Below are 576,716 nucleotides of genomic sequence, written 5' to 3' on the forward strand. Positions count from 1 at the left end.
TTTGGCTATTTGGGGTCTTTTCTGGTTCCACACAAATTTTAGAATTATTTGTTCTAGCTGTGAAGAATGCAGGTATTATTTTCATACGCATTGCACTGAATATGTAGATCGCTTTGTGTAGTATTAACGTTTTAACAGTATTTGTTCTTCCAATCCATGAGCATGGGATATTTTTCCATTTTTTGGGTGTCTTTTTCAATTTCTTTCATAAGGTTTCTATAGTTTTCACTGTATAGAGTTTTTATTTCTTTGGTTAGGTATTTATCCAAAGGATACAAAAATGCTGATTCAAAGGGGCACCTGCACCTCAATGTTTATAGGAGGACTATTGACAATAGCCAAAATATGGAAAGAGTCCAAATGTCTATCAACTGATGAATGGATAAAAAAGATGTGGTATATATATATATGTATGTGTGTGTATATATACATACATATAGACTGGTTGTTGTATTTAATTTTTGTTGTTGTAATTTATATTGCTTTGATTAGTTATGGGCTGATCACATTTAGCTTTAGTTTTTTCCAAAATCAAGAAGGGATATTCTCTCACATTTTCTTTTATTATAATATATATATGTATATGTATGTATGTGTGTACGTGTGTATATATATGTATATATGTGTATATATATGTATATATATACATATATATATAATGGAATATTACTTGGTTATCACAAAAAGAACAAACTGAGGGTTGCTGGTGGGGTATTGGGTTAGGGGATGGCCTAAATGGGCAAGAGGCATTAAGGACAGTGCTTGTTGGGATGAGCACTGGGTGTTACCCATAAGTCATGAATCACTAAATTCTATTCCTGAAATTATTACACTATATACTAACTTGGATTTACATTAAAAAAAACCCCAGAAATATAAATAAAAAAACTTAATCAGTTTGATATATACTAGATGTTGTATTTAATTTGTTATTGTAATTTACATTACTTTGATTAGTTATGGGGCTGATCACATTTAGCTTTAATATTTTCCAAAATCAACAGGGGATCATATTCCCTCACATTTGTTCTAGCATTTTTCTTCTATTTACTGTTATACTTCACTAGAATACATTTTGAAACATAAAATAGTCCATCAGTTAACATGCTCTATTGAATAGTCATTCCATCCTCTCCTTTCTGATATGCAATTACTTTCTCTCTTTTCTAAGTGTTTATTTATTTAGAGATAGAGAGCATGCATGCAAGTGGGGGAGACACAGAAAGAGAAGGAGACAGAGAATCCCAAGCAAGCTCCGTGCTGTTAGCACAGAGCCCAACACAGGGTTCTATCTCTTGAAACATGAGATCGTGACCTGAGCTGAAATCAAGAGTCTGATGCTTAATCGACTAAGCCACCAAGGTGCCCCTCTCTTTTTCTTTCTCTCTCCATATTTATGTATGAGATATAGAAGATGACATCTATATATATGACTATATACATATAATTTATATATATGGTTGAATTTGCACCTTTGTTTTATAAACCATAGGTTCTATACTTAGGACAGTGTCACTCTATTTTTCTTCTATATTTCTATATCAAGTACAGTATATTCTCCTTGATAATATTTTGTAATTTGAGTTTTTTCCAACCCTTATTCTCTAAGATACACTGGAAAAATCACACATACAAATTAAAAACAATAACAAAAAAAACCTCCTATTAGAATTTTTATTAGAATTATACTAGTTTCTAATTTTATTGCATTATAATTTGTCTTGTTGGCATTGAATGACTTCTATTTTTTTAATTAGCGAGGTTTTTCCTGTAAGTACTTCATGAACCATAAAAGAATATAGAGGTTTTTTGGGGGGGATTACTATTGTTAATTCTGTTTTCCAATTTTCTGTATTTTATCTCTGCTTTCCCCTACCACTTCATAGTTTATTAACAATTACTTTTAGTCTTGCTCTTTTGATTCCTATTTATTTTTTTATGAGTTGGAATACATTGCCTAATAACTTTTCTAGTTTTTTAAAAAGCCAGAGAAATGTAACAAAGACATATTAGATTTTCCCATAATTGTGTTTTGTGAGTTTCTTTTATTTCTGACAGCCTAACTGTAGTTACGTTGGTATTTTATTACGTGACATGTAGAGTTTAGTGATTATTGTAAATTTATTGAGAATTGTACTTATTAGCAGAAAAATAATCAATTTCTATCTCATTTAATATTTTCTTTGGATTTTTCTTGTATCCTATTGACTGTCACTGCTTCCTTTTTGTTTGTATTTCCTTGGTAAGTCTTTACTCATTCTTTTATATCTTTAACCTCAATTTTATTTTGGATACTTCTTATGTAAATAGCATTTTTATAGTAATTTAATTTAAAATAGTTTAATTTATAATAGTTTAATTTAAAATCCAAATAGCCTAAAACAGCATCTGTCTTGAGGAATTGAGGGAGGGTATGGTATAAATTAGGATGGCCTAATTTATATTTAAGAAAGTAAAATCTCTAGCTCCCTTGCATTTACATAGGATCATACAAGAGGGAAAATGAATAGTGAAATTTCAAAGCCCATTCTTCTGGGCTGTTAAAAGGTGAGACTCAGAGGAGAAGGGCTGTTTGGGTCGTGATATTAGTAAGACTTCGGAAAAGCAAAGGCAAGACAGAAGACTATTTGTGGTTCAAAAGCTAGATAAACTGCTCAGCTTAATAAAGGGGGAGGGGTTGCTGAGTAACCTGTAAGCAGAGTGGTGAGGGGTTCTTGGCAATATGAGAGGGCTGGAGATACACAAGGAGTCTTAAGGAGGAAAGGACACACCATAGGGTGAAAGCACATTTCCATGGTCCCAGAGCTTCAGTGTTATCTGCAACGCCCAGCATTTCCTGTCTAGGGAGTCGGACATGGGGAAACACAGGAGAGGGGCAGGAGGAAGAGCTGGAGACATAGAAGGTCAGATACAAGCAAGGTTTAGAGTTCAGATACTAAAAGAACTTGGGTCCAGCAAGAACTTTAAGTATACACCACCACAGCACATTGAGCTCGTAAAATTTGAGATACTACAATGCGTGGTTTTTTTAAATGTAATAGAAGAATATAATCTCCTTTGACATCTGAATTACCTGTTTAGAATTTTACTGTTGAACCTAACCTGACAAACTGCTTTTCAACAAGAAGCATAATCTACTTACAGTTATTATCGTATCTGATGTATTTGGGGTTATTAGCATCACATCATTTTGTGTGTAATTTTGTTATTTCTTATTCCTACCTTTCCATTCATACGTTTTTGGGCCTATTTTTTTCTTTAATCTGAAGTGTTCTCTTGCTTCCATGATTTCCAAGTTATATGCACTTTATTTTATTTTATTTATTTGTTTTTTTAACTAGTGGTTATAGTTGAGGAATTTCAATTATTTCAACTTACTACCTTTCTTTAATCCTCATTGTGAGGAGTGAAGTGGTAGTTACAAGTATGTTAAATGAACATTTAGCCTTTACTTTCAATCTCCTCTCCCCTATTGTTTCTCAACTTGTATAATTAACAGTTACTATCCTTTCTTCCTCAGTTTGAATTCTGTTGATCCTTTTTGATTTAGAGTACAATGCCAAGTAGTTTTCAGAAAGAATACACAAGTAGGTGTCTATTTTTTACCACTTGAATGCCTGATAATGTCTTTTTATAGCTTTGTCACAAGAACAAAATCGAGGATGGATAAATAAATTTGGGGTTACATTTTTAGCTGTGGTTCACTTTTTACAACTGTAAATATTGCCTGATTATTTTTTGGTGTTGAGGTTGAGAAGGAGATATCCAGATGCAATGTGAATTTTGTTCCTTTATAAGTTATCTGCTTTCCTATATAGTAGTTGAATTTCTCCTACATCTGTTGTAAAATTTAACAGTCATAACTAGGATATGTTATAATATTATCTCTTTTCATTATTTACATCTTATATATGCCAAATTCCTTTGATAAAAATTCAGGTCTTTCTTCAGGTTAACATTAATTTTTTTTTCACTTATTATTGATTTTGTGATTTCTTATAAATGATTTTCCTTTTCCCTGTGATGTCTATGATAGGTTGGATTTTCTCTTTCCTCTGTATCGAATATATTTCCTTACATTATTTTCACCTTTTTGTATTTCTTTTCTGAATTCTGGGTTGATTATTTCAATTTATCTTTTATTATATTAAAATATGCAGAATTCAGTCTACTGTTCACTCTCAATATCAGGGCTCAGAGTACAGATAAGTAGGAGATACATTATCTATACAGACTTTAAAAACAATAATAAAGCCCCCATAGCCAGTAAAGAAATCAAATTAGTAATCAAAAACCTCCCAAAAAATGAGTCCAGGGTCAGATGGCTTTCCATGGGAATTCTACCAAACATTTAAAGAATTAACACCTATTCTCTCTTGAAGCTGTTCCAAAAAAAAAAAAAAAAAAAAAAAAAAAAAAAAAAAGAAATGGAAGGAAAACCTTCCAACTCTTTCTATGAAACATTACCTTGATTCCAAAACCAACAAAGTCCCACTAAAAAGGAGAACGATAGACCAATTCCCCTGATGTACATGGGTGCAAAAATCCTCACAAGCTATTAGCCAACCAGATCCAAAATATATTAAAAAAATTATTCACCACTACCAAGCGGGCTCTATATCTGGGATGCAGGGCTGGTTCAATATCCCCAAAACAATCAGTGCAATTCATCACATCAATAAAAGAAAGGATAAGAACCACATGATCCTCTCAATAGATGCAGAGAAAGCATTTGACAAAATACAGCATCCTTTCTTGATAAAAAACCCTCAAGAAAGTTGGGATAGAAGGATCACACCTCTAGATCATAAAAGCCACATATCAAAGACCCACTGCTAATATTATCCTCAATGGGGAAAAACTGAGAGCTTTCCCCCTAAGGTCAAGAACAAGACAGGGATGTCCACTCTCACCACTGTTATTCAGCATAGTATTGGAAGTCTTAGCCTCAGCAATCAGACAATAGAAAGCAATAAAATGCATCCAAATCATTCAGGAGGAGGTCAAACTTTCACTCTTCAAAGAGGACATCATACTCTATATGGAAAACCCAAGAGATTCCACGAAAAAACTGTGAGAACTGATCCTTGAATTCAGCAAAGTCACAGAATACAAAATCAATGCACAGAAATGGGTTGCATTCCTATACCAATAATGAAGCAACAGAAAGAGAAATCGAGTCGATCCCATTCACAATTGCACCCAAAACTATGAATCACCTAGGAATATATCTAACCAAAGAGGTGAAAACCTATAGACTGAAAACTATAGAAAGCTTATGAAAGAAATTGAAGAAGACACACACAAAAAAGGAAAAATATTCCATGCTCCTGGATTGGAAGAACAGATATTGTTAAAATGTCAATACTACCCAAAGCAATCTATGTATTCAATGCAATCCCTATAAAATAGCACCAGCATTCTTCACAGAGCTAGAACAAACAATCCTAAAATTTGTATGGAACCAGACAAGACCCCAAATAGCCAAAGCAATCCTGAAAAAGAAAACCAAAGCTGGAGGCATCACAATCCCAGACTTCAAGCTGTATTACAAAGCTGTAATCATCAAGACAGTATGGTACTGGCACAAAAACAGGCACTTAGATCAATGGAACAGAATAGAGAATCCAAAAATGGACCCACAAACGTATGGCCAACTAATCTTTGACAAAGCAGGAAAGAACATCCAATGGAATAAAGACAGTCTCTTCAGCAAGTGGTGCTGGGCAAACTGTACAGCGACATGCAGAAAAATAAACCTGGACCACATTCTTACACCATACACAAAAATAAACTCAAAATGGATGAAAGACTTAAATGAAAGACGTGAATCCATCAAAATTCTCGAGAAGAAAGCAAAGAAAAACCTTATTGACCTTGGCTGCAGCAACTACTTACGCAACATATCACTGGAAGCAAGGGAAACAAAAGCAAAATGAACTACTGGGACCTCATCAAAAAAAAAAAAATCAAAAAACAAAACTAACAAACAAACAAAAAACCTTCTGCACAGCAAACAATCACCAAAACTAAAAGGCAACCGACAGAATAGGAGAAGATATTTGCAAATAATGTATCAGAAAAAGGGTTAGTATTCACAATCTATAAAGAACTTATCAAACTGAACACCCAAAAAACAAATAATCCAGTGAAGAAATGGGCAAAAGACATGAATAGACCCTTCTCCAAAGAAGACATCCAGATGGCCAACTGACACATGAAAAAATGCTCAATATGACTCATCATCAGGGAAATATAAATTGAAACCACAATGCGGTACCACCTCACACCTGTCAGAATGGCTAACATTAACAACTCAGGCAACAACAGATGTTGGCAAGGATGTGGAGAAAGAGGTTCTCTTTTGCACTGTTGGTGGCAATGCAAGCTGGTGCAGCCAGTCTGGAAAACAGTATGGAGGTTCCTCAAAAAATTAAAAATAGAACTACCCTACGACCCAGCAATTGCACTACTAGGCATTTATCCAAGGGATACAGGTGTGCTGTTTCGAAGGGACACATGCACCCAATGTTTACAGCAGTGCTATCAACAATAGCCAAAGTATGGAAAGAACCCAAATATCCATCGATAGATGAATGGATAAAGAAGGTGTGGTGTGTGTACACACACACACACACACACACACACACACACACACAAAATGGAGTATTACTCGACAATCAAAAAGAATGAAATCTTGCCATTTGCAACTATGTGGATGGAATTGGAGGATACTATGCTAAGCAAAATTACTCAGGGAAAGACAAATATCATATGACTTCATTCATATGAGGACTTTAAGAGACAAAACAGATGAACATAAAGGAAGGGAAGCAAAAATAATATAAAAATAAGGAGGGGGACAAAAAAGAAGAGACTCTTAAATACAGAGCATAAACAGAAGGTTGCTGGAGGGGTTGTGGGAGGGTGGATGGTCTAAATGGGTAAGGGGCATTAAGCAATGTATTCCTGAAATCATTGTTGCACTGTATGCTAACTTGGATGTAAATTTAAAAAAATAACCATGGTTAAAATAGGAAAAAAAATAAAAAATTCAAAATATTTAAAAAATAAGGTGTAAAAAACAAAACAATCAAAAACAAAACAAAAGAAAAACAATAATAAAACCAACTAAAAGTCAGCTTGCTTTTTGTTATCACTGTTTGCTAACAAATACAATAATGCTCTTTTAGGGTACAGATTGTGTCTCTAGTCCAGGTAGTTCTACATAGTTTTGCATTAAAACAGGGAATATAAAGATTAACAAAGAGACCTGTATTTATTTCAAGTGTGTCTTTCTACACTGCAGTTTTATTTGTGCTTAAAATTTAAGGCAGTGAACAAAATGTGAATCACAAGTGCATTGTTTTGGATTGGTAAATGCAAATTTTCATTTATACATAAAATATTTTATTGTATTTAAATATATATATGTGTGTATATATATGTGTATATATATGTGTGTATACATATATATATATATATATGTATACACATACATATATATATATATATATAGAGAGAGAGAGAGAGAGAACACAAGTGGATGAGAGGAGCAGATAGAGAGAGAGAGAGAGATAATCTCAAACAGTCTCCATGCTACTCACAGAGTTCAAATACGGGGCTCCATCCCAGGACCCTGTGATCACAACCTGAAATGAAAGGAAGAGTTGGATGCTCAACTGACTGAGCCACCCAGGCGCCACTAAACAATATTTTTAAAATAGAATCTATTCTTTCAAGTGATAATGGCTTTAGAACTAAAAAAGTAAGTAAAATTATGATTAGTACCTGATTACTACCTGTTATTTTTTTCATATAGGGGAAAGAGATTAAAAAGCAACCTCTGATTATCAAATATGCTAGTCACATCACCGCCAACCATGATGATAGCTTTTTGTAGCAGCTCACTCGATAGGAAAGTCTGATGACTTAGGTTTTCTCTTTGGGACAGAATCTATTCTTCAAGGAATTATCTATGTATTGATATTTCTTCCTTCTGGCTATCTACTCTGCGATATAAACCTTATGAACTTTGACATTCTGCTTGGTGTCGCCATCTGATTTACGCTGATCTCCTTTTTCTTCCTGCACCCCAATCCTGCATAAATGGAACTATGTGAGTTATTTTTTAAATTCTCCCATCCTTATTTCCTAGACATGATTTTTGCAGGTCTCTGTGCTTCTTACAGTCTTCTCTACACTCCATCTTGAAGAAATTCATCAAAGCTTCTGATTTTTAATGGCACCCTTTATAGTTTCAGGTTGGTAGATGTTTTTTTCCATTTTATTATTATTTGTTTTATTTCCATAGACATCCATGAGGGTGGTGGGGAAACATCTCTGCTCCTTATCTTTTTGCAAATTCTCTGCTTCTTATGGATTTCAATTTCCCAAACTTTGTCATTTCTACATTTCTGAAACAGGTGTTAATAAGCAAGGAGTGTGTGTGTGTGTGTGTATGCAAGCAAGCATGTGAAGTCGTGTGCAAATATGTGTGTGGATTAATCTTAAAGACTTGCAGCTGTTAGAAGGAAGCTCTGGAGTAATCCTATAATTACAGTGTGCTGAATAGTTTTAATGAATCTATGTAATTTTATTTTTCTTTCTTTGAATTCACACACGAGTCTGAGTAAGAGTACTGTTTTGACAAACTCTTGACCTAAAATTTTAACATTTATACATGTTTGCATTCATAAAAGAGGAGATCCAGAAAAATGCTTTGGTCACTTCAGGAAATGTAACCTTTATGGTCCCAAAGAGAACACCCACAGTAGCTTGCAGAGGTAGGAGAATAGGTTAAGAATGACTGTTTTGAAGCTGAAAGCTCAGGATCAGTTTAGGGAGTTGTACCCAGGACTGTAAAATTCTTTATTTTATCCTATATACTTCAGAACTGATGTTTTTCTAGTCTTAGATTTATCCAGTGTAATGTACCTTTGATAAAACTGGTTCTACAGAATGTGGCCGAATCTCTGGCTTCTGAGGGAGTACTAGCAGGTCCATAATACTGGCTGCAGGTACAGCAAGAATGTAAAACTCCTGGAAAACACCAGAGGGATTTAAACAATTCAGTACTGAGCTGGGAGCCTGGGATAAATAGAATGCTATTACTGAGACAGTAATATTTGCCAAGATTAATAGTTGAATTACTTGAAAGTTAATATTTATGATGTTTAAGAGGTAAGTCCATAAGGAAAGTAGAAGGAAGGCTATTTAATAATGGCATTTTTTTTTAACATGAGAAAGGCAGCCTAGGGGACAAAATCAAATCGTTTGTGTGGGTGGGGGGAAAGAAGACAATTCAAATCCTGGCACCCTGTGAGTTCTCTCAGGTTCACCCCTTGAGAGTAAGTCTTTCATTCCCACCCCACCCCGTCATATGAACATCCTATGAGGTATCTCCAGTGAACTGTGGATCATTTGCTGAACACACGTTTCTTTTCATAGCACTGTTCCTTATACTAAGCCCTGTGCTTAGAATGCCTTTCCTCTTCTTGTCTGCGTGAGAAACCCCTCCTCACAGATCAAGGCACAGTTCACATGTTGCCTCTACTGTGAAATAAACAGAAGTTGTTACAATCCCTGTGCCCATAACACCCCATCACCTTCCCCAAGCCCAGCATCTTGTTTTCACCAGCAACTACCACATTGTTTGTAATGCATGTCCTTCTCCGGTCTCTCCCCACTGGCCTGCAAGCTCCTTGAGGACTGAACTCTGCCCTATTCCTCTTTGCATTTCTTCTATCTTAAACATGTCTGCTCTTCAGCAGAAGCCAAGTATGTTAAATATATGAGGGGGGGAAGGAAACAACCCCATGTTAAATTTACCTCTATAACCTAGACTCAAGAGTGCTCTATTTCCTTTGGGTGATGGGCTTTCTAGAACATTGGAAAATTAGAGATACAGATGTTGTTCACGGGTACCTAGACATTTGACAGTACTTTTGCCTCATGGGTGATAAAGTCCCTGTTTATGCTAAATTTTTATCAGGAGTAAGGATATCTGTAAATAGGCCCTTCAAAAGAAGTACATAAATCATTGGTGTAGGTTTTTCTGAATTGATGTTGAAAGACTGAGTAACAAGTACAGTGTCCTAACACATACTTTGCTTTTTTCTTTAAGTTTTCTTAAATATTTATTTTTGAGAGAGAGACAGCATGTGAGTGGGAGAAGGGCAGAGAGAGAGAGAGGGAGATACAGAATCCAAAGCAGGCTCCAGGCTGTGAGCTGTTAGCAGAGATGCCGAAGTGGGGCTCAAACTCATGGGCCACAAGAGCATGACCTAAGCCCAGTTGGTTGCTTAACTGACTGACCCACCCAGGTGCCTATTTTTTTCTTTAGGCTTACAGCAACCTCAAAGACTAATCTGGAAGCTCAGTAGGGGAGGCAGAAAAGCCACACTACATTATATTGCTCTGGCAACATATTCTATAATGGCACTTTTGAGGGCTTCATAAATTAAGAATTCCTAACAGTGTACATGTATGATTTTTCCCTGCCATCTGTGAACCACCTGCGATGCTGCAAATTATTTATACTGGACTGCACGGATCACTCTCATCAGCACTGTACTTATCAGAGCTGGTCTATACGATGTGCAAGGTCTTGGATTTCACAGAGCAATTTTTCAAGTCCCCAGTTATGGTGAAATGAACAGAAATGAATGTAATATGCACTTCATGTGTACATGTAAAGAAGTTCCCACTTTCAGGGTCTTCACAAACACATCTGTGAGTTGCTTAAGATGATATTCTGAATCAAAGTAACAAAGTTAACCCGTAACTTACTTTTTAATCGTTATCTATGCATGAACTCCTGTTCATGCTTCTACCCCCTCCTTCATATGCTAGCTCGTAATTCTAAAATTGGTAACAATTTAAAGGGAGTATTTCAGAATCTGCTTCTGCCTTGGAAAGATCTATCTACAGTAGCTGGTTACAGGGAATTACATGAGAGCTTCTTGACCGTTGGGCTAAGGCGCATTTGATCGCTAAAATGCCATACAACTGTGCTGAGATACTGATTCCTTCAATCCCCAGAGCAGCCAGAACAAAGAGACCTCTGGCCGCAAACAGCCTCATACTTTCCTTCAAGTCTGCAGGCCAAATGCTATAATTTGTTGTGTGTGCCATGATATGTGAATACATTTTAAAAGCACTGAATTGTAGCATGTTGATATAAAAACTCATGAGGTATATCGGCAAGAGTACCACAATGACATTGAGAGGGCCATAGTACAGTGGCCAGGAGCCTGGACTTGCTAACGTGCTCTGTGAGTTTGTTTCCCGAGTCTGTTCCTTACGAGTCATACAACATCTGACGAATTACTTAGCTTTTCTACGTGTCACTTTTCTCATCTGCAAAATAGAGGTAATAAAACCTTGCTTTTAGGATTGAGAAGATAAAGTAACATAGAGTGCTTAGAACATGCCTGATACACCGTAAAGGTAATGAAAGTGTTTACTATTATGATTAATTTTTTGGTGAGGATCTGTCTCCAGCATCTACAATGCTATCATTAAGACGCATTCATCTCCCATACACAATGAACGAGTACAATATGTTTATATTTATTCATGTCAAATCTATAGCACTAAGGACTTGCCTTAAAATTCTTATGGTCTCATTGACATCCCTTCACCAACAGGTACTTTTTATTCTAGAGGAGTTTTATAAAAATTCAGAAAAGTTTTCTTGGACTAGATTTAATGACTTAATGATTAGATAAATAGTACAAAGAAAAAATAATCCCCCAAACTGGTAAATTGCAGTAGTTTGTGAACCAGATAATTTGCTCAACAGCATGTTTTATTAGGAAAAATCTGAAGAGGGAACATAGGAACGGATTCCCAAGCTTTGATAGCTCTAACATGTAGACCTGAGAAGGTCTACTTCACAATACAGGACCCGCCCCTGACATGCAATTTTTCCCTCTCATCTAGCCATTTTCCTATACCAACCAACCTTTTTTTTTTTTTTTTTTTTTTTTTAAGGAACTATTGTTGATAGGTTAGTACAAAGTAGAGGTCCCAGTGGACTGGAATTTGTTCCTCAATTGATCCAAACTATACAGTGTCATACTTAAAAATGGCTAAAATGTGATCATTCCAAGATTTTTTTTCTTAACTACAGGTGGCCCATGTGTCATCTTTTTGATTTGCGGTTCAAGCTGCCAAGAATTTAGTATTTCACTAGCACCTTTATTAGTGGTACCCAAAGAATTGCTGCACACATTGATATAGTGCAGGGATCTGCTATTATGTTTGAGGAATACTGAAAAGATTTTTTTCATTCCCTACTATCAACTCAGTGCTTCAGTTCATTTCAACTCCACACATCTGATAACTACTCCCTTTCTGAAAATCAAGTCTATCCCTTAACTAACATTGTCATCAAGCCATAAATTAATCATGCAGTTTATTCACCCCACTGCTGCAGTCATTCCCCAATAGCAACGTGGATGCCTCAGAGAAGAAGTTGACTATGGAAGTGCACAAAATGGCATCTTAATGACCTGAAGAGCTCATACACTTCTGTAAGTGCCTAGCTAAATATCACAGAGTGACTTGGACACTGGGGAAAGGTTGGCTCATTATTCCACTGTGCTGGGTTCAATCACTTGGGTTCTCTTTATTTGCTGTTGGCCTTTCCCTTTTCGTTTATCTGCTCATGCATAAAGGATATTGATTTAAATAAAAGATACTGTAAACATGCACTTTGTTAGGGAAATCTGACTATGCAAGTATAATTTCAAAGGTCAGAGTTCTAGCAATGCTTGATTTACATTAATTTGTGCTTGAGGAAATGCCTACTTGACTAAATTAAAAAAATTTGATTCACATATTGCTCTGTGCTCTTCTATCATCTTCTGCCAGAACTGATCAAAGTGGAAAATCATATTCACTAGAAAAGGTCCTACTTGGAATCACCCAATGTAGTACAAAAGATTAAACCTCTGGGGAAAATATAGCCTTTATTCAAGTTTCAAAGATTTTGTACCTCCATCCTAAAGTGTCTTGCCATAGTGGAATAAATAATCTTTAAAAATAAAAACTATTTAACAGCTGTTTCTAGGTCAACACACCTTTTCAATTACATGAAGAAATTTAAATGGTGTGTTTTACAGACATGGAAAAACTGACAAAGTTTGTTTTTAATTTTTTTAATGTTGATTTTTAAGAGAAAGATCTAGAGTGTAAGCAAGGGAGGGACAGAGAGGGAGACACAGAATGGAAGCAGGCTCCAGGCCCTGAGCTGTCAGCACAGAACCCGACTTGGGGCTGGAACTCACAAACTGGGAGATCATGACAGGAGCCAAAGTCCATGCGTAATCAACTGAGCCACCCAGGCACTTCAAAAAACTGACATTTTTTTGAAAAAAGATGATATGCTTCATGTATTGCAAAAATTGCAAATCATTTAACTCGTTTGATTATTCCAGTAAAAATGTGTGCCTTTAAATGCCCTAAGTTTTGCATATAAATTTACTTTTCAGTGTTGATTTGCTTGTATTAAAATGTACTTCTATTAATAAGATTAATTAACATTTTCTTAGAGTGCTTTCCCTCCAGTGTACTTTCAAAATTGTTTATTTGCCATTTTGTTACTTCAATTTTTCTGTAGAGTAAAAAGATAAAGATGAATTGGGGTGCCTGGGTGGCTCAGTCAGTTAAGTGTCTGACTTCAGCTCAAGTCATGATCTCACAGTTCGTGGGTTCGAGCCCCATGTAGGGCTCTGTGCTGACAGCTTAGAGCCTGGAGCCTGCTTTGGATTCGGTGTCTTCCTCTCTCTCTGCCCCTCCCCTGCTTGTACTCTGTCTCTCTCTCTGAAAAATAAACATAAAAAAATTAAAAATATAAAGATGAATTAAAACTTTGTTAATAAGCAAATGCAATTGACATTAGGGTCATAGGCAGAAAAATCCTTGAATTATGTAGTATCATGTATGTTTTTTTAAACTTGTTATTTGTGGGTTTATTTGTCAAACAAATTTAGTTCTAATTTTCAGATATATCTCTTACTAGCTAAATTGTGAACAGGAGATAATAATTACTACCTTATAAATTGTTGAACAAAGTGACCACTTAGGAATCCTTTCATTTTTATGGTTTTTATTTTTTAAAGTTTATTTATTATTTGAAAGAGGGAGAGAGAGAGAGAGTGGGGGGAGAGGGGCAGAGAGAGAGGGAGAGAGAGAATCCCAAGCAGGCTCTGCAGAGCCTGAAGTGGGGGCTACAACTCATGAAGCACAAGATCAGGACCTGAGCTGAATCAAGTCAGATGAGCCACCCAGGCACCCCTAGAAATCCTTTTATTAGGTTTATTCTCCTTGCAATGTGTTAAGGACCCTACTGTTCCATTTCCTCCTTATGAGATACCTTTAAGGTAGGTAGCAATATTGTAATCAACATCACATACCTATGAAACTGCACAAACAGGGTTGGATTTTGGTCGTCTGACTCACCAAAACAAACCAAACCAAATCAAAACACCCAAACAAACACACACAACGAAAACTTACCCACTGAATTACTGTTGCTAACTAGAGATATTTTTAAAGGACATTAAAGATTGCCTGGAATCTGCCAGTAGCTCAGTTAAATATCTTAATTGTTTTAATATTCCATAAAGGACACCTAAGTGATCAGAATTCAAAATTAATACTGGAGTCAATGAGCACTTACTTGTCTTGGTAGCTGAAATTCTAGACCTACCTTTGGCTTAGTTTATTGTTACATTAAGTATCTCTGGTGGTATGTATTTTCCTGTGCTTGAATTCTGACTTTAAGCCCAATACTTCTCTGTCAAATCTTCTAGAAGTGTAAATACTTTTGCCAGATTTATATTCTTTCAATAGTTAGACAAATACAGCAAATGCAATCTTTTCTATTTCTCTTTTAGTTATGTGCCTGTGCCTAGTTCACGAAACCTTTCATTCACTTGAATTATTCCCCTAGCCCCAATTTACATGTACACTTTTGCTGCTGCCTTTTTCATTGAAAATCCTCAAATCCTCAAAATTTCCCAAGACGAGAATCGTAGAGCCCGAATAGTGCATATATAAGTATTCTGCATATTCTTAATCATTAGCTACTTGTAGCCATTTTGTTCCAAAGTGAGCATAGCCCTTTGTTGTCTCATTTGTGGGTCATTTTTTCCTTACAAATGCCCAGAGTATTGTACACAGATAAGGAATCATGATGAAGTTTTGTGAGCTTGAGGTGTACTTGGGATTTACAAGTGAATTAAAGTGATGCTATCCTAGGAATAGTCTTGGTCATCCTTTTAAGAGTGAAATCAACACTTATTGCTAGTTCTAGTGTTTTTTAAGCTATTATATACTGAATGTGGAGGAGTAATACAAAGCTAGGAACAAAGATCAAAAGACTTTGTTTAATCTCTGCAATGGCATTATACGCTCATTAACCACTGTGCACCACAATTTCATTCATTAAAACACACACATGCCTAAGAAACCTAACATGTACAGTGTATGCATATGTATATGCACCAAATATAGCTCATGTGCACATGTGCATGTATATATACACACACACCCACAATCCCAATTCTAGACGAGTTATTTTATCTATATTACATGTGATAGAATACATATAACGTCTAATTCAGTTAGTTTCTTTTATTTAAAAAAACTAGATAATTAACTAGATTTTTGTTTGACATTAATTATGTAGCTAATAGCTCTAGGTTTTTTCCATTTCCCTCTGTGCTTTTGCCTATGTATACATCTATGGAATCAATTTGTTTAATACAATGGAACCTTATCATAAACCATTTTGCTATAGCATCTTTTCAGTGATATCAGTGCAACAGAATGTATTCTGAAAGCTCATTATGATGCCAAGTAGTTCTGCCTCATTTTTTTAATGTTTATTTATTTATTTTGAGATAGAGACAGCATAAGTGGGGGAGGGGCAGATAACGGCAAAGAGAGAACCCTAAGCAGGCTCCGTGCTGCCAGCACAGAGGCCAAGACAGGGCCTGAACTCACGAGACCACAAGATCATGACCTGAGCCGAAACCAAGAGTCCGATGCTTAACCGACTGAGCTGCCCAGGTGCCCCCTCTTTCATGAGGTCATGACCTCACATTCTGTGATATGGAGCCCTGTGTTGGGCTCTGTGATGACATGAAGCCTGTTTGGGATTCTCTCTCTCTCTCTCTCTCTCTCAGAATAAATAAACAAGAAAAGTTAAAAAAAAAAAGTGAGAACCTGAAAAATGGATCCAGTTTCTTTATTATCACATACACTTATTAATTACTTATATTGAACATTTGGGTTTCTCATTATAACAAAGGCCCAGTCAGAATCACCAAGATCAAGAGTTGCAGTGAATCCTATGGGTCGTAAACCCAGAATCTTCATGTTCTGTAGTATTTTCAAATGAGGTTTGTATTTTTTCATAAGTAAAACCATTAAAACACATGTTTGACACCCAAGTGTTGGTTTTCTTAACCTTCAAGATTTTCTGTGACATTTTAATGCGAAAGGCAAAAATATCCATTACTTGGTTTTCAAATTCCTCTTTAAAATTTTTTGACAGCATCACTTCCCACAAAAATATCTCCTAAAAATGGCCTGAGGTAACCTCAGTGGGATAATGGTTTATAAATACATTTTAGTTAGTTCAGTGGTAATTAGTGACACATGAGTGAAGAACCATATTTTAAGTTCATGGATACTGAGCTTAGTGAATGATGTTTTGCTTTATAAGAGTCTGTTGGGGGCGATCATGAATAATAATGAGGGAAGAACATGTATTTGCATCTTTAGTGAATGTCCTGAGGCAGCAAGGCCTTGAGAACCCTCATGTCCGGGGTTCCACTGCCTGAACGGCATCCCAGACTACCCTCCCCAGCAGGGCAAAGCTGCAATCAGCATGTTGCTGCAAAGGATCATTACCTTTTTGACACCACTTTCATTGCTTCTTTCATCCTAAATTTCTCTGAGAACAAGTTTTATTCTCTCTGTAACTATAATACATCTCGTTTTGACACTTTTTATCAGTAATTACAAAAGAATCAGTAGACTGGAATTTGGAGTAATTCAGATATTGTCCAACTCGAATGTAGCTCCTGCTTTTGTAGAGCTTCTGATATGAAATGTGACAATGCAAACTTTCCTGCTTTGTGCAGTGAGGACCAGATAAAGAGTATCTGCTCAAAATCCCCTCATTAGAGGTAACCTTTGGACACCCTTCCTAAACCAACACTATTCCTATCTTTCTCTACTTCCTCTCCCCTGAATGATGTTCTTTGTAGCACACATCACTTTCTAACATTGTATTTATTAATTCACTTCCTGTCTCTCCAGTGGAATATAAGCTTTATAAAAATAGCATTTTGTCTATCTTATTCACCTTTATATCTTGAGTACTACAACACTGTCTTGCACGTTTTTACTGGATGAATGAATGATAGGATCATAAAAATGTTGATGCTGCTTATATATATTCACCTTATGGGTTGACAATTCTGGGGCACTAGGTGACAGCATTTATCCCACACCAATTAAATTCTGACTGTGTGCTAGGCATTAGGACATGTGAAGATAAGATAAAACCCTTGCCCCGTAGAACTTAACAGCTCATAAAATATTACATTAGTATCATTTTCTGGGTATGGGTTTTTATGACTGCATAATTAGAAGGGCTTCCTTTTACCTACAGTTTAAGAGGCTGAATTTGAAGGTCATGAAAGATACCCACTGCAAATCCCACAATAGAGTTACTGTTACGATTGAAGTCATTGTTGTATCAGCCACTAAAGAATGCAAGCGTGTTAGTAAGGGCTGGTAATTTATTAATGCAGTAACACTTATGACAACCTGTTTTCATTAAAAATATTCACTGAACATACTATGTGCTAAACATATGTGTATCTATCTATATTCACCAAGCACTAGAAGTGGCACAAGAAAAGATGTTATTTGTGGAAGGCAAAGCAAAGGACTCAGAGAAGTCTAGATGGAGCACAGGAGTCTTCCCAAGGAGGAATAGAGTAAGCTGGGAACACCAGAGGCCACAGTACCTGGCAGACCGGCATTAAAAGGAAAAGTAAATCAGATACACAAGTAGGGGTTTGCCAACAAATAATGCTCATGATTTGGGACTTTCCATAGAACTTTGTGGACTCAGAGATTAGAAATCATCTAGGTCAACACTTCATTTTAGAGATGAAGAAAATCAAGAAATGGTGACTTCAGTTGCTAGAAGAGTGAGTATTTGACTACTCTGGTTTTATGACCATTCCACATCCATTTTCTTCTTTTGTTAGCGAGCCTTGAGTTTTAGTTAGGGCACTGCCTTCCTTTTATACTGGACTCTTGTAGCATAGTGAGCCCCATTCATACACACCCTCAGCCTAATCCAACCACATCAAGCCTTTTCTCTGGACACACTGATGCCATCAACATGACTCGACCCATGTGATTTGGGTGACACATTGCTACTCCCAGTCCCAGTGAACTCTGGATGTAGTTTGACTCAAAATTGGAAGGGTAAGGACTGAATCTGCTTCAACCATCTTGCTTCTGCCAGGTAGGGCCAGGCTGCAACTGGAACCAAGGCAGAGAGGACCTGGAGGCCAGAGGAGGAGAGCAGGTTCAAGGCCTGGGGTCATTGTCAGAATCTCTGCAGCAGTGGTTGCCTGAAAAGCAACACTGCCTCCTGTGCTTCTCAGTTTCCTCAGCCACTGAGCTCCTTTTTTCTTTTTTCTTTCCATAATTTCTTTCTTCTTTTTTGTGTTGTTTTGCTTATATACGTTTGGACAAAAGGCTTACTTCGTCTTTGTCAGGTAAATGTCCTAACTGATACACTGGTGGATTCTCACTCAGTTTTTATTTGTTTGGTGTTTAAATGTGTTTCTTGTGCTTTGACTTAAGAACAGTCACATAGGTGAACATATCTATTTGGTACAATTTGGTACTAGTTTTAGTTCTAATGATAAGGCCATGAAAAAATTAGGGTACTATAGAAGTTAACAGTATCAAGTGTGAGGTAGGACCTTCAGTTGTTTCCTCAAACTCTCTTTCCAGCTCTTTTAGACACAAAAAGGAGTTAATAGTTATACTTGTCTCCTGAGATAATCCTGAGATTATTGTGAGGATTAAGATTATATTCTTATAGCACCTAACAGGGTCCAGCACACGTTCAAGACTTAGAGATGTCTTATGGTGATTAATATTATATTAACAATTGCTTAGTCCAAGTCTGACCTAAGAGTCATTGCTAAGTAAATGGTAGGTGAAAAACAGATGGCTTCTCATTTGGGATAAGAAGAATTGACCTTATTCTCTCCTTTAGAGATTTATGCTTTTTATTTTCTTTTTTAGAGAAAGAGAGCCTGTGCTGGCAAGCGAGGGAAGGACAGAGGGCCCAAACAGTGTCCATGCCCAGCACGGAGCCACATGTCCCGCTGGAGCTCACAGCCATGAGATCGTGACCTGAACCGAAATCTAGAGTTGGACACTTACCTTACTGAGACACCCATGTGCCTCTATAGATTTTATTTTTAAAGTCCTATTCTGGCCTTTTTTTTTTTCCAATTTTGTCACCTTTTTTTAGGCAATGGGTTTCTTATGCTCTCATTTTTTCATATTGTCCTCCAAAGAGCTTTTTGGGATTTCATTTCCACCCCTGGTTTCCTTCTGCATGCCCAAACTAACAGACAACCTGCCTGCTAATAAGACATGCTCCGAGAAACCTTATCTATTTTTATTTCTAATCTGTTCTAATACAACCTCTAAAGCTGCTTCTTACAAGTTTCATTTTCAGAGATCCCAATCATATTTTGGCCTAATAAATGCCATTTTATGCTTCTGAAATATATGTTAAGTAGAAAAATAGATCTTTTTTGTTTTTTTTAATCATATTATCTTCTTCACAAGGGTAAAATTACTTTTTCACTGATAGAACAATTCTCTTTTCTGTACTTCAAGTTTATTCTCATTTTTGGCAATTACACTATTCTGGGGGTTAGAATTCTCTGATTATATGCTAACCCTCTCTCATCACTTTATGTGAGCATGTACCAGAAACTGTTTTAAGTTAGTATGGACCACATGCTGAGAAGAATGGGGTAACACAGGCAGTGAGAATTTATTAAGTATGGTAACCTGGGATTCTCCTTGTTGTCTCCTTACTGGATGATTAATGAGAATATGCATATATAAGGTAATTCCAAGGTAAGATTTCCCAATTGCTTTTTTTTTGTTTTATTATATAATAAATTTTTGTGTAACTAATGCTTTTTTTTATATTCCAATAAAACTCCAATCATGTACAATCAGTTTGAAGAAAATTATATTATTTACAGTTCTTCAAACAGAGTAGCTTCTACTGTATTTTGGGATTTGAGCTCATAGGACCCTAAACAAAAGCCTACAACTAAGAATACAAGAACTTTTTTTAACGTTTATTTTGAGAGAGAGAGAGAGAGAGAGAGACAGAGAGAGAGAACACATATGCGCATGAACTTGAGAGGGGCAGAGAAAGAATCCCAAGCAGGCTCTGCACTGTTAGTGAGGAGCCCAGTGTGGGTTCAGTCTCACAAACCATACATCATAACTTGAGCCGGGATGAAGAGTTGGACACTTCATCAACTGAGCCTCCCAGGCGCCCCTCAGAATATTTGTCAGAGAATGAGAAAACCAATGGACCTGGCTGCACATCTAACAATGAGGGTCGTGACTGGGCCCCTTGGGTCAAAGGTCATTAAGTATTTTTGTAAATGCTACATAAAAATATAATTTGGGGGACCTAAGACTTTGGTGAATAAATGTGACCTGGAGCTTGCAGGATAGATTTTTTACGAACTTAGTGCAATCTAGTTTGGGAATGAAAATGGTGACACCCACAGCTATATAGATTTATCCTTTGGTCAATCTTTCATTAGCATAAATAGAATGTCTGAGAAAGGAGCATACATTTTGTCTGGTTTCTTCCCACAGAATTTTTCTTTTCGCCTTGTTTCTAGGTCCAATGATAAAGTGGAGCAAGTTAACAATCAGGTTCTTAGCTGGTTTAGACCGAAGAGATTATTATGGCCCCCATGTTCATTGGTAGACCCTATGCAACAGTCACTGAGGGTCTTCAGGAATAATTTCCCAAACTGTACATACACAAGAGCTAGACTGCAAAGAGAACAGAGGACTCTTCAAGAACCCACTGAATCAAGAAGCGACCAAAACACCTGACTACTCCAGTCCTATATAACCTCTGCGCTAACTGCACCAGAAAACTCTATGCCATGCACCCTATTCCACTCCTCCTACGAAACACAGCATACATTCAGAGTTTTGGGGGATCTGATTGACAGAATCTAAATTGCCTGGAATTTTATGTGCCTAAAAGTCTGGGAAAACTAGCCTTTAGATGGCAAATGACTGCAGACAGAGAAGTAGGCTACAAGAGAGGTAGAATGATTGCTGAGCAAGCTAGCCTCATTATCTGCCACGTGGGTCTAGAGGCACACATATTTTGATAATTGAAGAATCTCATCTGTGACATCCTTAGGAGCAGACAATTCATATTAAATTCCTGGAATGTTTGGATTGTAAATATCTGATGATTTGCCAGAGATGCATACAGGAAAGGTAGAAAGATGGGAAGGAACAGGAGGGTTATAACAGAAGCCAAGGTCCTAGGATCAGACAGATTCATTTGATGAGACCTTCTTTAGATTCTTTCATTTATTTGCTCTCCTAAGAAACACCGGCTGCTTCAACCATCTTGCTACCCCCAGATACACCGCGTCTGTGACTGGAACCAAGGCAGAGGACTTAAAGCCCAAGAGGATGAAGGTTCCGGGCTCGGGCAGTTGCTTACATAAAACATCTCCTTGCTTTACCTTTCCCCCCACCTGACCTCTTTGATCTCACTCTTTTTACCTCTAAGCAGAGAACAGAAACCACTTCTCTCCCTGGGCAGGACAAAGCGCTTTTGTCTGTCAGCAAGTAGTTTTCTCTGTGGCCCTTTCGTTTCCTAGATGACTACAACCAAGCATACCGTTTAAACACTGACACTCTCTTACCACCAGCACCATGTCAGAAGAAGGTTAAACTTGTTTCTTACCAGAGGTGTGCGCTTCATGCATTTGCAGCTTCCTGTGCGGTACCTGGCGTGACTGCCAGCACTATCTGTTTGGGGAATGCTCCCAGACTGGAGGGAGCTGGCATCCGTACAACAGCAGCGACGGGAACTCGAGGTTTCCGCAAGCAACTTATAGCCTGGCATCAAACTCTCAATTCCCCAGCCCTGCTGAATTAGTTGCTTCTTTCCTCTTTTCAAGTGGCAGCATCTGGACAGAGTCTTCAAGATGAGAAACATCTGTTCCCACCCTTGAATTTGCACTTTCTGCCTAAAACTCCGACCTAAACCCTAGTGCCTAGGCGAGCCAACAAACAGGCTGTGTGTTTGAGGGACCCCCATTCTGAGCAGACTTGCAACCTTCCAGTCAGGATGCACGTAGGGTCTACTGTCTGTGGCTCCCTAAGTTTGGTTCTCTGCATCTTTTTTAAGTTTTTATTTAAATTCCAGTGAGTTAGCAAACTGTGTAATATTAGTTTCACATGTATAATATTGTGACTCGACATTATCATACCACACCTGGTGCTCATCACAACAAGTGCACTCCTTAACTCCATCACCGATTTTACCCATCCTCCCTCCCATCTCCCCTCTGGTAACCATCAGTTTGTTTTCAACAGTTAAGAGTCTGTTGTTTTGGTTTGCCCCCGCCCCGCCTTCTCTCTTTTTTTTCTCTTTGTTCATTTGTTGTGTTTCTTAAATGTCACATCTGAGTGAAGTCATATGGTATTTGTCTTTCTCTGACTGGCTTATCTTGCTTAGCATAATACTCTCTAGCTCCATGCACATTGTTACATGTAGCAAGATTTCATTCTTTCTGATGGCTGAGTGATATTCCATTGTATATATGAAACACCCTATATGTTAGGGACCACCTCTTCCCTATCTATTCATCAGTTGATGGACACTGAGACTTGTTTCCATAATTTGGCTATTGTAAATAATGCTGCTATAAATATCGGGGTACGTGCATCCCTTTGAATTAGTATTTTTGTGTCATTTCAGTAAATACTGAGTGGTGGTACTGGGTAGTTTCATTTTTAACCTTTTGAGGAAACCCCACACTGTTTTCCAGAGTGGCAGTACCAATCTGCATGCCCACCAACAGTGTAAGAGGGTTCCCCTTTCTCCGCATCCTCACTAACATCTATTGTTTCTTGTGTTGCTGATTTTAGCCATTATGACAGGTGTGAAGTGATCTCATTGTGGTTTTGATTTCAGCAGGGATGACTTCATTATTACATTCAGGGGTATTTTCCCCCCACAAACCCAAAGGGAGGGCCACCCTTAGCAATATCACTCCCAGTGACTACAATAGAACCCTCTGGGGAGCTCAGGAAGGGGTGGGATGGGTTATAAGCTGCTGTATATTATGCGGACAGATATGGCTTCTCACTGTCTCCCTTTTCTCCACTAGAAGGGAGCAAAGGAGTAGGCTTAGGTAAGACATCCTGGCCACCCCCAAAATGCACCCTTCCAGACTACTCTGCAGGCACAGGTCCCCACATTAGAAGTAGGATACCCCAATTCCTCGGCCTTTTTCTAAACTGAGAAGCAGTGACAGCAGGGGCACAAGCACGTTGCCCGCACTCTCCCCTCATCTAAGAGATCACATGGGGAAACTGCAATAAAAGCTCGATGCCCCCGCTGCTCCAAAGATTTTAAAGTCCTTTTGTATTCCATGAGAAATTGTTTTTACGGGGAACGGGAGGTCAGAAAGTCTGCATTTCAGAAATGCTTTCGTAATGGTTTTTGATAAATTTTACTCTTCTTACTGGTGCTATTTTGTAGAATAAGGAACAACGTTGATAGGTTTTGTGGGAATTTTTTATGCACTTTTGTTAAATCACAGACTTCTATTTTTATGTTTTAACATTTTCATAATCTTTTTTTTTTTTGTACCTGGAGCCACGTAACAAGTATGGGGGAAAATTGTGCCTTGTTTCAACAGTCTTGCTAATTTTTAGGCTAAAAGATGGCAGATGCTGAGAGTTTACCTTATGCTTAATTAAAATCAGTATTTCTCTAATTGGCTATGGTTTTGATTTGTATTTCCCTGATGATGAGTGATGTTGTGCAACTTTTCATATGTCTGTTGGCCATCTGCATGTCTTCCTTGGAAAAATGTCTGTTCATATCTTTTGCCCATATTTTAATTAGATTATTCATTTTTTTTGGTGTTGAGTTTTAGAAGCTCTTTATATATTTTGGAGACTAACCCATCAGCAGATATGTCATTTGCAAATATCTTCTCCCATTCCATAGGTTGCCTTTTAGTTTTATTGATTGTTTACTGTGCAGGAGTTTTTTCTTTTGATGAAGTCCCAATAGTTTATTTTTGCTTTTGTTTCCCTTGCCTCAGGAGACATATCTAGTAATAAGGTGCTATGATCAATATCAAAGAGGTTACTATCTATGTTCAACAAAACAGGAAAGAATATCCATTGGGGAAAAAGACAGTATCTTCAACAAATGGTGTTGGGAAAACTGGACAGCAACATGCAGAAGAATGAAACTGGACCACTTTCTTACACCACACACAAAAATAAATTCAACATGAATTAAAGACCTAAATGTGAGACTTGAAACTATTAAAATCCTAAAGAAGAACATGGCTGCATGTTGAAAGGATGCTGAGTTCCTTTTGAACTTCCTTTTGATGCTCTTTTGATTCTGATTATCTTTATAAGAAACTGAGATATTATGAGCAAGATTGGAAAAGCCACCCACTTCCTCTTCCAAACACATGCAATTATTGAAAAACAGATTTTTGGGCTTCATTGGAATGTTTGCAAGAAGTATTTTCAAAAAATTACCTAGGAGCCCTCTGTAGAGGATTTCCATCCGTTTTTGTACTCTTAAACACACACACACACACACACACACACACACACACACACGAAACTAATGTCAATTGTTATTTCAAAAATTCTGAATTCATGTGATTTTTTAAATAAGATACCAAACATTATCAAAGGTCTACAAAATAGGCTGTCCCCTTACCAACACAAATGCCCTTGTCCTTTTAAACAATTCAGCACAGTTGACTGGGTGAGTCAATCCTATTAATGTCTGCTATTTGGTAGAAAGTAAATGGTCATTTGAGTCTAGTAAAGAACAATAGTTATCTTCTAATAGGGACTGGCAATATTAAATGTTGGCTTTAATTGCTGGAAGTGTCAATTGTATGTCAATTGGATAAATGTTTTTCCAAGTGAAAGGGAAATTTAGATGGTTAGAAATGTTTTCTTTTTTAGATGCATAGTCCTCACATTAACAAATTTAAATTCAATAAATATATTCCCCCATGAATGTACTGCTGAAACTGTCTAATAGTTTGTCTACTACTATGAACCTTAATGCCATTTGTAACAAAAATACACTAATTAAAATGTTTTACAAAAATAATTCCTTGTCACTAGTGTTAAATGAATTTCCTTTGAAATAGTCTTTGTAGCAGAAGGTTGGAAGTTTTATTTCCTCTAGTAGGATGTCATCAATGTAGCACAAAACCTATAGATTTTGAAATGTGGAATCTTGTTCACTTGTTACTTAGGGTAAATTTGGGCAAACATTCTGCACCTGGTTTCACATCAGTGCTCTGTGGATAATTATACTGGAATTAAAAATGTATTGGGGAATTAAATATAGCCACTGATTTACTCAATAACAATTTACTGGCACCTACTCTGTGCCAGGCACTAAGCTACTATTCTGAAACAAGATTCATCACTGCCATTTAGAAGCTGTAATCAAGTATGAAAAACCATTTGGGATATATAGAAGATCTAAACAAACACTTGTAGTTAAAGATGGGGTAACTATGCTATCTTTCAGATAAAATATTCAATGCTCTAGGTCTTAGTATCTTAGTAGGTCTACATATCTTAAACAGCAACTTTTCAATATTTGATCAATTTGGACAGTGCATTCCCTCAAAGAGAATCTCTACCTTTCAGAGATTCAATCCCAAATAACTCTAATAATTATATCTTTCTAATCCAACTGTGTTGTGTGACACAAGCAAAGCCTTTATTATCTCACCAAGAAGTAACTGCCAACAAGACAATCCACTAGTTTTGCTAGTTATAGCCTGATTCAGCTTTTGTAATGCCTGGGACGTATGCAAATTTTGGGTCTCTTTAAGAAAATTAATCTAATATCAAAAATACAAAATTAAAATCAAGTGAAAGATATAGTTTAGAATACAATAATAAATCAAGTTACAAATATAAAAAATTTAGGCCATCAGATACCACAAACATCACAAATTCCAAAATAATGCTTTATTAATTAATTTCCTCTAAAATTAACTGTTTTCCACCTACAAATTTGACTACCCTTTGATCACCTCTCCATATGACAATAGTTTTTTAATATCACTTTTTCTAGATACAATAGAGTTCAGTCTTTTGTCAAACATGTTTGATTGAAAACTGCTTCTATTAATTTAGACAAGTTTCTTCCAGACCCATAGCTTTCTATCGATGATGTCATATACGTTTTAAGGATTTCTATCAAATTTGGAAAACTTCTATCAAGTGTTTTTGATATGTCAATTACACAATTTGGAAGAATTTCCTCTGGTCAGGTCCATTTCAAACCTCTGTTTTCTTCTACTGTTATTATTTTCCAGACATTAGAATAGAAGTTCACATCCTCTGATTCAATCTCTGGTCCTATACCTACATGTCATGGAGCTGGATGAGTTGGCATAATGAGGGGTAAAGGTGTTCCTGAAATCTGTTCCCACACCAGATGGCCAGGAATAACTTAACTGTACAGGGAAATGACTAGAACTACATAATATATCTCCGTAAAGCCAAGTTAAACATATCTTCAACTCACCCTCTCCTTGACTGTACTCCCCAAAATCCTGATGACCTTTCCTATGTGAAGGAAAGTGAAACAAAGTAGAAGAGTAGAAAGAGATAAACAATTATGTGGAAAACATGTTATGTTTCTAAACATTAAAAAAATAACAAGTAGCTGTGTGAACACAGTGCTGGAACTCCTCCAGGGACTGTAGAAGGGGCCTTTGCAAATGAGAAGGGCCAAAGATTATGCTTCATTATTTCATGATAAAGTTGCCTTTGTGCTTAGCAAGGTTTTTCTTTTTAGAGCAGAATAATTAGTGTAACGGTGTTATGCCTGAAATAGCATTATAAGATGGTGGTAGTTTAATGTGAAAGAGATATATGGTTCCATTTCCTTGAATAAGGCCTTTATCTACTTTGAATATTGTCTTTATTTGTTTTGAACCAGTGGCTCCTAATTTACTCATACAGTTAACCAACAAATATCATGTATGCAAGGTAGTGTGCTAAACCCTGCATGCAATGAGTCAATGATGACTCTGATCAAGTATCACTGTATTTCATTTCTGAGAACTCATTCCTGTAGAGAGACTATTTTGATGCTGTTAAGTGATTTCTGTGGAATGGTACCATTTTATGAGTGGCTTATATTTGCTTGTTCTTAAGGGAGAGAATTTCACGTAAGAGTTACACTATTCATCTGAGAAACTAACAGTGTTAAGAGTGGAAAGGATCCCTCTGCACAAAGAGAATCAGAGGCCTTGGATGAATGTGGGAGGAACTGTGGCATTGCATTGGTTATCCTCTAATTAATCAAGACAGATTAAAAACAGTATTTTGTGTTTAAAGAAAGCATCAGAACAATTTTCCTAGTCACCGCTCCTACTTTTTGACAATTCTCACTCTCAGGCGGTTGTTTTCTTTGTAATAAAATGGCCTAATACTGAGTTTCGGAAAGGAATACAGGTGGCTGAAAATGAGAGCCCTCAAAAAGGTACCATGAATTAAAGTAATGGTATTGAGGCTTGTAATTTTGAAAATCTCCAAAAGCTAACAACGGAAATGGGGTAAAATACTCAGCTTTGCACAGGATTCCTATTAAGACCCTGGAAACTTGCAAATTTGCAAACATTCATTGAGCCCCTCTAAAATCAAGGGCAACTGCACCTCCGTTTCTCAGAAGTATTTTCTTTCTCATTCATATCTCTTGGCTGCCTATTGGTGAAATATTTTATTTTGTAGACACTTCTTTCTTATTCAACATAGTTTTTTTCACTGCCCCTCATAATATTCAAGATAACACACTAAGAATTCAGAGACGAGCAAAAAGCCCCAGTGCCTGACCTTAAGGAACTCAGTCTAGGAAAAGATAAACATGAAAATATGTATGAGGAACTGTAGTGGCGGAATTATGCCCACCCAGAGAGGAGCACATTAATAGGTATCACTAAACAAGGAAAAAATGTAGGCGTTTTACCCACCCTTACCATACTAGCATTTTAAAATAACTTTTTACATTAGGAAATAGAACACTTAACCTCTCAGGGAAGTATGTTCCATTAGATTACATCTCCAAAATCTAGAACAACACAAATCCACTAAATGGATACCATTTTTTTGCCCCTGACCCGGGAATCTATTTTTGTCTCTCACTCTTCTTGTGAACCATTTCTCATTCTATAAAATTCATTGCATAGATCAAATGCCATGGGAAACTTTCCCAGACAGCACTAGTCTCTTTCCCTCTGATTCACAGTATCTTGAACAGAATTCTACTGATTCTTTTATCATATCATATTTAAATCTTATTGTTTACTTATTCAAATCGCCAACTAGATAAAGGGTTTCTTGTGAGTAGAAAAGGCTCTGTCTTTATAGCCAGCATACTGTGCAAATTAGTTGAATTGAGAAGTGCAAGTCATTTTTAAAAAACTTTTTAAAAATTCATCTTATGTTTAATAATATTTCATCTGCAGAGAAAAGGAATAGCAGTATTTTAATTAGTTATCTATTAGGGCATTAAAGTAGTAATATTGCCAATGTTATAAAATGAGCCTTAGGAGGAAAGATTAGGGACAGAAATAATGATAGAGCCAGACCTAAAACATGGGCAGAAGAAGTAGGGAAAACGTATAGCGTGCAGACGAGCATCTTGGTGCAATAAATTGACAAATATTTCTAATACACCTGGAAGCTGGCCCCAAACTCCCCAGATTAAGTTTAAGCTCAGGAAGTCGGGGAATGAATGTCATGACTTTTATCTCAAAGAATGGCAGACTTGACCTACTAGAGCTGGCAAATACTTTAAAAGAAATTTTGAGACATTTTATAATTTAGTTGCTCTAATTAGTAATTATCTACACACAGAATTAGATGAGCACTATTGCTCTAAGTTAAGGCTATCCTTTGTCACTTAAATACTTCTTATTTACTTATTCATCTTGTATCTTTTATTTCAAGAGGTGTTTGGTTTTTCCTTGCAATGTAGAAATTGCTTAAAAAAACCCTTTGGCTTAAAAAATGTCATTCCTGAAACCTCATAGTAAATATAATGCTATATAATTATGGGACAGATACCATTTTGTAGTTAATTGCACCTGTATTTTGACCTTTTAATGTTTCCTTGGAATATTTTTCTTTATGCATTGTTATTTTAAGGATAACAATATACAAGCTTATTAAATTTTTTAAGTACAAACAAGAAAACAGGAGCAGCAGAAGAAAGGTAATCCTGATGTGTTAGTAAAGGGCTTGTTTCTATTTTGTCTTTAATATCAGCCTTGTTACATTTTCTCAGTATTTATGTTCATTATAGTATTTGTTTCAACCACTCTCTAAATATATCGGTAAATATGGAAGTAGAATTGACACTCTCAAAAATTTGAGTTGGATGTACCTGGTGTTTTCATTCTGAAAATAAGTTTAGTAACAACAAACAAATAAGATGTGATTATAGAAAAACCATGAGAGAAAAAAATAAGACTTATGGAGGTTCTACCCACTAGGAGAGCAGGTCTGCCTCTGGAATGAGGCCTCAAAATGAATCACTGAGGTTTTTCACATACATATTTGCTTGGATGATTTGTGTGTGTATGTGTGTGTATAGATGCATGTATATAGGAATATGTATATACGTGTGTACATGTATGTGTTAATACATACATACAATTTTATATATAAATAATGTTGATATATATATTATACATAAATATATTGTGTATATATGACACATGTAAATGATCTATTTTTATAATAAATAATATACATTGATATTATCAGCATATTACATATATGTTTATCTATTATATATGCATATATATAACCAAATAACAATAAAATATACAAATATTTTTATTTTTATTTTATATATATTTCTATAATATACACATATATTTTAGGAAGATAAACTTTATGTGAGTGGAAGCAATTTTTCAAAAATTTAGAGAAATCAAAGCATGCATTCATGTCTTTAAATAATGCACTCAAACTACAGTACTTGATTTATCAGTTTAAGTAAATCTTTATTGATCCCTTGCTATAAAATGTGAGCCAATTTAAAGCTTTCTCCCACCTTCATTCCACTGCTCCATCTTTTGCTTTTTGTTGGTGATTTAAGTTATTTCTACATCTCAAAATTCCTGTTGTTGTGCTTTGACTTGCCCTTGAAAACATGGCCCAAACCAAAAGCTGTTTTACATCATATGAGTGTTTTTCTTATGCTATAGCATATTATTCTCTTCCAGAATGAGAGAAACATCTACTGTTTGTAGCAAAAACAAATAAAATTCATGAAACAAAATAAATGAAAATAATCACTTCATAATAACAGGGCATTCAACATGGCAACAGTTTTGTAAAAAGCCAGGTTCTTAGAGGCCTCCGGAAACATCAGTGTCACTGGCCTATAAAGTATTTATTTACTCCATGAATGGCAGTAGGTCCTTTGTCCTCTAAGGGTGGGTTGTCAACCGATACATCTTTGGATCAATACCATTTTGAAACAGTCACCAAGTTAATTTATCCTTTTGGTGTCTTCTCTATATAGATTGACAGCTATGCAGACAGCAAAAGTGAAAACCTGTGTTTCTTAAGATGAAATAGTTTGTAGGGAATTCTAGGTCACTCTAATTACTATCACTCTAACATAAACATAATGGCAGGTTGCCTTTTGATTCAGAGCCTGATGGTATAAAGGGATTTGAAACATGAAACAAGCTTTCAATCCGCTGTTCACAGAAGGTTGAATTGACAGTCATATGGGCAGAAGCAGGGGCAAGCTGTGAGTAAAACTGATAGAAATAAGACATATTTATTTCCATTTTCCCCTAATTATGACTGTCATACTGATTAATCACAGGCTATGTCATAAGTATCTCAAGATTTAGGGACAGGTGACATTAGAATAATGCCTTTGATCAAAAATTGTGTGCTAATGGTTTTAAATGGAATTGATCCTCTTGGACCATCCGTGGTCACACAGAAAGGTTCCTGCTTGATCCTTTTGAGCCCTGTTTTGTTGCAGCATCTGCTTCCATTGGCTCTGACAGAAGCACTTTCCTCGGGGACTCCCACTCCCCTCTCTTCCTTTCAAATTATTCAGAAATGTTTCCCTCCTTCACTTAGCTACCTGCATCGGAGCAAAGCTGTGTTCAGTGATTTCTCCAGAGATGAAGCTTAGCTGGCAAATCACCACAGACAGCACAGATGTGACAAGACGTCATCTAAGAATCTGAAACTGTAAACAAGAAAAAAAAATATATACCCAAGCAACTTAAGCAAAGAGGTTATCCATGTAAATATCTTGCCTGGTGCTTCAAAGATCACCCAGAAAAGGGGCTTTTATTTTCCTGCACACAGTGGGGTTTAGCCTAAGCTTCTTGATAAATCTAGTGATGACTGCTGTAGCTGTGCCTCTGTAAAAGAAAGTACAATGTAATAATTATAGCTATCTATCTGCTGAATTGGGTGGCCTTGAAAATTTCTTAGCTGGTTATTCAGTGTTCCTTAACATTAGCTGCACATGGCATAACTCGGGGAGGTTTAAAATATTAATGCCTGAATCCCATCCTCAGAGATTCTAATTTACATGGGCTAGTGTGTAGCCTGGGCCTTGGGATTTTTAAAACCTCCCAGGTGACATGTACATGCAGCCAAGGTTACAAATCATTGTCTAAACTGTATTAGCTGGCATGTAGTGAGTGCTTATTTTGTTCAGGCCCTGTGCTAAATGCATTACATTTGGCATCTTGCTTGCTCACCAAAAAAAAAAAAACAAAAAAACAAAAAAAAAAAAAAAAAACCTTTGAAATTGTATTTAGTACCTCCATTTTACAGATGAAGACACTAAAGTCAGGTCGAGTGAATTTCTCAAAGTCACATGGTTGGTGAATAGTAGGTGAATAATAGAATAGTAGAGATTTGCACCAGGTCTGTTCACGATTCTCGTTGGTGGAAGTTCTGAGACCAAGGTAGAACAAAAGGCTGGTTACATGTTCAGTATGTTGTAAGGAAGTTTCCTAACTGGGCAGGGGAATGAGCTGGCCAGGGCATTCCAACTTTTCTTAATGATGAGAATTTTCTGGGGTTTCCAAGCTTCTTTCCCAGAAACTGTTTCAGCAGTCGTGGGTTGAGGGTCTAATAGTTTTGCTGATGTTGTTGTTAGCAAATGTTTTGGCTGATTCTTATATTAGGGAAGCCAGGGAAGCACTGAACTGGATAATTGCTGTAGGATCCTGGGGTTTTGTGATCCATTCTGCAAATCCTTCTAAGGAAAAGCCAGAGGAATGAAAACAGGTGACACAGACGACCTTGTCACTAAATACTTTTGTGCTACAGGCTCTGCACATTATTCTGACCCCAGTGTTTTGGGGCTGCTGTTACTGCTTTGTCATTTGAGCCCCTTTCTCTCCTCTGAAGTGTTAATTGTGCTTATCTCTGCCCAACTCTCCCTTGGGTTCAGTGATATCCCCTTGGTAGCTTGAAATTGGCCATCATGAGTTTTTTAAAATTTTATTTTATTTATAAGTTTATTTATGTATTTAATTTTAAAAGAGAATATGAGCAGGGGAGAAGCAGAGAGAGAGAGAGAGAGAGAGAGAGAGAGAGAGAGACAGATAATGTCAATCAAGCTCCACAGTGTTAGCACAGAGCCTGATGCAAGACTTGATCCCATAAACCATGAGATCATGACCTGAGCTCAAATCAAGAATCTGAGGCTTAACCAACTGAGCCACGCAGGCACCCCTAAAATCTTATTTTAAAACAAACTTTACTTTAGAATAGTTTTAGATGTACAGAAAAGTTGTATAGATAAAAACCAAAACAAAACAAGAGGTTTCTCATATTCCCCTTGGTGGGAGTTTTTACACCAAAGAAATTAGCAAATGCCAAAATCAGGACTTCACTCATGTCCCCACTTCCTATTCTCCAGGTCAATTTTAAACATTTAGCCGCACACCACTGCTTAAGCATCTAAAGCTGCTTCTACAGGGTGTTAACCTTTCTGACTGGAAAGGTAAAAAATGATTCCATTTTTTAAGAGGTGCTTACATAAACAGCACTTCATTGCAACCCACCACAGAAATGTGCTTCATTATAGTTTAATATTTCTAAATTTCCATCTTGGAGACTTTATGACATAATGAATTTTAAAAAAAAATTTTTAACATCTTTTATTTTTGAGCAAGAAAGAGAGACAGAGGATGAGCAGGGAAGTGGGGGAGACAGAATCTGAGGCAGGCTCCAGGCTCTGAGCTGTCAGCACAGAGCCTGATGTGGGGCTCGAACTCACAGACTGCGAGATCATGACCTGAGCTGAAGTCAGACACCTAACCAACTGAGCTACCCAGGCACACCTGACATAATCAAATATTTTAAGGGCTTTTGAAAGGGTTTCTATTTAGAAAACAAAACTACCTGCCAATTACAAAAGCCATATTACATGTGACATCAGAGTGGACTTAGTGAAATCTAACTCCTTTGTCAAAGACGAGGCCATTTCTCACTTACTCCAAAATAACATTTCCTTCCTACACCAGTTCAGAATGATCCTTTCTCTTCGATTTATTGCTACTCCTCCTCTCTCCCAACAAACTATTTATTTGGCATTCACTACCAGGAAACTTATATTTGCAAGGTTGGTTTTTAGGTTTCTCAAGAGAGCTCCTGTTTTGTTATCAATCTCTTGCCTTGATATTTATTTTATTGTGTTATTTTATTTCTCTTACACAGACTTCTTAGAATCTCAAATTCTATAATATCTTATGGTGGAAAGAAATTTTAAAGCTCTTCTTTCCAACACCACCCTCTCAAAAAAGCCGCCTTGTTGTAACTGTCTTCACTGAGGCATGGCTGACTCTGTGGCCTGGGTGGTCATGTAGGACTCCATACTCAGGAGAACCTCATACTTGGTTCAGTGCTCTGCTGTCTTGTCTTGAAATTCTTAATAATTTTTGAACAACGAGCTCTGAACTTTATTTGGCAATGGGCCTATAACTTATGTAGTCAGTCCTTCATGCAGCTTCCGATCACTTGAGGACACTGAGTACATCTTTCCTTTCTTTGTAATTACCCTAACCCTAAAATGTAATTATTATTCATTAAATATTTTCTGATTGTGTGGAACAGACTCCAGGGCGATCCTTGCTGATCCCACCAAGGAAGATAAAGAGTCTAAGGGCATATATAATCTCTCCGAATGTAGAATGTTTTCACAGTGGTAATGGCTTTTATTGTGTAATTAAATGGTTGATGATAGCCACAGAAAAGAACACTTTCAGGATAAATAGACAGATTACATTATTTTACAAGACAACTAACACTGAAGACATTTTTTGTAATTCTAAAAATTAATGTTTTAGGTTTTGTGTTGAATGTTGGTAATAATAATTTACATTAAAACTATAATAACAACATCAAGAAAAATCCAACTGAGATTTCTTGTCTCATTTTCACTTAAGCCTGAAGGTATTAAAAACACCAGTTGGCAAATGTAGGTTTGAATAATCAATTAGCAAAGCCTAAACCATTCCTTAATGTGTCATGAAAGTTAAAAAAAAAAGGAAGGAAAAAAGATTTTTATTAGAGACTCAAACTGAGCTTGCACTGCTCAGTGGGAAACTCAATCAGCTCGTTATTGTGTTATGTTTATTTTCCTTCATTGGGTAAGTTAACAACATTGAAAAATAAAATAACGAGCAAGAGAGTGGTCTTAGGTCTGTACCTTAAGAAAAACCAACAAAAGATCTGCCACCAGCTATTTAAAAGCTAACAGACTCTTTTGAAAAAATCGAGCCTTCAGTTATTGTATTTTAATACGTGTATGTGGAGACGGTGACCCTGCATGACATAGAAGAGAAATGCTCAGTGTTGAGATACTATCTGGAATACTGAGGTATGGTCTAAGCACTTTTATTTGTGCCCTATAAACACATCCCATTTTTGTGAGGGTTGCATAAATGAGTGAAAGAAAATACTTAATCATACAGTAATATTGTCGTAATAGTGTATTGACTTGTTGAATGGGTAATGACACTCTTCTATGTTTAGAGAATGAATACACTAAAATCTTTGATATCTACTGATTTAATTTAGTCTGCTCTGAAATCATATAATTGAAGGAACTAGCACTACATTATATTGTTAAGCCTGAAGCTGTCTATACAGAATAGTAAACTCTGCAGGGGCACATAAGGCATTACACTAGCAATGATTACTATAATATTGAAAACTTGCCCTTTCTGACTGAGCTAGTAGTTTTCTATTCAAACTCCAGGTTACTGAATAGTGGGTCAAATTGTCCCTTTGTCATTTTTATCTATTCAAGTTCCATGCTGAGAAATATTACAGTGTAAGTGTTCAACAGTAAATAATATAATGATTTCTACCTAGATACGTAGCTTGCCTAAAAAGAAACCATTTATTTGGCACTGAGAAATGTGGGATTTTCAGGAGTCAGATTGGATGCGTTCCCGTTAAGTGAATTGAAAGGGGCGGCGTTCTGAATTTTTAAAAGGTAGGGAAAAATTATAAGACAATCTTTTGTTTAAAAATTAGAAATTTATCATGTGGAAACATTTAAAGTGTATATAAAAATAGTAACTTCAGAAAATAAGTTAGTTTAAAACTTCCCAAAGAAATATCACCTTATGTTTTAAATAATGATGAATCATACATCCATCAGTTTCTTTAGTCTGTAGTTCCCAGTATTGTCTGTAGACTTTTTGCACGTATTTCTAGAAGGAATTGTTGAATTATAACAGATGTGATAAAAACTGTGATAACCTGATGAAGTAACTGCTCAAATCAGCAAAGAGGAAGATCAAAACCGTTGGCAATGCGTGAAGAAGATGTGAACAGAAATGGTGAAATGTTCATTTTGCCCTTCTACGGACAGATGATTATATTTCACTGAGAAGTCTTTTTTTGTTTTGTTTTGTTTTTAATCCTCAGACAAATTTCCCCCATGCTAGCGACATGAGAGACTAGAGACTAGCTATCTCAGTGAATGCAATCCCCTGGACTACACCTACTCTATGTATCAAACATGCTTTCCCACTGGCATACATCTGCCAATTTACATCCTCTGAATATTTTTTTTTTGAAAGCACATAGGTTGATTAACTTCAAAGTATGTCTGCAGTATCTCCATTTCATTTCTAGGAGTCACACATAAAGCTAGGCTCAAAAGCAGTCAGCTGGAGGCTTGTGTGCTGTTGTGGGAATCTTGTTGCTTCTTTCTCAGGGAAAGCTGATCCATGCTAAGGTAGAAGCAGAGGCCATGTGGGCATTGGGGCGGGGCCCTCTTTCTGGCAGGCTGAGGGACAGGCTACCTCACCCTGCAGAGCAAGAAAGCATGAAACCTGAAGGCCAGATTTTTGGAAATGTTATATGAAATTTGAAAACAGACTTCCCATGAAATGCAACATTTTCTCATTAAACTAATGACTGGAGAACAGCTGTTGACTTTAGTTCAGTGAGCTTTGGGGCTTTCTCTTATTGCATTTTTCATCATGTACAAGTGTTAGTGTAAAGATAAAGTCTTGGGCTTGTAGTTAGGTGACCTGAATTCAATTCCCTTTCTAGTGCTAATAGGCTACGTGATCTTCATCAAGCCGTTCCTCTGTCATGCTTCATTGCCACTTATGAAATAGGGACAGTAATAAGGTGTCTTTTAGAGATTTTGTAATTTTTGTTGTAGCTATTATCTTGAAAGGGATATAGAGTCACTACTTTTATTAGATGATTGCTTGTCTTTTTCTTCTGATTTGCCATTTCAAGACGTGTGCTACTCATACACACACACACACACACACACACACACACACATTTTTGTGGCCAAATGGAAAATATTTGTGGCTAACCCTCTAGGCAAAGGTACCTCAGTGTTTAAGAACATCTAAAATGTCTCTGTGTAAGTCTTCATGCAGATTTTTTTTCAGACACAGCGAGTTTATTTGATTTTGAAGTTCATATTCCCTACTCTGTATTTATAGGTATATACTGCACACACCCTTTGGTTAAATCTCAGTTTACAGATTATTTTTGCTCACATCAGAGGATCTATTAGTTTGCTTTCGTTCATAAAAGTCTGCATTTAGTTTGTAGGAAATATTTAAAGAATGTAACCTTTAGAATTAAACTTACTCTGAGCTAAAGGTACTGTGTCAATAGATCCTTTTCCTGTGGTTACACAATGGTTTTCTTTTATGAAAAATTTAGACTACTTCATGCAAATGTTTTAATGATATTAAACTGCATACATTCCATTTCTGCTAAGGATAGGACAGCATGTGAAAAAATCATGGATATGCCATGAATTTTATTTATTAAACCCAATTTGCATTCAAAATAGTGTGGGAAGTTGGAGAAAATCCTCAGAATCCGTACTTTTACAGAAGGTAAATATGGAGGGTCATTAAGCTACCAGGCTGTTGGATTTGTAGTCAGTCCTCGTGACTAGATTGTTCTGTTTCTATTTAAAAGAACTCGATAGGCTCTATTATTCCAAATACTTGGTTTCTTCCTATTGTGGTACAACTGACTTTATCCCATTTACTGGGGATTCACAAAGCTTAGCACCATGTTAAGATAGTAAGTGCACTTACCTAAATACATCACTTATTTGCAAGTTGAAATATCAAAAACTAGAACGTGACAATGAGCAGATGCTCATCGAATTCACTGGTCTTACCATGTTCCCTGTCATCCTGGAAGTTTGTTTGGTAGGATGGTAAAACGGCCTTTTGAATATTCGGTTACATTGACAGCGAGGTGGCAATACCTTGCAGAACTGGGCAAACATACACTGCAAGCTGTGTATGCTTGACAGTTGTATATGCCCTGACCCAGCATCCAATATGTTGTCTTTTTCATAGCCAGTATTCACAAGTTTGAGAATCAAGGGGTGGGGATGGGAGTGGCACCATTCTCTATTATCCCTAGTGACCCACTGGCAAAATTTTTGCTTCTTGTTCTTGTAACTTTATGCTCTGCTGGCCTAACAGGTCTTATTCTAAAGGGAGGAATGCCTCCACCAGGAGACATACCAGTGATTCCACTAAGCTAGGATTTAAGACTGCCACCTGGCCACTTTGGGTTCCTTGTTTCTCTGAATCAACAGGGAATGAAAGGATTTACTTGGCTAGCTGGCATGACTGATCCTCACTACCAAACGAAATTGGACTACTATTCCACAATGGAAGGAAACATATATCTGGAATATAAGAGATCCCACAGGGTGTCTCTTACTATTACCATGTCCTACAATTAAACTCAATAGAAAACTACAACAACCCAACTCAAGCAGGGCTACAAATGGCTTAGACCCTCCACTAATAAAAATCTGGGTCACCACACCAGGTAGAGAATCACAGTCAGTTGAAGTCCTTGTTGAAGGCAAAGGGAATGTGTAATGGAAGAAAGCAGTTATAAATATCAGTTATGACCACATCACCAGATACAGAAATGAGGCCGGAAATTGTCATGAGGATTTGTTCCTTATTTTGTTGTGAATGTGTGCACACAGTAAGAATGTCTGCATTTTCTGTCTTTTCTTATCTCCTTATCACATACCATAAGATATATTCACTATATATCATAGTATTTAAGTATTATTAACTTTACATCATAGTAAATTGCAAGAGGGTATCAATGAGAAAAGTAAACATTACCCAAGGACTTTGCATCATCTTCTGATGAAAGATTTAGAGCATTTTCAATTGTATATAGGATGCTTATATCATATGATGTGGAAATATAACCTTGTTATTGTCATTTTCTTTATTTGGAGACTAAGAAAGGTTTAAGAAGATGTTCTTAGGTGCCAAGTTGACAAAGAGTGGCTTTATGATGGTTAATTTTATGTGTCAACCTAATTAGGTCACATTAACCATATATCTGGTCATTTTTCTGAATGCTTTCTGTGAAAGTATTTTTTTAGATAAGATTAACATTCAAATCAGTAGGCTTTGAGTAAAGCAGATTATTCTTCATTATGTGGGTAGGCCTCATCAGTAGCGAAGGTCTTAATTTCTGACATCTCTGGAAGAAGAAGAAATTCTTCCAGAAGACTGAATTTCAACTGTAATACTGGCTCTGTCTTGGGCCTCCAACCTACCTGTCTAATCTGCAGATTTTGAACTTGCCAAGGCCCCACAATGACATGAACCAATTCCTTAAAATAAATTTCTCTTTGTTTACTCCCCCCCCCACACACACACAGAGAGTGGTAGGTAGATCACAGCAAGTTTTTTTTGTTTGTTTGTTTTGTTTTGGGTTTGTTTGTTTGCTTTTTGAGGGGATTCAATACAGAGAGAAAAGAAGTAGAGAAGAAGGGAGATTCACATTTTTGGGGAAGAATGTTTAATAGGAGAGACTTTAAAATCCAGGTTTACTCACTAGCCAGTTGCTTGACTCTGGGCAAGCTCCTTTACCTTGTTGAGCCTCCTTATTCATCCAAGGAGTAGATATAATGATGCCACCTCACAGGGTTATAGTTGGAGTTAAAAATGTAGAAGAATCCTCAGAATGTTTTTCTGTAACTGGTGGGAGTAACAGTTTTAAAACCTTAAATTCTTTGACACTCTCTGAGAGTTTTTATTCACTTGAACCTGGAGAGTTCTGTAACTTCTTCGAGCAACAGAGTTTGCGAAAACTAATGATATGTGACTTTTGACACTGGGTCAAAAAGTGTCATGCTGTCTTGTGCTCTTGGAACACTGAGCCATCATGTGAGAAGTCCAACTACCCTGAAGCTACTCACCACGCTGGAGAGGCTCTGTATAGATAGTCTAGCCAACAGCCCTGTTTATGCCCAGCCTTCCAGCTGTTCCAGCCAAAGCCCCAGCATGTGAGTGAGGAAGGTGTCTGGGAAAGCTATTCTCTAGCCCCAGCTTTTCAAATCCCCCTTCCCCCACCACCTCAGGCTGCCCAACTACAACTTGTGCATCACAAAGCAGAGATAGTCCTCACCGGCTATGTTTTATTCAAAGTACTGATCTACCAAATAGGTGATCATGATGAAATGGTTATTACCTTACAATACCGAGCTTGGGGTGGTATGTTTCACAGCAACAGTAACAGGAAAATAGGAGTATAGGTGGTTGCTAACATGTCCAGTGGGGTAATAAGCATGTCACAGCAGCTATTGCATGTTACACTCATAGCAAACCTATAGCGAATGTATTATCATCATTTTTCTTTACATTTATTTTATAGGTAAATCAAGGTACAGATAGAAGAATGCTTTTTCTGATGTCATAGAATAAATGAAGACTTACTAGGGAAACTAGGGTCTTTCCAATTTGTTATACCATGAAGTTTAAGACCGAGAGAGGAAAAATAGAGACAATGAGCGACAGAGAGACAGGGAGGCACGTGGGCATGGTGTCTGTGGAGTTAGAAGAGAGTGAGAGAGGCTGGTTTTGGCCAAGAGCTGTACTGCTTCAGAGAGCGGAGGGGAGGGAGGCGGTAAGATGGGCTCAGATGGATCTGCGTATGGGTGGTAGGGAGTCATAGTAACCTCAATTTCGTCTTGAGTGAACGGCCCTTGATGGGAGCCTTTTGTGGGGCTGAGGGACTGAGGAAAGCGGACCTAGTTTGGATTTAGCCTGCCACTGTGGGCATAGGAGGAGGATCTGGCCCAGGAGAGGCAAAAGGATTACAAAATAACATTGCATGAGGAGTTATACCGAACTGGAGTTGAAGGATTTGTCATGGCAACGATCTGTGTAGAACTGTGACTTCCCTATGGGCTAACACCAATTCAGATATGGGCCTTGAGGAGGTCAATTTGGGGATTAGTTGAATGTTGGATATTTGTACTATCAGTGTGCTGGAAGCAGGGAGTGAAATGGGGGAAAGGATAATTTGTTCAATCATACAATAAATATTATTTCTATATACTATATGCCAGGGCCTCATAAATGTTTGTTTGGAGAGTCAAGGGGACTGGTGAGGTAGGGTCTAGATCAGTTGGGATGAACCCCCTCAGTAGATGGGATGAAAGTCTGAATGAGAACAAAGATCAATTGCATGAGAGTGAGGAAGCAAGAAACCCTGGAACAGGAGAGACTGTGGTGACAGAGGGAGATATTAATGTTTAAAATATCAAAGAGGTAATATAACGTGGTGACAAGATCCTGAAAATGGAGTAGCTATCTTTAATGGAGTGAAGGAAATGGTAGACATGAGAATTCAAGGAATGCTGAGGATAAACATTATATTTGCCCAATCGTCCTGATCGTCAAGTTGCTGGACATAAAGATAAGGTGACCGCTATGGACTGAATGCTCAGTGGTTAATTCATATGCTGAAATCCTAACCCCTAAAGTGCTAGTATTAGGAGGTGGGGCCTTTGGGAGGTACTTAGGTCATGAGACTGGAGTGCTTGTGAATGGGATTCATGCCCTTGTAAAGTGGAGGTGCCAGGGAGCTTACTGCCCATCTCTGCCCTCTGCCATGTGAGGATACAGCGAGAGACATCCATTGCGATGTCTGCTGATGAAAAGAGTCCTCTGCCAGCAGCTTCATCTTGAACTTCCCAACCTCCAAAACAGTGAGAAATAAATGTTTGTCACTTAAGGCACACAGTCTTTGTTATATTTGTTATATAGGAGCCTGAGCTAAGACAGTGACCTTTAGGGTAGGCTTTTATAGATGAGTAGGATGGTTCCAGATGAAACATATGAGAAAGCATATTATAGTCACAGGGAATAGCTTCAGTGGAGGACCAGAAATACGAAAGCCGTTTGAGCCACACTCACCTAGCTGTTGCCTTAGAGATAGTGGCAACAGGAACTGTTTTCACAAGGGATACGAGAGGTGAAGCTCTAGCCTAGATAGAAGTCCTTTCTGAGTGGCAGCTTTTTCATTTATTTAGTAATATTAGATGTTTGAATGAGATCAGTCTTTGTTTACAATGTCAAAATAATTACTTAATTGTGAATGTAAGCACACTGGTTATAAAAATATACACGGAGAGTCTGAGAAGTTACGTGAAAGTATTTAACACTTAATATAACTATCTTCTAAATTCTTATTTTCATACACACGTGGAGGGAGAAAGAACTCTTGACCTATAGCCAAATAATATTAGCAGTGAAACATGAATGTACATGCTTCATTTAGACCTGGGGAATCATCAGACAGCTGGAAGAAGGTTATGCTTCTCCCTCTCTACACTAAAGAACACGAACAAATGGCTTTATGAGTTCAAAATTCACAGTGTATCATATCAGTCTGAAAACTAAGAATGTTGGTAACAGTTTGGCTAGAATCACTCTACACAGTGAGGTGCCCTAAGGGCAATGGCATATGAACATCCTACTACTAATTGTCACCTCTGTGCATCATGCTCATCAAACAAGCCTGAGCCCTGTGTGCTGACGTGGGCTCAGGAGGGCACTGTGATACTGAGCAAAGGGGGACAGCCACTGGGTTCACAGTGACCAAAAGAAAGCACGAGTGAACAACAGCTCACAAAAGAGGACTGCCCGAAGTGACTGTTTTCAGGCTGCAGTTCAAGGGAGCCATTTAGTAAAGCAGGCAGAAGCCAAGCTTTTGGTGATACTGGACGTTCCAGCGGTAGAGTCTTTCTGATGTGTGGCCTACAACACTGTCTTCCTATTTGCTCTTTCTATAGTGTCTGCTTTAATTCAGTCATCAGCCCACATCCGGGGCTGCTTCATATTCTCCTAATTGATTTCCTCCTCTCCTCCGGACAATTTATTCACTTTTCAAAGTACGTTTCTCAAGCACAGTTACGATAATTTCATTCTTGTGTAAGGTAGAGGTTACTGTTTAGCTGAAGAATACACTTCCCTGCTTCTCTTGTAGCCAGGCATGGCCAAGTGATGAGATTGTGTCCAAAGAGACATGCAAAGAATTGATGGGTGCACATTCTGGTTTACAGACTTGGAAAGGAAAGGACTATGTTCTCCTCTGACCTTTCATACTTGCCCTGCTGACTGGAATGCAGGTATGATGGGGGGTGGGAGGATGGAGCCAGATGAATCAGCCTGTTTAAGATGGCAGAGCAACAAGACAGACGAAGATACAGCCCTGCTGGCCCTGGATTGCTCATTCTCAGATCGTTGTGTGACAGAGGAATACATTTTCGTATTGTTTTGGCCTTTTCTGTGGCCTGTGTTCTAAGGCACTGTGTTTACAATCCTCATTGGCTCCCTAAGTCCTTCCTGAGAAGGGCATTCAAGGTTCTTACAAATCTAGTTTCAGTCCACTATGCAGCTCAATTCCCTGTCACTTGCCCTGGGGACACACTCCTCTAGCCGAATTAGTCCTCCATTTTCACGAAATATACTTTCACATGGTGCCTTTACATACATTGTTCCCTCTTCTCTTGACTCATCCTTTAAGACCTAGCACTCAAGTCACCACTTCTGCTTTCCTGGGCTTTTTGCAACACTTTTCTCTGGCATACTTCATTTCTTCTTCCTCAGGGCTTCAAGAGTGCAGTGTGTGTGTGTGTGTGTGTGTGTGTGTGTGTGTGTGTATCACACTCCCTCATACTTTTTTGCATTATAATTTGTGTTTATCACACTCACTAGGGATTATTCCATTATATCTTATTGGCCAGAAGTAGACTACACTGCACCCTTCATCTTGTTATGGGCAAAGTGAACAGTGGATAATCAGGATGGACACAAACTGAAGCATCTTTCTTGAGGAGCGGAACCCTGTTGGCAAAAAGGAGTGGAAGAAAGGTTGGAGGTGCTTGATGTTCTTTTCAACTACAATGCCTTTGACCACGGCAGGGAAACCAGGAAATCAAACAGCATGGGGCAGATGCCTTTGGTTACTGGACTCAAGCTGGAAAAACAGTCCCTGACAAGCTACAATCATTATTGTGTATTTCTAGTACTTTGAAAGATAAGGAGGAAATCTGCAGAGTAGCCCCATAGGGATAGGAAGGAATTAGGCCAGTGTAGTCCCTGAGAACAGTCAGGTCTTGTCTCACTGGATGTGGAAATGCTCTCCCATGTATCTGACATTCACAGCTGCCCTTTGACATTGCCGTTCCTGACATATAGGACTACAGCAGGCCCACTCTGGGCCAAGTGCAAGAAGTCACTGCCAATGCATTTGGTTTAATCTGCTTAATCGCATGCTTATCCTGGAACAAAGAACCGTTTTCAACATATGCAAATGAACAATCTATATGTCTTAGCATTTTACATTTCCATTGAAAAACACTTCTCTGCTCTGAGTTGTGCCCCAAATATCCAAGTCCTATGAGAAGGGTCTATGGATTAGATTTTTATGAATTCTACTTTAGGAAAGCATGAGATTTCAGGAAAGTAGTGTGCACATCTAAAATTACAAACTAATTCTGAAAATAAAATTTGAAATGAAAACCGGTGATATCGTTTTTGTTCTTTTTTCTTTTTTTCACTGTCTGAATAAGCTTAGTATAGTAGGGAAAGTAGATTCTTTTAAGAATGAATGGAAGATTGTTAGGTAAATATGGTGGTTGAGACCATGGGTTTTGAGGTCAGCGTGTATGGGTTGATGGCCTGGTTCCATTGCATAGCAGGATACTTAAGCCTGCTGTGCTTTAGTTTCCTCATATGTAATGTGGAGATACTGTTACTGTCACCTCATAGGCCGCTTATAAGAATTAAATGAGATAAATAAAGGAGATCTTCTTTTATTGCTGGTACACAGTTAGTACAATAAATACTGGCACTCTCCATTATTATTTGATGTAACGTTCATTTGTCAGTTAATACTCACACAGCCTGAGACAAGACTGTGTTCCAAAAATCCTATCATATTGGTGGGATTGGTGACCTTATAAAAAGAAAATGTCAAGAATCCAATATCTCCTTTTGTGACATGCTAGGATATGAACTAGGAGAATATAAGCTGATGTCTAAGTAATAACTGCACATTGGACTTTGAAAAAGAAAGTGCAATTATGTTGGTTCTTCTGAAAGTGTGAATCAAACTGGCGTATGGTAGGATTTTGTAGGTAGGTTTTTATAGGTGGTAGAGGATAAAATCATAAATGCGTTGGAGGAGAAGGGCTCTTAAAATTAACCCACAGCATATTTGGCACCTATCTTCATGTTGGCCACCCCTGAGACAGTGTGAGGGTTTGAAGTGGATTTATGCCCAAATTCTTCATGGCATAATTTAAAAGAATTTAGGCAAAATATGCTGCCACAATGAACACACACTCTGTTTTATGAATGGTCTGTTTATTGCTGTGGTTCCACACAGCTAGAACAAACTGGCCTAAACCAGTCAAATTCATGCAGAGTCACTAGGCTGCGCTTTAAATCCATTCCTCACTCCTAAATCCACTTTCAACTACATTAATGAGTAGAGATGCCATGAAATATACTGGGCTGTGCACCTTTTGAACAGCTCCTATATGTCACTATTTAATGTGGAGTGTGAAGGAATCGACGTGTTCCTCCAGCCCGTGTGGGTCTGACTGCAGGAAACAGCAGCTCAATCTTTGAAGCAAAGACTTTTCCTCTGCCTCTCAGAGTAAATAGCCCGGGAGAGCTTCCTCACTCCAAGGAAGTCTAGATAAGTGTGTGATAGGAAGGGAGAGGCCTGTCTGTTGTGCTGTCAGAATGGCACCTGAAGGAAAGCAGCTGGCTCCTGCTGAGTGATAAGGCTAAGGTTACTGAGGCAGAGATAAAAAGCTCACTGGACCAAAGTACATTAAAACCAAAAGAGCCCCAGTCGGAGATTTCAGCAGTGCACCCTAAGCCTTTCTCTGAACAAAATGACAGTCTGTTCTGTGGCTTTTTACATTTATTATTTATTTATTTATTCATTCATTTATTTATTTAATTTATTATTTTTTTTGAAGGGAATGCAAGAAGTATACTTTGCTAAGAGGAACAAGTGTAGAACACTCGAACACACACACACACACACACACACACACGCACCCTCCCTTGGAACTGGTTTCACTAGCTGTAGGTGGCTGACTCCTTCCCCAGTGGAACACTTTAAGAGAAGAAAACATTGCAAAGGACCACGATGGACAGGACAGAGAATTTCACTGCTTGAAGCAGGAATTTTTATGCCTACAGACAGAGACATTGATGGTGGTGCTGCTGGTGGTCTTGGTCAAAGTCAGTGAGGGAGCTCTGGGAATGAAAACACCTAGGTATGTAGGGCGTTGGCAAACCTCACTACCTCAATACTGTAGTGGGTGTCTAACCAATATTTTAAAACTCCTGCCGGCTTTTGATAAACATTCACTTCTCAGGCACACCCTTCCCTTCCAAGTTCTCTTCACTGCCCCAATGGTGTCTCCATAGTCAAGATTTGGGGAGACTTATTTTCTCTGGTTTCCCTTCCTCTTGAAACTTAGTTTGCTCTGCCCACAAAATACAAAATTATATTACCACTGTGACCTGGCTCGTTTCATACTGTATATGGAACATTCCATTGTATATGGAACACTCCCTTACTGGTGGGGTTACCATCCTATTACCTTTCCTCACCCAGAGGAACAAGGGGGTCTTCTTAATGGGAGATACTTGTTACTTCCATCTGTTAAAAAACAAACAGATCTTCCCTCTCTTGCTAGTTTCTCTGAGATGCCATTTCAACCTCTATATTTTTTTCATGTCTCCCAGCAACAATTCATAGTGTAGCAAGAATTCCTGAACAAGAATTTGAATTTTGTTTACTACCCATTGCCAATTCAGATCTGTCTTAATGAACAAGACCATCAGGGGGAGCTCTTTGAGACAGCTTCCGTGGGGTTTAGGAGAAAGATAATGCAAGACATGTAGAGAATACCAGATTTCCAGACCAATATACCCTGCATGCTGAGGGCACAAAGGCCACCTTCCCTCCAGACTTTCTGGGTAGGCACAGAAGTAGCTTAATAGAAATAAGGAAATGGTTAAAGTTTTAAAGGAAAACTTTAAAGCATGGGACCAATAGCTTGATGGTTGGATGGACAGGTGATTTTTGAATGCAGCATAGCCGGCACTCCAGTTATCTCCAGACATCGTTTTTAGAAATCTAGACTTGGCAAGATGGATGAAAGGGGACTCAGCACAAGCCTGGAGCCTCTGGTGGTGGTCTACTGACACAATAAGTAAGGGAGGGAGGTGAGCAAGAAACAAGGATATTTCTGTTGGAACCAGCACAGGGTTTTTTAAGGCAGAGTCCAGGAGTAGCTAATATAGAAGACCAGATAATTAGTTTACAGAATGACAGAGCAAATGGCAGATGCCACAAGATGGAAGAAAAAAAAAAAAGCATATATGAACCTTCCCATAGAGGGAATTTTTGAGTCAAAAAGTAGGGATTTGCAGAGCTCAGAGGTTCCAGGGAATTTACTCAAAACGATGAGTCAAATTTACTGTTCTAAAGTTGTATTAAAACCTGGTCATTTAGGATGACTTGGGACAGAGTGTGTTAAATATTATGTCTGCACATATATCAAACAGTATCCTTACATCCTGTCACAAAGACAGGATATTTAGAGCTTCAAAGATAATAACTTTCCATTCCCAATATGTCCAAATCATGATCCCCCCCCCACCCCCACTTTAAGCCATGTTTTTCTTGGTAAAACAACAGTGAGGATGAGCAAGAGAAAAAAGCAAAGTGTAGCTTTTTTCTTTCGGATTGCTGGTAAAGAAGTCTACATAAAGGCCACATTTACCTGTCTACGGTCTTCCATAAAGACAGGGTCGAGAGAATCTCCCGTGAAGGTAAGTGGCAGTCTTCCGCGTGGCGGAGTGACTGGCAGGTGCGAGGGGATGGCTCTGACCTTGGCTTCAGCTTGGCAAACACAGGGCCTGCCAACGTAGACGGAGGCCTCTGCGGCGCGTGCGCAGTCCGTCAATGACGCCTTCGAAATGCGGCAGCTGCAGCTGCTTTGGAACAAGATGGGTTAAAGGGGCTCTGTGCGTAGCCGGTTTTCCCAGATTTGTGGACCCAAGACAACCTGCGTGCAGTCTTTCTTGTTCTTTCCTTTTCTTTTCTTGTTTTCTTCCTTTTCTTTTCTTTCTTTCTCCCTTTTCTTTTTTTAATATATCAATCTTACAAACATTTTGTTTATATTTTGACACCTTTGTTGGCAGCAATTGGAAAATTGGGGAATTTTGATGACTCCTCTTAAAATATGTTTCCTTACTAAAAAAATGGTAGCGAATTTTGGGACTTACAATTTTAGATGAGTTTAGTCTTTACAAGTGTTACTTGGTGTTTCAGCCTGACCAGTTATTTCTGAATTTACAAATGAAAAATTTTAGGATCAGAAAGGAGTCCAGAAAGAAGGAGAGGGTGAGAGAAATGGAGAAAGAGAGAGAGAGAGGAACAGAGAAGAAATAGTACAATAAAAGGAAATTTATAGAAATATTTAAAAATCAAAATGTTTTTTTCTTTTTTTAGTTTATCAATTCCCAGTGCATTCTATTACAACTGTAAAAAGTGGCAATCATTTATTTACCTATATGTGAATAACTTCTCATATTCTTTTCCTGCAGAATATAATTGCTAAGAATCCTCATATATATTTTGAACTATTTAATCTTGTAGATTCTAAGTATAGAAGTACTGCCAATTTCATTACAATCTTCAAATAAAAAAAAACAGAAGTAGATAGTATGTCATAATATACTGTGCTTTAATTTAATAAAATCTCCTGAATGCATAGGCTTTATCTGTTTGCAAGTTCCTCATTCCCTTCATTTTACTGATGAGGAAACTGATGTTCAGAGAGGTCTAACATACTTTTATCTATGCATGTGACTAAATGATGTATGAATTACTGACTGAAGCATCTTTCCCCATAGGCCTTTATGCCTTTAACTGCAGCCTTCTCCCAATTCTTCAATTTCAAGTTAAGGCAGAAAAGCCATAGTCTGGGTGTCTCACAAAAATTATTTGCAGAGAGCCCCTGCTGACTGAGTTACTGCTCCCACACGTGATGTGTTCCAGGACCCTCAGAGTTGGGCAGGAAGGAGTGGTGAAGGGCAGATGGGATCCTCCGAATTGGTGCAGGGTCTACACAGCCCTGTTCTCCCCTGGGTGGTGCAGAGGCCTGTAGTCAAGAGCAGAAGTTACCTGTGACCCGTTGTCAGTGCTCAATTCTGGTCTCTGCAGCCTCACAAAATGCTTATGTTACACTGTCTTGGGGGTGTAGAATGGAGGTGGCTGAGTTGGGGTTGAGAGGTTCTGACAACAGCACGATGTCTTCCTCTCCAAGGAGAATCTCTGTAGAAGCTGTATTTGTTCATTTGTTCGTTCAGTCATTCACCAGATATCTACAGAGAATAGATCTGTGCAGGACTGAGATTAACCAGTGCACAAAAGCCATCATGGAGCATTAATTTAGGGAGTCATCCCAGTCCCCCAAAGACGGGTCTATGTCAACTTGGACTTGAGGGGTCACGATAAAGGGCAGTAGCTTCTGACAGCATGAAGGAGTAGCAAGGGGCCTGATGGAGACAAGGCTATGGCCATGGATGGGAGCAGAGATACCATCAACAGGACAGGCTGATTCTATGTATCCCACCAGATGCCTGATAAAACAGAGATGTGGGCATCCCTTGTCCCACTAACTCACATCCTTCTATATTCTCTAAAGCTTAGGCTCAACCCCAGGCTGAAAGACTGAAAAGGGGAAATTAGTGAATTTGAGAAGAAATTAGTAAAGTGATAGAATAATTTGTAAGTCTCTGAAGTAACTGAGTTTTCTTGGAAATAACTAAATTACCTCTCTCTCTTTTTTTTTTTTTGTGGGGAAACTTAGGTAAAATTTAAAGAATGACATTTTTGTATACCCAGGTTTATAGTGTGTGAAAAGTATGTGTGTCACAGTGACCAAAAAAAAAAAAAATCACAACACCAAAAAACTGAAATTTATTGAACACCTGTAATATATATAATTCCATATTTTCAGAGGAGAAACTTTTCAGAGAAAAAAAACTGGTAAACTGTCCAGAGAAGCTTTGGGATTTGAACCCAGGGCTGTCTAATTCCCAAACTTGAGATTTATTTTTTAGAGGCTGTAGAACCCTAGGCTCATTAACTCATGATAGCGATGATACTAATTATTTGCAAACATGAGTGTCTTGGGTATAACAATCTAAAAAAGGTATGTCCGCTAAATGGAAGAATTTGTCACTTGTCAACAGAGATTGCAGAATCCTGTCGGATGTCTGGTGCACTCCTTAGGGATAGGTGGGGTGATTTAAGTTTGCTAATAGAATTTACAATTTAAAGCACCAAACTGAGAATATGCTAATAATATTAAAGTTTATATATTCCTATACTTTAAATAATGTCAATGTTTGAGCCTGTGAATAACTAACTTTTTCTTTGGAAATCAAAGAGGTAGCAGAGGTAAGAATAATGACTCTCAGATGGATTACTATTTTTATTAAAAGTTAACTCATAATACTGAAACCACTCCATTGAATAAATCTATTCTAATAAATATTCCCTAAAGTAAATTTCAGCTGAGCCACAGTTATTGTTTCAGGGCTTGATTTTGTGATGGGTCCAATTACATTTTTATTTAGGCAGGGTTACATAAATTCTGAAAACACCAAAGGATATGCCAACAGAAAGAAATATGACTTGTATAGGGAAACCAGTGTGTTTATTTTTGTGTGATTGTGGGGAGTAAATTTACTCCAACCAGACGCTAACCTAGGAGACATGTGTTTTTAACATTTTGAGAATCCTTTTACAATATAAATCAATGACTGTCATCTCCCGTTAATTTATGGGAGTGTTCTAATGAAAGTTTCAGTGGAATCACCTATTAATTCAAGTTTGCAGAAACACGCACTCTGCCTTTCAATCCATGTTTATTTAAGTGATATGCAATATAGACCATAAATTGTGACACACGTGTACAAATTTTCAGTTTTATTTGCATTATCGAATAAATTTTTATTAAAGTATTCTAATAAACATTTTTGAAGGAAAAAAATAAGTCAAATATTTTGCAAATAGTATGGAAAGGTAAATAGTGGCAGATTCAATGTTTTACCAGCTATAAACATTTTCTTCAGGAAGAGTCAGGAACAAGGTCCTATGCACTTATTCAAAGTGTCAATATAATAAAAGAGCTTTTTCATATGGTGGGGGGGCAATTTGGATCAGCTCCCTATTCTGACTTTGCTGCCCCAGGTTCCACCATAATTATTAGCAAGCCTTCTGAGTTCAGGTGGAATGGCGACATGGTTTCATGGGTCCCCAAGTCCGACTCACGCTGAGTCACCATTTAATAGTGACTTATTGAATGAATAACAAAGATTCTAGAAGTTTCGATTTTCTTTTTCTGTCCCATATATGACTTTCCTGATGTATCCTTACTGTAACTATTGTGGCCATTAAAAAAAAAAATGTTTGTTTTTGAGAGGGAGAGAGCACAAGTGGAGGAAGGCAGAGAGAGAGGGTTCCAAAGCAGGCTCCGAGCTGACAGCACGGAGCCCAATGCAGGGCTTGAACTCACAAACTGCAAGACCGTGACCTGAGCTGAAGCAGATGTTTAACTGACTGACTCATCCAGGCATCTCTATTGTAGCTATTTTTAAAATCAGGAATGAGGGGTAGAAAAAGAAGACTTCCATACTCATGTTAGGTGCAGCTTTTGATCCAAAGCACAATCAGTGGAGGGAAGATGGAGGCAAAAGCTGGAACTTTCACTTTCGTGCCCAGAGTTTTCAGAATATGCAAAACTGCAAAATATTTATAATCTCCCATCCTGGAAGATTGCCTTTCATAAAAATGGTAGACAGGCATCGGAACAAATCAATCCTTTGTCCCCAGCATATAAGATACTAATTATAATTAGCAAAAGAGGCCTTTTCTGGGAATGTGATATGCACAAAGGCACTCCCTGTCCTCAGATCTTCCTCAAGATTTTCACTTGCCAAATGAAAAGAGGCTGGATTTTGACCTGTACTCAGACCCCTTGGCCTGTCATCTTTGTGTACAGCACAACCTGCTTGCCAGTACACAGATGCCCTGGACATAAATTTTATCATGGGTATGTCCATAGATCCTTTTGTTTTGCTTTTAGTGGACACTAGATAAATTTCTTGAATAAGAGAGTGCCTTCCGCGCAAGTTTCAAATTATTATTTAGTGTGAAAGTGGTTTACCAAAAAAAAAAAAAAAAAAAAAAAGGAAATGGTGGGGAGTGCACCTGGGAGGCTCAGTTGGCTAAGTGTCCGATCTCATGGTGAGTTCGAGCCCAGCGTGGGACTCTGTGCTGACAGCTCAGAGCCTGGAGCCTGCTTCAGATTCTTGTCCCCCTCTCTATGCCCCTCCCCCACTCACACTCTACTCTCTGTCTCTCTCTCAAAAATAAACATCAAAAAAAAAAGAAATAGGAATCCATATATGATATTGTGCTTAAAGAGGAAACGGATATTGACTCAAACCAAGACCCAGAAATAACATGCAGATATACATTAGCGATAATCTGGTACTCACATTAGACTACCGAATGAAAATCCTCAAGTTTACAGGTACTGCTGTAAAATAAGCCTAATGACGGATGAATGAGATTAGGATTGGAAGTGACCTTTTTACTACATTCAATGTATCTTACCCAGTTTGAGGCCTTACATTTTCAGAAGATCACTGAAAAGATTGAGTAAGTTTTAGGAAATGGAAGAGAAGTGAAAGAGCAAGTATATTTTTTTTTCTTAGAAAGAACAAGAACAGACTGATTATTAAAATCCTTAACTACAAGTTTTCTGATTTTAGTGAAAGATATAGATTCAGCTTCAGCAAGAATATAATTCAAATATGAGAAGTTAGATTCACTGACCATTAGAATTATTAGACTTACTTAGGTTTTACTATCCCTTCTTGAACACATTTAGATACTGAATGAATACAACCTAGAGAATTAAACATTTAAACAAATGCATCCCAGACGTAGCAGTCCCTTAATTCCAGTTGTCTAAGACTCTCTCAGCTTATTCTGGTTCACTGATGAATGATGGACAGAGAATTGACTATTTAAATCAAGTTATAGAAATTTAATTTACTGATGATATAAGGTTACACAAGGTTATTTGTCACTGATTAAGCTCCTAATTCTACTAATTGAGAAGTCACCAGGGAATGAAAAGATAATGCCGTCCACTTATTGTTAAGAAGTTGATTCCTTAAGTTGTGTTAGTGCCCATACCTAATTCTCTAAGATATTACTCACTGTTCAGCTTCTCTTCGAATCAAGTGTGTGTTAACTCTTAAATATTGAGAACTAGAACTCTAGAAGAGGTGGTTTTATGTTTCTTTTGCATAACTTGGGATTCTTCTTTAAACAAAAATGGAAATACCTATGGTTTCTCTTATCTATCGAGCACTAGATTTTCAAAATTTTCTTGAATACAAGTATTTTTTATTCTTGCATTAAAGATCTCATGTTCTCCATGTGGGGATAGGCTATGTACTGTGTCTATGGATAGCAGATGCATTGACACTTTGGGCTAATTACTCACCTTGGAAAAAATGAATGCTACCTGATATCTCGTGGTTATCATAAGTTGTTCAGTAATTTGTGGATCTTTCTTCGTATATTCATGCGATGGTCTACATTTCACCCACTGATAAATCATTTCAAATACGTGTTATTAGGTAATACCGATGTATTAAATTATTTAGGACAATATGAGAAATTACAGAAGAAACAATGCATTAGGATTTTTTTAATGTTCATTTATTTTTGAGACAGAGAGATAGAGACAGAGTGGGAGTGGGAGAGGGGCAGAGAGAGAGGGAGAGAAAGAATCTGAAACAGGCTCAAGGCTCCGAGCTGTCAGCACAGAACCTGACGTGGGGCTTGAACTCATGGACCATGTGATCACGACCTGAGATGAAGTTGGATGCTTAACCCACTGAGCCACCCACGTGCCCCAACACTGCATTTTTTAAAAAGTAGGCTTCACTCCCAGTCCAGAGCCCAACATGGGGCTTGAACTCACAATCCTGAGATCAGGACCTGAACAGAGGTCAGGAGTCAGATGCTTAACTGACTGAGCCACCCAGCCCTGATACAATGCATTCTTGGTTGGAGGCAAATCATTCCTGTTGCTAATGTGCGAGTATGTAATAAAATACGTTTTCAGGACCCTTTGACTCCAAGGAAGAAAAAGAGTATTGAACTGAGGGGGAGACATCTAAGATGTAGGTATGTGTGATCCAGACTCCCTGCATCTTGGACAAATATAACGTCCTTCTGCTCCTCTTTCTGCTCTTACAAAGAAGACAGGTTATTGCATTCTTCCTAGAGTTTTCATACTAGTAGATTGGATGTTTCAGTTGTCATGAATATTAATTTGGACAGTTTAGGTGTCATTTCAAATGTCCATTCCCTCAGACAACCTTCCCTGACTGATTTCATTTATTGGTGTAAATTCTGTCTTATGTTCTCTTTAAACTTTGAACATATTTTTTGGTATAGAGCCCAATGTAATAGTTTACTTTCTTGTCCACCTCCTACTGGCCTTCACACTGCGAATTTCTGAAAGTCAGAGTCTTTTCATCTCTGTATTTCCAGAACCTTGCCATAGTACTTAAATTTTACTCAAAAAAAAAAAAAGATTTTGAAAAGAGGTTGGTTAATCTTGATAGTTTAACTTAATAGTTTTAACTACTTAATAACAGTTTCTATGGTGTTAGTTATAAAAGAATTTAGTGTTCAGTTATATATTTAGTGAAAGCAAAAATGATTTAATATTTTACAGGACCCAGATTGCCTGGGTGGCTCAGTTGGTTAAGTGTCCAACTTCGGCTCAGGTCATGATCTTGCGGTTTGTGAGTTGGAACCCTGTGCCAGGCTCTGTGCTGACAGCTCAGAGCCTGCAGCCTGCTTCAGATTCTGTGTCTCCCTCTCTCTGTCTCTCTCCCACTGACACTCTGTCTCTCTCTTTCTCTCTCAAAAATAAACATTATAAAAAATTAAATATAATACTTTATAGGATCCGAATTATAGCCTAATGCTACAATTCAGAGTCATAAGTGTTTGTGATAATAGATTTATGTAGGAAAACTCTCAAGCAAGGAATAAGTAGTATGAATTTCTGAAAACAGGCTGAGAAAGGAAGAAGGAGAGTGTAGGGGAACCAGATTATGGGGTTTTCAGCCACAATTGACTGTAGAAAAATCCATTAAAAGAAACAAGCATCAAAGTCAATTAAACAAACAAATAACCAAAGCAACACATGGATCTGCATTATATTTAACGCCACGAGGCAGGTCCCCCGTAGGCAGCCTCTTCTCACGCAGCAAACCCACCTACAGGCCATACTGAATACTTGGGTGTACCCTCCCTAGCAGAATAAACAATGGAATAGAATAGGGGAAACTTGTTTTATTAGAATGTTTTATGGACAAAGGGTTTTATCCACCATGTAGGAAAAATTCACACAGTTATCTGGGTAGTATCTTGGTTTTCTTAAAAAGCCTACCAGGCCTATAGCACCACAGTCCTTCTCTGTCCTCGCTGAGAGTGGAAAAGCCTTCTGCTGCCAGGATCTATCCAATTCTGGCTCTAAGCTCACACTGACCACCCAGCATACCAGGCAGCTAGCCGACACTATCCATTTAGAAAGCAGTTCATGACCATGTTGCCGTGGTTTTCAAATGTTTATGACAGTGTCTCAGGGTAAGAAAAATAATTTATGCTGTGGTCAAGAACACATACATACACAGGAATGTAATTGAAATAAAAATGTTTTAGGAAAGAATTTTTACAGAGACTCATTCCTCCTCTTCCCTCTGCTTTTTTCCGCTCCTCTCCTATGGTATTTAATTAAAAAAAATGTTAGTGTTAATCCACCAATTTCTCGCCACTAGAAGTTTGACAAGCATTTTAGTACTGTTTAAACATGGCTCTTGGAGTCTCAGTACACATCCCCAGTAGCTTATTCAGGTATTTATACCGCTAAAAATGGGTTCCTTTTAGGGATGTGTCTCAGTTCACTCAGGCTGCTGTAACACAGTTCCACAGACTGGGTAACTTATAAACAACAGAAATGTATTGCTCGTGCCCATTCTTCTGCAGGCTGTGAAGTTCAAGAGTATACAAGCACAAGAAAGTATCCAAGTTCAAGATAACTACCATAGTTGAGTGAGGGCCTACTTCCTGATTCATGGCTAGTGTCTTTCTGCTATGTCACATGGAGGAAGGGGCTAGGAAGCTCTGTGGGGTCTCTTTTATAAGACCACTAATCCCATTCATGAGGTCTCCACCCTCATGACCTAATCACCTCCCCAAATCCCCACCTCCTACACCATTACCTTTGGGGGTTAGGATTTCAACATATGAATTGGGGGGGGGGTCCAAAAACATTAAACAATAGCAGGATACACCTGCTGTTTAAAAAAATAACATTCTTCCATATTATTACCTAAGAAGTTTGAGAACTGAGGAAGCTAAACTGCTTGAGGTTAATTATATAGTGTTTTTTCCTTGTAATATGCCCTCTTTAATCTCTCTGTCCAATTCCTGTTTCTTGGGCCCAGGTGGAAAATGTCACTGGCCTGCCATAGTTCTCCTACTAAAGGCAAGTTATTATTATTATTATTATTATTATTAAATTCTGCTCTATAATCCCTAAGAAGTGGAACAGTGATAAAATATGTGTAAATCTATGCTTAATTTGCCATTTCAGCCATTTATTATCAGGAATATTCCTTCTCTGTCATATGCATGCAGTCTACTCCCAGTTGCCTTGCCCTTAATTCCTTACAATGTCTGGGCCCTGCTGCTTATATAAGTTATTACAAAGCTGTCGCCATATTGGCCATGGGGGATGTATTGTTTGCACCATTAGTCTCGCAGCCTCCACTTCTTTTCCAGGTAGCAGCAGGTTGAGCTTATGTCACAATGCATCATCATTATTAACATATTTACACAAGGGCATGTAAATGGCACTATGGGGATTTTACATAAATATACAAGAGTGTGGTTCATGCCTTTGAGGACATTAAAATAAAATTAAGTCAGAGGCAGTCACCATATGCAATGCCTAATCATGTAATACGGTGACCATTTGGTGATGCTACTATACCATATTTCCACAGCATTAGTGTTTTCAAATGACTCAGTCAACCCCTGCCAAGATATGCAAAAACAACTAAATGAGGAGCTTTTTCCAAAAATGTTTTCCTGTTTCTGCTACCAAATTCATCTAACAGAGTAACACTTTGAGTAAGTGCCACTTGCCTACTGTGGAAAACACTTTATTTGGTAGTAATTTTGAAACATCCAATATGAATTATAGACACTGCAATAGAATCAAGGAATCCTATTTTCCCCTTCAAAGTCAATAGAAAAATTGCTACACACACTAGGTATTCTTTCTTTGTAAAGACACATTTATCAGTACATTCTGCTTCAGAGTAGTTCAGGTATTTCTCAGCTAGCACAACGGTTTAATCCTCCATTTTACCTGCTCAGGTAAAAGGGTCGTTTTGCATCTCAAGGGCTAGAGGCAATATTTTTCACAAATAAATAACACACTAACTCAGTTGTTAATATAGCTTTAAACCAACCTAGGGAAGAGAAAGAGAGCACTGCATTCCTGACAGTAAAAATTAATGTCTCTTTACCAAAATCTTATCTTAAAATCATGTATTCAAAGCTGAAGTGTTAGATGTTTTAAACTTTTAGATTATAGAGAAGAGAATATTTTCTATTCATGATGTTAGTCTTAACAGATTTTTTTTAAAACAAATTACAACATGGTCAGACTTTCCTTCTTGGAATTCTAAATGTTTCTATTGTTTGCATGTCTTAAATCAGTTATTTTAAAAGCTTCACTATTGAAATTTTTCATTTGAATAATTATTCTATCGAAATGAATTTTTGCTCTGTATAGATGTTGTCCTGATTCTTTATTGGCCTTATTATATATATATATATATATATAAATTGGCCTTATTTTATATATATATATTATATATATATATTTTATGTATATATATATTTTATATATATATTATATATATATAGGTCTTATTTTATATATATATATATATAGGCCTTATTATATATATATATGTATATATATATATTTAACTTAGTAAAAGCATATATGTGTATGTCTGTGTATGGGAAAAAAATTAGGCAAACAATGGAACTAAAGCATTCACATTCAAATACAGTTAAATAGGAATATGCACGACTACATAACCACACATTACAAGTTGATACTGAGAACTACCAGAGATTCCTTAAAGCTTAACTAAGGAATCAACATTTAATAGCTTCCACTTTCCTCCAAAACTTCTGAATCTTAAAAATATATATATTTAAAAAGTGGGAGGAACACAGACTTCATATTTTACCTATGACTTGCAGAGGAGCAGAAACAGGGTTTAAAAGAAGCCAAATGTTCTGAAGGTCTTTAAGTGATAGCTGAGGTAACATGGGTAAATATATTATTAATGTTTGTGTTATTGCTTACTATTGACTGGATCTCTTCATTATACTCCTGAGAATCATGTACATAAAAGACAATAGAAATGATAGCAATGGCATCTGATTAACCCTCGGCAGATCAATCCTGGAACACAAGACTTTAAATATGTATGAGGCAAAAAAATGACTTTGGGTTATTAGTATTCCAATAAATTTTCCACAGCTGAAAGGGGCAGGAGAAATGCACACATTTTAATAATTTGGGAAAAGCCAAGTTAGCTGATATCAATGATATTTGGAGGCTATTGTAATCTTTTTTTCTTTTAATGCATTTGCTTAATTGTCCTGTACAAAGAAAAAGTAAGCCAAGCATGTAGTTAAGACTGGTGGGCATCACATTCAGACAATTTGTGTATTCTTACAAATGTGTTTAATTACAACTGCTTCAAAAGTACCCCAGAGTTTCAAAAGTTTTATTTTAAGTTTGAAGACTAGACAAGGTCATACTAATTTTACAACATCCTACATGATTTAAGTATATATACAAAGAAAAAAAAAACAACGTTGGAATATTACACAGCTTTAAGGTTTGCAAAGGTTATCTGTGTCTTAGTTACTTCTGTACTTACTGACACATGAGACGCCAGCAGTGAGTATTATATTTCATAATTTGTTGACTAGCAAAGATACAATCATTAGTACCCTAAGTCTTCAAAGTTCACACCAATCCTTATGAAGCCATTCAGAAAGAGAAAGTCAACCCTGAAATTAGAATTAGTGCCTATGATAAGTGCTTTTGACAGGACATAGATAAAATGGAGATGTTTAAAATGTTACTTCCAGAGATTATAAAATTAGCATATTACAGTTACTCCGTATAGTGAAGAAAAGGTGATTCTTCTGGGCGTTCTGCTTATAAGATTTTCTTTAGTGTGAATTTAAATAGAATAAATCTGTTTCCCACTGATGCCATTGATACAAATGACACAACAGCTACATGCTACTTTATAGTACTTATTAACATGACTACACCTGGGAACCCCTTTGTGATCATAAATTTGGATATCATGGGACCAATAGGTATCCAGTTGACCATGCCATGTTGCTGAAGATACCAGAGAGCATAGAGAAAATGCACAAGCAAGGGAAAGCCATTTCAAGGTGTTTCTAAAAGGTAACAAGTATAATTTTAACAAACTCTCTGAAAATATTTGTTTAAAAAACTATCAATAAAAGAAAATTCAAAACATCACGAGAGGCAATGAATAATTTTGAGAAAGTAATCGTTACAAAGCATTACTCAGAATTTCCATAATATACTCTGCTGAGAATGGAGAATCGATTATGCATAGTCTGCAAAGGAAAACGGTTAGAAATTTGGTGGGACAGTAAAGGCTTAAAGAAACAAAAGGCATTGGCTAGACAGTAAGTATGTGTATATTGTTGGGACTATGTAATGATTTCTAATATGATGGTGAAATATAGGGAATAGAAAAGGTTTAAATTCCTAATTTTAAAATTGCCCGAAAAAGGTAATATTGAGGACCTAACAATTTTGTTTGTGAAAGATGCTGAAAAATGATTGCCATTTAATAAGCTTCAAATCAACAATTTCTTAAGAACCTGAAGTAGAAAGCCCGTGGGCATAGGATAAGTATGTGACCAGCCAGTCCGAATTTTGCTCCTATTAAAAATGCCATTATGATTGACTTTCCCTTTAAATTCTTCACTATGATTGAAGACCACTCCATATATACATCATTAAGAAATGCTTTTAACACATGGACAGACAATACAGTAACAGTCTAGTGGCTTTTGTTATGCAGCACAAATAATAGAGGGGAGAAAAAAAAACTTCTCAGTGTTGCACAGGACTTTAACATTTCGTACACATACCATACTTTCTTTTCCAGGACCCTTAATTTAAAACTCCAATAATTCCATGTCTAAGCCTTATAAAATAAATACTTGTAAAGGTTATAAATTAGATGTTGAGGACTTTTATGGAGGCAGTGTGAGCTTTAATTTGAGAGACATGTCAATGAAACCTCCATTATCAATAACAAATTGTTATGATAATTGCTTATTATTTCAGGACCTCCGAAGCAAAATAAATAGAAATCAATTTTCATCTTAAAATGATGGACTAATTGGTCATTAGTAAATACTTTTCTTTTCACAAATAACTACACAATGTGCTTTCCTGGGAAACCACTACCAGTTTCATTCAAGTCTCAATAAAATGTTAGTTTCACAAGAAATGCAGAGGTGAACAAACAAATGAGGAGTATGCTTGGCCAAGCTATGCAGCACGATGCTAACATTTGTTTGCTAAAAAATTTCTTAAATAGAGAAAAAAAATTCATTATCCTAAAGTGGAGATAAGGGTATGTAAATAAGCTGAAAACAAAGTTTAAAATTCCAGTTTAAAGGGACATCATATAATTCTGTTTTTGTTTATTCTGCAAGATGGTGGTATTCGGCTTTTTGTAAAGGAAGGCATTTGGAAATACATAGTTATAGCTTCCTTCAAAAATAGAATTGCAGATTCAATATACTGATATTAAATATGATCAATCTACTGATACACAATCATGTTCCATATATATGTATACATACACAAACATGATCCTCCTTTTAGGCAAATACTAGGAGTAAACTCAATTAGCAAAAAAAATATGGACTTATTCAGTCATTATATAATATAAAGATATATATGAATAGAACAAAAAGGAAAAAAGATCACATAATATTTGATTAGAAATACTGGAAGCAAAATGAGAAATATAATGTCAATTAGTACTGCCTGTTACAAATTCTTTAAAATTCTGTTCTAAGCACTGACAGTGTTTGGTAGGCACAGGGAAACAATTATGATAATGAAGAGTCATTACAGAAGAAAAAAAAACTTATTGCTAACATTGCGGTATTCCTTTTATAAGAATTAGTTGAGTATTGATTATAAAAGTTCTATCAACTCTTGCTTCTACTTGATAACTATGAGATTTTTTTTACCCTTGCTATCAAAAGAGTGCTACTTTCTTTCCTTAATATATTTCAACCATTGTGAATAATTCAAAAGACAATGACAAAAGTAATTCACAAGTTAATGTGATGTTGCTTAAGAAATTTAAACAATAAAAATCAAATTAAACCATTGAAAAGGTAAGCTTAGACCTCCTTAAAGACAGTGGCCTACCATAATTTAAGCACTTTTTCATGAAAAATACCATTCAGTTTCCTACAGATTTTGCACAGTTCATTCCGTGGAGATACTTTTAGGGAGATAGAGAGGAGAGTTGTGGGGTATGGAGTCTCCTCACTCCTCCTCTGTGCAGCCCAGCAGCTCCGACCGCAGTGTGATCCTTCCATACCAGGACCAAGGAAGGATTCTTATGTGCCGTGCATAGATGGGAGGGTCGATGACATTTTTCCTGTGCGTATCATTGTCAAAATTGCCCTGGAAAACCTAGTAAAGAAGAGCAAAGAATATCAATCATGTAGCCTTCTTTTTCTTGGGAATTATTTTTATTATTTTCTTGTTTCGAGCTTTTTTCCCAAAAGTGAGATTTGAGAAGTAATCATGTTTTTCAAAATAAATTGTTGCAGCTTCTTTCTAATGATAATTTCTAAACCAAACTGTCAAGTAATGTTTAATGTAAAGACTTAAATAAGGGGTGCCTGGGTGGCTCAGTTGGTTAGGCATCTGACTCTTGATCTCAGCTCAGGTCTTGATCTCAGCGTCATGAATTCAAGTCCCATGTTGGGCTCCACAATGGGTGTGAAGCCTACTTAAAAACAATCAAATAAAAATAAATAAATAAATAAAACAAAACTGGGTGTCTAAGGCAGGAATATGTATATCTACCATTTCCCTTTGCCTATCAGGTTTGTAAAAATGCAACAGATATTTATTTTTTGCTTATGTCACAGGCTGATGTTGATTAGGCAGCTTGCTGAGGGTGCTCTCTTCCAAGGAGTGACTCAGAGATCTAGGCTGCTCTGATCTAGGCTAGCCATCATCTGAAACATGGGGTCTCCACATTGACAAATGATATGGTGAGAGAGAGTTGTTAGCCTGTGCAGGATGTTATAAAGAACACAGTAAGGAAGCAGCTTACATCATTTTTGGATACATATCATTGACCTTAACTAATTATATGACCCCAGCCCAGCCGTAAAGGAAGGTGGAAAATGCAGAGGAGAGCATGGATATTTGGTGAGCACAGTACTATCACAATGTCTTTTGCTCACTTTTCACACAGACAACAAATTCCCCAAGAGATAACACAATCAATGCTGTTTTGTACTCCCCCCACCTTTCTTTTTTTGGCTTCTCTGTCTATTAATTTCTGGATCCATACAATACTGTTGTGATCATTGTGACTTATAATGTTCTGACACGTTGGCACTGCATTATTCTCTATCTTCCTTCTTTTGTTGCAAAGCTTTTTTATTTTCTTAATGCATTTTATGTCCATTTTTCTCCCAAGAGACCTTTATAATAACTTTGAAAAGTGCTTGTTTCAGAAAAAACAAAATCAAACTACTGGGATCCTGATAGAAATGGTATTAAATTACACATGACTTCGGGAGAAATTCATGCATTCATAATATTTAGCCTTACTTGAAGATTTCATCATTTTTAACCTAGAGATTCTGAACACTTATTATTGAAGGAATTTCTAATGATTTTATATTCACATTTTTATTTCAGCTCAACTAGGATAGTGAATGTCTCTTCAGAGTTTCCCCTTTTAACTTTATGAGGCATCTTATAATTGGAAGATAATTTTCTTTCTTGCTTGAGATCAAAACATGACTACATGGCTAAAGGGAGACCTGAAAAGAAAATTCCCCAAAGGAAAAAGAAAAGAAAAGAAAAAAAAAAGAAACACCATCACTACATGACAGAATATTTAACCTGTATCTTTGAACATTCTAAAATTAAAGGGAATGTTTTAAAAACCGTCTTCTAGAAAAAGTTGGTTCAGTCTCACATGATCATAAAAGGTCCCCCGGAAATAGGAAAATAAAGATATGCTCTTTAAGGCATTAGACAGCATGGCACTGATTAATAGAAGCAAGAGACAAGATGGGGTAATCTTTCTGTTGGTCCCATGGAAAGATTACGTGTCGTTGAGGGCAAATGCAAAGTGCCATCCCCATCTGGTGGGGAATAATCTTTCAACATGACACAAAATATATCTCAAAGGCTATTTTTGAATAAATACTTGCTGAAGAAGAGAATACCGAACTGTGCCAAATCTAGAATTCATCATCCTGGCATATCTGAATCCATTTTCATTTAATAGGCATTTTATCCTCAGCAATGCTCTGGCTTTGAATTGACCAAGCAGGAACTAACTCTGGATTTAAATGTGTTACTAAGTAACAGTGTCTCTGTTAGCAGAAGCTCACATGGATAGGGCATACCACACAAACACTCACCAGAAATCCATAGAGAGGTTGTCATTGCAAAAGCAGAAAATAAGAGAGTATATTGTACGCATCCCTGACATTCTCTCTGACATATAATGTTGGATTCAAATGCTTCACTGAGATTGTCGTGTTACAATTTAATACAGAATCTCAAATCCAATTTCATAGCCCTGCTGGAGAACTTAATGTATATCTTCAGAATAATAGAACTTAAATTCATTAACTTTCATCACAAGATCTATAACCGTCCAAAACATAGTGTCATACCACTTCTTAAGAAAGATATACAGTAAGAAACAATTTGCTTTTAAGTCACTGGTCCTCAGCACAAGTTTCAATAAGAAACTATCAATCCAGAAAGGAATAGTTGACATATTAGTTAGACTTATCTTTTTATAATGGAAAATATATTTAAAGAAACTACATCAGCTCTGAAACTGCATACAACTGTGACATTTCTGATTCAATGTGTGAAAGTCATAAATATTTGAATGCTCATTAAAAAGATTAAATGAAGTTTCATAAAATAGTATCATTAAAAAACAAAAATTTTCGCAGAAAAACAGCCACAGTCTACATTGGAATCACCCAAACTATGAGCTAAAGGTAGTGAAAATATACTTTTAATATTGGAGGTCTCTCAGTAATGATATAGTAGAGAACACTAAGCACATACTTGCGATTTCTAACATGACATCTTGTACCTGCTGTGCAAACATGTGGCTCATGTACTGTTTCCTTGTCTCCAGCGCTAGGAAGATCTTGCTTAAGAATTGCAGTTTCAAAGTTTTACCCAGCAAAGGAATGCAAACTCAGTATTTTTAGTTAACTTTTAAAAATGTGTAAAAATTCTAGCAATGCACTTTCATATACACACTTTAGACATATAAGCACCTCGATTGAAATCAAAGTCTGAAAAGACTGATGGAAAACATTGAATGAATCTCCATTGAGAAGGGGAATATTGTACACAAGAAAGATAGTTTGAGAAGTTTTTAGGAAAGAGTCTGCACATGCTTCAGTTTCAGGAGGAGGCTCAGCTAATAATTAGCTGATGACAAGTTTGTTGATGCACTAAGACATGATAATGCTTAGGGATCTCAGGATTCTCCCAACACACGGGGCCTCAAGGAAAAGGTACTAAAAGTACTTTGGAGAGGCTTCCACAGTTACAACCTAGAGGATAAGGGAGAAAACTACAACTGCCTCCATGTGGCAGAGATGTTGGATTCTGCTTTCCAATGTCAACTCTCCTGTGATACTAGTTAAAATTCAAATCAGATTCTAATGAAAATTCAAATCTCAACTCAGAGAGACTGTCAGATAAAACAATTAAATGTTGCTTCTAGCAACGTTTTAATAATTTTTTTCTCAGATGAGACTTGTCATTCTTCATTAGGGACAATGGTCTATTCAGGCCAGAGTAGACGTCATCAGTGGAGACTGCCAAGAAGGCAGGATTATCCTTCATGACACAGTCAGAGAGCTGGGTCATATCTCAGCTTTTCTTAGCAGTCATGTACTATATACCTGCCTTTCACAAATGTTGAGGAATTCCTTGGGGATTTCTTGCACATACTACTTACTTAGAATGCCATCTGGTCTGTGAAGATATACTTCTTGTTATTTGTTGTAAACAAATGCATTAAAAGTTTTAAAGAGACTCTCACTGGTCTAACCTTTTGGGATCTAACCAGCAGTTTTAAACAGTTTTAGGTAGCCTCCCTGAGCTCTTCAGGGCTAAAGAGTCTGTATTTTAGCAAGGTCTTGGGTAACCATCAGTTCATCCCTATGGCGTTTTGGTCACCCCTTTCTAGATTGCATTATCTCTCTTTTGATATGGGGAGACTAGAACGATATCTGGAATTCCAAATATTGTGGAAATATAAGGGTTGGATAAGCTTTCTCGAGTTTTCTCTACTGTTTGTATTTGCCTTGGTAATGGTGTCAGACATACCATTGGCTTCATTGGCTATGTCTATACACCAATCTGATATCCTTAAAGGATAAAAGCTCAAGATAAAAATCCATTACCCTAAAGCAGCATTTGTGTGTGTGTGTGTGTGTGTGTGTGTGTGTGTGTGTGTGTGTGTTCGGGGCAGGGAAAGGAATGGAAAGTGAAAAAAAATCTTATTTGGCATATATAATTTCAATTATTTATTCTTTCATCTAGAGTACTTATAACAAAGTTAGAAAACAACAGTCTTTTCAAGCTCTGATCCCTGAGAAACCCTGTTTTTATTTAACTCTACCCATACAATGGAAGAACCCAAGACTTGGAAAAGAAGGCATAGATGTGCCAGCACCAATTTTTTTCTAACATTTCTGACATGGAACTTTCAGCCATGGCAACCTATTCATCAATATAATAGGGTAGGTATGCTTTTAGACACTTTGGAAGTCTGTCTTTTTATGGGTTGACATATGCCTCCTTCAAACTTTGATCTATGATCCTAGTGATTTATGCTCAAAAAGCATAGAAGATATCTAACTACCAAAAGAAAAACACTAATAATAACTAATATAAACCTATCAAAAACTCAAAAATAGTGCTTGAGGCTAAACAGTCATGGTTGCCTAAAAAATTCCTCATTTAAGTTGATCTTCAAACTTATCATCTTGACTGCATTCCATTGGATACCCTCTGGTTTAACTATGACTCAATTAAAGTGTGGATTTATCCAGACATAGTATGTAGTCATGACTTGAATGGCTCAAAATATAGAGGATACTTACCTTTGTTACAGATACAATGCTTCTATCAATGCAATAAAATTATTTAAAACTAGTAGATTCACTTTGGTCATGATTGATGACTGATGGTCAAATAAACTATGAACTTTGTCATAGAATTTCTCTTAAGCCAGGATTTTCCCAATGTTTTACTTGTAAAATAGATTTATAGTGGACATAGAAATTTATATTTATTCCAATTTCATTTCATTTTATTGAATCGTTACATTTTAAAAATAGCAATTCCTTAGTTAAAATAATGATCTATATAAAAATAGTAGAAATTTAATAGGCATTGGAGTTAAGTGTCTATTTCATAAAGTAACCATTTATGTGTAATGTGAGTATAAAATCTGGCATTTTGAGTGACATAAAGGACTTACACTTATTAGTTTATGGTTCAGCATCATAAAATTGTTTTTATATAATTATTATTATATAATATTATATTATTCTATAAAATTACTGAGGGGCGCCTGCATGGCTCAGTCAGTTAACTGTCCATCTTCAGCTCAGGTCACAATCTCGCAGTTTGTGAGTTTGAGCCCTGCATCGGGTTCTGTGCTGACAGCTCAACCTGAGGCCTGCTTCGGATTCCGTGTCTCCCTCTCTCTCCCTCCCCCACTCATACTCTGTCTCTCTTTTCCTCAAAAGTAAATAAAATATTAAAAAAATTGAATAAAAAGAACATTACTTGAATTTCTTTGGACTGTCAAAAATTTCAGGTATAACTTGAATGAATGCTTTAATGGTTTAAAGTCTAATGAAGATTTTCACAGAATTAGTATGCATAAATGAAAGTAAACATATTTATTTATTCAGATAGTGTTTATAAGAAAGACCAGTTGCTTCTCATTCTATATATTATTAATATGTCTTAGTAAAATTCGCAATTTTGTTCTACTTTGCCCTATATTAAAGCATTCTAAAAACCAAAACTTTTCATTAAAAAATAAAATAAAATGTGAGGCTTGTGTTAAAATGTATAGAAAACTATGTCTTAAAAAGTTTCAGTTAGTGGTATGAATGTACATCACATTAAAAAAATCTTATTGGAAGTTTTACATGTATGAAACTTCTGTTAGTGATTGGATATAAAAAGTCTGAAACCAAAGTTTGATTATTTTAGCCTACATACACTCTAGCTATTATTCAGTGAATTCAATTTTCTAGGAAAATTTATCAGCATCCTGAAACCATTTCATGATTGAATGGCTGGTGTATCATTCTTGATGGTTTCTCTCCAATCAATTCCACTAAACCAATGAAACTCTGTAACAAAATTAGTCTAAATATAAGTACATTCTTTCATACGTAAAACTGAAACAAGAAATCAGTTTCCAGGTAAATTCCAACATTCTAGGAAATGTTCTTTGAAAAACAGTGCATACTGAGAATCACATTCTAAGAGGTGCACACACACATAAAGAAAAGGTTTTGTCAGAGAGAGTAGATTGTGTTAATAACCATCTACATTGATCATGAGTCTGCAAAAGAATGAGTTGGGGGATGAGCCCTCACTATAAGACTTCACAACAGTGCTGCAGCAAAAATCCTCACTGGTAGAGAGGAACAGAGAGCTGCCTCAGTGTCTTCCAACCCTAAGCATCCTGCCCTTCAAAAGTGCAGATGAAATAAGGCCATAACCATCCAAAACAATTTATCAGCAGGAGAACATATCTGTACAATTCAGGGTGTGTCCAATCTAGTATAGTCACAATGTTTGCAGACGTAGGTCATTCCAGTGAAGAGAATACAAAACATACAACTTTGTGCAATATGAGTGTGCAGTAAAATATTAATCTTACCCCAAAAAGAGGTCTGACCTTTGCTTTCAGCTCCTGTGAGCTGAAAGCCTTGGAAGATCCTGGGGGAGAAGACTGTCTTTGTTTACATGGGCTGGGCCAGATAATGTATGCTAACAAAGTGATTTATGGTGGGGGCTTTGGACCAGCTTGACCACCTAAGGGGCTGGAAACTAAAGTCAGCCTTGCGGGCAGTAAACCATGTTTACATAACTGAGCTTCAATAAAAACTCTGAACATCAAGGCTGAAGTAAGCTTTCCTGGTTGGTAATACCTAGTGTATATTGTATGTCACATATCATTGCTGAGAGAGGTTTAGCACTGTTAAGACTCTGAGAGAAAACAATGGGAAGCTAATGCCTAGAACTCTTCTGGATTCTGCCCCATATGCCTGTTCTCTTGGCTGATTTTTTTTTTTAAGATTATATATTTATTCTGAGAGAGAGACTGAGACAGCATGAGCAAGGGAAGGGCAGAGAGAGAGAGAGAAGAGAGAGAATCCCCAGCAGGCTTCTGCACTGAGAGCACAGAGTCCTATGTAGGGCTCGAACTCATGAAACCATGAGGTCATGACTTGAGCGAAAACCAAAAATCAGACACTTAACCAACGGAGCCACCCAGCAGCCCCTCTCTTGGCTGATTTTTATCTGAATCTTTTCACTGTTATAAACTGTAACTGTAGGTATAATAATTTTAAATGAGTTCTGTGAGTCGTGAATTGTCATACCTAAGGTGGTCTTGGTGACCTTTGAACACTGTTGATGTGAGAAATGAATGTGGATTTAGGAACTCCCAAACTCAGCAATGAGTAATTGATGTTGTAAGGTTATAGGTTTCACGGAGGACTTTTTGATACTTGTAACGATTAGTCTGAAAAGGGACCCCAAATATCTCAAAGAATTGTGCCCCAAACTTCCTCAACCTTATGTGCCAGGCCTCAGGCTTCAAATTAATTGTGAACATATTCTTTTACGATTCTTTGAATAAATCCTAAATTTCCTACTGAAATTTATTTATCGTGGCCCTTGAGAACACTTTCTAAATCTTTTATTCTTAGGTTCTACTCGCTCTATTTTACTTGCTCCTTTTATTTTTATTTTCTGGATGATATTTATTTTCATGAACAGAACCCTAGCAAATACATCAAACAGCTAGTGTGGCTTGCTTGTTCTGTTTCATATTTCAGTAACAAAACAACTCACCATCTTTATTCTTTCGTATTTCTTTAAAATCATTTCTGCAAAAGCTTACACATTCCATGGGGAATGTTACTTTGGCCATCTACTAGGGATTAATTTGAAATCCCTGGGAAACTGCCAGGTTTTCTGGAAGCTGTAGAATATAGTGACATATATAAATCATTCTGCACTGTATTTCATATTGGATACCAATTTTTATCTGTGTTCCTTTCAGAATGGTATTTTGTTCCACAAGCCCTTTACAAAACCTGGACCCTGGTTCCTTCAGAGATTTCTTTCCTTCCCAAGCTCCCTCAGTGAAATTAGATGAGGCTTTCAAACTGCCTACCCAAAGACTTAACTTCAAAGGTCCAATTATAGGACATTTTTGTTTGATGGGGGAAGTAAAAAGAAAAACACGGGGACAAGTTCCATGTCTTTCTTACACTAGTGCATGGATCATTTTAAACCATTAAAATGAATATATGGATTCTCTGAGAAAATGCATTCCACTCCCATTGCTGCCCTCAGGAGATTTCTTGTGGCTCTGAAGTTTGCTCTCTTTTGTAATTATGTAAAAAAGGAGGTCTTTGGCTTCAGGAAATACTGCATTTCACTGAACTGATCTGGCTTTGCTTCATGTTCCTAGTATATATAAATCTCTGATTATATCTCAAGAAATCTTTACTAACCCACATATCTGATATTCACTTAAGAGTTTTTGCAGTATTATGTGCACTGTATTGTTCTTCCTGTTACACATTTTTCTCCCCAAAATGCACTCGTGGGAGATTCTAATAATAATTGGCCACAACAATGCAAATATGTTACCTGTTTCTACTCTGACAATAAAGGGACTTTTCTTTTATTGCTTTTCAAACTGTCATACACTTTCATTTTCCTGTAATTAATACGAAAGCTGGTTGGCTGATATTTAATTCTTGACTGGGAAAGAGGGTTGTGATATCTTTCTAAAATCCCTTCCTCCTTAGGTATTCTGGTGGCTGGGAGCATTGGGAAAGAAGAGGTAATGGCACATCTTTGGGATTATTTTTGAAAACTTTTAACTTCTGGCCTCTCATGGAAAGGCTCACCTGACCCATAGAGGTCTGAGATGGAGGGATGTAACTCTCCACAGTAACATCACCCTCTCTGTTACTGGCAAGCTGGCATAGGTTATACCTGTGACTCCCTAGTCCACTGCGAGAGTGACAAGTTGAGCTAAGGAATTGCTGAGATTCAACACAGCCAGATTCTCACAGCTGAGATTCAACGCAGGGAAAAGGCCTGGGGACAGGGTAGCCACCTCCATTCTATCTGTGATTTTCTTGCAGATCCTTAACTCCAAGTGTCTGGGGAGCGGGCCGCTTCTTACAAAGCGCCAGAAGGGCCTCACTGAGAAATTCATAATATTTCTGTTAAGTCTTGACCCTGGAAAAAAACTCAGAAAAATCAAAGCTAAAGTTTCTAATTCTGTTGACTGTTACCTTTCTTCTCCCATAGTTGCTGGCATTTAGAATGCTCACTCTAAAAGTCACTCAATAGGTAGGACACACAACCATATTTAACTTCTTTTATGATGAGAGTCTCCTTAGGAAACAAGGATACCCTAGGAAATATATCATATAGGATGATTGCCTATAAAGATTTATGAAACATAAAATATGCCATTCTAAACTGTGGTTATATACTTAAACTATCTGATTTCCACCACTCAGATTTTGACTGTCGTAAGAAATAGTCCTACAGAAGAAACAGAACTGGAAAATCATGTGCTTTTTTAAAGTTTATTTTTATTTATTTTAAGAGATAGAGAGAGAGAGAGTAAGCAGGGGAGGGGCATGGAGAGGGAGGGAGACAGAATCCCAAGCAGACTCCACACTGTCAGTGCAGAGCCCCATGTGAGGCTTGAACTCACAAACCATGAGATGATGACTTGAGCCAAAATCAAGAGTCAGACCCTTAACCGACTGAGCCACCCAGGTGCCCCGATCATCTGCTTTTTAAAGATATCTACAGGAGATATTACCAGGAGTAGTAGGAGAGTAAGACCATCTTATTTTTTTTTCTTTTTTAGTATAACATCAGAAATGTAGAAATGCCTTTTCTTTTTTCTATAAAAGTACAAAACAGTCTGCCTCTCTAATAAAGCTCAATGCTCATCTCAAAATTTCCTAAGTCACACAGGGCATTTTGCATTGTATCAGAACAATCTGTAGTCTGACTCTATCCCTTCATAGTAGAAATTTCCATGATGTGGCAGTAGAGAAATTGGTGTCTGATAATTCCTACCCCACCTTAGGAACCTTTTCCTCACTCCACATCTCCTTGAAGAGTTTCATCCTATTTTGGTCAGAAATGACTTCGTACACAACTATATATATGAACACAGTAGTGATTTCAGCATCCAGCCATGTGTCTTCGAAGCCAGACTGCTAAGGAGGAAAGAGTGTCAGGGAGTTGGAGAAAATAATTCTGGAGATGGACAAAGAGGTGGCAAAGTGAAAGCTCAAAGATGAAGCAGGTTGTGAGGGTGTGTGCATGCATTTGCTGTGCTTGACTAGGTATGGAAGAAAGGCATCCCCGCTTTATTCTGTCTTCCTTATGTGTGTTCTCAGAAGAACATCTGGTCTAGCTGGAAAATCTGGGAGATCTTTAATGGAGACAGGATTGCAGATATAAATTTGGGATATACTTATACTAAAAGAATTATTCATTGCTGATCTGAAATTCAAATTTAACAGGGTATGCTGCATTTGTGTTTGGTAAATCTAGCAACTCTAAATGAAGAACATAGAGTAAATGGCCCTGAGTTGAGCAGCTGCAAACTCTACTTGGGTTTGAGCTGGATCCTGGGTCTTTTTGTTTCAATGTGTTGAGAGCACAATGATTATTAAATTATATTTGACATCAGGAGGAAAAAATCACGTTTGCTAATGCTTATAGATATTACTAAACTACCAAAAAGAAGAAAATAAATCAAAAGTGAAACGTTGCTATGTAAAAGTAATATTTTTTTCACTCCCTTACGAAGAATGCCTTCCTTTAATTATTGTTAACTATTGAACATTTCATTTATCTGTACAAAATTAATTTTATTTCTTGCTTTATTGGAAAGCAGGAAATTAATTCCTGTGTTTGGTCTTCTGGGTTTTTTTTTCTATAGAAAAATTGGAAAAAATACTCCTTTCATGCAGGTATAATTGCTGGGCTCATCTTTAATTTTTAAAATTATCCTTTAATCAGCTTTGTGTCTCAAATTACACCAGAAGCCTTATAATGATGAGAAATGTGTTGCTTCTACAATAAGGGCCCCAAGGGGCTTAGTACCTTAGCGCCTTGAGAGCCCTCCATACATATAAATAAGCTTTCTCTTTGAGATCCAACAAAAAGAAGTATGGACATGAGCGTCGTTGCCTAACGGGTCGTTTTATACGGTGTGGCAGATCCAGAAATCCTTTTATAGATTCTTATAAGCATGAAATTATGACAGGCATCTTTTATCCTTTTTCGGATTTAAACTGTGGAATGAGTAGAAAAGGACTAGAACATGAATTCATTTTGAAAGTCAGAGACTTTCATTGCTTCACACACTACCGCTGAACGTGTGCTGGTGGACAGGAAAAACGGCATGTGTGCCCTGTGGAACTGACATCCTAGAGGGTTTTTTCACCTTCAAAATATGCATATTCAGCAGTCAAAATATTAGTTGTTTGGTAATTACTTAGAAATGAAGTGGGTTCATATTTTTTGCTGTATTCCAGCCAATGGTAAGTGCATAGTTCCAACAACCAAAATAATGACATGTTTTTTTTTCTCTTACTCAGACTAATCAAATGCTCATTTTAATAGTGGGGATGGTAACTATCAGATTCAAGTTAAACAGGATTCTATTTTTTCTAATAAAACTATTAAAAATCTTTCACAGCTAACCTCTGCCATTTCTGTCAGGTTCATCACTGCCTTTTAATGAATAATAACATTTTTGAAGTTTAAACAACTTATTAAAGGTTTATAGCCTTGACTATTCTATTGTGGACCTATCACTAATCAGTATTTTTAGTGTGTCAACATTTTTAATCAGTGGCTAGGGTCATAGTTGGGCTAACACTTGATGGTCCCTCACAGTCGTAATACAAGCACGACTTAATAAGAGAATGTGTAATTATTTTCCATGAGGGATAATGTCATTAAACAATTGTGCTTAATAATATATGTCAAGCAAAAACATGAGATATTCAGAATTTTCACTGTGGATATTTTTATGAATTTCTGATGAGTGATTGTGGATTAGGATGACAAAAATTAAGACACTTAAAGTTTTTTGGCATTTGAGCCTTGGGAAAATTAAGGCCATAAATATAATAATGATATGTAATAATAAAAATTACTTTCAATGAACATTTTACTTTAATAGCATGTGATGTAATGTATTTCATGTGTTTTTCACACATTTTTTCATTCATGCAGAACCATCTGTTACCTAGAAAAAGTATATGGTTTCAAATTTTAAGGTAACTTATCAAATTTTCCAGAAACCAAGAAGTTCTTATGTTTTTAGGATATAAGATAATTAACACAAATAAAAAAAAACATGTATTTAACCCTCACTGCATTTTTCTGCATTGTTTGCTCCTTTCTCCATTGTCAAAAACAAAACCCACAGATCCAAAAAGGCATCAGTTAGGCCAAGTTTGAAAATTAGGGTTTAATACATAATCTGACTGCAGTTAACCTCCCCCGGAAATGCAGTCTTAACTGGTCGGTCAGGAATTTTTTGATGGGCGCCAAGGAGTCTGCCACATGGGCTCTCTCCATCCCCCAGAGGAAGATGAAGTAATCTGCCTGATAAGACTCTTTGCTTTGACCCCTAAGGGAAAGCAGCCTTGCCTGGAACAATCCTCTTGTGCTAGTAACTCTTGTCCTATCCCCCCTCTATAAAAACCTTCCATTTTGTACAACTCTTCTGAGCTCCCTCTACTAGCTAGAAGGGATGCTGCCCATTCATACATCATTTAATAAAGCCAATTAGATCTTCACATTTACTGGGTTGAATTAAAAAAAAATTTAATGTTTATTTATTATTGAGAGACAGAGAGACATAGAGTGTGAGCAGGGGAGGGATAGAGAGAGGGGGAGACACAGAATCTAAAGCAGGCTCCAGGCTCTGAGCTGTCAGCACAGAGCCGGACGTGGGGCTCGAACTCAGGATCTGTGAGATTATGACCTGAGCTGAAGTCCATTCCCTAACCAAATGAGCCACCCAGGTGCCTCTTGAATGTTTGTTTTTTAACATCTTGAACTTCTGTCTCACTGAGAATGAGGTTTCATACCATCTGTGCTGGGATATTATATGTCACTAAATAAGAGTCATAGCGGCAGGGATGTTTTTCTTCCCCTTGTTCCCAGCCCACTCCCAAATCGGTGAGTTTTATGGATTTTGTGCCTGATGTTTGTTTTTTTTTCTGCTACCTTATGGTGTGTCCTCAGACCAGCACTCTTTTTGTTTGTTTGTTTGTTTGTTTGTTTTAAATGAAGAAGATTAAAAAATCCAAATGGCATCTAAGAAGTGTAAAGGCTTCAATGGCCAAAATTATTTTACATTGTTAGTCTTTAATATTATAGAATGTGAAATAACATACAAAGAATTTTCTTTGCAACTTCAAAATTGATCCCTGAAGAAAGGCAATCAGCTTTCTATTGCTGTCTCCAAATAACCTGAACGACTTCTTAATGAGCTCCTTCAGATCAATGGCTTCTGACTGTTCCTGTGGCTAGTCTATCATTCTAGCTTGCCTTTTATTTCCAGCATTTAGCCAGTTACTCGATTCTACAATTATAATTATTGAAGTTACTAACCCTCTCTTGCTCACCTCCATCCCAGTAGCCCCATTTCCTGGTCCTCCCTTCCTTTCCTTCTCATAAACCATTTACCCTGGGTTCAGGAACGAACATCTCTGGGTAGGCAGGACACTTGGAGTTCATGTTAAATATGGAAATGGAAATACAGTCCTCCGTGTAGCTCATCTGCCCTTGTCTATTTGTGTCTGGACTTGCATCCAGTCTTGTGCCTTGTTTCTGACCCCAAGTCCCCATCTCACAACTGATTCTGATAAGTGATTCCATATTGTGTTGTTCTCTGTGCACCTTAATAACTGCTATCATACTTCTCATTGGTGACAATATGCTGCTTTCTGAACTTAAATTTGTTCAGTGTGGATGTCCTTTCCCATTCCAGCAGGCAGATCCAGATCTGCAAATGGCTTTTCACATTAATAGATCAATTTTTCTATAGTGGGTTTTTTTTACTGAGATGTGGCTTTCTTGGTCCGAGGCCTTAGTAAAATTTACAGGGACTCCATCCTCTTTTTGTCAAGAACATGAATTATAAAAGCTACATAAGGAATCATTGGATTTCCTTGAATTTTTTAGTTGGTATACACAGGTTATGTCAATAACTGAACGTCTTTACTTACATGTTTTTACTAAATATTTTGTCTCTGTATGTTATCAACCTTTATTAAAAAGGGTAACTCATCACTGAACTTTACATTCTGCCAAAACAGACACATTCTCAGGTGATGTCTTAAGTTTGAAAATCTAATAACATCCACATTAATGTGAATACGGACAATTGTTTATTCTTCATACCAACACATATCCAAGTAAGGTCCCATAATACTGGATTGCAACAAGGAAGAAAACAGATACAATTTTAAATAAGTTGATACCAGATGGTGTTTATTTAAATTACACTGTCCCTATTTTTAGACAATGCTGAAACTATAGCATTGTTTCTTTAACTTAGCTCCAATTAAGTCACTCACCAAATACCTAAGTAAGTACACTACAGTGACTACATATAAATCTCTGTCATGTAGGGGCACAACTCATTTGCTATTTTTGAATCCGAGTGCTTTGTGTAGAGTCAATTTGTTGTCAGAAAATGCTTTCAGAAAAGCAGCATCTTCTCTTTCTCTCCCTGCTTTATTTGAAAATAGTAGTAAGACTCTGAGTGGATGAGACTAATGGTCTCTAGGCAAGACGAGAGACTTGATGTCCTTGATCCTGCTGCTGAGAAACATGTGACTGTTCCACCTTGAAAGACTGATTCACTCTCTTTCACTTCCCCCAGCTAGAATCCTTCTCACCCAATGCCACTGGGGATTCCATTTATTTTACCTCCCAAGGGATTCTGTAGGTTCCAAATTTCTCATGTAGGTTAAATTTCAAAAGAGCAGCATGGCAATCCACTACTAAATTGACACCCCACCTGACCTCTGCCTCACTGAAGAGTTGGACTTCTGAGGCTTTAAATATTCACATTTAATTTCAGCTACCTGAGAGTGCCAGCTTCAGCAGGAATGAAAGGATGCCCTGTGGCATCTGTCCTTACTGATTAATTTGAATATATACTCCAATACAGATTATGAAGGCTTTGCTAATGGGGATTGGTGGAGTTGCTGCTTATTTTTTTTTTCCACATCGATGTTGAAAAAAGAAAGGAAGTAGAGAAGAACGAGGATCTCTTCCCCGCCCCACCCCCCCCCCGCCATTGGAGAGTCACTGACTTTTATGAAATGAGCATAATTTAATATTGTTCTTATTGTTCTCAGATTGTTCTAAGATCATGTTACTTATTTCCTATACTTGTTTTCTCAAGTTATACACTTGGCAGGTTATATGTGAAGCCTTCAAAATTAGCTAACTGTATCAAAGGTCTTCCACCATTCTCAAGTTCCTCATTAGACTGGGCTTTCTCTGACCCACTGTCATATTCAGGTTTTCCCTCAGTGTATCCAGCAGAATGTAGACGGTAACTGCCTGCTGAATACATGATCGAATGAATATAAATGTCACATTCTTCGAGCTGCTTTCCCACCTAATCTGTGTTCCTAACTACTTAGATCTATTATTTAAATTTAAATTTTGTTTAAAGCTAATACATGTTTACTTTCTGGTGTTCATGAGAGAAGTGGCAAATGTTAAAATCTAAACTTACTTTTGGAGACATTGATTCATACTGACTTCCACTGACAAATTAGTGGCCAGCCAGTCCTAAAGAATTATAATATAATATATTCCATTCTGACTAGAAAAATCCAAAACTACACTTAGTTTCAAAAACTTAAAGTTGGTGCCAATTAGAGTCATCTTTCCCACATGTGCTTATTATTCAAATTAGCTGGAGCCTCTGTAAACATTTAGATTTCCAACTCATCCCCAGAGAACCAGAGGCAGCACCCAGAAATCAGTATTTTTTAACAAGCTCCCCCATGAGTGTTATGATCAGGTAATTTTGGTAACCAGTGAATTAGAGTTCACCAAGATGTTGCAAGATTGTTCTTGATGAATATGTGGCATTCACTGTTCAGGGCCAATAAAATCTTACTGTAAACAGAGTTTTGGATTACGTTCTTTTATAGAATATCCAGAGTATAGTTGCAATTTTTTTTTTTGATTTATGCTTTTTAAAAACCTGGATAATTTGAGGGAGGGAGACAAATAGAATATTACCAGCTTCTTTTTTTCCCCTAAGAAGAAAGCCCCCATGGTGTGAATTCAGGTTTATTTAAACACCATGACATTATGACTAATATATTGGATGAGAAAATCCATTTTCATTTCTAATTTTTCCATATAAGAAGGCTTCCTGAAATTTATTATTGTTTTACTTTGGCTTATAACCTTAAAAATTAAATACTGAAAGTGTCTGTCAAATTTTGCAATTTTCCTGCTAAAGTGCAATAAAAAACAGCTCCAGGCGTATAAAACAAATGTCACTTTCATGAGAGCAAAGGAACATTTGACTTTCAACTAAAAAATATATCTGAATCCATGTTGTAGAGAAATATTAAAGTTGGTTAAATGTTAGAAAATGTAGACTAGAAAGAGAAAAATAAGATTGTAGAGATCGTAATGAGGTAGTGTCATCACGTGCTCAATCATGAAAGATAAAATGTAGAATTTTGTCAAAAAACAAAATGTTAAAATAAATTATAGTTCTTATATAAGTTCTGAGAAGGTAGTGAGAAACTGACAATTCAATGAAGAGAACAGGCATCTATTTCTCTTCAGTTGACTTTTGGCATACACACACAAATACATATACATAATATACGTTGATACGTATATTTAGATACTCTTACATACATATATACTTTTTCCTTGACATCGCTTTCCTGAGGCTTAGTCTGTTATGACTAATAAAAACCAGAAAGGATATTCATACATTTTTTAAAAAAATTGACATTCTTACATTTTTAGTATTTCATTTACACCACCTGTGGTAAACCTAGAAAATTGCTATTATTTTGAGATTGTTTTTCTGAAGTAATCTTATTTCTGGATCTGTATCACAATTCAATATAAACAGCCTAAAATCTATTAGAGCAAAGTGGTCAATAAAAACAGAAGGACACATAAAAGAATTAGAAAAATTTTTGAAAATATTTCCTTGGAAAGGTACATACAGAAAACATTTCACAAGCACATGTTTTGCCCTGCAACATTCAATTTATTTGTCATATTTGTGTGGATGAAAGTTTGTAGTTGAATTTGCACTTGTAAACATTGCAGACTTTCTCCCTTATGGAAAGTAACCATGGGAAAGAAGACACAAATAATATTAGGAATCAATAGGAAATGGCTTATTCAGAAAAATTAATTTCTGAGTATAAGTAATATACCTAGTAAAAATAATAATAATAATAACAAAGCACAATAGTTATTTGGATTATATATAAACATTTATTTTGATTGGTATATGTATATATTGGAATGTGTGTGTATATATATATATATATGGGTATATACATATATATATATACACACCCATATATATATATGGGTATATATATATATATATATATATATATATATATACACACACACACACACATATATATATTTTTTTTTTCCAAGTGTTCAAAGAACTTTTACAGTTCTTTCTTATACATTATTTCTTTATCATAATAGTATTGCTATATTCTTATGTACAGTTTGTTGGTGTTTGTCATTCCCTTCAGGAGTAAATAGTAAACTTACCTAAGGCTTTTCTTCAACATACCAAATTATTTACAATACCATTAACAAACTGGCTAAATATAATTTTAAAACTACCAATTACATGGTATAAGTTTATCCAATTGTTATGTTTCTAAATATTAAAATGGTTTAACTCTTCAGAAATTTTTACATTGAATAGATGATAGTGATTTATTGGCTCCCATAAGAATTCTGGCTTATATCCTGTTCACCAAGTATCAATTTACTTTCATAGGTGACCAACTTGCCAGTGGGAGCCTATTTTTTTTTACAGTAAGACTTATTTGGGGAATGTCAAAATCATATGTTATAATAAATGTGGTTCCTAAGTCCATGGATTGATAGTCATGGTCTATTTTGTGTTTCTAGAGGCAGGTTTCTGGGGCTCTACATTAATTTGAAGGTAGACTAAGTTTGTATGCTACAAAGCCTAAAGAAATCACTGCAATAACATCAAAAAATTATACCAAGTAAGTGAACAACAACAACAACAACAACAAAATCTTAACTGGAATCATTAAAAAAACTTCAATTAATCCAAAAGAAGATAGAAACAAAAAAAAAATGGAAAAGATGCAACAAGTAGAAAATAAGCAGAAAGATGATAGATTTTAAACCCAATCATATTAATTTTCATATCAAATATAAATGGCTTAAATGCTCTAGTCAAAAAGCAGAGATAGTAGGATGGAAAAAGGAGACCCGACTATATGCTGCATACAAGAAGTGCATTTCAAATATAAGGTACAAATAGGTTAAAAGTAAAAGAATGAAAAACACACACCAACATAGCATTAATCAAAAGAAAACTGGAGTGCCTCTATTAACAGCAAAATAGAATCCAGATCAAAAAATATTTCCAGGGATAAAGGTCATTTTCCAATAATAAAGGAGCTAGTTGATGCAGTGGACTCCACAGTCCTAATTGTTCACACATCTTTTAACAGAGCTTCAAAATACATCAAGCAGGGGCGCCTGGGTGGCTAAGCGTCTAACTCCGGCTCAGGTTATTGATCTCACAGTTTGGTTTGTGAGTTCGAGCCCTCTCTCTGCCGGGCTCTCTGCCCTCAACACAGATCCTGTTTCAGATCCTTTATTCCCCCTCTCTCTGTCCCTCCCCCGCTTACATGGTCTCTCTCTGTCTGTATCAAAATAAATAAATAAATAAAAATACATTCAAAATACATCAAGCAAATGCTGATATAACTATAAGAAGCAATAAAGAACATCACAATTATAGTTGGAAATTTCCACATTGCTCTTTCTGTAGTTAATAGTACAAGGATATAGAAAATCAGTAAGGATATAGAATACCTGAATACTATCAAGTAACCTGGTCAACTTGATGAAAATTTTATATACAGTTCAGACAGATAATAAGTGTATTAACATGCAAATGCCAAATCTATTAATTAAAGGAAAAATTAAAAAATTGTTTACATATAATCATGAAATGACAAGCTTAATGTAAATGGAGTCAAAAATATTTAATCAGTACAACAGTTTAGTCACATTTTTCATTATACCTCCTCCCTAAATCAATCTATACAAGGATTTTGCTATTACAGATATGCTTTTTAGTGAACATTACACATGGAAAATGTATGAGAATACTTATCTCTTTTAAAATTAATTTTAAGAGCTATATAATTTATGAAGTTTAAAAAGCTTCATCTTATGGAACATATTTTCATTTTCTATGCATCAGAATGCCTACTGTGAAAAGGTGAAAGGTAGGAACTGAAATAGTTATTTACAATAAATCACGGCAGATATTTGACTACAGTCAAAAATACATTTGAAGACAGTTTCACAAAAAACCCTATATACACTCAATCTAAGATGCTACTGATTAGAAAACATGCCATTATTTTAGGTTCTTCTAGAAAATAATAAATGCCTCCAATTAAAATTATGACATTGTAAGATATACCAATTTCTGAGATGTTAAAATGTAAAATGTGTGTGTGTTCTGAGACGTTAAATGTATCTCTAGATGCTAAATGGATGTGTTCTGAGATATTGAAAGGTAAATAGGTGTGGATTTTATAATCTAAACCTAAAGATATGTCTCCCCTGAAATGAATTTTATGTGAAGTGAATTCAGACTCTGTTGACTCACTGAAATAGCCATCTAGGCTTAGTATTTCTTGGAAAATTAATAAATTCTCTGTCTTGAATTTTTGAAAAAGCAAGATATTCCCAACTCTCTGCTGGTGAATAATATACCAGGGAATAAAAGGGCTACACAAAATGGAAAAAGTCATTGTGAACTCAGAAATACTTAATGTATTATATATTTCCCCCCAAATCCTTGAAGTAAGAAGTTTGTTTCTGTTGATGTCTTTAGAAAGCTAGAGTTCTTAGCACAAACATTCCAAGCAATGAATGAGTTTCAGTGTCATTGGCCCAACTAAGGGTATATTTTAACATCTGGTCCAATTAGTTATAGATATGAACCCTGAGCACTTCCATTTTCTAGGGCCCCACACAAATTCAGACCAGGAGATACTACAGAAAGATATTTAGAATGGTAAGAACATTTAGAAAAACAATTACAAATAGTATAGTGTAGAATTGGATGTTGCAATAATATATATTTATTGCCATAATATTAAAACAGCTTACACAGATTAAAAAAACTAAACAAATCTATGAATTAAAACACAATGAAGGAAACTGAGCAGAGAAACATCCTGTATTTTAATTTTGATGAAACAGTATAATAGGCAAAATTTGTTCATTTCTGAAATTCCTATTGTCAAAATAATCAAGGAAATATATAACTTAAAAATCTTTTAGTTAATTTTTAAAATATTTTTTGCCAAACTACATTTTTTGCCTAATATCAGTAATGTTTTTTAATAGTAAAGTTAATAGTGACAAGTATTCAGACAATAAGTATTTACATGTGCTTTAAGTTAAATTATTCAAGCTCCTATTAGGTTTATAAAATATAAGCAAATTTTACTTAGCTGGATCTTAGATAATTGATACTATGGAAAATGTTAGAATTTTTAATTTAACATACATTTTTCAGTGGATATAGCCATTATTTTTAATACATATGTCTAAGCAGCTCATTCAGTCATATTCAGATAGAGTTTGGTCCTTCACTTTGCATGTTATAAACCACCTGGATCACTTACCTTATCTTTTCTTTGCTTTTCATCTTGGTATACAGTCCAGTGTTCTCCATCATTGCTGTATGCTAGTTTGTAAGAACCTACGAACTGTACATGACCAAAATCTTTAGCTCCTTGTGTAATGATGCCAGTTACTTTGGTAGGGACCAGAAGGTCCACCTAAGAAAAGGAAAAGACATAATTTAAATGCCACAGCAGAGTCCATTATAAATGTGCAAGTTGCTCAAATTCAGGAGATTAAGTAACATACATGTTAAAGCCAAAGATCCACTGATTATTTGTATTTTGAAACTGATGACTGAGTCTGTGATTGGCTAATAATTTTGGCTTTGCCACTGGATAAACTTAGTTGAAAACCTGAATAACTATTTTGACTGTTTTAAAATAAAACGATGGTCATTTTAGTCTACCAATCAATTTTATATTAAACCAAATTCCTCTAGCTGTGCAGTTTTGTGCAACTAAGATTGAACAGGGCAGGCACGGCTGATCTTCTTGGAATGAAGGTCTTCCCCAGCTTGTCTTCCAGAGCTTGTGCTTATAATTCAGTTTTCTGACTTTACTGGTCATTTCAATTTTAATAAAAATCAGACTCTAGTTGTATACACATTAGGAATAGAAATGATATTATATGTATCACAGTTAAACATTAAATAAAAAGTCAACATTATTTCCATGAGTTTTAATCAGCTCAGGAATATATAATTGAATAATAGTAATCATTGTACAATGAAAATCTTGTTTAGAAAACTACAATTCTAAAAATGTTGAGGAGAAAGTTGGACATTCTTCAAAAATGAAGGAGGATTACAGTATGCATCCCTGACTTGTGGGATCTGTGCTCATGAGGTGTTTTTTCCTACAAAACACATACTTATAAAAGCAAAACACGCATGGAGACTCAGTAAGCATTAAATTAATCAAGATGTCATTGAAATGCAAAAGACAGCATTGATTTTCATGAAAAAGAATACATAACATTGAATAATTTAGTAGAATTCTGTTCTCTAATTCATGAAGCTTTTCTTATATCTTATTATGTTAATTAAAAAAAAATATAGGAATCTTTGTTTTCCATGTGGACAATTCTCGTAAGAGCATTACCTTTAGGTTTATTAATGTTCCTTGATCTACAGCTTCCGCTCTCCTTCCACAATAGCGACCTACTTCCTCCTACTTCCTGTGACTAAGTGCCCTGCTTACATCCTTGATCTTATCATCTTTCACTGTCGTGATCCCATATGTGACCTTGGTGGCTTTCAACCACTATGTCCTTTTGTTTCTATTTCAGGTTCTTTATCCTGTGAGATGTATGCAGCCACAAATAGACAGTCATGGGTCAGACACAGTCCATGAATGAAAAGAGAGAGCCAGGGTGAATGTACTGAATAGACCATATTTAGTGACTGTATTTAGATGCTTTTCAATAAAGATATGAAAAAAGTTCCCAAAGTTTCACAGCCTAGGAAAATTTCTTTAAAAATTCACAGGGGATTTGACCACTTTTTGTAACACTGTTTAATTAAAGACATCAGACTCAACTTGGACAATGAATTAAGACAGAAAACTACCTTTAATTCTTTATTAAAATACTTTAGAAAGTTTATCAAAACTAGAAAATATTTTTGTTTCTGCATATTTCCTAACATGTATTATATCATCTAAAATATCTATCCTGCAGCAAAGCAAGGTGGCAAAATGATGATACCTGGGAAGGAAACTTTTGTTGCCTCATACACACTATGCTAAGTGCTTTCTTGTGTGTCCTCAATGAATCCTCTCTACAGCCCTGTACAGTACCTTTGAGATGAGGGAACAGAGGCTAATATATTATGATGTGTGATCCAAAGATAGATAGTGAGTAAAGGGAGGATACTAGATTGAAATTCAACATTCTGATTCAAAGTTCCATCATACATAAAAATTCTCACTCAATGATTTCTTGCTATTCTTTGTGATTATTTCAGAAATTTCTGGAGAATCTCAAAGTTTCCTCACTACACTCATTAAACTTACAGAAACTCTAAGCTCCAAACCAAAACAATCCTGGATTTATAATACGAGAAGAGCCCTGTAATTTTTTTTAATTTTTGTTTGTTTGTTTGTTTGTTTGTTTGTTTGTTTTTGAGAGAGAGAGAGAAAGAGAGAGAGGGAGAGAACATGTGCACATGAGTTAGGGGAGGGGCAGTGAGGGAGGGGGAGAGAGAATCCCAAGAAGGCTCTGTGCTGTCAGCGCAGACATGGGGCTCAAACCCACAAACCATGAGATGATGACCTGAGCCGAAATCAAGAGTTGGACATTTAACCATCCGAGCCACTCAGGTGCCCCAGAAGAGCCCTGTGTTTTAACATGAATTTTGGCTCTGTTACTTCACCTATCCAGGCTTAAAAATACAGATTGGTTTTGTTCTAAGTCCAAATATAATTGTGCAGACACCTAGGCATTGCTACTGGTCTTCAAAATGCTTTTAATGTTGTTGACACTCAATTAAATGGGCAAAAAATCTTCCAACACTCTGAGTCACTGTGTTGCTTGCAAGGCTATAAACACACAGGAACTCAAACTGTCTCCAAGAATATGAACATTTCTATGGCTTGATTCTTCACTCTTTAAACTTCTATGAGTGTTTAGCTACAATGATGCAATGAAGAGTCTTATAGCATATCTCTTTTTCTGTGGTATTTCTTAAAGTCAGCTGGGTTTCCTGCTGGGTGGAGATGTTTTCTCCTTAAGCTGTGTTTCTTGGCTCTTTCTAACAGATACGTTTTTCTCCCACTCTAACTGCTCCCCTTCTCCAGCTTTTTTGTTTGTTTGTTTGTTTGTGATCTAGAAATGTTTTTCTTTTTTGTTCCAGTTAAGTAAATTTCTCTACTTTAATAGTCAGCAATCTGTTTCAAGCTGGATTTGTCCTAAAATTTGCTACTTAATGTAGCAAAAAAACTTACAATACCAGGCCTAAGCAAACCTTCTTTAATGTAAAAATAATCAGCATCCCACACTTAACACGAAGGTGCTGCAACAGGGTATATACAGATCTCACTTTGAAACACACTCACAGACATGTCACCCTCATGTTCAGCATGCAGGATGATCCCAGAAAAGCTCATTTATCTGGATCTATGCTAACCCTTAGCTCATGAGCACTTTGCCCTCTTATGGATCTTCTGAGTTAAACTTGTACTGCAAACATACTAGACAAAATGCCTTCAGCTGTTTTAGATAGACCTTTACCTCCAGAGGTTTGGCTCAAATACAGCAGGTTATTTAGGGCACTGAGCTGGCGTATGGGTAGACATTTGGCTTAGTGCTCTGCTCTTCATGTCTGGATCTGTATTAAATGTGCCTTATATGTAACAATCCCTCAATAAAAGTTTTGCTGGATTGAGTTAAAACTACTTCCTAAGTATGTTCTATGGACAAGAACCAACCATGCCTAAGGAGGCCACAAGGTACCATAGCAGAAAATGCCAAGAGTCTTTCTCTTGTTTCTGTACAGAGGATAACACCATTGGTCAAGGAAATATGGTATCACAGTGGCACCAACCAATTTTTATGGGGAAAGGCAACTAGTTAAAAATCTTCTCCGATCTTCTTAAGAGGCAGTCTATTGTAGAAGAGCTAGATGGTCTGGGTTCCCCAAATGGCTCTGCCCTCACTAGCTATATGCCCTTGGGAAAGCTACTTTATTTCTCTACATCTCAATTTCCTTATCTGAAAAATGAAGATAACAACCCTCATAGGATTTTTATGAGGATTAGGTGAGCTAATATTTACTAAGTGTGTAAAACAACATATAGAATATATTAAGGGCTATAATAGAATCTGCTAAGAGTAAAACAATAAATAAATCTGGGGAAATAATCTATTATCACTCTCAGAATGTTATTAGAAGCATAAATATAGAAACAGAGAAAGAGGGTGGTTAGATTGTCCTACAAGCAACTTCTGGAACATAGTATATTTTGGTCACCTTCTTAAAAAAATAGTAATTTCATCTTCAATTAAAATAGAGAAAATGTGAAGCAACTGAAATTCCCATTTATGGATGAAATGTTTTACTAAAAGTAATATAATTTTATGGATTGTTGTACATCCTCATTTGAATACTAAGATTAATTACTGGAGGGAAATGGTTCCAAAATAATACTAAAAGAGAGAATTAGATTTGAAATTATGGTGAGTGATTTATTTTCCTTTAATTATATGAGTAAAAAATGAGAGATTCATATATAGAGAGGCTTAAATGACATAGAAGTAAAGAAAAAAGTATTGCATGAGGGTTATGTAGGAATGCAACTCTTATGTTGTAAAATATCCTGTAATGTTTTAGTGAAGCATAAATATTTTTAGAGTGTCTAACTTAGGAAAATTATAGAAAAACTAAGAGCATTTGTTTGACAAAGGTCAAGATAAATGGCATTTCAGATATCTGCATAACAGCTTGACAGATGGTTCCCTGGGAGAGCACACTAGGAAAGTCAGTTGATTTTCACAGAGATGTTCTTAAAGGGGTGAGGAAAATGAAAAGTGATACAGATAAACAGGTGTGCAACTGTGGATATTTTACATATAAATAATAGTAATAGTAATAATAGTAATAATAATGTGTAATGGCTGTGCAACAGTCTCTGTTATAGTTACATGATAAATATGAAAATTATTTAACAAGTCTCCTATTGATATTCCTTTAATTTGTTTCTACTTCTTTGCCATCAGTAAAAACTTAGAATGAACTCCCAAGTTCATATCTTCATTCACCGATGCAACTATTTCTTGTAGGCCTAAATGACCTGCCATTTGAAATGTGATATGCATTGTTTCCTTCCTCTCAAGAAAGATTATACACTTGCATCTAGGGTATATGATAAATCTTTCTATGCATAGTCACCAATCTCATGTTTTATAAAATTTTACATTTATGACAATTCTGAAAATGGATTTTTTATATTTAATGTACATAAATGGCAACAAGTGGCATTTAATTTACATTCTCCCAATTGGGTTCAGTCTCACTAATAACATATACAGATGGTCTCTTTAATGTCCTTTATTTATTAGATGTTAGAGATTTTCTAATTGTTTTTAAGAATTATGGACTTACATGGTATCAATATGGGCTTCTGTTATATTTGTTGCTTTATTTTCCTAATTTTCTATGTCATTTAATTTTATATTTTACACACAAATTTTTAATTTTCCTGTACTTAAATCTATCAATCACTCCTTTTGTGATACCATATTTTTTATATGCTTAAAAAGATTGTTCACTTAATTAAATTAATCAAATATGATCTACATATTTACCTATGATTTCCTATTATGTTTTTTTCTTTCTTTTTTCTTTCAACACCTAAACCATCTTGACTTTATGGATATGTATGGTGTGACATTCTTTTTTACAAGAATGTAATTTTTGCAACACTTTTTCCCAAATAATCCATTTCTTTTTTTTTTCTCCCTCTACCTGGCTGATAGTTACAAGGTTTGCTCTTTATTTTGAAATTAACACTATGACTCAGGGTCATCACCATCACATATTAGGATATATTTTGGTGAGAGTCTCTTTTATTGCTTATGGATGGAATCAAGTGGGTCCATTCAAGCTGTAGCCTAGTTTCTGGGGGAAGGAGGTGTGGTCAGAAGGTTTTCTTGTTTTATGGTTTAAAATGTTGCTTCTTCCTTTTTTGGTATCTTCCATTAGGAGGTCAGTTATCCAAAGACAGGCTCTTTACTTCTGATTTTTCTTATTTATGTTCTTTTCTCACTCATAATGTTCCTTTTTTATTACTCTCCATTCTGTCCTCAATATTATGGATTTTATTTTTGATAATGCAATTTCTACTGCTACATTTTAAAATTTCCTTGAAACACATTATTATTATTATTATTATTATTATTATTATTATTAGGATACCTCCCTCATCATCTCAGGATTCATTTTATCCTCTCTGGTATTCATGGAGAAAATTCCTTTGTACTTTATATACATTCTAGTAATCTGCTGTTCTGATAGGAAATTTTCTATTTTCGCAATTTTTCTTCATGCCTTTAGAATAATTTCTATCTTATTGTTGTTCTACAAATTGAAAAATAAGCCCCATATCATCTTGTTTTATTTTCCTTTACTTGAACAGAGAGAGGACAGTCCTGATGCCAGCACACTGGTCACAAGTGTCCCCTTGGCCCCTCACCAGCTATTAGGCACTTGTGAGAATTCTCTTTCTGACCTTCAGATGTCAACACTGCCTCTGGCCTTTTTACCAATGCCCAGCAGAAGTTTAGGCTGAACAGTTTAGCTAGTCTGAAGGACAAGCCTCTCTACTCTTGCTGTTTTTCCTCTGAATATTGTAAGGATAATGTATTTTCTTGATAACATAAAATCCAAAGCATTCTCTTGTCAAATATAAGATCCCAGGGGCAGGCAAGTTTGTCTCAGTTGTTCATCTTGCACATGGCACACAGTAAGTATTCAATAAATACATATTGAATGAACGCTTTTACATTTTAGGATTCAGTGAGCCAACATGTAGCCAACATATATTTTACTCTACCTAGCCAACTTTGTATTAGGAGGCAAATGGGTGTGATGGGACACTGGGAGGGAGAGCAGGGGCCACAGCATACAGTTTCTGCTTGTAGTAAAATGACGGTTGGGCTCTCCAGACACCAAAGCAGGCTCTGGGTCTTGGCCACCACTGTTCTGATTTAGATATTGGAATACACACGCTCTAGGCACAGGGGATTCAGCCCAGGGGCCTGGAAAATCACCAAATGGCATATATTTGTATGCATACTTCATGGATGAGGAAAGCGAATCAAGGGTTGCAGTAGAAGTTGAATGAGTCAATATGACATAAGCAATTTCCTCATAAGCTCAACATAGGAACACTTAAAATCAGGCTTGCTCTCTCAGTTCCAGAGGAAATGTGAGAGAAAATTCAACCAGACTTTACTAAAATTATGTGTAAATGAAAGTCCAATGATTTAAAATTTTCTCATTCAATCTCAAAGAAATTTAAAAGGCAAAAACAACCAAATTATATATTATACATTAGGATTAATATAATATATAGACTGAATCTAATGCCTTTGTATTGATTTACTTAAATCATGACACCAAAAGGGAAAATAAGTTGATTTTCTCTTCTTTTTTTAATGAGTGACCTTTGTAATATTCTATATAAATTTTATTTTTTGAATTGTTTTGAAAAAATATTCTCAAACAATTGTAGTTAGAAGTAACTAAAATCGACATTAGGTTAATAGGTAAGCTCTTACCCAATTTCTCCAAATCCTATGTCAGAAAGAATAAAGTATTTGACAAAAATTATAAAACTTAGAAAATTATTAGGGAAAAGAATCATACTTTTCTCATTGGGTTATGGAAAGTGATTTTCTGCTGAGCTCACCAAAAATAAGATCATCCTGAGAGAGTAGAATTAACATATCTTTATTTACCTTTCAAGCTTGATTTTGATTAGGCTGGGAACTTTGACTTATTCCATGAATAAAAATTCAGGGCAATGGCTAATTGAATTAGTCTGCAATTGATAGGGTCATTATTAATTAGTATGTGGAGACTTAATACAAGACTTTGATCAAAGACCATAATGATATCCGATAAATATTGTTCAGATATCTTAATTAGAGCCGTGCCAGAGCCCAAATGCAGCAGAAAATAAAGAAAATTACTGGTAAATGATTTGCATGTAATTTAAAAAACATAGCACAACTTTTAAATAGGAATTGAGGTAGTTTGTTATTTAGTGCTTTCTGATAGCACAATGAGAGGGGAGCCAAGGTAAAAATTGTGTCAGCACCTTTTATAAAGCCGGAGGTTCACTGAACTGGCAATCAAATTTGCATGCATTTCAGTGGCCAGAATTTGGTTGATTGTTCGCTTGGAAAGCCTGTTTTGAGTATATTTCTTTGGCAACTACTTTACTGAATATAATTTTACCAAAGGCACTTATATTTTGTATAACCATTGTGTATTTTAGAGATTGACATTTACAAATACAAAACATCTATACACAAATATGTGTGTCGATATGTGAATTTACACAAATCTTCTTGTTTTGGGACAAATACATAAAACTCATGAGAATTCTGAAAATAAAACACCCACAGAGTAAAGTATACTGCAACAGCAAATCACAATGCATATCTTAATTATTATGAGGACCTCGAAAGGTAGGAAACTTGACAGAACGCACACCCTATTTTTATGTACCATGCTGGCTGGAGGAGCTATGCATTTGAGGTTGATATAAAACTTTGCCATTCTCACAATTTGTATATCATCCATAGAGTCCTGTGCATGATTTGGTTTCATCAGACCAGGTGAGCCTTCACACTAGATTTTCAGCCTTACCTTCACATATGCACATTACATGGTGACTGATTTTTAGGCTTCAACAACATCCTTGCAAAGAGAACTAGATGTAACTTTCCTCCCTTGTCCTTACAAAAGGAAGTGGAAAGAGGCATGGACTCTCAGGAATCAGGCGTGAAGGCGTAAATTCCTCAAATTGCTTTGGGAAAATGTACCATAAGTGTCAACAGCTAGAAAATAGCCCAGGTCAACGTGTTGCTCTGAAGTGATTGGAGGGGAAAGGGAGGGATGTGGCTCAGCTGTCTGTGGATTACAGGGTTAAGAGCCATTGACACAGAAAGTGAATGGCCCTGAAGGGTGGCTTTGTAAAAACAATCTTTTGTCCAAAGGATAAAATATACATATAGTATGGATAAAAAGGATACAAGGTATTTCCATTCAAATGCATGGTCAGTAACACTGTCAGCATTTTATTTGTGTAAAAAGGACGAGCCTGGCTTTGGTGGATCTGGCAGGGCTCTCTAGTCCCTAGGACACCAGTCACCACACATCATAATTGTAGTTTTAAAGAGCCTCAGTGACAGCCCTGGTTATAGATTTCCTCATGGAATACCCATAAAACCAATGTGTTTTGTTTACTTATATTAATTTATTTATGGTAAAAATATCTCCTCTATATTCTTCCACTGCTAATTTCCATTAGTTTTGTTCCCAAATAGAAATAAGGAGCAGCTATTGTATTCTTGAGACTCCAATTTTATCAAGCTTCTCTTTGAGGTCCTAATATTAATTTTCCATTTATTCTCTTTAATACAGTGTCTAAGGTCTTTTGAGCTTATTAAGTGGTAAAGTATGAAACTGGGTGCTGGATGCTGATAAAATCTAAGTACTACCTGATGAACATATTTTAATTAGGTTCCATAGTGCAATGTGGCCTGGATATATTTATAATAAATTCCAAATAGGTACATGCCTAACAGTTACAGTGGCATGCCTTGAATATAGGGTATATAACTTTCATAAAATATGTCCTTCTTGATTGCATGTGAACAATAAGATGCTAATATTTTCCTTTTTTCAAGAAGTAGCACTATGTTTAAGGGACTATCATATATTTGCTTGTCTTAGAACAAGAGCTCATTTCTTTGTGCAATCAGCTCCAAACAATCTCATATTTTAAAAATCACATTCTTTAACTCTAAAATTATTCATGCACTAGGTTTTCGATTACTGTAAAATAGCTCATAAAGCACAGTCTTAAATTAGGTATAGAATTAATAAATCACTTGGAACAAACTCATTCTATTAAGCTTATTTAATTTTCTTGCATATGTACCCAGGATTTTTAAAACTCTCCAAGTTATAGCTCACTTCACTAAAGGATCACTTATAGATTTAAATGAAGAATTTCATGAGACATCTCCCACCCTTATGGTTGAACATCTTTGCAATAACTGTCTTTGATATCCCATCTGAGACTTTAGTCACAAAGCTGCTGAAGTTTACTAACATAATTTGCAAAGAAAAAAAAAACAGAAGTGAAATAAGCAGAAAGTAGGGATACCAGTCCCTTTCATTTGTTATTATAAACACTTAAGGATCCTAAAATCCAAAAAGATATTTTTGTCAAATTTGAACACTGGTTTAAAGAAAACAGGAATCATATAGAAATTATTAGATAGAATGACACTAAAAACATAATTTTAGAAAGTTATTTATAATGGAATCAATCAGCAAGAGATAAAAACAGAAACAAACAAACAAACAAAAAACTATTCATCTTCATAAATAACTCACAAGATTTGTCACTTGATCTTGTGGCTTATCAAACCTAAAAAGGTATTTTTCTCATTACAGAGAAATCTGGTACATTTCAAGAAACGCTGAAATATCTGTTATTTTAGGAATCAGAATATAACCTTTGACACATCTATATGTTAAACAGAAGCACTGGAGGTCCAATGCAAGTGACTTTTTAAAGTTTCCCCTTTCAAGACACTTGGGACAAAGGTTGCATATATAATTTACTACCTCTTTAATACCCTATGTTCTAAAAAATGACCTTGTAATGCATTGTCTCCAACTCTTTCGCAAAGTAACGTTTTCTTTAAAAAGTAACAGCAAGTGGGAGCATGGAAGATGGTGGCGTAGGAGGACGCTGGGCTCATCTTGTCCCGCTGATCGCTTAGATTCCACCCACATCTGCCTAAATAACCCAGGAAACCGCCAGAAGACTAGCAGAACGGACTCTCTGGAGCCAAGCGTAGAGGAGAGGCCCACAAAAGAGGGTAGGAAGGGCGGGGAGGCGGTACGTGCTACATGGACTGGCAGGAGGGAGACGGGGTGGAGGGGCGGCCTGCCGGCAAAGCAGAGTCCCCGAGTCTGGCTTGCAAAAGCAGAGGGGCTGGACTGCATGAGTTCTGACAGCCAGTGGGACCTAACATCTGGAATGTTATAAGTCAACAGCTCTGCTCAGAGAGTGGGAGGGAGAGAGGACACTGGGAGGAAGAGGTGTTGAGCCCTGGAAGACAGAGTTCAGCTCAGCGGTGGGGAACAAAGGTCATCCCTCTCTCCCATCCCCCAGACGAAATCCCAAAGGGAACCAGTTCCCCTTCACTGAACTTGCTTGCACCTCACAAACACCCAATGCTGTGCTTCTAGGATCCATCCCTCCAACGGGTCTGCCTCCCTCCCAGTGGTGCAGGGCCCCTCCCACAGGGGACCACCAACAGTAAAGTAGCTAAGCCTGCCCCTCCTGCCCCTTGCAGATCTGCCCTGGCTAATACGCCCTTTGCCAGATCCCATCTAAGCAGCACCACAAGCCTGGCAGTTGTGCCACCAACACAAGTTACTCCGGACAGCACAGGGGAAGTGCCCTGCAGTTTGGAGCTACCGCAGGGACTATCCAAAATGATGAAACAGAAGAATTCTCCTCAAAAGAAACTCCAGAAGTAGCAACAGCTAACAAATTGGTCAAAACCGATTTAAGCAATATAACAGAGCAAGAATTTAGAGTAATAGTCATAAAATTAATTGCTGGGCTTGAAAAAGAGCATAGAGGGCGGCAGAGAATCTATTGCTACAGAGATCAAGGGAGTAAGAAGTAGTCATGAGGAACTAAAAAATGCTATAAATGAGGTGCAAAATCAAATGGAGGCGGCCATGAATTGAAGAGGCAGAGGAGAGAATAGGTGAATTAGAAGATAAAATTATGGAAAAAGAGGAAGCTGAAGAAAAGAGAGATTAAAAAAATCCAGGAGTATGAGGGGAGAATTAGAGAACTAAATGATGCAATCAAACGGAACAATATCTGTATCATAGGAATTCCAGAGAAGAACAGAGAGAGAAAGGGGCTGAAGGTGTACTTGAACAAATCATAGCTGAGAACTTCCCTGATCTCGGAGAGGAAAAAGGCATTGAACTCCAAGAGGCACAGAGAACGCCCTACAGACGTAACTTGAATCAATTTTCTGCAGGACGTATCATAGTGAAACTGGCAAATACAAGAATAAAGAGAAAATTCTGAAAGCAGCTAGGGATAAACAGGCTCTAACTTACAAAGGTAGGTACATAAGAGTAGTGGCAGACCTATCTACTGAAACTTGGAGGCCAGAAAGGAATGGCAGGGAATCTTCAATGTGATGAACAGAAAAAAAATACGCAGCCAAGTATCCTTTATCCAACAAGTTTGTCATTCAGAATAGAAGGAGAGATAAAGGTTTTCCCAAACAAGCAAAAACTGAAAGAATTCATCACCACTAAACCAGCCCTACAAGAAATCCTAAGGGGGGTTCTGTGAGTGAAATGTTGCAAGGACCACAAAGTACCAGAGACACCACTACAAGCATGAAGCCTACAGACATCACAATGACTCTAAACCCATATTTTTCTATAATAACACTGAATGTAAATGGACTAAATGCTCCAACCAAAAGATATAGGGTATCAGAATGGATAAAAAAAATAAGACCCATCTATTAGTTGTCTACAAGAGACTCATTTTAGACCTGAGAACACCTTCAGATTGAAAGTGAGGGGATGGAGAGCGATCTATCATGCTACTGGAAGTCAAAAGAAAGCTGGAGTAGCCATACTTATATCAGACAAACTAGACTTTAAATTAAAAGCTGTAACAAGAGATGAAGAGGGCATTATATAATAATTACAGGGTCTATCCATCAGGAAGAGCTAACAATTATAAATGTCTATGTACTGAATACAGGAGCCCCCAAATATATAAAACAATTACTCACAAATATAAGCAACCTTATTGACAAGAATGTGCTAATTGCAGGGGACCTTAATACCCCACTTACAACAATGGATAGATCATCTAGACACAGGATCAATAAAGAAACAAGGGCCCTGAATGATACACTGGATCAGATGGACTTGACAGATATATTTAGAACTCTGTATCTGAAAGCAACAAAATATAATTTCTTCTCAAGCGTACATGGAATGTCCTCCAAGATAGATCACATACTGGGTCACAAAACAGCCCTTCATAAGTATAAAAGAATTGAGATCATACCATGCACACTTTCAGACTACAATGCCATGAAACTTGAAATCAACCACAGGAAAAAGTCTGGAAAACCTCCAGAAGCATGGAGGTTAAAGAACACCCTACTAAAGAATGAATGGGTCAATCAGGCAATTAGAGAAGAAATTTAAAAAAATATATGGAAACAAATGAAAATGAAAATACAACAATCCAAATGCTTTGGGATGCAGCAAAGGCAGTCCTGAGAGGAAAATACATTGCAACCCAGGCCTATCTCAAGAAACAAGAAAAATCTCAAATACAAAATCTAACAGCACACCTAAAGGAAATAGAAGCAGAACAGCAAAGACACCCCAAACCCAGCAGAAGAAGAGAAATAATAAAGACCAGAACAGAAATAAACAGTATAGAATCTAAAAAAAACTGTAGAGCAGATCAATGAAACCAAGAGTTGGTTTCTTGAAAAAATAAACAAAATTGATAAACCTCTAGCCAGGTTTCTCAAAAAGAAAAGGGAAATGACCCAAATAGATACAATCATGAATGAAAATGGAATTATTACAACCAATCCCTCAGAAATACAAGCAATTATCAGGGAATACTATAAAAAATTATATGCCAACAAACTGGACAACCTGGAAGAAAGGGACAAATTCCTAAGCACCCACACACTTCCAAAAATCAAACAGGAAGAAATAGAAAATTTGAACAGACATATAACCAGCGAAGAAATTGAATCAGTTATCAAAAATCTCCCAACAAATAAAAGTCCAGGACCAGATGGCTTTCCTGGGGAATTCTACCAGACATTTAAAGCAGGGAAAATACTTATCCTTCTCAAGCTGTTCCAAAAAATAGAAAGGGAAGGAAAACTTCCAGACTCATTCTATGAAGCCAGCATTAATTTTATTCTCAAACCAGATAGAGACCCAGCAAAAAACGAGAACTACACTCTAATATCCCTGATGAATATGAATGCAAAAATTCTCAAGAAGATAACTAGCAAATCAAGTTCAAAAGCATTTAAAAAGAATTATTCACCATGATCAAGTGGGATTCATTCCTGGGCTGCAGAGCTGGTTCAACATTTGCAAATCGATCAATGCGATACATCACATTAATAAAAGGAAAGATAAGAACGATATGACCCTGTCAATTGCTGCAGAAAAAACATTTGACAAAATTCAGCATCCTTTCTTAATAAAAACCCTCGAGAAAGTCAGGGTAGAAGGAACATACTTCAACATCATAAAAGCCATTTATGAAAAGCCCACAGCTAATATCACCCTCAATGGGGAAAAACTGAGAGCTTTTCCCTGAGATCAGGAACACAAAAGGGATGTCCACTCTCACCGCTGTTGTTTAACATAGTGTTGGAAGTGCTAGCATCAGCAATCAGACAACAAAAGGAAATCAAAGGCATCAAAATTGGCAAAGATGAAGTCAAGCTTTCACTTTTTGCAGATGACATGATACTATACATGGAAAACCAGACAGGCTCCACCAAAAGCTTGCTATAACTGATACATGAATTCAGCAAAGTCGCAGGATACAAAATCAATGTATAGAAATCAGTTGCATTCTTATACACTAATAATGAATTAACAGAAAGGCAAATAAAGAAACTGATCCCTTTTACAATTGCACCAAGAATCATAAAATACCTAGGAATAAACCTAACCAAAGATGTAAAAGATCTGTATGCTGAAAACTATAAAAAGCTTATGAAGGAAATTGAAGAAGATATAAAGAAATGGAAAAACATTCCGTGCTCATGGATTGGAAGAATAAATATTGTTAAAATGTCAATACTACCCAAAGCTATCTACACATTCAATGCAATCCCAATCAAAATTGCACCAGCATTTCTCGAAGCTAGAACAAGCAATCCTAAAATTTGTATGGAATCACAAAAGACCCTGAATAGCTAAAGTAATATTGAAGAAGACCAAAGTGGGAGGCATCACAATCCCAGACTTTAGCCTCTACTACAAAGCTGTAATCATCAAGACAGTATGGTATTGGCACAAAAATAGACACACAAACCAATGGAATAGAATTGAGATTCCAGAACTGGACCCACAAGAGTATGGCCAACTAATCTTTGACAAAGCAGGAAAGAATATCCAATGGAAAAAAGACAGTCTCCGAAACAAATGGTCCTGGGAGAACTGGACAGCAACATGCAGAATAATGAAACTAGACCACTTTCTTACACCATTCACAAAAATAAACTCAAAATGGATAAAGGACCTGAATGTGAGACAGGAAACCATCAAAACCTTAGAGGAGAAAGCAGGAAAAAACTTCTCTGACCTCAGCCGTAGCAATCTCTTACTCGACACATCCCCAAAGGCAAGGGAATTAAAAGCAAAAATGAATTACTGGGACCTCATGAAGATAAAAAGCTTCTGCATTGCAAAGGAAACAATCAACAAAACTAAAAGGCAACCAATGGAATGGGAAAAGATATTTGCAAATGACATATAGGACAAAGGGCTAGTATCCACAATTTATACAGAACTCACCAAACTCCACAACCGAAAAACAAATAATCCAGTGAAGAAATGGGCAGAAGACATGATAAACACTTCTCTAAAGAAGACATCCAGATGGCCAACAGGCACATGAAAAGATGCTCAATGTCACTCCTCATCAGGAAATGCAAATCAAAACCACACTCAGATATCACCTCACGCCACTCAGAGTAGCTAAAATGAACAAATCAGGAGACTATAGATGCTGGCGAGGATGTGGAGAAACGGGAACCCTCCTGCACTATTGGTGGGAATGCAAACTAGTGCAGCTGTTCTGCAAAACAGTGTGGAGGTTCCTCAAAAAATTAAAAATAGATCTACCCTATGACCCAGCAATAGCACTGCTAGGAATTTACCCAAGGGATACAGGAGTGCTGATGCATAGGGGCACTTGTACCCCAATGTTTATAGGAGCACTTTCAACAATAGACAAATTATGGAAAGAGCCTAAATGTCCATCAACTGATGAATGGATAAAGAAATTGTGGTTTTTATACACAATGGAATACTACATGGCAATGAGAAAGAATGAAATATGGCCTTTTGTAGCAACGTGGATGAACTAGAGAGTGTTATGCTAAGTGAAATAAGTCATACAGAGAAAGACAGGTACCATATGTTTTCACTCTTATGTGGATCCTGAGAAACTTAACAGAAGACCATGGGGGAGGGGAAGTGGAAATAAAAGTTAGAGAGGGAGGGAAGCAAACCATAAGAAACTCTTAAAAACTGAGAATAAACTGAGGGTTGATGGGGGATGGGGGGAGGGGAAAGTGGTTGATGGGCATTGAGGAGGGCACCTGTTAGGATGAGCACTGGGTGTTGTATGGAAACCAATTTGAGAACAAATTTCATGTTAAAAAAAAGTAACAGCAAGTGATATAAATGGGCAAGTAGAGATTATACTTTTAGGAGCAAGAAATATCACAGTTTCTGGGGAGATTGAAAGGTTAATTGTGAAGAAATAATGTATTCTTTTGAAACTTTCAGGTCAAAACAACAAATACGGCTATATTTTCAAGGTGGAAACAATAATTTAAAATAATCTAACAGTAAAAACCCAAACATTAAGAATGTATCTAACATTTCTGCACTGAGAATGCTTTTTGATATAGCGTTTTTGTAGATATGCTTTATTAGATTAAGAAATTTCCTGTCTGTATTTATTTGTTTCAGAATTTAAAAGTCATGAACAGATATTTAACTTTATTAAATTTTATGTCTATTTAAATTGAGATGATCATATGAATTTCTCCTTTAATTAATGATATATAACAAATGGCTACAAAACCAACACCTAATCAACACCAGAACTGTAACAGTGACACTATCTATGGGGGTACTTTCCACTGTCTCCCTGCTTCTCTTAACCATGGTTACTTAATCCTACCTTTTTCATTAGTTCCTGGCTTTTTGAAACACAGTTTTATTAGACATGAGTGGACCAATAAATAATATTTACTTTTAAGTTGTTTTTAAAATTTATAAAAAGGGTATCATATAGTAATCTTTTGGGACTTGCTATTATCATTTAATACTATACTGCTAAGATTCATCTATATGTTTATATATGGTTATATATTTATTTTTACTATTGTGTAATACTCCATGAGTACAAACTAGGCAATAAGACCCAGTGAATACCACGAGTATTTGAATATTTACAACTTTAGCTTTTAAAAATCAGTGCTATAAACCCTCTTGTTCTTATCTTGTAACATACATATTTGAATGTCTTTTGTGATTATGTATCTAGGAGTGGAATTTTTTGCTCATAGAGTATATGAATGTACAATTCTATAAGACAAGGCCAAAAAATTTCCAGAATGATTTTACCAATTTACTCACCTACCAGCAAGCTATATATATTCTTTACCTTCAATTTCCTATCTTTGTGATTAACATTAGATTTTCTAAGAAGTTTTTCTAAAGTTTGAACACTTTATGCATTTCTGCCATAAGTTCTTTAAGTAAACCTACTTAAACTTTGATGGATTCTATTCAGTCACATTCTATTTAAGACTCTTGAATCTCTGTTTAGAAGTGAGAGTCTAAATCATTTTCTCTTTTTGTACTTCTGCCCAGTTTAGGTACCAGAAACCTACGATTTCATAGAAGAATTTGGGAAGCCTTTCTCTCTTTGTTTTCTACAAAATAGTTTGTGTAACTCAGAGGGCATATGTAGTTTGAAAGCTGTAAAGTCTGCCTTAAAGTCTTTAATGATGGCAGGTTGATTCAGGGTTTCTTTTTTTCTTTTCTATCTCTCTCTCTTGTGTGTCATCTTTCCTGACCATATAGGTTTCTATTTTTCTTTGAGTAAATACATTTTGTTGAATAAATACATTAATATATCTTTTACTATAAACATGTACATATATGTAAACATATCTATAACATATACACATAGTAAGTATGGCACAATGTTAACTTTTGTTAAATCTGGGTATTGTTGTCTACACATGATTGAAATATTTTATAATTTAAAAAAGCACATTCTATTGTGAAAGTCTGGGGAAGGACTTAAGTAGTCTCTGTACCTGTTTTTGTTTCTACAGAAGTATGTGGAGGTGAGGGAGAGGATGGACCATTTCAAATATAGATCTAACTTTCTCCAGTAATACTGACAATATGTTTTTAGTTTTGCAATATAACCTTAGGACCCATTAAATCTTAGAATGAAAAGTAACATAATTAGGCAACTTCTGAATGTTAAAAAAAAAAAAAAATCTGCTTGCCCAGAATATTGTAACTCTAGACCTAACGAGAGCGAGAATACTTAAGTGCTTAAGTTCAAATTTCACATGTCTTTTTTTCTTTACTTTTTTAATGTTTATTTATTTTTGAGAGAGAGAAAGATACAGAGGTGAGCAGGGGTTGGGGCAGAGAGAGAGGGAGACACAGAACCGCAAGCAGGCTCCAGTCTCCATCTGAGCTGTCAGCATGGAGCCTGACACAGAACTCAGGAACCTGGAGATCATGACCTGCGCTGAAGTCAGAAGCTTAACCAACTGAGCCACCCAGGTGCCCTCACGTGACTTCTTTTTACTGCGGCCACATCACTAGCATTGAGCCATTCATTTTAAAGAACGACTTTGTTCTGTTAGCTGAACTTATTTTGTGTAACTTGTTTTCATATTTCTCAATTTTTGCTGCCTTCTTAATAAAATAACTATGGCCAAATCATGTACATGAAATAACAAAGAAATCTGCCATGTTTCATAAATTATATTAACATATACAATTTTTTATATGGTGACGGAGAGAAGTGAGGACACTAAACATAATTGAGTTATCTTCCATAAATTTTATCATTTTCTTATAAGTTTTACGAAAGATGAAATCTAACCCATGCACCTTAAGGACATTTTTGAAAACCATGCATAACAGTAACAGAATATAATGAGAGTAATTTGTAAAATATTTTTATGCCAGGGCACCTGGGTGGCTCATTCCGTTAAGCACTCGGCTCTTGGTTTCGGCTCAGGTCATGATCTCAACAGTTTGTGAGTTCCAGCCAAATTTTGGGCATGCTGACAGTGTGGAGTCTGCTTGAACTTGTCTCTCCCTCTCTTTCTTCCCCTCTCTTGCTTGCAAGTGCATGCACTTTCTCTCTCTCAAAATATATAAATAGACTTAAAAACATATTTACTGCCTTCCTAACACATCCCCTCCTCCAGGTTTTCTTGTATTTCATGATGCCTAGTACAAAACTGGATTCTCAACAAACGTTTTTATTTTTTCATCCCTGAATAGGGCCAAAATTAATATGTAAATTAATACATCAAAATTAATACACCCATATTTGATATTCATCTGAAACTCAAATGTAAAGGGCTCTAAGCCTTCTTTTCAAACCGTAGGTCTATGCTTTCTGTAGCATACTCCTTCATTATAGTATGTATCACATGTGCTTGCAGTAATGTGTTTATGAATGCCTGTCCTCTACTACATCTTGAGCTCCTGGAGTACTCTAATCATGTTTTAGTCATCTTTGCATCTTCCAGGCTTATTCCAAGGTATGCATATGTTAGGCATCCAGGAACACCTTTACTGGACAGGTGGATAGATAAGATGGGAAGAGACTGGCTCAAGAACACAGGTTGGGGTTAGTTTTCAAAGTATAGCAGGACCACCTTTTTTTCATAGATAAGTAGCAAGGAAAAATGATGTGTAAATATCTAAAGAAATGTCTGAGTGAAGACAATGATTTTCTTGAGAAAGAAGTTTTAAGGTAGAGTATTAAGAATGTCATATTTATACTCCACGGCACTGTGAATCTGGCAGCCTTGATCAGTATAGTATAAACTTTGGGAGAAAAAGATTAAAGTTAATGAGAATGACTTCAACACTTTGTCAGGAATGCAGAATGAGGTCCCTAGATTCAAAGAATGTTAATAAGAACAAAAAACCCAGGGACAATCTGACAGGTGAAGGACAGGACCTTTTTTTTTTTTTTTTTTTTGTACTGTTTACTTAATTTAATCAGAACTTAAATCAAGATAAAGAGTGCCAAACTGACAGCCAATGACAGCCCTCAAGAATAAGAGGGGGTTATCACATCCAGGTCTGAAATGGGTAGATAAGTTGCTGGGAAAAGAGGAAGAAGTTAGTAGAATACCAAGTCACATGTCATTTTGCCAAGTAAGTTTCAGAATCAGGAGGCTGAGGGACCAGTAGGGCTTGGATTCTCCTGCCAGGGCTAGAAAGGTAGACTATGCAAATCTGAACACAACATTGGCTGAAGAGGCCAGCCCCCAGGGAGGGCAGACATGGGGACAAAGAAAAGGGGCTAAGTCAGGCAAGTTGGTCCAGAGTATCTTGGGAGACAGGATGTTACAGTCAGCTGATGGAATTTCAGGAACCCTAGAGTGACAAAAGACAGAAGAGCTGCTACAGAGGTTTGCAGACCTAAGTCCAGCAAGACATACTGTATATGAAGTAGAGTAAATAAAAGAGGGTGTATTAGATGGGGGGCTAAAAGGGCTTTTGGAGATGGCTGGCAGAACACAATAGGTAAAATTCCAAGCACAGATACTCTGTATCTAGGAGCAGAGACACAGGCATAAGACTATGTCCCCTCAGTGGCTGGATGCTCTTTTCAGGAAATACTGGTGACACTAAATTTAGGAAGGGATGGAATATCATGCAGAGTATCAACTGGGAGGCCAAATAGGGTTGTGGTCCGAAGCTGTCTATGACAACAGAGAGGGACAGCAGCAATTCTAATGATGCCTGACTGACACTTCATATGACAGGGCTTTCCATGTGCACGGTCTTGTGAGATTTACTCCAAAGCCTGGGACTCTGTAGGATGAAGCTGCAAGTATGGATGAGGTACTCTCAACTGTGGGGGCTGCAGGTGTGCAGAGGTTATTACACTGTTGAATTCCATCCAGATCACTGAGGGTCCTGAAAAGTGCTGTATTAGAAGTCAGCTCCTCTTCCACTTATCCCTGGCATAAAATGCAACCCATTCATACCCTGACAGCTTCTACCTATGACAGACTAGATATGACACTGAAAGGAGAGGGGGAAGCAGGGCTTTCCTGCATGGGTAATATATCATAGTACTACGCAAAGATTCCTACAATTTTAAAATTCCCTTGATTTGCTCCTCAAACATTCCCTTGATTCTCTCTCCTTCCATCCCAAATTATGTAAAAGGAAGAATGCAGGGTAAGGGAGAAAGCTCTTTGTACTTGGTGTCTCTAGATCCCTCTTTGTGCTAATTGTATAGTATATTCCTTTGCATGCTGATTACTCCAGAAAAAAATAATCAGAAATAAGTATTATTAAAATCTCTCATGATCGATATAGGGCACTGTGCTAGTTCTCTGTTCTGGCATGATGATTTCTATGGTTAAACAAGTCTTGGTATGGCATATTTCCTAGGAGAAATGTAAGGTCTTCTTTTGGTTGGACAAAATATTCTTTAAAGACTCTCATTTTTTCCCTTGTTTTTGGTTGTGAATATGAAATGTGGGGTTTTAGTGACAGAATTTAATTGTGGTCTCTGTATGTTGGTGCTGAGCCCAGAAAGCTTTTGGAAATGGATGATTTTTGTATACCAAAGTAATAAATAAAGGCCGTACACCCTCTGCTTTAAAATTTCTTGCTTATTCTTGTTCTTGAAATCAATTTTTGGTTAAAAAAGAAAAAAAAATCTCTCCCTTTTTAAAATAAGTAAATTGGTCTTGATTATATGTCTGTCTGAACTCCTTGCTGATTATTTTATGTATTATATCTGTCTAGAACTAGGTAAATTATTTTTAAATTCATTACTTTAAAATTCAGTAAATTAATTCATGCAATTTAAAATCTGTTTTCCATAGCTGTAGGAATAGATTTGTATTGTTATGCTAACTACTATGATCTGATTTGTTTTCAGTCACCTTGGTGTTGGAACTGATGCATGTATAATTTTTAGGGTCAACTAAGGTTTACAGTGAAAGATAAAATTTCACATTAAAAAGTGTAGGGTTGCAATAGAGAATATGAAAATAAAACCTGGAAGCAAGATTAATACATACTGAGAAAAATGAAGGAGAGGCTAAGTGCCCTGATTTAAAAATGAGCGTGTAAAATGTGCAGTACCACTTCCTTCGATCTAAAAAATAAAAAAGGATATAGTTAGCAAACCAGTCCAACAATAAAAAAGAAAAAAGTGGCTTGTATAAAAGAGCTTAGTCACCAAGTGCCCCTCAATACTTGAAAAAACTTTTTATATTTTTATATCCTGGTAAAATTCCAAACAACCAAGACATAGATTAGATAACAAAGTTTCCTTCATCAGATGCTTTATGATGTAGAACTAAAACTATATGATAGGGATTTAAATCTTGAATCTGGGAGCACCTGGCTGGCTTAGTTGGTAGAGCATGTGGCTTTTGATTTGGGGTTGTGAGTTCAAGCCCCACGTTGGGTGCAGAGATTACTTAAACATAAAATCTTTAAAAAAAAATCTTGAACTTGTTGTACATTAGTTTGATAACCTAAAAAAGTAAGTTACCTCTCTGAACCTCACTTGTAAAATGAGAAGCATAGTTCAGAATATTTGTGAGGTGCCTTTTCATTTATAAACCTCTGTAGTTCCCTGTGCTACATGCTAATCAATAATAACCACTTCTATTCAATTTCCTTTTATTCTCTATTTACCCAAACATCAATCCAGTATTATTGAGTGCTTACTAAACACTAGGCCCCCAGGTTACTAAAATTCTTTGTGAATCTCTGGTGTCCTGGGAGAAGCAGACTCTTGTATGCACAGATTACAGTACTGAGGTGTGGGCCCCTTGAGGCATAGGAACAAAGAACCTGCAGGGTGTGGAGATCGTTCAGAGCCCAGGTAAGCCTGGATGTTGAAGGATTAGTAGGAGCTGGATGAGAGGGAAGGCCATTCTAGACCAGGAGAAGTGCACTTGCAAACGTATGGTATCTTGAAAGAGCTTTCCATGTTTGGAGAAGGAGAATCTCCTTGTGGCTGGAACATAGGTCAGAAGAATTGTTGAGAAAGGAGGCTGGAATGGAAGGTTGGAACTAACTTGTGAAGATCTTGCCTTAGCCACTAGCCATAGTAAGTAAAGAAGAAATTTACAGCATAAGGAATTTAGATTTTAACTTACACCTGCTATTTTAAAAGTAAAATAATTAGGTTGTCATTATGTATTCCACTTGAACAAATCCTTCAACCTCTCTAGATTTTCAGTCTCAGCCTACCTTTCAACACTATGTTTCTGTTTGTCAGTCTTCTTATGTTTATTTCTAAATGTGGGCAGTCCCTAGCTATCAATTTTTATATAGACCACTCCATTTGCAAATGGCTTAGTTTCTTCTTGTTTTAGTCTCCAGTAACATAAAAGCCTATTAGCGATATATATAATTCATGACTCCAGTGAGCAGATCAGTAGCAATTTGTACCTTTTTGAAAAGTAGCATGTATTCATACAGTATGAGGTAGATTTAAAACTTTTTGACCTAGCCAGACTACCAAACAGTATTCCATCCTTAATTTCTGGTGACATTAGTATGCCGACTTTCTAATGTTTACTATTTGTCAAACTTCATAGCCAAATTTTTGGCTAGGGAGAAATGTCCTACATCACCTTTTAGGTGTGCTAGAAAAAAACAGCTGCTAAAAATCAATTTTCCATTTCTGGAAAGTGCAGATACTTTGTGTATCCACAGCTTTTATTTCAAAGTATTTGCTTCTTACAGCTTAATCTTTTAAATGGCCACTTTGCCTCACTATCCATATATATGTCAAATATATGCAGACTCATCACTTGTGTCCAAACCTCTGCATTTTTGTTATAATCTGAGGAAGAATGATTACATAGACAACTAAAAGTCTGAAAGAGATAATGTCACAAATTATTTTCCATATTTCTTTGGATTAAAAAAATTTGTTTCATACGGGCACCTGTGATGAGGGAGCATAAGGCAAGCTAAGGACTATGCACTAAAGCACAAGTTAGCACCATCCCCACTCCCAGGGTCTGATATGTGTGACATCCCTAGGCACTCCTGGCTGTCCAAGAACAAAGGAAAGGACAGAAAACAAATGGTTAAACTGATAGAGTCTCCATCAGTTTACAAATATCCTAGTAATACTACAAGAACAGGGCAATCTTATCAATAGCCTAGAGTCCAGGAACTCCTACTGTCTTAACATTAATGCTTTGCTAGAGGGAAAAACAACCTTAGCTTGACAATAGCTAGGCCTCCAATAATCTATGAGTCTTCTTTAGCATATGAAAATCCCTTTGAAGAACTTCCCGTTGACTTCACCTTTCCCAACTCCATAAGTATATAGCCAGTCACTCTTCATAACCCCAGTGCCACTCTTTCTGCCCACAGGTCCAGTTCCCATGCTTTAATCAAATCACCTTTTGGCACCAAAGATGTCTTCAAGAATTCTTTCTTGGCCATTGGATCTGAACCCCCCATCACTCCCAAACCTCTTCACCTGGATGGCTTAGTCGGTTAAGTCTGACTCTTGATTTTGGCTCGGTCATGATCTCATGGTTTGTGAGTTTGAGCCCTACAATGGGTTCTGCATTGACAGTACAGAGATTGCTTGGGATTCTCTGTTTCTCCTCTCTCCGCCCTTCCCCTGCTTGCTCTCTCTCTCTCTCTCTCTCTCAAAACTAAATAAATAAACTTGAAAAAATAAAAACAAGGTTTTACAGATAGTATCAGGAAATATATATCCAGACAGCACCATATAGATCACAGCAGTTTATTATATGTAATAATTAACTACATGTATAGTTTATTAAGAAAAATCTCAAATAATATTTGTTATAATATGACTGATGTGTACCAGAAAGCAAAATGGAACCTGGGCTGGGCACCAAGCTGGAAGACAGGGAACATCTCTAGAGCTTTCTTAGATGGGTATGGTCTTCTGATTACACAATATATACTTCTCTGCAACTTGCTTTTTTCCCCACTGAAAATGACCTCCTTGTTTAGATACTAACATTGCAGATCCACACTAAAATTGATTGGAAAGATATCTGTGTAAGTTCTTTCTCATATTTGAGGAGAAAAGTAATGACAGCATTAAGGCAGCCAAAATCAACACATTTGTGTGTTGACAATTCAAGTGATTTATGTGCTTACCAGATGACTCAATAAAATAATGCATAATTTCCAAATCTACTGACACATAACAGAACTAATCATATTTTTCTGACTTAGGCAACTTCTTTTTTAAAAGTGAATAAAATTCAGTGAGTTTTATATTTATTAAACTTACACACCTTTTCCTCTGAAATTAAAAAAAAAATAATCAACTAAAACTATTTCTCATAAGAACAAGAGGAAAGCAGTTCTTTAATGTTTCCATCTAGGTCTGGTGTTTGTCCCATTTTGCACAGAGATCATCTGGCCAGGAGGCACGTGGAAAAGCTCTCTCTGTAGAGCTGCCAGCCTGGACTCAGTAGGACTTGAATCATTTTTTGCCAATGTACCCCTAGAAAATCATATATCTTTTCTGAGACTTCTCCCTCTCCTAAAAAGGGAGGTTCATTGCAACTGTCCTGACCTCCTTATATAATTGTTCTGAGGATCAAATGAAATATGAAAATACTGCTTTAAAGGTAAAATGCTATACCAAAATATATTTAAAAAATAAATTTCCTTTCTATTTAATAAAAAAACAGGTTTGTTCCTAAAGAGCAATATAAGCTGAGCTTCCTAGAAATAAATGACACCAATTTAAAATCCAACATAAAGATTCAATAAAGAGCAATAGCCACTATGTGATGATCACCAAGAACGACATTTGTTAATCTTAGGCCAAAACCAAGTATCCCTGCTTGTAGAAGCAGTCAACCTCTGTGGTTGAGAATCCTCTGAAAGGTAGTATTACAAAGTCATTAGAAGATGATTTTAAGAGAAACAAAATCAATTACTAGAGCTTTTGTTCACAAATTGATTTAGGGTTACAAAGTAAACTTCAGATTGCTTACTTTATCTCGAATGTGATTCAGGATAATTGAATAAGTGCTTGGCAGTGGCTCTTTCTTAGGTACTCAAACTCTAGGAACTAAGCTTGTAAGGAAATAGAATTCCTCTTATATTTTAACAAATGCTAAGTACAGAGAAGCAGCAGCTCCTCCCCATCTGCTCTCCAGATAACTAGAAAAGATTAGTCACGTTAGATAAAGATCTGGAATTTCACTGACTTCCTTTTTGCTTTCCACACCCCACCCCCAACTCCATGTGCCAGGGTTGCCTCTGTTCCCACTATACAAATAAATGGGAGGCTTTGCTAACAGCTCTACAGAAAAGAGATGACTCCTAGATAGAGGAGATATACTAGCCAGAAGAATGTTCCGACGTTTTCCTTGCTGACGCTGTCTGGAAATGTGCATTGCTCCTTATCTTTTGTGAAGTGGAGAAGGGGTACCCCTGCTGGTTCTTTCTGGTCTTATGGAATGTGCTTTAGGATCAGTCCTTTGAATGAAAGGGGAAAAAGGACACTGGAAGATATAAGATGATTGAAGAGATAAATGGTCTTGTAAGAGGTATTTGACTGAAGAGGTATTTGACTTTAAACGTGGCAGGTGGACTCTCGGGTGACCACAATGATTTCAAATTCTTTGCTGTCCATGCTGTCATATATTTCCCCTCCAATGAGTATAAGTGAGACCTGTGGTTTGCTTCTAACCAATATAATATGGCAAGGATAATGGGATTTCAGTTCCCTGATCACATTACATTATATAAGACTCTGTCTTAGCAGACTGAGCTAGAGTTTCTTCTAGTTGGCTTGATGTATTCAGAGACCATGTTGGGAAATCCACATGGCAGGAAACTGCCTCTAGAAGGAGAATGTTACCTTGCCTCTAGAAGGAGAATGTGACCTCCAGCAACTGAAGGTATCATGAAGGACACGGGGGCAGCCTCCAGCTGACAGCCAGACAAACAGCTGGGCCCTCATAAAGCAATAGGGAAAGGAATTCTGAAAATGATCTTAATTGTCTTAGGAGCAGATTTTTCCCCAGTCAAGCTTACAGACGTGAATACAGCTCAACTGACACCTTTACTGCATCCTTGTGAAACCCTGAGCAGAGGACTCAGCCAAGCCATGCATGGGCTTCTGGCCCACAGAAACTGTGGTATAATCAAAATGCATTGTTTTAGTTCCTAGTAATTTGTTACACGGCAATAGAAAACTAATATACCAGATAACAGGAGGAGGTAAAAAAGATGACTTGTTGAAATGATTAAAATGCAAGTAATAGAGAAAAAGGTGAAGGAAATAGATTAAGTGAAGGGCACAGGATAGCATGGGAAATGGATAGCATGAGTGTTCTGTATTATTTACAAAGAGTAAAGACCTATGTTTGTGAATGGAATACGAAACACTGCTGTACAGCGTTCCTGTAGAATGCAGCCATTTCAACTCATCCTGTATTTTTTCAGATCCTAAAGTTTTTCTTTGCATTAAACATTTATGTTGCTTGCTTCTTAAGTGTGATCCCTGTATTGCACATTCCATTTTCACAGCTTTGTTTAGAGTCTCTATAGCAACTGGCCTACTCGCCCTTCCTTGCCTTACCTAGTTGAACTGTAAGAAACTGCATTTTATAACAACAGAAGCAGTGAGATTTGATATTATAAAGGTCTTTTTTATTAAGGGTAGGAGTATACTGAAGTAGTTAAATCTTTTTTTAACTAGAAAAAGCTAGATGTACTTCCTGGTAGCCAATCACTCCTTCTTACTGTATCTGCCTCATCGATTCACCATCTGCTTCCAAACTCCATCCAACAACATGTTTTTCTTCTTTGATCACACCTCTTATTTTCTCACTTTTATTTAAATTCACATGAACCTACAAAAGTTAACACGTTCATGCTCTCAGTACCTCACACACAATTATATTCTCTGGGCCATTCACTGTCAATTAATGATGGCCATGAAGTAAGTCCCTCAAGGAATACAGTATGTGGACAACTTGATGTTGATGACATTGGAGGGTGAGGAAAAATAGGTTTGTATGGAGTCATAGCCACAGCTACAAATAGCATCTCTTATGGCAGGATCCTGACATATTCTTTGACTGTCTGCCTCCCTTCTCAAAGACAGAATGTGGGTTTTCCCCACTGTCCTCTTTCCCTCTGCTATCTTGGTGAGAAATGCTCTTCTCCCCAAAGAGTCAGAATGTGAGTGTCAGAATGTGAGTGTCCTCACACATTCCCTGCTTCAGTGAAACTATCTGTCACCCATATTTGCCAAATTTGTGGACTCAGATAATTTCCATTTTATGCTCTGTAATCTATTAGTTTGCCTTTGAGGTTTCATAAAGCTTAGCAGGTGCAACACATAGGGATTCAATGATGCATGAATGATGGTAGGTAATAAGTGCTATTGTCACAGTGCTACATTTCTAGATGGCAGTTCCCAGAAAGGACCTATAAAAGCACCTACAGGTAGACTCTGTGTGTAATTCCCAGCCAGTTCATGATGGCAATAATTGAAAGAATATGATAACTGTGTTCAGAAGTCTACTTTATGAATTCTTTAGATAAAAACTTGGACATTTATTCCATAGATGCCAGTATAGCAAAATGCTGATTTGGTCTTTATCAAATTGATTTAGACAATACGCTCTGCAAACCTTCAGAATTAAGACTAAACATGTCCTTAATTTTCAAAAGTATCTTTTATAATACATGCTCTTACAAGGATCATTTCAATTAAAGATTCAAAACATTGCCATCTAGACAATGGTTAACAAAGCAGCAAGAAGAAATGGAGGCAAGTAAATAAATAGTTGAAAACAAAAATTTTACAAGCACCTATGACTTAAATATGCTTATATTCAAGTCATTAAGTTCACAGCCATTTCTAGTTTTAAGTTACTTCACCAATAAAGACTGCAATATCTGCATATATTTCTGTTTTGTTCCATTATCAAATTAATTTAAACAAAGTATAGTCTAGAGAAATGAAACATATTTTACATGAATCTATTTTTTTTTTAAATTTTTTTTTCAACGTTTATTTGTTTTTGGGACAGAGAGAGACAGAGCATGAACGGGGGAGGGGCAGAGAGAGAGGGAGACACAGAATCGGAAACAGGCTCCAGGCTCTGAGCCATCAGCCCAGAGCCTGACGCGGGGCTCGAACTCCCGGACCGCGAGATCGTGACCTGGCTGAAGTCGGACGCTTAACCGACTGCGCCACCCAGGCGCCCCTACATGAATCTATTTTTAATGTTAAAGAAATATTACTGTCCCTACTATATTATTATCACACCTTATATTCTAAAAGTTATAAAATTTTAAAAATGAGGTCTTTTAATTAATGATTATTTATTTTAGTTTTCTCTTCTGTATTGGTTATGTGCAAACATAAAATTTTAAAAATTTGGCCCAGATTAAGTGCCTCCCCAAATCAACTACTGTGCAGTATATGTGGAACTAGTTGCTGTTTTGCAAGATTCAATTTACCTAAATAAGAATCTTAAAATAGTCAATAATATAAAACATTAGAAAAAATAATTCCATAGAGGAAGAAATAGAATAACCCAAATGGTAATAGACTTCACTTAAACAAAACTTTAATTATTATAAGACATTTCGACTTTATAAAAGGCATGTCTCCCTTTGTTGAACATAGAGATTTTAGACTCTTCTTAATATTAGTTGAAATTGTAAATAAATTCCATGAATAAAACAAAAAGTAATGTGACATGATATTTTATGTATAAACCACCCATATTCTCTTCTATCCTCCATTAAAATAAGAACCCCAGGCGTGCACTACTCTCTCCTATCTGAATCATTAAACTTTCATTCTGTAAATAACATCCCTTAACCACATTAAGGAAAGATTGGAGGGGCGCCTGGGTGGCTCGGTCCATTAAGTGCCCTACTCTTGATTTCCGCTCAGGTCTTGATTTTGGTTGGTGGGTTCGAGCCCCACGTTGGGCTCTGTGCAGAGAGTGTGGGGCCTACCTCAGAGTCTCTCTCTCTCCCTCTCTCTCTGCTCCTCCCCTGCTCATGCTCTCTCTCTTTCTTAAAAGAAATAAACTGAAAAGCAAATTTTAAAAAAAAGCAAAGATTGGAGAGAATCTTTCAGAAAATAGCTATTGAATCTACTAGTCTACCTGCCACAAGACTTTCTTCTTAAATTCTAAATCGGTGGTATTTAAGTATGCCAAATTTTAAGTAATTCCAATGAGAAGCAAGTTTCCTTGAAAACTAAAATGAGGAATATTGCTTTGAATATAATTTGTGTTACACCCTGCTTTTGCAAACTGAATCTTCCATGCAACATGAGCATGCAAAATTGTGGCATTGGACTACTCTGACTGGCTGGGGAAGGGGCAAGGCTGCCCCAAACTATTGTTGCATCTTCCCCTCTGCCCTCTAGCACCACCTCAAAGGCAATCCTGGGGTCCTGAGGAATATAATTAGAAAACTACCAATTTAAAACATTTTGACATATTCTATTTTTGCTTATATTGTATCTATTCCTCTTCCGATTCAATGCTTGGCCACTCTACTCCCTAAAGCTACCCATAAATATGTACAGTTCCCTTAAGAGGAATGTAGTAATAGGGCATTATCACATGGCTACTTTAAATAAGGACATAGTTGGAAAACTTGCAAATTAAGATCTCCATCATTTTTCAATTAAAATATCCTATGCGTCTTTTATAGTGCAAACCGTTCTTAGATCATCCCACAGAGCTGGAGGTATTAGACTTAATTTATAACATACTTTCAGATAACCATATTTTTTTTCAACTATACACCTGCTATGCTTATATCATCAGTAGACTAAGTTAAATATAAGAGATTTTGATTACTTTATCAACTTTCCTTTTGGAAGAGTATTTGAAACTGAACTTAGAGAAATCCACTGGGAACAATTTCACAAGACTTCTTTTCCATTTCAATTATTGTACCCTTTCAGGCTATTATGTAAAGGTTTTTATATAGCAAAAAAAAAACCTTGTTTTAAAAGTTCCTTTTTTTTCCCTCTATACTTAGGCAATAAATGTAAGTTACATTAATACCGTCCATTTAATATATTTTTATTTCTATACTAGCTAATGGTAAGAAAGATCTGAATAAAGTCTTAAATTTGGAGTTTGGTAATTATTATAGATTCTTTTTTTTGCTGGCATTTTATGAGAAACACTGTTTACCAACACTATATTGCTTAGTTCTTTCCAAATTACTTTTTGCCTGGAGAGAAAACCTGGATCTACTGGAATTATTTCCACTTAAATTATGTGCAGAGAAAATCATTTCTCATTTTGTTTTTCAAGGAAACATGTTTCTCATTGGAATTACTTAAAATTTGGTGAAATTAGAAAACAGAATTTTGTGCAAAACTTTGTATTCCAAAATTCCTGTTTACTCATTTCCCTTTTTTATTTCTTCATATCTTATAGGAATTTCTCTAGACTGTACGTAGGTGAAAGATACTGTCTCTTTCACTGTAAGACCGAGTACGATTAACCTGTACACCCCTCCCCCCCAGCCAAGAGTTTGGGTTGCCTTTTTCCTTTCTGTTTTAAAAATATTTATTTGTTTATTTTGTGTGTGTGTGTGTGTGTGTGTGTGTGTGTGTGTGAGAGAGAGAGAGAGAGAGAGAGAGAGACATAGAGACAGAGACAGAGACATCAATCAGGGGAGGAGCAGAGAGAGAGGGAGACAGAAAATCCCAAGCACACTCCACACCAGCAGCACAGCCCCACCAGGACTCAAACCCATGAACCATGAGTTCATGATCTAAGCTGAAATTAAGAGGGCCACTTAACTGACTGAGTCACCCAGGCACCCAACGTTTTTTCTTTCTTTATATAAGTAGTTTTACTTATGATACTCGTTTATTGATGAAAGACATGGCAAAATAAGTATTTCAAAATTCTGTAACATTTTAAAATTCATTTTAATTTAATTCTTACCAGAAGTACCTACACACATTTTTTTTTAAGTCCTGGAGACAACCCTCAGTATTTTAGGGTTCTAGAGTACCTTAGCAAACCCTCCAGCCCTCCTCCTTGTAGCCCACCTCCCTAATATGGGTAGTGGAGTTAGTGGGCGTGGGTAGGGTTTGCAGGACTCTGGTTGGGAGTCACTACATTTGTGTATAAACACATGTTTCAGAGAAGAAGGATGGGATGCGAAGGGAAGACATTTATTCCATAAATGTTACTTTTTATATATAGTGTCCCCACACCAGTATCTGGCATACAACTGATGAACCATTTGCAAAGTTATTTCTACATTGGTCTAAAGAGTAGAATTATCTGGCAATAATCATTAAAACTGCTGAGCTGTTACATGCTAAAAATGAATGTCAAATCTAGGAAGTTGAAACTTTAATCCATTTTCATATACTCTTAAAATTTTTAATAAAATTCAAACTGTAGACTTATCATATAATCACTTTGGGAATTAAAAATATCACAATCTTGCCTGACGAATCATCTTAATGGTCAGTGAAATTTGTATGCTATCTGTGATCTTACTTAGTGGATATGTCTCAATTTCTGCTTTATTACATTCCATTACCATGTTTTATTCATCTGCCTATTCCTCTCCTGCTCAAAATTTTCAACCAAGAACAGAAAATGCTGTAACTTTTATGAAGGCTAACTCTCCCTCCTACCCAGTAAGCAAGACTACGAGTCTCATTATGTTCTTGACAGACATATTTTTATCCATAATGAGCTAAGACAATATGTACCCTAAATTTACCTCGGCTTCTGTAATTGATCAATTAGGAAGCATAAAGTATAGCCACTATGTTCTTATTTTCCCCTGACCTGTTTATGAGTAATCTTAAGCTTCTTTCATTTCAGTAGTCAAATTTAATGATCCCTGGTAAATCTGAAGATAGTCTGAGATGAATAGATGAAAAGAGAGCAAGGTGTTTCTGATTAAATTTAGTTGTTCCTACAAGCATATCAGCCAGCATATTATGTAAGTACCATTGGACAAGTGCAAACCTTTCTAGTAATATTGGACACAGAATGATTAAATAGTAAAATCTCACACTACAGTGTTGAACAAGAATTTTCATGATGCCTATATTTCTGGATAATTATAGCTATGTTTTCCACTTTGGTATTCAAGCAGAAAGAATCTACTTTAAAAGAAAATTTAAGTATCCCTCCTGTCATTCCAGGGTGTGGAAGAATATACTACAGCAGAGGGAACATGGCTGCCAAGGCAGCAGAAGACACTGATGATACCAGAAAATGCATTGACCATAAAAAAAAAAAATGTGCATATTCTGTAACTGAGAGCCAGGATTGCCCAGGTGATAAAGGCTTAATTGTTCTTCGAGCAAGAAGTAGACACAGAAGCAGTGAAGGCAAAGAGAAATATCAGTATGTGACACACTGCAGAGGATCCAGAGTGTTTTGGGTATACCGTAATGTATGATGATGGCATCAGTCATTAGACTGTGGAAACATAACAATAAACAGGTAATAACATCGCAAGATCATGAGTGCTAAGGTATGGAGAATGTTCCATGGGTTACCAAAAAAAACTTTCTGACCCTGACAGGCCAGGCAAGTCTTTCTAGAATAAATGATATCTGAAGTAAATTCTAGAACTTTCCTAGTCAGAGTGTAATCCACCAGAGCACTGTCACCATTTAGAAATAGTTGTTAGAGATATAGAATCTTGTGTCCCAGCCTGAACCCACTGAAACAAATTTGTATGTTAACCAGATCTCCAGGTGATCTGTATGCACATTAAAGCTTAAAAAGCATTGTTCTGGAAGATAACTTGTAAGTAACTAAATGAATAGGCAGAAAGACAGCCTTCCAGACAGAGGGACCAATGTGGGTGAGGGGCTTGAGGTAGAGACAGCTGCCCTGTTCTGGGAAATGTAGGTACATACTGGTTAGGGTGGGCAAAGGCAGTTTAATGGGAGAGGTTGCTGGGAATGAGGCAGAGGTGTGCAGAGGTTGGAGAATGATAGATATGCTATTTAAAGGAATTGGACTTTCTACAAGATAACAATCAAGAGGATCATTTTTATATTTTAGTAAGATCCCTTTAGCTGATATAAGGAGAAATTTTTGGTGGAGAGCAAGTAGTAAGGAAGCGGAAAGACAAATTAGGAGTCTATTGTGGTAGTTAAAGGGGAAAAGGATGGTGACTTAAACTGGGTAAGGGCAATGGGCTGGAAAGAAGTACACACTTATATAAGGAATTTTAATGAAAAACTTAACAGACTCAGTGATTAATTGAACACTGGAGATAGACAGGCTGTGAGTAAGGGTGAAGGAGAAATCCTAGAAACTCAGATTTCTGGCATGGGCATTTGGGTGGTTGATGAAACCAATCCCTGGAAAGAAAAATTGAATTTTGATGGAAAAGGTAAGCAACTTGTTCAACGCATTGAGTTTGAAATAATCTGTAGGACATACGAGTGATGAGAGCTAGTGGTGGCTGGATATAGAGGCCTAGAGCTATAAATCTGGAGGTTGTCAACAGAGTTGTTAACAAAGGATGAAGAGTGGATTGTATGAACCTAGGGAGAGCATAAAATTTGAAGGGCAAAAAAGAGGGCACAAGAAAGAATGTTGGGCAACAGGAAGAACAGCCTTAAGACACACCAGAAAGGATCAGGGTAGAAGAAAAAATAGCCTATTTTTATTTCCACATCAAGAAAGAACTTACTAACTATGCCAAATGTAAAACCTTATTGCTAATATGAACTTCCTGAAAGCAGTTTCAAAAGAAGTGATGGGACAAAAGAGAGAGTAGAAAGTGAAAGGGATGTGAAGAAATAATATTTGTTCATATTATGCAAACATCGTAACTGGGAAATTATGGAAATGATAATCATTAACCTGAAGACATTTTGCTGTAGGGTCAAGAACAGATGAAACCCATGGGATCTCCCGGCGTTCGTTCCAAACTCAGAAGATCCAGACTGTGCTGTGATGACATGGCATTTTCACTCTCTGGACCTCACTAAGCCTTTGTTTTGAATAATAAATATCTTTAACGTATTGATGTCATTGTCAAGCTGTGATACATTTATCTATAGAAATAATCTGAGCATGTTAACATTATTGTCTGGCAATTAAGCAAAATTCCAGGTAGATTAATGTTTAATTTAATGAGGCTAACATTTGAATTAAGAACTTGTGAGATTAATGACATTGAGAAATGTCTAGAGTAAAGAACACTGTCACAAACAGGCTGCCACACAAACATCAAAGTCAGCCTTAATAATAGTGCAAGCCTCCGTAAAGGGGAATTAGATGGCTGGAGACTGGACGGTGACTAAGGATTGCTGAAAACTGTGCCTGTAAGAATTCAAAGCATTGTAGGTGGTGGGAAGGAAGAACTATCCACTGAGCAGGCAGGATGGTCATCAGATACCACATGCACTTCTTTCCCTTTACTGCATTGTCCCTGCCCCTGGCCCAGATGGCAGACCACCACCACCAATTCAGGCACAGGTCCAAGTTCTTCACCAAGTTCTTTATTTCAGGAGCAATAATTTATTAGGACGGGCGTAATTATTCCTGTTCAACAAGGGCAGAAACTGAGCTTATCGAGGTCCAGCAACTCAGGCAAGTCACGTGAGTAGCAGGTGTCCTTGCTGGGACTCACAGTAGAGACTGGCAGTTGCTGAGGCTCATGTCACAACAGTAAGGCCCCCGCCTTCCAGGAACTCATTAGTACTTTTTAGGACTAGAGTTGGGGCTGTATTTGAAATATAATGTTTAATAATCAAAGGTCCTCTTTTTTTAAAAAAAAAAGAAATTAATTTATTTATTTTGAGAGAGAGAGTAGAGAGAGATAGGGAGAGAGGGAATCCCAAGCAGGCCTCTGTGCTATCAGCACAGAGTCCGACGTGGGACTTGAACCCACCAACCACGAGATCATGACCTGAGCCGAAATCAAGGGACGGATGCTTAACCAACTGAGTCACCTAGGTGCCCCTCTTCCTCTTTCTCAGGACTAGACTATGTCTGTCCGAGTAACATTTGTATCAAGATAACTTCTTAAAATTACCTCATACGCAATTCTAAATCAGCAGTCTGAGCACATTTTGCCAATCATTTTTCTAATCATACAATCTCATTCTTTGTAACATTTTGCTTGTACTTTCTACTCATATTATGCCCATTTGCTCATTTCACCTAGCTTTGTCTTCTTTGCCATACTATATTCTTCTCTCCTTCAAAATTATTCTTAATTTTTCCAGATTACTTCTCTGTACAGGTTTCGTTTTCCCCAAATATTTAATGTTTACTCATACTTGGTTTTACAGACATAAGGTACAGTTTATTTTATATGTGTGTCTAGTTTCACAGGTGTTGTTTAATGTTAATAATTCTGTATACTTACTATTTTGTGCTTCTAAGATTACAAAGTGCGGGCATTATATCAATTAATTCTTCTTTTTTCTATATATATAATATCCCTCATTGTATTATCAATTCTATCATGTTCTTTGTGAACTGAATAAATGTGGGATCTGCTAACACTGGGGGTTTTATAGATGGTTGTCTAATAGGTGGTTCACACTCATGTTCAATCACATTTCCTCTCCTACAAGAGAGTTTCAGACAGGTGTGAAGCCTGAGGAAGCTGAGGGATGCTTTGGGGAACCAGACTGCATCCAGTCAAAAGTAAATCTAACCCTAGTGAGCAGACAGCATATAGCGAGAGTATCTAAAACAGAGTAGGAGGTCATATGTGCGATGGGAAACAGCAAGTCCCCGGAAAAATGGTTCCACATCACATATCTGTATAGGAGGTATCATCTATATCCTGTGAGAATGTTGGGGCCCTGGAAGAGTCAAACCTCAGACGGTAGCATACTGTGTTACCTACATTTCCTGCCGTATGTAACATTTCCTTTAGTTTCCATAACTTTGCTATTAATGACATTCTATTTCATCTGTGTCTTTACACTTCTTTAGCCTGCTGCATTACTTCCCCCCTGAAAACCACAGACTCCTAAACCTTCTCATCTTCCCTCTCTCAGTTATCAGCCAAAAAACAGGAAATCATACTTGATTTCCCTTTACCCTCAAACTCTACATTCATTCTATCAAGTCAGATAAGTTCCCCTTAAAATTTAAATGGACTCTGTCCACTTCCTCTTATCTCCATTGCTATCACCCAAATTGAAAATCCCCTTTTCATTTCTCACCTGAATATTGAATACTTTTCTTAGATGATCCTCACTGGTCTCACTGCTTCTACTCCTGCCCTTCTAAAGTCAGTTCTCTTCAGAGTTGCCAAAAATAATTATTAATTCATGAATTCATTCAGTATCAATGCAGAGCTCAATCTCACGACCCTGATGTAGGGCTTGAAATCATGACCCTGGGATCATGACCTGAGCTGAAATCAAGAGTCTAACATCCAACCGACTGAGCCACCAAAGTAATCTTTTAAAAACACAGACAGTCAGATTACTCCTTCCTTGTGTAAAATCTCCAAAGACTTCTCACGACATTGAAAGCAAAGCACTGGTCTGGTATGTCCCAGGCCACGCCCACCTCTCCAACCTCAATTACAGTGTGTCCCTGACTTGTTCATACTCCATACTCCTCTGGCCAGTGTTCTGTCTTTTTCTGTAATATACTAAGTTTATTCCTGCATTAGGGCCTCAGTTTTGCCTTTCTCCACAGGAACTTACTTTGTGTGATTTATACTCTCCCCTTATTCAAGTATTTACTGTACCCTCAAGTCTTTAGAGAAGTGGGCCCTCTGACTATCCTGGCTAAGATAGTAACCCCACTTCCATTCACATACACACACACACACATTCACACACTTTTATCAGTTTTTCCCTCTTTTGGGTTTACTTCATGGCACTTTTCACTACCTGACATTATTATCCTTTTAAAGTCTTTGTTGATCAGCATCTTTTCCACCAGATAAAAGCTCCCTAAGAGTGGGGATCTGGTCTATCTTAATCTTCCCTCTATCCTCAGTGTTTAGCATGATGGCATGTGCTCAGTAAATTTTGGTTGCAGAAACTGTTATTATTCCTAACCATCTTTTCAGGATTTGAAAAAAGGCCTGATAAAGAATCTGAAAAAGGAAGTTCTGGCAGGGATGACTTTCTAAGAGTCAGCATGACAGGTTGCAGAGGCAGGATGTGATTTGGAGTTAGACTTGGACCTAGACTAGCTGGAATAGCAAGTCTGTCCAGAACTGGCTCATTGTGTGTTCTTGGGCACTTACCTCTCTAAACTTGTGTATGGTTTTTGTTTTCTCTCTCGACTTGTAAATAGCAATAATGATACCTACTTTTCACAGTTTTTGTAAAGATCAAATAGAGCTTCTATGAAAACCCTAGCATTCCGTCTACCACCGCAATTGGTTAATCCTTATAGGGCTGTAACCAGTCAGGGGCAATACTATGGTCAGGACATTGACCTTACTATGAGTTAAAGTGACAAGTATTAATTCAACAAAACAAAATGTTTGGATTTCAGCAAATGTTCATCCTTATGTTAGGAAGACCATACAATAGTATTTGGAATACTATTTGGAATATTTAATATTTACTGTACCAAGGCTTTGTTAAACCTTACATTTTAGAAAATTACACAAATTTTGAGCAGAGTGGACTAGTTTCCCATCGGATCAGAAACATCCACTGGCAACTGTAAATAGTTTCTCAATTTGCTATTCTCCATGGTTTAAGGCACATTTTAAAATTGTAATTATTCTACCCTAAACTATTAAAAGGGCTGATAAACTAATCAAAGAAATTCCAAATCCTTCCAGATAGGATTTAATCTCCCCCCCCCCAACTAAAGAAGCCAAACTTATTACTCTACAAATAGATTTCATTTTATATGACTCTAACTGAATATATAATATCTATTAAGTACATTTCCATTTATATGAAGATTTTACTGTGTTCAGTAAAATGTGCATTTCTAATCTTACTAGAGTCTCCTCCTAATTAAAGAGCATATAGCTCGTAGACTTAAAGAACTAAGAAAATGTTTTAAATTGTTTTAAAATATAATTTTTAAATAATAAAACCTTCCCATGCTTTCAGGGAAGAGTTTGTAACCTACTGTGTTTATCTTATTCCGAGGAACAGAAAGTGAAAGTGTAGACCTTCCATTTCTAAATAATCTCATATAGAAATATCATATCCATTAAGGTAACTTCAAAATTAAATTTCAGACCTTTATTACAAAAACAATAATGGGTATTGTTCATTAAAAAAAGTGCCGTTCTGTTAGGAAATCTCAGTTGAAGTCATAAGCATGGCCTGTGATTTAGAGCAGGAGTGATTAAGAGCTGGAACGGGTGATAGCTTTTTTCAAAAGAACTCTTTAATCATGATGACTGAAACTATTCGAAATTTGTGCAAAGGCCTCAGGAATATTATGCTTCCAACCATAGAGATTATTTGTGAGCAGTGACTATATATAAATATAAATATAAATTATAAATATAAGTATAAACATAAACATAAATATAAATATAAATATAAATATAAATATATTTTTTTTGAGAAAGGGGGGTGGATGAGCAGGGGAAGGGGCAGAAAGAGGGTAAGAGAGAATCTTAAGCAGGTACCAAGCTCAGTGTAGAACCCAATGCGGGGCTCAATCTCATCATGAGATCATGACCTGAGCTGAAATCAAGAGTCGGTCGCTTAACCGACTGAGCCACCCAGGCGCCACAATTGTTAATATGTTAAATGAAGAGACATTGAGGAATATGAAATAAACACCTCCTTCACTTACTCATTCATTCTCTCAGTCACTTAACACATTTGCTGAGTTCCAACTGTGTAGTAATCATGGTTCTGAAGGCTGAGATACAGCAGTAAAGAAAGAAGAATGCAGTACGTGTAAATAGATGTTCCGACTCAAGTGTAAAGTACATGTTTAACCCAAGGTGAATAATGCAAGATACACAAATATATCTCTCAGAACAAAAAATATTTTGCATATTTAACCTGTTTTTGGGGAATAAATCTTTTTTTAATTAAAAAAATTTTAATGTTTTATTTTTGAGAGACAGAGAGAGATAGAGCATGAGTGTGGGAGGAGCAGAGAGAGAGGGAGACACAGAATCTGAAGCAGGCTCCAGGCTCTGAGCTGTCAGCACAGAGCCCGACACGGGGCTTGAACCCACAAACCATGAGATCATGACCTGAGCTAAAGTTGACGATTAACCGACTGAGCCACCCAGGTACCCCTAAATCTTTTTTTTAAATTTTTAATTCTTTTTTTAAAGTTTATTTTGAGAGAGAGTGAATAAATGCAAGCAGGGGAGTGACAGAGGGAGGGAGAGAGAAAGAATCCCAAACAGGCTCTCCACTGTCAGTGCAGAGCCTGAGGCAGGGCTCAAACTCACCAACCATGAGATCATGACTTGAGATGAAACCAAGAGTTGGATGCTTAGCTGACTGAGTGACCCAGGTGCCCCTAAGGGGAATAAATCTTAAGTGGAATTAACAAAAGGCCAAAGTACTCAGCCAACCAATTTGACTGAAAAATTGGCCAATCTGGTTATATTACATCATATAAATTGAATTGTAGATAAACTGAAAGTTACTTTCTTGTTTTGTTTTGTTTTGTTGTTTGTTGTTTCTCTCTTTTGGTTGTAATGGGCGATGCAGCAGCTTAGAATTAACCAGACCAGCTTATATTGTGTTTGACTTTTCAAGCTTCAAATTCTAGAGCCCTAATAATTAGTGCAGCTCTATTAACCTGTGATAAATGATAATATTTTATTTGGTTCCAAAAAAATCTTTACTCCATTACGCTTAACAGGATTTTTCAATGTGCACTTTCACTATTCTTCCAAAAGCATGAAACTGCCATATCAATTGTCTGGAACTGTTAAATCACTTTGAGAAAGTCTTTGATCACATTTGTTGCTAAAAATTACAGACTCTCTAATGAAGCAAAATGTGAAACGAAATGCTACCTTAATCCAGGAGAAAAGAGAATGAAAGGAAAACTAAGGAAATTATTTTTCTGTCTGTGGGTCAGTTGGGGTCCTAGCTAACTCAAGAACAGATAAAGATACCTGTTTTCCAAATAACACTATCCAAATAACACTAGAATCCACATAACGCTAGATATTGAAATCTCCATTTTGTCTATAAATTTGCAGCTAAAAACAGAAGAAGGTTGGATGGAATACACAATGATCTCTGTACCATTGAACAGTTTTGTAGACTTGCTTCTCCTGGAGATTACAAAATAAACTGTTCTTATGTTATAGATGAATGAACCAGACACTTCAATGAGCTGAGTTGTGATTTTGGTATGTGGTACACCTGGGACCTAACAGGGATAGCTAGTGAGCATGGCTGTCTATGAAGTGGAAAACGCTATTTGTGAGTGAAGCAATATGGGCTCTGAAGGGCAATATTGAAGCTGAAGAAGAAAAAAAAACAGCTCTATTATAATACAATGGCACATTAGAGATGGATAAATGGTACAAGTCATCTGGGCCAATAGGGGAATGAGAAGGACTTATTACATACTAGGTGGCACAGTTTGGACAGAAATGCTAGACTCTGGTTCTTAGGCCAATATTTTTGGCACAGACCTGTACCTTCATTCTAGAACTTATTCATAAATTTATTTTCTAGATACAGTTCTAACATATTTTCAAAGATTACACTTAAGCACATAGTATCAATGAAATAAAAAAAAATATTTGATTCCTAAAATATAAAATTAAAAAAAATAATAAGAGAGTTTTTATGCAAACCATGCCTATTCCCCCAACAAAATTCTCAGTATCATAGGAAGAAAACCACTTGGCTGGGATGAAGCAATTAAGAATGTATACTATCGATTTATGGTGAAAAATATCATAAGAATACATGCATAGGAATATGGCTCTTTAGTATTGAAATAGTGTGAGAAAAATAAGATTTTCTTTTTTTTTTTTTACGTTTATTTATTTTTGAGACAGAGAGACACAGAGCATGAACAGGGGAGGGGCAGAGACAGAGGGAGACACAGAATCTGAAACAGGCTCCAGGCTCTGAGCTATCAGCACAGAGCCCGATGTGGGGCTCGAACTCACGGACCGCGAGATCATGACCTGAGCCGAAGTTGGCCGCTTAACCAACTGAGCCACCCAGGCGCCCCGAAAAATAAGATTTTCAACAGCACTAAAAACTCATCGAACTTATATCAAAAAATGAACCAGGCTCAGAAGCCTCTAAGTAACAAGATTCATATGAATAGCAGAAGTGCTCTTGAGAAGTAAATGTTAAAACTGTGGGAATAGCCCTGAGAGTTTTCATTTACAATTACAGCTTTTCTAGAGAAGAGCATTTTTTTCTATACCTTTGTCATCTCATAAATCTGCTTATTACCATGTGTGTTATGGTTTGTAGAGCAAATATGTTCTAAATGGTCTAAATGGTGTATGATGAGATTTCTAGCCAAAGGAGAATGTTTCAGCCAAAGTTCAGCCTCAGCCTGGTTTATTTGTATGCATACCAGAACCCTGGTTATCTCCAATAATTATAGCCCACCCCGCTTCTTTCTCTTCCTCCTCTAAAGCCTTATTCTGATCCCAGTGTTGTGAAATGCGTGGAAGTTTGTGTCCTGAATTTATATTCCCTATCGTATTTCATAGTGATAGGTGCTGTAATTCATGTAGTTCAAAAAACATTAATTGAGCATAAAAGCTTTGTATTAAGAGATATGAGATTCTAGATGATTTAAAAATCAGATGGTTATTAGAGCCGAAAAGGTCTTCCGATTATTTGTTCAGACTTCGTATTTAAAAACATAAAGAAAATGAGAATCTGCCTAAGATTTTTGTGCTTGTTGGTGGAGCTAAGATTGAAAGTGAAGTACCTTAAATTCTCATCTACTTTGCTTTGTATTATATACCTCAGTAGACCAGAATCCCCGAACTTCCCAAGCTTACTATTTTATAAGAAGGATAAATAGAATATTTTGTACTTGGCCCAGAGAAAAGCAGAGATACAAGATGCTATGGGGTTCAAAATATGAATGTTGAGACAAAGAAAAATTAAAACAAACAGACAACAAACAAAGAAGAGCAATGTGGATTTTATTACTATAAAGCTGTGGCCCCTCTAGTCTTTGCTATCTGCACACATGAAGTGCATTTGCTATAAAGTTAGTAGTTTCACTAAGACTGCCACTCTTCTTGCTGAAGGCTGTGCACTTGTTGCTACAGAAGCCAAAGAGTGAGTCAAAGGTGGGTGGTGTTCCCAGAGGGAATCAACCACATGAGGCTTAGATATCATGTTAAACCTTTTCATATATCTGAAGCCAAATTTAATCCTCTCAAGGATCCTGTGAAGTACCTACCAGATATTTTCTTTAAAAACTTATAAACAAACAGGTGAGGAAATGTTACCACAATATGACTAATTTGCCTATCTAGTGACAAAATTTGTGGGGAAGAATGTGAACTTACACTCTGACCTTACTGTTCAAAATTCTATGCCCTTTCTCAATTAAACCGAGGGGGGAAAAAAGTCTATGCCCTTTCCACAATGTCATCTTGTCATTCAAGCCTACTTAAAATTATTCAAAAATTTTCTTTACATGGAAATAAGCTGTGTGTGAGCCCTGCAGAAATTCAGCTTCCACACAGGCTGGTTGCCTGCAGGCACTGTAGGAGGGACACTGAATATGAGTGTTGGAAGATGCAGGCTTGAATCTTTCCTTTGTTTCTAAGTAGCCTGTAACCTTGGACCTGCTCCTTAACCATCATGAGTCTCCGTTCCCTCGTGTACAAAATGATGAGTATGATATCTCCCCAACATCTTCCACAGAGTTTTTAAAAGGATCAATGCAGAAAGCACTCAATAAATCTTTTCTCCATGGATGTTCTTACTCTCACATTTGCCCTCAGACACAAGTTAGTTGTACTGTCAAGATTTATAGTATTCTTTTTATAAATCTAAATTGCTGTACAAATATAAGGGATTCTATTATGTGTAAGGCTGCAATGCAGGGCTTTGCTGCTGGCAAATCTGTCCTTCTATTTGTTCTTCGGTATGATCCATAGAAAGGTTCAGTGAGAGTAATTATTATTTTTATTCACTGTAAAAACAGTTTCACTTTTCAAATGTATTAACAACACTTTGTGACTTGATGAGGTTCACAATATCCTGAGTTAATTTTATGAACTTGGAAGCATCTTTAATAGGGGGCTATATTTATTTACTTTTGTTTTTAAGGAAGCTCTACACCCAGTGTGGGGCTTGAACTCATGACCCTGAGATCAAGCTTCTATACCAGCCAGGTGCGCCTATATTTATTCTTGTGAAACTGTGTAAGGGTCAAAATAATTTTAAAATTCATGCTTTATCTTAAAATTTTAGGAATAGAAACACATTGTGGCACACTAGTGCAAATTTTATTTTTTTTAAAATTATGTTTTTAAAATAAATATGTAACACATGTGGGGACTGCATTCATTGGACAGGAAATACATAATGAAGCAAGACTTGGAAAAAATGACAGCATACACTCATTGAGTAGTAGGACATGAATTACAAATAGAACAAAGTGAATTCATCATGTCGTTTTCTTTTCAATGGTTACTTATTCTGTCATCTGTTAGTACTGATCATAAATTGTGTCACTTCCAAGAAAGGTTCTATATAAATCCAGAGGAACAAACAACACATTCCCAAAGAAGGTCTGTTTTAGTCCACTGAGTCATTATAGATGTCACTTTTCTTTGACCATCGTATGAAAAGTTGTCCATGGGAGAAAAAAAAAATCATTGACTTACTTGTGCATTTATTGGCCCAACTGTGCATATATTGGCCCTATTCTTCTATGTCTAACTAAATTCCTCCCCCTCTCTGGAGTCTGGCCACCCAAGTCCATAGTCATCTCTTTCTTTTGGGAGCTCTTCAGGTCTGGTTGTCTAAAGTAGGCAGTAGGCAATCAGCATAGAGTAACTTGCACTGTTTTGTATCTAAGTATAAATTCTGACTCTACATTTGGATGCGAGACTCTTACATCTGATGTTTCTCTGCAACCTTTGCCTCAACATGGCATCTGCTTTGTTAGATGACCATACAAATCCCTGATAAGATTTGTGAAGAACTGATATTTAAGAAACATTTCCGATATTTTAACTCCTGTTTCCTCAGGCAGACTAATTCCCTTAAAGGCAGGAGAGATGTTTGGTTTCTCTAATGTCTTTGGGTTTAGTACAATGATAGGCCAGAGGGGCATGAAGAAAATGCTCAGTGGATCTCTCCACAGCTGTCGTGACTCTCACATTTACCCTCACACTCAATCTTGTTCTACTCCCAAGAATCATAAAATGCCATCAGCACCTGGCTCCCCTCACTCCTTGTGATGTGCTATGTCTTAGTTGGAATAACCATAGAAGTTCATAAATCACCAATGCAAAGAATTGGTGAGGTCTTCCGAGGCTAGCCTCTCTCTGGTGGTGTTAGAGAGTCATTAACTCTGGAATTACAAAACTTCAAAAGCTCAAAAGGCAAAGGGAAAACTCTGACCCTGGGGCTGATTCTAATATGCACTGCAAAAACTCTCATTTCTCTCTTGAAATGTGAGAGAGGAAAACAACACAGGGTGCCTAACATACTTTTCTTGGGCTTTTAAGTAATTACTTGTGAAGGGCTGGATATGGAAGACCTATTTTCATCCTATTTCCTAGCAACATAAATTTGAACAAGAAGCCCAAAATGGGCTAATCAGGCTGGTTCTAACTGAACCCTTGGTTCCGTTCCTGAGTTGTTGGAAGTTGTGTTCTAATTTAGTTCTAGCTTTCTGGTAAGACTGTCCTGGGAGGTCCTGGGACTGCCCCACAGAGCACTGGTCTTCCAAAAGAGCTCTGCAACCAAAGGGCTCATTGGCCAAGTTAGTATGGGGGAATCCTATAATTAATGGCCCTTCCTGAAGATTCATAATGAATATTAGTACATTAACATGCAGATTTAACTTTGTGCAAAAAAAGAAAATGCTTTCCTTTTATGATCTCATGTATTTCTTCTAGTATTAGCCTTCTAAAGGTAAGATTTTATAAAATGCTGTATTAATACATATAATATACCTTTTTACTGTGATACATAGAGAGAGACATTTCTTAGATTCTAAAAACAGATCTTACCCTCATCTGAGCCTTATATTCAGCTACTAATTGCTTTAATAATTTAGGAGACTTGGACAGATTGGGAATGACTCAAATTTATATTCACCCAAAGGAAATATGGATTAAGAAGATTGCTTTCTTATGGGCCATTTCTCCAGAGATAGTTGCCTGAATTAAGGAATAAAATGTCAGGTCAAACTAATTTCTTATTACAATCTAGCAATCTAAATGGCAGCCATTGAGGTAAGTCCAGAGGGAGTTACATTTACAAGGTAACAGGTTTATTGACTACTTAAAATCAATCCTTCTTCACATCTCTTCAACAGTTAGAGAATAATTTTTACTGGGTTAAAGAGGTCATTCTCTTTTAAAGAAATTTTGACCCTCGATATGGCTAGCTTTGCAGAGGGATGTAAAAGTTGGTTACACAGACACACAGACACACAGATACACACACACACATACTACAATGATATTTGTCCCAATGATCTATCTATGTAACTACCTACTTCTCTTAGCAAGAACAGTAAAATTTGATAAGAAACATCTAAATATATACATATCATTTCCCCTTCCATAACATAGCTGTATTAGACAAATATCTAATTCTCTTTTGCATTTCCTTACTAGAAGTAAAAGCTACATAAGTACGCCACTAAACAATCTTTAATATACAGACACGTACCTGCCAATAATATCTACTTTAGGTAGAATAAAGACAAACATTACTTGATACTAAAAAAAGAAGGAAAAGTAAGTTGAAGAGAAAAAATGTCAAATAGAAAAAATGCATTGAAACTGAACATAAAAATAAAATTGGGAAACAATTCAATTTTTTAAATGAGCTTAAGAAATGACTGGCAAATCCATTCTTTATATTTTAAGATGCAGTAAAGTGTGGAAATTACTTATGCTTTTATGTCATGCAGCAATGTATGAAGTAAAACATTAAGTACCTCCTGCAAATATCTAAGTTTATTTTAATCTTGTATGAATTTAAGAACAATAGATATTGGGGACCATGAATGTAGTCTAGACACCAGTAAAATACCACAAAATCTTGTCCTTCAGAATAGTATAACTATTAAGCAATATTTTGACATAAATATTCTACTGATTCAACAATTTTTAAATTACACAGAAAGTTTAAGTATAGATTATTTGCCTGCACATTGTTCCACATAGCCTGTAATAAGATGCTTAATATAAATGTAAAAAATTTATTTGGCTACTTAGACTGTATTCAAATTTGACTCTGAAGAGAGGCGTTCTTTATGAAAAAAAAAACAAAAACAAAAACAGCTGTGTGTGTCAAGGTTCCTATTAACCTGTCTTATTAGGCCTTTTCTCTTTATATTATACTGTGGACCTAATCACTAACTGACATAAGCAAAATGGCAAATCATCCCATTGTCAACAACAACGAAAAAACCTTGAACAATTATTTCAATATATAAATCACTTGCAAGATTACAGTTCAAATGATACAATAGCACTGCTCAATTTAAATCACATCTTTCTGTAATGCTGAAAAGCAGATTAAATTTGAATAATTAATTTTAATGTTTTCCTTTATATGTGGTTCATTAAAATTTTACTTGTTCTGAGCAATTAATGATGGACTATAACCCAATTTCCAGGATTTAGAGATTATTTCCACACAGATTAGCCTTGGTGTTTATACCAGGCAAACCTTCTTAGAGGCAATGCAAAATTTGTAACTATACTTCACTTCTAATTGGCCTGACTCAGGCATGCTATAACTAAGCAGACCCTTTATGGTATTCTATTCTCAAAGATATTGTACTATTTTGTGGAAAATATCTTTTGTTAATTAATTTTCAATCACTTCTAAAGTACAGTGCAGTCCTTTGACACTACTCCTAATAGCCTACTTAAAATTAAATATTATTTAGCATAGCCAAAAAAATGTTTTAATAAACTTTCCTTACCATCAGTATTTCATTTGCCGTTTCCTTCTGTCCTGTAACACCTCTTGTTTTCAATCATTTATTCATTTATTTAAGGACTATGTGCTAAGATAGGTAGATAAAAAGAAAGAGAGATAGATACAGAGATACAGAGATGGATGGATGGATGGATGATGATGGATAGATAGATAGGTAGATAGAAAGATAGATAAATGATAGATAAATAGATAGATAGATAATAGATAGATACGTAGCCCTGAGCCAGACACTCTTCAGGATATACATGTTTAAGTTCAGAACTTGGTCCCCTAAGAAGTTTACAGTATTGCAATGGTGCCATAATATAAAGCAACATGGTAAAACCTGGAGTAGGAAGAAAGGAGATTGAACAAGGAGTCAAAATCTCTTGGCTTTAATCGTGAATCTGCTACTTGTAGCTGTGAAATGCTCTAAGCTCCAAGTAGCAGAGAAACCCCATCAAGAATGACTTAAATACTCACTGAAATTTATTATTTCACACAACATGAAGACTTAAAATGGATTAGCTCCAGGGTTGGTTAACTAAGGAGCTCATGAGTATCCCCAAAGTCACAAGTCCTTCCCAATTCTTTTCACTCCACCATCTTCAGAATATTGATTTTGTCCTTCCAAATAGCTTCCTTCAGTATCCTAAGATGGCTGCCACAATTACCTGCCACATCATATGCCAACACATCAACATTCAACATTATTCAGCAAAACCACATTTAACTAAAGAAAAGTTGTCTTTTACCTTATAACCAAAGACAAAAGACTGGGCTGTTGCCACCATGAGTTTACTATATGTCCCCTGCACCCTTTGCCACTTCACTAAACTGGATTAATAAGATTTTCTCAAAGAAATTCTAACTGAGCAATGGCTTGTTAACTTAGACTAGTTGCTTGATAAAGATGAAATAAATTTTGTTCTATGAGAAGTCCTAATACCTTGCTACTCAAAGTGTTGTCCCTGGACCAGTAACACTGACATCACCTGAGAGCTGGTTAGAAATGAAGAATGTATGTCCTCACTTCAAGACATACTGACTCAGAATCTGTATTTTAACAAGATGCCTAGGTGACTCAAGTGCACATTAAATTTTGCAAGGCATTATTATTCTAATAAACCCTACAGATATTTTGAATCCAAATATTTCATTAGAATTATGCTACCATTGATATTTTCATAAGAAAGCATTTTCTGAAGCAAATTGCATTGAGCCAACTTAATTTTTAATAAATTTTAAAATGTTTCCTTCTTTTTTATTTTCTTCCCATTATTTTATTTGATCAATTCTTCTCTAAGTAAATTATATAACACAGATTCAATTCACTCACCCTCTTTTCTTTTGTATATAAAATTATATTTAACTTGTGCCTACTATGCCTCTTTTTTTGGAGGGGGAAAAGACATTTCGACTAAGTTCAGTTTTCCTGGCTTAAATTTACCATCTTTAACTTTTGTTAAAAATATTTTATTTCCATTAATATTTAGTCAATACAAATTTTACTATTTTTGGTTTTAGCCACTGACAACTTTATTTTTGATTATTTCTAATTGATAATAATTATATTTTCATTTAATAATGAAAATAAGTTTCATTATTTAAAAAAAAACAACTCCAATACTGATCTTCAAACCAATTAAATAGCTGCAGCTATCTTACAGTAGTGGTGTCTACTAAGGTCTTAAATTTAAAAAAAAGGTCTTAACATTTAGGTTCAAAATGGCTCATGTAAGAACATCTTGCTTATCTCTGATATCCTTTGAATTCAAGCTAGATTACATTAGTTTTTGTTTGTACAATGTGAAGACATTATCAGAGAGAAAAGTAGTGTTTGTTACTATGAGAGTATCTACAAATAAAAATTCTACTAGAATATAATTTCCTAAAGAGTAAGATCTATGCCTCATTCTTGTTTACCCCCCTACAAGAATCACAAGTGGTCAAAACATTTGTTGAAAGGAAACGTAATAAACATAACAATTCTCAAAAACATGCTATAAGAATTCAGGGAAGGGAAACTTGCTCCTACCTGGGTTATGAGAAGTTTTCATGCAATAGTTGGTATTCCTTCCGGAGGGTACAGCATAATCCAAATATGGAGATGGAAATGCCCAGAGCTTTTTCTGGGATACTGTCCATTTTGATTAAGTGTAAAATGCTTATGAGCTAACAATGGAATGTAAATTTGGAAAGGTAATAAGTCAGCATTCTTATCAGTGACATAATTAATCTAGTAGTGCATACTAGACAGGCATAGAAGGTGGAGAGGGGAATGAGGGGAGGGAGGTGGTAAGATACTGACAATAGTGAAATCAGTGCATAGGATATTGCAGAGGGAATAAGAGCCTGCACCTAGAAAATAGGAACTAAGGTGGAATAAAAGAAACAGATCCTGAAGACACTTCATAGTGAGGGTTTCTCCTACCCTTGACCCTCTTCTCTTTTCGTTCTGTTTTTTTCTCCTCAAGGAGCGGAGTTATTTGCTAATGACTTTCAAATTCTAGTTTGCTCTCTCCTGAACTGCAGACATTTTAATCATTTTAGACTAACCCCTGGGCATTTCTTCTACCATGTTTTATATGAACCTCAGTGTCTCAAAAATAATCTTTCATGTTCTTTCCCAAACTAAGATCTCCTTTCTTGATGACTACATTGTGAAATGTAAAAATCAGCCTTATATACTACTGGTCATGCAGGACTACCAATTTTAATTCACCTCTCCATTTTTCTCTTTGCCTAAGCCCATTGCCTCTGCTATAATCAGGGTCTTATCATTTTCCACCTACCTTTAGAGTGTTTTTCTAACTTGTCTTCCTGTCCAGTGTCTTCATCCTTCAAATCCATCCTTCACACAGCTACCAGAATAGTCATCTTGTCTTTGGGAAATGTAATGAGTTATAATGGAAAGGGCAACTCAATTTAGAATCAGATATGTAAATTAAAATTTTTATTCTACTAGGGGTGCCTGGGTGGCTCCGTTGAGTATCTCACCTTGGCTCAGGTCATGATCTCGCAGCTTGTGAGTTCAAGCCCTGCATCGTGCCCTGTGCTGCCGGTTCAGAGCCTGGAGCCTGCTTCAGATTCTGTGTCTCACTCTCTCTCTCTGCCCCTACCCCACTTGCATTCTGTCTCTCTCTCCTCTCTCAAAAATAAACATTAAAAAATTTTTAAAAAAATAAATTTTGATTCTACTAGATATTAGTTATGTGGCCTTCAGCAAGTTATTTATCTGGAACTCAAGTTCAAAAAATTTTCCTATTCTGAAAATTAAATGGAATTGTATATATAATGTGCTAAGCATAGTACTTAATAGGCATTGGATAAATACATATCACATAAGAAAATTTCCATTGAGGGACTCCTGGATGGCTCAGTAGGTTAAGCAGCTGACTCTTGGTTTTGGCTCAGGTCATGATCTCACAGTTTGTGGGCTCTGTGCTGACAGCACGGTGCCTGCTTGGGATTCTCTCTCTCCTTCTCTCTCTGCCCCTGCCCTGCTTGTATTTTCTCTCTCTCTTTCTCTGTCTCTGTTTCTCTCTCTCTCAAAATAAATAAATAAACTTAAAAAAAAAAGAAAACTAACATCAAAAAAGATACAACAATATATTTTTTTAACATTCTGGGTAAAACCAGGATTAGATACTTCCTTAGCTTAATATAGTTAAATAGCATCAATTTCTTAACGATGAGGCAATGAAGTTAATATTAGGATCTGTGTTAATTGTTTAGGAAAATACAATACAACTTCACTGTAGAATTAACTGTTTTCAGTGAATCTTGGCTCATGTCATAATAAAGTAATAGATAAAGAAACCCTCTTTGATATGTGGGTTATTGGTCTCTGAACCAAGTGAACCCAAGTGATGTGTGCTGACTTAAATTTTCATGCCCCATGTAAGCACATTAGGTTGGCTCTACTCTTTTGGATTAGTGTCCAGATAAGTACCTTTTCTATTTGGGCATGCTATATGATAACCGATGAAGAGAGACATTACAAGATGCTATGGCACCATTAGAAGGTAAGATAATTAGGAGTGACAGAAAGGTAAGGAGGTGAATGCAATAATATTTATATTTTGATGGCAGCAGGAAAGAAACGTAGGATTATGATTCGAGCTATTTTTTCCCCTAAAACTAGAAGAGACCTAACCTTTTTTTTGTAGACAATGAGTGGAAAGAAATGAGAGACTCAACCTGTAGTATAGAAGTATATAACCGACACATCAAATGAGGTAGGAGGAGCTGTAATTGAGGATTACGTGATCATGGATCCAGATTAAAAAAAAAATACTTGATAAATGTGCCTTGATAATGTTAAGCCTTGATAAAAAGAAAGAGTCCTCTTCTATGGAACTAGTAAGAAAGGAGGAGAGGATTCTTGTAGCTGAGGTAAATTTGTTCCTATGAATCATTTCCAACCCTGTCTGCACATTAGCCTGACCCAGAGAGCTTCTACAAAATGAGTGATATAAGGGCAGCACCCTGAGACTCTGATGTAATACATCTGGACAGGTTTCAGGCACAGGAATTCTTTAAAGCTCCCCAAGTGATTTTCATGTGCATCTGGGGCTGATTTCCACAGAGTTGGTTTGTTGTAGAGAAAAGAGAAAAATGGTAGATAAATGACTCTAGGAGAGATCATCTCGATCTCAGTGGCTATGAAAAAAGTAAAGTCTTTTATAGGATGAGAGAAGTGTTTATGGGATAGTCAGAGAAACTTTTGAAGTTTGTGTAAAAGGCTTCTATTCCTTATCATGCTGCTTCTGTCTACATCAATATCTGGTGAGCAATACATAGACATCAAGAACACACCCCATAAAGAAGAGGAGCTTCACAGACTCATCCATCGGCTGTCAAGGCCCTAAGATAACGTTCAGGGGAAGTGGGGTGGTAGATTTCAGAAGAGACGGCACAAAGAATATAATGTGGCTTAGTGACATAGTTTTTTCATCCATCTTAGAGGAAAACACAAAAGAATAACATAAAGAAGACATTGTAAAGGGTATATATCTGGGTAGAACATACTTTTGGTATGTATTATGAATTTATACTTTTATTCAAAGACTTGCAATTCTGCTGCATAAAACATCTATAGGAGAGTGCAAATAAGCAAACATGATACATGAAAATACACAAAACCAGTGGACAATTTACTCGAAAAATTGTAAACTAACTGTATATGCATAGCTATATGCACATATAAAATTACACATATATATTCACACAGAGTATTTATGTGTATATATAATATTGTCTATATATAATTTTAAATTTGAGTAAATAATGTCCTGTGTTGAAGTTATAAACATAGATTTATATATTTCATAAAAAGTAATAAAAAGAAAAACAGACATAAAAAGCTACTTTAATGTTTTTACCAAAAGGCGGTATGCAAATTTCTTAAGACTGAGGTAGTCTTTATCACAGGTATTTCTTTGAGAATTGCTTTGGTATTCTGGAGCTAGTTGGAATAGGAAAAAAAAATACTTAAAATTTTTTTTATGCTTATTTATTTCTGAGACAGAGAGAGACAGAGTATGAGGGGAGGGAAGGGCAGAGAGAGAGAGAGAGACACAGAATCCGAAGCAGGCTCCAGGCTCTGAGCTGTCAGCACAGAGCCCAACGTGGGGCTTGATCTCACAAACTGTGAGATCATGACCTGAGCTGAAGTTGGTTGCTCAACCGACCGACTGAGCCACGCAGGTGCCCCTGGAAAAAAATACTTAAAATTTTATGTTCAGGTACACTAAAAACATGCAATAACTTCTTTCATCTCTTTCCTGTATGAAATGGAACATACTCCAACTGCAAGATATTCCTAAAAGAACAATAGTAAGAAAAGCTTCCCTAGTGGTAGGCTTCATTAACTAAAGTCTATGTCTACAAACTCGGAGGCAGAGACAACCTGCACTTTATCCATCCCACCCCATACTGAGTAGAACACTTATGGGGAATTGTGTTCAGTTTTGGGGACCACATTTTAAAAGAGCTATTTCCAAAAATGCACTAGGAGAAAGAGAAATGAGTTTGCTAGAGGTACCATACTCTATTTACAATGTACAGGTTAGAAAGTGGCTAGAAACTAACAGGAGCATTTTTAAGAAAGGGCAATTTAATAATCTGAATAATCCAACCATGTATGGAGTTCCCTGTAACTGGAATTATCTAGGTATAGGCTCAGTGACCATACATCTATCAAAGCTATTGTGGAAAGATTCTAAACATCAGGTGTTTAGAACTCATCACGCTTTAGGTGTTTAGAGCTTTGATCTGGATGACATTAAAGTCATGTAACACAATGTCTAAATATGTAACACAATTATTAGGAAAAAAGACACATGTAGTGGACAGTTAATGGTATAACGGTGCTCGTGTTTTTTGTTTAAGTATTTTTAAATCTTATATGTGACTTTCTTTATAATCACACACGTATTTGCGTATCTAAACGTAAGTAATAACATTCTTTAAAAATTGTGTATCTCAGAAAGCTCAAACCATTTATCTACAATTTTGTTTATTTTTTTACTTTCAATCTTGTAACCCATACATCACAAGCACTAAACATGAGACTAAATGGCTTTCCTTAAGGAGTACATAAATCAAGAGTTGTTCTAAAAATACCTACTAAGCAAAGAAATTTTCCAAGTCATAGCTGGGTTATGATAAATAGCACAAGAGCATATATACTGGATGCCTGTTTATTCTTAGGTGGGTATTTATATATTTGGAATGTAGAAGGAGTTTAAAGGATATTAACTCAAACGTATATCTTGAAGTACCTGAGAGATTACATTACATTGCTATGGATTTTCAGCTGCTGGGATTTTGTTTTACAAGAACTAGGCAGCATTTTCTGTCCTTGTTGGGTTATATCCATAAAAGAACACTAGGAGACCGATTCTGTCCACTGAAGAAGCAGAATTGACAGGGGACCCAACCTCCTGGGAACAGCCTGAGCTATGGGCTGTGGAAGCTTCACCTCCTGACAGTGCCTTCCTTGATCTTCTCACAAAGCTCCAACCATTGCTCTGATTCTCCCGGGTCTTGTCACGTCAATAAACTCCTGTCACAGACTGACTAGATTCAGCAGTTATATTAGTTTGCTAGGCTGCCATAACAAAGTACTACACGCTAGGTGGCTTAAGCAACAGAAATTTATTTTCTCACAGTCCTGGAAGCTAGAAGTCTGAGATCAAAGTGTCAGCAGATGGCTGACTTTTCTTCCTGTCTTCAAGTGATCTTCCCTGTGTGTGTGTGTGTGTGTGTGTGTGTGTGTGTCCTAATCTTCTTATAAGGACACCAGTCATATTTGATTAGGAGTTTCCCATATGACTTCATTTCACATTAACTCCATCTTTAGAGAACCTATCTCCAAATATAGTCTCATCCTAAGGGTTTGAATCTTAGGCCTTCAAAATGTGAATTTGCAGAGGAACATAATCCAGCCCACAACACTAGTTTTAAAAAGTTGGGGTGCCTGGTTGACTCAGTCGGTTTTGTCTGACTTCGGCTCAGGTCATGATATAATGGCTCATGCATTTGAGCCCTGTGTCAGGCTCTGTGCTGACAGCTCAGAGCCTGGAGCCTTCTTCAGATTCAGTCTTCCTCTCTCTCTGATTCTCCCCTGCTCGCACATTGTCTGTCTGTCTGTCTCTCTCCCTCAAATATAAACATTAAAAATTTTTAAAAAAATTAATAGTAGTACACTAAACTGACTTCTTAAGATATGAAATATTTTTGACAATATTTTCCAAGATCTAATTGGATGTTTTTTCATTAAGGAATTTTGCTAAATTAAAGATATTTTGGATAATATATTTTACTTTAACAAACTGTATTCTCAGGCAAAGGTCTAAAAATTATTTTGGAGTTTTGATTTAGTTGGTAATTCTGCCTGTTGACTGCTTATTACCAGCCAAGCTCTAACTAAAGATGGTACAAAAGCCCTTTTAAGAACTTAAAATATTACAGAGGAATTTCAGTTATAATTTTAGATTTGCTGGATATATTAGCATAAAACCTCACTAAAGTTTGTTAACATGCTCCCTGAACCATAATGGAGAGAAGCATAAAGTAGTATTTGAAAAATACACTTGTTCTTTACATATGGAGAAATCTGTGTTTTCTTTTTCTTATGAAAGAGCTTCTCAGAAAAAACTCATGTAAGATTACTGAATGCCTTTCCTACTTAATTAAAAATAAAGTTTTATCTGAAATGGATTAAACACAACTGTTTAATTAAGCCAAAAACCTTTAAGAGGATCTCTCCAATAAGATCAATTAACATTCTGTTCCATATTGAACATCCTTAGAAAGGCAATTTTTGGTCCACTGACATAACCTTTAAAATACACTTGGCCTTTACAACGTACCTTTATGGCATTTCCTTAAGTATCCAAATGGTTAAACAGAAAAATCACGTACTAAGTTTAATGTTAGCTTTCATTTTAAAATTAAAGTTACTCATAAAATGGAACTAATAAATCTTATTTGACAACTGGTATTTCTGATTAATTTGAGAATTCTGCATGAGAAAATACACCCCCATAGGTGAAAAAGGAGAATCAAACCCTAGGTCAGGGAAGCGGAACACTGAACAAATAGAAGAGGAATTTGAGTCCACACATTCTTTTTTAGAAACTAAAAAGTTTCAGTCAGAGTTTCTGAAATATTTGCTTTAAATTTCTGAGTCCCACAGCTTATGTAGACAGCAAAATTTTATTAATGCCAACAATAATCTGAAAAGAAGGCTGGTATTTTCAAGCACTCATACAAAATGGCCAAGAAAATTTCAAGAAACAGAAATAAACATATTGAAACATACTTTGACCACTGCTGCTTTGTGATATAGAGACTATTAATGGCATTTTAAAAGTATGCTCTATACTTTAACAAATATAAATAATACTCCTTGGTGCCCAGTACATGCAATTATGTTTCTCCCATCAGAAGTGAAATATTTTGAGATGCGTTCTAAGACAACTAGGTGAGTGGTTGAGAAGATGTCTGAGTGTAACGTTCAACAAGGTTCAGGCATGCTCCCCGGGGAAAGCCAGACCATAGGACTTGTCAGGATCCTCAGGTTTGAACTGTTCCTGGGTCCAAAGGTCATACTTTCAAGTCTTGTGTGTCCTCAGCCCTAGGAGGTGTAGCTCATCAAGGAGTTGTCAAGAGTTTGTCCTTGGGTTTTTTTTATGTAATTTGCTTTTTTGACCCACACAATTCCAGTATAGGCCGCTTCTCTGGAGACAAGGCTCCTAAGTCCTATACCTTCTTTACTACCTGCATATTGCACTGCTTTCCCCTTACCATTTTGGTGATTAATTTCTTTTTATTTCTTTCTTGTTTACCTTTTTGTGTGATTAATTTCAACTTGATTATTTCCTGATCAAAATACAACTTTACATACGAAAAATCCAATCACTTGACCAATAAGAATTAGTATCTTGTTTCCATCTTTTCCATAATTCCTTAATTTTTTTTCTTCTGTCTTATTTCAAAATTAAACTAAAGCCTTGAAGACATATATAATTAAAAAATATTAACATATTAGCCAATTGGCATGTAACACTTAGGGACATAAAGTTTGGGGGAAAAAAAAGCAAAGAATCCGGTGTGTCCAGAGTTCTGTATACTTTAGGTGATACATCAGTGCCTTATGCCTGACTGCACTCCCTAATGGATATATTTGGTACAGTAAAACCTTGGTTTGCGAGTATAATACATTCCAGAAACATGCTTGTAATCCAAAGCACTTGTATATCAGATGAGATCCGGCGCTTTTAGGGTGGTATGACTATAGACAAAGGCACTTGTATATCAAAGCGAATTTCAAGAACCATTGGCTCAGTTGTGATCATGTGACATTCGGCATCACATACTACTCGTATTGCAAGACATCACTCGTTTATCAAGTTAAAATTTATTAGAAATATTTGCTCATCTAGGGGAATACTCACAGAACAAGTTACTCACAAGCCAAGGTTTTACTGTAATTGGACTCAGAGTTGTACTGGGACTACATTTTAACATGGCAGTCTGACAAAAAGCGTCTATTCTCTTAACCCCCACAACTATCTTTCTGACACAAGAACAAAGACTCGCTTTTTCTCTGCATGGCCCTCTCGAGGTGGGGGAGCTCTTTGGGGAGGGAAGAGGGGGGCACTGGCTGGCTTGCAGTCACTCTTCAACCAGCAGAATGCGGAACAAGACTCTGAACCCACTGGAAAGACTCCAGGTTGTGCTGTTGTACACAAAAGCTGTGTGCAGCTACTGAATGAAATTAGAAGAAATTTGAAAGATAGTTAAAAAGGCTTCAGCATTTAAATTTACTCATTTTTAAAGAGTAATTTGTTATGTATTTTCTAAATAGTTTAATCAATTTTACTAAAATTAGAAGAGCCGCACATCACAGGTGCATAATTACACTTGCCATTAAACACAAACACAGATGCATGCAACAAAATTAGATGCAATCATTTCATTGAGAAAAGAATGGCACTTGTTTCTCATGTTTCATTTTTTATTCAAAAAAAAAACAACTAAGCTTTGGTTTCTCTCAAAGACTAACGGGTACGTTTTGTGCAGTTTGTAAAAACATTTTTACCTTTTAGTTAGCAGTGATCAGGTCATTCTAGAAGTAATCGAGAGAAACTATCAGATGATAGGCTAGGCTTCCTTCACTGCAGTCATGATCATCATCACCATGTCCTAATCAACTCTACATGGGAGACACTGCAGAAAAGCAGATGTGTCTTCAAACCATCTAGGATGGCCCTTGCTGTAATTTTGCCTACTACAGTATGGTATATTCATGTGGAAATAGGGTGAGGGGGTGTCTGTTTATTATTTATGTACTGAGCAGTATGGTAACAATTTTCATAGATACCCTCTCATTTCAGCTCCCCAGTGATCCCTTGAGGTAAAGTTGGCCTCATTTTGAAGATGAGGAGACCTGGGGAGGTGAAGTCATTTGCCCTGCTAATTAAGAATACATATTCTAGCAGCAGACTTAGAATTTGAACGCTGTATTGGGATCTCTTCTGGTATTCCACCTCCTCACTGGTCAATAAACCCACAGAAGACAAAGTCTTCTCTGGTTTCGGCCGGACAGGCTTTATCACTGATATCAAGTCCCACTGTGTTCATCCTATAGGCCTAAATGAGTGATCCCTCCCAGTACCTGAGCTATTGGGATTCAGGTGATACGGTCATTTATTTTTTACTCTTCTGTGATGTTGCTTTTATCATAGACTATAAGACCATACTGATGTTTCTTGAAATGGGCTCATGAAATCAGAATGGATTTCTCAAATCAATATGATCCCACATCAGAATTTTCACTAATATTAACATCAGAATTTTCACTAATATTAGCTGTAGATAAAAATAATTCATTTGAATGTCTATGAAAATAAAGCCTTTTAGGGGCACTTGGATGCCCTCTTGGTTTTGGCTCAGGTCACGATATCACGATTTCATGTGTTTGAGTTTTGTATCAGTCTCTGCACTGGCAGTGCAGAGCCTGCTTGAGATTCTCTCTCTCCCTCTCCCTCTGCCCCTCCCCCACTTGCACTATCTCTGTCTCTTTCCAAATAAACAAATAAATAAATAAATAAATAAGTTAAAGAAATAAAGCTTTTTATTCTACACTTGATGCAATTTTAGGGCAATAGGGAGCAAAGTTCATCTTCATGTTGATATGGCTGAATCTCAGCAAAGATCCTGCTGATTAGTTCTTTTTCATGCTGGGATCATAATCTCATTTCCCGTCTTTCCAACTCTTATTATAGAAACTTTTCAGTTTTAATTTTAAATGACAGCTTTTTAACTTTTCTTAGAGGATTAAGAAGTAAAATCACTTACATTTTAAAAATAATGATGATCCCTTAAAATTAGATTCATTTAATTCATAATAAATATTTATGTGAATACTGCTGAAAATGGGGTCATTCATTGGCACAGCTATTCCACTAAATATCCTAAATTTCATTTTACTATTGTACTGCCACTTTATTTAAAGTTGTATGCAGAGCCCATATTGGGTAATGCACCTAAAGTTTCATTCAGATTGTTAGGAATTGAACTTCTTTCATTTTCTCAGATAAACTACATTTATTTTATTTCTAGGACTACATTTATTGTTGTTCCTGAAATATTCGTTTTACTCTATCTCTTTCCTCCTACTTATAGGCACAACTAACTCTTCTTATATTCTAAGACTCTGCTCGAATATCACTTTCTTGGGATTCTTCCCTGAACCCCAGATCATATCAGACCTCTACCATATGTTCTAATAGATTTTTCTATTTGTCTACAATACTCATATTTCTTTTCTTTTATTTCTTGTTTATAGCTGTGTTTTTATGAGCTACAAACTTCTTAAGAGTAGGAACCTTGTCTTTCTTCTTTACCTCTACATCCCCAGAGTCTGGACTTAGAATTCATCCATAAATATCTGTTGAATGAGTGGGTGGTACTGAGTAATACTGTAAAAATGTGCAATTTTTTTTGTTAAAAAGTATCACAGGATAACATGTTAAAAAATATTGAAATGAGAACCAATAATCACTCTTTGTGCCATTCCCTCCAAAGTTACCTGAATTGAAAGTTCTGGATGATGATGTTAAATACTCAGGAGACCTGTCTCTCCCAGGGATGGCAATTAGAAACACAACATGTGGCTCTTGGGGTCAGTCTGTGTAGATTCAATGCATCAAACCTGCACTTCTCACTAGGGAGGATCATTCTGGTTTCTGTCTGGATCAGTTGGGATTTTGAAGCACTAACCATAGGCATCATACTTTCTCTCTCTCGATACCAGGCACACATCAATTAGATGACAAACCTTTTCACTTCCACTTGTGTGATGATATTCTATCTACTTCAAAAATTAGAAACCCAGTTCCAGGAAAGGCAGGTCATTTGCCTCAGGGCCTACTATAAGTTAGTGGCACAGGCAAACAAAAACTCTACTTCTTTGTATTTTTAAAGGCTAAACTTTCAAATACCTCATTTCAAGACATTTCTTTAAAGGCCAATACATTATTGCCTAGGCCAACAACTCTTAGGTAGGGATTTTAGGGAGTCCTGCATTCAGCCTCAATATGGAGGTGATTCTAAAAGCTACTGAGGACTTGAGGGATTCTAGTTTAATGCAATTGAAAAATCATAAAACTAATTCTGCGAGAGAACATTTCTTATTTTGAGCTGCTTGAGAACTAACCATTTCTCCAATCATATTCACCTTCACCTTTCTGTTTCTGATATTTAGTCTCTGCTTCAGTAAAAGACCACTGTCTTTGCCAGAGAAGGTGACAGGCTTAGCCAAAATTATAAAAGCCTGCTTTCCCAGCTCCCCTCGCTGAACCCCACCTCATTCTCAAGTAGACCAAATCTGAAGCACCAGCTATCTATGCTACTTCTCTTCTCATCCAACAGGTTGCCTCAAGCTTGCCATGTATGGTTGTGCACATTGTGTCCCACATGGGGTACCCAGCTGAGAGAGTGAAATGGGGCTGAACAGCTTCCTGGGTTCAGTTCGCCAAATGCCATGGCATTACTGGTGCATTCAGAGGAAGGGGTACTTTGGTGCACATACATCCTGTGAGGAGACAGTGGCCCAAGTTCACTCTTGTTCTGAGAATGTGATGTTCTCTTGTTTCTTCCCACTCGGCCTTCTCTGTCTCCATGTGTCTGCTCCCAGAATCAGGCCAGCTCTACTAAGCTTTTGCAGTACTGGAGCCTGGAACTAGTTCTGGTTCATGGTTCCTCAGCCGAGGTCCTGCTCGGACACATCTCTGCTGATGAATATTTCTCTTATTAGACTACAAAATTTCCATCAATGGTGTCATAGTCACTGTGCCCATTCTCTGCTAATACCTGGGCTATGTTATGTGTGTGTACGTGTGTATGCATGTATTTATCATCACTCACAATTATTTGCCTTATCTTCAAGCTTTGCTCATCATTCTTTGCTTTCCCACTCATCTGAACTTGCTCAGTCACTTGCTTTGGTGAGCAAGGCTCTGCAACAGCTCTCAGTCTCAAGTCCTCATTCAGGCATTTGGCACCTCTCTCTGTCTTATGTTTTGAAATAGGACAGAATGGCACATACAAATTATAATTTAAAGAGCTTTGTTTTGGCTTATTTGGGTGGCTAAGCCAGTTAAGCATCTGACAATTGGTTTAGGCTCAGGTCATGATCTCATGGTTTGTGGGATCCAGCCCCGTTTCAGGCTCTGTGCTGACAGCATGGACCTGCTTAAGATTCTCTCTCTCCTTCTATCCCTGCCCCTCCCCCGTTTGCACTCGATGTCTCTTTCTCCCTCTCCCTCTCTCTCTCAAAATAAATAAATTAATTAAAAAAAAGAGCTTAGTTTTCTCTAAGTCATATCTTAAGAACGATCAAATGCTGGGGGCTATTTTTTTATCTGAGGTTATTTTAAAATCAACTAAAATAAAACTGCTTTTGGTCTTGATCAAACTAAATGTCTTAATAGGCCTATATGTAACATAACAAATGGCGATTTTGATTCAGAAAGTTAAAAGGGAGTGGTGGATTATGGTGACTGAGAGGGCATATGTCCCACGTAAGCCATTCAAATTAAAAATTTAAAATTCCCCCAGTGCCATCTGATAAAAACTGGGCTGAATTGGAACCCAGACCACTGCTATTGGTCTGCAACCTCTGTTGAAACATTCTTTGCAAACTAGCTAATTTTGTGCAGTCATTATTAATACTATAAAATGTTTGCTTTCTCACCCAGTTCCTATCAATTCCACTTCACTGACAAATATTTCCTTTTGGGTGAGGTCCAGAGTAACAGTGTTATAATTATCACCATGTTCATTCTTCTTATCATTAACTGTTTAATGAGGGTTTACTATGAATAAGGTGTTTTGCGGAATAGTACATCTGTGTTATATAATTTAAAGCTTAGAACAACTCTATAGATAAGTATTCGTGTTCCTATTTTGTATACTCTCCACCCTTTAGTTTCAAGAACAAAAATTTAAAGAACTTGCTGGTTGACTTCCTTTTGGCCGCATGGGACTGCAGTGGTGGTCAGATGAATGTACACGACAGTGACGTCTGTCATGCTCCTATGTTGTTTTATAATACAAATCAGGACTCCTTATCTGTTTTTTCCATTTCCAAAATCTTCCACTCAGATGAAAGAGGCATCACTTCAGTCCCCACTCATTGACCAAGGTAAGTCCCATGGCAAAGCATGAAGTCATCTGGTGAGAAGGTTTATTGTCCTCTTTCAGAGGGGAGAAGCGCAAGGGAGTAGTAGCAGTTGATCTTTTGAACAATAATATAATCTTCCACGTTTGACATCTCCAACAGGTATCATGTGTCACTTGATAATAAGCTAGAATCAGTACCTGGTAGTCTAAAATTTTGTAATTAAATTTCCATGTAAAAAAAGTGATAATTTAACATATTGAGATGTGGATGTTTTACATTCTTGCCTCACTGATATAACATCCTAACAAGTATGGGGTTCCGATGAGTGAAACTTGAAGGTCTTGGATACAGCTGTCTCCTAATTAGCATTAATTGGCCAGTTTAATACTTTTGTTCATTTGCCCATTTTCTTTCTGTTTCTATATGCATTGGGTAAAGTGGTAGAAAAATAATAAGTCTGATTTATTTTACTTTTACTAGGAAATAGCTGTTACTTCTAATTTATTTTGGACATATTGAAAGTAGGTAAATTTTTCAAAACTATAAAGGCAATAGTAAGGACTAAGATAGATTTCTCTAATATGTTTTGCATTTATTTGATCCATTAAAAAACACCTTGGAAATGAATATATTTATGCTCTATATAAACAGATTTTAGTATATTAAAAAAACTCAAAGAATAAAACTTCCTAAAGAGATTCTATACTTTCTATATTTAAATCTGATTAGCATTTTAATTTGTGATATTATTTATAGATAGAATTTTTCAAGTCTTCTATTTTTCTGTTGAGTTTTCCCACCAAGACCTGAATAATAGGCAGAATACTGTCCTTCTGTCATTGTTTCCGTACACTTCTAGAACCAAACAAACAAAACCAATCCCAAAACAATCAGTAAATAGGCTTTTCTAAAACATAAGGACTTTTACACCATGAATTTTTCTTAAATATTTGGCACTCTCCACTTCTTATTGGTTAGTATGGCCTGGCAGATGCCAAAAATAATTATTATCCATTAATATGAATAGCGAGCTCAAGAAAGAGCAAAGTGGGTTGGAATTTTCTTCTTCACTTCATGCTTTTAGAATAGCTTTCTTCATGTGGCAGGAAGGGGCCAGCCTGTTTTCCAATTTCATATCTGAGGGCAGAGTGGTGGCTCCCAGGACTTGCTACTCCAAGGTGATTGTAAATATTTGGTTTTTCCTTCATCTCTCCACAAAACAATCTAAATAATCACTTTGTCATGCTCGATTTGCAAGTGAAGCTTAAGGGAATGTCTTCTATTTCTGCCTCCACCTTTCCTGGACAATTCCAACAAGATGCCTCTTTAAACCCATTTACAAGGAAGTTCTGGACTCTTCTCTGAGGAATTCAACTTGTGGGGTGGAATGGTAGCTTCTACTATAATACCTAGTTAGACTGGAAGCTCCCCAAAGGAAATGACTTCCCGGAAGAAGGAGAGATAGATAGATAAAAGCAATGAACAATCTACTTATTCAGATAGTTAAGTAGAACAATTATGGAAAAATCCAGAAATCTAGGCGACTTTTGGAATATATGAAGTAAGCTGATTAAAAAAGTAGGATACAAAGTAGCCTATTTCCTCATTTACTTTTGTCTTTTGATTACATATAATACAGCCAGAGGATGTGGGGTCAAAATTACCTCCAGTACTGCTAATTTCTAGAGTTTCTGTTTTAAAATGCTGAGGAAGGGGCAGGAAAGACTGCTCAAATGGGGCACTTATCCCATTCCAGGCACCGTGTAGAATGTTTTATATACGTGATGGCATTTGATCTTCCAACAGCTCTGTGGAGTGGGCATTTACTAAATTTCCCAAATGAATAAAACTGAGGCTCAGGGGGAAAATACAATTCCCAGTGTCATACAGCTAGTATGTAAGGGATCAAGAGTTGAGTTTAGGTCATAAAAACTGTGTCTTTTTATAATATGAATTCATGGAGCCAAAAAACTTTGAGGATCTTAAATGCCATCTAGTGGCAATTTCTACACACTATAGACACAATATCCCAAATGTCATTAAGAGTCACTCAGGGACATTCCTGGCAACTTGGATCAATTCTCATGATGGGAAATATTATAGTGAGGTCCTAGGTAGTGAGAGAGACTGACTTCCAGAGTGCATCACCTGGTAGCATGTGTGAAGCCCAAAGGGTTCTTTTTGTCCCCAGAAATCCATGAAGCACAGAAAAACCAGAATATAGCTGTTGTTGTTGTTGTTTTTAATCCCAGAACAAAATAGGGATTTGTAATATTGAAGTGGAGGTCAATTTAAGCACATTTACGTGCTCTATTGCACATAAACTATTGGCTCTGCAATGTCTATTCATCTGGAATAGAAGCACAGAGCAAAACAATTACAGATGAGCAATCTATTAAAACCATTATCTATTGATTAAATCATCACTATATCAGCATCATAACTTAGTTCAAGAAGAGATACCAGGATAAAGAAATCAAATATGATGGAGTAAAAATAGGGTTGCTGGATTCATCAAAAAGTTGCAAGATTTCCAGTTAAATTTGAAGTTCAGATAAACAACATTTTGGTGTGTGTATGTATCAGTATGTCCTATGCAATACTTGCAACCCCCTTATACCAAAAAGCTCTTGATCATGTACCTGGAATTCTTAACTAAGCATTGAGTATTTTGTTTGGTAAATTTAAATAAAAGAAGACAATGTACACAGTTTCACTGGTTACTGGATTATTCTCATTAATAACATAATAATAAATAATATTTTTATCATGATTATGTTAAGCACTTTACCTATATTAACACAATCCTATAAAATAGACACTATTATTCCTGTTTAGAAAATGAGAGTATTGCAATACTAACAGGTAGAGTCAGAGTCACACAACAAATTAGTGGCAGAGAAGGAGTTTGAACCCAGTTTTGCTATATAGAGTCTATCACTCTAACAGTTGTGAAATACTATTTTTTTTTGCCAAATATATCAGTTAGTTTAAAATTACCTATAAACTGCACATACATTGACAATTTTTGAAAATATTATTCAACAGACTTTCAACATGCATCAAACATCTACTTTCAACAAAGCCTCTCCATGAGACAAAAACAGTAAAACTTAATATTCCATCTTCACAGAAATATTTCACTCTCTGCAAGTGGTACTTTAGAAACTGGGAGTATCTCACGGTCATTATTAGGAATATTGAAGGACTAATTATTAAAATCCTTGATAATTCAAGTTCCATAAGTCTATACACTAGAGCCTTAATACTAAACATATATATGGTTTAATACTATATATATATATTTATAATATTTATGTATATTTATATAATTTATATACATTATATATAATATAAAAACACATATATGGTTTAATACTAAATATATATATTTATAATATATATTATATATATATAATATATATATATATATATATATATATATATATATATATATGGCTCATAACAAGAGAACACTGGAGATACAAAACCCAATAGAGGCTCCCCTTTTTCAGATTTTAGGTAAGGTTCTATGTATGCATCTTTATGTACGTTATTTACTATGTAGTTAGGAGAAACTAAAGATTTGTTGTTGGACTCATTCATTTAATAAAAGTCAGATCAATATAAGCCTGAATTTTTTGATTCTGCATACTGGTACCACGACATTTCCTTAATTTGAAGTATCCTATCAGGATACATCTAATCCTAAACTGCAATTAGATTCATATCTGGGGTTCCTGGGTGGCTCAGTCGGTTAAGCATCCTACTTTGGCTCAGGTCATGATCTCACGGTTTGTGAGTTTGAGCCCCTGTACCAGGCTTGTGCTGACAGCTCAGAGCCTGGAGTCTGCTCCGGATTCTGTGTCTCCCTGTCTTTCTATTCCTTCCTCACTCACACTCTGTCTCTTTCTCTCTCAAAAAATAAAGATGTAAAAAAAATTTAAAAAAAGATTCATACTCAAGTCATTTTCAATTCAAAGTAACTAAGCAAGTTCCATTAAAACGGTTGCCCCTAGCTAAAAATGTTTGTCAGTCAAGCCATAAATTGCCATTTCTTTTCCTCTCAGACTTTACTTTGTGAAAGAATCCCAGAATATATATATTCTAAAATACACATTTGCTATGCCTAATCCAGATCTAATAACATCAGAAGCTCTGTGGATGGGATTTGGTAATCTGCATTTTCAGCCAGCCCATGTCAACTGATTTTGATGTAGGTCTTCAAACCACGCTTTGAGAAAATGACTTTGATACCAACCTGCAAGAAGGTACAAGCAGCAGGTGGCATGCTTTTTCCCTTTAAAGGCTTTAAAGCTGTTTATTTTTAGAATTTCCCCTATTTCCCTTTATTTTGTCTATACAGCATCTTCTACATTATCAGGCATATACCTAACAGAAGAGATGGGTAGTGTGGGTACATGAAGGGCCATCAAATCTTATTTCTTTGGGGATTAATACTAAGTGCTTCTCAGGAAAGAAACAAAGCCCTCATATAGGTGGTAGGATTTTGGGAGAGGGGAGAAAGGTGACTCAGAGTTTAACTAGAAAAATAGTTATTTAATTACCCTTGCTTTTACTTTACTTTATTTTCTTTAAGCCCTCTTAACCCTATTTTGTTTTGCTAATTATGTTGCATAGAAAATGGTAATAATAATTTTATACAATTTCACAATGATAATTAATACAATTTTGAATGCAATCTATAAAATTATATTTTTTTATTTTAAAACTATAGAACAAGGTTTCATATAAGTAGATACTAATTAATAATGATTACAGGTAAATGTCTCTTGGTTTCTTTCTCTTTTATTGGCTAACCTAGATGAAATGGTTTTTATCTGTTTTTAGCAGTATAAAGAAAATAGTGCAAATTGGCAAATGAATCTATCTATTGAACATATATGCACACACACACACACACACACCTGTTTCCTTTATATTGTTCTCTATCAAAAGCCACTGAGCATGTAGAAGAGAAGATTCATGGAACAACAGCAATTATATTATTCAAAGAGACTATAATCTGACCTCTTAAATGAGGAAATTCTGCAAGGAACATATTTGTAAAATAATGATGCTTCCATAGTTCCAAGTTCCCATTGTTCAGCCGTGGTGAACGCTACAGAATGTCTATTGCTCATGTTTAGTGTCCCATTTTAACTACAAAACAGGGACTATTCTGATATGAATTCTACATTAAAATTGAATGTACATCAGTTATAAAGCCTCTCTTATTGCAACGAAGAAAGAGAACTTTACTCCGTGAATGTAAATAAGGCAAAGCCAAAATGTATGAACATTTGCCGAAGGATGAATTTCACAGATTATATATTTAAAGATAAGTTTCAAAGATGATCCTCTGTTACTTTAAGTGAGGGGAAAATAGAGTTTTAAAAAATTATCAAAAACACTTTTCAACAAATGAGGGAAAATTTTTTTACCAGTGTTAGATATTTGTGTACTGTTGCAAACTTCTCTATCTAAGCTCTTTAGCTCATGCGAGATATTTCTTAATAATCAAAATGTTCATATGTTACTTTCCTTGCTTTCAGTGGCCAATGTAGAGTCGATTTTACTCATGACATGGGTCAACTATTCTCCAGGTACATCTAGGCTAACTTTAGCTTATGGGAAACATTTTTTTTTCTGAAAAGAAAGTGAAAATAATGCTTTGAATTCATTTAGGCAATTTTAAATGCATGGCTTGTATAGTTATGGACATAGAATTGATGAAATTGTGATATTGAGTAGGCCTATTACAAAAATAGAAGAATGCAGTGAATTGGAAACCCTATTTCCGAATACACATATTTTGCATATATTTGGCTGTAGTGAAAAAAAAATCATGAAAGAAAGGCTGCTAAGGTTAGACTTCATTCTATATGATGTCAAATGCAAATAGCCATGAAGTACAGCACTCAATGAAAAATAGAGAAACTGGATTTTTGGGTCAAGTTCTGACATTTATAAGATTAAGTCATACAACCTCTCATATATTTTTTTCATGTCTTGAGATAAATTCTTTATACAAGTAATCATATGTACCCGGATTATTATAAGGATACAGTGAAAATTGTTAGAAAAGCCCTTTGTAAACAGAAATGCAATTTAATTAGTACAGAATATATTCTATAGTGGTTCCTAGAGATGTTAAGGTAGTTATTTTTGAAAAGCATTCAGTAATCAAATAAGTTTAAAAATCTCCAAATAAAACAAATCTCTTTCTTATTGCATTCTTAAGGATCCTATGTTAATATGCATCTGAATCAGTAAGAACAGAGAAGAGGATATAGGCTTTATTAAATATATTTCGGTTCAGAATCTTTTTTTTAAGAACTTATGGAAGGAGTGTTTTGCAGGGTACGCTTTGGGAAATGTTCATAAAATTTATCATTTGGGGAGAAAAGAAACTTAATTTGTTTTAGAGGACTGCATGTTTAGGATGAAAGAGTGATATATGTTATCCTAATTTTATCAGTTCATAATCTCACTGCGGAAGAAAGAACCTTTTGGAAACTCTGAGTCTGTAGTCAGGAGAACTAAATTCTGGTAGTAGAACTGCCTGAAAACATATCTATTTTTATCAGAAGTACATACTAATTCCAGAAGGTAATTAATTGGAAGCTATGGACAGATGTGTCTGTATGCACATCTTAACAAATTTTAGAGAAGATTCTAACCAAAGGTTAATACAGGAACAGGCATGGTTAGGTGCACCTACACTCTTTAGGAGACATACTCCACCAGTAAACGATAATAGTAGCACAACACAAAGACATTAGAGATGTAAAAGTCACTTCACAGAGGCATGTTTTCCCTATAGAAATGCTAGTTCAATAGTGAAAGAGAAAATGAATGTGGTATTTACTATAAACACATTTATTTTATGTTGACATTAGCTAGCAGATAAATACTTCATAAATGAGAGACCTTAATCATAAATGTAAATGAACATGGAATGACTTAGTCATCATAGTACCACTGGCTGTGAGGAAAAATTACAAAGGTCTTTAGGATAAACCAAAGCAACTGGACCAGGTGAGTTTAATTGTGACCAAGAGTGGTGAATGAACAGCATTTTCTAAACTGTAGGTTGTGTACACAGACATGCCATTGAGTTGTAGGAAAACCTAGAATTTCCATATTATTTCCAATCAGTTTTATCTTAAACCAAACAAATTGAAGAATAACATTTTTAAAATATGTAATGTGTGCCTGTGTTTGTGTGTGTGTGTGAGTGTGTGTGTGTGTGTGTGTGTGTGTGTGTGTGTGTGTATTTAATGATCACTGTTAAGGGGCATAAAATTTTTACAATGTGGAACCACAAATTTAAAAGGCAAGCTAGATCCACAGAAATACCAGCATCTCTCCTTCAAGACAAGATAAGTGGCTACGGCAATGCTGGTGAGCACTGGGCTCTGAAAGGGCATCGTGATGCAACAAATATCCCCTGGTAAAAGGAGTCACCTCACTCACTGAATAGTCTATAAAATATTTAGTAAAAATTAGCACATAAGCTTCCTGGTGTATTTCAAGTTCCTCTTCTATTGCTGACTGGCCCTGCAATCTTCAGCAAGCCTCTCAGACACTCTGTGGCCTCATTAGAAAAGAGACATAACTTAGTCACTGAGAGTGTTCCTTTAAAGGCAAAACAAGAACACCGATTAAAGGAGATTCCCGTCTTATATGTAAGCCCTCACAAATGCTCACCTTACTTGAATCAGTATTCCCGGGTTCTAAGTCTCACTAACTGGCATATCTTCAGCTCATATTTTTAGAGGAGAATGGTTACCATCATTAAAACTATATCTTGTTAATAAAAGATAACGAGTATGTCAAAAATTAAAATTCATTTGCACGCAAAGGAACCAGAAGTCACTTAATCCTTATTATCATAAAAACATGAATGGGCCTGTTATGCACACACAATTCTTCTAAATCCTGCTGTTCACTTTTTCAAAGGTCTCAAATAGTTCTAAGCTGAAGCATCCAATTTCCCCCATTTTTATTTATTGGTTCTGGAATGTTGAATCATAAAAATTAGGGTGTCAGTTGTCATACATGCAGGCAGACCCAGTGCTGAACATATCTTTCAGTTCCTTGCACCTGGCATTGTGTTTTGCTATAGAAGGTGTTTCAAAAATATTTATGTGAATTTTTAAATTATGAAGTCATTTAAAATAACCTCTGAAACCACAAAGCCTTCATCCAATTTCTATGTACCATCGACGCTTGCTTTCCAAAACTGTACATTGCACTTAATCTACTGCTTTGTACATTTTTCATGATTTGCTATATTCGTTGCTAGTGTATTAGTGCTTCATAATGGCTTGATATGTCTCATTGCTTTGTCTTAGGGGATTCTTATCTTTTAACTGTTAATAGAGAGATGTAAACTAACCCATAGAAACGACTCAAATTTAGAACAGGTGGAAAGGTAGGAGAACTATTTTAGGTATCAAGTAAATACACTATGCGTAATATAAAATTTGACTTTTTAGTTTTTTAAGAACTTTATATATTTATTTATTTATTCTGAGAGAGAGAGAGTGTGTGCACACACACATGCACGTGAACAGGGGAGGGACTGAGAGGGAGAGAGGGAGAGAGAATCCCAACCAGGCTCCCCACTGTCAGCGAGGAGTCTCATGTGAGGCTCTAACCCTTGAGAACCCACAAACCATGAGATCATGACCTAAGCCAAAATCAAGAGTCAGATGCTTAACGTACTGAGCCACCCAGGTGCCCCCAAAGTTAACTTTTTAAAAATGTAACTTTAAGTTAGATGGTTATATCTGCAACACTAAGTCAATCATATGATGTCTTTTTGTTAACTTCATCAGAAATTAGCTGGTGGTCCTGATAATTTTCTGATTACTTTGGACTTGGTCAATCATTATTTAAGATACTCAGTCATCCAAGAGTCCCTTTCCTTTTTAGAAGGGAAAGGTTGCCTGGGTGGTATCTTTTTTCTAACATCCACATTTTATTCTATTATTTTTAAAATTAATCTCTACCTCCAATGTGGGGCTCAAATCTACAACCCTGAGATCAAGAGATGGATGCGCTTCTGACCGAGACATCCAGGCATCCCTCTAATATCCACATTTTAGATGAACAAGAGAAAATGAGTTCTAGAACACTGACATGATTTATCAGCCCACAAAACCAGATTTTTGGACTTCACACTATGCACTCAGTGTGCTTCATCAGTTCTGGTTGCATTTCTCTTTGCCTTCCAAGTGTTTGCTATGTCAATATCCTACTCAATTTTGTTTTGCTAATTACAATTTTTGTTTCTAATTGGAGGGTAGAGATTCCTTTTGATATTGTAAAATAAAAAAAAAAAGAAAGATGATTTATGCTCCAAGCACATATGGACATCCTTTGACTCATTTCATATACTCCCAGATATGTTATGTTATGAAGGATGGAAGCTGGTTCACAATAGTACATAAAGTGGGCCATTACTTGATTTCTTTTAGATATGCTTTATAACTGAACCCTTTATGTGGGCTTATTGCTCACTATAAATTAAATTTTGGAATAGTGAAATGGAAATCAGGATATTTCTTCACATTGCCAAATGTTTTCCAGTGGCCTACAGGTCCTTGGAAAATTTTCCTTCAACTTTTCTGTAAATAAATTGTCCAGAGGGCAAGAGAAGTTAATGGCTGTAAAGAAGTGATGCATTTTATGGCTAGAAAACCCCTTTAAAAATCTGAAACAGACTAAATTAAATAAGTTTTATTTAACTTGAAAACTTAAATTCAATTGCTTCCTGACATATTTCCACAAAATTAGTATTGAAATAAAGCTGTGGAGGGTTAGGTGCAATTTTGACAAAGGTCAACACTAAAATGTGCAGGCTAACAACTCTATTAATTCTACTAATTTGGTTGAAATACTATGCAGACTACCTTAAATTAGCAAATGTCTTGTGAAATAGACCAAAAGGTCATTTCCTAGGTGATCTGGTGACATTTTCCTTCCTGATAGTCATTTATATTAGGCTACCCTCTACGAAATCTGAAAAACTTTTTAGCAGATTCAGTTATAGATGGTAACTTATCCAGTTCTATAGTCACCACCAATAAGGCAATGAATTCGTACATGGTATACTCACTGTAAGAGAATTTAGAATGTCTTATTTTAAAAAATGTTTTTAATCAATCCAAGTTAATTTTTAGAGTGTTCCTTGTACAGCTGCATATACTAGATGAAAATATTTCATCACAATTTATAAAATTATCATCAGTAATGCTTCTACCCCTGTTAGAATGTTATTAAATTCTCAATTTCATGCTGAATTTTAATCCGTTTGTATAATCTGAGCATAAATAAGAAGGGAATTTACTCAATCTGTTGAAAAGCCACTGAAAATGGCCACAAAGACACATAAACATTCTAGTAAGAATATGACTTCAGCAGAGAATATTGCCAAATGATATAATGTTCATTTAAAGCTGTTAATATTGTTATCACTACTCCCAGGTAAAGAGCTGGAAAATCTGACTCTACCTGGATAAAAATGTGAATATTTTGTTTGCAAATGCAAATGTATATAATTCATTAACACTGCTCACAGTTTGCAACTTACCTAGTAATCTATTACTTTACATTTCATAGATTTATTGGAAAATCCCTCTAGAAGAGGCAAAGAATATAGATACATATGTTCATTCTTAGTTATGATTGCTGGTATCAGATTACATTCTCCTGAGATTATACAAATCACCAGAAAGAAAAAAGGGAGATATCCATTTTGGGGGACCTACTATGTGCTTCCTCTGTTCTGTCATTTGTCTGATTTAATCCACCTTAAAATATGACAAAATTTCTGGGTCGTTTGTTTAGAAACTAACCATAGAAAGTAATCATCTGATCTTAAATGATCTCAGTGAGTTATATGGCATTTAATTTTTATAAAGGGGATTAAAATCTACTTCAACCACATATGAAGAATGCCCAAAACTTGGGGCAGCTGGGTGGATCAGTTGGTTAAGTGTCTGACTTGATTTTGGCTCAGGTCATGAACTCATGGTTTGTGGGATCAAGCCCTGCATCAGGCTGACAGCTCAGAGCCTCTCCCTTTCTCTCTGCCTCTCCCCTGCATGCATGCATCCTCTATCACTCTAAATAATAAACCTCAAAACAAACAAACAAAAAAAAGAATGTCCAACTATGAGTCAGTGATTGGTTTAAAAGCTTTTAATTCAGGTGTAGGTAAGATTTTCTGAAAGACAGAAACTATAATTTAACCTTCTGAGGCTTTTGGAAAACACACTGTAGGGTTTCTTGCTCAAAGTTTTAGAGAACATCAAACACATCAAAGTGATAGAACATTTCTTTCAGAGGTCTGAGAAATGTCTCTCATTTAAGACTGCCTGTGGACTTAACACATTTTTGCCATGTTTTTATAGGAATAGCATAATGATTTCATGATTAACAGTAGCTCAAAGACAGTAATCAGGTACGATCACTTCTAAAAAAATAACACAAGGATATTTGCTCGAGAAACTGCTAAGATTTTGACCTTCTAGGAGAGACTGGAAGAAACCTTAGAATAATAATCAGAATAAAACGTTAAAGTGATATTTGAATACATAAGAATTGTTTAAAAGAATACATAAAAATCCCTTAAAATGCACAATGACTGGGCAAAAAGATGTTTTTGGGATTTTATTTACAATAATTGTATTTCCCCATATTATCTGAATAGGTTTTACAAAAATCTATTAAACCAAAGTAAAGCTCTCATAATTAGAGGGTTATATGCATAGTTGATGCATAAAAGAAATTTCTTAAAAAGTCAATTAGCAGAAGATGAATAATGAAAGTAGGGAATTTAAATGACAGACATGGTCTTTCTTTTGAAGAGCTATTTCTCAGAACTGATGCATCTTGGTTAAAATCACAGCTAAAACTTATAAATTCAGAAGTCTCAACAAAAACTGAGTATATCAATAATTCAAAAACAAAATCACCTTATACATTATCTATAAAAGTGTTAATCTCATCTTCAACAAACACACTAACAAGCATAACAAGGTACAGTTGAACAGATTATATTCTCTTGAGGAGAAAACACTAAAAATAGACACAATTCTGAAGCATTTCCTTGCGTGATGTCAAAAAAGAAAAAAATAAATATAAGAAAAGATGTCAATTTACCTTGTCTTGGAGATTTTGCATATGTTTTGACACAACAAAAAAAATACACATATACTGGAAGAAGTGGTCCTTGAATTGACAGAAAATCTGTCACCAACAGAATGAATCCATTTCAGCATGCAAGTGACTTTAAAAAGACAGTTGGAAAGCCATCTTAAAAAAGTGATGGATTGAGGTTCAGATTGAAGATTACACCCTGATCCATGTAAAAAAATGTTTTATTTTATCTTTCTAAAGAAATTTGCCATTGGCAATCCTTTCATGTGGATATTTCTAGAATCTACTAGCTTGTCTGAGCTACTTTAGGAGGTATAAAATATTTTATCCTATTCCACATGGCATTATGACTTAAGATAATATTAGCTAAATCCAGTTAAAAATATTATACAGCAACAAAGAACCAGTTTAATTTGCCATTGGAAGAAAGTTTTTCCATGGTTTCTTCAAGAACTTGAAAATGTCTTAAAGTCCATGTATTATGAAAATTTATTTCCTATATTATAAAGACTAGATCTTTAACATAAAATTTTAGTTTTTTTTTTCAAATATTATTTTACAATTTGAGTATCTTACCAGTTGGGGACCAACATTATATGCTGTGTAGGTCCAAATCAATAAATTGAATTATACTTTGAACTATTCACTTATCCATTTATTCATTCATTCAGCAAATATTTACTGAATACCTGTCATGTATCAGGTGTTGTAACAGGTATTCAGTTTGGTACTGGACAACTAGTTGAGAAAGTCAAAGAAGACAAATGTTGTTTCATCCCTCCTAGAGCGAACAATCTAACATGAAAACCCAATTTCCAATGTAGTGTGATAATGAACACTGAGAGAATTACTAAGGACACAGCAGTATTCAGGAGAGAGCCTAAGCCAGATATGGGATGGGATGGAGCTTGTAGTAGCAAAGCCTTGCCAGAGGAAAGTGCATCCAAACTGCAGCTGAAAGATATAAGCCACACAAGGCAGGGAATTCTAAGGATAGAGACGTTCTTTCCATTACTTTCCCCTAGGAAGAAGACACATATAAAGGAATTGGAAGAGAGAACATTTGGTTTGAGAAACTGAAACAAATTTAGAAGAGTGTGGTCAGAGATGAAATGGGACCAAATCATGTGAAGACTTCCAGGCTATACTAAGAAATCCGCACTTTATTCCAAGGCTGATGGGGAGCAACTGAAGGGTTTTAGAAAGAGGGTAAGAGAATCATATTCTCATTTTAGGAAAAAAAATCACACTGGTTACAATTTGAGATTTTTACAGAGTTGATACCAAACTCTGGTGAGGAGGCTTCTGCAAGACCCTTCTGCAAGACCCTTCTGAAGCAGTGATAGCCTAGATCAGGGAGCTTGCAGTGGGGATGGTGAGAAGGGAAATAGTGTGTGTGTGTGTGTGTGTGTGTGTGTGTCTACACATACACCTACCTTCAAAAAGCTCATAAAGCATTAAAAGAAGAAAAACACACATAATTATCCTTAATACATAGTAGCTAATGAAAGAGCTCAACAAAGTTTCAGATCAATAAATATCCAGATAGAATAGTAGAGGGAAATAAAGAGAAAAGTGACTATTTCTACAGAAAAGATTCTACTGGATATTCCGGATGACTTAGAACAGACTCAGGTGTGGCAAATCTGGTTCCACGAGGAGTGACATTTGGTGCTATTATAATTGTTTTTGTGATTTTCAAAAACGCAATGAATTACCACAGTTTTGAAACTCATGGATACAGCATAAAAATCAATAAGAATAGAACTCTTATCTTTGAAATAAAATGACCTCATTATGGAATTAAGCTGTCTTACTTTTCTTTGCCACAGAAGACATTAACAAATTTGTGCCTACTTAAAAGTACTCCACGATAAATGCATTTCAAAAAGATTGTTTTTAAAAAGCACTGACTATAACTGCACTTCATTTGCAAATGATAAACAGACTGCAGCATCTATGCTTCCCTTCTATAAGCAAGCTCTCTTATCAGAATGTAATCAAATTGCTCCATTGCTTAGCAACCACAGGTAAAGAACTAGTAAGTCAGGAGTCATGATTCTGTGGGAACAATCTGCAGGTCAATAGCATGATTTCAAAGTGGTCTGCCATCCTGCTGTGACACTTTCAAACCCATACTGACAGGAAGCATTAGAATAGAGGAGAGTTAAAATGCAAATGCTCTCATAATCGATTGAATTGACCTATCCATATTGTGATCTGGTCCAATCTGCTGCATCTATAAATCAACATCACAGCAAAAAGAGCACCACAATATGGCTTCTAAGGAATTTCTGTTTTACCAATTTTAGGTAAGCCAAAGAGGAAGGCACACGTAAATAAGAATGAAGGCAAGGACTCCAAAATTCATGCCACCAACAGGAAATCTAAGGAAGAGGAGCAGTGGCTGGTTGAAACGGTTTTTGGAAAATATTACTGAGAGGCTAAGAGAAAAATTACCAGGTATACTCACAACTGCAAAGAAAAGATCTTTCCCCTCTCCCCGCCGTTCCCAAATCCAGCCAGGCCACGCCAGGTTGTAGTCTGACATAAAGGCGGGAACCAATCAAGTTCTGCTGAATGGTTTGAAATAAAGGCGGGAACCAATCGAGTTCTGCTGAGTGTTCAAATTTAAATGTCAACCAATAACAGCTCTGTAACCTCAAAAAAATCCCTAACTTGTTTGTGCCTGTCTATAAAAGAAGCTGTAAGATCCTTGCTCGGGGCCTCTTAGTGTCACCGGCAACGAGTGCGCGGAGGACCGGGTTCGAACCTGCAATAAACGACCCTTGCCGCTTGGCTTTGACTCTGGACTCTGGTGGTTTGTTTTCGGGGGGGACTCTCGAATCGGGACATATCATTACCTGTAACCATTGCGACTGGTCATTGTGGCCAGAGGTCCAGGCATTCACTTTGCCCTGTTTGTCCAGCCGAGCTTTCCTTGGTTCCCAGGTGAACATGTCCATGTTGAGAGTCCTGAAGATGCTGGAGGCGGTGATCTGATAGTCTTGTATGTGTCCTGATTTCATCCCCAGAGGCTCTGAACAGCCTGAAAGAAAATGAGAAGGTCTCCATGAGAAAAATAATGGATGACCCTGCAAGTTTTCTACGTTCATTTTGCAGAGGCAAGAGAAGATTGAGCTTAATGTTATTCATTTCCCCAAAGAGAAAGCATCTAAATCCAAAAAAAGGCTATAATCAGAACTAAATCTGGAAAAAAAATCGAAACACAAGATAGCCGATTCAGACTATTTTGTCGGAATATATTTTGGAAAAATTGAAAACAAGACAGATAATTCAAACCGCTTTTCGGTGATAGATGATTTTGCAAAATGAAAACAAGGCTGAAATGCCTTTTCCTGTCTCATTACTGATAGCCTCATGACTATTCCCGTGTTTTCAACAGTTTCATTGTACCTTTAAAAAAGAACATTTTCTCACAAAATATATTTGGTTTTCTTTTATTTGTTTCCATAATGCTGCAAATGAAAATTCCCTCAGTACAAAGTCATTTTCACAAACTGCTCCAAAGGTATATTTCAAACTGGACAGTATTTTGTTTTCTAAGAAATGTCTGTTAATCTTTGTCACTGATTCCTATAGCACCAACATGGCTTCTTCTGGATGTTGAGGAAGCTTATATTTACTCGATGTATACCATGTGTCAGGCACTGTGCAAGTATAGAATTTAAAGTAATAGATAATAGAAGAAAATAAGCTGATTCTAGCAAAAATCATTCCTGAACAAGTCTTATTATAAAAACTGCATTTTGGTCCTACTCAGTAACCTCTAGTTTTGGATATTTTTTTTTTCAACGTTTATTTATTTATTTTTGGGACAGAGAGAGACAGAGCATGAACGGGGGAGGGGCAGAGAGAGAGGGAGACACAGAATCGGAAACAGGCTCCAGGCTCTGAGCCATCAGCCCAGAGCCTGACGCGGGGCTCGAACTCAGGGACCGCGAGATCGTGACCTGGCTGAAGTCGGACGCTTAACCGACTGCGCCACCCAGGCGCCCCTAGTTTTGGATATTTTTGAAAGATTTTCAGATCTGGCACATATATCTTCAGGTATGACATGGTGTAAAATTTGGGTTTGTCTGTTACTAGGAAATTGTGTGTGTGTGCGCACACACACACAATTTCTCAAGGAAATGTACACACCATTTCCCAATCTTGAATTGCAACTGTGACAAAATTCCAGTCACAAAGCTCATAATAGGAAGCACGATTCTCTTATCATATTAGCAAATATTCCATATGTATAATTATAACATTCTGACCGAGAAATGGGTTAACCTATTATTTAACTACTTTATGCCTTAGTTTTTTCATCTGTAAAATGGTAGTAATATAGAAACTACCTCAAAAAGTGTTCTAAGACATTAGTTAATAAATATAAAGTATTTAGAAACAGTAGGCATATAGCTAACATGCAGTAAATGTTAGCTGTTTTTATTATTTCCCTAAAGCTAATTCCAACAGATAACAACGTTAAGTCCCCAAATCAGCACAGCAGTGAGTACTAAATAATGGACCAGGATTGGTTGCATTTCCTGAAACTAGGCTACTTTAAGTCTAAGGCTTTAAGAGAGGGGGCTTAGCACTCCTCATTGATAAATAGTTCTTAATTACAACCCATTGCTTTCTGCTCTACTCAGCCTAGATCACTTCCTTCTTGAGGCTCCTCCATGTTTGCCTTCACCTCCACCTTCTAAGAAATGCCTTTCCCATGCAAACGTGGCAAAAACTCACATGAAGGATTAGCCACTTGTGTGCCTAACACAAGTCTTGTTGGGTTTTAGGTGTAACAGATCTAGACCCTAAGTCTCAGGATAAAAATAGCTCCAAATTCTAAATATTAGTTTTGGAGGAGAAAAATTTCATGACAAATCTCAAAGATTCTAGAAAGTTCCAAAGTCTTAATGACAAGCCATTTGTCTTCAGGCCATTTGAGGGTACCATGCCTTGCCTGCATTACAGATTTCTGACTTTTTTATTATGACCACCAACTCCCCCACAGCCACTCTGCCCTGATACTAGAGTCTTCATAAAACTCTTGGCTTGCAGAAAGATACAAGGGGAAAGGTAGTTGTTTTTCTCATTTTGTGATATAATATTTAAAGTCTCAGATGGAAAAGGGATGCTTTTACTCTGGTCATTTCTGCTTAGTCATAGAATTCATTTTGTATCTACTCTGTTGTCTAGTGTCTAGCCCAGAGTAAGTGCTGAATAATTTGTTCAAAGAATGGATGAATGAATGAATGAGTTCCTCCTCTAATTATAGTCATGATTCATTTCATTCCAACCATCTTAAATCATATCTCTTTCAGAGAATTTAGGGGATTTTCTTTTTCAAGTGTCTGGGAAAAGATTAACTATTGATCTTCTAGGCAAGCTGAGAGATCTCCTAACAGTTTATTGGGTACAAAAAGGAAGCCTTGTGCTTTACAGTGTTGCAGTGGATTGTGGCAAATAGTTTGGCCCATTATATTACTGTTTATTTCCAAGTGTTAGAGATAATCTCCCTGCCAATTTGCCTCACACTACAAAATTTCCTTCTCATCCACATGATTTCACATATATAGATTAATTAACACTTTGACCAGAATGGATGGCACCTGAACAAAATGAAGCATTAACAAAGACATTGATTATCTCTATAGTGAAGTGCCCTAGCTTTTAAAAGTATCCATTGAAAGATAGTATCCTCCGCTTGCAAGTTTGAAGTCAATTTGTGGGGTGGGGAGACGGGGTTTGGCTTCTTTTTAAGAACATAAAGTCTGTAACGTGTCAGGTGTAGACTCCTATAAAAACTGAAAGTCACATATATTTATAAGTTGGGGTTTAACTGTGCCATCTAAGAGACACTGACCCTCATGAATCAAGAGACTGGAAAATTGGGGAAGGTGATTGTTAAACAACTAAAAACCATGGGGCTTGGCTTCTTCTTGATTGCTTTATGATGAATGACTTAGGGATGACATTGGCTTGTGATGATAGAGTGACATGTAATATAAACACTACACAGCAATTATTCTGTTGAGATTTCTGGCAGTCAATAAGCTGGTTTGAATTACCAAAATAAAGAAAACATCACTGTTAGGATAATTAATAGAACTAAAACCGTATGTTGGTTGCTTTATAAGGGACATCCATATATAGTATGAAAATGTAATTCTTAAAATAGATTCACTCATCTGGCCAAATGTCTCTAATTCCTTTAAGTGTAGTGGGTTCAGTTAAAGTTTGGCTGTTTTTAATAATAACTTTTATTTGCTTAAAAAAATCATTCCTTTTCTCCATATCACAAATAAACCTAAGAAGGGAAACAGATATAAAGCATATGTTTTAACGTCCGTGCAACCTTTTGAAATGAATAAAAAGCTCTCAGTTGTCCATTTGGAAAGATGTATCCTCCTATTTTTGACTTAGTGGCATTATTGTAAGTTTGATAAAGTCTTTCATGCTAAAAAGTAGGGCAAATGTGAATTTTTGATTTGGCTTTCTAAAAAACAGTTGTTTGAACAAAATAATCTCAGGCCATAGTGGCAAAGGTCATTTTTAAATGTTGATGCTAGAAATACAAAGAACAACTACCCAAAATACAGCACAGTGATATGCCTAGACAAGGTTTTCTGTTTAGCTCAGAATCTAGCTATATTGAAATGGGACCACTGTGAGATCTACACATTAAGTCTTCATCTTTGTATCTAGTACTGATGCTCCTGGAAGACAAGAATTATTTAACTCTGAGTCCTTTGATAGATTTATCTTTGAGCTGGATAATCACTGTTTGTACAATAAGCAGGTTGCTAGATAAGAATGATAAAGAATGAATTTATAGTAGCTATCTTATTTGTGAAGTATTATCTCCCTGGGAGGAATGATAAATTTACATGTTTCATAAAACCTAAACAAAACAAAATAAAACCAAGTTCTTATGGTGGATGGACAAAGATAAAGCTTACTTTTCTATGCCATAGAGCCTCAGCATAACTGCAATTTGTGAGGTCAGGCAGATTCCAGTTTATACTGAACTTTCATCACAAAACATAAATCATAGTTACTACTAAACACAGGACACATTTAAATTTGACAAAAGTTTCCAGTGAGAATTGTTGTACTTTCTTCCACCAAAGAAATACACTGCTCCTTCTACATTAATTTCATTTTGTAGCAAGTTTTAGAACTTGTTGATGCTACATGCACGCGAGCATGCACACACACACACACACACACACACACACACACACACCCTGTTTGTAAATGACATCTAGACATTTTGTAGCAAAAATGAATGTTCATGAGTGTTGGAAAATAGAAAATTAGTAACAGACTACATACAAATATGTGGTGTTTTTTTCTTTACAGAAAATATAGAAAAAGAAATTTGAGACTCACCGGATAGTTCACATCCAAGAAGTTCCATTCTCAAAGTGCAATGTCTTCGACAAACTTGGGGATAGAGTCTTACATACTGAGCTTTTATGGGAGGTGTGAAAGAGTTAGCATAGGGTGTGTTGTTATCAACATTTCCACGAAACACCTGTGTAAAGAGATAATATAGAGTTTGAAATGATTGACTATAGCAGCTTCTTTTCCTATTTTCAAATACTGACCCTTTATCCTACCCAACATAATCTTTCAAAAACTGGATTAAGTAATTTGGGGATCTGAAGCATTTAGGAATCACCTTGCCCTCAGCAGAGAATATAAAACCTATAGATAAAATCCTAATTAAAGCTATAAACCACTGTGGTCCATGGTATAATCTATACTCTACTATGATGGTCTTGTCGATTTTAAGGCCAGTCCTTTAGAGCCAGGGGAGTGCTTCTTTATTTTTTTGAGAAATGGGCACCTTAAACTTTTCACCTTAATCTGGGTCTATCCGTTCATGCTGCTACTTAGTATTTATAGGTTTGTGGGGTTTGTTTGCTTTTTGTTTGTTTTATTGTGGTTTTTTTTTGTTTGTTTTTTTGTAAGAACCAGTCTTCACTAGTGTTACTGGATCACTCAGTCTCTCTAAAGCTATGATGAGACTTATGATGCTTCATGGTCTGATTCCTCAAGATTACTTTCTTATCAGTCAGTCCCAGACCACTGGATGAGAGAATTGTAAGTTTTTTATATGTATCTCCAGTGAAAAACAGTGTTTCCCTCTAAAAATTAAATGCTAAAATGTGTTATTTTTAATTCTTTTAAATCCCATTCTTGTTTTACTTTTTTATATAGCCTGGTAATCAGAAAACTTTATTTAAATTCATTAAAGAAATTTTAAAAAATCTTTCATAAAATTTATCAGAGTGTAGTTTAGTGATTTGGTTTTAAATGGGATGAGGTGCAGTCCTGATATCTTTAAGATTAAAAATTTTGAGGAAAAACTGATAAAAAATTGGGACTATCATGTGAAAAGGCAAAGTATACACTGAATATTATATTCATTTCCTCTAAAATATTTTATTCTGCTAAATAACAAAATTGCCTTCTAATATAAAAGTATACAAACATACATTTTTTTATTTAAAATAGTATTTTTTTCTTTAAAAATAGTAATTTTGATCTGTACTTATTTGATTAAGGAGAGTGCTAATCTGTGAAAAACCATAAAATGAAATTTTTATTTTAATTAAAGTAAAAATTAACTGTTCTATACAGGACTTTGCGATATTGTGATAAACTGTTTACATAGCCACCAATTAAAATCTGAGAAGATCGTAAATAGTAGCAAGCGTACATATATTACTTGGAAAAATTCCTTACACCCTACACCCTACTAATCCAATTAAAATCATAAATGTATTTGCAACAACATAAGGAGCCCGTTAAAGAATAAGTAAGTATTTGGCAATCAATGATTATTAACGGTATTTACTTTTAAATGAAATATTTAAATCAGTCTTACCATATCTTCATTAGTGCCTTTTACTTTGTACATCGCCCAAGTTTTTCCATCATTACTATAGGCAATTTTGTAGGATTTTATATACTCTGGACTTCCAATCCTCTTGGCTCCTTGGGTAATAACACCAGTAACTCTCATTTTTCTTTGTAAATTTATCTGAGGAGACAAGACATAACAGTAATTTCATTTCTTTTAAGATGACAATATTGACAATATCAATTTTGGGAATGGGACATTTTCATTTATTAGTATAGATTTAAAATAACACAAAAAGCTAATAATTTTCTTATGTTTTTTTCACCTGATTATTAAGTATATGTCAACCTCAGTTTCAAACTCTTTCCTTAACAGAATACATTTTTTTAAGTAAGCAATATTTGTGAATAAAGTTTGAAAAGGGCAATGTGTCTCCAAAATATAAGAAACATTTGCTTGGTTATGATATGGAGCTATGATTTTATAAACTAAAAAATGGAAATATTATCTTGTCAAAATTACCTCAGTGACATTACTCTGAAACAGTAATGTCACCATAATTTTAATGTGTCTCAAATTCTTTCAGCTTCAACAAATCCATGTAAAATAAAACATGAAAACTGTCAGGAGATCTTTGAATACTAGAATAAAAAAGGGTAAAGGTAACAGTAAAGATAAAAAACAAACAAATAAAAAAAGCAAACAGAATTATCTTCATTTTCAGGATCCTTATAGTGTAGTCTCTTCTATGTGTTATGGATGGTTTTTCAACACATAGTTGCTTTCCTCTTCATTTCATCTTATAGAGACTTTCTCTTTTTTTTTTATGATTTTATTTTAGAAAGAGTAAGTATGCAAGAAGGGGAGAGGGATGGGGGGGGGGAGGAGAGAGAGAGAGAGAGAGAGAGAGAATCTGAAGTAGGCTCAGCACAGAGCCCTATGTGGGGGTAGATTCCACAACCCTGGGATCATGACCTGAGCTGAAATCAATAATCTGATCCTCAACCAACTGAGCTATCCAGGCACACCATTATGAAGGCTTTCTAACTGGAATTTTCTCTCCGTATTTTCTCCTGATTCCAAATCACCTTAGAATAGTTTGCTGCAAAAGTAACAGTCATCTAATAAAAATTTTAATTTTGTTTTCAAATTTAAATAGGGAGCTCCTTTTGACATTCAACGTGTAAATAAATGCTAGACAAAGGTAAGAAAAGTTTTTACATACAGGGCAAACATTAAGAATTGTTCCATTCACTTTAAAATGCCCTTATGATGTCTATAAAATCTTACAGTCAGTAGAAAGGTACTGCCTCACTGTTCTTGAGGGAATGCTATAAGCTCTCTTCTCACCAATCACATTATCCTATAATATTGACTTAATAATTCAGATCCCATTTTCCAAAGAAAAACAGAAAATCTTCAGATTCATGTAAGTGACCAGGGTTTGTCACCCTCTGATGAGACTAAGAGTTAACATTTGAAATGGTAGAGGATGTGCACAAGGAAACCAGCTCCTCTTTAAATCACTACACACACACACACACACACACACACACACACACACAAACACACACTATATTCTAAATATAGATTCATGTTACATATTCAAAAAAGTTAAAAATGAGAACTAAGACAATAGCCAAATTATGGAAAGAGTCTAAATGTCCATCAATCGATGAATGGATAGAGAAATTGTGGTTTATATACACAATGGAATACTACATGGCAATGAGAAAGAATGAAATATGGCCTTTTGTAGCAATGTGGATGGAACTGGAGAGTGTTATGCTAAGTGAAATAAGTCAGGCAGAGAAAGACAGATACCATAGGTTTTCACACTCCTGTGGATCCTGAGAAACTTAACAGAAGACCATGGGGGAGGGGAAGGGGGAAAAAGTTACAGAGAGGGAAGGAGGCAAATGATAAGAGACTCTTAAACACTGAGAATAAACTGAGGATTGATGAGGGTGGGAGGGCGGGGAAAGTGGGTGATGGGCATTGAAGAGGGCACCTGTTGGGATGAACACTGGGTGTTGTATGCAAACCAATCTGAAAATAAATTTCATACTAAAAATAAATAAAATAAAATAAAATAAAAAGAATAGGTAACCTCCAAAAGACACTTTGTTTCAGTGTATTAGGTAAATTAGCACATTGCTGTGGAAGAGGAACATTCTTCCAGTATCTTATGTATCATCTTCTTTTTCTTTAATCTGAGACTCTTCATAGTCTACCCCTTCTAATATATACAACGTAAAGAGTGGACACTTTGAATCATATTTTCTCCCATTTTGGAAGCCAAATTCCACCCTTGATATAGCTGAACATTCCTTTTCAATTATCTTTTATCTTGTTTCAATTATCTTGTTTATACCTCTTATAGACAGCCCAATTATCTCTGCTAGAGTTTTGGCTGATGAGCTGTAGACTAATTTTCTAAAGCTTAAATTGTGAAAGTATAACAATCCAAAAATTTGCGTACATGTTTCTCTCTAAGTCATTCAAAATGATGTTTTAAAAGATTCCTATTTGCTTTAATATTTACAAGCTCTGAGTGTAAATCTCAGCGAGTTGGTATTCCAGATAATAAGGCAGCACACAACTTGCACTGTATCTACTTTTAGTAGGTATTTGTAATTAAATATCAGTGCTATTTCCATTCAATAAGAAGTGTATAGAATGCAGATTCTGGGATTATTAACATTTACTAGGTTTTAGACTTTTGTGTTCTCATATACCTAGCACTGTTAAGCTTAGATAATGAGAGACTCGGTATAAAATGGCTAAGATTTCACTCTCATGGTCACACTCCAAATTAATATCTGGAGTCACGTTGCTGTCAGAAATAAAATGAGCCTTGGAAGAAGGCTATCGCATGATGTTTGAAACATCACCACACAATTCACTTCAAGAAATCGCCTTTCATATCATTCCAATATTGTTACAGTCTCTTTGTAAAATAAAATTGGCTAGGAGGTGAACTGCTTCTTATTCTGTTATTCTGCTTGTATGAACCACCCCAGACACCAAAAGTCTGCTGGGGATTCCAAATTTACATTCCAGAATTCCAAAATGACTCCCTGAGCTTGATGGATGTTCAAATATAGAATGAAATATTTTCACTTATTTATCTGGTTTCAGAGACATTGTTGCTCTTCTGGGAGGTAGGTAGATTGCATGACCTTAAACAAAAATGTATTCTAAGGTATTTTGAGTGAATAGTGTCCCCTGCATTAATAAAAATATTGAGAAACATAATCTGGATCTAGAATGCCTAGAACTCATGCAAAGGCCAGCCAGAGGCTAAAAATGGACTGATGATTTCAACCCTGGTTCTTGTCAGTTCCCACCAATACAATCTTGGACAACTTGTCTAAGTTTTTTGAAATTTAATTTCCTCCTGTGTGAAGGGATTTTAATAGAATTATTACACATGAAGATTATATGATGTAATGCATGTAAAATTTAATAACACCTGCCACCTAGAAAACTTTTGGAACATTTGTTTTTAGAGTTAATTTTTAGTTTTTATTGTTGTTATCTAAATGAAAAGCATTCCTTTGTTTGTTTGTTTTCTACCCTTAACTATTTGGTGTTAGGGAATTTGGACTTCAAGAGGTATACTCTATGTATTAAAGCTGATAATCATAATAAGCATATGAAATAATTTGGAAACAACTTCCTAAGCTATGAACTTGATAAGACATTTAGGGCTACTATGTTTAAATTGTGTGTGTGAGCGTGTGTGTGTGTGTGTGTGTGTGTTTGTGTGTGTGTGTATGTGTGTATGAATCTAACCATTAGCTTCAACATGGGGTAAAAAGGAAACTTAATGGGTTCCTGACAAGACAGAAAGAACATGGGATACTGGCTCTCTCTGGCACTGGAGATACTCCAGGGTAGAAAGTTGCTGAGTAGGCACTGAGACTTATCAAACTCTAATACAAAAAACCATGAAAAGCCCTTAGTGTAATAGGAGCTTTTGACGTCCCCATGTGTGTCTTTGTGTCTGGGATGCACGGAAGAGAATTCCAAGGGCTGTGATGGGTAAGAGGCTTGGGAAGAGCTTTCTAAAATATGCCATTTCTCACTCTCATTTTCTTGTTCCTTCTCGATTTACCCAGTTCCAGTCTACTACCAGCAGGAGGAAGTGGTAAAATGTGGGCCAGACTGGAACACGGAGCCTATGGTCACTAATAGGCCTGAGCAGTTCCCCTTCTACACTCCACATCCCTGTCTCTTCACTAAGGAGGTAAAACAGAGTGATGGAGATCCTGATAAAAGCAGTGTCTGGGGCAAATGAGGCAGGGAGAAGAGAGATTAGGCGTAAGTACATATTATAGCTCTGTCATTAGACACCCTGTATGTACCAACTCAGTCCACCTGGAGTAGTTGAAATTAGGGCATGGACTTCACCTTGTCCTCCAGGTACATCACTAGCCAAAATATTAATACAAACTCTCTGAGAAATGCAAGCATTATAATTCAAAGAAGAAGAAGAAGAAAGAACAGAAAATACTAGAACAAAAGTAATCTAATAGAACTGACAGGTTAAGATTTTAAAATAAAAAAAAAATCCCTACAAAGATAAAGACATTTTTGAAACATATTACTGGAGGGGCGCCTGGGTGTCTCAGTCGGGTGAGTGTCCGACTTCGGCTCAGGTCAGTGATCTCATGGTTTGTGAGTTCAAATCCCACATCGATCTTACTCCTGTCAGCCTGTCAGCACAGACCCCTCTTTGAATCCTCTGTGTCCCTCTCTTTCTGTCCTTTCCCCACTCATGTGTACTCTCTGACTCAAAAATAAATAGACATTAAAAAAAATAAGAAATAGAAGACTGGAACAAAAAAGAATCAACTTGAAATACTGATTTTAAAAAATATAATTAAGGGGTGCCTGTGTGGCTCAGTCAGTTAAGCAACCAACTCTTGATCTCAGCTCAAGTCATGATCTCACAGTTCATGAGTTCAAGCCCCCATCGGGCTCTGTGCTGATGGTGTGAAGCCTGCTTGCAATTCTCTCTCCTTCTCTCTGCCTCTCCCCTGCTTGTGCTGTCTCTCTCTCTCTCTCTCTCTCTCTCTCAACAAATAACTAAACATAAAAAAATAAAAATAAGAATAAAAATATAATTAAAGTTAAAAAGAGTTTAAAATGAAGCTAATTAAGGTTCCCAATGGGGTAATTTCAAGCCAAAGACAGAGCTGTAGAATAAACTAGTGAACACAAGACAGGTTATGGAACCCCTCCAGAAGGTAATAGGATGGGATAGAGAGATTGCCCACACTGGCAGATGATGTAACAATTTACTTTGAGAATCTGAAGAAGCAACAAATAATAAAAACTAATTAAAAAGTTCTGTAAATTTGCTTAATATCAGATCAAAATATAATCTGTATCAGCAATGGTTGAAAATGTAATATAAATAATGAAAATAATGTGACAGTGGCACATGTGTAGTAAGACAGATCAATAAAAGAGTAGAAAATCAATAAATAGACCCCACTACATAAGGGAACTTTATATATGAAATAAGTGATTTTCAAATCAGTGGAGAAAAGATAGAATGTTCAACAACTGGACTGGGATAATTTGGTAGATATGTTAAGTAAGTAAATTTAGATCAATATTTTTCCTTTTATCCCAGAGTAAATTCCAGGTAAATTAAACACTTAAATGAAAAACAAACAAACAACAAACCACCAAAGGATCAGAGGAGAATATAAAATTAAAAATAATCTCAGAGATGAAAATGACTTTCTAATCATGGCGCTAATCTTAAAAGTGTTAAAATAAAAATTTCTTTAAGATAAAAAGGAAAATAAAGTAAAATACAAATGACAACTGGAATTACTATCTTCTAATCACATCATAGCAAAGAATAGATTAATCAAAGAAATCAGGAGATCTTACATATTAACAGACAAAACACAAACAATCCAATAGATAAAACATGTATAAAGGATTTTGTTAGTTGACTTCAGAAGAAATATATATAGATCTTACACATATGAAAAGATACCTACTCTTACTCATAATACAAATTAAATTAAATCTATATGATACTATAATTCCCACAATATTACACAGTATTCATTAAAGTGTAAAGAACTTGGCAAGCTTGCACATTCCTGGTGGGAGTATAAATGACAGTCTTTTAGGAAGGACTTTTATGAATTTAGTGACATGAAGTGAAATGACAAATGCACATTTTCTTAAACTCAGAGATTTCATTCTAGGAATGCAGCCTACGAGTATAATCACACATAGGCAAATTGATGTGGGTACAAAGTTGTTCCCTGCAGTGCTGTATATGCAGAGCACAATTTCAAACAATTTAAAATGTCTATCAACAGGGGTCTAAGTCATTTCATTATGGAAAAGTCCAGAAAATGGAATACTCTTCAGTTGTAAAGCAAAAGAACAAGAAGGAGGGAAGAAGAGAGGAGGAGAGGGAGAGGGCGAGAAAGAGAGAAGGAGAGAGACTTTAGCATAGGATTTAAGAAATTACTGCTTGTCCAGTTTTGGTGTGGTATCAAAGAAGAGTATCTGCAATTATCTGGAAATTGTATGGAAGGAGCACTAAGATGTTGGCACCATAACAATGTGTGCTGCATACTTTTGTTTATACTACTGTAAAGGGCAAAGAATACATATACATATTTTCTTGTACAGGATTGTCATGTCTCTGAAAGCCAAAACAAAAACAAAAACAAAAACAAAAACTGGTTAACAATGGTTTCTCTAACAGGAGGTAAACGGCTGGGTCAAAGAAGAGGGAAGAAGAATTTGGACAGTACTGTACATACTCTTTTGTGTCTTCTGAAACTTGAAATACGTGATGTCTTACCCATTCAAAATATAATTACAGTGAAAGAAAGCATATGATTGATAATAAGGTGTTATTTACAATAGGGAAAGTAATTTGAAAATATCTAGAGATTAAGTGATTCTAGAAAATATCTAGAAAGTATTAATAAACAATTAATATGACCTTGTAGAAAATATATTTTAACCAAAAGACACAATGGAAGACCAGTATATATTTTAATGGACAACATAATACATTTGTTCTCTTAATTTTGTTTGTAAATTCTGTGCAGTTTTTATGAAAATCTGAAAGGATACTATTTTGTGTCATGATAAATTTATTCCAAAAATCTATACATTTATTTTAAATTATACAGAGAAAAATTTCCATCATACTTAAAGTAATCTTGGAAATGATGTTAAAAAGGGGGAAATGTGCCATATATTAAGACATTGGAAAACCATTTAATTAAAAAAATAATGTGATACTAACTTAGACACAGAAAAATACCTAACTGGCATTGGAACAGGGGTCCAGGAAGAGGCCTGGATATATATTCACACTTGAGCCAGCATTACAAGTCAGGGGGAAAGGGCATGTTGGGAAAATTGATTCTTTATATAGAGGAAAACAAAGCGGGATTGGTATGTACTGAAGACCAAATGTGAAAAGTAACGCTATTCATCTAATGGAAGAAAAGGTACAAACATATTTTTGTGACTTCAGAGTTGAAGAAGCTGTTCTGAAGAAGACCAGAAAAGCACAAAATGAAATAGGAGAAATGAAATTGCCTCCAAAAAAAAATTTCAAGGTTTCTATTCAACCAAGTACCTTATGGGTAAAGTTAACAGAAAAGTGACAGCTTGGGAGGAGAAATCTGTAATGTCAAAAGCCAACAGGAGATTATTTAGTATACTAGTTCTCAAACTTTTAGGTCTCAAACTCCTTTACTTTATTTTTCTTTAATTTTTTTTTTATTTTGAGAAAGACAGAGAGAGAGCTGGGAAGGGGCAGAGAGAGGAAGAGAGAATCCCAAGCAGCCTCTGCACTGAGAGCTGCCTCAATTGTCACCACCCAGATGTCCCAGGATTCCTTTATTCTTAAAAATTACTGAAGGGCCCAAAGAGCAAATAAACTCACACACAGCATTTTGGAACATGTGTGTGTGTGTGTGTGTGTGTGTTTGAGTGTGTGTGTGTAATAATATAGAAATGTACATACTATATTATATATATGTGCATGTGTATATATAGAGTATATATATATAATAATGTAGAAATATACATAGCATATTATACTTATTCTATTCGAAATTAAAACTGACAAATTTAAAAATACTTATTAATTTCAAAATAACAATAATAAACTAATTACATTTTAACATAAACAATATATTTTTATAAAAAATAATTATATTGTCCCAAACCAAAAATGTATTGAAAGGTTATTTTACGTTTGTATGAATCTCTTGAGTATCTGTCTTAAGAGAAAACAAGTAGGTTCTCATATTTGCATCTCTGTTTACTCTATTACAAAATATTTTTGGCTGAAGTATATGAAGAAAATGCAGGCTCTAATGATATGTAATTGTAAAAGGAAGGAGTATTTTAATAATCTTTCCAGATAATATGTATATTCCTCTTTGCTACCACATCAAAACTTGATAAGCAAAGTTTAAATTCTAGTTGTAGTGTGGAATGTGAAATCTACCAGTGAACTTTTCATATTCATAATGTTAAAATCCATAGGTTTATCTTGCATTTTGAATAGATCTTTTATCTGTGCATGGTTTTGTGCCATCATGTATTGGACATTTGGGAAATATGGGCTCATTGAAATATGAAGAGTTTCTAAATGATGACACATTTATTATATAATATCAAAATGTTACATTCATTAATAACACCACAAATTTTACCAGAAAAGTCTGTATTAGAAGCTATCAAGCTCACATTGGTGGTTATATTTTCTGCAAAATTCTAATTTTCACTTGAAATTTCAAATTTTATCGCTAGCAACAAATATTGTCAGCTATTTCCCTTAATGTTGATGGATTATTGTGTTCATTTTCACAGCAATACTGCCAAATATACAGATGTTAATAGTCAGTGTCTGTCAATTGTTCCTTAAAGTAAACATGATTAAAAAAAAGGGGGAGCTCAGCTTGCAAGTCACACTCTCCCAAGTGCTTTTTCTTGAGATAATCATCATACTTCACTACTCAGCAGAAGTGCTTTCTGTGTAATTTCCATTTCATTGTGCAGAATATTAAAGACATGGCAAAGATTGGCATTTAATAAAATTAATGATCATTAATGATTCATCAAGGACATTCTTAAATGAACTGATTAAAATTTTTTTTTTCCTTTAGCACGATGGAGATGGATACAATGACTACTTGTATAGTTTGGTGCTACTGTCTTGATTTGTGCTAAGGCACCAACAGTTTTACTCACCATTGTTTTGTGGCATCAGTGCAAATATTAACACAGTGAAAATGGCCAAGAAAGTCTTAGAATTATTATGGAACTAGTGTTGACCTGTGAACCTCCTGAATGGGCACTTGGGGACCCCTGACTCCACAAGGAATATGTGACCTTCATGTTCAACCAAGAAGTACTGATCTAAAATAATGGTTTTTACCAACACATACACACACATGATGAAGAAGTCAATAGAAAATGGAGAAAAGGATATTACAAGGCAATTCAGAGAAAATAAAATATCAATAGTTAAACTCTCACTCTTAATTAAACAAATGCAAATTAAAAAAAAGACAGTAAATTATAGCCAACAGAATGACAAAACAAAAATGTTAGATAATATCAAGTATTGGTGAAGTATTCCTCTGCTGATAGTGAAGGTACAAACTGGGATAGTTATTTCAATCTGTTCGTTGTTAGCAAAATTAAGCAATCTATTTCTGAGTATTATTTCCTGAAAAAATTGTTGCCTAAGTGCTCAGTGAGAAATGCACACACCTATTTATTGTAGAAATTTTTTTATCTTAGCAAAGAAGGCAGCTTAAGTGAATATCCCTAGAGGTGTAAGAGATTTAAAATTTAAAACGTATGTGTGTGTGCATGCAAGCGTGTGTGTGTACTCTTGCACACACATACACAGCCATACCTTCTAAGAGTCGGAAGTGAACTGGATTTACCCATGGCTATCAAAAAACATAAGAATGTGTGAAGAACAATGAAGTATACACAATATCATTTATGTAAATTTAAAAACACACATATACACCATAATATCATGCACTGTCCAATAATTCACTTGTCTAAGTCAACGTAGGAAGGGAGAAATGACAGTTACACATCAGCTCTACCAGGCTGGGTTTCTATAAGGGAAGAAGAATGGTAAGGAAAGGGCAGAATGGGTAACAATGCTAACAGATTCATCCTCAAATCAGTGCTGGCAAATGATATCCTAAGTGGGGAAAGGAATCATTGTTTCCTCCCATTTACTCTTTTCTCAAGGAAAATGACTACATATGGGCATCTGATGTAATAGGAGTGCATATATACAAAAGTATTGTCTGAGACTCACTGCCTAGTATAAAATAGAGTACATACGCATTTCAAACATGTTTATTATACAATAACATACTTAAAATTATTTATGGTTGTAATTTAGGCAAAAGCTAGTATTAAGTAAGCAATTGGCTTTTAGGGTAGCTTTATGAATAGCTAATTGTTTTTCTCTACCTCAAGCTTGTTACCAGAAGTTGTGATATACTTACATAGTACATTCAAGTGTGGGTCTGACTAGTGGCTGGAATCACTACAAAACAATAATCCAAACATAAAATGCAAACTAATACAGTTTGCAAAAGGGAATTACTTTCTAATTTTATTTAATTGAAAAAGAAGCATTCGGTTTTTTCAATGTTGTAATGGTTGGGAAGCGTAGGAGAATTTCTTTCTTAAACTTTAGGAAGCATTTGCCAAGGTAAACTGAGGCATATTAAAAATTTTAAGAGTTTATTTGAACAAAAATCAACGCAAATGGGGGAGCACCAATCCAGAAGTGGTTAGGAGTGGTCTGTCAACAAGTGTTAGAGGAAAGACTTTTATGGGGAAGAAGTGGAAACAAAGCAAGGAAATTATTTGATTGTCAAGAGCTCAACAAGCTGCATTATTTGGGAAAGGCTACCTAGCTGTTTATGACTGGTTGTCATTAGGTTTCAATTTCTTAACCTTGAGACATTTCAGGCTTAGGTTCTGGTTTGCTTATGTAGGCTGCTAAGACAAAAAAGCCACCTCAATTTAATGGTGTCCTTATTTAATTAATTTAAGATCAATTAGCAAGAAAAATAAATGTCTGATTCATAGCTTATTCTTAGGAAAATCATGTTAGAGGCACATGCATGGCTCAGTCAGTTAAGCGTCTGATTTCTGCTGGGGTCACGATCTCGTGGTCTGTGGGTTGCAGCCCTGCATTGGGCTTTGGGCTGACAGCTCAGAGCTTGGAGCCTGCTTCAGATTTTGTGTCCCCCCTCACCCCCTGCCCGCTCCCTCCTCATGCTCTGTCTCTCAAAAATAGATAAATGTTAAAAAATTTTTTTTAAAAAGGAAAATCATGTTAAAAATCAAACACTTAGTGGTCATTTACTTCATGATTATTGAGGCACATATACACAAGCAGTAGTTTGTGAGTTGCTACATAAAAATGCAGACTTAAAGATTAAATAGCATATTATAGAAATATATTTGTAATATATGTATACATGTTATATATGTAATATATGTATATGAATATAATATGTATATAATATATTATATATAAAATAGATTATATATTATTACATATTATATTACATATTATAGAAATATAAGACATTGAATAATAATATTTTATAGAAATCATTATATATACACCATTGTTTTCATAAATTGCATAAAATAAGGCACTTTGTTTAAATTAATGACTAAGTGAAGAGAAATTTTGAAATACTTTTCTTTTTTAATGAGGGTTATAGATTACCATATAAATAATAAAAGCATCAGGTAAAAGATTAATTAATAAAAGGATCTGCTAGATAGGATGAGATTTGTATAAATTCCATCATTAGAATTGCTAAAAATATAACGTGAGGAATTTGCTGTTAGTGTATATTAGATGCATACATTCGGCTTAAACTAAAAGAAAAACACATTTCCTTTTTTTTTTTTTGTGGCTTCTTATTTATTTAGTTACCAAAATAAAAATGAAGGGCAATCAACAGATCAAGCTACATAATCCTGAAATTTGCAATGCGGTTTTGGTGAAGACAGAAGAGCCCACCAAACATGCCATCTGGTCCCCAACATAAGGAAAAAGCATCTGAATGCTGAGGCCACTACTGCAAGGATAGTGCCTCATCCCACAGCAGCTTTTGCGTGAGCAACTGTTGTGTTAAACCACTAAGATTCAGGATTTATGCAAAGAAGAACACATTTCTTAAATAAAGAACCATCACCCTATAACCATCTTTCAATTACAAGAAATGAGTATTTCACTTGAACATCAGAGGTCCTTTTATTGAGTTAAAAACATTATTTTTCACATGATTATTATCAAGAAAATGTGTAATTGGAAAAATTAGAGCACCTAAAAATTGTAAATTGTCATATTCATAATACTTTCATCTTAATGGAGATTTTATTTTCTGTACTAGCATTCCTCCCCTGGTGGTAATGCAAAAAAAAAACCAAAAAAAAACCAAAAACAAAAAAACAAACCATATATTCAATTAGCGCTTTTTCCTAACGCTAAGTATCTGGACGTATGTAAGTACAGGTATTTATTTGAAACTTCCAGGGGGCACCTGGGTGGCTCAGTGGGTTCAGAGTCTGACTTTGCCTCAGGTCATCATCTCGCAGTTCATGAGTTCAATTTCCACATCAGGCTTGCTGCTGTCAGCACAGAGCCCATTCTGGATCCTCTGACCCCCTCTCTTCGCCCCTGCCCTGCTTGGGTGTTCTCTCTCTCAAAAATAAATAAATTAAAAAAAAGAAATGTCCAGATAATGACTTTGCACTGATAGTATTTAAACTTTTATACTTCAAAATGAGATTTTTTTTCTAGCCACAATATTGTTCATAATCAACCTCACTGAACCATGTTCTCATAGTTCACAGTAAAGACAACCCTCCTAGAAGAGCTTTTGGATGGGAACTTGGAATATAAGTTAGTCTCAGGCACAAAGAAGATATAACCATATCTGGGTGACAGCAGAAAGGACTTGAGCCTCCCAGGCAGTTTTAAATATTTGGATTGTAAAGACTGTCCCTGCAGGGATCAAAACAAAACAAAACAAAAAAAACCCAAAACACAGGAACATTATCACTAGAAGCTTCTAGTTAAAAATGACAAGGAATTGGAGCTCCCTGTTCTTTCACATTTTCTCATTAATGTATTCTATTGAATGCATCTTTAACATCTTCTGTGGAGACCTCCTGGTAGGAAGTATCATGAATGCACCTCAGGAGGAAGGCTTCTGAGGTATTTCCCCATGAGGGGAGCAACTCGGACCCAACAGGGCAGAGTTTATAGTTTGACATGGCTGGTCCTAGTTCTATAAGAGATTTCTCTGACACAACCTCATTTTTATCACCAACAACCCAATCAACTGACATTCTTCATCCCCACCATTAAACACGCTCACTATTGCACACATCCTGGCACTTTGGGCTGCTCTCCGTCAGGCCCACCGCCTTCATTCTTGCCAGCTGAACTGTCCACCAACCATGAGTCAGTGGTGTTTGTTCTCCAACTTGTTTTTTTCAAGTTGTGCTTGTTATTTTAACTATGTAATTTAATTAAAAATAATTGCCAAAATGGAACTGGGAAAGGAGAGGGTTTTTTTTGCCCATGAAAACATGAAAAAGCTTTGAAAAACCAAGGAAAGGCAAATTACTGAAAACAAGGGATAATACTGAGGAAAATCATTAATAGTACGTTTACCTAAGGTATTAATATCTAGGTTTTTATTCTTGAATAACTGGTTATTCTTATTTAAACAAAGAAATAAAACAAACAAAGAAAATCTGAAGTACCAATGATGCTTTACAGGTGGGGTTCATCCAAGAAACGGAATTTAAATGTTTTTTTTAATCAATTTTTATTAGCTAACCAAATATTTAATTCTGAAGCTCCAAGTAAGTGGTTTTCTCAACTGTCCTTCATTATTCTGAATGCTGGCCAGCCTTTGACATATGTTCAATTAATTTAACCATCTTCTTTGAAAAGACATGGGGGAAAAAACACATGTGAATAGACACAAAACTATAATCTCTTTCTGACTCCTTGCACCTGGTAAAGCTTCCAATCAAACTGAAACACCTAATTCACTAAACAGCATGCAACAGAAGCAATACACCGTCATGGGTGTAATCTGTTGTCTGTTCCAAGAGTCCTGGCCTAGAATCACAGTTTCCTCTGTATTTCCACCGTTTCTAAAGGGCTTTCACTATAGTGTACTCATCTTTCTTGGTACTTGCTGTGACTAGACTTTCTTCATATGCTCTGACATTCATAGCTTCACATTCAAAAGTGAACTGAACTGTGGCTATTTCGTTTAAAGACTTCAGCCGTATATTAAGTTCAACAGAATAGTATATATAAAGGGAGTGTAAAACCCTCAGAAGTAGAGTTTTAAGGTCTGAAGGATTGATTTTAATTCATATGCTCTGAATTTTAGATTTTTGTCTTTTTCTTGGTTACTTTGCATGGCTAAGGCAAAAATTAAAGGAGTCTTTGTTTATAAAAAGCCCATCATTCTGAAGAGTTTCAGTAAAATTATGGAAGGGAGGGAGGGAGGGAGGGAAGGAGGAGAAAAACAGAGAAACCACGAATGATGTTAGAGAAGAAAAAAGAGGAAAAAAAGAGAAAATGATGTCAGTTCATAAGTAGGAATGCTAGCACCAATAAAAGTACAATAGAAATAATGAAAATACAGTCACTTTGCTAATCTATATTTTTCAAAGAATCGTGAGGTGCTACCAAAAAGAAAAAAAAAGTCCTTGATGCATAAGCACAGGGGCACAGTGAGTATGCTATAAAGGGAGAGGGGAGGAAGAGGCTGAGGGCAAGACTGGACCTTCTTAAATTCCTGTAGGTGGCAATAGCTCTTACGTGGGAGGAATTTCCATTGGGTTCACATGAATGCTCTTCTGTACTTCAACCATCTCACTGAGTGGACTTCAAAATGAATGTGACTCAGGACAGTGCTGAGTGAATCAATATGACAACAATATAAATATAAACAAAAATAAAAATGGGATACCCAATTACTTTAAGGATAGTCTTATCTAAAACTGTCAGGTCCCTGATGCCAGCATTCCTATCCAGGTCAGTGAAGGATTAGCAGGCAGACAAGAATGCCTTACCTGCCCCCTCCAAAACCCTACACGTGTCCTCTAAACTCTAATTTTTCCTAATTCATTGTATTGTAGCGTGCAAATAACAACAATGTCAACGGAAGAACTCCAAATTTTGCTATGGGAACACTTTTCCATTTATGAAGATATTATTGGTAGTGACAGCAAGTGTCCTGAAATTTTAAAAGCTGACATGGGATCAATGAAACATCAAGACAAAACCAAATATCACATAATAAAAGCTTAAAAAGTACTTGTGGGAAGCAGAATACCATGATAATCTTCAATTTTATGTACTGAAGAAAAAAGTCTACAAAGCAAACATATGCTGTAGCAAAAAAGATGGCAAGTTTTCCAGGATATTATTTTCTAGCATTGTGCAATATGAATTAATTAACCAAAAAAAAAAAAAAAAAGCAGTAAGAGGGCTAAATGGAGAGACTGGAAAGCTCTGGGACACAGATGCAGTAGCTATTATCAAGTAATGACTTAGCTTTTATATTCTTTGTGTTCTTCTGACTTTTCTTAGTCTAAATAAGCACAATATTAAATCTGTGTTTCAAAATTAAATTAAATAAATATATTTCAGGAGTTAAATTGCATTGTCCTATTGGAATACAACAGCATATGCTTTGAACAGTAACAAAATGGACTTACATTTCATGGCTTTCTTTGAGAACTTAACTTCATGATTCAAAATTTTGTATAAATAGACAAACAGTGGTTGGTTGTTTCTCCATATGATTAAATTGTTACTCTAGACTTGAAGGTAGCTGTTAAAGTGGACTAACCAGATTATCTAATTGCAAACATGCTGAAAGTAAGTTTTTAATGTGAATTCAAAATCAGACACACACTAGCAGTAATCCAGGCTCTCTTAAAATGTCACCGGATAAAAAGATTCATTGAAGTCTATAGTGAAATCACCCTAGAGGAAGCAATCAATATGTTTTCATTCTTCCACTTGTTTATGTATTTATATAGTGAGGATCAAGTTGTAATTTCCATTATATTTCTATGGGAGTTATGGGTAATAAACTTAAATATCTAATTATTTTTGAATAATATATGGAAGGTAGAATGCACTAAACTGTTTTTAGCATTTTGAATACTTTGATGAACAGACAAATTCTGAAATATTTGAGGTCAACCTTTGTAGCCAGAATTTCTTCACCCATGCAATGGTAATGAGGTGTTATCTAACGCACAGGGTTGTCTGAGTATTAAAGATGATGTTATCCCTTATGCATCCAGCATCCTTAAGTATTTGATGATTGTTTGCACTCCTTACTATTTTTTCCAGGGAAGAGGAAAATTGAATTTTCATTTACAAATGTGGAAAAACATTAAAAGAACAAAATGATTCTTTAAGTCACATTGATTAGGCACATTAGACTCTATTTCTTTAATTTTACTTTTTAAGGTCCTTTTATGCACATGATGCACTATTTCATTTGTACTTTATATTCGCCTTAAGAACTAAATTGGACAATTCTAGTCTTCTGGATGGGCCAACAGGGAAAGATGATGGGGGAATTTTGGTCATCTCTGTTCCCTCAGAAGTAAGGAGAAGAATACACAAAGAATAAAAACCATCACAGAAAAAATTCTACTCCCCACACAGCAATAGCAACTTCTTAATAACATGGAAAAATAACATTTTTACATGTTTTCAAAGAAACACAGTTTCGCCACTAGCAAATAATACTGTAGAGCAAAACATTAAATGCATGAGGAAGAAAATAGACTATTCCTCATTATTTTATTTTATTTTATATTTTTATACCTCATTATTTTAAAATGAACGTTTTGCTGAACAAATGTTAGTAATTAGGAAATCTTTTAAAAATATACCGATTGTATCATTTGTAACGAATTAAATTGCAGTTTTTTTGTAGCTTGAACTATAGATTTTTTCCTTTGTTAAATCACTTCACCCTTTTCAAACTTTAAGTGGAATTTCCCTTCTACCAAATTAAAACAGGTACGTTTTTCACTTTGGCAGGAACAAATTTCTATGAGGTCACTGCAGCTTATTTTTCCAGCTGTATTTCTGATAATTATCACATGTGTACTTATACCTCTATATAATCATTAAACAGATTTAATTCATCCATTATTTCTCACATGTCTGTAATGTCCAAACATAATGACATATACAGCGGGAAATGTAAGGACAGAAAAGATTTTTGCACCTGTCACATGTAATTGAAAGAGTAAGACATACAAACAACTAACTGCAAAACAAAGCAGAATAATCATAAATGATGAAGGGACAAATGCCTTGGCATGGACATTAAGAGAATATCAATTAATACTGGAAATAGGAAACCAAGGCTTAGAGATGTCAAGTGGCCTGCCCAACCTCACATACCAGGACTGAAAGGTCATCTCAGACTCAAGAGACAGGAAGAGAGGTAGTGCACACGGTAAAGCATCCACTATGCTTGGGGATAGTGAGAGGTCTTGTGAGGCTGGACAAAAAGGTAATCCTTTTACTATGCCTATCCACCTAAAAGGCCTCTTTCATTTACCGTAGCAATCTGAAAACTTATCTGCTCTGTAACTCTCATTTTAAATGAATTTCTTTGCATTTATACGTAACATTTAAATATTATTATCACACCATTAATATATTCTGCTTGGATCGAATACTGAACATGTTATTTGCAGACTTGTATTAGGTATGATTTGGTTCAGTTGTGAGTGACAAAAGCCCAAACAGTAGCTTAAATAAGAAAGAAGTTGGCTTCTCCCTTGTGTAAACATGTGACTAGGCATAAGGGGCCGATACATCAGGGTCCCAGGAACCTTTTAAATTATTGCCACTGTATGTAACCTTGATCTTATTGTCCAGGATGGCATAATCTGAGTTCTCAGCACCAAAATGGAGAAAGGGATAAAGAGAGCATGTGTGTGCTGTATCTTAAGAAAGTTCCCAGAAACACCATGTGACACTTGCTTATACACATGTGGCCATTTGTGAGTCACGTGGCCATAGCTAGAGGAATGGGAGGTTGGGAAATATAGCCTAAAAGAGCATATTTTTATACAGAATATACAGAATGTTATACAGCATCAAACTATCTGAGGTAAAAATTACTTAGTCACTAATCCTCTTGCTATGGAAACAGATGAAGAAGACATTGGGAGACTGTTTAAAGTCATGGCTACACCTCTCAAATATTTGTTAAATATGTGAGAGTCTACATTTATTAGTCACTTGTGGTAGAGCCACCATGTAGCTAAGCATCCATCATATAATCCTTACAACAATCCTAAGAGGCTGCTTTATTTTCATTGTCACTAAGTATTCAAAGTGACAGTGGCCAGTTGAATCGGCTGATCTTGAAAACCATATTGCTTACCATACCATATAACTGCTTATGCAATCTAAGTGACCATTGAGAGATTAATGGATAAAGGAGGTGTGGTATACAAATATAATGGAATACTACTTGGCCAAAAAAAGAATGAGATCTTGTCATTTGCAACAACATTGATGGACCTAGAGGGTATTATGCCAAGTGATAAGTCAGTCAGAGAAAGACAAACACCATATAATTTCACTCATAGATGATATCTGAAAAACAAAACAAATAAATAAAATCAGATTCATAAATACAGAAAACAAACTGACAGTTACTAGAGGGGAGTGGGTAAGGGAATGGGTAAAATAGATGAAGGAGATTAAGAGGCACAAACTTCCAGTTATAAAATAAATAAGTCATGGAGATAAAAAGTACAGCGAATATAGTCAGTAATATTGTAATAACGTCATATGGTGACAGACGGTGGCTACCCTTATCATGGTGAACACTGTGTAATGCATGGAACTGTTCAAATCACTATGCTGTGCATCTAAACCTACTACTGCATGGTAGGTCAACCATACTTAAATAATCAAAACTTTTAAAAAAGAAAACAGAACTTTTATTCAGGATATTGATTATGACAACAAATCACAAATCTATTTTCATTTATTAAAGATTTAGTCATGAGGACTGGTGAGAATACAACTGAACCAACAGATAGTGAGTGCCCCAGGCTCATGCAGCTTACCTACTAAAAAATTATCTCCTATAAAGTCTTTAGTTATAAGCTGTGACAAGTGCTAGGTAAGAAAAGAACAAAATGTTGTAAGAACATATAGAAGAACCACATTTAGTCTGAGGTGAGGGGTGGAGTTAAAGAAAGCTTCCTGGAGAAGGGAGCATCTAGAATAGCAGTTGGCACATGGAAAATACTCAATGAATATACTAAGTGAATGAATGTATTAATTTACATGGAGTTGGGGGTCACTTTAGAAGATGTCTTTCTCTAAGTCTGTGAAAGCTGAACAGAGTACCCTTCAAAAAAGTCCCATGTGGCTGGTAAATTCTCCGCTCTTCCCAAGCACATAGTTACAGGTTCAGTTGTTCACTGAATTGAAACAACAGCTCTTCCCTTCTCAAATGTCCATCCAATGAAGTAGAAATTTCCACATAATTTTAAAATGTTTTATCTACTTAAGTAATCTCTACATGAGCACACAAAACTTATTGATTGCCCAAATAGCTCTCTGAAAAGAGTAGCTGCCCAATAAATACTAGTTTATCTACAGCAGATCTGAAAGTAAGGAAAACATTCTGAAAAAAATATTAGATAATGTGCTCTTCTTTCAACATTTATATACATCTGTCCAAATCTGGGTTAATGCTCTTAAGAAAAGGAAAGCTAAGATCCACTGGTAATATTAAAATGTCTTATTTGGTTTTTTTTGTTTTTTTGTTTTTTTTGCAAGATAATCACATTTCAGTTTAAGAGCTTCTTGAAAGCTGCTGTTATGTAAAAATACTGGTTTAGGTTGGGCTCCTGCTAGGAAAACTAAGATAGAAAAATTGACATCTGTATCTGAAATTCAGCATTGTATCTCTTAACAGCACTAATGATAGTAATAAACTAAGGAGAACTGGGTTTAACATAGTTTTTTAAATCTGAGAAATGAAAATATAGACTATGTATTATGAACTCAGGACAAATACTTCAAAACTACTGAAGCATTGAATATATAATAGATACAAGAAATTTGAGAGCCCATTTGCGGAAAAAATGAGATCTTTATCGTTTCTTTAAGAAGCAAAAATCACAACAAAATAAAACAATCTATACTAAGTACACCAACGTTAGACTGAAATAGCTACTATTTTAATAAACTATATCAATTCTGGGGAAAACAGCAGCAGCCACAGCAATAACAACATTAAAAAGAAATACATGGAGAAAATGGAACTGACTTATGGTATGAAAATGAATGCCCTGAAAAGGTGTTAATATAGAATGGCTACACTTATTCAGAAGCTCAAAGTTCAGTTCTTTTTTTCCCAAGGGTGCTGCACAATGGTGCTCCTGGGTGAGCTACTGTCTTATAAACTCTTTTGATGGAGATGGAATTAGAAGAAACAGAAGTTTCACCATTTGTGGGAAGTACTTCATTTTAGAGTCCCCATCTGTCCCCTCAAATAGCTATTTCAACTCTAAGTGGATACTACCTTACCTCTGATTCCACTAGGTGTGGTCACGTGACTCACAAATGATCAATAGCAATAAGAAATGTCCCATGTCAGTGATGCCCACTAAATCTACTTCCAATGTCTGTAGAGAGCAGCAAACTAACACGCTTTTAACTTCATGCTGGACACAATTAGTATTTTCTCCAAGTAAATCAAACATTAAAACCCAAAATATAGGTGGCACCTGGGTGGCTCAGTTGGTTGAGCATCTGATTCTTGATTTCAGCTCAGGTCACGATCCCAGGGTCATGGGATTGAGCCCCACATGGGGCTCCCTGCTGAATGTGGAGCTTGCTTGGGATTCTCTCTCTCTCTCTCTCTCTCTCTCTCTCTCTCTCTCTCTCTCTCTGTGTGTGTGTGTGTGTGTGTGTGTGTGTGTGTCTCCCCGCTGCTTTTGCTCTCTCTCTCTTTCCTCTCACTCTCAAAAAACAAAAACAGACCCAAAATATATTCAGCATTTTCCAACAATACCAACTCCTTTCCCTGACCTCTATATTTCTATAAATGGTACCAAAATCTCACTCAAGCTAAAAACTTTGGAATTTAATATTTCTGTTTTTGTTCTTCCTCCTCTCCTCTAACACACAATTCAATCAATTGTCAGTGCTGCGCCCTCAAGCCCTCTTACAATTTAATCTCTTATTTTTATTTCAACATCTGCCAGTGTAATTCAGGTTCTCCTTGGGCAGTTAGCTATAAAAGCCTCCTAAGTGGTGTGCCTGCTTCTAGGCTTGCCTCTGCATTCAGCACAATGTTCACTCGATGAAACTTTACTGTCTCCTAACTACTCGGCATTGTGCTGGGTACTCATAACACATCCCACTGACAGCTCATCTTACTGAACTCTAGTTCTGACAGTGTCAATACCCTGCTGAAAACCTTTCAATAAACATCAAGTGCCACCTCGTTTGACACTAATGTATTTTCACATTCTGGGGTCTCCTTACTTTTGCAGACTTTTACCCTCCTATTCCCCCTACGTAGCCCCATCTCTTCAGTAAAGACTGGTCCCTGCTGGACCTTGTGTTCCCTCCAGTTCCCTTGTGATTTTATTCATTCTGTTCTCTCTGTCTGGAATAACTTCTTAACATCATCCTCAAAAACGGTGAATATGCTAAATTCACTTTTAATAATTAAAATGTAAATGGCTTTTTGATGTTTTCATTATATTCTGGTTGCATGGAAAATAAATATTTCTTCCTTAAAGACTCCTAAGACCCAGCTGAGGATTTAATAATAAATCATTTAAAGCCTCATCTTACAGGATGTGGATATTTTTATAATTCTTTTACTATTTAATTATGACTTAATTATTGAAGGCTTCATGTTACAGACAAAAATCCTTTGAAAACAATTAAGCATTACTATATCTAGTTCATGGAAGAATGGGGATTCTACTCATGACATACACTGATATAGGCAAGTTAATAATAAAATATCACCAAAGCAGTTTAGGTGGTTCGGTCTTGGATTTGTGATGTCTTGATGCCATTCAGTATTTTAAAATGTTTCACATCGATGTCTCGTTTTGAAGAACAATATACTGTTTCCTGATATTTGAATTTATTTCAGTTGTTTCTAAGAGTGAAAGGGCACATATAAGAGAGGGTATGTCTCTCACACTAGATTGTGATTACTCCTTTTTTCTCAGGATCAACAATACCAGAATCCACCTGGGGTGTCTGCTCACTATGTAGTGCCCTAGGTCCCAATTCTGATCTACTGATTTAGAAAGTCTAAGGATGAGGACCATGTTAAACAGCTCTCCAGGTAATTTTTATGTAGTTGGATTTTGACAACTACTGCCCCAGGCTAGAGGTGTTTTCTTGCTTCTGGGCAAATATAAATTTTATAGGATACAACAATTATTTTATAAGGCCTTAAGAAAATGGTAGACTCCCCCATGCCCACTAGCAGTGCCCATCCTTCAAAAAAAAAGGAAAAGAGAACTTCCTAGAGTTGTCAAAGAAAGGATAGTACAGAGGATATGAACGGTTTAGCGCTGGCCTCACACAAGCTGCCCGTGTTTACATCCCAACCATGCAACTAATTTTTCAGTAAATTTGGACAACTTCCCTTTCTGTGCCTAGATTTCCCAATCTGAATAATGAGGATAAGACAATATCAATTACCTGGAAATACATAGTCAATATATGTAAAGCAACTGTAACAGCACACAGTGCTAATTGTGAGATTAACTTGAAGCTAATACAAGATACTATGGCTAATGAGACTCACTTGTAACCTAAGTATAGGTGAATACAGTGACTTTTTTCTGCACTTAGGTCTAACCACATTCAGTTAGTTTTAAACAACAACGTCCCCCAAACCGAAATGGTTGCAAATTAATTACTGTCTCAAGAAAATAAAGCTTTCAGAATCAGGTTAGGTGGCTCGGTACTTGGTCACATTTTCAAAACAAGGGGGTTTTCAGTGAGGCGTTGGGGCAGAACAAATTTGTTCAGTGTCTACAGTTAAAATAAGGGATTCCTTCAGCCCAATCCAAACAGTAATTCCACCGGTTCCCAGAAGATAAACATGAAGAGACAATCACACCTTTAGCTCAAACTCTTACTTTTCCCCCTGCTTCTCTGCATTTCTCACCTCTCAGGACTCAGGACAGGCTTCCTGCAGACCCTCTCTGCCCTTGCCCTCTGAGGAACAATTGTTACATTGAAGCCATGGCTGATTCTAATTCATAAACAGCATTTCCCATAGGCAGGTTTAACACCTTTGGTTAAGATAGATTCACAATCACAGGAATAGTGAGGAGCATGTCAAGCAATAATAAGAGAAAAGCTACAGTAAGAAACTCTGAAAGTTGAGTGGAAGTCAGAGTATTACCCTTCTTCTGTCCCAAGTGTCAGAAATGGGAAGAGACAGCCCAGAGGCAGGCTAGATGGTCATGTGGGGAGGTATGAAGAGGGAACCAGAGTAATTTTGCCATCAACGTGATCAAGTTAAATTGTAAAACCAGAGATTCTAAACTTTGAGTGTTCTATTTTTTCATGACAATAGCAAGTCGTTATTTTCAATTAATTCAGATTATCTCTATTTCACTTTCAACAGTATCAAAAACTATAAAATCACTGTGGTAATAGTCACAAAATAATGGGAACTGAGGGAACTACAAGGCACTTAAAATCATAACCTTTGTAAGTACAAAAGTTAAGCTGGACATGTTTTCTGCATGGCTAAAAATGTGCAGCAAATTCAATGAAACAGTCTTTTATGTAGGGGTGGTTCACTGAATTATCTACTCAGAGTCCAACAGATGCTAAAAAAATGCATTAATATAATTTCCTATAACTCTGTACATTCTATATTTTATGAATAATAGTAAGAAGGCATAAGTTTGTATGTTTTTGACATTTCTTGTGGGTAAATAAAAATTACAAATTACATAAGCTAGAGTGATACTAGTATTTTAAAACCGCTTTTTTTAACTAGGGCAAATTCATCTTAGAAAGGGAAGATATGGTTACTTTAACACAGTTACTCTCTAAAGTTTCAAATTTTTGTGTGAACATAATCACAAATTTATAAAAAATGTGCAAGAAGCTAAAACAAACAGTTAATATTTTGCATTTTTCAGGGAAAACTTAAATAGGGTAGGAGAAGATGAAAATTTTGGTGTTTGGCATTAAAGGCTTAGTTAGCAGCCTTAATTGTTTCCGGAGAACACCTTACAAATATTACCCATATCTGTCTGATGTTGCTTATAAAGTTTGCAGTGATTACAGAGGAAGGTATGGGTCATCGGGCTTTACAGAAATTCTGGTTCCTGTGTCGCCCAGATGGGTGAAGCATTACCTACCCTGTGGATAAATGTATCTCATAGGGCACCAAAGGAAGTGTGCTAAGATGTCATGGTTCAAGTGACCATTTATAACATCTGAACATAGAAGGTGAACTGACTTGTCTGGACACTCCTCGTACCCTCAGAGCAGTATAATTACCATGTGAAAATAAACATTCTCTTCAGTCTATTTTGCTCAACATTCTTTATTCTTCTATCAATCAATTATCTGCATCTATCCAACAGATTTTTTTTTTTTTAATTACTATTCAAGGTGCTATGGAAATAGACCTAATCAGGTATAATTCCTACTCTTTTAAGAAATTTTTTTGTATTTTACTTATTTTCAGACAGAGAGAGACAGAGCATGAGCAGTCGAGGGGGCAGAGAGAAGATGTCACAGAAACTGAAGCTGTCAGCACAGAGCCTGATGTGGGGCTTGAACCTTTGAACCGTGAGACTGTGACATGAGTTCAAGTTGGACGCTGAACCAACTGAGCCACCCAGGTACCAGATGTAATTCTTACTTTTAAGTGACTTACAGTATAGGAGGAGAGAGAAAGGTAAACAGTGACCATAAAGAATGTTAGCTGCTAGTGACAGAAACATATAGTGGGCAGAGTGGAAAAAAAGAACAGTGTGATCACTTCTATCTTTGGAGATAAAAAGTAGAAATTCCAGGAATTACTTTATACAGAATGGAATTAAGGATATGAATCCAAAGAAGACTGGTAGCTGGTCAACAGATGAAACAGGAAATGTATGGGCCTAAGTACGGCAGCAGAAAACAGCCAGATACACATGAGGAACAGCAAGAAATCCGGGTCAGTGAGGCCCTGGGTGCTGCAAAGTCAGAGAGGAAGCAGCTTAGAGAAGAGATTCCAGATGTAGCTCCTTTTAAATTAGAGAACATTTGCTACATGGTTAACCATATATTCCATAACTCATAGAATCTGGACTTTAGATCCAACACACATCCTTTAAAGTTCATCAGCAAGAAGTGTGCATTAGTACTAGTATAAATGTCATAAATGACCAAACAGAGTAAACATTATTTTTCAGTATGGATGTATCAAGTCATTTTTACTTAATGCTAAGTATCTGTTTGTTTTTAAAAATAAAAAAAAAAGTAACTTAAAACACACACAGCTGTGGATGAAGCTTAGCTCTAATAAACAAAGGAAAAAAAAGTAAATTTTCATTTAGGATGACTGTTTATAGAAAGAGATCTCTAGAAGGAGTAGTATATTAATGTTTACATGTAATTAGCCTTAGAGAGGTGTTTAGTAGGAAAGCAGTGTATCTAAGAAGGTAGCTTTTTTAAGGAGAGAAAATAGGCTAAAACATGTTTTACTTGAATTAAGAACTAGTGAAGATGGATTAGAGTCAATGCAATTCAGGTTCTGTAACTAGAAAACAACCTGAAAATAAAAGGAAAATCTACTTCTTAAAATCTATGTTTTTAAAAATGATTTTTATGCCTCAAGGAGCTCCAGCTGTCTATAAGTACCAAAAGAGTTTTCACACACATTATATACAGGCTTTTGAAATGAAATAGATGATTACTCTGCTTTTTTTTGCAGCATTTTAAATCCCACTGTTCACAAAGTTAAAAAAAGACACGGAATGTGTACTCCAGAAATGTAAATCTGTAACACAACTTGTACTCACATAAATCTGACTGGGGTCCATGTATTTTGCATTAACTATTATTTGGTTTGAAATGCAAAACTCAGATGGGCTTGCTTTGGGATATTTTAAATTTTCTAACAACAAAGAATCTATAGCCATTTAGGGACGGTAATTGCTGAAAATTCTTTATGACTAATAAAGACATAAAATCCTTATGACTAATGGATAATGCTTTTTATGAGTTGCTGCTAAAGCTGGGTGCACTTCTGGCTAGGATATCTAACGTGGTTCTGCCTTCATCCAGCTAGGAGACCTTTTGTGGGTCACATATTTCCTGCTATCCCTCCTCATTTTCCTTCACTATTCTTTCCTTTCCTACCCATGCAGTTATCACTACTTGCAGCTCCAAAAAACAAAGTGCCCAGATCATCAAACAAAAGTGTTATTTTAATTTTATTTATTTATTAATGTATCTGGAGCAGGACAAATCCAGGCTTTATGAGCTCATGAGACATGTTTTTTCAGTGTGGTCTGAGAATGACCTGCTGCAGTTGTGAGAGGCAATCAGAAGCTTCTATTTTTACCCAGTGACTCAAACAATTCCTGTGCATATTGAAGTTTGAGAAGTAACTATCTCTCACCCCCACCACACACACAAACTTTGTGGCATATAGAGAGGAAACATATTAAGGTTATATTCACATTTTCTAAGGGAAAATTAGAATTTTCCCTTACTTAAAATTACTTAAAAGGGAAAGATCCAAACCTATTTTTCTCAGTGGTAAAATACTTGTACTGACACAACTACTGATAGATTAACTCTCAAAGGAAAATCATGGCTTTGCTTTGGTATACCCATCACACAGAGCAGTATGTAATAATATAGCTATGTAATACCTAGTGTAATGGCAATTCCTCTTCTCATATTCTGTGAATGCTATGCTAAATTAGTTTTTCCATTTAACAGAAGTTTTATTAGAATAGGCTGAATATAATCAAATATTACTGTTCAAATGAAATGGTTAGCAGATGATGTAAGACCAGGGTATATATAATATCTTGTTATGTCTACGCTGCTCACTTTTCTATATCCTAGATTCAGAACATCTTGAAGGCCACTGCTGTCTTCCTTCTAGTGCCTAATAGAACAGAGACTACAGAGTAGACATTCATTTAGTAAATGTTGCTGCTTGGATGAATAAATGACTAGATGAAAATATAATGTACATGCAATCTAGAAAGAATGTATATACATGAAACAAAATCGCCTCAGAAATTAAAAAAAAAATATTTTACCACATGTATCTATAAAAGAAAAATAATGAATATAAAATAATTATCTTTAAAAATAAATAAAATGGTCATTTTCAGAGGCCTTCATCAGTTAACAAAGTGCCCAGAAGAATTAAATAAACTTATACATTTTTATATGATAACCTATATGATAAGACATATTTCCATAATTGTGCAAAGTTGCTATTTCAAATACATTAGTCAGAAAGAAAAACTGACATTCCAAGATGCTAAAGAAGTAGTCAGTATTTAATGTGGTGGTTATTTATTAGTTGGAAAAAATATATCGGTAAGGAATACAAGATCAGAAAAACAAAAATGGGGAGAAAAAAGTTTTGTTTAACTGTATTTACTGCACTAACCCTTTAAATCCAAAAGCAATTATAAACATTGTGGAGCTCTCAATAATTGCCCACTGAGTGTGTAAATTTAAAATGGCAATTTCAGTTTTTATTTCACCAAGACACGGAAGAAAATGGAATTGAATACTAATTAGTGTATGTGTGTCATACACCTGAAAGATTGGGGGATACGGTGCTCATTATAAGTGAGTTTAAGCAAAGTACTCAAATGTTTCATTTGAAGTACTGAGTATAAACAAAAGAATGAAGTGACAAGGGAAGTTAATAATGTTCAAACAGAAAATCTGGTACACGTACACGAGTAGACTTCCCAGAGTCTCTTAGATATGATTTTCCTTTAAGAAAGGGATACACTTTTTCTTTTAAAAAATAACTTAGGAAATAAGATGTTATTAAAGAATACAATAACATAATAACTCTGAATGTAATCTCGAAACATTTCTTAAATGACAGTTGTGAGTTTTCAGTTTTCCTCCATTATACACAAGACTGTTTCATCTAATATAAAAGCCTTTTTGGGCTTTTTTGGCTTCCTTACTATAAGACTTTTTGGCTAATTTCCTCATCCCTCAAACACAGCTGTATTGAGGTCAGATCAGTTGGAAAACCCGGGAAATTGTTCTGAGGACCGGGAGAAGGGTCTACAAGGTTGGAGGGAGACAGCGTGGCAGTTGTGAGGTGCGTGGAAGTGAATTGGGGGAGAGAAAAAGGCAGTGCCACAGAGGGGAGGGAACCCTTTTTGTGGACAGACAAAAGGGAGAGAAAAAGGGGTTGAGGGTAGCATAGGTTTTGTACAAGAGGAAAACCTCTCTAGACCACAGACAGGGGAGTTAGAAGTATTGAGTGTCTCAGATATTTTTGCAAATAGCATTTGGAGTTCCAATTCTGAGGTTTTGGAAATGTGCAACTTTCTCCACAGTGGAGCTGTAGCACACACTCCTGGGGAGAGGGAAGGTGGTCCCAGAGGGCATAGTGTGGTGTAGAGATCTCTGGGGCACATTGAGAGAGGACATTCCCCTTCCTGGAGTACTTTTGAAAGAGAGTATATTGCCTCCCCAAGGACAAAAACCCTGCAGGCACCAGCAAGAGGCTTTTCAGCAGCAGGGGACAGAGGCATCCAGAGGAAATATAGCCTTGTTGCTGCTTTTATCAGTGCTACACCATAGATTCTGCACACTGCACAGGTGTGGGATTGTTCTGGGACAAAGGACCTAAGACACAGCATGGAGAGGCTCTGTTTCAGAGGAGGGGGTGGGTCCCTGTTGTGCTGGGTCCTTTAAGACTTCAAGTTTTGAATCCAAGCCACATGCCAAAAGAAAAACCACAAAGGGAGAACTGACTGCCCTCAGTATTCTGTGAGGGCTGCATGAACAGGATGGGGTGTGAGATCTCTTGTCTGTGGACGAGAGATTGCGGTGGCACCATTTTCGCCTCAAGACCAACATGGTGGGACTCCAGAAAGCAGCACTGTGGCCGCTGTGGAGGTGGGACCCAGTTACACCAAACAATGACCCCCCTGTGGGTGGCAACCGCTTATTTACTGGGGTGAGACTGACTGTGAGACTGCGCACTGGGCCTCTCCTCAAGACCAGCACAGCCAGCATCCTCCATGCACCAAGCACACTGAAAATCGAGTGCTTGAAAATGACACGCACAGTTCTCATGGAAACAGACCAGGCTTACTTTTCTCTCTTCTTCTTCTTCCTTCTTTATTCTTTCTTCCTTCTCCTTCTCCCCCCACCCCCCGCTCCTCCTCCTCTTCCTCCTCCTCCTTCTTTTCCTCCTCCTCCTCCTCTTCTTCTTCTTCTTCTTCTTCTTCTTCTTCTTCTTCTTTGTTTCTTTAATTTCCTTTCTCTCTCTCTCTCTCTCTCTCTCTCTCTCTCTCTCTCTCTCTCTCAGATAAGGCTTAAATCTTTCTTTCTTTCTTTCTTTCTTTCTTTCTTTCTTTCTTTCTTTCTTTCTCTTTCTTTCTTTCTTTCTTTCTTTCTTTCTTTCTTTCTTTCTTTCTTTCTTTCTCTTCCCTTTTCTTTGGAATTAGCCTTACAGTTTTTGATTCTCTCTTTTGTTTTTTTCATTCCTTTTCCTTTTCTGTTTTTTTTTTGGGGGGGTGGGAATCAGGCTTTTATCCCCTTTTTTTCCAGGGTTATCCTAACAAACAAATCAAAGCACATCTAACAAAGCAAACACCCCCCGCTGCAAGTGAAGAGGGGTGCTGCAGAGGACTGATGATTGGGAAAGAACAATCAAAATGCAACAGCAGAGAATATCAGAAACATTTGCTGAAATACCAAACCTAGTGGCATTAAAGGGGACAGTGTATGACCCCTTTTTAATGTAGCATTACTCTCAGGTACAGGAAACATAAAAACTTTTGAAACACAAAAAAGACAGAATTTTAGCCTAAATGACAATGCAGAGAAATTTTCCCCAAAAGAAAGGTCAAGAAGAAATCATAGCCAGGGACTTGCTCAAAACAGATATAAGCAATATGTCTGAACAAGAATTTAGAACAGCAGTCATAAGACTACTAGCTGGGCTTGAAAAAAAGATACAGAAGACACCAGTGAACCCTTCCTGCAGAGATCAAAAACCTAAGAATAAGTTAGGATGAAATAAAAAATGCTGTAATTGAGAACCAAAACAAACTGGATACAATGACAATGAGGATTGAAGAAAGAGAGGAGAGAATAGGTGAAATAGAAGATAAAATTATGGAAAATAATGAAGCTGAGTAAAAGAGGGAAAGGAAATTACTACATGAGGGGAGACTTAGTGAACTAAGTGATCTATGAAACAAAACAATATCTGTATCAAAGGAGACCCAGAAGAACAAGAGTGGAAAAAAAGGGTGGCAGGTTTATTTGAACAAATTATAGCTGAGAACTTCCTTAATCTGGGGAAATAGAAAGAAATAGACATTCAAGTCCAACAGGCACAGAGAACTCCCCTCAAAATCAACAAAAACAGGTCAATACCACAACATATCATAGTGAAACTTGCAAAATACAAAGATAAAGAGAGAATTCTGAAAGCAGCTAGGGACAAAAGATCCTTAACCCAGAAGGGCAGACACATACAATAGTAGCAGACCTGTCCACTGAAACTTGGCAGGCCAGAAGGGAGTGGCAAGAAATATTCAATGTGCTGAAGGGGAAAATATGCAGGCAAGAATTCTTTATCCAGCAAGGCTGTCATTCAGAACAGAAGGAGAGATAAAGACTTTCCCAGACAAACAAACACTAAAGAAGTGTGTGACCACTAAACCAATCCTGTAAGAAATTTTAAGGGGGATTCTCTGAGTGGAGAATAAAAAAGAAGACCAAAGCAACAAAGATGACAAAGGACCAGAGAACATCACCAGAAACACCAACGCTACAGGTAAAACAATGTCACTAAATTCCTATCTTTCAATAATCACTCTGAATGTAAATGGACTAAATGCTCCAATCAAAAGACATAGGGTATCAGAATTGATTAAAAAGAAAGAAGACCCATCTAAATGGGGCTGACAAGAGAGTCATTTTAGATCTAAAGACACCAGCAGATTGAAAATGAGGATGGAGAATCATTATTCATGCTAACAGAAGTCAAAAAAAGCCAAAAAAAGCCACACTTATATCAGACAAACTAGATTAAAAATTTTTTTTAATGTTTATTTATTTTTGAGAGAGAGAGAGAGAGAGAGAGAGAGAGAGAGATTCTGTGTCTCTTCCTCTCTGCACCTCCTCTGCTCATGCTCTACATCTCTGTCTCTCAATAAATAAACGTTAAAAAAATAAAAATAAATAAACAACACCACAGAAATAAAAGCAATTATAAGAGGATACTAGGGAAAAGTTATATGCCAACAAACTGGGCAATCTGGAAGAAATGGACAAATTCCTAAAAATACATAAACCACCAAAACTGAGAAAGGAAGAAATAGAAAATATGAACAAATCCATAACTAGAAAAGAAATTGGATGTAATCAAAGATCTCGCAAAAGTCCTAGGCCAGATGGCTTCCCAGGGGAATTCTACCAGACATTTAAAGAAGTATTAATACCTATTCTTCTCAAACTGTTCCACAAAATGGAAATGAAAGGAAAGTTTCCAAAATCATTCTAAAGACAGCATTACCTTGATTAAAAAAACATAAAAGACCCCACTAAAAAGGAGAATTATAGGCCAATACCCATGATGAACTGAGATGCAAAAATTCTCAACAAGATACTAGCAAATCAAATTCAACAACACATTAAAAGAATCATGCATCATGAACAAGTGCGGATATTCTTGGGCTGCAGAGCTGGTTCAATATTCACAAATCAATTAGTGTGGTATACCACATTAATAAAAGAAAGGATGAAAACCATATGATCCTCTCAACAGATGCAAAGCATCTGGCAAAACACAGCATCCTTTCTTAACAAAAATTATCAAGAAAGTAGGGATATGAGGAACATACCTCAAGATCATAAGGCCATCTACAAAAGACCCATAGCTAATATCATCCTCAATGGGGAAAAACTGAGAGCTTTCTTCCAAAGGTCAGGAATGTCCACTCTCACCACTGTTGTTCAACATAGTACTCTAAGTCCCAGCCTCAGCAACCAGACAACAAAAAAATTATAAGGCATACAAACTGGCAAGGAGGAAGTCAAACTTTCTCTCTTCACAGATAACACAATACTCTACATGGAAAACTCAAAAAACTCCATCAAAAAACTGCTAGAATTGATAAATGAATTTAGCAAAGTCACAGGATATAAAATCAATGTACAGAAATTGGTTGCATTTCTATACATCAGCAGTGGAGCAGCAGCAGAAATAAAATTGAAGAATTGATCCTATTTGCAATTGCACCAAAAAACAAAAATTATCTATGAATAAACCTAACCAAAGATGTAAATTACCTGTATGCTTAAAACTATAGAAAACTTATGAAAGAAATTGAAGAGGACACAAAGAAATGAAAAACATTCCATGTTCATGAATTGGAAGAACATATATGGTTAAAATGTCTATACTACCTGAAGCAATCTACACATTCAATGCAATCCCTATCAAAATAACACTAGCATTCTTCACAGAGCTAGAACAAACAATTCTACAATGTGTATGCAACCAGAAAAGACCCTGAATAGCCAAAGTTATGTTGAAAAAGAAAACTGTAGCTGGAGGCATCACAATTCCAGACTTCAAGCTGTATTATACAAAGCTATAATCATCAAGACAATATGGTACTGGCACAAAAACAGACACATATATTAATGGGACAGAATAAAGCACCCAGAAATGGACCCACAAATGTATGGCCAACTAATCTTCAACAAAGCAGGAAAGACTATCCAATGGAAAAAACAGTCTATTCAACAAATGGTGCTGGGAAAATTGGTCAGCGACATGCAGAAGAATGAAACTTGGTCACTTTCTTACACAATACACAAAAATAAATTCAAAATGAATAAAGATCTAAGTGTAAGACAGGAAACCATCAAAATCCTAGAAGAGAACACAGGCAGTAACCTCTTTGAACTTGGTTGTACTAACTTCTTACTAGACATGTCTCTCGAGGCAAGGGAATCAAAAGCAAAAAAAAAAAAAAATCAATCTATCTTTAATCAAGATAAAAGGCTTCTGCACAGCGAAGGAAACAATCAACAAACAAAACTATAAAGCAACCGATGGAACGGGAGAAGATATTTGTGAAGGACATATCGGATAAAGGGTTAGTATCCAAAATTTATAAAGAACTTACCCAATTCAACACCCAACACACAAAGAATCCAGTAAAGAAATGGGCAAAAGACATGAACAGACACTTTTCCAAAGAAGACATTCAGATGGCTAACATCACATGAAAAAATGCTCAACATCACTCATCATCAGGGAAACAGAAATCAAACCCACAATGAGATAACACTTCACACCTGTCAGAATGGCTAAAGATATTGGAGAGCATGCAGAGAAAGGGGAACACTTTTGCATCGTTGGTGGGAATGCAGACTGGTGCAGCCACTCTGGAAAACAGTATGGAGGTTCCTCAAAAAATTAAAACTAGAATTACTGATGATATAGCAATTGCACTACTAGGTCTTTACCAAATGGGCACATGAACCCCATGTTTATAGCAGCACCATCAACAATAGCCAAATTATGGAAAGAGCCCAAATGTCCATCAGCTGATTAATGGATAAAGAAGAGATGGCATATATATACACAATGGAATATTACTTAGTGATCATAAACAATGAAATCTTGCCATTTGCAACAACGTGGATGGAACTAGAGTGTAATGTTAAGTGAAATAAGTCAGTCAGAGAAAGACAAATATCATATGATTTTACTCATATGTGGAATTTAAGAAACAACAGATGACCCTAGGGGAAGGGATGGAACAATAAGAAAAGCAGAGAGGGAGGCAAACCTTAAGAAACTCTTAAATACAGAGAACAAACTGAGGGTTGCTGGAGGGGTGCTAGGTGGACGATGGGCTAAATGCGTGACGGGTGTTAAGGAGGGCACTTGTTGGGATGAGCACTGGGTGTTATATGTAAGTTAGGAATCACTAAATCCTACTCTTGAAACAATACTACAGTATATGTTAACTAAAATTTAACTTAAAAAATACTTTTAAAAGACTTTTTATGTGCCTGTATTATTTTTCTGTGAGAGTTCATTATCACCTTCAGACTAAAAGCAAACTAATAATAATAATAATAATAATAATAATAATAATAATAATTTTATCCCCTTAAAAGAGGTATTTAATTATTTTAGTTAAGTTGATAAAGTTATGTTTAATCTAAATTTCTCTAAAAGTCAACCACTGTCCTATTCCATTGAAGTTATTTCCACTTATAACTAGTGGGATAAAGAGAACTTAAAGTTGATTTGTACTTTGGAAGGCAGAATGATGTGTAAGGTTAAGGTAGGCAATAAAGTGGGACAAAATAAAGTGAAAAGTCAGGACTGAAACATTAATAAGGTGTTTCTCAGTAAAAATACCGCAAAAGGATGTTATTGTGGTTTATTAAAACATGGCGATGACTGAAGCTCTCAAACATAATTTGCCAAACCCAGATGCAATCTAGTGACATTGTCTCACAGTGTTGTGCAATTTTTGCTATTAATTTTAATTTCTAAAGCTTTATCATGACTACAATCCCACAAATGCAATAACAGGCAACTAAGCTGATTTTTAAAAAAATGGTCTCTGCAATGATTTTTAACAATAAAATATAGGCATTTTTGTTCTCATCTATTTTAAAGCTTAATTGTATATTCATTAGCTTGGGGTCAAAAGTGTATAAATGTGCCATTTCCACTAACTGGAATTCTCTTTGCACATGTAGCTACAGATTAGAAAAATCATGTGTAATCTAAGAAGCAACTTCTGCAAATGCACGCAAAAATAAATTCATCAAACAAAACAATTCTGGTAAACACATGGAGCCATATAATTAAAGAAATATATATAGGATATGTAAAAATTCACAAGAAACCTGAACAAAGGAAAAATCTGAAGGGGATTCTGGCCCAGTTCCTAAGGTATGGAAATCATGTTACCTGGCCATAGATCAACTTTTCATTCTACTAAATTCCTGTAAATCAATGCCTGTACATTGCACCTAATAATGTCAAATCATGGATTTCCATGTTAAAAATTACCTCTGACTCCAAATACATAGTAAACAAAATCACTCAACTACTTAAATCAAAATTCTGTAATAGCTCCATGGAAAAAAGCCCCAAACTTTTTAGTATGTGTGAATCCTAAGGCACACTTACCTCACTCGCTAAATTTGAACATGTTCCTCTAGCAACTTATACACAAGTCATGATTTTCTGTATGATGTTCCCCAGATTCTCACCTAGCATCTTTGATCATGCTGCTCTGTAGGCTTTTAGTCTCCATTGAAAGGCATTTCTCAAGGCCCATCTAAAAAGCTATTCTCCCATAGGCTTTCTCCTGATAATTATTTCTTCCACTAAACCCACCGTATACTGGGTATTCCTTCTCTTCAGCACACACTCAATGACTTGTTACATGTTATTAATGTGCTCTCCCAAACAGGGGTATAATCTTACACAGAAATCATGCTTTAATCATCTTTTCTGTCTTCCTAATGTGTAGTTTACTTACATATTACTTACTTAAGGTAAGTCCTCAGAAAGCATTTAACTGGATAAAATACAATGCGCTGGTATTATTACCATCCATCCCATTTTAGGGAAATCACTTACGATCTTGGTATATCATGTTTTTTTCTGTTTAAAAAAGTAGCTGGCTGATGATAATAAATAAAAGAGTATGAGTTGAAAAACCCTCAGCTATTGAAAGAGGGTGCTGAAGACATTTTTGGTATTTGCGTTATCTATTCTGTACATTATATGTTCTGTGCATGTGAAACCACTTCTAAGACGGAGAAAGAAAACATGCATTTTTTATTTTCTTGAAGTGTCAAGAGTTGTGGCCAAATGTTAACAGGCGGCCTATGTGGAAACCTTCTAGGGGAGCCTGGGTGGCTCAGCTGTTTAAGCTCTTGATTTCAGCTCATGTCATAATCTCACAGTGGTGAAATAGAGTTCCTTTCGCTCTGAGCCTGGAACTGGCTTAAGATTCTCTCCCTCCCTCTCACTCTGCCCCTCCCTGGCTTTCAGGCACTGCATGTGCTACCTCTCACATAAAAAAAAAGAAATAGCAATATTTATACCCCAAGAATTTCAACATTTTTAACCCTCAACACACTTTACAGTCAACGTACATATATCCCACAGTTTCAGATTTCATAGCCAATTTGGACTCAGCTGAATCATCCTGTCCTCTGTCACCATGAAGAAAAGTCACACTTTGGGCTGTGATTTGTATTCTTTCTGAAATGACTCTGGTCATTCCTTGGCAGTCACCTTGTCCCATCCCATGTGTTACCTGAATCCATGGCCATCTGTCATTTTCTGCAGCTGTCCATGCATTTATAAGCCCCTTCTTATTGAGACGTGCATAGTAGGGATACCATTTCTGGAGTCCAAAAAGAGCTCGGTGGGTAGAGGAAGCTGTGATTTGCTGATTTGATATGATTCCACCTTCGATTCCCAATGGGCCTGAGCATTCTGGGAACAAATCGGGAAAAAAAATTGTGAATGTATTAGAAATAATCCACATTTAAAATGTGGCTGTTAGATTTGATGGGAGATATTTTTTAAATGAATTTATTTTGTACCATCATGCTTTTGGAACTCCTCATGAAGGAAATGATTCTTTCTCCTGATGACACTCTCTTCTTCCTTTGCTTTGAGTGTGGCACCTCAATAGATATTGCCTTCCTGCATTATGACTCTGCATTATGCACTGTCATCCCTGGGCTGTTGATCACATCAACCAAAGTGCAATGCCCTTAAAGGACCTACATCATAGTTTACATTTTCAGAAATTAGTATACCTCATTAATCGCAAGCCTTCAATAAATATCTTTGATTCATTGTTTCTTGACTAGCCTATATCTGAGTTTTGTGTCAAAATCATTTTCATACTGACTTTACATTTCCCACCACTATAAATTTTTTTAACTTTAATTTTTATAAACATCATCAGATATGCTTCCAACAAAAATGGCAACATGTAAATATGTCAACTTTTAATAATAACTTGAAATATGTTACAATAGAAACATGTAGACAAATTATTTTTATGAAGTTAAGTAGGTAAATTCTCTGAATTATACATAACTTACATACACCAATAAGTAAATTAAGATGTTAAAATATTTATATTTATAATATTTTAAATTCAAAATTCATAGCTAAACATATAGGTGTTTTGTACTAACATTTTAATTTTATTTTATTTAAATTTGTTATCTTGGAAACTTAAGAAAAATTTCTTAATAAAAATTTTAAATTCTAACATTAAGCATAATGCAATTCAAATAATACGTTCTTGGATATCAAATGGCAAATCTACCTGAAAAGTATATATATGAATTTCTTATTTCATAAATTTCACTACAAACTAAATTTATTAAGGTTTGAAAATTCAGAATAAGTACTATTATGATACTTCTCTTAATTTAGGTTATACATTATACTCAACATTTTGTCAAGTTAGATTTGTACAATAAACATAATAATTTCATTATAAAATATACTATGCTGATTGATAAGAATTCCTGAAAAGATGAAAGGAGTACACTGACATTACTTATCAGTATATATAAGCCAACTTGATCAGTGATTGTCACCAAGCATACTCTGGATTTTAATAACTATTGAAGCCCAACACTTGTCACTAATTAAATGTTTACACTTAGAATATAAAAGAAATAATTTTGCAGCTGCACTATAAAAGTTAATTTTATTTATCTTAAAAAATTAAAAAAGATGTTTCTCATTGGTAACCATTTTTTCATTAAACATAAACATGTTTCTCCTTTGTATTCCATATTCAGGGAATAGGTAGCTCAAGCACATTACCTACTAACATTTCTCCAATGGCTTTAAAACCTTGGGATGCTTTTTATAAAATGGATGAAAATATGTGGAAAAGTAATGATCTTAATCAGACTTTATCAGTAAAGATGGCATTAATACAACAAAAATTGCACCTTGGTTATTGACAACTGATAAATTATATACTTTTAGGTAGACGTACTGTATCACTTTGAAGTCATTCAATTAAGAAGCCATTCATTTTTAGAATCGCAATATTGGGAGAGGTATAATCTGATTTTCACATTCCAGAGAAACTAACCTCAAAACCTCAGATGTTGAACCTTTGGATTCTTGTTTTGCTTTCCACTTTAAACTTCAAAATCTTTCCAGACTTCATAAAAGCACTAGGAGACTTTCATGATGATACTTTGATTTTAGACAATTGCAGAGGCTGGCTTTTTAAGGATATTGCCATGAAAGGAATCTCAAGCATCCTTGTCTTGAATTTGTGCAACATTTGGATGGGAAAATGCCACAGGCAAGGAGACCATTTACAAGTCAGTAAATAGGAGACTATAGGCCAGTCGGTAGAACAGCAGAGTGAAAGAGCCAGCTTTAATTTAATTTAATTTAATTTAATTTAATTTAATTTAATATATAATTAAACTCCATGATGGCCTTAGAAAAAACTCTACACCATTTAGTTGGGTACTTCTAAAACCCTTATGTTGAATTGGACATTCTCGCCAAATCTGTAACCATTTTAAAAGGGAGAGATTAGACCTCAAACCACACTATTCAGTAAGTCTACTTCACTGATACTCTTAACCTCCCAACTTCCACTTATTAATTAACATGTCAGCAAACACTGTTATATTATCATATAAGTCCAATATCCATGAACAATTAAAAAAATATATATATATATTTGTGTCTATATACCTATATGTATATCATTTTTACTCTAGCATAAGGATCCCGATCTTAGTTATGCCCTCACTACACATACATTCAAACAAAACACAATCAAAATATATAAAGTGACGTGTTATATCTTTATAGGGCTTTACAGCTTATAAAACATTTTTACATGAGCTTTCCCACTGCTGTGATGCCAAATTTATTGGTATTTCTTTTCTCAGTCTTCAACTCCACACTTTTATTTATTTTTTTATTTATTTTTTGTTAAAATTTTTTTAAATGTTTATTTATTTTTAAGACAGAGAGAGACAGAGCATGAATGGGGGAGGGTCAGAGAGAGGGAGACACAGAATCTGAAGCAGGCTCCAGGCTCTGAGCTGTCAGCACAGAGCCCGATGCGGGGCTCGAACGCACAGACCATGAGATCATGACCTGAGCCGAAGTCAGAAGCTCAACTGCCTGAGCCACCCAGGTGCCCCTCAACTCCACACTTTTAAAAAATAAGTTTTTATAATGTTCGCTTGCATACTGTATGTTGCAAATCAATAAAGCACACCAGAGGAAACATGAGTATGTGTGGGGTTCTTGAATGAAGCATGCATCCTTCAAGTGCCAGCTTACTTCCTTACTGTCTAGTGGTCCTCAGTTTTTCTTGTTTTAAAAATTGGGGTTATGGTGACACTGTGATTCACCAGCTGTGAGAAGTGCTTTTCTTCTATAACTAAAAATTGTTTAAAAAGAATGTCACTTGCATGTTTCTCTTTAGAGCATACTACTGAGGTGATCCTGGACTTTTAGCTTCTCTGGGGCAGGCACTGGGTCCCACACAGTGTTGCACCCTTAGGTGCCCGTGGTGGTTTGTACATACACTGAGTTTAGTCAATAGGTGATGCATGTTGGTATTGGGGGCTATGGTTTTCCACAAAGTAAACTCGTAAGCAAATCCATGGCATATACTTTATTTCACACCGAAAGTTGTCACAACAGTAGCTCTTCTTCACTAGCTAATCATTTGGATCACAATCAAATGGATGTCGTCATAATAAAAAAGTTCAAAATCCAATTTCCTTTTGCCTGTGCTATCCACTTCCCCAATGTCCTATTAAATTCAGCAGTTACAAAAACTAATGAAGGAGTTGCAATTCAGAATGCAAATGATTATACACCTAAGATTAAGTGACCATAAGCAGTGAGATGCTCAAAATAAAGTTAATATGGAGATACATATCATCATCACTATCAACAAATAGAGAACAAATATGAAATAATAATTGATGAACAACATAATACTAGATGCGCATTCTGAAGTTCAAAAAGAGCATTCACATGTATTTTCTCACATCAGCAAAATGGTACTTCAAAGAAAAAAGGTTAACACACTTATTTCATAAATGAGAAAACCTTTGTGAAGGGAAGTTAAGCTTCCAGATGAACTTCAATTCCAGATGAGCCTGAAACTGAAGCCGATTCTTTGCCCATAAAATAGCAACTGAAGAGCAAGTGAAGAGTTAAGTAATTCTTCAAAGGTTAATTCTGGATCTTTTTCTTCTGCTGTTATTTTATATGGGGTGTGTGTGTACTTATACCAGGAGACAGGATAGGACAATTAACATCAAGATAACATGTATTGTATCACTAGTGACATTCAGGATAAGACAGAGCTTTCCTAAATTGGGATACATTAAAACAATGGATGACAGTTTATGGCAGAGAGCCACGGAAGTAAATATTGAGGTTTTCATGGTGGTTTATGCCCCATAGGTGTTAAAAAATTCACCTATTACCATTATTGGCCTATGAACTGCTTATCTAATAGGGATAGGCTAATTCACTTCCAACTAATTTATTGACCTCTTACTATGTGCCCAACCATCCATCAATCCTCCATTCATTTAATTTGGTTATCTAATAGGGATAGGCTAATTCACTTCCAGCTAATTTATTGACCTCTTACTATGTGCCCATCCATCCATCAATCCTCCATTTAATTTGGTTTTGAAAACTGCGTATTTATTAAAGGCATCCTATGTATTAGGGACTTTTCTAGGCAGTGGCAATACCAGGATAAACAAAGCAGAGAAGGTCTCAGGTCTCAAAGAGTTCATATGCTAGTGGGGAGAAAAACTGTAAACAAATACCTGAAAAAACAAGAAAATACTATGAAATGATAAGTAAAGAAAAAAAGATGGGTGAGGCAAGTGGAGGTGTGTTGGGTGATCAGAGATGGTCTTTCAAGAGGTGTCACTAAATCTGATCTCCGGGTGAGTGAGAAGCAGGAGCTAGCTACTGTAGTAAGTTTGCTGCACTGGTTTCCTCAAGGAGCTTTTAGTCCAGTGGAAGAGACACACACAAAAATTAAAAACAACAACAAACACATTTGAATATGGTACCTGTGATAGTGGATGCACAGAATTCAATGGGACATAGGAAGAAGTAATCATAAACCACTTGGGGCTCACGGAAGGCTCTCCAGGAAAAGAGTGGGAGCTAGCAGAGTGAAGAAGGAAAGAAGGGAAGACACAGAGACAGGAACCAGCTTGGTATGAATAGAGAAGCAGAGGAATTTCAGTACCACTAGACCAGGATGGATTGGGATGGGGATGGTCAAGAGATGAAGTGTAGACAGACCAGAACTTGCTGAGAGAACTTGCTTGGATTTTTTGAAGGATTCTAACTATGGTCATATTTTCATTTAATACCAATCATTCCTGCTATACTGCAGAAGGTAGGTTTAAGAGGGGAAAAATTATGGCCCAATAGCAGGCTACTACAATTGTAGAAATGCAAAATGATGCAGATCTGAAAGAGGGATGAAGAAGAGGAAGGGTTCAAAGAATATTTAGAAGGCAAAGTTGGGCAGACCTAGTAATAATGAAATGTCCGGTGGAGGAGAGAAATGCAGTATGTTCAAAGATGCCAGACAGCATAGACAGTGTCCTCTTTAGTTGGGATTCCCATATTTCACAAATAACACTGTTGAATCCTATCTTTCCCTGAAAATTTTGTCAAATATTACTCTTGCTGTTGGATTTAACTTGGGAGGACCTTCTTTTGTCCCACCTGCTGCTGTCATGCAGACCCTACTGAGCTGCAGCCACATCAATCAGGCTGCAAGGACAGGATTGAAAAGTGAAAATCTGCCTCAGTGCTCAGGCCATACTCAGAACTACCTACCCCCAACTCATTCACATGTATTGTGTGCGTACATCTGTTGTTCCACAAAACAGTGAGCCCCTCTGCAAATAGGGATTATATCCCTCATGGCATCCAGCAGTAAACTTTGATCTTTTTCTAAAAAAAAATTTAAAGTTTATTTATTTATGAGATAGGGAGGGAGCACGAGTGGGGGAGGGGCAGAGAGAGAGGGTCCGATGATCCACACTGACAGCAGAGAGCCTAAAGCAGGGCTGGAACTTAAGAAACGTGAGATCATGACGTGATCCGAAGTCAGACGCTCAATCAACTGAGCCACCCAGGCACCCCAGTAAGCCTTGATTTTATCAGACAATAAATATTTGCAGAGGGAGCTATTTTTTAAAAAAATAAACATGAAAGATAAACTACAAAAATGACAGGTAATATTGTAACATTTTATTTGTGTAATTCATTTTTAAATTAAAAATTATTTTCACCTATTCTCTCAAGAGTACACAGATACAGAGGCCTCCTTTGGAAATTGTATGCTGAGGAAAGAAGAGCACTTCTTTACTAATGAAAACATGGACTGACAGTCAAGCGAATTACTTCTCTTTCAACCAGTTGCCACACAACAGCTACCAAGTATTTCTAAAAATTGTCCACCGTTATCCCTAAGGTGGGCCTAGTGGCAATTTGATCAGTGGCAATTATGGTAGCAGAATACGGTAGTCTGTATTTGCTGGCTGCTAGATCTGCCTTTACGCATCTTTAGTATCGTGCTTACTTTTGTCAGGTTCAACAACAATCCTAAATTAATGAGTCCAAGCAACATCGATTACCAGAGGCTTTTAGACATCATTTACATGGTCAGTTAAAACAACTGCTTTCCCTGAATTGCCTGAGTGGCCTGCAAATGCCTTCTGACCTGAGCTGGACTGTTCAGACTAACTGCACCAGTGAGTAATGTCACCTGGCAGGTTGAGCAAGAACAGCTGGGCCAGCCAGGGCCAAGCCTCAGGTGCCCTCCCTAGGGCAACTTCCCTGCCTTTGCCAAGTCAGTGTGAATAAAATGGTTTCAAAGTGAAGTCCTTCTCACTTTGCAAACTCATTCTCTGGAGTGTGGCAAAGAATGGTGTCTGCATTTTATTGATCTTGCAGCTGACAAGTAAGCAGTGCCTCAAGATGTCTCACATCTTGTTCCTGAGTGTGCTGATTAAGCCTTTCAAATAAGAGAGATGCACGGCTGAATCTGTAACAGGAATGCACTACTTTCATTTGCTCTATCTCAATATCCAGACATCTTCAGAATGAAAAGGATTTCAAATTAAAGCCACGTTAGAAACAAATCTCCTTTAAACGTCTCTAGTCTTCTCTTTCTCTGAGCATCTCATCTTCTCATAGGAGTGAGTCCTCTGCTGTGCTTAGCATAGCACGATAATTGTGCTGAACACAAGCACTAGCGAATGGATTACTGATGATCTCCAAAACTGCAGAAACTAATGCTGATTCAAGCATTAACCTCCTTCTGTGCCCCCTGGACCATGGCCTTTCCTTTATTCCTAGTGTTTCTTTTATTTTAGAGCTGTCTTAAGGTCAGGCTCTGAATTGGTGAGGGAGAGGTCAAGGCCACTATTCCTCACGCTGTGTGGCCTGGAGGTTAAAAGGAACCCTGAAGATTTTTTTCTTTTTTCTGGTGAGACTTGTCACCTAACCGCCCACACATTTGCTCTAATTTCTCTCAGGCTATCATTTTTCTGGTATTGGGGGTGGCATCCGAAGGCAAGAAAGGGAATGAAGACAGGAAGTATAAGAAAGGTTGCTCTCAGGGATGGGGCTTATATGCACTGGTTTGGATGTAGGAGACAGTGAGAGGTGGCAAAGGAGCTCCCTGGACACAGTGTGGAAATGTGCATATGCACAACATAGACTTCCCTCCACTCGGTCATTCACATATTCCCATGAGCACCCTCTCCCTGACCTCGAGTGTCAGCTTCTGGTCACAGCACTGGAAGTAATCACCTTAAAAGAACTTAGAATGAAGATCCCATTTGGTGATGTTTGTTTCTCTCCACACCTAAATATCGCTTCTTTGTATCAGGGCATAAATTTCACATGTGACCATAGTAACACTGATTAGAAGAACTAGTAATTACAAAGTCATAAAAATAGTTCTCAAGAATTAGTTATGCTTATTTGGATGACACATAAATGTATGTGCACGTTAGAGAAAAGTTCATTTTGTTGCGTTGCAGTCTTGAAGATGATTCTGTGATATGTGGCCACTAAAGAATTTTCCCCATTCTATAGAAACTGTATTCTTTTATTTTCCACGTTGGAAAGCTCAGAGGTTTCCAGGTTAAATGATAAGCAACAACTATTTGTGCACATTTTTTTTCTCTTAGATAATATACTTTGTAAAGGTAGAAACCATGCTTTTTGCATTATTTATGTTTCCAAAGCACTTAGCACAGTGCCATACAAATTGCCAGCTCTCTGTCATCATGGGTTAAAGTAAATTAAAACAAATCATTGCTTTTTGGAATTGCTTCTCTTCTTCCTTGAAATTGAATTAATTTTCTGAATGTAGATATTATCACTCTGAAGATTCAACATACTGGGTGTGTGTTAAAATCAGAAAGGCTTTCTTGGTATGCTGGGATAACTTGAAAATATATAAGAATCAGCTTTTGCAAGTAGGGGAAAGATCATGTTTGAAATAAAAGCCAGCATTCGTAAGGTTACAGATTCAATTATCAACCATCTCGCTATTTTCTTGTAAAATACGGTTATGCTTTTCTTCACGCTGTGTTATCTCAAGTCAATTATGATATATTATCAGCTTAAATTAATTGTTTTGAATTGAGGAAAAATTAAAACCATGAATAAACTAAATTATAATAGGAAAGTCAGTTTTTTCAGAGTATTGATGCAGAATGATGATGTTGTTTAAATAGCAGGGCCTATGGGCTTTAATACTCAAAGGTCAAAATTTGTATTGAGATGGTTCACAAAAGTCAACAAAATCTAGTAAGATTACCATCCTATTACAGTAAACAATGTTGCTACAGCAAGTAGAAGAATGTGTTTTAGTTTGCTTAAGAAGCATTCTTTCAAATGAGAAAAACATATGGGCTTTTGAAGTGCTGAATGCACTTTTGCAGCCAGGCAAGATTTCAGTAACTTGTTCTTAGGCTTCCACTTAAACTGAACAATCCATCTTCTACCAACTACGAAGATAACAACATGGTTTGATGAAACATTTGTCTGTATAGTCAAAAGCCTGCAATTCAAAAACCTGCAGATGTATACCTATTCTTGCCTTCTGATAAAACATACATCTGCACAAGAAAGAGCTAAAAAGGGGTATAAATGCCAAGGTAAAATGTTAAAGGTAGGATTCTGTTGCTTCAAGAAACGTGAGTTGAATACCAATTGTAAATACTCAAACACTGCTATGCAGAGGGCATATTCCCATGCTTTTAAGTTATTTACATCTTTTAAGATTTTGTTGGTGAATGCATATCAGGATAAATACCACAGGGCACTGCCTCAGATGTGTTGTTATAAAGCAATATTCTTGGCATGCCAACCACTGATTTTTATTTGACTGATAAATCATAGTCCCAAATCCAATGATCAGCTATCTAGCCATTTTTTCCTATGCCATGTGGTTGTGTTTTTCTTCACACTGGATGCTATCTCAGGTCAAGTATGAAGCCTTAGTGTTGCAGAGGTCAAAAGAAATCCACGAGTTTAAAAGGGAAGCCACTGCAGATGGCAAGATATGTCATAATGAGCCCCCTCTAATGCTAGAACACTTTGGAAAGTAGGCAGAACAAAGGATAGAGAGCACAGAGAGCTAGAAAGTGTGTAGTAGGTGATTTGTTTATTTGAATCCTAGAGACTTCTACATTATGTATTCACTCCTAAAAGTATGAAGAAATGTTTCTCATATAGAAAATAAATAGATAATACCCATATAGTCAAAGTATGGGAGTTGTAGAAGGGAACTAAAAATTCCAGTATAGAGCTAAGACAGAAGATGAATTCTTGATATATGCATTTCCTAACTAAACATTCCTAGAGGATAAAGAAACACAAAGGCTTTGCATATAGTATTTGCAATTGCTTCCGTGGTTCTGTAAGGGAAAATTCAACATAGAATTTTAAACAGAGCAAATGTAAAGCTATTAAAACAAAGGATGCTTTATGAATCTTATAGAAAGAATATTCTAGGAGAATTTAACAATTTTATGACAAACCTGTAAAAACTAAGCCAGCTTTTCATACATTATCTCTTATTCAATAGAGATTCATACTAGTTCTGTTTTATAATGTAACGAATATGGGCCAGCCTATTAAAATAGAAAATTTAATATTTGCTTCTTTTCAACTTTATTATATGTAACAATAAAGTAGACCCTGATATTATGCATTGTCCAGGTTAAATGCTCACTTTTTGCTGGAAATGTTTGTAGAAAAAATAACTTCTAAACTTTGTATCTGAGCTACCTAATAATGCATATGTACATTTCAAAGAAGCAGAGGTATTTAAAAATCTTAAATCTGGATTTAAAACTTCAGCTACTGAAATGAGCACAGAATATTAGCTGTGTTTAACAAAATACCCATTATTGGATAAATTGCTATTTTCTGATATATACCAATAGGATACATTACTGTTATGTAGTTCAAGCTAATGATTAAGTAAATAAATATGCTCCTATAAACTTATATTAAAATGTATGACAAATATAAAGTTTTAAACTACAAATAATCCTGTGACTGCTCATTAGGAAGTTGTAATTTTGAAAAAAAATTAGTAAAAACTAGAGTTTCATGCTTTTTGTTAAGCTTTTAATTAAAAGACAATTTACTGTTTCTCTCATTTTGAAATTATTTAAAAGACTATGTTTTTTAGAACCTTCCACCTTATTATGTTGGATATCTCACCACCCTAGTATATATATTTATAGGATTAGCTAGGGATCAGGTAAGGGCCATCAAATCACACACATAAAATAATGCAAAGTAATTAACCCAAAAGAGGGATGGAAGATTTACCATCATTTCTAAAAAGCCAGTACAAATAAAGAAAACAGTGACTTGTTTTTCTGAGGAATCCCTCCTATGCTTCAAAAAAAACAGTAAAAGCAGTTATTTTATAATTTAAAGGTCTTCAGGATACAGCAGTATATAACTACCATTTTTAATATACAGAATGATAAACTGTATAAAAATAGAATCAGATATATATATATATATATGATTTTGTTATAAAGCAAATATATATATTACCTTACATTAGTAAGAAAATATTTCATTAACTGAACAGTATTCTTCAATTACCCAAATTCTCTTTAACTACAGAAAAGATAAATGACTATGTGAACTATAAATTGCTCAGGCAGGGGGTTATGGTAATACATATATTTGGTGCCTTCATACTTTCAAAAGTTATCTGCTCAGCTAAACTAAAACTGTAAAGATTGAAAAGGAAATAGAAACACTTGTTTTGTATTAATAGATTTAAAGGTGTATAATTTCATAAGATCATGCATTTCACAAATGTAAGTAATTTGCTTGGGAAATAATCAAGGTAAAAAGTAAGTGTAATATACTGCTGACTTGTGACGTACATGAAGCGACTTATTAAGTCTTGGAAAAATGTTCTATTATAGCAGTTCATCAAGACAGCTCTTCATGGCACTTTTGGTTAAGGGTATGAAAGAAAATGTAGTTCCTGATATCTGTATTTTTAACAAATCTGAGTGATACCAATATACAGCAAAGTATGGAAACTGTGAGTTAATTGTATTACAAGGAGAAAAACACCACCCACCTTAGGTTTGTTCCATAATTTGGAAACAATATAGGGTAAGCACATAGTAAATTATATGGCAATCAATATGCCCTTAGTGAATGGTAGTTCTTACGTTGCTGTTATTGTTATTTTACTGTTATAAAGCAAAAGTGAGAGTTAAAAGTCATGGAAGGGGGGAGTTGACTTTCACTGTGACTATTTGGAGACCCGAGGTTTCAACATCTGTTGCTGGTACAGCCAGGTTTTACATGCATTTACTTCTTATATGAGAAATAAGAGTAGAACATCTACTCCCATTTCCCATGCAAACGTCCTCTAATAAAAATTAAAATACATACAGGAGCACAATTATTAATCATGGGCAGTTACTGAAAATTATTCAAAATGCTATGTCACTTGGCATCTCCTTAATATCATATTCATCATCAGATATTTCTGTCGTCAAGGCATTCAAATTGTCAGATAAATCTCTGCCTGGGGGAAATATAAACTATAGCTTCTTGTAAAGAATGAAAACTAAGTGATTCCCCACAGTATATTGCCAGACTTGCTGGAAATAAATATAACTAATTAAATAATCTCTTTTTAAAATAGGTCTGTGTCTGGCAGGCACTTTTATTCATTGTGGTACAAAATGGGGATCTCCTATGGAAAAATCTCATATTAACAGTTTGATAAACCAGATTACAACTCTGAAAAGCGCCTTTATAATCAAGTTTCTTGCCCAATCTAATATCCAAGTAATCCTATCTTTAAGCTAGATGGAGATGGGGTTTTAGCTGGTGGCAATTTTGTTTCAGTAATCAAAGATATTTCATTTCCTTGAGTCCATAACTGACAGTAAAGTAACAAACCATTTCCCCCCAAATTGAGTACTACCTGGTTCTCATATCTTCAGCATAAGCTCTTCTGTTTCATCATGACTTATTTTTCTAAACAACGTGAAGAGAAAGTTAATATTCATTGCTTCGGATTTCCAAGGACATAAAGGGGATGTATTAAAACAAAACAAGACAAAACAGCTCATTAAATGCCCTTAGCACCCAGCTAACTCTTTTCATGATCTGATTTTGAGATATAAGAAAACCACACATGAATACTGGTTTCTTATGAAGTGTCATATAAAAAAGTAAAATGAAGAGACAGTTTCAGAAAAAAAGAAAAGAAACGTATGATAAATTCAGGAAATGTACATCTTGGCACAGGGGTTGTCAAAAGCACATGATAAAATATTTCAGATGATGCAATAAAACATTCTGGCTTATTTGTTCCATATAAAGAAGTGCAGCTTACATTTTGGTACAGAAGTCGGCAGGGCAGCAAATATACACTTAAAATCCCTGAATGAGTGATTATCTCTTCTTTTGCAGTTTCCTTTTCCTCAAGCCATCAACCTCAGTAATGCCTAATTCTAAGCTCACCACTGGTTGACAGGGAATAGAAAGAAGCTTGATAAAATACTTCTTTAAGTATCTTATCTTTATTATAATGGCTGTTAATGTAACACTGGAGTTCAGGGTTCTGTTTTTTACTCTCTCAGATCACCCAGATGTCATTGCATGGAATCATCTAAGAAACACTATGTTTTTCTTTCTCATTCCTAATTACTTATTCATGACTAGAAATTCCACTTTCAGGGATAAGTAGTATTAAAAATTCTTGACTCTTTTCTCTATTGATTTTTTTTTGGAGGTGGCCAAATGCCCTCTTGAATAGAACAGGGAAATTTTTTTCCTACTGAAGATAAATCAGTAGAATTACAAAACAAAGATAATTTGGCCACATGAAACTAGAGGGTAAGTTATTTACATATGGTCCTTTGTCATAGAGAAATGTCACAAATGTGATCTTTTTGAAGTTTGATTTCATACTCTGAAAGATGTTAAGGGTTAAATCGAGTAAGCACTGTTAAAAATATATAAACATATATTAGGAAAAATTATATTAGAAGAATAATGTTAATAACAAATAACTGTATTCCTAAGGGTTCTGAATTTAATTAATTAATTAATTTTTAAAGTTTATTCATTTATTTATTTATTGAGAGAGAACACAAGACGGGTAAGGGCAGCAAGAGATGTAGAAAGAGAATCCCAAGCAGGCTCCGCACCATCAGCGCAGAGCCTGGCATGAGACTCCATCCCATAACCATGAGATCATGACCTGAGCTGAAATCAAGAGTCAGATGCTTAACTGACTGAGCCACCCAGGCACCCCATTAAAAGGTCTGAATTTTAGCAGAAAGATTGCCAGTCTTCATTCAGCATGTACCAACAAGTGACAGAGAAAGCGGAGATAAGACTAGAGTCTCATGAGTATATCAAACTGCCTTAATAACTGAGAACGACATTGTGCTAGAGTCTAGAGTACACATTGGATTAGAAAGGTGGCATTACCCTAGTCATTACACTCTGTATGTGCACTGAGCAGCGCTTGGGAGTATGAGTCTAATCCTCCAACTTTCTTGCTTCATTATTGCCTGTCTTAATGGTTGCAAAAAGTGAGAACTTAAAACACTGGCAGGTCGTTTCAGAAGTTTCTGTCTGGAAAATGCTTCAAAACAACACAATAAACACACACACACATGTTTATATGTTATTTATTTTGAGAAAGAGAGAGAGAGTGAGCAGGGGAGGGGCGGGGGGGGGCGGGGAAGGAGGATCCCAAGAGAGAGAATCTCTATGCTGACAGCACTGAGCCTGACACGGGGCTCAAACTCATGAACCATGAGGCCATAATGTGAGCTGAAACCAAGAAGCTGGAGGCTTAACTGACTGAGCCACCCAACACCCTCACAAATTGATATTTTAAAATCAAACTGTAAATAGGTGTTTAAATGTCATTTATTATATTAGCTATTAAATCCTGTGGCTAATTTCATTGCTTAAGTAATTCTCATATTTGTCTTTTCTCATTCAGTGTATTGCCATAGCTAAGGATCTCACTGTCTATACACCTGCCTTCTACTTGACTGAGGCTCCCTCTTTGATCCTACACATTGAATTCCAAATAAACTTTCTGAAAATCTGACCATTTCACTCTTCTGATTACATTTTCTTTCAGTGGATCCATGTTGCTCAAAAAAATAAAGGCCATCCTCCTGGCTGCTTAAAATTTATCTTAGATGAAATTTTACTTAGATGGAGCCATATGAAATACTTTTGCAGCTCATGTCCCTGTCATTTTCTTCCCTGTCCTACCTTATCCACAAGTTGAATTAACTGTACCAATTCTGGGTTCCAAAAAGACTGTAAGCACACCCACATCACAGATAGAACTTAGCATTTAATTATACTTCATCATATATTTATGAATTTATTAATATTTCTTCCACATTAGATTGGAAATTCTTCCAAGGTTGGACAAGGGTTATTAGGTCCCGTCTGTTGGACTATATATTCCCTGAACCTTCCATAGTGCCTGCTAGTAAAAGGGGCTCCTAATATATATTTGGTTAATTCATCTGAGGTTCATGAATTGAGTCTCCCTCTGTAGAGTGATTCCCTATCCAGCAATGCAAACTCTTGCTGCATTTTACTCATTACTACTTCAAGCTCATTACCTGTTTTCCACTTCCAATAGTCTTCTAACAACTAAGAGAAGTAATATTTAAACATTGCAATTCCCTCTAGATGAACATTTCATTCTTTTCTGCTCCCCTTCCAAAGGTAGAGATCTTTTTTCTCTCACAGACACTACTGAAGAATAAAAACGAAACACATATATATTATAAAGAAAAATATGTCAGACATCGCAGTCTTGAAAATAACCCAATGAATAGTAACTTCATTCCCAATTTTAACTGAGGCAACTGAGGCTCAGAAAGGATTTGGCCTCACATGTATCTATTGCCAAAGGTTCACAATAAACATTGTGATACGATGTGCTGGGACATTCTGTTTGCTGCACATGCCTTAAGCAGCTTAGAGAAGTGATGAAAAATGGTGAGCGGGTCACTTGGCCATCATGTTTATAGAGATATGTAGTAGTGACCTAACTCACTCTGTGTTCTTCATTGTTGTTTCTGTCATGACTTGTGGACTGAAGGTTCAACACAGACTGTTATTCATTCAACATTTAACAAATGTATGTTGAGTTCTGTGCAAGGCAGAGGCATAATATTTCCTGCCTTAGTCTTTTAAGGTTCAAAGTGATTCTACAACTAAGAACAGCATAGTAGAAACTAATTTAAAGTTAGCATCATTTTATAACTTTATCCACAGGGAAGGACTAGGGCAAAATGCCTACCTCAAGGACTTCTAGAGCTTTATTTTTCCTCTCTCTCTCTCACTATTTGTTTTATTGCCACAATTTAAGAACTGTTTTTATATTTTCACTTATAAGAAAGCCAATTACAGCATAGGACATTCTTCTCCACTTAACAAATGCCTCAGGATAAACTGTGGAAGCAACTGTTTTCAATGCTGACATCTTCAAACATGAAATTAGCATCTGGGTGAGTATCACAACATTAGTCTAACTTAGAATACAAAGGTAAATGTTTATGTATAATTCCCAAAATGCCTATCATTACTTTATCAAGAACTTTGTGTCTTAACCCAGCATTATTTCTGTCGTTGATGTTAACTACTGTTTCCAATAGCTTAGTATTTTTGGTTCACAATAATCCTTAGAATAAATAAGCAAACACCGGATAAACATTCATAGGCACACAAAGTTGGATTTCCCCAGTACATTTCTCCTTTCTATCATATTCACTTTAATGTGGGTCCAAGACTCATTATCTGGGCTAACAAATTAAAAAGTAAACATGAGGAAAATAAATCAATCGCTTATATTTATCCCACATGCCTTGCAACCATTCTAAAATTCGGTTATAACTCCTGTCTCTAGTCAGCATGACTAATTAATAACACTCATTATTAACTGAAACATGATTTTTGCAGGTTTTAACTTTTATCAATACCTTCTGATTAAGATGGCATACTGAAAATAAATTTCATTTCAACCAGTCATAAAAGCAGCCTTGTAGACAATTTACTTGGCCAGTCAGTTCCTGGAATTTCAAAAACTATACATTTGATTATTTTCTTGGGAGCTGAGGAGCTGTGACTATGATTCAAAATAGTCACTTCTTTTTTCTTGCATGCTGTTGAAAAGTGTAAGACCGATCCTAGAAAATATTCTAATATTTTTCTTTTTTAAAATGCAGTTAAAATTTGGATTAAATGTATCTAGTGGTCTGTTCATTATATTTAGATAAGTGATAATCTGCTTCCCATTTTTGTTGTTGTTCCTAATCAAAACAGACGAAGGCATCTACGTCTCTCTTCCTCAAATTCTTTTTTTTTTCCTTTTTTTTTTAATGTGTATTTATTATTGAGAGACAGAGAGACAGAGCATAAGCATGGAAGGGGCAGAGAGAGGAGGAGACACAGAACCCGAAGCAGGCTCCAGGCCCTGAGCTGTCAGCACAGAGTCGGACGCAGGGCTGGAACTCACCAAGTGTGATATTATGACCTGAGCCGAAGTCAGAAGCTTAACTGACTGAGCCACCCAGGCGTCCCTCTCTCCCTCAAATTCTTATTAAAAACTCAAAGAAATCTTCACCACTCAACTGTTCTGGTTTGTCAAATGCCAAATTTATCCATACAGGTATTTCAGGAATAACTCTTCTTGAAAGACTTTAGATTTGAAAAGGGATTTTGCCAACTACACACATGGAAGACACACTCCAGAAAGGATACAGTAACAATAAGTAAATACTGTATGTGCAGCCGTTGGTATTGTGTTGCCTGTAGTGGATTTAAATGGACTCTGTTTCAGAAGGACAAGAAATTAAAATGTTACATTTATTTATATTTTCCAAGTGTTTTTCTATCTATCTATCTCTCTATCTATCTATCTATATTACTTTTCTAATCAGAAATAATGTCTAAGAAACACTGAAGTGTCATTCAAAACAAGTGAAATGTCAACGGTTTTCCAAGTGGACTATAGGGATGGTGGTATCACCTGTTGCTAAGTGGCATAGAGATGCTCACTAAAACAACTTGATAGATACGAGTATTTTCTAATTAAGGTAGAGAGGGGGTGTGTGTGTGTGTGTGTGTGTGTCTGTGTGTGTGTGTGTGTATGTGTGTGTGTGTGTGTGCGAGAGAGAGAGAGAAAGGGAGAAAGGGAGAGAGAAATGCTGTATAATGATTTTATTAATTTTGAATAATTCTAAACACATCTGCACATTTGGGTAGGGTATTGGGGGCAGATACATTGACTTCTTCACATATGGCTTTAACATAAATGATGGTAAAGTTCTACTCACCATGGGAAAAACATTTGGACAACCTAAATCCATGCATCACTTGCTTTAGTATTAATCCATATTTGTATTCTCTGGATGTAAAAATCATTAGTTGGATGTCTTAGCTTAGATATAAATGCCTGCTAACAGTAAATTTTTTGAATGTTCATGCTCCCCAAATTTCTATGGTACTGTTAATATAACAGATTTCAGTGACACAAAAATCCCATTATTGTTTACCATTGTGTACCATTGTCTTAGGTACCACTAACATACCAACAATTTGAGATGTATCCCAATTTCAGAGATGTTAATATGTTTAAACAAAATGGCATGCATGTTAAAATTGAGGAAGTCTACGTGATTTCTGTTTATCTTTTTCTGAAAGGTGATCTTTTCAGTTTTTTTTTTATAAACAACTCCTTATTCCTATATTCCTGATCTTACCAAATGAACTATAATTAGGCAGTCCTACAATTGGTACAGTGAAGCCAGAACCACAAAATTACTTCTTCCGTGTCATATCAAATACAAAAACCTACGGACTTCATATAAGACTGGGAAAATGAAATTTTTTCTTGTTACTGGTTTATCCATTTAATTGGGTATGGATTATTGGGAATTTTATATGTTATATGAATTTTATATGAATTTTATAATTTCACACTAGCAAGGCCATTACCCTTAGTACATGAAAAAAATGTTTTACTTTTTACAATTAGAACAAACACCAGAAGAATGCTGTTAATAGCTCTGTGGGGACTTCTGAAGTGCTCTGTATAATGAATGAACTCACCTAAGCTCCTATGATAAAATCCACCTGACTACTCAAAAGGTTAAATGTGTATAAAAAGCTGGTATTTTGCTATGCAAGGAAGAGTTAAGATATACTAAATGAATTGCTTTTCTTCTCAGGTACAATTATAAGCTGATTACTTTTTGGTGCTATAGGTAACCTTTTCATGTACAATCCATTGCACTCTTTATTATTCATTTTAAAAAAAAGCTACCTCAAGTAAAAATATTGTTATAATTGAGGAATACTAGATAAGGTGAAATTCATCATTTAAGCAAAGAAGAAAACAGTAGAAACATGGGGAAAAGCAAAAATGCAATGAGAGGCTATGTGACCCGGAAACAGAAATAAAGAAAGAATGAAAAAGCAAGCCAGAAGCCCAAGGAATCAACAAACCTTCTTTACAGTTTGGGTTCACACATGATCCTGAATATAGTGCTGTTAATAAGGTAAATTTAATTGGTCTATTTTTTTTCTGTAATCAAAAAGCCAGAGAAAAGTATATCAGAGCAATAATTTAAAATCCTAATATCAATGGTTGTATTATAGATTTTGATGGTATTCTCAGCACCTACCGTAATGCTATTGCCACAGGCATACTGTAAAAAAAATCTAGGTTATTAGATGACCAGACAGTTTCACTGTTTTATTCCAGTCTAGCACTCAGAGACCTGTGCAAACTTATCCTCCTTAAAGAAAGAAGATCAAGTAAACATTAGAATTGTAGGAGACTAGAAAGTGTATACTGCTTAAAACAACTCTAGGTACAAGTATATTCTGACATAACTAAATTCAAAGGTAGTCTTAATTATGTTTAAGACAATACCTTAATGCTTTGAAACTGATTTGACAATAAATTTCATATATTAAAACAAAAAAAAAAAAGAAACTGATGTTTCACACTAGTGAAAATATCACTAAGCTAACGGACTGACATTCTTTTTTTTTTTTTAAGGTAATGAGTATTCCCCATTTACTCTGTATTTGATGCTATGATTCGCATGGCTAGCACTTTTTGGTTAACTTATACACCAGAGTGGCCTTCTTCTAAAGCAACTACATATATGATATTGACAAATAATATTGACGTATATGATATGCAACTAAACTGTTACATACATAATAGCTGATTTTAAGAAAATTGAAAAGTCCTTGGTAAAAGAGAGACTGGTTTTGCTCAACTTCAGACAGTAGCTCCTGGAGGGATGTTCTTTAGTTTCTTTCTGTTTCCTTGTCTTGTAACTACAGTGCAGTGTCCATAGGTAACATATCACAGAGTTACAAACTTTCCAAATCTTCACTGCTGATGAGAAGTGGGAATGGGTTCAATAAAAAGTCAACACTACCGTATACTAACAATGCAGTAGCAGAAAGAGAAACTAAGGAAACAATTCCATTTACAATTGCACCAAAAATAATCAAATACCTAGGAATAAGCTCAACTAAGTTGGTGAAAGATCTGTACACAAAGAAATGAAAAGCTATGTTCATAGATTGAAAGAACCAGTACTGTTAAAATGTCCATACTACTACCCAAAGCAATCTACGGATTAAATGGAATCCCTGTCAAAATACCAACAATTTGCATGGAACCACAAATGACTCTGAACAGCCATTGAAAAGAACAAAGCTGAAGGTATCACAGTCCCAGATTTCAAGTCACACTACAAAGCTATAGTAATGAAAACAATATGGTACAGACACATAGATCAATGGAACAGAATAGAGAGTCCAGAAATAAACCCACTCTCATATGGTCAATTAATCTACTGCAAAGGAGAGAAGAACATACAATGAGGAAAAACACAGTCTTTTCAACAAATGGTGTTGGGAAAACTGGACAGCCAAATGCAAAAGAATGAAACTGGACCACTTTCTTTCACCGTACACAAATATAAACTCAAGAGACTCACTCAAGATCTAAATATAAGACCTGAAGCCACTCCTCTAAGAAATTCCTCTAAGCCATTCCTCTAAATTTCCTCTAAGAAAACACAGGCAGCAATTTCTTTGACATCAGCCAAGGAGACATTTTTCTAGATGTGTCTCCTCTGGTAAGGTAAACAACAGTAAAATTAAACTACTGGAACCACACCAAAGTAAAAAGTTTCTGCAGAGTGAAGGAAACTACCAACAAAATGACAAGGCAACCTACTGAATGGGAAAAGATATTTGCAAATGATATATTCAATAATATATAAAGAATTTACACAACTCAACACCAAACAAACAAAATAATACAATAAAAAATGGTCAGAGGATCTGAATAGACAGCTTTCCAAAGAAGACATACAGATGGCCAAAAACACATGAAAAGATGCTCGACAACATCAGAAAAATACAAATTAAAACCACAATGAGATATCACTTTACACCTGTCAGAATGGCTAAAATAAAAAAGACAAGAAGTAACAAATGTTGGTGAGGATGTGGAGAAAAAGGAACCATCGTGTGATGTTGGGATGCAAACTGGTGTAGCTGCCGTGGAAAACAGTAAGGATGTTTCCCAAAAAATCAAAATTATAACTATATATATAGTCATATATATATATATATATATATATATATATATATATATATATATATATATTCCAGTAACTTCACTACTGGGTGTTTACCCAAAGAAAATGAAAACACTAATCTAAAAAGATATATGCACCTGTTTATTGCATCATTATTTACAATGGCCAAGATATGGAAGCAACCTAAGTGTCCACTGAGAGTTCACTGAGAGATGAATGGAAAAAGTAGGTGTGTGGCACACAGACACACACACACACAGACACACACACACAGGAATATTACTCAGCCACAAAAAGAATGAGATCTTGCCATTTGTAACAACATGGATGGACCTAGAAGGTATAATGATAAGTGAAATAAGTCAGTCAGAGAAAGGCAAATGCCATATGATTTTATTTCTATGGGGAATTTAAGAAACAAAATAAATGGACAAAGTAAAAAAGAGACACAAAGTACAGACAGATACAGAGAACAAACTGGTGGTTGCTAAGGAGGGAGGTGAAATAGGTAAAGAGGATTAAGCATGCACTTATCCTGATGAGCATTGAGCAATGTATAGAATTGTTTAAATATACTCGAATAAAAAAGGACATCTCATTAACATTAGGGAAGAAAATTTACTAGCTGAATTTCGTAAAAACATTTGCATATAACATTGAACACTAAGTATGATAACTCTGGGAGTGCAGCTATAGGCTTATCTTCCACTGGATCTACTTATTTTAGTGATGTTTTGTTCCCAGATTTCACCATTGAAATCTAGTATTGACATGATTTGTAAATTGCTTTTCTCCATGTTAAACTCAGGATTAAAAATAATGAAGCACATCTTATGACACTGCTTTTTCTAAAATACTGTTATTATAACACATTATGAGAGCAAAATAGGATTTTTGTGTCATTTAAAATGGTATATAGTAAGACAAGATGTAAATGTAAAAGTGTTATTTATTCATCTTTGTTTATTCTTTAAAATAGTATTTTTGGGTATATGTTGTAATGCACACATTAACACTTACATTGTATGTGTCTCTGCTTAATAAAAAAGGAAACTTATTTTGAGATGTAAAAAAACCAGTGCTAATAAAACCTCAACAAATGCAATGAAAAATAGGATCATGTTCTGCTATTTTTCTTACACATGGAAGTAGAGATCAAAACTCAGTAGAAAGGTCAGGAATGGGCATTCAGTGAAAATAGCTCCTTAATAGCTTTTATTTCAAAAAGCTTCATCTTTACCATACAAGAGGAAAAAAGTATATCTTTTGAAACCAATAAGCCATTAGCTCAGGGTTCTGAACATTTTTTATATTCCGGACCCTTTTATTAGTCTGTTGAAGACTAGAAGCTCTTTTCAGAGTAATTCTGTTTAGTGTATAAAATGAAATATGCAGAAACATAGTGTTATTATCAAAATATTTTTAAAAATGGGTGATACATTAATATTATGTGCTTATCTATTAACACATTAAATAACAGAGTTAGTGGTAGATCTACTGTAGTTTCATGTTGGTAAAGATACAAATTTTTTTTCGGTTATGTGCAACAAGGACAATGTGGTATATAATTATCTGATTTCTATTAGTCACAAGGACATTGGTGCTGTTAATATTATGATCTGCTGTTTGCCTGCATTTGTAATTTATGGAGATTCTATATTTCAGGTAGCCCTTTTGGTTTTCCTATCAAAGGATACAGACACCCTGAACTCCATCCATCCATCTTTTCATGGTCCTGTACCCTTGGTTAAAAACTCCATGAAGTGCCTCAAAGGGTGGGACTGAGAACATCCTTATATTAATCTCTGTTGGAAAGTGTTCACGTTCTGTTAAACTGAAAACTATTCACAAAAGGAGAATCCACGAATAATTCTAATGGGAAAGGAAATGGCATTATTAAGTTACTGCCGAGGGGATGTGAAGCAATATTTATATACCAAGTAGTCACTTTATGGATGTTTAAAAAATTGTGTGTCTGCCTGACTGTACCAGAGAAAATATAAAGTGAATTTTATATTGAACAAACCACCATGAATATCCTTGGGTTTCTTGGAGCTAAGAGCTGCAGTTCAATTTCTTGGTATTTTGTAGTTAGATAATAGTGCTGAGTATTTATAGGCTTCCTTATATAACTATAGTTCTATCCATTTTTCTTGTCAGAAGAGTTTATTTTCTGTCCCTGCTCCTGTTTTCCTTGAATTTTAGTATCGGATTTACGGACTTTGCTCTGGCTCTACTTCTTTTTATAGAACCATATTCCTCAAGTTCAATTTATTTTTAAGTTGGATACTTTATGTGTCCATTCCCTTTAGAGCTCTAAAAAGAATGTGTATTATTGACCAGATAAAGCTATTAAGGTAACTATTATGAAATTTATTTTTAGGTCCTTGGCCACGTTAATGGCTCTTTGGGGTCTAAGATATGCTCAGAGTAAAGTGCACCATAACCTGGGAGGAGCGTCTGTGGCTCTTATTTCTCATTCAACACCTGCTCAATCTGGAACAGGTGCAATCTGGCATTCTTTTTCTACCACCCACTGTAATTATTTAAGGGCCATTAATGGCTTGAGACTCCAAATTAAAAAGTCTTTTCTTAAGTACCCATTACCCTGACCAGCTCCTATTTTGGAAACATTCTTTTCCTTGCTCTCTCCATGTTTTTCTTTTCTTCCTACTTTTCTGATTATGCTTTTATTTCATTTTTTTGGTACCTTTGCAGATAGAATTTCTTTACCTGACTTAAATTCTATCTTTAGCAATCTTATACTTTTATACACTTTGACTCTCTCCTTCAGCAATCCCCGTTCAGTCTTACGACTTCACCATTTTCATGCGATCCCTGAATCTGAATCTTAATTACCAATGCTTCCCTGAGCTATCATCTACCTGCATTTTAATAACTAGCTTACCACGATGTGTCAATTGTATTTACAATTCAGTATGCCTTCTGAAGGAAAGAGATCTGTTATGCCTCTATCTTTCAGTTTAAGGAGATTTCTTTGAAGATGAAATTGGAAACATATATGTGGCTCTTTGTCTTACATACTGCTGGAAGCCATCGCTTTCGAGTCTATGATTTGGTGGAAAACTGTGGCTGGGGTCGTGCCAGTTGTTGGCATCACTGCTCAACTTAGCTCCATTCTTTCTAGCAAAATCATTTGAAACCCTTGGGATTTCAAGAAATCATGGGAAATTGTACATTTTGGCAAAATATCAAAATTCATATATGTTATTTCCTTTCTCCTACTTAAGAAAAGCACTTCTTTTCTTTTTTTAGAGTTTGAGAAACAGAGAGAGAGAGAGAGAGAGAGAGACAGACAGAGAGACAGAGAGAGACAGAGAGAGTGCGAGCAGGGGTCAGAGGAGAGAGAAAGAGAGAATCCCAAGCAGGTTCTGCACTGTTAGTGCAGAGCCCAATGTGGGGCTTAATCCCATGAGCCGTGAGATCATGACCTTAGCCGAAATCAAGAGTTGGATGCTTAACCAACCAACCCACCCAAGTGCCCCAAAAGCATTTATTTCTGCTGTTTGGTGGATGTGATAGAGACCATTGTGGTTTGTGCCTGAAATTTCTCCACTATGAAATAACCATTTCATCCTCACTTTGAAAATTCAAAACCAAAATTTCACCAAAGCACCCCATAATCCATGTTAACATGTGTAGAAGATAACGAAGAGCTCACAAACTACATTTTAGACATGTTCAAACCATAAATTCATCAGATGACTTCTTTTTTAGAGGTTTCCTTATAGATTTTATTTTTTATTGTATGCACTTTATTTGGGTTCTTCCTTTTTTCTTTTCTTTTTCTTTTTAAATGTTTATATGGGGAGGAATAGTGATGTTTGGAAAGATTGATATTTTCAATCTGAGAAAAATACAATACTTTTCAATCATACCATTTTAAATTTTATGAGGATGAAATCAAGTTGTCCTTTTCCCAAATTCTCCTAATCTCTGCAGGCTTCATCTTTTTTTGTCTTTGAAATAGGAAATATTAAAGTGAGTTTTAGCCTGGAGTATAAATGCAAGACTAAATTTTAATCCCTGGACATGTGCAGGTTAGCACATAATGGGAATGTTAGTATAATTTTAAAATCAAGAAGATGTTACTGGATGTTTCAGTAGTTATTTGCAACTAAGTACAAAACTGTCAGGTAATGAGAATCTGATTTGATTTGTTAGAGGTATTTAGCAAATCCTAGAGGGTCTATTTGAGCATTTTGCAGATATTTTTTCTATATTTCCTTTATTAGATTATCACTTGAAGGTACAGCAGGTAAACTTTCAAAGTGTGAGATGTCTGTACAAACTGTTGGGCAACATTTGGGAAAATATACCCAGAGGCATCTGATTGAAGATGAAACTTCCATGTCAGACACAGAAAATCCAATTTGGTTTTGTCATTGAGTCAATTTTTTGTGTTTATTATTGCAAAGACTTCATCCTGCAGTAATGTTGGAATCGTTTCTTTCCTTGAGGCCTACTGATATACTTGCACAGTATTCTGTTCTGTTTTTTTTTTTTATTTATTCCACATCTTTTTAAAAAGAATGTGAGAAATTAAGTTACAATAATTAGCTATACTCAAGTATTTATAGTCATGGTCATTTCCATTTATATCTCTACATATTTATGGGTAGATTTTAAATGTTATATAACTTGGATTTAACATTATACAATTAATCCTAAATGTAAACGTTTTGTCAATCCATAGTTGATTTATTTTTTATTGTTCACAAAAGGCGACAGCTTGAGGCAAATTGTCCTTTTCCCATTAGATTTCTGGATTAATTCCTAATTTTATGTATTTCAAGGAAAGTAATCTGAAATTTATGTCAGGTAATGCTTTAAGAGACAAAAATCATTGCTAAAACATGGCATTTAAAGTTTCAAAACAGAGCAGTTTTATCTGGAATAAATCTAGGATTTAAGTTAATGATTTTTTTTTTCTTTTTTGATTTCTTGCTATATTTACAAAAATTAAAGTCTGTTTTGGTGTTTTAAAAATCTCTTGTGGTTGCACAAAAAGCTCATGAGATGGATTTTTAATATACATTGTTTATATACATTAAATATTAGGGTCAACTGTTTTTTTTTTTCTAAAAATTTTTTAATGCTTATTTATTTTTGAGGGATAGATCACGGGCAGAGGAGGGGCAGAGAGAGAGAAAGACACAGAATCCAAAGCAGGCTCTGGGCTCTGAGCTGTCAGCACAAAGCCCGACATGGGGCTCCAACTCACAAACTGCGAGATCATGACCTGAGCTGAGGTTGGATGCTTCATGGACTGAGCCACCCAGGCGCCTGTAGGGTCAACTGGTATTGACCCTACATTTTCAGGGCTTAAAAGTTAAGTGATCGTCCTACAAATCTCATCACATGATCACACAGCAATTGAAATAATTCACTAAAAATTAAGGTTCTAATGGACAAAGGGTTTATTTATCCTTGTGCACATTATCTTTCTTATGAATTCACCCTCCATTTGGTACCTACTATACATTCTTCTGGTCTCAGATTAAATGTCATTTCCTTAAACCCCCAAAACAGAACAGGCACCTCTGTCATAGCTTCCTTTACTTTTCAATCATAGCACTCATCATGCTTTATATTTAGATATTATATAATTGTTTTTTTTTTCTGCTACTAATCTGTATACTCCATGAAAGTTGGAACTGAATTTATTTTAATACCATTTTTCCAGCTCTAGAGGGTGGCTACTGTTGGATGTAATTTGGTGGATGAATTAATTCATTCATATATGTTTTCCATACCTTGTACAAAGTTATGTTAAGAGAAAAAAAATCAATAAATATTTGTGGCCAGTTTATTTGATCACATGACTAAATGAATAAATGTACTATATTATAATGCTGGACTCTGCAATTTTCTTATTAAAATTAGTGGTGCATTAATTCTAATTTTCCCTACAGGTACCTCTTATTTTTAAAATTCTTTAGTTTATATCAGAATTTGTTTATATTTTGCTTTTGGATCTATGTCATACCTGGATATAGCAGAATAGGAATTTAGTGTTATATGGTATAACATCTATATGATCATCTATGTAAGGCAAGAAAATACTGGAAGTTTTCATCCCACCACTGGTTTCTTCTAACCATTCACTAAAATACTTGATCAAATAGCAGTGATAGCTTACAATAACTGCAAACAAAAAATATAGGTTAAGAAATGAAATTAGATGTTTGTGGGTCAAAAGTATGTGATGATGTCATTTTTTCAAAAATCAAAGCAACACCTATCTTAGGTTTGGTTGAATTAACAATATTTGTTAAAAATTATATTAATGCCACAGGATTTCCTAAATTTATGTACTACTAATGCATGGCATGCAAGACATTATAGCTGACTTTTACAAAAGCTGTTCTCAAATACATACAGTTAGTAACGAAAAATAGGTTAGTTGTGTGAGTATATAAAAAAATTCCAAATTGCACAAAATTATTAAAAAAAAGAAAAAAGATGGGATCACTGGCATGGGCTTTTCAAATAACTCAAATACCCTTGTGACATTTTATTTATTAATGCAATTATTTGTTTATTTACATTTGCTGACCTACAATTTTACTAGGTACTCTATATATGCTATTGATTTAAATTTTTTTTAATGTTTATTTATTTTTGAGAGAGACAGAGACAGAATGTGAGTGGGTTAGGGGCAGAGAGAGAGGGAGACATAGAATCTGAAGCAGGCTCCAGGCTCTGAGCTGTCAGCAAAGATCCTGACGTGGGACTTGAACTCACAAACTGTGAGATCATGACCGGAGCCAAAGTTGGATGCTCAACCAACTGAACCACCCAGGCTCCCCATATGCTATTAATTTTAATCTATCCATTAATATAAACCAAATGGTATTATTAACTTCATTTAAAGATGCAGAATCTGAGGCCCAGAAAGGGCAACTAACTTATCCAGACATTTAATTATAAAGAGGAAAAGCAGAGTTGATGCCCCAGTTGTATCTGAATGCAAAACCTGTACTCTTTTCTCTTACTCTTCGGATACTCCTCAAGGCCACTCCTCAAGTGCAAATGTTCTTAAAGTGTAAACTGTAACGAACAGTGTTCCTTTCATCCTGTAAGGAGCAGGATCAATCATGCTTAGGAATGCAGGCTCTGTAGCTACCACGCTTGGGGGTAAGGCCAGGCTGTGCAGTTCACTAGCCATGTGAACATGAGAACTTACACAAACTATTCACTCAGTACGCTCTGTTTTCTCTGTAAAATGGAGCCAGTGATAAACAGAACCCACCACAAAGAGTGTTAAGAGGATTAAATAAAATAACATTTAAAGTACTTAAGACAGTCTTAGCACACAGTAAGTTAAAAGTCTCAATTAAAAACATGAGCATATGATCATTAGTTGGTGATAAAATATTAAGATTATAGCAGAGTGTTTAGTTATTTACAAAAGCAATAATGAAGTGTTGAGGATAGAAAAATAAATATCACATAATTTAATTATTTATGAAACGTTTTGGCAATTTTCACCGCGTAAGCCTGGACTTATATAAGTACTTGGAAGCACTGCCAGCAAAAGAAAGATACACATGTACATTTATATAGTACATGGTTGTGTATTTGTACATACTAGCTCATCTGTAATGAAGGCTTAAAAAGAGTTACAAAGAAATGAAGATATAGAAATGTCAGTTCACAGTTTTTTTAAATATATTCACATGTATCATCATCTCTTGCCCTTATTACTTTACAGGTAGAATTCTTAAAGTAAAGCTATAGAATTATCTAGATTATTATATGTAATTAAAAAAAAAACTGGATGACCATGATATTTAGAAACATCCCTTTATCGTCAAAGATTTTAGCTTTCATTTTTAATAAAACTCTCTGAAACCATCCAAGTCCTAATACTTTCTGGCATAATAGTTTGGGGATGTTGCATTATAAGAGATCCCTTGGTAACTATCTTAATTTCCAGAAATAGTATCAGTGATGAAAATGAATTTGAGTGCCATTTCTGAAATTTAATCATGTCACATTTAAACACCCAGCAGGGAACTGTATATGGCTATTGTGGGCCACATAGTCCAATCAATGAAAATAATCCTGGTTATTTTTAGATTAGTTAACTAAAGTGCTATCACTTTCCATTGTGCTCACTTTAGTATAAACATCCCATTGTGTTAAATGTACACAGTAAAGCATATCTGTTCTTATAAGAATACGTTTCTCTTGCCCGTTCATGATCATTTCCTTCCAAGCTGTGTAAGAAAATGGCTGAACATTTGAGCTTGTATCATTAGGAACAATAAGGGGATATAAATTAGGACTTTATAATTAGAAGAATTTCCTGTCATACTGTAATAAATAGTATGAGCATATCTACATGATTTTCACATATCATTCAAATGCAACTTCAATTAAAATTAAAGATAATCAAAATTAAATTCCCTGCAATAAATAAATGAAAAATAAAACTAAAAACAACTGAGATCTGCCAAATTAAGTAATAAATTGAACAGTATCTGGAAATCTAAGCTGAAATATTTAAATCAAAAGTATTATTGCCTTAGCCTACCTATAAATGTAATTTGCAAATAATTATTGGAAAAATTTTAGGCACATTTTTGTCCAGTATTAAAACTTTTGTTATCAGTATTTGAAATACTAAACTAATTGAAAATGTTTAATAGGTGATTGATTTGCATAATAATTATTACTACATATTTGGGCATCATGTCATCATAGATAGGATTAGATATAAACATTACTTTTATGTAAAAACACTTAGTAGCCATATTAATTAAAGACATACATTATAGTAAAAAATTCATATAGATTTTAAATAATGTTTATTAAAGTAGTGTCTTAAACATTTTGGTTTAACTGTTTAACTGAAAATTTAAAAATATATTTTGGTTTTAAAAATGTAGTATATCACTAATATTCAAAATATTTCAGTGAATTCCACTAACAAAGGTAGTCTTAATAAATTTCCTAATATTGAAGGGTGAGTAAAACTGAAGGAAAGGCAGAGTAAGGTTAAGATCTGAGAAAAGCAAATCTTTTTGATGATAAGTACACAGACACTGAGATCAGTCTGTCAACACCATTTAAATAATTATATCCAAAATTACCACTTTTACATTTTCAAGCATTACTACTGGTAGTAGTTAGATCACAGCACTAATAAATGTTTACTGATATTAGAAATGGATAAGAAATAAATAAGTAATCTAAGATAAAATTATCAAGATGTCTGCAAGCAGAATGGTCTACATAGAGGAACAGAGTGCCTGTTTACTTGTCTTATTTAAAAGCCATTTGCATAATCCTACTGCAAAATAGAGTTATAAAAGCTTTTATCAAATCAAAGGAAAACAATTCAACTTGTAGTATCATTTACTGAGTACCAATTAATATACCAAATTATATTTCATTACACTGGCAAAAACAGCTTTAGAATACTGTTCCAAAAATGAGAAGTAGACAAAAAAATAACTTGGTAGTTATGGTAGTTGAGGGCAATGAAAAATCAGATACTATTCCTATACTTAAAGAACTCAGAATGCAAGGTTCATTCATTCATTCAGCAAATGTCTATTGAGCGCTTATTGTTTGCTAGTACTCTTTGGCAACTGTGATTATAACAGAACAATTTCTCCCTCGTGGAGGATATACTCCACTGGAAGAATTTTCAATAAACAATATATAAAAGTACAAATATGATATGTTAATGATCAATGCTAAAGAGAAAAACTGTAAGAGGGAAAGGGGTGGGTGTGTTTTGGTGTGTTGAGATAGGGAGGTAGAGAGACTGAGAAAAGCCTCACTGAGAGGATGTCTTTATGCCAAGACCCAAAGGAAGTATGGGGTATTCATAACATCATAACAGAATATTACAGAAAAGGGGAGACGGGAAAGGAAATGCTGTGGGGCAGGGATGTGCCAGGTGTGTGCCTGGAACAGCTAGGAGGCCAGTGGGGCTGGAAGAGCACATGAAAAAGTGAGAGTCCCACGAGATGTGGTCACAGAGGTGAGCAAATAGGGCAGAGATATAGACAGGGCCTATTGACCTCAGAAAACAGGGAGACTGTAGTTTTTTCTCTGTGTGAGATGAGAAGTTGGTGGAAGATTTTGAGCTGCTAGGTGACGCACGTTGACTTTTGCTTTAACAGGCTACCTCTGGCAGTGGAGTTAAGAACAGACAATGTTAAGAAGCACATGCAGAAGGAAGGAAGGACCTCTCCCTAGCAAAATGGTCTAGTGGGAACCTTTTACATCTTTGAAAAATTATTTTTCTGTCACTTCCCTTGCCTTACAATTCTCTTCCCATAAGTAACAACAAATTCCTCCTGGAAGGAGGGAGAGAGAGAAAGAGACAGAGACAGTGTGTGTGCGGGCGTTTCCTGGGATGCTCAGCATGGATTCAGATTCACCTCTTTCCCTTCTCCTTTTTCTTTTACATACTCTTTCTAAAGTCTGTCAGCTAGCTTCTGCTCCTCTTTACCATTTCATCTGTTTCCATCTCATGTTTCCATTTATTTATATTTCCATTTGTGAAATGAGAGGGGGTAGAGAAATGGGGTGAGAGGAAGAAGCAGCATAATGCATGGTAAGTCCAGGTTTTTGTTCCCTTATGTAGTGCTCTCTCATTAAACAGTCATTTAAACATAATTATTCTTTTCAGATCACAAAGGTATCATAAGCCTTATAAATTCAAAATATACTGAAGAATAAAGATGCAGACACGACTCAACTATAATATGATAGATATCAAGTTACTTATTTCCTTTGTGGGGAAGTTCTGTGCATGGTTTTGATGGATTTTTTTCCTTCTGTTGTGTTTAATTTTAGTGACTTGAAAGACATCACAAACTAAGGATAAGAAATATTTTCCTTTCATGTTTATTGTAAATATATCCCCAGTTTATTATTTGTGTTTATAGTTTACTATTTTTGTACAGATTTTTTTAGTCATTTCTGTTCTTCTACAATATCTTTCATTACTTATTATTTGGGAGGGTATTGAGAATGATTTCATCTTAAAATATAGCAGAACTTAATTAATCCATCAGTAGATATAAGAAAGTAGTGGAAGGAGTGAAGTAATATGAGTGCAGATACCCAAGAGGAGAGTGAAGGGGGGTTGGGTTTGAATATAAGCATGCCAGCATTTCAATACTGTGTCCTCTGTCCCACCCAGCAGTTAGTCTCCATCATTCCCCCTTTCCTCTTCCTCCTGAAATATCTGCAGAAACAAATGGCTTCTCTGCCATAACTGTAGGCATAAGCCGACCCAATGGTACCCCTGAGGTACATGACAGAAGGCTCATAAGAAAGTTTATAAATCTTATTCCAGAGTGGAAGTTGGGAACATTGATTATAATCTCTGTACTGTCAATTCGCAAGATCCTAACCTCGATCATCTTAGGGCTGGCACTGCCTGGAACCTGCAGGTGTTTCTGTGTGCCCTGTAGTGAGTGAATACAGTACGTTCTCAATGTGTAGTACTACATCATCTTTGGGGAAGAATGCACCTTTTTACTCTGGATTTTCTAAAAATTCTAAGAAGCCGCACTAAAAAGCAGAGCCATATTCCTATAAACCTAAACAGTAGGGAGATTAACAATCTTTATTTTTATTCTAAACGCTTGCAAAACAATACAATAAAAACAAATACACCAATAAGAAAATATTTTATTTATTTTTTAAGTTTACTTATTTATTTTGAGAGAGAGAGTGTGTGTGTGTGTGTGTGAGAGGGGGAGGGGCAGAGAGAGAGGGAGAGGAAGAATCCCAAGCAGGCTCTATGCTGTCAGTGAAGAGCTCGATGTGGGGCTCAAATTCATGAGCTGTGAGAGCATGACCTGAACTGAAATCAAGAGCCAGACACTTAACAGACAGCCATCCAGGCACCCCAGTCAGAACATGTTTTAGAGTGTATCCTAAGTGACTCTTTTTTATTTTTTTTGTTAGGGCACAGAGATGAATAGAGGAAATGTAGAATGTCAGAGCATATGATGGGTTAGAAAATTACTACTGCATTTGTGTTCAAAGAGAAGCCTGAGTTTAAATATAAAGATTATATAGGGGCACATGGGTGGCTCATTCATTTGAGCATCTGACTTTGGCTTAGGCCATGATCTCGGAGCTCGTGAGTTCGAGCTCTGCATTGGGCTCTGTGCTGATAGCTTAGAGCCTGAAGTCTTTGGATTCTGTGTTTCTCTCTCTGCCCTCCCCACCATGCCCCACTTGTGCTCTGTCTCTCTGTCTCTCCCTCAAAAATAAACATTAAAAAAATTTAAAAATACTATATAGATATAAAACTAAATCAAAGAAAACAAAGAATTTTATTAAACATAATAGCAAACACTGATTGGAAGACACTAGATAACAAACTGGTGGCAATTAAGTTCAAAGTCTATTTCAAAATGTCTTTCCATCATCAATCAAGTTTCTTTCTTTTCAAGGGTATTTTTAGATGTGTTGACCTCAGTAAAATCTATGATGGAGGGATAAAATAGGCTTTAGTCATCAGTTACAACATCTAGTTCACATCCAGGTCTCCCAGTTTCAATCTATAGGCAACAGACTGTCCAATTGCTCCTTGACTAGCACAGGAGGGCAAGGGCATACACACACACACACACACACACACACACACACACACACACACACACACACCTTCAAGACCTAGGGCTTTTCTCCCAGGGTGCCTGCAAATTCAGTTATCACTTCTTCTTCAGGTCAGTCAGAAAGCTGGTGCATGACTACCTCAGAGAGACACTCATTGCTGGGCATTGTTCCCATGACATGTCCCCTATATGGTTCTCCTTTTAGGAAAATTGAAGGTCCCATCTCCCTATTTGCTCCCCTGGCCAGGCCTTCTATGTGTCAGAGGAGGTCTTATTCTGCCTGGACATGTTCTTAGCCAGGCATTGTTTTAAGCTCTCCCAATGTTCTAGTACTGTATGGAAGGTGCTTCATTACAGCACCAACTCTCTGTTGTTGCTGCATGAAAATCAAATTTTCAAAATCATTAGCTTTTTGTTCTTTGTCAAAGTAGTGAAGTGTTCATTTACAGATACACGGTGGTGGGGGGGTGGCGCTTTTTAGTACAACTTCCAGTGCTGATTTGGCAGCCACCTGTAAGTCTCATGAACCAAAAGAAAAAAGGATACAGGAGCTGAATCTGGCCAGGCCAAGGACCAATTGAATCTGAATTAAGTTAACTTACAGAGTGGTCAGTTAAATGCTTTATAGAAGGTAGCTAGATTAGTTGACTGGGTGGCCACTACTCTATTTAGTTGTATGACCAACCTGCTTGCTCAGGCTGTCCTTTCCTTCCACTCTTTGATGGCTGAAGGTTCCTGTGTTGATTCACAATTGCCATCTTCCCCAATTATTTTTAAGCTTAGAAAAATTTTGCCCAAATGTATTTCTTTTATATTCAGAATTTCATCATTTAATCAACTTTTTCAGGACGAGGATTATGAGTATTCATAGATCATCATTTTGTTTATATACATAACTCAAATAAGTTCTTCAACAATTCTCCCTGTTTTATTTTATAAAGTATCCTTGTCAAAGAGAAGAGAGGAAAAATGACATGTAAAATTGCTACTCTAACTAAAAAGGAAGGAGTGTATGAGTGTGTGTGTGTGTGTGTGTGTGTGGGTGTATGTGTGTGTATGTTCATGTGTAAGAGAGATGGAAGGTGTAGTGTGTTTTCATGTTTATTTCTTTCAACTCTGTCTGAAGAGATATCTTGATTTAGAGGAAAAGACACTGAACTAGGAATCCCAAGCCAAAATTCTACATTCCTTCTAGTCCTGTTTTCGTCACTATCTGTGAGAGCCTGGGCAAACCACATCCCTATGTGTCTCAGTTTCTGCCTCCGAATTCTCATCTCCATCTGCCTTCTGATTTGTATAATGTGATACTCTAATAGTATAATATACATCAAAGCAGTAGCACTATGGAGTTTCTGTAAGGGTCCAACAATGATTAAGTGATATCATTATTGTTCTCATTAGCAGGTATTTGTGTCTGATTCTGGTTTAATCACAATGACTATTATCTTGTTACCACCCTTTCCTAGTTTTTGTTTCTTTGGCGGAAAAAGGGCTACTTTGTGCTTCTTTGTAAACACTTCAAGAAAATCACTGCCCTATCATTTGATCCATCATCACAAGACCCTACTCTCTTAGGCTTCCAAAAAGGCAAATAACCAGTATGTAAAATTCTTACTAATGTGTATGCCAGCTCAACACAAATCCTCCTTTTATTTGTGATAGAGGCTATCAGGTTAGAGCACCCCGAATTTACTGTCTGAAGTAAATTTACTGTCTGAAGTGACCACTCTGGTGGAAATTCAGGTCATACACATACTCAAAAGCCAAAATGGGATTCATAAAAGAGATGCACTTGGATCTCTGCAGAACTGTTGCCTTCCTTTTGGACCACAAAGTGTCAAGTTCTATGCCTAGCATGCACTGAGACCGATCCTGGGGAAGATGCGTGTATTAGCAACATTAACAATAACAAATACAAAATGTGCCATTTCAATAAGTTGGGAACTCTGGAAGCAAATGATACTGATTTTGACCCAGATTCCATAATAAATGGAGGCTATGCAAACAACAAGGAAAATGTATACATATATGCATACTTACTGTATTGACAATTTCTTCCCATGAATTCACCTGGGCACTCACAGGAATAGTTAGCAACAAGGTCTGTACATATTCCACCATTTTTGCATGGCTCTGCTTCACATTCATTTATGTCTGAGGAAAAGAGAAAGAATAGAGAAAATGAGAATTATTGGTGGAAAAAAACGATTAATTATTGGAAGGATTTAGGCCTTTCAGATAAAACAAAATCTAAGTAATGTTATTACTTTTGTGTGTTTGTGAGTGTGTGTCTATGTGTTGAGTCAATAATAGAAACAGTGCTCAAAATCAACAACTGATTAATAATCAAGTTCAAATGAAACTGATAATCCCAACGAAAGGCCAACAGAACCAGACCATTCTCCAATCCTGAAAATAAATATGAATAGTTTGGGGAAATATTCAGTGTATCCTTAGAATTAAATGGAGCAAATTAACCCTGATAGAGAGATGAATTGGTATCACTTACAAGATCTAGAAACCTTCCCTGCAGCAACAACTGCCAATTAACACTGTCTCATTTCATCTTAATTCATTAAAATTCTAACTGACAGAGATGTTTTAGTTTCTAAATAGTTCGCCTTTGATGAATGCGATGAGAAGCAAATTAGAGTTAATAGCTAAAGCTCGTTACATTAAGCAAAGTATAATAAATGTAAATGATGATCTCTTCCTAATCTCATTCAGGGGTTTCTAAAATTAGGATGACTAAAGGGACTTATACCTTTGATATACCATTATTATACCTGATGCAAAATCAAGAAATATAAAACATTCAGCAAATTATACTAATTTCCATGCTAATTTTGGACAATAGATACAACGAATATGATTTTAAATGAAACAAGAAATAATTCAGTCAAATATCTATCAGTGATAACTTACACATCATTCCCTCTAAGCACGGCACCAGGCTAGGTTCTGTGGGAATTGGAAAGTAGTTGGAGAACATGCAACCACTCCCCATTGCTTTCTCTTTCTATCATCTACTCCTGATGAACTCCTTCTCTGCCCTTGTTCCCACAGCTCCTTACAGACCTGAATGGGGTTGCCTAGGAATTGTCTATTTATGTGCCTTTCACCCTCTCACCTAGTCAAACTGCCAGCTCTACAGATGTAGACCCTGTCCTGCACTGTTCGTTGTATCTCTGTGAATGCCACACATTATCTGGGAGACCACTGGTACCCCCAAAATGTTTCTTGATAAAATTTCTAATAAAGGATTAGAAATAGTGGCCCAGACAATTCAAGCAAATTGTTTCAGATGTGTAATGTATCTTTTGATACACTACAATGTACCAAAATGTATTTATTTTTAGGATCTGGGTTTCTACAGTGCTTAAAGCAATATGATCATAAATTACCCTCTCAAGACTCAACAAGAACAACATACCAGAAAACCTCTATTTTGCCTTTTCTTTTTAACTTCTTTTTTCTAAACAATGTCTCCTTTTAGTATCAGTGTTGGTTATGCTCTCATTTTAAGTTTACTGTAAAGTTAGGCCTAAAATTCCTTAGGCAGGTGATGACTTTCTCTGAAAAAGACATCCTTTTTGGTTTCTGGTTAACTGTCAAAGTTTGAGAGTGGAGACAATTCTTAACTGTGTTCAAAGAATCTAGATAATATGAGTAGTTTATGACATCAAATAATAGGATAAAATCAGAATCTGATAATCTTTAAAAATATTTGTGTGCCATAAAATATAACAACCTCCCTAATATTTGAAAATAAACTCTCCAGAGGAGGAAAGGAAGGAAGGAGAGAAGAGGGGGAGGGAGGAGGGGAAGAAAGGAGGAAGGGAGGAAAGACAGGAAGGGAGAAAGCGGGGAGGAGAGGAAGGGGGGAGGTTGCCATTTATTCCTTATCTGATGGAATATTTAGCTTTTTTATAGTCTTACTGAAAATTTCACAGTCTTGATTTATATTGGATTAACATGAAAAACATTTTCATTACATTGTGAAAGAAGCACAGAAATCACTGTGCTATTTATTTTATTGTTAGCTCAATGTAAGGCAATTGCAGCATCTGGCTACTCGGGAACATGCCTACTATGTCTCTCCTTGCATCATATTGACTACATTTTTTTTTAAAGATGAGAATATGTCAATGGCTAATAAGAAATTAAATCTTCATGTTGGAGAATGAATTGGCTTATTTTATAAAGTCAGATATAACAAGTTATTCTTTTATTTACTTACAGGGAAGAAACTGAGTATTGATGTCTGAAGACCACATAAGGGAAATATAATTTGATCTTGAAGGAAAGGTTTAATTAAGATTAAAGACAGAAAGGGGATGGTAATGTATTTCCAAAAAGGAAACCAGAATGAGTCACAACTTTGAAGAGAAACGTTCATGGTATGATGGTGTATTCAGGAACATGAGTAGCCAGCCTGTCTGGAGCATAGAGTGCAAAGGTGGGTGCTGGGGCCCTAAATCTGAAGATGTAGACAGGGGACAGATTATGATGAACTGTGAGTGCCAGTAGAGAGAAATGGCCTTCATCTTTTGGCACTAAAGACTTGGAGCTGGGTGGGAGGGTATCCTCTGTACCCTTGTACTTCAGATAGACCTAGTGAAGCCAAATTTGGGATGGAATTCAGAAATGAATGAGGTCAAGCAGAGTAGAGAGACCCACACAGGATTTCATGCTAATAGGTACAACCTCTATTTTAATTCTCAGGTAAGAGGCACTAAGCATTTTGTCACTTTAATGTTGAACTACCCATCATGAGTAAAATCAAACCCATCTCTTGCTGCTTTAAGATGTTAATAGAAGAAAGTTTTCATAGTCAATGACGTTGAGAACTACGAAGAAGAATCATTTTATATGCCTGTAAGGATATGCAGGCACTATTGTTCTTGGCTTCCTTACTGCTTCCAAGTATTTAAACCATAAAAAATACTTAATACATGTGAAAGGTGAATCGAATGGAGACACATCAACGTTTGAACCTTCTAGCTATTTGATCATCAGGCCAGATTTACAACCGTCAACAAAGAAAATTATAATCAAGAATATCGGACTCTGAAATAAACAATGGTTACACTTTTATCCAGAGGTTAACATTACGCGGAATAAACTGGAAATGCATTTGCTGAAGTGAAAAACCATACACAGTTTTTAAAAAAAAATTTTTTAATGTTTATTTATTTTTGAGAGAGACAGAGTGCAAGCAGGGGAGGAGCAGAGAGAGAGGGAGACACAGAATCTGAAGCAGGCTCCAGGCTCTGAGCCGTCAGCACAGAGCCCGATGTGGGGCTGGAGACCACAAATCATGGGATCATGACCTAAGTGAAGTTGGATGCTTAACTGAGTGAGAAACCTAGGCACCCCTCCCCATACCCAATTTTTGATACAGAGTGACCTTTTATTATTGGTCCATTTAATTTTTTAAGCTAAAAAACTACCTTAAATCTATTATTTGTAAAAATAAAAATGTTACATTAAAGGGGTTACGTATTTTAATACAGTAGGCAAAAAAGTAAGACCTTTCTGTATAGGTACATATCTAATATCATGGAGACTCAGATAACATATGCAAATTGCATGGAAGCATTTATATATTAGTATAATGCAGTTCTTTTAGCGGTGAAGGCTACTTGCTCTGTGATTAACACTGCAAGCAATCTAAACGGAAACAGACCTCAATTTGAATAAATCATGTTTAATTAAAGACTAGATATAAATGTTCACAGAATATAATGTAATGAAATGAAAATTAAACATCTTTGTAATAAATCACATACGTTTCTCTTTGTCATAGATCAAGACATTATCATTTCCAGAAAAAAAAATCCTCATCTATTCCAAATGTAGTGAAATATACTACACTCTTTTATAACTAAGAAAAATTTGACATAGCAGTCCCATACAAAATAGGAATTTCCATATTTGGCCATATTTATAGTTCATTTATAATATTAATAGCTATCATTTTCTGAGGTTTTTATTTCTATGACTGCTTCATGGGAACTGTTTTAAAAAAATAGCCTCATTCAGAACTGGATTTTATAATAAGACACCCAGCTGAGTTCTGATCCCTCATCCTGAAAGCCTAAAACTGCTGCCTACCATCTCCTCTGGCTGAGGACAATAAGAGCTGAACATGGATTTCCAGACCTAAACCATGATGCTATTGTGTGTGCGTGCTGGAATTAAAAAGCAAGGTAAAGGAAGAAAGGAGAAGAAGACATGAGGGAATAGATAATTGGTCACAATAGAAAGCATTTCTTTGAACAAAAAGAAGTACTCTAGAAGGATTCCCAGGTCCTTTGCTCTAATTACACAAATTCATTCCTAAGATACACCTAACTGGCTCTATCATCATTATGTTGCACTGAGCCCGTTTTCATGCAGGCATGTAAAGGTGTGTTGGTAGACAAGCCACTTTGGCTTAGGTTTTTGCTAATAGAAAAAATGCCAACCTATACACACTTTGGAGATTTCACTGTGAGAATCTTCTTCCAGTAATTGACAAATGCATATATTCATAAGATCAGTCTGAGTACTCATGACCTTACACACATCTGCATCCTGAGAAGTGTTCAGTTACTCCTAGCCTTTTTCTCTGGATGTTTTTCAGACCCATCACTGTGCAAACTATAGTCCCAAAACCCATGATATTGACTTTGGAGTGGTAGGTAGGTTGTCAAAGAATTTTTGAGAATCAAGATTTTATTTGTTAGTTCATTTATTTGAGACTTCAAAAAACAATGGCTTCTCTGGGCATAATTTCTTGTCACAGAAACCATGTTGCTTCTTTTCAGGTAATTATATTTAAATATTCAGTAATTCCATTCTTCATAATAGACTCAACCAGCTGGCCAAAAAAGAAATGGAGATTTCTGGAGTCTAGTTCCCTTGAGCTTCCTCTGGAGACTTTTAAAATTACTTGATTAACCAACTAATTAATTAATGAGTTCCAAATGTTCTCACATTTTTAATACATAGATTAAGAGAGATAACAGGTAGCAGTCCAGGGCCATCAGTGTTCCAGTTCATCCTTGAGTTTACCCAGAATCCTCAGGTAGATGCCATCTGGCCCCGGTAGTGCCGCTGCATTTACTTGCCAACATGGCTTAGAAAGTTGTGAATACTGACCACCATTTAGATCAGGACAACCAATCCTTCTCAGGATGAGATCCATCTAACCTCTTGAATGGACACAAAGATAACTTAATTCAATCATGAAATTATCTCCTTTTCATCTCTATGTGTATCCAGACCCATGATCGTCAAAAAGGAACAATTAAATTTCAGGCCGGGCATCCTTGTTTTCATATATTAAAAGGGCACCATGATAAAGTCCTTAATTTTTTCTTTGCAGAGACAGAAAGCCCTTGGGCTGTCTCTTCTCCTGCAATGTTGTTATTGACTGTTAATTAGCCAGCAGAGCCTATTTTCAAGAGCCTGCTATTTTTGATCCTAACAACCCCTCTTCCCTGGGCCCCCCATTAGCTATCAAATAATTTTTGTACCTCTTATGAGTGGCTGACTTTTAAAATGTGAACTTTTATTTGTTTTTCTTATCTAAAGCTTATGGCTTTGCAATTTCTCTTTTAAGCCTAATAAATTACGATGAAAATCTAGAAATTCCGTTCTCCCACTCAGATATTGAATTAAATTATCATGATCAGAATTATCTACAAAATTTCCCACTCCTTTCTGGGACTAGTTCTGTATATTTTTATGTGCTTGAGCTCCCTTTGGATTTTGCCTTCTGCTATTTCAATGTAATTCATTTTAAAGTAGCAAGTTAAAAACTGAATTCTTTAATCAGAACATATCACAAATCTTTTTATAATAACATATTTATAACTTTCACTTACCAAGACAAGAATGTAAAAAAAAACAACAACAAGCGAACCCAAATCATACTCAAATCATACTCAAGACATACTTATCCCTCACCACTTATTAACAAAGATCAGCCTACTTCTTTGGGGTAGAGGGGTTCTATTAAGGAAAATGAAGTTACCAGTGCTTGTTTTAAAAGCTAGAACTTCTATGTTATTTTTTAAACATTTTTTTTTAATTTGAGAGAAAGAGAGGAGGGAGAGAGAGAGAGAGAGAGAACCAGCCAGCAGGGGAGAGCGGCAGTGTGAGAGAGAGAGAATCTCAAGCAGGCTCCATGCTCAGTGCAGAACCCAATAAGGGACTCTGCCCCACCATCCTGGGATCATGATGCGAACTGAAATCAAAAGTTGGATGCTCAACCAACTGAGACAGGCAGGTGTCCCAAAAGCTAGGACTTTTAAAACATAACAATGCAAAGGCCCTACACCAGAGATTCTGATTTAAGTGGACTTGGGTGAAATGAAGTGAATAATACTGTTTGTACAGGAGTCCAGATGAGTCTAAAGGTAGCTACAGTTAACAAACATCAGGTAGAACCTCTGCCCGTTCATCTATACATCCTTAGTTCTTTGCTATGTGCTAAGAATGAAAAGATTAATATATCGTGGTCCATTACTTTCGCAGGGCTCTTACAGTACAGTACTTACTCAAAGAAATAACCAGTTATGCTGCAAAGTGACAAACATTCTAACAAGAGAATGAATGCACAGTTTCTCAAAAAAACTTCAAATATCAATAACTAAACCAGTCTAACAGACTACAGAAGGTTGAGTTTTAGAAGAGGAGTCTAGCTGACTGGAGAGAATGCTTCTGGGTTATCTACTCTGTAAAGTCATTTTTCTAAATTAATACACATCTCATTATTCTAAAGATCTGAGATTGACTGGTCATGGTCTAGTTCTTTGCTCCTAGTATAGAGTCATATATTTCCTAGTTTTTTAACTTTTATTATAGTATGTTATCATATATATACACATATATATTTCATATTTATAATGTTTTATCCAGAATTAACCACTCTGTTTTGTCACCTGCATTTGAAATTTGTTCACTTGCAGCTTTCTCTAGTTTTAGTCATCAACACTGATGATCAGCTATGTTGGATTTTTTCTAGAGTGAGTAATCAAACACTCATTACTAGCTAAGATGAGATTTATGTTGGAAGCATAGCTATGACTCATATGCTTACTTAACCACTCATTCACTCACTCACTCATTAAAATTTTGATGGGCACCTTCCATGAATCAAGCCCTAAAATATGTAATGTTGGATACATCAGTGAATGGGGGTCAGTTCCTACTCTAAGAGATCTCACCTTCTGTAATTCTATTTGGGAGAGAGGTAATAAAATAGTGAAATACGTGTCCTACGCCACTTCACACAAAAGGTACTGCGATCATAGAACAGGCAGTGGCTCTGCCTGGAGGAAATATGGAAAATTACTTACAGAAGGTAAGATTTGGTTAGTGCTTAAAGGATTGGCAGGAATTTTTTAGTAGGAAGGAATATAAAAGAACACAATGTTTTCAGGAAGAACTGAGCACTTTTAAATGTCTAGATATGCACAGGAACGATATGTGTGGGGCTCCTAGGGGGGGAAGTTACTAGGTAGTATGGGCCAGATTTTTATGGCCCTATAAATCAGGTTAAGGAGTCTGAACTTTATAGTCCTTGGATACTGGGGAGTTAATAGAGTATTGAAGAATGTGAAAGGGGGCATGGGATCTTTATTTTAGAAAGCTCATTCACATACTCTAGAATTTCATTACTGGGAACATTTTGGAAAAATAATTCAAAATGTCAGAAGGGAATTTTATGCTGACTCCACATTACTCAGACCACATAACATGCTGGCTACAGCCATGTATGTTTAAACATTTAGTTTGGTTTGAAACTAAACACACAGATTTCCTAATATTTAGGGTTGCCAGACTTGGCTGCAAACATACAAGATGCCTATGTAATATCTGGCTCATGCTTAAAAAAATTTTTATCTGAAATTCAAATGTAGCATCCTGTATTTTATCTGGGAATCCTACTTAAATTGCCAAATAGAATGTGATTTCTCCATATTTTCTTTCTTTCCTTTTATAGAAGCACTTTAATTTTCAGCATATGGTCATGCTTTTCATTTTGTACATTCAGCAGACCTCAAGGAAAACTACCTGCAGTGGAAAATTATTATTGACAAATGAGTCTTCCTCAGGCTTTTGCTATCGCTAAAATTCATTGCTTGCTTTCTGCAAATTGTTTTATAATCTTTAGAGTTTAGAGTTACCTCTATGTAAGCTTCAGTACTACATATACAGACAAATAGCACTTCAGGGTGATAGTAATAAGTATTTCCACTTATTTGTATATTGCTTACTATGTGCCAAATATTTGTTGAAGCATTTTATGTATAACATGACACCCTGTGAGCTAGTAACCATGAACATAATGAGGAAATGGAGACATTAAAAATGTAAATAACTTGCCCAGGGTCACACAGGTGGTAAAACTGAGATTAAAACCCAGAAAGCGTGTCTCAAGAATCCATGTTATTCACCAACATGCTTCAGCTCCACTAGCAAATATTAGTATTCCCTCTTCACCATCCTTCACCATCACTTGCCTTTGGGTTCTACTCTATGTGCTAAGGACAGATATAGAATAAAATATAATTCTCAACCACTAAATGTTTGTAATGTCCTAGTAATATTAGCATCAGTGCTCTAGGTCAAAGATTTGGGTTTAATGGACATTTGTTCTAATTATATTCCTGTTTACTGAGAAATTGATTTCTTTGGATTCTACATTCTTTTATACATGCCTTTTAACTTTACATTCATATGAAGGAAATGTATATGCTTTAGCCTTTTCTTTATAGAGGGCATCGATATATTTTCTACCTGTACAATTATTTTTTTTTCAGGGGTGATAATACACATTCCTTTAAAATCTTTATTTGAAAGAATGCATACATACAGAAAAGCACACAAAACAATAAATAAATAAATAAATAAATAAATAAATAAATAAATAAAGTTAATAAAGTTAAATGAATTATTGTTATGAGACAACCTGTGTAACAAGCACAAAGGCCGAGCACAAAAACACTGCTAGTACTCTAAAAGTGTTCACAGGCCCCTTCCAGATTTCCTCCAGCCTCACAAAGGTAATTGATCTCCTGCTTATTAAGGCAATCATAGACTCACTCTTTGTGTGGTTTATAATTTTACTACTTAACTATGCATTCCTATAAGAGGACCATTTATTCCTGTCTATATTTGAACTTTATAGTAAAAAAAAAATCTTTCAGTGTGTGTTCTTCTGTTTGTGGTTTCATTCACAATGTTGTTGCAGGTGACTGCAGTGAATTTATTTTCATTGCTTTACAATATTTCACAGTGAAATGTATCACAAGGCACTTTCCCTTTCTACTGCCTATGGCATTTATGCTGTAGCTGGGAATAAAAGCATCAGGGAACATGCTTGTACATGTCTCTGGATGCATAAGTATACTGAATTTGGGGGGAAGGGTACACCTAGTAGAGAAACGACAGAGTCATTTGTTTTTTAAATGCCAATCTGGTTTTTAAAATGGTTGCACTCCTATCAGCAATTGAATCCATAACATTTTTGGCGATACAAACTGTGTGAAACTTGCAGGTAACCACTTATTCCACTTCACATACAAGTTATAAGTAGAAAGGCTTAACACCAATATATCCCTGTAAGATATATTTCTAACAAGAGAGGCTTTTAAGGGAACAAATTAGAACTCTCAATTCACTGGGTTGAATTATTTTTCCCTTCAACGACTGCAACTTGTTTAGAAAAGTTAAGACAGTAACTTAGGCTAAAAATAATGAACCACTGAAGGCATGTCAACCACTGAAGGCATGTCAACCACTGAAGGCATGTCAACAATGCCACATTGAAATAACTGGTACTGCTATGCAGTTAAATTTTGTATATACAGAAAAATAATTTCACTTAATTCTAGAATTAATTTCTTAAAAATAACTCTATAAATCAACTCTCACCTACAGATACATGTAGACCAGATAATAAAATAAGAATACTTCCTGCTCCTACATTTTAACATCTTTGAAATTTTATGTTATAGGTGTAATTAAAAATCTGTTAAAAGTGATGAATTCTGTTATACTTCTAAAGCTACTTGAGGATTACATGAGGTAACTTGTGGGGGAAAATTCTTATAAATTTAAGGACTGTAAAAAGAATTATCTACATTTTTATAATATGGACTACTCTGTATATGTATTCTTCTATAGAATGTTTCTTGGTCATGTTGCTGAATGAAAATGTACGAACATCTAAAAAATGTATTTTCAACATTTATTTATTTTTGAGACGAAGAAAGAGACAGGTGTGAGCAGATGAGGGTCAAAGAGAGAGGGAAACACAGAATCCAAAGTAGGTTCCAGGTTCTGAGTGGTCAGCATGGAGCCCGACAGGGGGCTCGAACTCTCAAACTGTGAGATCATGACCTGAGCTGAAGTCGGATGCTTAACTGACTGAGCCACCCAGGCACCCCTAGGTACATTTTTTAAAATGTTGATTTATTTTTGAGAGACAGAGAAACAGAGCATGAGTGGGGAAGGGGCAGAGAGAAAGGGAGACACAGAATGTGAAGTAGGCTCCAGGCTCTGAGCTGTCAGCACAGAGCCCAACACGGGGCTTGAACTCATGAACCATGAGCTCATGACCTGGGCTGAAGTCAGACCCTTAATGGACTGAGCCACCCAGTTGCCCCCATTTTTAATGAGAATTCTGTACACAGATATTTCTACTTCTGGGATTATCATCAGAGTAAATAAAAGGGTAGGATTTTATAAATAAATAAATTTCATAAATATTCTACAGAAGAGCAGCCCTGCCTTGGAGAGGCATGAAAGACAGTATTTATCCACATAATTGCAAAGCCCATGGAAATTTTGATCCACTGAATGGGATAATTCAACAGATACTGTTAATATTAATTCTTTGTAAAATGGAGACATTCACTATTTTTTTTAAATGAGAACATTAGCTCTATACATTTTGACTGACATCACTAAGAACTGGAGCTGATAGACTTAAATTATGGCCGGTAAATATAGCAAACGCTCTTTTTGAAATTTCATTTCAGTTCTCGTCAAGGTGCAAGAATTGAGTGGCTGTATTTCCAAGTCCATAATCTCATCTACATAATTCTACGAGGTTTCCTGGATTCCTGGCAGACCTGGAGGCAAGAGAACATCTGCCACACTCAAGACCACCATTGAAAAATCAGCTTCCAGCCACCAACTCACTACTACATGCCAGAAAAGCAATGCCTATGAGCCATTACTTTTGATATTTTATTTTTGCTCCCATATTCATTGTTAAGTATGCCAATTTGGCATCTTTTTATTTTATTTTTTCCATTAACAGTGATAACTTTGGGATTCAAGAGAACTTGAGTTTCTGGCCAAGACATAGTCTGGATATGCCCTTCTGCCTGAAACAACCAAAAAAAGTAAAACAGACAAAACATATGAGACAACAGTTTTGAAGACACTGGACACTAGGAAAGAAGCGACAATCATAAACCAGGTGGGTCCTACAGTTGTTCAGGTTTACTGGCTTGAGAAAGATTCACACCATGGCATAGAAAGGACAGTCCAGGTACATCCTTGCCAAACCTCTGAGATAAAAAGAAGGAGCTGGGAGGAAGGAAACAGAGAGAACTCACAGGGATCTGCAGAGCACCCGCTCAGGAATTCAGCAGACTGTGGATCACCTCATGCAAGTAAAAAAAAAAAAAAAAAAACCACTAAGGAAAGAACCATCTGGATGCACCAGAGGGTGTAACGCTTGGAGCTCATATCAGGTTAGGAAAAGTGCCTGATCCCTCAGTAAAAAATAAACTAATTCACGGGGTGTTGGGCACAGGACCCAGAAGAAACTTTCCTCGGTGGTGGGAAATAATTAGCCTAGACTAAAAACCTCACGGGTCCTGTCTAACAAACCTTGTGAGCAAGACCCAGAAAGACCAAACTGTTTTCAAGTAACTTGTCTTTATAAGAGAACAAAGCTCAAGAAATTATGAAGGAATACAGAGTATCTAATACCCAACAAGGTAAAATTCATGTTTGATATACATTCCACATTAATAAGCATGCATAAAAGCAGGAAACACAGATTTAGAATTAGCAGAAAATGCCATTAAAACAACTATTATGACTGTATTCCAAATATTGAAAATGTTAGAGACATGGAACAAAAAGAGACCCAAACTGAACTTCTAGAGATGAAAACCACAATGTGTGAGAGGAAAACTACACTAGGAGGAAATAAAGCAGCTTAGACATTGTAGCAGAAAAGATGAGTGAATGTTAAGACAAAAACCACACAGCATAAAACATACAGAGAGAAGAAAAAAACTGGACATCAGTATGTATCTATATATGCAGCCTAAAAGAGATGTGAATGAAGTCTGTGGAGTGGGAGGGAAAGAATATATTTGGATAACAGCCCTACGTTTTCCAAATATGATAAAACTATACCCACAGATCCAGGCAGCTCCACAAATCCCAAGGATCAGGAGCATGAAGAAACATCACAAAGACACATCACTATTACAGATGTAAAAAAATAATTCTGTAGAGAAATTTAGTTTTTTCAATACATGATGCTGGAACAACAACAAACCAGGAATTTAGATCCACTTCTCAGGCCATACACAAACATTAATCAAAAATGGACTATAGACCTTAAAGTAAAATCTGGAACTAAAAAACATATATATACACACACATGTGTGTGTATACACATATACATATACATGAAAATCTTTGGGGATTCAGTTTAGGCAAATATCTCCTAGATATACAACATCAAAAGCATGAGTCATAAAAATTGAGAAATTATACTTTAAAATTATAAACTCTTGCTCTTCAAAGTTAATTTTAAGAGAATAAAAAGTAAGCCAGAGATCAAAAAAATATACTTCCAAATCAAATATCTGATATTTGGAATATCTAAAGATTTCTCAAAAGTCAATAATAAAACAAGTGACTCAAAAAAAAGTAAATAAAACCCTAGTAAAAAGATTTGAACATTCTCTTCACAAAGGGTATATACCTAAGAATGGAGAACAAACATAAGAAAATGTGTTCAACAGCATTTATTATTAGATAATTTTAAATTAAACTAAAAATATATTACCACATAACCATTACAATGGCTTAAATTAAATAGACTCACCATACCAAGTGTTGGGGAGGATGTGGAAGAATTGAACTCAGACCAGTGTAAAATAATACAATTGGTTTGGAAAATAGTTTAAGAGTTTCTCAAATACTTAAACATATATCTGTCATATGATCCAGCCATTTCACTCCTCGGTATTTTTCCAAGAGAAATGACAACTTATGTCCATTCAAAGAGTTGTATGAATGTACATAGCACCTTTATTTTGTACTAGCCCAAAACCAGAAACAACCCAAATGCCCATAAATTAGAGAATGGGTAAATAAATTGTGAGATATTTGTACAAATTTAGTACCACTCAGAAATGAAAGAGAATGATCTATCGGGGTGCCTGGGTAGCTCAGTCAGATAAGCATCTGACTCTTGATTTCGGCTCAGGTCATGATCTCATGGTGGTGAGATGGAAACCCATGTTGGGTTCCATGCTAAGCATGGACTTGTTTGGGATTTTCTTTTCCTCTCTCTACCCCTCCCCGCTTGTTCTCTCTCTCATTCTGTTTCAAAATAAATAAATAATCTTTAAAAAACTAAAGAGAATGAACTATTGATACAAACAATAACATGGAGGGACTTCAAAATAATTATGTGGAGTGAAAGAAACCAGACAAAGACCAAGGATTTTCTGTTTCAATTTATATAAATTTCTATAAATGCAAACTTATTTATAGATAAAAAGCAGATCAGTAGTTGTATAACTAAAAGGGACAGATGGGAGGGACTACAATGGGGTAGAAGGAAACTTCTGAGGGTGATGAAAATGTTCAGTATCTTAATTAACATGATAGTTTCATAGGTGCATATATATGTCACAATGTACCATTTTGTGCATTTAAAAATGTTTTTAACATTTCTTTATTTTCGAGAGAGACAGACAGAGTGCGAGTGGGGGAGGGAGAGAAAGAAAAGGAGACACAGAATCTGAAGCAGGCATCAGGCTCCGTGACCAGGTGGGGCTCAAACTCACGAACTGTGAAATCGTGACCTGAGCCGAAGTCAGACGCTTAACTGACTGAGCCCCCCGGGCACCCCAAAATATGTGTATTTTATTGTATGGTAGTTATATCTCAACAAAGATATTAAATAAAGTCATCATGTCAAGGTTCTTTTCATAATTCACTTATTTATCAACTGTGAACTTAGAACTACACACACACACACACACACACACACACACACACACACACAATCTAACACACATACACTGCATCACAGTAACCAGCCCACAAAATTAATGAGGGACATCAGCCTTCTCATCAAATTCACATCAGAAAGGGTTTTTTTTTATACTTCTACCTCAAAGTGAGAACTATGTAGCCCAAATGAAATGAGGCAGGCCTTATTGAAAAGACGGAGTAGTTTAATAAAACATACTAATAGAAGGAGCTGTATTCATAAAAATGACAAAAATACTAATTTTTTCACAGCAGTTTACCTCCTGCTTTGCAGGTTATTTTCATCACTCAAGGAAGGCTTTGCAGGAAGTCTTAAATGAAGATGAATGAGAAAAAAGTCATATAACTGCAAGATTTTCTACTGCTCATATATTTTTGGTTTGAGATTGCATTTACTTCTGATGTGGTTGACTGTAAGAAATCAGAAGATTATTAAACTATAACTGGGGTTACCCGTGCCTCTCCTAATAGTTCTTATTTCCCAGAAATTTTTCTGAGGTAAGTTCATAAAATATATTGATGTGTATGTTTCCTGCACTTTTATGATCTATTTAAGAGGCTGTAATTTTCATGTAGGAACTATGAAATAATTTTCTCTAGTTCTCTTTGCTCCTATATGAGAGGTAGGACTTTAAAAACAAATATATGCGTGTATGTGTGTGTGTATGTATATATATATATAATAAATATATTTGAGAGATTTATTATTAATTTATCTCAATATGTACTAAGATGGAAATCTCAATTCCATTAATTACTAATCATGCAATTTTACATTGTAAAAGTAAGCCTTCAGGGTAACAATTTCCATCATCTCCAATGAACCTGATTAAAATAACTGGCCATTTCTATAACAAGTGCTCTAACAAACGGTCCTGTTCTGTCAGAGAGGAATGGGTCTGATTAGAAACTGCATTGCTGTGTTATGCTGTTATAAGATTAATGCAGAAAAAAAGTTTAGTTCCTTTTAATAAAATCCAATGACTTGTGAATTGGACTAAATATCAGTAAATAGTAAGCATAACGGTAACTCCACTTAATTTGGTTATTTAATTTGGCCCTGAGTATAATTATTTGAGTTTATGCAGCAACTTACTTCCCTACACTCATTAAATCTCCTTTTCCTGTGTTTCTAAAGGATAAAGGAAGGCTTATGTAGGTTCAATTAAAAGGGTGATAGAGTTATCCTCAAAAGTGATATTAATATTTTCCCAGAGTATAATCCATCCACAAGATACTGCAATATTTAAAACATTTTGTTACATCATGCACAGGTAGAGAACAACTAAGATCTATGATGATCTACTTTAGTGAACATACAAATATATTTTTGAAATATGTAGAGCTTTTTATTGGTACTGCCTCTAAACTATAATAAATTCCTATGTTAAATCGCCTATGTGAAAGCAGTGGAGGGGCAGAGAGACAGGGAGATATAGAATCTGAAGTTATAGTAATTCCACATAGTTAAATACGATTGGCACCTTATTTTTACCTACTTGCTATGTATATATCATATATGCATATATAAACTTATATACATAAATTATGTGGATGTACAATTTTTTAGTCCAGGGCTACTGTATTCTTTATCAATAGACAACTCATTATACAAGTGAGAAAATGATCTCTAAAAGCTACATCCTCTTACTTATTCTCCATGCCCCCCTCAAATGTGTTAGTTATATCATTTATTTTAGTTCTTTTTTTTTTTAAGTTTACTTACTTAGTTTTGAGACAGAGACAACGTGAGCAGAGTAGGAGCAGAGAGAGAGGGAGAGAGAGAATCTCAAGCAGCCTCCGGAGAGCCTGACACAGGCTCAAACTCACAAAACCATGAGATCATGGCCTGAGCTGAAACCAAGAGTTGGATGGTTAACTGACTGAGCCACCCAGGTGCCCCTATTTTAGTTCTTCTATTGGTTACCTATTCAACCTTAACCAATATATTTAAACCTGCCATTTGTTCATAAGCTTTAGACATTAAAACTCCGTATTGCCCTTCAAGCCTCCTGTCTGCCTTTACAGTCCTACAATTTTTTTTCACTATAACATTTTTCTTATGTTTTTTTCAACACATTCTGTTCTATTGTGGTAAATATGTCAGTCAGAGGAAGCTACAATTTTGCTTCTTTAAGGGTAACATGTTACTTCTCTTAGGGGTTTGGGGATTTTCTCTACAATCATATTTCACTAGAATTTGTCTGGATGCATGTTGCTTTTTAATCATTGTGTTGGTACTCATCAATTTATTGCAATATGAGGAGTCATTTGTTATTGCCTCCAATTTCTTCATTTTCTCTAGAACTAAAAAATTAGTCCTATGCTAAATTTCTTAATTGATTCTCCATGTTTGTTAAACATATATCTCATGTTTTCATTTGTTTATATTTTAATCTAAATTTTGAAAGATTTCTCTGATTTTATTCTCCTGCTACAATAAAAACATCTTTCCAATCATATTTCCCATATCCAGGAACTCTTCTTCAAAGTGACATAGTCTTATTTTATGAAAATAAATTTTCTTTGCTTTTAATTAAGATGTTTTAAGTTTTAAAAAGTTTTTTAATGTTTTTTTTTTTCTTGAGAGAGAGAGAGAGAGAGAGAGAGAGAATGAGCAGGGGGGAAGGGGCAGAGAGAGAGGGAGACACAGAATGTGAAGCAGGCTCCAGGCTCTGAGCTGTCAGCACAGAGCCCAACGTGAGGCTTAAACCCATGAACCATGAGATCATGATCTGAGCTGAAGTCAGATGCTTAACCAACTGAGCCATCCACACGCCCATACTTGAAATGTTTTAAAAAGGTCTTTCTGTCTCATGAATCATACTTGTGTCTTCCTGTATCAGTTATTCTATGTATTAATTTTGGGTCTCCTGTTTTGTGTTATTTACTTCAAATGACTACTGGTCTTTGATTATCTACTTACATGAATGAAAAGGCTATAGTGATTAATATACTTAACAGGTATAGTTTCTTCAGTTTATTCATAAGTTTATTTTCACTAATAGTCTTCTCTCCTGCATGTAAGGACTGACTTTAAGCTCCAAGTATGTGGAACGTAGGCAGGGAGCAGGTAGCAAGGATAACTCTATTTGCAAAATGAGAAGGGTTTTATTAAGTGATGCCTACTTCCAAATTAGCCCTCCCCTTAAACAATAACTTCTTAAAACAATAACTCTTCACATTTTTAGACAGCAGTCTATCAGTTGTAGCCTTGGAAATCATGTTTTGTACACTGGGGGTATAAAAAAGTGAAGAGGTGAGTAACTGGAGTCACTGTTGTAAAGAAAGTTCTGAATTAACTAACTTGATTTCTGTCCACTCATTTCTCTGTACCAGGTGACTCCAGCTGACTCCTACCCTGGACCTTTCCACTAGAAGTACAGCCTTTACCTCAATTTCAGACTTTTCCAGGTCAGAGATGTAGGTTCTTTGTCCCCTTCTCTGTCAACACAATTTCTTCCTATATTCCTTCATCTAGAAGTGTCAAAAAATCACTGGGGTGCCAATAGTCTTTTCTCAAGATTTTTAGACTATTAAAAATGATTCCTTTTTATTTAATTTTTGCTGTCACTTCAATAAGATTTGAAAATAAAACTATGGTAAATATGTATATTCAGTTTGCTATCTTGAAAGGCTAAATTTAAATTATATACACACACATGTTAATTAGTTAGTGAGAAACATAGAAACAAAAAGGAGACAATCCATCCATTAGGGTATCCTTTTTCCCAATTTAACTAAAATGTTCATTGTTTACTCCAAGGTTGGTAATGAAGAAGCTTTTTAAGCATTTTGAAACCAACCTTGTACCGTCATCCCTTGACTTAAAGATGGCCCTCTGGGGAGGGTGGCAGCCCCAAACAGAATATAATTTCTTCTGACTGCTCAGTAAAGTTACAGAAGAGCATATTCCCTGAGAGAGCAATAAACTCAGTCCCAGAGATTGTTTAGGAAAGCTTCAGGAGAAGTTACTCTTTTTTAAAATCTAGCATCCACTAGACAAAACCTTTCTTCAACATATATTCATTTGAGACACCAGACCAGAGTACCATCGACACATGTCATACAGACAGAAAGAGAAAGGAAGTTAAACACACTTGGGCTTTCCCCTCCAAGTACCATCATTATCAAACATTTTATGCCAGAAGTTAACCAGATCCATAATTTTTTATGTAATTCTTCTCAGCAGAAAAAAGAAGAACAGGTACTTAATAAAGTACTGAGGATATTTCCTTCGCCAGTCTGATTCTATTAAAAAGCTGAGGAGTATTTGTCAAGAATCTCTATATAACCCTTTGGTTCTTTCTTTAAAACAAAGTGGAGGATTTACTCATGTTACTAATTCTTAAACAGTTTTATATACACCCCGGATGTGAACAATTTGCCTTGCAAATAATACTCAAACTACTAGGAAGAATCAAGTTAAAGAAAGGGGTTGGAGGTAATGGGGGTTGAGATCTCAGAACTTCTTCAATTAAAAGAAAAAGATACACACACCTGTGCACACACAAACACAGGTTCTGGCATCATTACTCACACTCTATTTTCATGAATGTTAAAATTCTCTAAATTCAACATAATTTGTAAAATTACAAAGTCTGGTTCTATGTTTTTTTCCAAGTCAGTTTCTCGAGCCCTTTACATTCCGCCTACATAGTATAACTCAGTGTTCCTGACCAGAGCAGAGGTGCCAATCTGCGTGATCTCTTTAAGGAAAACTGTAAAGAGAATGATATAGAAGACGGTGATGAGTATTTTTTAAGTCTTGTGAATTCTTGTTAGCAAATTTGCTTTTTCCTTGTAATTACTTCCTAAAGAGATGTGTTACGAATGAAAAATAATAGAATACAGAAAGCTAAGTGTACAACTTACAAAATGCATAAATATTCGAAGAGGTAATTGGAATAAAACAATACTTCAGCCTTAAAGCATTGCATATTTTAGTCACAAATAAAAGTAGATGCTTCTGAAATTTTCTAGACCATGAGAGCTAGAATATATTACTGAACAAAGAAGTGTTTCTCTAATGAAACAGCATGCTGCATATAATGAAAGCATTAAAATAGTATACAGACAAAAGCGTTAGGCACAACAAGCTTCATTATGTATGATGCAAAACAAAAGACGAATATATTTGTAAAACCAGATGTCCTACTAAGTAAGAGCAAAAATAAATTGAAATCGGACTGGTTTATAAGTCTATCAATTATATTGGACAGAGTCAAGTAACATTTCAGCATTCTCATTTTCCTACTTTCATCTAAGAATTCACAAAAATAGGTAACCTTAAGGGTTTTACCAATTTACTTCTTAATTCTGAAAGTGAACACTGCTCTGATATTTTAAAGAATATTATCTGCACTGAAGGAAATTAAAGTGAATACTGGGAAAATAATTTATCCAATTCCCCTAGCAAAACATGCAAAAATTCAGCTGCACTCATACATATCTAAATATGTCAGCTTTCTCTCAGAGACATGCCCTGAATTATGCTACAAAACAGAATACCTGAGAGATGAAACAGCATTCAGAACATCAAAACAGAAAAACATCGATTACTAAAACATAATTCTAAAGTGCTTCTAGCATATACAAAATACATTTATATTCCATAGTTATGTAGTGCATAGTACTGCCTTATTATAAAGTAAGCTTTGCATCTATTTGCTATTTATCCCTCAATTACATGGTAAAATTGAATAAAAATAGAAGAATACATAAATATAAAAATATTTGGTTTTATGTCCTGAAACTTTTATCCTCAGATGTGTAGAAAACCATTACTTCGAAAAAAGTGTATTTTTGTGATAAATTCTCCATTTTCTGTAACAAGTTGTTTACCTTAATTTTGAAACCTTCAGGTCAAGTAATTCATCCTGTCATTCTGTGCTTGTGCATTTCAGTTTCATTCTTAGTATAGAAGGTATTGATCTAATAATCATAATCTATTCCCCCAAATATCTACAGTCATTTTATATCCCCTCCAACTCATTTATTACAAAATGCATAAAAACTTCCCCTGTGGTGCCTATAACAAAAGAACAAACAGAACAATAAAAAGAAACAATGTACACTTTTATTATATTTTAATGACATTCCCCTTGCCTGTACATGCCCAACCAAGTGGAAACATTTTAGCCACGGGCATCTCCAGAGATCCACTTTATGCCACTCTGCAATACAAATTAATGGGTAGAAACTTCCATTAACATAAAAAGTTAAAAGGCAACTAGCTATCTGTTATAAATAAACAGTACATTTATGACTTAGCTCATACTAAATCACTATATGAAAGCCAGGGTACAGACATTGACACAAGTGTTTCTCCTAGGGTGCACAAATTTCTCTCATTGAGGTTTCATATTGTCTCAATAATCATAAGTAGACAGCAAATCTATAGGTAGGAAACAGTGTCTTTTGGGTTAGCTAGAAGCAGAAGAAATGAGTGAACATAAATGTAAGACATTCATTTGTTGATTACTCTTACAAGTTCAAGTTTACACGAACTCATATGTTTAAGTACATTTTTTCTTTCAAAAATGTTAAATATTCTCTAGTCCTTTATAACCATGTTTCTATCAGTAAAATTTTAATTGTGGTATATACTCGCAATAAATGTCTGGTTAAGTATTTGTAGGTTATATACAAGTATTACTAAATGAACATATTGTGTACATTTTAAAATGCATATAGAAAATGTAAATTTTAAAAATAATGAGAAAATGTTGCAGTAAACATTTTTAAAGCATCTTGCTTATTGTGATGGCTTCATATTATCATTAATATCCTGAAACATTGTATTCACTCTGGGTGAGTTCATAAACATAATGGTGGAAGTAAAAATATAGTATATATCATGTTGATAATTTCAATTTAGGAGGCTAACCTCCTGTTAGATGTGATCAATTTAACACTGCTTTATCTCATGTTTTGTGCTTAGCTCATATTAGGAGAAGAATTGCTGGCTGCCATTTTCCCTCATTATCAGTATTTTCTCCAATCTGACATTTCTCTGCATATTTTTTTTTTCAGGCCAGTGTGGTTTGGTGAGGGTTAATCAATGTGGATGGAACTAGACGGTATTATGCTAAGTCAGTCAGAGAAAGGCAGGTATCATATAATTTTACTCATATGTGGAATTTGAGAAACACAACAGATGATCGTAAGGGAAGGGAAGGAAAAATAAGATAAAAACAGAGAGGCAAACCATAAGAGACTGTTAAATACAGAGAATAAACTGAGGGTTGCTGGAGGTAGGTGATGGGCATTAAGGAGGGCACTTGTTGGGATGAGGACTGGATGTCATATATAAGAGATGAATCACTGGGTGCTACTCCTGAAGCCAAGACTACACTGTATGTTAACTAACTTGAATTTAAATTTAAAAAATCAAAGAAAAGAGCCAAAGGATTATGTGCTGCTGTTTGTCAACCCACGTGCAGGAGGAGAAAGCTCAATGCTGAGGTCTATCAAGGCCAAAAGCTGAGATTCTTAACTTCCTCAAGATGGCTCAAATAGTTGTCTTACAAATGCCTAGAAAACTTGGCTTAAATTTCCACTAAGGCAGAGGTCTGTGAATTATGGAGGCCAAATCAGGCCTGCCACCTGTGTTTTGTGTGGCCTGTAACCTACGAATGGTTTTTACATTTTTTAATGGTTTAAAAGGAAAATTATATAAAATTCAAATTTCAGCATCCATAAATAAAGTTTTATAGGAACCACTCCAAAAAACATAACACAGCAGTTGCACGCTGCGAGAAGTATGTTGCTTTGTAGAACTCGTACTTTTCCCTATGAACCTCTGTACTAGTGTCCTTCTGACAAATAAATGCAGTGAGGTACCTTGTCAATCTATGTGGCAAATAGTAGTAAAATTAATATGCGTAATTGTTAACAAATAAATATAAAAGTTAATTCTCTTATTTTCTTTGCATGCATCGGAAGATTTTCCCTGCACTCTTATAAGGTGTATGCACCTCAACAGGAAAACAATTACACTACAAGTAAAGTGTCCACGAGGATGGATCTGGGGATTTAACATATGTCCCATTTGTTTTTAAGCATCAAATCATACTCTATTTACAACTCCTAAAGCATGATAACGGATAACAGAATTAGATTTTTTGTTATTTCAATCCTTTTTTTTTAATGTTTATTTTTTGAGAGAGAGAGCATAAGCAGGCGAGGGGCAGAAGAGAGAGAGAGACAGAGAATCCATTGCTGGCTCCAGGATCTGAGCTATCAAAACAGAGCCCAATGCAGGGCTTGAACCCACAAACTGTGAGATCATGACCTAAGCTGAAGTCGGACACTTAACTAACTGAGCCACCCAGGTGCCCCTCAACCTTTCACATATAATGAAGTATTTCTAAGTTAAGGAGAAAAAAAATACCAAACATTTTTCAGGCTAGCTTAAGGACACATGCCTTTTTAAAAACTGGGTTTGGTATTACTAAAGTTATATATTCATTCAAGCCTATATATTTGCCAGACACTCAGATCACAGGGTGACTGAATATAAGGGAATGATTCACCCAAACCAAAAAATGAACACTGGGTTCTTCATTAACCAGAGAGTTTCCCAGTATATAATACGTAAAACAAAAACACCCTTTCCTAATACTAGATATTTATTTCTCCCTATCATTGAATCAAATCTTGAAGCATTGCTTCCACAGTTTTCCTGGTTACCTTTAGGTAAGAAAAATTTCTTAGCTTTCTTTCAGTTAACAAACAAACAGTCATTTACATTTTGCATACAAAACTAAGTTCAGTCTTATAGCATCTAAAAATCCATAATCATATCCACTTTGGAAATTTCTTCCCCAGATTAGGGGAAGGAAAGGAAATAAAAGGAAGGGAAAACGAAAGGAAAGCAAGGAAAGAGCAGGCCCTCTCCTAAGACTAGCAGGGCCTGGGCAAAAGGGCAACTCTTTTACATGTGTAAATATTTAAAAGTTATAAATAAGGTTAATAAATCATGAAATCGTGTGTGTGTGCAGGTGTGTTTGTGTGTGTCTATATGTGTGTGTATTCTCCTACATTTCTAATGATGTGAAGGACTAGGTTTATATTTAGAACTCACAGATACCTCAGAGTTTCCTAAAACAATGTGAGGACCCCGGGGAAAAGGGCTTTCAGTCCACCCTTGTTAATGGGTAACTCAGCCCAAACATCTTCTTCGTCCAGTAGACAGCTATTCTATGGCCTATCACTTAGCTGAAGGGTGTGCACAATAGTAACTCAGTTCATCCACAACAGGGCAGATATGAAGAAGAGGCCCAGATAGGCCCTGGAAGTCAGCTTGGTGTCATTTGGACATGGTATCCTGTGGGCCTGAATACCTTGAGCATGGCCTAGAAGGGGAAACCTAGATCTTGAAGGCGGGTGCGCAAGCTCCTTAGTGCCCATCAATTCCTTGCCCCATCCACGCCTTCGTAGAGTAGACAAGAGGAAAGTCTTCCTTGATGGTCAGGTTGAAAGGTGACACTGGTGATGTGTTGAATGTACCATTGTGGGTTCATTGTCTCCTGGGGCAATTTTGTGGGTTTTCTGAAGATAGCTCATTTCTGAGAAATGCCTTGTCTCAGCCGCCTTCTCTGATAGGTCACTATCCTCTGCCTCTTGGTTCCCTGGGGACCACCACTCTGGTGAGCCAGGGAGATTCTCTGGCCTTTGTCTTTGGGCTCCATCTCTCCTAAGATAATACAGCTGCTTGGTTTTGAGAGGTTCACATCGGGCCCACAGGAAATGCACACACTTTCCCTGCCATATCCTAAAAGTATAGTCTGCTGATCAAACTACTCCTTGCCCTTGCTCCATACTGCAGTTTCAGTCATAGCCTCTTGTTTTTGGACATGTCCAGGCAGGTGTGAAATCACCAGTGTGTATATAATTGCATACAAGAAGTCATTACAAATAATAAAGGAAAAACTTAGTGTTTTATTTCTTTCTGATCTCCCATGGTCCCTTTTTCCTTTAACAGTAATAATACACTTAATATCAATCATGTTTTTTAAAAGGAAATATTTAAGGAAACAAGACAGTCTACTTTTAAATCCACCAAGACTCCCGAGTTCTGTACGTGAGAAAGCTTTCAAATAAAAGTTGGGCAAGAAATTTGAACCTTAAAGTGTGACTGTACTTTTGAATGACAAAACCAAATCATGCCCAAAGTCTCTGAAAAACAGAAAATGGCCAGGATGTTCATTTAAAATATATTCTCTGAACCATTTGAGAATGGCAGGTCATAAACTACAGCAGAAAGATAGCTGGCAATAAATATTTTGCTTCAATTCAAATGCCCTGAAAGAGAAAAAGACTATGTTCTCAGATAAAAATATCATTTACACTCTTAGAAGACTATCCTCAGAAAAATTGAAATAAATTATGTTTCCTATGAGCATGATATATCAATTAAAAATAGAGCCAATTAAGAGTTAAACTACCCCAAAGAAATAAAACAATTTCACATTTTTTTAGTTTTTGATACATGAGGCTATCCAGGAAAAAATATACTAAATGCCTTAAATGAGTTTATAATTTAAAAAGGCAATTGAGGGGCACCTGGGTGGCTCAGTCGTTTGGGCGGCCGACCTCAGCTCAGGTCATGATCTCGCGGTCCGTGAGTTCGAGCCCCGCGTCGGGTCTCTGTGCTGACAGCTCAGAGCCTGGAGCCTGTTTTGGATTCTGTGTCTCCCTCTCTCTGACCCTCCCCCGTTCATGCTCTGTCTCTCTCTGTCTCAAAAAAATAAATAAACGTTAAAAAAAATTTAAAAAAAAAATAAAAAGGCAATTGATAGTCCAGAAACTTTTAAGTCCAGACTTAAAAGATTAACCAGAGTTAATAGTCATCCTGAGTCAACCCAGCTATATAATTATGGTAATGTTGGCAGTAATGCATTAACATGGACATTGTCATCTTTTACAGAGAGAAAAAGGCACATGGCAAATTTCAGCAAAAAACAAAAACAAAAACAAGAAAAAAAACACATGAAACCCAACAGCAACAACAGGAAAAAGAAACCACAACTAAAATTAAAATCCATGTGTACAGATTTGCAAATATACAATGAATTTTATCCTAAGTGAAGACACAAAAAACAATTCTGAAAAATGCTAGCATAGTATTGTCACAAAAATGGTATCTTATCAACTTCTAAGTGGACTCCATGGGCAACTCTATTCAAATATGATGAGTCCTTTATATAGCTCCATAGAAATTTGGAGTAATTTCCCAACCTCCACAAAAGGATGATTTGGACCCTGAAGCTGGCCTTAAGGGATTTATCTTTACCGTTGGACATGTTGTACTGTGTTTGTTGTTCTCATTGTATATGCAGAGGCAATTGAGAAGAATTTGGAATATTATGTATTTTTAACATATACTCTGATTTTCCCCCAAAAGCAGTTGAAACAGCTTGCAGTAAAATCTCTACATATTAAGGAAGTTAAAAATAAAAACAGATATCTGAAAGCATATAGTAGAATGGGAATAACATGATCCTAGGATGGAATACTTACTGGATTTGAACATTAAGTTTGTCTATGTCAGATAAGCAAAATAGCTTCTATAGTTCTCAGTACCTGATAACACCGAGCAAAACTGTACCTCAGAAAAAAGAAATATGTACTTCCCCAAGATTACATAAAATGTATAAATAATACCCTGATATTAGGCATCTTGTCATTCATTCAACAAATATTTATTGTAAACCTACTAGATTTAAGGGATAAATTGGTATGTAAAATAAGCACATAACTCTACCAAATTAGGTCGAATAACCCCAACAGTTCTAGTTCAAGAGACAGAATGATTGCAATTGTCTCTGTTGCAATTCCCCATGATTTTCTCTAGGTTTTTATTTTGGTAGTCAAACAATAAGCAAGTGTTTGCTGAGCTCTTACTAGTCATTCATTTATCAACTGTATTTTGAATATCTGCAATCTGCAAGGCACAATTCTAGGTTATGATCAGGAATCCGCGATGACTCAGGTGGACATTGTCTTTAAGCTACCCAGAGTGATGAGAAATACACCAATAAATACAAAAGAAGGTAAACCAAATGGAGAAATAACTGTCAATCAAGGTAGAAAGTAGCGTGGCTTTCTTGCTTACAGGAGTGGAAATCGTGAAGGGGCTCCTGGAGGATGTGCACCTGCTCTTATAGATGAGCCATAAAGGAAAGTTCTCCCTGTCAGGGAAAGCACATTGGGAAAAGCAGCACAATGGGCAATCAAGGGACACAAAGGAAAAAGAACAAGTGGCTAAGTGGGCGATGTGGTATTAAAAGAATATGGAAAAAAAAAAGGTAGGGAAGTTAGTTCAGGGCCAGGTTTTGGCAAATGATAAGGTTCAACTTATGGAGCTCTTGGCCCTAAATGTGTCTCTGTGTCTCTCATTGTGCAAAGGCTAGCAAAGAAGACATATAGCTAGACCCCTGCCCTCAAGGCCTTTATAATCTAATATGCACGTGGAAAGGCAAATGCAAGATCTTTGCAGTTAACTATTCTCATACCTTTACCTACCAGATGATGTTAAATTCTATAAAGAAAGTAGCTATACAATTGGCACTAGTCCAGAAAGAGCATATTCAGAGTTGTCTGATATGTGGCATAACCACCATCTACTGTGCTTACCTTTTATGTGTGACTACAGGTTCTGAGGACCCATTTCTCCCAGAAGCACTCTCATGAGTGCTGCTGGCTCCTGTCTTACCATATTACTCTTGAAGGATTCACTGCCTAGGCTGTGAGAATGTAGCTCACCAAGGACCTCTCTTCAGTCTGAAGAGAGGCAGCATTAAAGCATACACAACTGGGAGAAGGCAGCAGATAATGGACTGAGCTGGTAAGAATGTATATGAACAAAAGTGACTCGAAGGCAAAGAGTGGGCTGACTGCAAACCACAAATAATGGCACAGAGTCTAGAAACAAAAGTGGCAAATGGCTCTCTCAATAATCTTGATGGGAAGCACTGATCATCCCTCCATCTCTCAGACAAGGGAAGTCACCGGAGCAAGGCAACACTAAACTACTCACTATTTCTGGGGAGAATTTTAGGTGCTGAATCAATGCTTATAGACAAGTATGTGTGGGTCGACTTTCCTCCTTTTGTGTTGATGCATAAAAATGAGCATATGAACAGATGAAAAGGATCCCTGAATTAATTTTCAACCTCACCCCAGCTGCCACTTCCATATTTACCGTTCACTTGAGCCCCACACCTTCTCACATCTCTACCTCACTTTAATTTCATCCATCCTCTCTCTTTTCCCTAAAGTTGAAAGTTTCCGTCTGAGCTTTCAATGCTATTCTTGCTCTCCCACTCCCATGTTTTCCAGGTAATCGAGTTGAGCAAATTTAAACAAGCTTTTAAAATCATGTAACAATTATTAATCTATCATTTTTTATATACTCCAGGGCTCACCAGAGCTTTCAAGAAGTTAATGAACACTGACCATCTCCAAAGGAGGAAAAAAATGTACAGTGTTCCCAAACTTATTTGGTCACAGGACTTTCATTAAGATGAAGGAGTGTGTTTATCCACAGTAACTTCATAAGCTATTGGAGGCATACACTGTTTTGCAGAGCTTGTTTGTTTTTTATCTTCACAAAGCCCAATATTATGGAAGACAGATATTAGTAGACGATACATTAACGGTAGATTGGTTAACAGATTAAAGTTGCAGTTATTCACTTATTTATTTAACAAATATTTATTGAGCACCTACTATGAGCTTTTCAGGCATTGAAAAAGAGGAACAAGTAAACGAATCGAGTCTCCACTCTTAGGAAGCTTACTTTCCAGAGGAGATAAAAATAATAAAAAGTAAATACATAATATGTCAGGTGGTGTGGAGTTCTAAAAAATAAATGATAATATGATGAATGGGGATTAGAGAGAAGGTGAAGGAAGGTTTTACAATACCACATTTTATTCAAGCTGGTTGGAGAAGAACACTCTGAGAATATCACTTGTGCAAAGATCTGATAAGAAAGGGAGCAAGCCTCATGGTTATCTAGGAAGGAGAGGCTTACGTGAACACAAATGAAAAGTCCCCACACTGGAAGCAGCTTTGGCATGTTTGCAGAGAGCAAGGAAAATGGTGTGACCCAAGTGGAATCAGCATGATGGAACATGGTTGGGAAGATCCAAGATGGCAGGAACAGAACACGTTGGTCTCTTGGTTGCTATATGAGGTTGGATTCTACTCCAAGTGAAGTAGGAAACGTGTGTGTGTGTGTGTGTGTGTGTGTGTGTGAGGGTGGTGTTGTACCCAGAAATGCCCTAATATGAGTTGTGTTTTAAGAGGATCACTTTGGCTGTTGTTTTAGAAATACACTAGAGACAAATGTAGAGATAGCACAATCATTTGAGTACGTAATAATGGATCATAGTGCCATAGAGAAAAAAGTGGAAGTGTAGGAAGTGATCAGAATCTGGATATTTTGGTCTTTAAGTAATCACAGAGCATACAGGAGACACTGAGTACAGACAAATCTTCTAAGGAGTTTCACTGAAAACCAAACAATTGGAAAAATAGCACTGACATGTTTTCATTCTCTTTCTCTCCCTGTCTCTCTCTTTCTCTTTCTCTCACCCATTCTCCCTCCTTCCCTCCACCCCCTTCCTTGTTTACCTCTCTCTCACCCCAGCTATTAAGAAGATACACACTCTTGATTACAAGACTTTGCTTTATTTATTTATTTATTTATTTATTTAAATTTTTTGAACGTTTATTTTTCAGAGACAGAGTGTGAGTGGGGGAGGGGCAGAGAGAGAGGGAGACACAGAATCCAAAGCAGGCTCCAGGCTCTGAGCTGTCAGCACAGAGCTTGTCGCGGAGCTCAAACCCACAAACCATGAGACCATGACCTGAGCCAAAGTCAGATGCTTAACCAACGGAGCCATGCAGGCGCCCAAGACTTTACTTTTTATTTTATTTTATTTTTAAATTTTTTAACGTTTTTTATTTATTTTTGAGACAGAGAGAGACAGAGCATGAACGGGGAGGGGCAGAGAGAGAGGGAGACACAGAATCGGAAGCAGGCTCCAGGCTCTGAGCCATCAGCCCAGAGCCCGACGCAGGGCTCGAACTCATGGACCGCAAGATCATGACCTGAGCTGAAGTCGGACGCTTAACCGACTGAGCCACCTAGGCGCCCTAAGACTTTACTTTTTAAATCGAGACATCTATTGTTCCCATCCTCTCTGCTGCAAATTTAGCTCAGATAAAAATCAGTATTTACTTTAGTTTTATTTTAGTCCCAGTTTCTTTTACCATAATTAAGGAAAAAGTATTTTGAAAACCAGTCATGTTTATGAAGGTATAGAACTTCTAATTGTATGTAACATTGTATACTTTAAATTGCCTGGATATCATCAATCTGGACCTAAAAGAAGGCTAAGGGCCCAGTTATTTCCATTTTATGCATGAGGAAGCCAAGGCTCAGCATAATCATTGGTTCAAGTTGATATGACTTGTTAACAACATATAAGAAATCAAAGCCTGGGTCTCCTCTACAGTGAATTCTCAACCTGCTTCATGCCATCCTTCTTTCAATAAACTATACTCAGGGGTACCTGGGTGGATTAGTCAGTTAAGCACCCAAGTCTTGATTTCGGCTCAGATCATGATCTCATAGTTGTGAGATCCCAGGTCATGATCCAGTCATGAGATGGAGCCCCACATCAGGCTCCGTGCAGACAGCACGGAGCCGGCTTGGGATTCTCTCTCTGCCCCTCCCTGCTCACACTTGCTCTCTCTTTTTCTCTCAAAATAAATAAACATTTAAAAATAAATCAATAAATAAACTATACTCATTTTATTTGGAAAGAGTCACAAGCAAATCATTTACTTATCACTAAAAGGACCCTTTTTTATATATGGTTGAGGGGAAGAAGTTACATTTAGAAATGTTCTCGTTTAAGATGTTATCTTATAAAATGATTACAACTTCCTGAATATCCAAGGATAATTTATTTCCAAGGCATATATTGCCTTAAATTTTTCTAAGCTTATAGGCTATGGCATGATTGCAAAATCAACCGGGAACTGTGAGAGCAAAATCAATCAAGATACATTTTCAAGGCTGATGTTAGTAAATATCCACTCAATGCAACTGTGATTTCCAGATTTACCAATGATGTCCTCTTTTTCAGAATCAGTATTATATTTTAGTATGTAATTATATTAGTGATGATTTACATATCACTTCTATTATGCTTTCTTTAAAATATACTGAATCTGACCATTATGACTTAGCTAATGTGAAAGATAAATACATGTAAAGACAACCAATCTTATGAGTCCTTTAAGAATACCAAAATTTGATGGGACGCCTGGGTGGCGCAGTCGGTTAAGCGTCCGACTTCAGCCAGGTCACGATCTCGCGGTCCGTGATTTCGAGCCCCATGTCAGGCTCTGGGCTGATGGCTTGGAGCCTGGAGCCTGTTTCCGATTCTGTGTCTCCCTCTCTCTCTGCCCCTCCCCGTTCATGCTCTGTCTCTCTCTGTCCCAAAAATAAATAAAAAACGTTGAAAAAAAATTAAAAAAAGAATACCAAAATTTGAAAATTTATTATCTTAAGTAACATCATGTATATTAAAGGCATTGATTATATGTGTGTTTGTACTATACATCTTTTTTCATCTTTAAAAGTTTAGATTCTATGCTAATGATGCTGTTAAAAGCTAGAAACAAATGTCAATAATATTGCATACTGGAAAATGTAACAGTGTATTATACAGCCCCAGTCTATGGCAAAATTTAAGTGAAAAAAGTTATAATGTTACTGAAATTCACTAGCAAAAAACAAATATTTATGATCCTAGTGGAATCCACTTCTAGCCAGTTTCCAAATCTGAACACTGTTTAGTTCTTCCCATGTCCTCAATACCACCTCAGTCCAAGCCACCATCATCTCCCAGCTGGTCTCAGCTGTTCCACTCTTGCCTCCAACACAGCCTCTTCATCAACAGCCAGAGGTACTCTCCAAACAGAAGTTAGTTAGCATACTTTTTATTTCTCTTCACCCTCCAAAGATGCCCTTTCACAATTATAAATAAAGTAAAAAGTCCTTCCTCTGGCTTATCAGGCCCTACATAATCTGACCCTTGACTACCTCTCAGGCCTCTTTTCCACCCGTCTCCTCATTATTCACCATACTCCAGGTATATACCCTTCTTAAGACTCTAGCATTTACTATTCTCTGTTAACTTGCCTAACCCCCTAACTTCATTTACAGCCTCCACAGAAAAGTTAGCTGCTGGGAGAAAACTTCCTTGGCCATGCTTTAAAATAGCACTCAAACACCTCTGCTCTTTGTCTTTATCCTTATAATATGCATCAATACTTGATATTATATAGTGCTACATTAATCATTTTAATTGAAATTTTTGTTGACATAATTGTAAATTCACATCCATTTGTAAAAAAAAAAAAACAAAAATAAAAAATACAAAGAAATCCCACGTACATTTTACCTAGTTCCTCTCAATGGTTAACGGTTAACATTTTGCAAAACCATAATATAAAATCACAACTAAAATATTGACATTACTACATCAGTCTTATCCCTATTTCTCCAGTTTTGCTTCTACTCATTTGTTTAAATGTAAGTAATTCTATACAGTTTTATCACATATGTAAGTTTGTGCATCTATCATCCCAGTCAACATACTAAAGAGTTCCAAAAACCACGAAAATACCTCATATCCTTTTATAAGCACATCCATCCCCCTCCCTTCTTCTCTAACACTTGAAAACTACTAGTCTGTCCTTTGTTTCTAAATGCTTGCTATTTCACAAAGGTTATATAATTAGAATCATCTAGTATGTATTCTCTTGGGACTGGCATTTTTTCACTCAGCTTAATTTCCTGGAGATTTATCGAAGTTATTGGATGTGTCCGCAGTTGCTTCCCCTTTATTGCTGAGTAATGTATGTACCACTGTTGGTTTAACCATTCACCTGTTGAAGAACATCTTGGCTGATCCTATTTTTAGCTATTATCCATAAAGCTCCTAAGAACAACCACTTATATATTTTTGTGTGAACTCAAGTTTTCATTTCTCTGGGATAAATGCCCAAGAGGGCAATTGCTGGGCCATATGGTAAATGTATGTACCATAGTTTTTATTACCCATTTCCCCATTAGAATGGAAGTCCTATGATACCAGCGACTTGGTTGTTTTGGATCAGTGCTGTATCCTAGTGTCCATAACAGTGCTCGGCACAGAGCAAGGAGTTAACATATATCTGTTGGATGAGTAGGCTTCAGAGCCTTATGGAGCCAATGTGCACAGATGCTATTGCTTTAAAACTGATTAAAGCCAAATGAGTCTGCAAAAAGTCTCTCTGGGAAAAATGGTAAAGATGAGAATAAGAGAGGTATGGCCATGGTGTCCCCTCAGGTGCCAGTTTGACCCTGAACGAAAGAGCTGTTAGGCTGAGCAGCTGTGTGTATAAAAGGATGTGTGAGTCTCTGAAAAAAAGTCACATGACTTTCCAGCCCCAAGGAACACAGAGTATCCCAATGTCATCAAAATGGCTGATACAGCTTCAGACCATGTACAGTTTCAAGGGCCTGGAGGGCCACCAGCAGAGGACAAAGTAGCCTACTTGTTAACAGTATTTTCAAGATGGGACCAAGCAGCAGAGTCAGGGAGCTTATATACTTTCCTAAGCACATGTTGGCAACCTGGCAAAATAGTAAGTAAGCTCCCCCCAAAATATTTATTAAATGTGTAAATAAATAAATTACTTCTTGACAGGATTGGGTAAAGCTTCAGGGGAGAATGAGGCCTTACATGGGTCACTGGGATGGACAATGATTGTTTACAGGACAGGAATGTGGAAATCAATGTTAAGAGCCCAAGGTGAGAAACCTGTTACATGCAAAAAAAAAAACATATTTTAAACTGTATTTGTGGTACTACCTATATTCCTGGACATCCTTTATATAATCATGAATGAATCAGTTCTAGAAGGTCAGGCCTATTAGTATAAACACAACACTTTCGTGTGTATAATTTTCTAGCAAAATTTGTTTAACATCTTTTTTGTCGAGATTTGTTTTCTTGACAAATTTCTTTTAATAGCAGTGGGAAAAAATCTTTAACTGTTATTAAAAGTGGCAATTTTCAAATATTTTGAGTTTGCGAATATGCAAATATCTCATTGCAAAAATCACAAATTATGTCTATATTTGAATAGTATAAATATCCATTATACGTATCTCAGTGCTCTTTGTAAGGCTCCTGCAAAGGATGAAAACACGAAAATTAAAATGCCTTGGAACTCTGATAGATTAAGGGATAACATATTTAAAAATTTTTTTTTAATGTTTATTTATTTTTGAGACAGAGAGAGACAGAGCATGAATGGGGGGAGGGTCAGAGAGAGAGGGAGACACAGAATGTGAAGCAGGCTCCAGGCTCGGAGCTGTCAGCACAGAACCTGATGCCGGGGCTCGTACTCACGGACTGTGAGATCATGACCTAAGCCGAAGTCGAACGCTTAACTGACTGAGCCACCCAGGAGTCCCTGGGTGGGGGGGTAACATATTTTACAAACAATAAGCCAATATCTTTCTCTGGACTGATTCTTTCAATCACTTCTTGCTGTAAATGGTTGAAAACGACAAAATTCAATAAGGTTGCATGATTATACATTTAGTGTGGGATTATGTTTGTGTACCCTAAGCTTGGCTTCTTTTTAAGTATTTTTCTGCTTAGTTTCTCAAAGGTATAGTAATTCCTCACAATATGGTTCTAGAACACTGATTCCCAACCTTGGCTGTACATTAGAATAATCTGGGGAGATTTTAAAACTCTTAACGCCATATTCCAGACCAATTAAATCATAGTCTCTGGGGTGGGAGCCAGGCATCCGTATTTTTCATAGGTCCCCAAGTGATTCTAATGTGCAGCCACAGTTGAGAATCAGTGTTCCAGAATAATTTGCATCAGTTTCAGGAGGGTGCTTATTAACAGTCAGACCTGGATCCACAATTATGTATATTAAATTGGAATATCTATGGATAAGCAAGAGAAATCTAAATATTTATCTGTAGTCCCAGCTGTACACTAAGTTTGAGAACCTTTGGCTTACACAGTTAAGGCGCCCAACACTGACCTGTAAAGTCACTGGTGAGCAGTAGAGTTAGAAATTTCAACCCACAGTCAGAAAATCTTTTGGAGTTTGAGACAAGTCTATTTTGGAAGTCTCTTTAGAGGTCTTGATTTAGCTAGTGTAGTTACATGGCTTGCAGGTGTCAGTAATAACTCCAGGTAAAGTTTCCGCACAGTTTTCAAGTAAATACTTTATTGGGGCAAACTGATCCTTCAGTGGAAAGTTAAAGAGGCCATTAAGCTAAAAGTAGAAAGAGTAATTTTTAAAAATAATAATTACTTATAAGAATCAGGGATGTTAAGACAAGAATTCTTACAGAAAAGCATAAAGCTGTGAATTGAGCTCCCCGTTGGCCCCCACTCATTTTTTTCCTTAAAAAAATTACAATTAAAATGTTTTTAGAGAAAGGGAAAAATTAAAGATCAATGGGAATCCCCATTATATTTAAAATTATTAGACCATCAGGGATAATTAACCCTTTAAAATATGTAAAGTATGTTTTCAAACCTCTCATCTAACACTAACAAGTATCCTGTTTAGGGAAGCAGGACAAAGGATTATTACTTTTTTTGTATGTAATGTTTTACTTCAAGCTTTAATTTAAATTCTAGTCAGTTAACATAGATGGTAAAGTTGGCTTCAGGTGTAGAATTTAGTGATTCATCACTTACATATTACACCCAGCACTCATCCCAACAAGTGCCCTCCTTAAAAACCATCGCTGACTTAGCCCATCCTCCACCCATCTCCCTCCATCAACCCTCAGGACAAAGGATTATTAATTCCAGTTTTTATAGACATGTTATTTCTAGCACATAACACAGTGTGAAGTTCTGAGTGTTTGTTAAATTGAATTATCGGATAGGAATTTTGAAGCACAGAACCATTAAGTGCTAATTGATCATTCATCAATTGGGCTAGAGACAGCTGCATTAAAAACCCTGGCCTAATCCAGAAGTCTCCCCTAATGGCAGGCTTCCCCCAGTGTAAACTGGAGAGTAAAGGCCACTCTTTGAGTTGTCCTTAGCCTGGTACACCCACAAACCATATGGATGCTTTTAACTATGTTGAGGGTACTGACCAAAGATTTTGATGCAATGGAGAGACGTGGGACCAGAGTCTGTATATTTACTAAGCACCACATAACACAGATAACATGTAATTGCCAAATATGTTATTAAGCCAATTACACATGATCCTCAAAATGGAAAATATCATTGGCTCACTCTGAGAAAAGGGAAATATTTGAGTTACAAAAGTAAAATGATTCATAGGCCCATGCTGCATCAGCTTGGAATCTATATCTTTCTTGCCCAGAATACAACTTCCTTTTTAATCTTGATCACATGGAATTCAAGTGCTTTCATTTTTTAGTCATTGAAGCAATCCTTCCCATAGATCTTAAAAAGCACTTTGATTTCCTTGCTGAATTCAATGCCAAGGTTTGTGACACAAATAAGCGCTTCATTTCAAAGATGGAAATCCTTATTGTATTACTGGTAAGTGTTTTCTAATGTTAGGTTAGAATTAATACTATTCATAAAGTCATAATAAGTATCTGAGTCAGAAAATAAAAATAAATAAATATTTGTTGAATGTATGAATCCATTAGTCAATAGTGCAAAATTAAGAGCAAACCGGTTTCAAATAGTTAGCATAACATATAAGGAGGAAAGTTTTAGATTCTGTGTTTTTCTGGCCAACTTCTTCAGTGGAAAAAGGGACTAGAGAGCATATTGTCTTCAGCTAATCTGATAAAATGGGCTATTTCTTTAAACCAGTCCTTTTTCTTTCAGGGCTTGGTGAACACCTAGATCAGCTCTCCTTCCTCAAAGAATAAGAACCACAAAAGTTTATGCTTAACAGGAATTGAAGGCTGGGAGCTGTGCACACATAGGGAACAATGCACAGAATGCATTCAGTGGTAAGGAGTTCTGGGAATGAAGAAATCATCCTTCCCAAAGGCATTAGATTTGTTACTAGGCAACAAAGAAAATATGATTACTTCTAGTCAGCCCAAAATGAGGCTCCCAGAAGAAAACTGTGTACTTAAAAATTCCTTTCAAAAGTCTAACCTTTAGACAATTTTGGTGCTCAATTCACCCTATAATTTACATTTTATAATGTATACACACATACACAAGCATGTATATACATATGATACATATATGTACATGTGTGTATTTCACATTATTCTATGGAATTTTAAGAGCATGTATAATTTGGTAATTCTATATAAAAATACTAATTATTATTAGTCTTATAAAATTATAACCTCTGCTACTGTCATGATAAAAAAATTCACACATAATGGCTAAAATCCAAAACACTAAAGTAACAAATGCTGGTGGGGTTACAGAACATTGGAACTCTCATCCATCACAGGTAAGTGTGCAAAATGGTACAACCACTGTGGAAGGCGGTTGGAAGTTTCTTACTTTTTTTTAAAGTGTTTATTTATTTATTTTGACACAGAGAGGGAGAGGGTGTGCATGCAAACAGGGGAGGGGCAGAGAGAGTGGGAGCATGCATGCATGCAGGAGAGGGGCAGAAAGCGGGGGGGGGGGGGAATCTTGAACAGGCTCCACACACTCAGCACAAAGCCTGAAACAGGGCTTGATCTAATGAACCATGAGATCATGGCCTAAGTTGAAATCAAGAGTCATGCTTAACTGACTGAGCCACCCAGGTGGCCCTGAGGTTTCTTACTCTTACATGCACTCTTACAAAATGACACAGCAATTGAACTCTTAGGTATTTACTCTGGTAAGTTTAAGACTGTCACACAAGACAAAAGAAAAAGCTGCACATGAATGTTTATAGCAGCACCATTATAACTGCCAGAAAGTTGAAAACAACTAAGGTGTTCTTTAATAGGAGAATGAATAAACAAACAGTGATACATCTATAAAATGCAATACTATTCAGTGGTTTTTTTTAAAGCCATTAAGACATGGAGGAACCTTACATATATATTGCTAAGTGAAAGAAGTTAGCCAGCAAAGGCTGCACACTATATTATTCCAGACACATACACTGCAGGATTCCAACTACATGACATTCTGGAAAAGGCAAAACGATAGAGGCAAAGATTAAAAAAAAAAAAAAATCAGTGCTTGCCAGGGATTTGGCAAAAGAAGAAGGGATGACTGGACAGAGCACAGAAGATTTTTAGGTCAGTGAAACCATTTACGAGGCTATGGTAGACATGATATTATGTATTTTTCAAAATCCATAGGGCTGTGTAATACAAAAAGTGAACCCTAATATAAACTATGGATGTCAGTTCAAAATAATCAATACTGTTTTATCAGTTATGAGAAATATGCCCTATTAATGCGAATGCTAGTAATAGGGGCAACAATACAGGCAGGTAGAGGGATAAATGGGAACTCACTGCTCAATTTCTCTGTAAACCTGAAACTGCTCCAAAATCTAAAATCCATTTATTAAAAAATCATATGTAGATAATATTAATTCTGTCACTGGAAACACTTTTTTCTAATTTGTAACATATTGACAAAATAGTTCTTAAAGTAAGTCTACTAATCATGTATTTATCATTCCTGTATCATGAAACTTAAATTTCTTTAGCTATATTCCAAAAGATATTTAATTCACATTCTGCCATATTGAACTAAATTAATAAGTTCCCCTTTTATGGCTATCTGAAGAAATTTTCAATGCTTTTTCCAAATGAAATGTTCATATTTTATTGGTACATTTCTTATTTTCATTGACTTTCAATATCGTCTTGATTTGCAAAAACAATAATAAGTATTTTTGCCTCTAATGTGGTGTTATATAACTGAATGCCAATTACTTTTAGCTACTGAAAGTCTTGTGCAGAATTTCTCAAACTTCAGTGTGTATGTGGGTGTCTACTGGGGATCATTTTGAAAAAACAGATTTCTGACTTAGTTAAGCGGTCCTGACAATCTACATTTCTAACAAGCTTCCAGGCAATTCTGATGCATGACCCCACACTTTGAGCAGCAAGGCTCTAGAGCACATCTGGGCCATGAAACTATTGCCATTGTGAAGAATAAACCCAGATACCCAGCAGTTCTTACAAGGGATTAAATTGCTGCTTTTTGTTTGTTTGTTTGTTTGTTTGTTTGTTTGTTTCCCCTATCTGAAAAAGCTCCCAGGGAACCCAAAACTTCTAAATCTACTTTTCCAATATATAATCCTTTTCAATTTCATCTATGAAGAGAATGGCTTGATAACCTTTGTACAGTAAGCAACCTACCCATTTAGTCAAAATACTCTCCTAGTTTGCATGAACCGAAGACCATCTGTTTCTAGTTCAATTACTTGATTTATATATCTTCAATTGCAGAAAGATCAGACAACTGGCTCAAGGTCACTTAACCAATAACTGCAAAGGTCAGATCTAAATCCAGGTCTCTGAATCCAAATCTAGTCCTTTTCCCTCCATTCTCTGTTGTTTCTGACAATGATGCACTCCAAAGAATAGTGACTAGTTTGTTGAGACCACAAAATCCCAATTCTGAATTGAAAATCTCAGCCACAGGCTTGCCAGTGCAATTCCTAACATGGATTTAAAATCTTGTTTGGAACCAGGTACAATAAGGGAGAGAATTTCTTTGTGCTTCAAAATAAGCCCTGGAATTCAAAGAAATTATGTGGATTAATGAGCTTATTTGAATACAGTGTAAGGTAGGAGAGAAAAGGCTTCGATGTTCCACCATGGAGAATGGAAGCGAGAATAGTTTGCTTTATTTCTCAAAACCTGGTGGTTCTCTTGAAAGAATTCATAGCCAACCATGTATGGGAGTCAGAAGCAGGTGGACGCTTCTCCAGGACCCTGTCCAGGGCAACCTCCCTTATATTGGGACTATCAAATGATGACCAGATGTCTTCAATGGAACTTCCAAGCTATTAAAGGTAATTGAAACTAAATTTTTCTTCACAATATGAAGAAAACAAGATGACCAAGAGATGTGAAAAAAATTTTATGCCATTGTATAGATATTATTAGTTGGAGCTTATATTTAGGCTCTCTCAACCTCTGGTTTAAGGACCAGCCACAACTTCACACTGATATCAGCAGTAGGTTAGGGTTAGAGACTTCATCAATACAAAATATTTAAGTGACATTAGGGTCCACATATGCCTTCTAAATACAGTAAGAATCCTTGTATACTCTTACCCTCTCCCTCCTCGAGCCCTGCAGCATAGAAAAGAAAAAGGAAGGGTGATCTGACCTTGGGAGAAATTCCTGCCTCTGAACATTTGACAGCATCCCATTATGAAAATTCTGTTCTCATTTCAAGGGAAGATTCCTCTGTAAGTGTGTGTTTGGATGTAAGTGGCTCAACTGAGGTGCTCAAGTGGGTGACCAGACTGTCTTCCTATAGGCCCTGCTGACACCATATCACAAATATTTGTAAACAATGAAGATTAGTAATGTTCTCTTTACGGGATTAAGTGAATGTCAAAGCAGCCAAGACTTTGGGCTCCCATGTCTGTCTATCTGGGGATGTTCTGAGGTGTTCATGTGTGAATGCTGAGCAATAATGCTATAATAAGGGAGAATCAGCCTTGGCAATTCTGGACCCAGTCTGAGAAAAATCAGTAGCCTCTCAGTTCCTTGTGGGTGATCTGAGCCCTGAGAGATAATTATAGGCAGTTTAGGTGCCTGTTGTAAAGAGCACAAATGCTACCGTACTATAACCGTCTTGCACAGAACTTATACTATAAATTCCCAGTCACGGCAAGTTTCCAGAAAAGTACATTCTTCCCCCACAGTCGCAGAGCCAGGAGGCATTCTATGTTGTTTGCTGGTGGTTGGAAATCTGGCTCTAGATGACATATCCAGCTTTGCCTTACTCATTCCTAACACCATGGTCTTAACCATCACTCCAACAATTAGGGCTCATGTATTCATTCCCCACTCTTACTACCAGGTACCATTCCTGCATTCCCCTCCCTCTGATCAAAATCCTCTCCCTCTCCCAAGACTCAGCTCACATGGGACATCCTCCATAAGATCCTGCCCTGACAGCATCCCATCCACTGTGGCTTCCCTGCTTGTTGCACCCCTACCACAGATAAAGACCCCCAACCACTCACTTGGAATTTCTGTTGAGCCACACTTCTAAGAAGACAGCATCACGAGCAGTCCTATTTTGTTTAACTTCCCAGGATAAATAAGAACGGGGATAAAAGAGAGAAGTGCAGATAATACATTTATTGAACTTTCAAAGATTTTTGTGCTAAAAATGCCAACATTGGAAGCAGGAGGAAACTGGATTGCTGAGAGGGCTGGGTGGGCAGTTTTCTTTTATGAGTGTATCTCTGAAGCTAATCAACAGAATAATATCTGGGAAGCATGAAGAATATAGCTTCAGGACAAGTGTGAAAGAAAGAGGCAGATAGTTTAAAATAAAAGGCAACACTTTGCAAGTATGGCTGGACAATATTGAAAAAGGCTGACACCATGAAGCTATTAGCCCCATATACCACTGGGAGGATTGAGACATAGTCCAGGAGTCCTCAGCAGGAGATGTGGTATATTCAGTGGGAGAGAGGTGGCATTATTCAACTCTCAGGGTTCTCTGTTGCTGGAAGCTTCTATCAGTCTACTACCAATAAGAATGATAATGACTTGCATACTTTGCAATCAATAATAATAAAAGCACAATGACTGGGGATGACTTACTGTGCTGACAGTGAATCCCATTAAATCCTCGAGGACATTTACAAACATAACCTATGAACGTGTCCCCTCGGTAAGCCTCACTGATTTCGCAGGTTCCTCCATTATGGCATGGGTTAGGAATGCAGGGACCTGAAAGGCAGAAAAAAAAAAAAACACAATTGCTGCATGATACATATGCTTTAAAGTAGATACTGGGCCAACATTTTGCAATTAACAGTTTTATAGGTATTACATACATATTTATAGATATTTATAAATATTTATAGATATTTATAGATATCTATATCTATAATATAGATATAATCTATATCTATATCTAATACAATCTATATCTATAATATCATATTTATAGATATTTATATTTCTGAATATTCTTGGTATAGGAAATAGAGTTGTTATATGGGCTCTAATAGCCTGGGATTGAATCCTGGTTTCGCCACCTTCTAACCATGTGGCCTTGGAGGATTTAGCTAACCTCTCTGTACCTCATTGTCACCCTGTGTTAAATGTTGGAATTATTAGAATCTATCTCAAAAGGTGATGATACAGATGAAAAAGAATTTGTATGTATCAAACACCCAGAAAAATGTTTGTCACTTACTAAGGAGTCAAAAACAATATTAGCACTAAGCAAAATACCGGTATTAAGGTTTCCAAATTGTAAAATATCTTCTGCGTGTTTAAAAAGTAATACTGAATGGCAATTTCTGGAGTTATTAATACTGAAGAGCTTTTGTAAACCTGCAGGTGAAAATAGCATAAACTTACAAATGACCGTAGCCACATAGTCCAAGGTACTATGGACACCTGGTTGCAATACCTTTACTGACTATTTATGAGTTTGTGGTGAGGCAGGCTTCTACAAATCACAATTTTTACCAGTCTGTAAGAAGTAGCTCATCAAAAGTTACAAATATAGGGGGAAAAGGGCTGATAGTCATTTTTAAGCTTTGAGAAAGTGACTTTACCAAAGTTACTGGTACCTGTTAACAGGCACTAGAAGTGTGGTGTCTGATCTCCCTTGGAGAAAAGCAGCTATTAGCACTATGAAGGTATGGACCTGGGCCAGTCCTGCCTAACTCAGGGCTCCTCTAGTGCACATTCTCTACTCTGGGGTGCCCCTTTGGTATGGCTGAGATTTTCTCAAGTGGCACGGCAGTCCCAGGCTTTTTTAATAGATCTTCCTTCCTTTCTTTTCTCTTTTGGAAGTGACAGGTTTGTGTCACAGTCTGAAGGCTAATCCTACCTACTCTTGCTTCTTTCACCCTTTGTCCATCACAGACATTCTCACCCAATCTTTTGTACCTCTAATTTTGTCTTACGGTTTGCTTCTATGGAAGCGATGCTAATTGACCCAGGGCAGAATACAGCCTAGGAATAGTGAAGAAGGGAAGAGAGACGTTGAAGGAACTATCAACTCTCACTGCGAGATGAAGAAAGGCCAAGGAAAAATATATAGCAGTCTCTAATTTTGTGTTTTTAAATTTTGTTTAACTAAAAAGACTAGAACACGAGTGAAAGAAAAACCACCAAAGAGAAAGTTAAGACGTTCAGATTAGAAAAGAAAGAAGATTAATTAAACAGCGTGACTATGTATGACAAAGTAAATGCCTGAGTCCCGGAGGAAGATTAGTCAAGAAAGGAGCATGTGCTTTCAGCAGAGAGTAGAGAGGAGGCAACAGGGTTGGTCACAAGAATAGTGATAACTTGAAGCAATTGGGAGAGAGCTCCATTAGGCTAGGCTGTTGGAAGAGTCCAACAGTGAATGGCTCCTCAAGCATGGGACAAAGTCATTTAGAGACTTACAGATAGAAAAGGAAATTCACCATCATCACTTTGAGCTTCCAACAGGAAACACTTAGGGGTTGAGAAACATTGTCTTGCATGGAGGCAAGACTAAAGTTTAATTGCTTTCTCCAGCAACTGTCTTTGAAACTCAGTTTCTTTCAGTTTAAAATTTCATGAAATTCAACAGTTGTGGAATCTAACAAGAATATGCATGAAATACAGCACCTTGTGGTAACTCTGGATCATGTTGATAGGGTTAACTTTCAAAAAGTGAAAAGAAATTAGTATATCTGTGATTTTTTTCCAGATACCTTCACATCAATTAAAAACAATGCATTTATTTAAGTAGGTAGTTTTGTGCGGTGTGGTATATTAATTAAACTAACCCACACCTGCCAGTTGGTACACTGCCAATGTTTAAGACAGGAAGAAAGAACTGCACCAATGATCTGTTTTGTAGCAAATGGAATCAGGTTTCTTCCATTGCTAGAATATGCAAATCATGTCACAGAACCTCTTCTTTCTCAGTTTTTCCTTCTTCCCTCTCCCAAAATAATTCACGTCTGATGGTACCTTACAATTTATAAATTCTTTTCACATACATAGTCACTTTGTTTCTCTTAGCTACTCCATGAGGTCACTGTCATTACCATTAGCCTTAAAAAAAAGGTAGGGCACAAATATCAGATAATGTTTCTCAAATGAACCTCTATGAGTGATGCCTATAGGTCTCAAACTAAGAGTCTGTGATCCCGAAACCTACATTTTTTTAGAGACTGAAAAGGTGGGGAAGGGAGAATGAAAAAAAAATTGATTTAGTATTTTGATTCATCAGTTCACTTCAAAATAAGAAAAGCCATGACAGTTTTTTTATTAACTGATAAGTGTTAGCCATGCATATAACTGCTAGAGAAAAAAATATGTAAGTAATTACACTCAATGAATTATATAATTTTAAATAAGGAGTCTTGGAAATAACCTAATCCAATCTTTCAATTTTGCAGATGAGGAAACAAAGTCTAATAAGAATTCAGTCATTTTTCAAACTAAAAACAAAACAAAACAAAACAAACAAACAAACAAAACCAAAAAAACAAAACAAAACAAAACAAAACCCTAATATAAGAAAAGTTGGGTTTAAGGATTTGTATTAGGAGGAAAACAGTTTTAAGTTATTAAAACCAAAAATGATCAAGCTATTCTTGCCTCTTAAAGAGCATGATGTCGTTTATATTTGAGAGAAAGTAAACCTTTTCTATGCTCTCTTCCTCTTAAAAAGTTGGGTGAGGGAGGGATTAACAACAACAAAAAAGGCTGAAATAGTAAGGCTTTCATCAGTTCTTAGGAACCGTTAAAGCCATGATTCCATGGAGGGTGGTCTATGGAAGTCACTTTGAAGAACGAGGGGCAAACAGCAGCTTGCAAGCCTACTGCACCTTAGAAAAGTAGTGGCTCAAAGTTGAGGATGAGTTAATGGCTCTGCATAATAAAGGGAAGAACTAAGGAATGGATGGAGAAAACCCAGAAGAGGAGACCCAAGGCTGAGCTGGAAGTGGACTTGAGGGACAGAGTAGGGTCAAACAGTATGCTGTGAGGCTGTAATATGTTAAGAAAAGTAGCTAGTAAAAAAGCATGGCATCTAAAATTCAGGTTTAAGTTGTTAGCACAGCTCCTGTGTGAACTGTCTCTGCTGGAGCATCCAGATCTACATTTAGTCCGCTAGATGCACAAACCTGTGTGTGGTGTTTGGGGAAATCAAGAGGAAAGGGCTGTGCCATTCATCCACCTTATACTGGTGGAAAGGAAGAAACGTTACAGCACATGAAGCCCAGGGGATTCAAGATGAGATAGGTGGCAGAAGACAGAGCTGACAGGGTACCTAAAGTTTGAGACACTAGATATTTCCTGAGGGCATAGGTGAAGCCTGCTTGGCAATCTTGGTGCAACCTCTGGGATTCCCAAAAGATAGGAGTTAGAGCGTTGGGGCTGATTTCATTTACAACCCAAAGAACATCATGACCTCAGCTGACATCTAAGTTTCAGAAAAAGATTACCTGTTAACTGAGGTTGTGACTGCTGTTATTTTTCCTATTCTAAGAAATTCTATGATTTTCATTCAAAGGGTGAGGATGAGGCAAAGTAAATGGGACAAGGATTTAACCTTTCTAGAGTGCCTTATATGCTAAGCAACATGAAGTATACACAGTATTCTAACTAATGCTCTGTAAGAAGATATCTTCATTTTAGAGGCCAGAAAACAGGCTTGCTCACAGACGTTAAGCGGCATGCCTAACTGGAAGAGGCAAGATTATAACACACTCTGCCTGACTATAAATCTATGCACTTTCTATTGAGCCACACTCCCTGCCATGTTGAAGGTCTGTATATTAATATGTTAATCTTGATAGATGCAAACAGAATCAGCATGAATTCACTAAGCATGTTCCTATAAATAATGCAGGACTCCAAAGCCTTCCTAAACGGAAATATTTCAGAGTGTTTTCAGCAAATGGATCAGGGTGTATTAGATATTATAAATATAGATAGATAAGCTCTGCTATACTAACAGTGCTCCTTTCTCCATTTCAGCTATGTTTGAAATCAACTGAAAAATATGTATATTTCGCCAATAATATTTTGTAATTACATATTTGTATGTATATAGTCTTGCTTGCACTATGAGGATAAGAAAAAAATTGACTCCGTCTAACACAGAGATTTTGTTTGTTTGCTTGTTTGTCCGTCCCTAATAACCATATTGTGAAACTTATGGTGTATGCCTTGTACATACTCTTTTGGAGTACTCATGACAGAGTGTCCCTTTTCCCCATTAGACCATAAGTTCTCTATGGGCAGTGTCATGTACATAGTAGGTGGTGGATAAATTTTGAATAAACAAGGGTATGACAAAATGAGTGATGACCATTACATCTTTTGCATAAATCCCATTCAAATTTATGTTTATAAGATACCAAATTCTTTTGGTTTTTCACTAGATAATTAATTAGGATACCTTCTGTAACTTTTCTACACCTTTCAAGGTTCAAGTTCTTTAAATCTGTAATTAAGTTCCAGTATTTTTCATCTCCAATAGAGTTTAAGCTTCAAAAGTATTACAAGTGTAATACCACTACAATTGTAAATAACAGATCATTAAAATGTAAACTTTTGCATAATAAGTACATGTATCTTAATTCTTTGGCAAATATAGAATCAAGAAAAATGTAACATTGTATCATCTCATCAATAGTGTTTTGTTCTCCTAATATGCCAAATCCTGTGTAAATAAAGACATTCATTTAAAGCATTAGCAAGATGAAATAATCAGAATATATAAATTAGTACATAAAGGCAATAACATAAATGTAGCCGAAAGTCTCAACTCACAGAATTTGCTTGTTAGCCAAAACGTTTTGTAGTTTGATATTAAATAGTGATAATTAAAGTATATATCAACTCTTTCCAGGTTTGTTTCTCCAAGTGGTAAATGCGCTAATCATATGAGAATTAGAGATCCCAGGAAACTCTCTTTCTGTTTTTGTGTTTTCCCTCGTCCAACATATCAACTGTTTTACATGGAAAATAAGTTATTATGTTAAGGTTTTGGCATACTGATAAATAATCATCATCACCTACAGCATATATTATTGCTCGTACTGTGAAGGTGAGAAACACACAGGCCCTGACTTTGATCAACACAGAGTGTTTTGGTTTTGGTTTTTGGTTTTGGTTGTTCTGATTTCAGGTTAAATAACATTTATTCATTAGGCACCTGTTATGTTCTAAGCACTCTACTAGTAATTTGGATAGATATTTTCAATAGAATTAAAATAGTCAGCAGCTGGAAGAGTAGGTTCACAACACAAGAAAATATTTAGTTATCCAGTTTATGCATCTCACTTATTAAAGGTAATTTTAATGGCTATGCTTTATTGCAAATATAATATACTCAGTATATGTGTGTGTGTGTACGTATATATCCATACATAGAGAGAGTTTACATAATGGTTTCTGGAAATTTAATTCTAGGGTTTCCTTAGTGAAATCACATTAACAAATGTTTGCAATATGGCCACATTCTTCACTTTTACTGCCAAAACTTTGGTATATTTAGGGCATCTCATATTTTTTCTGTAACATGTAAGCATACATATATATATATATATTGCTTATATATAGCTTTGAAAACAAATTTATAGCAGAGCAAAATTTTAAAACAAATAAGAATTATTCAACCACTTAGAGCTGATAAAAACAAAATAGGACAAAGATGATCTTAATTCCTTTCCACTTCAAAAGTCTCTTTTAAAAGGTTTGCTTCCTTTTGTATTATAGCTATATAAAAGGAGTATATACAGTGGTGGTTACAAGCTTCATTTCTAATTAGTTTTCATAAAAGTACAAATCATCTGATTAGACAACAACACTTGGTAATATCACTCTTAACTATAAAAGTATAAGTGGACTTTTAAGATACAAAAGGCTTCAGGGACTTTTAAAATCAATAATGCTATAATACTTTTGTAGGTAATCTTTAGGTAGCTCCTAACACAATGGGGACAGTATATGATCAATGTTAATGAACAACTGAATTCCACAGCATGTTTTCCAGGCATTTTTATGCAAGCTCATATAAGAGTGTCAGCAAGATTAATTGTTCACAAAAGTAATGGATCTATATGGTTTGCTACTTTTCTGCATTTAACTCCTCACAATCTCAACAGTAGAGAGGTGAAGTTTTTTCCATATGTGTAACATGGTTAGTTTTTCACACATTCAGAGACTATGCCCCAAATCATGAATGCCTTATAGTATGTAAGCAGATTATTAGGAAGCAAATAGGTGAACCCTCTCTTGCGGTTATGTGTACATAGTCTTGGCCAACTTTACAAATTATTCCCCCCAAACGCTGGCAGTTAGATATTAAAAATAAATGTACATTTTAGATTATATAATAAGGAAATGCCAATCAGACAATCACCAGAGCACAGTTTCACTAGCTGTTCTTGCAGTAGAATAAAAAAGAAACAGTTACTACCCAAAAGTTCACTTCAAAATCTGGTCTTAAAAACACATTAAAGCCCTCTTATTATACTGTTGCTTTTACATTTAATAAGGTTTGAACATGTTGGCAGTTGCCATTTTGAGCCAGTGCCACTCTATTTTAAAACTAGTTTGAAAAAGAAAAAAAATATTCTGGGAACGTTGACATGACTGATGCTTCTCAAACCATTTTTTTTTTTTTGCTTCTTGTTTTTCTTTCCTCCTCCTCCTCTCTCTTTACATTTAAAAATGTAAAGTGCAAATTCAGCCATTTGAAGGGAAAAATTATCTGTGGGTGTTTTGTACATATAAAGGCAGGCAAAGTATAAAAAACCTAAAACATTCCATTTTAGAGGAGGAATGAGAAAATTTAACAAATTGTTCTTTAAATGTAAAAATATTTGAATAGCTTATAAAAATTGAAATCTGGGGCTAAACAGAGTTGTTGTTTTTAAATACCTGCCAATAAACTTTCTCCTCAAGAATTAATACTGGACTCCTTATATAGAATTGCCCACAGGAAAGCACTGAGATAATTAGTGGCTAAAGACATGTTTTTAGAGTCCCTACATAACAAAGTCCTGCAAAGTGGGTGGCTTCAAACAACAGAAACTTATTCTTTCAAAGTTCTGTAGTCTGGAAGTCTGAAACCAAGGTGTCCGGAGGACCAATCTCTCTCTGAAGTCTCAAGGGAAAAATCTGTTCTGGTCTCTTCCAGCCTCTGGTGACTCCTACATTCCTAGGTTTATAGTAGCATAACTGTAAAGTCTGCCTTCAATCTCATGTACCTTTGTCCCTGCATTTCCATGTGTTCACTCCTCTTCTTACAAGGACACCAGTCATTGGATTCAGGGCCCAGTCTAATCCAGGATTATTTCATCTCAAGATCCTTAATTAATTACATCTGCAAAGCCCTTTTGATGATCTGAACTTTGTTCTCCCAAAATTCATGTTGAAGCCATAAACTCCATTGTCTCAGGATGTGACTATATGTGGAGACATGGACTTTAAAGTAATTAAGATTAAACAAGGTCCTATGGGTGGGCCCTAATCCAAACCAACTTCCCTTACCAGAAGAGGAAATTTGGACACACAAAAGAGACATCAGTGATATGCATACACAGAAAAAAAAAAGCCACGTGAGGACAAAGCAAGAAGTTGGCTATGTACAACCCAAGGAGAAAGGCTTCATGAGGAATCAAACCTGCTGACACCTTGACCTTGCACTTGGAGACTTGTGAGGAAATGTATTTCTGTTGTTTAAGTCACCAGGCTGTGGAATTTTGTTACGGCAACCCTAGCAAACTAATACACACCCTATTTCCAAATAAGGTCACAGACTGAGATTCCTGGTAGACATGAATTTTGGAGAGGACTATTCAAACCACCATAGTCCCCAAGTGTTGTTTTCTTGCATCAGTGGAGTTCGTTAAGGAAACTAGAGCCTTCACTTATTATTAAAGTTGGCTGGCAAAGCACTCATATTTATCAATAACTAACACTATTTTTACTTGGCTCTCATTACAAGATCAAGAGAGCATTTTAAACTTGGAGCAGTGCCTAGAAAGAGTGCAGAAATGGCTACTCATTTGGCATTAAGGAGGATCTGGCACTGCAAGATAGAATGAAATACCAAAAAAATAATTAAGATTTCTTGGGGTTGGGGCGCCTGGGTGGCACAGTCGGTTAAGTGTCCGACTTCAGCCAGGTCACGATCTTGTGGTCCGTGAGTTCGAGCCCCGCGTCAGGCTCTGGGCTGATGGCTCAGAGCCTGGAGCCTGTTTCCGATTCTGTGTCTCCCTCTCTCTCTGCTCCTCCCCCATTCATGCTCTGTCTCTCTCTGTCCCAAAAATAAATAAACGTTGAAAAAAAAAAGATTTCTTGGGGTTGATCTTTATCCACTTAAGACATTGTCTAGAGTTGGGCTTGCCAGTGAAAGTACTGTTTTACATAATCTGTCAACAATCTGAGAAAGTCTTTATATGTATTATTTCTATAAATGCATGGCATCATTTGTGTCACAATAGTTGATATGTCTTCTTTTTCCAATAAATAAATATCTTATTAAACATTAATATGATCTTTAAAAAGTTAATTACAAACTATAGCAAAAGGATGAATCATTTTACAAAGTGAAAATTCTTGTTATTGCCACATTTTAACATGGAACATAGTCTCTCATTCTCTCCTCTTTCCATTCATCTGGCACACTACTGTGGAAACAGGATTCCTAAACCACCACCCACGTAATGGAAATTCTCAGCTTGGAATGACTGATTGATTAATTTAGAGAGACAGAGATAGAGAAAAAGAGACAGAGAAAATTGCTGGCTGATTTGTTTGTTTGTTTGTTTATAGGCAGAGAAAAGAGAGAGAGAGAGAGAGAGAGAGAGAGAGAGAGAGAGAGAGAATCCCAAGCAGGCTCTGTGCTCAAATGGACAAACTGAGAATGATGATTTCAGCTGAAATCAAGAGCCAGAAGCTTAACCAGAAGTACCCCTCAGCTGGGAATGTTTTATTACACAAATAGAAATCTGTCTCATACTCTACAGTCATAATGCACATACATTTTTTTTTAATTTTCCAAAACCTGCCATCTATTTTGAAATACCTTTTAGCTAACCAACAATATTTGCTGACTGTGTGATTTTTATCATTAATAGAGCAATATGTAGTGAACACAGACAAAAGACAACGTTGCCCTTCGATTTTCTTTCTAAAACAAGGGACACTAAATCTGACATAATATACCTATAAACAGTAGAGAGAGCAGATAGAAACCGTTTGTGAATTAATGAATCCAAAGAAAATTAAGTTAGTATTGCTGAAGTTAGTCATATAAGACCCAACTGTACTTTGAAATCTTGGGTCAACAGAATAAACACTCTTAAAATCTAAGAGGAAGAGATAGCAAAATTATAAACCATTATGATAAGCAAGTCATACTTTTATTTCTTTCAGACGGCCACTAGAATAAGAGTAATGATTTTCTTGTGAAAATTCCTATGATATTTCAGAAACCACAAATGCAACCCAAGCTAATTGATAAAACTAACATCCAATAAATTTGATCAATCTAAGGAGAAAAAGTCTGTTTCTAGTAATTGTAGAAAACTAGTTTTCGTTATCTCTGTGAAATTATCGCAATTTATCTCCAAATCCTTAAAAAGTCCTCTTTATTTATTTATTTTTTTAACGTTTATTCACTTTTGAGACAGAGATAGACAGAGCATGAATGGGGGAAGGTCAGAGAGAGAGGGAGACACAGAATCCGAAACAGGCTCCAGGGTCCGAGCTGTCATCACAGAGCCCGACGCGGGGCTCGAACTCACAGAGGCGAGATCGTGACCTGAGCCGAAGTCGGACGCCCAACCGACTAAGCCACCCAGGAGCCCCAAAAAGTCCTCTTTAATCAGGGAGGTATTTCCAAATGGAACTCTGCAAATGACTTGTTGCGAAATTCATCTGTCTGAACTCATATACTATGTCTCAAAATATAGTTCAAGCTCAAGAACACACATCAGCAGGTGGTGCAAAGTGGTAAGATATCATTACAGGTTGCCATTAGCTATTCCCCTTCTCCATGTCAATAGGACAGGGTATAGATCAAAGACAAGGCAGAGATCAATGTTTTTCATGTGTATTATTAAAAGCAAATATTTGAGTCCAAGTTCCAGGAGCATCAAAAAATTTCGCTTTTTCACATGGGGGTCTCTAAATAGCTACAAAATTTTTTATGTTCTTCATCAATCTTTCTCTGACAACTCTTCACCTTTTCCAAGCTCTGAATGAACTTGCCACCTGAACTGTGTGACTAATAACTCACTGAACATTGCTTTCTTCTCTAATTATTTCATGGGTCTCTTTTGTCTCTCTGATGAGATTGTAAACTTATAAAATACAAGGATTAGGGGTTCCTATAAACTACTTGTTCATAGGACCACCTTAATTTATTTTTGTACCCCATAGATCCTGATAAAGTGCTAGATACTTTGGTGTTGTTTCATTAATGTTTGATGGTTGAAAATTATTATTATATTATATTATAGATATTATATTATATGTTATTATATTAGGAATGCCAGAATGTAATCCAAACTTCTAATCATAGTCTATAACAAAAACTTAAAGTTTAGAGACCAGATGAATTTTCATCTGTAGCCCTTAGATGGTTTCCACACTTAGCAGGTTTCCACAACTAATTTTAAGCCTGAGGCCAACCCTAATTTTCATTGTTGACTGATGTCGCAATTTATAAAATATAAAAGTGTGGATAATATAATAATCACAAATAGGTGCTAAAAATAGGTGCGTGCATGCGCGCGTGCATGTGTGCACGCACATACACACACACACACACATGCACACACACAAGCACAGCTGCACTATTTCCCCAAAACTACAGCTCTCTCTCTTGAAATCTAGAATAGTGCTTTTGATTTTGAAGGCAGTGATAGGAGGTGGGGAAAAAGATTTCTATTTTTACTTTTGGAATCTGCCCTCTGTGACTGCCATCCTAATCACGAGGCAGCAAGATCCCTATAGGAAGACTTTCCAGCTACATTCAAATGGGAAGGGTGCCAATCCAGACTTCACGGCTGAGAAGGCTGGAAGCACAGCTGGCTAGGTGAGCTACTGTTTGGATTGCCTCCTCAGGTCCCGCATGTGGCTTCTTAGCTGCAGACTTGAGAAGGCATAAAACAAAGCAGGCATGGATTCTGGCCAGCTGGCCATCTGTTCCTTCACCCACTGTGATAATTTGGTCTTGTAGAATTTTGTTAAGTGAGCATTAAGTAATGACCATGTCAAACAGAGTGCATAATGAATGCCTCTTAATCACTGGATAAAAGCTTAGGGGATGCTTGCCCAAACACAGAAAAGGTCACCAACACAAACGAAGAATTAAAACAAGAAGAATGAAGGAGATGCAAAACTAGCGACAATTAACTTCTTTTCCATTTTTACTTCTGATCATCTTGAGTCTATGTCAAATACATGATGGAGGTCTCATAAGGGAGTTAGGTAATACCATCACAGTTCCTACTATATCATTATACATATATACACGTTTATTGTCAAACTAAGGAAGAATTTTAAAACTAAAAAAAAAAAATGTGAGGGACTTTGTCATCCTGACCTGGACTGAAAGCACTCACAGTTAGAGCACCATTAATATCACAATTTTCCAAATAATTCCCCAGAACTACATCAAGTAGTCACTGAATATTTGGCATTATTTTTTAAAGATCAACTGAAATATCCTATTCTAAGAAAGCAGCCTTTCCCTCATAAACAATTAATAACTGCAATATCATGAAATTTTTTAATCCCCCAAAAGACGTGTAATGATGTACATAATGTATTATTGGGACAGTCTCCTACTGCCTGGAAATTGAGTCCATAAATTTGAACTACTCTTGTATAGTCAATTTTACCTCCACTATTCACAATGAACCAAAATGCTTTACCTGATTAAATTACCATCCTGTCACATAAAGATGATAATTTTATCTAGGATTCTACTCATATGATTCCCAGATTGGAATGCACGTCTATACCCTACTGTCTCTTCCAAATTTCCCTTTCCTTCCAAGACTACCCCAAGTTTCATAACCTCCATTAACTTCTCCCTATCATCTCTCCTTGTCCTCTTCAACAAATGTTCTATTACTCTATTACTCTGTATTTTAGTCTTTGTTTCATTCATTCACTTATCCATTCATCCATTTATTCACATAATCACTAGGTTCAAATTCAGAGCTCCTATTGTGTTCCAGATTCAGTGCTAAGTACTAGAGTTATAGTAGTGAGCAAAACAGATACTCTTTCTGCTTTGCATAACCTAAGACGAGTGGTAGAATTGACACCAAACAAATCACCACATAAAGAAGTGTGATCGTTTAGTAAGTCATGAAGAAAAGGGGTAGTGTATCCTGATAATCTATTTATAGGAGGTTCTCTGAGAAAGTGACGTATAAGGTAGGAGCTAAAAAAACAAATAAGGGCTAAGGTTATGAAGGAGATGAGTCTCTAACTCATACCTCTGTGGAGGGCAAGAAGAAAGATCACCAAGAAACCAGTGTAGTTGGAAGAGACAGAACAGAGACAGAGGGATAGACAGGGGCCAAATCATGCTGGCTGACAAAGGCCATGCACACACAAAACATTGGCTTTATGGGATACATTGATACATCTGAGCAAAAAGATAATAGGACCAGAATTTCAATTTCAAAGGAAAATCTGTGTGCTATACGGACAGTATAGCATAGGTGAACACAGGTGAACATAGGACAGAATCAGCACAGGTGAACACAGACCAGTTACAAGTCATCCCTCTAGTCCAGGTGAAGCATGACAGGAAGCCTATATTAGAGTGGTGGGCTAGGAGACAGGGAGACAGGCAGACAGATCTAAGAGCAAAGGGTCAACAGTGGCTACTGTGTTTCTAGATTTCACATCTCTGTGGATGAATGTTGGTAGCATCCCCTAAAAGAGAAACCTTAGAAGAGGGTCTGGATTAGAAGGGAAGATCATGAGTCAGTTTTTTGGATCTGTTCTTCAAGAAGAGGTATCAAGAAGGCAGAAGAGAGTGTGGCCTGGAGATACAAATGTTAGCATCCCTAGGTATAGATGGAAATTCACAGCATGGGTATAATCAGCTATGGGAACACTAGAGCCAATACAGATAATCCAGGCCCAAGATTCAAGAAATACCACCATTTAATGGTGAGATGGGAAATGCAAAACTCCAGAAAAAGCAAGAGACAAAGAGGTAGGAAAAATAATTAGCAGGAAAGGGAAATGATTGTGGCACTTAACATATTGCTTTGCATTATTAATGAACTGCTTAATGTGTATATATTTTATCCCTCTGAATAGATTTTAAGGTCCCAGAAACATAGGATTTCTATTATAACCCACTCTGTGTTTTATATGACTCCTAGCACCCAACAAATACTTGTTGGAGAGTTGAAAAATGTTCACAACTTCATGGACTGAATATATTGGCAATGTACGTTAGGGATATGTTCTCCTTTAGGTGACATTATAGTATACCAAAAGTACATTCTGGTTGACTCTTTTTTCTTACCTAGGGAGTTAGTTTCATACAACTAAAGAAAAAGCCTAGTTGGAGCAACTACCAATACTGTTTGCTTCCAAAAGAAGGTTTATTTGGCCTAAAGAAGTAACATATTTTTCAGCAACCTCAGTTCCTTTAGAAATCACAAGAGGAAAAAATAAAACAGAGGGAACAAAAGGGTTATAGGAAAATGAAGAAAGATGGAAAAATTGTATGTTGAGAAAATATACATGTTTCCTGATCTCCTGAAACTCTTCGAGCTGTTTTTCTGTTTTTCCATGATCTGTCTCTCTGGAACTCTAAAGGTTGTCTTGTCATTTCACTAACCTCACAAGTCCTTTTGTTTGAATGCACATCTCAAACTGATTCGTGTAAGATCATTCTGATGGGAGAACTCATTTTGAATTTCTTTACAATTAGGACAAAAAAAACCTCTACCAAGATTTGCCCACAGGGATAAGCAATGTGTGGGCAGAAAAAAAAAACCCAAAAAACAAAAAGCCATTTAGAAATAATAACATCACATTTTACATAAAGTACTTGTCTGTATGCTTGTAGTAGACATGAAAATGTAGTAGGCAGTTAAATATTTGAGAACTCTGGAAATCCACTTAAAAATGTGTACACCAATTTATTATCATTGCAAACCCAATTAAAAATGTTGAGCTATTAAACACAATTCACTTTCTAACCCATGAGAGAAAGTATTAAATGTATGCAGCACAGATTTGCATTACTATAAAAATCTTTATTTCTACTTTTCCAGCATTATGCATTTAAATTTGTAAATTCCATGTTACATTAATCACATGAATATAGATGGGCAATTTTTAGATGGAACTATGGTAATCACTGTATTCGCTATAAAAGAAACCATTCCTGCTGACAATTTTGTGGTGAGTTTTGTAAAAGATTGACTATAGTTCATAAAATGGGAAGGCTTACTTCACACAAGTTATTAGACATTTTAGCCCTTCTTGGCTTGATCAAAATAATAGAAAAATTTAAATATTATACTTTACTATCTGTCTTTGGACTCTGACACTGTGCATAACACTACCTAGAATATGGTCATATAGTCATTAAAAGAAGTGGCAATAATCCAGGTTTGACTGCACTGTGATTTAATATTTATAATGTTTTTATGATCCAAATAAAGTATGCTGATTAAAATGACCAGGATGTCACCATCTGGATGGACAAAAAAGCTGAGGTTCACGTCTTCAGTACAAAATGCCTGGAGCTATTTTTCCCTGTTACTCTTTATTTCCAACACATTTTCTGTTAGATGAAATATTATAGTACAGAGAGATTATATGTAGTAGAGAAGACCTTAGTCAATAAATGAGTACCTTAAATAATTAATTAGGAGTTATTACCAACATGCTACTTAAATATAGTAGGTCTGAAATTGAACTTTATTAGGTCATTCTTTAAGATCAGTGCATCAAGTATGAAAGATCTTCAAAGTAACGGATAATTTCCTAGAAGCGACAGAATGTGTGGCTCCAGTTGATCAATGCAGTAGAGCTTTTAGTGTGATTTTTCTTGCAAAAAACTTTTAAAATAATTTATAAGTCCAATTGAGGTAGGCCATAAACAATGAGGCAAAGAGATTTACGATTGTTTATTTAGTGCTAAAAAATAAGTTGTAAATATATACACATGGTAATTTTCAAAAAAAACCAGCTAAACAATGTCCTTATATCGTTGTACAAGACACTATGGTTCTTTGATAGGTAAGATATGTTGAATTCTAATAGAAAATTGGCAAGCAGTAAAAATGTCTTCAATTTGTGCATTCAAGGATAACTGTATTGTTGAAGATTAAATATATTCTGGATGTGGACTGAGGCTCACTCCCATAATGTAGTATAAATTCCATTACACTTGCTTTAATATTTTTTGTAGAAGATCATTTTCACCATGCTATAGGTCACAGAACTTAAGGGCTCCAAATTTTCTTTGATCTAGGTGCTAGAGGGGAACCTGAAATCTCTAGGAGAATCTCAGCTCTTCCATAGGAGCTGTCCTAGTCCACCTCGGGGCAGAAAACCACAGTCTTTGGGTCACATGCTTGTGCTCATCAGGCCTCTCAATTTTCCTAACAGGACATCATTCCTACTTCTGCCTATGCTGCCCCTTGAAGCATATGGGTATAAGTGCTTTTACCCTGCATCCACCTCACTGGAAAATGCTGTTGTCTCTACCTATAACCTGAGGGGTTATAAAGCCAGAACATATGGATAAGTACTCACAATAAATGATTTATTGATACTATATTGGAAAACAATAAAATAACTTCGGTCTGCCAGGCTCCCACTCCTGTACTGAATATGCCAGCCAGCCTTCCACTTCAGAAACTTTGCATTGGCTGTTCCCCATACCTAAGTTCTTCTGCTAACTTCTTCGTCTCTATCAAACCTTTGCTCAAAATCATCTTATCAAACCTTCACTTAAAATGATATTACCTTTTCCCTGTCAAAACTGCTAACCATACCCTCAACCCCATATTCCTATTTCTCTCTTCATGAGATCTTATGTCCTCAATAGCTTTACCCTCTTCTAATATCACTTATTTATTTGCTTGTTTACTTATTTATTTACTTATCTATCTCTATTTATTATCTATCGGTTTCATTTATTGTCAGACACCCCATCCTAGAATGTAAACTCCATAAGGACACAGAACTTTGTGTTGTTCACTGATATATCCCAACTGCTGGCAATGAGGTACTCAGTATAACTCTATTGATAGAATATGAATTTGCATTTAAATGGATGTTTTTCAAGTACTCATGAGGCAATAGGACATTAAACTTACTAAATACGGAATCAAAAGCTGGATTTATCCCTGTATTATGTCAGAATAGGAGCTATCCATGTACATAGGATCATTTTGATATATACAGAAGTGCTTTTATAGGATATTTTGCTGTTATACCACTGACCCACATAAAAAGATTTTAGAAAAAAAATACTCTGCTTTATTTGCCATATGGAGTTATATTATCCAGGGCCAAGGAGAAATCTCTGTGAACTTGAGACCAAGAATAGTTGTTTCTTATGAGGAACAAACTACTTTGTTCTTATGGAAAATCTAACTTGAAACAGAATTTAGTCTTCAGAAATGTATTAAACAGCTGCTATGTGCCAGGCACATAGTATAGTGAACAATATCAAAATACAGTCCATAGCCTAAAAAATCTTATATGCCAATGAAGATTACAGACAAGTAAATAGAAAACTTCAATATAATGAAATTAAGTGCTAATGCATGGCAAGTACACAGAGTTCTGGGAGAATACCTAATGCAATAATGGGGACTCAGGTACAACATCCTGGAATAACTAACATCTAAAGTTGAGGTCTATAGGATGAACAGAAGTTTGCTGATAAGGAAGGTCCCTTATACAGCCTTCCAGTTATGGAATGAATAAGTCACAGGAATAAAAAGTACAGCACAGGGAATACAGTCAATGGATTTGTAATAGCATTGCATGGTAACAGATGGTAGCTACACTTGTGGTAAGCATAGCATAGTGTATAAACTTGTGGAATCACTATGCTGTATACCTGAAACTAATGTTATTATATGCCAACTACACTCAAATAAAAAATTAATGGATAATTAGCAGACCTGAAACAAATGCAATAGAATTGCAATGGTATGTGCAAGAGGGGTACTGGTAGCAGAGAAAGTCAGAGATTAGCAGAGCCTGATTATGACAAGCCTCACAAACCAGATTAGGGATTATCCTGAGGGTAATGGAAAGTTATTTAATTGTTCAAGCAAACAATGACTGATCAGATGCACATAAAATTGATGTGTAGGATTAGCTACTTGATGGAATTACTGAGGGAAGGTTTCTATTTCTGCTACAAAGTATATCTCTGTCTCAATAATAGAAAGGGTGGTGGGAGGCAGTATGATACCAAAGGAAGTAGAAGCTTTTTAAATGGCATGTGGTGGGGCATAGGTGACATCTGAGCAGGCAGTCAGAGGATTTGTAGGTAGTGTTGGTGTTCAGCTGGTGTTGAAGACTGGAAAACTACTGGCACCAGTCTCTGTATGGTGTGGCACTTCTTATACTGCGCTTAGTAGAAAAGGACGATGATGCCATTAATCCAAGGTCAGATGCTTTCCACTTGTGTGCAGCTCAGAATGATAAGTCAAGATAATTAAGATGTGTGCAAGAGAGTGGCTTTGGTGATAGATGGCTTTGGCTAGTAAAGGGAGAGAGACCAGGCTTTAAGGAGCTGAAACAGAAGGATGGAGGGACACAGGAATGGGAGGTCTGAATTCAAAGAACCGGAGTCGTGTAAGAAACTAAGTGAGTTATGGATTTGATATGAGTTATGGAGTCACATGCTAAATGCACATATACATTTTGAATATATTTTATAAAATGTTAGAAAACTGTAATCTTTAGATTAACAACATACTGAGCCATTCTTGACGTGACCATAATGAGCGAAGGAGAATTAGCAAGAAAGTAACCTTCTCTGTACCAGTACCTAATTCAAGGTTATTAATGTCTTGTTTGCCCACCACCTAAAATTATCCCATGACAATCAGCACTGAGTATCAGACTTTTGAAAACAGTGTGTTAAGACACAAGAAATGTCTGAGAGATGCTAAGCATGCCATGGAATTTGTGTGCTATGAATGGGGGGGGGGGGCTCTCCAATTTCAAGAAAAAGGTGAGCAGCAGAAATTTAGACCTGACAGAGCAGGCAGACCTATATGAGAACGTGAATTAGTTAAGATCCCTAGGCAGAAAGTGTTTCAGTTTTAGTAGTCACCAAAGATATTAAGATGTCTAAAATGGAATGAGATTACCTGGTATAAGATTTCCAGAATAATTCATTCCCAACAGTGCCCTGCTTGATGGGCAAACTCAGACCTCTGTAAAGAGCAAATTGCAACTTGAATTGATTTTGCTGAGTCTTTGCTTTTGTCGGTAAAGATGAGATGGTTCAATGTGTTAGGATCTTTTATTTTGAAAACAGCGGTAGCTCTTAAGGAAAACATTTAGAAACAAATTCATGGCTTACTTATACCTTGCAGGGCTACGTCACGAATGTACAAACCCTTTACGCACAGACCTCACCTTAAGTTCATGTTAATTTGTCTGCTTTACCTTTCTTCCTCTGTCCTGTTTTCCGTATCCAGCTACACGGAACCAGAAAAACAATCATCCTCACCCTTCTAACCAGTTTAAGGAGGAGGATGCAAAATCCTTACACTGCATATATTGAAAGTTCAAACATGAATGAAGGGAAGACAATTGTCTCCAAATGTGATCCAGCCCAGTGTGAGCACCTCCTAAGTGTGTGTGTGTGCGGAAGTGGGGGGGGGGGTGACGGTGCGTACCTAGCAAGGCCTTCTGATGAACTTGATCTTTCTTCCTAGGTTAGACCTCTGCTATTACGTCCAAGCATGAGATCTGCAATGGGGGATTTGAACCGGGGAGTGGGGCAGATTTCAGAACAAGAAAGAAAAACATGGTGACTGAGATAGAGAAGCAAGTCTTGGAATGGAATGCATCAATGGAGAGAAATAACATAAAAGGCTCAACCTTCTGTTCCCTTCTTCCTTGATTCAAGAAAGAGTCATATCAAACATCAAGGTTATTTCTTATCTATCATGTCATTTTTATTTCTTCCAAGCAGTTTCAAATCTCCAGTACCATCTTTGCAACAAGAAGCTTTTGTGTCAGTGGGCTTGAAGAGACTTTAGTGGTGGGTGGTAAAAGAAAATTCTGGCTTCCTCCTATCACACCTCAGCTCAGTTATGAGCCACATTAGCTGTGGCATTTGGAGGAAAAGCAGAAGCCTGGAAGTTTACTCTGCGGTCTACTCTAAAGTGAACAAGGGCAGACAGACAAACTGAGAGCAAGCAACACAACAGGGTCTATATGACTGAGGAAAACAAGCCCTTTACAAATCTACAGATTTGGGGATTTCTAATACTATACTGGTACACTTTCTCCAGAAGCCTGAAAGATTAGGGAAAATCCAGGTGATTGCATTCAAGATTACAGGGATTAATTTTCTTTAATGAGTTTATTTAGAATATGAGTTATAAATGTTGCATGATTCATATCTGAATTTAAAGATGCCTCTGTAAAATCATTCTGAATAAAGGCAGAGTATTAATTAATCAATCTACCTAATGAGTTCAAATTTTCTTAGGGATTAATCATGGCTATATGTAATGATCTTCAGAACACATAAGAGATGAAGCATATTTGTTTTCAATAAACCAAACTGGACATAAAAATTAATTAATATTTATGAGTAATTGAAGTAAATATAGCAGCTTTCTCTTCAGTTCTAAAAAAAACCCCACACATCTCAAAAAAGGAATCACAACATACATAGAGAAGAATGGCTATATTATCTTAAATTATGCATTTTAATTGATGAGGTTTCAAGGAGTATATTTTTATATGACACATCCAAATTGTTAAACGTATTATATAGTTTTGTGACATATTATATTTGTTTGAGCAAAACTGAAGTGATTAGTCATATAGTTATTCTAATGAAACGAATTATAAAAGAGAAAAATATAAAATCCTTAAGTCTAAATTAGGCCAGTGTTAGTGGCAGATAGGCATTACTATGTAGAGACTGACAGTAAGAAAACAACTTCCTTGGAAAGTATTGGCATAGTGGGAAAAAAACTGGAAAAACTGTCTTATATGGAGAAAGAGTGACAAATCTTCCAGTTCCTATGATTTCCATTATAATTCACTCTCGCGGGAAAGCCTAAGAAAATTATTTATCAAGCATAAGGCACTCAGACACACAGTGGGGGAAAGTTGGGTGTTTTATAATGTTGCAAGATATCATTTGAAGACTGAAAAATGAAATTCTTGTATCTTAATTCTCAAAGAAATAATCTGGGATGTAAACAATAATTCCCAAATACATATCACTTGAATCTTGTGGATAAAACAGTTAACCAACTGACTTTTAATCCATTTCTCTCTCTCTTTTCTTTATCAGGTGTATGATCCAAGGGAAAGAAAGTTAGATGTTTCCGTTCTTTGTAAACATAGTAACACTTACTGGGAGGAGATACCTTACCTGTGAATGTTCTTAGAAAGGTGTCTCTAGTTTAGGATTGTTTATGGTAAACAAATCTATAATCCATGGAATTATAAAACACAGCTCCATGGCAAATGCCATGTAAAGTATACAACTATATGAAGATAGCGTATTACCTAAACAGCTATCATCACACTCATAGATATGGTAACACATGTACCTTTTCTGGGTCAGAAAGCATGTGTCCAAAGGAGGAAAGAAAGATCTGGGAGCTATCATCAATGTCCTAAAACTCCCCTTGATTTGCCTATGCTTCTTGACTGCCTAGATCTTTGAAATCATTAGTAAGCTTTGATATTGGATAAGAGCTCTGATTTGACAAATCTCTGACTTGACTACTCTGATTTGACAATCCAACATTTTGAATTAGCTCAACTCTACTTACAGAACCTTTCTAAAAATGTTGTATAGCATACAAATGAAATTTCTGAAGTCATTTAAATGCCCACAAGTTGGGGCGCTTATGTAGCTCAGTCAGTTAAGCGTCCAACTTTGGCTTAGGTCATGATCTGACAGTTTGTGAGTTTGAGTCCCACATTGGGCTTCTGCTGACAGCTCAGAGCTGAGGACTGCTTTGGGTTCTGTGTCTCCCTTTCTCTCTCTGCCCCTACCCTGCTCTCACTCTCTCTCCCTCTCAAAAATAAATAAACATTTAAAAAATAAATAAATCAATGACTACAAGTTAAGGAACAGTTAAGCAACCTTCACATAAAATAACTATGGAGCATACAGAGTAGAATATTGCCAATTAACTTAAAAATAGGAAAACCACTTAGTTACATGCTAATATCTACATGGAATTCTATTAAACGCAAGATGAAAGAGCACGTTCTATTCTACAATTAAGTAGAAATTATACAATGCGTATACACAATAAAAGGCACTGAGAATAGTAAATTGATTTTTTGAAATAGCAGGGCTAAGATGGAGAATTTTGTTACAAGGCGTTTGAGAAAGAGGAATGTCAACACAGGCAAGGAAACCAGTGTGAAAGTTCTTGTAACTGTCAGATTATAGTCATTAAGACTTCACAAATGTACCAGTTCACCTCACAGATACATGGTAGGATTGCACTTGTCCAACCCTTTTGAAGTTCATAGCAGCCACGTAAATTTTTTGGCCAATATTGTGAGACGTAATGTGTATCATTTCTGAGAGATGTTTTAAGAACTAAGGAATGATTGACCATGTTTGTTTCACACTACTATGGTGACTGTAGGAACAACTCTTGAGATGCAGCCTTTGTTAGCTGGGTCCCTGAGTGTCTACAATAAGCAGAGATCTCCAACCAACCCACACTGGACATGTATGCTAAGCCACTGAAATCTGGATGTGGGTCATTCCTGAGCATAACCAAGCTCATCTGGACTGATTCAGCAAGAAAACGTAACAATTTGCAAACTATAAAGAGCTAAGCAAACTTTGTGGAAACAAAGACTCTTAGTACTATAGGATGTCAATCAGGAGTCCATAAGAGGGGCCGAACTTAATAGTATTGCAGAGTAAGAACCAAATGAATATATGAGGTCATGTTGAAGAAGAGAGGGGAATTAAAGGTGACTTGGATGTTTTATGCCTGACAGAGATATTGGTAATGTCAATGAGAGAGGGAATACATGAAGGAAGAGAAAAGAAAGTAAAGAACATTCATTTTTGCAAATAGGCCATTAGATGTGGCTAGCTGATGTCTGAAAATAGAAATCTGAAATTCAAGAGACAGACCAGGCTATAGCAAAGATGGACAAGAGAAAGCAACCTTCTATATACTATGAGCTGGTTATTCCCCCTAGGTCTTTCACATATAATATCTCCAATAATGATGACATAATTTTACCATTTCACTGAGAGAACTGAGTCACTAAGAGGTTTAGCTACCTGGATTTGGGAATCCTGTCTACGCAGGAAGCCTTGGGGAGATTACAAAAAATTGGGTCAGGGAGACAGTAAAGATAATATTAAAGAAGCAGACAAAGAAAACAGAACACTAAATAGGACCAGACATCTTTAAACCCAACGAAAAATACAATACCAGAGATGGCAAGGCAGGAAATGTCAAGAAGTAATGGACTGCTATTCATGTTTAATGCTGCAGGGAAAACTAAATAGACTCATCTTCAAACTACTGAATTTTGTTTTCAAATGGTTAACTTATGAGAGAAAAAACTGAGAAGTACTCAGCTTTAATGTATTAATAATCTGCAGAACATTAAGCTGAACAAATCTCAAAGATGGGGTGTTTTATGAGGATTCCACCTCATGTTTGCCTAAATTAAAATCCAGGGAATTAAGTAAATACTACCACTAGGAATATTTTTTTATTTCTTCATATAAAAAGTCTGAGGCAAAGATGACCCAACAGATGTTGAATGAACCCCTTATCAGGCCTAAATCATATAGGTAAATTAATTCCACAAATTGCTCTCCAAAGAAATTTGAATCTCAGTGCTGATTTTGGTGTGCCAACAGCACATGTTCCTGGTGGGTCATAATGCTTAATGAGATGCATGGGAACCTCTGAATTGGATGAATATTCAAAGTGATCTTCAGGGAAATCCTGAATTAGAATGCACTCCAATAATTTAATTGAAAGGTCACCTAGGTGAGTGACTTAGAAAATCTGTCACATAATGGAAGCCTTGTACTCTCACAAGTGGCCATTAACAACTTTCAGTCAAGGGCTCATCCCATTTCCAGACTTATAAGAAGATAATACTCCTTACTTATAAAAAAAGTGTCAACATTTCTCTAAAAAAATACTTATTTTACATAACGTGAGAGAAAATACTTGCATTATTGCATATTAACTATCTCAGAAAAGAGGCAAAATTTTATGCAAGGAAAGTGCACATCTGTAGATACATTCTTTTTTTTTTTTTTTTTTTAATTTGGATTGGTGGGGTGCCTGGTTGGCTCAGTTGGTTGAGTGTCTGACTCTAGCTCAGGTCATGATCTCATGGCTCGTGAGTTAGAGCCCTGTGTCGGCCTCTGTGCAGATAGTTCAGAGCCTGGAGCCTGCTTCGGATTCTATGTCTCCCTCTCTCTCTGCCTCTCCCCTGCTCGTGCTCTGTCTCTCCCTTTCTCTCAAAATAAATAAACATAAAAAAAATTTAAAAACAAAAAATAAATAAAATTTGGATTGTTCTATGCTTTTGCCATTCCTTAGATGTGATCAACAATTCTTGCAGATACTGGATTCTATCATTAGAAAATAGCTTTGATTTACCTGTTTGTTCCACAGAGATTTCCACCTTTTTATTCTGTACTATTATTACTTTATTGCTAAAATAGCTAATGAAAGCAAAACATCAAACACAATTTTACGTTAGTAAAGACTGTTTACGGCATTTGTTGGGCACAGTGAATAAACCTAATAGTTGTTATTTATAATGATTAGGATTTATTTAAAATACTTCATTAGAAAGTAATTAGTTGTCCTGGCAAAAGTTCACATTTACATAACCCTGCTATTTCCCTATATATTCCTCTGTATATCCACTGAAACTAACAGTAAAACACACAACCAATTTTAAAATATTTTGAATATTGTCTATCCTAATTGTATTTGTTACAGATTTTTAAAATTTTCATCAAAATGTAGACAAAAATACAACTGAATTTTTGCAATTAATGTATTTTTATAACCAAATTCCATGTTTTTGACATTCAGCCCATTCCTTAATTATAAAATTCCTTTCCTTCAATTATATTTTGAAATTTGCATGTATGACTATTAAATGTCTAGTTTTAGCCATTATCCAATTAGTTTCTATTTCTAAGTCTACATGCAAACTGTCCTTCCCTTGTCTGCTTGAGTTCCAATTAACTTGAGGCTTCAGCAGGCCCCGTATGACTGCAACATTGGTATCCTTCAAAGAGTCTTATGCTCTTCTTTGAAATAACCTATTAGTGATCTCAAAGTCATTCTTAAAATTCTTTTTTTTCTTATGATCATTTATAAGCATAAGTTAATTGGCCCAAGGCCAACTATCAAAAAAATGGCTAAATGCGAAATGATATTTTTGTATGATTTTTAAACGGAATATGCCTTATCAGTAGCCTTGGTAATTAAAGTAATAGCCTTTTACTCAGCCACATATATATGTTAACACATGTCTGTTTTCTACTTTTTTCTAGGAAAGATTTTAGATAGCTCCAAAGTATGTGAAATAGCTAGAAACATTCAAATAACCAACAAAAATAAGGACGGACAGTAATCTGACAAGGAGCAAGAAAAACAATAAAGTCAGATGGGTCACTGTAAAATTGCATCTCTTTCACCGAGGCAATGTGAAATGTGTAACAGCCATAATATTTAAAATCTTATAAAGAAGCTGTGTCCACTTGAACTGGACTCTTTAATGACAGACTGCGAACACTAAAGCTATTCTCAATTTCTATCAATCATGGGGTAGAAAAGTTGGCAGTGCTGTAACAGTCAGCAACAGAACACACACATTTACTGAGTAGCCGGTTTATGGTAAATAAAGTGGAAGAAATTCCATTAAAATGTTTTCCTGACACATTTTCTTTTCACAGCAATCTACTCATATTTTCTTCTCTATCCCTCACGTTACTCAACATGAGATCTCCCAGGAGTAGTTTCCACATCATACTGAGACACTTGGTTCTTGTTACCTGAATCTCGAAACAGCCTAAACTTATGTCTAAGCACATTCTAATTCACCTTTTAGCATCATTCTTTGCAAGGGATATTTTCTAGATGTAAAAAGTGTATTAGCCTACCAACAAGATTTACATATTAGAATTATAATGAAAGTGAAATTTAAAGTAGTAATAGTTTAAAAGTCCCTGTGTTCATTAAAGTAGCATTAAGCTTTAGTTCCCAAATTGCTAAAATGAATGTGGACAACAGACTGTTCTCATTTACCACAGTAAATAATTGTTTTCTATTCAAAACAGATCATGCATACTGAGATGATTTTTTTTCCAGTATGATAAAATTGAAATGGAAATAAGGTAAGGTTTAATTTTATGTTTTCTAATTCTGTATTACTCTAAGCTGACTGGATAAAACAAATGCATTTAGGTTTCTATAATCTGGGGTCCTGCTTTTCTTTTTCTTGGCTTTTATAAGTTAATGAATCCAGCATTAAAGTTGGAGAATCTATAAAACAGCAAGCAATTATAAAATTATGTCAAAATATTTAAGAAGAAATTTGTGAATATCACTTTTCTTCTTTAAAATGAGTTACTTTAGGTAAATTCCTAGCAGTGCTATTGCTGGGTCATAGGGTAGGTCTATTTTTAATTTTTTGAGGAAACTCCACACTGTTTTCCAGAGTGGCTGCACCAATTTGCATTCCCACCAACAATGCAAGAGGGTTCTGTGGATCCTGAGAAACTTAACAGAAACCCATGGGGGAGGGGAAGGAAAAAAAAGGGGGGTTACAGTGGAAGAGAGCCAAAGCATAAGAGACTCTTAAAAACTGAGAACAAACTGAGGATTGATGGGGGGTGGGAGGGAGGGGAGGGTGGGTGATGGATATTGAGGAGGGCACCTTTTGGGATGAGCACTGGGTGTTGTATGGAAACCAATTTGACAATAAACTTCATATATTGAATAAATAAATAAATAAATAAATAAATAAATAAAAAATGTTCTGTTAAAGAAAATAAATAAAATGAGTTACTTTACACTGTGGTTATATAAGGTTGTTTATCTCCATTTTTCTCTCTCCAGATGTTTCATAAACATACATAAGTTTAAAATATTACATATTACAGTTGCTATCTAATTTTTTACATAGAATTCATTTCTTAGAACATTAAGAATTTCCTTCCACTGATATTGAAGTTAGCTCCACCTTTATTGAATTATATTGGCTGAGGTTTTGACAATATCTGCAGGATTTATGAAAGCTATCTGTGTTGTTTTATTGAGTAAACTAGGATCTCATTATTTTATTTTATGACCAATTTTTTAAACCAGGGAATGCAAAATACATGCAGTGAAAGTAAAAACATCCCACCAATTCTTATGGATCTTTCATTATACATCAACATATTAATTTACTTAAAATTTTCAGGTTCAGAAAATGAAAAACTAATTCATTTTACATTTATTTACCACATGAACTTTAGTTGTTATAGTAGGTTGAATCATGTCCTCCCAAAAGATGTGTCTACCACCAAATCCCTGGAACCTCTGAATGTCACCTTACTTGAAAAAAAGGGGTCTTTGCAGTTGTAAGTAGGATCTTGAGGTGAGATCATGCTAGAGTACCCAAGTGGGTCTTAAGTCCTGTGACAAATGTCCTTATAATAGAAATAATAAGAAAAGCCACAGACTGAAAAGGAAAACGTAATGCCAATATGGAGGCAGAGATTGGAGTGATATAGCTACAGCCAAGGAAGCCAAAAAATGCTGACAGCCACCATGAACTGGAAGAGGCAAGGGAGGATTCTCTCTTAGAGCACTCAGAGGGAGCACAACACTTTGATTTCAGATTTATGATCTCCAGAACTGTGAGAGAATAAATTTGGGTTGTTTTAAATCACCAAGGTTATGGTAAATGGTTATGGGAACATTGGAAAACTAATATAGGTATAGATAATCCAAGTGATTAGAAGATGATATAAATCAAGAAATGTAATTTACATAGTTATAATTTGCACAAAGCCATTACCTGCGTATAGGTACTATAATATAGTTTACATGTTTTCTAATATTTGAAAAGCACTGTTCATTTGATATCTCTCTCACTCTCTCTCTCTGCTTTATGATTCCAATAGCTGATAGTTTTTTTCTAATTTTTTTAATGCTTATTTGTTTTTGAGAGAGAGAGAGAGAGAGAGAAAGAGAGATTGGGGATCTGAAGCAGGCTCCATGCTGACATCAGAGAGCCCGATGCGGGGTTCGAACTCAAGAACTATACGACCAGAGGTGAAGTCGAAAGCTTAACCGACTGAGCTACCTAGGTTCCCCAGTGGTAATATTTTTTATGATATTGTCTATTGATCATGGCCCAGGTATTCATCCCTGACTATATTCAGCATTGTTGGCAATGCAATACAGGGACTGAGTCACAGTCAAGAGTGATTCCCCAGCCTAAGTGGAAAAACAACTCTAATGCACATCCAGTACACAATAAAGGAATAAAGGAACTCAAATCCCTTTAAGGACAGAAACTATAGCCTCTGCACACCTCATGAGTGTGAAAGAGAGATAGGTTTTAGAGATATGAAAGGGAAAGAAAAGCATGCTCAACAGACAAATGTGAAATAAAGCTTTGAAGTGAGATGAGCACAGCATGTATGACTTGGAACAGAGGAGGCTGGTATCTCCTAGGGAGAAGAAGCATGGCATGATGGGTCATAAAAACCAGGTACAGGTTTCATGAGTAAAATGAAAGAATGCCTTAAGGGACCAGCTTTTCTTGGCTCACTCATTTCCAGAATAAGAATAAAATTACTGAGAATCAATAGTTTTATCTCTCAAGCTCCTACCACCCACCCAAGTGTCAGGGATCACAGAGTAATTGGATGACAGACAAAAGACACTGAAAATAAAATCATGTCTGAAAACTCAAGTTACTTAAAAATATGCTTATCTCCCACTTCTATAGCTCTATGGATTCTCAGCAATCTCAAAAGGTAGACAAATTCCTTGAGTATTCTGCCTAAAGAATATCAGACTAAAGATTGATGTATCATAGGAACTCAAAATGCATCAGAATTTTCAGTGTTTTCTTGAGAATTGTATAAATAAAACTTAGTGTAAAACAATGTGTTTAGATAGGTGAAGGTGCAGAATGCTATAATTCTGAGGGAAACAGCCCTATCTATTCACTTTCCAATTATTCTTACCTTAGCTTTGCTTGTATTAGTAGCTTAGTACTTGCATATTTCCTCCTAATCATTTCTAGCACGAAGTTATGGGATGTATTCATTTCAGGGACTCTGTCTCAGACAGGCATCACGTGTCCTCTGTAGAATATTTAAAGCTTTGGCACAAACCACTGGCTGATATGTACAATGGGTTTTATTCCTTGTTTTAATGTTTTAAGAACTGGATTGTTCATTCCTTTTTTTTCTTTTTTTTTTAACATGAAATTTATTGTCAAATTGGTTTCCATACAACACCCAGTGCTCATCCCAACAGGTGCCCTCCTCAATACCCATCATCCACCCTCCCCTCCCTCCCACCCCCCATCAACCCTCAGTTTGTTCTCAGTTTTTAAGAGTCTCTTATGGTTTTGTTCGCATCTAGTATGTGTTTGAAACAACCAACAATGTTATTTAAATTGGATAAAAATATTGGATATTGTTTAAATTAGATGAAAAATACTGGATATTTTCTTGTTTAGATTTATGTCTGGAGAAGGAGAAAATCAGACAGGAATATATATGGATATCACGTTAAACATATCCCTTAAATTGAAGACAAAATAGTGAATATTTCTCATTTAGACTCCTGTTTAGAGAAGCTGAATAAATAGGAAATGAATCTCTAAATCTTGGTGAATTCTAGCAGTTGAAGGTTTTCTTTGGGTAAATATCTCTTTTTTAAGTGTATCCCCCAAATATACTATGCCCAGGTACAGTTTATTTTTAAATGTGCTATTCAAAGACTTAAAAAATCTACTGTCCATGCAACTTTAAAAAATATTTCCTGAAGATGCCTGTGAGTTTAAGAAAATAGGAATCAATAACAATGAGATCATGACTAAGTGATTACACTAAACAACGGCAGGTCCCTGCACATTCCTCTTGGAGTCCAATCTCAGGAAGCCAGTGGTCCCACAGGCCTGCCCGGCCCATGTGTGTGCAGGGCCCTGCATTCCGCCTCCTTGCCCTGAGCCACCCAGTCTCCTGCCCATGCCCAGCAGTGGATTGTGGTTGTTGTCAGGTTTGAGACTTCTTAATATCACTGCTGCATTTTCCATATAGTAATTACTAACTATGGCTAAATTACTAACATTGTTAGGACACCACACTGAAAGAATTACCAAGAAAAACACATTTATTCTATTGCAACAAAAGCAGAAAAACAAAGACCAATGTCAAGGGATTTTAGTAATTTTAAAGCATCTTTAAGATTCTTAGCAAATCATTAGTGTCACTTTTATTTATTAATTTCTTAAATGGGGAAATACATCTATTATCAGCCCTCTATTTCATTTGACAGGAAGAATTGTGTATGTTCTTGGGTTGATAGTGCTTTGAAATTAGCACAAAATCAGTATGGCTGACTTTATTAATTAATCCAATCATACTACAGGTATTTATTAAGCATCTACCATATACCAAACATCTGCTATAGTAGCTAGAGATTCAGTAGTGAATAAAATAGACCAAAAAGTTTTAAGCCTCAGAAGTTAATATTCAGCCTGGATAGACAATAAAGAAGCTGTATATGAAGGAGCTACATACTAGGAGATCTGACAAGGTGGAGAAGGAGTAACCTTTTTAGAGACAAAGAGAAGGCCTCCCTGAGAAGATATCTTTGGATCAAGACAGGAAAGATGTGATGAGGCAGTCAGGCAGATACCTGCGGGAGAAGCCATCAGATGGTGGATCTGTGAGTGCACAGCCCTGTCTATTGTAGACTGTGCCCAGGATTTGTGTTGGTTTTACAGAAAAGAAAGGACAGGGTGGTGGTCTTAGAAAATGTATCCCGGGAGGTAATGTAGAAGGGTACAAATTATATGCAATTTCTATCCCCAGCCATTGGGATGAAGAAGACTGTAAGAACTCCTAGATTAAAGCAGAATATCTTTTAAAATGCAAATATTGAATATGGATAGAGGCACTCAGATTTTCATTTCCTATTTTATTCTTTTAAAAAAATGTCCACAAGGTCCATGAATTACTATACTAATCAGACCATCATTTAAAATAATAGGTAATATTTTGCACGCTATTAGGTTCCGTTTTATAATATATGCATAAAATTTGAATAGCTATGTATTACTTTCACAACTGAAAGAAATATATGTTATTTAAAACTATAAGTGAATAAAAAGGCAGAGTTTGCTGAAGTAGAATAAGCACAAGTTGTCTTAGGGAAACTTGAATTTGAATCTTGCTTCTGTTACTTGTTTATTATATAACTTTGGGCATATTTCTTCATGCTTTAAAACTGAGTGTCCTCCTCTTTAAGTAGAAATATAAATGGATCAATCCATTGACAAATAGATATAGAGATATAGATGTATTTTATCTTTAAGCTGTATTGCTTTATTGTGAAAATTAAATAAAATAGTGTACATAGAACACGCCACAGATTGCCTGAAAAATAATCATAATCAAAACAACAACAATAATAATAAGGCAAACAACCCTTATGATAATGAAAGCAAAAACATTTAGATTCCCTCTCATGTTGTAGGATGGGCATCAAGTGGGAAGCGCTTTAATGTATCATTGTTTGATCCTTACAGCAAACTTCTAAGGTGGGCACTATTATTATCCCATTTTACAGATGATGAAAATTAAAGCTATAAAATGAAAATACTTTATAAGCAGGAGATGGCTATGCATCTGAAGATAAAATCACAGGTTTAGGCCTGCAAGTCCATGGAGGGCTTTATCTTACCCATGAACCAGAAAGTTTAATGCCTTCCTTGAACGAACAAAACCCTGGAATTTTAAATTAATATTTCTGAGTGCTTTATTTGTATGAAATTTTGAGGTGAAACTTGAGACGGAAAAAAAAATGGCCCAGAAAATGGAGATGGCCTTAAAGATAAATCCATCCAATGTAGGGAGGATTAAAAATTAAAGAAACTCAAAGTCTAAGTCTATACAGCTAGTAGAGCAACGAGCACATTATTAAACATTAGAAATTATGCTTTATCTGTTTCTCCTGAAATAGATTTATTGAGAATTAAAATATTTTACATTGACATAATTTTCACTTGCTCTCTGTGATGGTTATATTTTATGTGTCAACTTGGTTCAACTATGGAGTCCAGTTGCTTGACCACATAGTAGTCTAGACGTTGCTGGGAAGATATTTTGTATATGTCTACAATCAGTTGATTTTATAGATTACCCTCCATAATGTGGATGGGCTTCATCCAATCAGTTGAAGGTCTTAAGAGCAAAACTTGAAGTTTCCTTGAATAAAACTTTGCCTCAAGAATGTAACATAAAAATTGTGCCTCAGTTTCCAGCTGAATTGGCCTCAATTCCTTAATATAAATCTCTTTAAATCATATATTTTATGTATTTACACACGCGCACGCGCGCGCGCACACACACACACACACACACACACACACACACACACACAGTTCTACTTCTCTGGAGAATCCTGACTGATACACTCTCCATTTCCAACTGAATGCCTCTATTACCATTTTTTAAAATTTGATGCTTTTTCAGTATTTGAGTTTAATATTAACTTGGGTTTCAGTTTTGGTTTTTCTCCCAGAATCCTAAACGTTGATAGCACAAAATCTACCTTATTAATTGAAATAATATGAAATATCTACAGACACTAAACAAAAAATTTATTTATACCACTGGAGTTATTCTGCAACATTATGATGGAAGTGAGTTACAAAAAGTTGAATGTTTGAAGCTGTAGCAACATGCATGCAAAGATTAAGTCACATTTTTTTTTCACCAAGCTTAAAAAGTTGACTAAATTTGAATGGCCATTTTCTAATATTCTAAATATAAAATTATTATGTTTTGACTATAAGTTCATGATAAAAATGTTTATCTATAATAAGATAATATCATCCTGGGTTAAGCTAAGTAATGACAGTATCTAATACTCTTAGAAATTTTCGGGACAATGAAATTTAATATAACTGTCATTTTTTGAAATGTGAGAGAGGAAGATTATGTCAGTAGCATGTAAGAACTAGAGCCAAGTAAACTTAGGTGTTTTTATAGAAACAGGTCATTAAAGCAAAATAGAAAGTTCAATACAGATAATAGATACACACAGTTTTGGTAAGCATACATTTTTAAGCACATGAGAGAAAAATATACAGTGAAGTTGAGATTTTAAAAGTCATGATGTATAACGGTGCAAATATGAACACAGACTTTAGTGTGACTGAGATGTGTACTAAGTGTATTTCTCAACAATTGGGCTTGCAGTTCTCCTGAGAGTTTTTATACAATAGCCTGGAAAACATACCAAAACGTAAAAGAAAAACTACGCAAGTAGTTTAAAATGACAAAGAGGTATTACAATGGTTACTTCTTATTGGCTTCCCTGATCATTAACCTAGTATGTATTTCCACCTTTCTCTTCCAAAACAGTACCATGATTATTATTCATGTATCTGCCCCTTAGCTCCTGATCCTAACAGAAAGCAGAAATCAACCTTATGCTCCAACAGAAGGGTTTGATTGGCTGGTTGTTTTAGGGATGGCAGAAGAGATCTAAGCCTGTCCAATTACAGTGGATCTCAGCAGTCTTTTTTTTTTTTTTTTTAAGTAGGTATCCAGCCCAGCGTAGAGCCCAAGGTGGAGCTTGAACTCATGACCCTAAGATCAAGACCTATGCTAAGATTAAGAGTCAGATGCTTAACCAAGTGGGCCACCCAGGTGCCCCGGGGTGGATCTCAGGACTTTTGTTTTCTTTGTCTTCTCTGGACCATGGATAAAGATACATACAGCCACAGTGGCTTTTGGAAGACCTATCACCACCCCAAGGGAAACTGGTATGAAAATGAAGATAAATTTTATACCACAGAAGACAGAACAAAAAGATGGGGAAAGAAAAACAAAACTCAGATTTTTAGTGACATCATTGGACTACTCATTATTAATTCTGTGGGAGCTAATAAAATCTCATATTATTCAAGTAACATTGAATTGAATGTACCAAAAGCATGTCACACAGTAACTGTTTTTAGAATGCATGCATTGCTAGATATTAACATATACTATTGAAGAAATTACATCTTCAAGTTATACTATGAGGAATTTTTGTTACATATTTCTTGACAATATTTTAACTTTATTTCAAATCAAGATTTGTATTTTTGGGGGAAAGATGATAAATTATGTCACTGTATCTATATTCACAGATTTACAAATATATTATTTTGCCTTTTTGATAACTTACTTCTTAAACTTGTCTAAAGAAAAAGATATGGAATAAAAAATTCCCAAATTCTCTACTGGTATGATGATCTTATACTACAGTGAAGTTTATCTTCGTGAAAAAAAGAAAAAAAATACTATCTACATAAAACAGAGAATTAAATAACAACTAATTTTTCCTCCCAGTTCAATATCACTATCACACATCTATCAATAAGAAAGTTTTGTCTCACTAAAAAAAAAAAAGCAGCTTTATTTGGTCTTTTCATTAATGCCTCAGTAAACTGGATAAAGCTAAATCTTTAGAAGTAATAATTTATTCCTTATTCCACTAAAAATCTGCAAGTAAAGACTTCTGGTTTTTAGAGATCATGGCAATAAACTTTTTGGTTTTTATATATGTTTTTAATATTTAAGCCTGCTTAGCATATCTTTATGAATAAGAATATACTTGATAAAATAATTAGTATAGTTGCTCCAGGCACTAGAGAGAAAATATGTCCATATAAAAAAAGGAGAAAATTTGTAACAAATATAAGGCGAACAAAAAAGAGAATATGAAGCTCTATTTCAGACCCCAAGGAAATAAAGTGCTAAGATCAGAATGCAAAAGCAACTCTTGTTCATTAGAGAATAATATGGTAAGATATTACTCCTTTTCAAAATGTATGAGTTGAAGAATAATTGAGCATAGTCAGCCATGCAGAATTATGTTTCATAAGAAAACAGGAAAGATATCTAAAAGAAATCTATAGCATAGTTAAGAAAAATCACAAAATTCACCATACACAGCAGGAAAGCTTTCATAGGGCCAAAGCTGAATATTTCAAAAGTTAGAGAAAAATGTTACCACTTGTGTATTGTGCTTAGCTACAAAGATATATACATACACATGGCTTATCTATATAAGCATATATATATGGTTTGTGTATCAAATCATAAATACATATTTGTATATATAAAACCATAGTTATAAATCCTTACACTGCTAGGCAGTGTTCTATTATGTATGTAGATAATTAGTGTTCTTGGGTGTACTTCCTCAGTGACCAAACTGATGTTTTGAAAGAGTAAACATACTGGGGCACCTGGGTGGCTCCGTTAGTTAAGCGTCTGACTCTTGGTTCGGCTCAGGTCATGATCTCACAGTTTGTGAGATCGAGGCCCGCATCAGACTCTGCACTGACAGCACAGAGCCTGCTTGGGATCCTCTCTCTCCCTCTCTCTCTGCCCCTCACCCCCACCTTTCAAATAAATAAATAAACTTTAAAAAAGAAAGATTAAACATATTAAAATATTTAGAAGGAACCAGTGGAAATGATGATGCCCTGGCGTGCCTCATCACTACACTCTTCATCTCTGATGGGCATCACAGAGATCACAATAAGTTTATTATAAACTACTGTATCCAGGAAGCAATATTTATCATCACTACCAAGTGGGATCAGATATTAATAGGCCACAAATGGAGTTTTGCATTTAAGTAAATGACGAAATTTTAACTTTACAAATGTGTAAAGAACAGTGTGGCTTTTGTAGTTTGGTGTTTAACACAGCTGACTGATAAAAAGACTTTATCTTTTACATTCATGGAAAATTCCATATTTTCTAATTATAATTTTTTGTCATTATGAGTTAGTTCAGTATTAAGAGCTACTTTTATCTAAGCACAAACCTAGTCCCCTTCTTTAATGTTACAAAAAAGTGACAAAGCAATTAAAAATCTCTCCTTAGGCAAGAGAAGAAAAAGAATTAAGCTCTGTTTCTGAGGTGACAGGAACAAAAACAGTAAGTTGTGGTTTTAATTTTAGCTTCTGATCTACTGTATAGCTACAGGATTTCCACTGTGTCATTTTTTCACTGATTTTGATCCCATTCAATAATGTTTTTTATTTGTGGCCCTGTTATTCTTGTAATTACTTCATCAATTTGAAGAATAAATGGTATTTGTAGAGAGCTAAAATAACAGCTAATAAGACAAGATAAATTAAGAGGAATGAGGAAATTTATGTGAGAATGAGCTTGATTTTTACATACCTTATAGTTAATAAATTAAATTTTATATAGATAAGCTCATTTGTAGCAGTCAATTTTCTAATGTAGATGTCTTAATATTTTAAAGGACACAGGCAAATGTATTGGTATAATCAGTTTATAAAGCCTCTCCTGATTATGAAATTTAAAGAAAAGATAAATGAAAATCGGATTTGTGCAACAGAGTGGGAAACGGCCACTGACTTAACTTTATTAAAGAGTGTTATTTTATGAAATTTAATCTAAATATTATGTATCACCTTTCGAAAGTGGCAAACTGACTTCATTTCAAAGTTATAAACTGATCTGTATTTCACTTGCACAGATACACACACACACACATTCTTAATATTTGTGAATAATTGTTTTTTTTAATTTTTCTTTACATTTATTTATTTTTGAGAGACAGAGAGAGACAGAGCACAAGTGGGGGAGGGGCAGAGATAGAAGGAGACACAGAATCCGAAGCAGGCTCCAGGCTCCGAGCTGTCAGCACAGAGCCCGACGCACTTGGGGCTGGAACTCATGAACTGTGAGATCATGACCTGAGCCGAAGTCATGACCCAACTGACTGAGCCACCCAGGCACCCCAACATTGTTTTTGAATGCACATTTATCAGGCCAAAGTCTGACGAGTATAGTATCACACTTCTGAGACTATAAAGAAATAATTTATGTTACAATGTCATGAGAGGATTCTGAAGGAAATTTCAAAAGAGAGCTTCCAAAAACTATCTGGGCAATAGCAACATAATTGGCTTGCATGTGTCACCTGTAAAGGTGACTCCGTTGAAGGTACAGAATATGTGTGGCCACTCTAAAAATATGTATCTTACTAGTTTGTAATTAGATCTTGGCATACAACCTAGTTTGAAGAAATTTTTATTTGTATAGTTCATAGATTTCTTTATACTCATTGAAATAAGATGTTTAAATATCTGAACATAAGATTCAACGAAGATAAATAAAAACTTTCAATAGTTCCTGAAACAGGTGTCAGTGAGGCTGCCCTAGTAACTCAGATGCTACCATACATGCTCCTCTAGACTAACACACCCCATCAGAACACTCGGAGCTGAACGATTAGCAAGCAGACACTCTACATTCAATAGCAGGACATATCTCCATAAGGAGAAATGCAGATGTGATGGAATATGCACCCCGTCCACAAAATAACACAAAAAAAGTAGTTATTTTAAGCACTTGCTTTTTTGCGTGTGTGGCAGTTTAGAAGTTCCAATAAGAGAAATTAGGGATATTTGAAAAAAATAACTGAAAACAGGATAAAGAATAAAAATATTATAAACAGAATGATATGGGAATATAGGCTCAAATAGGCTCTATTGTAAAGAGAAAAGCCTCTATCATTTTGTAGCATTATAATGTAAGTAAAATACTATCTAATATCTCATTCATTTTCTGAGTTATATTATCTATCTTTCTGATTTTTTTCATACTGTATGTTATTCAAGATAGAAACCTATTATTCTCTTTAGAAACAGTTGTGAACAATGAGAATTTGTCACATTATGGAATTATAATTAATACAATTGTGTGTACCTGTGGGGTAAAAATAACTTAGATTTGTTATACAGTATCCAGACATCACAGGCAGAGAGAGAGAGGGAGACACAGAATCCGAAGCAGGCTCCCTGCAGGCTCTGAGCTGTCAGCACAAAGTCCGATTCAGGGCTTAAACTCACGAACTCAGATCATGTCCTGAGTCAAAGTTGGACACTCAATGGAATGAATCACCCAGGCGCCCCAACAACCATTTAATACATAGTATCATTCAGTAGTAGTATCTTCTAGGGACCTACACTAATAGATCATGTATAGATTTTCTTAAAATAAGAATTATTCTTAATTAATAATTCACACATTCATAACTAATAGGAGCCTGCAACATCCCCACTTACTTTATTATTTCTTCTCCTACTGAATTTTGAGGAGTAGCAGATCTCCTAACAAAAACATTAAAATTATTTAATTTAAAGAAATTAAAGAATGTATTTGAAAGAGTTACTATCCAATTATGCTGTGAATCTGATTTGAAAGAAGAATATGAGTCGGATTAAGATATCAAAAATAGCATGTGGGAACATATAAAAGTTTAATTCAGGTAAAATTTGGGACCAAATAAAAGATAGCATTTCATTGATATGAATGTATGAAGAAATACCAGGAAAGAAATATAAAATAAAGGACCATAAAATGAGTCTGAGGTTAGGAAACATTATTCTAGATAAATTCTGTTAGCAGAAGAAGATAAGAGTAGAGAAAGTTATTAACTATATATGAAATAAATATATTCTGACTAACAGTTTTAAATAAAAGATATATTTTGATAAATACTACTAAAAAAGGCACATAAACAGATAATAAATATTCATTTAAGAAAAATAACTGCTGAAAAAACTTGTAGTAAATGGTACCAAAAAGGACTAAAATAATCATAATCCACTTCCCATTTTCCTTATAAAATCAAGTTTTTAGAAATCTCATAATAAATACTTTGTCAAAAGTTTTAATACAACTATACAATAATACTCTTTTTATTATATACATCGATATAATTAAAAGGAAAACATTTAATTCCCGCTGGCAGTTTTTATATAGGAGTGCCTGCTTTCCTAAATGACAAATTTTTTTCAGAGCTAAACTGTATGTGAAATGATTTGCTTAAAATATTCCTTAAGAGTACATTTGTTCTATTGTAAAAGTCTGTGCTAAAATCACTAGAAAAACATCTGCTCATATCTGAAGACAAAAATATTTTTCAACCATAATTTAAATTCCAAGATGTTCATATCACTCTAAAGTAAAATAAATATTTGGAGAAAAAACATTCAGTTGCAATTACCAAAAGAACTTCTTAGTAGGTAAATTATCAAAATAACTTTAGAATAATGAAATTACACCAAGAAATAGTTATATTATACTTAAATATCATTTACATTAGGCTAAAATTAATCTTCATCATACAAAATTAATAATTCTTCTGCAATGGCACCAAAATTGTTTGGCAGGCAAAAAAGCAAGGTGTGGGAAGTAAGGAAGAGGAATTAGGGTGGGCTAGGAAAGCATAGATGCTAGTGAGGACTGATACAAAGGGAAAACTAACGCTGACAAATGCACTCTCTGGGCAACCCTGTAAACACTAATGCCTCAAGTAGGGCAAAAAGAAGTCAGAAACTAGGAAAAAGACTCATATCAGCAGAGGAGTCATATCAACAGATGAGTTTGCTATTGAGTCATGTGATTAGGTTGCTCCTAAAAAGAGGCTACGCAATACTGACCAGACTGGGAGACAATGATAGGGAGTTCTTATCCAAATCAGACTGCAAATGAATGATAATATGAAAATGGAATAATTGAGAGTTTATCTAATTCTGTGATTCCATTCTTAAGGGAAGTATAATCATAAAGAGTATCATACAATACAGTATCCTCAGGGTTTATCAAAGGTATTTGTTAGATGTCTATTCCATTTCCTTCCATTGAATTTTTGATCTTCTGATTTTACTCTTAAAGGTAAAAATGCCCACCCAGCCACTTTTGGAGGAAGGTAGAAATGAGGAAGTCTCATACTAGTTGAAATAAATTCTGTCTATGAATCAAAATGGCCCTACCTTGTACCTAAGTTCCAATAATTGCGCTAGCTCCCCGCCACCTTCCTATAAAACTAAGTTGCCTTTTGTCCATTGGTTTCAGTGACCATTTTCTGCTCTTGTCTCTCAGGCCCAACTGCTTTCCTCAGTTACTTGCCTAAGAAGGAATCTAGTGCTAGGGTCTGGTTTTCCTCTTCTGACCAGTCTCTAACCCCTGCATCTCAGGACATCGACTCCTTTTTCCTGATACTGCTGATTGGCTAGCCTGGGCCTTTTATTTATTGCTAATCACAAGAGCTGTGCTGCCTACTTTATCCCTACAAATGTGCGGTCTTTAGGCTCCTGGCATTTCTCTTTGATCCATCCCATTGTCCTGGAACCAAGTTGGAAACACAATGCCTTCTCTACCATTAGTATTCTTCACAGTAGTTACTCTGAAGTACTATAGTTACATAGAAGTTACTATGAAGGAGTAACTACTTCAAACCTGAGCCTGTGCTTGATTAATACTGATTAACTGGATGACCAGCAGAGTTATGATGCCAGATTTCAGTATCATTAATTTATAACTGTAAAAATTTGGTTTTAAATACAGTGAGTGTTTGAGGCAACAATGTGGTTTTTACCCTTAAACTTAAATGAATAACATGTTCAGTGCCAGTTATATATTTGATAATGCACTATTCTATCAGGGAAGATCATATTTCTGAAAGTACTTTTTTATCATTTTCCTCTTTTTTTATTCTCATTTTATTATTTTTCTGCATTTTATCATTTTCGTTTTTCTCCTCATATTATTTTTTGACATTTTTCTTAATATTTTTATTTTCTCATTTTCCTTATTCTTTTTTATTTAGTATTTATTTTTGGGAAAGCACAAGTGGGAGAGGGGCAAAGAGAGGGGGACAGGGGATCTTGAGGGTGCTCTATGCTGACAGGCTCACAGCAGTGAGCCCAATATGGGGCTTGGACTCAGGAACCATGAGATCATGACCTGAGCTGAAGTCGAGCACTCAACCAACTGAACCACCCAGGTGCCCTCCATTTTCCTTATTCTTTAATGTTGATGTGATATTTTACATTATGTTTCCCTCTGTGACAGTTCATTTTCAATTCTTTTTCTTTGAATTTAAAGCTTATAACTAACATCATTTAATCTGGGGTGGTATAATGGGTCCAAGAAATTAAAAAAAAGTCAGTAAATAAAACTGTGCTAGTTTCCTGGTTGAAAACTGAGAAAAAATACACTTCAAAGGGTGAAGGGACTATTGTTAACAGCATTAAATTACATAGAAATAATCTTAGCAACAAAAGGAACTTTACCTGCTGACGTTGGCTCTTCTTCATCTGATGCTATGATAAGAGGAAAAAAGACGAGGACAGGGAGAGGGTGGGGTGGGGTGAGGTTGGGGAAAGAGAGAGAGAGAGAGAGAGAGAGAGAGATTGAAATTGAAGATAAATATACTTTGCATTTTCAAACAAAGACTACAAGCTCCTGATTTGTAATTTTGTGAATACATTAGAAATCTGTCATGAGATAACTGGATAATGACAAGTTAATGAGAGTTTACATTAAAGGAACATTTATACACTTTTATCTTCTAAGATACATATTTATTAGAAAAGACCACTCAGTTGTCTGAACTTGCTTTCCCTTCCTTTCTGCAAATAAGACTGACTTTATTTAGTTTGATTGGAAATTATAATTATCATAAATAATATTATTTGAAAATATAAATTGTAAATAACATATGAATATCCCACCATCACCACTTTGTGGGAATTTTCTATTAGCAAAGAGAAATTAAAATGCATTACAATTTTGCTCCATGAAGTAGAAGTTATAAATAAGATAGGGGTTACATACAAACACACTGAACTCACAGGTACCACATGCTTCAAAATTCAGAAGCAGTGATTCACACGCAAGAACCGGCATTGTGAAGGGTGACCCTGTGTGGTTTGACACACGTGTTCTACAGCCCAGACAAGGATAAACATGGATATTATAAAAGGAGAGGCCACAGTATGAAAATACAGTTTTATGCTAAAGCAGTGGCTCACAACTGCGAATCTATATTAGAAAGTCAAACTCTGGGCCCTGCCTCAAACCAATGAAGTCAGAATCTCTTTCAATGGTACCACCTTGTAGCCAGGTTTGAGACATCGCTAAATAACATCAATATAAGGTAACACGAACCATAACTCAAAGTGTGAATCATTCTGATTCCTGTTTTAAAAGGGAGGAATTTTAAAGAGCAGACTCCAAGGGTAAGAACCTACTATTACACGTATGTGGAGGATGGAGCACAGTGGTTGCAAGAGTGAAAACAAGAGTTTATCTGCAACTGTTTCACAAGTTTGCCTAGAATCCACCCCTTCACCGTCACACCAACAGACACACTCTGTTAGAAGGTATTTCTGCTCTGTGCACAAGTTCAGTTCGCTCTGAATATTACCGTTGAATTATATGACACCAGCCAGTGCTATTTCAATTGATTCATGAAGTTTTAACATAAAAATTTACTCAACTGAATTGCTTATAAAGGAGCTTTGTTCCCAGGTGATTGGTTAATCAAGGTATCACTGTGTAACCAGGGAGCAGTTTCCTCTCTTTTCCGTTAAGTTTCCATCTGCACAGAGTACACCTTAGACAAGGTTACTTTGTGTCCTGACAGTATTTTCCTCTCACTGTTTGGCTTGTCTCCTTGGCACATAAAGGAACAGAGAGAGCAAACAGAGTTGGCATGCATGGGGTGGAGAACGTAAATATTTAAAAAGCCGTTTGTTGCTTTATTATGTCCAAAATCGAACATAACATGTTCAAAGAGGAAAACTGTCAGTGGCTTCCAGGAATTGCCTTTTAGGAAAATACCATAAAGTCTTGTAGAAGTGCTGACTTAGATGGTCATTGTTGGTATAAGTCTGGAGATTCAAAGTGGGGAAATAAAAGCACTCAAGGCTGGCCACTTTATGTGTGTGAACTCTATAAAGCTATGATGACATTAAAATGACTCATATTTGATAGATGAAGATCCAGAGGTTCAGAGTGACTGAGCAATTAGTCTCAGGTCAATTTGAATTTGAGCTCGTGTCAGTGTGGCTTTCAAACCAAACTCTGTCCACTATGCCTGTCTCCCAAGGTGTTGATTGAGTATCCACTAAGAGAGAGAGGGAAAAGGGGGAAAAGGGTCATGGAATGAAGACTGGCTAGATATCTGATAATCTTACTCAGAAAGAAGTATAAGGGAGAAAAAAGCTGGATGAAGGGACTGGGAAACTTCTTTGCGTCTCTTACAACCCAGGGATAGATGCAGGAGGTGAGATCCCAAGCATGCAGTTAAAATATCCTAAGCATGTGATGCCTAAGGAAGAGAGATTAGAAATGCTAAGATTTTATCCCTCCATTATAGATGGATAAGCAAGACATTTTAGGAAAGAACTAGCCAGCACTGAAGCAAAGACAATTCCAAATTTATAGAAGACATGGCAATTAGAATGTCTTAAAACCAAAGCCTCTGGGCTAAGCAGTGCACTAAGCTCCACGTCAGCTTGTAATACCTAAAAACATCTTTGTAACAGATTAACCATGTTAGAGTCAGCAGATACACAAGTCTGCCTTGAATTCTATTTCTATGCAATATCTCCATAACAGTGGTTCCTCATAATATAAAGATGTCACTAACCAACACTCCTACTATATTAAAACACACACATACACACACACACAGGTGCATACAAAAGGGTTAGTATTAGTATCAATTCACTGTCATAGTTCTCTCTGGCAAAGGTGTTTTGTGTGTAGGCATCCAGACAAAACATGGTGAACTAGTAATGGGAGGCAGCTAGAGCTCCAAAAGTACAAATAATTCTCAAAGTGGACATTAGTGGCTTAATTAGTGAGATCCAGATGAAATGATTACCACAGAAGATAATGTCATGCTACCCGAGTTATTTTTCACTCGTCCTATTTGCTTCTTAGAATTCATGAAATCAGCAAATCAAAAAAATACATATGTCTTTGTCACATGCAATTCCTTTAACCCTGGAAATTAAAAACACATGCACCAAGCAAAACAAAAGTAAACAAGTAACTCTGTATTGCTCTGCCTGGCACAATGCAGAAGGATGTACGAAAATTATGGTGACAGTGGAAAAAAGAGACACTAAAAATATGTATCTGATGTAGAGAACTTAGCTGTGTGATCTTCTCATTGCCCATAAAAGGATCATCTTGGGTGTTCCTTAAAATGTTCCAGATCTACTGAATTTGAATTTGGGTGTTAGTTCAGGTTTCTGTATTTTTAAAATGTATTTCTTTAATGTTTATTTACTTTTGAGAGAGACAGAGAGAGAGAGAGAGAGAGACAGAGAGACAGAGCGTGAGTGGGGGAGGGGCAGAGAGAGGGAGACAGAATGTGAAGCAGGCTCCAGGCTCTGAGCTGTCAGTATAGAGCATGACGCGAGGCTCAAACTCACTACTAACCACAAGATCATGACCTGAGCCAAAGTCAGACCCTTAACCGACTGAGCCAACCAGGCGCCCCTCAAGTTTCTGCATTTTTAAAAAGTGTAGCAGGTGACTATTATAAACACTAAATGTTGAAATGATGGCTCTACCCATCAAAGTTTGCTGCAGTAGGAAAGAGCCATGGGTTCAGTTGTCGGAACTGAAGCAGTAAATTAGCAGGCTTATAGGAAACCCTTTGCAATGTGTACTAGGGTTGTTTCATCAGCTTTCAATGCTCTTTCTCTTGTATCATCTTCAGATTTATTTGGGTATCTACATCAATTCTTTGGGGGAAGAGGACTTCTCCTGTGGATTTAGAGGGGAAGTTTGTATGTCATAACTAAGTAAACCTTTTCCATTTTCCTGGCCACCATTATTCGTCTAGGTAAGTATATGACCCATTTGGGGATAATGATGTGTAAGGTCAAGTTTGTATGTGTTTGGGTGAGGTGAGGCTCTTGGAAGGGAGGCTTCCTCAATCTTCTAGGAAAGCATCTGGAAATAACCCTCTCTCCCCCTTTCCTTTAGATACAGACAGGAAATCTATGTCCCCAAAAGTAAGCAGGCAGACATTTTGCAACCATAATGGGAGTCAGCCTTATAAAGAAGCCAATCCTGCTCAAAGGCAGAATGGAAAAATAGAATGAAATTTACTGATGATATGGTTCAGGCACTAAATCATATCCTTACCCAAATCTGGACTTTCAGTTCTGAGGAAAAATACTTCTAATTTATTGTTTATCTAGTTTTAGTTGAGCTCTATTTGCAACTAAGTGGCATTCTGCACAACTGTAACCTGTTCTGTTGTTCCCATTTAAAATACATTAGAAGAGATAAGGAATTAACTACCTCTGAGGCAGTGAGAGGGAAAGTACATACAGTCTTGGGCGGTGCTTTCAGAGGACAGCTGGGCTCTCAGCACCAAATGGTTCCACAGAGCTCACCGCCCCATGTTTTGATATGATAAACCTACTCTAATTTTGAAGTTGGTCTCTGTTTTTTCAGGATGGTTTGGCAGTGTACATGCTCATGAACTGGGTTAGTACTTAGGAGAAGAAGGCAACCTGTGTACTTCCTTCTTTCCTCCCTTCTTCCCTCCTTTTCTCCTTTGTTCCACAGGACCCAATGTCAAGGACAATAACTACCCAAACCCGACAGGCTGTGGATTACCCTGATACACATATGATATCAAAACACACATACTTCTTCACTGGATAGGCTTTAGTCTCTCTACATGGTATCAACATTCTTATATCTCCTGTTTTTTGTTGGCCTTATCCTTGAGTCTCATTAATTAATTAATTAATTAATTAATTAATTAATTAATTTAGAGAGACAGAGTGGGAGCAGGGGAGGAGCAGAGAGAGAGGGAGATGAAGAATCTGAAGCAGGCTCCAGGCTCTGAGCTGTCAGCACAGAGCCCGAGGCAGGGCTTGAACTCACAGACCAAGAGATCATGGCTTAAGCCAAAGTAGGACGCTTAACTGACTGAGCCACCCAGGCGTCCCTTATCTTTGGGTGTTTTAAGTAAACTTTTATAGCGTGGAATTTCCATACATTCAAAAATAATTATTTTTTAAATTTAATTAATTAATTAATTTAATTAATTTCTTTTTTTTCTTTTTTTTTTATTTTGAGAGAGGGTGAGCAAGCATGAGAGATGCGCAGCAAGGGAGGGAAGAATTCCAAGCAGTCTCTACACCATCAGCACAGAGCTTAATGTGGGGCTTGATCTCACAAACGACGAGATCATGACCTGAGCCGAAACCAAGAATTAGATACTTAACCAACTGAACCACCCAGGTGCCCCCAGAAACAATTCTATACTCAGTGTGGCTCAACCCTTAAATACAAATAGCCCATTATGAAAGAAATAAAATACAATTCTTAGCATATTATAATCTATTTTGTATATGGATATTACTTAATTCATATTGATTTATGGATCATTTTGTTTGCTATATTATAAATCTCATTAATTATGTACCAAATATGTTCTTCAAGTTTGCAATTATCACTGTAATTCATTATTTCCATAATCAAAGAAATAAGGAATATATATTCTTACACTCTGACAATGTTTTAGATTCTATTCAACTGCACTGATGTAAAAATAACAACTATATTTATGTATGATTATTCATGCTTGCTCAGATGTTTAATGCTGTAAATGTGAATGTGTGTGTGTATGCGTGATTATTAATGCAAAGAAGAGTAAATTATCATTTCAAATCTATGAACTCAATCATTTAAATAGGTTGTAGAGTTGTTTCTGGAAGTATTCAGAGATGTTTTCAGAGATAGGTTTTGGTTTATATGTTTTTTTCTTTTATTCTTTATTTATTAGTATTTATTTATTTATTTATTTATTTATTTATTTATTTATTTATTTATTTTGTTGCCTATGGCCCAATGAGAACATGCCTCAGGACTTACAGGTTGCCATTACCAACTTCTGTGTGAAAATACGAAGAGGAATGTTATTCTCTCCTGGCCAAAAACTTCAGACAGCAAATGATTTGGTTGTTTCTACACTCTCAGAACTGCAGAATATTTCAGTCACAATGAGAAACAACAGACAATGTGTTTGTGTTTGCACTGAAAGTGTCCAGAGAATTACAAAGTCTTCTCTATTCTATCAGTCTTTCACGTGCAATTTGATTTCGATGCTAAATTTGGAGAACGGCATCTATTGAGTATAGTTAATAATATAGAGTACATAGAAGTATGTATACATGCAGTTAGTATGTAAGTATATATTTATATGTTTATTAGTCTCTTCCATTAGACTAGGAGTTTCATGAGGTCAGGGATGTGACTGTTTTGCTTACCATTAAATTGTAGTTTTCAAATAGTGTCTACAATGTTGTAAGTTCAAAAAATATTTGTCAAAAGAAAGAAAACATGGATAAATATTTAATATACTCCTCTATGTTGCTCAATAAAATTCAGATGTTTCATTAAGCTGCATTACTAGACTTACCAAAGAGAAAGCCTTACATCTTCATTTGTGTTTTAGTTATATAGATCTATATATACTAACTTATACAGCTATATATAGTTATATAAATCAGATTTACTTTCTTGGGGCAGGAGAGAAAAAGAATAATAATTAAAAAGACAATGGTTACTGTAATGACCATCTGATCATCTCATGAAAAAACAAATGTGTGATTTTAAACTAACTCAAAAAAGCATCAAACTACACCTTATTAATTAAATAGATTCATTAAAATAGCATCACGAAATGCACTTTCTATGTTTAGTAGTAATATACCTCACATGGGTTTCACAAGCTACTTATACAGTGTATCATGTTAATAGCAATTAGCAGTGCATTTGCAATTTTCTCATTTTAGAAAGAGGTACAAATGGGAAAAATAATAAAAAAATGAATGGAAGCTTTAGTTTCATTTTTTTACCACTGAGTTAAAAAAATACACAATTTATAAAACTAAACCAGAGTATTGGGAAACTGGGAAGTAATATGACTCATCTCCCAATGTGTACTAAAGAGACATTGGGGACATAATTAGGATACATGGTCCTACTTAAAGGAAGTACTAAAGATCTTTAGGTGATTCGACATTACAAAGGAATATAATTCACTATCTCCTGTATCTATTCAATTGTCCTCAAATATCCTTTGTTTATTCCATTTGTCCTCCCTCCCTAACCAAATTCATCTCATCCCTGTAGACTCAATTCACATCTCACCATCCTTAATTCTTTAGTATTTATTTTAGTCTCCATATTTGTGTAGTTGTCCCCTTTCACGCCTCACTGACTTAAACTATAAGCTAAAGCTGGCTTGAAACAAAATGGCAATATTTTACAGTCTTGTTCGCAAGCTGGACATTATCTACTATACTTCTTTTAGGCCAACAGTTATGTTTTAATTTTGTATAGTGCACATAATTGGTACTGAGTAAATATTTTTGGAAAGCTATCTAAGTTTAGAGATGAGAAACTTAAGTCCAGTAAGTGAATATAACAGCTGTTTTTACAGCATTCTGAGTCACGTAAAGTAAGGGTTGGTAATTAAATCTAAGGTATCCTAAGAAAATTCATGGATAAATGGAAAGAAGAAACTTGAAAGGGATCAAGTAGATTAGCAGTTAATATGTATATGATTGCTCATATTTATCAACTTCCAATAAAATTAATTCATAACCTTTTTGAAAGTTTAATATAGGAGAGAGAAAATAATTCTGCAATGAGAATGCTCTGTAATGTGACTAGGAAAGCCATGCAGTGAAGGTTACCTGCACATCATATGTGACATTCAGATGGTCACAGCACCCATACTATTTTGCTTCACAGCAACTGACAGAAAGAAGCTGAAACCATCAGGCTCATGTTCTATGGATTTCTGCTTTATTTATGTGTGGGAAACTGCTCACTTCAACCTCAAGTCATTTCCATAAGTCTGGACAAATGCGCTAATCCAAAAAGCAAATCTGTTAAAACCAAAAGAACAAAAAACTAAAAGGTCCCGGATAGACCAGCAATATTGACACACATCTTAGTGACAGCATCCACTTAAGGAAACCACAGAATCATTGCACATAAAATGTTAATGTCAGAAGAGATTTTCTGTTCTACAACTTGCTTTTTACACTAGTATTTGCACGTAGTTTTCTATGTCAATATACTCAGTGACTATAGACAGTATTTAATAATGTTTTACTTTAAGGATATATCATAATTTATTTAACTCTACTGAATGATATTTCAATGGATTAAGGGGTATCTCTCTCACAAATAATATTGCAATGAATAATCAGACTCCATTTGAATAGTGATAGAAACATGAAACAAAATAAATGACCACATTTCATTAAATAAATAGGAGCTCATAATACTATGCACAATATAAAATACTCACTTTTTATAAATAAGGCTTTTAAATAATCCTTTTTTATGCCATCAGCCTATCTACAGTGACATGCTTCTTAAATATATTGGATAGTATGATATTTGTGCCTTTTTTTTAAAATTGTTAATGTTTATTTTTTGGGAAAGAGAGACAGAGTGTGGGTGGGGGAGGGGCAGGAAGAGGGAGGCACAGAATGTGAAGCAGGCTCCAGGCTCTAAGCTATCAGCACAGAGCCTGATGTGGGGCTAGAACTCAGACCGTGAGGTCATGACCTGAGGCGAAGATGGAGGCTTAACTGACAGAGCCACAGAAGTCCCCAGATATTTCTGCCTTCTTCCTGTGAGAGTTACTCTCACAATAGAGTTACCATTAATGTTGACCACGTAGATCTTTCAGTGTCCCTTGTCAAAGTAGTACAAGGCAGAGAGACAAAGAAATGGCTGAGCTCTGTGCTTGGACAGATTCAGCCTTAGGGTTGAGCGTTGAGTATTATAGTCTTATATTAAGTAATATAAAACCTCAATGTTTTAAGAAAAATAAATGGTGGCCATTTGAAGACAGAAAACTACTTTATTATATTACAAAATCCTGGCATACTAGTTGTCTTTGTGTGTGCACAAGAAAATATTTAATATGTTACATCTATTTCAAAAATGACATTTTACTACTTTAGAAATTTGTGAAACCTTTTAACAAAATATCATTCCCTTTTCACTGCCTATATTACAAAGAGGAATTCAGAAATTTTATGACGGCTTTGAAATGAGTTCTCAAAATATAGTTCCACATACTTGGCTTAATTAAAATATCTTTTGAAAAGATATCAAAAGATGAAGGCGGGGGAACAGTGGGCAGGTCTAATTTGAAGAGAGCTCAGATATCTCTGGCAGATTTATGTTTCTCTTTGGCCTAGGGGAATTATTGTTTTCATGTAGTGCGAACTCATCCTAAGGACACTAACTTTAAGAGATAAAGCGCGGCTTCGGCTTGGCTATATAGAACTAAACTAACCTATGTGCCACTGATATTCTGTAGTCAGTTAATGACTGCTTAAGAGGATTGTGTTTCCTCTTGCCTGTTACAAAAGAAGGTAAAATTAAATGCTTTCTTTTCGGAATCATTAGGACCTTCTTTAAAGAAAAAGGGTCAGCATATCACATTCAGGCATTAATCAAATGACATTGACAATGTGATTTCCCTATCTGCAAAACTGGTCTCCCTAGGCCAAATTTTTCCTTAATTGAAATGTCTTTAAATAACTCAACTGAGAAAAAAAGTCGACAGGTCTAACTTTAAGAAAAGGAAATTGAATAAAGGTACAGGGCTATTTAGGGAGGGCCCAAGCCCCACTCTTCCTATCTTTGAGGTTATTTTCAAGTTGTGAATGCATACTATTAATTTTTACTCTACCAAATGGAAAAAAAAAAAAAAACAGCCAAGGAGATAGGCTATTCAGCAGACAAAATATACACAACTTTGAAAAAACAAAATTTTACATCCAAACCAAACTAAAAAGTCACTTAGTCAAAGCTGCCAACTAAAAATCTAACTATTCCTTCAAAACTTCCAGTGGCAGGGAATTTATAACCTCACAAAGAAATATGTCACATCGCTCTCCCAGAGCTAGCCTCTGGGAAACAATGGAATAATGTGGCACTTTCTCTGACATAACAGCCATTCAAATATCTGAAGACAGCTATCATATCCCCCATAATTCTCTTCTTAACTGAGATAAACATCTCTACTTAATTTCATATATCATGGCCTACACCATGGTCATCATTTTTTTTTAACCTTCTTCTGATAAATTCAGATTTGTCAAGGTATTTTGAAATACAGCAACAAGAATTAGATCTCCAGATGACATCTGACTAGGACAAAATACAATGGCCTTATTACCTGCCTTCTTTAGGCTGCTATGTTACAACTAATAACACAACATTGTATTAGCTACTAAAAGAGTAAAGAATTAATTTCCTGTCCCTTCTTCTTTCAGCCCCACCTTATACCAATTACCAGAATACTAGGGACTACTAATCTTATCTTCTTCCTGTGTGAGAGAAAGACTGGGCAGAAAAAAAAAAAAAAAGGCAGGGGGCAGGAAGACATAAAATAAAGGGAGTCATATTTCAGGAAGGGGTCAAGGGAGAATATGACTGGCTTAGTTAGCATCAATGTTAAATGTATTTTAGCAATAGGAAAAAAATTACAAAATTTTGAATTAGACTTAAAGGTATTCTTTCAATCTCTTATTTCTTTCTAGCAAAGAATCTCATTTGCATGTATTTCATATATAGTTGATTAAGTCCACAGCCAAGAAAACCAAACACTTGTCTTTATTGAAATAGTTTCCTTAGTATCTGGCACTAGGTATCCATCCATATGAATATAAATATATAAATATTTTGTGGTTTCTCACTGTATTTTCCACATATCAGCTGACATTTATAGTCACAGAAGTACTCTTCTGGAAACTGTCTTTAGACCTTTATAGTGTTTCCTCCAGCAATTAATTTCTGGTGATAAATTTTAGGTTAGAAATTAGCACTAATTTCAGTAAATAAGTTACACTCAGCATTTTCCAAATCAACTATATACCAGACCCAGTCTAACTGAAAACAATCACAATAATTAATGAAATGAAAAACAAAAAAAAAAGACCTTGGAGGTAGAATAAAATGTAATAGTAAAAAGTAGTACAATTTAATCCATAAAAGAAAAGCCTGTGGTAGTAGTTAAAAATTACCTTAAATACCGTTCAGTAAAGTGTTTTGTGTTGGGGGGTGTGTGTGTGTGTGTGTGTGTGTGTGTGTGTGTGTGTATTTCTTGTATGTTTCAATAATATATTATCAAAAGAGACCATAGAATCATATTCCTGGCATAATTTTGTTAATAACTTTGAAAACTATATAATGAGAATAGTTTGAGAGGATGTCTAGAGGTCCTACATAATAATATAGGTCCGAACTGCCTTCTTGGTCTGGCTCCCAAACATCCCTAAAATCACCAAATAATCTGGGCAACAACTAATTCTAATTCTTCCAAAATGTTCTCAAGTTTCTCATCTTTGTGTTTATCATCTTGCATTTTGCTTAAAATGTTCTCATCTAATAACATTGCTAATGAACTACACTTCCATACCAGCCCATTTTAAAAGCTATTTTAGCTGTCAAATCTGATCCCTGGGACTCAAAGTAACCTTTCCTTCTCTTGATATCTACTGCACTTCGTCCTCATCTTATGATGATTATTTACTGCATTATGTAATAGCTACTGGTGTGTGTGTTTTATAATCCTTTCCCAAACATAAGTATCTCGAGAGCAAGTTTTTTATTTAGGGGTCACAGACAAAGGGGAGATTAGCCTCAGGAGGTCAGGAAGAGCTTTTAAAAGATGCTCAATTATATTTGTTAAATGAAAGATACTAGTGGTTTTTTCTACTCTGTGATTCAATCTTTATGCAAAGCCACAAAGAGCTTACTGTTGATCTATCACATCTAAGAATCTAATATTAATATGGTACCATAAATTTCATCTTGGTATTTATTATGTCCTTACAGATTCCTATTTTGTACTGTTATAAAGAAAAATCAATTCATAAGTTATTTGCTGTGAGCATAAGGAAAGCTATAGTCCTAAAAGGCTGATTCCTAATTATGCAAGCATTACTTACATTACTCATAATTTTCAAATAATAAAACATCGGGTTCTCTTTTTCCCATTCCAAGTGAGGTGATTTGTCAAATTATATCTTGAAGGAAAGAAATTTTTGAAAAATTAAAAGCTGACAGGCAAATTGCCACCAGTTTGCATATTCAAGCACAAGCAGAAAAAAAATCCTGACATAAAAATAATAGATCAGGATTTATTGGACATTTAAATAATGTTATTAATGACTAAAATGATGGAAGAATATTCAGGAACTTAGAAGTCTGATTTCTGCATATAGCTTCTGAAATGTCTATATATATATTTATTTATTTTATAACTCCTCGTATACCTCTTCTTATAAGCTAGGCACTGTTCCAAGACCCTTCCATATATTAACTCATATAATTTGAACAAAACCCCTTCGAAGTTCATCCTATTATTACCCCAATTTTACAGATAAGAAACTAAGGTATCGAGAGGTTAAGAAACTTGCCCAAGGTAACAGAGATAGTAAATAGAAGAGCCAGGATTGAATTCAGTTTTTAACCACTGTAGCATGATGCAATCCTTTAAAGAATGTGTTCCTACAGCATTCCAAGGAAGCATGCTCAGCATGTGACAAACACTGTAAGTAAAGGTACTATTATTGTTGTTGTTGTTGTTGTTGTTGTTATTATTATTACATCTCCAGTTTCTCTCATTGTTCAAAGCATCCATCCCCATATGTGTAACAGGCACAGTTTAATTTGAATGTAGAGGACTGTGGAGAGTCCATGGGACAAAACTTCAGGTTTAACACCTGTTCTGCCTGCCGTTGAGGAGAAATCTATGACCTTGGTAGAGTCATTACATTTATCACATTATCACTTTCCTATTTAACACTGAGAATGGTATTAGCTCAACTGTTTATTTCAAGGTTATAACAAGAATAATATGTATATTAGCATTTTAATGAATAGAGTATTCTAAAAATAAAAGACATTATTAAAAGGAAGAGGATGAAGAAAAAAATGTCCTTGGCATTATGGTGATTGGTAAACTGCATAAAAAGACTATCTGCCCACCCCCTTCAATGTTCATGATGTGATGGCCTAATAGCTAGCATGCCTGGTTGGGAGGTGAGCCTTAGCACAGAAGTTTGGGGTCAGGACATCATTGTGAAGAATAATGTAGCTTGACTTCCATAATTGAATAATTAATAGATGCTGACCTTAAAGGTCAGAGCATGTTCTATGATGCACCTTGATTTATCCATTTCCTGGGGCAGCCAAAGCCTTTGATTGAAAGAGAGCTTAAATGACACAACTGACGTCTATCTTGTTGAAAATGTTTGTGGCTACTACGTCAGTGAGTAACAGTAACAAGTCCTATACCCAATTGCTCTCTATGATTTGGATAAAGCACTTGGCTTCTGATTTCTCATTTAAAATCTTACCAGATAAAGACATTATGGAGATTTACAACATGCCCTGAAAAGAAGTTGCCAATTCTTATTTGAAATTTGCTGTCTTTTCCAAGGGTTAGTTCTTGAGAAAATATCCTAAGACTTGCTCTATCTTTTGCTGAGATAGAAACAAAATTGTGTCCTCCCTATTTTATTTCCCAAGCCTTGATTAAAATAAAATAAAGAGAACAATAAATATTGATTGTTGTCCATTTTAAATCATAATTTGGTGAGTTTTATACTTTCAAAGGGAAAAATTTAATATATTCTGAAAAGGATTCTGCCCAAATTCTCACTCATTATATGACTCATTTAAAAATTATGTGTTGTCACTGTATTTTAAATAATATGCATTATAGAATCTGCCTCCACATGAATACTTTGATTTAGACCAACTGCCTTAAAGTACAAAGTTACCTTCAAGTGTCACCCAACATTCCTATGGCTTCAGGGACTGTGGCCAAATAAATCTTCACAAACAATGACATCTACTTGAAGCTCCTTAAGAAAAGATTTCATGCCTTCTATTTCTTCTAGTAACCACTATGCTTTACTCTAGTAATCCCTCACAACAAATATCATGATTTTAGCACACAGTAGGCCTCAGTAAGATTTAGGAGTAGTTAGCTTATCTAATTTACCAGTATTAAATACTACAGGATTTCTAGTAGTTCTAAGAAATAAATTTCAACCTATCGAGACACTTCTTTGCAATGAATATTTAATGCTTCATTTCTTACTCTTCCTTCTATCTTCAGCTAATGGTAAGAGGGTAGATGAGAGCAAACAGTCTACCATTCAGCCAATAGACTTTTCGTTTCCATTAGAGTAATATTAATCATTTCCCCTTCCTACCTTTATCTAACCCTGTTAGGCTCTACAAGCTCTAGAGCCATTATTTAAGACTTTTCTGCCTATACCCTCTCTTACTGGTCTGAATTTTAGAGAACAGCTCTTTCCTCATAGCTTTTGTCAACCAAATTGGATATTAAGATGTGTTTATAGTGGTTCCTTTTAAAATAATTGGTAGCCTTACATAATAATTGTTTAAGTGGAAAATGAAAGGGAATGCAGTCTTTATATGTTATTTTAAAACTATATTTGATGAGATAATCTCTTTGTTATCCAAGTATATTTTTCTCCTCTTATATTTTATATATGTAAATATAACTTATATCTTATATTTTCTCCTCTACTTTACTCTACAAATCAAATGATCCCAAATCTTCATTATTATGATTAAGTAGATATAAGCCCACTAAGTTTTCTTTTCATTATAAATCCATCATGATAAAGCATTTAGCCTTTCCTACACAATCTTACAATATTAAAATTTTTCTTAAATAACTCCTCCGAACCAAGTTAGTCTCCTTAACTTACTGACTTAGTTAAGTTAGTCTCCTTAACTAAGAATTTAGTCTAAGGAGACAATGGTGAATGTTCACAAAATTTAAGACTGTTTATCAATAGAGCCAATGTTTATAATAGAGCCAATTTGCATACAGCTTAAACATCAAAAAATACAGGCTGGTTGAATAAATGATGGTAAATGATGGTATGTTAACCAGATATTTTGTACCATGTCAGGGAATAATTTTTAAAGAAATGGGAAGATATTACATCCTAAGTGAAAAAAAAAACACAAAAGTGATCACTAAAGAATATGAACTATCTATGGATAACATAAGTTTTATGCATCTATATGTATACACATAAACATGCATGTGCATAGTTGTATAACAGGAGTCAAGTTAAATTGCTATCATTCTTTACAAGGCTGTATATGGCTATAGAAACATGTAGGTAAATGATAGAAAAAAAGAATAAGAGTGTATATGACTTAAGATTGTAATACTTTTGGTTTCTATTAACTTATATTTCCTAAATTTTCTTCAGTACTTCTTTAATAAAGAAAATTCTATGTAAATTATATGTAAATAATAATTTCTATGTAAATTCTATGTAAATTATAAATTCTATGCAAATTATAAAATTTCTATTCTATGTAAATTCTATGTAAATTATAAATTCTATGTAAATTATACATTCTTAAATATAGATGGCTTTATCCAAGAAAAAAACAGTGTACATGCTGTTTACTTTTCTTCCTGATAATGGCACTCAACAACTCAACCTAGAGATAATTACTTTTTTCATTTTCTTTTCTATTATAATCATAGGAAGAATAATTTTGTTCATTCTCCAGCAACATGTCAACTTCCCTGACATGATAAAATATCAACACCCTGTCATGACTGCTTAAAATCATATTTTTAATGTTATTTTTAAACCAAAAACAGATATATGTAATTAATTCAATTAAAAAGAAACAAACAATAGGTATAACTGTTAGAATCAAGAGGATTCAGGTTAAAAATTAATGAACAAGAGAAAACGAAGTAACTATATGAAAGATCTTAGAGATTATTGGGCTGGGCACATTTTAACTATTTTATGTCATCTATGAGTCTCCTATAAACCTTTTTTCCATGACAGTAGTCAAGCCGGAAGAGAAAATTTTTCAAGAGGTTAATGCCAAATTTGCCACTTAGCCTAACACTTTAAAATAGCAGTTTTCAGGGGCTCCTGGGTGGCTCAGTAGGTTAAGCGTCTGACTCTTGGTTAACCCTCCCACTGCTGGCTTCAACTCAGACTATGATCTCACAACTAGTGAGTTTGAGTCCCACAATGGGCTCTTCGTGGAGCCTGCTTGGGATTCTCTCTCTCGCTCTCTGCCCTTCCCCCACTTGCACATGCATGCATGCAAGCTCTGTCTCTCAAAAAGAAATAAATAATAGCAATTTATCAGTTTCATGAACGTGTAGAATTATACATTTTGGCAATGCCACAACTGACCTCATGCCATTCCATTCGGAATCAGAATAAAAAAACAACTTGATGTCACTTTCCATTTTCACGTTTCTAATTTTTCAATAGATTTCCTAACATGAACAGAACATAACCAATTTTCCCCTTTTGAAGAGAGCTTTTACTTTTTCCTCCTGTATAAAGAAACAGATTACCTTCATTGCTAGTAACATAAAAATAAGTGTCTACTAAGATGTCAACATGTTCATCATATTTTTACATTGCCAATGAAAACGAAATTTTTTTTTAATATTTAAAAAGGAAAAGAAAATCAACGAACTAACATTCTGTGGTAGACTACAAAACCAGCCACAAAATTCTTTCTTGCAACCTCACTTTTTCAATACAAAGTGGCAGGTCTACCCATCAAAACTGTTATTAGCTAAAGTGACACAAACTGAGATTTGAAAAGTGCTTATAATCTGGGCTTGATTTTTCTTCTGCTCTTCAGACCTTCCCTCCACCACATAAAGAAGCCTGATCTAGCAGAGACAAGCTATCCCAGCTGAGCCAATTTCCACTACCCAGCACCAGTCAAGCAGAAACCTACCTGGCTCTCAGAATTGAGAGACAAATGATAGTTTAAACCCACTAAATTTGTATGATTTGTTAAGCAGAAAAAGCATAATGATACACATCCACTATCACTTCATTCATAAAAGTATTTATACCCAAGCCATAGAAAAGGTATACTCTCAGAAAGAAAAAAAAAGAATAGTTAGAATGGTATACATCAATATTTCTTTTAATGTATTACATTTTTTTCTTACAAATAAAGCTTTATCACAAATTGGCTCTTATCTTTCTTCTAGGTGAGAGAGGATTTCTGTACTTGATATTTTCTAAGGTTCTTTGATGTTCTGGATTTCTTTTCTGAATTAATATATGATTGTCAGGGCTTGAAATTGCAAGTTAACAAATTCTAATCATTGTAATTAACAATAAAGTAGAAACATTTTAAGATCAAGAACCTGATTGTTTATAAGCTATGTGATAGAAATATTTACATATGTAAAACAAAGTTAATTTTCTGTAATATATACAGAATATGGCAAAGATTTACCCTTAAATCTACCATCTTCAATGAGAAAAAATGAAATATGGCCCTTTGTAGCAACGTGGATGGAACTGGAGAGTGTGATGCTAAGTGAAATAAGCCATACAGAGAAAGACAGATACCATATGTTTTCACTCTTATGTGGATCCTGAGAAACTTAACAGAAACCCATGGGGGAGGGGAAGGAAAAAAAAAAAGACGTTAGAGTGGGAGAGAGAGCCAAAGTATAAGAGACTCTTGAAAACTGAGAACACTGAGGGTTGATGGGGGGTGGGAGGGAGGGGAGGGTGGGTGATGGGTACTGAGGAAGGCACCTTTTGGGATGAGCACTGGGTGTTGTATGGAAACCAATTTGACAATAAATTTCATATATTAAAAAAAAATCTACCATCTTAACTGTACAATTCTATTTGTTTATATGACACATATTTAATCTTTCTTATTACCAGAAAAGTATATAGATATAACTCTGAAATGAATCCCCTGAGTCTAGTTGACTGGGAAATTTCTTAGCAATCATCCATGGCTAGCAGCTTTTGAGCAACTATTTTAGTCTATGCAGAATAGCTCTCATTATGATAATTTCTAGAAATATGGATTCAATCATGAGCTATCCTTCCTTATTCCAAGAAGTAATCTTAAGGGGAAAAAAAACCTGACAACTACTCATAATTTTACCTAATATATAAATAATTTAACTGAAATTCATCAAGTCTGTCATTTTGCAACCAAAGTTGAGAAATCTAAAAATAGCCTTGCTGTACCCAAGAGATCTACTTAAAGCTTGTTAACATTCTGATATTTCATGATCACTAAAAAGAAGTCTTTTAGACAGTGTCTGTCTCTATTACACTACTTGATATTCTGACAGTGATCACCTTCTTTTTTAAAATTTTTTCAATATTTATTTATTTTTGAGAGAGAGAGAGAGAGAGAGAGAGAGCGAGCAGGGGAGGGGCAGAGAGAGAGGGAGACACAGAATCCAAAGCAGGCTCCAGGCTCTGAGCTGTCAGCAGAGAGCCTGATGCAGAGCTCAAACCCATGAACCATGAGATATTGACCTGAGCTGAAGTTGGACACTTATCCTCTTGAGTCATTCAAGCGTCCCAACAGTGATCACCTTCTTAAAGGTAAACATGAATTTACCTATTCATGGGGGCAAGATGTACAGTGAAAATTGTTGGGCTTTGTTAAAAAAATTATGAGACTTTATTTATCCTGGGTAAATGTAACTGGTTTCTTATAATGAAATGGAAGCAGGACAGATTAGCAGTGTTGAGTACTGAGGGCCACAAATTTAAAAGAACCTGAATTCACGTTAGAAAAGGAATACCAGGGGCGCCTGGGTGGCGCAGTCGGTTAAGCGTCCGACTTCAGCCAGGTCAGGATCTCGCGGTCCGTGAGTTTGAGCCCCGCGTCAGGCTCTGGGCTGATGGCTCAGAGCCTGGAGCCTGCTTCCGATTCTGTGTCTCCCTCTCTCTCTGCCCCTCCCCTGTTCATGCTCTGTCTCTCTCTGTCCCAAAAATAAATAAACGTTAAAAAAAATTAAAAAAAAAAGGAATACCAATTCCCAAAGGAAATGAGTTTGGATGGAATATGATAGAAGAGGACGGGAGAAGACAGAACAGGATGAATAAAGCACCTTCATGTTTATTAATTTTTCTAAATGAGAAAACCTGGTCAGAAGCCAATGTAACTACAGAGAGGATAAAGAGGAAGAGCTATAAGTGAAATGATATGCTGCCTTTGTTATCCCATACTGCACTACTCTCATAACACAGGTACTTGGAATTTTTTTCTAAAAGTGATGATGGATTTTAAATTGCCACCAAATTCCAATGTTTATGTCTTTTGTTTTCAGACTGATAGCTAAATGTATGCCAAATAATACTGAAATATCTATATGAGTCATCTAACACAGTTTATTCTTAGTAAAACACAAGCTTAGTTTTATGTCATATTTCTGAATCATAATGATACTGCAATCCCATCTTAAAGTAAAAACCTCCCTTAGTCCAAACTCCCCTTTCACGTTACTGTCCTCTCTCTCCATCCATACACAGTGAATCTGTCTCAGTTCGACTCTCTGTTCAAACACAAACTTCTAAGTCTTTCCTAATCATCTTTCCTAAAAATATACCTCTTCTTATTCTACTTCACAGTTGTCTTTATTTTTCTTTGTAGAACTTCCCATGGTAAGTATGATGGTTTACTGCCTAATTCCCCATTTGACTAGAAGATTTATAAGGGCAAAGCCCATTTTTAGTGGTTATATCCTTAGTGCCAAGAACAGGGTCTGGCATATAGTATATATTCAATAAATATTTGACGGATGAATAAACAAATAAATGAATAAACTGATAAATGTTATAGCCATTCTTTAAAGACCTTATTTCTGAGAACAGTTTTAAGTTCACAGAAAAATAGAGAAAGGTATAGTGTTTTCCCATATAATCCCTGATCCCACACATGCATAAGCTCTGCAATATCAACATTCCTTACCAGAGTGGTACATTCTTACAATTGATAAACCCACACTTACATTTAAATCATAATTATCCAAAGTCCATAATTTGCAGAAGAGTTCACTCTGGGTAATATACATTATATGCATTTTGGCAAATGTATAATAGCATGTATCCATCATCATAATATTATGCAGAGTGTTTTCACTGCCCTAAAATCTTCTGTGCTCTGGCTATTGTGTTTTTAATTTCAAATTCCACTTGTTCATTACTGGTTTACAGAAAAATGATTGGCTTTTATATATTAACCTTGCATTCTATAATTTTGCTATAATTGCTTATTACTTCCAGGATTTTTTTGTTTATTCTTTAGGATTTCTTTTTGCATAGATGATCATATCATCCATGAAAAGACAGTTTTATTACTTTCTTCCCAGTATGTATGCCTTTTATTTCATTTCCTTGTCTTATTGTATTGACTAGGGCTTCCAATATAAAGTTGAAAAGAATAGTGAGAGGGAGCATCCTTGTCTTGTTTCTAATCTAAGAGGAAAATCTTCAAGGTTCTTACCATTAAATATTTTATCTGTAGGCCTTTAATAGATATATCTTTTTTATTATTATTATTTTATCAAGTTGAGAAAGCTTCCTTGTTTTCTCAGCCACTTTTTAAAAATCTTATCTCTAATTCTTCCATGTGCCACAATCCAGCTCTTTCTCCACAACTCTAGCAAAACTGATCCTGGCACTATGATCTCTCAGTGACAGATAATCAACATAAACATTTATCTTGGTCAACTTCTCCATTGTATTTGACACTGCTGATAATACATTCCTTGACACACGATTTGCCTCTCGTTTTGGGGGTGCAACATTTTTTTCTCTTTTTGACCACTCCTTCTCAGAGTCCTTTATAGATTTAACTTTTGCTACCTACTGCTCAAATATTGATGAACTTTCATCAGTTTCCAACCTTTGGTCTTTTAAAGAAAAATTATTCTCCGTGTGGCTGATTCATATAGTCCCTGACTGTCAATAACTATCTGTATAATTATAACTTATAAAGCTATGCCTGATTTCTTAGCTAGTAGCTAGCAAATTCCTCCAATTCTAAAAGTACAAATCCTCTATATGTCTTAGTATAAAGTCCCAATTCCTTAAAACATGCAGAATCTGCCACGTCTCCAAATTTATTGGGCTACATTGTGTCTTCTTTTTAAGCTCTAGCCACAATGAATTTCTGGCAGCTCATGGAATCATAACTTTTCTTATCTCTGATCTTTTCTAAAAATTATTTCCAATGTTTGAATACTTTTGGCTTTCTGCTTGCTAGATTGGAATTAATCTTTATAATCATGTCAAGATTTTATTTTTTCGAGTAGGCATGCATTCCCTGACATGTAGCTTATGATAAGACACCTGCTTTAAATTCTTATGACTCCACATACTTCTGCTATCACAATACCCATCATATTCATCTATTTATTTATTTAAGTGCTTTCCTGGCTAGATGGCAATTTCTGTAAATTTGTTTACCATTGCATTCCATCAGATATGTAACTATTACTTACCAAGTACTCAATAGGTATTTAAGAATATATGAAAACTAAGATTTTTTTTAAGTCAATCGCTTATTTTGTTCTCTTTGGTTGCAGTAATATACTACGTATTTGAGTTGTAAATGCTTATACTTGTTATTATTTTACTGGGTTAATTTGATGGTGTATAGAAGAGAATTATGCCATAGAACTTGGACAATGTAATAATTTCCCAAAATTTCACATATGAAATCTAAAATATTCACTGGTAATAGAAATTTCTGCATGAAATAAACGTGTCAACATTTGCCTCCAAATTACACAGTGCCATCCAGGAATGTGAGCAGGCCATTGAGAAGTAATTTGGGGCTTAACCACATGGTGGTCTATCTACAAGTTCCCTGGAGAAAAAGACACCATCTAGCTCACATCTGTGCAAACATTGGTTAACCTGGCTGATGTCTTCACATCTGAGGATGTGAAGGAGTTTTGTGTTTTTGTTTTTGTTTGAGTTTTTTGTTTTGTTTTGTTTTTTCTTTCCTTTGATCAGGGAGATGTTTGCCTATTGCCTTTTGCAGCTGTCAGACGTGAGTTGTAATAACTCTAAGAGGCTGAGAAGATTGAATTGTGGAGGTATGTCTGTATAGGGAGATGTGTGTGCGAAAGAGAAACAGAGAGATAGGGAAAGAGAGACAGATAGAGGTAAAAGATGGATACTGGAGTGTATAGACAGACTAAGAATTAAATCTAATAAAAGCAACGCTGTCTAGTGAGTGAAGTTCACAAACCTGAGTGAGTCAATTTCTCGAAGCCTCCACACATAATATAGGAATGTAAGCGATATGAGGATTGATTGCAAATGCCGTATTTTGTGCTTATCCGACTCTAAATGGTTTGGGAAGGAAGAATAAAAGTACAAAATTGGATAAGAATGTTTTTGAAATAAGTAGCATCAAGAACTTAAAATAAAGTTGCTACAAAATAATGAGGTTTGAGGTAATACCAAGTAGTGATTTTTATCTCTAAGAATAGTGAATATTTGAAATTCTCCTTTCCAGATGTACTACAATGAAGACAGTAACTGTTTGATTGTAGAATATACAGAGTAAAAATAATTTTTACAATTGGAATCAAAACAAAACCAATACAGAAAAGATTTTCTTTCCTTTGGAAATTAATAATAAAGAGATTTAAAACGTCATATAATCACAAAATGTATATGGCTTAAAGTTTAGAAGAAAGCTTGGACACATCTCCATCTTTGGGGGACTAATATATAAGCTGATGACACCTCAAATCTCTGTCTTTTAATATATTACATCAAAATATGTACAACTTTCCTGTGTGTAGGGAGGGAGTGGGTTGTATAAAATTCTAGTATACTCTATGCTTTCTGCACTGATGCTGTTTAAAGCTATAGAAACAACAACAGAAATGTCCCACCAAAGTAATCAATTTTTTCAAACTAAAAATGCAGGATGGTCTTTAATGATCTAATGTTTCATACATTTTGTCCCACTAAGTAGTTTCAAAAATATAAAAAAAAAACCCTCAAGGAGGATAGATATTAAAAGCATTACTAATACATGTTTTTACTTAATACATATTCAGTTTCCCCTTATTATATGCAAGAAAACATGGAGCTGAGAAAGAGGTAATAGAAAGGCATGTAAGGAAATACATGTCTGTTGTAAAGAGGCATCTTACCTGACAACTGTTTGATTTCCCCTTATTTTCTCACATTTTAAAAAATTATTTCAGAATATAACAAAGTTGTATCTAAGAAACTATGGATACTTTTAAACTTTTAGGGCACTTGTTTTCTATTATTTCAATGTTAGACATTAAATTAGAATTGGTGTAACTAATATGCTTTGCTAAATGACAAATCAAATATAAAATAAAAAAATATATTTCTTACAATAGTTCCTAAATACATACCATGGAAGAATGAGGTTGCTTAAAACATATAATAAAATCTAGAGCTTAGATAATATATCATAACTACCATATTTCTGAATATCACAAATATTTTAATAATAGAAAGTAATGAATCTGAGCAAAATTTAATTCTATAATCATTTTATTCTCCACAGGCTCACTGAACTACATGGAATATGACAGTGTATCTAGTTTTTAAAGTGTTATTGCCCATAGTCTCATTCTTCTGATAAAATGATAAAAACCGAATTAATTTTAAAATATGGACCAAAGAATTAAAGAATTTACTTAAGAAATCTATGAAGATACTGATTTTTAAATTATTTTAAGACATTTGCCTCCTTAATTCCAGATTTGGTTCTTAGAAATAGCAACAAGGGGCGCCTGGTGGCTCAGTTGGTTAAGCGTCCGACATTGGCTCAGGTCAGGGTCTCACAGTTTGTGAGTTTGAGTCCCCCCTCAGGCTCGGTGCTGACAGCTCGGAGCCTGGAGCCTGCTTCGGATTCTGTGTCTCCCTCTCTCTGCCCCTTTCCTGCTCATGCTCTGTCTCTCTCTGTCTCTCAGAAAATAAATAAACCTTAAAAAAAAATTTTTTTAAAGAAATAGCAACAAAAACATCACACACTACAAATGTAAGGCACCGTCATTTTCAGGTTAGTGAGCTTAAAATACAACACTAAAGTTTTATTTTATTCATTTATTCCTGTTGGGAATATTTATGACTATAATTTTCTTCAGAGATATAGACTTTCCTGAGGATATGGCTCTCATATTAAACCCTGAAATTCACCATACATATTTGGAGACGGGGTCAAAGTGGTTAGTATAGTTTTATTTCTGTGGCACCGTATCAAACCCCTGAAATAGCAGTGAGTTAATAAAAGCCTTAGAAGAGAACTAAATTTGAAATGAATTAAATGAACAAAGTACCTTTTTAAAATAACATAATTAATTTTTTCATATACCACACAGTGATACTAATACATATAAAAGACAAGAAAAACACATTTAACAAATAAAGCATACTAAAATCCAGTAACTAGTAGTCAAAATGGCAAGCTTACAGTTTCATTTAATGAATCTTTCATTCAATCAATAGTTATTGTGCTTTTACTATGCATAAAGGTACTAGGTTAGGTGTATCAGACACAATGATAAGTAACTCAAACTGGTCCCTTACTACAGACACTATTACTTCTCTTCTTCAAAATTATTTTTCAAAGGCCAGCAAAACCTCTGAATTTTCCAAGGTTTATGCAGGTTGACAGAAATTTAACCCAAAACACATTTAGTTTTCCTATGTTAAACAGATACGGTCTACTTTTTATTTTTCTTGGTACTGATGTGAAAAAATATAGAAAATTTTCAACCTTAATCATGATATTGCCTTTAATCAGAGAGAAAATCTCTACACAAATTTACACAGGGCTAAATTATTTAAAGTACGGCCATTTCCTTAATGGGAACAATTTGGCAATTATGGAAGTGATCCTGAATCCGTAAGTATATATGCCAATGAAGTACTTCACAGATGAAAACAAATTTGAAATATGATCAATGACTAATGAATACTTGCAAAGCAAAGTTTTAGAGAAGACTCTAAGGAACAATGCAGCTGAAATATAATCTTTCATTTATTCAGTCTTGGAAAAGTAATGATTAGAAGAGCTACAAAATACTGACAGATATTATCAGTCACTAAAATAAGTTCTATTTTATTTAGAGAGACTAATTTAAATAAATTGACTTAGGAATTATTTTTCAGTGAGAATAAACTTTTAAATGTATATCAATATTAGAGAGATAAGAAATGTATTATATTCAATTACTACTTGTAGTGACTTTGAAATATAGTGTTAAGCATGAAAACGTATTTTTAAATGATTTGCGAACACCATTAATAAAAATATAATTTAATTATAAAACATAAATTATAAAATTGAGAGTACTATAGAGGAATAACAGATTAGCAGCATATAGCAATCTTGTATAGAATACCCATACTACACCACACCAAATTTGGCAGTCACTCATGCAAACAAAGGGGGTAACTACTGAAATGCTTAAATCTTGCACTTACCAACCTCCACAACACTAGAACAGTTGGGATCTGTGAAGCCATCTGGACACTCACAGGAAAAGGAATTGTCAGACAATCCTGGCAAACAAACACCGCCATTTTCACATGGATTGGGATCACAAATATCACCTGAGAAATAAAGAAACAGAGAATGACTTTTCACTTGCAGTCTTAGGCACTGAGATGTACTATTTCATACTCCATTTTCCTTTAGTAGAGTCACCACACTGTTTAGATTTACAGATAAGGTATGCAAGACCCCTTTGAAACCTTGTACTTTTCAAAGACATGGTATGTAACATAAAATGAAATTTTCTATTCAAACACTGCATACCAAATAGCATACAAAAAACTATTAACTCATTTTGGGGTTCCTCCATTACATGTCAATAAAATATTGTCTGATTTGTTAAAGATTAATTGAAATATGTCTAGTAGAAAGATTTATTAATTACTCCAATAAAAAAAGTTTTTAAATTAATACACTTAACTCTGTAACTTTGCAATTTCTCTCTCTAAAGGGGTGAGGTTTATTTCTGGGCTTGTCCAGGTGACTTGCTTTGGCCAATAGGATGTTAGGAGACTTGAAGCCAGCCAAGGTTTGAAAAAGCACTTGAATCTTTCTACTTCTTCAAACCCTGTCAGGACCATGAGAATAAATTCAGGCTAGTTTGCCTGAGGTGAGAGAAACATGTAACAGTAAGAAAGAAACTGGCACAGAGAAGTAAGTTGTGCCATAACCAGAACCTATAATATATGGCATTGGCTTTGGTACTGGGTGGAAAGGCATCAAGAAAATGACTAGAGGAGCCTAGAGAAAATGTGAGGCTATCCATGCTATGTAGAGAAAATCAGTTGGTAACGTTGTTACCTGAGAAAAACTTTAGTGACAGAAATATACCTAATGACTTTTTACCTATGAATAATGAGATTTTCAGGCAGAATATTAAAGTGTCAGTTGGTTTTTAATAGCTGCATTGATACAGTACTACAAGAAGAGACATGCTAAATAAAGAAACGATAAGTGTGAAAGTAAAGAAAAGGAATATAGAGAGGAGGATTTGTGACAATTAACTGACCAACCAACCAACCAATAACAACCAAAACTATCTCAATGCCAGCCTCCCAAACCAGTGAAAGATCAAACCTGGAGCTTTGTCAGAAAGACATGGCCTCAACATAAATATCAAATTAAGGATATGGCTAGAAGGCCCTTGTGAAAATATTTCAAATAATTCAGGTACAGCCTGAAGACTCTCTCAGCTAAATAAAAGGGCTTCCAGAAGTCTTAAGGGTATTATCTCTGAACAGCCCGACACGCCCAGTGTACCACTGATTAAGTCTAGAGTGAAAAGCAGGCTTCAAAGTCATGAGTGTGATTTTATTATACAGACAGGATGTAAATCAGATTCAGAGAAACCCATAGAGTTTTAAAGGGAGCTTGAAAGGGGAAAGTACCATCGCCTGATCAAGAGAAGAAGGTTTTTCAAAGTTTACAAAAGCATCTGTGTCCCAACTTCCTACCACTTTCTGTTTCTTGGGAACTTTATTCCCTTATAGGAGCCTTCCAAAGAATAATTTCCTATATTTTCTAGATGAACCATTCTAAGACTTTAGAAAAATAAAAATGGAGGGTAAGATTTTGGTCACATTTATAAAGCAAGTCATTAGCTATATTAAGATGATAGATAAAAATACTAGCACTGGGATGTCCATAAGAAATGAGAGAGTCATGAAATAAGTGAATAAATAAAAGAATAAATATGTGTTGGAAATATCATAGAATTTAGCATGGCTAGACAATGGATTACTTGGTTAGGAATGGCTGAGGAAGTATAAATATGTCAGATTAGTAAAGATTAAAAAGTTAACATCGTAACTTATAAGGTGAAGAGCCAATGAATGCTTTTAGCATGTATTTTAAAGTTTTGACATGGTCATATGTATATTTTAAGATGACTATCCTGGCAGCATTTTACAGAATGAATTTGATTGGGGGGCTGATTACTGAGATATTTCAATAAACTTCCTATGTCTTTATATAACTAGCTAGCCATTCCGCCATTCCTCCATTCATCCTTCCATTTGTCCCTTTATCCCTCACCCCCCCCCCCCCCATTGCTTGACTACCTATTCTATGCAGGCACCAAGGTCAGTGCTGAACATACAGAAGCATACAGAAGTAAATAAAGATAGTCTCTACCATTAAGAAGTATAGAGCCTAGTATGGGAGATAAAAAAGCAAGAACAACTACCATACATAGTAAGAGCTGTAATTAGTCTACAGAATCCAAAGTGTAGGATCAACAGAAACTTCTAAAAAGATTCAGTGCTGCGAGGTGAAACAACACAGGAGGAGGTACCTGCTCAACATTCTAGGCAAAGAGAATAGCATATACAAAGGAAAAAGATCATGGCTTATTCCAGGAATTTCAAGCAGGCCACAATAATTAGAGCATAGATGTATATGAGAGATAGAATGGAGCTCAGAAAGTAGCATGGTCGTGTAAATAAAGGCCTTATGTGCTGTGACAAAAAATTTGAAGATTCTCTCTAAGCACTGGAAAATCAGAAAAGGACTTTGTACATGGGAAAATATATGATCACATTTGTGTTTTGGAATGATGACTCAAACAGCATTGTATTGGATCAAATGGAAGAGTCACAGTTTAGGGCAAAAGAACTAAGCGTTAAACTCTTGAAGTAGTCCTAGCAAAAACTGATTTTCTCAACTCTCTTCAGAGATAGCTATGAACAGGGAAAGCAATGGAAGCATGATTTAATTCCAATTCAGTTAATAAATACTAGGTAATAAAACAGGAAATTAAAGTCCCCCCAAATCACTACTATTCCTCCCCCCAGATAATTAATCTAGAAACAAAGGTATTATTGTTGAGATTTTCTATAAAAAGGCAATCACCAGTTTAAAAGCGAGATCATCGCTCTCTGCCCTAGACACGAGCAAAGCAACACAGCTTTGTACCGTCAGACTAACAACACTGCCATCAGCTAACCCTGTACATTCCATGAAGTTGAGTAGTAACACCCAAACATTTTTTTGGATGAGACGTCAGTCATAATCCTGTGTATTGTCAGTACTACAAAAAGGGGAATTCTATATTCCCTAGACCAGGATCTGTTGTTGCAGCAATGTCAACAGATCAAGGCACATTGTAGATGTATATAGATTCATCTGTACTCATAGAAGCAATGTCTACAGTAGAAAGGCAAGGCATGAGTGACAACCCAAAGGTTCTCAAGCATACAGACTACACTGATACACTTTTCTAAAATCAAGTACCTTTCATTATCGCTCTCACTCCTACAACCAAATTCCTGCAACATTTATTAACTGATGTGAGCTTAACAGCCCAGATAAACTGAGTGACACATGAGGCTGGAATGTCCAGTCCCTTTGATTATCCCATCATGATGGGAAGTCTTGGTGTCCTAAGAAAATTTTCTTGGCACTTTCGATACCCTTTCTAGGTGATAATAACTTAACCTAATCGGTTTTCTACCATTTGACCAGGTGCGTCTGCCAGCCATATGACGCTTCTGTAATCAAAATCAGACAGGATGATCTGTTCATCTCTCCCTAGATCTTGTAGACACCAGCTGTTGTTTAGCTGACCTGTTTATTCTCTCTTGTCCTTGTACATTTTGTTCTTTTTCACTGATGTCTACTTAATTCTAATAAATTACACTTGTGAAAGTTCATCTTATATTTTCCCCCTTATTGATATTTACTCAGTGTGTTTTTCAAAGGTAGAAAAGAGGTAATAAATTTGACCAAAATGTATCTTGAGGTAGAATCACAATGTATCTTGAGGTAGAATCAAGATAACAATGTGATCAAACTGATGTAAGGGTTGAAAGAGAGCAAGGAATCTGGGTTGATTTCTAGAGCTTTTATCTGTATGACTGAGTGGTCACCTTCATAAGGAAATATAATGGATTTAGTTTTAAAGAAATTACTGTGTTTGAGAAGTTTGCATATTCCCTCTCTCTTTCTCTCTCTCCGCCTCCCTCCCTCAAAATAAATAAATAAATTTTTAAAAGAAAAAGGGAAATTATTGCTAGGCCCTTTCCACTTCAGTATAAATATTCAGCTTATTCGCTTAGGGTCTCATATGTCAAGGTCTGTCTGAGATTTATAAAGGTCCCCACAGGTACCTGTGTTAGATGGACAATGTCAACAGAAAACAAAATTTTGGCCTTGGATAAAGTAGAGGATAGACAGCAGAAGCCCATCACACATGATTAGGATTATTACAGACTGTGTTTTAAATCTGCCTCCCCGCATCTAATTATTAAGTACACCCCTGTGTCAGGTGGGTTCTCCATGAAGTAAATGCTAAGAAAAAGTTAAGAGTGCAACAAGATTAAGAGGTAATGCCTGTGAAAGAAAAATGAGGAGAAAGCAGAAATGGGCAGGAAAAGCCTTCATCCTGTGATGCGGATCTGACACTGTGAAAAGAAATGGGGAAGGGGGGTGTGCAGGGATTGACGAAGAATCAAGCAAGGGAGCCTCAGTCTGTAACGCAAACTTGATGAAGTCTTAGCCAGCCCACTAGGAAGCAAAGATTACCCTTTAGAGGAATCCTCCAAGGGCATAAATGACCAGGCACTGGTGCCCTTGCCATGTCCAATCACCGGCTGGAGGTGGCCTAGGCATAGGGTGGCTCTAAAGCTCCAGTGAGATCCTGGAAGTGCTGCAGAAGATTTGTTGGAGTTTGACACATTCCTGGCAGCTGGACAGCTTCTTTTCTTGAAGGGATGCTGCAGCAGCACACTTCCCTGGGTGCCACACTCCCCTTTCTCTCTCAGGACAGTCCTAGTTAGGATCGGGTACATAGACACCTCAGTCAAGTATCTGATCATATCTGAGCCTGTTGTTTTCTCTACTGACCCATTATCTCAATGGTTTGTACAGATGAAGCATGATCATTTAAGTAGAAACAAATCCTCAAGCTGAAATTTCAAGTCCAATTAAAATGCACTGTAGGGACTTCTGATTCCTTGTCATTTCAATTAACCTGAGAAAGCATCAGCTCAGGTAAGATTCCTGATTAAAATGCAAGAGATCCCTGGCCTTCAAATCAGCACTTTTTGTTTATTTCTCAATGGATGAATTGGTAGAGTTTTTTTAAAACTAAGATGGCAACCAGTACAAGAAGGCAGGCTCACTATAGGAAAATAGGACAATACACAATTTCATGGTTCTTTATTCCACTGTCAGCAGGCTCCTAAAATATACCTCTGCATATTGTAATCTGTGTGCAGCGTTATACCTTGATGCTTCTTGGCTGTCTGGCCTCACCTGCTTTAGATTAGGACAGATGTGTTTAATTTGCGTCTAACTATGTTTTATGATTCCATCTGCAGTTTATGGCAGACTCAGGCAAATTAAGCTGATGCCGATTTGCCTTTTGGCAATAGAATGAAGCAATTATTTTTCCCAGGGGCAAGAAATCATTGCAGGCTAAATTTAACTTCTTGTTTGCCTGGTCTTTCTCCCACTCTCCAGGGTTCTGCTTGGACTGGGATCATCCTGTCTGAGTCCACTGCCTACCTCATTCTTCTCACTGGCCCACCACCTGTTGCCAGTCACCTGTTCAAGGTGATTCGCAGATTGTCTTATTACAGCTCATTATTAATTTGCAATCCATGATCGTTTAGCCTACATAGCAAAGTGTATAGGCATCTATATCATGTAGCACTGAAGATGATGCAAAAAACCCCCCCAAAAACCTAAAAGCCTATTATCTATCTATACCTTTTTGATGGTGATTGTGTTTGTTTGTTTGTTTGTTTGTTTTTTCTTCTGTGAGCTCAGTATATAACTATGCAACTTCTAATGCCAAGTAAAGGAGAAAATTCTATGTTGGCCATACTCAGGGAGTCAGGTGGACCTAAGAGCTAATTTTTCTCATCCATGTTTAATCTCAGATGATTTATGCATCTGGTTTTCTTTACATATTAGTGCCCCTCTCCAGTTCACAGATCAGAGAATCACCAATCCATTCATCATGTATTGATATTCCAGAAAACACCGTAGAGGCTGGGAATATAGCCTAGATGAAGACACATAAGGTGCCAGTACTCTCAAAGTTTATATTATAGTGAAGGGAATGCATAATGAAAAACTAAGAAATAAGAAAGCAAGGTATTGGTCACTGTAATAAAAACCATAGGAGGAGACACAGGAGGAGAATAGGCTGGTGGAAAGGGCAGTAAAAAGAACTGGTTACTTAAGATAAACAATCAAGAAAGGCTTCTCGAAGGAGGTGTCACTCGAGCTGAAAACTGAAACGTGAACACGTGCCAGTCATGTTAAAACCTAAGGAAGAGTCTTTTAGGCAGGGGAGTAGCATATGTCTGACCCTACTGAAAGGTAAGAGAGTAATGAACTCAAGAAAGTGAAAGGAGGCTAATGCATTTGGGACACGGTAACAAAATGTCACTAAAAGTTTTTTGTCAGCAATACAATTTTAGTAGGAACCAATTTATAACTTAAAGCCCTACATTTGACTGTGTGTCTTCATGATAACCAAGGGCATTTCTGCTAAGCTTATTCTTAATATTTATCAAACATCTACTGAAAATATATTATTGTATTTACATGCTAACCTTCTTATGCATTTGCATAGTGATCTTTTTTGCATGTGAATATATCTACATAGTACTACTAATGTATTCATCTATATACATGGCAATGTAAATATAGCAATCATTTATTTGGAGGAACTCATGCCTCCCCATTTTCTCTGTTCCTTTAGCAGTGCTACATGCCACCCTGCCCTCTCTCCATTTCTGCAAAAAAATGTGTACGCTGACGTAAAAATAAAAACCAAATAAAATGGCAACATATCACTCCAACAAGTGACTTCACCAATACAAAATATTATTTAATTTCTTCACTATCTTCCCACACTAAATGTGAACAATATTACCACACTTATTTATGTGTGAGAAAGTAAAACACAGTAACCAGTTAAACCCATGTTTCACAACTATGACAATTCTGGTCTGTGTATTACAACCTCATCTTCAGTTTATTGCTCTCCCACTGAACTGGGTAGCTATACTCCTATCATTTCATTTACAAACTGAAAGAAAATAAAAGCTTTGTCTTCAACTGCACAAATTAGAATTATAAACAGTCTGTAAACAGAGTACTTGGCAAAATGAGCCAAGCATAGTACACAAGTAAGCAATAACTCTAGTTAAAATGAGATAAAGTTCACAGGAATTTCCATACTCAACCTGGTAAAATTCCTCACAGAAAATTTTAGTATCCTTATGACTTACTGCCAGCGAAATTGTACACAACAAAATAAATGTCACTTTTGAATCAACCATAGGCCTCTCAATTTACTTTGGGGCCTCCTGAGTCTCCTGAGAGACCATTTGTGTTGAATATTGAAATTTCATTGCTGTATGTTCTAATAAGTTTGATGCACAGATTTTTATTTTAATGCCTTCATTCATAAACTAAAGCTTATGAGTGTGGCCAGTTTAAATTTCATAAAAACCTGGTTAAAAAGGTTTGATCTGATTGTTAGCTTCATACGTGCTTTAAAAAATAAATTCTAGTTGATATTTCAGACCATTACTGCAATTAGGAGGAAGAGAGAAAGAAATAAGAATGCCAATAAGAATAAGTTTATCTACATTGATAGGATCTGCCATTTTACTAGAAAATCACTGGACATGCTTGCGATAAAAGACCACTAATGCTATACCCTGGGGTCTACAGGTCCCCAAATGACCATACTCAGCTATGGAAGACACCAATATAATGACTGAGCAAAGAAACTTCTTAGACTCAGAGCCACACTAAAGCTAACTTAAAGCAGATTATGTCTCAGCTGTTAGCCAGTGTTTATCGCACTATTTCTAGAGACATTTTTCTTTTTAGATAAGGTTTTAAATGCTAAGGGAGTACTGAAGAGAATTATAAGAAAGTTAGCAAATATTATTGAGTATTGACAATGAGAATTTTGCATCCTTTAACACACAGCTTCAATCAAGGCTAACTGCATGAAAAGACAAAACTATTTCAGGCTCTACATTTTGAAAGAAAATCTTTGGGCATATTTTGTATTTTAAAACACTCTGGAGAGCCTCTTAAAATAACAAAATCTAGAGTTTTTAGAATTGAAAGGGACATCAGAAATGATCTAACCCAGTGGTTCTTAAAATTTGCTGTATATTATAATCACAGGGGAGCTTTTCAAATTCCAGATGCCCAGTCCAATTAAATCAGAATCACGGAGGGTAGGACCCATCCCTCCACATTTATTTACATTCACCCAAAGATGTCAACTTATTAAAAAGAAGGAAAATAAGTCATATAAAGTGAGGAAGGAAAGAAAGAAGGGGAAGAGGAAAGATGGAAGAAAGAAAGTTCATACTTTTCGGCTTTCAATTGAGAGAAAAGCAAATGAAGAAAAATACTTGACTAGCTTTCTTTGTTAGTATACTCTGAGTTATGAAAAATTCATTTGCAGGAAGCCAGAACTGACAACTGGAAAATAAAGGTATACAGTATGTTAGAGAAATTAGAATGGACACCACTTAACACTAACATACATTGAATTCCTCTCAAATAATTAGTTAAAACTTTGTAAATTACCAGAAAATTCAACTATATGGAATTCTCAAGTACTGTTGACTATATTTCTACCTGTTGACTATATTATTTCTACCTATGAAGAATATCCATTTAGTCATTCAGTCAATATTTACTGAAGGCCATCTATGCTCCATTAAAAGTGATAACTGCTGCACATACTATAGGACCTCTGACAGACAATTACTTGTTCTCTAGCATTTAAGAAAAGACACAAATAAGTTGGAAGGTAGTTACTACTGCATGTTAGGTCCAGGAACAAGAAAACTGTGTGTGCCAAGGGAGTATGTTGGGGGGATGGAACACCAAACTCAGAACTGTGATTTAGGAAACCTTCCCCAAATCAAGTGATTCCCAATTCAAGACGAGAGAACTAGTGGAAACCGGATAGGCAATGAGGTGGGACAAGTATGTGAAACCAGGCAGCAGAGCCAGAGCATAGGTTCAAGAAACAGGAAGAAACTCACTTTGGCTAGAGAGAAGAGTGAACAGAAATGGCAAGAGGCAAGGCTGAAGAGTACAAAGTGCCCAGGATACCCAGTGTCTTGAAGACACTCATAAGAAGTCTGGCCATTCCTTAGCAAAAAGGACAGCCATTTAAGGGTAGTAAGCAGAAGGGCTGACATGATTTGGATGTCAAGTAGTAGGGAGAATGGATTACAAGGAGGCAAAATTTAAGGGTGGCAGATCAGTTAGAAAGTGGCAGATGTTATTCTGACACACACATTGCTGGCTTGGATTAGAATACCAAACACAGAAATGGAGAGAAATGGATCCCAAAAGATATACTGAGGGACCAAATTTATGGGTCTGATGGTTGAAAGGAAAGAGAACTAAAAATTAAACCACATATCAAAATTCAACAAAAAGTTCTGCCTTTCATTTTGATGGAAAACATGGTCTAGGGAGCAAGTTTGGGGATGGTGGTCAAAGGGGATGATGGATTCCATTTTGGAAATGAGTGGACCTAAGTGCCTACAGACATGCAGTTGGAGATATTCAGTGAGAACTTGGTTTTAGGACTTTGAACCTGGGAAGAAAGGTTTGGGCTAGAGATAGGTAAATTAACACAGAGTGGATTTTTTAAATCATGGAGATATAAACAAAAATTCTGAGAAGAGTATTGGAAACTTGGTCTAGAAGCCATATAAACTTGAAAACACTCTATATTGCAAGCTCTCTAAAGTCAGAATCATTTCAACTTAGCATATTCTCTCCCCTGTGCCAAAGATCAGTACCTGGCATACAGTCAACAGTTTCCAAATAAAAATCAGGTGGGAGACAGGGGTTGGGAATGTATTTAAAATGTCAGAAACCTAACAGTGTTTTGGTGCTAATGAGAAGCAGCTACTATAAAGAAGAGGTTAAAGATACAGTAGAGAAGGAATACTCAGAAGGTTAGGGAGTGTGAAAAAACATGACTGATGAGCCTCAGAAAAAAGATCGACAGAAAACACTGAGGGCTCAGTTGAGTTTGAAAACAAGAATTGATAGCGGCAATAAGTACCCAATGAGATATCTGCTTCTAGGTCAATGCCTGGATGTGCGCTACAGGTAGAGGACCAATCCAGGTTTGTTGTTTTGTCACATAGGTATAGCGATGGCCAATGGAGCAAAACGAGTGACACCTGGCTGCTTTTGATTTTTTGAAAAATACATAAGATAACTTACTGAATTTTATACGCTAAGATAATATTTTTAATTATGCAAAAATTATAGACCCTGTGAATTGTTCTTTCAGATATTTCTGTTGTTCAGTTGACAGCAAAGGACAAACTAAAAGATAGAATTTTGTTGCTGTATGTAAATAACACAGTACATAATGATGGTAACACTTAGCCCATCAATCCTTGTCAAGAACACAAACTCACACCAACTATAAAAACAATCAGGTGATACAAAGAGGATCACATTTAGTGCCATGTCTAACTATGGAAGTTTCACATTGCCTTCTTATCCAGATCTTAAATTGTCAGTTCTGCCTCTTCTTAATGTAAAGCTGCTCAGCCACCATATAAAAATAACTTCCAATGAAAACCAGTCGAAAACAACCTGGCAAACTTGATCACTTACTAAAAAATGGGGACCAAAAGAAAGAACAGAACATTTGTTAATCACTGGATAACCCATTTCATCATTTTTTTTTCAGGCAGAAAGGATACGTTACAGTAGAAAGGCATAAAAAATTTTTTAAGTCTAATTTGTGTTTTATTTAGAATTTGTTTGAAACAGTCACAATTTAAGACAGCAGAATGACAGTTTCCAACTATAGCAGGGAAAAGCTGAAGGAATATCTTTCACTGTTTTAAGTACAGCCCCAACTATTTATTGCCAGATGTTTAAAGTAGTCAATCCTGTCATTACATAACGTGTTTATAAACTTGCGCACTAAACCTGACTACATATGTTTATACATTTGGAGGCTGGAATAAAAAAAAATCACAAAGATTAAAACTAGTCTTCTTCCAGCTAAAAATAACCAATAGACACTTATCTAATTTATGGAATGGACGTCATATTTTAAAAGTCAGATTTAGATCTTGTTTAATTTTTGTATAAAGTGAATGATTTGTATAAAGTGAATATATATTCACCTTTTATAGCAATATTTTCACAAGAAAGTAACACTTTATAAAATAGTTGCTGAATGCTCTAGTTCCATATAATGTATACATTTTCAGAATTTAAATCTTTGTATTCACCGCCAACGGTCTTAGGAAGCAGAAACATAAATGACTTGGTTAGGCCACTGTCAGTAGACATGCTTACTAATCAACATGAGAACATATTAGCTCTGTAATTATTTTAACAAACATGGAATATCTTATTCAGATTTAATGACTATATGGCCATTGTGCTATTCTAATGCAAGGCAGTTCCTGATAAGAAAAGACAGCTGAGCAATTAACTCAGTGGAAATCAGAAATTATGGGTGTTCTTGCTATCTTCTTGGTTTTCAACAGGTATCAGGCTATTGCTGTTAGCACTCCAATTTGCATCTTTATAGGGAGCAGCCTGATTGTAATGACAGAAGCAAAGTGCCCTTTCTTTAGGTGTTCCAGCTGCCTTAATGGAACTCCATTCAGAATATTAGTGCTTTTATACTGAAAAGACCAGGGAAATACTTAGGAAGCTGGACTACGTTACTCTTCCAGCCTACCAAATAGAAATGTGACTTGCTAAAAGGTAACTATTTGGCACAGAAATGGACAAATGAGCGAACTTGAACACATTAAAAAAAGAAAAAAAAAAGCCTTTGCCTCTATTCTATCAATAGTCTCGATTCTGCATTGGTATCCCTCTTGTCCTTGTTTTTGTGATCATTTGATACACACCAGCTTCTTCCCAATCCCTGATCGAGCCCTGACCTGAAAGTGAGGACTCAGAACCCAGCATCAGTTTATGACTGTTATTAGTGAAGCTCTGACCTTATTTGTCTTTCCCTTTTCTCATCGGTTTAATTACTGTCGATGCAATTTTATTAGTGACTCTCAAACATGGGTCATATAAGTGCAGTTTAGAATAATCTTGGATATGGGTGCCTGGGGGGCTAAGTTGGTTATAGCATCTGAGTTTGGCTCAGGTCATGGTCTCACGGTTCATGAGTTCAAGCCCCATGTGAGGCTCTGTACTGAGAGTTCAGAGTCTGGAGCCTACTTCGGATTCTGTGTCTCCCTCTCTCTCTCTCTGCCCCTTTCCCTCTCATGCTCTGTCTCTCTCTCTCTCGCCCTCTCAAAAATAAATATTTAAAAAATATTCAAAAATAGAATAACCTTGGATAAAAGGCTTCATACTACATAAACTGTTGGGAAACACCCTGCCCCACATTCCCCATGTAGCTCCCTTTTGACATACCTGTCTTGTGGCATCACTATCCATAGGATAGATCTAAAGAAATCACGCAACCTCTTCCTGAAAAAAATTTTCTGATACAAATTATCTCCTTGCTCAAATTTCCAAATTTCATATACTCTTGGAATCTGCTACTCCATCACTTGGCTGATCTGTTAGAACACTTTATTATTTTTTTAGTAATGTTAGTTAATATTTTTGTGGCTTAACTATGTGCCAAACATTATACTAAGTGCTTTATGAGTATTAATCTCATTAAATCCTTATAATACTCCTATCAGAAACTTTGCTGATATTAATAAGAAAACTCATTTTACATATGAAAGAATGGAAATTAACTAAAGTTGCAGAATTTACCAAGAGGTATAGAATAACATTGGCAAAGGGAGATTTACACACAGGCAGCATGGCTTCAGAAACAAGAAACTATGCATGTTTGGATGCTTTCCCTTGCCCTTATTCTCCTTCATCTTCTCTCTTCACCTCTTCAGGCTCTTCACCTTCTTCAAGTTCTTTTCGTTCTATGACTGGGGGTCAATTATTTAGTATCGTTGTGCATTGCCCACCTTTCATCCTTCAGATAACTTCAGTCTTTTGGTAGAATCCACCCATCACCTGCATTTCTGATCCTCCTTTGGTTTAAAACGGAACAATTCTGGATTCCAGTCTGCAGTTAACGTAGCTATGTCCCTTACAATGAACTTTCTCCCCCATGTGGACAATGCTAACCACAGCTGCAAAGCAATGGCAGGCCTCTGATATCAGGCCAGATGCTAGAATAGACCACGATGCAAAAATATGCTATGTTGATATAATGATTCCTTGATGATATATCTATTCCTTAACATATAAATTATTTTTAATTAGATAAGTCTCTAGAGCCTGAGTATTATAAAATAAATTCATCTCTATTCCTCCCAATCTTATTTGGAAAATTATGTAGATGACCAAAGCATTTGCATCATTGTTTGAGTCAAGGATAGCAAATCCTAGAATAAGCTCTGACCCAGAGTAGACTCAGGACATATCCGGGGAAAGAGTTTCATACATATATTAAAATGAACTTATATAATACATGCTCTCTTATAAAAAAAAAATTCAATGGTGACAATCACAGGAGCATAACAAAATACCTGTGACAGAAATACAGCTTTTGGAAGCCTAAGGTAGAACAGCTCAGTAATAATTTGGCTAGAAAGAGTTCACTGTTCCTCCTCTTGAAAGGCAGCTGTAGATTAATAAAGCACTAAACTGGAGATTTAGGAATAACAAACGACTTTTGGACTAAGTGCCTTATTACTGCTTCTTTTCAGTTGTGAAGGATACTTTAAGCAACGGAGTAAGATGTGCATTTTCTGTGTGTAACATCGATCCTCTTTGAAGCCATGTTGTGCTTACAAAGATAAGATTATAACCAACTTCCATAAAAGAATAAAATGAGTCACTGCAAACTTTAGTGTAAAAGCATACAGATTTAAAGTAACATGGTGAGCAATTTAGAAATTGATATCACTATCATCCTAATAATATGGTCTGTATTCCACACAAGGCTACTCGGAACCCAAAGGTTTTGTTTTTTTGTTTCTTTGTTTTTCTCTCTTAGGGTTTATGATAACAATAAATACAAAACTTCTGTTTTACTGAACATGTACTATGATCCAAGCACTTTTATTTCTAGAAAAAAATTAATCACCTATAGTTGAGGAAACTGGATAGCCACATGCAAAAGAATAAAACTGAACTACTTATAACATACACAAAAATCAACTCAAAATGAATTAAGGACTGGAGTGTAAGATCTGAGGCCATAAAACTCCTAGGAGAAAACATGGTGGGGGGGTCAGCTCTTGGCATCAGTCCTGGGATTTTTGGGGGGGAATTTTATACCAAAAGCAAAGGCCAAAAAGCAAAAATAAACAACTGGGACTACATCAAATTAAAAAGCTTCTGCATAGGAAAGGAAACCATAAACAAAATGAAAAGGCAACCTACAGAAGAATATTTGTAAGTCATACATATGATTAAAGATTAGTATCAAAATGTATAAAGAACTAACATAATTCAATAGCAAACACATAATCTGATGAAAAACAGGTGGAGGATCTGGGGCACCTAGCTCAGTCAGTTAGGCATCCAACTCTTGATCTCGGCTCAGGTAATGATCTCATGGTTCATGAGATCAAGACCCCTGTCAGACTCTACACTAAAAGTGGGGAGCCTGCTCGAGATTCTCTCTCCCTCTCTCTCTGCCCCTCTCCGATGCATGCACACAGGCATGTGCTCTTGCTCTTTCTCTCAAAATATATAAACTTAAAAAAATAGGTAGAAGATCTGAATAGACATTTTTCCAAAGAAGACATACAAATGGCCAACAGGAACATAGAAAGATGCTCAATATTCCCAATAGTCAGGGAAATTCAAACAAAACCAAAATGAGATATCACTTCACACCTGTTAGAACGTCTAATGACAAAAGACAAAATATGCCATGTGCTGGTGAGGATGTGGAAAAAAAGGAAAACCTTTTATAATGTTGGTAGGAATAGTGTTCCAGCCACCACAGAACACAGTATGGAGGTTCTTCAAAAAATCAAAAATAGAACTACCATATGATGCATCAATTCTACTTCTGGGTATATATCCAAAGGAAATGAAAACAGGATCTCAAAGATATCTGCTCTCCCATGTTCACTGCAGCATAATTCACAAGATCCAAGACATGGGAACAAACCACATGTCTGTCAATGAATAAATGGATGAAGAATATGTGGTGCATTATATGAAACAGAGGCTTGTTCCACCATGAGAAAGAATATCCTGATTTTTGCAACAACATGAATGTACCTGGAGGGCACTATGCTAAGTGAAATAAGTCAGACAGATAAAGACAAATACTGTACTTCATCACTTAATATGTGGAATCTTAAAGAGCCGAATGCATAGAAACAGCAACTAGAATGGTGGTTACCAAGGGCTGGGGGTGGGGGGTGGTGGAGGATGTGAGGAGACGTTGGTCAAAGGGTACAAGCTTCCGGTGAAGAGACAAATAAATTCTGAGGATCTAATGTATAGCACTGTGATCCTTGTTAATAACAATGTATTATATACTTCAAAGCTGCTAAGAAAACAAATTTTGAATGTTCTCACCACAAAAAAAGAAATGGTAATTATGTGACATGATGGTTAGCTAAAGCTATGGTGGTATCATTTTGCAATATATAATTGTATCAAATCAACATGCCTTACAGCTTAAATTTACTCAATGTTATATGTCAGTTATATCTCCATAGGGCTGGAAAAGAAAAGTAAAAAGTAAAACGTGTTTATTCATTGTAAACAACTCAGATAACATAGTAGTAAAGCCAAAAGCACGTAGTTCTCTCTACTCCCATCCCTAAGCTATAATCATGACTAATTTTAATACATCCCACAAAACTTCTTCTCTGTTTAGCTCTGCTCATTTTAATCTCATATTTTTTAACTATAAAAGAAATGAGGGCATATTTTTTTTTCAGTTAGAAAATCATTACATGGGTTTAAAATACCCACCTTCTTTGATTCTGATTCTTGAACCCTAGAAGTAGCCACTGTTAGCTCTTTTTTATCTTTGCTGAAATTTATAAACACTCTCTCTGATATTTGTTTCACACAAATTGACAGAAATGGCATGTTTTTCCATACCTCATTTGTACTGCTTTACAACACATTTCAGAAACTGTCAGCATAAAGACACTTCATTCTGCTTAGCAAATCCATGGCATCAAATATATGAGTATGGCATAACTTTATATGCAGTTCCATACCATAGGATATTTAGGAGTTTTCAAATTTTTCCTGTTACAATTACGAGTTGATCACTATTGTACCAACACATTTGTGAACTTTTACTTGCACTGGAAATAAAACTTTACAAATGGGCATATGCTTCAAAAATTTATTAATAATGCCTAATAGTCTTCCAAAAATATTATAGCAATTTTGAATACCACTGATTGTATACTGCCTTCATTATGGTTGGGGGCATTTGGCCAGGACTGTTTCCAAATTAACTTACATTATTATAAGCAATATGTAAGCAAATTTCCTTACAGTATTGTAAGCAAAAATACATATGATTTCTGTTCCTCTTTAACAAAAGCAGTTTACAATGTTGGTTCCAACAAGTAAAAAAACCTCTCGGTTCTTGTCACCTGGGAAGGAAGATAAAGGATGATCTGCTTAACTGCATAACTAATCCAAAAGATATACAAATTTGAAGGCTCTTAAAGCTTAAATTCTCTTCTGAGTGTGGGCCACAATGTCAGTGTGATGGTTGGCAATTTTCCCAGATCTGCGGTTGGGAAACTCAAGAGACATGTCAGTAGACACTAAATCGTCTCCAGAGGACCTGCCTGCCATCCTGTCCCCTTCTCCCACGTCATAAACTTGGAAGACTCTTTACTGGAGATCATTAGAATTTGGAAGCATGGAGTCAACACACAGATGCTGCTGGATCGTATCAAAATCCTTTGTTAAATGGAAGAAAAACAGGACATACTCTACGATCTCTGTAGTCAAAGAAAGAGGGAGAAAGATCTAGAAATCAACAGTAGCTATGTCTAGATAGGGAGGTTAAGGGAGTATTTAAACAGTTGTCACTGTGTTTATCTTAATTTGTAATGTTTCCTAGAATTATATACCCTGCTTTTTGGTAATAAGAAAAAACTTAATTAAAAAACTCACAACATTTAAAAATCCAATTAGCAGCGAGGTAGAAACAGAAACGATAACTACCAAGGTTGAATTGAAAGAAACAGAGGTTAGTGAGCATTATGATGGGCCATGAATGTTTAATGTTTACTTAATGCAAGGAATACTAAAAATGCGATTGTAGGAATCCAGCCTGAGCTCATCATATAACACATCACAGCTGTGAACTTTCAAGGTTTATCATAGTTGTTAAACTCATGAGCTTGAGGATATATAGATACTTGTCAGTGTATGCTGATATTGTTTGCTTATTTTATGTGGTGTTCTTTGTCAGTTGGAACATCTCTTTGATAAAATTAATGCATAATTCAAATCTAATTCATTTCTTATTTTGGTTGATATATTTCCTTAAAAATTTATCTATTGTATTTAATTTTTATTTTATTTATAAATTAATAATAACACCAACAGCTATAAAAGCTAATTCTTAAGCCCTAATTATATACCAAGAATTGTTCTAGTCACTTTATAGATACTATTTCATATAAACTTCATAGGAACCATATGACATACTATTTTCATTTTGGTGAAAAAAATAGTTAATAAGAAGTAAAGTTATATAACTTGCTCCAGATTCCTCATTTAATGAGTAATGCTATCTATATTCAACTCCGTACAATCTAATTTCTTATTCTCTGACCTAGAATCTGACAGAATGAATGAAGTCATATCTATGGAGTAGGCAGAAATGAAAACATTATAGAAATATAAGTAATGGTCTGGATCACTAACACAGCCCAATCCTGAAGAAAGATCTTACTCATTCATCCAATTCTTGATTCATTTAAAAACAATTTATTGTGCTTCTACCAGATTCAAGGCACAAGGCTAATTAGTGTGAGTTAAACTACAAACTTATGACACGGTTCTGGGGTACCTAATTTATTTCTCAGATTTCATCTAGACAACTTAAGATTAATCTTTTCTGGGTTTTCCAAAAGAAGAGCAACAGACAAAATTGACTCTATTTGAAGATATCATGTTATTACTGTGAACTTTAATGTGGAGTTAAAATGCCCCCTTAACTGTCCCTTTAAAAAAAAAGGACTTAGTTTATTACAGAAAGAAAACTAATGCTGATGTTCAGAGGATCTCTCATGAATGATTTATGCACCTTTGATTTTCCCTATGAAGCCACTAGTTATTGATATGTTGTAAGTTTGTAAGCTACTGAGATTTAGTTTACCTGTTGAGAGAGAATCTATTTTATTATTTTCATTTCAAATCCCTTATCTAGTTTTTCACTTTGATTAATAAAATTATGTCTCATACTTTTTAAAGTAATTACTTAATTACTAAATCAGCTACATTCTAATACTATGGGGAATGGAATTCCATTTTAGTAACTTTATTGGCATGATAAAATCTAGGAGCATTTCCAGGCTCAGTATAAAAACTCTTCAGGCAGGGTGACATAATTCACAGCAGTCAAAGGAATTATAGACCAAACCCTCAACTGGAGAAAGATCCAGATTTGCTACCACTATATTCTCTGAATATTTTCTTGGAGCTTTTCTTCTTCTTGACTTAAATTTTTCAAAATTTTAGTTTTATTCTTTAACCAAAAAAATAAAAAAGAAAATCGGGAACTACTCACAATTCATCTTCTATAAAGGCATGGAATTAAAACTTCAAGAAGCACCCAAGTTTGTGGCAATAACACTTCATGGGGTGGCTTCAGAGAGGGCAGTGGCTGTGCCTCTGTGTCTCTACAGCTCTCCGGGCTTTGCTTGTCTCGAGTGTCTAATGAGCTCTCAAAAGGGTTTCTCATATACTGCCAAAAAGACGTCACTTAACCTCTATGTGCCTGTTACCACATGTGTAAAATGAAGATAATAATGGTAACTATCTGATCAGGCTGTGCTGAGAATAAAATCAGTTAATATTCATAAAATTCTTAGAAAAATATCTAGCACATAATAAGTACTACATGTTAAATAAATAGGCCCATAAAATCTACTTGAAAGGTGAGACACAGCATTGCCACAGTGCCCTGAAAGTTCTCAACCACACACTCTTTGTTTTACAATTACCTACTAATGCAAGCTCCAAGCCTTGCCTTTCTAGTGGCTTCCCATGGTAGCAGTCCCACGGCACTGCCTTCCTGCATGCTTCTAGATAGATGTGCCCACCCATCTTCTTGTATTTCTGGGTCTTTATCATATGAGAAGAGGTTATGCCACCGTGTTTCATACCTGTACAATTATTCCTTGTTTATAATCTTAATACTACTTAATATTCTTCCCAGTATGCACAAGTATACTTTAGGTTTAAAAGACGTCCAAGAGCTTGACAAGTAGAGATGAACTGACCTATTTGTCCAGTCTTTGTATGTCTGTTGATTTTGATGCACATCTGCTTTTCCTCAGAATGCTATATTTCTGATTTAAACTGTGCTATTTGAATTTGAACATCCTAAAATATTTTAGAATCATTTTTACCATCCAACACGTAACCTCTCTATATTCACCATTTTCCAACAATATGCTGGCCCAATTTTCCAACTATTGAGAGATTACTTTCAGTAACATGTGAAGGAATATCTTACGGATTTATTTTAAAATACACTAGAAAAAATAAAACCAGCATATGAAATCCATGTTATGGATATTATTGCTAACTTCATTTGAGGAAAATGTGAAATGATTTAAAGGAAATATTAAATAATTTTACATAACAATGGGGCAAATAAATATAGTAAACATCCTTGCCATCATAACAAATGACTGATTTTTGGAAACACTATACACCAATGAAAATCAACGTCCACAGGAACAACCACACACACACACACACACACACACATACACACACACACATACACATAAAGAGGAAGATCTTCAAGCACACTAGTCATCAGAGTGGTAATGACAAAGAATTTATTGCATTTTGTAGCAATTTAATTCTCCTAGCACATGCTCACAAATGCATATTTCTTTTCAATCTCACAAAATAATCCTTTGACTTAGTATATAGATCATATCCATAGAATTTCAGACATAAAGAGGACCCCAGAGGCATGTAATCTACCCCCATGTTCTTTAAACAAATTAAGGAAGGTCTAGAGACACACTGACATGCCCAGCTAATGAGTGGCACATTGGGATTGGAATCTTAATCTCCTGAACGCCTAATCAGTGCTTTTTGTTTTCTGTTTTTGTTTTTTAACCACACCACACCACCTACTCCACAGTTATAATTCTTTCAAGGGTGGAAAATTGAGTCTCTAGTGCTAATGAACGACTAGAAAACCCAGTTTCAATAAATCAAGCCCCACGCTGTTTCTACTCTCTACTTAGCCACTAAGATAAGGATGTAAGAAAATCCACTTTGCAGGTTTCATTCAGTAGAGCTTTCTTTTGGTCAAATGTGCAAAATAACTGTCACAAAAGTCTTACACCAGTTTTGATTCCTACCTTAACCACTCATTTAAAATATAGTCTGTTCATTTAGCAGCACAAGAAAGCAATCAGAGGGATCTATAGAGAATGTATTAACATATTCTTAGCAATCACTCTCAATTATGTATAACTTATAATTTGTTGGTTTCATTTACAAATTGAATTCCCACTGAATGTTTTCTCTCTTATCCCCACCTGAATTGATTTCAGTGTGTAATATCTGTTAGATATTAAAAGAATACTCTTAAAGTTCTTTATTTTTATTCCTAAGGCAATTTAAAGAATTGTAGAGGTGATAATCTAGAATACTTGCAGCTCTAATAAGTGATTAAGGAAGCATCATTATTCAAAGACAGTGGATATGAAAGAATTGCAACAACTAGACAAATATGTTAACTGAGTCCCTAGAGGGAGGTAGTGAATGATTTTGACAAATGCATTTTCAAAACCAGAGATCTGATAGGTACAAAAGTAAAAGTAAACCTTAAGCATCAACATTTTTCTTGTCAAATAGGACTATTAATACTAGCTCAGGGCCTCATTACGGCAAGACTGAACTACTTTTTATTCATTGGATTTATATATTTGCTGCAGGGAGTTTTCCTAGTTAACATTTTTCATGCATGAATATTTGGTAAGTTTTCCCCTTATATTAGTGGGATCTCATTTTCTTACTGCTCTGCATCTTTTAAAGCCAGCCACAACTCATCTGCTGTTTTCCTTTTAAGCACATGTCTGGGCCCCTACAGCCTGGTCCTCTGCCACCTCATCCTACTGTACATCATCTCCTTTGTTGGGTGCTTATTCATATGTGTCTCTGTGCAAAACTTGTCATGTGGATAAAATTATCCAGGGAATCCCCAAAGAAGAAATATGGCTTCCTAGTTCTAATCCAGTTTTGGAAGACTACAGTGTAAAAGCGTCACTAAAGTTACAGTCAGACAAATTCTAGAAAATATTTACATCCCCTTGCTTATAGATTTTCGACATGAATTCAAGGTATGTCCTCAGAATTCTCAGCTCTGGTTGTTAATTCTCCCCATTTTCTTAATCTCTCACTGTGCTTCAATTACTCTTCTATCATTTTGTAATCCTTTTCCTCATAATCTGCCAACACTAATTTATTTGCTTTTGATCTCTTTATTTTGTTTACTGCTATCTTCATTTCCTCTGTGGCATTATTCTGCTGATATACCTCTTGCCTTTACATAAAAGTCAAGTAAAATTGGTTTTACATAGCACATTCTAAGAATAAAAAAACTGAATCAGGTACCTTTTTAGCCATTTAAATTTTTTACACACAGTACCTATAAAAATTACAACTTTGTTATTTTCTAACCTTGGTCCATTACCACCACTAGTCTTGATCCTATTCTATAAAGTAAACCATTGTGTAAAGTAAGTTTCAAAATTAAAAAGCTCATGTCACTTTTTGCTTAATTAAAATTTTAATTATTTGCTATTTTATCTTAAAGAATCATATTTCTTTATAAAAATGTTACTATGCATTTACCTTCACCTTCAAATACGTAGTGACTAAATCATTAAGCCTGCAATTTGAAATATCTATATTGTACTTCTTAACATTTCATAAAATATAGTTCAGTATGACTATCACGATTTTTTCATCCATTAATTCATTCAATATGCCTGTTCATAAGCACCTACCTGTGCCTCACACAGTGAAATAGCAATTTACAACATCATAGGTGTTTTTTCTACTATTTATACGGGGGCCTTGTAATATCTTTTACTTCTCAAAACTTTGAACAAAAATGAAATCAAAACAGACTCTTTTAATGTAGAAATGAGTTTCAATGCACAGAATGGAACCCCTAACTTTGAAAGTTAATTCACATTACCATGTAGTTATTAGAAACAATGTATGCCCTTCTATTAGTACTAATGCTTTGAAGTACTGTCCCTGAAGACTCAACCTTTCAATGTCTTCATCAGTGTGACTAGAATCCTAATAATACCTGTTTGTGTGTAGCATATTTCCCCAAATAACTGAAAGCAGTTATACAAATGTGTTTTCCCTTCAATGGCCCATATCAATTACAGTCTAGATGGTTGGCTCTATTATATAGACATAAAAGATATATGCAAACACACCTAAAAGCAAACATCTGTAAATGATCTTAAGGATGAACAGAGTTTGTGAAACAAGAGTGGATGGAAAGAGAAGGATCTGTGCAACAAATGCAAAAGAGTGGAAGCATAATATAACAGGGTGCGTGTCCCTCTTGTGGGTTTCACAGTGCATTTCATTCATTTAAACCGCTGCTTCTGGTACTAAATACAGCATATCCACTTGAGCATATGGATTGAGTCTATTTGTGTTTGTTGCATTAATCTTGGCACAAAATAGGGGCTCAAAACCGATCTGGACTTCTATAGAATCAGATGGGCAAAATTACTTCCTCAATGTCATAAACTTGCACAGAAATGGCTGAAAACTGATGTTGTTTTCATTCTTTTAATGCAAATCAACATACTGGGCATCTACCATGTGTCCCAAAGTATGTCAGGTGTAGGAATCACAGGAAAACTGTCTGATGGCCCCAGTAGTGAGAAAAGGAACCATTAACATATCTGTGGGTCCACCGTTACTTCTTAGATGCCAACCTTACCTTGAAGAGAAGGAAATTCTTCACAGAATGAAAACACAAAGTGTGGGCTGTCAGCGCATAACCCATTTGCCTTGCACAAGTGAGTTTGCTAAGTAAATGCAGATCGCCTGAATCCTCTCCAGAGGAGCAGGGATTCCCTGTCTTTCTCCCTATGTTCTCCTTAGCATTACTGATAGAAAGCGGCTAAAAAGGGTCCCACTCAGGTTCCCTGCTGTTTTGGAGAACATGCAAAGGACAGTGTTGTACAAGTCAAGGGCTATTGGCTACAGGAGCCAGTTCAACCTCTTCCCATCCCAGTTCTACTACTTTTAGCCTTGTCACTTTGGTAAGACCCTCTCTGCCTCAGTTTCTTTTTCACTCTTAAATTGGGAGACTTAATTGGGACATCAGAATAATGTATATAAAGCAACTAGCACAGTTCCTGGTGCATAAAAGTTATTCAATAGTTATAAATTCAATTCTTCCCTTCCCCTTTCGTGAAAGAAAAATTATTCAAATCCTGTGTTAGAATAAAGGTTATTAAGTCCAAGTCCCTTGAGTGAGAGGAAATAATTTAAATATACGTGGAGTAATCACATCAAAACACTGTCTTAACTGTTAGTAAACTCTATCAATAAAAGAAAACCTATACTTCCCCTAGAGAAGTCCCCCAGCATCCCACCAACATGCTAAAAATTGTTTTCTTCTATTTTCTTTAAAACTCCTGCTATGTAGATTAGCATAAAGACTGCAATCTGCATTCTACTTATGCATTCTTTATTTGTATGCAATTGTATTTACAGAGATTACTATCACCGTGTACTGCTAAACCTACAATGGCTGATGCTTTATGAACAGATTATGCTATACTATGCATATCTTAGAACTGTTCCTTTCTTTATTTGTAGTCAGAGCTACTACTAGTAGAACACTTTTGTGTTCGTAACACTGCCTCTCCGGTTTATTTGGGATGGATGCTCGCTCTGGTCTGAAAGGAGCTTTGCCCCTCCCTAGTGCTCTACCTTGTTCTCCTTATTACTCCTGTGACCTGCTGCCCATAGCAAAATCACAGGGCTGAAGCTTCTTTCAGATAGTTCTCCCGTCTGCTCTGCTGACACCTGCTCTTTTCCAGCTCCTATTCCAAAATTGTTTGAATACACTATTGCTGCCCATTATCCCCTGATACTTAGGAATTCCATATTAAGATGAGCATTCTTTCATTGCCAGTGCACTGACACACACCAGTACTTAATCCCTGGGGTTCCTTTCCTGCTATTTAATGTACCACTGCTCAAGAACTGATGCTATCCCGTTTTCAGAGAAGTCTGAAAGCTGCATATTTCTATTGTTTTATGGTGCTTGACGCTTTGGCCACAATGCTTTTGATCCTTCCCACGTGACTTGTATCACTGGAGGACAATAGCTGAGTGAGAGAAAGGCAAAATGTGTTTTTGTATTTTCGCTCTCTATAAAATCCCTAGCAAAGAACTGTTTCCTTGTAATCAGGACTCATGTCCTTCTTGGTTCTTCCCTTTCCTTTACCTTTACTGAGTAGTAAGGGGTGTCATTTTTTTTTTTTTGAAAGAGAGAGAGAGTGTGAGTTGGGAAAGGGGCAGATGAAGTGTGTGTGTGTGAGAGAGAGAGAGAGAGAGAGAGAGAGAGAGAGAGAGAGAAAGAGAGAGAGAATCTCAAGCAGGCTCCACACTCAGCATGGAGCCTGATGCAAGGCTCAATCCCATGACCCTGGAATCATGACTTGAGGCAAAAATCAAGAGTCTTATGGTCAACTGACTGAGCTACCCAGGAGCCCATAAGGGGTGTTATTTAGAAATATAATGAGGGATAACAATAGCAACTCATAGTAATCCTACCAGAAACCATAAGACATGAATGTCCAAGTAGTATATGGGCTGATACAAGGATGGATCTGGAGTCCACACACCTATGTTGAAATGAGAGCTACACGAAGTATGAGATGTATAACATCGCATCAATTCAATAATTTCTCTAGAGTTCAGGTTCATCTCCTTGAAACTGATATCATTAGATTAGACAGTGATCATCTAGCAAGCGCTCATTCAATGGTGGCTGCTATTTTAATAGTACATTCTAATGGTTCAACTTCTCTACAATGTTTTCTGTTATTATTCTACTTGTCTGTATAAGTTTTTCTTGGTAGACCATATTCTTATGACTATCAATGATGATATCTTTTCTTCACTGGTGAGCTACTACCTGAAATTTTTTTTTTCTATCACTTTTTCACACTGTGACTATCAGCACTATATTGTGGTAAGAACGTGAGCCCTGGAATTCTGTCCTCATTACAGACTAGTTTTGTGAACTTGGGAAAATCACTTAAAATCACTCGTTCTTTTCAAGGTCATTATGAAAGTCAGATGAATTAATGTTTGCAAAGCCCTCAACAGTGACCTGCACATAGTTAGTGTTCAATAAATGATAACTATCGTCATCAACTACTAACTTTCCATGATCTGTGGAAGGGATCTGCTTTGCTTTCCAAAGTGTCCTATGTTACTTTTTTCTCATCAGTTTAGTCTCACTAAATTCGATTTCTTACCTTCGCTGTGATCAACAGAATTTAAATGTGACCTTCAAGAGTTCAGATATTTTATGTATAGGCTACCATCTAAATCAGCTTAAAGTGGAAAAAATAATTTGACTACAAATAGAAGAGGATGGGCTATACCTTGTTTGATATCATTTCATTCACAAACATATCATTCATTTGTTTTTGAATGCCTTTTGCAACCCATATTCCCTTTCAGTAATGGGCAGTACACTAACCATTTTAGATCTCACTTTAATATGACTCCTGTATTCATCTTATCCTAATGCCATCATCCACATAAAACCCTCAGCAAAGTATCGAATCAGTGCTTAAAAAAATATTCGCTGTTAATATGATTTGTGGGTGACATCTGTGATCACAGTGTGGAAATGGCAAACGCACACTTGGTGTTTTTCTGCATGGGCAATTGTATGTACACACTTGACTCCGGTTTGTTCTCTGCTGGTTATCACAACCAGACTCCCTAATGCTGGCTCTGCTAATAAATGGTTACCACAGGCAATCCAAGTACTTATTTTCAAATTATGAAATATTTCAAGAAAACAGAGAAGTATGAAGATTAAAATCACGAACCTAACATGTATCTACCACCTAACTTTGCCAAATTTTAGCATTTTGTTTCATCGTTTTAAAGCAAAAACAGTAAAAGCATAATTGTAAGTCTGTCCTCATCCCGCCTGATTCCATTCCTTTCTCTTGCTTATTCTGCAGAGGAAACCACTAAATAATTTTAATATCTATCATTTTAATACATGATTTATGCTTTTACTACAGAAGTATAGATCCATACAAATCTAGAGTTTTATTGTACCCTCTAACCTTTATGGACAGTATTATACTGAATGTATCCTTCCACATTTTTCTTTTTTCTCAGAAGCTGTTTTTGAAGTTTATACATATTTACACACAAAACTCCAATTTGTACATTTTAATTGCCTGATAGCACTCTATTGTATAAATACAGTATACATTATTTACCTGTTCTTCTGTATATGGTTCTATAGGATGTAAGTTTGTCCTGTTTTGCTTTTTGTCTTGCCATTACATTTTAGTATGTTTCTCCTTATAAACTGTGCAAAACTTAGGATATATACCTACCAGTAGAGTTACTGGGTCAAATGATATGCATTTACTAAACTATTTTCAACTCACTCTTCCAAGCAGTGGCACCTACTTATATCCCACCATCAGTGTGCGGGTCTCCACCACTCTGCATTGTGGCAACACTTCGTGCTGTTTAGCTTTTAATTCTCTGCGAATTGATTGGCATAGTATCATATCACTTTATTTTAGTTTGCATTTCCCTGATTACTCTTAAGTTTTCTTCTGTTTATTTGAGGAAATTGACATCTGTAGTTAAGTATCCAATATTGATAATCAATGACTAACTCTCCATTATATTGGTTTCAGTCTGTTTCATATACTTATTGAAAAACTAGTGCATATCAGCTATATCAATGAATTTGTTCTTGAAATTACCTAATCGAGTGTCATGCAGGAAAAATAAATGGATACAAGTAAATGGCTATTGATTATTCTTATTTTTTTAAACCAACATGTCACTGAGAGAGAAGAGAAGATGGTAAAAGTCTGCATTGGGCTGCAATGTTCAGTATTCAATTATAAGAGCAAATATAAAGTATAAGAACCATATTAAAAAGTGACTATAAATGTCTGCTAAGCAAGGTTACAGTTTCTTCCCAATTATGCGATCTCATATGGGTATTTAATAAATGGCAGCTGATGATATAATAATTATAACATCATGGTGATAATCATTATAATAATTATAAGATCAGTTAACTATTCGTGTTTATGTTGTAAGAATTACAACATGGTTGTAATTTTCAACATGAATGACTGCTCTCTTTTTAAATAAACAATTTTCTTCATCTTAACTCCACTTTACTCTATAAGAAAAAACTAAGATAATTTTTTCCTGGGGAATCTTCAAGGTCTCCTACTTTTACTTATTTTTTTAAGTGTTAATTTATTTATTTTGAGAGACAGAGAGAGACACAGAGACAGAGACAGAGACAGAGAGAGTGCGCCAGGGAGGGACAGAGAGGAGAAAATCCAAGCAGGTTCCTCATTCCTCACTGTCAGCGCATACCCTTCGCTCAATCCCACCAACTGTGAGATCATGACCTGAGCCGAAATGAAGAGTTGGACACTTAACTGACTGAGCCACCCCGGTGCTCCATTAAGGTCCCCTACTTTTATTTTTTTATTTTTTCAATATATGAAATTTATTGTCAAATTGGGTTCCATACAACAGCCAGTGCTCATCCCAAAAGGTGCCCTCCTCAATACCCGTCACCCACCCTCCCCTCCCTCCCACCCCCCCATCAACCCTCAGTTTGTTCTCAGTTTTTAAGAGTCTCTCATGCTTTGGCTCTCTCCCACTCTAACCTCTTTTTTTTTTTTCCTTCCCCTCCCCCATGGGTTTCTGTTAAGTTTCTCAGGATCCACATAAGAGTGAAAACATATGGTATCTGTCTTTCTCTGTATGGCTTATATTCTACTCTTAAACCTAAGTATGGCCGCAAGTTTTCCTTCAAAGGCCATGTTAAACTAAATCAGATTACAGCTTAAGACTTCAGGGTGCACCATGTACTTTAAAAGGAAAGTATCAATTATTTAGAATTACACACAAATTCTTGTTCACATTTCTGGACATTCTGAACTACTACTTGTAATTCACTAATCTTTCTCAATGCCTCATCATCATTCAGCAACATGGAGCATTCTCTCTTTGGCAAACACACCTTTTACATATATTCTTAGTTTCCTAGAATATATTTCTAGTTTTCTTCTTACTTCTCTGGCCAGTTTTTCTTTGTCTTCTTTGTCAACTGGTTATCTCAATTTAGATATGTCTATAGCACCACAGGTTGATTATATTCAAAATTGAATGTATGCTCCCTTTAACGACTCCTAAAACTTGATTCTTCAGTGAAGAGCACAACAACTCATTCACTTGCACAAGGCAAGGACAGACGTGTGCTTGTCCCTCATCGCCAGCATCCTCATCAGCAAATCCGTTCTGTATTCTACCTCCTAAGTTACCCTGGAATCTACTCCCTCCCCTCCATCCCCACTCCTAACATCATTGTCAAACTTCTGTACTGTTGATGCTCTCTTTGCCAAGAATCCCCGCCCTCCTCCTTTTCAGTCTTCATTTCTTACCTATGAACTGACCTTCCCAAGTCCCAGCTGCCTTCCCCACACTCATTCCACATCTGTTTCTGGTGAAGTTACTCCTCCCCAAACCCCCATGGCATGTGTCCTATGACACTGCTACCATACCCAAGCACTCATTCTGTTTACTGGTCCTTCCTCACTGGGTCACAAAATCTTCGAGGACAAATGTCTATCCTTCATCACTTTATTGCCAGCACCTAGAATGGCACACAGTACCATAATCACATTCAAAAACTGCTTGCTGTAAGAATTGATTATAATGAATCTCATGAGATGGCCATTATTAAGGAAAGTAGTCTTAGGGCTATTTTGTTGCTTGTCCTCTTTTGTTGCTCTAAGAAATGTTTCTGCCTGAGAGAACAATCATTTTAACTTCTGAAAGTGTTAAATAGTTTTGTCCTAACATCACAATTAAGAGCATTGCAATAAAAACAAAAGTCTTGAAGAATTCAGACCAAAGAGCATAATTGGAAACAGATGCCACAGCTCATTGTTGTAATGCTACCTTTGTTGCCAGTACAACTAAGAAAACACTGTCCTGTTCCTTCCTGAAAGATATATTTTTTGATTTGTAGCTAAGTATCAGTTACCATCCAGAAAACAAAGGGAAAAAATCTATAAAAACTATTATTTTCAGTGACATTCTGTGTACGCGAGAAAGCTCTGTGATGGGTTGAAATTTAGTTTAACAAACAAACCAAACAACTGTCACAAGAAGTCGGTATCTACAAGAATGGTCCTAAAGGTATAGGTAAGGGAATCTGTGTTTAACAGCACTATGATAAAAGTATAGTTAAACTATATACATAAGTCTGTGTAACAGTAAATTAAAACATATCTGAATAAGTGGGCCCCTTTTAAACGTCAAAAAATAATAAATATTCACATAATCTGAGTTTTAAAAGAACACTTTTAATGTTAAGAAAAAGCTTAATGACAAAATACTACCATTAATTTAAACTAAGTTTAAGTGTTCTAACCAGGGTGCCTGGGTGGCTCAGTTATACATCTGGCTCTTGATTTCAGCTCAGGTCTTGATCTCATGGTTGGTGGGATTGAGCCCCACACTGGGCTCCATGCTGAGCAAGGAACCTGGTTAAGATTCTCTCTCCCATTCCTTCTATTGCCTCTCTCTCTCTCTCTCTCACTCTCTCTCTCTCTCTCTCTGTCTCTCTCTCAAATAAATAAATAAATAAATAAATAAATAAATAAATAAATAGGAGCATTGCTGATTACAAAGCAGTGACCATGTCTTGAGGGCTTTGCATCCCTTGTGCCTAGGTCAGCATCTGGCACATAGTAGGTATGCAATAACTAGGCAGGTGAATGAGCCAAAAACACTTTGTCTTTACAATACTGAAAAATTAATGTTGTTCATATTACCTGGGACAATATATAAGGAAACCATAATGAAAAGATAGTCTTAGGTTAGACGGACGCTTCTAGGTTGCTGAAAATAAATTCCATGTTAGCTTCTCAAATGTTTGGACATACTTGGTATGCACGACTGCACTTGCAATGATAGCCACTGCTTTTGCCATAGATTTAATGAAGGGAAGTGATGGACTGTGGAAGGCCTCAGAGAGAAAGCCTTTACAGGAAAAGTGTCAGGGTGGCTGTTCTCTCAGTGGCATGAGGGATCCAGGGGCACTGATTAATTTCAGTGCCATTACTTTATATGGAAATAGGGAGAGCACAAAATTGAAAGTATATTACAGACTAAGTTCTTTTTTACCTGTTTGAACATAATTACTGGCAGCCAGAATCTCTATGATTCCATGGGAATTTTTCCATGGATTTCCCTAAAATGAAACTCTTGTCCTGGATCTTTAAATTCTTGCTTTAGCTTTAGGCTTACTGTGAACTCTATAGTCAGACTGCATAAATATTCTTGAGGTTTGCTTTGTGCACCAAGCTCTCCTGAGAATAGCTAGTCTACTCTAGCTACAGTAGACTGTAGTTGAGGATATTAAAAATGTTTTTAATTCTGTGATATCATGTATTTTCACAAAAACTGATGTGTGTTTTAGCTTGCTGCACTCTCTCCATGTTGTATTTTTAGAAGGAAGGGCTACTAAGGAATAATAGTCTATCCTTAATTTTTTTTTAAAAGACCTAGATATCCACATGAAAGAACAGAAGATTTATTAATGGGAAACAACAAATAAAATACTCCTTAAGGTGTAGAAAAGACTATTCAGCAATAAATCTTGCAGTACAGGCTGATATGAAGTGCTTAAAGTCTTAATCAAGCCTATACTGAAAGAATTCAGAAGACAGCCACACTATGGATCAAGACATTATATTTAGCCTCTACTCTTGGTGCGCTTGTTTTATTCTGATAAACATAAGCCAGTGATCCACAATATTACACATTTAGTTGGATCCTTTTTTTAAGGGGCTCTTTATTGTCCTTTTTGCAAATTTTATAACTTACTAGGTTACAAGGGCAACATAATATACAGAATAATGTAGAACCTATTTGTTCTTTCTGATGATTTCAGATACAATGCTTTCTCTATTCATGTTTTTTCTCCTGCCTTCATAAAACAGGGTCTGCACTTCAGGTTAAAATCAATTAGGCTGAGCCTCAGCTGTTCAGTGTTCAGGGTTCCCAGTGGGGCAGACTATAGCTGGGTGCTCTCTCCACTGGGGTTTTAGCATGAACTTTGGAAACTCTACCCACCCTGGAAGCCATGCACACAGTGTTTCAGACATACTAGTGCAGAGAGCTAGAGAGGATTATAGATAACATTTTATTAGTGCTCTTCTGAAAACAACTCTCTACCTAAGATATCTGTGACCAAGGATTATTCCTGCTAATGAGAAAGAAAGGAAGGCAGCCATATAATAAGAAATACAGATTTTTGGTTGGTGATGATTTACATAATACTGTTGAATGATGTAACATATGCTTATGTTTTATAAAATGTAGAGTTCTACTGATTTAAGCCTGTATTTATTAACTTACCTTATTTCTACAAGGTATATACAATAATATACTTTCTAAAGAAAAATGTGCTATTTTGATCCTTTATACAAGAATGAGAGTTTAGGGGCACCTGGGTGGCTCCATAGGTTGAGCATCCAACTTCTGTTCGGGTCACGGTCTTCCAGTTCATGAGTTCAAGCTCCGTGTCAGGCTCTGTGCTGACAGGTCACAGCCTCGAGCCTGCTTCAGATTCTCTTGTCTCCCTCTCTCTCTGCCCTTTCCTTTCTTGCTGTCTGTCTCTCTCTCTCTCTCAAAAATAAATAAATATTAAAAAGTAAAAAAAAAAAGAATGAGAGCTTAGTTTTGGATATAATTTGGTATGTGAGATTATTTTTAAAAAGAAAACTTATTAACAATGTAAGATGTTGGTGTTTGATTTTTAAAGGTGTTGGTCTTCTCTGTGGCATATCTTTATTTTTTATTTTTTTAATCTTTATTTATTTTGAGAGAGAGAGAGAAAGAGAGAGAGAGAACGAGAACAGGGGAGGAGCAGAGAGATAGGGAGACACAGAATCAGAAGCCGGCTCCAGGCTCTGCACTATCAGCACAGAGCTCAAAGCGGGGCGAACTCACAAACTGTGAGATCATGACCTGAGCTGAAGTTAGACGCTTAACCGACAGAGCCACCCAGGTGCCCCTCTGTGGCATATCTTTAAATCATCATTAGCAGAACTGAACTGAAGAAAAATGAAGAAAACAATAATGCTCTTTAGATTCTGAATAATTGGGATATTAAGTTTGGAGGTCAGATTGCCATGTAAATATTTGTCAAATGATTTCCAATGCTGTTGGAATTCCAGTTAAGTTTTTAAATTAATCAATAAAATTATACAAGCTTAATGAATAGGGATTAAAATGCAAGAATTTCTGTGTCTAGCAGGACCCACACACACACAGGCCTGGTTTTTACATGGTCATGTGGGAGAATGTAGTAAACCCTTTGAAACTGAAAACATTGCTGCAATAATGCAACTGGTCAATTCTTAGTTCTCACCCCACTTGGCGATGAGCAGCATTTGACACAGTTCAGCACTGCCTCCTCTGTAAACTATTTTCTCCACTTAGTTCCAATACCCTTCTTTCCTCTGGTTTTGCTCCTACTTCTCTGGCTGTTCCTTCTTTGCAGGCTCTTCCTCTTCCTCTCCAACTCCTAATTTTAGAATGCTCCAGGGCTCAGCTCTCCGACGTCTAGTTTTTTTCTATCTATAGTCTCTCCCTTTGTGATTTCATCCAGTCTCCTGGCTTTAAACACAACCTAGCGACTAATGACTCGTAACATTTTTACCTCCAACCTGATATAATTCCTCAAACCCCAGACTTATAATTATAAACTCACTTGGATGACTAATGGGCATCTTGAATTTAACATGTCCAGGCTCCTGATCATCTCCCTCAAACCTACTTTTCCTGCTGTCTTTCTGATCTCAGTTAACGTCAACTTCATTCTTCCAGTTGTTCAGGCCAAAAGCCTCAGAGGCATTCGTGACTCATTACTTACTTTCATAAGCACATCCTCTCTGTCAGCAGTTCCTATTGGCTCTCTCTTCAAATTACAGCCAGAATCTGTGTCTCCCCCTTCCACTGCTAACACTCAAAATCAATCCATAATCATCTTTTGCCTGGATTATTGCAATAACCTCCTAACTGGTTTCTTTCCTTTCACCCTGGCCCTTTCCTGTATTTTCTCACATGTCAGCAAGAGTGATTTTGTTAAAACATGTCAGATCATGTTATCCCTCTGTTCATAATTCTCAGTGTCAGGATGATATTTGAAAACTTTAGCAGGGAGTATAATGCAGTCCTGTTGGGTTGCAATGGACGCCAGCATCAACCTTATAAGACTGGAACAGTACCTACTGAAGTGATTCCAACACCCAGTTCTGCTGTGGGTGTGTTCTGGGGGAAAGGGAGTTTTCCCAATACCAATAAGCAATTCCCAGCACCAGCTGGGTGTCCTATAATTCAAGTCACTGTAATTGTGACATGAATTCTGATGTGTAATTCTGGGCACAGCATCAGATCCAGCAGATTAAAGGTTCAATCCTATCAGACTACTCCTCTACACACATGTCAGACCTGTTGTCACCTATGTTTCTGCCTGACTGACTATAGATCAGAGGTTCCACCCCCCCCCCCTTCTTAGGTTTCATTAATTTGCTAGAGCAGCTCAGAGAACTCAAGAGAAACATTTAACTTGCTAAGGATATAATTCAGGACAACCAGTTAGAAGAGAAACATAGGGTAAGGTATGGGGAAAGGACATGGAGCTTCCATACCCTCTCCCAGTGGGACATTCTCCCCAAGTCTCCATGTGTTCACCAAGCCAGAAGCTCTCCAGACTTTTGGGTTTTTTATGAAGGCTTTGTTACACAGGATAGTCAAGAATGACTAAATCATTGGTCACTGACCAGTGATTCAACCTTCAGCGCCTCACCTCTCCCCAGAGACCAGGAGGTTGGGACTAAAAGTTCCAAATCTACAATCACAAGCTTGGTTACCCTGACAACCAGTACCAAACCTTAGGTTACCTAAGGTCTTTCCAGAGGTCACCTCATTAACATAACAAAGACACCTACATTGTTCTTATCACAGGAAATTTCAAGAGTTTTAGGAGCTCTGTCCAGAAATAGGACAAAAACTGAATATATATTTCTTATTATAAATCACAGTATCACACATACGAACTAAATATCAGCCATACTCCAATGGTTTCCCAGCTTCCTGTTATCTGTGATCTCATCTCCATTGCTCAGTCAACTCCAGGCCATAGGCCCCTGTTGATTTCTCAAATATTTCAGCCATGTATTTTACTTCAGGATTTTTGCATCTAAAACACTTTGCTCCGTTTGGAATGCCTTTGATCCAAGCACAGCAAGGCCTGTATCCCTGCCATATTAATAGGTCTTTATTCAGATATTACCTTCTCAGAAAGCCCCCCCCCGACTCTTGAACTTGAATTGTAGTTGCACCCAAATCTTGACACTTCCTTCATAGTACTATCACTAAATATCATAGTACAAATTTTACTTAAGTATCTTGTTTATTGTCTCTTTTTTCCACTAGAACAAATCCTCATAAACTTAGTTTTTTTTATCTGAGTTTGGTTTTTTATTTTTGTTTTTGTTTTTTGCTATACTCATGATTAGAACAGAGTCAACATATAATAGGTGCTCTAGAATATTATTTAGTTTTTTAATCAAAGTTAAATGGGTCAGTGAAATATATAGTATATATTATAACACATATAATCCCTGCCTATCCTGAAATGCCACATTTTACAATGTTTCTGTTTTTGTTTTTTCCAGGAAAACTGTTAAATTTAACACTTTACATCCTTTAGATTTCTTTCTTTCTTCTTTTTTTTTTAATGTTTATTTATTTTTGAGAGACAGAGAGACAGAGCACAAGCCGGGAGGGGGCAGAGAAAGATGGAGACATGGAATCCAAAACAGGGTACAGGCTCTGAGCTGTCAGTACAGAGCCCGACACAGGGCTTGAAGTCGCAATCCGGGAGATCATGACTTGAGCCAAAGTCGGATGCTAAACCTACTGAGCCACCCAGGCACCCCTAAACCCTCTAGATTTCTAACTGGAGCTAGGCATATAAAAACAAACAAACAAACAAACAAACAAACAAATAGAATAAGTTCCACAATGTAAGTTTGGCTTTTGGTTTTATATATACTTAACATTCTGTTACTTTATCTAAATGAATTTATTTAAACTTAGCCATTAACAATAATAGAGTGTTTTGTTAATTTTTTTCTTCCTTTAAATTAAAAAAAAAAAAGAGCTTGATTAAGTAAGCAAATTGCTGCTTGAGTTTTGTACACTGTCTTCTTTCCAGAACATACCCTTTCCCACCTCCTCAAGGGTGAGAGATGACATCCTCTAATTCTTTATTTTTCAATTTTCTCTTCAATAAGCTCTTTCTGGCAAGTACATGCTGACACATGCTCATGTCAAATACATTTTCTCCCCATGATTCATTCAGTCACTCTTTCACTCCTTACAAACTTTTGTCTGTCCCAGGAACCAAAGGCCACTTGGTTGTAAATCTAGTGGGTATTCCATACCCCTTAGCACACCTGACTTTCTGTCAGCAACTGACACGGTTGACCACTCTCTGAATCTTAGAACACTTTCTTCTTAAGCAAAATTTACCAGTTGAAAATGTGGCTCTTTTAGGATTATTTTAGGCTGATTATTTTTAAGAAACGGAAGAATCCAAAAGTTATTTTCTTTGCCTTCCCCAACTGCCTAAAAAATTTTAGACAGAGGACCTGTCCCAGGAAAGATGCTGTCACCATAGAGAATTCTAGTATAATATGAACTAGGTGTGTAAGACAGGGAAGATCAAAGTCTTCCCTATCTCCCATTGTTTTTCAATGGCTCTGCAAACATTTGTTTGCCAAACATTTACTCTTTCCATTCTTCCTATCAATCGCCTTCCTTCCCATTGAAGCTCCAGACTCCTACCTCCTTCTCCTTACTCAAGAATATATACCTCATTTTGCCTGTCATCTCTCTGGTTTATGTGAATCCCCTGTAGGTATGTAATTAATTTTGACTTACTGCTATTAATCTGCCTAATGTCAATTTAATTCTCAGACCAGTGAGAAGAACATTAAAGGATAGGAAAAAATTTCCTCTCCCAAAATAGCATTCACTCCTTCTTCATCTTTCCATTACTCTGACTAATCTCTCCAGCTATTCTTTCAAACATTATTTCTTTACCAGAAGCAAATAGTTTACTGAAGTAAGTAGTAATAATTTCAGATACCTCCAACTCTTAAGTTAAGAAACTGCTTAAGCACTAAAATATATTGAAGAAATGAAAACCTTAATATATGAACTGTATACACTTCCAGATAAACATCCTAAATATCCATAATAAGTAATGTCATTTTATTACGCCTCTGCCTAATAAGAAGAATTAAAAACAAACTCTTCATGCCTTCTAATTAACATATTGTAGAAAATCTATTGGTGGGCCACTGAAATCTTCCTTCAGGAACAAAGCATTCATTTTTCCCCATTTGGGAATACTGGCTCTGGAAAGCTCAAAAGTTAATTCCTCCTCAGTAACTGTCCTGGCCAAGGGAGCTGCCTCACTGGAGACTGCACTCCCTCCCTTAGGAAAGCCCACAGGGTTGATGCTGGAGTACAAAAGTGCAGGCCCTGGCTTCAATGCCACACAACACGGAAGGGCCATCCCAGCTTCAGAGCTGCCCATGTCTGAGACCTCTTTTATAACCTTGCCATGGTCAATCTCTCCTTCTGCCTATTTCTTCTTCTCTTAATCCCTGGAAATGCTCTTCCTACATGCAGATCTCCATTTTAGAGTCTGGTGTCTGGGAGTCCCATCTGGACATATAGCATCTGTAATACTTAAGATATTGAGTATCTATGCTATTTTAAGCATCTCAGTTTCAATTCTTGAACAGACTGCTTGCTGAATGCTTACTATTTTGGCTTTACTGTGACTACAGTATTTAAACTAAAATATTCTCTACAATAGAACATTATAGCCAAAAGAGTTTGCTCATATTATAATCTGCTTGATAATCCAACTTATAGTTTTAATATGGAACAACAACAACAACAACAAAACTGCAAGGTATTGTCTATTCAACAGTGAGGATATGTGACATTTAGAATCCTGCAAATTACTCAGGAACTGCTTATAGAATTGAACAGAACTAAAGAGAGAAAAGAGCTCATAGCTTTATATTCAGCTAAATCAATTAAGAGTTACTGTTTCTGGAGCGCCTGCATGGTTTAGTCGGTTAAACATCCAACTCTCGGTTTTGGCTCAGGTCATGATCTCACGGCTGGTGAGTTTGAGCCCTGCCTGGGGTTCTGTACTGGCAGCATGGAGCCTGCTTGGGATTCTCTATCTCCCTCTTTCTCTGCCCCTTCCCTGCTAGCTCCCTGTCTGTCTCTCAAAATAAATAAATAAACATTTTAAAAAAAGAGTTACTATTTCTACTTACTAAATTTATTTTCATTATTTTAACCAGAATATTATCTAAATTATATTGAGACATTTAATTATGTTTTAGTCATGTACACACACACACACACACACACACACACACACACACACAAGCACACACAACTGGCTTGCCTGAATATATTTAAAGAATACTTGAACAAAGGGATAAATTAACTTTTGAAGACAGAGGTAGAGGTTATCAGGTTGAATATTTGAACCCATGTATATGTCCTTTTCAAAAGATTTATTTAAAGCAAAACAACCATGAAATATAGAAAACAGAGTGATGGCATATAACAAAGCTATTCCACTTAATGAAAAGCAATAGAAATATAAATATCAAACCAAAATGGATTTTAGACAAAAATCTACACAATGGTTATAAAGTAAATCAAAAGCAGCCAAGAAGTTACAAAATTGTCATGTATACACATAACACAAAGCCCAGGTGTAAAGAAAACAATAATTGAAAAACTGTACAGCATAAAACATATAGAAAAAGTTGTTATATTTTATGGTCCCCTTCGTGCATATATAAAAAAAAACAAAACACACATATAGCAATAGGTTTACCAAGATATTGCTTAACAACAGCAACAACAAAAAACTCAGAAAATGTACTAGAACTTTACTGCTCAGTGTAGTGTTACTAGCCACAGTGACTATATAAATTTAATTAAAGTTAAAAATAAAATCACAAGTATATATTCAGTTCTTCAGTCACACTAACCACATTTATTTTTTTAATTAATTAATTTTGAGAGAGAGACAGACAGAGAGAATCCCAAGGGGGTTCTGCACTGCCAGCACAAAGCCTGATGCAGGGCTTGAACCCAGGAACTGTGGCATCATGACCTGAGCGTGAAATCTACAGTCAGATGCTTAACCAACTGAGCCACCCAGGTGCCCCACACTAACCACATTTAAATGCTCAATTTGCCCTAAGGCTGCCTATCTTATTATATGCATAGGCTACAGAATATTTTCATCATCAGAGAAAGTTGAATTTGACAGTGCTCTTCCAGAGTATGTCAAACTTTTAACAGAGAAGAAAACAAGGATTTGGGGTATTTATTGAAGACAAAAACTTGTTTTCCACTATTTCCTGATTTTTTTAAAAAAAGAATGGAATTCATAGATTAAATTGTGTACTTAAAAGTACTTTTTAAAAAGGAATTACAACTTATCACAGAATTGATCACTTTAATAAACGATTCTATGCATGCTAATTTTCCAGATATTTATGCTTACATAAATTTTGTCCTAAATCATATGCTACAGCTGGAAGAACATTTATGCACACCAGACCTGTTAAGTGTCTTACTAAACTCTTATTGTTACAGGTGAACTGAATCAGAAACATTGTACCCTGATACCCAGGTGTTTGGAACCAAATTGTGTCCCCCCAAATTCATATATTGAAGTCCTAAGCACAGTACCTCAACAAAATTATTGTATTTGGAAAGAGGGTCTCTAAAGAAGAAAATTTAAAATGAGGTCATTAGGATGGGCCCTAACCCAATATGACTCACAAAATTTGGATGCAAAAATGTAAAGAGGGAAGACCCCATGAAGATCACGGGGAAAAGACAGCCATCTACCAGCCCGGGAGTGAGATCTCATAATCTTGATCTCAGATTTTTACCCTCCAGAACTGTAAGAAAATAAATTTCCATTGTTTAAGCCACCTAATCTGTGTTACTTTGCTATCGCAGCCCTAACGAACTCAGTTCCACGCTTGACATCTTTCTGTTACACCATGCTCTCTCTCATGCCTATCTGATCAACAATGGTTGTGCATATCAATGTGCTGATCATATTATTTATCAAAAAAACAACCCCTCAAAATTATAACATCCAAAATTTAGAGCTTGTTTTCAGAATGAAATATTAAAGGGCTCTCTGAGTTTCAGAATCCATCTAACACTGAATAGGATACAGTGTTCTGGAGCCAGGAAAGTATTCATTCTTTATTAATGCTTTTTTGTTTAGTTCTGTCTGCTGTGTACAGAAGAAAGAGGACAGAAGCATGGCACAGATTTTCACAGCGTATTGTCAAGCCAACAGCATTGATACAAACTCTCTGTGGCAAAAGAGCAGCTATCAGTGTTTATCATTAATGGCTGAAGATAAAAAGATTAGGAAGCTAAAATTGCATCCTCGCTATTTTAAAATATTTTTGAAAATATCCTATCATTAAAATACTTGGCTCTCAGACTATATACTCTTAGTGATTTCACAGACTGATGAATATATCAGATAACAGAAACCCATGGGTACATTGGACAAACCAAGGGTTATTGCTAACAACACAATTACAACTATTGTTGTATTTATTTACTTAAACTCATAGCACTTCGCAAAGTCAATTAAGTTAATTTTTAAATGTTCCTAAAAACTCTATGAGCTAACACTGTTATCACCCAATTTTACAGTTGAGAAACCTAAATTCCACGGAGCTTGAATAAACTTCTCAGGGTTGCTGAAGCATTGTCAGCATTTGAACCCATGTTCTCTAGCTGTAGAGTGTGTGCTCTTGACCACTGGGCTATAGTTTTATTTCCAAATGGCCCTGCTGACACTTCTTTTCAAGCACAGACTTGCCCATGTATAAGAGAAAATGAACCATGTCAAGTTCAATCCACCTGTGTCCCAGTTAAATCTTTATACAAAGGCAAAATTTTAAATCTGGCAAATCTATAGCCTTAAGGGAGACATTTTCAGGTTGTATTGGGGTAAAACATTCAAGGAAGTGATTACCATACAAATGAATATAATGTTTCCTTTGCAATTGGGAGAAGAGGGAAGGGAGGGCTGTGGTTAGAAAGGAGCCTTGGAGATCATGCACTTGTCTAGAGCTTTTCAGACCAGTGATGGTTATAAGAATTTCCTCTTTTAAATAATTCATCCATTCCGATGCATATTTGTTTTTATTCACTTTTATGTTTGTATGTAATTTTTCACAGCAAAATCATAATATATTCATATACAAATACATACAAATACATCTTTTGGATTTGCTAGAAACAGAAGAATGCTGTATATCCCATCTGCAAGTGTTTATATGAAATATATGAAGTATAGCAGCATCCAAAATGTAAGTCAAAATTAAATACTGTGAAATCACAGGTTCCTTTTTAAAACTGCATGTACCATAATGATCATAAAGTAAGTCATCATCCAGATGGCAACACTGTAAGAAATTCTAACTGGCCACCTATATCCCACAATTATTACTAAAGAAATAAACTATTTTGAAACTAATTTATCATTAGAGTTTAGTCTTGACAGATACATGCCACATACATACACACACACGTATGTACATGCATATCTCATGCATATCTCACTCAAGTACTATACCAATTACAGGGATTTTTATAATTAAAAAAAAAACTCCACAAACTGGAACCCATTCATATTATCTGAAAGCATTTTAAACAACCACATAGATTTTCCAGTTAGGAAATATAGTGGCCAACATTTAGTGGCTAATCTTTATTGAGTGATTACTGCACGTTGGATGCTGTGGTCATACATTTGTGCATTACCTCCCTAAACCCCAATAATGAATTAAGCATCATTATCCTCATATTACAGAACCCAGAGGTTAATAACATGCCAATGTTATACTGCAGGTCCATGTTGACTCTAGGATCCATATGGAAAAAGCCCTACTTCCAAGACTTCATGTCACTACATAGAAGCAAAAGCAAATTTGAAGTGTGCCAGTAAATTGAGTAGAATGCACATTAAAGTGTATTTAAATATTTATACATTTCAAAAAGTATATTTATCTGGAGCATTTATACAATTCCCACAGATGTTGTGTAAGGAATTCAGTACAAGAATAGTGGCCAGAAAAGAAAAAGGCAGAAGACTCAGCAGTCATGAGAAAATGGAAAATTTTAGTTTTTTTCCTCTTCCTATGCCACACTAATAACATAAAGGAAATTAAAGGAAAATGTTTTTGCATACATAACTTCCAAGAATAACAACTATGTAAGTGTGAATATGTAGGTGTGTCTGTTTTAACCCACAGATTAGTATGTCGCTTGAAGGAAGGATGTACTCTAAAATAACATTAGATCTCATTCTTGCTCTAAGAACATGAACCCAAAGGAAATTATCTAAAGTAATTCAGACAATGGTGTTTATGCATAACAGCAAATTTAGCAATTCTGTTTAACAGACTTTTTAACTGTTTAACAATGGGATATTACAGCATACCCATCATAAAGATTAACTAAATTATATTGTTAAGACTTTATTCTTTTGAATATTCAACAAAGATTTCATGTGTAAAGTAGAAAAAAGGCATACCTACTAACTTTTCCTAAATTTAATGACTAATTTCTGAAAGCTAAATCCAGAGTTCATTGCTTCATTTTAAAATATCAATGAATAATAATTAACAATATGGCTCTTTAATTTAAATATATTTCTCTTAAAAGACACAACTACAAACTTTTCCAATTTAAAACACAATAAGGCAGACTGCTATTCACTGCCATGGTTTATTACATAAATAAAAATTTGAGTTGAATTATTCCCCTACGTTTCTTAACTTCCACAAACACCATTTACTGTATTGTAATAGAAAGATTTTCAAAGCCCAAAGACTTTGTCTCCGTGTGAACACTGACTCATATTATCAGTAATCAAATAGGGTCAGTAAACAAATATAACACTTGTTATAGACATGTGACAGAAGTTAGTGTATCTTTGCTACAGAGCTGAGTTTCACCACTTTCTGCCTGGTCCACATTTATAATTACTTTATCTCTTCTGGTCTTGGTTTCCTCATTTGTAAAGTGAGAATAATCAGTTACTGCCTAAATTTATTATAAGGATAAATTTAGACTACACAAAAAGCAACAACCTTTGCATCTGGCACATAGTAGGCACTTTATACTTGGCCGTTACTTTTTTTTCCCAACTCTTACAAGGATTAGGTAGTTACAGAAAAGATATTAAACTCCTTCCCTTCTTCCTTACCCCAGGGCATTCTCTTCCTTTCTAGCTCTCTACATGCTTCGAGCTCCAGGCAGTGAAGTTCAGACCAGCAAAGTAAGCACCTTATTACTGTTGCATCAGTGTTTCCTTTTAGTTAGGTATTTCAGTGATTTTTAGGGATAAAATTTATATTCCAGAATAAGTTTGTCTATTCTGAATTTCCCACAGGACCTAGGAGAGTGACGCATACTCAGTGAACATTAAATACATATTTTGAAATGAAAATGAAACTATTTGTATCTGAAGAGCACAAGGTATTTATTTCTCATTTTGAGAAACTTAATGCAATTTCAAATTGTTAAAGCTAATAATACAAGCTAATTTTTTATGTCATCTAAACTTGAAACAAAGCTGAAGTTTGAGTTGGTGCTTTAAATGAAGGCACCTAAGGGAAACTTGTCACGACCATGTGATGTCTGCCCTAATTCACTGGTTACAGGACTGCAGAAACTGTGCTGGCCAAGTTCATATGTAATCTCTGCATCATGAAAGCAATCGTCACACTGTTGTCTTCCACTCAAATTGGACATAACTGACCTCTCCATCCTTAAAACCACTCTCCTCTCATGGTTGCCACCATCCACTGGTTTCCCTCTTGCCTCAGTGAATACTGGTTCTCAATCTTTATGGTGGGGGCATCTCAGCGTTCAATACTGTGCTGCTTCTTCAACTATACAGCACATTCTCTCTGGGCCACCTCGGATAACCTCACTTGCAAGCTGCCAACTAGCCACTATAACATTTAAATCTGCACCAAAGAAGAGAGTCATCATCAGCATATGAAATCTTTAACAAATGTCTGAGAAACCTAATGAGCTTGTGCTGAGAGATTCAATACTAGAAAGACATCTTTGTTCTGAACATTGTTAACAAGCTGCACTGGAGTTAGAGTGGTTCTGCCTCTGGAATGCACTAACAGGTGGTAGATAGAAAGGCAGGTACAATCCTTGTCATATGTGGTAGAACTCCAATGTCCAAAGTTGTTGAACTAAGAGATGGTGGGAGACATATACTGCATAATAGCGGGTAGGCTCACGCCAGAAGGAGCTAAAGCAGGTGAAAGAGATGCCTAGAGCAACAAGATAAGGCTGGGTGGCAGGGAACCGCTATTTCCTCTATTAAGATTTTTTGGCATTATTTGGTACATCTTAAAAGCAATATGCATTATTAATTATACATATATATTTCATAGATATAGATTTCATATATATATATGGAATGCCATTTAATGCAAATATAATACTCATTGTAGACGCTATTTCTTTGAGATCTCCATTCCCTATATATCCCTACAAAAATATATGCTATCATTAAGGCTGTCCCAATAATTCTAACTCTTAAATTGATTTTTTTCCCTACAGCAGAAAATCTTTTCTCCATCTTTTGAATGTATCTTCCATTCTCTCAATATAAATTTATATGTAATTATTTCAATTTTGTAATTGCTTCCTGTTGTTCTAAGTAGTCTCAATTGACTATATATTTTTTACACACAAAGTTCAGTTTTTCTTAGAGTTAGCAATTGCTTTGTTTTCTTTTCATGTGCTTAGTGATTCTTGTATGTACATCTCTATTTCAGTTACCATTCAGAATGGATAGGATGTGAATGCATATGATCCACTAACCACCTGGACTCCAAGGCACTTAAGTTTTTATTTGTCTACAGGTCAGTCCTTATTAACCAATAAATCTGAAACATTCTGCATATCATAACATATTGGAAATTTTATGCACACACACACATATACATACACACATACATTTTTAAAATCTACCCTTTTGGTCTTAATTTGCCAACATTTTCCATGTATTATGGACTCGAAACAACACAAATTAATTTTCTTATGGTTCTATAGGTTAGAAGTTTGACCTAGTTATCACTGGATTAAAATCAAGGTGTCAGCAGGATTGCATTCCCTTCTGGATGCTAAAGGGAAGAATCTGATTTGGATGCCTTTTCCAGTTTCTACATGCTGTCTGCAATACTTTGCCCTTGGCCCCCTTCCCCTACCTTCAAAATCAGCAGCACTGCACCTTTCTGACCATTCTCCTATGGTTACATCTTCCTCTCTTCTGAACTCAGCTATAAAATGTTCTCTGATTTTAAGGGCCAACGTGATTAGGTTGGGACCACTTGGTATGGAATATGGAACCCATATTCCAAGATGGGCTCCTCATCACAAGGTGGTGGGCTCCTCATCACTAAGCACATGAAAACCTTAACCTTAATCACATCTGCAAAGAGCCAAGGAAACATATTCATAGGTCCCTTGAATTAAGAAGGATGCTGACATCTTTTGGAGACCATTATTCTGCCTACCACACTCAGTATTATTGACGCAATCTTATCAATAAAAACACTTAGCAATGGGTATACTGTATGATCTAAGTAAATTACTTTATTTCCTGAGTTGTATGTCTATAATATATAGTTAACTATGATTTTAAGAAAAACAAAATGTATATTCTAATAGCATTGACAGAAATCCATCCTTAAGAAATATTTAAGAAAAAATGCAAATAATAACTCAATTGCATAATGTATCCATTTACAAAGCATACTTACAATCATACATTTAATAGACAGCAATATTTCTGTGCCATCAGGAAGTGATAGAACCCAGACTACAGTTAGAATTCAGGTATTCTGACTTGAAGCCAATCATATATGCTCACAGGCACATGTGTGCATATGTGCACACACATACACACACACACATCTCATGAAATATTTTAGAAATTTTACAGAATCATATGGAATCAGAAGAAAAAGTCAAATGCAAACTCATGAAGTAAAATGAATCCAACAGCATGAACTATAAATGGTAGTTATTATGACAGGACAAATTTTAGACTTGCCAATCTCAAAATAAGCCTGTTAAATCAAGTCACAAGCAATACAGTATACCCTTATTCTTGTAAGACTTAGTATTTGCTTGCTACAGCAAGCCAAAGGCAGAAATAGAATGGTCTGATTCTTGCCTGCTAAAATATGTCAGCCTCTATCCTGTCACATAAATCACAATTATCATTACTTTAACAAAAACCTGTCATACTTGTAGTAAAAACTGAAACTATGATTGTAAATCATCAAGTTCTGGGCCACTGTGACTTCCAACTTTGTGAAGCAATCATTAATCAAGTAAATTCTATATTTAAAAAAATCAACAAGACCAAACTCTTCCTCTTGTGATGATCTTTGCTGATCCTTTCAAGGAATGTATCAGTAATTCTTTAGCATCGTTTGGTCCAAAGTAGATAAAGAAGATATGAAGATGAAAAGAAAACAGCAATTCTAAGTCTTTCTTCACATGGGGTCCAGATGTATGTGTTTTTGTGTGTTTTTTCCCTCCTAACTAGAGACTCCATAGTTTCCAACACATTATCAAAGTAGTGTGAGACACAGAAAGTTAAGATCCATCCTATGCTGACTTGAAATAGTTGCAGAGGACAACATTAAAATAATTTTTTAATTGGTGCAAATATTTTATCCATAAAGGGTGTGGAATATGTAGAGAATATATCTGTGTAATGTCTGTCTCAAAAAATTGCCTTTTAGTGTAATTATAAATTTGATTTGTAGCTTCCTGAGAGATTTAGTGTTAATCATAGAGCCTTCATTCTATTATCAGTTCCATTGTAATGTTTTACTGTTTTTTAATGCATTTACATTAGCACATTAGTAACTGCACACGGTTTTTAGCAATACTTGAAATCTGAACTACTTTATTTTAAAAGGAATAGTTGTATCCTGTAGAAAGTTCAGTATGGATTTATTTTCTTCATTTCTCAGAAATGCCCATGAAATGTCATTTTCCAAAGTCTTTCCTGTGTTATCTATCTCCATTACATGTCTTCTATTCTAGGCAATATCATCATCTCACCAGCTAGTGATTTTGAGCCCATGGGGACAATAGCAAAAACTAGTTCAATCAAGGTAGAAAGTAGACAATCCTCAACATTTATGGAGAATATTGACATGGCTACCAAAACCCAATGAACATTTATTTTTATGCAGGGTAAAAATATTTTATTCAATGTCTCCTATGTGTGTTGCACTGTGCTATCATGATGCTCACAATATAGTTAAGGAGCTCCTAAGTGAGCCATCTTAGAGATGGGTGATTTCTCCTCTTCAGAGAATTCCTCCACCTACATTTGCCATACCTGTCAGACTTTTATTCTTGCAGCCATCACCTCTAGCACCTTTCATTCTTTTCGCATGAACTTTTTCTTTGGAGCTTCCCTTTGTGCCCAGGTTTTTCCTAACCTTAAAAATGAAGTATTTTACTTATGCCTCACAGCTCTTCCAGTTTCTCTATCAATATCTTCAAAACAGAGATTTCTATAGTCTCCATTTCGATGCGTCATCTCAGGTCCTTGGAGTAAAGCAGAATCATTTAATCATCCATTAAACTACCACAGCCAATGAATAGGCCAGACCTTGTGCGTATTACTATTATAATGACCTCCATCATAGCTTATTGTATGAGCCAGTGTTTCTAAAAGCAAGGGAAAAATACTGATACTTTTCCTCAAAGCAATTCTCTGATCAAATCATGAAAATCTCTGACAGGACGGTGTGGACTGCTGGGCAGCTATGCAAGGCTCAGCTCCAGAGATACTGTGTGTAAGGATATGAATGCTGCCAGCAGCAAGTGTCTAACATAGCGGCCCCAGTCTCCTTGTCTTCTGCCTATGTTATGTAAATTCGCCTTCCATCTTTCATGGGTCCTTCTTAGACTGGTCTATGTTAGGAAAGCTATGTCCCTCCCTCATTATCCACAGAATCCTGTTCCTTTACAAATAGCTGAATAACAAACCATATCATCTGGCACCCGTCTCTGAATGATCGGCTATACCCTTTGTGTGACCTCAGGGTGAACTTATGCGCTCATGATCTAGTTTTCATATTTCATTTCCTTTCTGGTATCTATACTCCATTTTCTTTCTTACCTATTTGGCCAGAATTCTGCCCAACCCTGTTTCTTTTCATTATGTATGATATCTAAAGAATGGCTGCACTATATGTGGAATATGCTTTCTGCCATTTCTATACTGACTTCATAAATATCACATCCAACTTGCCCGTGAAACACCAAGAGAACTAGATAACTGAGAACCACCTTCAAGCTGACCACACTACTCATCCTAACCTTGCTGTCTGAACCTGCCTCATAGCCATTCCCAAATGTGGTGATCACGACTGTTGAAGTACCCCAGACTTCTCTGTTCTCTCCATTTTTCTGACATCCTAGTCTACCGACATTCTAACTATATGCATGGACTAGTAAGTGACTGCATTCTGATTTCACCTGTGCTAGTTGGCTCTCCTGAACTAATTTAGTGATTAACATCCATGTGGGTATGTAAGAAAGTCAATAATTATTTTTCACATTATACTGAATAGATTTTATTTCTAAAGTTAATAGTTAAATAGCTATAGTTCAATTTTTAATAGGTATGGTTAAGCCATTTTTAATGATTACTGTTAATTTTTTTTACAGTATAGAAAAGTATATAACAATTTTAAATTTTCTCTTCTATTCTTCCAATTCGTATCTAACTTCCCTGAGGCAACTACTTGAACAAGTGTGTGTTTATGTGTGTGTGTGCATGTGTATGTGTGTGTATGTGTGTTTGGGATAAAGTGGATCATGCCATATATAGTGTTTGCAACTAGCTTTTCCACTCAACATCTATCATGGGCATCATTTCAAGGTACCCCATATAAACCTATCCCTTTATTTTTAATAGTGCAGAATAATGAATTCATTGGTGTGGAGAAATCATAATTTACTTAAATAATCTGTGATTCTATATGATTTTAGAAAACTCTAATATAATAGTAAACATGAGGATACACAAAAGTAGATGGTCTGGTAAACAATATATAGCTGACTCTTAATATTTTCACCATTGAGTAGCAGGGATGTTTTCTAGGTAAAACTGAATTGGTTACAGAATATCTGCCTTTAACATAATGCAGTGAGCTTGACTACATTTTTTGGTATATGTCAGTGGACTGACAAGAATGTCAAACTTAGGATTTTCAGCTCAAAGTCACCTAGGGTGCACCAAAATTGTGTTAGTTGGAGTATGGAGCTTTCTCAATGTGTTATAGAACATCTGAGGCATTTCTGTCATTTAACTGACATGCACGACAGACCACAAATGCTAAATGCCAGCTTGCATTTTGTAGTTTTGAACAGGCAGCCTCTATTCCACTCTTCTTGTTTTAGTGGGGTTGACACAAGAATGCTGTAGAAAAAACTGTTATATACTCTAAATGAGAATTTGAAGCCGAGCCTTATAACATGTTGTTATAAAGATCAATTAAGTGTGCAAGGTGAAATTACGTTTTGAATAGTATATTGAGGTTCTGATGAATGATACATATTGTCTTGGGATAAGCCTCATTGAAATCCATTAATTAGTTTTACATGTTTGTGACTAACCCTTTCAAAAGTCATTTCGACATAAACAAATCCAAGCACTCAAAAAAACTCAACCAATAGATACTAGCCAAGGAATCCTAGGGTTGATGAAAATGATCACATTTTAATACACAAAAATAAAAGCTTATCTTTGGTGTGACACATTTTAGAAATGTGATCCAAAGCAAGGATCTCTCTCATTAAAAATAATAAATAAAAATAGTCCCCATCAATAGAATTCCAGAGATGGAAAGATGTGTGTGTGTGTGTGTGTGTGTGTGTGTGTGTGTTAATGTAACTTTAATGTGACTAAAAATAAACTTAACGCTCTTAGGAGGGCAAAACACTGCATTAGATACTGGCTTGGAACATTCTGGATAAGTCAACAAAATTAAACAATAATTGGTATTTAAGAAGGTGGGTAAAATTAAACAAATATAAAATAAATCTAGAATTAACAAATCTAGGGCTTAACCAGTAGATAAATAACTGTGATTTAATCATTCTTTAAGACTAGAAAAGGTACATTTAAATGCTATTAACATTTTTTTTAATTCCAGTGATTTACCCATGGGTACATATGTGACCAATTATATTAACTACCTCTGCCCTCTCATGTGGTAAAACTGTTTCTCTGGACCACCTTGCAACTATTTTCTATGTCTATCTTCTATATAATTTGTTCTACAAAATTTAGCCCTCACCAGTTGTTGCATAATCATTCCCAAAGGCTCATATTAGCTCTATTGCCCTTTTTCCCAAAAGCCTTTTTAAATATAGGCTGTAATCTACTAGCTGAATGAGGTACTGCCCACTCCAAAGTTCTCAAAAGAGTTTGAGTTGTACTATGTTCTACAATTCCAAGCTATGAGTTCCACTAGTCATCCATTAAAAAATAACTTCGAGATATACTGTTTACGTGTTTTGTTTACTTGTGTCTCCTGTCCTCCAAGTTCTTCCACCTGTGAATTTGAACACATTCCTCTCCCGATTAAGGAATAGAATTTCCTTCTCACAGGTGATGATGGCTGTTGCCTTTTTTTTTTTTTTTAGAGAGAGAGAAAGGGTGCTACAGCAGGGGAGAGGGACAGAGGGAGAAAGAGAGAGAATCGCAAGTAGGCTCCACATTCAGCACAGAGTCCAATGCCAGACTCGATCCCCCGACCCTGGGATTTTGATCTGAGCTGAAATCAAGAGTTGGAAGCTCAACCAACTGAGCCACCCAGGAGTCCCAGAAGGTTATTGTTTTTTTCACTTACTACCTTTTTAGACAAAGGCATCAGAGCAAGTCCAAGAAATTATCCTAGAAATAGTCACCAGGCACAAGTAAACCATTTTCTCCTTTCACCATTGGCAGAAAAGCGTTACAATCAATTGCCATATAAAAAGGTCTTAGGTTGAGCACTTGCTTGAAATATTGGAAGAAGACCAATCACAATAACAACCAGCTGAATGTAGTTGGGATTGCATTCCCCTAACACCATAAAATTTGGTTAATATTAGAAACAGTAACATACGAGCTAATTTTAGTCTTATGCTCATAAAACATTTCTAAATTTAGAGAATACTTTGTTGATAACACAATACTGGCATATATGCATTTATTGTTATAAATAGTAACCATTTTGTTCTCATCTCTCACCTTCTATAAATGATTCTTCTTTGACATCTAGAATATGGCAAATGTATAAATTCTTCTCAACAGTCAAATTATCTATAACTTTCTTTTGACCAATATTGCTCAGATGGCATCAGAAAAAATTTAAACCTTGGTAAGTATGTTAATCCCAAATCATTAGCCAAGTGTTAAATACAAATCAACTTCTAGTGAAAACAGTTCTTTCTCAGGGCTTCTTTTTTAGTATTTTGTGGTATCAAAACTTGTGGTAAAATTTGTAGGGCTATAAAACATGTTCTCGGAACAAGTCATTTCTTGAGAAGATTTGATCATTAGCAGTATCTACTGCGGCCCTTTCAAGTCATATTTTCCAAAGTGAGTTAGTGATTATGTGTGCACACAGGCTCTAAATCCTAGCGTAACTACTAACTAGCCATGTGACCTTAGACTAACCATTTTATCTCCCTGTGCCTTACCTTCCCTATCAGCAAAATAAAAGTAATAATTGTAATGGTTCTGAGGAACTTTATAAAAAATACATGAGATGATTCATGTAAAATGCTTTATACAATACTGGACACATAGGGAGTACTCAATAACAGGTAGTTGTTATTCATATAGTCTTCCAGTAAGCATGGACTAATTAGGTATCGGTCTCTTGTGCTAGAGACACTAAAGACACAAATAACATATACAATCTAGCTAGGGAGGTACAATTAAGTAACAAAAAGAAATACAAGAACACATTTAAAAAACAAAAGATACAAAGCCATTCCAAAGTGAGTGACAGGAGAGAAGTAGGGTTAGTCAAAGAAGGTTTCGTAGAAGAAGTGAATCCAATCTGTGAGTTAAATGATGTCTGCAGATTGTCGGAAAATTGGGAACGGTGTTCTAGGAAGAGAGACCAATAAGAAAAGTCACAGAAAAGAAAGTTAACAACATGGTGTGGGTAAGGTGGATGCTGAAGTCAAGTGGACAAGGAAAAATAAAGAGGCCCCCAGGAAAACAGAAGGGTTATTTGGAGGAATGTTATATAAGCTACAGTTACAAAAAGGTGTTCACACTAGCTTCAACCATTTATACACATGAGCAATAAAAAAAATCACTATAGGTTCTTGAAGAGGAAAATAACTTGTCAAAAATTATGTTTTAGAAAGGTTATGCCAGCAGCTGTAGGCTGCATGCTCTGGGATGAGGAAACACCAGAAGCGTAGAAGTGGCAGTTGAAGTTTTGAGAGCAAATAAACTCTCTCTAAGGGAGTTATTAGAGGGGAAAAAAAGCAGAGGGCAAGGCCAAACTTGACGAAAGTCCACAATTAGCTAGAGCCTATACAGGAGAGAGAAAGGAAAAACATAGGAAAAGAAATGAGAAGGTAGAGTATATAAAAAAGTTTAGTCTCTAGTGGACAAAGCAGTGACAAGGTGGAGAAGAATATGAATTAGAGAAGGGGGAAGAGAAGAGACAAATTTGAGTTTGAAAAGCGTGGCTAGGGTAGAAAGTGGAACCAGCAAAGCAGTTTGAGACCAGAGCTTTGTAGGATTCTTGCATTATCCTTTTACCCACTAAAAGACTCGAGACAACCATGATTAGATCTGTATTTTAGAACAAGAATTCTGGTCAACGGTGTAAAGAATATACTGGAGGGCAGAAGAGCTGAAGGCAAGCAGACAATTTAGGGGTCTCCTGGAATACTCCTAGAAGAGGAGCGGCCATAGAAATGAAGATGAGAGGAAACTAGGAGATAATGGAATGTAGAATCAACATGACTTAGTGGCCTCCTAGCTTTCTGGCCTTTATTACCAATAAATTATCCACACAGAGCAGAAACTGCAAAGTACATTTTGGAAATGCTGAGTGTGGAAAGTTCCCATAGGATGTCCAGTATGCAGATATGAACATCTGTCTGGAATCTGGAAAAGAACAGCAGTAACTGTTTGTATGTAAGACTGTAAAGCTGAGGGTGATTGACACATACGAATGTTCCTAATGTTTTTGTGTTTGCTTCTCAAGTAATGTGCATTCCTGGTCACCTGCAGAGCAGTCTACACAAGTGACACCTTAAATGCCATTAGTTTTTATATGATAGGTACATGACCTCTCTCATATTTTCAGTTCATTCAATTTCATCGAAAAGAATTGTTACTTCCTAGGTCACGTGTCAAAATAAATTTCAGGCTCATTTTTGGCCAGCTAATTTTAGAAATACTAAAAAAAATGATAAAAAGTAAATTTAGGATCCAGCTTTTACGAAACAGAAATATTTTATATTCTATCAGAGCAGGATTCACAATATTATATGCAACACTAAAAACATATCTTTAAAAAAATAACATCATCTGGATAAAGAGATCAATCTGTTGGTCTGATATATATTTGATAGTGATTTTTAAAAATCAAACTGACACTTCTGTTTCCAGTAGTGTATCATGTTTTTCAGATAAAGATTCCTCAGGAGATGCACTGCAACCTTTTGATCTTGCAAATGGGCAAAATGCGATCCTCAAGCACTCAGTTGTTTCATTTGGACCCATAAGAATTAGTTAACAACCATTTATGAAGCCTGACTGATTTTTTATGGGACATACAAAATGAGATACTATGTTCACATTTTTGTCAAGTAAATTTCATAGCTTATATAAAGATATAGGATTTAATATAATGTGTTTACATTACCTTTCATGACTAGTGATATATATTTATTATCAAGAAGACAATTTTACCTTAGCTCTAACCCAGATCATAATATGTTGAGAGATTTTCATGGGAAATAAATAACTGAATTCTGACACTGAGACCACACACTTTAAAATAACACTTGAAAACCATTCTCTTGACAAAGAAAATGCCTCAATGTTAAAATCAAGGCATGCTTTCAGAAAACACTTCTTAGCCCTGAGCAGCACTTAAATAGTTACTGCTGAGGGGCCCCTGGGTGGCTCAGTTGGTTGAGCGTCTGACTTCGGCTCAGTCACAATCTCACAGTTGACAAGTTCAAGCCCCATGTCAGGCTCTGTGCTGACAGCTCAGAGCCTGGAGCCTGTTTCAGAGTCTGTGTCTCCCTCTCTCTCTGCCCCTTCCCTGCTCATGCTCTGTCTCTCTCTGTCTCAAAATTTAAATAGTTACTGCTGTATGGCATGCTACTGGTGATGGATGATGAGGTCATATTATAAAATCTTCAGATGAATGGTGGTGAGCAATTTATACAAATAAGTATGAGAGAAAATAAATATACTTTCAAATGTGGGGGATTACATGAGGGTGATGTAAAGTTTCAGGTTCTGCTATCATTATGTAAAAACCATGTATTCTATGAATTGTATGCTCATTTTCATTTATGTTAGGACTGTAATTTTCAGTTATTTGATGAGTTTACAGGAAAAATGATTCTATTGCACCCCAGAAGACAGGCAAATGGTGAAAAATACATTACTTTTACAAGCCCTAAGGTAACTGACACAGCCATCCAGAATGTTCATTCTAAATCCTCTAAGGTCATTATTTTTCTTTATCCTTAAATAATACTTGCTGTTATTTTAAACTAAAACTTCAAAAAAGAAATGCACACACACATACATGCATATGTATACCAAATGTACTTTCATGGAATTATAACTTGTACATAGTCAAGTGCACAAATCATGAATTCACATAGGTATGCTCCCTTATCACCTCTCAGATACAAACATTTTTTGAACAATCCAGTACACTCCCTTGTGCTCTTACCCAGTCAACAGTAATCTCCAAAGGTAACCATACCTTGGACCATCCTTATCATAGACTAGTTTTGCCTGTCCCCGGATCTCATTTAAATGGAATGTATTCTTTTGAGTCTAGTTTCTTTCACACAACATTATACTGGTGAGATTTACCCATATTGTTGTAGGAAGTAGTTCTTCATCGCTATAGAGTATTCCTGGGATAAATAAACCAATTTATTTATCCTTTCCATTGTTGGTGGACATTTTACTTTCCAAGGTTTTTCTTTAATTCGTAAATAATGCCATCATAACATTCTTTTGCAAGCCATCTATTTTGAATGCTTGTCCTTAGGGTATATTGAGTTAGTTAGTGAACATACATGAGCTCATTAGCTTCAGTAGGATAACAAACTGCTTTCAGGAAGTGGTCCCAGTGTGCCCTCCCACCACTCAGTGTATTTTGTATTGAACATTTTAACATTCTTGGTAGGACGGATCTTTTTTGTTAATAGGTTACACTTTCTGTCAGCTGTACAAAATAATCCATCAAAGAGATCTTCTATCAATTTGAAGTACTTCTTTCCTCAACAAATAGATAATTTAAATACAAATTATTTATATTCTGGTATATAAGATGAAGAGAAGAAAACCCATAATTCAAAATAATCATAACATATAATATTGGTGTATCTTGAATAAATATATTTTGAAATAAAAATATAATTTTAAAAAATACATTTATTTATTTTAAGAGAGACGGTGTGCACGCACATGCATGAGCGGGGGGGGGGGGGTGGGGGTGGGGGCAGAGAGAGAAAAAGAATCCCAAGCAGCCAGTACACCGTCAGCACAGTGCCTGAGGCGGGGCTTGATCTCACAAACTGTGAGATCACAACTTGAGTCAAAATCAAGAGTCAGGCACTTAACCAAATAAGCCACTCAGGCAACCCAAGAAAAATTTAATTTTAACATGTTTCAGAAACATTTTGAGTGGCATTCTGTTCCTGCCATAAAATTATATGAAGTAACTAATAGTAACCATCTGGGTTTTTTTGACAGGGCCCACAATATTGAAAATGCATGCATATATTTAAATGCATAACTAAAATTAAATAAGAGAAGATTAGAATTGTTGTCACTAAATGAAATATAGCAAACAGCAAATAGCTATCTTAGCAATGATCAGGTTAAAACATATACCATAATTTAAATTCAAATGGGCTACTGCAGATCCACAATATATTAAGGGCAAAAATAATTTAAATCTTTCTATCATTATACACGCAGAGAGCATGTTTTTAAGTAAAAATCGTTCCTTTAACTTTTTATGAAGAATATTGACTTTAAAATATTTCAGGACACTAAGAATAGAGACCACAGCTTTGCTATGAATCTGGGTCACATGGCACAAAATGAGGCCTATTTCTAAAGCAATGGGAAGGATAAAGGCTACAATTATGGAAAACGTGGATAGAATCCTATAGCTACCATGTACTGGTGATATTAGCTTTAGGCCAGTGAAGAGTAGCAGAAGATACTACCACAAAATATCACCATAGGAGTTGAGGACATGCCACTCCACTTCGGTATATCATTTTGAGCAGAAGGCACTTGAAAAACAGAAAATACAGTTAAAGGCTTTCTCTAAATCACCCTTATCTGCCTAAAGACAGAGCCTGCAAAAGGCACACGATTGTCTTAAATCCCCCCCCTAGGAGTTTCATCAACCGGGGAAGATTGGCTTTCATCACAAGAGAGACTAGAAGTTGACATCACACCCAGACAAACTGTCCCCAAACTATCATACCTCCCATCCATTCTCCTAAGGGCCCATTTATCTTTCTTGAAAACCATTTACTCTTCCCTAAGAGGACAACATCTCCCCTCCCCATCCCCCTTTCTCTATTAAGATAGTAGCTAAGGCTGAATTCTAGGGCCACCTGTTTGAATTATTCTTTTTTTCTGATGATCTCTCATGGATACATGAGTTAATGCATATTAGTAAATGTCTGTTTTTCTCCTGTTAATCTGTCTTTTAGTACGGGAGGCTGAGCTAAGAACTCAAGGAAAATTACTTTTTCTTCTCTACATTGTTCATGTAACCTTTCGGATATTATCCCGTTTGCTTTTTCTACTATGTATATAATATCTACCCAGAAGGGTATTTTGAGCACTAACTAGATGATGATTCCAACCAGATGGAAGACTTCCTGGTACATCTCAGTGATTCACAAATTACATATTAGTCTTTGGAAAGCTTTTAAAAAACCCCAATGCCCAGGATACACCTCAGACCAATTAAATCAGAATCTCTGGGGGTAAGTCCTACGCACCAGTATTTGTCAAGCTTCCAGGCGATTCCAAATTTGTAACCAAATTGTAGATACTTAGAAAATATCCAGATACTAATGGTATAGAGAACACAGGGCAGGTGCCCCATTTCGTGTGGCCCACTTGTTGAGAAAAGGATAGAAGACCACAGGTGGGAACCAGAAAGGAGTCGACATGAGGACAAAGCAATTTGAAATGCACAGATCAAGGGAAACGGTAGGGCAATGACTGCAATGACACATTTCTGCTCTCCTAACTGTGACTCACTCTGCTAGGTCTTTACAGTATCAGAAATATCTGCTTTATCTTCATGCCAAATTTGCTTTACTCCTTTTCGTTTTTAATTTAGTGTTTGACTTTCCCATAACAAATGCATGCAAAGGAAAATCTATTTCAGGCTATGGAGAATCTTTTATTAAAACAGATGCACAGAAATATAAGCTAAAAGGTTTCTTAGATTTCATAAATTTCACTATGCTAAAATTATTAGGCCAATTTACCCTTGAAGGAAAGAACATCAATCTTCCTTCTAAAACACTTTGAAGATAAGATGTCATCATTTAATCTTTTCCACTTTATCTCTCCTGTTCTATAGGGTGAAATATTTTGAATACATATAATTTTTCTATAATGCTACAAATAAGACATTATAAAACATAAAATCTTGAAGAGTCTTCAAGATGATAAACTTTAAATTCCACTCCTAGCTTAATAAACACGTATGCTTATTTAATTTTCTAAACGAATAAGCCTCCAGTATCAAAGAAATCTCAAGAAAATTATCCTAGCTCCATTATTTCAAGTAGTTCAAACAACTTAACTTAAAATATAAGTACCATTTGAATTTTATTTCTTTTATAGCAGTTGTAGAAACTGGATAATAAGGAGTGTATGTGATGTTTACTAAATGCTTTTCTATTACAATTTTTTTTTTATTTTATTTACTTTACTTCTGATTTAACAGAATTTATGGCTAGGACTACAAAGGTAAGAGGTGAACTGAACTATTTCAGTGCACTTGATCATCTAAAGTCAATGACCCAGCTGAAAATACTCATGTTTCCCAATGATAGAAATAATTGCCTTGGACTCTACACTTTGCTGTTTAGTTTATATATAAAATAACTTGAAATTCATATATGAGCTATCCCCAAACTCTTATAATGACGAAAGTTTTATAATCATATCTGTTCACATCTGCAGCAATTCAGAAAAATCATGCAGTTCATTCAACTCTTAATTCTTCAGAGGAAGAAGCTGAGATTTAGATAACTTAGGTCATACCAATTCGTTGTAGATTTGAGATTAGTACTTAGGTCTCATAATTACCAAATCCAGAGTTTTTCATTTGTTTATTTGGTTAAATCAATTATCCCCTTTCATGCTAATTTTTTTTAAAGAAAGATAAAATACCTTACTGATTTTAGTGTATCTATGTCAAGGAGGTTATTAAATAAATTTAATGTAACTAAAACTTATTTTAAAAAAGGTGGCTGTATATCATTTTCTTGTAATTGAATCTCTTTTTAAATTAATTAAAATAGTATACTGCTTGAAAGAATTATTCTAAGAATTTTTTTAATACTTTTCTATCTGAAATGAATGACTTAAAAATGTGGAAAGCAGCACTGACATCACTAAAAAAGTGTCAGAAGAGCAGAAGTTCAGACCCATTCAAAATCCAATTGATAGGTGTCTGCACTTTTTATTTTTATTTATTTATTTTTAGAGAGAGAGTTTCCTCTTATTTCATGCTATCTTCTTTGTTTAAGTTTATTTATTTTGAAAGAGACACAGAGAACACAAGTGGGGGGGAGCAGAGAGACAGAGGGACAGAGAGAATCCCAACCAGGCTCCAGGACACTGTCACCACAGACCTTGATGTGGGGCTCGGTCTCAGGAACCCCAAGATCATGACCTGAGTGGAAATCAAGAGTTGAATACTTAACAGACTGAGCCACCCAGGTGCCCCTAGGTATCTGTGTTTTAACCAGAGCCCTGGGAATTTATAGGTCCACTGAAGTTTGGAAATTATGGCAACCAGCTCTAATCTTACCCAGGGAAAGGGACATAAAATACAATTTATTAGCAGGAGGAATTTCGAACAACCAGAAATGGAAGCTGAGGCCTGCAGACTTTATGAAGATCTCATAGTTAATCTGAGGCTGAATCAGAAGTCTTTGGCTACCCTATCATCCTGTAAGTCCTACACAATACCAACTGCCTCTGATAGGGAAAAATCTGTTATAAGATGGCTGACAGGACTAACAGAAAATTCCATTCCCAACGAGAGATTCCCCTTCCAGGTTTTTCTTCCTACCCACTGGCCAAGCAGGCCAACTACTAAGGCAGAATGCAGAAGTAACATACTATAAATTATTCCCTCTGCTTACACTGGGGGCTCAGACCTCTGGAGAATGATCTACTCGCCTTCCAAGATCTCTGAGTGCCACTTGGTTCTTCCAACCCGGTGATATAGACCAGGTTCTTTAACACCTTGAAGCAGCTCTTTCCCTCCTTCCTGATAGCAGAAGCAGGGACAGCAATCTAAGCCTCAGCCAGCTACAAAGGTCTTGATTCCAAGCAGTCCCACACCAAATACAGGAGAAAAAATGGGAGCTTCCATCAAGATTTCTTCCACACATTGATGCCTATAGGAAGAAAGGCTCAGGAAGGATATACATGTGATTACACCATTTCTTGTAAATAACTGGGTGTGCTGACTTTCTGGTGGGGAATCTTTACCAAGAAGGGAATCCCCTTTGGGGCGCCTCCGTGGCTGAGTCAGTTAAGCGTCCGACTTCAGCTCAGGTCATGATCTCACAGTTCATGGGTTCATGGGTTCGTGAGTTCCAGCCCCGCGTCAGGCTCTGTGCCGAACAGCTAGGAGCCTGGAGCTGCTTCGGATTCTGTGTCTCCCTCTCTCTGGTCCTCCCCTGCTCACACTCTGTCTCTCTGTCTCAAAAATAAATAAAAAACATTTAAAACAATTAAACTAAAAAAAAGAAAGGAATCCCCTTCTATTCTATTTCCCTGAGAATTTCTGACACAAATGATTTGAAGGTTACTAATTATTCTCTGCAACTATTTAGATGATTTTTTGTCTTTTTAACATGTTAATGTGGTGAACAGATTTTAAAAGCATATGCCAGATTATATTCATGAGATACATTCAAGTTTGGTTATGCTGTATTATCTTTTTTCCCACATTGCTTTAATTTTTACTCAAATTTTGTTTAGGGTTTTTGCATTTATTTTTACGAGTGAGACTGTAATTGTTTCTTCTCCAACTATTCTTGTCAGATCTGGGGATCAAAACTATTAAGCCTCATAAAATAAAATGAAGCATTTTCTACTTTTAGGATGATTTCTCTAAAAGCTATGCATTAACCATTAATTATTTTCAACAGTTTGGAAGTTATTCAGATTTGACAAATGTATTTTACTAGAAATGTGTTCATTTTATTTCTCCAATTATCTCTTTATTCTTTGTAGTAACTGCAGTTATGCCCATGTCTCTCCTCCTGATATTGTTTATTAGGGCCTTGCCTCTTTGAACTTAATGAATCTTGAATGAGGTTTTACCAGTTATCTTAGGAATTTCAAAGAACCAACTATTGACTTTTTGATCCTATTTTTCTTTAGTTTCTTCATCTGTGCTTTTATTGTCATTATCTCTTTAATTCTAATTTGCTTGGATTTATGTTTTTTTTATTATATGATATTTATTGTCAAATTAGTTTCCATACAGCACCCAGTGCTCATCCCAAAAGATGCCCTCTTCAATGCCCATCACCTACCCTCCCCCACCCCCCATCAACCCTCAGTTTGTTCTCAGTTTTTAAGAGTCTCTTATGCTTTGGCTCTCTCTCCCACTCTAACCTCTTTTTTTTCTTTTTTTTTTTCCTTCCCCTTCGCCATGGGTTTCTGTTAAGTTTCTCAGGATCCACATAAGAGTGAAAACATATGGTATCTGTCTTTCTCTGTATGGCTTATTTCACTTAGCATCACACTCTCCAGTTCCATCCACGTTGCTACAAAGGGCCATATTTCATTCTTTCTCATTGCCATGTAGTACTCCGTTGTGGATATAAACCACAATTTCTTTATCCATTCATCAGGTGATGGACATTTAGGCTCCTTCCATAATTTGGCTATTGTTGAGAGTGCTGCTATAAACATTGGGGTACAAGTGCCCCTATGCATCCGCACTCCTGTATTCCTTGGGTAAATTCCTAGCAGTGCTATTGCTGGGTCATAGGGTAGGTCTATTTTTAATTTTTTGAGGAACCTCCACACTGTTTTCCAGAGTGGCTGCACCAGTTTGCATTCCCACCAACAGTGCAAGAGGGTTCCCGTTTCTCCACATCCTTGCCAGCATCTATAGTCTCCTGATTTGTTCATTTTGGCCACGCTGACTGGCGTGAGGTGATATCTGAGTGTGGTTTTGATTTGTATTTCCCTTATGAGGAATGACGTTGAGCATCTTTTCATGTGCCTGTTGGCCATCCGGATGTCTTCTTTAGAGAAGTGTCTATTCATGTTTTCTGCCCATTTCTTCACTGGATTATTTGTTTTTCGGGTGTGGAGTTTGGTGAGCTCTTTATACATTTTGGATACTAGCCCTTTGTCCGATATGTCATTTGCAAATATCTTTTCCCATTCCGTCGGTTGCCTTTTAGTTTTGTTGATTGTTTCCTTTGCTGTGCAGAAGCTTTTTATCTTCATGAGGACCCAATAGTTCATTTTTGCTTTTAATTCCCTTGCCTTTGGGGATGAGTCAAGTAAGTAATTGCTGCGGCTGAGGTCAGAGAGGTCTTTTCCTGCTTTCTCCTCAAAAGTATGGCCAACTAATCTTTGACAAAGCAGGAAAGAACATCCAATGGAAAAAAGACAGTCTCTTTAACAAATGGTGCTGGGAGAACTGGACAGCAACATGCAGAAGAATGAAACTAGACCACTTTCTTACACCATTCACAAAAATTAACTCAAAATGGATAAAGGACTTGAATGTGAGACAGGAAACCATCAAAACACTAGAGGATTTATGTTTTTTAACCTAACTTCTTAAATATAATAGCTACATAATTTTCATTTTTTTCTTCTTTCCTAATAACTCTACTGGTTACACATTTCCTTCTAATTCTTTCTTTAATGCATCCCCCAGTGGACATGTAATAATTTTATTACTCATTTCAAAGCATTGTATAATTTGCATTATTACTTTTTTGACTTACGAGGTATATTTTTTAACGTGGCTTTAAAAGTTTCCAAACATATGTTTAGTAACTACCTCATATTATTATTATTATTATTATTAACCTTATTTATTCATTTTGAGAGAGAGTGTGTGGGAGGGACAGAGAGAGAGAGATGGGGGGTGGGGGTAGAATACCAAGCAGGCTCTGCACTGCCAGAGCAGAGCCCAATGTGGAGCTTGAACTCACAAACCGTGAGATCGTGACCTGAGCTGAAATTAAGAGTCAGACACTTAACCGACTGAGCCACCCAGGTGCCCCATAACTATCTTATATTACTGACTTTTACTAAAGTTATGTTTTGAGGAAACAATCTCATAATACTGGCTCTCAGAAATATGTAGAAACTTGCTTTATAACCTAGAATGATGACAATTTTGGATAACATTTTGCGTATTCTTGAAAATTAGACACACCCTCCATTTGTTGGTGGCAATGCTCTATGTGTCCTTAGATCAAGTTCATGTTGTACCTATTTGCTATATACATACTCTTTATCTGCTTGGTCTATCTGGAATGGAAATTTTAAAATCTGCTCTGACAGCTGATTTGTCAATATCCTTGTTTAATTTTGGCTTTACATATTTTAAGTATTATTAGTTGATATGAGATCAAAAATGATATATGTTACCAGAAATTTAACATTTTATCAATTCGTAATAACCCTCTTAATCTCTAGTGAGGCTTGTTTCCTTTATGCTTCTTTTGTCTAACTTAAAAATTGCTTCATTTTGGTATTCACCAACTATGTATTTTTTCCACTCTTTTACTTTCAACATTTTTGTATCGTTATATTTTGGATATATCCCCTGTACAGATTTTGCTCTATTATTTCCTCTGACACTCTTCATTTTTCGAACTAAAGCATACATTCATATTAACTTAGATCACTGATACGTTGGGACTCAATTGTACCGTCTCATCTTGTGCTTTGAATTTATCCTACCTTTCTGAGGAATATTTTCCCCTCTCTTTTATACTGAGCAATATTCTCCCACCTTCACCCTCATTCCTTTCATTGCCTTGTTTGGATATATATTTCTATTTTTTTTTTCCTTTCAACTGTTACTTTTTAGTGATTGCTTTAGTTTCACTGCCTAGAAATCTGAAAATCCATATTTCACTCCATGTGTTAGGTTAACCAATACTTTGTCCTTTTCCAGATTAATACAATGACCTTAAATATTTACCTATTATCATCTATCTCTAGAGTTAAACTCAATAACATTCCAGGACTTTGTTTAAAATGTGATTGTTTTTAAGTTTGTTTATTTATTTTGAGAGATACAGACAGAGAGAGAGAGAGCGAGAGAGAGAGCAAATGGTCAAACATGTGGGGGAGGCGCAGAGAGAGAGGGAGATGCTTGGGAGCAAGCTCCATTTTGTCAGCTCAGAGCCCTAGGCAGGCTCGATCTCATGAAGCGTGAAATCATAACCTGAGCCGAAATCAAGAGTCATCAGATGAGTCATCAACTGAGCCACCGAGGCATCCCTTGTAATTTGATTTTCTGAGACTGCATATTCTTGTTATGATTTTACACAACCAACATGTGATTAGATTTTCCTCCATGTTTACCTCTTTATTTGCTCACTTTTTCTTTGTGTAGACTTTCCCAACATGAGTATATTCCTTCTACTAGAAATGTACAACTTACAAGTTCCTTTAGTGTCTGTCAGTGCTAAGTTCTGTCATTTCAGCTTTTCTGAAAATATATTTTTCACTTGTTTTTGAATGTTAAGTTTGCAAAATATAATTATTAGTTACAAGGCTTCTTAGCTTTTAGAAAATATGATTCAGTATCTTCTCTCTTCAATTGTTGCTAGTAAGAAGTTACAAATAAATCTAATCTTTATTCCTTTGTTGGTGGGTTGTATTTTCTCTCTGCTACCTATAAGATCTCTTTGTCTCTGGCATTTTATAGTTTCACTATGCTGTATTTAAATGTGAATAATTCTTCTTTTCCTCCCCTTCTCCTCCTCCTTTTATTTTTTGCTTTTGTTTCCTGTGCCTTCCAAATCTTTCATTATTTCTAGAAAGTATTTCAGCTACTTTTATCTTCAATATTGTTTCTTTACCATTGTCTGTATTTTCCCCATCTCCATGCAAGTCAACAGACATGTATTAGACTTATTTATCCTTCATTCTTAACTTCTGTGAAGTTTTTTATCTCATTTTCTCTCTGCTCTGCAATCAAGATAATTTCTTTAGATATCTCCTCTTGTACCTCAAATGCCTTTTTAATTGTGTCTACCCTAGTTTTTCAGTTTAATGAATCAATTCATTAAAAAAAAGAATTTCGGGGCACCTGGGTGGCTTGGTCGGTTAAGCATCCGCCTTCGGCTCAGGTCATGATCTCACGGTTCGTGAGTTCGAGCCCCGCGTCGGGCTCTGTGCTGACAGCTCAGAGCCTGGAGCCTGCTTCAGATTCTGTGTCTCCCTCTCTCTCTGCCCCTCCCCTGTTCATGCTCTGTCTCTCTCTGTCTCAAAAATAATAAACGTTAAAAAAAAATTAAAAAAAAAGAATTTCAATTATTATGTTTTGCATTTCCATAATCTCAATTTAATTCCATTTTAAATATAACTGGGCAATTTTCATAGTCACTTGTACCTTTACTGTCGACTCCATCTTTTTTGGTTTGTGTAAAGAGATTAAAGTAAATATATTTATTTTTTATTTTGCATGTAATAACTTTATTACGTACAGTCTACAAACTTGATTCTGGATTCAAATGTTTTTCATAGTAGCTTATTTCTGTTTCATATTATTTTGTTTATTTTTTAATTCCAAGCTCTTTAGGGTCTTTTTCTGTGAGAACACTTAGAGTTGTGTATTTCGTATTTTTTTTTCCCCATAGAAACATTTTGTATTTACTTCAGTTACACACACTGGATACCATCATCCCAAGACTAATTTATTTAAAATTTTACTCTTGGAGTTTTTAGAGCCACACAGCTGGTATAAATAGCAGGCCCAATGCTCTCTGAAAGGAGAGCCCATGATTAGGAATTCTCAGGGAGACACGTTAGTTTTGTATTTTACCTCTTTCTACTGACTGGCAGATTAAGAAAACTGGGTTTCTTTCTAGTTCTCCCACTGAGGATAAAGTCCTAAGTCATCTCAGTATTATATGAGGATAGTGTGTGTGGAGGTCCTGCCAGCACACAAGAGCACTCTAAGAAGGCTTGGAGGTAGTCTGTACCCATCTTCAAATGAATGAATGAAATCAAAGAGATTTTATTTTCATATTAAATTTTACCACTTCAATAACATTTATTAATGTTCCTTAGAAGTATCATTTCCTGGGGCGCCTGGGTGTCTTAGTCAGCTAAATTTCTAGCTTCGGCTCAGGTCGTGACCTCGCAGTTTGTGAGTTCGAGACCCGCGTCGGGCTCTGTGCGGACAGCTCAGAGCCTGGAGCCTGCTTCGGATTCTGTGTCTCCCTCTCCCTCTGCCCCTCCTTCACTCATGCGCGCGCTCTCTCTCTCTCTCTCTCTCTCTCTCTCTCAAAAATACATATTAAAAAATGTTAAAGGAAATATAATTTCTTTTTACTTTATTAGAGTGAGAAGGGAGCCAAAAATGAACAATATTTTGCAAAAAGGACAGGTACCTGTTTTCTGAAACATGAACTGTAGAAAGCCTGCCATGTGCAATTAAACATTTCAGCCCTTCTCAGTAATCCTCTTCTATAGAACCAGAAGTTCTATATATAGATCTGTTCCTTAAAGCTGCGTCTTAAGATGGAATCAATCCAAGCATATTAGACTTTGTGAACCTTTATGCCATGGTGACATTGGCTGTACCAAATTCCTTCCCACCACTACCACCCACCTCTCCTCCATCTCTATGCTGCAACTTTCTGTGGAAAGATGTGGCTATTACCATAATAGAACAAGCTTCAGTACCCTCAAGGGAATAAACCTTTGCATATCCACATTGACTGGTGTAATTCATCTAACTAAATGCTTTAGGTGACTTTTTATCTCTGAAACTTGAATCTAATATTTCGGAAATGGATAGATGATTCCTATATGCCTAGGGTATCTTCATGTGTATTATAAATGGCTCTACAGAAATACAAAGTTCACCCTAATATCTCCTTACCATGCCTCTGCTTCAGTACGAAAATGTCAAATTTCTTCAGCTCTATGAACTCCAGGATTTAGCTGAGATAAAAAGCCTCATACCATTCCAACAGTAAAGGAAGTGCAGTATCCTGAATGAAGTAAAATTCAAGTAACTATAGGCGGTTCATATTATCTTTCACAGCATCTGTAAGATTATTTCAGTTGGGAAAAAGAGAAGAGGCAGATACTTGTAAAGTTTCTTACAAACACTTGAAATTTTCCTCAGGGAACTTTCAACTTCACTGCCGGTTTGACCCTTCAGAGAGAGATCATCTTCTAAAAGAACTACAGCTCTTTGCCAGAGAACCCTGCATGGTACCAATGCTGAAAAGCAGTCAGCCCTGGACCTCTCACCAGGTCTGAAACTGCACCATCTGCATACTAATTGATTTGATGCTAAGTGCCTCATTCTGGCACATTCTCTCCTTTCAATAAATGCAAAAGTGTATCTGCTTTGAAAACAGGAAAACTGCTACTCAGTTTCTTCTGTTTTTTTCCCAATAACAAGAGAGAGAAAGGCATAAAAAGGAAAATGACCATTGTTTCTTCTCTTCCATGGCAACTACTTTGTTTGAAAACTTAAACGCCTTGCCTACTAGCTGACTGTTACCAACATCTCATACTAACAAGGAAGACAGGGGGAAAAAAAAGTAATGTAAAAGTTGGGCAATTTCCATCAAATGTGTACTTAGGTTTTTCTGTAATACTAAGATTTCTTCTAAATATTCAAGATAAAACACTTTACCTCTTTTTTCTAATTTTGTAAAAGCATGGGATATGATCTTTTGATGCCTTTCAATGAAAACTACATCTGTTCCTGTTACACAGTCTTTGCTAGGAAAGGTTCCATGAGCTTATAACAGCTTATTACTTGCATTCTAAGACACTGTGCCATAGTATTATTTTATGTAAGTTTCTTTGAAGTTAGCATACTGATTATATCAGTTGTGTATATGCTTTCTCTTTATTTCTGTGTTTGGTAGCCTATTGCTACTCAAAATCAACAAGCTATTATTGGTATTAATTTGGTTCTTCATTCTACTATACAAATTATTTGCTGATTTCTTCTAGTAATCATCACTTATCAACATTTTTAATAATAACGGTAAAGACAACTGATAAAATAATAAATACAATGATAAAGTTACAACAATTAGGATTTTTCAAGCATTTTCACGTAGCCATTCATAACAATATTGTCAAAAAAAAGGGTCCCTATTTTCACCTTTGCACAAAAGAAAACCACAGACATCTAGATATCAGCTGATCTGTCTGAAATCATACAACTTGTAATTTTTTATACATATTACTTGTTAATTTTTAGAAGAAATTTGATTTCAGGGTGTGTAAAACTATCATCAAATTAATTTCCAAATACCAAATTAAAATGTCTAAATATCTAAATATCTAGATATCTAAATATCTAAATATCTAAAATGTCTAAATGTCTAATTACCTAAAGTTGTTTGTTAGAAAGTAAGTACATAATTTTCCAGACACATATTTATCTATTATTAAATTCTAATACTGACCTTCAAATAACTAACTCGTCCCCAACATATATAAAATACAAGTAAGTATGAGCAACAGAAAGACAGTTTCCCAGAAAACTACCAGTTTCTCTGGTGGTAACTAGCTGCTTTTTCTTTTCAGTTCAAAGAAATCTCGGAGCCTGGAGCCCTGCTTCAGATTCTGTGTCTCCCCTTCTCTCTACCACTCCCCTGCTCTCTGCTCTCTCTGTCTCTCTCTCAAAAGTAAATAAGCATTAAAGAAAAAAAAAACTGGTCTATAATGCTTGGAACTCAGAAATGTAGAAGAGTACATCCTGCTCTCATTTAGATGACAATAAACAAGCAAGAGTGAAACATATAATAGACATAGGCAGGCTGCAGTGCGCACTGCAATGAATTACCAGAAACATTTCCTGAGAGGTAAAATTTGTCACATTCATGTTTAAGTACTCAAATAATTTAGATAATAAAGCTTGAGGATGGTTAATTTCAATGTTTAAACTGGTACAATCCATATTTTCTATTGGTGCACATTTTCTTTTCCTTCAAGTCAAAGGACTCTTTTTTATGGAATCAAAAATAGAAATAAATTGGCTATGCAATTATAATGATAGGATTAGTATAATTATAGCTCTCAAATTTATTCTCAAGATCTTATTTCTAAATAAATTAAAGTTACATATTTTATATATTGTGATGTCCATTCCCAGCAAGACAAACTAAAAGGAACATTTTTTAAAAATATTATCCTCATTAATGGGATGTTTTCTCATATCCAGCTATGTTCTTTTATCTGTCTTTAAAGAGGAGAGTCAACAAAAATATCATCTAGATGACAATACAAGCTTACAAAAAATGTGGTCAACATTTACAATACAGAGATCAATTATCAGTAAAATTCCCTACGTCTTTTTATTTATAACCCAGCCTCTCAGTTCTGCTGATCTTTTAAGTAGACAGGGCTAGTGGGAAGGCTCCTGCAGGACTGTATACCCACCCATGGTCAAGATCACCCTCCCTGGGTAGCAGAGCTCACCCTCCCTGGGTAGCAGAGCTGTCTTCAGCTAAGAACAATGAAGAGTACAGTTGGTTCTTTACTCCTAGAATTTTGTAAAGCAAAGACAAGTGGATCAGGAAGGGGTTGGCATTCTAGCCCTTAGAGCAACTTCTCTGTTGTTTTATTTCATTTTGTTTCCTCACTATATTTACCTTCAAAAGAGTTTTTTAAATAAGAACAGTTAAGTAATTATTTCTCTATATACAATTTTCCTTTAATGGGAGGATCGACCTGTGTACAGGGGCTATTCATTTACATATATTTATTTTAACTCCTCCTGCACATATCAGAATTTGATCAATGGATCGATTCTCAGTCAACTATATGAGCTCAATGAATTACTGAATTACTCATTTCTAGAATCAGGGGTAAATTGACAGATATGTTAGGAGGTAGCATACATCTCACCCTTAGAAAACCTTACGGAAAGTCTCTCCAGCCAATTGGTAGAGGGGTACTGTCTGACTGATAAAAGAGGAAAACCTAATATCACACTCATTCCCAGAAAAGAACATGAACAAGGGTATTGCAATGGTTGATTTCCAAACAAGTTAAACCTTGCAGCACATAAAGAGACTTCAAGATAAAGTACTGATCACAGAATTTGAGTTTGCAGTACATGATTTCATGAGCTTATACAGTTGTTTCTGTTACCGGACTTAACAGGACCCCTATCCTTGCAGTCACACAGAAGACGTGCCAGTCTCTTCAGGCACCTGGGTGGCTCAGTTGGTTAAGCAGCTAACTTCAGCTCAGGTCATGATCTCTGAATTCCTGAGTTCAAGCCTGGCTTCGGCCTCTGTGCTGACAGCCCAGAGCCTGCAGCCTGCTTCAGATTCTGTGTCTCCCTCTCTCTCTGCCCCTCCCCTGCTCAGGCTCTGTCTGTCTCTGTCTCTCTCAAAAATAAACATTTAAGAAAAATTTAAAAAGAAGAAGACAAGCCAATATCACAAATGGCAGAGACCTAAGGAACTGTAAAAAGGAAGGTGTGGGCCAGTGCTGGTGTTTAATGGCAACAGGTTTAATAAGTAAATCAACAGTTCCTCAAAAAGCTATGCTGAACACAAAAAGCTTCTTAGGGTTGAGGATCACCTTGAAACTCCCATCAGCATATTGCAGAATGGGGGCAAAACCTGTCTACTTATTTCTTATTGTATTGAAAAGAGGGATAATTAGGCTGTTTTAAATGTGTTTATAGATGATATAGGTAGGTAAGTGACAGATACACAGATACAGATACAGATGAATAAAAATAAGAAGAATTGAGAAGTATAAAGAAAAAGGAGGGTGGCCAGTGAGAAAACAAGAAATGTGCTTTTTTTTTTTAATTGTTAAAAGAAGACACAGAATTATACTAAGGCTCAGGACTAACTTCCTGCTGACATATGATTATGCCGTTTAGCATCTCACCTTATTTCAGGTTGTGAATTACTCACTTACAATCAATTTCTCAAAGTTGCAAATATACCTGACGATCGAGAGTTGGAGCTTCTTAACAACTGGAGCTATGCAATCCACTTTCTTAAACACCTTAATTTATCCCCACTTGAAAACTAATATCATTCACCTTTTGTACAGGGGTTGAGAGGAGTTCAGTTTTTGATAGAGGAGAAAACTAGGAATAAAAACTAATTCATGTGAAAAATGAATAAAGATCTCAAATAACAAATACATGCATTAACACATACCCTATTTGTTTAAGGAACAAGCTAAAACTGTAACTAAGTAGATAAATACGACAAAGTCTGCAATACTCATCCACTATAAAAGAATCATGAGATGAATATATTTTTTAGTCAGACCACTAACTACTATTTCTATAGGGACTTTTGAAAATAAATTATTATATGTATTCAGAAACCATCAAAATTCAATAGCAAAATAATTATAAACATTAGAATATCACTAAATAATATATTACTTGTGTATGCAAATTGAAATTTATGTATAATAACTTAGATAATAAAAAGAGAATGCATAGCTTCCTAGGGAGGAACAAAAGGAAATTTTTATGGGTATGAAATTAACATTTCACTGGGAAATATGTTAGAAAAATAGTCCATAGAAACAGAAATGTTCACAATAAAGTGATTAGTTATGGTTTCCTTAACAAAAAAAACTAAAGCACAAACTTAATGAAAGAATTACTTCACACTGAAAGATAAATTTCAATGTCAATAAATAAATAAATAATTGGCGGCTATAGGTTTGTTTAGAGTATAAAATTCTCTCATTCTAAAATTTTGTTTTTCCTTTTTTGTTTTTTAATGTCTGAAGCAAATACTCTTCATTTATCAACAGGACCACAAGGCTTTAAGTTAAATGTAAAATCCAGTACAATACTGAAGTCCATAAATATACCAGTATGTTCTATTTCCTACTATAACATACTCAATAGGGAAAAGACACAGACATAAACTTTTCCCTCAAAAAAATAATCAACAAAAATTAATAACTTGTATTTGGAGTTCACATTTGGAAGTATTTCTGAATGCTGACTGATGGAAGATTAAGGAACCAAAAGTGCCAAAGACAGAACCTTTTATGTGCTCAGGGAAGCAGAGCAACGACCATGACTCCAAAAGGGCAATAATTGTACAGTATGTTTCTTCCTGCCACAGCACACTGTGAATTTCTTTCATTCTGAATCTTTTCATGTAACAAGAATGATGCCCTTGCACAGGGGCCATATGGGATGAATGAAATATTTTATTCTTCAAATACTGAAACAAGAAAAAAAAAAAAAAGAGGGAAACTTTTTCTTACAAGAAACCAGTTTCTACTACCTTTTTTTCATTTCAAACTTAGTCCAAGCATCCACATTCAGAATTTGTTGCCAAAGTGCCCTGATTCATTGTACCTTTTCAGTCTCTGACTTTCAGTTTCCTACCTGCCCTTTCAGAGATACAAACCTGCCGATTAATTTGGCAGATTGTTTATTGAGTCCATTTTATGTGCTGGGCAAAAATGGTGAAAACAAACCTGGTTCCTGCATTCACTAAGCTTAGTCTCATCATCGTGAAATCGCATTAATTTTTAATGACACCCTTAAAGGTTATTTTATTTTATTTTCACTTTATTATCCTTTGCCTCGAGTATCATCTTCTATGTCTTCCTAAAACCATCTCTTCCTTTAAAGCCTCCCTCAATAGATACTATTTTGTTTTGAATACTTTAACCACTAATGAACATTTAGTTCACTTGCCTTTTCATGCGATAAAATTTTAAATTAAATTTGGGTCAGAGGACTGTTAAATCCTTTCCAAGTGCTATTCTCCAGATGAGAAAACATAAAATAACTGGGAGATAAAATAAATAAGAATTTTATATAAAGTAATACTTTTTATTTCAATTCTCACTCATGATTCTTGTAGTTATACCAAAATTGAGAAGAGATCTTCTAATTTCTTTAAATGGAGTCTATAAATTGTCTTTCCTAGTTGTGAATACCAGCAGGATATCGGTCTTGTGAGGTGGTCAGGATACCACAAGCTGTGACTGAGAGAGGCTCTGTAGGCAGAGTACCTTGAGGAAAAGCCCATTTAGTAATCACAGCCTGGATCTAATTATGTATAGGGGTCAAGGGCAGGTCACCCCAAGTGGGCTATTTTGGCATGACAATTATTTTGAGCCAAAGGCAATGGAGACCCTTGAGGCTCAAGAGAAAATTTGTCCTTCCCTTAACCACAGAGAAGAATCTAAATTGGGGGTCTTTCCCAGAATAAAAGTTATTACCGGAGATATATTTTATGAGTGACCCCTCTGTATGACAAGGCACATGTCTAATTACCAAATGTCTGCTCTTCTGTGAATTGTATTCCTTCCCTTTGAAGTCCCAGACCCCTACACCCTTTGCCCCAGTTCAGGATAACACATATACATCAGTTCACCTGTCTTTGGAATTTCCATGTCTATGTGTACTCCTCAAACTTAAGTTTGATTTTGCAGATGTCATGTAAATTTGACTCTTAGCCCAGCTAGAAGGACATGGAAGGGTAGAGGAAATGACTCCTCTCCTACACAGGTATGGATTCTATAAACACAAAGTCATCCCACTCACAGCCTCAATGTACAGGGGCTTTCCACATAATAATCATCTTTCTGGCCTAGCACAAAATCAAGTAAGTGTTTCATTCACCGACATGATTTTCTGGTGCAGTATGCCAGTTAGCAGTTTGGGTTCACTATGAAGATCTGAATATGGTTGGGAACAAAAGTCAGGGCAATGGGTCTCCTTCCAGATTAATCTGGTTGAGTTCTGTGATGAATCCTCACCATGGACTCAGCGGTGCTGTTTGTCTGTCTGTCTGTCTGTTTGTTTGTTTCTAAGCTTCAGCTTCTTCTTCAGACAAATGGGAATAATAATGCTATCTACCTTGGAGAGATGTGAGGATCAATGAGAAGATGCATATAAATATCCAAATGTGGCTTCTAACATGTGAGTAAGCCACTGGTAACTGTCTGCCCTCACCATTGCAATGTGACTCATTTCCACTGATTTTAGCAGGAAGTCATGTGTTTGGGGACATTATGCCTCCAAATCCATTAAACTGGACATCTTCAAATATATTTATTCAACAAATAGTAGCTATTTAACTATTTTACAGTATAAAAGCCATCTAGGAGGTGCAAAATTACTTCACTGCAAGAACAGTAACAGAGACCAGGACTCAGATGTTGAACCACTCGCACACCAGTCACTGGGTGTCACACAGTAAATCTTAATTTTAAACCATAGTAGTAAATGATGTGACAGTCTATGAGCAGCATAGATAAATTAAGAAAAATAAATTATCTTCATTATTGGTTAATAAGTAAAATAACTGAATCCGTGACAAAAATTCCTCTGTGAGAGAGAAAACAGAACAAGGGTAAGGGTGGAGAGCCAGGCTATTTCATGCAAAATGTCCTACTATGTGAATGTGGACAAATAACACTGGTCTTATTTGCCTGGCAAATAAGAGGCTACTTGTGCCTAAGTGAACCATCAAGTCAGGGCAATGGGGCTCCTTCCAGATTAATCTGGTTGAGTTCTGTGATGAATCCTCACCCTGGGTTCAGGGGTCCTGTTTCTCAGAGAGGCCGAAAGGTTCATGTCTTCCTCCTCTGAAATACCAACTCAAGTTTGGCATCTTTAAAGTACTTCCATAAAGTGCCTTGCTCGAGTTTTCTTTCATGTTATTGTTCATACCAGGAGGCATGAGCTTAATCTTTTTTTCTCCTTACTGACTAGAACAGTGCACTAGAGAGGGAACCAAGAGTATCAATTAGAGTTCTCCTACACCAATTTGTTAGTAATTATGCAATTCTAATCAGAAACCAGATTTTATAGAAAAAGAATTCCTTCTTTATAATTCCAAATTTAATAGTAATATTTCACTAAAATTTACAGTAGGCTTTCATTACTGCTCTTAGTTTACACAGCGACCACTTCTAGTACTCCCCATGACTTCTTCAGTCACTTCTAATCTTATGCCCTTGGTTTGTGATTTTTTCTATCTTCTTCTAGCATAGCCACCATATACTCAAAATGTTTTGTCTGAATTATCTTGCCCATTCTACATTCTTTCTATGTATTAAAAATGTTTCAGGGCTATTGAGGAGGGCACCTTTTGGGATGAGCACTGGGTGTTGTATGGAAACCAATTTGACAATAAATTTCATATATTGAAAAAAATAATAAAAAATAAAAATGTTTCAGGGCACCTGAGTGGCTCAGTTGGATAAGTGTCTGACTTTAGCTCAGGTCATGATCTCATGGTTTGTGAGTTGAGCTCAGCATCGACATCAGCATCGGGCTCTCTGCTATCAACAGCACAAAGCCCACTTCAGATCCTCTGTTTCCCTCTCTCTCTGCCTCTCCCTTGCTCTGTCTCACATGTGCACTCTCTCACAAATAAACATACATTAAAAAAAATGTTTCAAAGGTTACATGTTTCCCCCTTCCCTCTCTCTGGCAAGGGCTTTACAGCCATACTATCTGTTTAATTTTGGACCTACTCTTTCCTCTTCCTGACCTCTTGTCACTGAAATCTCTTCTTTTCATTATCCTTTTACTGGCATTATTACACCCTCCATTTACCCCAGGTTATTTCTCCTTTTACGGCATGTTATTTGTTTGTACTAAAAGTCAAGCTCTAACCCACAGACTGAATGTGTTAAGTGGTGACCTTCATTGGAAAACACTTGCATAACAACTATTTTGAGTCATTCCTTAAAAAAGATTCTGAAGATATATTTAAAAACAAAAGAAAGCAAAATACCTATGGCCCTGTCCTTTAACTCAAAGTACAATCAAATGGAGACTACAACTTGTAAATAAATAATTATAAGTGGCATTAAACAAGAAAGATTTGCATGCCTTAGGAAGACAGTGGAGAACAGGAGTATGGGTTACATAATATTTGAACGGACTTTTGCATACAAATAAAAACTTAATGAATAAGAAATCACAGGAACTGGGAATACAGCATTTGAGATGGTGGGGATAGCATGTCCAAAGGCTCAGAAGTATAAAAAGGCTTTACGTGTTGAGGTCTATGTGTAGTAGAACAGGAGGGTGGAAAACGAGGGTGGGAAAGGTGAATGGGGATCAGATCATGAAAATCCTCAGATGTGATGCTTATGAGATTTCTTCCTGGGCACTCTGGTCTGTCTGTGAGGATTTCAGGCACAGGGGATATCCGCAGTGTAAAGGTAATTATTGGAACAGGATGGAGAATGGATTAGAGGAGGTTGAAACATGATTGAGAATTAATGGCAGTAATTACAATAATCCAGGCAAGAAATAATGAGAGTCTGGGTCAAGGCAGTGAGAATAGTGATAGAAAAAAAAGGTAAAATAGAGGCGATTTTTAAAGAAAGTTCATCGGTAGGCTCAGTAACTATAACTGGGAAGAGAGGGGGTGAGGAAGGCAATTCATAAAGTATCCTTTGATTCAGGCTTAGTCCACAGGGTGGATGGTGGTGGCTTTAATTTAGATACATTTCGTCCTTTATATTGTTGAGAGAATGCTAAATATCACTATAAAAATAACAATGTTCTATTAACTTCATTTATCTTACATAATGTAAATCATTCCAAAACAAGATACCAAAGACATATCTCCCCTGTTTTCCCTTGAAGTGAGATCTCAGCTCACAACCCTAAGATAAAAAAATTTAAAAATTAAAAATTAAAAAAACTTTGAAATGTAAGGAACTTGTTGTCACTTACCTAGTAAGCAGGAGAGCTAGAAATCCAATCGAATTCTCGCCTAGGCATTTTTCTTTTAATTATAGGGACTACATACAGTTGCACAGGCTGTTTAGTGCACAAAAGTATCTGGGCAAGTGAATAGACAGGAAATGAATTCCAGTCTATGATCCACTGGCTTAGCCAGGCACACTGACCCAATCCTGCATATAAAATTTCAAAGAGCTGCCTTTCCCTAATTCATAAAAAAGTCTTTCTGATAACCAGCTGTGTACCTTCAGAGCCTCTTTGAAGAGTCAATTGTTCAAATTTGTGCAAAGTTACCAGAACCATCTATGATCTTGAGGCGGCCCTCTTTATCTGTCGTATTTTAAGGACTTTCTCTATCTAGGTACAGGTTGAAATGCTTTGGCAAACAGTAAAGGGAAACTATCACAAAACTGGAAACAAGAAAAGAAGGGGTAGGAGTAACTCTGAATTCTGTAGAGTTTGTATGTATTGAGTTCAAATTTTCCTGCTCTCAATTCTAAATGGTTGCTACACCCCCAAATTAGAACACATAAGCAACTGATAATAAAAACTGTAGCTATTCTAAGGTGACTAAAATTAATCACAAGATAAATGTACTATATATTAATATATATTGCTCCTTTGGGGAATGACCGTTCTGAAATTAGAGCAAAAATCAACACCAAGGGCATGGATCCAGAGCGTGTGCATACAGAATATGATTCAGATATGACAAAGAATAAAATTCCTTTTCCCTGACACATATAGATTTTATTTTATATTAACTACAAATTTATGACTAAATCACTATATTCAGGGTGACCTTTAATATTTTCCATAACAATTTTTAGTCATGGCAAATGATAAATTAGAGAAGTGATTTCTTGTATAATGATGCAAATATTTTATCCTTAATATAGAACTATAATCTCTAATTTTATGCTAAATAAGAAATCCTACATAGGCAATATGCAATATTATGCAAAAACTATGAAATTGTCCTTTTTCATATCATAATAAATATGAGGCTATTAGTCACCAACTTTACAAGAATATACATTTTCTTTTCTGTTTGTGACACACCTCTATGCTTCTTTGAAGTTTCATACCTATCAAATACTGATCTACATACTTAGATATATACATGTAAGTGTCAAATAATTGGATACAGAAACATATTTAAGAGCTCATTCTAGATTGCTCCACAGGGGCGATCACTACTGAAAGTTATACTAAATCTGCAGGGGACAAGAAGGAATAAGAAGACTCTTCCTTGAGAAGCCCATTTCTGCCTGAATTTCAGAGGGTCTGTAACTTGCTTTGGCCAACAGAATGCAAACAGGTGTGACATAAGTGGAAATTTTAGAAAGTATTTGTATTGGCTTTTGTTGGCTTCCTGCATGCCTACCACTTGCCATTAGACGACCACTCCATGAAAAATAAGAACCCATGAAGTAAATATGAAGTAACAGCCTGTGGTCAAGCCCAGCAACCTATCACAGGAAGAGGATCTACCCAACTGGGCCCAGTCTAGATCTGTATACCAGTCCATCTGCTACATATGAGCAAAGAACTGTTTCTTGTTTTTGAGCTATGAAGTTTGTCAGTATTTGTTACACAGCATGAGTTTGGCAATAGCAGACTGATACATTAGCCATATAACCTTAAACAACATATTAATTTCTCTGGATCTCATTTTCCTCATTTGTACTAAAGAAAAATGGTTGGTACATGATGATATTACCTAAGTCAATGGTTGTTGTGAAAATCAAATGAGATAAAATATGTAAAATCACCAGTATAGTGCCTTAACTATCTAACTTCACATAAGTAGTTTAACAGACAGGTTGGCCCTTCCTCTGCTCCATATTAACACTACTGTGCATTTTCTCTTGGCCTTAAAATGTCTCATGACAAAACCCAACATCATTAGGGTGGGTAAGTAAAAGCTTCTTTCACTTTCATGCATCGTTCTCAAATTAAACAACTTTTATAATGATATTTTCCCATCTACTTACATGGTTGACTTGTTCTCTGAGATATGCTATGTTTTAAAATATTTATGATAACTTCCAAAAAAAATTATGATATTGAATTTATTGCTTTTTGCAACTACCTTTAAAAAAATCCAGGGGCGCCTGGGTGGCTCACTGGGGTGCCTGGGTGGCTCAGTCAGTTGAGCATCTGACTTTGGCTCAGGTCAGGATCTCGCAGTTTGTGAGTTCAAGCCCCATGTCGGGCTCTGTGCTGACAGCTCAGAGCCTGGAACCAGTTTCAGATTCTGTGTCTCCCTCTCTCTGCCCCTTCCCCACTCCTGCTCTGTCTCTCTCTGTCTCTCAAAAATGAATAAGCATTAAAGAAGGTGAAAAAAAAGAAAAATCCAACATGTTAATGTCAGATATGTCTATTATTTAATCTTAACTCCAGCATGAACCTAGAATGCTCAATAAAGTACATTTAAAAGATACTTACAAATAAATGACTTCTAACTCTGATGCTTGAGGATACAACTTAAGAGTTTAAAAAAGATAAGGAATGAGAAAATCCTAGAGATTTTTTTAAGTCTTAATTTATTAAAATATACTTAATGAATGAATTCTACTTTTGTTCAAATTTTTACAAAATAATTATTTTAATTTCTATATGTATAAAAGAAAATCTAAAATACATTAAAAAGAAAAAAATGTTGTATAGAAGAAGAAACACATCTTTAATAGTGGCAAATTTTCTGATGTATACAAATATTACATTTCATAACATTCAGACTATTGAAGGACTTTTTTGTTGCTTTGCTTTTATTTCCTTTCATCACATCATAGATAGTCATCACCTATGAAAAAAGAGAACTTACTCCTAATTCCCAAATAAACTAAGAACAATACAATTTGTAAACTTCTAATTTTATGGATTTCATACATGTAAATTAAACTTTTATATTAACAACAGCAAACAGTGGTTCAGAGCACTAGCTCTAGAATTAGGCAGTTCTGCCCCTTATAAGCTCTGCTCCCTTGGAAAGTTATTTAGCTATGAAGTACCTTGGGGGCGCCTGGGTGGCTCAGTCAGTTAAGCGTCTGACTTTGGCTCAGGTCATAATCTTGCAGTTTGTGAGTTTGATCCCTGCTTCGGGCTCTGTGTTGACAGCTCAGAGCCCAGAGCCTGCTTTGGATTCTGTGTCTCCCTTTCTCTATGCCCCTCCCCTGCTCATGCTCTGTCTCTGACTCTCAAAATAATAAATAAATATTTAAATTTTTTTTTAAAAAGTAAGTATCTCAGTTCCCATATATCTAAAAGTAATAGTGTCTTTCTTATTTAAATAATGGGAAACTAAATTAGTTGATATGTGTAACGTAATTAGAGCCTGGCAATTTGAATTAGAAAATAATATTCTTACTCACATGGAATTTCACAAAGGGAACATTATTATGTATATTTGCATACAATAGAACTCTATTACTTTAAGTAAACATCTCTGGTTTTGAATTCATCTAGAATGACAATCCCTATAATATTTCAATGTTAATGGCATGCCCACTGTGAGACTAACATTTGGTAGACCTACTCTTGGTCCCTCCCACCCACAAGCACCTTTCAATTGTTACATTAATTATAAAGACTTTTCTAGTCTTTTCTTGCCAATAGGACAGAGATCAACTAGCCTACAGGGATGATTTGGTCCCTCCACTATTCTCTATCAATTTTCAATTCTCTCCTTACTATTCAAGTCTGTTCCACAGCCGCACAAATTCTACTCACTTTCTTAAAGGCACAATATTTCCTCCTGTCACAGGGCTTTACCTGATGTGCTCCATAATTCCCATACAGACTCCTCCCTTGCCACTATGTCACCCCAATTAAGTAAACTCCTTTATTCTTCAAGGCTCAGCTCATGTCAACTCAAGGAAGACTTACTTGAAAGCCATCCTCATCCCTGCCCCCACAAAAAGCCCTTTCTGAAAGCACTGAAAGGGAGTAGAATTTGCCACCTCAAAATATGCCATTTTGGCAGAATTATTTTAGGCTGATTGCTTTGACAAGCTGCAGAGAAAGGAGAAGCTCTGAAAATCAAGTGGAAGTTACCCTTTTGCAGGGTAAATTTACATTTATACGGGAAATCTCCATTTGTAAGAGTGTCTCTTTCTCTGTACCAGGGAAGAAGGATGACTAAATCTCTAGAAACTCTTATCAATAGAGAAGGCAGTGATTCAAATGTCCATAACAACCAAAACTTGGTTTACTATGCATTTCCTAGAAACCTCCCATAATTGGCCTTCTCCTCCCTCCCAACATCCTTTGTCTTTAACTGAAGATGATATTTAAGGGAGCAGCTTGGGCCATTTTAGAGAGTTATTCAGTTTTCTGGAGTATCTCTCCTATATAGGAGGGAGACATGTTTTTAAATTCCTGTTTTTTTTTTTTCTGTTAATTCTTTATTATGGGGGTGGGGAGTTTCTCAGCCAAGAATGTAGAAAGGTAAAGGAAAAATTATTTTTCCTCCTCTACAGCATCCATTACATTTACTTTCAGCTTACATTCATTACCTGATTACTGTTTATCTTCTCTGACAGATCATCAAGGTTGGTATCAAAACACATCTTTTTGTTAAAATAGGTTCTCACAAATAGTTATGGAATTAGACACATTTATCTTTTATTTCCCACACAGCTCAATATTTTGCACACAGCATGCACTCAATGCATTTCCCAGCAAGCATTGAATGAGCTCCTACTATGTGCAATATTCTAGACCGGGGGTAGATAGAGCAGTGAACAAAGGACAAAAAAAAAAAATCCTTGCACTGATGGATTTTATATTCTAGTTGAATGAACAGCTGCTTGACAATTGTTCCTGGCTATAAAAAAGAATTTATAATAATCAAAATAAAGCTAAGCCTCATGGAAACCAAGGGAAAGACTATTTTTTTTCAGATTAACAGAAAAGTTTTCCTAATATTTCTACAAGGTTTTATTAAATATTTCTGTGTGGTTTTACAAAGTAAGTTTAAACTGCTTCTATGGTATATTCTATATGTTGTTGTATAGTCACAATTACACAATCACCTCAAATCCTTTTCAGACTAGAGCCTAAAAATGTGATGATCAGGGCAAATGAATATAACCTGAAATAGAGTCAACCAGAAAAAATCCACTGTTTCAACTAATTATTTTTTAAAAGACTTTTAACTTCCTAGTGCATAAAGGAGTTTTGAAAACATCTTTCCTTTTGCCACTGGCAAACAGGCACATTTCATATGAAAAACCCAACTAAGCATCCAAGTATAATGTCCCTTGAATGTATCCAAATGCCCCTCTGACATACTAAAGAGTTAAAAACATATATTGTAGCTTATTTTAACATAGCATTTCCCCTAGAAACTCAAAATGCATTAAATGAATTATCAATGCGTGCTTTTTTCCCTTACACCATCCTTGAGTATTTAATAAAAATAACAGCTTTTCTCCCCTTTTTAAATTTTTTTAAGTTTATTTATTTTGAGAGAGAGAGAGGGAGAGAGGGAGAGAGAAGTAGGAGGAGCAGAGAGAGAGGGAGAAAGAGAATCCCAAGCAGGCTCCACGCTGACAGAGCAGAGCCCAAGGCCCCAACATGGGGTTCCAAGTCGCAAACCCTGAGATAATGACCTGAGCTGAAATCAAGTGCTGGACACTTAAGCAGCTGAGTTACCCAGGCCCCCCTCTCCCCATTTTTAAATGAGGAAAGTTTATAATCATTATGTGCCGTCTTTTGGCTCTTTGAGGTGAGCTAATTTCTATCCCTTGAAAAAAATTTTATCAATAAAATTTACAGACCGAAATTGCACAGTTTCATGGAACTAAATGAGCATTTCTTTCATCTATTCTTTAAACACAGAACAGCACTCAGTCTTTTCATAATGAATTACCTACCTATCCTTCATGACTGCTTAGTATTACATTTCAGTTTTTTGAATACTGACTTAGAATCACACTGTTTGTCAGAATGTTGTTCCTCATTTTTCACTGTTTCCCTCTTATAACAGACACTTTCAAACTTCTGGAGCTGAGGGCAAACTTAACATCCATCTGTCCGTGCATTTGTAATCAAATTTCCTTTCAAGTTGGACAGTGATTTCTAATAACAAAATAGTATTTTCTTTCAGCATCTCAGCTGTAAGGCATCCATGAATTGTTTTTATACACATTCCCTAATCAGATCCTCATTGTTATAACACAAAGTGTTTACAGTCCAGTCAGAACTGCAATCCTTCTCTTATTTCCCTGACCAAATTCCTTTCCACTTTCTTGTATGTTATTTAAAATCTTCAGGACACCTAATCATGTTTTTACATTTTAAAAAACTCAAATTCATGGTAAATGCATATCTTGGAATTTTCAATAGCTAAAATGCAGGGAACAACCAAATATTTGCCAGTCCCCTATTGTCCTTAGAGAGAAACTGAAAAAGGTATTAAAAAGTCACTTAGTGGCAGCTGGATGGCTCCAGAGGTAAACCATCCAACTCTTGATTTCAGCTGAGGTCATGATCTTATGGTGGGTTGAGCCCTGCATCTGGCTCTGCACTGGGCATGGGGTGTGCTTAAGATTCTCTCTTGGCCTCTCACTCTGCCCTTCTCCTGCTTGTGTGCACACGGGCTCTCTCTCTCAACAACAACAACAAAAAGTCTTTGCTGCTAATACTTTCTTTTCTTTAAGTAGAAAACTTTCATCTGATGAAATCACTTCTTTTTCTTTTATTTAACACTAGCTGAGTTCTCAGTATCTTTAAAACTGAAAGAAAAAAAAAATGTGCTTGGCATAGCTTCTATTCTTGGCTATGTTCCTGAAATGCTGTAATGATGGGTCAGGCCTTTACGTCCTTTTAACCTGAAATAAAAATAGTTTCTTGACATTTGTGTTATGTTGTTAATGAATTGCAGGGGTTTTTTAGTGGAGAAATAAATTTGTCTAATTCATCTATTTTAAGATGGTCCAGCTCATCTGTATCAGGGCAAGAAGTATAACTTGGATTTAGGTTAAGCTCTGGAAAACTGAAAATTAACAAGTGATATAATATAGCCATAGAAACTTCTTCCTATTTTAGGACTTGAGAAAGCCAAGCTACACAACCATTAAGGTATCCTCCATATATACTGCATGAGTAGCCATAAATTTATACTTATGTGTCCACAGGAGATGAAGAAATGAGATTGCTCTGGAGACTCTAGTCTCACCCTAACTCATGTGCTCTTACAGGATCCTTTGGCTTGGAATGGAACCTGGGAAAGACATAGGAGCATTTCTCTCCTATGGGAAAAGCTGTAGGTTGGTCCTAAAGGCCCAAGACCTCTTGCCTCTACTGCCAAAGTTTCTCTGTACCCAAGGCTCAGGAAGAGCTCCAGACTGAAGCCCCATCAAGATGCTGACATGAAACTGTTATGTCTTTAATATTTGGAAAAAGTAAACATTCTTCAGAGAGATGCTTCACCAATTAAATATTTCTAATTTTTGAAAAGAAAGACAGCCCATCTATGTCTGAAAGCTGCTACTTACTTAGCAGAGGCTCTGTGTCACTGCAGAAGTGTGGAAACTGGAAAAGAAAGATGACCTAACACAGATCCAGAGTTAGAAAAGATCCAAAATACCTACTGAACATGTGCCTGTTAATTTTTAGTGTGAGGATTCATTCTTATATATTTTGTAACTATTGGCATGCCATAGATCTTACTATAGGTTTTATTATTATAGGATGATCAATTGCAAGTATTTGAAAACATTGCCCACTATGACTAATGTCTTACACCTGTACTGTCCAATGGCGGCCACTAGGTACATGTAGCTATTGAGCACTTGAAATGTGTCTAGTGTGACTGAAGAACTACATTTTTACTTTTTTAATAATTTCAGGAATTTTAACTGAAATCAAAATCTAATACTTAATTTGGCTATTAGAATAAATTAAATACATTAACAACAACTTGGGTATGGGATTCACCTCTTTCAAATGTAAATTTTGTGAAATCTTAAATATAGAGTATCTCTGATGAAGATTCAGCATCTAGATTGAAATATGCTACTAAAGTAAAATATATACTAGGTTACCAATACCTAGATAAAGCATATAATATAATATATATTATTAATAATCTTATACTGTTGTTTTTAAATGAGAATATTTTTGACATATTGTGTTAAATAAAACTAAATTATTGTCCCAGCTTTACTGGGGTACAACTGACAAAACTGTAAAATATGTAATGTTATAATGTGGTGATTTGATACATACAAACATTTGTAAAGATTCCTTCCCCATCCTCCATTGAGTTAACACAGCTCACATTTCATATATTTACCTTCTGTTCTGCTGTGGTGAGAAAATCTCAGTTCTACTTTCAGCAAATTTCAATTCTACAATACAGTATTATCAACTACAATCTCCATTAAAATATATTATTAAAATTAATTTAGACAATTTCTTTTTTTGCTTTTCTTGTTTTTTTTAAACGATCTTTTATTTATTTTTGAGACAGAAAGAGAGCATGAACAGGGGAGGGTCAGAGAGAGAGGGAGACACAGAATCTGAAACAGGCTCCAGGCTCTGAGCCATCAGCACAGAGCCTGATGCGGAGCTCCAACTCAGGGACTGTGAGATCATGACCTGAGCCAAAGTCGGAAGCTCAACCGACTGAGCCACCCAGGCACCCCACTTTTTAGTCTTTTAATACAGCTACTAGAAAATTTTAAATTGCACATGCAGTTCATGTTATGTTTCTATTGCGTAGAGCTGCCTCAAACAATAATAAATCAATTATTGTGTCAAATGCTAGGGCTCTTGATTTAAACATTTTATGTTGCTTCAAAATTACAATATCCTTTTCAACCAATGAGTCATATCACACTTAGTGCAAACTGGTAGTGATATTCTAAACTCTTGTAATTGCTTACAAAGCATTTTAAGAGGATTATGTGTGTTCACATAAGCATTTGAATAAGCAAATTGTTATTTTCTCATCTTTTCCTGTTGCTCATTCTATTGTCCCACACAGATAAATTCTACAGGCTCTATAGTGTAAATCAATTTTGTATTATCTCCCATTTCACCACAGAGAAAATACTTAACCATTTAAATCCTTCTGCAATTATATTATTGGGTAACACACATGTCACTCATTTCCTTGTCACTCATTACAAAGTATGGAAAGAGAAACCCTACTGATTGGAGACATCTGAAATGCATATTTTGGCACGGAAACATCCTCTGAGTTCACCTACTTACAGAAGGAAATAAGAATTACTCAAATATTCTTTTAAAAATATGTTATTCTTAGGGTAACTTTTAATGGGAAAAATAAATAGCAATAAGAAAAATTAAATACTAAAAAAGCCAGATACTCTCTGACTCTAAAAGTTATCAATTAGATTCAGTTTAAGAATTGAATTAGGGGCTCCTGGCTGTCTGAGTCAGTGCAGTATGTGACTCTTGATCTCAGGGTTATGGGGTTGAGCCCCATGTTGGGTGTAGAGATTAGTTAAAAAAATAAAATCTTTTTTTTTTCTTAAAGCAAACTCTTTAAAAAAGAAAAGAACTGAATTAAAGTAGGGTTATGATGCTATAATTACAAGCTGCCAAATGCTGATTTTGAGTTATTGCACGGCAAAATATTCACAATCTGAGCATCTCTTACAGATGGTCCACTTAAAAAAAAAAAAAGACATACCATTATTGATGGCTCCCTAATAAGGTGGGGCTTAGCAGGGTAGAGAGATAATATGCTTATGTGTCATTTTTAATTTACATGGAAGAGGAACAGAGCCCCACAATACATAAAAATTTTTTAAAATGCATAATATATAAAAAGTATCTAGGCATCATAATTTATACATATTTACTTATTAATTTATAGATTTATATGCTAAATATACCATTAACAAACATTTTGTGAAACTTTTAGAAAAAATGTAATCAAATGCAAGTACAGAAAAAAAGGGGGGGGATAAATTTCAAGTTAATAAAGGCTGGTTCAAAATCTCTAAAAATAAGTACAGACTGAATAACCTAAAATGTATGGGAGAATCTCACTCAGCAGAACCCTATGTAACCACAGTAATGTTTTCGAAACTACTAAAGCAGATGAATCAAGAAAAGTGTCTACTGAAACAAGTTCAAAAGCACAATGTCTTATTTTATTGTTTTAAAACTGATGCTTTGGAACAGAATAGAGAACCGAGAAATGGACCTACAAAAGTATGGCCAACTAATCTTTGACAAAGCAGGAAAGAATATCCAATGCAATAAAGACAGTCTCTTCAGCAAGTGGTCCTGGGAAAACTGGACAGTGACATGCAGAAAAATGAACCTGGGCTTTCTTACACCATACCCAAAAATAAACTCAACATGGATGAAAAACCTAAATGTAAGACAGGAAACCATCAAAATCCTTGAGAAGAGAGCAGGTAAAAACCTCTGACCTTGACTGCAGCAACTTCTTACTCAACATGTCTCCAGAGGCAAGGGAAACGAAAGCAAAAATGAACTACTGGGACCTCATCAAAATAAAAAGATTCTGTACAGTGAAAGAAACAAACAGCAAAACCAAAAGGCAACTGACAGAATGGGAGAAGATGTCTGCAAATGACATATCACATAAAAGGTTAGTATTCAAAAGAACTTACCAAACTCAACACACAAAATACAAATAATCCAGTGAAGAATTGGGCGAAAGACATGAATAGACACTTCTCTAAGGAAGACATCCAGATGGCCAACCAACACATGAAAAAATGGTCATCAGTCATCATCAGGGAAATACAAATCTAAACCACAATGAAATGTCACCTTACACCTGTCAGAATGGCTAACATTACCAACTCAGGCAACAACAGATGTTGGCAAGGATGTGGAGAAAGAGGATCTCTTTTGCATTGTTGGTGGTAATGCAAGCTGGTGCAGCCACTCTGGAAAACAGTATGGAGGTTCCTCAAAAAACTAAAAATAGAACTACTCTAAGACCCAGAAATTGCACTACTAGGCATTTATCCACGGGATACAGGTGTGCTGTTTAGAAGGGACACATGCACCCTCATGTTTATAGCAGCACTATCAACAATAGCCAAAGTATGGAAAGAGCCCAAATGTCCACTGATGGATGAATGGATAAAGAAGATGCGGTGTATATATACAACGGGGTATTACTCGGCAATCAAAAAGAATGAAATTTTGCCATTTGCAACTACATAGATGGAACTGGAGGGTATTACGCTAAGTGAAATTAGTCAGTCAGAGAAAGACAAAAATCATATGACTTCACTCATATGAGGACTTTAAGAGACAAAACAGATGAACATAAGGGAAGGGAAACAAAAATAATGTAAAAACAGGGAGGGGGACAAAACAGAAGAGACTTATAAATATGGAGAACAAACTGAGGGTACTGGAGGGGTTGTGGTAGGGGAGTGGGCTAAATGGGTAAGGGCCATTAAGGAATCTACTCCTGAAATCATTGTTTCACTATATGCTAACTAATTTAGATGTAAATTTTAAAAAATAAAATGAAAAAAAAACCCTGATGCTTGCACAAATTCTATTTACTAAGTAACGAACTTTATTACTTTTCTCTTTAAATCTTTACTTCAGGGTCACCAATTTTTTTTTTAATTTTTATTTATTTTTGAGAGAAAAAGAGACAGAGTACAAGCAGGGGAGGGGCAGACAGAGAGGGAGACAGAATCCAAAGCAGGGTCCAGGATCTGAGCTGTCAGCACAGAGCCTAATGTGGGGCTTGAACACACGAACTGGGAGATCATGACCTGAGCCAAAGTTGGATGCTTAACTGACTGAGTCACCCAGGTGCCCCACCAAACTTTTCTATAAAAGGCCAGATAATAAATAATTTAGGCTTAAAGGTCAACACTGTCTCTGCAGATAATACTCAACTATGTTGTCGTAATGCAAAAGCAGCTAGAGACAATACATAAACAAAGGGTTTAGCTGTGTTCCAATAAGATTTTATTAATAAAAACAGGCTGTGGGTGCTGATTTAGCCGTAGGACCATAGTTGACTCACCCCTGCTCTATGTCACTGAACTAATGATTTTGCCAATTTAGTTTTGCTTATCCTGATATTCTCATGAATATTCTCCTGAAGTCCAGAGCACGGTGAACATTTTTGGTTTTGCCTGCTTTACTTCCATTCTTTGTCATCTGTTAATAGCTCCCTGATATTCCTTGGAAAACTTGCCTTTTCACTAGTCTTCATGTTTTCAGTGTCTGTTAAGGTGACTCAGAGATGGTGAGATGAAGTAACCAGGACATCAGAGCCAATGACACTTATCACAGAACTTTTGTGAAACTCTGCAGAGATGAAGCTCATCCTCTTTCTACTAGGTTTGAAACTAGTAAGATACATGTCTACCGCCACTGATAACCATCACGCTTCCCTATGGGGAAAGCCTCGGAGAATGAAGAGATGAAATGAGGGATGAACTAAGACTGCAACCTGAAGGCATTTTTTAAACTCCTGGATCCCTCTGTGTCTGCAGACAGAAATGTGTCAATTACATAATACAATACATTTTGTTCTTCCTTTGAGCTAGTTTTTGTTTTCTATCTTTTGCATGCAAAAAGTACTAACAAAAATACTTTTCAGAAGTTACTGTATCTTAATGCTTCTAAGTCCTAACTCTGAGACAAGCTGCACAGGCAGGATTTGGCTTCTTCATTTACTATATCTAGGAGACCATAGATTTTACCATAGTGGCCCTTTGTCCACATGTTCTGTCTAGGCAGCATTCAGTATATGAATGGAAGAAAAGAGTAAAACCATGTATCTCTTCAGATCTCATCAAATACAAGGCTCTATTTTTATCTGTTTTCTTATTGGAAAGGTTATTCATCTCACACTGCTCTAAATAATTTACAGAACTTATACCATGAAGCAGAGGATAAAAACTGAATATGTACAAGAAGAGAGAAACAGTATGCTTCATTTGGGAATAGCTAATTGACATTTCCAGTAATATTTGCCTTTAATTTTACCGTAATGCATTGTGCCCACATCATTAATTATAGTGGCTAAAACCACATGCCTGTGACTTTTCTATTGATCTTTTTTACCTAAATATACACAACCATATTTTGGCTTTTTCCTCCCTATAATCTCAGATAAAATATAACAGCTTTTAAAAGAGAGGATTGGATTAATACTGGAGAAAAATTCTAGTCACATTAAGGTCTAAAATCTAATAGGAGTGATTATTTAATTTGATTTCATATATTATACTAGTCTATCTTATAATCATCTTTGTATTTACCTTCTCAGCCAATATTAAAGTGCAGTTTTCTTGGAGGTAGATATGTATCTCTTCAGTTTTAGCCATTGCAGGGACACCATAGTTTATTCCATGTAGAAAGAAGTCAATATCTACTTAATTGAATTACTCTTCTTTACATTCAGATAGCTGGCCAACATCGACATTATACAGACTTGGAAGACAGGCAACCATTTTGAATGAAGGAGATAAAGACCTTCTTCATTTCCTGCTGAGTGGGGAAATGACTCATGGAAGGAAAGGTATTCAACAAAGAGAGATTATTAACCTGCTACTGAGAGTGACTTGGACTGTAATTCCTTAGGGGAAAACTCTGGAAAAGGTGGAAAACACACTTCATAGACATATATATACCATTTGAAACATGGGAGCTAGGTTATTTATATACCAACTACCTGTAGTCATTGCTTGAAGGCTTACCCGTAGGGTGTTAATTCCCTGTCACTTCCACTTTACCTGTTCTAGAAGAAGCCTTTAGGCATAGAAGTGATATGGCAACTGGACAACATCCTGAGTACCCCAAAATTCAGCACCTGAGAGACACAGACGGGGCACTGACACTATCTGCTAGACCTATCTTATCTGCTCCTTTCCATTTATCATGTGCAATATTCTAAAAAAGACCTATTTTATCAAACTTCCTTATCCAAAAAAAGCTTTGATTATTTTCTCTCTTTGGTTTTACCAAATCTAAAATTTCTCATCTGATTTTCCTCTTCAGGTTTTTGTTATGGTTTCTTTGTGGCAAAACAAAACAAAACCAAAAACCAAACCAAAATAAAAACTATCCACACAAAAAATAATTTTGAATTTGAGGTGCAAAGCTAGCCAGATTAAAGATGAATCAAATGAAACATGTGAATAATTTTCCAATGTCTTAAGGTTTTCTCTTTGGTACTGGTATCCAGGAAACACATCAACATATAGAAGGTGTTCAATGTCTACTGAGGGTATAAGTATCCTGTTTTCAAAATACTTAAAGCACTGCCTCAGCTCTTACAAAATTCATATTTTTAGCTAGTGTTTGTTTAGTAATGTTACACTTGAAATATATTTCATTAAATATAATCTTTCATTACCTCTTAAATTATGGGAATTAAAACATTTTATTCAACCATTATTTTAATACATAAAAATAATAAGATTCCTACTTATAATGTCATAGCCCTGTCCATAAGCCTAATGACTCCTGTATGTTATACCTGAAAATCTCATCTAAAATCAAACTCCTTTTTTCTCCTTTCTGTACTATGTATTACACCAGCCTTTTTTAAGAGTCAAATACATTAGATGTTAATTTCCACGGCCAAATTTGGTGGGTTTTGATATACGGTTACCATTATGAAGTTTGTATATAACCTCTTCTGTATATAGCAGTCTATATTAGGTTGATGGTGGTGAGTTTGAACCCATTCTTTTCTCCTCTCTTCTTCTCCACCCTTAGATATATGTTATTATATCTTATATCCTTTGTGAGTTTCTTGATGGATTTTTCTTAGAGGAATATTCATTTTTATTGCTTTTCTCAGGTCAAATTTAGAAACATGTTCTATTCCCATTATTTATAAAGAATAACAGCTTGCTTTCCCAAACATGGGTCTTGAGACAACAGTGCACCAGATATTTCTACAGCCCTGTATTGTGGAAAAATTTATGGCCCAGAGAAATCTAATTAGTGACAGCCTTTCCACCTGTGTTTCCTGGCCCTGTCTGACCTGCAGCAGCTTGTTTCTTCTTCCTAGAGCTATGGGTTAGGGAGGATTGTAATGAATCGATCTAGTTAGTAGATCAACCACCTAACCCTCTTATCTTAAAAGGTAACTAACAGTAGTAATGCACTTAACCATCTGCTGACTCAAAAAAGTACATAATCCATTATTGGAGAAAAGAGGCAATGGTTCTGACATACATTTTTAAATACTTTTTGATAATACACATAATTCATGATCATTTTGAAAATTAAAAAGCAATTTTTATAAAGCAAAATTCTGCTTTTAAATGAAATAGGTTAACATGTTTCTAGCCATTTGTGTATAAATATACATAAAATAGAATAATTATACCCATTATGCTATTGAATGATCTCCTTTTCTCTCTTACATACCATCAATACTCTTCCATGTCAATAAATACAGCTTATAGCATTTTAATGACATGTTATTTTATAGCATGGATATACAATTCATTTAATTCTTACTTTCAATTTTTATATTACATGCAATATTACAGGTTTTTATATGTACCTCTCTTTTAGCAAATCCTTTTGATTAACCGAAAAAAATATATAATTTACTGTGTACCAGGTGCTGTTCCAAAAGCCTTAGCATTAACATATTTAATTATGTTCTATAATTCTATAGAGTAACCATTATTCATCCTTCAATTTTACAAAGGAGGGAACTGAGGCACAAAGAGGCTAAGTACAAGGGTGCCTGTGTGGCTCAGTTGGTTAAACATCTGACCCTTGATTTCGGTTCAGGTCATGATCTCATGGTTCATGAGTTTGAGCCCTGCATTGGGCTCTGTGCTGACAACAAGGAGCCTGCTTCAGATTCTCTGTCTCCCTCTCTTTCCCTCCCCGTATCCAAAAAACAAATAAACATTAAAAAAATCTCCTAAAAAAAAAGAGGCTAAGTACATTATTTAATGTCACACAGGTAGTAGTAAAGATCCTGCTGTCTAACCCAGGCAGCCTAGCTCTAGGCTGTGTTCTTAACCACTGTAGTAAGTTGTTTTATTGTATTTATCTCTCAGTCTCTCAATATTATGTGATTAGTGGTTAGTGGCTATTTCTCTCTCAGTCTTATGTCTCACCTTTAGCTATTATATTAAATTCCTTAAACTTTTACGTCTACTGTCAAATTTTCCCACCAGAAAGTCTGAATCCATGTGCACTCTCTCCAGCAATCTATGAACAGAATAACATTAGATATTCCCAAACTTAATTTCTGCCTTACTGATAGGCAACAAAAGCTATATCATACAATTTTAATTTCTATTTAATTACTAATGAAGTTGAATATTCTTTGACATATCTATTCTATTAGTCACTTTACATAGATGCTCTATTGAAGTAAATAAGCACCTATAGTTTAGTTTTGCATCCACTTAAAAGATTTCAGACAACCATATGTATATTTAAACTTATCAAACTTGTATATACTTAAGTCATAAGCCAACCATTTATGTGACAATACACAAGAGATTAATAAGACTGAGTCTTAAGATAACAAAAATAATGTTACTAAAATAATAGTATGCCATTATCTAGCTTTTTAAATAATAGTGAGCCACAGCTGTCTTTAAAGGATATATTCCATATATTCTTCAAACTTATAAACAAAAATGCTCCAAGGGTAAATGTTCTACTTCTGATTTGAATATTTATCCTGTTATCTCTTGTTCGAGCCCATCATGGTTCAATAGAAATATAAGGAGGGGCGACTGGGTACCTCAGTCAGTTAAGTGTTTGACTCTTGGTTTCAGCTCAGGTCATGATCTCACGGGTCATGAATTCAAGCACCGCATCAGGCTCTGTGCTGTTGGTGCACAGCCTGCTTGGGATCCTCTGTCTCCCTCACTCTCTGCCCCTCCCCAGCTTGCTCACTCTCTGTCTGTCTCTCTCTCTCTCAAAATAAATAAATAAACATTTAAAAATATATATAAGGAGAGAAACATGCATTTTAAAATTTTGTGATAGCCACAAATGTGTAGCCACATTAAAGACAGGAAAGATACCTGAATAGTTTTTTTTTCCAAAAAAAAGATATACAGATGGCCAACACACACATGAAAAAATGCTCAACATCATTAACCATCAGAGAAGTGCAAATGAAAACCACAGTGAGATAGTACCTCACACCAGTCATAATGGCTATTATCAAAACAACAAGAAGTAACAACATTGGTGAAGACATAGAAAAAAAGGAACCCTCTTACACTATTGGTGGGAATGTAAATTGTTACAGCCACTGTGGAGAACAGTATGGAGATCCTTAAAAATTAAAAATAGAAATACCATATGATCCAGTACTTCCACCATTGGGAATTTACCCAAAGAAACAAAAACATTAACTGGAAAAGATATATGCACCCCTATGTTTATTGCAGCATTATTTATAGTAGCCAAGATATGGAAAGAATCCAAATGCCTGTCAATAGATAAATAAAGAAATACGGTATATATATTTGCAATAGAATGTTACTTGGCAATGAAAAATAATGAGATGTTGCTATTTGTGACAACCATGGTGGACCTAGAGAGTATTATTCTAAGAGAAATACATCAATCATAGAACAACAAATACCATATGATTTCACTTATATGTGGAATCTAAAAACCAAAGAAACAAAGCAGAAACTGACACGTAAATACAGAGAACTAATGGCTGCCAGTAGGTGTTGGGGAGATGGGCAATATGGGTGAAGGGGAGTGGGAGGTACAGGCTTCCAGTCATGGAATGAATAAGTCACAGAGATGAAAGGTACAGCATAGGGAGTGTAGTCAATGGTACTGTAATAGCATAAGAAGCATAAGAAGACAGATAGTAGCCACACTTGTGGTGAGCATTCGTAATGATAGAGTTGTCAAATCACTATGTTGTACACCTAAAACTAATGTCACATTGTGTATCAACCGTATTTCAATTAAAAAAAAGAGGAAAGACAAGTAAAAAAAAACTGTAATGAAACTTATTTTTTATGTAAACATGTAATCAATATAAAAATTAATGAGATATTTCATGGGTTTTTTTGTACTGTCTTTGAAATGTAGTATGTGTTTTACACTCACAACATATATCAATTAGGACTAGCCACATTTCAAATAATCCATAGCTATGTTATGACCAAACAATACTACATCAGACAGTACAGTAACAGCCTTTTTCAACTAGAGCATCCCCTCCATTTTATCCTTTAAACAAGCTCTTTGGGGTAATAAAAGGTTATCCATAGGTCAGCAAGGACAGGCGGTTCTGGGAAACTGTGTAACTCTTATTAGTGCCATTTGAACATTTGTTATCTATTTTGACTCTGCTCAAAATTGAGACAATAAATTTGCAGTATCATTCTTGTTTTGCAATATTATCTGATCCAAAAATCTATCTACAATCTTTGGCATTATTTTAAGACCTCTTGTTAACAAACACTGTGTTCTGGCCCTAGAACTAATCAGCTGCATGAACTTGAGCAACCCAGGCTGCTTCTTTTCATCTCTGTAGGAAATATATAGTTCAGGAAATCAATGAAGTAGGCTTTCATTCCTAAAATCCTGTCAAGGGTGTATGTATTTATTTGTATATTTATTTTTCACTATGTCCTATATCTTATGATTGGTTAGTAAACAATCAACAATATACAGGTTTAGGAAGTTGTGTTAATCAGAGAGTGTTGTTAAAATGAATACTAATTTTATCAGTTATCTTGTCTATTTTCTTCTCTTAAAAATCTTTGCTTCCTTGCAAAACTTTGTAAATCTGGGCATGTGCATAATAAATACTTGTGCAATAAAGACCTTGTAGATGGATCACTTCTGACTCTAGTGAAGACCAAATGAAATAATGTCAACTAAAAAAAGTAGGTGTATAGTAAAAGCTAAAATCTCCACTAATCTTCCACGTGGCCTCACTGGGAAGATGGGGCAGATACTAATCTTGAATAGAAAGAATCAAAATGATACTGCGTACTAAGCCATATCAGGGCCTTTTACCCTTTGCATGCTGACAATGCTTGGACACTAAGAAGGGAAGAAAGTACGTCTCTAACTTCCAGTGACTCAGCAAAAATTAATTTTTTTAAAAGTTCAGTAACCAATGACAGTTAAATAACTGTCACACAGAAAGGCAGTTTTAAGAGTAAAGTTAATTTTATATTTTCTTAGGCTTATATGTGTTGCAGTTCCCCAAATGTGTATAACTGAAATATATTCAAGACCTATGTTAGTATAGAATTCCATTTTATATCTTACATAATTTTTATATCTTAACAATTTTATTCATTCCTTTATGGGATTTTTTTATATCACTGTACTACCTCTAGGTTCACGTTTTCCTCATATTTTTTAAGTACCTCATTAAAAAGCACCTATGAAATTCTGTTAAAATGATACTCTGGATATAGATCCCTGTATGCAAAAAAAAATCATCCAAATATGAGCAGATGGCCCATTTATCACTAGCAATATTAAACATAACATTATTTTAGTACTGTGAAATTATATAGACTTTAAAGGATAAATTTTTAACAAAGTTGCAGAAGTGTTACAATGTATAATTTCACATCAAAATTCAGAAAAAGAAACTCGAGAGAAAATTGTAACCCAGTTGACCACCATTGTTAAGTCTTTTAAGTGAAGTGATAAACATTTTTAAACACACTGTTCTCTAAATGAGTTTTTAATTCAGATGAATTCACTCTATGCATGTTTTAACAATCTTAACCAGTCACATAAAAAGCCACATAAAAATAATATTATTCCCAGAATTCAGGATGCCAATACAAGAATGGTGATAGGAGGGAATGGCTGGTATTATGTAAATGAGAGAGATGATCTTGCATCAATGTATTAGCTTCCTCCTGCCGCTGTAACAAATCACCACAAATTAAATGACTTGAGACTCAGTACATAAATGTATCACCTTACAGTCTGGAAGACAGAAATATGCATGGGCCTCATGGACTAAAATCAAGGTGTCACCAAGACTACATCCCTTCTGAAGGTTCTAGGGGAGAATCTGTTATCTTGCCTTTCCCAGCTGCTACAGGTGCCCACATTCCACATTCCTTGACTCATGCTGTCCCTTCCATCTTCAAAGCCAGTAATGTCCAATTGAATCTTTTTCACAATCATCACTCTGACTCTGCCTCTGTCATCACCTATCCTTCTCAGAACTTCCTGCCTCCCTCATGCTCTTTACGGATGCTGTGACTACCTTGAGTCCACTGGATAATCTAGGATAATCTCCCCATCTCAAGATCCTTAACTTAATCACATTTGCCAAGTTTCTTTTTCATAGATTCAAGGAATTAGGACCTGGACATCTTCGGGTGACTATTTTCTTCCTACCACATTAGATAACTATAGTGATATCATTTCCTCTCTTATACAATCTTAGATCTAACCAAGCATCATGCTCATTTTCTTCTAGTCATTATATCATTGATTCAGGGGTTGACTCTAATAAATATCATGTTTGGCTTTTCAGGCCTTGATAGAACAATCTTTCTGATGTCTGGTTCTACTTTTAGTTGTAGCCTCCACCTACTCCATCCCAAACTCCCAGGTTCTTATCTTTCTGTGAATAAAATGGAAGCAAAGAGTCAATAGAAACATTGGTAGAGTGTTGGCCCATTTCTTTCTCTCCAGAGCTGCGGAATCAGCGGTGGTAGCCATGAGGAAGCAGGATTCACATAGAAAACCCAGACTAACCACAAGAATCCTCCACACAGCCAAGGAACATCCTGTACAAGCAATAATTAGCTCTAGTATACCCTGGAACCTCATAATTTTGGGGTTTAGAGGACAATTCCAGTGCACACATTACAGATGGAAATTGCATTCTGGAAACACACCCGGTCTTCTCTAACTATTTAATGTACCTTCTCTTCTGAGACCCGGTGTGGGGCAGTGTTTTCAAATCATATGTAAGCCATAAAACCACAGAAAAGTGTTGCTAATAATTAGGAATATCTACAACAATGTGATGTGATCAGGGATAGAGAAATTGCTCTGAGAGAACAAGACGTTCCCTTTTGAAATTGCTTTCACATATCATGTTATAATATATTGAAGAACTTAAATCATGGTAGTTTTGGTCATTTAAGGCTTTATATAATTTTTAGAAGAAGTAAAATATCACTCAGTATCAAGCCTAATAAACTAGTTAAAAATGAACCTGAATAAACATATTTGGGATGGATGTTAACTCTGGAATAAAACAAGATGGCACTCATTTTTATCCTGTGGTGTTAACAGTTCCTAAAGGAGTTTTAAGGTATCTTAACAATCATGCTATCATTTGGAAAAAAGGAATAAACTTGCTTGGGCAATTATCGTGAAGGACAACACTCATGTAGGTACAGGATTTGGGTCTATTAATTAAAAGATGCTATTTTAATATTATTGCTGTTCTGCCCCATACAAATTAACATTTACATTTTATATTTTGTAGTTTCAGTTTGAGATAACTTAAATATGAAGAAAAAATTTTTAATCAACCATTTGATTGATTAAAACATTATCAGGCCCATACACCTTTATAACATTATCATAAAATGTGCAAAGCAGCTATTCTCAACACAGTAAATGTCCTCTTTAGTCGCCAACTTTTGCCCAAAATTTGATCAGATAAGCTTATAATTAGATAAATGATTTATTATTACTCATTGTCATCATTAAATGCAAAAGTATAAATTGCATTTCTAAAATACGAAATTTTGTTTCTGAAATAAAAACCAAAACCAATACTTAAATTCCAACATTATGGCCCTCTAGTTACATGGTTCATGCATCCTGAGATTGCAATTTTAAACACATTGGGAATCCTGTAAGAACTTGGAAATCTGAAAAATAAAATTGTCAGTTGATGAGTAAATGATAAAATCCTAACAGCTAGAAAAAACTGAGTTTTCAGGAGTTGACTTTTCATCAAGAGTTGCCTTGGAATTAAGGGAACTTATTGCCATATCCAGAAAAAGAATATGTTAGTCAGACATGCTTTGGTAGATAAACAAGGTGGGGAGAAAGAGGTTATTCAGCAGTTTAAACACACAAAACCAAGAGGTGGGGCTAAGCTCGCACTGCCCATCCAAGCACTGACCACTGAGCAGAAAAATGGAGGCTCTAACACAGGCTATAAAACAAGTGTGTCCCTGTTGTGGTCAGCAGACCATTTGAGCCTCCAACCACTAGACATTCAAGTTGTTCAACTAACTCCTTTTACTTCCATGATCAACAAAGGGTGAATAAGTTGACCAGAAGTTTCATGTGTCTTTTTGCAACTTCAGTGATTACAATTACCAATATGGAATTTAAAATTCATATTCTCATATAATAAACTTCCAAATTATATATCCCTGGTAGTTGGCACCTAGGAGATGAACATATTCTCAGTGCACTGACCAACTCATGTTTCTAGAACTTGGAAATATTATTGTCATGTAAGCCTAAATGACTACCAAGTGGGAGCAGCTCAAGGCCAATAGATCAGGGATGGGGGGGTAAAGATTCAGAAGAGAGCAGTTAATGTAAGGGGCAAAATGATATAAGCTGAATAGAGAAGTAGAAAAGGTAAGAAGAGGGTTAGTGGAGGGAAAAAAAAGAGAGCTTGTATGAGGCCAAAGGACAGGTGTTGTAGGGGTAACCAAGTAATTCAAAATCCAATTACTTTCCAACAGTTTGGACCTTACAGAAATTTGTGAGAAAGTATAGGAACAACTATTTGTACAGCCTTCCCTGGATTCAATTAATTCAGTTCAGAACCCAGCTAATTTACTTAAAGACTGAAGTTTGACAAATTAAAGGCCAAGGTGTTTGAAACCTGGGAATAAATTCACGGCCCAAAAACATCTCAATATAAAGTAAGTAGATTAATTGAATGCCCTTTATCAGTCATCTCCTATCAGATTAGTAAGAAAGGAGTAAGTAATGCCATCACTTGCCTAGGTTATAACCTCCAGAATAGTAATTATCTAAATGAGAACCTGAGTAAATACTGAAAGGAAAAGAGATCTAAGTAAATTTCAAAGTAGAACTTGGTACAGATTTAAGAAATCTTATCACAGATTGGCATGGCAAAAAATGGCCCTTTAGAAGATTTTTATTTCATTTTATTGTAATCATATGTGACATATAAATCATGGGAGGAGACAGTGAATATAAATATACTGCTAATAATGGCCTCTTAAGAAGAATGCAATTTCTTTTCCAATAACCCAATCTAGTGTTTAATTATTATATAAAACATTGAAAAAACTTACTTGGGGAGTGACCTATAGGCAAAATTCCTCTAGGAATACTTTCTTTTTAATCCTAAAATGTTCTATGCACCACATTAACATGTTAAATATTTCTTAATGTGCTGGAAAGGTGCCAGCAATGAGTAGCTCAAAAGCATGTATGTTTCCTCTCAGTATAGCTTAGGTCCACTTTCCTGAATCAATTCCACAAAACGAGTAGAAAAGATAGACAATTGATGGTTTTGCTTAACCTGTTTAAAAGAAAATTTCATTAGTTTGGATTTGGTTCAGGTGTGAACCAAGGTGAACTTCAGTCAGAGCAAAAGCTTTCTGGTAATAACGCCCTTCTGGGACAAGGTCATGACCACACACACACACACACACACACACACACACACTTTAAGCTTCTAAAGCGGATTAAGCCTCTGTATAATGTCTTCCTGCCTTATGAACCCGACTGTTCTGTAAAAAGCTAGGAATAACTATAACTACCGATATCTTTATAAATAGAAGAGGCACTTATCTATCCAAGGTAGCTAAAGTGCACTCTTCATTTCTCAGAGAGTAAAGTGATTTGTAGGTATTCTAAACTGATTCCATTAAGCACTTCCCAATATTTTCAAGGTCTTGTTATTTTAGCTTTTAATAGACCTGATGCTATGACTCTCAGATTATTTTTCTGGAAACTTGCAAAATTATATATTTATTTTAGTTTAAAAAACTTCGTTATTTGAAGTGTTGATTTTTTTTTCTAACAGTACTGTCATGGTATACAAATATTAATAAAATGGTTTCCTGGGAACCTGTCTATCAAGTATATCTTAAGTGCAAAGTACTTTTGTAAGCACTGTGAAGCATGCTAAGGTGCTGAATGATCTCCACTCTATATTTAATTTCTGTTGAAAATAAAATAAAGCATGAGTAATGAAATAATGTGAAAATGTTTTATATTTTATAAAACCCTACAAATGGAATTGGTACTACTGTTAAATATGGGTTTATACAGATATGTAAATGAACAAATATAAGATCTTAATTGGAAGATAAAATACTGTTAATATGGCCTTTCCCATCAAAATTATCTACAAATTTAATGCAATTTTAATCAAAATCCCTACAAGATTTTTTGAAGTAATTGACAAATTAATTCTAAAATCTATGCAAAAATATGAAAGATACCAAAGAGAATACATTTTGAAGAATTATATTACCTAAATTCAAATTTTAGTATAAAGATAAATTAATCAACACTATGGTATTGGTGTAAAGACAGAGAAACAGATTAAAGACATAGAATAGATAAACTAAAGCAAACAAGATATATCAAAATTTCAAAGGTGAAAGCAGTATTCCCAACAAATGAAATAAATGAATCTCCCTACAGAAAAAATAAACCTCAAGTTGTACTTAATGATAATTACAAAAAATAATTCATAAAGGATCATAAACTCAAATGTAAAAACCAGTGATACAAGATTTCTAGAAGAAAAACTAAGACAATATATTTATGACGTTGAGTTAGGCAAAGACTTTTAGGACATGAAAATCCCTCTAAAAGAAAAATACCAATAAAATACATATCATTAAAATTAGGAAGTACTCCATGGAAAGACATCGTTAAGAAACTGAATACAAAGGGGCACCTGGGTGGCTCAGTTGGTTAAGCGGCTTACTTCTGCTTAGGTAATGATCTCGTGGTTCGTGAGTTAAAGCCCAGCATGGGGTTCCGCACTGATAGTGTGGAGCCTGCATGGGATTCTCTCTCTCTCCCTCTTTATCTGCCCACCCTGCCCCCCCACACATACAAATAAACTTAAAAAAACAAACCCTGAATATCAAGCCACAGAGTAGGAAATATATTTGCAACACACGACTGGCAAAGTACACATATCCAGGATATATATAGAACCCCTACAAATTAACCTTAAAATCCCCAAACAACAACAAAAAAGAAATACTTGTAAAAGATTGAACACATCACAAAAGAAGAAATATAAATGGTCAATAAACTCATGATAGTGTCCTCAATACCCTTAATCATTGAAAACATTAGATAAAAATACAGTGAAATACCATTTCATTTCAACTAGAATAGCTACAATCAAAAGACTAATAGTGACAGAATTTGAGGATATGGAACAACCAGAACCCTCATACATAACTGTTGTGAGAACAAAAGTATTCAATCCCTTTGGAGATCTGTTGAGTAGTTTTTCAAGTTAACATGTATCTACCTATGACCCAGAAATTTCATTCCTAGGTATTTTATCCAAGAGAAATAAAATTATAGCTATTTAGAAAAAAAATTTGTAAGAGTGTTCAAATTACCTTTATTCATTATGAAAGCTAAAAACCAGAAAGAATCCAATTTCTCATCAACTAAAGGGCAGATAAACAAATTGTGGTATATTTCTATGAAATACTATTCAGGAATAAAAAGAAATGCACTCATGATATGTGCAATAACAAAGATAAGCACCAAACACACACACACACACACACACACACACACACACACACACTACCATAACAATGGTATAAAGTCCAACAACAGACAAAATTAATCTATAATGATAGAAATCAAAAACACAGATGTTGGAGAGAGGAGGGGTAAGGATGGGATTTGACTTGAAACTTCATGGAAGAATATTCTAGGATTATGGAAATGTTCTATATCTTGTTTTAGGTAATGATTACGTAGGTACACGCAATTTTGAAAACTCATTGAACTACATAAACACTTAAGATTGTGTGCATTATTTTGCATTTCAATAACGTCTCTAAAAATTTCTAGTACCATTTTGTCATTGTGATATATCAACGATTTGCAGAAACCAAAAGAAGCAATATTGACCATTCCAACATAATAGTCTAATAACCCAAATTGAAAGTCATGAATACTCTGGTTACACAAATGCCTGTGTGCTGTCTCACAGCTCCAGTGTGAGTAACATCCTATAATAACAAGCTTATACAGAATCCTAACAAATGAACTTAATGTAGAATACATATAAACCAACTTCCCAAATGAGCAATGATGCTAAAGGAACCAAGTTTTAATTGTAAATATGTATGAATAGGTCTCCTGAAGCAGTTTCCACCTTAATTTGTGGATTTTCAGCTTTAGAAGCACATAACAATAATATCTTTTTGCTTTACTGTATACCTTTGCCATTACTTAAAAAAAAAGAAGAAAGAGAAAGAAAGAGAGAGAAAGAAAGAAAGAAAAAGGAAGAAAGAAAGAAAAAGAAAAGAAAAAGAAAGTGTTTAGGTTCCTGGAGTGCAACCAAATTATTCATAAATTCATTTTGCTTTAATTTCCTTTTGTAGGAGTCAAGGAACCAATGAACCATCTGAATAAGCTCTCAATTGTTGAACTCAAAAGACTCAGTGTATTCCTACAATTTCTTGAATTAAAAAAAAAAATGGTTTGACCCGGCTTCCAATTGCCTAAGTATAATTTTGTACTATTGAATGCTGTGGAGTAATGGTTTACATTTCTTGTATTGCCCAATGACCTAAACATTAAGTTTTCTATAATGCAGTTACATATGAAAATGCTTACTTTCAGAATGACATACCAACGTAAATGAGCCCCAGAATTCACTGTTAAAGTTTATATGCTCCAATTGCTTGGGCTTAGATTCCTGGCTTTGCTCATAGTAATTGCCTTCACAAACAATTAATCCTGGAAGAGTTCTTCATGTCTCTTATTATCCCAAAGTCAACTGACTTAATTTATAACATATTCCCAATTAAAGTTAAATCAGCAACCTGAAACATCCAATTCTAGATTGGTTTACTATGCAGCTAGTACCAATGATACCATTTTCTATATTTCAAAGTACTTTTAAATTATGAGGAAGACAAAGCAAAATAAAGTACCCCTTTGGAAAGAATTAAGAAATGTTACTTCACATTGATCTATGCCACTTCCCTAAGAACAGACATTTTTTTATCAGTAATTCTGCCTATATTTTTGTTTTAGTTCTAAATTTGACTTTCAAATACATTTCATTTTAAAGCAATCACTATATGAAATCTGTTACTAACTAAAGATGTCATTTAATTTAGATATTTATTTTTCTAATTTACTTACATACTGTCTTTATTATTATAATAAAGTATTATAAATTTATATTTACACATACATTTGCAGTTACCATGGGGAGAAATCTCAATAACGCAATTGCATTTTGGTGTTAGAATCTAAGCTAATTCTTATATTGCGAGGTATTATCAAGGCATTTTTAATTCAAAAATAAGTTATGACTCATATATAATTTTGAAACTGATTTTTTTAGAAACAAAACAAAGCATGATTCTCTAGAATTAATTTTATAAAACTAGCTAAAATATTTTAAATAATATCACTGCTACTATATTTAAGGACATTTGTATTAATTTCATTTTTGTGGACTGGCAGTGGGCGAAGAAGAAGTTGAAATTTGAGTTGTAGGAACACAGCAGGAGAGAAGATGACCCTGATTCCTTTAGAGGTGGCAATTTTCTCAGCAGGGTGAGAAAATGATTTAACTTTTAACTTTCTACATTTGCATGAATAAAAAAGAATTTTCTAAGCCAGCCATGCTAGGTGTCAGCTTAGGTTTGAAAAGAGCAGGTGAAATCACAGACATCTAGGGACATCAGATATGAATGTGCCCATGTTAACATGTAAGAGCTGTCCAGTGTCTCATCACCACCAATTAAGTTCTCACAATGCAGGGCCTGCTTAAAAATCAGATATGTCATCATTTCTTTGAGTGCTTATTTATGTTCCTTTTCCATACAGGTATAATCAAAAGTTTTCATAACATCTGGATATGTTCAGTAAAACACACAAAAACAAATGAGGGGGACATCAACACTAGCTGATTTTATAAAGGTATAGAAAACAAAGCAAGAATTTGGCTACCACCAAAACAGATGATTTATATGACAGTTTTCAGGTTCCAAAATCATTCCTTGTATATTGCTTCACTTTCATTTTGATCATAAGGAAACTAGGGCTTAGAGATTGGAGTTTGCTGACAGTCATAAGGCAAGTACTTGTTAGATCCAGGACTGTCTTCTGATACCAAACTAGTCCACACTGCTACTACAGATGAAGAATTGTACAAACATATGTCTACACGAGATTGTGTATGTAACCAATAGGAGGATTCTAGTTCCATGACCTTCACCCTTTGGTGTTTTGCCTATTCAACATGCTAGATCATACAGCAAAAGGGACTTGGTAGATGCAATCAAGATTGCTAATCACCTGACCTTATCCTGAATCTGCATATTATAATTGTTCTTTTGTGAAGACATGCATACAATACCCCCCAAAAGTGTTTTAAATTGTAACTTGATTTGGAAATAATCCTTAATGTGTTTGCCCAATAAATTTCAACACTTTTAACCATGTAAATTTCATGTGGAATCCTGCTTGCTCTGGCAATCTGATGATTTTAGTTATAAACGTTGTTACTTTGAAAATAGGTACAAACAGACCTGGCAATCTTCTATCCTAAATCATTAATGTCTATTTCTAAATTCATCTGAACCACCTGATTCATTCTATAGGAAGCCATATTAGTTCTACACTAATCCATAAAACATATTTGTATATCTGTACCTTATATTTTTTAAAAAAAATTTTAATCTTTATTTATTTTGAGAGAGAGAGAGAGAGAGAGAGAGAGACAGAGCATGAGCAGGGGAGGAACAGAGAGAGAAGGAGACACAGAATCTGAAGCAGGATCCAGGCTCTGAGCTGTCAGCACAGAGCCCGACGTGGGGCTTGAACCCACAAACTGTGAGATCATGACCTGAGCTGAAGTCTGACACCTAACTGACTGAGCCACCCAGGTGTCCCTCTAAACCTTATATTTAACCTAAATGTCTTAAAGGAAAGTTTTCTTCCCTCCAGAAGTGAGGAAGTAGTAAAATTCAATTCTTTAAAATGCAAATGGAATTCTTTTATTTTAAAACCTTTGGGCCAACATAAACTTAATTTTTATCCATTTTTTGACATAAAATATTAAAATAAACTTGAACTGCTGAAAGGCAAGACGCAGTGAAGAGTTTTCTGAATACTAAGTACTGACCACAGAGACCACGAGTCGTCAATAAGCAAATTACAAAAAACTTCCAAGCTGTCAACTGCCTTATATACCATATTTACAATTGAGACCTATAAAGCCAAATGTGAAGTAAAAACAACCTAAAATGTTTTAGAAGTTTCTATTATAGGTTATAAATCAGGACACAACCTACAGTCTATATTCAGAGTAGACAGTCAGTGCAACTAGGTGGGAAGAATATAAAGGAAGCAAAGACTTCCTAGTGGGGTAGGTGAAACTGAAGGATATTCTATTACAGATGATACCGTAGACTATTTATGTCCCCCTCCCCCAAATCCATACTTTGAAACCTAATCCGCAATGTGATTGTATTTGGAGGTTGGGCCTTTGGGAGGTGATTGTGTCATGAGGGTAGAGGCCATATGAATAACATTAGTGCCTTCATTGAAAATAAGTCTCAGAGTGCCCCTTCACTCTGTCAACCATATAAGGACACAGTGAAAGATGGCTGCCCATGACCCAGGAAGCAGGCTCTCACCAGACACTGAATTTGCCAGCACACTGCTTTTGGATTTTCTAGCCTCCAGTACTGTGAGAAAAAATTTGTATTTTATAATCCACCCAGTCTATGGTATTTTTCTTACATTAGCCCTAACAGACTAAGATAGTCAAATGCCCCAAAACACAATAATTTAAAATCAGAATCATAACAGAAATTGAAAAATTGCCAAGCTCTGTTGATTGGCCATTTTGTCAGATCAATCCAGGTTCCCATCCCCTCCTTCGGTATCCCATTCTCCTTTGGTATCCCAGGGTATCCAGGGTAACTGACCCCTTTATAGCAATAGCCAGAACCACAACTAAGAAAATAAAAAATACCTAATATTTATTGAAAGTTTATATTGCCAGTATCTATAAGCATATTACATGGGTTGTATCTTTTAATCATTACAATGACCATATTAGATTGTTCTTGCTTTATCCATACCCTACAGAGGAGGAAACAGGTTAGGTATGTAAACCTAGGTATGTAAAAGGCTTCAGAATTAGTCAAGAGTTTATCCAGGATCCAACTCCCAGTCTATCTGATTCCATTCTCTTATCACATTATATTAGTACACCTGCAAATTATATCTCAGTTAAAAGACTGAAGTCTTCTTGATAAAAATAAAAACTAAAATAATAAATGAAAAAGATGATTGACACTCAATTCATTTATCAATTACTTTTTGTCATAATTTGAGCCAAGCACTGTGCCTACAAAACTGGAAATACTAGTCCTCCTTTTCCTCCTCCCTATCATCTCCATCCTGGCCAAAGACATTGTTCTAAGCACTTAACCTGTATTAAATCCTGACATTAACTCTCGGGGTAAGATTCTATTATCATCCCCATTTTATTTTATTTTTTTCTATCCCCATTTTATTTATTTTTTGAAAACCAAGGTTAGTCAACTGTTGAAGTTGAAAATCCTGATTCCTGAGCCTGAAACCTTTATCTTTTTAATGTTTATTTTTTATACTTTGTAGATATCACACACACACACACATTATATATATATATATATATATATATATATATACACACACACATATAATGTATATGTATATATATGTAATGTTTTATTTTATATAACTTCATATTTTAATGCTATATATAATATGTGCTAATAAATTAGAAAATATTCTTAAATTATACTATTGTATCAGAATAGATAATTTTAACAGAAATGATAAATTATCAAAAATGGAAAAGGAATAACAAGTGCCCCATTCATTATGGAAGACCCTAGAAATAGTATTCACAAAATACCCAACAAACAGATAAGATTGCTTACTAGGTGAGTTATTCCAAAACTTTAAGAAACAGAAAAACTCTTAAAGTACTCCAAAGAAGAGAAGCTTTCTAAATAATTCTACAAGTATAGCATTTCCCTAGTACCAAGCTTGATAAACATCGCTCAAAATGTCATTGATAAAAACAGATGTAAACATCCCAAGTAAAATATTAGAAACCATATTTTGCTGTATTTCTAATGACATGCAATGATTAGTAACTAAAATGCATAATTCATAAGTAATTTAATAATTAAAAATACTGTCCCACTAATAAAGAAGCAGCCCAGTAAGTGTCTGAACTGATGCAAATACATCATAGAATTTAGTGTATGATGAGTGCTTCATTTTCTAAGTTTTGGTAAATTCTGTTGGGACACATAGCTAATCATCTGGTAGAAAAAGCAAAGAGCAATTCTTACACACTTAAATTTCTGCCAAAAGCAGAAATCATAAAGGAAAATATGGATATATTTTACAAAATAAGTTTAGCTGTTACATAACAAACGTAAATAACACAGAGACAAATGAAACATGCTTTCAATATATACCTCACTTCCTTATTGTTTGGGGTGAAAAGTGAGGCTTGACATGCACCCTACATAAAAGTGAGATCCACACCTGAAATCCCGACCCCCTTCTTTTAACCTGCTAGACAATTTCCTTTGTTTATTCTCTAATCCCATCCACTTAACTCATTGAATTTAAGCTGTATCTGAGCAAGGTTTGCCGCCTGTTTTGTTCATTCTTGTAGTTCTATCACCCAAAACAGTTCCTGGCATCTATCTCTGCTCAATAAAAAGTTGTGGAATAAATAAATCATAAGACTACATGTCGTGATCAATTTTATGGTTAAAAATATTACTTTGAGGTATTTATTCATTGAAATGTTTCTAAATATAGACACCAAATGACACAATTATAGCTTTTCTTCAATGAATGTATACTTATCAGTTCAAAAATAATTAAAACTTTAGAGTAAGTATGAGGAATTAATTGCCCCTCAAAAAAACTGCCAAATGTTTTCTTATCACATAAAAAGGAGCAAAGCCTTAGATTTTATAAGTGACTGCATACAATCCTTTGCCATATACCTTTTTCAGAAAGACGTGTTTTCAGAGCTTTCAGACTAGCAGTGGAAATCACACAATTATTGAGGTCACAAGCACACAAATAGTTTTAGAACCACTGAGGCTTTTAAGAAAGGAGAAGTATACTTGCCCAAAGGGGAATAAACAGCAGTTAGCTGTGACATAAAGATTGTCATTACATACAAAAAAAAACTCTAAATAGAGCTTTGGGCTCCTGGGCAGACACAGCTTCCTGGGCTGTCTTTTCCCCTCTGCCAAGTACATCTGGGTGTAGCAGGTGTGACTGCATGGCAGGAGGAGGGAAAGAAGTTATGGTTGAAGGAAAGTTATTGCTGGTGGAGCTTATGGGAATCATCCCCCAGGCACTGGGACAATTAGTAGATCAAAGGGCTACCTGCAACTCCTCCACCTGACAATTTAAACCACCACCAAGTGCTTTGATTTTGTTGCACATAGTTTTCTGGTCAACCCTTGATAATAAAATGACAAACTAGAGCTTACTGTCTATCTTCCATATACAATTACAACTATTTTATTGCAATTTGATAATTTCAGGTAAAACCCAAATCTTGCTTTTAAAGTGTTTATAAATTAGACAGCTATGGAAACAAGTAGGTCATTTATTTAGTCTGCTCTTAGAGTTTGCCACTACTAAAGTATTTATTGCCTTCTAAAAGTGTATCACTTGTGCCATAAATTACAGGTCAATGCATCAGTGCTTCAAGCAGATAAGAATTTATTAAATGAGCTAATGGGTCTATCAAAGGAACACATTTTTTTTTTAAACCAGGGAAAGATTTATACACCAACACAGTTGTTTTTAATTCATGTTTTTCATTCATCCCTGCAGGGGCAAGTTTAGCCAACAAATAGGAAGTGCCTAGTACATATAAGGCACCATGTTTGGAGCTGGATATACACATTAGGGAACAAAACATATGCTTTTTCTGCCTACATAGAGTTTACAATACATTCGGAACAAGAAATGAAATAAATAAGTTTTTAAGCGATTTTATAGCTATGATTTTTAAAAATGCCATAATTCAAAAAAACAGTGACAAAGAATAATGACAGGGGTATATGTGTACATGTTGGAGCATTGGTAACTTGGATAAGGTTATCGGAGAGATTCTCTGAGATTGTTCAGTTTAAGCTGAGCAATGAAGTGGGAGAAGAAAATGGCAACATTTAGAAGGAGACAGAAATAAATGCAGAAATAGAAAAACTACAGAAATAGAGTTAGATGGTAGTTTCAACAAGATAATGAATGCTTTAAAGACCCAAAAGGAAATATATATGCAAAAAAGAAAACTAAGGGTAGGATTTGTTGCATATAATTTAGCAGATTATATATATATATATATATATATATATATATATATGTGTGTGTGTGTGTGTGTGTGTGTGTATGATATAAAAATACCAGTAGATAGCCTAATAATATAATTTGCAGGAAATGAAGTTAGGTTATTTTGTGATTCTATGGACAGAGAATACGTCATATAATAGTAATAAATGTTATACTAAATTCAAAATGAAAAAAAAAAGGAAAACTCCAGTGAAGGCAAAAGAAAAACAAAATTATGAAAAAAAATAATGGCACAGATAAATATTATTTGGAAAAAAGTGGTCTGATAGAAAAAACAGCAAAACAAGAGATGAAAATTAAGAATGTATTTGCAAAATTTGAAAGGACAGACTAGAGCATGTGGCATTATTTAAGGAAGGCGCATCCCTGGAATTCTCTGTTGGTTTTTTGGCAAGCCTGTTGAATAAATACGTAGGCTACTTGGAGAGATTCCAAATGAAACAGCTAAAATGATGAAAGGAATGGCTTACAAGGACAGATTAAAGGAAGAAATATGTACAACTTTAGCATGTCAGGAACTAAAGAAGAAACATTATGGTTTACAAATATTTGAAACATGTAAATTTGAGGAAAAAGAATTCTTTGTGTGCAAGGTTGCACAATTTTGAGTATGCTGAAAAGGAAAAAAGAAATATTCTCCAAGTAATAATGTTGTTTTCCAGGAAAAACCATTTGGACAAATGATCCAAGGTGGGCAAGGATTAAGACCAGCAAGCAGACATAGACATTCCCAGTAACCTAAACTATGCAAACCTCAAAACACATAGAGGCCCATCTGGATAGGACAAAGTAGGTCACGAAACAACTGCAGAAATCTTCCTATCTCCCAGATGTGCCTTGAATTTAAAAAGAATCCTTCCCTGGATCTGGGTTTTTCTCTGTAATTGTGCTATAGTGAAGTAAATCCTGGACTTGGGTTTGTAAGTCTGAGTGCTGACCACTTACCCTATGCTCATTTATATCCTCATCTGCCCATAAGGTTAATAATAACCCCCAAGATGGTCGTGAGGTTTAAAAGAGCTGTTGCATATGAAAACATATTGTATGTGCTTAAAAGCAATGCTTTGAGCGCAACACGTCAAAAGCTGTAGGATGAAGACTGTCACAAAGCATGATGCCTGGGACTAGGCCATTATATCTGTCTTCCTGGTCTAGGAGAAATCCACTCTCCCCTGAGTCACTGTTTACCCACAGAGCTCTTAATTGGATACTGCTTTCTCTCCCAAAGATTCTAGACCTCAGATGCAGCATTACTCTTTCCCACTCTTCAAAGCAACTTACTGAACATGCTTTCTCCTTCCTTTCAAATAACAAACAAAAAACAAAAACAAACAAACAAAACCCCCACCTGGGTTTAATTTCATGTAACAGATAACTATTTCCCAACACTATACCCTTATTATTATAGTTATCTCCTGATCGCTGCACTATATCCCCTCATTCCTCGAAAATTTCTGTTCCTGGTTCACTGTCATTCTCTCCAACATTTTTTTCTTGTGTAACTTTTCAGGATTTCAATACCCACATAAATTTTTTTTTACAACATGCCTTGACTCTTTTATTCTAAGGATCTTGTCTTCTATCCTCGCTCAGCCATAACCCCTATGATGATGTTCCCAAATTTATAATTATCAATAAATTGCAATTCCCATATGATTTTGGCAGTGCCCATGATATTTCCCATAATATCACTTTCTATCTTTCTTGTTCATTCCCTTCAAGATGTGGAACTCAACTTTTCAGCTACATCAGGATTTCTGGAACTCGACTTTTCAGCTACATCAGGATTTCCAGCAGGTCCAATACCTTCTGATAGCACTCCAATTTTCTTAGTTGCAAAGATGTGAATGAGACTTTGGAAACTATCTTAGTTTGGGACTTAATGAAGCAAAACTGATAAAAGCACCTGGCCTGAGAAATTCATAAATGGTTGAATACCTCTTAAAATGGAAAACCACAGAGACCAGGCTGGGAAAGAAGAGAGATAAGTAAGACTAAAAATTAGAGTGGTGACAAAAGTGAGTTTGTGGGAGTAAAGGACAAAGAAAAGTAGAAAGACAGATAATTCTGGTGAGATAAAGTCTGAGAAATTTAAAGTACGGTTAGCTGAGCCAATCATGTGATGAGAAAATCCATTGAACAGCATTGCCAGTAAGTAACTAAACATGGAGATGAGAATCATTAGTGTTGGGAACTTCCAGGAAGTTTAATACCAGAATGTTAAAAGGGTCACAAGTTCATGCATGAAAGATTTTAAGGCGACAAATGTTAGAGAAGAAAGAAGATTCTGAAGTCATTGAGAAGTTCAGGATGTCATGATGGTTGGTAATAGGCTCCCTTAGAGAAACAGGGGGTATTATAGGCTAATGGAAAGAAAGTGTTTGTTGGAATGAGAAACAGGTTCTAACAGTCTTTGAAAAAGCAATAGTATAACAACTCCTCCTTCTCATCTTGTGAATCCAATAACTGAGGGGAAAAAAAAGAGAGAAAAGTATGTTGGACCCAGAATATGTACAGTCAAGTTCAAACTCTGTCACTGATTGCTTGAATTACAGATCATGTGACTTTTTGAACCTCAGCTTCCTTTTGTGTTCACAAAGGCTTCTTGGGGTGCCTGTATGGTTCAGCTGGTTAAGCATCTGACTCTTGGTTTTGGCTCACCCAGTTTCCCGAGTTCAAGCCCCGCATTGGGTTCTGCACGGCTGGTGCAGAGCCTGCTTGGGATTCCCTCTCTCTCTCTCTCTCTCTCTCTGCCCCTCCCCCACTTGCGCTGGGTCTGTCTCTCTCAAAATAAGTAAGTAAACTTAAAAAAAAAAGAATGTCTTCTCTGCTCATGGTAACTAGAATGGAGATAGAAATGCTTAAGAAACTTTATTGTTTTATTATTTTACAAGAATAAATATAATATATGGGGGTCTATTTAAACTATTAAATATTGTACATCTGTACAATGTTATTAATAAGGACATCCCATACTAATTGGTGCAATTTTTATCATTTTATAAAATGTTGAAAGTTATTCCAATTCTAGTTAAAAAAATAATAAATTGTCTTTTGGTTAAATGCTAAACCAGAAAATAGCATTTTCTTTCTTTAAAAAAATGTTTATTTATTTTGAGAGAGAGAGAAAGAGGCAGAGAGATGGAGACAATCTCTGTGCTGTCAGTGCAGAGCCTGATGCTGGGCTCTAACTCACAAACCAGGAGATCATGACCTGAATCAAAATTAAGAGTCGAACACTTAACCAACTGAGCCACCTAGGCGCCCCAGAAAATATATTTTTCTAGCTGATGGTTTGAAACCACTTGGTGTTTTTGTTTGGCTAAAATTTGTTAATGGGGTCACAGAAAAGTAAAATTAAATGAGGATGGGATGTAAGGCAAATTAAATACCTTCATTAAACTAGCAGAAATAAAAATCTTATTAACCTTTAAAATCACTTCGTCCTATATTCTGTATCTGAAAATTACAGAGAAACTGTAGTCTTACATATCATATCAAGTAACAATGAAACAATGTAGAGGAACAATGGAATCCTAGAAAACCAAAAAATATATATATATAAATCACAGCGCAATAAAATTGAATGGCAAGACTGAAAAAAAAAATGAGTTTGAATTACTTCCCAAGTGTTCTTCTTTTCCCCACCTTTGCTATTCTTCCTGGTGATGCATGATTCTGAAAGACACATTAACTCTTTCTGACCAAAAAGAACATACTCTAAACTTTATTTCTGAATATGAAAAGAGGTATGACATGTTACCAACTTAAATTAGAACACTGTAAAAGTACTGTCTAGAGAAGAAATATAATTTACCATTTCCAAAATATCTACCAGTTAAATAGTAATAGATATGAAGTGTGAGCTTTATAAATAAAAGAATCATTTAACAAACTATCTCCATGATAGACATGACGTGTCACTCACTGAAACAGCATGCTTTAGTGGTTAAGAGAACAGGCTCCAGATTTAACCTGGATTCTAATTCTAACAATTTACTTAGTAGCTGTGTGACCTTGGGAAATTATTTAACCTCTATATCTCCATTTATGTAAATAGTAACAGTACCTGTGCCTCAGAGACTTGTAAGAATCAAAGTGGTACTTAGAATAGTGGAACATATAGCATGATCCCTATAAATACTAGACTTGTTAACTGTATTTAAGAAAGATATCAGAATGAATGCCTGTTTCAAATTGTCTAACAAGATGCTTAAAACTGACTGGTGGCAGTCCCCAAGTAAAGAGAAGAAAAAAAAAACTGATACTTGAAAAAATATTGTTTCTGGGTCAAAATTATGTCAGCTGGAAATGTCAGAACCTTGTATTTAACAAAGAAATGTATCACTTAGAGGTAACTTTTCTTCTAACTGAAGATGCATAACAGCCATAAAAAACACTTTAAATTTTGCCTTTATGTTAATACCACATTTTTAACAATGCTCTTGCAGGAGCACTGAGAAGCTCAAAGTATGCTCATTCCACAACACAGATTGTAAAAAATGGTTAAATAAGAAACAAAGCTTTTAAAGTTTCTGAAACTACTTTTGACACATTGTTTTTCTGTAAAAGACAAAGTGTTGTTTCAAATGTCTGGGGACTTCATAAGAACACTGATGCCCAGGGGCAGGAATAGCTCCATTCATTTCCATGTATATTGAGTGTTTGTTTTAGGTTTTGTTGTTGTTTAGTTGGGTTGTTTGTCCTGCCTGCCACCGTTGTAAATTCTGGCTTTACAGGAAACACAAAACATGAAACAAGAATTTGGCATATAAATACTAAAGCATTTTGAATGGTCATTAGCTTGATACTTGTCCATAGCTGATAGCTCAAAAAAGTTACTGCTTACAAAATTAAACTAGTGAAAGAAAAAAAAAAGTTGAATAAACAAGGTAAAATGAAAGTTCTAACTGGCATTAGGAAAGAAAACTGTGAAGGGAGAAGGGCATGAAAGATATAAGCACAGATGAAGGACTAATGCCTGTAGAGGGCAGACATTACTGGGAGGGAGTCGTCAACTTATTTCAAACAAAAATATTCTCCACTGTTCCCATCTGACTCTTTCACTATTTTCTGCTCAAGAGTCATGAGCCCATTTTACTCTGGTTGTCTTCATATAATCTCTAGTATCAGTAAAATGTGAATGGTCATCGTGACCTAAGTATAGCAAGAAAAGGCTCAAGAGGATGATTCTGCATTCCCCAAATTAAAAACTTCATCAAATACAAAGCATAAACCTTAAAGAATGTGTGATGGCCTAACCTCATTGAGAGGTTAGCTTCAAATCAACACAATGTCATCTAACATGAGATTAAAACCCTGGCCTTTCCATGTATGGACTGTTATACTACATTAAATTGTTCTTTAAAAAAAAAAGATCAATCAGTTTGATGCAGACGTGTTTTAGAAAAGAGAAAAAGAAAAGCTAAGACATGGACTCAACCTTCTTTCACCATAGTAACAATCACTTTCAAAAGTGCTTTAGCACTTGGAAAAATCCTTCACTTAAATTCTTGTACGTAAATCCTCCATTCTGCTCCATGCACTATTAAATCTCTTGTTGAACAAATCCTATGCAGTTGGTATCACTATAAGAATGCATATTTTGAAACAAAATAATGACACATTTTCTCCTAAAATATAACCCAATAATTGCATGACATCTTATCTGCACTCTGAGGTCTATTTCTTTTGTACAGCATTGAGTCTTGTGTTTCCTAAGAGTTTCATTCATTGTTTTAGTGAAAAAGTATCGGTACAAAATATATGATAACATATTCTCTGGAGTGATGGGAAAATAGCATATTAAACAAGCAATTTCCTCAGATATCTGTCTCTTTCACCATTGAGTAGGTTTTCTAAGCTTAAATAGTTTTGACAAAATCTCTTCAATAATACATGCATTTCACTGCTTTTATACCCCCAGATATTGAACATATTGCTGTGAGTCTTTGTCTAAGATCCAAAGCCAACATTGGCACCAATTATTAGAATGTTCTCTCACACATTAATGCCTTTTAGCCTTTATACTTAGACCCTCCCCCTGGTAAATGTCCCTCATTTTTTTACACTGTAAGATATCACTGCTTTTGCAGAGACTTTTTCAGCCCTGTTTCTAATAGCTGCCATGGTTTTTTGTTCTGATTAAGAGTAAACTGTCACCTCATATGCCTTTCATTTTCTGGATCCAGTTTATAGAAAGCCTGGGAACATAAAAACCAAGAGACTTTTCTATATGATCTAAGTACTACATGTATTCTCTATCTTAGGTGGTCTGGAGTTTTTGATGTTTTCTCCTAGTTTCTCAACTATGTGCTACAGGCAAGGCAAGAGACTTCTCTACAAGTAGGATGAATATAAATTATTACCCAGTTGATAGTTTCAGGCAGGACAAATCCAGGTATAAAATGTAAAGTTGGTTTATAATTAAGATCCTGACGTACTTCCATGTATGTTTTAGACCTCAGGATTTAGTAATAGAGGCTTCCCACAATGATGGTTTTTCCCCTTACACACACAAAAAAAGTAAATTGAAAACTGCACACCGCTTTGGTGATTTGAAGCCTCTTAATAACGAAGACAGAATTTTATAGTGGATGTTGTGCCCCAGTTGCTATCCAGCAAGGAAATGTTGGGGAGGCAGGAGGAAAAGAGGAGAAAGATGCAGGGGCAGAGAAATGAAGAGAATTTTCATATTAGGAGGACTGACACAGGTTACCACTGGAGACAGATAGTTTGGCATGACACAAGCTGATACACCTCATCAGCTGTACAAGAACCTGAGAGAACCTGCAGAAATGGTGTAATGGTGAATCCGTAACCAGGTGAAAGGCTATATCAGCAGATGCTAGAAGTAATTTGTAAGGAATGTAATCATTTAAGGATTCATTAAAAATAAATAAATGATATCAAGTCACTAATAGCTAGCGATACATAACTGGCTGCAGTGGGTTATAACAAAAGTTTATCATGTCATTTGGTCTCTTTTGGCCACATGACTTTTGTTATTTAGACACTTGCAAGCTCCAGGAAACATATACTTTACCATCATGATTAAAAAAAAAAAAAGGTAACTAACCATGTCTTATCAGTTCTATAGATGTATATAAATATACAGGTGAATATATATCCACACAAATCACAATGACAGAATTTCTATTTATAAAACTTAGAGCTGGTATGGAGGCTATGCTTAAAAGTATGCTAAACCATTCAGTGATAATTGTTTTCCTGCAAGTACCTCATAGCTCTATGTGCATGTCCTTGGATGGTACTCAAGAGACCCCTGAAAAATAATGGTTCAACCTAGACATGCACTTGTTAGTGGCTGAGTAACTCTGTTTCTAAGTTAAAAAAATGTGGTAAAAGAGGTAGGTTCTTACAACTCACCCTCCCTCTCTTTTTCAGGAGAACAATGAAAAGTAATAACATCAGTTTCATACACAGCAGAAAGTCACTTTACATGAATTTGCAGATTCACCTTCACTAGTTTGCTTATTTTATTTTTTTCATCTTTCCTTTAAAAGATCTCCATTGATTATCCTGACACCTGCTGGCAAGGGCACAGTTGATCCTGGTCTGCTTTTCCCTTCAACAACTTCCTCAAATCAAAGACTTTTTAGAGGAATTTTCAGTGACAACTAAGTGGTAATGTATTCAGTTTAAGTATTTATAGTACTTAATTTCTAGCATTATCACATAACCATGAGAACAATTTCAATACTTATTCTACTCCACATGGGTAACCGTTTGACTTTTTGTATACAAATACATGATTGTTTTGATTAACCAAAAGTTATTATAATCATTACATGGGCTATGATTAAACAAACAAACAAACAAACAAAAATGCCTGGCATCTTCCTTACAACCCAGAGGAGAACTGAAAAACAGAAATGGCTTGGTTTTGGTTTTCTACTCTTTTCTTAATAATAATGCAGTGTACAAACTACTTAGGAAATAAACCCCACTATGTAAAAAGTAAATTGATTAGCTATGAGAAGTGATACCATTAATTACATATTTACAAGATTTGCTATCTATTTCTCACTACCTACTCATTACGATTTACTGTGGCGTGAACTGAGTTCTAAACCCTGCACTGTTTTATGGTTTTGTTTGTTTGTTTGGCAAGAATATGATGAACCTACTACATCATGTATCATATTCAAAGCTACTGCACCTGAAAGTGTACTCAGTAAACAACAAATGCCAGAATTACTTTCTTAGGCTTTATAAAACTTTTGGATCAGGCAGGTTTTTTTTTTTTAATTGTACACAAATGATAAGATATACAGTCCATCTCAATTCAAAACTCTTCAAAAAATTAAGAGTTTTAAATTAAAGTACCTAAGTAAAAGTTTTATCTTAATATCAATAAAATTAAGACTCTAATTTAGACTCTAAGGACTGCCCAGCTTCTATTTTGTAATGATTTTGAGTAACCAAGCTATTCTATATTTACTCATGTATATTTTATCCCCTTACTTTACGTTCCTATAGTTTTGTGAGAAGGAAAAATCACATGTATCTGGCAATAAAAGGAAACTTTATGAAAATATTTACTAAAAATACCTTAGATCCTGAATACATGTTTTATATCAACATTAGTCTTTAAATATTTGAGAAAAATACACGGGAGTTTTAGAGAAGAGTACAGAAGTGAAATACATTAGCCCGGTTTTGGAGACCTTTGTGACTTCAAGACTGTAGAAGGAAGAATGTAGTACTTCAAATTTTAACCATTAATTTTTATTATTATAAATCTAAATGTGTTCCCCAAAATATGCATATTTAAAACAAAACACATCTCAATGCTATGGAAACATTCCAAGAATAATGAAAAAAGCTTTTTAAGTACCAGAGAGGGAAAAAAAGTGGATGTATCATGACAGTGCAGGGCATGGCCAATATTTTGCATTACTGTCAAACTGTCACAGCAGAATACTTTATCTTCCCTTAATTATTATTTTTAGTTCAACCGTTTAAAATTACCCTTAGGTGTTACAGCTGGCATTTGACTTAGCTTTTATTTTTAAAGTACAGAAATTACGGTCATGTAAATTGAGAAACAAAGACACTAATGTGTGACACATTTTAAATACAAAATACAAAACACAAAAACCTGTTAATTTCAGTATAAATATTGCTATACTAATCATAGAAGCATAGTGTTATTATCTGGAGTGAGATTCTTCAGGTACTAATTTATTCTCATGTAGAGTAACTAAAATTCACCATTGATAAAAAAAAAGGAAATTCAAATGCCAATGATTCATAGTATTTAGGACATGTCTAGACATTTTTAGACAGTGCCATTTGCTTAAAGACTTCAGGCACCAACTGCAGGCACAGGGACAGATTGCATAAGATGTCACGTGCTTGCTGCAACTGTATGCATGTTATTGGATTTTTCAGAGCAACCCATAGCGATGAATAATTTAAGAGTTAATAAAATATTCACCCTGACTGATCCATTGGTTTAATTTTAAAATAAAGACTACTAATAAAAGAAATTACCAAATCCCAATCATTAATGCATGTAAACTGCAGCCCACACAGGGAAACACCAATTTCTAAAAGGCTACATTAGATAAACGATGTCTGGGGAGGAAGGATGCGAGGGAAATTCCCAGTGTTAACACTGGCTTCAATAAGTTTACTCAAAGTTTAATTGTTTGGAGCTGTCACGCAAGCTGCACTCTGCCTTCTGCTGGGCTGAGGGGGACTATATTAGAAAGGTGCAAGTTCAACCAAAAGAGCCCATTGAAAATGGTCCGTTTCTCTCCTTAAAGCCCTCTTTCCTTCTAACCATGGGCTGGCTGAAAAAAAAAAAAAAAAAAAAAAAAAAAGGAGCAGTCTACTAAAGAACATGGAGTACACCGCTGCCCGATGGTTGTCTGGGAGCGGGAAAGGAGAGGCCCGGCAACATCACCGTGGCAGGTTTGCCTCGCGCGGTAAGCAGTGCCCTAGGCGCGGGTATCTTTAGAAGGCAGAGCTGCGGGCTGCGTCGAGCCGGGACTCACCGCACCCCAGGGTTCCTGCAACCAGACCCTGCGAGGAGAGCGCGGCCACGCACGCTAGACACGTTATCTCCTCCTCCACCGCCTCCGCTCTCCACCTCGGCTCGGGGACAGATGGTGGCTGCGGTGGCAGGGTGTAGGTGCGTGTGACTGGGTGAATGTGTGTCTTCGTGTGTGGGGTGGGAACGGAGGCGGTGAAGGGAGGAGGAGACGATTGTGCCTGCGGTTCTTCCCTTCGCCTTCTTGCTAAGGGAAGAAAGTGCAGAAGGAATCCAGATGGGAAATAAGAGAAAGGAAAATAACAGTGGTGGGAGCACTGCCTTCACCCTGTCGCCTGGGAACTCGGCTGAGCAACTACAAAGCCATTACCATCCCTTCACCTTCTGTAGAGTGGCTGCTTCTGCCTGATAACTGGAAGGGCACTTTGTAAACGCTGGCAAGGCACACACCTACACGCACGCCTACACACGCTAGGGAAAATAGCCACCTTCTGGGGAGGGAGGGAGGGAGGGAGGCCCAGGCAAAGCTCGGCCACGGATCGCTGCCGGCAGGGCAGCCGAAGGCCTCCAGGAACACCAGGCTTCTTGGGCAAACAGTAGCCCGAGAGCCCACAATTTTTCTGGGAAGCAAATGGATGGATGGATGCATGGATGGTGCGTGTGGAATACTCGTGTAGTGTCTAATTTCAAATGGATTCGAGTCAACGCTTTTAATTCAACTATGCTTTTTGAGAGGCACAGCGTTTTAAACCCTGTAGTGCACTCAGCTCTCCACCTGAAGCAGCCTGCTAAGGGTTGTTTTCACCCTCGGACCCCTCAGAAGGGGCATTCTCCACCCGTGAGCGCCGAAGGGTAGCAGGACCCCCTCGAGCGGTCTCTCCAGGGCCCCTGCTTCTCCTCCTGCCCTTTTCCAGCTCCAACTTGAGCCTGGACCCGCGACCCGCGCAGTGACGCGCGGCCAGAACAAGGGTTCGTATTGACAAGCCACCCTTCGCAAAGGACCTGAAATTCGTCTATACAACTCAGTAGGAGACTCCTCGGAGTCCTGTAATAATACTAATTATTTTTATTTTATTTTATTTTATTTTATTTTATTTTATTTTATTTTATTTTATTTTATTTTATTTTACAGTCTGATTTATTTCACACAAGTCATGGAAAGCACAACCAGACCCGCTCTTACAACTTTTCTGCTCTTGGGCGGGGGAGCGAGGATGTTTCGCACTGCAAGATTGTCCCTGACCACGAGTTACGCTTGCACCCGGAGGGAGTGCTGAGCCCAGCTCGGAGTCCCTGAGGTTAGGCGAGAGGTAGGTTCCAGGGTTTTTTCTGTAACCGACGCAGGGACTCCGGGGTGGGGAGGCAGGAGAAAGCCCGACTGAGTAGTCAGATCCGCCTCCACCTCACCCACCTCCAGAACTCCCAGGGCCAGGTTCGGATTTGCAAAGCGCGCAGCCCGGGCCCACTTTGGCAGAACCGCACCCGGGAGCGGACCGCCATGAGGCTCCCCAGCCTCTTCCCGTTTCAATCAGATGACGCCCGCACGCTCGCCTCCCGGCCCGGGCCCCCATGGAAGCCCCGCCCGTCGCCCGTGGCTGGCAACACTGGCATTGCCCAGGGAGGTTCGCGCAGTGACCCGTTGGCCGAGTGAGCCGAGGAGCCTCTGGTTCCCCGGAGCGCCGTTCCCTCCCGCCTGCCCCAGTCCCCGTCTTTCCTCGATCTCACCTCGGTCCCTCCGCACCCTCTTCCCCCGCTCAGCCCCACGCACTCCGCTCTGACTTTGCCAGCACTTTTCCGAGGCACCTAGGGCGCGCCGCCGCCTCCGTACCGCCCGCGGCGCTCGCCACCCCTGGCGCGCCCCGGGGACCGCCTCCAGCGCCCTGCGCGGCATTTCCCAAGGGACTTCAGCCCGTCCCGCACCTTGCAGCCCGGGCCCCGCCGCCTCACCTTTGCAGAACTGGGGGACACTGAGGCTGAGCCCGATCAAGAGCCAGGCGGCCACAGAGCGCTTCATCATTCTGTCTCCCGGACGTGACCCCGGCTGGTCAGGGGTCGTAACGGAGGGCAGTGTCGCTGAGGTGGCACCGCAGGGCAGCGGCAGACCCCGCCCCTGGCAAAGAATTCAAGAAGACGTCTTCTGCCCGCAGCACTACCTTAAACAAATTCTTGAAGAGGACGAGAAAGAGTGGCGACCAAAGAGAGGAACCTCTCTTCCCCTTTTGCCTGCGCTCCGGCGCCAAGAGGTGGGCGAGCTCCGAAGAGCCGCTGGCGGGCTCAGCCTCCGCTGCGGGTGGGTCCCGACTGAGGCGCTGCGGGCGGGGCGGGGCGGGGCGCGGGTTCCCGCGGCGGCCCCGGGTCACCCGCGCGGGTGGACGGGCAAACGGTGCGCTCGGCCCGCTCAGCGCTCGCCGCCGCAGCTGCGGGGCTTCTGACTTGGGAGAACAATGAAGCGTGAGCTAGCGGGGAGCCAGCCTCCGGCCGGGAGCGCACTGTGTACAAACAGAGGCGGCGTGCGTGTGAGCCCGAGCTTCGCAGCCGCCGCGCTCCCCCGGTGCCTGCCCGCCCCACCCGCCTCCCGCCTCCCCTCTTACTCCCTCCCCCAGTCTTCCCCTCTTTCCTCCCTCTCTTCTCCCTCTCTCTCTCTCCTCTCTCTCTCAGGTGGCTCCTTCTGCTGGAAGAGAAAAGGGACACACAACTGCAGCCACACCCTGGCACCTGCCACCACCTCTAAAGTTGCTACATTGCCTGTGCCTTCCCTGCACACGCTGGAGACTGTAGAGTTAAGGGAAGTACCTTGGGGTCCGAGATACTCTCGGTTCCAGCACTGACTTTACAATTAACCACGTTAAAGATGCCCCTGAAGTCCCGTTCTCAGTATAGTCAGGAAAAGAAGTTAAGAAATTTTGAAGTGACTCTTGGGGCACGAAGCTACGTTAGAAATGGAACCCTGTAAAGTGAATTGCCCAGCTCCTCAGAAAATACAACCTAGTCCAGCAGGCAGACTCTAGGCTGCTCTGTTGCACTTTAGTTAGCTCTAGGGCTGGGAGAGAGGGTTGTGAGCTTATCTACTCACAGGGACAAAAAAGGTGAAGGCCTAGGGCAAGACAGGAGGAGACAAGTTTCATATCTGGTATCTCGTTAAACAGGACACGTTTCAGATGAGAAATAATGGGGAGAGTGTGGGGACTGTGCAAGAAAATAGAAGGCAAGGACAGATTCGTGAAGTGTTACTTAGGTGGGTCAAATTTCTCTGCTACCCACCAAAACCAATATAAACGACCTAGTTTTTGCAGTGAACGAAGCTGCAAAATACAGACCGTGGCTTAAAATAGTGCTTCCTCCTCTGTTTCTACCTTAGAATGATTGCTTAATGTACATGGATTTGATCACAGCAGTTGCAGGTATCAAAATTAAACACAAGTCTTTTACCTTCTTCCAGAGAAGGAGGTAGAGAAAGAGAAAACCACAGGAAGGGGAGAGTTGTAGGATACATTCCTGAAAGCAAGGATTTGAAATGAGAATGGACTCAGAAAGAGGTAACAGGGCAACTTCATCTCCTTTTGCCTCCCTGAATCCTTTAAATGCCAAGTTCTATCTTCCTTGTGGAATTGCAAGTGAGATCAAGGATGAAAGGTTGATGGGAAAGTAATACTGCATGTTGCTATGGAGGAGTTAAGGTACTGTACCATCCACAAACACAAAACAACAGCAGCAACAAAAATGATGTCAGAGCAAGTTTTGTTGAGATCTCATGTTTGGTGGGAGGGTAAAAAAAAAATACATTTTTAAAAACATGACTTGGCTAAGGGAAAGAGGGAGAATCATTTATTTACTACTTTAAAGCTTAAAGCCACAGATGTGAGAATAGGACACCATTATCCAGAGCTGTTGCAGGGAAGTTTTACACAAATTCCCACTTTCTTCCACATCATTATTATCTGATTTTGAAAGTAAGCTTTCAGTCATGTTGTGGCATGTCCATCATAAAGTACCTGTAACATTTTGAAATGATATATTTACATTTAGTTTTAAGGTTTTATTTTTAAAGGATAGTACTAAATCTCAAAAATATAAAATTGGGGGCACCTGGGTGTCTCAAGCAGTTAAGCATCTCTCAGTTTTGGCTAAGGTCATATCTCACTGTTTGTGAAATCAAGTCCCCCATAGGGCTCCAGGCTGGCAGCTTGGAATTCTCTCTCTCTGACCTTCCCTTCCCCCCTCTCTGGGTCTTTCTCAGAATAAATAAAATAAACTTTAAATATATACTTATATTTAAAAATATATTTATATATACATATATATATTTTTTATTATAAATATATATTTTATATATATAAATATGTTATATATTTACATATATATCAGAATCCAGTTTTCCTGTGATGAGAGATAAAGAAGGGTGCCAAGAGTTTTATTTTCCTATTTTATTCTTGGTTTATTCCCACTCTTCCCTTAATAAGTATGTTAGGAAGTTAAGTTTTTAGTAATTGTGCATGTTACTGAAATTTTACCTTTTATTTTAAATTCTTTTTGAAAAACTACAGGAAAGGGATGCCTGGGTGGCTCAGTGGGGTAAGTGTGTGACTTTGACTCAGGTCATGATCTCCCAGGCCACAAGTTCAAGCCCTGCATCAGGCTCTGTGCTCACAGCTCAGAGCCTGGAGCCTGCTTTGGATTCTGTCTCTCTCTCTCTCTCTGCCCCTCCCCAGCTTGCCAGCTATTTGTCTGTCTTTCTCTCTCTCAAAAATAAACAAACGTAACAACAACAACAACAAAATCCTCCAGGAAAGCACAAAATTACATTAAAATGCATATTCTATGACCAAATATCTGGAGTTTGTGCCTGTAAATGCCATTCTATATTATCAGGTAGTTGACCTGTAAAATATGTCACCAGTTCAATGCCATTTCCAGGTTAAATTGGATAGTCTTAGTTCCATATGCATAGATCTTGTGCAGTTACTTCTTTTTCCCACTTATCAATAATGATGTTGTACCAAAAAGACTTTAATTTTGAATATTCTAGGTACTCTACCTTATATGTATAGGACTTATGTCACTCTTACTAAATTCATACCTACCTTATTCAGAAGTGGAATATAAGAAATGTTTTAAAAACCACAGAAAATAGGTTTATTTTTTTTAAAGGACAAAATGCTGTTATGACTTTTACCTCACATAAATTGCAAAGAGACTTTTACTGACTGTATATGATGTCTACAGTTTTATACCTTGTCTAAATATGTGCCTGAAATGTCAAAAACAAATCTATACTTCACTTGAAGACAGAACTTCCCAAAATATTTTCTGCAGACTTACTTTCCCCAGGATGTTAATAAGTTTTGGACAGAAAAAGAGGTTCTGTGGTCAAATAATTTTGGGAAAGACTGTGTATTAAAGCATTAAAAACTTTGAATTGTCCTGTGCTTAAGAAACGTTTCCAAACATGTTTAATCCAGTATTTTGCAAACTTTTCTTTTTTTCACATGACAAACTTTTCGTCAGAATACCTGTTAAGATAAAGGGGATTTAGTGCTATGGAAAACAACTTGGGAAATATTGTCTGAAAATAAAAGAGAATAAAGAGTCAACAAAACAAACAAAAACAAGACTGAGGGAAGTTTAATGGTTTTCAAGAATTCTTCTTACTGGCTCAGAGTTTGGATTCTAAAACAGTACATACCTCAATTGAAATAATATCTTTACCATTATGACTCTTTTAATGCAGGCAAGTCAATTAAAGGCCAGGTATCAGTATTCTGATCTGTAAAATGGAGTAAAACTCACAGTGGTAGCTTGTTATGGTGCACAAAAGGACCTAGTCCAGTAATGAGTACACGATGATGATAATGATGAATAAGAAGACAATAAGCACATATGGAATTCCAAAACTTTTTCTTAATAGCTGATTATCTCTGTTTCCCACCCCTCACTCCCATTAAATTACCTCAAAAAATGTTAATTCACCTTGTAATTTCTCAGGCAACAAATAACACTAAATACAGTATTTCTTATTATTTCTGTAATTATTGAATGATATTTATAAATAAACTAGATACGGGAAGAGTCTTAGATTATTTGATCAAGTTACATTCAGTACCATTTTTAGTTTTTAAATAATTTTCCATTTATAAAATATTTTACATTTATAAAACTCCATTTTCTTTAATATCCTAAATGGCCCTGATTAAAAGTTGGATTTCAGCTTTGTGAGATAAAAAGCAGAAAACTCAGCCAAGCCTACCTGGACATCTGACCTGAATAATTGTGAACTAAGAAATTAGTGTTTTCTAAGCTGCTAAATTTGTGGTAATTTGTTAAGCTGCAAGAAAAGTTGATAGAGAAGCCCATTGTTATTATCCCCTTTTTAGAGAGAAGGAAGAAGGCACAAATTGGTTAGATCCTTTGTCCAGGTTATCAAGTTAGTGTATGTTCGGGCCAATAAATGAACCTCATCAGTCTGAATCCAGAGCCCAATCATTCCACTGGCAACGATTATGGAGAGTCAGCTTTATGCTAAACATTTTTAGATATATTTCTTCCTTTAATCGTCCCAACAAACATTATGAGGTAAACATAATTATTATTTCAATTTAAATCAGTTGAGGAAACCAAGGAGAAAAACATTTAAGTAATTTGCCCCAAATTAAGGCAGCAGTGAAAGATTGAGCCAGGATCCAGGATCTGAACCCTAGTTTGATTCCAGGAGTGATTTTCATAAACATTATATTATAGCATCTATTTATAAAGTGGCCTATTTTATTTATTAATATTTTCAATTTTAGTTCTAATTGTAACTGTCATTTTTAGTAGTCTGTATTCTCTTTGTCATTCTTGAGTTATCATTTTAGAGTATACTTTACCCAAATGTAGAGTTCCAAAGATATTTAAAATTCTCTAAAATATTGCATAATATATAGCACCTTTTTTCCATTGCTATCCATAAACACCAATTCTTTCTTCTAATCCTCTGCTCATGCTGTTATCCTTATCTGAAATGACCTCTTACAAATTGTACTAGCTAAGTTCCTACCTCCGTGTAAGACCTCCCAAAATTATTGCAGCAGCACAGAATCATGATCTTTTAGAATTAGCACTTTTGTGTTTCTCTAGTTATTTCATCGGTGTTAGTATTACCTTCCAAATAAATACAAATGGTTCTTGCTATGAAGATAGCTGCTTGCCTTAGACATAGCTGAGTGTTATGTTTTAAACTTGTTTCGTTTTCCTACAATGAACACTAAGGCAAATTCATTTTTAAGACTACATGTTTTAAACCAAATTCCCAGTTCCTAGTATTTCCCTGCTTAATTCCATGATGGATGCTGTTTCCAGAAAATATACAGGGTTGTTATAGGAGAGTGAGTCTTTGCTTTCAGAGTCTGATCCTCCTAAAGAAATTTCTGGTGCCTAATTCCTTCTAGTTTCCCACTCAACAGATTTCAGTTACTTAGCTTTTAGCTCCCTAAAATAGTTTTGAATAATTAATACATGTACATAAGAAATATTCAAAGGGTGGCGAGGGCGCCTGAGTGGCTCAGTTGGTTAAGTGTCTGATCTCGGCTCAGGTCATGATCTCACGGTTTGTGAGTTGCTGAGTTCAAACCCCACGTCAGGCACTGGGCTGACAGCTCAGAGCCTGGAGCCTGATTCAGATTCTGTGTCTCCCTCTGTCTGCCCCTCCGCTGCTTGTACTCTGTCTCTCGCATTGTCTCAAAAGTAAATAAACTTTAAAAAAAAAATTAGAAATATTCAAAGGGACAAGTGGGTAGAGGAAAATAAGTTTCCCCTTAAATGACACTCCCTCCTTACATACAGTTGCTTTCTCTATGTTAGGGTAGCTAGTAGCTATTGCTGTGCATCCTTCTAAAGTTATGTGCATATATACACGTGTGTACATGTAGGGTATACGTATATGTGTATATGTACATGTTTTCACAAAAATAACTGAATTATACAAAGATTATACATCTTGCTTTTTTCCTCACAAATATATATATGTGTGTATATATATGTGTGTGTGTGTATTTCTGAAATTGTATCAAGTTGTACACAGTATTTGTGTAACATAAATCCCTTTTGAAATTTAAGTAGCTTCCAATCTTTTGCTATTGCAAGCAATGTTGCAGTGAACCCACATTTTGCACACATGCAAAATAAAATCATTAGAATAGATTGAAGTGGCATTGTTAGTTGAGGTTATGTGCATTTAAAATTGTGGTAGATTTTGCCATATTGCCATTCATAAAACATTTATGAATTCATCCTTCTGCCTATAATGCATCAGAGAGAGTGTCTGCCTGCTTCCTGGCCATACAACGTGTTTGCAATTTTGGGTCTTGTCAATTGTGTGGATAAAAAATGGTATCACGTGGTTTTGAATATCTCTTATGATGAGTGGGTTTTGGCAATTTTTTACATACTAAAAAATAATTTATATTTTCTTTATGTTACTTTTCATGTCTCTTTCTTTCTTTCTTTCTTTTTCTGCTGGATTGCTGACCTTTCTTGAATGACAGGAGCTCTGTATTTATTAAATTGTCATATTTATGTCAAAAATTATGCAGCTAGTTTATAGCCATTTTGTTTGATTTTACTGTGCTAACATGTTTTATATTTGGAGTGATGAAATTTACCCATCTTCGCTTTATGGTTTCTAGGCTTCATGCTTTGCCAAGATAGGCTCTTGCTATTCTGAGTTTAGGAACATATTTTCTTATAGTACTTTTATGGGCATTATGTTTTCATGTGTGTATTTATAATTTTTAACAAACTAAAATTTATTTTTGTTTAAAATAGTACTATAGATCTTGTTTTCCAGAAAACTATCAGTTATATATAAAAACCATTTATTGAGTAAGTCCCAGGCTTCTTTATAATATGGCATGCCAACTCAGTCACTTAGTCACTGTATATTTGGCTCTACTGATTGCTTTTATACACTGTGCCATTTGGTTATGTATTCAGGTGCCAGCACCACACTCTTAATTATTGTTGTTTAAAAATGTTCTTAATAACTGCCAGGGTAAAATACCCTCACCTACTTCTTTGTAAATATGATTCCCTAATATTGTATATGTATTTTCCTCATATATACTTTAGGATGAGCTTGTCTAGATGAAATGGTAGAATAAACATATTTATAATAATAGTGTTCCTATCTATATATCCAAGTTTTCTTTTATGTTCCTTTTGTTAGACTTATACTTAGATATTTTATCATTTTATATACCCATCTAAACGCAGGTTTTTTCCAGGTTTAGATGCACCCATCTAAACGCAGGTTTTTTATGTTTTGTAACTAGTTGTTTTATGTTTATAAGAAGTCTGTATGTGTGTGTGTCAATGTGCATGGACTAATGTTCTACCTAGTCACTTTATCAAAATATTTCACTGTTTATATTATATTTTCAGTTGGTTCTTTTGGGTTTTCTAGATATACAATTATATCATCTGAAAACAGTATTAGTTTTACCTTTTTTCAGATTTTCATACTTCTTTTCCCCATCAAATTGATATTACTGCTGCCAAATGAATGCTAAATAAGCAGACATACTTGTATCATTCCTGACCCTAATGTGTATGCTTTAGTAACTTTCTGTGGGCACGGCACACGTCCTCTGGTTTCCTGGGTCCAGTGCAGCCATTACAGTAATTTTCTATATATCGGCATTTGCTCAAAAAATAACTTTAAGAGGGGAAGACATTACTGTCAGTGTAGAAAGGAAATACGTGTTTATGAATGCACAGGATAGGATAAAAGAAAAAAATAATGTTTTCTTTAGCTGGAAAGAAAGAGAGGCTTGTGAAGCTTTGGCAGGATTGAATGTTGTAAACTTTGAGGTTGCATTTGACAGAAAACTGCAACTCAGTGTCTTCTGATTTGAAACAAAATCATAAAAACTTCTTTCACACCTACCATAGCCACAGCTATTTAAATACATGGTTAATGGGGGGGGGGGGGAGGAGAAATGTTGTAACAGTCCAAAGGACAATCTTGGACTGTTTCCCCCTTTACCTGGTTTTCATTGGCATTTTGCTCTTTTTTTTTTTTTCCATTTATAGCACTGCTGAAAACTAAGCCAGAGACATATTTATCTTAAAATATACAAAACTTCCAGTTTGATCCATCAAGCATAGTAATTGGACGAACGTTAAATGAAATTTAGAGAAAATGTTTCTGCTATCCATAAAAAACTGTCAAAGATAATGAATACATAAGATCCTCTCTGAGTTTCCTGGTTCCAAAATGGGTTGCAACTTAAAGAGAAAACTCTTGTCAATAAAAATTTATTTTCATAATCATGATTTCATTTTAAACTTGAAAAAGCAAATGGAATATATTTTAATATATGGTATTTTGGCAAATACAATTTAAAATATGGTTTGTTTCTTCAGGCATGAGGAAAATAACATTTAATTACATGTGTTTAATGTTAATGTTGATTGTTACTTCTGTCTATAGATAAAACACTAGCACATTTTCCTTCATATACATAGTAATTTTAAATATCTCACTAAAATAAAATAGAATATGATACATGTCTCGTATAATAGTTGTAATTTGTTTTAAATTATCATTATATTAGCATATTATGAAATACTTGATTAAATGTTTTAAATTCATACATTTGCATACAAACTAACACAAAACTAGCATGCCAATATTAAATTTGGAGGATGAAAGAAATATCATGGTCCTCACTAAGAAGAAAATTATAGTATTTTGTCCTTACGCTTGAGAGTGACCAAAACAAAAATTAAAAATGTAAGCTAAGAGATTTTTAATAAAGTTTTGAAACATCAATGACAGCATACCTTTTTTGCTTTATTTGATGATCCCGGGGACTTAATTCATAGAGAAGCTTTTATTTTCAAGAACAAAATTATAAAGCATTTATAAAAGAGACTCAAGCATAATTGTACCATTGCCTCATGAAATCCTTAAAGAATTCAGATTTTTCTAGTTATATTCCAGTAATATTCTTTTATTTTTGAGAGAGAGAAAGAGAGAGGGAGTATGAGTGACAGAGGGGCAGAGAGAGAGAGAGGAGACAGAGAGTCCCAAGCAGGTTCTGCGTTGTCAGCACAGAACCTTATGTGGGGCTCGAACTCACGAACCACGAGATCATGACCTGAGCCAAAATCAAGAAACAGATTCTTAACCAACTGAGCCACCCAGGTACCCCCAATAATATATGTTTTTAAGTATGTATAGGGATGGAACTTGATTTGTAATGCAATTTGTGATCTGAAAATTACTGTAGTGGACATTTTGAACTGAAAAGTTATAGCTTATACAGTGTAAACTCATTCCAATGTGGGTCTTTGCTCACCCAGACATCAACAAATAAAATTGAAAAAAATAATTTTCTATTTAGTTGAATTAGTATTTACCATTTTATTTTAAGGAATACATTTGTGAATGTTTTCTACAAAATAATGTAATGACAAAATTTTACATGAATTTGAAAGTAGAGATTATGTCTATCTAAAATCAGTTTGGTTTTTAAAAGTATTGTTTTAGTTGTTTGTGGTTTTTTTTTAAGTCTTTGTAGATGATGAATTTAGAAAAGCCCTTAGAGGGTCAAGCTGGAGATAGGTAAAGTGCATACAAATGGAAGTTAGGCACTTTTGCCAAAAAGTTTTAAAAATTTCATTTGTCTACCTTTAAAAATGAAATTAACAGTGGTATTGATGGTAAACGATCTTCTAATCTTATTGTTTCTGAGGAGGAGACATGATTGTGTTTAGGGTGAGGGGTGGAAATGTTTCTCGTGTTGCCTGTGATGATCTGACTCAGCATCAGCTGAAAACACCCATGTATCATTTTAACATTTTCCTTTCCTCTATTAAATAATGTGTCACTCTGGGCTGTGACTCAAGCTGGTGACTCAGTTTTGTTCAAGACTCTGCCTGGGAACCTTCAGCAATGACTGAAAATGTCAGGAAGTCTTCCCTTTAGAAGAGCCCTGGTTTCGATAACTTAAGTGTGTAGACAACCGATCCACAACTTTTAGGGAGTTTACTTTAAATAAAGGAAATGGCTAGGCCTTTTACCTTTCATATTTTTTAACCACAGCAAAATATTTTATTGTTTCATCTGCTCTATATTCTACTGTACTTATATCATTATTGTATTTCTTTTGCTATTTTGTTTTTCAAATACAGAATACTAATCTTAGGAATTCTCTGAATTCCAGACAAGAGAGATGGACAGTCCTTTGGCTTCCAATTAGTTCTGTAAAATCCCTTTTAATGCTATAGAATAGATCTCCATTTTTTGTCCCCGATGGCACCTTTGCCCTAAAAGGCAGTCTTGTGGAGAAAGTAGATAGCATGGAGCTTAAATCACTGCTCCTGGCAGTTGCTGGGACTGCTGGCTGAGGATTCCTCCCCACGGGAGCAGTAAGCACCAACTGACAGAGAGCTCAGCGTAAGGACTAGAGTAGTGTTGCTTTCTAGTTTCTAAGATCATTCAGTCCTTAATACACGAATCCATGAATTAAAGATAGCTTTCTGACAGTTGACCAAGTCTCCCATTCAGCCCATAGTATGAGGTGAAAAGGGAAGTGGAACTTATCATAATTCCTTTACTAGTTGTATCAGCTAGCACTTCCAGAACAAATCTGAATCACTGTCAATGGTGTGAACTTCTGATAGCCTTCTAGTCCAAGTCCGGAGGGGTGCAAACATGAGCAACCTTTAGAAACATGTCATTAACTAGCTTGTCTCTGCCTCCTGCAGTAATCTCTTAGTACTTGAAGCTGAAAAGGAAGATGTACCTCTTTGCATATGTCTTGAGAAAGTACAGTGAGTCTGTCCCTAAGTCCGTTTACACAATTTTGTGGTAAAGAAGTCTTAACAATAGAAGTTAAATTCTCGGTTGATTTTTGTTTCCTCTTTAAAAACAAAGGAGGGTGGAGTTGGGGTGTGGGATGTGCAGTTGGAAGAGAGCATACATCAACGTTTTCCCAGGAAATTGTGAGAGGTATTTCTCTTTGAAAATAAAGATATCCTGATATTTAACTGCTGATATCTGGATAACTGGAGCTCAGAGTACACGGTGGCATGGGAGAGGTTGGCGACCTGGGAAGGAGGGGTGGTATGGTCCTAGAGGGGCTGAAAGTGGATGATTTGGCAGAAGTCAGGGAGCCAAATACCTGGAGAGGATATTAGAAGAAACCTCCTCCACACTGCCACCATGAGTGCAGATTTTAAAAATGTGTAGAGTTTTAGAGTTTTATTTTAGAGTTTATTAATTTTTTTCTGCCTATTAAACTTCATTCCACAGAATAGATCTCGATTAAGCATTCTTACAAGCAGGAATATTGGTTACGTAGTATAATTTCTTTTTCTAAACTTTACTTCATCGTTGGTTCTCTTAAACAATATGGCCAAATGTACTATGGACATATCTCTCATCATGAACAGGATGTTGTTTTTGCATTGACCAGCTTTCTCATAAAATTAGACCAACATAAGGGGTCTAAACATTATGTCCTATTTGCTTTATTTGGAACACCACCTAATAACATTTTTCTCAATTAAATTTTCTGATTAGTCTGTTTCTTTGATCAATCAGCAGAGTTAAACTCCCGACAAGCATTACCAGGTCCTCTGTGAATTCATACTATTTTCCTCCTCATTGACTCTGATCTGTAAGTTTTATCAAGCACTTTGGGTTGATTCTCACCCTCAGTTAACTTCTCTCTTACCAGTAAGGAAATCTAATCATGGGATGTTCAATTATTCATCTACTCCTTCACACATTCAAAAATATTAATTTATCACATACTATGTCTCAAGCATAAGGTTCTTTTTAAGAACTTTAGGCCGTAACTTTAAGGCCTGTAAAATGCTAAGATATACTTTTCTTTAGTAGTGATATTGTGCAGCCCAAATACTCCAGTAACTTCTTAGTCTTGACTGAAATCACCAGTACATGCCCATACTATCCATATAAACATACAACACTGGTCTGCCAAAACTACACCCATCTGAACTCAACAGATACTGGAATCCATTTAGCTTCAGATACCAGGGACAGCACAGTTTCATAAGGAAACCAGAGCCTCGATTAACGCTGCTAAGTGTTCTCTCTGGACATCTATTATTTAAAATGAAAATTCACACACTAATCTACATTAAATTCAGCCTATTGTGCAGGCAAGCCACATAGAGGAGTGAGGAGACCAAAGAAAACACAGTAAGTGGTGGAAAATTTGAAAATGCATGGCCCAGTCTTAAGGGTACAGTAGCCACTGAAATCGTCAGTGTTGCTTTGTGTAATTATGGGTCAGGATGGCCCAGACCCCAATTTTTCAAAACCTAAAATTCAATATAACATTTCCTAAATTTTAATAATGCAGATGTAACTCAACATTTCTGCAAATCAAATAAAGTAAGCATACTTCGGGTGATTGGATTTTTAAAAAAAATTTCCAGTTGAATAACTAAAATAAAGATCGACCAACAAGCTCATTAGCTTTACTATCAAACTACATAAAATAGAAAAATTCAGGCCAATATTTTAATCTAATTTTTGGTAAGTAGAAAAAAATAATGAAAAGAAACTAGAGACAAATTTCTTGTCTGCATGCAATTAAAAAAAAAAACAACTTCTGCCAAACATAAGTTATAAAAATAACTGAATGCTAACGATTAAAGCAGAAAGAATACTTCTTAGTGATGACTGACTCTCATATACCACTAGTGGGAATGTCAATTGCTTCTACCTTCTAAGAAGCAATTTGACAATACAGGTAAATCGAATAGTAAGTAAAATAAATATAGCCTTTGATCTAGTAAATCATTTTTAAGAATTTATCCTAAGAAGTCCATTTAATATAGTTTTATATATCATTATAATTCAGTAACAGGAGTGGTTATTCTAGAATAAGTATTATAGCTAGTATAATGTATATCACAAAATTTATTACATTAAATATTCAAAAGAAGTTCAGTATTAACTAAAATCTAAGTTATCTTAACCAATTCAACAAAAATAGTTCTATGCTCTTTGTAACATAGTTTTAATTAATTTTAAGATATTGAATAAGGCAAATGCATATTGTTAGTCTAGACTTTTTAAATGCTGAAACAAAATCACCCATAATCCACCACTACTTCAGAACTGCTAAAATTTTAGAAAATACCTTTTTAGAATATATCTTTGTTGTATATGAACGGAGGAAATGAACATGTATGAATTATATTTCTTCCTTCCCCTTTCATGTCTCTCTTAATTCGTGCTCCCATTGACCATTAAACAATATATTATAGATATATTTATGGTACATTACACATGTAGATGTAATTTTAAATGACTTTTATAACATTCTCTCCTATGATGTATGACAAATTTAACAAAATAATCCAATCCTTTATTGACTGGGCTTTGGGTTGTATTCATTTTTTGTTGTTATTACTGATTATCTTGCTATCAGAGATAATGCTGTAACACAGTTTGGTGAGTATGTCTTTATAAACTGCAACAATCATTTCTGTAGAAAAGATTCTGAGGTGAGAGGAGGAGGGGGGAAGCATATAGATGTTAAATTCTAATAGATACTCCTTACGTTTTCCAGAAAGTTTGTACCAAGTTAATCTTTCACCCGCAGAGTAGGAGAGTACCCATTTTCCCCAATAATACTAGATATTAGCAGGCTTTTTGAATTATGCAGGTATGATAGTCCAAAAACTCTCATTATTTTAATTTGTGGTACTCTGACTAGCAGTGAGGTTACACATCTTCATTTGTTTGTTACCTATTACTTTGATCTTAGATGAATTACTTATTTATATTTTATGCTCATTTCTTACGGTGAGATTTTGTTTTTATACATAATTCCATAGTCTTAATATAATGAAGATACAGTGTTTTCTTAAATATTTCCCAACCTTCCCTGAGTTTTTTTTAACTCTGTTGAGCAGAAGTTTTAAATATTTTATGTGGTTTATCAACCTTCTCATTTGTGCTTAAAATTATGCCATTGTGGGTTTATAATTTCACTGATAACTACAGGAACACGTTCAGACTATCAGATTTTACTCCTGATCCTTGTGTGTATATTTTATATAATGATCTATTCATACGTATATAAATATAGATGATAAATATGTATATATTAGAAATAGTATATATGCTATTTTTGGCACATCTCCAATTAAGAAATCATTTAAAAGCTTCTATTGCTTTTGTATTTAGAGAAAGTACTGAAAAATTCTTCTGTTTTAAAGTAAATTGACATTTGTTTAGACTTTCTCATTTAATCACATGCCCATGCATCTTTCTGACCCTAACAACCTTCTGAAAGTCTCTTACCTCCCATAGGGAATTGACAATGCCTATTTATCTGAAAAAACACTCTATTTCTCTGCTACACTCTTCACCTGTGCATTTCAGCACTTGATATTTACTTCTTTCATGAAATAAGAAAGGAATAAAGGACAAGAATACTATGTGTTGTTATTTTCCATCATTTTTTTTCTTCTTAGTTACACTGATGGGTGAGTGGCAGGAGTAGTAGTTTCAGATTTTGTAGGACCTGAGGCTTGTATAGTATAGCTGGCTCTCTCTGAAAAATTATACAAAGCTATAAATAAAAAAAATAGAAACAGAAATGAATATTCACTTAGTGTGACCTTATTTTTAATTCTGAAATTACTCCAATCATTTTTAAATCTGAAAAAGTTAAGTTATATCTCAAAGTTCGAAATATCACAGAATGAAACATTTTAATTTATTAACAGCTTGGCACGTGTTTATAATCTGTCACTTTTTTTGGATAGATGCCTTTTGATCACTTCTTTATTTCAAAACAATTTTTAAATATGAATTCCTCTAGAGAATAATTTGATCTTTTCACTAGCATGATTCATTTAAAAAATTTAAATCAGTAATTTAAGTTTATATGGCATGACTCCTAGTGAACAAAGTCAGAAACTCATAGAATTGGTATTAAAGGTTATAAAACTTTATCAACTTTCATTAATAAACAAGGTGTAAAATTTCAAGGAATATTCCACAGAGTGGATCTCTACTTGTGATGTTTCTCTTCCACCGCCCATGTACATTTAATGCTGATTACCTCCATACGGTGTAGCCTTACATCTCATTGTCAGAGCCATGATTATCAAGCTAGTAAGTGGTGGCAATATTCACGGAGTCACTGCTACACGACAACAGCGAGTAGTTACTTACAATAGATAACTACAAACCATACAAATGAATGCCAAAAAAAGTATCTTCAAGTCAACATTTTCATAATCATATCCCCCAAATTCCCATGGCCCCTCCAGTGCCACTCCTCATGGAGGATGGTTGCTGACAAAGGGAGAATTGGACTAGAAAGAAACAATGGTTAAATATGTTACTTTTTCTAATTTTTTCAAAAGCCTATGACCACATGTTGCCAGTTCCGTCCCAGGGCCTTGGAATGAGTGGTGCAAACAGGAGCCCCTGCAACTTAAACTTCACTAACACCAAGGCAAACAAATCTGTCTCTAGTGAGGACTGGCATCAGCTTGTGAAATTGCACTCTGCTTCCTCAGAATAAATCAGTCAAGTGCTCAGTTATTTGTGGAGTAACCTGCATTTCCTGTTATCACTTCAGAAAGGAAAGGAGGAAGAAATGACAAACCAATGCTACAAATTCTGGTTCACAGCAGGGCATCACATAAACTAACCAAACTGCTTAAAAGGGGTAAACAAATCTAAGTCTTCTTAAAACGAAATGGACATTTTATCCTTTTATTCATCAAAGTTCTGTTCCTAAAAGTTAAATGTTAACTTAATGTTACATGTTAATTACATTTAAATGTTTGATTAAATAGTACTCCCAGCAATGAGATGCATGTGATCATTAATAATGTATTACAGAATTACAAAAGGCAATTTTCAAAATTATGTTCAATATGACACAACTTTGTAAAAATATATTTGTGAGGGTGTCTGGGTGGCTCAGTCAGTTAAGTGTTTCACTCCTGATTTCCGCTCAGGTCATGATCTCACAGTTCGTGAGTTTGAGCCCCATGTCAGGCTCTGCTCTGTTGGTGTGGAGCCTGCTTGGGATTCTCTGTCTGCCTCTCTCTCTGCCCTTCCCCTACTTGTGCTCCCTTTCTCTCTCTCAAAAATAAAATTAATTAAAAATATATAGTTGTAGTAGTATAAGAAACACTTTGGAAACTTTTCATTAAAGGGTAAGCAATGGTTCTCTCCAAGGCATATCATTATGGATATTTTGAAATTTAATTTCAAAATTTAATTTCAAAACACACCCTTAGGGGGCGCCTGGGTGGCTCAGTCAGTTAAGTGTCCGACTTGAGCTCAGGTCATGATCTCATGTTCTGTGAGTTTGAGCCCCACGTTGTGCTCTGTGCTGACCGCTCAGAGCCTGTTGCCTGCTTCCGGTTCTGTGTCTCCCTCTCTCTCTGCCCGTCCTCTGCTCATGCTCTGTCTCTGTCTCAAAAATAAATAAAAAACATTAAAAAATAAAAAAAAAAAACACAACCTTAAAAATTTAATTAAACATTTTAAACATTACAGGGGAACCTGGCTGGCTCAGTTGGAAAAGCGTGAGACTCTTGATCTTGGGGTTATAAGTTTGAGCCAGACACTGGGTGTAGAGATTACTAAAATAAATAAATAAACTTAAAAAAATTAAACACTATATATACATTGCTTCTTGAAATATGTTGTAAAAATTATAAAATGGTTTTTATTTGAAAAGCAATGTGAGCCACACAGTAATATGGAGGTTTCGTATCATAGAAATCCATCTTGGTTCATATAAACTTCCTATTATCCAGAGCTCATTTTTATACCATATATTTGACTCCAGCATCAGTCATTCAGCATTTATCTTTGTTGTGATAAGCTCATAGGTTTTCTACTTTTTTTGAGCTAAATCTTGATGAAGCAGATGATAATCTGAGGCTTGCCTACTATATGGTGAAAATCTCTCTGCATTTATAATAAAGGTCTCATCTCTACTTAATGTGTCAAGAGTGAATAAATGAAATTCTTTTAAACACATAAGAGCATATTTATTAACAATTTATATGAATTATTTACATGATACATAATATGTGATAACATACTAATTATTTATATTAATTACTCTTATTTTATTAAAAAAATTTTTTTAATGTATTTATTTTTGAGAGATAGCATGTGAGCAGGGGAGGGGCAGAGAGAGGGAGACACAGAATCTGAAGCAGGCTCCAGGCTCTGAGCTGTCAGCACAGATCCCAATGCGGGGCTTGAACTTATGAACTGTGCGATCATGACCTGAGCCAAAGTCAGATGCTTAATATACTGAGATACTCAGGTGCCTCATTCACTCACTTTATTATTATCTTTTTACTTTTTTTTTTAATGCTTATTTATTCTTGAGGGAGAGAGAGACAGAGTGTGACTGGGGGAGGGTCACAGAGAGAGGGAGACACAGAATCTGAAGGAGGCCTCAGGCTCTGAGCTGTCAGCACAGAGTCCCATGCGGGGCTCGAACTCACAAACTGTGAGATCATGACCTGAGCCGAAGTCGGATGCTTAACCAACTGAGCCACCCAGGCACCCTGACATTCATTCACTTTAATACAAAGAAGGTTCTAAGGCTTCCAGTAAAACTTGTTTCTTTGAAAGATAAGGAAAAGCAATATACTTTGAAATTAAAAGACAAGTGAATAAAATATTCCAAATAGAATTGGGTTAGTATAATTCTCTGATTATATATTTTTTATTGTATGTTTTGGGTGATTGTCTGGAAACATGATATTACTAATCTTTGAGATACAGTAGCCAGTGTGGCCTGCAGAGTTTTGCAGTTCAATATATTTTATCTTTAACGTGGATTTCTGGCCTCTTAGCGCTATCAGCCATCCTTTGAAAAGACCCTCTTTTGCTGCTTCCCTTGTCATTAAACTCTTGTTTCTAATCTATCGGCACATTTTTTACTGAGTTCCTATTTCATTAAAGGCAAAGAAATAACAGGATTCCAACCTGCTCTTTAAAAGCTCAGAGTCAGTGAAGGTGAAGGTTTTATAATATTTGAATATAATTAGGAAAATCTACAAATACATAGTTCAACAATAAATATTAAGGGTTTTGTTATTTTGTTGCTTATTTACATGTTTTTATCAAGAGTAAAATGAAACTATTTTAGCCTCCATGGATGAGAAAGAAGACAGGGCAGTGAGTAACATACTCTGTATATCTACGGTATGGTTGGAGGTGTACACTCTACATAGAAAGAAACAAGAAAACACCAAATTCTGGAAGAATCAGAAGTCAATCTATTGCTGAAAATGTTTGGTAAAGATTGAAGTATCAAAGCTTCAATTATTTATTTTTGAACATAGACCAGTTAGCAGTGATGTCTTTAACTTGCGAATAGCCAAAAACTCAACTCAAAAGGAAATTTCTCAACTATGCAATTAAAATCCAGGGATCACTTACAACCCAGGCATGGCTGGATTCAGCAGATCAAGCATTGTTACAAGCACTCATTTTCCCCAGCTTTTGGTTGTGCCTGCTTCTGTGTTGGCTCCAGCCAGTCAATCATGTCCCATGTGGTGGGAAGATGACCACAGAGGTTTCAGCCTTGCGTTATCATGGCTTATAGAACAAGCAAACAACATCTCTTCTTCCATCAATTTAAACAAAACTCTAGCCCTTACGGTCAATATCCCAAATCAAGGAGCATATCCATCTCTAAACCAATTTCTGTTAAAGGGAAAATGATCTGCGTGGTGTGGCTAAGGCCTGGACCACAAACACACCCCTGAAACAGGAAACAGAACCAGCTCCACCAAGGACAAGGACTGAAAAGGGGCAGGCTCTCCCCAAAAGGAAAATCAAGTAAGGTGAACTGGATTTTTGATAATCGAAAAAACAGTATGCTTCCACTTCATAGGGCAAGATGAAATATTGGTGAATTGTGGGGCTTTATCTTGAATACTTTTACAAGTCACAGAGTTGTATGTTTTGTCTGAATGTATGGACAGATGTTAACAAAATGTTTAACAAAAAGTATTTAGATGTTATTTAAAGAAGAAAATTTCTGTGTTAGGAAGAGTGTTGAGAAATAACCACAAATGTAAAATGATAAAAAAATATGTAGGGAAGTTAACAGTAAATATCAAAACTTTAAAAACTGCTGCATCATTTCAATTAATAAATTCATGTCTTCAAATTTATCTTAACAGAAAAAATAGGTCAAGCACAGATAGATATATACATGTTTACCATGCATTGTTAATAATACCAAGAATGGGAAATCATTAAATGATGAATAATAAAGAATAAGTCAAATTAATTTTCTTATATGTGTATAGGCAAATACTTTGGAGGTATAATTATAATTTGTGTTTGTTAATAAGAAATATTGCACAAAACAGATCAGGTTAAAAAACAGCATATGTAGTATAAGTCCAGCTACATATATATATGCTTACAGAAATTTTGGAAGTATATATACTAAGAGGTTAAAAACATGGTTATGCCTACATTATGGGGTTGATGCAATTTTTCCTTTTGCTTGGCTCTGTTTGCTATTTTATAAGCTAAAAAAATTCATTTAAAAATAAATAACGATAGGAAGAGGGACTGGAAAATCTCTTCACTTTTGATTTACAAAGTAAAATATAATTTTAATGAGAAAAAATGGTGTAGAACAGTTTGAATACTTTAGCTTTATTTTAAATATATGAGAAATACGGTATTTCAATCTCAAAAAGAAAAATGATTTGGCTTACATGTGTGTGGCTGTGTGTGTATATGCTTACACATATATGTGGGCAAACCCCCAATTTTTATATTCAGATTTTATGTTATATTGCTAGTTTTAAACATATGTTAGGTTTTTTTCCCCCAATGACCAAATCACTGAATTACAGGAAATGTATACAAAGGAGCACTACTGTTACGCTTCAGAAACTTAATTGTATACATGAACTAAAAGACCTTGAGATTGCCAAATAGGAAAATTAGTAGCATCAAAAGACCTTCAGTCACACATCACTTATTTTGAAATCTAACCCTTAACATCATTCTAAGAAGGCTTCAAATGGTTTATTGCAAAGTAATGCCAATGTCTTGCAGAGTAAAACCTGTTTCCAAATATTTATAGTAACTTACATAAAAAATAAATACATCTAAATTCAGATAAGTCATTTTTTAAGTTTTTATGTATTTATTTAGAGAGAGAAAGTGCAAGTGGAGGAGGGGCAGAGGAAGAGGGAGAGAGAGAATCCCCAGCAGGTTCTGTACTGTCAGCACAGAGCCCTATGTGGGCCTTGACCCAATGAACCAAGCAGATAGCTCATGGTTTGAAAGGAACATATAACTTAAAGAGGATTCCAAGAGAAACAGAGAACTTCAAATCTGGATTAAGTCTTAGAGAACATCCAGTTTAAACTTTGTACTTTATTTTTTTAATGTAATTAAATCTATATTTAAGTTTTTATTGAATTTTTGTTAGTGAACATGCAATGTAATATTGGTTTCTGGTATAGAATTCATGATGTGATCAACACTTCCATACATCACCTGTGCTCATCACAAATGCCCTCTTTAATCCCCATCACCTATTTCACCCATTCCCCCACTCCCCCTGGTACCCCTCTGGTAACCATCAGTTGGTTTTCTATAGTTAGAGTCAGTTTCCTGGTTTGCCGCTCTCTTTTTTTCCCCCATTGGTCATTTGTTTTGTTTCTTAAATTCCATATATGAATGAAATAATATGGCATTTGTATTTCTCTGGCTGCCTTCTTTTGCTTAGCTTTATAAATATGAAAAAACTAGATATCATGATGCAAAATGACTCACCCAAAGTCCTACAACTCAGTGAGGAAAACATTCAAGACAAGGTCACCTGACTCACACTCCTTTGGTTTTGCTGTTATGCTACACTGCTAAAGCAACCAAAAATGAAACCTCTACTCATTGGATTTTCCTCAATGTAAGTCTGGAAAAACAATGAATTGACTTGTGGTATCAAGGAAAAGTTATAGACTTTGAGTCAAACAAGCTGATCTTTCTCACAACTTAACTAAATCTAATCTTAGGCATGTTAGTTGAGCTCTCTGAGCTTCACCTTCTCTATCTGTTAAATGGGATGCATAATATATACATAAAAGTGTTTGTGAGGCTTGTAAGTTTTGGAAGTATTATGTATGAAAAGCCTAGTATATAGTAGGCTTTGGTCAGACTGTCCTATTGATTCTCTTCTAATCTTATGCTATATTGCTCTGGATTAAAACTAATCAATCTTTTATATTCTTAGGAATACTGAAGAGATAGTTGTCTTTGGCATTCTAACTTACATACCTTTTATGAAATTTTGTTCAGGACATGAGATGCTGATTCTTAACTCACCACTTACTATGTCTAGTCATCACCTTTATTTTATTTAAGAGAAACTGAGTTTTTTATACAATGGGTAGGGAACGTTTATTGGGCAATATAATAAATTATAGGACAAAGAAATCTATCATGTTTTTTTCTGAATTTCCAGGGTGTATAGGTGAACTTTTTAATTCTAGAAGGTGTGCTTATGTGAGCATTTCTTTCATAATGTTTCAAATCATTTAAAGAAGCCTCACATCTTATTTTTAATTAATTCCAGATGGTTTGCCTAAAATGTATATTTCATTGTCATTTAAAAAGACAAATAATAACCTTCAGAGAGGACTTTTTAAAATTAATTAATATATCATATTACCTACTGATAAACTGTTCTTTGAGATGAAGCTATTTTAAGATAGCCTCCTGAGCAGTAAAAGTTTAGCATGTAACTGTGATAGTATCTCTCAGGCTCTAACCATCACCACAGGGGTATATATAGATATATACAGAATAAGGAAATAGGCGAAAACCTCAGAAGAATCTTAAAAGTATGACACCCAAAGCAAAGGGCATATCCAGGAGTCTAGGTAATAATACTAAGCTTCCATCATCAGGATTTGTAAAAACCATCCTAATAACCACTGGCACCAAGACTATCCGTTCTACAAGGAAAAGGAAGTACTTGATAGGATGGAGGGAGCTGTGGACTCCATGGTACCTGCATCAGTCTAGGAGGTGCTTAGATGGGAAAAGGTGAAAAGAACTTGCCAGAAAACAGATTTCATCACTATCAAAGGAAGAACATTTGAATATTCAGAGCTGTCCAAAGATGTCTAGGAGATGGTGAGTTCTGTGTCACACAGCTCTTCATGGAAAGATACATTTACATATGTTCCATGGCTTCTCTAGAAGCATGAAAAAATCCCCTTCCTTAAATTATACCAAGGCAAATGTAATATAATTTTTGAATATCATACATAGATAAGTTGGAAATATGTTTTTAAGTTTATTTATTTTGACAGAGAGAGAGATGGAGAAAGAGAGCATGAGCACACTCAGGTGAGGAGCAGAGAGAGAGAGGGAGACAGAGAATCCTAAGCAGGCTCCACTTCCAGCACAGAGCCTGCCTGACATGTAGTTCAATCTCACAACTGTGAAATCATGACCTGAGCCAAAACCAAGAGTCAGAGGCTTAACTGACTGAGCCATCCAGGCACCCCTGAAATATTTTTTATTATGAGATTAAAAGTAATTTCTAACATTTGAGGTGGCTCAGTGGGTTAAGCATCTGACTTCAGCTCAGCTCACAATCTCACAGTTTGTGATTTCAAGCCCTGCATGGGGCTCTGTGCTGACAGCTCAGAGCCTGGAACCTGCTTCTGATTCTGTGTCTCTCTCTGCCCCTCCCCAACCTGTGTATGTGTGTTCTCTCTCTCTCTCTCTCTCTCCCTCCCTCCCTCCTTCAAAAATAAAAACAATTAAAATAAAAAAACACATAAAAATAAAAGTAATTTCTAACATTAAAATAAAATGCTGTTAAACTTGAATGTTAAAAAGAAATTATTAATTTAGAATTTGAAAGTAATTAGCTTCATGTTTACCGGTGCAATGATCTTTAAATTATGATCCTTGTAGACATTTATCTAGATATTGTGTTAAAATTAATATTTATGTCCTAAAATTGAATTAATTACAGTTATTATAGGTTTTTAATTAATTTCTTAGGTCATTCTTCTGCAGTGTCAATGCCAATATTAAATTAAATACAAGTCTTTATGTAATATATGTGTCTGGGTTGGACACATACAGGTGTGCATATACATTTTGCAGTTGGGTTATTGAATAAATATGAAAAATTGTCCATAGATATGGCTGGATTTAGAGAAGGGATATATAAAAAAAATCAGATTGTCATGCATGCTAATTTAATTAATTGTATTCTTTCTAGGGAAAGCTTATCTGTCCATAAAAATAGTTTAAAATAGTAATAAGAATAAATACAGTAACAAATAGGTATTACATATGTGCCCTTTGTTAAAATCTTTGCATAGTTTACTTATAAGAGATCTCTCTCATCATTCCTGTTCAATATAGCACTGGGAGCTATTGGCAGAGCAATCAGGCAAGAAAAAGAAATGGAAGGCATCCAAAACAGAAAGGAAGAAGTACAATTGCTTTTCCTTGTAAATGACATAATCTTTCAACTAAAAAATTCTAAAGAGTCCACCTGAACATTATCACAATAAACAAATTCAGTAATGTTGCAAGTTATAAAGTCAACGTACAGAAATCACTTTTGTTTCTGTACACCAACAAAATAATTGAATAAGAAATAAAGAAAACAATCCCATTTACAGTAGCTTCACAATGATAAAATACTTAAGAATAAATTTAAACAGGGAGGTAAAAAATCTCTGCACTGAAAGCTATAAAACACTGATGAAAGAAATCTTAGGAAAACACAAACAGAAAGAAATTCTATGTTCATGGGTTGGAATAATATTACTAAAGTGGCCATGATACAAAGTCATGTATAGATTCAACGTAATCCCTATCAAAATTCCAATTACATTGTTCACAGAAATAGATAAAACAACACTAAAATTCATTGGAGAAGACCCTAAACAGCTTAAGAAATTCTGAGAAAGAAGAACAAAGCTAGAGACATCACACGTCTGGATTTCAAATGTATTGCAAAGTTATAGTAACCTATATAGTGTGTTAGTGACATAAAATCTTAGAGGAAAAGCTTTTAACATTTCACCATGGAATATGATGTTAGCTGTGGATATGATGTGTGGGCTTTGTCATGTTGAGACACGTTTCTTATTTAACCAAATTGTTGAGAGTTTTTATCATAAAATGATGTAGTTTTATCAAAAGATTTCCTGCATTCAATGAGAAAATCATATGATTTTATCTTTCACTCTATTAATGTGGTGGATCACTTCTGCTGATTTTCATGTATTGAACCAACCTTACAAACCAGGAATAAATCCCACTTGATCATGGTGTATGATTCTTTTAATATGCTGTTCAATTTGTTTTTAAATATTTGTTGGAATTTGATATTCATCTTTATATTCATCTTTATTCTTCATTTCTGGAGGACATTATTGCAATATACAGTAAGAAGAAATTTTTATTTTCAGTATTTGAGTATACCATCCCATTCTTTCCTGACTTGTATGGCTCTGCTGAGAAATCCTGACAAATGGGGGTTCTCCTGTATTTATTTATTTATTTATTTATTTATTTTTTTGGCTTTAACAGTTTTATTAGAGAGTGACTTGAAAAAAATCTTTTTGAGTTGAATTTGGGAACTATGAGCTTCATGAATTTGGATGCCCAAATCTCTCCCCAGATTTGAAAAATCTTCAGCCATTATTTCTTTAGATAAATGTTCTTCCCTGTTCTCCCTCCATTCAAATTTTGAGACTCCAATAATTTACGGATTCTTTTTATGTCACCCATGGCTCACGTAAGGCTTTCTTCACTATTTTTTTCTTTGTGCTCCTATGAACTAGATAATTTCAAAAGTCTGTCTTCTAACACACAAATTCTTTCTTCTGCTTGTTCTACCTTGTGATGCTCTCTACCGCATTTTTCATTTCATTTACTGTATTCTTTAGCTCCAGAGTTTGTTTTTGTTTTTATGATTTTTCTCTTTGTCCGACTTCCTTTTTTATCCACATATTTTTTTTTCCTAATTTCATTGAATTGTCTTTCTGTGTTTCCTTATAGTTCATTGACCTTCCTTAAAACAGCTATTTTGAATTCTTTATCAGGTAAATTCTAGATCTTGATATTTTATGGTTGATACTTGATATTTTATGGTTGATTTTATGTGGGTCAAGTGAGCAGAACTTAGGGGTTGCTTGTGGTCTAGTTGTGGGGAGACACAGGCCTGGCGTCCCCAGTGGCTTGTGGGTGGGTATCCTAATGGAGTCTGTGAGAGCAGTTAGTAGGATCTGTGTTACTTTGTTACAGTCTGTTCCAAGTCCCAGCAGCTGTTCTTCCAGCTATGCAGCTCACAACTCAGTACTCTGGATGAGGCAAAAGAAAAATGGGTCTCCTTGGTATTATCCTTCACAGTTGGAGAAGCCTGGTGCTCACTCACACACTCACACTCTCCACCCCTACCCCCATGAGAAAAATCATGAGCTGAGAATGGTTGTCTCAGCACTGGCTTATGGTCTCTTGGAAGAGGGGTAATGTAACTAAAGTCAAACTGTTACTCTTACCTTCTCCAACAAATCCAACCTCAGATTTTTTTGTTGTTCCAAGATGTGCTAGAACCTCTGTGCTGGACACCTGGAGTTCTACAAAAGACTCTCTTACCAGTGGGTAACTGTGTAAATCACTGTTCTTCAGGGGCTTTCAAACCATGGCTGTGAAGGACTAGAAACACTAGTCTCTAGGAAGGACTAGATGGGTCACTTCAGGGTCCACAGCCAGGACTAAGTTCTGTATACTTACTACCCAATGCATAGATGGGCAAGACTCCTTCTTGGTTTCTTAGTATATGGTGCTGTTGATGGAACCATAGTCAAAGGAGTCTGTAGTCTAGTCTTCAGGACTATGGAGCTATTGCCAGCTCTACAGTCAGAACCATGGTTGCAAGTCAACCCACACCTGGGTGTGGGTCTGTATTCTTTGGCTGCGTTTGGTGTTTCACAATCTCCTACCTGGATCTCCAAACTCCAACAAAGGTACTGTTGTCCATGGATGGATGCAAAATTGTTCTTGTTGAGGGGAGAACATGAGTGAGGAATGTCTTATTTGGCCATCTTGCTGGAGTCACTCACTCCTATTATTTTATGTTGACTTTTTCAAAAAGATCATTTGCTAGGTATCAGTGATTTAATTGACACATAATCTTTGTCTATGAAAAATAAACCTTCCCATTTGAATTATGCACATTAAATCTGTAGTATATCTTGTTCTAAATGGGTATTCAAATGACGTGAACGTATGTCTTTTAATGTTTACAAAAGTTATTCTCACACCTGTAATTACTTGATTATTCCATGTTATAATAGAAAGTTTTAATATTTTCCAAAAAATACCATCTTCCTGGGGTGTGTCCCTTTGTAATATGACATTGCTGGTACACCAATTATGAAATGGAGTCTATTTCTCTAACCTCTTGTACCGGAATGGTCTTGATTCTCCTTTCTTTGGTCAATACAATGCTGTGTGAGTTCTGGAGCCCAGGCCATAAGAGGCTTTGGGGCTTATGCTGTCTCCATCTTGAAATCCTGAGATCACTATGCTTGGAAGAAGTGTAGCCAAACCTACTTGAGCATAAGAAGCCAAATGAAGGAAAACTTAAGTACCCCAGGTGACCCCAAAGTCCAGACATGTCTTTGAAGCCATTTGGACCATGCAGTCTAGTCTAGTCACCTTCCAGCTAGATGCAGCCACATGAGTGAGACTAGGCAGAACCAGTAAAGGAAATGCTCAAATAACTCTGAATTGTGAGAAATGGTAAATTGCTCTCATTTCACACCACTAAGATGTTGTTTGTTACACAGCAATAGATAACTGATAAATTTCCTCACTCATACTATATTGCATAATAGGACACAAGAAGTTATTGTAGGTGAAAATCAATCCGGAATTTATTATTTTTTTAATTTTTTAAATGTTTGTATTTATTTTTGAGACAGAGAGAGACAGAGCATGAGCAGGGGAGGGAAGAGAGAGGGGGAGACACAGAATCTGAAGCAGGCTCCAGGCTCTGAGCTGTCAGCACAGAGTCCGACACGGGTCTCAAACTCATGGAGGGTGAGATCATGACCTTAGCTGAAGTTGGATGCTCAAACGACTGAGCCACCCAGGCGCCCCCAGAATTTATTTTTAAAATGATACTATAAACATAGAACTGTACTAAGATGCACAATAAGAAAAGTTAAAGAGAAATGATCTGTCAGCCAAATAGAATGTGAAATTTTATTTCTTATAGAAGGTACACAGTCAGTATTTTCAAATTAACAAAACATACAATGAGGTATACCATTATCTCAGACAATTGCCCAGAATGCCTACAAAGAAAATGAGAAGATGAAAGTAATTATCCTGTTAAAGTAGATACTGTTTTTCAAAACTTCCTCAATTGAAGAAAAGACAGAATGAGTGAGATTTGAGTCACCATACCATGCATTAATTCTCTGATTCTTGGACAGCTGGAATCTAACAGCGTATGTTAATGCAGAGGACTCTGTATTGATTGAATTTATAACCTCCCTTTTGAAGATTCTATGTCCTTTATGAGTTAATCCAGCAAATGTTGATTCCAGCTTATACTTGTTTTCAAAGTATCATAGAAACCCGTTAATATTTAATCAATGTTTTCTAGGTACATTGACTCTCACAATTTACTTCTCTCTAAAGTGAACATTCTCATCTCATGGATATTAACAGAACATGATAGAATGAATTTAACTTTCAATGATCCAAACATTTTGAAGGCTGCACCATGGAAGCACCATTTAGACTCTGAGTATCTATAAGATTTAAGTGCAATCCCATTTATCACTGTATTCCAGGGGCTAACATGTTGCAATTCTGTGGCAGAAGGCAGTTATTCAATAAATGTTGGCTTGTTGAATGAATGATCAAAGGATAATGACTACATCTAAATATTTATAGTCCTGATTCTTGGTAGCTATATGATTCTGAACTTACATGATCTGCCCCCTCCTTATGTATGTCCCATAACATAAGAAAAATATTGACATACACAGTTTTCCCAGGAAAATTAAAATGTATTAAATGATATTTTTTGAATAAAAACTAGTGAGGGAAAATTATTTTCAAAACATAGGTACTGATTTTGTTTATCAAAACTGTGACATACACATATGTTATTAGAGGAGAAATAGAGTAGTAAATGGGAAAAAGTACTTCTAAATTGTAACATTTATACCAGAATGGAAAAATCTCTGCAAAAGTCTAGAACATATAAAAGGAAAACCTTTTCAGTTTTATTCCAGTATTATTTTATTCCAGTTTTATTTAGTTTTATTCCAGTATTATTTCACCACTGTATCAGTTTCCATGGCCATGCTCTTTATTTAGGATTACTGACCTGTTATTCCTCCATTGCATAATCATGTACCTTTTTCTCCAGGAGGATAGGACACAGGGGCATCTCAAATAGAGAGATTTCCAGTACCCATTATCTTCCACTGTCCTGTGACTTTGAAAATGATTTCATCTCTAGATAGTTAAAAAAATTTTTTTTCAGAACATATTGATTTGTAAAAGCACTCTGTGGTTTACTTGTTGAAAATGCACTTAGTACTAATAGCATGCTTCTTCTTTGCCCCTGATATTACAGAAACAGATCATTTGGATTGAGGCCTAAAATCTTTTAAGATTCATTGTTTAAAAGGAATTAGCCTGCAAAATTAAAAAGTAAACATAAAAAATGGTAATGCTAATGAACATGACTAAGAATAATTCACAGTTATAACAAAATATATGAAAATGATCTTTGGATGTTTAGAGGTAAGCTAATGGAAATATGTGTTCAAGATATCTTCATTGTTACATAACCTTTACTAGTTTAGACTACTGCCAAATGATACACAATAAAAATATGGAGTAGGCAAACATTAGATATGAGTGATGCTATTCTATGATTAATTTTGCTATTTGTGGGATATAGCATTCTTCTATAAATAATTTCAGATTTGGGTATCCAAATACATAAAACAGAGCAAAGGTATATTGAGTTACCATTTTCTGTACTAATTCTTTCCAGGGTTTCTCAGTATAATGCTATCACTGATCACACAGTACATATTCCTTACCCAAATGACTAAAAAATAAATCCAGAAGTATAATTGCAACTGTTCCTCCCCTTTTCTTGGGTAATCTCATTTTAAAGCAATTAGGAAGACAAAGTAAAGTTGGCTTTTACATGGAAGGGAAGGGTGGCATGGGGAGTCAGTCCCCAACCCAGGTAGAAAGGGTGCCCTGCTGGAGAACAGCAGGCTTACACTGAAATTTTTGAGAGAGAAGAAAAGTTCTTTGCATGATACTTGTAACTCTTCTCTACGTTTGAGGTTGTTTTAAAACAAAAATGCCAAGAAATATAATTGTGGAACTTTGTGCTTGCTTAATTGCAATAAAATAAAAATAAATCTGATTTAAAAGTTTCAAATAATTGTCTAAACTGTAGATTGGATATGCCCAATAAAACTTCTCATCAAGTGGTTTCTTTTTTTTTTTTTCTCCCACAAAGAAGCCTGACTACATTTTCAAATACTTGTTTAGATTATATGAAGATGGCAGAAACCATTATTTATCCTGGATTTTAATGTATCATTGAGCAGTAAGATAGGTAAACAACTCAATGAATGCTGACTGACTGAAAATTATAAACTATTAACACTCAATATGTATTGAAACAAGTAATACAATGCACACAGCCAGTTACTTCACAGTCTTTTGGAAAAAATCTAATCACAACTTTAAGCTTAGAAACCTATTCCTTTTAGGCAGTCTTATTTTATCTGTAACTTGGTATTTTGTATGTAGAAATAAAACTGTTAGAATGATTAAGGATTTTAGAAACGGATTAAATCAGACCATCGTTATGTGGTGATGGTCTTCAATGACATGAACTAAAAAAATAAGCAATGAGCATGGATAATCTCGTGTTGACTGTGAAGTGTGACAGAGACAGAAACAGCCTACTTCTATCTCAGCATTTATTTGAGTAAACACAAGTGAACACAGTTCTACATTCTTTCTAAAAATAGAGCAATTTCTCAAAGGTCTGACCACTTACGTATTTTTTGTTATAAACCTATTTATGGATCTCATATTTTTTCAGTTACAATGGATTTTTGTATGCAGTGATTGGTAGGTAAGAAGCTTAATAAACTTATTTTAAAAAGTGTTTAACTTTATTATTTGCTTACACATTTAATATCTTAGAATAAAAACAGATGAATTAAAACATGTGCTAAAACTCAATAGACACTATTCATTTGAATAGTGTTCATATATGTGTAGAGCAAATAGTGTTAGGAGCTGAGGTCTATTTTCTGTAATTCTTCACTTACTTGGTAAGTGTGGTTGATGAGATTATTTTTTTAAACAAATATTCAGTGTCTCTTCCCCACACTGTCATGAAAGAGTATATTTTCTTTTACCCAAAGATGTTGGGTTGGCTGTGTGACTTTCTTTGGCTCCTGTGGTATTAGTGGAGGTGACGCAAGTAAAAGTTTGAAAACTGCTTTGAGGTTGGACTTGCTTTCTTGTGCTCTACCTTCTGCAGAGAGAACATACCTCAAATAGTTGTTGGCCCAAGGAAGGTTACATTCTTGTGAAGGAGGTAGAAAGAAGTGTATCCTTTATTCAGAGGTAGTAATACAATTAAAGCTCTTTATCAAGTAAGTACAATAATGTAGAGGGATCATAGGGAGAAAAGAAAAATCTGCAAATGGCAAAGACAGGAAAGGGAAGTTGGGAAGATGAAAAAGGGAAATTTGTAATAATACAAAGAATAGATATGGTAATGTCATCTAATTAGCAATTTTAGTCCAGACAGTTGCAGAAAAGTGTTACCACACACTCTAATATTGTATTATATATTCTGATACATTATAACATCAAAATATAAAAAAAAATATGGAAACTTACATTCTTTCATCCCCTTATATACATAACAGTCTTAAAGTCGATGCTGATGCATCTGTTTACATTATCCATATAATTATTCTAACTCTCCACTTCCATTTCTTATTAAAAATCTAATTCAACTAAAAATTGAAGGGGATACATATTGACACTAATTGGTAAAAAAAAAAAGTCTGCTTTGGAAATTTAATTTTGAATATAATCTGAAGAGCACAAATGATTATGTGTGATATTAAAATTTAATATCAATATTGCATTATTCCAATATCAAATTATCACTTAAATGAGCCTGGATTGGATTTATTAATTTGATATATGGGATTTCTTTGCAATATTTTTCTCAACAATTATTGAGGTATAGTATATGAGATTTTAATTAATATATATAATCTTTATAAGGCAGTTTAAGTTCTTAAATTTTCATGTTTTTCTTCTGTTTATAGGCTTTTCTCCAACTTTTAAGATTCTTCTATCATTCATTAAATCATTCAAGTAAAATTTTTGACATATTCAAGTTTCTTACTATAGAAGGCTGACAGATTAAAAAAAATCATCTCATTAATTAAATTAAATGCACAAAAAACATCATTCAATTTTTTTCATTGATTTTGTGATGGTTTTAAATTAAGTTTATTCATTCACCAGGTATTGACTGCCTTTTGTGCATTAGGCATTATTAAGAGGCAGCAGAACAAAATATTTAGCAAAACTATGTAATATTTTGGCTTTCATGGAACTTAAAATCTAGGTAAGGACAGATAATTAACCGAAAAATTTCACAAATGAAAATTTTGCCCGTTGGTCAGTGCCACAAAGGAGAAGTACATAATAAAATGAGAATCCCTTGACTTAGTTAGCCAGGGAAGATTTCCATGAAGTGGTGAATGAGCTGAGGTCTAAGAAAAAGTAGATGCTAGGTCACAAGGGGATAGCCATCATATTGTATGCACATAGGAAACCATATGTGAAATGGTCCTAGGCAGGAGAAATTGCTGGGATATAAACTAGGGAAGGGACAAATAGCTACTACCATTGTGTGTATGGGTCTAGAGTCAATGAGAATAATATTGCAAACACAAATCCAATTTAAAAAGGCCATCATTTTGGTTATAATTTCATATTATAATTTGGTGCTATGCTAGAACCGTAGGCCATAGCTGGTATTTTTCTTCAAAGTCAAAATTACACAGCATGGGAATTACCTCAAGTCAGTAGACTGCTTCGCTCATTTCTTTGATTCTGGCTGTGTATAGCAAAGAGAATCTTTGAAGCATATGGTGGGAATGGCTTGTTTATTGCTAAAACAATGCTATATAACAAACTACCCTCAACATCCAGTGGTTTAGAACAGCTATGCAGTAAGTATAGTTCACAAATACACAGGTAGGCTAGATGATTCTGCTGGCCTCAACCGGACTTACTCTTGGGTCTCTGACCAGCACTTTATCTGCCAGAAGACTTTTATGATCTCTTCTGGGCCTTTGTACATTTCTGTTGGCTATTAGAAAGCAGCCTTAGCTGGAACAACTAGGGTGATTCAGCTCTGTACCAGTTGCCTTATCTTCCAGCAGGCTTGGCAAGAGAGAGGAAGCAAGAGAGGAAGCCACTACTTTCCCAGTGGCTGGAACAAGTTACATGACAAGAACCAGAGTCAGTGTAGAGAGCATTACCAAAAGGCATGGGTGATGAGACTGGTGAAAAATTGGGACCATTAATTGAAATTATCAACAACACATGACATCTGGAGCAGGAACTGTGGTATCAGTAAAACAGGAGCACTCTGCTTTTAGTGAGTTTTCTAATAGGTTGTAGAGCCAGATAATGAAACCCCAAAGTCAGTGTGGCTGGAGCAGAGAAAGCCAACTCTGGCAAAGTGGGAGTCAGACTGGAGAGGTTGGTCCGATGGGGAGTCTTATTTCTGAAGAGACTGGAATTTTTTTTCCTGAGTGAATGTATAAAATAAACAATAAACTTTCCTACTAGGGAAAAATTACAAATTTACAGAGAAACCAAAATTAGTTTCTTTGGTATGTAATATTCCAAGAATAAGACTGAAATTTAATCATTCTAATGAAACAAAAATTATAAAAATCTCATTCTAATACATAAATCTACAATTTGACCTTAATTTAAATACCCTTTTCTTCTGATTCTTTGATGTTTTTAAATGGAAAAGAATTTTCCTATTAACTTCAGTACAAAAGCTGATTTGTTTTGTTTAAAATAGTTCAATTTTTATCTGTTTTTAGTTTTTATGCTTATGATAAAATATGAGGTTTATATGGCTTATTCCTCTTTTAGTTTTCCCAAAGTGTATTATCTCATTTTAATATTTCTTTTGATTCTCAACAATGCTTACTTTTGTTGGGTTTCATGATATTTTTGAAGTATGATATACATGTAGAAAAGTGCACAGAACATATGGAGACAACTCACTTATCAAATTGAACATAGTTGTATAAGCAATGCCTCAATCAAGAAATAGAATATTACCACTACCTCAGACACAATTCATTCATTCTCTCCCAAGAACTACCATTCCTTCCCCAAAGGCAGCCTCCATTCTTATTTCAATCACCATTAACTAGTTTTGCTTTTTTGAACTTTATGCAAGAAGAATGATATAGTCTGATTTATCTTGGTCAACTTTGTGTTTGTAAGCTTAATGCATGTTTTATGTAGCAGTATTTTATTGGCTTGAATTCTTGGATAGAATCCTAGACATGAATACACTATGACTGATGTATTCTATCATGGATGAACATTGGTTATTTCCAGTTTTGTGGTTATAATAAAATGGTGCCTTATTTGTAATCTTGTACATGCCTTTTAGTATAGATGTGTGTAAATTTTCAAGAGTCATATATATATGACTATATACTTAGGAGTACTGGATTTATGCCTTTCAGTACATACCCAAGAAAATTGGAGGGTAGATATACCTATGCTGTATACCAAGGAATAGTGGGAAAATACAAGAATATTAAGTTCACCTACAGTATATAATGCCAAATAGTTTTTTAGGGTGGGTGTTACTTATTTTCCCTTCCTCCAGCAATGTATATTTTTATTATTTCAGTTACTCTCAAACACTGGTACTGTCAGCCTTTATATAAGCCATTAATTTATTTTATCCATTCTGATACCTAAATAGTTAAATATAATTGAAGTTTTACTTTGTAATTCCCTGGCAAGGAAACAGGCTAAACACCTTTAACTTTGTTGTTGGACATTTGGATATCCTTTTTCCTTTCGTTTTGCTGCTGCTGTTGTTGTTGTTGTTGTTGTTGTTGTTGTTGTTGTTGTTGTTTTGTGTTGTTTTGGTTTGGTTTTTTTTGAAGCACATCTTTAAGTCATATTTTGCTTTTAGATTGTCCATTTTGTAGTGACTTTTTCTTTTGTATTGTATGTCTTTTTGTTATTGATTACAGGATTTAAAAATGTATTCTGTGTTTGAGTCCTCTACTGGGTATTTGTGGTATGAGTGTCCTTTCCCAGCATGTGGCTGTACTTTCATTCTTTTATTGGAGTATTGATGAACAGAGTTCTTAATTATAATGATACCCAATTTCCCAGTCTTTCCTGTTTGGTACTTATTATGTCCTATTTAAAATATCATTGCTTACCCCAAGATCTTCAGGATACTCAATTTTTTTCTTCTAAAATTATTTTACCATCCATAATTAGATTTAGAGCCTATCTGGAATTTATTGGATTTTGTATATATACAATCCAGTCTTCTGCAAAGAAAGATAAATTTATCCAGTCTTTTAAACACTAATACATTTTTCTTGCTTTATTATACTGAAGAGGGCCTCTGGTAAAGTATTAAATAAAAGTAAGCACAACAATGAATCTTTTTCATTCCCATTCTCAAGGACAAAGCTTTCCATTTCACATTTTTTTTAATGTTTACTTATTTTTAAGAGTGAGAGAGACAGAGCATGAGTGGGGGAGGCACAGAGAAAGAGAGGGAAATACAAGATCCGAAATAGTCTCCAGGCTCTGAGCTGTCGGCACAGAGCCCCACACAGGGCTTGAACCCATGAACCGCAAGATCATGACCTGAGCCGAAGTCGGACACTCAACCGACTGAGCCACCCAGGCACCCCAAATTCACACTTATTTCTAATTTGCTTTAAAAACAATATAATCATGAATGGTTGCAGATTTTTTTTTCAAGTGTTTTATGTGTTATTGAGTTGAACATATTATTTTCTCTTTTATCTTATTAATATGATATTGTGAATTACAATTCATTTTCATACTGTTTAATTTTTAATTTTAAATTGATTTCAGTTATTTAAGCTGAAATAAATTGATCCTCTCTATATTATCCTTTTATTTTTATTTAAAAAAATTTTAATGTTTATCTATTTTTGAGAGAGAGAGAGAGAGGTAGAGAGTGAGGTGGTGAGGGACAGAGAGAAGAGGGAGACACAGAATCCAAAGCAGGCTCTAGGCTCTGAGCTGTCAGCAGAGAGCCTGACAGGGATCTTGAACCCACGAACCATGAGATCATGACCTGAGCCAAAGTTGGGATGCCTAACCAACTGAGCCACCCAGGTGCCCTTTATATTATCCTTTTAAAAATACATCCCTGGATTTATATTAGAGTTTCCACAAAAACAGAAAATATCTCTATATCTATAGGGATAAAAGAGAGGGAAGGAGATGGAGGGAGAGAGGGAGAGAAGAGAGAGAGAGCACTGCAACTACTGATTATGATTCATATTTGGCAATTGTTTTCCTTAAAAATCAACTTGCCTATGACATTTCCCATAAATCTCATAAAGGTGACTTATAAAGTTTCCCAAACTTCAGCGTCTGAATTCAGTGATACTCATCTACTCTTAGCGCCAAGGAAAGTAGTTTACAAACACAAAATTCCACAGTGCTTTGCAGAATCTTTTTATCCTTTACTATCACGACATCTCTGTAGTTGACTATGGTGACCAGATATACGGACACTGTTAACAAGACTATTCACATTTCCACATGCCTTCTAATCTTGGTACTCTTTGTAGGAAGAGTAGCATTCTATAGCAATCATAGAACATGTGTTGCTCTGTCCTGATATTCCGAGCAGGCCCCACATTGCTTAATGAAACCATTCAACTATTTCCCAAGGTAACCCTCCTTTTCATTCAGACAGATATTCTCTACATCTCTATTTCTTATTATCTTTATTGTATTCCCAAACATTATTCCAGCCTACCATTTATTGAAACAAAACAAAAACCTACTTCTTATCCTCTAAGCAATTGATCGGTTTTTCTTTAAAATCTTGCACAAAATTCACTCCGCAAGTTACTCAATTTTTCTCTGGCTCATAACTGAAGAAAAAAAGGTATTCTTGTTGTATCACATTTTTGATAGCAATAATAAAAATTTCATATAGAAGTTATAGGCTGCAGTTTAAATTATTATAAATGGAAACATTAATCCAAGCCCATTTCATACTGAATCTGCACAATTCAGTTCACTTAAAATATATATACCGATCACAACTATACCTTAAGCACTTGAGAGAATAAAATAGTAATAATACATGGTCACAGCACAAGCTTGTTATGTACATAATGATACAGGTATAAATAATTTATATAAGAACATACTAACAATTATAAACTATTAGAAGCATAAAGAGATGTAATGAAATCAGAACAAGAATAATAGTCCTGATAATTTTGGTAGCCAAAATTTTTGCATCAGTTATGCGGAACTGCTGCTAAAATTGTCAGCCAATCTATTTTAGCCAAATGGATGACCTCAATCATTTTTTTTTTTCTTTTTGGCTTTCTTGTGAGGACTGTACAGTCATAATCCTTTTTGCAGCTTTCAGGAGGAAATTAACACATCCATTAAATTTTTAATCCATGAGCTTGTTTTCCCAATTTCTAAAAATATCAGACATTCAGTCCATGTTTTTATAGAAATCAGAAATAATTTTTGAGCAGCTGCATTTTTCCCCTGCATCTTTCAAATTTGTTTTAGGTACTTTAAAATTAACAGATGCTTTTATTTCTCAGTATCTCAGTGATAAAAAGGAGAATAAATAGAAGTTTTGTAGTAGCCACTTCTCTTGACTGTACCTATTATAAGAACATATACAATATATAAAGAGAACTACTTAAAACCATCTTGATTTCAGAATTGTTTATATTATTTATATTGACTTCTTAGTTTTAAGAGGATGAATACAATCTTATTTCCACAGAAAATCAAACACTGTCAGAAAAGACGGGATTGCAGTTGATTCTATCCTTTTGATGTGGGGGGGAAAAAAAAACCCAGATGAATCAACATAGGCAAGAGAGGACTGACAGCAAAATAATAATCTACCGTGTGCCAGGCATTATCGTAGACATGTGTTTCATTTCATTTACACTGTGATCCTTTCAAACATGTATTACAGTGCCTAATTTTAACTTACAACTCCCAATCGAACACAAAAGACATCTTTCTATGCACATGAGAACCCGATACAGTTTTATTGTCAGACTTTGGGAGCTTTAATTGTCTTTCATTGCAAAGGTCTTCATCTTCCAAGTTTTTGAAGATGGATTGTTCTTATATTCTTTCTTACGAGTTCCAGCCCTTGTAGATGACTGAAATTTAGACCGAATACTTTTCCTATTGCCCTAATAGTTGCCTTCAGTCTGCACCATGTTGTAATATCAATGTCAACACTGATGCCAATATTGACACCAACAGAAGTATACACACCCAAGAGCAAAAGTGGCACCAATGCTGATGTCAGTACTAATACATCAATAACAGCACCAATATCAACATCAGCACCAAAGCTGACATCATAATAGTAACATCAACACCAGCACCATTGCTGACACCAATATTAATACAACACCAACACCATTATGATCACTAATACCACTCTAACCATGAATAATAATGCCAGCATCAATATCAATACAATTACAATACCAATGCCTTTAATTTATTTCACGTCTAGGGCAATACTAGCATTCTACCTGCTAGCATCCGTGTCTTTGTTGTAGGGTTTTTTCCTGTCCTTTAAATTTTTTTTAATGTTTATTTATTTTTGAGAGAGAGAGCAAGCAGGGGAGGAGCAGAGAGAGAGAGGGAGACAAAAGACTAGAAGTGGGCTCTGTACTGACAATAGAGTCCAACGTGCGCTTGATCTCACGAACTGTGGTATCATGACCTCAAGTGAAGTCGGACACTTAACTGAGCCACCAAGCCTCCCCTAGTATCTTTGTTTCAAGAGGAAGAAGCTGAGGCTCAGAGAGGCCATGTAACTCACTCATCATCTTAAGGTTAGCAAAGTGGTAGACTCAGAACGGGTTCTAAAGTCTGATTGCAACAAATGTAATATACTGTAGACCTCTTCATATTAGTTCTGAAACCTTTCAAGAAGAGTGTATTCTCCATCCCTTGCCCCACCTTGCCCCACCTTGCCTCGTGTAGGCTTCTTAAAATTATACAGACATCATTCAGTTTTTGGCTTTCAGAAAGAAAGCCTCCATTCAGCTTTCAGAAAGAAATGAACATATTCATTAAATTTAATTTGAATTTCCCAACCAAATTGCAGAAATTTCTTCACTGATTGATCTTTCAACAATGTGTGTAATTGCTCATCTAGTCCCTCATTAAGGTTTCAGTGGGCCTCGGTTCTTCAACCACAGTTGAAGAATTTATTAAAATAGTTTTGAAGAAACACTTTTATATTTAGATTCTTAGCACAGAGACTTAGGGTCACATGTGACTTTTTGCTAATGTGCCAACGCATCCAACTATTAGCCTGGGAATCCTATTTTTCATGATCCCCAATAACCATAGTGATGCAAAAATCGCACTGTTTCATTCTAGACAAACTTTTATTTGCATTGTTCAGGACAGTCAATGGAGTTGATTTTGCCTCCCAATTCATATCACTAATACCGCCTTCTAAGCTTTTAAGTGTTCCAAATCCCCACTTCGAAAGAAATATTCAAGTGCCCTTGTAGCTCCTCATTATTTTTAATAAGTTCTCAGCAGCCAAGAGGCCACATTAATGGTTGAGAGACTCCTTTCCTTCATTTATCTTATTAAACTTTTATAATAACAAAGGAGTAAAAACCTAGGGTTTCCAGGTGCACAGAGAAATACACATTGATAAGATCACATCAAGGTGGAAACCTCATGCTTTGCTTATCTCAAAGCAATCCCCAACAGTCATTTACTCTACGAGAGTCAGCTCCAATCATGGTCTCTGCTTCCTCTGTCCAACTAATTATATTTTCCTGCCTCTACTTCCAATTGACAATTGAGAGTAGTCCATATTTTCAATTATTTCCTAATTTTTACCATCTAAAATATTCTTTCTAGGCTAGCTGTTTCTGACTGGTGCCCTATTTTTCTTTCTGCTTTTACAATCTAACTCCTTAAAATCATTGTTTATTCTATCTCTACTTTTTAATAACTCCCATTCACTTCACTGCTCAAACTTCTCAACCAAGATGTGGCTCCACATTTTCCATATCCTACTTTACTCTTTTATTCATTAGTACCTCTCATGTGTAATTTACTAGATAATATACTCATTTTCATATTTATTAGTTAACACCTGTCTTTTTCATTAGATGTAAGTTTGAACATAGCCAGGGATATTCTCCACTCACCAAGCCCCCCCTCCCAGATATGAAGGGGGGCTTCATAATTCCAAGTATGTAGAATAGTGACTGGTACAAATTAGTACTCAATTAACATCTTATAGTGAATGAAAGGCCACAGTATCTGACCTGTTTACTTCTATTCATGAAAACTTTAAAAATCATGGACTATATGTTACTAATTAATCTTTTTCTTCTCAAATCCTTTTAATGTATTCAAGGATGAATAAAATATTAAATTCTATGTTGCGATTACTTGTAAGTGAAGATGGAAGAGTTTCTATGGTGTGTGATACTTAGTAAACATTTCCCACAGTGGTAGCAACTGTAGTGACAAGATAAAGACTAAGATTTGATGAATGGATGCCATGGGGAAAAGCATTTCAGCTATGAGAAATAGCTTGAGTAAATGTGGAGAACTGGGAATGAATATGGCATTCATGAAGTCATCAGGGAGATAGCAGTCAAGAGCAAATATTAGGCAAAGGAGAATTAATGTTAGTTAGTAGCTGGGGAGAGGCAAAGTATGGAGAACAGTAGGGTCTGACCAAAACCCCTTGATTTTAGAACAAAAAATAAATGAACAAATAAGCTCTTGATCTGGAAAGTGGAATGATAAAATACATGTTTTAGAAAGACTAGGCATTAACATCACTTGCAGTCTGTAACTTGAGATGTTCAGGGTATTAATGGAAAGTGCAATTAATAAATAATTTTTAGTAACTACTTCATGCCGAGCTCTGTCCTGAGTGCTTTAAATTTTTTTATTTAACAAAAAGGTAATAATGCAATAGAATGATTTTTTTTTGTGCAAAATACATTAGTCTCCCACTCTTACAAGCAAAATTAGGACTCACCTAATAATATACTACATTTAGAGATATGGTCTTTTGATTTCTCAGATATATCTCAATGTTATGTGAAAATGTCCTGACTATAATGATAACTATATTCAACTACACCTGTTTTTTCTTTAGGCCAACGATATTACTTGCTAAAGTGTCCTATATTTGAAAGCATTTAATATGTGTTTCTGCATAAACTGTTTACTTTACAATATGAATGCATATATTTGTACATGTGCACATCCATATATAAGCATTGTGAAAAAACGTATCTATTTCAGTATATTACATTTTAAAAGGTGTTGAGAATACACTTACAAGATTTGGTAAAGATTGGCCAATTTTTTATGTACTAATCTACATATGCATTGTAGTTAATAGATACTTAATTGGATTTATTCATATGTTACAATGTTTTCTGTATAAGAATTCAATAATGACCATGATAGAATAGAGTATTCTATTAACTGATCAGTAAGGTGGCTGACTCTCTTCTTCCAATCATTTTCTGTGTTCTTTTAAAATATTTGGGAGAACTAATTTACTTAGTCACCTTACTACAACTTTTCTGTCTTTATAAGAAATGCAGCAGTGGCCTTCATTAGGATTTTTATTCAGGAAATAGGTACATATTTTTATCTATGTCCTCTAAGAAGAGTGCAAGGGATGTGAGTTAGATATAAAGAAAATGTTCTTGACAGTGTGAGCTATTAAACATTGGACTAAGTTATAACAAGGGAAGGTTAGAAGACTTTACAAATGAGATGAATTATCATCTTAATAACCTAGCATAAAAGCACGTAAGAAATGTCATTCAAGATCAGACAAATGTCTACCCAGCTGCTACCACAAAAATACTTAGAATGTTGTAGCTTCCTTCCCCAATATTAATCTTAAAAGAATGTAACTCAAGCACTCTTAGTTTCGCAACAACACTTAACATAGTATTTGAGCAGTGAATTTACTCCACTTTAAACATATTCATCTCTTCATCAAGGACAACTACTTTTAGGATATCAGATAATAATTTTCCTTATTATTTTTTGACTTTTGCCATTCCGGCTTTATGGATGGGTCCACAGTTAATTAACTAACATACACATTCATTCATGTGATAGAGATAATTTGAAATATCATTAATTAGAAGAAAATGAGACAGGCAATGTATGAACTCAATATAAATGGCACTTTTTCAATCTGATCTCAGTGAAAAATTGCATTCAGTCGTGAGAACAGAGACCCACAAACCATTACTGTAACAAGACAGGGAACTCTTTCAAAACAATATACAAAAATATACTGTAACGTGTGGGAATGGAATGGCAGGTCACAGTATCATCAGGACTAAAGATGCTTCCATTCTTCCAATTAGCCTTCAGTAGGATATACTTATTGCTTCAAGGTCATAAGAGGGCAGCTAGAGCTCCACCATTCACATATATGTTCTAGGAAGGAAGAAGGGAAAAAGCTAAGAGCAAAATTTACCTGCCAGACAGACATAATCTTCCTTTTAAAGTATCGTTACTTACAGCCTACCCAAGAAATTTGGCCAAAACGTAATTACATGGCCAGATGTACCACTGCAAGGTGGCTAGAAAATATCATTACTAACTCAGGGATATTTCCTCCACAAATGAATCAGAGTTCTGTTAGTAAGGAAGCAAACAAGAAATGCACATTAGACAAACAATGAAAAGTCTATGCCACATCTTCTACATATGCACCTTATGTTCATTGTACTAGTCCCATGCTAATTATCTATTTCTATATTTCCTTTTGTTTGCTCTTTGCTGTTTATTCCCCCTGACTAAAATGTGCATACCTTGTTCGCTACCAGTTGAAATCTTTACGGGTTCTGACTTTAGATCTTTGTTTCCTCAACTGTTCTTTCTCTACATTTTCCATCTGCTTCTATTTATGACCTCTCCTTTGTTCATAAATAGGTACTATGCTCTCCTTTCATAAAATAAGAAATCATTTCCTTCCTGATCTTAATTTGCTTTTCATCTACATGAATTTTTTAATTGTGTATTTATTAACAATTCTGGTTATTTTCTCTTTGCCTTCTTTACGAGGAAGATATTAAATTAATGGTTTTCAAGACTTCAGGTGTCCTTTAGTTGTGGCAAAGAGGAAACTATAGGGGATAAGGGAGAATGAATGTGGAGTATTCATTTTCCCAATTCTATGCCTTAGAGATAAGTTTTAGGCTTGTGTGTCTTGACTAAAAGTCACTGTTCCTGTCAAGAAAAACCTGGGTTCCTGTAATTAATTATTTTATCCTAGTTCTTAGGTCTTAGGGGTAGTGACTGGTTAGCTGTAGTTCCCCTAGATCTGCCCCTATCACTGTAATTATTGTATTGCATTATATTATAAACTATTTTAAATCCTGATGAAAATTGACTCTATTTTTTTTTAATTTTAATTCCAGTATACTTAACATACAGTGTTATATTCGTTTCCTGTTTTGTTACCATAAATTTGTTCCTTAACTCTGCAATCTGAATTACCTTCTTTGTTCTCCTTTCAGAGAAGTCATTTATTGCTACTTGACAATGTTAACAGACCTCTGAAGATCCATTCCAAATCAAGGACCTTTCCCTCGAAGAAATGGTGCACATTAGGAAAACATCTGAGAGAAGAGAGGTGAGTGAAAGCCTTATACTGGAAACAGATCAGAAGCATAGGGCACAATTTGAGTAGAAAACTAAGCCTGTTTTATATTTATCAGAGAAACTTAATACTGCATGGTCAAGTGGCTTGAAACAATTTAAAGCTGTCACACTAATATATTTGAATCACCAAGCATTTTCATATATTCTATGGAAGCATGTTCTTTAAAAATAGCATTTGGTTATACCATAGATTACCTAGATGGATCAATGGAGAAATTAGTGACTTTTAAAATATGTGTCATTAGGTATTATGAACTATGAAGTAACATTTACTCTAGAGCCCTGAAAAAAATGGAAAATTGCAGCTAAATTAAATATGGAAAACAATAAAGTTGTAGTTAAATTACATACAGCACCAGTAAAATATAAAATAGTTAAATATTTTATATAACACTACCTAAATGAGTTTCATTGGTTTTATTTCTATTGCACTTTTTAATTCTATTGAACTTCCTTCTTTAAATAACATAGCACATATGATTACCCAAAAAAATGCAAACATCAATTCATGATTAATCTTATGACATATTATTTGAAAATATTTGATATTATGACTAAATTAAAGATATTGCTCTTAAAGATTAAAGATGATGACATTTAGCAACGTTATTCTATGGGTCTAACTGGGTTTTTTGGAATAACAGTAAGAATGATATAAAACTAAATTCAAATTTTCAGCTCAATCTGTTTTTATTGTGTCCATACAGTCAGTAGAAGATGTTGGTAGGAGGAATGACTAATTACATTAAAAAATTCTCTTGATATAATATTACCAAGGTAGTAGTTTCAGACTAATTCAAAACAGTTTGCCTTTAACTATCTCTCCTTTGAGAACCACATGAGAAATGCACATGAGAAACGCAGGGAACAAGACCTGAAAAGATCACACTGAATGTTAATCATAATTACCCTTGGGTGGTAGGATTTCTGATGCTTTTTCTGTTTTTGTGTTTGCTCATTTGTGTTTCTAATTTTTATCTATGATAAATATATGTTCCTTATAAAATTAAAAAAAGAAATTATCCAAGGGGCACCTGGGTGGCTCAGTAGGTTAAGTGTCTGACTCTTGATTTTGGCTCAGGTCATGACCTCACAGTCATGGGATCCAGCCCTGCTTTGGGCTCTGCACTGATAATGCAGAACCTGCTTGAGATTCTGTCTCTCTGCCCCTCTCCTGCTCATGCTCCCACTCTCTCTCAAAATAAATAAACTTAAAAAAAAAATCACCCATAACCTAAAAATGCTAATGAGGGGTGTCTGGGTGGTTCAGTTGGGTAAGCATCAAGCTCTTGATTTCAGCTTAGGTCCTGATCTCATGGTTGGTGGGATTGAGCCCTGCATCGGCTCTGCACTGACATCAGAGCCTGCTTGGGATTCTCTCTCTCTGCCCTGCCTCTGCTTGCATGCACGCTCTCTTTCTCTCAAAAAAACCCAAAACAAACAAACAAAAAACAAAACAAAAAAAAACACAGAAAAAAACTTAAAAAAAAACAACAAAAAAATAAAAAATGCTAATTTTGAGAATATCTCATCATAACAAGCTGTCTCTTCCTATTAAAATCAACATCTCAGTTTCACTGATTTTAGAATATATCTGAACTTAACTTGATTCATTTCAGAACACACTGTTAAGTATCTATTATGTGCCCTGTGTTCCCTGCTAAGCCCTGAACAAGAATGAAGAGATGTAGTCTCTATCTTGAAGGCAGCCACAAAGATACTATAAATTATACTACAAAGTCAAAGGGGTATGAAGTCTATTCTAGGATTATACCAATTAAAGGACAGAAGAGGCTATTATTACTTTCTACTTTTGGGGGAATAAAGGATTTTTACAAGATAGCTATTTTGTTCAGAATCATAAATGATGAGCAAAATCTTAGCATATAGAAGGATAGAACAATATAGAAAAAATGTGAGGATTTTTAACTTTGAGAAAGGAATACTAAGGTGATGTTTCAGTGTCCTTCAATTATAAAAATTACTATTATGTGGAAGCAGATATAGTTGCATTCCATGTTGCCTTAGCCAGAAAGACTAGGGCATATCTTTGTTTTAATCATCCGCTGTTGAGTGATATGCTATATATAAACACACACACACATATACATACACACATATACATATATACGTGATATATATGTAATCTGCTTTTACATATATATGAATGCACACATATATCCTACATATATATCCATACATCTTACATATATATCCATCTATCTTACATATATATACATGTATGTATATATATATGCACATATATGTATATATATCTTACATATATACATAATGTTTATTGAGAGTGTTTGTCTTTGCTCTTAGTTTCACATGCAGGGTAATATCATGTCGGCTATTTGTAACATTATGGACTGTAAATGGATGAGGAAAACAAGAAAATTGGAAGTTTTTATTGGGTAAAATCTACTCAACAATTTATGTCAAATGTAAAGACAGTCTAGTAGATTGTTCTTTTTCTATTTTCATCAATGAACTTAATAGAGAATGAAATCAGAGTCAGAAACTGTCAAGTACAGAGATGAGAAAGTTTACTACTGGGAGAAATCAACTACAAAAGTTTAGTCTTGTGTTATGATGCGCACAAGCAGATAAGAGTTTAAAGACTATAAAATATCTCTAAGGCCCGAGTTATAGACCCAAACTTGAATTCAAGAATCTGGATAATTTTTGTGATTTGTGAACTCCCATTTGTGCTTCTTAAACCTGGGGGAAAAAAAGTCTACATAGAAGTAAGAAGAAATCACAAAAAGGAAGCTGACCCCTTAGTAACAAAGTGCTTGCTTTAAATGGAACTTAGTATGCTTTTATGTTTGTCTACTGCCACAAAGTTTCCAGTCTATAGTGTAGAAATATAAATGAAATAATGTAGCTCTTGGAGAAGGGAGTGCTTCCTTCAATGTCAATTACAAAAATTCAACATAATCACTGAATTTGAATATGTTGGAATTCTAGTAAGATGCAGTGTTTTGATTATTTTTTGATTAATTGAAATTCATCTTCTATGTTTTTGGAAATCTTTTACACCATGATTAAAAACTACCCCAGTTCGATGGACAAAGCATAATTACATTTGGTGTTAGTGGATGTTATAAGAATAACTATGATTAATTATCCTGAATATTCAAACATGTTTATATTCCATAAATGTTGGCAAAGAACTACCATATGTTGGCACTGTTCCAGGTATTAAAAAGATCAAACAAAAAATAAAATAGTAGATATTGAAGAACAGTACCAGTTGTTGAGGACATCAGAGATTACAATGAATTCATTCAACAATTATTTATGTACTGCTATAGGCTCATCATTGTTCTGGGTGCTGAGTATACAGTAAGAAACAGCATGAACAAGAGAAACTGACAAACAACTGCCTTCATTAAACTTATTGCTAGGGTAATAATCAGAGGGCACTGCATGTAAAGAAGTTAATTTGGTGGAAAGAGGATAAAAATGGTCTTTGCCAACCACTTCCATTTTCTCAGTGTAATAGGAATGAAGATGATCAGTTGAGAGTATGAAAGAAGACTATTGATAGTTTGAGGACAGAAAGGAAGGTGGGAAGTATTCATTTAGGAAAGGAAAACAGGATTTACTGGACGCACTAAAGACCTATAAGAAGTTTGTGACCATAAACTGACTTTGAGCATGCTTGCATGTTTTTGTTTTTCAATTTTTTAAATGTTTATTTATTTCTGAGAAACAGAGAGAGAGACAAAGAGAGAGAAGAGAAGGGGCAGAGAAAAAGTGAGACACAGAATTTGAAGCAGGCTCCAGGCTCTGAGCTGTCAGCACAGAGCCTGATATGGGGCTTGAACTCATGAAACATGAGATCATGAACTGAGCCAAAGTTGGACACCTAACCATCTGAGCCACCCAGGCACCTCATGCTTGCATGTATTTTTCTAAATAGATGTGGAATGCCAAGTTAGATTACACCAGAATTGAAACTTTCCTCAGCAAATATAAGGCACAGGAGTAATAATAATGATTGGTGTGGAATCTGAGTCAGATAAGGAAAAGGCTGAGGAAAATGTAGAATTAAGAAGAGTGAAAAAATGGCAGAATCAGTGAATTCCAAGTTTCATAAAGAGTGAGCTAAAACCAAAAGGCTGTAAATGGAGGGTTGGATGCTTAAAATTGAGAGTACAGAGGGGGTACAATTATTAGTAAAAAGTTCTAGAGCCTGATCATAAGAATGCGTTGAATGAAGAAAAGAGAAGAACAAGACATTGGAAATGAGGAAGTCCAAACAACCAAAACCAGGATTTTGCAAATATCAGATACAGAAGCACTGAAATAATCAGAGAGCACTTTCACTGATCCTAGGCCATACTTTGCGAGAACTAATATAATATAAACCTCTAACAGTCACATGATTTTACTCATTATTCTTTGTCTTAAAAATTAAATCACATAAAACCATTCAAACATACTAGGTATCCAAATGTATTACTACACAAATGTACATATGTGTTTGTGTCCCAAATAATACAAGGTAGTCTTTTTCTTGAGCCACGTCTAATATTAGCATAAGTATGTAAGCAAAGGAAAAATAACTCTGGCTTCTAAAACCTTGAAAACTTCATTACTCTTCAATCTAGATTTGCCTGAAGAATATTATATAGAAGGAAGCATAGCACACAACCCTCACCAAAACTTTGTAAAACTTCTCTTAATCACTTTTTTGTCCATTCAATTTCTTTAAAAAACTGGTTTCCCCATCTATGCTAATGTACTTCTCTTTTTATTGTCTAATGCCCTTTGCTGTCTGGTCACCCTGATGAAGCTGTAAGGCAATATGGGACTTCTGGCACCTTGCCATTTCTATCTTCTCTCATTATGAAGCACAGGTCATATGATTTCCTTAACAGGTATGAGAAAGAAAAAGTTAAAAGTATTTATACTTTCATATATTTAGTCCCTATGAGATACATTTATGCTTATATAATAGGAATAAATATTTATTTATTTGTATATGTCAAATATTAAGACACAGTTTACTCAATGACATGAGATGCAGTGGTTTACCTTAACTATTGAGAATCAGAACTGTGGGAAATGAAAGTTTCATTAAATGATAGATCTTCACTGGTTGCATAGTCAGGTAAGTTTGAGAACATGACTGTAAATAAATGAATGAGGAATTGAGTTTGACATTTTCATGATGAAATATGAAGCACATTTTCAATAATTTCCGTGATCCCCTAAATATCATTCAGAAATGCTAGCTGACCTAAATTTCCATTTGGCTAATGACTTTCTTTGCAAAGCATATGACAAACTGTCACTGCCATAACGCTAGTAATACATCAATAAATTCCACCTTTTCTGAGTTTTTGTATATTTATACCAAAAGCAATGGAAAAATCCCCAGTAGAATAGAAATTGACATAATCTCTTATAGAACCAAGAGAGAATATTAATGTTTAAAACATTCATGTATTTGAATATAATGCAAAATGCAGGACTGGATATGTCTGTTAAATAAAGAACATTTAACTATATCCTAAGGTAAGCATTCTCATTTCTCATTTTTGGGTATAAAAAAATAGCCTGGAGAAGTCTATAACAATATTTTTGGAAAAAGTACTTGCGAAGTCTAGAGGATTTCAATAAGCAAAACTTTATTTTCTTTTTTCTAAATAAGATTAAATCCCTAATAAATAATATGAATATGCTTCTACCTTATCTGCTTAGGTTTCTCAATGGGAGTAATTAATAGGAAATATGTAGACAGAAGAAAAAACATTTTGATGTACATATTTCAATTATTAACTACAATGCTATAACCTGAAATTCTTATTAATTTATGTACTTGAATAACTATTAGCTCATGATTAGGCGTTCTGACCACTGAATGACATGGGATCATTTTTTTTAAGTTTATTTATTTCATGGGAGAGAAAAAAACAAGAGTTGGGGAGGGGCAGAGAGGGTGAGAGAGAACCCCAAGTAGGCTCTGCACTGTCAACACAGAGCCCCACACAGGGCTTGAAATTAAGAACCATGACATCATGACCTGAGCTGAAATCAAGAGCCTGACACTTAACTGACTGAGCCACCCAGGGGCCCCCATGAGGTTACTTTAAATTGATCTTTTATAAATAGTTTGGCATTTGCATGGAAAATCTTTTATAAATAGTTTGGCATTTGCATGGAAAATAGTTTGGCATTTGCATGTGAAGGTCTGTTGCTGTAGGCAGAGATTATGTGATTATAAGAAAATGAAGCAAGGCAAGGGAGCTCAAACAAAAAAGATACTGGGCAGATGCGTACCACGTTACCCAGAAAAGTGAAAGGAAGCAGAGTCTCCCTAGGGCCTACAGTTAAGCATTCATCACCATTCATTCACATCCTCTTTCTCTCTCTTTTATACACACCTCTGCAACCCTGTTGATGCTGAACAGGCTCTCATCTCTGCCTATCATCTTGCTTCTTTTATTCTCTTTCTAGACTAACCGCTTTACCTTTACTCACAAATGGCCCATATATGGCTGCCCTAGTGGAGGCTTTTATGTAGCCTCTAGTTCAAGGGCCAAAGTCAAACTAGATATCTTGAGTTGCAAATTTACTACCTTGTATCAGTTGAGTGGCCCAGAACCAATGAACTGTGATGTAGAAAGCAGTATAGAGACAAGGCACAATATGGGGAAGTAACTCTGGGAGCACATTCTCTGAGAATGGCCCAAGGACAGTGATGGTTAAAATTCCCACCTATTTGCTATTATAAAAAGGACTAGAAAGTTCCTTATCCCATGTACCTTTCCACAGTTGCTCCCAGAACTCCCAAGAATTTCTATTCAGAAATCAGTTCATTTTTGGGGAAAGCACATTCTCTGAGAAATTGAAAAACCTTAGGGGAGGGACACTTGGGTGGCTCAGTGAAGCATCCAACTGTTGATTTCAGCTCAGGTCATGATCTCATGGTCAGTGGGATCAAGCCTTGCTGACAGCGCAGATTACACTGATAAGACATAACTAAAAAATACGTGTTTATTTGAATGAACTCAGTCATCTGCTTATAGTAAGTTTTAACTGCAAGGAACTTCAGATATCATCTAATCTCATTCTTTAGCTAGGGGAATAGGGAGAGTAAATTACAGAGGTTTAAGGCATGCCCAAGTCAATGTGACTGATTTTTCAAAGTCAAGGCTAGAGTCCAGTATTATTAACTTGAAGTCTAGTACTATTTCAACCGTATTGAAGTGTTTCTTTCTTTCTTTTTTTTTACAATTCAGTTTGACCAGTGTACCAAGGAAATTGAAATTCTGTTGTATTGGAAGTGTATCAGTTTTCTTTTGCTAATGTTGAGACTTAAAACACAAATTTATTATTTTGCAGCTCTGCGAGGTCAGAAGTCTGTGTTCCTTTCTGGGGGCTCTAGGAGTGAATCCATTTCCTTGCCTTTTCCAGCTTCTAAAGGCTGCCCACAAACTGTCTAAAGTCTCCTGCCATATTCAAAGCTGGGGGTGGTGAGTTGAGTCCTTTAACATCAAAACACTCTATTCTCTGCTTCAATCCTCACATCTTCTCATCCTTTTCATTTTTAATGACTTGTGATAACATTAGGTCCACCCAGCTGATCCAGGAAAATCTATTTCAAGATCAGCTGATGAGTAACCTTAATTTAATCTGTAACATTAATTCCCCTTTGCCATACAACCAAACATATTCACAGATTTTGGGAATTAGGACATGAAAATATTTGAAGGGGATCTGGAGGGAAGCAATTATTCTGCCGCAAAGGAGGTAATTCTTAAGGAGGTCAATTAAGAAGGGACAATTATCAGGGAATGGACGGGTTGTGTGAAAGACAAGTTTCCTTTGGTCTCTGCCACATTTGCCATTCTGGCTCCTCCTCCCGACTTCTGAATTTTCTTTATTACATTAACTAGGCTCCCATTCTTCTGCTGTACCTCCTAAATATAGACATTTCTCAAGACTCAATTCCAGGCCATCTATTAAACTACTTTTTTCATAAAATTTACCTGCTTTCAGTAGGTCATCTTATACCTTATCCAGTCAGTCATTTTACTTAAATTATTCCTCATTACTAACAATTTCTTTTTTCATCCCACTGAATCTAATTCTTTCTAGTCATTTGTGGGAAAAATTAATATCTCTACTTGCACATGTAGGGGGAAAAAACAGAAATTGCTTTGGTGACTTCATATAACCCAAATCAAGAAGACAGTGATGTGGCTGAGAATAGAGTTTAGGTCAAGTTTAAATTCATGTTTCCTACAAAGCAGAGCCCAAAAACAAGAAAGAAATCCCACATGAATTAAACATTCTTCTTTGAATCAAAATAAGTTTTTCTTTTCAATATCAACACTTTCACCACAGAACATTCTGTGAACTGAAAAGAAAGACTGTGTGCTGAAGCTGTGTCATGCTAACACTTCAGCAGGTCTATTAACTTCTTGTTGGAAAGCTATTTAACTTGAATAAAACCTCAACAGTTACAATGGTAGGAAGATTTTATGTAACCTTCATTTTTCTATTAGTGAAAGCTCTCCTACTTTTAAGATCTGAAAAGGCAAGACTTTGCCATTAAAAAAAAAAAGTGCAGTCATCTGAAAGACATATTCACAAGCAGTTCACAAATACGGCATTGACTTTTACATGTTACTAAGGCACAGAAGAGGTGTAGTGATGAGATGAGAAATTGACAGACCTTCTAAGTTGAAAATAATACTGATTTGAAATGAATGTATGATTAAAATTAAAATACATACTTTTTTTTTACATGTTAAAACTTATACTGGAAAGAATTTAAATTTCAATCAAGAATATAAGATTGAAAGAAAATGGCCAATATTTTAGCTATAATTCAATGAATATAATTTTCTTGCACATAGGGACAATTAAAGTTGCAAAACTTTTACGTTATTAAAACACAACTGAAATATTGTATTAGTTTCAGGTGTATAGCATAGTCATTCAATATTTAAATATATTACAAAATGGTCACCACAATAAGTCTAGTTACCATCTGTCACCATACAGACTTATTACAATAGTGACTATATTCCCTAGGCTGTGTCTTAATTTATAAGACACAGCAGTGTAATTTGTAACTGGGAGATTGTATCTCTTAATCCACTTAATCTATTGTATTCATCCCCTCCCCCACTCCCCTCTGGCAACCATCAATTTGGTCTTTGTTATCCAGGAATCCCTTTCTGTTTTGTTTTTTCATATTTTTTAAATTCTACATGGTAAGTAAAATCATGCAGTGTTTGTGTTTCTCTGTCTGATGAATTTCACATAACATAATACCCTCTAGGTCTACCCATGTTTTTGCATATGTCAAGATTTCATTCTTTTTTATGGCTGAATAATATTCTTTCATATATATATATATACACACACACACACACACACACACACACACACACACACCACACTTTCTTTATTCATCCATTTATTGATGAGCACTTAGGTTGATTACTTTGTCTATTATGAATGATACTGAAGTGAATATGGGGCACGTGTCTTTTCAAATTAGTGTTTTCATTTTCTTTGGACAAATACATAGAAATGGAAATGCTGGATTGGTTAGTTCTGTTTCTGCTATCTTTAAGAAGCTCCATACTGTTTTCCACAGCGGCTGCACTAGTTTACATTTCTACCAACAGTGTACAAGGTTTCCTTTTCCTACCAACATCCTTGCCAACACTTGTTATGTCTTGACTTTTTGTTACTAGCCATTCTGACAAGAGTGAGCTGATAACTAATTGTGGTTATGATTTGCATTTCCCTGATGGTTAGTGATGTTGAGCATCTTTTCATGTGTCTGTTGGCCTTTTCTATGTCTTATTTACAATATATCTATTCAGGTTCTTGACCCATTTCTTAATAGGATGTTTTTAATTGGATTGTTTTTTTGATAGAGGGTTTTATTAGTTTTTATGTATTTTAGATGTTAACCTCTTATCAGATATATCATTTGCAAATACCTTCTCCCATTCAATGGGTGGCGTTTTGTTGATTGTTTCCTTTGTTGTGTAGAACTTTCTGCTTGATGTAGTCCCATTTGTTTATTTTTGCTTTTGCTGTACTTGTCTTAGGAGACAGATTCAAAAAGATATCGTTAAGAATGATGTCAAAGAGCTTACTGCCTATATTTTCTTCTACAAGTTTTATGGTTGCAGGTCCTATTTTTAAGTCTTAAAACCATTTGTATTTATTTTGTGTATGGTGTATTTTGTATATGATGTAAAAGTGGTCCAGTTTTCCTCACACCATTTACTGAAGAGAGTGTCATTTTCCCATTGTATACTCTTGACTCCTTTTCTTATAGACTAAATGGCCATATAAGTGCGGGTTTATTTTCTGGGCTGTATATTCTGTTCCACTGATCTATGTGTCTGTTTCTGTGTCAGTACCACACTGTTTTGATTACTGGAGCTTTGTAGTGTAGTTTGAAATCTCAGAGCATGATACTTCCAGCTCTGTTCTTCCTTCTCAAGATTTCTTTGACTATTTGAGGCCTCTTGTGGTTCCATGCACATTTTAGAATTATTTGTTCTAGTTCTATGAAAAACGCTGTTGATATTTCGGTAGGGATTGCATTGAATCTGTAGATTGCTTAGGGTAGTATAAACATTTAACAATATTTACTTAATTACTCTTCCAATCCATGAGCACACTGTATCTTTCCATTATTTGTGTTGCCTTCAATTTCTTTTATCAATGTCATAGTTTTCAGAGTATAGGTCTTTTACATTCTTGGTTAAATTTATTCCTAGGTGTTTTATTCTTTCTGATGTCAGTGAAAATGGGACTATTTCTTAATTTCTCTTTCTGATAGTTCATTATTGGTGTACATAAACACAATAGATGTCTGTATATTAATTCTGTATTCTAAAATTGCAGTACTTATTAAACTTATTTTATATGAGTTATGATAAGTCCTAGGTTCCACTTGGCATTTCAGCAGTTAGCTCATGTCTGGTTGAATTATTAAGATTAAGTTATTTACATTTTATGTTAACATGGATAAACATTTTGAAGTTGATAAGCTCATTTGAAATCTATAGCTCATTACAATGTATTAAGTGTCTTTATTCTAGTCATTGCAGTAAGTTCCACAGAGCTAAAATAGATAAGATACTGTGGAATGTAAAACTCATACACAAAAAATTATTAAATAATGAAAAACTTAGTAATAGACATATATAATTTGAATCTTCAAACAAACAAAAAACCTTGTAGGGGTTATCCTGTAAGGTGAAGAGGAGGGTAAGAACATTCCCATCATAGGGAACTTCATTTGAAGACCCATGAAGATAGAAAATAACATAAAATAATTGGGGAACTACATAGTTCAGCATAGTTTGATCATAAAGTTCAAGCAGAAAAGCATGAAGATATGCTTGGAGAGATAGGAAGGGTCCATGGCAAGGTAAGTTAGTTGTGGCATATAGGGAATTTTGATATAAACTAAAGAGCCATTGAAAAGTTTTAGGAGATAGTTTCTGCTTTAACTAGGGCACCCTGGCAATAGTGTGGAGAAAAGGTATGAGAGCACAAGATTAAAAGCAGGGAAAGCAAGTAGTTAAGGGACTGCTGAAATAGTGCACAGGAGGGATGTTTTGAACCTCAACAGGGACAGTGATACTAGTGATAAAGAGGTGGGAAAAGATTAACAACAAAAAAAAAAGGAGATAAAACTGCCAGACCCAGGGGCAACTGCCAATGGGCAGACTATCTGTGGGGCAGAGAGAGACAGAGGAATCAGGAATAATTATTTTGGGGCTCTTCATTTGAATGACTGGATAGATGGCTTGGCATCAACTTGACTGAAGAAATAGGAGTTAGAAAGAGTAGGAACAAGACTTGAGAGATAAGGGGAGAGAGGAGGGAATTTTACTGATCATTGCACTTGCAGGCAAATTGGCCCCTTCTACATTACTGGATGTGAAATGAAAACACAGTGACATCAGAAGGTCTACACTATCTGAGGAATTTTAATATAGAATGGGTATTCTCAGCTACACTAGCATATTTATTATTCTCATTTTTCACTTTGTGATACTGTAGCATTTTATTAGAATTTCTTCTATTTTTCAAATATTCTTCATATATTAAACTGGGTTAAGCTTGCCCATTTATAGAGAAAGGCAGTAATGGATTAGATTGATTTTTTTAAGCATTCCATAATTCCATCCCAGGGTTTACATTTAATTTTAAAAGTTTAAGAAAGTTTACTAAGCATCCCTAGATTTATTAATGAGTTAAGGATTTATCAGCCTTAATTTATTTCATGGAATTATAGTTAAAAAAAATAGTTAGCTCGAGCTATCCATCTGGTTCATGTTTACTCTGAGATTAATGTTTATGCTTCTTAGATTTGGCTATTACCTCATCACTAAAATGCAGTTAGTAAAACTCAAACCAAATAAAACCAAACAAAAAATCATTTAACCCAAACTGCTACCCCATAAGGTAATAACCCCTATTCATTTCCAAGCAGCCATAAATTAATGGTATGTTAGACTATAAAAGGATTTCAAGGGGTGCTTGGGTGGCTCAGTTGGTTAAATCAAGTATCTTGATTTTAGCTCTGGTCATGATCTCACAGTTCTTGAGTTAGAGCCCCACATGGGGCTCTGCACTGATAGTGGGGAGCCTGCTTGGGATTCTCTCTTTCCTTCTCTCTCTCTGTCCCCACATCACTCACCCTCTCTCTCTCTAAAAATAAATAAATAAACTTAAAAGAAAAACAAAAGGATTTCAAAGCCTGACTATATAGACATAAGAAAGACCTTTATTCTAATAATTGATCCTGGAGCCACATATACTGTTGTGCATTTTCCCTTTGCTTTATTAATATAAGATTTAAAAGGTTAGACATATTAGATCACATAATTATAGAAAGATCTGATGACACAAAATTTCCAGCAACACTAAAATAAAGAGATGTAGATTTCTCACATTTCTGTGCCTCTAAACACTAAAAATTTCTTCACTTACATTTATCATAGTATATTCTGTAGAATTACACTTGCAGTACAAATGTTAGGAAGTCATTTATACCATGATTTGCTCTGTATAGGAGTCCAATAACTTACTTTGTTGTGATATAGTTTCTTTTAACTAAAAGGAATGATCTATAGGGGTGACACAAAGGTGGCATTTAAACTTCCAGGATATGAATTTTAATCATTTCTAAATTATTATGGCTATAATGTACTAGATGATACCCAAGTGACTTAGAAGAGTTGATATGCTTTCCTAAACACCTAAAAGAGTACTACATTTTGGCCTGGGGAAAATCCAACATTTTATATTTAATCAATTACAAGAAAAGGTGCTCTATGTATCTGTTGTTTACTTTGCTAAATATTCTTAGAACAATACTTAGATCTCAGAGGAATCAGTGTTATCCAATGGCAATTATGAAACTACTGAAACTAAAAGGATTTAAATGGAGCAATATGAGACATGGTCCATTTATATAACTGCACCTTGGCAAGAAGGTTCAGTGAAAGTCATGACTGGTTTGTTTAGCATCTTGGTATATTCCAGATTAGGCAGATGGGTCATGAGTATGAGACTGATATTTGAAATTTGATCTAGACATAGTTGTGATCATTTCCAGTTTTCTTTGTAAAGCAAATCCTAAGCATTTTTTTCTTCTGTCAGACTTTTTTTAAGAACCACTGTCTTGTAATAATTGTCCTCAACTTTATTTTTTTCCAAACTGGTTTTAACATGTAACTCCACAACTGTTTGAGAGCAATTGAACAAAGACATTTTCCCCAGGGAATGGGAAACAATAATTTTAATACTACCATAAGTAGAAGTAATGATTCCAAGGTACCAAGTAGCAAGCCCAGCATCCCTATAAACCCACCACAGGGTGAAATTCATTTGAATGAGTATCTTATGGGAAAATTTGGCAGAATCGCTTTGAAGCATTTTTTATATGAGAAATAACACACACTTGTTAATTTCCTAGTAACCAAAGGGCCACATTAAAAAGATTTGTTACAGTTGAGGGATTTTTCAAGGTTATGATATCGCCCATCAACATCAAAACATGAGATGCACAAGACTCTGAAAAAAAAAATAAAACCAGTAACTTTCATTTTTATACTCAGTAGTGGGTCCCTGGGAAGTAACTGGATGTCCTTGATACTATACTATGGTTAGTTTCTGCTGTTCCAGGCATTTTGCTGAATACTGTTTTTACCTTTATGGGCATGCAATCACAAACAGTGCCAGGAAATGGTGAAATAAGTACATGTACTTATTATTTTGTTCTGTTTATAGTAAGAATTCAGAAAATGTGGAACTCATGATTAGAATGAATGCTTATTGTTTTTCATGTGTTTAAATAATTCAAGTTGGTTGTTTTAAAAATTACAGTGGAATAAATTTGGAGTAAAAACTTCTTTCGTTTTTGACTAACATTTGATTTCATGTGAAACTAAATTGTTGAATTTGAAATATAGTAGGCCATGGAATTCTAGTGTATTTTTTCTTCATAGTACTGTATCTCTATTTTAATGAATTTAATGCAAGTCAGCCTTGGAACTCTAATATGTTTAAAGCCAAAAATGTATTATGGTTCATAATCCTTGGGTTTCACAGATGGATCTACAGTAAGTGATTTAGTACATACAAATATGCAATGAAAGGACAAGCTCGTTGTGATGGAAATATACTTTGTTATGATTCATCCCTGGGAGACAGAACAAAATATAAAATATTTCTCATCAAATTGAATTTTTATATAGCTGCATTATTAGAAATATTACCATTAGGGTTTTTTTTGCCATATTTATCTCATAGCCATAGCCTGATTTTAACAGAGACACAAATGGTTTCAGATGGGGTACAAAGTTCACACTTAACATAATGCTGACAACAACCTTTATTTGACTATTCAAATCTTTCTTGAGCCAGATATCCACAAATTAACATGAACATCTTATATTAATTAGGAATATTAATGCCTCAAAGGACAATATCATTTAATTTCCCTCTATATCCTTGTGTCTGTCACATAGTAGGATCTCTATAAATGCTTCCAAATGAATGGATGAATTCACACACAAGTGTCCTGAAAATTTACTATTTATAACCTTAATGTACATTATGTCATTGGCTGTACAAAATGCTTTGACATATTATGCATTAGCTATAAAACCAGAATTTTTAAAGTTCTTTCATATAATAAATTTGGTCATTTTGGGGGGGGTCTATAATTTAGATAACATATAATTTTACAAAGCATAATGACATGCTATATTTCTGCCATGTGCAGCAAGCCAGAGGTTTTGACAGCTATGCTGTGTTCTATATATATATATATATATATATATATATATATATATATATATATCTATCTCCTGATATATATATATCAGGAGATTTTAATTTAGGTCAATAACTCATTTTCTCAAAAATGGGCACTATTTCCCATTAACCAAAATAATTCCTACATAGGTGAGGTACTTATGAAGTAACACAGTAATGGAAAATATGGACTTAGGTGGGTTCAGGTTTTTAAGACTCATATCCCTAGCAACAAGAAATTCTCAATATAAATACAAAGTAAAGGTTTTTTAAAATCATACATAATATAAACAGAAGTATTATCTTGCTTGATTTGCATTTATCAGCATTTTAATAAAAGACTATACTAACTTCAGTGTTTTATCATTTCATTACTGTTAAATTCCTCGTGAGTTTTGTTTCTTATAAAATGTGGTCAGTGGAACTCTAATGTATGAAAATGAGGTGAGGACAACAGATTATACAATTTTTAACATAACCACAAATAACTGTAATATGGGGTTTATAAAGAAAGCTAAGATAATGTCAACTTCAAACTGTGTCAACACAAGGATAAATTAACCTCCTTGGCCTCAGTTTCATTGCTTCCCAAGACATGTCTTCTCATGTCTATTTATACGCTAAATATCCCATGCATATAATGCTGTTATTACCATATCACTATTTCATCATCATTATTATTTTTGATTAGAAGTTTTAAGAATTAAAAAGCCACAGCACTTCTTCTAACAGAAGGTATAGCTTCATCTTTTTTCCTCTGGCCTAATAGATATCTCACCTTCTAGGAAGAAATCTAGTGACTGTGGATGATGATTTTTTTTTTATTATGATCTTTTTTTTTTCTCAGTAAGTTATGACACAGCAAATAAATAAATAAAGTGAATGGAAAGTATGAGGATATACTCTCCACAATAACACATTTTTACTCTGCACTAGATTTTTCATTTATAAATTAAAAAAATTATTTACATTTTAACCTAATACCTTTATAAATATGATTGAATTTATAAATCCATTGCAAAGAATTGAAAGCTGAATAAAATGTGATTTATTTCAGATTAAGAATATAGCTGGTAAACCTTGAATAATATGAGATAATCAAGATGGATGGATGGATGCTGGCTGAGAATATGCTTTTTTATTTATTTCATCATCTGTTAAGGGGTTTTCCAAAAATATTTTCATCAAATTAAACGCTTAATGTTTTTCATTAACACTAAACCTAAGTAAATGATATTAACCTTCAAAAAAAATGCCAAGTTTAATTCAAGAATAAAATGTCTTTCCATATCTAGTAATTTGAGCTCTTAACCCCTTACACCAGTGTACAATCAGCACCACTATTTATTTTTCCCCTATCAGCACTTCAGGGTGCTCTAAAGAACTGTTGTTTCAAGGTATTTCAGTAAAAGAAACCTTCAGGCATCTGTGCTTTAAATTTTTATCTTGGCAAATTTCATTTTGACACATTTATATCTTCATAACATAACTATTCAACTTTAATTTTCCACGGTGGTACCAGGAAATATATATATTTATCCTGCTATAAAATGGTATATGTTGATATGTTCTTATACGTTAAAATTTGCCATGCTATGGGGCGCCTGGGTGGCGCAGTCAGTTAAGCGTCCGACTTCAGCCAGGTCACGATCTCGCGGTCCGTGAGTTCGAGCCCCGCGTCGGGCTCTGGGCTGATGGCTCAGAGCCTGGAGCCTATTTCCGATTCTGCGTCTCCCTCTCTCTCTGCCCCTCCCCCGTTCATGCTCTGTCTCTCTCTGTCCCAAAGATAAATAAACGTTGAAAAAAAAAATTGCCATGCTACTAAAATTTTAAAAAAGTTAAATTAGAACATAATGGGTAGGTTAATAATTACTTCTACATTTCTTTTCTACCATTTTTGTACTTGTAAAAACAATTTGTGTCCCCTTGAAGCAACTTAGAATGAAAGGTAGATTTTTCTATAATGGGTGATCCAATGTTTTTCAGACATTGTAACAGCATATTTATTCTATAAAAAATTAATAAAGCCTAGAAAGTAGAGGTGGAACAGAACTTTAATAACATGGTGTTTTATGTCATGCTCAGATGCATGTTAAAGGCCTGGCTAGTTACCAACCCCAAGACTGGTAATTCAGTTCTCAAGACTTGGATTCTTCATTCATAAAATGATACAAATAATAGTTTAGCTCATGAAGTAGCTGTGAGGGTTAAATGAAACAATGCTTGTGTAGTTCTTTTTTAATGTTTATTTATTTTTGAGAGCGAGAGAGCGAGCGAGAGAGCAGGGGAGGGGCCAAGAGAGAAGGAGACAGAGGATCCAAAGCAGACTCTGCGTTACAGCAGAAAGCCTGATGCAGGGCTTGAACTCACCAACCATGAGATCATGGCCTGAACCTGAGTCAAATGCTTAACCAGTTGAGCCACCCAGGTACCCCAATACTTGTGCAGTCTTAAACATAACTTTTAACATTCAGAAGGTAATGGAAAGAATTACAAGGGAAGTAAGTATGGAGCTCTGGTGAAGCACACCCCTGTTCTCCTTCTGGGTATCATTAATGGTGCAGAAGATGAATTTCAAATACTTTCTCCACCTCATTCCCATCTTAAATGGAGGTTTTATCAATAATCCAGAAAACAGGGGTTCAGATAAATGATAAGCATTTCCCTTAGAATGTGCTAGATTCTTTCTACGCTCTCAGTGAGACATAAAATCAGGAGAGGCCCATGCATTAGAGGAGCTTTAGGGTTACAGTACAATTAGGAGCTAACATTCAAAATGACTCTTATCTCACACATAAATGCTGATAATAGTGGGTAGTATATTAACGGTATCCCTAGTAAGTACTAAGTGGGGCAGGGGGTGATGTTTGCTATTGAGTAGACTTCATGGAGTATCAGAAAGTTCATGACTGCTGCCGCCATTTTTCAATCTTAGGAGGTACCTCAAGTATCATGACAGAAAGAAAAGAACACTAGTTTTGGTTAGATGATTGGATAGAACAGTCCCTGTTCCTTGTCACTTGAAAAGAATCTTCTTTATTATCTTGTTTTTTAAAGATTAACAGTGAGAATAATTTCCAGAGTTCACAGGCCCACATATTAAAGAACAGGATAGGATCTATGTGCCAACCTGAATCTACACTAGGCAAATACAAAATAGTGTACCTAGCATAATGGATGATGTTGCAAGGCAGCAAATCAGGCTGTGGTCTGCTGGGAAATACTGGACATAGCTTGACTCTCTCATGCATCCATGGTCTACAGGTCAGTAAGGAGGCTCTTCTTCTGGGGTAAGAGAAGCAACTGAATCATGTGCTTATTTTCCAAAAAGGCTAATATGGACTTAATCACACACTTTTCAAAAGCAATATGTACTATTGCCATCCTGGGATCCTCAGAAATCTCATCCAAGTATGACAATGGGCTCAAAACCCTGGGATTTGTGATCTATATTGATGTTTAGATGCTGCTATTTGGATGTGCCTTCCTTTGCTCCAGAGAAATAAGTGACAGACAGAAACAGAAAAACAACATAAGCACTCCCATCTGAGGGGGGAGACAGTTGAATATTGCAGTCACTGGTCTACAACAATTCAGAAATCCAATGACACAGATATTACCAGGCTACCTATTCTAGGAACAGGGAATTTGTTGGTTTTTTTTTGTTTTTGTTTTTGTTTTTAACCAGATCCTTGTTCTGCTCCCTGGGAATCCCTCGTTCAGTCCATTGTTTTCCATGGCTTTCAGCTCCAACCTTGATTTTTCCTCCTTTCAACTCTCCTTGGCCACTGCTGAAGACATTATTGGAAACATCTCTATAGACTTTTCCCAGTCTAGTTCTTGCTCTAAGAAAAATAGGGGTCCGATAGGCCTTTCCCCTTTTTAACCACCTCAGCCCCCTTTCATCTATGCAGGCAATGATTTTGTTTGTATAATTTTTTTAAACAATTTGTGGTTTCCAATTAATTTTGTGGTATGAATTTTCTCCACCAAAAACATATACCCACAATTCTCTCTACTTTGGTTTGGCATGTCAGGATGCTATGGAAGACACTTGAGATTCTTAGAAACACCTTTTTTCCCCCTAGTTGAGAGGGTCTAATATACACTATCTGAATTCTTTCAAATGTCTTAAGAAGGAGTCTCACTCATAACTATACTATTGCCTGGACATGGACCCAGATCTTGTTTTTTTGAGAATATTTTGTCATTTCGATAGGATAAAAAAGTTTTATTTTCCAACCCAGCTACAAGCAGGTTAGACAGCACTATTTCTGAGGTTGGGCTAGTGACTGGGGCAATAGGGGGCAACCAGGAACGAGTATCACACGCTCTAATAGGTCAACTCTGGTCCTGTTCACAGGACAATGCCACAGTTCTAAAAGGGAATGGAGAAGAGCAAGGCTTCAGAAGTGTTGCATGGTCATTTCCACCACCTTCTAATGACCAGCTCAGGTTCCAGGGGAAATGGAATCTGTCTCTTTATGGAAAGAGTGAAGAAGGGTGGACATTTTTGCAACCTGGCATAAAAATTATAACACGAACTGTTGGTTAGACTTCATGTAGCATTAGGTAACCTGGAATTGATTGTTACCATTTTGTGTTCTTTGTGAGCATCCCATATACCATGAAAGTCAGAAATAGACAGTGGTTGGACAAAGGAAGTCTCTGTTGCTACCATCTGTTGAGATTTCTCTCTATTATCTCATTTAACCTAAAAACCAGGCTATTTCCTTGTGGCCAGGAACACAGGGCAGAGCCTATATACAGTCCGGGGCATTAGAAAATGGCAAATGCAAAATATCAGGCACAGCATAATAGTTAAAAAGAGACTCTTACAATTGACACTGATCACTGCTGGTGTCCGAGAGAAGTTTTCAGAGAGGAAAAATAAACAGATCTCAAACCAAGATTATAATCAGAATGGCTTCAGGTTTTACACTTGTCAAAGTGGAAACTAGAAGATAGTGGAGCAATGTGTTTGAAATTCTGAAGGGAAATATCCACAACCTAGAAATCTATACTTATAAAACTTCCAATCAAATAAGAGGATTGAAATTCTTTAAAGTAAGAACTTTAAGGATTTGCTTCTCACGTGCACTCTGTTAGGAAATTACACAAGGATATGATTCACCAAAGAAGGGAGAAAGAAAAGGATAGGGAGAAGAACAGAAAAAAAAAAAAAGAGGGAGGGAAGGCAGAAAGAAGGTGGGCACTGTACACTGGAAAAGAAGATCCCATACTGAGAAGAGGGGAAGGAAATCCCTTGAGGATGGAGAACGCGCAGCCCAAGATCCCTGCTGCTGACAGATGTGTAAAGGTAAATTAGCAGTTTGGAGCAGGTTAAATAATTGGCAGACAAAGAAAGGGAACTCATTATCCACCAACCTAATGAAAGTCAATGGGATTATCATTCTTATGGATGATGATGTATATGCTAAAATGAACCCCAAGACAGTGAAGGGTTGGTTGTGTTCCTAACCTGATGGCTATCCTAACTCTTACACTAGTGTCTTCCTGCTAATCAGTATCTATGTAAGAGACTCTGTTGCCTGTAGGCTACAACGCTTAACAGAAGACAAATTTGCCAAATAAAAGGAATTACTTTATATGTTTATATATGCTGGTATATTCATAGATTTATCCCTATAAGGATACTGAAGAAGCAGAGAAAACTGCTTGCTTCTGGATAGGAAGATTACATGGTTGGATATTAGACAGATACTTCATTATCACTATTTACTCATCTCTTTCTTTCTGTATGTTGATATGGAACGGTCTTCAAGGAATGCTTTTAAAAGATAAGAGTAATGTGCACAACGTTATGTATAGCAGCGAACCACCGTTTTGGTAAGAAAAATATACATTCACATACACGCATACATGTCTATGCACATAAACATGTATGCACATATATGCAAACACATTTATATTTCTTTTTTAGAAATGTCTACTTACTTTTGAAAGAAAGACAGAGGCAGAGACTGAGTGCGGGAGGGACAGAGAGAGAAGGAGACACAGAATACGAAGCAGGCTCCAAGCTGTCAGCACAAAGTCTAACTCAGAAACCATGAGATCACGACCTGAGCCAAAGTCAGACGCTCAACTGACTGAGCCACCCAGGCGCCCCAACACGTTTGTATTTCTTATTCCTACAACACCCTCAGAATATTTTTTTTAAACTGGTAAAATTGGTAACGTCTGAGAGAAAAAAATGGATGCACATCAATTGTAGATGGAAGTGGCCTACTTTTCAACTTAAACCTTTTCATACCTTTTGCTTTTGCAACATATGTCTACATTATTAACTCAACTATAAGATATAAAAATAAATTACTTTGATTAAAATGATAAAATTATACAAAAATGTGCCTGCCATAGAAACTGGAGGTTGTCCCCTGAGTCGTTTTTCTACTCTACAGTCTGTCTGGCCGCTTCACCTCAGTCCAATGATACAGCCACTCTATGGGTCTGTTTTATCATCTGAGGTTCAGTAATATTTTACCTAAAACATTTGTAATTCAGGTTTATTGTTATTTCTATCAAGAGATGACAACTTCACCTAATTTTCTGTCCTGTAACACAACTTTTTGTTTTGTTTTACTATTAAGTAACCCACACAGTGCCTAGAACAGTGACTGACAGTGACTGGATACAAGACAGAGGTTTATAGAGTGAATGACTGAACAGATAATGCCCCAATTATTATTGGAACAATTTACCAGGAGTCTGACATTTTAGGCACCCTTCAGTTCCACTTAAGGTGTTAATATGCAACTATGCTCTCCCTGGAAGTGTAGCAACTACCCAAGGGTTCACCCTGTTTGAACAGTGTGGAAAGCAAGGCTCTCATTCAGAAAGAACCTGTTATTTGTATGTCTTGTCTCCTCTCCCTCAGTGGTTGCAGCAATACATATTTACTCTCAAACTCAGTTATGATTTAGGTGCCAGACATCAGTAGTCCAATTAGCACTCGTATCCCGACAGAATGAGGGACAAGTCACCTCATATTGTTAGAATTTACAAACTGAAATTCTCAGATTCTGTAGAGAAAGCCTACACCAAGTTGTCAAAAGAAAATCTGACTTGCTTGTTAAAAATGGAAATCTGTTTTTTTTTAATATTGTAAATAGATGTTTGCTTCTGATTCAATATGAAAAAAATACCTGTGCCAGAATTTGATGGTGTGGAGGCTTGAGTAACATTAAAAAAAAACAAAACTATTTTTAACCGATTAATGAATAAAAAAGTACATTGCAAGAAATACATCAAAAAAACCTAATTAAATGTTCATCTGCGTTGTGACTTTTCTGTGGGTGACTTTTGCGATAATTAAGTTTTCATTTTTTAGGACACATAACTTTACAAAAAAATTCAGAAAGCTACATTCAAAAGTTCTGGTTGAAGGCGGAGACAACCTAAAATTGAACAGTATGGTTGAAAAAATTGTGTATATGTGCCCTTAAACCATCTTAGATTTTGATATATTTTAGTAGAGATGAAATCCATATTGTAAAATTTTCCAACCCAACATTAAGATAAAAGAAGTAAAATGTATATGCACATTCATTCATTTATAACAGCTAGTCACAGTTGAGAACAGGCACTGTTTCAGTGTTTGGGTTTTAAAATGTGGATTATACATTAAATTTTTTTTTTTTTGAGTCCTGGTAGCTTCATGTATATGTATCTAAATAAATATAAGCAGCCACTTAACTTTTTTTTTAAATCATGCAAATCTAAACTGCATATCCAAGACAGTTCAAGCAAACATAAGATTCACTCACGGGAGAGTAACAAATGAGTACATGATTTCTAACTAGATTGATAAAATTCAAATCAATTCTCTAATCCATCTATTTTCCAGCATATAATTCATAAAATTCTTCATACCACACATATTTCTTGAGTGTGTCCTGTACACTAAGAAGTATTCTAGGTATTAGAGATACAGTAATGGACAAAACAAGTTCCAAGTAACCATGTTCACATTATCTAGTCTGCTATGGAACTGCAAAGCACACAGTCAATAAAGGAATTCAATTAAAAGCGTAGAGCTTCTGTTGGGTCAGCTCACACATTGCCAAGCACATAAGGGGAGGATGGAGGGATGGTCAATGTGCTTGGTTTAACACCACTGCTGTTAAACCAAAATTCTTCTCACTTCACACCCTTGCCACATCACACATTCCCCAACTTTCTAAATGGCTGACTTCTTTGAATCACTAGATCTAAAGTGGTGCTGTTCATAGCCTACCTTGCCACATCCAAGTCCCTTTTTAATTGCAAGCTCTCTTTTATTTCCTTCCTAGAACATTTCACAACCTACAGGTATCTCGTTTATCTTGAATTCCTGGATACTCTCCATCACCCTCCAATCTACAACCTCCACACCAGAAATAAGGTCCTTATGCATCTTGTTCCCTGTTGCCAAGCAAAGTCTATGACATATAAAAGAATCTCAGTAAATAATGAATGCAGCAATCTATGAAACATTTAGGAAATACACAGAATAGATAGTAAAGAGTCCTGTATGTAGTGAGCACATAACTCAGCTGACCTAAAGGAAAGAGAGGAGTGAGGCTAATGCTAATGTATGGGAAAGGGAGATTCTAACCTCTTGCTCTCAACAACAAAAATATTTCGAACCCAGAACACTGCTTCTGCATTCAGGCCTAACCTGATTATATATTCTGTACTCAATTTCTGTGACACTGCCTCCTTTCATGCTCAGTATATATCTCTATAATAATCTTCTCTTTAGCTAACCTGGATGAGTCTCTCTCTGTGTCAAATAGTATAACCAATCTACCGGAAAAACCTTATTTGATTTATGAGTTGTTCCCTTAGAGACTTGTGTCACAATATCTGTGATATAGGGTAACATTTTTAAATCCTCTCCTCAGAGAGCTGACATATTTTTCTTAACAGTATTAAACCAGTAAGAAATGAAATTATTCTAGTTATGAGAAAAGATTTACCCTACTCTAGTAGTTGAAATCAATTCAGATTATGTTGATTATCTTGTGAGTGATCTGGAGCCATCAGAATATTTCCTGATGGTAATTTATATCACAATATTAAAACCACAATATCCAAGTTGGGTCCCAGTCATCAGCCAGAGGAAGCAGTTTAATGAAATATAAAAAGCTTTTTGGGTACCCTGAGCTCAATTGAGTTATTCTCATTTGACAGCTAGTTCCAGTTATAAGGCTTACACTCTAAGGAATTTGGAGGTTTATGATTTTTGAGATTACCTACCCTCTCCGTGGCTACCCAGTGGCTGAAGTTTGCTCTGTTTTAGAGATAACAGGTTCTAATTTTTTTATTTAAGTACTAGAAATAGAATGTTTTATCAAGTGCCCTGCATTCTAATGGAACTTCTTAGTATCAGCTGTATCAAGGGCTAAATATTCCACTCATAAAACACTGAATGTTTTTCTGGATTTATACAAACCCTAGGGAATTTTGTCATGAGTGTATTCCTTATGGATGTTTTGGAGAATTTTTGAGATCTGTGACTTGCATACAATTTCAGTGACTAATTTTTACAAGAAGTTCATTTAGATAAATAAGGTTCAGTTAGTATTTTCATTTCTAAGACTTATAGACCTTTCACAAATAACAGAAAGGAATGGCAGCAACATCGTCTCCCACTGGCAGGAAAGGAAGCAACATCTCCATCATTTCCTGTACAAGTACACCAAACTACTTGCATCCGTCTTCTCTGATGGCATTATAGATGCCTCTCACCTATTTCAAGCAACTTTTTTTTCATTTTGGTCCTAGATCCAATCTACTCCTGCCTTCTTAAAAACATTGCTTTTGCAATAATATTCCCCACTATAAATTTTTCCTCTCAGAAACTCTATCCTTAGAGAATAACTTATATTTTATCTTAACAGAATTAAAGCAGTAAGGCTTGCAATTTTACTAGAGATGTAAACAGATTATCCTACAAGTATCAACATATAAGTCATGAGCAGTACCTTCTATTCTAAAAGCAATCAAAAACTCTCTTGGCCCAGTGGCGACACATAGTACATGCTTGCAAATGTTAAACAACCAGTTTTCCAGAGGATTGGTGGGGAAGAAGGTAGCTTGTAGCATTTTCCAAAGTCTATGGTATAATACTCTCACCCGGACTGATTTCAAGTCATTAGTGTAATGTCATTGAGTACAGAGTTGCAAACAAATGCTCAGTACTCACTAATATAAGTCGTCTTTCTGCCATATGGACACAGCTATAAATAAACTGAAGCACATTCATTAGAGAATCAATGGTTATGCCCCTTCCACTCCCAAAATCGTATACTGAAGTCCTACCTGCCAATCTGATGGTATATTAGAATGTGGGGTCTTTAGGAGATAATTAGGTTTAGATGAGATAATGAGTGTGGTCCCCCATGACAGGACTGTTGTCCTTATAAGAGGAAGGGAGATCAGAACCTTTCTCTCTTTGCCATGTGGGGACACAATAAGAAGGCAAGCTAGAAAGAGGGCTCTCACCAGGAACCAAATATGTCAGCGGATTGATTTTGGACTTCTAGCCTCCAGACCTACCTATTATTAGAAAAGATGCTTTGCATAATTTCAATCTTTTAAAATGTATTAAGACTTATTTTATGGACTAACATATGGTTTATCCTAGATAATGTTCCATGTACACTTGAGAAACATGTACTCGCTGTTGTCATCTATTCTTTTTTCTTTGAGATATAATTCACATATAACATTTTATTAGTTATATTAGTTATAAGGCTTAGAGTGTAAGCCTTATAACTGGAACTGGCTGTCAAACACGATTCGATAAATTTTATATCACAAAATGATCACTTTAAGTCTAGTCAACATCCACCACCACAAATAGTTATATTTTTTATTGTGATATGAACTTTAATATTCACTCTTAGCAAGTTTTAAATACGCAATACAGTATTATTAAATGTCTATTGTTTAATCCTCCCAGTCTATGGAAATTTGTTATAGCAGCCCAAGCTAATCAAGATAGAATATATAATAGTAAAATCTTGCAAATTATTACAAAGTGATAAAGTTTGAGTTTCTTACCTTTGTTTTTTTTTTTTAATTTTCCTTCTTTTTAAATAATAGCTTATTGGAGATATCTAATCTATACATTATCCATAGGTGATCTTACTTTGGTTCACAGGTTAAAGATGATCTGTAGCTTTATGATTCTCAAATCTCTGTCTCTGGCCTTATATCCAAACTCAAAATCACCCCATAATCCACAATCATTTGCAAAGCTGCTTTCTTAACTTGTATATTTAATAGGCATCTGAAACAGTATATTCAAAAGAGAACCCATCCTTTCCTATACAAATTTGGCTGTTATAAAAACCCTGTGGCTTCATGTTATTATAATGTTCTGAGTTGCTCAAAATGAAAATCTGGGCCTCTTCCTTCATTTCCTTTTCCCTCACCTTGCAGATCCAAATTGAGTAGGTTTTATTTTCAAAACATTTCCTAAATCCATTCACTTCTCCCTATATTACCACCTTTCTCTGATTTCTTCCTCTGGACTTATGCATCTCTCTTTTCTCTCTGCCTCATATCTTGAGCTTCTAAAATCTGCTTTCCAAATCCTAAAACATACAACTATATATATATATATATATATATATATATATATGCTTATATACATAATGCTTACTCAGTACTTAAGTACCAGACACTATTACAAAGTACTTTAATTTTGTAGTTTTGTTGATTGTTTCCTTTGCAGTGCAGAAGCTTCTTATCTTGATGAGGTCCCAAAAGTTCATTTTTGCTTTTATTTCCCTTGCCTTCAGAGATGTGTCAAGCAAGAAATTGCTGCAGCTGAGATCAAAGAGTTTGTTGCCTGTGTTCAGCTCTAGGGTTTTAATGGTTTCCTGTCTCACATTCAGGTATTTCATCCATTTTGAGTTTATTTTTTTGTATGGTCTAAGTAAGTGGTCCAGTTTAATTCTCTGCATTTTGCTGTCCAGTTCTCCCAGCACCATTTGCTAAAGAGACCACCTTTTTTCCATTGGATACTCTTTCCTGCTTTGTCAAAGATTAGCTGGCCATACATTTGGGAGTCCAATTCTGGGTTCTCTATTCTATTCAATTGGCCTACAGGTCTGTTTTGTGCCAGTACCATACTATCTTGATGATTACAGCTTTGTATTAGAGTCTAAAGCCTGGGATTGGGATACCTCCCATTTTGGTTTTCTTTTTCAACATAACTTTGAGTATTCAAGGTCTTTGTAGTTTCATGCAAATTTTATGATTGTCTATTTTAATTTTGAGAAGAATGTCGGTGCAATTTTCATTGGGAGTGCATTGAATGTGTAGATTGCTTTGGGTAGTATTGACATTTTAACAATATTTGTTCTTCCAACCCATGAGCATGGAATGTTTTTCCATTTTTTAAATGTCTTCTTCAATTTTTTTCATAAGCTTTCTATAATTTTCAATGTACAGAGTTTTCAGCCATTTGGTTAGGTTTGTTCCTAGATACTTTATAGTTTTTGGTGCAACTGTAAATGCGATTGATTCCTTGATTTCTCTTTCTGCTGCTTCATTATTGGTGTATAGGAATGCAACCGATTTCTGCGCATTGATTTCATATCCTGTGACTTTGCTGAATTTATGGATCAGTTCTAGCAGCTTTTTGGTGGAATCTTTTGGGTTTCCCGTAATGAGTATCATGTTGTGTACAAAAAGTGAAAGTTTCATTTCCTCCTGCTGATTTGGATGCCTTTTATTTCTTTGTGTTGTCTGATTGAGGTTGGGACTTCCAATACTATGTTGAATAACAGTGGCTAGAGTGGACATCCTCTCTGTGTCCCTGACCTTAGGAGGAAAGCTCTCAGTTTTTCCCTACTGAGGATGATATTGGCACTGTGTCTTTCATATATGGCCTTTATGATCTTGAGGTATGAACCTTCTATCCCTACTTTCTTGAGGGTTGTTATCAAGAAAGGATGCTGTATTTTGTCAAATGGTTTCTCTGCATCTACTGAGAGGATTATGTGGTTCTTGTCCTTTCTTTTATTACTGTGGTGTATCACATTGACTGATTTGCAGATATTGAACCAGCCCTACATCCCAGGTATAACTCTCACTTGATTGTGGTGAATAATCCTTTTAATGTATTGTTGGATTTAGTTGGCTAGTATCTTGTTGAGAATTTTTACATCCATGGTCATCAGGGAAATTGTCTATAGTTCTCCTTCATAGCAGGGTCTTTGTCTGGTTTTGGAATCAAGGTAATGCTGGCCTCATAGACTGAGTTTGGAAGTTTTCTTTCTATTTCTATTTTTTGGAACAACTTCAGAACAATAGGTATTAATTCTTCTTTAAATGTTTGGTACAATTCCCTTTGACTCACTTTTTGGGAGATTTTTATCACTAATTCAATTGCTTTACTGGTTATGGGTCTGCTCAAATGTTCTGTTTCTTCTTGTTTCAGTTTTGGTAGTTTGTATGTTTCTAAGAATTTGTCCATTTCTTCCAGAGTGCCCATTTTATTGGCATATAATTGCTCATAATACTCTCTTATTATAGTTTGCATTTCTGCAGTGTTGGTTGTGATCTCTCCATTTTCATTGTTGATCTTATTTCTTTGGGCCCTTTCCTTTTTCCTTTGATCAAACTGGCTAGGGATTTATCAATTTTTTAAAATTCTGTCAAAGAACCAGCTACTGGTTTCATTGTTCTATTTTTTTTAAATTAATTTTTTATTTTGATAGCATTGACTTCTGCTCTAATCTTTATTATTTCCTATCTTCTGATGGTTTGGGGTTTTATTTGCTGTTCTTTTTCCAGCTCTTTAATGTGTAAGGTTAGGTTGTTTATCTGAGCCTTTCTTCCTTCTTTAGGAAGGTCTGGATTGCTATAAACTTCCCTTTTATGACTGTCTTTGCTGCATCCCGGAGATATTGGGCTCTGTTGTTATCATTTTCATTGGCTTCCATGTACTTTTTAATTTCCTCTTTAACTTCTTGGTTAAAGAAATTCATTTTTTTTTTAGTAGGATGTTCTTTAATCTCCAAGTATTTGTTGTCTTTCCAACTTTTTTCTTGGGGTTGATTTCAAGTTTCATAGCGTTGTGGTCTGAAAATATGCACAGTATGATCTCAATTTTTTTGTACTTGTTGAGGACTGATTTGTGCCTCTGTATGTAATCTATTCTGGAGAATGTTCCATGTGCACTCAAGAAGAATGTGTATTCCAGTGCTTCAGGATGAAATGTTCTAAATATATCTGTTAAGTCCATCCGGTCAAGTATGTCATTGAAAGCCATTGTTTCCTTGTTGATTTTCTGCTTTGATGATCTGTCCATTGTTGTAAATGGGGTTTTGAAGTCCCCTATTATTATGGTATTAATATCAATGAGTTTCTTTATTTTTGTGATTAATTGATTTATATATTTGGGTCTTTCATGTTTGGAACATAAATGTTTACAACTGTTAGATCTTCTTGGTGGATAGGCCTCTTAATTATGATATAATGCCCTTCTTTATCTCTTGTTACAGTCTTTATTTTAAAATCTAGATTGTCTGATATAAATATGGCTAGTATGGCTTTCTTTTGGTGTCCATTAGCATGACAGATGGTTCTCCATCCCTTTACTATTAATTTCAAAGTCTCTTTAGGTCTAAACTGGGTCTTTTGTAAATAACAGATAGATGAATATAGTTTTCTAGGAGTTAATATTTTTAAATAAAATTTCAGAATTGTGTTGAGCCTAGAGCCCTCTCCCAAGCCCCTCTTTCCCACCTACTATTCCAAACCTGAGGCAGCTATATGAAATTTCTAAGTCAACCAAAGGTATATCCCTTCCTCAGAATGCCTAGTACAGTGCCTTGCACAGAGTAAATGATCCCTAAACAATCTGTTGTTTCCAAACAGCTTACAAGGGAGGTAACATATAGGCTCATGTGTGAATCTAAAAAATCATCAATCGTCTATTTCTGAGAATCCATATCTTTATCCATCCCAAAGAGCTCTGAACCAAGAATGGATGGGGTTGGGCTAGGGAAGGGGTAAGGAGGATTGACAGGAGCTGATAATTATAATCATTAAAAGCATTTTTAAAGCTCTTAATTTTATATTTGATAAAATATGTTTGGTTATTTTGCTGAGCAGATAGGAGAAAATCTATTAATTGTAGTTTTCATATCTGTGGGTACATGAGTGTGAACATATACATATGTGTCATTAAGATTTTTATGGAAACACTAAGGAATGAAGAACTTATGAGCATGATAGGATATCCTTGGAAACCAAACCATATTCTTGTTAAATAGATTGAATGCTCCAAGGAGAAATCAAGCAGAATTGAAGGACTACTGCAGAGTTGTGGGAAATATCAGTGACAACACCCAGAAAATTTAACCTATTCTGATTACCTAAAGACTTTTTACTCATTTTGGAACTGTTTATTCATTCAGAAAATTAAAGAAAAAATAAGTCTGACTATTATAAGAAAAGTTATGATAGAAAAAAAGAGAATGAACCGAAAATTTCAGATGTTTGATGAGTATCAGTAAACAAGGTAATAAAATATAAATGTTAGTATTCAAGGAAAGTAAGTACTAAGTAGCAAGTAGGGACTCAGGATAAAACAAGAAGGGAGTGCACAATTCTAAAGAGAACACTGATACCTGCCTCCTTATAAGCTTAGGGTAATCAGTGTTGTTGAAGCACTCCAGGACTGGAGGGAGAAGTCTTTGAAACACAGATAAGGTACTAAGTGCAGCAATTAGAGTGATAAAAAGGTTTTGACACTGAAGTAGCCTACTTCACACCACACTCTGACATCCTTTGTCTCAGGAAAGCATCAGCATTTAGGAACTGCCATATTAGAAAACTGTGAGAATGCTTTCAAGATTGACTTGTAAGCAAGTACTGTAACATAAGGTAAGAAAAGCCAGAGTAAGGCAAATATTGAACATTTTTATTTTCTAGGCAAACTTCATTAAAATATTATGAATGTTGTAGGTATTGGTTCAATAAATCATGATTTGTCATACCAAGTCTAAGGTTATATCATCTTTTGGATAATAACTCATTTTTAGTATAATTTTTTCTCACCCCAAACACACCAAATAAGTATATTATAAATGTAATACTTCAACATTATACTTTGAGACAAAAATAAGATGTACCAATTACTTTATACCTTTTCTAACCAGAAAATATCATAACAAAACTTAAGTTGTGTACCATATTTTGATGGACCCAAGAGAGCTTGCTTTGTACATTTACATTAAGTAATGGTAATTAAGAGGTAGCAACTTTTATTATTTCCACATGTTTTGAAGTGTTATTTTATTTTGGATTTATTTTTCTGGAAAGGTTTTTATTTTTATTTTTCCCCCTGCTACAATTCTGTTTTCAAAGTAGTTTGAAATGAAGTAACCAGGAGCCTCAACTGGTCAAAAGGAATGCACAGAAAGAAAACTGTATCCTTTAAAGAACGGCTCTACTTTTCCTTCATCACCTAGAATCACTTCTCATTTTTATCCTGGAGTAATACCACATTTTTCTCCATGTAATTTTTCTCCATGTAATACCACATTTTCTAGTTTTCAGTGTTGTTCCTGACATCTCGAGGCCTTGCTTGATGCAAGGGACTGCCCCTTCTGAGGTCAGTCAATTGCTAGGGATAATAAAAGATTCACAAATCCTTGGGGCGCCTGGGTGGCGCAGTCGGTTAAGCGTCCGACTTCAGCCAGGTCACGATCTTGCGGTCCGTGAGTTCGAGCCCCGCGTCAGGCTCTGGGCTGATGGCTCAGAGCCTGGAGCCTGTTTCCGATTCTGTGTCTCCCTCTCTCTCTGCCCCTCCCCCGTTCATGCTCTGTCTCTCTCTGTCCCAAAAATAAATAAAAAAAACGTTGAAAAAAAAAATTAAAAAAAAAAAAAAAGATTCACAAATCCAGAGCCAATGCCCCCATGGGCTTCTTATATGGGGGTTTTACTTTCAGGACTATTATCCCCCTGTACTAATGACCTCAGGGTCAACTACCAGACAAGTAGAAACACCTCCTATGCTCAGAGCCTGCCAAAAATATTCCAACTAGCTAAACCTAAACCTACTTATGCTGCCTTGCCCATTCTCTCCCATGGATACCACATTAAAGACTATTGATCAAATCCTCATCTCTCTCCTACTGCCTCCTGACCGATCCAGGTGCCTCACTAAGTGGCCCCTAAGATATGATGTGTCCCCTCCTCTTGGGAACTGTGAGTAATAAACTATCATAATGTCAGTCATCTTCTGTTTTGTTTGTCTCACCAATACCTGAATAATAAAACCAACAATTTTAAAACCATACAAGACACCCTATTTACGCTATGTTTTTTGTATACAGTATTGATTATATAGAGAAATTATTGTTAATTATGTATACAAATGCATCTTTGTTGATTTATGATATGAAAATATTCGGGTATCTTAGATGGAAATAATATTTCTCATTAAAATTAGTGGATTTTTTTTCCAACTTAATGACTTTTTCTACCAAAGAGCCATGGTTTTCATGAAAAAAAATCAAAGTCTTTAAAGCAAAAGACAGACAGCATTTTGAGTATTTTTAAAAAAGTTCCATTAACTTATTTGAGATATACATAGTGATGCAGATACATAAAATAAAATATACAAAATGCCAGTAACAGTCTGAGCCATGATCTCATGGGATATAAATGCTGTAATAGGACATTTGATTCCAACTATCATTCCAGAAGCAAAAAAAAAAAAAAAAAGAGAAAGAAAGAAAGAAAAAAGAAACAAAAACAATATGTTATGGTACATACCTGAACATTTTCGCTTAAGTCCTGAAGTAAAAACTTATTTTTTTTCATTTTCATCTAAATAGGCTCTCTAATTACATGTGGAAGTTTCAGCAATTGTGGCCCCCAGAGTCACTGCCTGTGACCTCTCTAAGAAGATGTGTCAATTCAGTGCTATTAGAGAGGCAGTCAGCATTACCTGAGGGCAGAATGACTTGGGATAATGCAAAACCAAATCAGTATCACATCTAAAAGCTTAAGTGAAAAACAGCTAAAATACAAAATTTCACATAATTGTAGCTCTAATAAACAGTCACTGGATAAAATAGTCACATAACTTTAAAAGCTAAACTATGTAGAAAAAGAAAAAAAGAAAAAAAGAAAAAAAGCTTAGAGTATCTTTGCTCTTTTAAAATTTAAGCAAATAGATATTCAGTAAGGAGGAATTCCCTCTTTAACTTACTGCATGCTTTTGAAATGTTTATAAAGATGAAAACAACAACAAAAGTGATTCCATACAAAGAAGTTAGTAGCAGGACTTGTCATTTTCATTTTATAGTCATATAATGACTGCATATCATCCAGTTTCTCAACTTTGAGAAAATTGCCATATCCACAGAATGGCTAGCGGCAGAAACAGTCTACAAATAGTATAGCTGTGATAGTCAAAATGTCTTGAATATACATTTAAATTGTAGCACTTTAAGGATACAGCATTTCATAATTTGAAGCATTCCACATTTTATTGTAATAGAAAGAACATGGTCTTTGGGGGCAGATCTACCTTTGTTCAAAACTAGGTGCTGTCACTCAGAGTAAGGCTCTAGGCAAAAAACTCTCAAATTAACGTCACTCTGGTAATAATGATAATAATAATCAGGAGCAGGACAATAAAAACTGGAAAATAATATTTATTGAGCATTTACTACATGTTAAGCAATGTTCTAAGCTCTTTTTGTATATTCACTTAATTCTCAAATCCAACGAAATAAGTATTATTATTGCCTTCATTTTACAAAAGATAAAAGCTGAGACAAAAAAAAGAGATAAATAAGTAAAAGGTGAAATTAAAAAGGAGACGTTACACTTTGACATCAAAATAGAAAGGGTAAGAAATAGAAAGGGTAATACAAGACTACTATAAACAATTATACACCAACAAATTAGACAACCTAGAAAAAAATGGATAAATTCCTAGAAACACACAACCCACTAAGATTCGATCACAAAGAAATATGATCTCTAAACAGACCAATTATGAGTAAGACTAAATCAGTTATCAAAAACCTCTCAAAAAAGGAAAGTTCAGGACCAGATGGCTTCAGTGGTGAGTTCTACCAAACATTTAAATAAGAGTTAATACTGGGGCGCCTGGGTGGCTCAGTTGGTTAAGTGTCAGACTTCGGCTCAGGTCATGATCTCACGGTCCGTGAGTTCGAGCCCCACGTCGGGTTCTGTGCTGACAGCTCAGAGCCTGGAGCCTGTTTCAGATTCTGTGTCTCCCTCTCTCTCTGACCCTCCCCCGTTCATGCTCTGTCTCTGTCTCAAAAATAAATAAACGTTAAAAAAATTTTTTAAATAAGAGTTAATACTAATCCTTCTCAAATTCTTCCAAGAATTCGAAAAGGACTCATTTTATGAGGTCAGCAGTACCTAGATGCCAAAACAGGACAACACAAGAAAAAAAAAATCATAGGCCAACATCTCATGATCAAATGGGTTTTATCCCAGATACAAGGATAGTTCAATATGCGAATATCAATCAATATGATGCACCAAATTAACAAAATGAAGGATACAAATCATATGATATTCTCACTAGATGCAGAAAAAGCATTAGACAAAACACAGCAGGCATTCATGATGAAAACTCTCAACAAACTGGGTACAGAGGGAACCATAAAAGTTCACGACTAGATAAAGCAAAGTGGGAAACAACAAAGGTTGAGGAATCATACTTCCTTATTTCAAACAATATTACAAAGCCAAAATAATCATAACAGTATGGTATTGGCATAAAAACAGACATATATATCAGTGAAAAAGAATAGAGAAGCAGAAATAAACCTATTGATATATGGTCAATTCATCTATGGGGAAAGGATAGTCTATTAAATAAATGTGTTGGAAAAACTGGATAGTCACATGCAAAAGAATGATACTGCACCCTTTTTTTATACCATACACAAAAATTAACTTAAAAGCAATTAAAGATTTTAATGTAAGACCTGAAACTCTGAACCTTCTAGAAGAAAACATAGGGGGTAAATTCCTTGACATTAGTGTTGGAAATAATATTTTGGATCTGACACCAAAAGCAAAGACAACAAAAGCAAAAATCACCAAGTGGAACTATATCATACAAGAAACCTTCTACACAGCAAAGTAAATCATCAGCAAAAGGGAAAGCAACCTATTGAAGGGGAAAAAATGTTTGCAAAACATGTATCTGATAAGAAATTAATATTCAAAATATATCAAGAACTCATACAACTCAAAAGTAAAAAAACAAAAAATCTGGTTTTAAAAATGGGCAGAGAAATTTGATACATTTTTCCAAAGGAACTGAATAGACATTCCATACCAATGGCCAACAGGCACATTAAAAAAAAAAAAAGCTCAATATTATATCATCAAGGAAATGTAAATTGAAACCACAATGAGATGTCACCTCACAACTGTGAGTATGGCTATCATCAAAAAAACACTAAGAAATAACAACTATTGGCAAAGATGTGGAGGAAAAGAAACTCTTGTGTACTGTTTACGGGAATGTAAATGGGCGCAACCACTGTGAAAAATAGGACAGAGATTCCTCATAGAACTACCAAATGATTCAGTAATTCCATTTCTGGATATTTACCACCCCCCCAAAAAAAAGAAAAACTTTTCTCTATCATGAAAAGACACCTGCATCCCATGTTTATTGCAGTATTATTCACAATAACCAAGACATGAAAACAACTTAAGCATCCACTGATGAATGACTGGATAAAGAAAACATGATACACACACACATACATGCACACACACACACTGTAATAGTGTTCAGCCATAAAAAAGAAGGGAATCCTTCTATGTGTAACAACATGCGTGTGTTTTGAGGGCATTATGCTAAATGAAATAAGTCAGAGAAAGACAAATATCATATGATCTTACTTACAGGTAGAATCTAAAAACAAAATTAGCATAGGTACAGAGAACAGATTGGTGGTTGCCCGAGGTCAAGGGTGGAGGAGTGGGTGAAGCTGGTCAAAAGATGCAAACTTCCAGTTATAAGATAAATAAGTCCTGGGAATATAATGTACAGTATGGTGACTATAGTTAACAATAACAAACTATATATTTGAAAATTGTCAAGAATATGTCTTAAAAGTTCTCACCATTAGGAAAAAAAATAACTATGAAATGATGGATATTAAACTTACTGTGGTAATCATATCATAATAAATACATATAACAAATCATTATGTTGTAAACCTAAAAGTAATGTAGTGTTGTACATGAATTATATCTGAATAAAACTGGTTGGGGCTGAAAACTGGTATGGATTCCATGTTGCACATTATAACTTCATGTACGTGTGTGTGTGTGTGTGTGTGTGTGTGTGTGTGTGTGTGTGTGTGTATACACGTTTATTTATTTGAATGGTGGAGGGGAAGAGAGAGAGAGGGAGACAGAGAATCCACAGCAGGCTTTAGGCTCCAAGCTGTCAGTGCAGAGCCCGACGTGGGGCTTGAACTCACAAACCGTGAGATCATGATCTGAGCCAAAGTTGGATGCTTAACTGACTGAGTCACTCAGGTGCCCTATGAATATATTTAAATTATGAAATATAAATGTGTAAGATAGAGATAATACTTATGAAGATATAACAAATTTGCATGAGCAAATTACAAATTACTTTATTAAAGTGTAAGTATGATTTTATTACCTTTAAGAAATGGATTATTGCTCAAATTCATGATATTTTTCTTTGTTCCCTTCCTTCTTTCCTTACCTTCTTACTTGCCTTCAGCCTTCCTTCCTCCCTTTGTCTTCCTATACCAGCCTAGCTCCTTCCCTTCTTCTCTTTGTACTCCTCTCTCTCCCTCTTTTCCTCCCTCCCTTCCTCTAGCGCTTGTTCTTTGGTCACAGAGTCTTCTCAGTAAATATTTCTTTGGTACTATACACTGTTCTTGGCCTTAAGGATCCTGTGGTGAACAAGATGGGCAGTTTTAATCCTAGTGGAGCTCACAGTCTTGTGGTGGGGAATGGAGGGAAGCATTAGAAAGTTCACCAATTTTTAAAAAAGAAAAATGAAAAAAAATGAATAAAAAATAAAATAGAGGAAGTGTGTTTAAGAACTTGTAACAGAGAAGCTGACCTAGACTATGGTTGAGAAATGACTTTCAACAGGTCAAAATTATTTAACACATAGAGATATGATCATAAACAGCTAAATTAATTTTATTTGTTCTGAGATTAAAGGTTTGTATTTTCATATATGAAATAGCCATTTCTGTAGAACATTAGATTTATCTAAGGTTATTTTAAGGATGTAATCAAATTTTTAAATTTACATTACAATTACGACTTTAAAAAAACAACACTTATTCCACTTTACAGGAAGTATGATTATTTTATAGCCTTTTTCTCTTCTGGAAACATACTTAAGATGTCAATGAAGAAATAATACACCACTTACAAAATTCAGCTTTTACAAAGGGAGCTTTATAGAAATACACCCTGTTGCATAATTCAAAAATACTTTAGAAGTTGGCCTGAAACATCAAAATCATCATGCATAAAATAATCCTCATTATGTTGTTTTGTTAGTCACAGATAATATCATGATTGGAAAAACTGAAGCACAAGTGATTTTTCTCAGCATGGCAAGTCAGTCGTATTTTCACCATATACTTTGCCTATCATTTCAATGTAATCATCTCATGGGGAATTTGAATTGGTTGGTCCAGTTGAAATGCAACTGTTTGAAATGAATGTATTTGAAGATATTATATTTCATATTTTGAAGAATTTAGAAATGAAAGAAAACTCAAGTTCAGTCTCTTAGGAGAAAATTGAAATGTGACTTGAATCCATTGAATAAACTAAGATGTATTATTGGCTTCCTACCACCAATTTTGGTCATTTTTTTCTTTTTTCCTTTTTTTATAACTTTTAAATTTTGGGGCATTGTTTTGGGGCTTGATTGTTAACAGAATTTCAAGTATTTAACTTTGTTGTTTGAACTGGAGAAGAGTAAGTAGTGTTAAAGGTAAAAAGAGTATTTAATGACAATATAAGAAGTGTGAAAGTTCACCTGCCAGTATTTTCTCTCTACATCAATGCAAAGAGCACACAAATGACTTTTTATAGCTTAGTGCCAGAGAAAATGGTTGTAGCTAGGTCTGTTACTTTTCTATTGCTGTGTAACAAATAACCACCAAGTTACTGGCAACACAAATTTATCATCTCACAAGCTATTCAGGTCCACTGCTCAGGATCTCACCAGGCTGAAATCAAGTTGTCAACTTCAGGTTCTCTCCAAGCGCACTTGCCCTTGACAGAATTCAGTTTCTTGAAGCTGCGGGAGCTCAGCATCTAGAGGCTACCCACTGTTCCTGGTCTTGTGGCCTTCTCTGCACTTGACAATTTACTTTCTTAAGACCAACAGGAAAAAGACTCTGCTATTTCGAATCTATTTTGTCTCTGACCTGTAGATCTTCTTTTAGTGGACTCTTTGATTAGGTGAGGGCCACCAGGCCAATCTCCTTTTTCATTAACTGAAGGTCAACTGCTTAAGGACTTTAATTACATTTACAAAATCCTTTCAAATTCACCATAGAGGTTAATCATGGGAATGATACACCTTCATATTCATTGGGTCCACCTGAGCTGAAGACGAGTGGATTATGCAGAACATATACACCAGGGGACCAAAACTAGTAGGTCAGTAGAGCATTGTGCCTACCACAAGAGGTTTTCCCCAGGGTTACTGCAATCTGAATCATTTTCAATTATAACATAAATGGGAAATACTATCAGGAGGGAATGGTACTATTTCAAATCAATCATACATTACATGAATGGTTTGTCTTCAAAAAAATAATTAATACAAAAAAGATTAAATGTTAAGTAAACATGATAAATGCAAAAAATAGAAATTAACCCATTTTTATTAAATTAGAAAAAAGTATCAAAATGCATTGCATCATTATGGATTTTACATTTTTGGTTTAAAAATGAAAATATAGACAATATATTGGAATTTTGTGATGTCTATTTTAAATTATCAACATTACTGGTGATTGAATTTTTAAATTAGGTACAACTGGAAGACTGTTCCTGTATTTTTCTTTCATCGTGGCATATCAGGAAAAATGTTTCACATGAATATGCTTTCAGAATAGGGAAGGAGACAGCAAACTGACACTTATGATACCTTGGAATTAAGGCTGTTCCCAGTCATTAACTGTTGCATTTTAGGCTGGTTACCTCCCATTTATTGCAAACCAGTGGATATATTTTGCATACTTTATTTAAAATATACTGACTCCTTTTTTTTTAATGTTTGTTTATTTTTGAGAGAGACAGAGAGAGGGAGAGAGCAGGGGAGGGGCAGAGAGAGTGGGAGACAGAATCTGAAGCCGGCTCCAGGCTCCCAGCTGTCAGCACAGAGCCTGACACGGGGCTTGAACCCACAAACTGTGAGATCATGACCTGAGCTGAAGTCGGATGCTTAACCAACTGAGCCACCCAGGTGCCCTCTGACTTCTTCACAGTTAATATGACTATCCATTTAGAATTATAAGATTCACATTTTAACTATCTTAATGCCTTGGGTCAAAGAAGAATATGATTTTATAAAATAAATACTAAATATATAACAATGAAATTCACAAAAGTTGAAATTATAAAAAAAGATACAAAATGTGAATCAACAATAATAACAAAGTCAATGACATATATAAGTTTGATAATTAGAAGTGCTTCCTGGCATCCATATACAAATGGAGCATGAGGACTTCCTGTTCATGTATTATATACAACATACAACTTCCTGCTTATTCCTTAAAGACCTGACAGCAAGCAAAGTATAAAGTCAAGTTTAGTCTTGAGTATACCTACTAGTAATTTTATAAGAAAGATATTTCTAGTGTCTAGTATACTTATTACTTTTATGGTAACTTGTTTATGACTCCTAACTTCTCTATGAAGTCAAATGCAGAGAAGAGTTTGAAAAGCCTGGTTGTGAGAAATTCTTTTTGTGCTGCACCAGATCAACAAGTGCTACTTTGCAGGATCCTCCAGGGGGCCATAACCCCATTGTGGAAGTATTTAGTGAAATACATATGAATTTATTGAGGGCCATGATATTGTCAGAGCACAGGCATTGGAGTCTGACAGAGGTGAAAGGCCATCATTGGGGCTCAGGCACTTGCTAGCCAATGTCCTAAAGTTTGTTATGTAATCTCACTGACGTCCAGTTTCTTCATCTCTGAAATCAGATAATATACAAATGATAAATGAAAAATGATTAGTGTGATGCCTGAGGAAGCAGTAGTTAATTTTGTTGTTATTAGGTTATGGGTATCTTATATTTTCTGATAATCAAAAGTGAATTTTTGGCTCCAATTTTACTCTTGTTTTATGAAGCGCTGGAATAGACTGTGGCAACAGTTTAAGCCAAACAACACAGGAGCTCATGTTCTTGCACAAGATAATATTGGTTAAACAAACAAGAGGTCTGTGTTTGTTAGAATACCTGCATATCACTCCTAAACTGATAATATTCTACATTGTTTCTGTGATTTGGGGAACTGGGCATCATTTCAATGCTTCATGTTAAGAGCTGGAAGGAAAATTACATTATGTCAACATGACCCACTCCCAATTTGTGATCATTTTATTTTTCTAGTATTGATGTTTTCCTCTTAAGCTTGAGGGAAAAAATAGTGCATGTAATTGAGGATTTGAGACAATTTAAAAATCATCACTTCAAATTAAAAACAAAACAAAACAAAATACCCTCTCTATCTAGGACAGAGATCATCTAGGTTTTGCCAGATTTTTAACTCCAGGGAATACTGTTGACATTCTCAGTCTGCCATGGTTCATCAGAACATGGTAGGTCTTTAACAAAGACAGATGTCTGCCCGACCTTCTGCACTAAGTGCTGATCCCCAATTAACGTATCTTTTGCCAACCACTTGATATTCACACAGAAATCAATGATCACTGTCAATCCTATGCCAAGATTTCCTTCATGCAAAATCATTCACAATTAGGGCTTCTGTAATCAATATAATGGGTCACCAATAGCTATAGTCACCACCATAGCTAACTATATCTGCTCAGTGAAACTATTTTGTTTTAAAGAACTGCCCCTTTGGGCCTTGAGCTGCCCATGTCACACAAAAATAAACAAATATATTAACAAGATAATGCTAGGAAATTAGGCTGATTGACTCACTGCATCAGTCAATATGTTTTCAATGATAGTCTACTCTTTTACAGAAGCTCTGAAGGAAAATGGGAAACAAAATAAATGGTTCTTGTCTTTGAGAAACAGTATTTTTTTTTGAGAATATGAGAAATTAGGTGACTTAGGGGAAGGAATTCAGAAATATTTAGTGTTTAAATGACCTTAAAGTTAACACCTTTAAAACAAGAAGAAAAATCAAACTGACCTGAATAATCTGGGATAGTATTTAGTAGGAAGAAGTTCATATTCTTCAATTAAGAATGAGAAGAAAAAATAAAACAAAAAATGATAGACATGAAATTAAGAAAGACTGTTTCCTTCTATACAACAAATTAAATATACAAAAGTAGCATTTAACAAGAGTTGAACATGGTATGGTTAACATCTTTATAATGATGTGAGATATAAGAGTTCAGCGTCCAGCACTCCACAATTTATAGTCTACATAGTCAATCAAAAATTCCGAAGGTTGGGAGACAATTCTCCATCAGGCTCACAGACATCTTGCAAACAGAGGCACTAATTGATCTTTGTAAGGCTATTATTGTAGCAAAAAGCATTGGAAGATATACATAGCACCTCCATCCATTGTGATTTAGATTCCTTAACCTCAGATTTCCTCTCCTATAATACATAAAGATTCTATAACACATAATTGCAATAATAAGATTATAATAATTGTGTTTTGTTATTTGTTCATGATTGAACTTCATTGTAATGCCCTAGATATCTATACATAACTGATGATAGTATATATCTATATTCTCAAAATATATTATTATAGGGCACCTGGGTGGCTCAGTTGGTTAAATATCCAACTCTTGATTTCAGCTCAGGGCATGACCTTGTAGTTTCGTGAGTTTGAGCCCCAGATAGAGCTGTGTGCTGACAGCACGGAGGCTGTTTGACATTCCCCTCCCCCTCTGCTACTCCCCTGCTCACACTCTGTATTTCTCAAAAATAAGTAATAAATTAAAAAACACTTAAAATATCATTATAGCCATTATTATTTTTTTATTTATTATTTTTTTTAATATATGAAATTTATTGTCAAATTGGTTTCCATACAACACCCAGTGCTCATCTCAAAAGGTGCCCTCCTCAATACCCATCACCCACCCTCTCCTCCCTCCCACCCCCCATCAACCCTCAGTTTGTTCTCAGTTTTTAACAGTCTCTTATGCTTTGGCTCTCTCCCACTCTAACCTCTAAATGTCCATCAACTGATGAATGGATAAAGAAATTGTAGTTTATATACACAATGGAATACTACGTGGCAATGAGAAAAAATGAAATATGGCCTTTTGTAGCAACGTGGATGGAACTAGAGAGTGTGATGCTAAGTGAAATAAGCCATACAGAGAAAGACAGATACCATATGGTTTCACTCTTATGTGGATCCTGAGAAACTTAACAGGAACCCATGGGGGAGGGGGAGGAAAAAAGAAAAAAAAATAGCCATTATTATAATACATATTTTCGTATAATATACGCTTGAATATTCTAGTTTATTTTTAATGCTAATTGAACAGCCCCTTATTCTGAATTAGAGATACTTTTGGTTTTTATACAATCATTTTCATCTAATATTAAATTTGTTCTTATTCAAAAACCAATATATAAAAAGCATCTGCTCTATTCCTGATACTATACTAGGCATGAGGCATACATAGATGACTAAGATACTGTCCCTGTCTTCACTATTACCACTTTTTAGCACAGAAAACTATTCTTTTGTAAGATAAATTTTATCTTGTTATAATTTGATAGAAGACATAACAGAGGATTGAAAACCCAGTATAAAAGCATATCTAAGGGAGTAAGTCATTTTCCATGGATGACTGTGTGAGAAGAGGGTAATGTGAAATAATGTAGTATCATAGTGAAAGGATTTGTAATTTTGAAGTTTAAGAAATCAAGCAGAGAAGGCTGATAAAGTTAAGGATGAGAAAGGCTTTCTGACAGAGGAACTACACACAAACAGACTTAAAAGCATAAAAACAAAATGAGAACCTAATGGGTAATAAATTTCCTGGTTTAGCAAGACTATACATTTTTTGTTTGTAAATCTTTCAAAGATGAAGGGGCAAAAATTAATTGGGGAGATATTTTTAAGGACATTGTGCTTTAAATGCTAAGGTGTTTGGATATTTTCTCTGCAATAATAGGAAGTCACTACAGGTATTTGTATAAAGAGGGATTTGCTGATTTTTTTGTGTTAGGAAAAATTTGTATTATTGCTGTATAGAGTTTGGATCAGAAAGAGAAGAGATAACAGGTAGAAAACTATTATAACTTCTTGTGTTCAATGAGAGAATGCTTCCGGTCATCTAGTTTCATGTTTAGAATTGCTTCTCTTGAATTTTTTTAGAAAGCGATTATTAAAGAAAATTTTTGTAACATAAAAATATGTCTATTTTAATAAATAGTCAGTGTCTTCTGACATGTAGGATCAGGGACAAGACAAATATATCCATTATCACTATTACTAGTTAGCACTGTTTTGGAGGTAGTGTCCAATATAACCAGACAGGAGAAAAAACTCAAGGACAAAAAATATAAGACAGAAGTAAAATTATCACTATTTGTAAATGACATGGTAGGATTCATAGAAAACTGTAAAATAATCAACCAAAGGAAAATTTTAAAACATAAAAAGGGATTTTAAAAAATAACTAGAAAGACATATACCATTATCAACATAATTAAGGTATGAAGTCAGTCTGAGCTAATTTTTAAATTTAAAATGCATTCAGTCAAAGTGGTATTAAATATTTTGATTGTAAACCAAGTCATTCTAAAATTTTGTCAAGAAATACATGAGCTAGAAAGCAAGGGAATTTAGGGGGGAAGCGGGGCATGAAGACTAATGCAGAAGAACCCACACACATTAAAATTAATCATACATTATAATTAAAATTGTGGGTTAAGAACATAGAATGGACAGAATAGGTGTCCTGGAATGGAAACAATGGACAAAAACACATATAAGAGCTAAATGTGGAAGTATGGCCTTTTCTGACTTGTATAACTAAATAACCACTTGGAAAAAAATGAAAACAATCTATCTACCTTTTGAATACATTTCAATAATTTAAATGTAATGAACCTATAAATATACAAGAAAGTAAGAGATGAGTACTTTATAAACTCAGAACATTAAAAGCCTTTCTAACAAGGATACAACATGAAGAACCCAAGAAATAAATGATTGATAAATATGACTAAAATACAGACACATATACTAAACATACAAATGTCAATACCATAAGCAAAGTCAAAAAACCAAAACCTGGTCAAAATTTGCAACTCTTATTATAGGCCATGGACTAATTTTCTTACTATATATTTAGTAAAATTTGACTTCTCATCCGAAATTTACACGTTAATAAGAAAGAGACATACCTCTCAATAAAACTGGGCAAAACATGTAAACAGATAATTCTCTGGCAAATAACAATAGCCCTTAAAGTATTTTATATGCTAAACCTCATCCAAGAGAAATGCATATTAAAATTACACCTAGCACCCATTTCCCCTCCACCTGATTTGCAAATATTTTGCTATTTCTTTACATTCCTTGAATGTCTGAGTTTCCTACGATGTGTATATGTTGGGGTTAATGGTGAGGTGGTTGTGTAGTGTGGAGGTATGGAAATACATGATGCTGATTCAAATCTCTTTCTCATGATTAGAAAAGTTCCTATTGTAGTCATTTTTGAACTCTGTAACACTAGTACAGTGTTTGCAACATACAAGACAATCAAAAACAACTACAGAGGTGGCAATTTTTTTGACACCATATAATAAAAGGCCATGATGCCCCCAGAGGCAGTTTGCCAGAGTCCAGGATGTCATTAAATCTGCTCTATTTTTTTCACTAGGAATTATATAGGTTTCATTTAGAAGATTTAGTAGTAACAAATGGATTACAGGTGCACAAGTTCAAATGTCAGTATCATTTGACAGATTCTAGTCAACTGGAATGAACCTTAAGCTCAACTGTTCAAATCAGAAGGATAAGTAGAATGGTGGATGATTTCTGAGATGTAGTTGACAAGAAACAGTTGCAGGAGAAAAAGAAAACAAAATAATGAAAGAAAATTAGAATGTTCCCCTAAAAATGTGATAATGTGCCTTCACCCATTACAAAGTCATAATGGGGGCCCCTGAATGGGTCAGTTGGTTAAGTGTCCAACTGCGTCTCAGGTCATGATTTCGTGGGCCATGGGTTCGAGCTTCATGACGGGCTCTGTACCTGCTCAGAGCTTTGAGCCTGCTTTGGATTCTGTGTCCCCCTCTCTCTCTCTGGTTCTCCACTGCCCATGCCCTCTCTCTCTCTCTCAAAAATAAATAAACATTAAAAAATAAATAAAAAGTCATAATGGAAGCCTCTCTTCTTACCCCAGGGTTCATTTATTGCCTAGAGATGGAGTATAAATACTTTGAGATCCAATCTTCTACAATATAAAAGATTTCCTTAAAGGAGAATTCACTCCTTATAAATAAAATCTATTTCCAATATTTAAGTTAGAAACCAGTACCACTCATTTTTAAACAACACAAATTAATTTTTAAAGTATTTGATGTTTACCTTATATATTATAGGATTCTCGTTCTTTCAAATATTGTAAGCTATTTTCCCTGCTTCAATGCAGTCTTGAGAACTTAGTTAATTGTCACTTTAATATTGTTAATACTTCCTTCAGTTTCTGAAGTTCTCTTGTAAAGAACATATATTACAGATTTAAACTTAGGATTTAGAAATCTAAATTTATCAGAAGTAGTCTTTCAGAAACTCACAGAGCTATGAATCCTTTAAAATATGTTCTTAATTTTGGGGGAAGCTATCTAAATGACACTGATTTTAAATAGTCTGGTTTTCTATGGCTCAAGAGGAGGAAAAAAAGCCAAATTAGGAATAGAAAGAGGGAGAAGCAGAGGTCTCCCCTCTTTCCCAACATATGGGTATAGAATGGATTGAAAGTAAGTCAATGAATCGCTGATGCCTGCCACGTTCATAGTTAATTCTAGAAAGGGGGTTCCAAATTCCATTTCACCATATACTTCCCCATCCATGACAGTTTTCTTGCAGTGCACCCTTTAAAGAAGGAAGAGGCCTCTTTATCTTTAGCCCAGGAAAAATGGACTAGAGAGTGCTGCATTAGCTGAAGGGGTCTTGAATTCTTTCCAAGCAAAGAGCTTAGTTAGCATCAAACCAAAGCATTCAAATCTTATTTTTAGAGGTTACTCAGTAAGGATGCTGTCTGAGGACTGCTGAGCAAAATTTTCAGTTGCTTTAATTAAGGCCATTTTGCACAACAGTTAGGAGAAATGGAGTTTCTTTTCTGTGAGGCTGATGAAGTATATTCTTCTTCTTTGTCATGTTTCTGTGTCCTGATAATAAGCTTCATAGTTATAAGTCATTTCCATGTGTTCTTGCTTGGGATCTTAGCAAACTGTCCTTCTGGACTGATAGGAAGTGGTTATATGTTCTACGTTGAAGGATAGTATGTATACATTAGAACTACTTTACCAAACTTAAATTACAGTATTTAACTTGCCATATGGAGCTGTGTTGTAAATACACTGATTGATATCACCGGATGTATAGTATTTCAGAAACCCATCTGTACCTTCTGTTTGTGTTCTATAATATTTGGAAAAACATTCTTCATCTCTTTCTGTGTAGCAATTTATACTTTGTTTTAGATTTTATTCTCACCTGTATCTTAATATATACATAGTGTATACATAAGTTTCCTATATATATGTATACATATATATGTATTCATACATATATGAGTACATGTGCATATATAATAAAAATTTCTAGGAAATATATAAAACATAAGCACAATGCATGCATTCACTGATTTAAAACATATCAAACGCAAAACACGTCTAAATTCAAACTTCAGAACAAGTCAAAATATCTGAACTGAACTAACCATAGCATTTCTTTTCTTTTAACTCCCAGCGAATTAAGCAACAACTGCTGTGTTCAGAGCATTTTTCCTTTCTTTATGAAAACCTTCATAAAAGGCCAAGAAACAAAGATGAAAATTGTTTTATTCTATTTAAATGGTTGTCCTGTGGGGAGCAAAGCCTTTTCCACACCCAAAGCATCATAAATCTGTCAGCATTAGAAAACTCCTACAGGTCTGACTCAGGTCCAGGGAGGCAAAGCTTCTGAAGGCTGCAAGAACTTCAAACTTCTTGAAATACAAGAAATGTTTCTCTTCTGAATCACCTCCTTAAATTTTTTTTGTTCTTTTTCCTTCAACTTCCATAATTTTGGTGCCCTCAGCCACTTTAATACCACCTGCCCTAGCTTTCACAGGAATGATAGGATTAACACATCAGGGATGATAGAATCTTTTCTGTAGTTGTGCTTAGAAACTGTACCTTATATTTAAGCTATTTATATATTTAAATTATTCCAAATGTTCTGAGAACCATACTACATCTTGGAACAACTAGCAGAAGTAGTCTCTAGAATGATAAGATTAAAAATAAAGTAACTGAGAAAAATTCAAAGAGAGATTAATGAATTATGATTTTGGGGGGAAAAAGCAGAACTGAAAAGTGAGCTGGTTCTTTTATGAAAACTAATAATATGGTCAAACATATTTAAAAACAAATTTAAGAAACCAAAAACAAGAATATAAAATTAGAAATGTCAGTGAATACAGCAGGAGACACAGAGAACTTTTCTTTTTTAAAGATTACAGTACATTTAGATTTAACTTCTGGGACTGATAAGCTTTATTAGTTTGATTCCTACTTATCTTAGGTCAAACACAAGTCTAAAATGAATGGGAGGAAGGGGAAACATGAGAGTCACTAGAGAGGAAAACATAGACCAACACACAAGTGATGTCTCTGCCAAGGGATGATGCTGCTAACGTAGTGCTCTGTTTGATATGATGTACGAGTCAGGAAAGGAAGATGCTCCACTGGGTACACAGAGTATACTTTTGGTAGAAGGCTGGACAATGAACAGGCAATTCCAATGCAGTGTGATGAGCAATACATTGGTGGTGGTGGGGACGGATAGGGGGCAGTGGGCTGAGGTGTGGAAGCTGTGTACAGAGAACTATCAGAATCATTCTGCTTCAGATGAGTATGAGGTCGCCTTGATGGCATAGGATACAGGGAAGGGATAGAGATGAGACTTGACGAGGTTAGGAGAGCCTAGAGAATGAAGCACCATCATTCTCTAGAGATAGCTGTCTCTAGCTTGCTTTTTCTGTGGTTGTCTTGAATCAATCTTCCTAAGTGTCCTTGATATTTTATAGCATGGCATGGGCTATTACAGCACCCATCCTAGTTACTTAGTGGAAGACTTGAGATTTAAACACGGGTAATTTCACTCCACAGTGCAACCACACTCAATGACTATGCTCTTATGTCCAAAATGATGTGTGAGAATACTAATACTCTAGAATAATTGGTGGGATTGACACCAACTAACCAGTGTTTTTAATCCCTTCAGTGCATATCTGAAAACATAGTGAAATATGCCTGAGCAATAGCATCTAGAAGAAGGCCTGGTAAATATTAGCATTAAATATCCATTTGTTATGTGAAATGAATATTTTAAAAAAAAGGAGTAAAGGACTATTTTTAGCCTTCAAGCAAGTTTATCTTTAACAATGAGGCATATGTTTTAATTTTTTTACACAGATATTGGAGTACTCCTAGGAAAAATCAAGGTGGCAAAACTGAAGCTCCAACTTTCTGATTTCTATCTAGCTCATTCAATTCCCTTTTTCTCTTTCATTAATTTCAGTGCTTTAACCTAGAAGTCTGGGTTCTTTCTCTACTGGTTAGTTAATATCAAGCACACACAGTATCCCAAATCCCTACTTCCTCGGGACCATTAGGTATCCTTTCAGAGACATCAGAATGAAAATGCATGGGTTTAAATTCCAGCTCTACTAATGGGAAGTGGGTATCAATCAGACTGGTTGCTGAGCAGCGTACTTATGGGGAAACTACTGGAAGGCAAGATATACATATGAGAAGTTGATATTTTAGGGAGACAAATTTTAATGGCTCTCTCTTGTTTCTGCATATCTTGCAAACAGAGACTATCTAGAGTATCATTGCAAAGATGCTTGTGTAGTAAACAGCCTAAGAATATAGGGTATCTCCCTTTGGAAAAAAAGTAAAATAAAATAACAGTAAAATAAAAACAAAGTCCTCCTCCAGAACAAAGTCCAGGCAAGGTTATCTTATTATCCATTATAAAACTTCCTATTTTCCAGGTTAGGATTTCCTAAGTGGTAACATGGACCTACTGCATGCACAGCATCCAATTGGATCCCTTTGTGCTGCGCATGTGGGATGTGGGGCAAAGGAACTAACACAAACATGAAACTAATGCATACTACACAGTAAATAATAATGCCTTTGTCTCTGATCCAGGAATCTTGCATCTTCTGCCAGCACCCATGAAACTGGCAGGCTAACTTGTTCACCTATAAGCAGGATAAAATCTCAGAGTCTTTACAGTTTTTCACAGGTTCCTTACTAAAATTAGTAAACCAATCTATTCCTCCACATGCACTTACATATCATGAACCAATAGTGCTTTAACAAAATTAGGGCTGTATAATTGACAACGATCTCTTCCTATCAAAACAAAAAAGAAAACTCCCTTTCTTCCCCACAATTTTTGTTTTTGGAAAGCTCCCCTAAATTCCCTAAATTTTTCTATGGGCACTTTTCCTATGCTCTGTTGGATTTTCACATTTATTTCACCTTAGTTTAATACACACTTATTGAACAGCGTTGGGGATACTGAGTTACAGAGTTTATGACACTGAGTACAGAAGATAGTGAACTGTTCACACTCATATGACATCCCTTAAATCAATTTTTAATAATTATGTTTAAAAAGCCAAAGCAAAATAAAACCTTTATTCACCCTTGAAAAGTACTAGAACCAAGTATGCCTTGAACTGCACATACATATTCAGTAACTGATCTGAAATCAGAATGTCCTCATGCCTCTCCAGCCTATAGGTCCAATCAGGTCACATTAATATAAATTCCCCAATATTGCTGGCCTGGTTTTTTTGGTTTTTTTTTTTTTTTTTTTTGCATAATTGGAGGAAATCGATGTCTACTTCAAAATTCTTCCAAGTTATTTCTGGGAGTCTCTAGAAGATGTCCGAGGCAAATCATAAAGGTGTCTGCTCTGGTTCTGCATTCCTTTGCAGAACTGCTCCACTGGGCATGCCAGTGGCTAGTGTTACCTCTGTTTTCCAAGGCAATCCCTCCTCTCTCATGGCAGGTATGTTGACCCCTGAGCTGCCAAAACTTTACAAATGTCTGGATCAAAGAGTGCGGCTGTTTTAAAATGTACATGTTGGAAACAATATGGTAAAGTTGTTGCAGCCACAGGAGGAATCAAGGGCAAGGCCTGTAAGGAAAGAGTTTATTATATTCCCAGGTCCCAGAGAAGGGAGACAGTATATGCTGCTGAGGACCACAGGAGATGATACCAGCACAGGTCAAGAGGCAGAGGGATAGGAGCAAAGGGAGTGCTTAGGCCATGTCCTACATTGGGGTTTCCACAGAAAAAGTAATGCAAGGCAGGGTAAACAGTTTATGATTGACTAGTTTGAATAATTTCAGCAGGCGTGGGTGGTTTCTAGTTGCCTAGCACCTGGCCCTGGGATAATTCAGGCAGAGGAATATTGCCTGCCAGGGTGCACAGGCCACACCGAGGAGATCTGTGGCGCTACACTGGGTAGTTTGCATATCAAAGGCATGTTCCCAGCTGGGCCCTTTGCTATCTCTAAGAATTGGCTAACCCTAGGAGGGACAGTCTTTTCCCAACAAGAAAGGTTGCTTAAGACATCAAAACATCATATTATACAGAAAATAAGAAATATACATATATAGGCAGAAAAAGGCCTCTTTCCAACCCTGAATTGTATGTCTGCACATGGACTCTGAATCCACACTGCTAGTGTCAAACTTTCAAAACTGTCCTTTCTGACAACAGCTTCTTTGCCTTCTGCCCTCATTTGTTCTCCCTGTGATGGGCAAGCTTAGTCCCTGGGGTCTCGATGAGGAAAGCCATTCTATTATTTGTCATTATCCTTTTTCTGTGACACATTATCCACATTACAAAATTTTGAAAGCTCTATTCCCAATATCCATGTCATTTCAAGCAAATAGATACAGATATTTAGAACACAGCTGTTTCTCAGATTAAATTCTAATGTTTATTAATTGGTTGTTAAATTTGAGGCGGAGAAGATCACTTCCCTTTTATGTTTCTAATTCATTGCTTAGGAACCCATCAACTCTTTCTTTAGAACCCCATGAATTATTTATCCAAGTATGTTTGTCACTTAAACAGTTCGAAGTGGTCATTTCAGCCTCTGCAGATAAACAAAGAAAGCCTTGAATGCCCATCAGCCCACCTTGATATTGCCTTAATATGTTTCTGTTGACCTTTTGTTCTATCATAATTAACAGGCCTTTAAACACCGTGCTGTGATTCTCAGCTGGCCAACGGACCTCCTCCACCCCAGCCAAAGTTGTAGCTCTCAATACACAGATTTTTTTAGTTCCCATGAAGAGTCATCTATAAAACCATCACCTAATTCCAGAAGCATCGTCTACAAAAAGATCCAGACAAGAATTTACTCCCTAGGTCATACAACCTTTTACCCACCCCACCCCCATTCCCCACACTATCTAGTGACGTTTAAGACTTTCATGTTCAACTCTCAAAACACGAAGGGTTTTATTATGTGTCTTTCTTCTGCACCTTTCTAAAGGAGGCTAACTTTAATGACTCCAAGATAGTTCTCTGGCAATCCTTTCACTAGAAAATAGGAAAAAATACTTTAATCTCAGGCAGAGTACCCTCGGCCACGGTACCTGTTACACAAGGAGGCTCTGAACAGCAGTTAAGGCTCAGTCTCTCCTGACTAAGCATTTATTACTGTTAACAACATAGCTTCAGCGTTTGACCACTGAGTCAAGAAGAAGTCACAAGATACATCTGAAACCCGGTGGGAGTTCATTTTGATAAGTGTAAAAGATGTGGACTTCAAGACAGAAAAAGTATATGGAAAGTAATACAGAGGTCTTGCAAGCGAAATAAGGCAGGGTTTAAAAAGACGTGGAAGAATGATACGTGTGTGAAGTAGAATACAATGGTGAGAAGTCATTAAATGGAGAGAAGGTTATTAACAGATTCTCAAAGCCAATTAAATGAAAAATGAAGTCTAAGCAATTAGCAAAAAATGATAGCTATAATCTAGGAACGTGGTTGAAGATTAAAATGAAAATGAGGTTATATGTAAATTAGCTCTAAGGGTCACGAGCTCAGAGAGGAACCCTTTGGTATTATATAGAAGCTCTGTTATAGTAAAAATAAATAGGACTCAGCCTGGGATGGAGACAGGGGAAGCAAAAAGTACTGATTTTCTGCCAAGCAGCTGTCTCGCTGTATCACTTGACAGCTGTGACTGACAGTCCAGTTTACTTGGGATGGTCTTACTATTTCTTATTTTATTTGAAGAATTAAAGAGAATTTTATTGTTGATAGTACAGAAAAATTTAAGAATCTCAAAAGATACAAATGTAATTTATTAGACATTTAAAGTTTTCTGGAAAACCTGAAAATATTTTGTTTTTTATAAAGATAAATTTAAAAATATTTCCTTTAAAAATTGCAGCTAAAAATTAAATATAATTAACCAAGCTATATTTAAGGCCACTTTAAATATAATAAAGTTTACTACAATTATGCATTAGAATATATCTGATTTAAAATTAAAAGTGAACTAGATTTATGAATCTCCAAATGATAGTAAATCTAATACAGATTTTAAAAACTAAAATAAATGCAAATAGTATTTTTATTGTACCTGAACACCAAAACAACTTATTATGAAAAATATACTGTGGTAAAATATTCTAAGAAAAATGAGATAAGTAAGATTAATCTGATATAGTTAGGGAAATTGAGGGAATAAAGAAAAACCCTGTAATTACCAGTGTACTTTTTGGAGAAGTTTCTCTCCAGATTTGATAATCAAATAGAACTATTATTCAAAATGGTAGTGACCTACATTCTTTAAAAGACTTTACTTTCTATAGTTAGATGATAACTTCTTGATGTAAATAAAATACTTACAAATAGTAATTTTTTTAAGTGGATTTATTTACAGCAACTCTAATTGCTTCCTGAAGATATATTTTTTTTGGTTGCAGGAATTTTTTTTTTCCCATTGCATTTCACAGTAGTTATCTTCTCTTGTAAATTATTTACTTTCAGACTTTACTAGTATCAGAAAAATAAAGGAATATTAAATGATACTGGCTTTGTAATAACACTGCTGATTTGGGAATAATTTCCACCATAATACTGATTTGTACACTCAGATTCAATTATCTATCTGATCCCCTGGGGTATGTCCCCTTCTGACAAAGCATCTGCGTTGACCTTTACCCTGTTATGTCTATTATAGATACAAAAAATGAATTGCTCAAAGCACAACATCAAAGCATTGTTTGATAAAAACACAGAGAAATGGCAGATATTCCAAGGTAAATTGTGCGTGCCCCTACATTAAATATACATTGAAAGTATAAAGAGCAATCACTGGATCACCACAGCAATGGGGAAGTACTTAAAAATTGTCACAATGTAAAATAAGTTGCTCCTCTATTTACTGAACTTGCACTTTCATATCAAACTAGATAGATGGAGCTACCTTTTTAAACTGTTAATTGCCTAAGATAAAGACACTAGTAGAAAAGGCAAAAGCTAGGACTGACAGTTAACTTATTGGCAAACTCTGCGAGGATTTTCTACTAATTACAGGACTCCAACGTGTGTAGATGTGGGACAAGAACATAAATGGAGACCCAGAAAATGTGGTAAATTGACTGTAAAAATGGTCTCAATTTTCTGCCCCCCTTTTTATCCTCACCCTTGCAATTTGAAATTATACATCCTTTCATCAAGAAAAAGCCTCTTTCCCCTCTCTCTCCCTCTCTCAAATAATTAAAACAAACAAAAAAGAATATTTCTTCTACTTATATTTAATTCATTTACTATACATTCGTATTTGCTTTTTAACCTTTTCTCCTTTTTTCCCCCACCTATAGGGCAGTGCTTTTATTTTCTTGCCTTCCAACTGGATTATTCATGAATTATTGTTTTTTTTCTGTTAGCCTGTAGGTTATTTATTCTATTACTAATCTTTTAGAGATTATCCCAGGAATTATACTGTACATATACAAATTAATGCCTTTCTACTTCCCAAATATGGTAAGACTCTTGCCCCTTTATCTTCTTCAAATATATTTGTTTTAATTAAGCAGGTATTTTAAAAATTGCATATCCTTTTTTGTTTTACATACTCAATATTCATTTGTATTTAACCAAACGTTAACCCTTTCCATTGTTCTTTATTCCTACCTTTATTTAGTTATTTATAGCTGGGACTTTTTTCTGTTTGAAAAAATTTCTTTAGTATTTTCTCAGTTTTTGTTTTTATGAAAATATATTTTTCTTTCACCTTTGAAGAATATTTTTGCTAAGTTTTGAATTATAGTTAGGAGTTTTATTCTTTGAAATTTTGAAGGCATCCTTCGATTATTTTCTGGTTTACTTCATTTGTAATGAAAAGTCTATAGTCAGTCTTATTCTTTTCAATTATTTATTTGTCTGTTCATTTAATTATTTAATTTATTTATTTATTCAGTGATCATTCACTAGGTGCCTTGAACATGTTCTCTCTTTTTTTCTTTCTGTCACCACCTTGACTCTGATGTGCCTAGGTTTTACTTGTTTGGCTTAAAAAAAATACGCTTATACAGATTCTTTAATTTTTGACTTGATAACTTCTGACAGGATTTCGAAACACTTTGGCCTTTAAATCTTTAACTATTGCTTCTATCTAGTTTTTCTCTCTTTTCCTTCTAACATATATTAGACTTTGCCATGTGCCTCATATATCTCTTATGCTTTCTGTTTTTTGTTTTTCCCCATTCTATTTCCTCTCCAGGTTTCAGTCTGAGTATTTTCTGCTAGCTTATTTTACGCTTACTAACATATTTTATTCCATCTATGTTGCAATTAAGTTCATTTATCTAGTTCTTAATTGTTGTTTTCAATTCTAAATTTCTCATTTGATTTTTTTAAATCTAAATTCCAGTTTTCTTCTGAAATTATTATTATCTACTATCTGACATATATATTTTTTTAGTATTCATTTTTGAGGGAGGGGGGAGAATATGAGTAGGGGAGGGGCAGAGAGAGAGGGAGAGAGAGAATCCCAAGCAGGCTCTGCACTGACAACGGGGCTCAATCTCATAAACAGTGAGGTCATAACCTGAGCAAAAGTCAAGAATCAAACACTTAACTGACTGAGCCATCCAGGCACTCCTGACATATGTTAATTATAGTTATTTTAAACTTTTGTCTTCAACCTTCAATGACTTGTTTATATTGTCCATTTTTGTTCTTTTGGTTGTGCCATTTATCTCATCTATGGTGTATCTGGGACATTTTGCTTAAATATAGCAAGTTGTGTCTAAAAAAGTGTAGAGATAAGTTGAGGCTCTGGTTTATGGTTACTCCCATGGGAGAGGAATTATTTTGTTTCTCACAGGCAGTTTCAATGAAAAAAGATCATGTTAATCCAAATAATGTTTGAGCTAATTTAAGGCAGAGTTAAAGTCTTTGTAAAGGCAGATTTATAATTCAGTTTTCCTATTCCTAGATCTTATTCCTATCAAAAGGTTTCAGTTTTATGTGGGCTCACATATTCCTATATTCCTTTACTTCTAGGAAACAGACCTTCGGGGTTTCTGACCGAAAAACAAACATTTTTCAAAGCCCTTCCTCATTGCCAGTGGTGAATTCTAATTTTTGTACTTTAACAGCATTTAACCCTCAAGATCTGCTCATCTCCTTAACATCTTTACCAGGGAGGTATCAAATTGGTGAATACATCAAGAGGGTTATGAGGGAGTGAGAGACAATGCTTGGAATGTTGAACTTATGCCATTGTACTTTTCTGTTGAAACTTAGTACCTCAAATTTGGTTGCCAGAATCTAATATTATGACATAGATGTTAGAATTTTCACGGCTTCATTAATTCTTTACTGTAGAAAGATTAAGCTAATTCCCCATAGCTAAAAGTAAAAAAAGTCATATTTTCATCCAATCATCAATGGCTTCAACTTTGTTTTATAAATTATCTCACTGAACTTTAGCATGTATATCTAAAATATTTCTAATCATTATTTAATCATTATAATTATTTATTCTCTAAGTATTTGTTCCAATGCCACTCACCCATGCATATTTAAAAACTATAAGAGAGCACAACTTCTGTGTTTTTTTATGGATTGATGTAGCTTGACTTTATGTCTGGAACATTGTCCTAATATGTACCTATTTTCTAAAAATTAAGTTCTTCCAAGTATTAAAAGGATGAAAGCATCACCCAGAAATCTCCATCTTTAGGGGTCATTCAAGTAAGCTTAAAGGACAATACATAAAAGTTTAGATTTGAAAATACATGCTCTAAATTCAGAACTCTAAAGGCTAATCCAGAAGAGTGTCTTGAAAAATAATTAGGAGTAACAAAGTAGGTGTGAAACGTAGTTCTATCAAAATGGAGACGTAACTGAATGTTAATTATGTTTGAAAATTTAATGAATGGGGCACCTGGGCGGCTCAGTTGGTTAAGCGGCTGACTTTGGCTCAGGTCATGATGGCACAGTTCAGGAGTTTGAGCCCTGTGTTGGGCTCTGTGCTGACAGCTCAGGCAGGGCCTGGAGTCTGCTTCAGATTCTGTGCCTCCCTTTCTCTCTGCTCCTCCTCCTCTCGTACTCTGTGTCTCCATCTCTCTCAAAATAAATAAACATTAAAAAAAAGAAGAAGAAAAGAAAATTAAATGGATGATTTGCAGGAAGATACAGGCTAGAAAAAATAGGTTTGTGATAATATTGACCATTAGAAAAAGAAAAATTACAGGAGTGAGAGTGTTCCTAATAGAATTTCCAACTGTTATTTACTTGTATGCATTTTAGGATCTTAATTATTATATTTCCTTCAATTTTTAAAATTTATAATGAATGACACTTTTCAATATTCAGAAAAAGCAGCTAAAATAATAAATGGATATTCTAGATCATGTCATGTTATTTTTTATCTGGTCACATAATATAGATTATTTTTTTCAAACAGTTTTCAGGTTCCTTCCAGTTTTGTCAGTTTTAAAAGCTGATTTTTAAACATGTGATGAAATGTGTTACACAGTAAATTGAGTTCTAGTATTAAGGTGCTTGAAATGACTAGATTAAAAGTTTTTAGATTTAATGCTTTTAGTTCTTAGGTAATGGTTCAGTTATAAAAGTCCACTGAAACAAGAGTATTTAATACATTCTTCAGAGCAAAAAATGCTGACAGATGGAGTAGTACTAGAAATGTACTCAGTTATAAATAAGCATGAATTTGAAACACAGTGATACAGAAGTTATTTAATCATTTGTATATAAATCTTCCTTTGAACCCTCACCTGGTTCATGATTTTCCATTAGCAAATTATTTGAGTAAATTCAATTCATACAGGTATGTCTAACCTCCATTCTATTTCCTAGGTATATCATTTCAAACATTTCTGACATTGATAAAGTGAAATTCATTATGTTTAATAACACCACAATTTCTTTCAAAAACATTTTTCAAACAAAAGTAAGAGACAGTGATGGGTAAATTAATTATCCTACCTAATGTTTTAAAATTATAGGAAAAAGTCTATAATAACTAATATCAGCATTTTAATAATCAGGAAGACAAATGGGAACATGCTAATAGTAAACTATTTTTATGAAGCAAGACATAAATCTTTGAATATTTTAACATCCTAATGTTGAAGCTATGACTCATTTATTGTGCATATTGTACCTTAGGCTCTATTCTAATTTTTAAATGGTTTTAAATTAAAATGCAGGTAAACACCATTATAGTAAACTCTTGAAAGTAATGTCTGATGTTTTTCCTTTAATGTAATGCACTCTGTCAAATTCCATTTATATTACTTAGAATAAACAGACTAATAAACATAAACCATAATATGGTTAAGCATATTATGTTTAATTTTGGAAGCCATACATCAAAAGGATTTTAGGTTATAAAAAACACTTCAAGAAGGAAAACAATTGAAAGAATCAAAGTCTAGAACCTATGCTTTAGCAAGAATCACAAACAGGGCTGCTTAGCCCAGAAAACACATGTTCAGGGCTACTATATAAAAAAGGAATTATAACCCTCCTACTTGGCCCCATTAATTAAAATATAGAATAAATCAATACATACCACTGAGAAACAGAATTATTCCCACATAAGAAAATGTACTCCTAAAAATCAGAGTCATCTATCTTATCTAAAGATGAAGTGAGTCTGAGAATTCAAGCACCAGATTTGTGAGGGAGAGGAGAGTAGACACAGGAAAAAGGTGGACTAAGAATGTCCATTCAAGCATCTCAAATCTGTTATGAAGAATGATGAGATAACCTATGAACTATTAAATACATAGTTTTAATCCCTAATGAGACTATGGAATGATTTAAATCATCTTATACATGGATAGTAGAGAAAGATTCACCATGTTTTCATATTCTCAATACTAAGAAATGCTAAATTATCTAATCTGACTCTCCCATCTAACACATAAAGAAACTAAGGCCAAGATATATGAAACAACAACTTGTTAAATATTATTGTACAGTTAGAGAAAGTAAATTCCCTGCCCACAGACAATGGTATGCTAGTAGTGATTAAGAAATTGGTATTGTTATGAAAGAAGACACCCTGTGTCACACAGAGATTTTGAGTTCTTGGATAAGTTTTTTAGTTTTTCTAAACTTAAATTTCCAGTTATGTAAAATTTGGATTTAAAGGAGGAAAAGCCTTCTACAAGTCTTCATATGAAGGCTGGATAAACAATAAGAAATATGACAAAGCAGAGAAAAACAGTAATAAGGCCTTTTCTTCATTTTCTACTTACTGCATTCTCTTCTGGAGCTTTTTGAAATGTCTGTATGCTACTATTTTTGTTTTTTTTTTTTTTTTTTACATTGGTATGAATTAGGACATTGGTATGCAAAGCTTTATTTCTCTATTATTTGTACAACTTCACTTAATTTTTATTGCCTCTAGGCTATAATCTTAGAAATAGATAATCTTAGAAATAGGTTAAATTTATGGATTAACATTATGTAATTTACTAATTTTATTTACTAGCTTTATCTTCCAATTTACTTTGGAATTCTTTTTTACGCATCAACGAAAGTTTCGTTTGTTTTTTGTTTTGTATTTCAATTATTTCTAATAATAAGTATATGCAAATCTTGAACATTATATTTGTAACATAAGTGCTAAAAGAGAATGAAATAAAAATACACTGTAGAGACTACTAATCATGCCAAAAGTGATTTTCAGTAAAGCAGTGAGCTTGGAAATATACTACTAATGGTTTTTCTGAAAAATTAGGAAAGGCTATAAATTAAGTGCCACGTATTTGATATCGAACTGTATTTCAGATATATTTTGCCAGACTAGATTAATTCTATGTGGTTTGAATTTTTGATAGGTTTCACATATTCTTTTTTGGTAAAGTACAAATATGACAACAAAACTAAGGCACAGATTTTGGATCACCTGTGAAAAATAAATTTGTTTTAAAATATTTAATGATTCAAACATGCCTGGATATAAATGCAGTACATGAGTTAACCTAAAATTACATCAATATTTTTGATTTCTCATGGAAGCATTAACCTTTCAAGACAGAGCTATTTCTAATAGCTCTTCCCAGAAGACTCCTTAAAGTTCCTCCATGATTTGAATTTATATGAATTAGTTATGTGTTGCTGCTCGGACAAGTTGTGATATTTCATTCCTATGGAAGAAACCTGCATTGGTCTTTCCTAGTACAACCAGATCCACCATAATTCCTGATGCACTCCTGACAATACAGTTATGTTCTCTTAGAAATGTTTATTCCCCTCAAAAACCTTATCCATTATACTTTTTTTTAATAAAGCAAAGAAAAAACAATATTGTGCTCTCCAAAGTTATTTGCAACCTTGAAAAGGATATTTGCCCTCATTGTTAAAAACAGTCCTTGAATGTTAATCAATATTGTCAGTATGCCCTTAGGAACTTGATAGTTCTTTAATTCATTTGATTTGCCTTTACTTTTGCTAATGAATTAAGTTGCTTTGTGAACATGAAAGTTGTTTTTATAAAGAACTATTTTCAGGAGAGGAATGATATTTTCAAATACATTAAAAAGACGTGTTCACATACACAGTGATTTAAACTGAAGAGTAGGGCACTTGGGTGGCTCAGTCCGTTAAGTGCCTGACTCTTGTTTTCTGTGGGGGTCATGATCTCCTGGTTCATGAGTTCAAGCCCCGCATGAGCACACCCCACATAGGGGAGTCCTGCTTAGGGTTGCAGGCTGCACACTGACAGTGCAGAGAAGGCTTAGAATTCTCTTTCTCCCTCTCTCTCTCTCTGCCCCCTGCATGCTTATGCACACACACTCTCCCTTTCCCTTCTCTAAAAAACAAATAAATAAACTTAAAAAATAAAGTAACAAAATAGTTACAATTTAGCAGGGCATCTTCTAAAGATTTATTATCATTTTTAATCAAGGTGGACACAAATATTCATCCTGACTTTACAAAGACATGTAAACTTATTGACAGTCTAAATAGGTGAAACTCTTCTGGATGATAATGACTATCCTTAAAATAATAAACATCTCAGCTATAAAACCATTTCTCAGCCCAACTTGAAATAAAATTTCAAAGAATCTTTGAATAGCTTTGCTTATGAAAATTAAAATAGAGGGGCAACTAGGTGGCTCAATCAGTTGAACATTCAACAATTCAACATCAGTTGATTTTAGCTCAGGTCAAGATATCACAGTCTTGACATTGAGTCCTGAGTCAAGCTCAGCGGGGAATGAGAAGCCTGCTTGGGATTCTCTCTCTGTCCTTCTCTCTGTGTCACTTCCCTGCCTGTGCTCTCTCTCTCACTCTCAAAACAAACAAACAAACAAACAAACAAGAAAAAAAATTAAAAACTTCAAATAGATGGACACAGAGAACAAGAACTCGTGTATGTTATAATCAATATATCCTATTTCATTTAGTTAATGGCAGTCATATATTTCTGTTGTCTGATTTGAATGACCTAGATTCATTCAGCAATTTCTTCTTGTAGCATCAAAAAATGCAATCTGGTATGTGACTTTTATGTTCACCTAAAGTAGGATGTTTATTGTATTCATTGGTTGTGTCTTGTATACGTTGTGATATTTAATTATTTGTATTATTTCATCATTTACATATTCATTCTGACATTTAATACCCCAATTACAAATAAATGAATCTATACATATGGAATTTAAGTTTTAATACATGAAACACAAATGAAAAACTAAGGTAGATATAAAAGTTAATTGCTATTTATTTGTAAGTAAGGCCTGCTGCTTTTGTTCCACTAACAAAATGAAAGATTTGGAGACACAGAAAATGGTAGATTATCTATATGGTAGAATCTATGGCTAAGGAACACAATCAAGGGCATTAATGGATTTATTAGAAATGAACACCAGAGAAAAGAGCTTATGTAATCAAGGAACCACCTATCCTAAAGAGAGTTGGCATTATCATGACCTAAGCCAAAGTTGGATGCTTAACCAACTGAGCCAATCAGGCACACCCATTCAAGTTCAATTTTAAGGATGAGTATTTATAGACAAATCTGTATTTTCTTATTGCATCATATCATGAAATATGTGTGTGTGTATGCGATTGTGTGTATACACACACACACACACAGTTGTTCCACATTTAGGGATACAAATACTAATCAGTGGATTCAGATGGTGACAGCCTTTTATCCCTTATAAAATTTCCACCAATCCTTTACTTATTAGGCTTAGTTTTCACTATAATCACTGCATAGACTGATTTTTCAGTAAGGCTTAAAAATGTTAATTTTTCTAATTTTATTATTCATCTTCTATAAAGACAGTCTTCTATAAAGAACTTTTATAACTTTTATAACTTTTAACTTGACAATTCATGTGTTAGAAATTACTTATGAATAAACTTTGCATACAATACCATGAATAAAAGTAAATATATATATATTTATATTTATATGTATTTATACCATATATATACTATATATATATATATATATATATATATATATATATAGCTGACTGAATAAAACCAGGCAGACAAAATGAAAGAGTAACATTTTGTATAAACTTCTAGAAAATGCAAACAAGTTCATAGCGACATAAAGTAGAACAGCAGCTGCCTGGATGCAAGGGAAGGGGTTCAGGAGGGAGATTACAATGAAGTATAAGAAAACTTGAGTTGGTGATGAATATGTTTATTATCCTCGTTGCTAAATGACATCATGGTTTTACCAGTATATTCATATGTTGAAATTTTTCACACTGTATGCTTTAAAAACATGATGTTTAGTGCATATCATGTATATCTTAATAAAGTTATTGTAAAAATACGTTATGAAAATAAAGAACAATCCGAAGACTATATGGACACTCCAGTGACTTATAAGCAATTCAAGTTTACTGGAGAGACAGAAAAAAGGGGAGGGTTTGGAGTACAGAGTGCTGCAGGAGGAAATCAGTCTGAGATTAAGCACACCAATGAAAATATTTCAGAAACCCTAGAGTAATACAAGAGCATTTGTCTACCTGATCATTTATTTTTATTTTTGAAAAACTTTATTTTATTTTAGAAAAAAAACATTTCAAAAGCTTTTAATAATATAACCAAAAAAACTGAAATTTAGTATTATAACTAGAAAATTGAAAAGTTTTCTACATTACATATTATATGTCAGTTAATGACAAAGGAAGAAAATTATAAAGCACAGAAAGTATAAAAAGCATAAAAAGGAAATGGGGATGGACAGAGAAAAGGGTGTTTAAAAGAAAGAGAAATAGAGACAGACAGAAAGAAATAAAAAATACAGGCAGACAGGAAGGCCAAACAGGAAGCTTTCATAGCCTTGGTTCATGCCACACATACTGTTTATCTGGTCAAAAAGTCCTAATTTCTGGAACATCAATAAACTTTCTGGTAGTTTAAGGTAGTTCTTTTTATAATATGTCCATCCTAATCTATTTTTCAATTACTTATTTGTATTTACTTTTGGCAGAATTCTCAAAGTTTTCGTGTAAATGAAGGGCTGACTTGGATTTCTAAAATATATCTAAGAAGGAAATATTTTAAACAAATATACTCTATCATCAGATGATATATACAGACCAATGTGTCAGCTTACAAGAACCCTAAGTCATTATCTGGCTATCTTAGAAGACAAAGATAATTCATGCACAAATCTTTTTATAGAAAAATTGATCCTTCACCTAAAGAATTTAAAACTATTGCTTATAATCTTAAACTATGAAAATCTTGTTACATGTAAATTTAAAATTTACTTGAAATTAGTAATATCATAACTCATTACTAGCTGATGGTAAATAAGGTTATACAAGCAATAATGTTGAACAAGGAATTTAAAAAAATTCTGAGGGGCGCCTGGGTGGCTCAGTCGGTTAAGCATCTGAATTTGGCTCAGGTCATGATCTCTGTTTTTGAGTTTGAGCCCCGTGTCGGTCTCTGTGCTGACAGCTCAGAGCCTGGAGCCTGCTTTGGATTCTGTCTCCTTCTCTCTCTGCCCCTCCCACTGTGCTCTGTCTCTCAAAAATAAATAAGTAAAAAAAAAATTTTTTAAATGATTCTGAGATTGAAGATTGTTTCTAAGATACTAGCTAATTCGACTTCTTGAAAGGAAATCATTGTGCAGACATCTAAGTTATTTTCATTTATGTAGTTCCTAAACTCAAAACGTTGCATGGCATTGTAGAAAATTCAGGGGTAGCACACTGACATAATGGAAGGATTAAATTCAGAATAGAGGTTAAGAAATAATGCT

The 576,716-nt window shown here is 35.7% G+C and overlaps 1 protein-coding gene and 1 long non-coding RNA gene across 3 annotated transcripts; one reads left to right on the forward strand and one right to left on the reverse strand.

Moving 5' to 3' along the window:
* Window positions 1–59,285: 59,285 nt before the first annotated feature.
* EDIL3 (EGF like repeats and discoidin domains 3) lies at window positions 59,286–469,454 on the reverse strand. Of its 2 annotated transcripts, XM_027038776.2 has the most exons (11): window positions 468,857–469,453; window positions 346,969–347,097; window positions 321,859–321,888; window positions 280,828–280,956; window positions 239,721–239,834; window positions 204,096–204,277; window positions 167,391–167,546; window positions 165,887–166,031; window positions 161,347–161,531; window positions 83,188–83,343; window positions 59,286–62,302 (listed from the first exon to the last, which is right to left on the reverse strand). In XM_027038776.2, the coding sequence occupies exons 1-11, from the start codon at window positions 468,924–468,926 to the stop codon at window positions 62,153–62,155; spliced, it is 1,446 nt and encodes a 481-aa protein (XP_026894577.1). In that variant the 5' UTR covers window positions 468,927–469,453; the 3' UTR covers window positions 59,286–62,152. The 2 variants fall into 2 exon arrangements, with proteins under 2 accessions (XP_026894577.1, XP_026894585.1); XM_027038784.2 differs by lacking the exon at window positions 321,859–321,888 and having other exon boundaries at window positions 468,857–469,454.
* On the forward strand, window positions 93,589–118,183 carry LOC128316072 (uncharacterized). Its single transcript, XR_008299504.1, has 3 exons — window positions 93,589–93,808; window positions 116,227–116,530; window positions 117,931–118,183. It is a non-coding gene; the product is annotated as an uncharacterized LOC128316072 (long non-coding RNA).
* Window positions 469,455–576,716: the final 107,262 nt, after the last annotated feature.

The sequence above is a fragment of the Acinonyx jubatus genome, chromosome A1, assembly GCF_027475565.1.
Source record: "Acinonyx jubatus isolate Ajub_Pintada_27869175 chromosome A1, VMU_Ajub_asm_v1.0, whole genome shotgun sequence".
Taxonomy (NCBI): Eukaryota; Metazoa; Chordata; class Mammalia; order Carnivora; family Felidae; genus Acinonyx; species Acinonyx jubatus.

What these genes read in the sequence shown, in the direction of transcription:
- EDIL3 (XM_027038776.2), bottom strand. Translation starts at nt 468,926, where the DNA reads ATGATGAAGCGCTCTGTGGCCGCCTGGCTCTTGATCGGGCTCAGCCTC. An exon ending in TGGGATTCACTGTCAGCACA is followed by an intron (nt 239,835 to 280,827) that starts GTAAGTCATCCC and finishes TCTTTTCCTCAG; the next exon opens with ACATAAATGAATGTGAAGCA. An exon ending in TCTTGGATGTGAACTATCCG is followed by an intron (nt 161,532 to 165,886) that starts GTGAGTCTCAAA and finishes ATTTTCTTTCAG; the next exon opens with GCTGTTCAGAGCCTCTGGGG.